Source organism: Sinohyriopsis cumingii, unplaced genomic scaffold, assembly GCF_028554795.1.
Source record: "Sinohyriopsis cumingii isolate HCF-2022 unplaced genomic scaffold, ASM2855479v2 utg000873l, whole genome shotgun sequence".
Lineage (NCBI taxonomy): Eukaryota > Metazoa > Mollusca > Bivalvia > Unionida > Unionidae > Sinohyriopsis > Sinohyriopsis cumingii.
This window is the reverse complement of record NW_028315938.1, coordinates 247,914-824,629: the sequence shown is the minus strand read 5'-3', so window position 1 is coordinate 824,629 and position 576,716 is coordinate 247,914. Positions and strand designations below refer to the sequence as shown.

The following is a 576,716-nucleotide window of genomic DNA, read 5'->3' as shown; positions in this document are numbered from 1 at the left end:
ATCTTGTTCGGTTGATAGGTGGTCACTTTAAACTGTTGATCTTTTCGAGACTGCAAGGCTCCTTTCAATACGCCAAGACTGGTACGATAATTCAGAGTCAATCCTTTCACTTTGCATTCGTTTTCACTTCTCCTTGTTTTGTCCCGGTATTCGTAGCCGTAATTTTTAGGACCAACACTGGCGAAACTTAGAATCTTGTCGTCCGGGTGCTCGTCTGTCCAGGCTCCTAAACGGTCTCCTTCGATGACAGGGTGTTGTTGATTCGGGTGATCGATTTAAATGCAACTGTCCGTGTCAAAGTACAGGACGCGTTCCCCTAACAGCTCTAAAGCTTCGTACAATTATAAGCGAGCATGAGCTGTCACGTAAGCCGCAATGATGACATTTCAAAAGGGGTCGTCTTGTACACAGTCCAGATCTTTTTCGTAACTCACTAAGATCAAATCCTCGCGAACGAAGTCCACGTGTTTCATAAATTTGGTTTTGTCGCGAATCATCTGGTAGTCGCAGGAAGGTTCTGTCAAATATTCCGTCTTGGGTAAACACGAGCGTTGTGCCATTTTGCCCCACAAGCAATTTAACATCACTTTGGCAAACGATCGCCTGCCTTCGTTTTTCTCGAAGTGATCTAAAGTGACGCCTTCTTGTGCCCGGTATTTTTCTTTGAATGTACTTTGGTCTTCGGGAGTGTGACACCAGGACGGATATCCGCTGACTTGTTGCTTTAGTTTTAAAAAGGCATCCACGTGGTCTGCCAAAATGCCTTTCTACGTGGGGTCACCCTTGTGGTATTGTTCTGTCTTGGGAAAGTGACAAATTTCGTACACTTCTAACAGTTGGTATCCCATGTAAAGAGCTTTAAACAATTCTACGCTGACCCAGGTTCCCGTCAAGCCCGTTCTTCCTGGGCGTGATGACAAGGCTGATCTTGGTTGCACGTTTCGGCACAAGTAAGGCACAAAGGAATCATCAGTTTGCCTTGGCAATGGTGAGGTAAGACGGGATGGTACAAGTCCGTGGGAGGCAAAACTTTACACTTGATCAGACCTTCGTATTGTCGAATGTTTTTCAGGTCGATGTGTTCCGTGAACAATTGTGGGTGCCCTGCAGGAAAGCGACAATATTTGCACACGTAGGGATACAGCGAACATACGTCGAAGTATTTCATTTCATCTCCTTTCTCTTCGTCGGCTTCGTACAACAAACAGGTGGCATTGGTTCTTCCTCCGTACAAACTATCCCTCGGGTTCAGCGGGTCCATGAACTGGTAACTTTCCACGAGGCGCTTAAACTCGGGATTGGTGTTCAAACGGTGATCGTACTCGTGTTCCCACAGTTCCACCACTTGGTATCCTTCCTGTTCTAACTTTAGGCGTCGCTGACAAGTGGTCTGGTACAAGTCCTCCTTGGTTCGTTGTAAAAACTGATTTTTAGTGCCGCGGTCGGGGTAACAGACGGGGCATCTGTGAAATAAGCAACCGTTAAACTCGTACACGATCTTGGGGTTTTCTAAGTCCCAGCCATCGACCGAATGCATTCCGATAGTCTTTTCGCCTCCTCCGTTGCGGGCATGGTGAATCCATTTGTCTTCCTTGTCGCACAAATAATGTAACCAGCGTAGGGCTTTGACCGAGTATTGACGTTTGGCATAGTTGGTCGTTTGAGGACCGATGACAGCCACGGTGTTTTCAGGCATGAATCGTTGCCGGTAGACTAAGGAACACGCTTTGGCAATGGTGCAAGCTTCTTTCAAAGGATCGACCCCTCCGTGTTCCATGAACAGTTCTCAACATTTCCCACAGCAACGCTGTAAAATGTCCACGTCGGAACGACAATACTTTAGCATTTCTTCCTGAAAGTCGAAGGGTCTGAGGCGTGAGCCTAGTACCAAGCGTAGAAAGCTTCTCGTTGTTCGGTACGCATGTTGTCGGGGTCGTAGTCTTGCCTCAGGCAAATGGGACAGAACGGCATGTTGATTGGCTTCCGTATTCAAAAAGTGTGGAAAGTACCCTTTAGCCATTTCTGTCATTCCAAATGTTTTAGGCATTCGACTCAAAGGCATGGCCAAGTTACTCATCGAATCTTTAAACAGCACTTGTCCCACTTGCATGAAAATGATTTTGGCTCCGTTCAAAGTGACTTTAGGACGTTCGGTGCCTTGTTCCGTATAGTATCTGAGAAGAAACTGTCCATCGTATCCGTTGAAATTGTGAGCCATCACCGTGGCATGACGATGACAATCTCCGTACCATTCGATGTCCTCTTGGTTCCACGTCTTGTCGATGGGGTCTAAAACCCATTTGGCAAAATCGGCTAACGTGTTCGGTCCTCACCGAAAGATTTTTTCACGCCCTCCGGGAATCTTGCTGCAGTGAGGGCAATGACTGAAGATAGGTTCTTGAATGCACTTTTCGTACGCTCGATGAGCCACGCAGAAATTAGGAATGTGAATGCCATTCTCTTGCATGCATTCGAAATCGAAAAAGATGAAATTGCCTTTTTCATTCTAGTGACCGTCCTCTTTCTCTGGTTGCTGTTGGTATTTTTGCACGTAGCATTGGTGTTCCAAGTCCACGATGTTTTGACAAATGTGACATTTTTTTTTTCCTCGACATACGTGTGCCTTGGCATTATTGGTAAGTATGCCTTGTCCACACGTAAGGCACAATCTCAGCAGTTGACAAGCACATTTCTTCTGTGAACCTTACTTCATCAAATGTTGTTGGTAACAGGCAGGGCTGACGAACGTGCGCAGACAAGTTGAACAATGCACTAGAAATTGTCCTTCGCTCACACAGGGTGGAGAGGCCAAACATCCTGGGCATTTCGATCCGCAATGTTTGTGTTGCTCTCGATTGTTATAGCCATAGTCACATTTCTCACAGTAATAACCGTATCCCAGGAATGCGGTGATACTGGTAATGGTATCGAAATGGTCATCGTGATAATAAAGGTGAATGTATCTTCCATCCTTAAATCTTTCCCTCGAAGCAACAGAGGCCCGCGCACTTCCTAAGGGTGCACTTTCAAGGTATAGCATGGAGCTAGGATATCTTGCAATTGTTGCAGCTCAGTAATGCCGCAGGGTGTATCTATGGACAGGCCGGCTTGTTGTAACAGGAGTTCTGCTTCGTTTCGTTGTTTGGCTCGGTCCGATTTTTGAATAGTTTTCCACGTTCTTTTCCATTCTGCCGTGTCGTTCTTGTTGGCATAGGTTCGTCCCGCCACGATAGCCCTGGCTAAACACATCTGATCTTGAGGGTTGTAAATTTGGACGAGGCTCATTTTGGTGCTGCGAAGGTCATTCACCAATAACACCTTATTGCTTAGTCCGGTCCCTTGAGGAGGAGAGACGTGGGTCATGTCCAGTGTGGCTTTTCCATCGGTGATGTCAAACTGATCATTGGATTGTTGCACGTGTTGAATCGTGTCCATGATTTTGAAAGCAGTCAATTCTGCAGGGCTGCTAAACTCGAAAAAAAAAAAACAGGGGATTTCAAGCCGTCTTGTTGTATCGAAAGTCTCAAGCGATCGTCTTCTTTGGGTTGACATTGTTGCTTGAGTGTGGTGAGTAAAGAATCCCACACCCCGGTGATGAACCCTTCTGCTTTCTCTAACAGTACTTCGGACTTGAAATCTTTAAACTTCACCGTGTATTTGTAAGCCTTGGTTCTAAATTTTCTAGAAGAGCGCTTTTCTGTCTCTTGAATGAAATAGTATTTGTCAGGGTTAACTAAGGGTGATGAACTTTGTTTAGAGGGTTTGGATTCTGGTTCACTCAAGTCCTCTTCAAAATCACTGGCATGAATTTGTGCCAAGACTTCAGCTCTGGTACGAGGCGATAGATCACGTTTCTGCGTCTTACTTTCTTCTTCGTTCTTCTCATATGAATTGGATCGTTTCATCTTGAGTGTAAAAAGTCAAATGACTAAAGTTTAAACACCATGGGTTACTTTATAGTCATGGCAGACCAGCAGATATAAAGGGTATGTGTCTTGTCCTATCACTATTCATTTCACTCTCTAACCGAGTAGAACGATGGAAGAGACTACCCAGATCGAACGTTTCATCAAAGCGTTGCGATGGGTTATTAAAACATTTTCTTCAGACCAGCCGACGGACTACTCTCCTTCCTTGCGAGATAAAAGTCAAGATACTTGCTATATCTGTCAGAAGAAAGGGCATTGGTCTTCAGAGTGTCCAGACCGTCAAATAAGAAAAAAAGGGGTTAGAAAAAACAAAAGTCAAGATACCTGTTATCATTGTCAAGAAAAAGGACATTGGTCTCCAGATTGCCAAAAAAAAGAAAGAAGAGGAGTCAGAAGAAGAAGAAAGGGATTGTTTAAAGAAGAGGAAGAAGAAGAGGAGAAAGAAAGTAGAGAGGTAAAGAAAAAGAAAGAGAAGAAAGAAGAAGGGAAGAAAGTGAGGAGAAAGAAGAGGAAAAGAGTGTAACTATGAAGAAATTTAGAAAACAGAGAGAGTAAGTAATGAGATAGAAGAAGTCTATTAACTTTTTTAAAGTGTTTAGTTGTGAATTGTGAATTGAATTGTAAATATTAATAAAAGAATAAATTAATTATAAAAGGTAAGTGTCTTTGGGTTTTTTATTTTAAAATAAGAACCTAAACTCACGCACTCATACACAAACACGTACTATAGGGGTAAATGGGATTTTTAATTTTTAGTTATTGGCAATTGAAATTGTACCTCTTTTCGAGAGACGTGGGTGGCCCTAAAAGGGGCCTTTTTTTTGGTGCAGGGGTGAGTTTAACTGCCTTAAGCCTTGACCACGGCCGAGGCCTACTTCTGATGATGATTTGGTTGAAATCACTAAGGGCGGTACGGTAGGCTTAGTCACAGGGCTGGAGTGTTTAGCTCGGGAAGGTCGTATTCTGTATGGTCGTGATAAAGAAGTCAGATACATTTGTTTCAGACTTCTTAACTCCGTTAAAATGTCCAACAGTACCGTGACGGTTTGACTTTCACCCTCTTGTTTCTTTGCTGCTTCTTCTTGCTGTTTTTTTTTCTTATCTCTTCTTCTTGCTGCTGTTGCTGCAGAAGAAAAGCTTGTTCTGCTTCCTTTTGCTGCTGCATACATTTCTCCAATTCTTATTTCTGTCTCTGTCGAAAATTCTCCACGTGTGGTAATGAAGGAGAAGGTGACGAAGGTTCTGGAACAAATTCTTGCCAGGTAAGAAAATCCACATAATCCCAGTTCACCTCTTCTGAAAGTAAGTCAGGGTTCCCTTGTGTAGTCTTCACGGCTGGTGCACCCCAATGGATCGTTTTCTGAGTTTCCGTCATGTTGAAAAACTGTCGTATGGATTGACTGCACAAAGGCAATAGCGAATCTATATAGACTATGTGACGTCACAGACTGCTCTCTTCGGATTGGATGTGGGCTGACTGAATTTTGTAACGTGTGTTTGCATTGGTCAACGAACTCAATCCGTTTCAATCCTTTCTGTCCGTATAAATAAGCGCAGTTCACTGCATTGATTCACCTGTTCTCGGAGCCTCAAGATGTGGACTGACGTTCAATCTTTAATCCTTGTGTCAACAATGATGTTCAGGACGGACATACCCATGTATGTCCGATCCAAGTGGACCGTTGTCCATAGGATCACCACAAGCCTATGGACACGTAGGATTTACGTGGAGAGTCAAGGATGCCTCAAAAGAGTGCTCGTTTATGGACCTACACTAAGACGAAGTTTAAGGCGAAGAAGACGTCGCAGATGCCCTTTATGTTAAGTCCATATTAACATAAACCCAAAGGCCCTTTTCAGAGCCACTCCAATTTCTCGAAAAGAGATCTACTTTCTATTGCCTACCCCATTTTTATTTATTTATTTTTTTATTTTTTTAAAAAAGAAATCCCATGTTAAATTTCCCTTGACGCTATACAGTCCCACCCCGTTTAAATTCCCTTGATGCTATACAGTCCCATATTCCCATGTTAAATTCCCCTTGATGCTTAACAATCCCAAACTATATTTCCCATGTTAATTTCCCTTGATTCTAAACAGTCCCACGATTTTTCTCCATGTTAAATTTACATAGACGCTAAAAAGTCCGAAAGGGGTATTTTAATGTTAATTCCCATTGACACTGAATCGTCCCACCTTACTACTCACGTATGTAAAGTTTACACACCTCATGCAGTTCACGGTTACGAATTAAACCGTGTCGTACAAATTTCAAATGAAGTCGGGTCATTATTTGATTCCAAAAACATTAGTTACTATCGCGATCTGTGTTTGCAAATTGATGATTCATTACTAGCTGTGAAAGTTCGATTCAATTCTACGTGAATGTATAAGCACTAGATTATGTCACTGGTATTGGTTGGAGATGCACGTCTATCGAAAGCCAAAATCTAGCTGAAATGTCTCGCCGATATTAATATTATGCACATGTTTATCGAGCACTCATTTCGTGGTTTGATATCAATGGCAAATCATGGATATGCGCACGCAAACAACACAAACAGTCGGTTTTGACAGCACTGTCCCAAACAGTTACATCGTGTATCACTACAGCCATATTCTGTATGGATGTTCCATGATGCACCCATTGCCTGTCCGTAGGTTTCATTAGATTGGCTCCACATAAGCTTCGCCACTCACGCGTATTATTGCCAAAAGCGTTGTTAGTGCGGTGTTCAATCGTGACTGAATCAAGTCTGAAATTTTCTGAAAGTAACAAGCTTGTACAATGAAACCTGCAGTTGTATTTGCAGTTAGGAATTCATTAGGTAATTTCCATCGAATGTTTGGTTTATGAAAGGCGCTTGGATGACCAAATATATTCAAATGAATACAGATATGCCCACTGAGACCAAAATTATTTCGAAGAAGATTGGTTCAAGTGCGTTATCAATTCAGTGTTGGGAAATAATGGAGAATTTACTAAAGCGAATTCGAGTCGACCCTGTTCGTGATACTGAGCAAGATACGCCTTGAAAGGTTATTGCGGATGCGGCATTCGAGTCCAAATGATCTTTGATGGTGGACTTGTTATAGTTCATTGTAAAACGTCAAAACGTAAACTGTAGAAACCAATCTAGTTTGGCTACTTAACTCTTGACTTGTCAGATTTGATCATGTCTCACTACAGCAACATTAAACCATTTTATCATGAATATACTTTATTCCGACATCAACTGGATGCTGAAGCATATATCCACCGATGTCGTTTATCCGGTAATCGCGTCAAGCACAGATGGCAGCGAATTTAACAACTGCGATTTTCTGATAAAAGAACTGTTGTTTAGTGACTACAATACACTAACTTTACAAAATAAAACGACGAATATTAGATTTATGGATTCAACTTAAATAAACTCGCTTGTAGTAACTTCCTGTTACATCGATAGATACCTAGAAACAGGTGAAATGAGTTCCATGGGTTATTCTGGAACATGACCTCAGGCGCGATACGCATGCTGAATTTCTTCAAGAGTGATGTGAATTTGCACATGCAGCAAATACGATATAATCAAAGAAACGCCGCATGGGTGTATACAGAAGAACGAAAGTGAGTTTGTCAACCAATCAATAGATATTATCTGATGGCATTAACACTTGCACGTTCATACCATCATGCAATTGCTATTCAATATACAATGCGCAATTGCATTTATAAACGAACGTGCTAAAATAGATGTTAGTGATATTCAGCATCCATTTGAATGACAAACAACTTATAATTCCTCTGACATAAATGTTCTGCGAGAAGGCTTTAATCCACCATGTGACAGCTCCAAACTGGAACGTATTGATTGACTTGTAGTATCAATCCGTTCCGAGATAGCATACACATCGTATTACCATAACTGGTCAGTAGCGCCACCTTCTAATTATACAGGTGCATATTACTACTTAACATGGTTTCATTATTTAGTGGTTGTGAGACTAAGTGAAGTCGTAATGCCCTACGATCAGAATGTTAGTACTCCAAGATCACATTAATAATTCTTGCGTGCATTGATGTCAGAGTAACATTCCGCAAATGTATGATTAAATCGTTCATAATTGCTTGGCCACAATTTATATTGACAGATTTAACGCGACTCACACGGACTTTTAGCCAACAATGCATCAACGGATCCGAGATATTATTTACTTGGACTGACTTCTACTTATTTTGAACATATTACTGGTCTCCTTTCATAACTGCGTTCAATTGTATCAGAGACACTTGCATAATTTTTTACTTCAACAGCTACGATCTTTGTATCTTCTTACATCTACAATGATTGAAGCGTATCTGTAGGTGCGCTCTTGTGCGACACGATCATATGGAAAAAAGAGATCGGCTTCATCAACCTCATTAGGCATGTGGACAACAATCAACCACGTCGAACTTTCCTTGAGTCACATAAGTAAAACAGCCACAGCGCTTGGTTGGGAAACCATGTTCGAGCAGCTCCATGAAGAATCTTTTCCGTACTTGTTATGTTTTCAACAGCAATCTCACCTCCCAAGTAACCGCGATGACTGTAATATATTTTCGATAAAATCAGCTCATAAACAATGTTTGTTTTTGTCTCAATATATATTTACCTTTAAAGGCCGAGTGAAAACTTGGGATTCATGCAATTGCGGAAGCAGGAGTCGGAGAAAAAAAATCGACATAGTGATCACACCTAGCGTTTGGTCTTCCGACACCTGCTACCGCAATTGCATTTAGGTCACGAATGAAATGTATATCGGAGCATTCATGTACACGCATATCGTTTGTTTATTATAACAAGGTCATGCCGGTAACATGCATCATCAATACGATAAAAGGGCACTTCACCAGGCTATAGTTGGCTTCTAAAACAAGTTGTATATAAAATCGTGTACCAGTCCCACAGTAATCGTGTCCAGGGATGTGATTTTGACCAGAAGACTTACTCGATGTTTTTCCTGAATATTTTGGTTAATTCAGCAGCGACATCATCATCGACAACTTCAATTATTTAAACCCTGCTCGCTTACGTCTTTTCCTGTAAATATTAACTGTTTTTGCCCCACATCAAACCCAAAATCCAAAGATAGCTACTCTACCATTACGTGTTTGAAATCAGAATGTATTAAAAGGTTTCATTGTGACATAGCATAACAATATGAAGACATTGTATTATGTACAACGATTGTATTAATCAATGGCATCACGATAAAGGAATTCAATGTGATTGAGTTATGTGCAAAAACAGCACATTAATTACCCAAGCACAGTTTCGATGGAACCGCGATTGTGCTCTAAACTGGGATAGCTATCTAATAATTGATTATGCTTGATCACGTGCAAATCAACTGTTATTAAAAACGATTTTGCGATTATCAACATAGGATCGTATTTACATGATTACGTCGTCAAATGATGATCAGTCCTGTTATAAAACTCTCAAAGATTACATGAAAACAAAAATTGACAAATTGTCATCGTCAAGAAGCGAAGCTTCGAATAGTGATTTATTTTCCACGATCCATGAAGCACCTACCATGATGACTTGGATTCAAGTGAAAAAAATCTTATTGTATAAAACAATGGGATGCTCAAAATCAACCCCTCGAGTATTTTATTCGAGGTCTACACAACACCGATAATATATATTAACACAATGAAATGCACACGTCCCTAAAGTATTCCTTGAAACTGTAACATGCTGATATTTCGTGGTATTGATGCGCATGGTCTTACAAACATAAATAGGACTTGGTGTACCAGTGACCGCGCATTGAATGAACTACTTCATAAATTCGCTGCGGTCACCAAGGACACTTATAGTTTCCGCACCATTGATTTTGCAGAGTGATATGGCGAAAACTTTCGTGCGGATTTGGAAAGCCGCTCATCATCAACAGGAACTGATTAGTAATGTTATGTATAGAGGCAATAATACTCGAATCAAGCATATTCAGAACAACGACGGTAGTGAAGTGGGACGATTTGGCGACAATGGGAATCAGCATTACAACCCCCCCGGGACGATTTGGCGACAATGGGAAATTTAACATTACGAAAACCCCTGGGACGATTTGGCGACAATGGGAAATTTAACATTACGAAAACCCCTGGGACTGTTTAGCGACAATGCGAAATTAACATGGGAATAAATCGTGGGCCTGCTTCGCGTCAAGGGAAATTGAACAGGGTGAGCTTGTATAGCATAAAGGGAATTGAATAGGGGAGAGGGATAGAACACACACACACATAATATAGACAATATATTTTTTTTTAAAAATGGGGTAGGCAATGAAAGTCAAGATCTTTTCGAGAGACATAGGTGGCACTGAAAAGGGCCTTTGGTGTTATGTCAATATACCCTTAATATTAACATAAAGGGCATCTGTGAGATCTTCTTCCTCTCAAGAAGCGCCTGACTGCAGGGCTATATACTAATACTCTCTTTAGGCATCCTTGCCTCTCCACATATATCCTTCTTATCCACAGGCTGGTGTCTGTCCTGTGGACAACTGTCCACTTGGATCGGACATACATCGGTATGTCCGTCCGGAACATCATGGGTGAAATGATAGTTTATGACTCCACGGTAGTCCACATGTTGGGGTGCCGAGAACATGTGAAGCAATGCAGTGAACTGCGCTTATTTATAGGGAAAGGGAGGATCAAAACGGATTGAGTTAGTTCACCAATCCAAACACGCGTTACAAAATTCAGTCACCCAACGTCCAATCCGAAGAGAGCAGTCTGTGACGTCATATGTCATATATAGATTCACTAGTACCTGTGCGCAATCAATCCATGTGACAGTTTTTCAACATGGCAGAAACTCAGAAAACGATAAATTGGGGTGCACCTGCCGTGGAGACCACCAAGGGAACCCAGATTTACTTTCAGAAGAGGTGAATTGGGATTTTGTGGATTTTCTTTTCTCGCAAAAATTTGTTTCGGAACATTCGTTACCTTCACCTTCATTATCTCACGTGGATAATTTTAGACAGAGACAGAAAGAAGAATTGGAGAAATTTATACAACAGCAAAATGAAGCGAAATAAACGTTTCTCCTACAGCAACAGCGCCAATAAGAAGAGGTAAGAAAGTAACAACAAGAAGAGGCAACAGTAGCAAAGAAACAAGGGTATGAAAGTCAAACTGTCACGGTACTGTCCAATTCACAATTCACAACAAATCACATTAAAAAGTTCATAAGACTTCTTCTGTCTCTTTCTTTACTCTCTCTTTTTTCAATTTCTTCACCGTCACAGTATTTTCCTCTTCTTCCTCCTCACTTTCTTCCCTTCTTCTTTTCTTCTCCTGTTTCGTTTTCTTCTCCTGTCTACTTTCTTTCTCTTCTTCTTCTTCCACTCCATAATCCCTTTCTTCTTCTGGCTCCTCTTGTTTCTTAGGGCAATCTGGAGACCAATGTCCTTTTTCTTGACAATGATAACAGGTATCTTAACTTTTGTCTCTTTTAACCCTGTTTTGCTATTTTGACGGTCTGGACACTCTGAAGACCAATGCCCTTTCTTCTGACAGATATAGCAAGTATCTTGACTTTTATCTCGCAAGGAAGGATAGTTGTCCGACGGCTGGTCTAAAGAAAATTTTCTAATGACAAATCGCAAAGCTCAGATGAAACGTAGTTTCTTCCATCCTTCTACTCGGTTTGAGAATGAAATTAATAGTGAAAGGACAAGACACATACCTTTTATGTACGCTGGTCTGCCATGACTATAAATTAGTCCATGGTGTTTAAACTTTAGTCATCTGACGTTTTGCTATCAAGATGAAACGAACCAATTCATTTGAGAAGAAAAAAAAACAACAGAAAGTAAGAGGCAGAAATGTGATCTATCACCTCGTACCAGGGCTGAAGTCTTGGCGCAAATTCGTGCCAGTGATTTTGAAGAGGACATGAGTGAACCAGAATCCAAGCCCAGAGAGTTTTCCTCTAAACAAAGTTCACCACCCTTAGTCAACCCTAAAAATACTATTCCATTTGAGAGACGGAAAAGCGTCCCTCTAAAAAATTTAGAACCACGGCTTACAAATACACGGTGAAGTTTAAAGATTTCAAGTCCGAAGTACCGTTGGAGAAAACAGAAGGGTTCATCACCGAAATGTGGGATTCTTTGCTAACCACACTCAAGCGACAAAGAAGACGATCGCTTGAGACTTTCAATACAACACGACGGCTTGAAATCCCCTGTTTGGATCGAGTTTAGCTGCCCTGCAGAATTGACCGCTTCCAAAATCATGGACAAGATTCAACACGTACAACAATCTAATGACCAATTTGACATCACCGATGGAAAAGCCACACTGGACATGACCCACGTCTCTCCTCCTCAAGGGACCGGACAAAGCAAAAACGTCTTATTGGTGAACGGTCGTCGCAACAAAATAAACAAAAACAAGCCTCGTCCAAATTGACAACCCTCAAGACCAGATATGCTTAGCCAGGGCTATCGTGGTGGGACGAACCTATGCCAACAAGAACGACACGGCAGAATGGAAAAGAGCCTGGAAAATTATTCAACAATCGGACCGAGCCAAACAACCAAACGAAGTAGAACTCTTGTTACAACAGCCGGCTTGCCCAAAGACAAATCCTGTGGCATGCCCGAAAGCCAAAATTGCAAACTGCCCTAGCTCCACGCTACACCTTGAAAGTCCGCCCTCAAGAAATGCGCGGGCCTCTGTTGTTTCGAGGGAAAGACTTTAAGGATGGAAAATACATTCACCTTTATTATCACGATGAACATTTCGATACCATTACCAGTATCACCGCATTCCTAGGAAACAGTTATTACTGCGAGAAATGTGACTATGGCTATAACAATCGAGAGCAACACAAGCATTGTGGATCGAAATGGTCAGAATGTTTGGCCTCTCCACCCAGTCTGAGCGAAGGACAAGAACGAGTGCATTGTTCAACTTGTCTGCGCACGTTTGTCAGCACTGCCTGTTACCAACAACATTTGAAGACGCAAGGTTAACAGCAGAAATGTGCTTGTCAACTCCTGAGATTGTGCTCTACGTGTGGACAAGGCATACTTACCAATAATGCCATGGCACAGGTATGTTCAGGAAAGAAAAAATATCACATATGTTGCCACATCGTGGACTTGGAACACCAATGCTACGTGCAAACATACCAACCTCCACCAGAGAAAGAGGACGGTCACAAGACGAAAAAAGTCAATTTCATCTTTTTGAATTTTGAATACATGCAAGAGACCGGCATTCACATTCCTAATTTCTGTGTGGCTCATCGAGCGTGTGAGAAGTGCATTCAATAACCTATATTTAGCCATTGCCCTCACTTCAGCAAGATTCCTGGAGGTCGTGAAAAAATCTTTCGTGGCCCGAACACGCTAGCCGATTTCGCTCAATGGATCTTAGACCCAATCGACAAGCAAGACGTGGAGCCAAGAGGACATCGACCGTTACGGAGATTGTGATCATCATGCCACAGTCATGGCCCACAATTTCTCCGGATACGATGGACAGTTTCTATTGAGATACTATACGGAAAAAGGCACCGAACGTCCTAAAGTCACTTTGAACGGAGCCAAAACCATTTTCATGCAAGTGGGACAAGTACAGTTTAAAGATTCGATGAGTTACTTGGCCATGCCTTTGAGTCAAATGCCTAAAACGTTTGGAATGACAGAAATGGCTAAAGGGTACTTTCCCCACATATTTGACAGAACCTTCCCGCCACTTTCAGATGATTCACGACAAAACTAAATTCATGAAACACGTGGACGTCGTTCGCGAGGATTTGATCTTAGTCAATTACGAAGAAGATCTGGACTTTGTAGAAGCAGATCCCTTTGTAAATGTCATCATTGCGGCTTACGTGGCAGCTCATGCTCGCTTAAAATTGTACGAAACTTTAGAACTGTTAGGGGAACGTGTCCTGTACTTTGGCACGGACATTTGCATTTACGTCCATCACCCGAGTCAACAGCAACCTGACATCGAAGGAGACCGTTTAGGAGCCTAGACAGACGAGCACCCCGACGACAAGATTCTAAGCTTCGCAAGTGGCGGTCCTAAAAAGTACGGCTACGAATACCGGGACAAACAAGGAGAAGTGCACATGAAGTGTAAAGTGAAAGGATTGACTCTGAATTTTCGTACCAGTCGAGAGTTGAACTATAGCGTATTGAAAGAAGCATTACACTCTGGAAAAGATGACCACTTTAAAGTGACCACCTATCAACCCAACAAGATTGTACGTTTACCCACTCACCACATCGTCAGTCGACCCTTGGAAAATGTCTATCAAATCGTGTAGCAGAGGCGAGTGCGACTTCTCAGTCATTTCACCTTACAATATGAACATGTTGGTATTGGTCTGTATATAAAAAGGATCCCTTGGCAAGATTGATAGTTCAGTGTGACTACGAAGACCAAGCGAACAAGATGAATCTTTTGAAAGAGACATCGTTCCATTTTGGTGATTGTAAAAATGATTAATCTTCCCGTAGTGTGACTAATATTGGATGGATAAGACCCATGCTTTGCGACGGAAAATGTCCGGAAGGAAACTGCAAGTGTCCATGCGGTTACCATTGTAATTGCGTAACGGAGTCTGCAGGCGAGTGCGATTTTGAGCCTTGCGATAGGAACGATGCTGTACGTGGTGACCTTAGCGATGCCGTAAAGCATCATGGGAACTTTGTTCTCACTACCCCTATCTTGGAAATTGATGCTTTGCCTGACAAACCTGAGGGATGCAAAATCGATGTCCCTGGTCATCGTGGACACTTTATTGTGTTTCATTTTAAAGGTGGATGTCATCCTTCACGTCTACCCCCCTACGGATGTCATCCAGCCCTGAGCAAACTCCTGTCCATGTCACCCTTCCCTCATCGAAACGAACCTGTGAAAGACGAATATTCATTCCCTGTGCGTTTGTCGGAATACTGCGACTTTGAAAATCGTCTTCAATCGTTCAAAGGAAAATGGCTTAAGTATCTGGGAGGACCAACCCTCGAAGAATTAGCCTGAGCCGGATTTTTCTACTTGGCCGAACGGGATAAGGTCAAGTGCTTCAGTTGCGGTGTGTCACTTCACCACTGGGAACCACAAGATTCGGCCTAACTAGAACATGCTCGATGGTCACCGAATTGTCATTACTTACCCTTACTGGGACCGAGACATTGAAGTAACTTGCCATGTCGTTGAAGAAGAAACCAGATTGGTTAGGAGTCAAATGTTGGACAGCACTGAGACCAGTATTTAAACTTCATTTCAAAAGCGATATTGAATCATTACCTAAAGAACTGCAAGAGAAGATTTATAAGGACGTTTGGCAGGAACTTGCTAGAGTGAAATCTCAGTGGGTAACTGTAGAACTTTTCTGCCGAGAAATTCACCAGAGGAAAGTGAAAAATATTAATGTGTTAGATTTCTCTGGGTCAAGTGTGCATTCGTCCTATTATATTGCTTTAGACCGTTTACATCAAAAAAGTTAAGTGAGATTCTTGGACGTTACTCTGAATGGCACTGGTCAAAAAGTACTTACTATGTGGATTACGTTTGCTCTAGGAGAAGATTGTAAATTCAATTGTAATGACTGACCTATTCATGGATACTTTGCTAGAGAACATTCGTAGCTTGCCTGTGGAGTTAGGAAAACGCATTTACCGAGAACGGGTCAAAATTCAAATGAAACGTAAACGCAGAGTCATTCATCCGTTTTTAAATTATGCTCTTTTCCAAAGCATAAGAAGACTGATTATCAGTGGATATTACATCAGTCACAAAGATAAACGAGGCTATTGGCCACCACCAAGTGATTCCAAAAACAATGTGTATACTTATGGATACTTTACAAGAGAACATTTTGGGCTTACCTGATGAATTGAGAGAACGGATTTACCGCGAACTGGTCAAAATGCAAGTCAAACGTAAAGAACAGTTTCATCCATTACGTCACCGGTGTTTCAACCACTGGTACCTGAATGCTATAAGAGAACTGATTCGTCAGAAATTGTTTCAGTGGTCAGACATTGTTCAACAATTCGAGGTCACCAATGATCGACATGTTCATAATTTTGGTTACTTCGAGATTTACCTAGTGCAACGCATTGTGGAAGATGAGTTAAAAGATTACAAAGGTCTATTACGTGGAATCTGCTTAGCGGAAGAGGAAAGTTCTAAACGAATTTTGAACTGTAGGTTACAGTTTGGAGCATTTAAATTTCCAACTGGAGAACGAAGATCTCTGGTTAGAAAGTACGTGTATTGCATCCAAAGAAAAGAGAATGCAAAAACAGGCTGTCATGCCGAGGTTTTTATCACATGTGATTGAACAGATTCCGTGGAAGGAACTCAGTGACCATATTCAAACCGTGGATCATTACCATCACTTATTACAAGAACTGTATCCAATCAATTTGGGTCGACAAGTGGTGTGTGTCTTAGTGACTTGTTTTCTAGGATTTATTTTACTAGCCGATTCCTTGTGGACTGTTTATGAACAGTACTTAATACCCAATTCAACATGAAAGTGGTACCTTTAAATGTTCACGAAATACTCGTTTTGCTCAAAGCTTTGCGTTTTCATCTGCATACTTCTCGACCTCTACGGGGAAAAAAGATGCGCCAACTTTTAGCTACAGAAGACGTGTATGACGATGTGTGTATAGATTGTGACTTACATCCCCATTGGACAGATGTACGTGCCTGGAAAAAAGAGGGTTTTGAGGCTTGGACCCAAGAAGTCGCCCAGTATGCTCGAGAGTTGTGATCTTTCTTTACAACGTCCAAACAAAAAGGTCACTTTTCAACCTGTGTTAGTGACAGTACCAGAAAAAGAACTCGTCAGTCAGGATAGGACTATCGTGAACATTCCTGAACGACCCTTTCGGGAGGACACTTGTGTGACCTTACCCCCTGTTGAACTGGTAAGAACATTACCCAAAACATGTTTACAGAAACTTGTTTCTATTCCATGTTAATGGTTTTCATGTGCATTTTATCATTGTCCTTAAGCATTTGACTTTTATGAAAATTTTGTCTTTCGTGTTCATGTTTAAAACATTCAATAAACTTGTCCTGAAAAAGTATAACAACTCTTGTCTTGTCTGTCTTCGTGTCACAAGTGACATTCCTAACACTATGGCTACCTCTACTGTCTCTGCTCTATCTTCCTCTACTGTCAAAGTCATCGACGAACACTTAGATCGTGCCAGCTGAGAGGCTTTGTATCTTCGCAATCCCTTTAATATGCTCATTGTTGGACCTAGCGGTTCACGCAAAACCGAATTCGTCACACGTTTGATCGAACATATACATCATTTGTTCGATCGTCTCTGACTCCCGTCAAACCCATTTGGTCATTTTCGACGACATGTTAGGAGAAGACGAAGAAGAAATTAAACTTTGGTTTAGGCGCAAAGGGCATCATCGTAATGCCAGTGTCATTTACATCACTCAAAATTTGTTTCATCAAAGTAAAGCCCATCGCACCATTAGTCTCAATACGCATTACGTGGTCTTGTTTAAAAGCCCTCGAGATAAATCGCAAATGCAGGTCTTAGCCAAACAGTTAGGAACGCCTGGGCTGACTCAGGCGTACGACTATGCCACTCAAACTCCACACGGTTATTTACTCGTCGATTTGAAACCTACTACCCCGATGATTTGCTATTTCGTAGCCAATTGTTTCACCACTGGTGTCAAGACGGAGGGCCTGTTTATTAAAACCTCAGACACTTTTCGTCTGTCTCAACACCGTCAACATGACGTCCCTTCAGTCGCATCTTCTCGTCAAATTAATTCGTGCCTTGTATGGCATCAGTCGAGAAAAAATCCACAAATACGGGTTCGTGTCTTACAAGCTAGTCTCAAAGAAGTCCTACGATGGTTCACGGTGACAGCACGTCAATTACTCCAAGGGATCATTCAGAGTCCTCATCAAACCAAACCCGCATGGACACTCAAACCAAAAAGCAAATCATTTTGAAACCCGGAGGGAGCGGTACTCTAGGAGGTGTCATCATTCGCTCTCTCTTAAGATGGGATCCTAATGCTCGCAAAGTTCTCCCCAAGAAAAAAGTCAAACGAAGCTCCAAGAAGAAGAAGAAAAGAGCCACGGCGGCAAGACCAGGTCCCCAATGAAACCAATGTGTCCAAGAACTGCTCCAGTGGCTGGACCCTCCTCTTACCAGTCACCACCCCGGAAAAATAAAAGCCCCTAGAAAAGAAGCAGAGAAAACGTCCCCAGAAAAAGAAAGGCCCACAGGTAACTGTCGCAAGAGAGGCACTTCGGCCAGGACGCAACCTTAAACTCGCAAACCACGACCTGCAACGGTGGTGACCGCGTCTCCGGTAGCCTCAGGTTCATCCACTTCTCCGTTGATGCCACCAAGAACTGAAAAGAACTTGGAGACGTTGATCACACCAAGAACTTCTCCGTTGATGACCCCAAGAACTTCCCCAGTTGCAGGATCCTCCAATTTAGTGACAGTGGCTGCTGCTCACAAAGTACCTTCTCCCAAAATCAAAGTTCAAGAAAGATCGGGCATGTTACAAAGTTTACTGGATTTGTCCAAGCAAGAACTGGCTCGATTTAGTCGGTTGCGTACCCCTCCACGACGTGTCATGCCTGTCCTCAAGTTAATACGACGTACAGACAATCAGTGGCGACGCGTTCCAGTATTAAAAAGGTCTGTGACCAAGTAACCCCTACCCCATCAGTGTTGTTGGTGCTCCTAAAGACTCAAAGGTGTCACCCTCCAGTAAACATCCCTCTTCTAAAACCAAAAGAAACAAAAGGAAAGGACTACCTCCACGTTTAGTCAAACATGGGGACATGTTATCTGTCCTGTCCAAAGCTTCTCCACCCCTACGAAAAAAATTAATTCAGTCTCCAAATAGGTCATAGATACCGAGTGCGAATGTTGTTTGAACGTGTTGAAAGGCACGATCTCTTTGTCCAAACACCAGAAACAATGCTTAGGCAAACATCGTCACATTCTGCGTCAAATGGTTCAAAAGAAAATCCCCCTTCGTCAAAAGAAGAAAATGTTGGTCCAACGTGGAGGAATTTTACCCCTCTTGTTAGGCCAATTGCTGAAAGGAGTCTTGGGAACCATGTTGGAAGGACTGGTGGGTGCAAGATGAAAATGACCTCTGAAGTCCTAAAATCTCAGAATTGACCCCTGACATCCCATGGAAGGACGAAAACTAGCTTTATTGCCGTACAAACGATGGATGGAATGCCATCTTTGGCAAGAACAACAGACTCCGCATTGACAATCCCAATTTGAGCGACATGTCTCAGTTACAACACGAATTGCAATCCTTGATGGATCGCCAATATTTGTCCGAAACAGAAAAATCGCAAAAGTACGGTCAACTCTTGCAACGACTGAAACTCTTTCACCAAAAAACCTCAGACGAAACAGCTCTTCTCACCCTGAAAGATTTTAAGACCTTGATGAAAAGTCCAGCACCATCACCACTACCATCACTACTACTGCCCGTGGCCAAGACAGAAAAAGGAGAAGAAGAAGAAGAAGGGTGTCAAACTCCACCAGAGAAAGTACGCAAGTTAACAACACCACCTACGTCCAGAATCGGATGGATTAAAAAGATGATGACCACGCCTTCTTCATCAGAAGAGAAAAAGAAGGTGAAGACAGAAGTGAAACAAGAAAAGATATCCCCTGTTCAGACATCCTCCTCTGCGACACCTATTGCCGGTCGCACACGCAGAGCATTAAAATCCAAGAAAATTCCCCAAGAGAAAAAGAGTAGCATCCTCCAAGAGTGGATGCCTTATTAACAAACAAACAAAAAATGGAGAAGGTGTTAACCAGCATTTACTACGATCCCTCCCATCCTGCAGGTTACGCAGGAGTTCAAAAATTGTATCGTGTTGCCAAAACTGAAAAGTCTCCGTTTATCTCAAGTGCAACTATGGTTACAAGAACAAGCTACCTACACTTTACATAAACCCACTCGACACAAGTTTCCAGAAGTCGCACCCTAGTGGTTTGCATCGATCATCAATGGCAAGCAGATTTAGCCGATGTCTCTCATTTTGCCAGCTACAATCGCGGCTACGAATATTTGTTTTGTGTCATCGACGTCTTTTACAAATTTGGCTGGGTTGTGCCCTTGACTTCCAAATCGATCAATGAGTTAGTGCGAGCCCTGCAACGAGTGTTCAAGCAAAGCGGTCGTCAGCCTCTTCGATGGCAAACGGACAAAGGCACAGAATTTCTGAACCAAGCTTTCCAAAAAGAATTAAAGAAACATGACTTTAATTTTTTTACCACCGAGAATCCTGAAACCAAAGCCAGCATCGCGAAAAGTTTTCAACGCACTTTGAAAGGACGCATGTGGAAATATTTTACGCATAACCACACCCTGAAGTACATCGACATCTTACCGCACCTGGTGCAGGCGTACAACCAATCTTACAATCGAAGCATTGGACGTGCCCCGCAAGCGGTGTCTCCCGAGAACGAAGTGTTGGTGTCTGATCGCCTGTTTGATACGTATCCGACGAGGGCTGTCCCCGAGACAAGTGGAGTGTAGACCGTAGGAGACTGGGTACGCATTGGCAAAACCAAACGCACTTTCGACAAAGGTTACTTACCTAACTGGACCACCGAATTGTGTCGTGTCACTGAACGAGTGCATGGCCGTCATCCTGCCGTCTATAAATTGGAAGGCATCAACGGAAAAGTGCTCAAAGGAACGCGTTATTTGCCCGAGTTACAACGTGTCAACAAAAGAGAAGACAACGTGTACAACATCGAAAGCTTTCTCGAACGCAGAACCCGTAAAGTGGGCAAACGACTTGTCAAAGAACTCAATGTATGTTGGAAAGGATATCCACCCAGTTTTGATTCTTGGATCGACGCTTCACAAGTCATCGACTGTAAAATGAGGTGACCTTCATGCCCTTTCACACAGACTTAGTTACGGCGACCACTCCTTCACCCAGTTCTTCTCTGCAAGATTTACAGAAACAACCCTTAGGGGTGTGGTGTGGAGAACAAGTGCCTAAAACGCAGTACGTCTTTTTCTGCCAAATCTTCGTGGCGTATTGTGTCATCGGTGCAGCCATCGCCAATTTGAGTTTGCAACAAGGAGACAAACAATTGTGGACCATTTTATTAAGCAGTTGCATCGGTTACCTGCTTCCCAATGCCTCCCTGAAATTCACTTCCAACGGGAACAACGGGAACCTTGTATCCAGTGTCAGTGCCAATCGCCACCCCAACAACAATAACAACCCCATTTCGGGTGGAGACACTCCTCTGACTTCCAGTAACCCCTCGGACAGCCACAGAACTCTGGAATTATGAGCCACCCTAACAAATTTTACTCAACCTTACCCAGTGACAGTTCCATGAAGGTGTTTCCCAAAAACGCATTGTGCTGTTACACGGCCAAATTACCTCAGGCCATCCAATTAGATCACGAAGCCCATTGGAAAGTGGCTTTAGTGGAAATCATTCACCCTACCCAAGTCTTCGATGTCCTTGCCAATCAAAATTCTTTTACCGTAGAAGTTTATGACGAGCAATTGCAATAGTACTTGAATACCAACGTAAAATATGATAACAAAATATATAACTCACTAACTCTGAAAACGACTTATCGCTTGATCATTCCCCTAGGCTATTATTTTAGTGGTCAACATTTGGCGAGCACCATAGCCTCCAGATTTAATGTCGTGTTTCTTAAAGCTTTGGAGAATGTCAAAGAAAGTGTCACCCTGGATTTGGAGAATGTCAAAGAAAGTGTCAGCCTGGAGTAACATAAGGTAGCTCGTCGGTTCCTGATGCAATGTCCTGGGTGAGGGGTAAAATCATGTCCTTTTTACTTTGTTCTTAATTGTTTGTTATGTTGGGCGGGGACAAGGAGCTGAGGACGAAAGTAGAACAACAAAAAGTCGAATTAGCAGTCATTTCCGACAACGATTATTTTGCCAAGTTTTCTGGTGCCCCTGTAGAACTGAACCAAGGACTGAATTTGATCTATGTATACTCCGATGTGGTGGAGTACAACGTGGTGGGACAAAACTCCGTACCGTTACTGCGTGTCATTCCTTTCAAAGTGGATTCTGCCACGTTCGCTGACGAGGAAGGTGGAAACACTTATCACGTACATCGCGAATTTATCCATCCTCACTATTTCCCTGTCAGTAAGTCTTATTTGGACACGGTCAACATTGAAAAGGAGATCTGGGACAAAATATTCCATTCACAAAAGGAAAAGTCACGGTGCAACTCCATTTTCGAAAACGGTTCTCTCACGACTCGCAAGTCATGTATCCAGTGTACCGAGGGGTTGCTCGACAGCGAGGACATGGTTTAGGAGATATGTTGAAATCGGCTTTTCGTTCGGTGGTACCGGTGTTGAAACCGATGGTGACACGCGGATTGCACGCCTTGAAAGATGCTGCCCTGACACAAGGCAACGAATTTCTCCAAAATGTCATCATCGACAAACAAAACCCTAAAGAAGCCTTCTTGAGGGCAGGCAAAAATGTATTGCTGCAAACGGGTAAAGACATTTTAGGCCGCCGAGAAACACCTATAAATGCCCTGCACGCTACCGAGTCAGGCATTCCTACTTCCCTGACGCCACAGCAAATACAAGGTAGAAAGAGACGACGAAGAAAACACCCTTTCACCAGACTTCACACGTCTAAAACTAGATTTAGACGTTTTCGATTACTAAAGAATTGAGACACAGAAAAAAAGTGATGCACCGAGAATCTTGCGCTTGTTCCAGGTCGGAACTAGGTCTATTTGACATGCCACCCACTATGATGACGATGCAAAAATCGCAATGGGTAATATTTCATCCCATCTCCTCTTTGACAACCTCATCTCCCATCGAGTTTGAAATCAAAGGACAGCCCGAAGATTACATTGATGTGAACAGTAGTTACTTGTAGCTGAAAGTCACAGTGGAAGATATTTCATTAGATGGTCCCAAGCTAAAGGCCTTGAGGAAGTAGCTCCTGTTAACAATTTCATGCATTCCTTGTTCAGCGAAGTGGACCTGTACTTGAATAACAAACTGGTCAGCAGCAGCATGGATACTTATCCTTATCGGGAATACCTGGAAAATCACTTGACGTACGGAAATGATGTCAACAACACTCATCTGGATGCTTGCGTGGTATCGAAACCTGACACGGTAGGCAAATTCAGCAACACAAACGATGAAAATAAGGAATTCGATGAACGTCAAGAGAAAATTGCTGAAAGTCGTAGTTTAGAACTAATGGATCCCTTACATTTGGACCTGTGGTTCCAAGAAAAAGTATTTGCTGAACGGAGTCGATATCCGCTTGAGACTGAATCTCAGCAGTACCGCTTTCCATTTGATGTCTGCATCTGCCGATTACAAAACCAGTATCCAAGAAGCCAGACTCTACGTGCGACGCGTGGAAGTGTTACCTAAAGTGGGAAACGACATCAGTCACACCTTGAGCAGAACGACCGCCAAGTATCCGATACGACGCGTGGAAGTGGAAATGTTCACCCTTCCTACTGGACAGCGATCAATGATCGAAGATCATCTGTTCCAAGGACAGTTACCTAAACGTTTAATCCTTGGTATCGTCAAGAATTCAGCCTTCAATGGAGCCCACAACGAAAACCCTTTTGGCTTTAGACATTACAATATGTCCAAGATTGAAGTCAGTCGCGATGGCGAGGCCCTGTGTACCAGGCCTTTCGAACCTAAGTTTGGTGACAGGAATTACTTGAGGTCGTACTTGTCCCTGTACGAAGCTAACGGTCAGTCAGTTGTGTCATATCGCTACGATGCCTACAGTGTGACAGTTTATTGTGATGTCTAGCACTGGGGCATGATGCCGCAGACATGTTGCAGAATGTCCCACCCAGTCACATTATCCTGACACCAGGCCGACCAGTCCTAATCCTAACCTCTTAATGCTGAGCGCCAAGCGAGGCAGCTGTTAGTATCATTTGTATAAGTCTTTGGTAAAACTCGACCGGGGATCGAACCGACGACCTCCCGCTTCCGAGGCGGACGCTCTAACCATTAGGCCACCGGAGCGGTCGATAGATAGATAGATAGAAACACCATTAGTTAGCTTTATCAGTGCGAGAAAATATATTGAGGATAAGGAGAAGAATGCGATAAATGCAGTACTTGAAGTAAAGCGTTATATTTTGTTCTTTTGTGATCCAGGTGTTCTTTATATCCTTTCTTCCTGATATCAGCAATCAGATAAAATGTCAGCTGGTTTTCTTGGTAAAAGCAGTTCAAATTCTATATACCAATAACACAGACCTGGCGAAAAGATTGTTTGACTAATATGGACTATGATAGCAAAGAAATGCAATGAGTTAGAAAAAAGTGTAAAGGACATCCTACTGTTTACATACCACACATATATTTTTTAATTCTGCAAGTTATAATACAAACAAGAGTGACGACATTAGTTGTTACTTTCCATGATATTCTCTGTATCCACCCCGACCAACGAATCCTCCCTATGACCGGAAGCCATCATCATCCAAGTTCACCGTTGTATCCTCCATATCCACCATAACTGTCATATCCACCATATCACCTTAGCCACCATAGCCACCATAACCGCCATATCCGCCGTAGCCACCCTAGTAGGTATTAACGGCAACACCTACTATGCAGGCTAGAAAAACTATTACAGCCTTCATTTTCGTCTCCCAAGCAAAATAAAGTTCACAAAAAATGAAAACATCATCTTGTAAACATTTCATAATGCTATATTTTTAATAATGTGATGATAAATGCATTTCCTTATTAATAAATGAAATGGACTGAGTATCATTACCGTCGAAGGGCGATAAGTAGTATTTTAACAAAGTTATTATATGTAGGATTTAAAATTATTCGTGAGCATTCATAACGCGATGAACGAAATCTAGATTTAGGATTCTGTCAAATCAACATTCTGCAAGTAATATTCTCAAGTTCCTGACATAACACTGATGTCTCTCTGTATACGCTGCTCATTTCCAAATGCATTTTAATATCCAGACTTGTAATATATGGGTCTCTTAAATTTTTGCATGAATTTAAAGTATTCGTGTTAATACGAAATTATCAGAGCTGAGTGTTCCAAATGATAGAATGTCCTTTAAATTAGTTTGAATGGAGATTAGAACTGATTTATTTCTTGGGAGACTTAGAGGGAGCCAAATCTCAAGCTTCCATCGACAAATGCATATTATACTACGAATTAATGCATAAAAAGTTATAGAGGAATATATATGGTTATGTACATTTCAACTCGTAAGTTGTTTTCATGCTCCACTAAGTCGCCGTAAAATATGTAGGTTTCAAAGACAAGTTCTCAAAACTATTAAGGACGCAATCTTGTTCTCAATTGCAAAATTAAAAAACGAATAACAAACATAAATTAAAATAGTAATTATATTAACACAACTTATGTTAAACCATATTTGATTGTCCTATTATATATATATATATATATATATATATATATATATATATATATATATATATATATATATATATATATATATATATATATATATATATATTAGACTTTTATCACTAAATGTTTGTCATTGTTGTAAAAATATAAAGTTATAATAAGCAACATTGATTGTATAGGACACGCCTGATGTAATGCATATTTTCCTAATATTACATATCTGAATTATATAATATGAAAATAACGAGAAATCGTGACTTGAGTATTTTGAATAGTATTGCTCCTAAAAGATAGATGCAATATTTCTATTTAAATTAGCTATACAAATATATACCATTTTTATATTTGTTGAAAAACGTGAGCTGAGTGTTTAAACATACCAAGATGTTTCTTATGTGACGGACTAGGAATCCATCAATTTAAGATTTCCTCTCTCCACAATCTCAAATTGACATTTGTATCGATACCAGAGGATGAAGTATATCATGAAAGGGAATTAACATATTCAATAGTATCACTTACCTGTAAATTTCGACTTCGCATTGCAGCTGCACTGCTGAAGTGCTAAAGAGGTGATCATTTTATACCCATCCACTGTGTTTTGCAATGTATTTATCAAATTTGGTTAACAAGGATGATTGATTGTAATTCAAATAAACAAATATCTAAAATTAAGAGATGTATCAAAGAAAAACTAGTTTTGTCCGGCTGTGGTCAAGACAAGCAATGTTGATTCGCATGCACTTTTGAATTGTTTTAATAAGTATGTAACCTATGTCAACAAGATAAATTTGAGCATTGATCTTTAACCGCTTTTCAGATTATAATTTGTACAATCAACTAGAATAAGAAACTGTATTCATGACAATGTATATATTTATCAAAGCGAGATTCATAAGTTGAATAAAATTTATTTTAGTCGCTATTTAGCTGACGTAGAAAAACGCAGAAGCTGGCGTGCTTTGCAAGGGTCTCTTTATGTTTTGAGATACATGAGGCTGTGGTTGAATGGTGTATTTGTCTTTAATATATTGCATTATTCTTATCAAAGCTGATACAATCTACGCATACCAAAGCTGAAATCTATTCATACTTCATTTGTTGAGATTCTGATAGTGAAAACAAGCGGATTTCATGCTGAAATATTTTACATAAGTATAAAAAGGATAAAATGTAATGTGGTTCATTAGATATTTGCATGAGAAAAAGACACAAAATACATATATATTGTGTGATCAGCTGCATTTTCGGCAATCAGTTTATGCAATCAATTTTTTTCCATTTATTAGTTTCACCGTCCTTTAGAAAAGTATTAAGATGCCTATTAACTGATCTTCCTAAATCAAGCATTAGAGTAGTATGTCTCATTAAGTACAAAGTCAAATAGTATTCTTATTCTATTCAAGCTAAGACAGTGCAAAGAATGAAAAGGAAAGAGAAAAATAAAAGTACATTATGGTTCAGGAAAGGATCGTCCCGATTCCTGATTTAATGGAAAGACCTTAAGTCCTTTCGTCTTTGTTCATCATCGTCAATTGCATATATATGTGTTGATAGCATCATAGTATAAAACTGATATAAACAAGCACTTGTTTAACGAAAATGAACGATACAATAGAGACCTACCAAGCAGATGCTATAGCATTACGTTCAACGTTTGAGGTAATTGGAGATTGTTTTGTAACAAAAAGTCATAGATGTTTATTCAGTACTCAAATGGCATAACGCTGCATTTAAATACGACGTAAAGACAGAATAGAAACGCAGAAAGTTGTGGTTGTTGTTGTTGTTATAGGGTTTAACGCCATTTTTCAGCACACGATAGGCTATACAGCATAAATGTCTTCGTGATATGAATCGAAGCCAAGACATGAGTACCATTGATAAAGAAATCTTAAACAACGAACTTTTAACGCTCTGATTTTGTTAATTTTCATTGAACATTTTCATGAATTAGATACTTAGTAAAATTCAAGGAAGAAACGAGATCCAAATGAATATATGATCAGATCTACCTAATTTTCAGTATATTTACCCCTCATGGAATGTGACATTTATTGCTGAGAACTCCATCAAATTAGTGTTGAATATTTAGGTTTACTTTACCTAAAAAAGCGTTTTTCCTGTCAAATAATGCAGTAAACTGCTACGAAGTTTCATACAGCTTATAATGGCGATGCTGAACAAGGCACAGAAATTCAGATTTTAAGGCTTCAGCAGCTGAACTGTCGCAAGTCACTAGAAAAACATGACACAGTTGTTATATTACCAACAGGATATGGGAAGTCACTGATATTTAAAATAGCCCTATTACTCCGAATATGTGCTTACCAAAAATGCATTGTCATTATAGTTGTGCCATTAAACTCAATTCTGCAACAGGAGATTCGGACGTTAAAGGCTAAAACTGTGCATCTTAAAACCAGTATTGACTTTGAACAAACTACTCATATCTCCTATTGGGGCCCCGAGTGACCGAGTGGTCTAAAGCGCTCACCGTTACGAATCACTGCCATCTCACCTCTGTCTGCGTTAGTTCGAGTCTCAGGCTCGGCTATGGAGGGTACGTGAGAAAACCTGCCAGTAGCTTTTCGTGGGTCGGTGCTTCTTCCAGGGGTTTTCCAGGGTTCTTCCTCCACCAATTATACTGGCCGCCATGTATAGCCTATCTTGTGCTGAAAATGGCGTTAAACCCTACAACAGCAACAACAACAACAACAACAACATATCTCCTTTTTGATTGCCCATCGTGTAGACATCATATATCATGCTGAAAAGCTGGAAACAGTATCAAAACAATATAACATCACTTATCTTATAGTTGATGAGGCCCACTTCATTTTAGAATGGGGGGGGGGGGATTTGGACCAGAGTTCAAGAGACTTTCCAATATAAGGCCTAGTATACAAAACTGCCCAAGAATCCTTGCGGTTATTGCAAAAGCAAGTCAGGGTTTAATAATGTAAAGCACACTTTTATCATTGTACCTCATAATGTAATGTAAATCACAATCTTATCACTGTACCTCATAATGTAATGTAAAGTACACTTTTATCACTGTACCTCACAATGTAATGTAAAGCACACTTTTATCACTGTACCTCACAATGTAATGTAATGCACACTTTTATCATTGTACCTCACAATGTAATGTAAAGCACACTCTTATCACTGTACCTCATAATGTAATGTAAAATACACTTTTATCACTGTACCTCACAAAGTAATGTAAAGCACACTTTTATCACTGTACCTCACAATGTAATGTAAAGCACACTTTTATCATTGTATCTCATAATGTAATGTAAAGCACACTTTTATCACTGTACCTCACAATGTAATTTAAAGTACACTTTTATCATTGTACCTCACAAAGAAATTTAAAGCACGATTTCATCACTGTTCCTCGGTGTAATGTAATGTAGTTGTATCAATGTTCCTGAAAATGTAATGCAAAGAATGGTTTATCCATGTGACTCACAAATCAACTTATATATATACTTCATCACTGTGTGAAGAATAATAACAATTTATTTTCCTGTCTCATAATCAAAGATAAATTTATGATGCTGAATCCATGCTTAATAATCTTGTTGGGATAAAGATGATCCATCTGTAATAGCAAGTATGTTTTCAAATTTATGAAAAATTCTCCCTATGTGTGTCTTAAATGGAGAAATATCTCTCAGGTCTTTGATAATCATCATTCCTTCTTTAAAGGCCTTCTTTGTCTTATGCAGCTGAACTCGAACAATAACACCAGCAGCATGGTCATACTATTCTGCAACATGGGACTTATCAGCTAGAGTTCTTGATTTTCTTGAAATTGATCCCTTGATGTTGTTAGACCCAAGATTTTTAACTAGTTTCTTAATTTACCTGGCAATATGTTCCATTTGAAGATCAGCAGGCATATGTGAATCTAGTTTGCCCTCAATGTTCTCAAATAAACCATACAAAGAATTGTTGGCAGTATGCAGGCTATATGATGCTTGCTGGTGGGCAACAAAATGCAAACTTTCAAGTCCATATTTACTGCGTGAATTAACTCCCTTAACAACTGCCATCATGTACTTGAGGGTAGTTAGCAACCTTGCCCTGTCAGTTACTTGGCAAACATCAAGAAACGGCATATACAGCAGTCCTAGCTGTTATACATTATAAGCATAGTGCTTAATTCTGTCATTCTGAGCCTCAAATATGAAGATTGTTGAGATTGATCCATTTGGTAGTAGAAGTCTTAGCGGAGTTAGAATCATCACTACAGTATTCATTTGTATCCTATTTTTGGTATCCGTGTTTCTACCAAAGACATATTCATCAATAAATTTCTCCATAGTATCATTCATCCAGGATTTCATTTCAACCACGCATGCATCTTCTGGTGGAAGGTAATTGGTTGGGGTATCTCTCAAAGTCTCCAGGCCAAAATAATCACAGAGAGCCTCAACAATGTAGACTTTAATAAAAGAAATGGTGAAGTCTTTGTCATGATTATAACGTTTTTTTTTAACATCTGCATTGACTGTTTTTCTACTTAAGCAGATCCTTTCTGCATTCATTGTGTCATTGTCAAATGACTCCTCCTTGTACATGCACTTAAACATTATAGTCAAAACATTCATGGCTATATGCCACTTTACAAATGTGATAGGGTAAAGGTGATTCAGTTACTGTGTTTCGGTGAAGAAACTAGATCCAAGTCCATTGGCACCAGTAAAATGCTCTATGGTAAGCTGATCAACCCCAATGTGTACTGAAACTTTCTCTTTACCAGCAATTGTATATATTTCTTCCACTGCTGATATTATATTTGTCCAAAATAGACATCTACATACTTGTTCTCATTCAGTGGAAGAAGCTCTAAAGGCACCACTACATTCATCTCTGTCAGCTCCTCACTGTATGTACCCAAAATTTGAGTAGGCTGGGTCTTGTAGAGAAAGTCCTACTGGGCAAATAACACCTTAACTACCCTTGATAAGAGAACTCTGTAATCATTATTTGATCTTCTTTCATCCTGGGCTGAAGGAGTATAGTGATAAAACTGTAACTCTTAAGTCTATCCCTGACTTTCATATAGCATTTCATCAAAAGTCTTTGCCTATGATATGCTGAAAGATCCTGCGTTATTAAGTCATAACTTATGAGTTTCCTGTAGAACTAAAATATACCTTAATCAACAGGTTCATTTTGCAATGACAAATTGGGTTAAGTGTTGTTTGCAGGTGAAACAGACTTCTATGGTATAAGATCAATGTGTCAACAGGGGTTTACTTCTAATCAGTACATTTGCCTGTCATCTAGGTTCCTGGAAGACAAAACATGACTTCAAACGAACTCTTATAATGTTAAGTTATAATGAATGTTGATAATACACGGGATAAATTTATAATATTGTTTCAAACATTAAGAAAAACAATGTTTAATCTCTTAGAAATGAGTAAAATATGTTAGCATCTCAAATATAAAGTATGCAGTCTTTTGATCTGTAATAAGAAACAAACACTACTCAGTGTCAAAAACAATACGTGCGTCATACCATGTCACTATTATCAATCATGTATGAAGAAAATCTGTTTGACATGCCAAATAATATTTAAGATTTTGCTCAATTACTCAAGGGTAAAACTTTGTATCAAAGTAAAAACCGTCCAGCCAATTTATCAAACAAAAAAATATATTTATAATGATCTATCGTGTCTCATCTACCTGTAACTATTATTTCATCTGTAACAGAATGAAGTATTGCTTTACAAAAACCTTCTGTTAGTAGGTAAACATCACTTTGCAATGTCATGCACGACTCTCTATCCAGTGACAACTGAATTGTGCCATCTTTGTACGAATTTGGAACATTAGACCAGCACTTATCAAAGGCGTAATATTCTTGTCATAGACGGAAAATGAAATCTCTTTAATATTGAAGAAAACTATAAATAAAAAATCTACAGATCAAACAATAAAATAAATATGAAAATGTTTATAAATGCAGTTATTTCAACATTTCCTGCCTTTTAATAGGCAGCCTTAAATGATAAGCCAACAAAATAATGAACACAGGCATAGAAATAGTGATATTGTAAACAAAATTCAAATCAGAAGCTGTTTTGATATTGACTTAAATTACCAACCACTAAGAGAAATGTCAATAATGAAGTGTCTATGGTCTTAACGCCATGACTTAAATTCATCATACTATATAAGCATGTCCCAATTTGAGTTTAAATATTTCTCTTTTATTTTGCAATTATTTGTAGAATCAAATATAAACATCATGATTATGTGAATTTTTTCCTAAGTTAATTAAAATTAATTCTGAAGCAGATAAGTATTAAAGTACAATAAGAAAAAGAACACTTACATATTGCAAGTATGACAAGGAAAAAATGGAACTGTGGTCCTAAAGAAGAAAAAATTCCTTTTTCTTTTTTTCTTCTTCTGTGAAATGAAGAAACTCAATATTACTATGTGTTACATATTTACAGTTAAAAGCATTACTAATATCAAAACATTAATCCAGATTAAATGGAACATTGAAGATGAAGTTATTCAAAGTGATCAGTTCAGACCAGTTGAAAATAATAAATTTTATCTCATCTGTGTTTTAACCACTTTTGAATTAATTACTTTTAGTTTTCTCTAATATTAAAAGATATACATGAAGTAATAGTTAAAAGGGTACCAAATAATGCTCCTTTTTGACTAGTCAAGAGATGCTTTGTTAATACACAAGTTAATGTATAACACTGGCAGAAAATTTAAGTGCAAAAAAGGGGAACATTTAACACTATGAACTTAAATAATAAATTTTTTAGCGAAATTGGATCAAGTAAACAAGAAAATGCCAAAAATGATTATTAAAAGTTACTGTGAACTTATGATCGTGCACAAACCTTAAACTAGTGGTGCAATCGCTGATAGACAAAACAAGTAACATATATCTCCCCTGCTAATGCAGGTAAGACAATAAAATATAAAAATAGGGACCACATTTTGTTCAATAATGTGAAGGAGTAGTTTGAAAGCTTTTTTATAGTAATAACAGCCATTTGTAGAGGCTGATAGAATCATTTGAATAAATTGTCAAGTGCTTGTAGTCATAATGCTTCAGAGTGTGCTGATCGCATCATTTGAGTAAATTGTCAAGTGCTTGTAGTCATAATGCTTCAGAGTCTGTTCACATTTCGTTCCTTATTTTGAGTACAATAAGTGTAATACAGATTTGTGTTTATATTCTCGGTAACAGTAACCATGTATTTCGATTCGTAATGGTCACTAAAACAAATCTGAGTGAAATTCATGCCATCCAGATATTTATAAAGATTCATTACAACTTACCAAATGCATTGTGGACAGAAGACAATAGAATTTGAATTTTTTCATGGGCTGACAAGAGATGATGCATGCATTCCCAAAATATAATTTCACTAGTCATGTGATCTGAAAGGAAAATAGTCTGAGACATATTAGCAATGAAATTTAGTATGTACGAAAACCATCATGATGTTTACCTGTGTACAGCAAACATTGTGCGTAGCATTATGTTGTCAATGGCTCTTTGATGTTGCTATATGCAGACTCAAATAGTAAATGCACACACGAATAAATACGTGCATTGAAATTAGTTTACTAAATAACAAAGGAACAAACTATTACAAAGTTCAATATTCCCCCCCCCAAACAAAAAAGAATGGGTTATTTATGTACAAAATTAGTACAAAAATAATTAATATTTGGTTAAAGTGCTTTGACTGAAAACTTGCTGCTTTTCAAAGAATGAGAGAGCAGGATCAGTTTGTTTCTCTTTTGTCAAGGAAAATAAATCTTTATTCCTTGTATGGTTCCAACTGGAAGAAGATTTTTTAGTTTTTAGTATTTGCTGCAACTCATCACACGTGAATTATAGTAATGAATTTGAATAATAAATTACTACTGTTCAAATATTTTCATGTAATCTAAACAAGCTGTAATAATGTTTTTATGCAAACCTGTTATTAAAAGTAAAATGATTTAGGCAATCACTGTTTTCCAATATTCTTTCAACATCACAAGTAGCAACTATGCAAAACTGAACCATTATTAAGACACCTGTTTTTTATGATGAGGTCTGAATGTAATAACACGATATATATCCCATGTTCGACGATATAAAACCACAATTATACTCCACTCACATTTATTTAACATTATCTAATATGCATATTAGAATACTACACACACACACACATATTTATAAATATATAATTTGTTCATATTATCATCATGACACAAGAACAAAAGGAAAATAATTATGAGGATTTTATCATAGTCGAACCTAAATGGATATCTGCATAAGAAAAGAGGCCAAGAACTTACAAACCAACAAATATATAATATGATGGCAATTAAATTAAAGCATTGATACTTTAAAAGTAAATAGGCATTTCAGAATATGTATGCTGCGTACGCAATAGTTATCTGACAATAAGGAAAAAACATCAAGACTCTACCAGTGCATGAAGAACCACAATGTTTGTTTAGCTCGTTAGCACAATCATTCCAAATGAATTCACTCTAGTGGTTGGTACTCCTCCTGCTTCTAAAACATATGTGTTCATAAAATCGTTTTCTCCCTACAACCACTGTATTCGTGACAAGGTAGGATCTTGAATAAAATCAAATACCAGCATCTGTAATTAATAGCATTAATATCGGCTGGAAAGGTACAAAATAACGTGTAATGCTGATTTTCAAAATGTTACCAGTCAAATATTTTTGTACACTGATCACCAAATTTATTACGCCAAAATGATAACAAATTCTTAAAATAAATGTTAGTGATGAAAAAAAAATCTTTATTCTTAATTTCATCTTTTTCTTCTTATTCATGTTATGAACGTAAAAGTGACATGTCTTTAAGTCAAGTTTACGATTATAATTATTTTATGTATATACTGATCTCAAAAGATGCTTATATACTTATTCATGATCTTAAGAACTGGGTACCTCGAGCACTTGTTTCTTTGAATCTTGTTCAAGGGTCTTTCCAGCTGACGATGAGGAACCCTTTCCTCTTATTCCCTTTGCAACATTAGATGTCATTGAACAAAAGTGAAAGAATGTTGGTATTCTCTCCATCTTCAGGCCACCTGCACTGACACATAAGTATCTCTCTCTCTCTCATCATGTATTCCACTTCTAGAAGTTTAAAGCTACATAACAACACAATATATTAACCATGCATTTGTCAAAAATTGTCCTAGATGTGTTAATAATGTTTATCAAAACCTTGTTAATAATATAAGAATCACGTATGTCTTAAGGCCAGAACCAATTTGAAACTATCGAACTTTACGTTTGCAAGAAAAAAAATTCAGTATAAAAAGGCGAAGCCGCGCTTATTTATGTACAGGGTAGAATAAAATGTTATTTACACCTTACCTCACATCCGCGTGATTCGTAACTTAAAACGATGCACAGAGTGTTACGACAACTTAACACAGATTTTAAAGACTACTAACAAGTAGAACTCGTCATAGTGCACCATTTGCCCACATTGGACACATTTTTTAACACTTCTATGCGAGAATATTTTATGTTGTGAGCCATGCTTATTAAAATGGGTGCTTACCCTCCATGTACATTGCGAAATTTCAACATGGCGGAGGCCGTTACCTGACCCTCATATCGAAGAGTAACGGAGTGCAGAGAGGTCAGGGAACCATACTATATAATTTGGGCATATTTTGGCTGGATTTGACCAATATTAATCATTCTTATTTTTCTGGAAAGTTCACTATTACACATAAAAAATAAATACAATAAAGGAGAGATAAAATAGTATATATAGGTTGAAAGAGAAAAACGAGCGGCCAAAATGGGCAGAGACGACTTGCCGTGAAGCACTTTACCTAAAGGACGGTGTAAGTTGATCTGTAAAACTTTGATATTTTGATTCTTTATTTATTGAAAATGTCCGATCATTAGTATTTGTGCATATACTTTTCCTGGAAAATGAATATAAAATCAGTTGAATTGTTTCATAACGAAATGATTTTTATTGTTTTTGATAGCTTCGTTTTGTTTTTTAATAATATTTATATAAAAAAAGTAGATCAGCATAATATGTACCAGATTGAGAGTCCGTCTAAACGTGGTCTATTTTTAAATTGTGACAAACGTTGAAACGTCTGAATAGCATATCTAGAGAACAATTTGCTTAAATTGTCCTATATTGTATTACTTATATTTAATTTACAGTATGTGCTTCACCTTTGACTATAATTATAATTTGTAAAGAGAACTTCGACATTTATACTATTTGTTCAAGAAAGTAAGTTGTAAGCTAAATGTTTACAGATCATTTGAGTTCAAAGCCAGTCATGTTTACAGTTTGTTTTATTCAGTTGAAGTACTTCAAGATTTCTCTTATTTTGTAGCTGACCTCAAAACGTGTATACATTAGAGTTGATAAACAATTAATTTCATCGTCTTTTAATATAGTCTGTCGGAATCAATGATAGATTACAGTGGTGTACAGTTTTATTTCTAGTAGAATTATCAGTGTTTAGTATGCAGTGAAAACTATACTGCTCATTAAATTGATTTATGCACGCTTCTTAGGATTATTCTGAATTCATTTAAAGACATTTTAGATTGCATCATTGTGTTTCACCAGCACACTCCAGACTATTGGAATTCATTCGCAACATAACGTATTTATTGACTTAAATTACTTTCAAGTTTCACTTTGTAGCGAAATAAATTTCTATTTGATTTGCTTAAGTTCTTGTTTCACTTTCTTTTTGCTATATATTCTTAAACCTAGGAATTGTTAACAAGTTGAGCCAGAAGCAATTTTGCAGAGTTTAAAGGACTTGATACCAAGATGATTTCGATAACGTGCAGTCACTTTGCGTGTTGATGTTAATGTGGATTGTCCATTCATTATTTTTTATGTTTGTTTTGTAATTTTTAGGTTTGCAAGATAAGCATTTTCGCTCTACTTTTGCGTTTTAATATTTGTCGAGTTGTGTATGCCGTACACTGCAATGTTTGTGCGATAGAATATTAAACCATCTCTAATACAAGTTCGGCGAGGATAGTGTTAGCTAATGGTGCTGTGGGATTGTCCCCATGAATTGTTGTGGCAAACACTAAATAGAAGTATGGTTTCGTAGACATTAACGTGATAATCGAGGTAATTCCTTTAAAATGTAGTTACAATAACCTGTTGTTTCACTACCTATAGTTCAGATAAGAAGCTGACCTTCCTTACATGAAGTATTTCCTCAGAGTTCATATTCAATGACAACGAGCAATGATCGTCATATGCATCATTGATGTCTTCCATGATTTTGCTAATTAACGAACGATGCATATCTGGTTCCTTAAAGTTGTTTGTGAGCAGTCGTTGACCAATTAAGGAAGTATCAATTATGTTTCGAGATCTAGAGTTTGTAGAACTGTTCCGGATTACAACGTCTGCTAATGCCTAGTCCTGCTCGTGGCCTGATAATTATAAATTCTACTCGTACCCTCTCAATACCCTCTATCAAGAAAAAGTCAGGTGAATATGCTGGCTTGGGTTCCCGAGAATGTCCGATTGGCATTGCTTGAACCTCTGCATTTCTGATGTTTACTATGCAGATATGAAGTATATTGTAGTAAATTTAGAGTATGTGCACGTGGTTGTAGTGCCCCGTTTTAAGCAATTCTTAGATTTGTGTGATTACTTGTTTGATTATTGGAATTCGGCGCCATGCAAATATTCCTGGCCCGAACTAATGAGCTAATTAATAGGAGCAAACGTCACGGAGTGAAGAGTTAGTGTGTTTCCATGATGTCCTGGTTCACTAGTAGTGAATTCCGACCAAAACCGAATGAATGTCCCTGGAGTAAAAAAGTACATATTAAAATCTAGTGGTATACATTGGTAGCGTGACTGCAAGGACAGCACTTACGGTATTAAACCGGTAAATTACACAAGGGCATAAATAAAAAGGGACTTGGCAGAGACCGTTTATGTCGCCATGCGGGCGAATATGGTGCAGTTATATCGGCGAAATGTGCCTGGAAAGCATACATTGACTGGCCTAAGGTGGCGGAGTTAAAATAGTTCCCATTGTTAGGGAGTACTCATATATGTTCTAAGGCGTGAATGGTTGGTGGTACGGAAACATAATGAAGCCAAAACACGCATATGTACGGTTGATAGATAGTTGACAGTTTGGTTTATCTGTGGTCTTGCATTAATTAGAGGAAAATTTAGGTATAGAATGGACACGTCGGGCTTTCTGATTTACAACTGAGGTTGTATGGAAGTCTTTGGAAAATCAGGGAAACATATGACTTCTAGCGAGAATCGCGCCAGGGTTTGACAACCGCTCGGTCAAGTAAATACCCGTGTGCGTGTAGCAATATTTTGAATGAAACATCAGTTGTGTAAGTCAGTCTTATGATGACTTATGATGGTCTGGGTTGGGGTTCAGGGGCAGCTTCATTGGTACATTTCTGTGGTGATTTCAACATTGTTTCGTACTCAGTGGTAGTGACCGTAGCATATTATAAAGTGGTTTCCAACGTTTTAGTCTAGTACATGTGTGTCTTTTCCCACTACGCCAACTCTCTACGGTTTTCTTTGATCTCTCCAATCGCCTTTGTCTAGCCTCAAATGGTTTCTACAGATTATTCAGCGGATTGGGCCCTCTAAACAATTGGACCTTGTTTAACTTCTGCTTCCATCATCTTGGCGGTACCTTCAACGACTTTCGTCACTAGTTCGGGGATTTCACGTGTGAGTTTGCGCTGCGGTGCTGTGTTTTCTATCGACCACGATAATATATTCTTGCGGGATTATCTTATCGGTCAAGCATAACATTGTCGTTCACAAAAAGATTAATATGCTCCACACAAGTCCTAAATTCGCAGGGGCTTCTTCGATCGTGGAAATGAGCTCAATCTGTAAGACGAAGATGTCTTTATGAACGAAAGCATATCAGTGAAATCACTGAGAAAAACTATTACACGGTTGATCCTCCATGGATGGTGCAATCCCATACCATCAATTCCACGATAACCATATCGTGATCATATTTAGCAACATTTGAGTTTTCCCGCTTATAGCTGGATCAATAATCAGTGCAACAACTTAAGTCATTAACATGGAACCAAAATCATCGGAACGATGATTAGGCGGTCGAGGCTCCACAAACTCGATGAAGCATCGAAGCTCTGCTAAGATTGTACGGGCATCAAGGTTTGCCTATCATTAATTCCGATGTATATGATTACCCTTGTGTTGTGTATTAGCGACTCAGACTTCCATCTTTACCTGAAAAAGTACTCTATTTCGGAGATCCGGACGATTCACTTTCCAACAAATACCACCCTTCAGACAAAGACCTTTCTTGAATTTTCGTTGCAGTTTAGTGTCTTCTTCATGCGGCGCTGCTCAATGTTCGAACATATTTTTTGGATGGCTAGAGTCTTTTGAACGCTGCAAACTTTCGATAGCATTTGTAACATATTTTCGGTACTGTGAGATCTATCAACTATGTCTATTCAATGGTGAACGACCCAGCAAAGACCTGGAAAAGCACGAACTTAGTTGGCAAGGCCTGTTCATGTTCCATCTAATGTCATATTTGAGGAAGTGAAGTACAGACTGGATTAACACAACATGGAATGCCCTTTCGGGTACATATAGAAATTATGTCCGAATTAATTTTGTAATACAATCAAATGTTGAATATAAAATTTGATTGAAAAAAACATCGATTTAAGTTTTAAAAAATGCAAAATTCAAACCACGTTTTCAATTGCAAGGTTTTCTAAAAAATAAAGCAGAGAACTATGAAGCATTTGTACATTACACAGTAAAACTTACTACACATCAATATAACATTCTTTATATTTGTGTGCACGACAAACAAACAGGCCCATATGATCATCACGTTTTTTCAGAAACAAGAGCGACTTGTAGAAATGTATATTGTTCACCTCTTGGACATCGTTGTGTTGTGGTACATCTTTAAACTAATATCGAACAAAACGGTTTCAATGTTCTTTTGATTTGAATTCTGAATATCTTTTCAAAATAGTTAAAAATGAGTATAATGATTTGTTTATAATTCTCTTCTGGTGTTTTTCATAATTGGTATATTATTGAATTTGTCTTTCTCACCTGCAGGCAGCCTCATATCCATACTTGCATTTAACATTTGCTTATGACTATTTTAATTTTTAAATAAGAAAGGCCAGCAAAGAGGGTGAACAGACATTTTGCTGAAACGTCATTTTTAAAAAAAAAAGCTTCCTACGAAAATGAAAAAATGAGATCAATAACGTCAAACAAAAGCCGCAAACTTTACCGAGAATTTGTCTAATTGGGTTAGTTTTTTGTTATTTTATCTTTTGTCGTTAGTGTTTTTCTAAATTTGTATGCTCCTTTTCATTTACCCACCGGACGTTTCACTGCGGTCGCATCCTCTCTGCTGTTATAATTAAATTATTATTATATCAATAACTGAGAAAGATTAGAAGCAATAAAAAATTTTCTTCCTGTTCGTTATTCTGTTAGACAAAAAGTTCAAGAACGTCAAGAATCTCAAGGAGAATTTGCCAAGGATAAAAAAACAGAACAGACTGCTAAATATACTAAAAAAATAAAAAGACTTTTACAAAACCTTCCAGCCGCAATAGTTGCTGCTCAGCTCCTCCTGCTGAAAGCGGAGATAACAAGAATAGAAACAGAAAGGATAAACATAAATAAATGAAGGAAAGGAATTGGTTTTAATGAAACATTTACTGTGGAACGCATACGAGTAATAAAAAAGATTGGCATAAGTGAACTAGGAGCTTTTGCTGCCAGAACATACGCTCAAACATAAAGATATTTAAAGCCAGAATAAATCGATAATGTAGATCGTGTTGATACAACTGATATCTTATGTAAAACTTATACTAATCAAATAAGGCAATATCATGCAAGACTTGCAGAAGAGGGAGAAAAACCAGCAAAAATGAAAAAGAAGGGAAAAAGAACTTCTGATCAAGAACATCCTCAGCAAGAACCTTCCTATCAGCTTCCTCCACCACAGTAACAAATAGAGCGAGAACAATCAGAGCCAAATTCACCTTCACGAATTACAATCACATTCAAAACCTCCTGAGCAAACACCCAGTGCTTACCAAATATATTTGTTAAAAAAAGTCTTACATTATTTAATAATCGAGCAACATCATCAATGATTGCTGCTTTTTTGGAGATAGAAAAAATATTTGAAAGACGAATTTGTGGAACTGGTAGATACTGATTAATGGATTGCTACAGCATATACCTCCCATAAGATTGCGATTCTTCAGATACTACTAGTCAGGAATTTATTAACTTTAAATAAGAAGTAATGAGACGTAGAGAGGTAAGATATAAAAGACTAGCTGAATAAATAAATAGTACTGCTGAAGAAGTAAAACAGCGACATAATGACCATGATGAAATTTACGAACCTACGTCAGGCGCTACTGGAAGTGGTTTTTACTCAACTACGCCAGGAGGAAGTGGTCTTATGGCTTGTCCTAACAATTTTCTTTCTGACGTCGAAAGATTAGATGTTCTGATTGGAGGAAAACGTGCTGGAAACAATTCGCCGGAAATCATTAATGAAATATCTGATATTTGTCTAAAATCATTTACTGGCGGTATTATGGTTATCAATGTTTATCGTTCTCTCATTGATGAAATTGTTGATGATTATCACAGTGATTAAATAAATAAGTAATAAATGAAATAATTAAACATCATGCTCAACGTGGACCAATCATGGTTAGAGTAGTAAATTCGCGATTACCAACTTACAGAGCGATTTACGGAGATGGACTCGGTGATGTTGTTCATGGTCTATTTAGAAGGATAGCCCCAAAAGCAATTTCGATTGTAAAACAATTAGGGATGAAGGGTATTGAAGCTGTTCGTGAAACAATTCATAACACTGTTGGTAATCTTGACGGTAAAGCGTTCTCGACAATCAAGGATAGACTAGCACGGTTAATTATACGAAAACCACAACCAGTAAAATTACCCATTACTGAAGTTATGCCTGTAAATGTCAGTAATATAATAAATCAAGCTGCAAATCAAAAAAATATCATAGTTGGCTGGTGTTCTCATATCAGAAAAAGAAAAGAAAAAAATGTAACGGCAAGTTTAATAGCAGGAAGTGGTCTTCGTGTTAGACGATACCAATTACAATAAAAATGTTCAAGCGTATATCCAACTCAGTGTTCGATATGGACGCACCAGTTCTCAGGGATGAATCTATACCCGATTATCATTTTATTCTTACAACCTACCAGATCGGCGTGGTTGAATTGAATTACAAGTTCAAGATACAATCAGATATTTCTTACCTGCTGAAGCATTTATTGAAGTGGAAAGAAATAAATTCAGGATGATGGTGGAGTACTTGGATTAGGTAAACTCCCGGTTTTGTTAACAATGGTATTATGGCGTTTGACAGCGCTACGTACATTATTGACAGGAGAAATATTGAAATAATTCAAAAAGACGATGTTGCTAGAACAATACTTGGTCTTGCAAGATATTCAGATGAGTATACAAGATCAGCTGGCAAATCAGTGATGTTTGCTAAAGATACATCTAATCATCCTGAACACGTCAGGGAAGTTGAGGGTAATGTAAGAGACGCTGCAGGAGCTGCAGTTACACCAGCAATTGTAGCAATCAATGCAAGTCACAACTTGCAGCACGTCGATCAATCTTGAAAGATGAAGAAGATTTCTCATGTGCAATTACACTATCTCATATCTTTGGATTTTGTAGAAATCAAAGAAAAGTTATTTTTGGAGCTAAACATACAGTTGTACTCGTAAGAAAAGCTACTGACAATGATGCAATCTGGCGTCCTGCTGCCGGCTATAATTACATGGTAAGACTAACAAAACTCTCACTTTGGATGCCAGTAATGACTCCAACAATTGCTGAAGAACAAAAATTACTTTCTTTTATGGATTCAGGTGGTAAATCATTGTTATCATGGTTGACAATGACCACATATATCGTTCAAAGTGTTGTTAATGGTTTATTTACATGGCAAATAGCATCACAACAAAGAGTTTCTGCGCCAAGGCATATATTTATTGCTTTACAATATACTAATTGACTAGATTCACAAGAAGGTAGTCATATGCTATTTGACACACTTGCAGTTAGTGAAATTTCTTTACGGATAAATGGTCATCAAGAACCATCTGAAGATATATTAATACATTTTCAAAGAAATCATGTAGCACGTGCATATCATCGTTTGATGACATTTATGGGACGTGATCAACATATAGATACTAGTTTGCAGATATCTCAGCGGGATTTTACAACTCTGTATCCGATCTATTACTTTTCATTGGAGCATCTTTATATAGCTAAACAATCTATCGTTGATGTTCACTTGATTATACAATTGCACATAGCGACGTTGGCATACTCCCAATTATCCACGTTATTATCAGCAAGTCTTAGTGATGGGACAATATCAGATTGTGAGTTCACCGATATGATCAAAATCTACAAAGAATCAATGACTGTGATTGAGTTACAAAATCATTATTTAAATAATAATGTCAACTCTACCGACGTTGGCAGGCGAGCTACTTCAACAAATCTTAACGAACACAACTCCGTCAAAATCTACGATGATATAAGTGAGCTCAATGAATCAAGAATTTAGTGTTAACTTTCCAACTGCAATTCCATTGAAAGAAATCGCACTAACATAACTACGAGTATATTTACAGCATTGCACAAGCATATTTACAGTGTATATATACTTAATTCTAAGGACGGCACAACATATACGGGAGCCTTCTCTACGTTCAACATATTTTTGCACACACACACACACACACACACACACACACACACACACAAACACACGTCATAATCAACCCCGGTAGAGTATAAAAAATCACCCACCACATGGTGATATAGTGGGGAGGGTGTGTGCTTTTCTGTTGAAGTTCGAGCTTGGGTTTTTGGACCCCCATCTTATATAAAAAAAAAAAAGCGCGAAATATCGCAACCGTCGACAGTTGTCAGTCATGGGTCTCAATCGCCAGACCTCCAAGATCAGAGTTCTATGCTTCAGCAATGAGATACGGAAACATCTTACAGATATACGTTTCAGAAATTGTTATAAACATTGCTACATACAGTAATGAATAAAATTATAGCGTGAATATATTTCTGTTTAGAAACACGCTGTATAAAATAATTGTTTATATATTTCTGCCTAGACAAAGTCAGGTTTATTTCTCTGTAACAGAACTATTATATTCTACATGTAGCTCTGCCTTGATTTCGTTTGTAAGTTAGAAACCATAAATTATTCTACGAATTTGAACTATTATACAATTATGTTACTTCACTGTTATTAATTATGACATAGATGGTTAATTAATTGAGTACCATGAAAAATGAATTACGATCTACGGACAAACATATACTACAGAGTTAACTCCCTTCCTTCACGTCATTGACTTTAAGAAAGGAGTAGTATATAAATGAAGGTCATGAGAACATTTCCATCTAGCAACCTTTTTTCCTCTGCAAAGCCTTACTTGTTAATTTTTAGTGTCCTACCGATAAATAACCTTGATGATCCTTCGTTGTCCTATCGTTCAACGAAATGTTACCCTTAACAACCGTTCAATAGATGGTAAAATCATAACAGCCACTATAAGCTCAAAAACGTTGTCACTGAACAAAATGTACTAAAACAAAACCAAAAAGAGTATACAAAGCAAAGAAGCTGTCGTTTAACTGAAGGTTTTAATTAAAATTACAAATCCATTTTAGATGAGATACAGGTTATTACAGTGGTAAAACCGCAGGAAACGTTATGACTAAATTCCATCTTTAAGTACAAAACGACAAGAAAAGGATATTTGAAAAGATAAGCCTGAATAGCTAAAACTGATTCTATCCATGAAGACTATTTTCTATTTCTTGTACACAAAACTACGGAAGGACAATTGTGTATGACTCTTTTGAAGCTACTTGCTTACCTTTGTATGCTGCGCTGTCCGGGATTAGCTTAAAACTTGACTTGTTTATTGTTTCAATTTTGTACCATGAAGGCAGCATCTTGGTCTTTGACATATGCAGATGTACCTTACGTTATGTAAATCTTATAAGGTATCTAGGCTCTTTTTGTTTAATCTGATTTAGATATACCAGACATCTGCACCATAAGTTACGTTTATACCCATATAAATGAACATATTAATGTATCGTCGTATTGTAACTTTGTGAATCACGACCGTCACACGACATATTGCAATATATACATGCCATGATGTCTAAATAAAACTCCCGAAAATGGACAACCTGTTACAGATAAATTGATAAATTATGCCAGACATCCCGTCCAAATGCGAATTCTAATTCTACTAACCGATAATATTTCATTTAAGCGTTCATTTTTGTCTGCTCACGGAGAAATTTATAATGGATTGCTTACTTTGCAAAAAAAATAACAACAAATCAGTACCCGAGATTCATACTCAGTGCCACTGATTGTTAAAGGGAGAAAAAATCGTTATCTATGCTTTTAAAAGTACACTATATCGTTTACACTCGATTTAACAAGAATGATACAATAATACCTTCAACTTTCCATGTTTCGTTTCACATTTGACACATTAGTCCATAATCCTCTTCAAGAATAATCAATCGATGAATCATACCCAGAACATAGATTTAACACCCCGATCAGGTGTGCATCATTTGACATTACAATTAATTTAATTGATGACCTTTTGCTTACATTTAAGATTAAAAAATTACAAACAATAACCCCATGTATATCAATAAAAGGATTATATTGTTTATCATAAGAACAATATCATCATTTGTCGTTAGGAGGACTGGTAAATGTATAATTCCCGAACAGTGGAACATTTTAATTAGTAATTAAGCAAGAGGTATACGGCAGTCTAGATTTATACCAATCCGACCATGTGCAATATGAATACATCCTACAAATACGTGAAAAGTAACAAAAAGATATTCACCCGGCAATGTCAACCTTGGACCAAACTACATATATATATATAGTTTGGTCCAATGTTGACATTGCCAGGGTGGGAGTGTGAAACATGCGCCCCACTCCACCAGAAATGCCCCATACAGCTTGCGTCTCTGATCGTCTTTGTCAACTAAAATCCAGTTCAAGGCCTTCACGAGTTGCTTGGCTTCTTTGTCCGGCGGTCCATGTTTTCCACTAACACTAGAATGGGTGAAGGAGGACCACTGTCTCCTTAAAACCAGTCGCTTCGGCTAGACGCGACTCGTAAACCTTGGATGGTAGCTCATCTAGGAGAAGGAAACCTCTGCTCCCTTGTGGTATACCCACTCATGGGTAAGCCTAAGGGAGGAAACCCCGACAGTAAATCTGGAGACGGAGTCTCTAAGGCGGTCTAACATTGACTTATCGGCATTCGTCGTTCCCTTGGGTCCACCAGCTGTGGTGAGGGGGATCTGCTGCATGGCAACTGCTGATTCTCCATACCACCCTTCCCAGGCTTTGTAGCTCCACTGGAGAGGACACTCCACCGTCGTCGTACGGCGTCGGCACAACACGGGAAGTAGCAATTTACCGGTTCTAAGTTTAAGCTCGATTGGTGTAGAGCTTTGTGCCAAGGGTTACTTCTGACGGTGGGAGAGATTACCATGTCTCACTGGAATGCTACCTCCCGCCTCAAGCTGAAAAGCCCCAAGTCGGTAAGGTGCTACCCGCCATGGCCTGCCTGCTTCACTGGGTGTGAGGAGCTTAGAGAACCATCTCAAGAAGTGGGCCACAAACTTTGCACCAGGAAAGACTCAAAGAAAAAATAAGAAGACTGCAGCTCTTCGTTTTGCAAGCTGGGACATCAGTACCATGTGTCGTGGATTGACCGCTAACCTACAGCATATCGACGATGCACGGAAGACTGCCTTCATTGACAGAGAACTCTCCCGACTGAACATCGAGATATCCTGCCTCCAGGAAACCCGACTAGTTGACAGCGGCACCATCATGGAAGCTTATTACACCGTTCGTTTGCCAAGGGAATCCCTCGGATGAACCTAGGCAGGACGGTGTATCCTTTGCCATACAGAACACGCTAGTCGCCTTCACTGAACCTCCGTCATCAGGTACTGAGAGAATCCTTGTCCTCCGGCTGTCAAGATCATTAGGCGCGGTCTACATCTTCAGCGTGTACGCACAACCTCTGCTCTACCCACGACGAGAAAGACAATTATATGAGGCTCTGGATCAGGCAATATCCAGTATCCCCAACACTGAAGGCCTCTACTTACTAGGGGACTTCAAAGCTAGAGTGGGAGCTGATCATGAGGCCTAGTCCACATGTCTCGGCTTTTAAGGAAGAGACATGATCAAAGAGAATATTCAGCAATTGCTGGATATGTGCTGCTCCCACAGCCAATGTGTGACTAACACTGTCTTCAAATGCAAGGAGTTCCACCAGGTGTCATGGAAACACCCACATTCACGCCACTGGCACCAGATAGACCTCGACATCACCAGGAGTGTTGAACTTGCCAGTGTCCTCCTAACCCTAGGAAACCAGAGTGCTAACTGCGACACGGACCATTCCCTCGTGGACAGCAAGGTGCGAATAATACCCAAGAAGCTGCACCACGCCAAGAAGAAGGGTCGCCCATGCATCAACACCTGCTGTGCAAGCGACCCAGAGAAAACACAGCAGTTCATCAGCAGACTGCAGGAAGCTCTCACCAAAGCGACACCTCATGGCATCATTGACTCCAAGTGGTCCCTCCTCCGTGACTCTGTGTACAGCTCAGCCATCACTGCTTACGGGAAGAGGGAGAGCAAAAATGCCGACTGGTATGAGGCCACTTGGAGCAGATGGAGCCCGTGACTGAGGCAAATAGGAAAGCCCTTCTGACTTACAAGGCTGCACCTAGTCCCAGAACGCTACAAGCCCTCATGACTGCCAGGAACAACGCCCCAAAAAACCGACCACAACTGTGTCAACACCTACTGGCTGAACCTTTGCCCCAGTATACAGACAGCTGCCGACACCGGGGATGCAAGAGGAATTTATTAAGGTATCAAGAAAGGCAACAGGCCCACCTCAAGTCAAGAAGGCGACAACCCGCCACCACCTCATGTCCAAGATGGGCGAAGTAATCATATACCAGGGAAAACAACTGCAGCGATGGATTGAGCTCTATCTCGAGCTGTATGCAACCCAAAACATCGTCACTGACACCGCCCTGTACACCATCCCAGACCTGCCTGTCATGAAGGAACTAGACACACCGCCCATCCTAGAAGAGCTTGGAAAATCCATGTTGTGGGAAAACTCCTGGAAACGATGTCATTCCGCCTGAAGTTCTCAAGAGCGTAAATCAGCACTGTTCCAGCCCAAACAGATACTCCTTTGCCTCTGCTGGGAACAGGGACACATCCCACAGGACATGCTTGAAGCCACCATCATAACTTTGTATAAGAGTAAAGGAGACTGCAACAACTACCGGGGCGTTTCCCTCCTCAGCATCGTCGGAAAGGCTTTCGCCCGTGTTGCCCTGGCGCGCAAGCAGATCCTAGCCTTCCGCATCTACCCAGAGCCCAACTGTGGCTTTGAAGCCGGCATGTCAACTGTAGACATTATCTTCTCACTACGCCAGCTGCAAGAGAAGTGTCGCGAGCAGCAGATGCCCCTCTACATTGCCTTCATAGACCTGACGAAGGCGTTTGAGGTGGTCAGACGGAGTAGACTCTTCAGACTCCTGCAGAAGATCGGCTGCCCCCACGTCATGTCGTTTCACGAGAACATGCACAGCACAGTGTGCTTCAATGGCGAAACATCGGAGGCCTTCCTAGTCATCAGTGGACCCAGACCGCATTCCAAAGGACCTTTAATATGGGGAGTTAGAAGGTGTACGACCGACCGGACAACCACGTCTGTGCTTCAAAGATTTTTGCAAGACGGACATGAAGACGGCCAACATCAATTTCAACGACTGGAAGAGCTGTGCTAACGACCGTTCCACATGGCGCCTAGCTGTCAGACAGGGCGTTAAAAAAGCCGAGGAAGACAGAAACAAAAAGCAAGCTAGAAAGAAGGAGAAACAAAAACTTACTCTGGAGCTACACCATCGTCTCCCGTAGACAGACGGATGCTAAGAGAAGCATATATTGTGAAGTATGACGATACGTTTTGTAACTTATATTCAGGACTGTAAATTCTAGTGATTATCTATAGTTAAATTCTGTACAAGTATATAGGTTCTTGTTTAATAAATTGGATGTAAGGTCTAAATACAGTTGGTTATGCAGGTGTTTACATTTAATCATAATAGTGCTATTCTTAAACATGTTAACATATTTCGGTTTGTTTCCCATTGGAGAGATGCGACAGATGGGATCGTAGAAGAGTTAAATTATGTTCCATTGTGTTCTTTTACGATGTTGCAGATTTGCAATTTGTCACGATTCTTGTAGAGGCAAAATGCATTTCCACCTCTTTCTGTTGTATAAAGCCTGAGCATATTATTGATTCTTGTATATTGTGCGTTTGTTGTTTCACCACGTCTGCAGATGTAGTTTATGTAGATATATAGGTAGATATTCCTTTCAGGTGATTATTTAGCGGAAATAGAAAGTGTACATTTGATTCCAATATAATTTTGGAACAATTTAAAATTATTCTAAAGAGTCATCGACAACGCCACTTTGACACAACGCGGATAATTGTCTATTCTAACAATATGCTGCATATATTAAGTAAGTAAGAAACAGTTTAATCAGTGAAAATGGAATATAATTGAAGTAGATTGAAAGATTATATCAACCCAAAGTGCTCTCATTAAAATGGGATTCGGGAATTGTGAACAAAAGCTTACCACCATATTCCGAACTTTTTTCAAATATGATCAAAGTACTTTTGCAGTTGTGATACCGTGATATTGTGATAGTTGCTATATAATTTTATGCATTACGATCCCACGGTCTGAAATAAAACAACAGGAAGAGGCGAAAACCAACAAGTTTTGTAAAATTCAACAAACAACTTATTTCCAAATATTACGATGAATAAATGTAAACAAATAACTTATGGCATTGCGAATTAAATCCCAGATCATCCTAGACTTTCTGACGCAAATCCAAATGATTAAGGTTTTGAATAAGGTTAAGAGGTATTCTCAAAAATATCAAACGTTGGAATTGTTGATGTGCCTGTGATGGCATGTGTCGTAGTGATCTGCCAACAGTCTTTGGTTGAATTACAATTATACATATCTAGATGATATAGTTATTTGAATCTCACTATAAATCAGAGTCTCTATTTACAAGAATGTTATTTTGGGGCCTTTTGTGTTTCCAGATGAGAAATACTTGAATTAAATAATCTGAATAAATAAAAGTCCTGACCGAATGAAAATCTGGACACAACAATAATACAGCTGATTTTGCTTAGATCTTATAGCACGAATAAATATTATCTAGATAAACACGATTATATCGTCCTCTAGAACTTTCTAGAGAAAAGACACTGTTACCTAATGGAAAGTTTCATTCTGGAAGGTTATTAATGTTTAGAAGATAAACGTAGTTATGATTAGAAGGTACATAATTAAAATTATATTATAGAATGTGGTTTACAACAGGACGAACCTGCATTGCATGGACTCCGATTGAGATAGACACGTTTACAAAAAAGTTTTCAATGATTCCGGTCAGGTAGAAAATATACTTGACTTTGGACAAATTCAAGTGCAGAATACAATTATCCATAACATTTAATGAATGAAACTCCAACACATAATTCAAGTTTAATATGCATAACAGCATGATTCATTTAAATGTTATGCTATAAATGCAAATTATAATCGAGTTATTAATCAATAAATTCACTAAAGTTCTCTTAAGTGTATCAAGTACAGACAGCTGATCAAACAAAATTGATTGTTGTCTGTTATAATGATCTTTGAGACTCAGACTTAATGTCCTAAGTTCTTAAAGTTTTCAGTGTAAATAGATATATAATGGATATGAACTTTCATTACTTACTAAGATTCCAAAGGTAACATACAGATTAGAGTAAATATATGGATATTTATGTTAATGAAAACAGAATGAATTATTAAGATTGAAATTTGTGATAAATCAGTAATAAAATTTTTCCAATTATGTCGGTCTGAATAGACGGTAATCTGATATGCATAATGGGACCAGTTGACACAACTGATCTTTCAAGTATATATGACCTTAGTATATTTATTTATGAGAATTAATGATAAGAGGGAGATTGCTTTCCAAAAATAGATTATATTGTTGAAATCGTCTGTTTTACAGTATAATATTATGTCTTGTCACTAGATAATAACATTAAGATAATTATTTTTTATATGCCACCGTCATCCCGTCTTATTACATATGTAAACCACTAAGGTTGTACTACATATCCTTCATATAGAGGTGAGATAATTGCTACTAGTTATAAACAGACGCAACAGCTTTAAAAGAATCAAATGAAACATCTTATTTCCAATCCTACTATAACAGAGCAACTGCATCACCGTGTGATTTCAGAAAGGCTGTTCGGAGTAGAAAATTATAAAAATGCAGCACTGGACACCGGCAACAATTTTAACAGTTTTATCTGTCGGGTACTCACGACGGTAATAAATTGATTGCAGAGGCTATTATTGCCTGCAGTAGCTACCTTACAACTAATTTTTCCTTACCCATAAGACCATGTTTTTTGTATGGGAACGATCAATAAATGGTTTTCTCAGGTCCCCGTTCACTTAGTATTACAATGTGAAATGACAATCCAGAGTACACTAAGGTCACCAAGGTTTTTTTTAATATATGACATGACCTCCACCAGTATGCAAGCGTTTTTTATCTTGTTGCTAAGTCATAGATATTTCTAACATCTGCTATTATCCTTGCCATATGGTAAATTTAGGATAGCTTCAGATTTTATTGTTTATAATTTCGGTTATAAAGTATATAGCGTGATCTTCTTTCAGATGTACAGATATCGAAATTCTGCCAGCCCTTTATGGTCATTTGTTTCTTCCTGGATTTCAGGGTTAAACTGTAAAAACTATGCTATTTTTACATTTTATGACATCGGAATTTTATGTATTGTTATTTCAGAAGCTGGTATTGTGTTGTCTGGCAAAATTAATTTTCTCTATTTTAATAACTTCTAAAGATAGTACACTTAAAACTAATTCAGGTTGATTTTTAGAGCATATTAAATCAGTAGTTTTCTTAGTTATGTGATTAAAGTAAAGTTTCCATGCCACAATATCCAAAGGAATCTCAAACGATGATCCCTATCCAAAATTACTACACATGACCAACCCTAGCTCTACCATAAGTATAATGATCATCTTTTATAATCGTGATATCTCAATAATTGTCACAATAATATTTCTGTTATTCACTATTACTATTATTATTAGTAGTAGTAGCAGTAGTAGTAGTAGTAGTAGTAGTAGTATGAATGTTTAAAATCTCAATATTATAACTGATAGCTCCGATGTCATCATATGGATCAAAGAATATATAAAAAGCCTAAAAGAAGAAAAACTCATTTCAGGTTAGAACGATCCCTTTCTGGAAGTAAAGATGGCATTGAAGACTTACCATATCTATCTATCTATCTATCTATCTAACTATCTATCTATCTATCTATCTATCTATCTATCTATCTATCTATCTATCTATCTATCTATCTATCTATCTATCTATCTATCTATCTATCTATCATTTAGACCATGGCGGATATTAGAATATACGGATAATAGAATATGTAAATTAAACGTATTATACAGTAGACTTTGTCACCAAAAGAATCATAATATCTACTTATGTAAATGTACCTGTTTTTAATAGTTTGACATACAATGCCCTGGCGGTTAACAGAGACTGATGAATATTCGGGTGCCCGATAATCGAAGGTTTACTGTATCTATAATAGTTTGCTCTTTAAATGCAAACTCTAAAAAAGAACATATGTGATTTTTTTTAGCAATAAACGTTATTCGGGGATCTATCCAGCTATATTAATCTTCTCTGGTGCTGGATCTAACATTTGAATTTATGTTATGATGTAATTTTACTGAATGCATGTTAGGTTATACGACAAATCTTTAACAAATCTATTAAGTGTTGTAAGATTGACATTTCATATAGAACTTGCATGAAATAGAAATTAAAAATGTTCTCTCTATAAAAAAATCTAAAAATTACATTTATCTGATTCTTAATAACCTCACATTCATTTTTTAAACATTGACAGTTCTGATTTGTTTTACTTTAGCAGCAGGGAGGGTGAACAGACCAAATTTTAGAAGGTTCCAAACAAAGAAATAAGCCCTCCATAAAAAAGATTTAAATGACATTAATGATCTTGAATTCAAAACATCTAACCGTGTTGAGGATTTTCTCTCAACCGTTAGTTATTTTTTATTGGTGTTTTTTCCCGTTGGAAATACATCAAATGAAATAAATATATATTACATTTGAACCAACTCGAGGTCGCACCCTCCCTGCTGCTAATTAATTAAAAAATTATTATATCCGGAATCTTACACAGCTAGGCTAGCTCGAGAACGACTAGAAGCAATTAAAAATGTATTCCTGTCCGAGACGAATTTAGGAAACACTTACAAGCGCGACAAGAAGCACAGGTTGGGTACGCAGCTGAAACGGAACAGTTATTTAAACCCGCCACAAAAGTTACTGAAAAAGCTATATGGGGAGATATTAAGGATGAGGAGGAGAGGAAGAAGGGTATGCTTCCTGTATTAAAACGAACATAATAAATTTTACAGAAGCTTCCAACTAAAATAGCTGCCGCACAACCTCAACCCCCCCAACCTGAAGGTGCTGCTGGTGAAACCCCAAAGGAGGAAAAGGACACTAGTTTTATGGAAAAAAAATTACTGAAAACGGAATAAAAACAATAAAACAATGTCAACTGTTGAAACACAGTGATATAATCAAGTTTGGTGTGTTTGCTGCTTCAAATTATCCTTCAAGAGATAAACTTTTAAAACCTGAATATAAAAATGTAAGTCGTGCAGCATGGATTGACTGGGTGTTTTAAAAAAAAAAAAACATTAATCATATAGATAAGCAAGGTTTTATGTATACCATATTTTTAGAAGGAGTAGAAAAATATTATGGTTACCAACAAGAAAAACAACAACAACAACAAAAGGAAAAACAACAAAAAGAAAAGGAAGAGCGAAAACAACAACCAAAAAAACTTCCTAGCAAAAGCCTTCCTATCAACTTCCTCCTCCATTGCAACAAACGGCAAAAGAGATGTATTATCCAGATGAAGAAGAAGAAGGAGAGTTTTACGATATACCTGACACCGGTGCTACTGGTAGTGGTTTGGGGAGTGATCTTGTTTGTTCTAACAATATCCTCAATGACGTACAACGATTAAAGGTTCTCATAGGATGGAAACGTGCCGGAAATAACTCACCAGAAATAATTAATGAAGCAGCTGATATCTGTCGACGATTATTTCAAGGCGATATTGCTGAACTCGTTGCTGATTATCACATTGACTAGTTGTTAGATAAATAACAAATAGAATAAAATGATCATGTATAATAGACATTATAGACCCGTACAGGTCAGAGCAGTAAACTCACGATTACCAATCTATAGAGCAACTTACGGAGATGGATTCGGTGATGTTGTTCATGGGTTATTCGCGGGGTTAGCTCCAAAAGCGGGGCCTCTTGCAAAACAATTATCGATGAAAGCTATTAATGTTGTTGGTGAAAAAGCTCCTGGTGCAATCGGCGATGCTGCTGGCAAGGCAATCTCGGCAATCAAAGAACGACTAGCACATTTAATATGACGAAAATCACCACCAGTAAAATTATCTAGCACTGCAGATATGCCTGCAAATGTCAGTAAAGTAGTAAATCAAGCTGCAAATCAGAAACTAGCAGAGTTGGTTAATGAAACAGAAATAAATATTACTGCAAATTTGATAGCAGGTGGTAGATTTCGTGTCAGACAATAATTTAGATCACCATTTGGAAAATGGGCAGATATAATAAAATGTTCAAACGCATATCCGACACAGCATTCGACATAGATGAACCGGTCTCCAAAGATAAATTCAGTGCGAAATTATTAATTTTATTCCAATGACGCGCGACAACCAAATCAACGGCGGCAGATCGAACTTCAAGTTCATGATACAAGTAGATATTTCTTGCCCGCTAAGGCGTTTATTGAAGTAGAAGGTGAACTTGTAAAGGCGGATAATACTGCATATGATGACAATATACGAGTTGGTTTTGTCAATAATGGGATCATGGCCTTGTTTAATAACACCACATACATGATTGATGGAAGAAATATCGAATCGATTCAGAAGGATGTCGATGTTGCTACAATAATTGGTCTATCAAGATATTCTGATGTTTACACAAGATCAGCTGGTCCATCAACGATGTTTGCTAAGGACATTACCAACCACGCTGATCATATTCAATATACTAAAATACGGACACCACAAAATACTGCACCTGATCAACAACCAGATGATTCTGAACATGCAGCTAGACCAGCTGATGTTTTTGATATTATAGGAAGTCTTAATGGAAATTACAACTTTGGATTTACAACACGCCGAGCAATGTTGTTAGGAAATAGAAAAAGTTCTTCGTGTGAGATTCCACTTTCTCATATCTTCGCATTTTGCAGGGATATTAGAAAGGTCATCTTTGGAGCTAAACGCACAGTTGTGCTCGTAAGAAAAGGTAATGATAATGATGCTATCTGGCGAGGGGCTGGTGTTGCTGATGCTGATAGAGTCAATATAACAAAACTGTCACTGTGGATGCCGGTATTGACTTCATCATTCACATTTATGAATCAAGGCGGTAAATCATTGCTATCATGGCTTACAGTAACCACAGACACTATTCAAAGTACCGTCAGAGGCATATTTACTTGGCATATAGCATCACAGTAGGGTGTTTCTGCGCCACGACATATTGTTGATGCTCTGCAAAATAAAAATCGGTTGAATAGTCAGGGACGTTCACGTATGATATTTGACCAATTCGACGTTACCGAGGTTTCGTTGAGAATAAACGGACAACAAGAACCGTCTGAAGATATATCAGTAAAATTCGCACATAATCATGTGGCACGCGTATATCATCGTTTGCTGACATTCCTGGCGCGTAATCTAAATATAGATACTGGGCTGTAAATATCACAGTTTGATTTTACAAATCTGTATCCGATTTATTAATTTCCGCTGGAGCATCTTGATTTATCCAAACAATCTCTCGTTGATATACACTTCCGAGCTCGTGTTGATGATCCGCCAGCTGGTGGCCCCGACGACGGATACAGAGCAATCGCAGTTATCCTTAATTACTTGAAGGTGGTAGTGTTCGAATGAGAGTCGTTGATGCACCAGTGGAAAACATGTAGACAATTAGATCAATCGCATTAATAACCATGTCATATAGTCACGTTGATGTCACTTTGACTCCCGGTGAGGCGAAAACATTGCAATCAAAAACCACGACCGCAACCGGGACAAAAATAATATTAAATCGAGGTCAAATTGCTAGTGGTGGTCCAAACAAATTATCGCTGACTAAAACTCAACTAAAACATTTCAATAAAGCGCAGCAAGCAATAACCGGAGTTCAACTTGATTTTGCTCAACTGCCATCAAATACATGATTAAAACCGGTGGTATAATTCAACTTCTCGCAGCAATACCAGCGCTAATACCTGCTGCTGCCCCAGCTGTTGCAAAAGCAGCCGCGTTAGGAGCTGTTGGAACCAATGCTGAAATGGCATTAAAGAAAGCAACTGGGAAGGCATATAAAAAAGGAGCGGGTCTAAGACTTCCAGGAACTCCGCCCTCATGGTACCCGAAACGGTTTTGAAAGCCAGCTGTTTTACACCGATGTCAAATTTTGATTTAGTCGATGCTGCTTAACAACTTAAAATAAAAATTTTCAGAGGTGTTTTTATGCGAGATCAGTTACCGAGCCATCCGAGCACCAACAAAACTGAAATAATTAATCTTGATAACAGAGATGGTCCAGGAACCCATTGGGTTGCTTACGCGATTGATCCACGTGGAATTATTAATTTCGATTCGCATGGGTTTTCACCGCCAGTTGAATTTCTAAAATATGTCAATAGAGTACAAAGTACTCCATTTCAAATTCCAGTTTGGTACTCAACGCCACCAACACAAACATTAACCGATCCACCAATATGTAGCCGTGAAGTAATTAATGTACTTGACGCGTTATCGAGATCAACCAAACCACCTCACAAAGTCGTACACGAGTATACCGCGAATAAATTTAACATTATAAAAATCCCTTAAAGATAATAATGGTTGATATTTACGGAAGATCTCTCACCACGAGTAAAAGTAAAACACGCGATGATATTGACTTATCAAAATATGTGACTAAAACTGAAATCGATAATCTTTTAAACCAGCAATATCAAATGGAATGACATAGTTCGACGAGTACTCGGTGCGGTCACGGATAACATCCCTGTGTTTACTGACGGCGGTAGAATGAGAGATTCAGGTATATCGTTAACAACTATTAGATATGAAATTGTAAAAAGTGTGACTAATCGCTTAAAAAATACCGGTGACACAATAACAGGTGAACTCAACAGGAACGGAAATAAAATAGTGGTGTTAAGAGATCCAACATCCGACGAAGATGCCGCAACAAAAAAATATGTAGACGTTAACTACAACACCGTAGACACTAAATTATCCACGTTGCGGGCCAAGTATGACGTTCACGTCAGCATGTTTACAAATGTCGGTATAAATTTTAGAAACAAAAATGAAACCGCAGAGGAATTCTTTGGAATTCCACTCACCGTTGACGCAAAACTCTTCAATATAAAAAAAAAAACATTGGACACGATCAAGAAAACACTTGAAGATGTTGTAAGTGGGATTCCTGAGATTGTTAACAAAACTAGTCTGATTAAAATCCCAACCGGAGTTACTCTCGAGCATATTAACAACATAGTATATACAGTGTCATCTGGGTTCGCAACATGGTCAAAACAAAATAATACTATCAAACATATTGCAAAAGTTACTGGTGTGTATATGCTGTCTGTGTTCAGTGCTGCAAAATTTGAGATATTCACAACATATCCCATGTCGGCATTCCACCGATAAGTTTTCTGGGGTTGTGTCTATCATATTAAATAGCGGAACCGAAGAAACATTTATACTAGAAGCAGCTGATAAGAAATTAACCGCAAGCTCTTACTGGTGGTGTCTAGAATTTGTACCTGAAACAGCTCAATTGGTTAATGCGTAAAATAATAATGCCCATGACGAAGTCAAACACAGCGTCAAGGACAACATTAAATGCTCAACAATATAGATAGGATCAAATACGCGAATGGCAATCAGAGTTAAAAAAATATCATCAACGAGTATACGTTGAAAGTAAAAAAAAAATGCAAGCGGGGTGTAATTGTGCTGGATGCTATAGTTTATTCAGTATCCGTGGTAGTTGCGTCCACCGGGGTAGTATTATCAGCGCTAACGCCAGTAACAACTGCAGTAGCAGTAATAATATGTGTTTCATCATCGGCTGCAATCGCTGATGTTTTTAATATTATCGCGAAAAAGATATCCACGTGCACGAGCATAAAATTGCACGATTATGTCACACGGCTAAACGCAGCCACGAACGCGTACTCGAAATTATCGTCGCTGATATCATCAAGCCTCAACGACGAAACAATATCAGATTCCGAATACACGATGATGACAAAGACATACAATGAAGTCCACGTTTTGAAGGAAAAATATGTTAATAATGACAGAACTACTTCAGCAGATAGCCGCAAACACAACCTCGGTAAAAACAACGATGATAACAGTAAGCTCGACCAAGCCTGAATTCAGGATAAATTTTCCAGCTGCGATTCCGGTAAGCGCAATTGCAAGTATACCACAGTTAGCCCAACATCAGATCAAAATCATATGGTGGATTACCAGCAAACGATTAGCTTGTATTCCCAAATAAAACCGACCCGATGGTACATCAGACTGGAACGTTGTTGGAATACCAACTGGGAGTAATCAAATCGAAGAAATCAAAGAGGAATTAGCGCGTAGAATAAAAAAAATATCACAGAAAAGGAATCCAAGATAACAATAACAGCACATGAATCAACGCTGTCATCTGCAATCGAGATAAACTCTCCCGATTACGCCTTGGATACATATTAATCTTCGATCAGAACAGTGTTAGGATGGCCTGAAATTCCACATGAAGTCCCACAACATCCACCTCACCTCGTCCGGAATGAATTTACCACGGATGTGAAAAAAATTATAATGGAACCAGAATACAGCAAAAAGCTTTCTCATGATTATGTTTTGACTGAATATGGCAATTCATTCAGATTTTTTAATAAATTATTTAAGTTCGCGACACATCCTACTCGTCTGGTTGTCCAAGAAGAATATTTTAATTTTCTTTGAACCACAATTACTCCTGAACTTACACGCGCATTTGGTAAATTAAAGAATTTATTTGAAAGTATTACGCAGTATTATTTTGATGCCTAAAACAACAAATTATCGAAACAATTTAGCATGTAAATAAAATTGTTTACGATATCGAGCATATTAATCGAGAAATTCGTGACACGGTAATTAATGAAGAGTATTATAAACTATATGGCACTAGAGAACCCTCATATAATGTATTTCTTGATTATTTTAAAATAACCGAGCAACAATTACCGACATTTGTAATACCAACACTTGCAGCCGATGAAATAAAGAAAACTCTCACCGATCTAATCAATGAAAACTTCTCTAAAATACTCGCTGAATAGAGAAAAATAACATCAACGCATGATAATATTCTTCGATACAACAGTAATCCACAAGGAGAAGGACGACATGTATCCCCGGAAATCGTAAATATAACCCAGGTGGTCGCGGTCAATCTAGTGTGTGATATCATTGACGGAAGTTACAGCACTGATACAACAATATCAAATCAAGCGCAGCAGGGATTTATTCTTTATTCGTTCACACCGAAAGAACCACCCAGATTTTTGATTGTACCAGAACCGATCAATCCGGTCTATCTACAATGTCATAATCGTCTGTTATCAAGAATAAATTTCAAACTAACTGAGCAGTCCGTGCATTTGTTGGATTTAAGAAATAAGGCGGCAAATATTAATTTACTTGTGAAATCCTGAAGATTTCCATTCTTAAGATCTTCAATCGTGAAAAAATGTCCTTATCGTAGATAAAATCAAGGATAAAGGCAACAAGCCGATCGACAAATACTCTTCAGATTTTGCAAGAAATTTATTTTTTTTACTGAAAATCAGGCTGAAAGTATTAAGGTAGTAGTAATCGTGTAAATCGACTGATTTGTTAATTCTGAAGGGGTAATATGTGGTCAGAATCATGCAAAATTTCACAAAAAAATAATTTTTACTGAAAAATAGCACCAAAAAAAATAATTTTCCGTCCTTGTGGACTGACATACTACTTTTACATCTATTTCCACGTACTTGATAAAATCAAACAGTCTAACTCGTTTTCGATCGTTTCACGATCTGACATAATCTTTCTTAGTTGCCTCACACGAGAATTAATTATCTTCTTTGCTTTATATTCACGAGATAATTCTGATCTATTTTTTTTTCGATTGCACGAGAGAAACTGACAGATTCCCTTTTCCGCGTTTCTTCTACAGTAACTATCGATTGACACATAGCCGTCTCAATCTTCTTTATAAATCAGTAAAATATATTCCCTCTTCTTTAGCTTCCTGCAGCGTTTCAAAATCAAAAATATTTTTTTCGAAATTTAATTCATCGGATATATTTATATCGTCGTGTTCTAATATTTTAATAGCAGAAATAACATCATTGATATTTTCTTAATTCATTATATATATATATATATATATATATATATATATATATATATATATATATATATATATATATATATATATATATATATATAGATATAGATATAGATATAGATATATATATACCGAATATTCAAAAGGAAACAATTTTTAGACCAAAAATAAACAGTAGCATGATGAGCGGTTCTCATTCATGGGACCACTTCACTTGCCTGTGAGTCTTTCAAAGGGTTACTTTTGTCTTTTCTATAGACCCTTCTCGGACACAATGACCGTTTCTTTTTGGCTGACATTCTTCCTGAATGTTTTTTGTGGGGTACCCAAGTGACTTAGAGCTTATGTATCCACGCTACTGTTTATTTTATGGGCGTCACAAACAACGAAACGAAATGTTAGAATATTCAGAAAGTTGTCTGTGTATTTCCGTTCATGTCGACTCCCCTCCCTCAAGATCAAACCCCTGGTAGTGCAAATCGCACTCACCACGTATTTGACGTGTTGAGAGAGATGTAGATGAACTTGTTTTGGGCTGCTCTCGCCCCAACTATATAGAAACACCCTATTATCGGTACCGTCGACAATATGCCCGTTACGAGATTCGAGCCATTGTCCCCTAGAACGAGAATCAGCCACGCTACCACTGCGCCATGGTTCCAATCTACTGTTATTTGATTTATAAATTATTATGTAGTTAACAGTCGAGAGAGAAATCATTATACAGTGAACAGTTTGCAGCTGAATTTTGGTTTTGAGCTCCCAGCTGAATTTTAATTCTGAATTTTAGTTCTGAATACACAAATTCAAGTTTGTACCGAATAAGTCTGATTGGATAATATATATATATATATATATATATATATATATATATATATATATATATATATATATATATATATATATACCCAAAAATAATTCGGGAAGCGGTGTAAATACTCGTTTTATTAATTACCGCAGCAGAAAAAAATACAGATGAACCAAGAAACCAAACGAATTTAATAAAACAAGTGTATTGTCTGTGAAAAAAAATATTATTTTTCGTAAATAAACGATTACGCCTACCTGTACTGCCAATCCTTGATACAACCTACGGGAAGTAATCGTATACTTCCGTGTTAATCTTACAGGTAACACAGAGAATTGTTTACCTTCACACACTGTGGCTTGTAGTGTGTATACAATAGACGGTTCGCTACAAAACCCTGTTTCAGAACAGCTTTTGATTGCAAAACAATAATACAACTTGAATTTAGTTCTCGAAATTTATGTATTTTCTGGATAATATATTACCTGTAAAAAGGTAATGACGTGTATTGCACAATCTTCTGAAATCAAGGGATGTAACTCCATCATTGAGTTTTACATAATCTTGGCAGAGTTATCTATGTTATCTGTATCTGACACCAAGGGAATATAAGAGAAGGAAATCCAGGCATCATGCAAGTATGAAAACGATGATTTGATTATTTCATCTGCAGCACGTTTGACTGAACATCGGTGAATTCCGAAATGTATGCCAGCCGCGTTCATAGACTGAAATATTATCACTTCGCCTGTCATTGTATTAAAAGATTGAATCGCTCTCTTTCCAATGCTCTTAAACCGACCAGTCCCTCCTCGTGCAGAATTCTCACTTTGTGCAATAGCCTGAACATTAGATAAATTATTATTAAATTTATCTCCGTCAATATGATCGATCACAAGACCGTCTTTGATCTCTCCAAAGAAACACTCAAATACGAACCCATGATTGTAATACCCTCTTTTATTCCCAACGTTGAAACTTAGATAACCAGAATTATCAACTGCACAAACTGGTTTCATCAACCTACAGTGTCTAATTACACATCATGAGATGCTTCATAATCTTTGATGATGGGATGTCTGACAAATTATTTTTGCTCCATTTATATATAATATTATTTGTCTAAATTATATTTTATCTTTAAATCTTGCTATATAGTCTTCAGGAGTTCTTTCAACTTTGTCCTTGACAGAGTTGTTATTTTTTCTTGTCATAATAACGTTTTAACTCTCTATACCGTTTACCACCACAACGCGCCCACAGCTGTGTTTTACTTCTAACTCCAACACCACATCGTAGACACGGTTGTGGAACAATACTGCCTTTCCTCACACTTTGCGAATGTTGTCCGCAGAATTCATTTACACATGATTCGCCACATGGAGTTGCAGATCCTATCAGAAGCCATTTACACTGATTCACTATATATAATATCTTTTATTTATATACTTGTCTGAAATATAGCATGGATGAGTTTGTGAGATTATCCAGAATCAAACCTTGGAAAGCTTCTACATTTCATCTTAACAGACTAACCCCTGACTTGCGGAGGCGAGATCTAACTGATCGGATTAATATTATCAGCGATGCCAAAAAAATCGTGATGATGGTGCATCTCACACCTGGTCGACATTTAAAACTGTACGCGATGACTCCATCAAGGATGAAGCAATTGATGCTACAGTGAACGATACACGAGCGAAAACGATTATAGATTACCTTAATCAGAAATATCTTTTCAGAATAAAATGTATTGTGCTAGCAAAAGATTCCGATACGTAGACTATCCGTGACAAACGTGACCCGCTCCTTGCTAATGGAAAAACATCTGTGTTAAGTAAAGATTCCAAACCAGGAAGGTTGACTAGGATTGACAGATCATATTACGCTCAATCGTATCCTGTGACCCCGGTTATTTACGGAATTTATCAGCTAAATGATAGACCTAACATTAATGATCTTGCCAGGATGAGATTTTCATCTTTGAATTGTGTAGCCGAGCGAGTAACAGACCATTTTAAAAATGCGAAGCGTGGAAACGGTTTAACTAATCTGCGAAATGAAAAAAGCGAAGTGGGCTTAGCAGGACAATGACACAGGAGCATCAATAAACGATGTCGCTGAGTTATCGAGTAAATTAAAATTTCCAATAACTGTAAAAACGTTAACCCGAGAGGTTTTATATGAATCAGCGTATAAATCCAGAGTAGATTCTATTGAAATTATTGACCATAATGCGCACGCGTGGACCAGTGCAGTAACAATATTTCCAGGAGATCGTGTTGTGAGATTTCACTCTGGGGAAAATATGTTTGATTTTATTAAACAGATAAGTAAAAACGATCCTGTGTCATGATAAAACTCGCATAGAGATATTCAGAAAATACTGAGCAATTATAAACTAATTGTTTTACAGTTCCGTCAGTCGTTGCAACACCGCGAGAGAGAGAAATTCATGGAGACCAACACGCACTTAGTTCCTCGAAGATGGTCAGTTAAGTTATATCGAATATGGACATGGTGGTTTGTAGAATACCGAATATAACCACAAAGATGTTATTTCGGTGGATATGGTCGCGTGTTACCCGGGAAGTTTTCTCGGGATGGGTGAGTGTGCTGAATATTTTAAAAGATTCGGACATTCTACAAACGAGATGACACGAGTGGCTATTAATAGTCCATTACCCGATTTTGATCTGACAGGATTTGCTCGTGTAGTTCGTTCCAATTCGCTAAAAATCTTCTTCCGTGTTGTTATGTTTGGTTTTGTAGAAACTTTCTAGAAAAACGTTGGGCACCAATAGTGTTATTTCGATATATGATCGACAATAAAATATTGATATCGTTGGTTGTCAGTGAAGCAATTATATCATATCGGAAGCAGACTTCGGTTTGGTTACCAATACCGGAGAATATCAGTGTAGATGAGGTCATCGAAGAATATAAACGGAAATGTCCAAATACTCCACGTCGACGATGTTCCTAATATTCTCAAGATTAAACTCAGCAACAGCGAAAAAACCGCAAAAGATCTCGGTAGAAGAATAATCGGTAAATGTACTCAAGGTGGAGCATATGATCATAAACGGCGTTGTGCAAGATTGATTATGGACGATGTTGAATTAGATTTATAATTAATGATGCCGCTGCGAGAAATATATTTTGTGAGCTGAGAAACGTTTACTTGTCTGACGGGAAAAAGTTGGGCACACCAATGGAGAATCTCCTCAGTATACACATCTAAGATCTTCAATGCTTGCCTATGTTTCTATAAATTTGCTATCGATGATAAATAGATTTCCTGACACTACAGTTAGAGTTGCAACGGATTCATTTTATATCGATAAAACATATTTATAATTATTGGCTCGTTTTGCAAACACTAATCTGTATGGGGTTCGCGGAGAATAAAACAGGAAATGTTACATCGCTATTGCAAATCCGCGGATGTTGCGGTTAAAGATAGTTATCGCTGCGATCAGATATCAGAATTATCGTCGGAGCCATCTGTCTATGATCCAGTATCCAGACACAAAACGGTTTATTTGAACGGACCGGGAGGTTCTGGTATGACAACTCGGGTAATCGTATTACAGCTGTGGCACATGGAATCCAGATCGAATGGGAGAGAAATATATTCCAAAGATCATTTGGGGTGAAGTGTGCACAGTGTCTTTAGAAATATTAAAAACATTTCTCGATTGGTTGTTATTGAAAAATACAGCTGTGATAATGTACGGCGATCACGGTCAATCACCTCCCTTTGTTGGACCATCCCCACACGATTGGTTGAAGAATTTTGTAGACTACGTTGAATAAATAACCGATGATCATAGATCTCTTGATGCAGAATTAAGAGAATTTAAAAATTAATCAGACTACAACCGAAAAATATTCAATGTGAATTAGTGCGTAAAATAATTCCAGAAACTTCCTTGAACGACTTTTGGGATACGTGGAGACCAAACGATTTGATAGTGACAAGTAGGAAAAATAGTCAAAGACACACTTCAACAGCGGTTATTTCAGTTACAAAAGGAAAAAGTTCCAGCGTTACGTGTATCGTTGTGTTATCGACCAGCAGCTACACGACGAGAGAATATCGACGTTGATATACCAGGACCCTTGACAGAGTCAAGGAACAGAATCTCGTATTAGATGATGTTGTCGCAGTTGATGTCAGTGTTGTTGAGGAAGCGATACACCCTGATAAATTTCACTCATCTCAAGGATTAGCTATTACTGATACAGTTGTTTCGACCATTGATGATCGTATCGAATGGTCAAATTTGGTTTATCTCGCAGTGTCTAGAGTCAGAAGAATATCTCAGCTGCGGAGAATCGTCATGGACTCGTCAGAAACCATCAATGATGATATTGACAACGATATAATAAGAAAAAAATTGGCTGGTTATAAACAAAGTAACAAAAAAATAAACGAGATTTTGATCTTGACGCTGAATTTATCAACGCGTTGAACAACAGCAGAATAATCATTGTGCAAGTTGTAAGTGTATAATGTTATGGCAGTATTCGAGTAATAATCCAAAACAATTTACCGTAGATAGAAAAGGTAACAGCCGCGGTCATGCACGAGAAAATGTGATGCTGACCTGTCTTGAATGTAATCGACGTACAGGTGCTAGTTAAGTGATCTGGGCGGTAATTGTGTGTCTTCGGGAATTACTTGTAATTGCTCACGTGTAAATCCACGCTGAGGTGCAGTTGAATCCACTCTGTAGATTGCGGGTCTACCCGTGGATCTTGTTATGTTAGGTATCTTGTGTGTCGTGATGCTCCAAATAGGATCAGCCGCTCTTTTCTACCACCTTCAAGTTCACAGGGCTCATATAAATATCTTACAGTCACATTGTCCAGCACTGGCTGTGTTGCAAAATCACGTCGTTGTACGGGTATATGTTTTTTTTGTGACTGCGCTAATGGGTTTCATGTTGGTTGTTCGAGTAATCTCATTATTTTAAGCGGTTATCACATTTTGTAATCTTGCAACCCATTCGCGAGATCTCTTGTCTTGAATGAATACTTCTCATAGTGATATCCAAATATCCCCTCAGCAAGTGTTCGATTAAACCGTTCAACAATTGCCTTATGGCGGTGAATTGCAGTATGTCCTTGTCTGATGGCGACGTTATGTTGCTTCATCAGCGATGATACTGCACCCTGAAATTCTTTGCCAGAGTCAATTTGTAGCAGCTGTGGCCATTGCAAAGGTCCATGTTGATAAATTCGTTTAAACGCGTAAGCTACTTCAGTTGCTGTCTTTGTTGATGACGGCTGTGCTTCTTTATATCTACTTGCAACATCAACTACATTTAAAGCGTACTTGTATGTTATTTGACGTCTTCGGATTTTAATGGTATCATGTGGTAAAAATAAAATATCAGCCTGATTAACTTCATTAGGAACACTAACATCAAATGTGCAAAGTGAATTTGTTTAGGTGGTGGTAAATAAATTTGCCATATTGCCTGTTTGGATAACCATTTTTTTAGCAGTAACACGTGTAACCTTTGCTGCCTCAGCGAGTTTACTAATCGCTGCGTTACCCTTCCTGTATCCTCTTAGGGAATAATAAATCGATTCCATTTATAATTAATTACCAGCACCTAGCGCTAATTTACGTTTTACTAACCAATTAGCAAATGATTCCTTGAAAGATTTATACGTAATGGAATTTAGCGCGTGAATTAATTTCACATCTGCGATATGCCGATGCTGCAGATCTTTACTTTTATAAGCTACATCATGAGCATGACACGCTTTATCAATAGCGTTTATTGGATACTCACCTGGTTTTGGTTGGTCTTGGTTATCAAGTCTCATTTCAAGTCGGGTTCCACGGCAACAGCAATTATATCCTGGGAGATGTTTTCCTCCTGAGTATTTAGCCCACGGAGTCCCTGGTAACTTTTAATTTTGCTGCAATATTACCTCCTCTTTTTTTGAATAATATTATTTGTCTTTGACTGTGAGGGAATACATGTAAATTTCCTTGTACCACACCGCGTACACTTACCCGTAACAGCTGATCTGTTATTTTTTGTTGTAATAGTTGTTAGATCACCTGTTGGGGTGCGCGTCCTACATTTCACAGAATATAAATCCATATTCTTTTTATATGCCATGAATGTAATTGATTATTCTGCAACATGAAAACATGAACCGGTCAAGCATCATGGAGCACTACTAAATTACATCAAATGATTATTATAGATCCATCTGGAAGTGGTAAGACGCAACTGTTACTTAATTTGATATTGAGATAGTTAAAATGGATAAGTTGTATTTAGTAGCACCATCAATTGATGATCAATGATGTTATGATGTACTCAAGGATTTTAATGAGAACGCAATATTGTTGGATGAAAACGGCGATGATGTTATCGAGTTTATCACTGATATTGATGAAGTGCCATCTGTAGACGATCTTGATGGCTTTCTTAACAATTTAGTCGTGTACGATGAAGTAATACTGGACAAACAGTCCAATCCAGCTAGAATATTTTCCAGAGGCAGACACAAAAACACTGATGTGATTCATGTAACCCAGCGATATACAAACATTCCTAAAGTGATCAGGGATAATTGTAATATTCTTGCTGTGTTTAACGGAGTTAATACTCACACGTTACGAAATATTCATTAGACCTGGTGCAGAGGTGATATGAACATAATTAAGTTTAGAAATTTACTTAGTCAGGCTCAGTTAACCCCCCACGGATTTATCAGGATAAATTTACATGATCCTCGAACACGATACCGAGTCGGTCTTGACACAACTTTTGGATAATAGCAGCATTGAGGGTGCGACCTCGAGTTGGTTCAAATGTAATAAATATTTATTGCATTTGATGTATTTCCAATGGAGAATAAACACGAATTCAAAATAACTAACCGTTGAGAGGAAATCCTCAACACGGTTAGATGTTTTGAATTCAAGGTCGTTAATGTCATTTAAATCCTTTTTTATGGAGGGCTTATTTCGGTGTTTGGAACATTCTAAAATTTGGTCTGTTCACCCTCCTTGCTGCTACTTTGATATTAGATATTCTTAAAGACGGACGCACACTATTGCCTCAGAGTTGATATTCTACTGCTGTACATTTCAGATGATATAATTGAAAATACGAAAATATCATTGTCACATATTTCTTTGAATGTTCTTTGCAATTTTCACACTTTGGTGTTTCAAATATTCCAATATTTCTAGCTGTCTCCAATAGAATTAGATATATGAATTCGTAATATCGAATATGTCTGTAACCTGTCTTGGACGGCATTGAAATACTCCAGTTTTTGAACTTCAAAAGATTATGATGACATCCACTTTCTCATATGACAGATATATTTACAAATTTTACTGCCATAGCATTCAACAATATTCGCAATTAATTTTCAAAAAAAAAAATTGTTTTTCAAATGTCAAGTCAACCTTAGTTCATTTTAATAAGTAATATATATTTTGAAACTTGTTCCATGATAATGGAGTAAAAGTAAGGAACTATGGTACGGACTTGGTAGAATCATATCCAAAGGAGTTACTATATCATGTTCACCCGTCGTGTCTCTGGGTACAAACTAAGCGGTCGATTCTAATAAATTTACGACTACCTGCTTTTAAGAATTAAGAAAAACACCAAAAAACCTTCTCTATATGAGCAATATGTTATCTAGTGACCTAAATGTGTAATGACGTTAAGTGACCAAAGCGTGTTTTATAGTATTGATTCTTTTAATGCTCTATCAAACATTCATCCATTGTATACATACTTCCATCATACAAAGTCCAATCACAATGTTTGTAGCTATATAGATGAGAACCGCGAAGCACTAATCGCATAGGGGCTAGATTTGAGGATTTTGTGGGCAAACCAAGTTGAAAAAGTTTGTATAATATAATTTTGTTTCTTCTGAAGTCAAATAACCGTAAATCATTAATTGTCCAAAATGGACCTTTTTAAACATCAATGCAGCAATTAGTTTAGATTTATATGGAATCGGCTGCTACTATGATTCAAATACGGGTGCGGTTTCCATCCAGGTTTCAATACTGGCTACTCTGATGTTTGAGTAGAAGGCTGATACGTTTCCAATACAATGTTTTTCTCTGATTATTTTAGTTGAAACATATGTTATTTCCCAAAAGATCAAAAATTTGGATAAAAGCACATTGCTTGGAAACATGTTTCCAGCTTACCAGTTCTTCTCGAATTTCAAACGAAGCTGATGGAATCATCTGGAAGTGAAGCTTTCATATTGTATTGTGTGCTATCTGTGTTTATGATCAAACTTATAGTTAGAGGGATATTATTTATTGCGTGTCGGATTTTCGTGCCCAAGAAAGGCAAACCTATCGTGATCGTCAATATAGCAGATGGATCAAATTTAGCTATCAAGTATATTTGGCTTTTTAATATTTCAGTGGTATGTTTGTTGTGAATTATTAACATAAATAAATAATCATATACATACATTCACACATTCGTATTTACATAGATATACTTGCGTACACAACGCATGCATTAAGGTATATACGTACACACATAAACATGCGTGCACATATGAATCATATTCGCGCAGTTAACAGACTAGTTTCCGTATAATATGTGTACGGAAATGTTCAAAACCATTAGTAGTATTGCCTGGATGGTACAAAATGTTTATATACGTTTAAACATTTAATACTGTCCATTAAGTCATATGAGAATGTATCATACTACAGTCATTGTCAAGGGGTTAAAATAACAATATATATGATGTGAAAATACAGATGTAAAATACATTCATATAGTTTTGTAGTTGTAGCAGCGCCAACGATTATTGATGTCATATCTCGACCAGATAAAGAGTGTTTTGCTGCCCCGGTGCTTTGTAATATAAACACGGATATTCCTTGTGCAGAAATAATAACATATCCACATATCCGTATTGCTTCATGTGACTTTGACAATAAGTACTAGTCACAGTTTCGTTTTGCTAGGTCTTCGGTGACAATAAGTTTAATTTCTTCCAGGTGTTTTTTATTCTCTTGACGAGTTGCTACTAGTCCTTTTTGGAATTTCAAAATAACATTGAACCTATTGCAAAGGTCTAGTTATATTAATATGTACAATCATTTTGTAAGGAAAATGAATTAAAGCGATCTGGCTACGTTTTGATATTTTGAGTTTCAAATTTCAATTCTTCACTAAATTATATATACTTTGTTTACCCATAAGAGATCTATGTATTTTAGAAAACATCGGTAAAATTCGACATGTTATGAATAAAAATTATAGTAAATAAATAACGTATATGGTTTGCTTTGGCTTATAAGTCATGCATAATTGATAGTAAGCATACAAATGTTTTCAACAGGTGCAGAAAAACGGAAAGCGAAACAATCAGCAACTGCAATTAGACAATGGTGACAATGCTGCTTCATTTACTGATTTGCAAGTATGTGCATTCACATATTGATCAATAAAATTCAATTTGATATCAATAGATGTATTTGTGTCGTAATAAAGTCTGTTTTTTCCTCAGTTACTGCTGCTACAGTCACTGGTAATACTACTGTTTCTGCTACAATTGCTACTACTATTATTATTGCTACTTACAATAAGAAGAAGAAAAAGAAGAAGAACAAGAAGAAGAAGAAGAAGAAGAAGATCACCAATATTAATAGTCTTGTCTTTAAATTACTCGAATATTGCTATAATGTATATTAAAATTTTCAATTTCACATTCCTATAGATTAGAAAGGCACACATAGACGAAACTTAGCCAATTTAGTTCTGTTATGATGAATCAAGAAAAAAACAAGAAATTAAACAGCATCACGTGTCTCTTCTTCTTTTTACTTCATGATATTTTTACCAGCTGGTAGCAAGTTCACTTACCTTTGATAAATAGATAATGAATTAAAAAATAAAATAAAAATAAGCAAATCTTTTTTTCACCGACTTTTTGTATGATATAAATGTAAAATTCACGCTTAGGTCTATAATAAATTCAATATAAAACCAGCCACATTGTCATGTGATACATTTCTATGTTTTTTGTTTTCACCGACATTCAGCCAATTCGTCAATAAATCAAACTAAGTGCGGAAAATATCGTTACACTGAGATATTGTGTTCTCCACCTTAATCAATTTTAAATATTATTAGTATATGGGGGCGATTTAGCGTCAATGGAACTTTTATGCTAAAATAGGGTCCTGGCACTTTGGCGACAGTGGGAATTTAACATGGGAATGTCACATGAAGGTCAATAGGAATTGAACATTAGTGACGTCATGGGGACAATAGGGTCAAAACTTTTTATAGGGTGAAATGTAGCAGCCGAGGGGGCGAGCAGACCGACTTTGGAAGCGTCCAAAAGCCGAAATAAGCCTTCCTAAAAACAGGAATAATAACATTAAAGATCAAAATAACTAACTACAGAGGCTCTCTCAAAGGGTTAGTTCATGTTATTTCTCTACGATGGCGAGTATATTACAAAAAAATGAACCAACTTGAGGTCATACCCCCTCTGCTGCTATAACTAAATCATTATGTTATAATAAAATGGTATATCCCGAATCTCATACTGCAAGGATAGCTCGAGAACGATTAGAAGCAATCAAAACATTTCTTCTTGTTAGAGATTAATTCAGAAAAAAAAATACAAGCGCAGCAGGAAGCACAAGTTGAGTACGAAGAGGACACTAAAAAACTATTTAAACCCGTCACTACATCTACTAAGAAAGCTGCAGCGGCTGTTGAAAAACTATATGGGGAGATGTTGAGGAGGAAGATGAGAAGAGGAAAAAGGGTATTTTTCCAGTATTAGAACAAACTGCAGCGCAGACTGATCAAAAAGCAGCGAGAACCAAGAAAACAAAAATGATTTTACGAGACCTTCCAACTGATATAGCTGCAGCTCAACCTCTACCTGTCGATGAAGAAATACTTGAAAATATTGAAAAACTTCGAGCAATGTTACATACAAGTAATGTTGATTACAGAGCAATCGCGGTTATACTTAGCGATAAAACCATGTTACTTGAAGGTGGAAGTGGTCGAATGAGGGTCGTTGATGCACAAGTGGAAAATCTTTAATCATTATTTGGAGCGTGGCAAGTATTTATCATAAAATGCCATATCATCACGTTAGTTTCAGCCTGACTCCTGGTCAGATTAAAAACCTTCAATCAAATTCAGCAAAACAACTGCGGAATGAAAATATCACTAAAGCGAGATCAGATCACGGGTGGTCAAAATAAATTATCATTATCAGAACGCCAGCTTAAACATTTCAACGGCGCTAAACAATCAAAAACAGGCGTCAAACTTAATCTCTCTGCGGGTGCGGTTGAAGACTCAATTAAAACCGGTGGTATTTTTCCACTTCTCGCCGCTATACCAGCTTTAATAGCTGCTGACGCTCCAGCCGTAGAAAAAGCAGCCGCGTTAGGTGCTGTTGGAACATCTGCTGAAAGGCTCTAAAGAAAGCAACTGGAAATGGATATAAAAAGGGACGCGGCCTAAGATTACCGGGATCTCGTTGGGGAAAAGGTCTGGGGCTTCCAGGATCACTTCGTTAGATGCTCCAGCATCAAATTTCGATTTACTTGATGCTGCTAAGCGATTGAAAAAAAATACTTCAGAGGTTTTTTTTATGCGAGATCAATTACCGGAACAACCAAACAAACTCGAAACAGGTATTATTAATCTTCACTCGAATTCAGGACCTGGTACTCATTGAGTATCATACGCGGTTGATCCACGTGGAATCGTTTATTTTGATTCATACTGGTTAGCTCCACCTGTTGAATTTATCAAGCATGTTGTACCACATCACGCGCAAGTTTGGTATTCACACAAATAATGACAGATCCGCCAATATGCGGCCGTGAAGTAATTAATGTCCTTAACGATATACCAAAATCATCCAAACCGCCACATAAGATCGTATATAATTATACAAGCAACCGCTTCGTTTTAAACAGATCTTAGATTATAATGGTTAATATTTACGGAAGAAAATCTTCTTCACGCATTAAGAAAAAGTCCGATGACATTGATCTGTCAAAGTACGCGACTAAAGATGAACTCGCTGATATTATGAATCTTGGTGGAGTTGACCCAGATGAAGTTGTTATTTTTCAGGACCGATACGGAAAACTAAAATGGAAATGATATAGTTCGACGAGTAATCCATGCGGTCTCGGATAATATACCTGTGTTTACTGACAGCGGCAGAATTCGGGATTCAAGTATATCGTTTGTAACCATCAGAGATCAAATTACAACAAGTGCTGCTAATCGCGTGAAAAATACCGGTGACACAATGACGGGAGAACCCAGCATGAACAGGAATATGATAGTAGTTTTAAGAGATCCAACATCCGACGAAGACGCAGCAATAAAAAAATACGTCGACGTCAACTACAACACCGTAGATGTTAAATTATCCACGTTGCGGGCCGAGTATGACATTCACGTAAACGCGTTCACAAATCTCCGTAGAAACTTTGTTTCTGGAGCTGGAATAATATTATCCGTGGTAACAATGATGGCATTAGTAGCTGTGCCTATTTGTATTTCAGCAGCAACAACGATTGCAGGTGTGCTTAATATTATTGCCAAAAAAAATATGTATTTTCACGAATGAAAAATTATCCGATTACATAATAAAATTACACATAGCAACTGTCACATACTCGAAGTTATCCTTGTTGTTATCAGCGAGTCTCAGTGATGGAATTATATCCGATTTTGTGTTTTCAGAGATTATTAAAATACACAACTGTGCTGGTATTAAAGGTACGAGTATTAATAATCACGGAATTACTCCAGCAGATTGTGACGAACAAGACCACGATGATCTCGGTAAGCTCGATTAATCTTGAATTTAGAATCAGTTTTCCAACTGCAATTCGCGCAAATGAAATTGCACTAGCGCAATTACGAGTATACCATAGTTGGCCAAATATCAGATCTAGATCATTTAATGGTACACAAGCAAATAATTCGCTTGTATTTGCTAATAAAAACAAACCCGATGGAACACCTGACTGGGTTGTCGTTGGAATACAAACTGGCAGTTATGAAATCGACTAAATCAATGATGAATTTGCTCATAGAATAAAATCAATAACCGGAAAAGAAGCAAAAATCTCAATTAATGTTCATGAACCAACACTGTCTTCTGCAATCGAAATAAACTCGCCTGATTACGTCGTTGATATTTATCAGTCCACGATAAGATCCGTGCTAGTTTGGCCTGATGTTCCCCAAGTACATGAAGGACCACCTGAACCAAAACGAGCTGATTTTACGTCAACAAATAGCTCTCGTCACGAAATTACAATGACAGATATGTGGTGGTGGCGGCGTGGAGCTCAAACTTGGGACATTGGTTTAGATCATTTAATTGGTTATGGTGGTAGCATATCTTCAGCTTTACCAGAAAGTAAACTCCGTGGCCATATTAATGAAGAAGAAATTGAAAAAACTATCGACCTTTCCAATCTTGATCATAAAGATCAACTAAATAAAATACGTGAACACCTCACTGAGTATCTTTTCGATATAACATCCCAGGAGACACGAGGGGAAATTATCAAACAAATAGAAATTCTGAATTATGTCGCAGAAGCTATGGAACGCAGTCACAACAAAATTATAGATTTAATCTTAAAATCATCTCCTGCTTCAAAAAAGTTTTTAATTGATAAATATAAAATCAAGGAATCTGATATACCGACGCTCAAATTTCCCAAATATGACCTGGACGCTCGGATAAAATCTGTCAATGACGTCACTGATTAGTTCTTTCCTAAATTACTCAATGCATGGAGAAAAATATCTCCACCCGAACCTATCCTCAGATATAATAATGATCCAAACGGCGGCGGCAGACACGTATCTCCGGGAATCGTTAATATAACATCGACAATCGCAGTCAATCTTGTTTCTGACGTAATCGAAGGCAGTTATCAAATAGATCTTGGAAAATCAAATCAGGCTCAACAAGAATAAATTTTATACAAGTTCACACAACAAGTTCCCCTGGGGATTTGATCGTGCAAGTACCAACCAATCCTGTTTATCTACGCACACATAATCAGTATTTGTCACAAATAAATTTTAAATTCACAGACCACATAGGACGATTAATTGACCTGCGTGGGTAGGAATTGATTGTCAATCCACATGTAAAAACTTAAATTCTTTTATCGTAATGATTTTTGATCATAGATCTTTGATCAGAAATATTTTATTTTATTTTATTTTATCCGAAATATTTTATTTTATTTTATCAGAAATATTTTTATTTTATCATAGATCTTTGATCTTAAAATTCCAACATTTTTAGTCAAATTTGTTAGTTTTAGTCGATTTGTCAAAATACAGTTTTTCGTCAGGTCAAACCTCAAGCGGTTCTCTAATTGATTTTTCGATAAATCGTTAAAAATCCTCATTTTGTTCGAAAATTACCAGAAAAATTAACAAAAATCTCATGAAAAATCTCATTTTTTGAGCTAATTTTACATATTTTTAATGATTTATCGATAAATCATTTAGTGAACCGCTTGAGGTTTGACCCGAATGATATTGGAAAATTGATAAATTTTCCATAACAAATAGACTAAAAATAACAAATGTTGAAATATTTTATTTTTTCTGAAAATTTGATCATTTTACATAGTTCTGAGTATCAACTAGCCCATCAAAATTACGAAATTGATTGGTTTGCATGATTCTGAGTACCAACTAGCCCATCAAAATTACAAAACTGATCATTTTACATAGTTCTAAGTACCAACTAGCCCATCAACTTCAGAAAAAATAAAATATTTCAGAATAAATATATAATATTTCAGAATAAATATACAATATTTCAGAATAAATATAATTTCAGAATAAATATAATTTCAGAACAAAAATAATTTCAGAATAAATATAATTTCAGAATAATATTTCTGATCAAAGATCTACACGTGGTCAGCGTTGACAGGGGCCCCAGTAACCGAAACTTTCATTTTCATTTTCACCAGAATTATTTTGTACTACTTCACCAACTAGGTTACTTTGGATCGTTTCACCAGTAACGAGGTTACTCGTTAACATAATTTTTCTTAATCGTCTTATATAAGTACTAATTGTTTTTTTTTTTTTTTTTGCCTCGTACTCGTGGGATAACTCCAATCTAATTTTTTTTCTACTGCGGCAGAGAGAGGAACGAATTCCTTCACCTGATTATCTTCTACAGTAGCTAGCGACCGGAACATCGCCGCCTGAATCCGTTTCATGAATTTGTATTCAGATGATAATGTGTGTATTATTTGGTTTTTAAGTTCTTGCAAAATTTCAAAATCAGAAACTATTTTTTCACGATTTAGTTCACCGGATGTATTAAGTCCATCTTTTTCCAATTTTTAATAGCAACAATTACATCATTAATATTTTCGTAGTTCATTAGTATACGGTATATAGATATTTAAAATAAAAAAAAATTCCCCCTATGAACATCTATTCGATTCTTTTAGCAAGTTCAGGAAGGGGCACAGCACAACATATACAATGAATGATTGAACCTCTATTCGAGTGTTTTAGCAGGTTCAGTAAGTATGCAATGAATGAAGTCTTAATTAAGGACAGTACAACCCAGAACTCGTAGCTTGCCACCGCACTCTACCAAGTTCAACTGGCACACGAAATGCTACCCCTATGAGAGCCCCTTACCCGTCAAACAACGGTCTAGAGGCCCAAGAGGGAGCACACCACAAACATATATGCAATGAATGACCCTCTATTCAAGTGTTTTAGCAGGTTCAGTAAGTATGCAATGAATGAATTAAGGACGGCACAGACATATATAAATGAAATGAACATCTACTCGAGTGTTTTAGCAGGTTCAGTAAGTATGAAATGAAATATATGCAATGAATGAATGAATGAAATGAAATGAAATGAATGAATGAATGAATGAATGAATGAATAAATGAATGAATGAATGAAATGAATGAATGAATGAAATGAAATGAAATATATATGAGGCCATTTTCTACGCTCAAATGAACACCCCCAATAATCAACCCGTGGGTGATACAAAACATGTATCAACCACCAGTGACGTGTGGTTGGAGGGGTTCTGTTGAGCGGAGGGGGGCTGGCGGTGCCCCAATTAATTATAAAAATCGCTAATATGCGTAACCACCGACGGTTGTCAGTCATGGGATTCGATAATGGGCCTCGCGCATCACGGCGAGATGCGTTATCAATTGAGCTATTGAATTCATCTAACTATATATGTTTCAAAAGTTATTATATAGCTACAAGATCGCTTTCAATATGTCTGCATTAAAACAGCGGTTCTGAATATATTGTAAATCTCTGTATTAAAACAGCGGTTTCTGAATGGATTGTAAATTTCTGTATTAAAACAGTGGTTTCTGAATAGATTGTAAATTTCTGTATTAAAACAGCGTGTTCTGCCAAGATTTCTCGTAGCAGATTGTAAATATCTTGCACTAACAGCGTGTTCTGTCTATTTACATACTACCACGGCACCATCAAACGTTTTACCACCTACAGATCGGTTTAAAAAATTGTACATTTCTGAACAGATCTAAAAATAACTCGCTATATTGTACGATGTGAAATACGTTTATTTTTCTATTTTGTAAGTTAGAAACCATACATACCTTTCTTTGGTAATTAATTGCGACGTAGATTATTAATTAACCAATTACGACCATACAAATAGGAAATCTACGAAGAAAATTATTTATTACAGAAGTAATCTCCCTTTCGCATAATCGAAAAATCAGTGGTATAAGAATGAGGCTTTCTGACAAAAAGGATAAATAATTAAAAAATGGTTAATAAATATAATTCGAGGTAATTACTTGATAATGATGATAGTTTATCTCATTAACAATATTGGGAGGTGATTTTCTGTTTATATTTACTGGAAAGTGTGGATTTGGTCATATTTTCTGCGACGTATTGTACCACACGTGAGTTAATATCAAAGTATTTCGCAGCTGAATACATTGATTGAAATATAATTTCTTCACCCGTCTCTATGTTTGTGGATTTTACCGCCCTCCTTACAATTGTTCTGTCATATTTACCGGTACTCCCCCGTGCAGAGTTCTCGCTTTGTGTAACAGCTCGAAGATTGGATAAACTATTGTCAATTTTCACGCCGTTAATGTGATCGATCACAAGACCGTCTTTAATCAACCCCTTGTGACACTCGTATATGAAACGATGACAGAAATAAATTTTCCTCGCTGCAGTAAACATCAGATAGCCATTATTAATGACAAAAACCAACTGTTTTTTTCAATCGACAGTGTCTTATCATACCATCAAAATTTGATTCGTAGTTTGTTATTGTAGGATGTGGAATAAACATATTTTGCTCCATTATACAATAATATTATTTGTTTAAATCATAATTTGTCTGAAAACTTGGTTAGATGATCCTCCACGGATTTTATGGCTCCGTCACTGACATCATTTTTTTTTGGTCATAATATCTTTTAAGCTCTCTGTATCGTTTACCACCGCAACACGCACAAAACTGTGTTATTCCTCGCACCGCAGGGCCACATTGCAGACATGGTATTGGTCCTAAGCTTCCACGGTGAATGTTTTGCATGTGTTGTCCGCAGAATTCCTTTTTACAGGATTTATTACAACGAGTCAATGAACCCACCATGAGCTATTTGCATTGAGACATTATATACATAATATTTTAATTTAAATATTTGATTGAAATATAATATGAACGAATTCGATAGATTATCCCGAATAAAGCCCCTGAGTGGAGATAAATTTAATCTCGACAGAATATCTCCTAACCTACCGATCCAAGATCTGGTTGATCCAAAAAACAAAGGTTTGATTAATAAAATTCACGACGCCAAGAAAGAATTTCACACAGATGGTGCATCTCATGTCTGGTCAATGTTCACGATTATATGCAACAAAGATATCATCGACGCTACGATGAACGACAAACGAGCAGCAATTATCATTAACTATCTTGATAACCGCAAATATCTTTTCAGAATAAAATTTGTCGTGTTGACAAAAACAGATGATTGGATTATCCGTGACAAAAACGATCCTGTCCACGGTAATAAAAAAAACTGTCTTACTAAGTACAGATTCCAAACCAGGTCTATTGACAGGTATTGACAAACCGTATTATGAGCGAGCATATCCTGCGACAGCGGTTATTTATGGAATCTATGTGATAAATGAAAAACCCAGCGTTGATAAACTGGCGCCCATAACATTTTCAAAAATAAATTGTGTGGCTGAACGAGTAACAGAACATTTTACCCTTTCGACTCGTGGAAACGGTCTAACGGATAAAAGACGTAAAATAATAAACACGTGGGGAGAAATGGTGAAAGATACCGGTGCGACTATCAAAGATATCGCTGAGTTAGGAAAAAGATTAAAATTTCCAATAACCGTAGCGAGAAAACAGGAGAGATTTTGTATGAATCAAAATATAGATCAAAAGGAGCTTCGATCGAAATTATTGATCATAACGCACACGCGTGGACTAACGCAGTAACAGTATTTCCACTAGATCGAACTGTTAAATGTTATCCCATAGATAATTCTGATAGAGGTATGTTTGATTTTATTGACGAAATAAGTAAAAACGATCCTGTGCTAGTATGGTCTTTTTTCAGTCTTGCGTGGAAGAAAAAATACATTTGATCAGTTTGTGAGCCCAAATGGCGTTATTTATCGAATAGATCTTTAACGAGAAAATGAAAAATCTTGCACTGCAATATACTGATGACACTGACGAACTATTGAGCAACTGTTTTACTGTTCCGCCAGTTGCGGCTCATTTTGCTAGAAAGAAAAATTCGTGGAAACCAACTAGGTTTGATTTTCTTGCTGACATAATACTCAGTTGTGTCGAATATGAACACGGCGGACTATATAATACTGAATACAATCACAGAGATGTTATTTCAGTTGATATGGTCGCGTGTTATCCCGGAAGTTTTCTTGGATACGGAGATTGTTCTGTGTATTTTGAGCGAATCGGTCATCCGACGCACGAAATGACGCGAGTATCGATAAATGGACCATTACCGAATTTTAACCTGACTGGACTTGTTCGTATTGAGTCATTCGAAATGTCTAAAGGACTTCATCCAATTTGTTATGTTTAGTTTGGAAAATATTTTTCAGAAACAATGTGGACACCAATAGTACTATTACGGTATATGCTTGATTGTGCGATGTTAACACAGTTGATTGTAAGTGAAGCAATTATATCATGCCACAACAAAAGGAGTATTCGGATGAAACCGATTATGAGAACAAGTTTACAAAAGATCTTGGTAGAAAACTAATCGGCAAGTTTACCCAAGGAGGAGCATATGATCACAGACGACATTGTACAAGATTGATTATGGATGATGCTGAGTTAGATTTTATAATCGCTGATACAACGAACAGAAATACGTTTATAAGTCGAGAAATAGCTTTCTTGTCAAATGGAACTAAACTAGGTACAGTTGTGAGCTACGTGGACGGTGAGTCACCTCAGTATACTTATTTAAGATCATCGATGCTCGCGTATGTTTCAATAAATCTATTATCGATGATAAATAAGGTTTCTACACTCGCTGTCAGAGTCGCTACTGATTCGTTTTATATAAGTAAAAAACATTCAATACTGTTAGAAAGATTAAACATAGGCACTTGTGCATCATGGGGTTCGTGGAGAATAAAAAAGGAATATATGCTCGATTATTCCGAATCTGCTGATGTAGCGGTTAAAGATATTTACCTGATAAAATCAGGCAGAAATAATCAAATATCTTCTGCACCATCGGTATATGATGCAATAACTAGACACAAAACAGCTTATCTAAACGGACCTAACGGTTCTGGTAAAACCACTCGAGCTATCGAACTATTTCAGAATTCAGATATGATTGTGCTAACACCTACACACAGATAAATGAAACAACGAGGAGTAAAATCATGTACTTATCACAGCTTCTTCCGATGGAAGGGTGATACATGGACATCTTTAAGGATGGGCGAGAAATACATTCCAAGGATTATAATATGGGATGAAATATGCACTGTACCGCTAGAAACATTAAACATATTTCTTGATTGGTTGTTAACAAGAAATACTGCTGTGATAATGTGCGGCGATCACGGTCAACCACCACCCGTAGCTGGACCATCTCCACATGATTGGCTGAACAATTTTGTTGACCACTTCGAAGAAGTATCCGATGATCATAGAGCACTTGATGCAACGTTGAAGGAATTTAAAAAATTAATCAGACTACAACCGAATAAAATTCAGTGTGAAGTAATGTGCGAGATAATTTCAGAAACACCAATGAAAGACTTTCTGCGTGCCTGGAGACCAAACGATTTTATAGTTGCAAGTAGAAAGATAGTTCGTGATATACTTCAGCAGGGGTTGTTTCAGTTACAAGGAGAAAAGTTTCCAACGTTGCCAATTCCGTTATGTTATCGACCAGCAGATACGCGACGCCAAAATATTGACGTTGATATACCAGGACATACCGAGTCAAGGAAATATAATCTTGTGTTGAATGATATTGTTGCAGTTGATGTTGATGTTGTTGAAGATGCTCTACGTGCTGATAAATCCCCGTGGACGCTTGGATACGCGATGACGATTCATTCCTCTCAGGGATTAACTATTACTATACAGTTGTTTGGATTGTTGATGATCGCATCGAATGGTCGAACCTAGTTTATCTTGCAGTGTCTCGAGTTAGAAAAATATCTCAATTGAGACGAATCGTCATGGACTCGTCAGTGACTAGTGATGATATTGACGAATGTCAAAGCAATATAATAAGAAAAAATATATCTTGTTATAAACAGTGTGATAAAAAACAAACGCGATTTTGATCTTGATGTTAATTTTATTAATGCGCTAAAACAACAACATAATAATCATTGTGCAAGTTGTAATTGTATAATGTTATGGCTGTATCTGAAAAATGATCCAAGACAATTTACCGTAGATAGAAAAAATAACAATCTTGGTCATACACGAGAAAATATCATGTTGACCTGTCTTGAATGTGACCGACGTAACGGAGCTAGTTAAGCGATTTGGGTGGTAATTGTGTGTTATTGGGAATTATCTGTAATTGCTCACGTACAAATCCACGTTGAGGAGCAGTTGAATCCAGTCTGTAGATTGCGTGTCTACCTGAGGATCTTGTCACGGTGGATATTTTATGTGTGGTAACACTCCAAATAGGATCAGTCGCTCTTTTTTTACCGGGCTCGTATAAATACCAAACAGTGATATTACCTAATAATGGTTGCGCTGAAAAATCACGTTGTTGTGTAGGTATATTTCTTTTTGTAATTGCATTAATAGGTTTCATGTTGGTTGTTAGAGTGATCTCATTATTTAACGCTGCCATCACATTTGGTAATCTTGCCACTCATTCACGAGATCTTTTATCCTGAATAAATTCCTTCGCGTATTGGTATCCAAATAACCGCAAAGCGAGTGTTCGATTAAATCGTTCAACAATTGCCTGATCACGATGAATTGCAGTATGTCCTCGTCGTATTTTGACATTATGTTGCTTCATTAACGATGATACTGGACAAAGAAATTCCTTGCCAGGATCAGCTTGTAGCAGCTGTGGCCATCGCAGACCACCTCGTTGATAAATTCGTTTAAACGCATCGGCTACCTCAGATGCTGTTTTCGCTGATAGCGGTTCTGCATCTTTATATCTACTTGCAACATCAACAACAGTTAGCCCGTATTTATACGTCTTTTTACGTACAGTATCATGGTAAAAACAGAATATCAGCTTGATGAACTTCATTAAGAATACTGACAATGAAATGTGCAAATCGAATTTGCTTAGGTGGCGGTAGGTAAATTTGCCATATTGCCTGTTTGGATAACTACGCTTTAGCAGTAGAATGTTTAATCGCTGCTGCATCAGCAAGTTTACTAATTGCTGCATTACTCTTCCAGTATCCAATTGGTGCATAATAAATCGATTTCATTTTATATATTACCAGCCCCTAGTGCTAATTTACCTTTAATCGCGGATCTTACAAACCAATTAGCTATTTTTTCTTTGATATTTTATTTTTTATAGAATCTATCTGCAATATGCCTATGTTGTGGATCATTGCCTTTATATGTAACATCATGAACATACACATGCTTTGTCAATAGAGTTTATTGGTTCCTCGCCTGGTTTTGGTTGATACTGATTATCAAATCTACTATCGACCAGGACCGCAATAATTATATCCTGGTAGGTATTTTTCTCCTGGGTATTTAGCCCACGGAGTTCCCGGTAATTTTGTTAATTTTGCTGCAATATCACCCCCGTGATGCTTTTTTTTTTAACGCTGATTTTGCCCCTGATTTATCACCGGGAATAAATTTAAACTTCTTTGTACCACACCGCGTACACTTACCCGTAACCGCTGATCTGTTATTTTTTGTGGTAATAGTTGTTAGTGTATCAGTCGGGGTACTCGTCCTGCACTTCACACAATATAAATCCGTGGATATTTTATACAGTTATTTTATAACTGATTTCTCAGCGACAAGAAAACGAGAGCCTGTCAAGCACCATCCTGCGTTACCAAATTCAATTAGAATGATAATAATAGGACCATCTGGAAGTGGAAAGACACAGTTGTTACTCAGTCTTATAATGAGATGATTAAAGTGGGACAAATTGTATTTGGTAGCCCCGTCAGTTGATGATCAACGATGTTATAATGTGCTCATGGATTTTAATGAAAACGCGCAAATAGATAAAGATAACGATGTTATCGAGTTTATAACCGACATTGATGAAGCACCATCAGTTGATCCCATAAACTGATTTATTAATAATTTAGTTGTATACGATGATGTGATGCTGGACAAACAATCAAATCCAGCTAGGATTTTTTCTCGAGGTAGACATAAAAACACCAATGTCATTTATGTTACTCAACGATACATACAAATACTAAAAGTGATCAGAGATAACTGTAATATTTTAGTTGTGTTTAATGGAGTTGTTACACATACGTTTCAAGAAATTCATCAAACCTGGTGCAGATGTGATATGGATATAATTAAATTCAAAAATTTCTTTTCACGAGCGTAGTCTACTCCGCACGGGTTTATAACAATACATTTGCAAGATCATAGAACAAGATATCGTATTGGACTTGATAAAATATTTGGATAAATTAATAGCAGCAGAGGGGGGCATGACCTCAAGTTGGTTCATTTTTTGTAATATACTCGCCATCGTAGAGAAATAACATGAACTAACCCTTTGAGAGAGCCTCTGTAGTTAGTTATTTTGATTTTTAAGGTTATTAATCCTTTTCTTTAGGAAGGCTTATTTCGGTTTTTGGACGCTTCCAAAGTCGGTCTGTTTGTCCCCTCTGCTGCTAATGTATTTGTAGGGAGATAGGGTTGGTAGAGACAAGCGTAGACATACAGAAACAAACAAATACACATCCAAACACACAGCCAATCAGAAATGTTCTAAAGAAAGACTGACAGATAGAATAGAAACTCGAAAAAGAAAAGTCTGTTGTACGGGTTCAAAACATTTATTCAAGTATATACATGGACTCTCTAGCCTGTGCTTTGGTCTAAGCACTATTCATTTAATACATACACATTTGGGCATGAAACAAACCTATTTACGAGTTATTTAGTTCTTGGCTCTAGTAAACTACTTTTTAAAATTAAATTCACGCCTTTCTAAACATCACTTCATATGCAAATATTTACATTTAATATTCATTTATAAGGAAAAGCTAAAATAAAACAAGTAGCAAACAATCAAATAAGACAAAGTTCATGTTTCGCTCTCTATCCGTCACACACGTTGTTTAAAATCTGGTCAGCTACCACTTGTGTCTCAGAAGAGATGTTTCCCATCACGTACTCCCTTTCATTCGTAAATCTGCTGTTATGTCCATCATGCTACGTACACTTATCGGTAAGCAGATCAAGTGCAGTCATCGTTTTCTTCCCATGGAGGTACAACATACGCCATATGAATAGTCACTTTTCCATCGGTGATGTCAAATTTTCCTCTCATCGACTGCACATCTTCAATAGCCCTCAAAAGTTTGGAAGAAGTTATTTCTGCAGGTGTGCTAAATCCGAGACATACAGGCGAGTTCAAATTGTCGTGATACATAGATAGGCTCAAACGACCTCGATCTTTGACTTGGCAATGACAGTTGAGTTCCTCTAACAGTGAGTCAAGTAGGTCCGTAATGAAACCTGCTACTTCCTCGGCTGAAGTGTCAGACGCAAAGTCTTTAAATTTCAGAGTGTAGGTGTAAGTTGTCGTTCTAAATTTTCTCGAGGTCGCTATCTGAGTCATTTGGATGCTAATATACTCCTTTAGGTCTACTGAATACATTCCTTTCTTGAGTGCATTTGACTGTGACTTTATGGAGGTGAAAGAGGTCAATGATGTTTGTTCCTTTTCTTTTTTCTTCTCCGTAGAGTGATTCATCTTTCTCGTCGCTTGTCCTCGCAATGAAGTGTCGTTCTTGGAAGTCGTCTCTTTTTATACTGGGTGATATCCGCATGTACATCATGTAAAGTTTTGTGGTCTGGAAGTTTCACTAGTTGCACGTAGTTTGTCATGGCGTTAGTACATAAACAAATAAGATGTGGTACTGCATTGGTGATGTAATCGTGCGGCATAGAATCACACCCGAGTTTCTCCTTGGACATGAGTCTTACGCTCTATATTTGCTGTTTGAAAGGATTCATTTTTCTCGATTGGTCTTAGTAGTGATAATGAACTATTGGTCTTGGAAGCAGTCCTTTTTATATGCTGACCAATATCGACGTGACCGTACGGCAAAGTGAGGTGGTTGGGAAGCCGCACTCGCTTCTAGTACACAATTTGATACAGCTTTTCCAAAGGTCGTTTGACGATTTGGTGAGTGGGTAAACCACTAGCGAAACTTAAAAATCTTCTCGTCGGAGTGTTCGTCTGTCCAGACTCCTAAACGGTCTCCTTCAATGTTAGGGTGACGTTGACCAGGGCGATCGATGTAAATGCAACTGTCCGTGTCAAAGTACAGGACGCGATCACCTAACAGTTCTAAAGCTTCGGTCAATTTTAAGCGAGTATGGTCTGTCCCATAAGCCGCAATGATGACATTTCCAAATTCGTCGGCTTGTACAAATTCCAGATCTTCTTCGTAATTGACTAAGATGAAATCCTCACGAACGACGTCCACGTGTTTCATGTACTTGGTTTTGTCGTGAATCATCTGGAAGTAGCGGGAAGGTTCTGTCAAATACTCCGTCTTGGGTAAACACGGTCGTTGTGCCATTTTGCCATACAAGCAATATAACATCACTTTGGCAAACGATCTTCTGCCATCATTTTTTTCGATGTGGTCTAAAGTGATACCTTCCTGCTCCCAGTATTTTTCTTTGAAAATCTTTTGATCTTCGGGAGTGTGACACCAAGAAGGATAGCCACGGGAATCCTGTTTCAGTTTCAAAAAGGCATCCACGTAGTCTGCGAAAATGCCTTTCCGAGGCTCGTCGCCCTGTGGTATTATTGTGTATTGGGAAATTGGTAAATTTCGTACACTTCTAACAGTTGGTATCCCATGTCCAGAGCTTTAAACAATTCTACGCTGACCCACGTTCCTGTCGCGGTCTTCCTGGGTGCGCTGCCAAGACTGGTCTTGGTTGCACGTTTCGGCACAAGTACGGCACAAGGAAAACATCAGTTTGCCATGGCAATGGTGAGGTAACACGGGATGGTACAAGTCCGTGGGAGGCAAAACTTTGCACTTGATCAAGCCTTCGTATTGTCGAATGTCGTCCAGGTCGATGTGTTCCGTCAGCAATTGCGGGTGCTCTGCAGGAAAGCGACAATATTTGCACACGTAGGGATACAGCGAACACACGTCCAAGTATTTGATTTTTTCTCCTTTCTCTTTGTCTTCTTGGTACAGCAAACAAGTGGTATTTGTCCTTCCTTCGTACAAACTGTCCCATGGGTTCAGGGGGTCCACCGACTAGTAACTTTCTACGATGCATTTAAACTCGGGATCAGTTTTCAAACGCTGATCGTACTCGTGTTCCCACATTTCCACCACATGGTATCCTTGCTCTTCTAACTTCAAACGCCTCTGACAAGTGTTCTCGTACAAGTCTTCCATGGTCCGTTGTAAAAATTGATTTTTAGTGTCACGTTGAAGGTAGCAGAGGGGACACCAGTGAAATAAGCAAGCGTTAAACTCGTACACGATCTTGGGGTTTTCTAAGTCCCAGCCATCCACCGAATACGTTCGGATGGTCTTTTCGCCTCCTCCGTTGCGGGCATGTTGGATGGATTTGCCTTCCTCGTCGCACAAGTAATGTAACCAGCGTAGGGCTTTGACCGAGTATTGACGTTTGACAAAATTGGTCGTTTGAAGGATGATGACGGCCAGGGTGTTTTCAGGCATGAATCGTTGGCAGGATACTAAGGAACACGCTTTGGCAATGGTGCGGGCTTTTTTCAAAGGATCGATGAACAGTTTTCAAAATTTTCCACAACAACACCGTAAAATGTCCACGTCGGAACGACAATACTTTAACATTTCTTCCTGAAAGTCGAAAGGATTCGAAGCGTGAGCCTGGTACCAGTCGTAGAAAGCTTCTGGTTGTTCGGTACGCATATTGTCAGGGTCGTAATCTTGAGCCTCAGGCAAATGGGGTAGAACGGCATGTTGATTGGCTTCCGTATTGAAAAAGTGAGGAAAATAACCTTTGGCCATTTCTGTCATTCCCAACGTTTGAGAAATTCGACTCAAAGGCATGGCCAAATAGCTCATCGAATCTTGTCCCAATTGCATGAAAATAATTTTGGCTCCGTTCAAAGTGAATTTAGGACGTTCGGTGCCATGTTCTGTATAGTATCTGAGAAGAAACTGTCCATCGTATCCGGAGAAATTGTGAGACATCACCGTGGCATGGCGATGACAATCTCCGTAACGTTCGATGTTCTCTTGGCTCCACATCTTGTCGATGGGATCTAAGACCCATCGGGCAAATTCAGCTAAAGTGTTCGGTCCTCGAAAGATTTTTTCACGCCCCCCAGGAATCTTCCTGCAGTGAGGGCAATGACTCAAGTTAGGTTCTTGAATGCACTTTTCACACGCTCGATGAGCCACGCAGAAATTAGGACTGTGAATGCCGGTCTCTTGCATGCATTCGAAATCGAAAAAGATGAAATTCCCTTTCTTCTTGCGGTCATCTTCCTCTTGTTTGGGTTGATATATTTTCATGTAGCATTGATGTTCCAAGTCCACGATTTAATGACAAATATGACATCGTTTCATTCCTGAACATACGTGTGCCTTGGCACTATTGGTACGTATACCTTGTCCACAAGTGAGGCACAATCTCAGGAGTTGACAAGCATTTTTCTGCTGTGAACCTTGCGTTGTTAGATGTTGTTGGTAACAGGTAGGGCTGACAAACGTGCGCTGACAAGTTGGACAATGCACTCGTGGTTGTTCGTCGTCTAGACATGGCTGAGAGGCCAAACATCCCGAGCATTTCGTTCCACAATGCTTGTGTTACTCTCGATTGGTATAGCCATAGTCACATTTCTCACAATAATAACTGTATTCCAGGAATCCAGTGATACTGGTAATGACATCGAAATGTTCATCGTGATGATAGACGTGAATGTATTTTCCGTCTTGGAAATATTTGCCTCGAAACAACAGAGGCCCGCACACTTCTTGAGGGTGCACTTTCAAGCTGTAGAGTGGAGCTAGGACATCTTGCAATTTTTGCATTTCAGGTATGCCATAGGGTGTGTCCTTGGACAGGCCGACATGATGTAAGAGGAGTTCTGCTTCACTTCGTTGTTTGGCTCGGTCCGATTTTTGAATAGTTTTCCAGGCTCTTTTCAATTTTACCGTGTCGTTCCTGTTGGCATACGCTCGTCCCACCACGATTGCACGGGCTAAACACATCTGATCTTTAGGGTTGTCAATTTGGACGAGGCTCTTTTTGGTGCTGCGTAGGTCGTCCACCAATTAGACTTTTTTGCGTCCAGTCCCTTTGGGAGGACAGACGTGGGTCATGGACAGTGTCGGTTTCCCATCGGTGATGTCAAATTGGTCATTGGATTGTTGCATGTGTTGAATCTTGTCCATGACTTTGGAAGGGGTCAATTCTGCGGGACTGCTAAACTCGATCCAAACAGGGGACTTCAGGCTGTCGTGTCGTATGAAAAGTCTCAAGAGATCGTCTTCTTTGGTTTCACGTTGTGGTTTCAGTGTGGTTAACAAAGAATCCCACACCTCGGTGATGAACCCTTCTGCTTTCTCAAACGGTACGTCAACCTTGAAATCTTTAAACGTCACCCTGTAAGTGTAGGCCGTGGTTCTAAATTTTCTAGAGGAGCTCTTTTCCGTCTCTCGAATGTGGTAATACTTTGCGGATGATACTGGTGGACTTTGGTTTGGAGTAGGCTCTCTCTGTCTGGACGCAGACGTGGAAGGTGTTGGTTCAGGTTCGCTCATTTCTTCTATTTGAGCGAACACTTCTTTTCGTGTTTGAGGCGATACGTCACTTCGCTGGCTCTTATGTTCTTCTTCTCTCTCACTGAAATCGTGCGATCGTTTCATCTCGATTGCTGATTCAGAAATGATTTAACCAAGTTCATTCTCTCCATATATACCCTTTCTGCCTCTTGTTGTCACAATGACTTGGTATATTTCACAATTGCAAGTGAAAGCCAAGCATACAGGAACCCATAGAGAGCGGTGCGTCTTAAACACCTCATGCATCTTGAAGACCCTTCGATTCAAACCCTACCACGAAAGAAAAATGTTGCAAGAAAAAATAGACAGTTGGTGTCTTCAAGAGAGCTAGAGACGACACTGTGTCGCTGTGGCACGTACGTACTCCAGAAAACTACGCTACTCGACAACGATGTCTCCTTCTCTCAGTCACTTCTACTTTGTCGCTGACTATAATTCTACCAACCCTGCTTTAACACACGTTTTTCTTCATCTGATATTTTTAAAACAATACTAAACTCATTTTTAAAAGAACTACCCTTTTTCGACAGTAGCAACGGCGTCTCCTTCTGATGTTTCCACTGTTGCTGCACAAAGGCGATCTTTCCTTAAGATCAAAATATGAGACAGAGCATGCAAGTTGTGAAGTTGAGCGAATGTGTCTAAAAACAACTGTCAAGCCCCTATGTTCCATTTCTGTTTGTGATAATAACTTGTGATACTTCACATTTTCTAAAGTGTAAATCTTTACAAACCGTGCAAATGTTATATGACTTTGGTTTCTGACAGTTGCACAGACTCTTCACTTTGTACGTGTCATGAGAAAATTGTGTATCCAATTTTTACCATTTTCCAAAACACGCACACACTTGCAACGTGACCAGAAATCTGTACTTCTTTATTTGTGGATATCCCACAGACCCGTCCCAGCATATATAGCTGGTTAAGAACTGTAGGAATATTCCCTCATTTTTTCAGAAATATCAAAGATATTTTCTTCTCAGAAAGGCAACAAACACATGCTTTTTTAAAGAATAACGCGTGTGTCATTGCACTGTTTAACCCTACCTATGTTTAACTCTGAATTCTAAAACCAAAACATGCGTTGAGAAACAAATTTACCAATGCTCGATCTATTTTCTCTCAGTTTAGACTGTCGATAGAGGACACACGTACTAATAGTATGCAAAAATGGGAACCAGCCGGCCTAAAATAGAGCATTTATATAGGTTAGGTTGACCAGGATTGGCTAATAATGTAAGTTATGTTGTAGGAAAAAGAACCTATTGAGAGGTTATCCTAGTTGTAAGTGAAAAAAAAATAGAGACATTGTTTTATTGATGGACTTTCAGTCCTTTAACATTCTTGAGTTTGGAACACTCATTACTAATATTAGCACCTGACTCTTTGGTGCAAAATTGAAAGCACATGTTTCAAACAAATGCAGGTCCAGAAAATGCCGCGGCTCATATCCTTTCCTCTACACAGAAGCTGACATCCAGGTTTCATCTACACTGATAAATATAGGTTTGATCACAAGTACACAAAAGCTGTAAGTTATTGAACTTTGATGATCATGGGGTTTGCATAGGTTTACTATGGGGACTGAATTAGTACCGTGACTCCTAGAACAAGGCGCGTTTTGGTGCTGCTTTTTTCCCCGCCCTTAGATTTGTGAAAACTCTCCAACATTGTTAGTCGCGTCTGCTACGAAACACAGGACATCTCTTAAATTTGCGATATACATCAAAATATTAAGCAGTCAGTTGACAGATATCACAATACCTTTTTATAAAACTGATGAATGAATGTAAACAATGAACATTTCTCACATAGAATGTGAGTTTGTTTTAGTTATCTTTGTTCTATAATGCCGTAAAAAATAACAAACCCAAAATGTTGTCCTACGTTTTTTCACTCCCATTCTTTCTTTCTCTCTCCAATGTACTGTTAAGTCTGCACAATTTCTCAAAACACTCCAGACTAAAGTACTGCCCGTTATATTGTCACCCAATGCAGTAACACCTGTGTGTGTGTGTGTGTGTGTGTGTGTGTGTGTGTGTTAGCTTTCTTTTACATACATATCGTTTGTACAAAAATTTAATTACAAATAGAAATCATTGACGTAAACCATTTAATTTAACCGTGCAGATCGCTAGAACAAACCTATAATAATACATTTTGAAAAGTGTTGTGTGACACTGATCGCCATTGTCGCTTGGTGTCTGCTTTCTTCTTCGAAAATAGATCGTTTCGTTTTGACTATAAAAATTTAATTTGACTAAGTTTTACGCACTACTTGAATTCATACATTTCACGTTATGGGTGTAATCCATCGTTCTGTTTTCTGGGAGTTCGTTTTTGCGTTTCTCAAATATTATACTATTTTTTATGGACAGAACGAAATTTCTTTTGGCGTGAATCAGGACTGGTGGTTTTGTGGCGTCGGTGGAGAGCATTGATTAAAGCTCAGTCATGTCAACTTTGAAATCTCTGACACGGATTTGAGCTAACACTTCAGCTCTTTTGTGAGGCGACATGGCACGTCATTGTATTTTACTTTCTCAATGAAATCGTTTCATCTTATTGCAAAATTACATTTGACTAGGTTTCATACGGAGCAGGTCCCTGTATATAGGGAGAGTGTTTTGGAGTCAGAGCATTCATTCCACTCACAAACGATCAAGAAGATGAAAGAGTCAACACACATCGACCTGCTGGTCAAATATTTGCTAAAGGTCATACGAAAGCATAATTCACAGGCGAAAATAGCAACAAAACTTACTCTTTTTGTCGTTGATTTGATGAGAGTCATACGAAAGTGTGTAAGTGCTGATGAAGTTTGCTATATCTGAAAAGGCAAATAGATATTTGTCTCCAGAATACCTGCTTCGTCCAAGAAAGAGAGACAAAAGTCAAGATACATATTATCGTTGTCGGGAGAAAGGGTACTGGGCTTCAGTGTGACCTAAGAGAAAAGAGATGAAACAGAAACAAGACGAAAAAGAGGAGAGGGATTCAGAAGAAGAAGAAATTGAAGATGAGGAAGAATTTGTGCCATTGAAGAGATGGAAATGGAAAAATTGACAATGTGAGCCGATGCGTTGGCCCTGATGTGAAATTTCATACTACCTTCTAAAAGAGAATAGACCAGAAAGAAAACGTAAGTGTCTCTTGGTCTTGACATTCTATAATAAGTATGGCGTGTTTTGTTTTTACTCACACTTCATGAAATTGTGCTCTTTCACCTCTCTCTATCCCTCCGGGTCATGTTTTAGTTAGAATTGAAATGGAAGGATGTTTACCTTCACGCACGCTCTTTAGGCATGCAAGTCGGTAAAAAATAGTCAGTCTATTCATTGATCATTTTGTGTATTTTTGTTTCCTAAAATCACACACTGATGCCATAAAAAAACGGTTTATAGTGTTGGGGTGGAGGTGGGGTGTAGGTGTTTGTCATTGCGGATGAGGGCTTAGGTGCTTTCAGAAAACTTTTTCTCCTTCACTCTGTGTTGATGGAGTATAATGTGTCATTTTCTTCATTCTATGTTGATAGTATATAAAAAGATTATTTCTTCACTCCGTGTGGATAGTGTATAATGGTTTTCTTCTTCCCTCTGTGTGGTTAGTATATTATGGATTTTTCCTCTTCCCTCTTTGAGGATAGTGTATATTGTGTTATTTGTTTCTTCTTCCCTCTGCGTGGATTGTAGATATGGGTATATTTTTTTACATCTCACCTCTGTGTGGATAGTAGGTATGGGATTTGTATTCTTCTTCTTCCATGTGTAGATAGTATAGTTTGGGTTTGTATTATCTCCCTTCTGTGTTGATAGTATATTTGGTTTTTCTTTTCCTCTACCCTCTGTGTGTGTGTGTTTGTGTGTCTGTATGTGTGTTCGCGTAGGTTGTGTGGATAGTATATTTGGTTGTTTTTTTTTTCTTCTTCTTCCTCTCGTGTGTGGATAGTATATTTTGAGTTTGTATGCGTTAGCGACGTTGTGTAGATAGCATATTTGGGGTTTGTATGCGTTCGCGTACGTTTGTATGGATAGTAGATATTACGTTTGTATGTGGTCGTGTACGTTTGTGTGAATAGTATATTTGGGTTTGTTTTCCCTCCTTTCCGTTTGGATAGTATATTTTTTTCCTCTTTCGTCTGTGTGAATAGTATATTTAGGTTTGGTTTCATTCTTCCCTCTGTGTGTGTGCGTGTGTGTGTGTGTGTGTGTGTGTGTGTGTGTGTGTGTGTGTGTGTGTGTGTGTGTGTTTGTGAGTGTATGTGTTAGTGTAAGATGGTGTTGATAGTATATTTGATTTTTTCTTTTGTGTGGATAGTATATTTGTTGGTTTATTCCTCTTCCCTGTGTGAATGGTATATTTTGGGTTTGTTTTTTCTCCTTCATTCTGTGGTGTGTGTGTTTGTGCGTATGTCTGCGCACGTACGTCTGTGTGTGTGTGTGTGTGTGTATTGGTCTCTGTTTGTCCCTATAAAACTCCCTTTATCCCTATCAAATACATTCTACCTACCTACTTACAGCAGCACGTATTCAGGTCAGCCACTTGCAACACTGTTCCCATTTATCCCCTAGTGTCCAGTACATTGACGTCAATGAAGCTGGAAATTTTGAGACTATAAATATGGACCTGAGTTTTTTCCACAGGTTGTAGCTATACATATATACTAGAGTTCATAAACAGGAACGTCACTCAAGCTGAGGCTATAAAAAAGATAGTAGGGTTTTCCAAAGGAATTTCCCACAAGTTATAGCTATAAATAGATAATGAGAGTTCATAGTAATTTCAGCTGATTATAGCTATAAATAGATACATGGGTATTTATCTACGATCGTCACACAATTTGAGGTTGTAAGTAGTTACTAGGTTTATCCATTTTAGTCTAAACCATTGTAACTTAATTTTCGGGGATATGTTTATTCTCCGTTAAATTCTGGGACAATTTCGTCATTTTAGCGTTACTTTTAGTCACATTCATTTGGGCGTTGAGCTTTTCCTTGATTATAGCTATTTATAGCATCATTACAATTATGCAGATTTTTGAACACCCCAGCAAAATTTCAGGTCTTGTTAATGCTTTATATTTAAATCTCAATCTTGTACTAGTGTATCAGTCCCACCATGTTAAATTCCCCTGGTCGCTAAACAGGCCACATGTTCCCACGTTCAATTCCTCTTGTCGCTATATAGGCCCACCATATATTCCCATGTTCAATTCCCCTTGTCGCTATATAGGCCCAAAATATATTTCCATGTTAAGTGCCCATTGGCGCTATAAAGCATTCAAAATTTTCCCATGTTACATTTCCATTGTCGCTATAATGCAAACCCCTTATTTTAACATTAAAGTTCCTTTGTCGCCCTATCGCCCCACTTTCACTACTTTCGTTGCGAACATTTGTAGTACCCACTGTTAATAGATATGACCATGTAAGAAAATCAGCTTTGTGCAAGCTTATGATTTAATATATCAAAACGTTTAAAATGTTTGCCAAGATTGTGATCATCTTTAAGACTGCAGATGGATCTGGAAAGAGATAGCACAATCTAAATGAAACACTTGTTCGTTAAATTATTTTGGGGATCGTAATGCATTATTACTCCGGGTCAGAAAGTTATGATGTTAACATTTATGCTAGCATTAGAATTAAACTGGACCAAACTGATAATGTTACTTGCTTTAATTTCCATGTTTCGGATTTAAATTTGATTATATCTTGCATACCCATGAAATACTGACCTCTTATCAAATGCATTTCTTCATGAAATAGGATACAAATATGGGGAACACTTTATTTGGCTTCCATTTGCGATTAACGTTTGTGTAACTGAAATAAAGCTTAACAGTAACTAACAAAAGTTTCAAAATCGAACAAATCGCAAACAAAGAGAACTTGGTGTACATTTGGTGTACACAAAAGGGCATTTGGTATACATTTGGTGTACACAAAAGGGCATTTGGTGTACAATTGTTTTATCGTCTTTGTAAATTTGACTCAAAGAATGAAATTTAAAACGAAAAGTGTTTTAAATTATTGTGTTATTGCAACAACGACTATTTCTGTACTATAACAACAGTACCATTGGCAACAATAACAACAACAGTAACAACAACATTAATATTATTATTATTATTATTATTATTATTATTATTATTATTATTATTAATAACAACAACAATTTCAGCAAACACGCATTCATTTTTCCAGTTTATACAAATGCATGAACAATGCAAAATTAGCTATGAACTTTTATTGTCAGTGGCATGTAAAGACAAGTTTATCCCAAATGTCATATTAATCCTTTAAACAACCAAGTATATTCAGCAGAACAAAAATATGCCTCAGAGGTGTGTGGGCTCAATAAGTTATAGAAACATCCATCATTTTGTTTGCTATAAATTCGGACCACATAGGCTAGTTCTATGATTGGATAGAACGCGGAGTTGAAAAAGTTGTTGCGGATGATAATTTGTATTCCTGTAAATCCATTTTTCGTCAATAGCCGAATTCATCCATACATTTTGTGTTATGGTCCATTATGATGACCTCCAGATAGCAATTGTTTAAGAAAGACAAACAAAAATGTTTCATCAACAGTTTAATTAAATGCATCTTTCCATACCTAGGAAAACGAACATTTATTGATGACTGTTTCGAGTAGAAACACTAACTGGCTCGCTCAAACAGCATGAAAGGCCAGAAGAGACCATATCATGAGAAACCTAAACTTCAGCAGGTAGAGATGAGATCACAGTGGAGTGTAGCTGATTTTAGCAGGTTGTTTTAAGAGGATGATAGTCTGAACGTAAGTACAGAAAAGGAAACACCGACAATATAGAAACATAACGTTTCGTAAAATAGTATCATAAATGTATGCAGTGCATAATTTTTAAATATTTACAAGGGCCCATTGTGGTTAAAAGAACTCGTTGTTACAGATCAATATCATCTCACCTCTGTCCACGTGGGTTCTAATCTCGGGCACGGCCATTATAGGTATGTATGAAGGATGCCAGTAGCTTCATGTGGATAGCTGGTTCTTTCTGGAGTTTTCCCCCTTTTTTCCTTTACCAATTATACTTACCGCCATATATAGCCTAACTTGAGATGAGAAATGACGCCAAACCCCAACACAATATGCAGGATTGGTGTTCCTAAATAAAGATGAAATAGATTCCCATATAAAAGAAGTAGTTGGGGCTAAAAACTATGTATCATTCGGGACGTTATTAACCACAAACACTTTTCAAAAACAGCTTTGGTCAGTACTAGTATCAATTTGCTGTTTTCTTTGCATGTTCATTGTTTGTCCATCTTTCCCTCCCAAGAAAATAGCATTTGTCTTGCAAAATGATGCTTAATTCTTTATAGACAAAGACGAAAAGAAGCAAAAAGACAAGAAAATAAAACACATATATGACAGTTTTGAAATATACTTTTAAGCATAAATTGGGAACAAATTTGTTCATTTATATATAGCTCCGCATTTACATTCACCGATCCAAGATCACATGTTTTAATATTTATAACTGAGATGATACAATATGTCAGGCGGATGTGACGATATTTGCCGTACTTAACATGATTTTTTGACATTTGAACGAATGGCGATGAAAAGTAAAAACAATTTCTTAGTTTATTATTGACCTAAGCGTGGGTTGCACAATTATTTCATACAAAAAGGAGATAATAAAGAAATGTGCGTATACTTAGTTTATTCTTGCTAATTAACTATATATTAAGGAAAGATCAGTGAAATTGCAAGCAAATGGTACACGTATCATTAAGTAAAAAGAAGCAGAGAAGCTTAATACTGTTTTATTTATTTTTGTTCCTTGATTCAACATAACACAATTAAATTGGCAAGGCTTCGTCCACGTATATCTTTCTAATCTATGGGGATGTGAAATTGAAAATTGTAAAGTACATCATAACAATATTCAAGTAATTTAAAGGAAGAAACCTTGGATAAAAATATTTGTATTGTTGTTGTTCTTGTTATTATTATGCTATTTATTATTATTATTATTATTATTATTATTATTATTATTATTATTATTATTATTATTATTAATGTAGTAGTAGTAATAATAGTAGAAGCAGTGGTAGTAGTAGTAGTAATGGGTGATAACACAGACTGCATTACATCAAAATACATATATGGTCATCCCATTCAATTTCATTGATCAAAGTTTATATGTGGATGTGACGCAAATACTTGCAAATTATTAAGTGCTGAAGCATTGTCCCAGTTGTCTTATTCCAAATGTTGTTAATTGTTTCTGTTTCTTCTTGCTGAACATGTTGCAAAACAGATTTATACTTACTATCAATTATGCATGAATTATAGGCAAAAAGTATAGGCAAAAGTAAACCACGTTTTCTTTGCTTATTTACTCTTGTTATATAAATATAAAACATTGAATTTTCCCAATGATTTATAAAATGCGTAGATCTCTTATGGGTAAACAAAGTATAATTAATTTAGTGAGGAATTTAAATTTGAAACTCACAATATAAAAACTAGCCACATCGCTTTAATTTATTTTCCTTACAAAATCTTGTACACGTTAAAATAAGACTCGGTTCTTGATTATCGTGAAATTCCAAAAATATACGACTATTACCAACATGACGAGAGAGATGAAACACCTGGAAGGAACCAAACAAGGAACTAATACAAAATCTCAAAGTTACATGGAGCAATATGGATATTTTGATAATTTATGCATTCTGCACAATGAGTGAACCTGCTCTTATTACGAAGCAAAGTGACTGCAACATTCCATATTGGGCCCAAATATGACGTCATCAAACTTGGCGCTGCTACCCGTACGATATATGTTGTTATTTTAACTCTTTGACAATATATATAGTATGATACATACTCATACGCATTAGTAAACAGTATTACATGTTAGCATGTATATGAAAAGTTGGTACCATCTGGGTAATAATACCAATGGTTTAGAACATTTCCTTATAAACATTATACACAAATTCGTATGTTAACTGCGCGAAAATCACTCATCATATATGTGTATGTGTGTGCCTGCTCATCTTTATGTATGCGTTCTGGACACAAGTGTGTGTGTATATATATATATATATATATATATATATATATATATATATATATATATATATATATATATATATATTTGTCACTAAAATGAGAAGACCTAGGTAGCAGGCAGGTAATATATTCGTAAATTTGTTAGAATCGACCGTTTAATTTTTACCCAGAGACAAGACAGTAAACGGTATATGGTAACTCCTAGGGATATGATCCTACCAAGTTCGTACGCTAGCTCCGTACTTTAACTGTATTATCACTGAACAAGTTCTAATATATATATATATATATATATATATATATATATATATATATATATATATATATATATATAGAGAGAGAGAGAGAGAGAGAGAGAGAGAGAGAGAGAGAGATATTACTTATTTGAAATGAATTAAAGTAAACAAGTCAAACAAAAACAAATGGATTTTTTTATTAATTGGGAATATTTTTGAATAGTATGAAAGTAAAATTTGTAAATATATATGTCACATGACAAAGTGGATGACATCCTAATGAATCTTTTGAGGTTTATCAATGACACCCAAGATCGGGTTACACATATGCTCGATATTAGGCACTGATATAAGTAGTTCTTTTCAAAACAACTAGAAATAAAAGAATATTTGGAACACTAAAGTGTGAAAATAACAACAAGCATTCAATGTAAGTGCCGACTGATTGTTTGATGACTCACCCTAACAGTCCTTAACTAGACTATGGCGTCAATTTCTGACAATGGTATGTTATTATTATTATTATTATTATTAGTAGTAGTAGTAGTAGTAGTAGTAGTATTCTTATTTCAGAATATTAAACTTGGGGGGAATAGTTTGGTTCTAGCTTTAATAATGTATAATGACAAAGGTAAATAAATTAAAAGTTTCAATGCTTGAAAAATGATGTGCAGTTATCAAAAACACATAATCGTTACTTGTAATTGTTGTCTTCCTAAAATTGAAATTTGGGTTCGTACTTTACATAATTTTGTTTTCCTTCTTCACATTTCCGATGGCTTACTTTAATTTCTAAAATAAATTTAGAATTTTGCGTATAATTTGACAGTAAGTTCGGAGAAATATCAATTATATTATTTGAGTTAAAAAAAATTCTGCGGATTAAAAATAGAATGCGAAAGTATCAAAACTTTTATTTTTTGCTAAAAGATCAAATCTCATGTAATATACATTTATAGAGAAAACTAACCTCTAAAAGCTGAGGCTATCTCGGTTGTTTAATATAATTTAATGCTAAAATAAAATTATGTTCAAGTTTATAAATATATTAACAATACAATCTCAATCAATCTAAAGTGATTGTGTGACTTGGGGGGGGGGGGCTATACAGATAATATAAACTTCTGCAAGAGTGACATGAACAAGATGAAGTTCTTCGCATTAGCGATATGCATCATGGAAATAATCAAGGCATACCTCAATGTTACTTTCAAGTACTGTGGCTGAGATTTATTTGGATATTTTTTAAGGAAACTTTATCCGCATTAAGCTTGTAGCTAACCAAAATTGTTGCTTTCATGTGCTCTAAAAATCAATCTGAATTAGTTAAAAGTACACGATCTTTAGAACATATTAAAATCGGGAAAGTGATTTTTGCCAGACTGAACAATACCAGTTTCTAAAATTGCAACAAATGAAATTCCTATGATATACAATGTATAAACAGTCAAATATTTACACTTTAACAATAAATTTTGATTGCTGAACATCTGAAGGATGGTCAAGTTGTATACTATATAACCGAGATTATAAACAATAAGATATGAGTTGTCCTAAATTTATTATACCAAAACGATAACATTAATGGATGCCCGAAATATCTATGAATTAACGATTAAATCCAAGAATCTTCCAAGCTAGTGGAGATCATTTCAGATTTCAAAAGATTTTAATGACTTTAGTATAATCTTAAAGTGCCATACCAGTGTATATAACGTAAATACAATTCAATCTTATTTGAATAGAAAATCAAGTCTGGAAGAGGTATAAAAAAAAAACAGATGAAAAAATTCGTCATAATAACAGCAGCAGAGAGGGTAACAGACCACATAATCCGACCAAAAGGGTATTTAGACCAAAAAAAAAATCGTGCTCATATAGGGTGAACAGACGACATAATCCGAGCAAAAGGGTATTTAGACAAACAAATATCCCTGCTCATATATATATAGGTCAACACCATGTCAAAGGTTTGTTTGTCCCAAACAAGATTGTGGACAAATCCTCTCTTCTGCTATCCAAATATTTCTGCAAGACCTACACGATATCTTTTTCGAGGATCGTGCAAATTTATTGTTATAAATCCATGCGGAGTAACTTGTGCTCGTGAAACGACTTTCTGAATTTATTATAATTCATGTCACCACCACACCAGTTTTGATGAATATTTCATAGCGTATATGTGTCTACGCCATTAAACACAACTAAAATATTACAATTATCTCTGATTACTTTCGGAATTTGTGTATATCGCTGAGAAACATAGATCACATCTGTATTTTAATGTCTGCCACGAGAAAATATTCTGGCTGGATTTGTTTGTTTATCTAGCATCACATCATCATACACAACTAAATTATTAATAAACCCATCAAGATCATCTACGGACGGTGCTTCATCAATATCGGTTATAAACTCTATAACATCATTACCTTCGTCCATTAATCATGCGTTTTCATTGAAATCTTTAAGTACATCATAACATCTGTGATCATCAACGGATGGTGCTACCAAATATAATTTGTCCCATTTCAACCATCTCATTATCAGATTAAGTAATAAGTGTGTCTTACCCGATCCAGATGGTCCTATGATAATCATTCTGATGGAATTTGGTAACGCATGGTGGTGTTTAACTGGCTCTTGCTGCCGAGTTGCTGAGAAATCAATTATATTCATATATTTTATAACATGAATTTATATTGTTTACGTTGTAGAGTTAAAACTCCAACTACTGATTTAGCTATGGTTACAACAACAAATAAAAAATAGCGTATGGTGGAAAATGTTCTGTGTGCGGTAGAAAGAAATTTTCGTTTTACCTAACAAACGCGGTGGTGATATTGCTAAAGTGATGTCAAAGTTTCCAGGTGCTCCATGGGCTAAATACCCAGGAGAAAAACATCTACCAGGATATAATTATTGCGGTCCTGGTACCAGACTTGATATCAGGCTTGATAATCAAGATCAACCAAAACCAGGTGAGTATCCTGTAAACGCTATCGAGCTTGTCACGCTCATGATGTTGCTTATAAAAGTGAAAATCTACAAGACAGGCATATTGCAGATGTGAAATTAATTCATGCGTTAAATTCTTTAAAAAAGTAAAAATGTCAACAAAAAAAAAATAGCTAGGTGGTTAGTAAGATCCGCGATCAAAAGTAAATTTGCGCTAGGGGCTGGTAATATATAGTGGAATCAATTTATCATAGTCCAAGAGTATACTGGAGAGGCAGAGCAGCAATTAGTAAACTTGCTAATGCAGCAGCGCTAAACATTATACTGCTGAAGCGTGGTTATCCAGGCAAGCGATATGGCAAATTTACCTACCACCACCGAATTGAATTCAGTACGCGTATTTCGATGTTAATGTTCCTAATGAAGTTCATCAAGCAGATATTTTATTTTTACCACATGAAACTGTACGTAGAAAAACAAACAAGTACGCGTTAACTGTTTTTGATGTTGCAAGTAGGTATAAAGAGGCAGAGCCGCTATCAACGAAAACATCATCTGAAGTAGCCGATGCGCTTGAACGAATTTATCAACGAGGACCATTACGATGGCCACAGCTGCTACAGGTTGATCCTAGTAAGGAATTTCTTGGTCCAGTATCATCGTTGATGGAACAAAATAATAACAAAATACGACGAGGGCATACTGCAATTCACCGTGATCAGGCAATTATTGAGCGATTTAATCGAACACTTGCTGAGCGGTTACGTGGATATCAATAAGCAAGGAAATAAATTCAAGATAAAAGATCTCGCGAATGGGTGGCAAGATTACCAAGCGTGATAACTGCGTTAAATAATGAGATTACACGAACAACCAACATGAAACCCATTAATGCAATTACCAAAAAATGTACGAATACAGCGAAAAGATATTGAAAAACATACAATACTGGGTGATGTTACAGTTAGATATTTGTATGAACCGGGTGAACTTGAAGGTGGTAAAAAAGAGCGACCGATCCTATTTGGAGTGTTACCACACACAAGATAATCACTGTGACAAGATCCTCGGGTAGACCTGCAATCTACAGATTAGATTCGGCTGCTCCGAATCCGAATTCGGATTTACACGTGAACAACTACAAATAATTACCGAGGATACACAACTACCACCGCGATCACTTAACTAGCACCTCTTCGTTGGTTACACTTGAAACAGGTCAACATCACATTTTCTCGTGTATGACCGCGACTATTATCTTTTCTGTCTACGGTAAATTGTCTTGAATCATTATTCGAATACCTGCACAGCATTATAAAATTGCAACTTGCGCAATGATTATTCTGCTGATGTTTTAACTCAATAATAAATTCAACATCAAGATCAAAGTCGCGTTTATTTTTTTATCAGATTCTTTGTATCCAATTAACTTTTTTCTTATTATATCATCGTCGATGATGATGCTGGTTTTATTAACGATTTCAGGAATTATAATTCACCGTAACTGAGACATTTTTCTAACCCTTGATACCGCTAAATAGACTAAATTTGACAACTCGATACAATTTTCTACAATCCAAACTCGTGTATCAGAAATAGTTAATCCCTTAGACGAGTGGATCGTCATAGCGTATCCCAACACCCATGGAGATTTGTAGCCACGTAATGCATCTTCGACAACACTGACATCAACAGCGACAATACCATTTAATACGAGATTCTGATTCTCAGTCTGTCCTGGAATATCAACATTAATATTCTGTTTTAATGTATCTGATGGTCTATAACATAACGGAACGGCAATTCTGAATATTTTTCTTTATGCAGCTGAAATAACTGTTGTTGTAAAGCGTCTCTGATTATTTTTCTGCTTGCTACTATCAAATCGTTGGGTCTCCATAAATTCAAAAAATCGTTCATTGAGGTCTCTGAGATCGCTCCACTTATTATTTCACACTGAATTTTGTTCGATTGTAATCTGATTAATTTTGTAACCTCCTTTAAATTTGTATCAAGAGCTCTATGATCATCATCTATTTATTCGTAATAATCAACGAAATTTTTTAACCAATCATGTGGAGATGGTCCAATAAAAGGCTGCGGTTGACCATGATCGCCACACATTATTATAGCGGTATTTTTCGTCAACAACCAATCAAGAATCGTTTTTAATGTATTCAATGACAGCGTACATATCTCGTCCCAAATAATTATTTTTAGGTATATATTTTTCTCCCATTCGTTCAGGAGTCCATGTAACCACGCGCCACCGAAAGAAACTATGATACGTGCACGATTCTACTTGCCGTTGTTTCATCTCTCGTGCAAGTCTGTGTGTGGGTGTCAGCACGGTCATATCTGAATTTCTAAAACCATTAATTGCTCGAGCCCTCTTGCCTCATCCACCAGGTCCATTGAGATATACTGTCTTATATCTAATTATTGGATCACTCATCGGCGGCGCTTTCGACATTTCTGATATTTTATTACCCTTACGATAAATATCTCTCATTGGAACATCTGCTGATTCTGCATAATTGTGTAATATTTTTTTTTATTCTCCACGAACTCCATCGTTCATCGCTACTTATAAATTCAATAACAGACTCTAAATATTTACTCGAAATATAAAACGAATCTGTTGCAACTCTGATTGCTGTCTCAGGAAATCTATTAATCATCGATAATAAATATATAGAAACATAAGCCAACATAAAAGATCTTAGATGAGTATACTGTGGGGAGACATCATTTATGTAATTAACGATTGTACCCAATTTTGTTCCGTCGGATAAATAAACACTTTCTCGATTTACAAATATATCTCTCGCTATTGTATCAGCGATTATAAAATCGTATTCGCCATCATCTAGAATTAATCGTGCGTAATGTCTTTTATGATCATATGCACCACCCGGAGTAAATTTACCTATAATTCTTCTATCGAGATCTTATGCGGTGTCTTCGTTATTTTTAAGTTTAATCTCGAGAATTTTAGGAGCTTCTTTGATAATATCATCTTCGGAAACACCAGGACATTTTTCCTTAAATTCCTTAATAACTTCATCGCGACCGATATAATCTGGCATGGGCAACCAAACTTCGGTCTGCGCGTGATATGATATAATTGTCTCACTAACCTCCAACGATGTCAATACCGCACAATCTAGCATATATCGTAATAAAACTATAGGCGCCCAACGTTTTTCACAAAAATGTCTACCAAACCAAACATAACAAATCTTGTGAAGATTTTCGTTAAACTCGAATGATTCAACACAAGCGAATCCAGTCAGATCAAAATTAGGTAATGGTCCATTAATTGCCACTCGCGTCATCTCGTTTGTTGGGTGACCAGGTCTTTTAAAATATCCAGAACAATCTCCGTATGCTAGAAAGCTTCCCGGATAACATGCAACCATATCAACCGAAATAACATCATTGTAATTATACTTGGTATTCCGCAATCCGCCGCGTCCGTATTCGACGCAACTTACACGTACGTCCTCGAGTAAATCAAATCGTGTTGGTTTCCATCAATTTTTTTCTCTAGCGAAATGAACCGCAACAGATGGAACGGTAAAACAATTAGTTAGTAATTTATCGGTATTTTCCGTGGAGTTCTTGCACTCTAAAAACTTCTTTGCGAGATTTTTCATCTCGTCGTGGAGAAATTATGTTCAATATATTTCACCGTTCTAACAAACTGATCAAATCCACCTTCCTCATTACTTTTATATAACCATACCGATACAGGATCGTTTTTACTTATTTCGTTGATAAAATCAAACATGCTTCCCCCATATCTGAGGTGTAAAATCTAACAGTTCGATTGCGTGGAAATACTGTTACTGCGCTGGTCCATGCGTGCGCATTATGATCAATAATATTTATTGGAGCTCCTTTCGATTTATATTTTGATTCGTACAGTACTTCTCCAGTTATCGTTGATGCTTTGATTGGAAATTTTAATATTTTTCCTAATTTATCAACATCTTTTATTGTAGCACCGGTATCCTTAACTGAATCAGCCCACGAGTTTATTTTTTTGCATCTTAAATCAGTTAATCCGTTTCCACGCATCGCGTTTGTAAAGTGTTCTATTACTCGTTCGGCTACACAATTTATTTTTGAAAATTTCATGGGTGCCAGTTTATCAACGTTGGTTTCTTTATTTATCTCATAGATTCCATAAATAGTTGCTGTTACAGGGTACGCTCGCTCATAATACGGTTTGTCAATACCAGTCAATAGACCCTATCTGGAATTTTTGCTTAATATGGCAACTTTATTATTACCAAGGACAGGATCATATTTGTCACGGATAATCCAACTATCAATTTCTGTTAATACCATAAATTTTACTCTGAAGAAATATTTTTGATTACCCTCGTACTCAGCGATGTAGTTAATGATAGTTGCCCCTCGTTTGTCATTCATTGTAGCGTCCTTGAGAGTATTGCGAATGATGTTGAATGTTGACCATACAAGAGATGCATTATCCGTGTAAAATTCTTTCTTGGCATCATGAATTTTCGAGATCAAACTTTTATTTTTCGGATCAACCAAATCTCTTACTGGTAAGTCAGGAGATAATCTGTCGAGATTAAATTTATTTTTAGAAGGCCTAGTTTGGGATAATCTCAAACTCATCCATATAATTAAAACAAATATTTAAATAAAGAATATTATATATACATGATGAATCATTGTGCTTGGCTCATGATCGGTTCAGTAAATCGATACAACAAATACTGTAGAAAGGAATTTTGTTGGATGCACTTACAAAGTATATGGCGAGGAAGTCTAGGACCAATACCGTGTCTGCGATGTGGTGTTGGAGTGCGATGAAAAACAAGGTTATATGCAAATTGCGGTGCAAAACGGTTCAGAGAACTTAAAAGATATTATGACAACAAAAAAATAATAGTGAAAACGCTATAAAATCCGTGGAGGATTATATATCAATATTTCTGACAAACAATCATTTAAACAAATAATATTATCATATAATGGAGCAAAATAAATTTGTCCCACATCTTGTCATCAAGAATAACGAATCAGATCGTAATAGTGTTATTAGAAATTGTAGGTTGAAGAGACAGGTTGGTAATGTTGATAATACTGGCTATCTTAGATTTACTGATGGAAATAAAATATATCTTCGTAATCGTTTCATATTCGAATGTCACAAGGGGTTGATCAAAGACGGTCTTGTCATCGATCATATTGACGGAGATCCTCAGAACAATTCCATGCACAACCTTCAAGCTATCTCACGGTGTGAGAATAATATACGTGGTAATGTTGGAAGGGTGATCAAGGCTACAAATACAGACACCAGAGAAGAAGTTATATTTCAGTCTATGCGTTCTGCTGCGAAATACTTTGATATTCACCCGTATTCGATACAACTCGTTGAATAAAATATATATAAAACTGCTTTCTCAAACAAAATCACCTTCCAATATTGTTAAATATCATCACAACATCGAATTAATTTTTTTAATTTATGTCACAGTATTTCCTCCATACATTACTTATTGTTTGACCATACGAAAGGGAGATTACTTTTGTATTCGTAGATTTCTGATTTTTATGGTCGTAATTAGTCAGTTTAACCATTTACTTCGTAATTAATTACTTGCAGAAGTATATTTATGGTTTTTAAATATATAAACGTATTTCCCATCATACAACATATTGGAGTTATTTTTAGATCTGTTACGAGAAATTGAGGTAATTTTACAATCTGCTTGACCGTTGTTATTGATCCGCAGGTAGTTATATATGCTGCATTTCCAATGTGCTTAGAAACCGTTGTTATGGTACAAATCGATCTGTAGGTCGAACATGCTGTATTCATACCGCTTAGGACGCTGTTATTGATTCGCAGGTTTGTATTTACAGTCTGTTTAGGAACCATTGTTATAATACAGATATATTCAGAAACCGTTATTTTAATGTAGAAATAGTTATTTAAATGTAGAAACTATTATTATTCAAAAACCGTTGTTTTAGTGTAAATATATGTACCGTAACTATATATTAATTTCTAGAGCATATACTGTTAACTGATTCGATAGCTCAATCGGTATCGTATTGGACTGTGACTCTCGCGGTCCAGGATCGAATCCCCATGGCTGACAACTGGTAGGTGGTTTACGCATAATTGCGATTTTTATAATAATTGGGGGGTACCGCAAAACTCCTCCGCTCAGCAGAACCCCTCCAACCACATATCACCTGGTGGTTGATACATGTTTTGTATCACCCACGGGCTGATTATTGGGGGGTCTGCTGAGCGTGTATGTTTGTGCCGTCCTTCATTCATTATATGTATGTGTCGTCCTTCATTCATTATATGTTTGTGCCGTCCTTTATTCATTATATGTTTGTGCCGTCCTTCATTCATTATATGTTTGTGCCGTCCTTCATTCATTGTATATACTGTTTCATTGTATATACCCATTCCATTGTATCTATTAATTTCATTGTATATATTTCATTTCATACTTAATGAACTTGCTAAAACACTCGAATAGAAGTTCATTTCATAATATATGTGGTGCCTTCCTTCATTCGTTACATGCGTAATCTGAGCTCGCTAAAACACTCGATATGGGCTCGTCATTCATAATATATGTTGTGCCGTCCTATGGTCTGTGTATCCTCTAAACTTAGTAGAATGCGATGGCAATCTGTGAGTTAATGAGGCTGTAAATATATAAATACTACGTGTTGTGCCGTCCTTGAAACATCCCGACGAACTCGCTAAAACACTCTATAGGGATAAAAAAATATTTTAAATATTTATATATTATATAATGAACCATGAAAATATCAAAGACATTATTTTTGCTATTGAAAAACTAGAAGAAAACGGAATTAATATATCTGATGAACTCAATCCTGAAAAAATAATATCTGATTTTGAAACATTAGAAGAACTTAAAAATGAAAATAAGTATGTTCTATCATCTCAATATAAGTTCATAAAGCAAATTCAGGCAGCAAGGTTTCAGTCACTGGCTATGGTGAACGATGATCAAGTAAATGAATTTATTCCTCTTTCTGTTGCAGCAGAAAAGGTCAGATCGGGATTATCCATCGAGTACGAAACGAAAAAAACAATCAGTACCCGCATAAGATACTTAAGAAAAATGATGTCAGCAGATAACGACCAAAGCAACCCTGTCTGAAATATTTTATTTCTGAGATATTTTATTTCTGAAATATTATTTTTCATTTATTTCTGAAATATTATTTTTATCATAAAATCTGATTGATTGACATAATTTTGAGTAATCACCCAAAAATATTTCAGAATAATAACAAAATATTCTTTTGTAGTATATTTTGGAAATCTGATTGATTGGCGTACCAATCACCCCATCAGAATTGATTTACACGAATTTGAGTACTAATCACTCTATCAGAATTAATAAATTGATTGATTGGCATACCAATCACCCCATCAGAATTGATTTACACGAATTTGAGTACTAATCATCCTATCAATAATATTTTTTTAAGACTAATAATAAAATATTTCAGATTAATAATAAAATAATTCAGAATAATAATAAAATATTTCAGAAGAATAATAAAATAATTATTTTAGTATTTTTTGGAAAACTGATTGATTTGCGCGAATTTGAGTACCAACCACCCCATCAGATTGATTTGTATAATTTTAAGTACCAATCACCCCATCAAATTGATTTGTATAAAAAATAAAATATTTCTGAATAAAAACCTATTTCAGAATAATAAGATTTCTTTTTTGGTAGTATTTTTTGTAAAGCTGATCAATTTGAGTACCAAACTACCCATCAGAGGCACAAACTGATCGAATTCATAAAAATAAAATATTTCAGAATAATAATAAAATATTTCTTTTCTGAATAAATTGTTTCAGATTATAATAATTATTTACAAATCTGATTGATTTACACGATTTTAAGTACCAATCACCCTATCAGAATTATTAAATTGATTGATTTACACGAATTTGAGTACCAACCACCCCATCAGACACACTTTGTATAATTTTAAGTACCAATAATAGAAAATATTTTTATTTATTCTGAAATATTTTTATTTATTTTGAAATATTAGTGTTTTAAGTTGATCGAGTTTAATACAAGAATGTACATAATTTAGAATCTGATCTCTGTTACAAATGATCGCGACAATATGTTCTCGACGGAGCTCATCTAATTGTTCTTGTGTTAATACGAAATCCTCGCTTCCGTATTCATTAATAACTAAATTAACGTTAAATTGCTCTGTGTCTGGATGTTGTGAAAACACTGATCTGATGGCGTTTTCAAGTACTTCTTTGTTATGTATAAAAACCCTCACGTGGTGGTACATTATATAATATTTACTTGGTTAATTAAGATTTCACATACAGATTTATCACAAGCTCTTCTCCACGTATGTCAATTAAGCGATTAAGGTGATCTGCGAGCTTAAAATTTATTCGTGTTAACATATTATTGTGACACCGTAGATACACATGATTAGTTGGTTCTTGCACGATTAAACTTCCAAGGGAAACTTGTGGTGTAAATGTATGAAAAAGATATCCCTGTTGAGCCTGATTTGATTTTCCAAGATCTATGTGATAGCTGTCATCGACTACGTCACAAACCAGATCGACCACGATCGTGCTGGTTATATTAACGATTCCCGGAGATACATGCCTGCCGCCGCCATGTGGATCATTATTATGTCTGAGAACAGTTGGAGGTGGTGCTAGTTTTCTACATGCATCGAGTATTTTAGGAAAAAATTCATTGATAATGTCATTGACTGATTTTCTTAACTCGGTTACGTTTTACCAAGGAAGTTAAAAAATTCGGTAAATTCGCCTCTGGTATTCTAAAGAAGTCTAAAAACTGTTGATTATATTTATTTTTATCGCTGTCAGCATGATCGATTATCGCCTGAATTAATCCCTGGTTAAAATATTCCATGTCATATCAAAGCTGATTTAATATCTCAGTTTGTTTAATAATTTCGCTGCGTAAAGTTATATCAAAAAGATGTTCTTGGAAACGTTGCCGTAGTCGCTGTAGTTGTTTTTTATGTTCTTGATCAATGAATTTGAAGTAATCATGGATCTCATCTAGGCGTACATCAAATCATTTAGCTGTCCTCTTTGGAGATTTCGTTCATAAGTAAAATACCATATGATATTATCCTTACTGTGAAATTCAAATAAACTACCCAACGTTGCGTTTTTTAGTTGAATTAAATTTTCCTCGTATAATGGTAAAACTTCGTGGTATGATTTATTGTCCGTGATATGATCAGATTTTTTTGGTTCAAGTGGTCCTTCACACTGGGGGAACATCCGGCCAACCTAGTACGGATCTTATCGTGGAGTGATAGATATGAACGGCATAATCAGGAGAATGTATCTCAACCGTCGAGGACAGCGTCAGTTCATGAATGTTAATTGATATTTTTCCTTCTTTTCCGTTTATTGATTTAATTCTACGTTGAAATTCCTCATTGATCTCTTCAATTTCATAACTACCAGTGGGTATTCCAACATCTATCCAGTCAGGAGTACCATCTGGTTTGTTCTTGTTAGCAAATACAAGCGAATTATTTGCTGGTGTACCATTAAATGATTTTGATCATATATTTCGCTAGCTGTAATATACCCGTAATTGAGCACGTGCTATTTCTTTTACTGGAATTGCAGTAGGAAAGTTAATACTAAATTCAGGATTAGTTGAACTTACCGAGGTCATCGTTATTTTTGGCGTAGTTGTATTAGTCACGATCTGCTGAAGTAATTTTGTCATTATTAGTACATCTATCTTTAATACCGATACCTTCGTGATATATTTTAGTCATCATTGAAAACTCGAAATCAGATATAATTCCATCACAGAGACTCACTGATAACAACGAAGAAAACTTCGAGTATGCTATCGTCGTTGTGTGTAATTTTATTATGTAATCAGATAATTTTTCATTCGTGCAGGTACATATTTTTTGTGATGATATTAAGCACACCTGCAATCGTTGTTGCTGCTGAGATACAAATAGTTACAGCTACTGGTGCCATAATTGTCACCGCTGATAATATAAAACCTGTTCCAGCAACAACAGTGGATACTGAATAAACAATCACGTCCACGATAACTAATCGTCGTCGATATTTCTTTACTTTTACTGTATACTGTTCGACTCGATATTTTAATGCTGCCTGCCATTCACGCGCTTGATTGTACCTGTATTGTGCACCATCCATATATTTTTATGCAGTAAATAATTGAGGTGTTTCAGCTACAAATTCCAAACATCACCAGTAAGATGTTGCAGTTAATTTCTTATCAGCTGCTTCCAGAATAAAAATTTCTTCGCTTCCGCTATTGAATATAACAGATACAGTCCCGGAAAACTTATCAGTTGAATGACGCCATGGATACGTTGTAAATATTTCAAATTTTGCAGCACTGACCACAGACAACCTGCACACGACAGTGACTGTTGCGATATATCTGAAATTTTAATCAAACTGGTTTTGTTAACGATATCAGGAATCCCTGCTACGATATCCTGCTGTGTTTGTTTGATCGTGTCGATGTTCGTCTTGATATCAGAAAGTTTGATGTCGATGACGGGAGGAGTGCCAAAGAACTTATCCGTGGCATCATCGGTTTTTTGAAAGTTTCTTCGAAGTCTTGCAAACGCGTTTACATGAACATCATACTCTGCCCGCAACGTGGATAGTTTACCATCTACGGTGTTGTAGTTGACGTCAACGTACTTTTATGTTGCTGCATCTTCGTCGGATGTTGGATCTCTTAAAACTACTATCTTATTTCCGTTCATGCTGAATTCACCCGTCATTGTGTCGCTGGTATTTTTCACGTGATTAGCAACATTTTATTCATCTCTGATGGTTGTAAACGATATACTTGAATCCCTGATTTTGCCGCTGTCAGTAAACACAGGAATATTATCCGTAACTGCGCCGAGTACTCGTCGAATTATATCATTCCATCTGATGTTGCTCGTTTTTAGTTTACCATATCTATCCTGAAAAATAGCAACCTCATCTGGGTCAACTACAGCCAGGTTCATGATATCAGCGAGTTCATCTTTAGTCGCGTACTTTGACAGATCAACGTCGCCTCATTTTTTATTTCTTACTGGTAGAAGAAGATCTTCCGTAAATATCAACCATTATATAAGATCTAAGATCCAAGATCTGTTTAAAACGAATCGGTTACTTGTATAATCATGCACGACCTTATGTGGCGGTTTGGATGATTTTGATATAGCGTTAAGTACATTAATTACTTCACGGCCACATATTGGCGGATCTGTCATTGTTTGTGTGGGTAGCGTTGAGTACCAAACTTACGCGTGAAGTGGTGGGACATACTTGATAAACTCACGCGGTGGAGCTAACCCGTACTAATCCAAATAAACGATTCCACGTGGATCAACCGCGTATGATACCCAATGTGTACCGGGTCCTGAATTCGAGTCTATATTAATAATACCTGTTTCGAGTTTGTTTGGTCGGTCCGGCTATTGATCTCGCATAAAAACACCTCTAAAGGCTTTTATTTTTAATTTTTTAGCAACATCAAGTAAATCAAAATTTGATGCTGGAACGTCTAACGTGGAAGCCTCAGACCTCTTCCCCAGCGAGATCCCGGTAATCTTAGGCCGCGACCCTTTTTTATCCCTTTCCTGTTGCTTTCTTTAGAGCCATTCCAGCAGCTGTTCCAACAGCACCTAATGCGGCTGCTGTTGCTACGGCTGGAGCAACAGCAGCTATTAACGTTGGAATAGTCGCAAGAAGTGGAAATATACCACCGGTTTTAACCATGTCCTTGATGGCGCTCGGAGAAAGATGGAATTGAAGTCCGGTTTTTGATTCTAGGACTTTATTGAAATGTTTAATCTGGTTATTTGTCAACGATAATATGTTTGGACCACCACCAATCGGGTCTCGTTTTAGTGATATTTTAGTTCCACATTTGTTGGCGTTTTTTGATTGAAATTTTTTGACCTGACCAGGAGTCAGAGTAACATTAACATGACTATACGACATTTTTATATGAATATATTTTTCTAAATAACATGATTAAAGATTTTTCCACTGGTGCATCAACGACTCTCATTCGACCACTACCACCTTCAAGTAACATGGCTTTATCGCTGAGTATGACCAAGACTGCTCTATAATCAACACCACCTCCTGTATTTAACGCTGCTTTAAGATGTATATCAACGACAGATTGTTTTGATAGATCAAGATGCTCCAGCGAAAAATAATAAATAGGATACAATGTTCTGAAATCATGTTGTGATATTTGCAACCCAGTATCAACATTTTGATCACGTCCCATGAATGACATTAAACGATGATATACACGTCCTATACTAATTTGTTCATAATTTAGTTTTTTATTCTCTGTTGGTTCTTGTTGTCCGTTTATCCGTAAAGAAATATCTGTAATACCTAGTTTATCAAATATCATATGAGAGCGAGTTTGATCACCTAATCGATTGTGGTTCTGAAAAGCAATAACAATATGCCGTGGTGCAGAAACACCCGGTTGTGATGCTATATGCCATGTAAACTGACCTTTAGCGTCAGTTTGTATACTATCCGTGCTTATTGTTAACCATGACAACAAGGATTTACCACCAGTGTCCATGAAAGAAATCAACTTTTGTTCTTCTGCGATCGTTGGAGTCATTACCGGCATCCACAGTGAAAGTTTCGATAATACTACTTTAACAGCATCACCAATGGGTCTCCACAGAGCATCGTTATCATCACTCCTTCTTACAAGAACAAACGTGTGTCTAAGTCCAAAAATAACCTTTCTAACATTTCTACAGAATCCAAAAATATGCGATAGTGGAATTGTACATGAAAATCTTATATTGTCTCCAAGCAGCATATTTCTACGCGCTGCAAATCCCAAGTTTACATTTTCATTAGAACCATGAACCACCACGGATTGCTTTCAGGGTGATCAGAATTATCTTTCACAAACATCACTGTGGGACCTGCTGATCTTGTGTAATCATCTGAATATCTTGCTAGACCAATTACTGTTGTAGCAACGTCGACATTATTCTGAATCGATTCAATATTTTTTCCATCGATCATATATGTGGCGCTATTAAATAATGCCATGATCCCGTTGATGACAAAACCAACTTTCACTGCATCTCCGTAATTAGTAATATCCGTTTTTACAATTGTACCTTCTACCTCAATAAACGCCTCAGCGGGTTAAAAAGTATATGCTTGTGTCATGAACTTGTAGTTCAATTCTTCCTCCACGTTGCTCTGGTGTTCGTGCTTCATAAGAATAAAACTGATGATCACGCACAGATTAATCTTTAAGCACAGGTGCTTCCATGTCAAATGTTGTGCCTGATATACGCTTGAACATTTATTATAATTATTTTCGTCTAACACGAAGATTACCGGGTTTGGAAACTCCACTTCCTGATATCATGCTTGAAATATTATTCCCTGATTCACCAAGTCCTTGATCTGCTAACGCTGCTAGTTTTTGATTTGCAGCCTGATTTATTATTCTGCTGACATCTGCGAGCATAATTTCAGCACTTGGTAATTTTACTGGTTGTAATCTTCGTCGCAATAATCGTGCTAGTCTTTCTTTGATTGCCGAGAAAGCCCTACCAGCAACATTAACAATTGCACCTGGAGCTTTGTCACGAACAACATCAATAGCCTTCATCGATAATTGTTTTGCAACAGGCGGTACTTTTGGGGCTAACCGTCTAAACAACCCCTGAATAACATCACCAAGTCCATCTCCGTAAATTGCTCTATAGGTTGGTAATCGCGAGTTTACCACTCTGACCGATACGGATTGACGATGATTATTGTGCATGATCATCTTATTTTATTTGTTATTTTTCTAACAGCTAGTCATCAACAAGTTCATCGATAAGTTCTCGGTAAACGCCGATATCCATGATACCACCTTGAAATAATCGCCGACAAATATCAGATGCTTCATTAATTATTTCTGGCGAATTATTTCCAGCTCGTTTTCCTCCTATGACAACTTCTAACCGTGACACATCATTAATGATATTATCAGGACAAACACAATTATTTCCCAGACCACTCCCCCATACTTCTTCTTCTTCTTCTTCTTCTGATTTATTAAATAGTCTTAAGGGTGATCTTTTTTCTGTTGTTTTCTTAAATAGTCTTGAAGGTGATACTTCTTCTTCTTCCTCACTTATTGTTCTGAGAGATTGTGATACTTTTGATTCTTTTTGTGCAAGATACATGTTTATTTTTCTGCGATAGTCATTATATAACTCATCATTGGAATAAACTTTATCTTTATTGTAATATACACGATATATCCATTTATACCAGATTTCAGGATTACTAATACGAGCAGAACCATGTTCAGGTTTTAAAAAATTTTCTTTTTGATCTTTACTTTCTGCTGCAAGGTTTGATAACGTATCCATATCCCTTATTTCTCTTATGAATCTGATACCCGCATTGGTAAATTTATTTTTCAGCGTATTTATTTTCCTTTCATCATCTTTCTTTTCTTCTGGTTTTATTAATTCACGATCTTTCATATCACCTATCTCAGTACGAAGTTTTCCAATACCTTCAAGTATTTCTTCACCAACAGGTGGAGGTTGAGCAGCAGCTATATCAGTTGGAAGATCTCGTAAAATCTTCTTTGTCTGTTTAGTTCTTCTTGCTATTTTTTCAGCTTGTGCCGCAGTTTGTTCTAATACCGGAAAAATACCAATTTTGCTCTTTTCATCTTCCTCCGCAATGTCTTCCCATGTAGTTTTTTCAACAGCCGCTGAAACTTTCTTAGTAGCTGCAGTGACGGGTTTAAACAGTTTTTTATTATCTTCTTCGTACTCAACTTGTGCTTCTTGCTGCGCTTGTAGGTTTTTTCTGAAAGAATCTCTGACAGGAAGAAAATTCTTGATTGCTTCTAATCGTTCTCGTGCTATTCTTGCAGATTGAGATTCCGGATGTACCATTATTTTGATATAACAATTTTTTAATTAATATAGCAGCAGAGAGTGTTTGTCTACAGTCTTGTTTGGGACAAACAAAAGGTAGACATGGTATTGACCAATGTATATGAGCACGGATTTTTTTGGTCTAAATACCCTTTTTCTCGGATTATGTAGTCTGTTCACCCTATTTGAGCACGGATTTTTCTTTTGTCTAAATACCCTTTTGCTCGGATTATGTGGTCTGTTCACCGTCTCTGCTACTATAACTGAGAAATACGCTCAGGTGTGTTTTCGAAAATAATACACATGGGACCAATTGTATCGCTTGGTAATTTCCGGAGTGTGTAGATCGCCTGACATCACATTTTGAACACACACATTACTTCCGTTTCTATCGAAACATAAACAAAGCAGTTGTTCCGTTCCTTATTAGCTAGTTTGAAAAGTTTTATCATCACAATCATGATAAGAGGAGATCGTGGAGGTACAAGCAAGGGCAACAGGGTCAGGTGTGTTACAGCAGATTGTTGGAATTCAAATGCTGATGGGTTTTCCATGCATTTCTTTCCGAAAGACCAAGCACTTCGTCGCAGGTGGACAGATTTTGTTACAATCAAAAAAGCAAACTGGGATGGTCCGACTGAGTTTTCTGCCCTCTAGGCTCTACTCCTTTCAGTTCACAGCTTCCCATTTAGGTATAAATTTGATGTTGAGCGTATAGGTAGGGCACCAACAGAAAGTCAAACTCAATGATGCAGCTGCTCCGTCATTCCACTGAGTGAAGGAAAGCCAAGCCAAGCCAAGCCAAACCAAACCAAGCCAAGGTAACTGCAAATGTATCAGAAACTTCAACACCAAAGCATCAACTGTGTAGGCTTAAAATGTTGTCACCATCAGAGTTAGTAACTTGTTAAGTGTCACCACCAAAGAAAGTAAGAAGGGGCTAGTATTCAAAGAGAGAAGTTGCAAGGGTTAGTTTTTAATGACATGTACCATATTATATATATGATATTCAACAGATCAGTCACTGCAACATTTCCATTTCTACCCTATAGAACGTTTTTTCATAGTTTTCAAAACAAATCCATTAAATATCTAATCATTCAAGAACTGAGATATAAACAGTGGATAAATAGTCACAATTTTCATGCTGCCTTCAACTTTGTTTGACCATGTGAATAGAAAAATCTTTCTGCCAAGTTATCTTCATCGGTTTGAGCGGTATGCCGAGAACGAGAAGTGGAGTCGAAATGACTGGGTACTGCATCTCAGTGCTTTATTAAAAGGTAAAGCGCTGGATGTGTACTCGCGAAAACCTAGAGACGATGTGTTTAAATACGACGTTCTGAAGGAAGCACTTCGAAAAAGGTACGAGCTGACTGAACAGGGCTTTCGTAAAAAGTTCAGGTGTAGCAAGCCCAAGAAGGGAGAAAACTTCGATGAGTTCATCGTTAGAATAGCGAACCATTTTCAGCGGTGAATTGAATGCGGCAAAGCAGTGAAACGTTTGAAGGGTTGACTGATTTCTTGCTCAGAGATCAACTGTTGAACACAGTGGGGCGGGAACTAGGTCAGTTTCTGAAAGAGAAAGTCTATTCAAACGTACAGGATATGGCTAAACAAGCCGATTTCTATGCCGAGGCTCATTGGGGAACCCAGAACGTGGTTTCAAAAGATTTCAAGTCTGGAAACCAGTCTACGAGACCGATGCCTAGGGAGCTTGTGAAATCAGCTGAGGCAAGTAGGTCAGTTAGGGATACAGGTCGTTAGGGTATACAATGTTTCTTGTGTAAGAAATGGGGTCATATTCAAGTAAAATGTCCTAAAAGAAAGGGATTTATGCATAAGGTAGCCGTGGCTATACAGAATAAAAGTGTATCTGGTAATATGGTGCAGGTAGAACCAGGTATTCATACACTTGGCACGTGTCTTTTTTCCAGAAGCTCGAGTACCAACCGCGAGAGGTTTCGTGAACGGTCGAGAAATCGTAGCGTTACGTGACACTGGTTGCACGGCTGTAGTGATCAAACGTAGTCTCGTGCAAGACAACCAGATGTTCGGGTGGGAGTCCCCATGCATGCTACTCGATCAAACGATCGGTCGCATTCCCGTAGCACGGATCACAGTAGAAACACCTTTCTTAACCGGAACTGTAGGTGCCCTTTGTATGGAAAACCCTATTTACGATCTGACGATCGGTAATGTTGAAGGTTCCCGTCTTCCAAGCATGGCAGATTTCAGGATACCTTTGGCCCAGGCTGTCGAAACGCGAGCACAAACCAGGCGAGAGACAAACGCGTTTCAGAAATTAATAGTCCCTGAATCGATCTCCGGAATTTCGCGTGATGAATTCAAACGAGAACAAGAACGTGACGAATCCATCAAGATTGTCAGTGAGAAAATCGCGTCCGGCGCAATTAGACACTACAAGGGTGGGGGAAGCTCGAGATTCGTTCGTAGGAACGGGTTAATTCATAGGGAGTTTATCACTCGGGAGGGTAAGAGGTATTGGGAAGTGGTCGTACCCCAGAGATACAGATCTCAAGTACTTAGGGTGGCCCATGAGTCTAGCATGGCAGGACACCTAGGTAAGGCGAAGACCACCAGTAGAGTAGTCGCTGAATTCTACTGGCCTGGTGTTAATGGCGATGTCACACGGTTCTGTAGGTTTTGTGACGTATGCCAGAAAACTGTATGTAATGGAAGGGTTACAAGGGTACCCTTGGGACAGATGCCATTAATAGATACACCGTTTAAAAGAGTGGCGGTGGATATACAACCAGTTACCGAAAGGAAGAACCGGTATATTCTTACTCTTGTGGATTATGCAATCAGATATCCCGAAGCTGTAGCGTTACCAACTATTGAAACAGAACGGGTGGCTGAAGCATTGGTTGACATCTTCAGTAGGGTAGGGGTGCCAGAAGAAATCCTTACGGATTGTGGTGCCCAATTCACCTCCAACCTCATGGGTGAAATAAGTAGACTGCTATCAATCAAACGGCTAAATACTGCCCCATACCATCCGATGTGCAATGGATTGGTAGAGAAATTTAATGGAACCCTAAAAAGTATGCTACGAAAAATGTTCGCGGACCGTCCGCAAGACTGGGACCGTTATTTGAACGCGGTTCTGTTCGCGTACCGTGAAGTACCGTAAAAAAGTTTAGGATTTTCACCCTTTGAATTGCTTTACGGAAGAAGAATTCGAGATCCGATGCGGATACTACGCGAACTATGGACAGGTGACGTCGCGAGCGAGGAAAAAAAAACTACATACCACTACGTGTTAGATTTGCGAGAGAAACTGGAAAGTACATGCCAGATGGTACGCGACGAATTAATGAAATCGGGACGTAGATATGCCAAGTAGTATAACTGCAGAGCGCGAAATAGGACATTTCTTGTAGGAGATCAGGTTTTATTGCTTCTTCCTACCAGCACAAATAAATTACTAGTCCAGTGGAAAGGTCCCTATGAAGTTAAGGAGGTCAAGAATGACATGGACTACAAAATTGACATAGACGGTAATTTAAAGACATTCCATGCTAACATGCTTAAGCTGTACATCAAGAGACAGAGCGACAATGTAGAAAAAGGAGTCTTGAATGTCGTTTGTACGGCAGTCATCGACGACGACTTGGGAGAATCAGAACACGAGGTTCCCCTTGAGTGTCCCCTGGGTGTTGCAAGGTAAGGGGTAGATCAAGTCGATGTGAGTGCAGAGTTGACCAATGACCAGCGTCAACAAATTAATGCGCTTTTGGTTAAATACTCTGATAAATTCACCGACAGACCAGATCGTACAACCTTAGTAGATCTCAAACTTAAAACTGAATACATCTGATCCCATTAGAATCAAAGGTTATCCGGTACCATTCAACGCACGAGAATCTGTGGACGCAGAGGTGAGTAAATTTTTAGATCTGGGGGTGATTCAACCCTCCAACTCGCCATATTATTCTCCTGTAGTGCTAGTCAGAAAAAAAGATGGAACGAACCGATTCTGTATCGACTTTCGACAGTTAAATAAAATCACGGTGTTCGATGCAGAACCAATGCCAGATATGGAGGGTCTATTTGCGAAGTTGTCGGGCAACCGATGGATATCCAAATTAGATCTGATCAAGGGATATTGGCAGGTTCCCATTGTTCAAGAGTCCCGTACATTGACAGCATTTGCGACCCAGAAAGGATTATATCAATTCAAGGTAATGCCATTCGGGTTAGTAGGTGCCAGTGCCACCTGTTGTCGTTTGATGCGCAAGTTGCTAAGGGGTTTAGCAAGCGTTGATAGCTTTGTAGATGACATATTTGTGTACACGAATACTTGGAGTGAGCACGTGTCCGTCTTGGAGGAACTCTTTGATAGACTCCGCAGAGCGAACCTCACAGTGAGACCCACTAAATGCAGTATTGGCTATACAGATTTAGATTGTTTGGGTCATAGGGTCAGTGGTTTGGGTCAGTTGAAACCTCATCCAAAGCAAGTGGAAGCGATTGGGAACGCACCTAAACCGGACAACAAAACGCAAGTTCGTTCGTTTCTAGGTCTAGTAGGGTTTTATAGAAAGTTTATACCAAACTTTGCAGCCATTGCTAGCCCACTGTCTGATCTGACAAAGAAGGAGCAACCCAATAAAGTAGAGTGGGGACCACCACAGGATATAACTTTTTGCACGCTGAAAGAAAAACTCGTCAGTGCGCCTATGTTAATATTTCCAGATATTAGCAAACCCTTCATTTTAAGAACAGATGCCTCTGAAACTGGGTTGGGAGCAGTTTTACTGCAAGAGCAAGATAACAATAAGTTACCCGTAGCTTACTCGAGTAGAAAATTGCTACCCAGGGAGAAAAACTATTCAGTTATTGAGAAAGAGTGTTTGGCCATGTCACGGAATGGTGTAAATGTTGTTCATTAAATACATGTACTCGGGTTTCGTTTCTATTCGCTGTACAACGATACCCGAGGGTGATTATATATATGGTTTATTGTATTTCGAAATCGTGAGTACGATTTTTCCTGTGCTACACGTGCAAGGTGCTTTCGATACAGCAAAATGAAAAATCTAAAGGTATAAATAAGTTACTGCATGTAAAGGGTTTTTACAATACTAATGGTTTTGTCAGCAAGCGGCCTGCTTAAAGGATTCGCACAACTCCAGCTGTAGGGCTGTGTTTGAGGGTAGGAATATCCGGGGTGTCCGGTGTTGTCTGAGGGTAGGAATATCCGGGGTGTCCGGTGTTGTCTGAGTGTAGAAACGTCCGTTTGTCCGGAGCGTTTAAGGTGCCGGAGTGTCTAATGTCTAGCGTCCGGAGTGTCTAATGTCAAGAGTGACCAAGGTGACCCAGCTGTAGAGCCGTCAAAGGACCTGGGTGTCCGGAGGGTCTAATATTTCAAGTGTCCGGAGGGTCTAATGTTTCAAGTGATCATAGTATTCCGAGGGTCCGGAGTCTATAGCAGTTGTGAAATTGATTCGTGGGAGCTGTGGAGCGGATATGATGCACGGGTAACGGAGTTTATCTCCATACATGTATTTAATTAGCTATAGGCTAATTTTGAGTTAGTAAGACCCAGTGTATCATTCAGGACTGGGAGGATAGATGGTATATCCATTCCTGTGTTTAGTGACATAATTTCACTACCTGAGCGAATACATTTTTACTAAGTGAAAAAACTTGCATCGTTTACTATTTGAGTGAACTATATTCATCTTTTCATTATTGAATCATCTGTGAATCATTTATCCTGTGTTTTAGTGTTACTGAACTAATTTATTTGTATATTTTTTTCCATCTTTGAAACTGTGCGTTTTTATGTTAAATAGATCTAATATTTGGATTATAAATACGCACACATTTTCAGAATCTACTGCTCATATCAATCACCACATTAAACCATATATATCTGTGTCGTCAAAACGTGTTCTGTTGTCAATCCGAAATATCCCACATGATTATCTTGTTACAAATGGTGTCAGAAGTGGGATCATTTCGGATATAACAGAGCACTGAAATTGTTTTATTATATTTGTATGCTTTTTGTGTGTTTCAGACGCGCTTGACAAAAGACCGAGGTTAGGTAGATACCTAATATTACTTTATATTTTGTATTCAATATTTTTGTTGCATTTCGTGAAAGAAAATACGGTTTGTGGCAATTACGTGTTTTGTTTAAAACTGCACTTTAAGGTTGGTCACCACCAAACTTTTGAAATGTCCTCTATGAAAGAACTGGTAAAACTGGGGAAACAGTTTGGTTATGAGGGGGAGTCCCTTAGAAATTTTGTTCGTGAAGAACAAGCCCGGGAGAGGGACCAAAGATTAAAGGAGAAGGAATTAGAAAGGGAAAAATTTCAAAGGGAACAACAAATAGAAAGGGAAAAAGTTGAAAGGGAACAACAAATAGAAAGGGAAAAATTTGAAAGGGAACAACAAATAGAAAGGGAGAAAAAGGAAACCAAGAAGGAAATGATTGAACTAGAGAAACAGGCTGAGAGGGAAAGGATAGAATGGGAAAAGGAAGCAGAGAGGGAGAAGTTAGAAAGGGAAAAACAGGTAAGGTTAGAAACTTTGGAGATGGAAGATAGAAATCGACAGAGAGAATATCTAAGAAATTCTGAGCTATTGCAAGCTAAAAAAGAGGGGGAACATGATGTTAAACTGAGAGGTCCAAAATTGCCCCCATTTGAAGACGATAAAGATAATATGGATAGTTATCTAAATAGGTTTGAGAGGTATGCTACGGTACAAAAATGGAAGAAAGACGATTGGTCGCTCCATCTTGGCGCGTTATTGAAAGGTAAAGCGATAGACGTGTATTCGCGTTTATCCACGGCCGATTCGCTGAATTACCTAGAGTTGAAATAGGCACTTCTCAAGAAATATGAACTAACCGAGAAAGGGTTTCGCAAGAAGTTTAAGTTTAGCAAACTCGAGAGAGGCGAAACATTTACCCAGTTCGTCAGTAGGACTTGCAATTATTTGCAGCGATGGGTGGAATGTGGTAAAGTCGTCAAGACATTTGAGGGTCTTATCGATTTCTTGCTTCGTGACCAATTCTTAACAACTTGTGGCAAGGAGTTATATTTATTCTTGAAGGAAAGGTCGTTCACAAATATACATGAAATGGCCACACAGGCGGATTTGTTCGCCGAAGCTCGGGAGGTTCGCAGAATGTCATCGCGCGAGATGCCAAGGTGGGAATCAGGTCAAAGACAGAAAACCCAGGGAACCTGAAAAATCTGGTAGGAGTAACCAGGGGAAGCGGAGTGACATGCAATGTTTCATTTGCAAGGAAATGGGTCATATCTCCCACTATTGTCCTAAGCGAAAGGGACCAGTCCAGAAAGTCGCGGTAGCCATTAGAGGCAGAAGATCGGTAAATGGAAAACTCAATGTTTCCCAGCAAGTTAAGCGGGAAGCGGTGCGTGAACCGGTGGTGCGTTCAGAGACCAGTCGCGATGTGATCCAATCAGTCGGCATGTGTATTTTTCCAGAGGCACGGGTGCCGACCGCAAAAGGCACTGTCAACGGACAAGAATTCACCGTTCTACGAGACACGGGATGTACTACTGTGATCGTGAAACGGAGCCTAGTCCGCGATGATCAATTGCTTGGGTTTAAATCACCTTGCATGTTGCTTGACCAGACAATCGACCACGCTCCAGTTGCAAGGATAATGATATATACACCTTTTTTGACCGGGACTGTGGAAGCTTTATGCGTAGCCAACCCGTTCTATGAACTTACGATTGGCAACGTACCGGGTTCTAGACTCCCAACCATAGCAGATTTCCGATTCCCTATCATCCAAGCAGTGCAAACTAGGGCTCAGGTAAAGGAGGAAAATAAACCTTTGCGTAAGTTAAAAGTACCGGAAGCCATTACTGACATATCCCGCGAAAAATATCAAAATGAGCAAAAACGTGACGCGTCTTTACGTGCAACCCCTGAGAAAGCATTAACGGGAACCGTGAGGAAGTGTAAGAACGGGGCTTCCTCTAAATTCCTTACTCGAAAGGGTTTAATGTACAGGGAATACTCTATATCGGATAGGAAGTTCTTGCAACTAATGGTTCCCCAGAAATTCAGGGCGCATGTACTAAAGGTCGCGCACGAGTCGAGTATGGCAGGTCATTTAGGCGTAAAGAAAACAACGGATAGGGTATTAAGATAATTTTATTGGCCTGGCGTCAATAGCGACATAGCGCGGTTCTGTCGCTCGTGCGACGTTTGCCAGAAGACGATCTCTAAGAGCAGGGTAACTAGAGTACCGTTAAGTCAGATGCATTTGATAGATACTGCGTTCAAACGAGTAGCCATCGACATTGTAGGACCAATATTTCCGCATACAGATCGGAAAAACCGATACATCTTGACACTGGTAGATTACGCTACCAGATATCCTGAAGCCATAGCTTTGCCATCAATTGAAACCGAACGTGTAGCCGAAGCGCTCGTAGACATGTTCAGCAGGGTCGGAGTGCCCGAAGAGGTTCTTACGGATTGTGGAGCGCAATTTACCTCGGATCTCATGGCAGAAATTAGTAGGTTGTTGTCCCTTAAACAGTTACGCACAACACCTTACCATCCTATGTGCAATGGATTGGTCGAGAAATTCAACGGCACATTGAAGCAAAAGTTGCGGAGAATGTGTGCGGAAAGACCGAAGGATTGGAATAGACATCTGAACGCCCTTCTGTTCGCATATCGTGAGGTTCCTCAGGAAAGCTTGCGTTTCTCCCCGTTTGAACTACTGTACGGTAGGACAGTTCGTGGTCCTATGCGCATACTTCGTGAACTGTGGCCAGACGAGGTTGCGGACGAAGAAGTTAAGACCATGTATCATTACGTAGTTGATTTGCGCGAAAGATTAGAAAATACTTGTCGGATGGCGCAAGACGAACTCGCGAAATCTAGTCGTAGGTACCCCAAGTACTACAACCGAGGAACTCGGAGTAAAAAGTTTGACGTAGGCGATCAAGTGTTGGTGCTTCTTCCAACGAATAACAACAAGCTGCTAGTCGAATGGAAAGGGCCATATGAAGTCAGACAGGTGAAAGGCGAAATGGATTATATCATTGATATGGAGGGGAAGTCCAAGACATTTCATGCCAATATGCTTAAACTCTACGTAGCGAGACCTGGACAAACGATTGATAAAGGGATTTTGAATGTAATATGCGTAGCGGTGATAGAGGATAGGTCTGGTGACGAAGCGGAATTCGTCTCCACCGCAGAAATGCCCCTTGAGTACCCCATGTACGTAGGTAAAGAAAGTATTGACCAGATAAATGTATGCCCTGATTTATCGGAGGGTCAACGTACACAGATTATGGAGGTTTTGTCCAAATACCCAGATGTGTTCACGGACAGGCCAGGCCGTACTGGTCTAATTCGGTACGAGATCAAATTGAATACCACTGAGCCTATCAGGATAAAAGGATATCCTATACCCTTTAATGCACGGGAGACAATCGGCGAAGAAGTGATGAAAATGTTAGACCAGGGAGTGATCGAACCTTCAAATTCCCCATACTCGTCCCCCGTGGTGTTAGGAAGAAAGACGGGACCAACCGGTTTTGCATCGACTTTCGACAATTAAACAAGATCACCGTATTTGACGCAGAACCAATGCCAGATATGGAAAGTGTATTTTCAAAATTGGCAGGTCATAAATACATTTCCAAATTAGATCTAAGCAAGGGATATTGGCAGATACCCATCGCCGATAATGCCCGCGAGTTAACGGCATTCGCGACTCCCAAAGGACTTTTTCAATTTAAAGTTATGCCTTTCGGTTTAGTCGATGCCGGTGCGCTGTGCGTACGTCTCATGCGCAAACTGTTAAACGGAACGGAAAACGTCGACAGCTTCGTAGACGACATCTTTGTTTACACATATACATGGGATGAACATGTTAAGGTCTTACGGGATCTGTTCGATAGACTTCACATTGCAAATTTTTCAGTTAGGCCTACTAAGTGTAGCATAGGGTATTCCAGTCTAGAATGTTTGGGACATTTGGTAAGTGGACTAGGCCGGTTGCAACCTCATCCAGATAAAATAGGAGCAATCATGGATGCCCCTAGACCAGAGACGAAAAAAACAAGTAAGATCTTTTCTAGGTTTAATCGGGTTTTACAGGAAATTTGTCCCCAACTTTTCGGCTATTGCCAGCCCATTAACGGATTTGACTAGGAAGGAGCAACCGAATAAAGTTACATGGGGTGTATGCCAGGAAAAAGCGTTTAACGCTCTAAAACACAAACTGGTAACTGCGCCAATTTTAAAGTTGCCGGAAATAGATAAACCTTTTGTACTGAGGACTGATGCGTCCGATACGGGCCTTGGGGCTGTTTTGCTACAGGAGCAAGGGGGGATGAAATTGCCCATTGCTTATGCAAGTAGGAAATTGCTCCGTAGAGAGAAAAAATACTCCGTGATTGAAAAGGAGTGCCTAGGTTTAGTATGGGGAATAGGACAATTCCATACGTATCTTTTTGGGAGGGAGTTTACCTTGCAAACGGACCAGATAGAATCATGAATAGCAAACCAATCCTTTTTAAAACCACGGGGTTGTTGATCAATGTCTGTCCAATGGAACACTTTCAACTGAATCGGTCCTTTTATAACATTCAGGTACCAGTGATTTAAAAATTGGTGACGTAACGGATGCAATTGTTCTTTACGTTTGACTTGTATTTTGACCAGCTCTCGGTAAATCCTTCTCTCATCCCCACAGGCAAAGCACGAATGTTCTCTTGTAAAGTATCCACAAACAGGTTATGGTAAGTTACTTCAATGTCTCGGTCCCACTACGGGTAAGTAATGACAATTCGCTGACCATCGAGCATGTTCCAGGTAGGCCGAATCTTGTGGTTCCCAGTGGTGAAGTGACACACCGCAACTGAAGCACTTGACTTTATCACCTTCGCCCAAGTAGAACAATCCGGCTCTGGCTAATTCTTCGGGTTTGGTCCTCCTAGATACTTAAGCCATTTTCCTTTGAACGATTGAAGACGATTTTCAAAGTCGCAGTATTCAGACAGACGCACGGGAACGAATATTCGTCTTTCACGGGTTCGTTTTGATGAGGGTTGGGTGACATGGACAGGAGTTTGCTCAGGGCTGGATGACATCCGAAGGGGGATAAACGTGAAGGTTGACATCCCACTTTAAAATGAAACCAAGTAAAGTGTCCAAGAGAACGAGCGGCATCGCTTTCGCATCCCTCAGGTTTGGCACGCACAGCATCACTTTCCATGATAGGGGTAGTGAAAACAAAGTTCCCATGATGCTTTACGGCATCGCTCAGGTCACAGCGTACAGCATCGTTCCCATCGCAAGGCTCACAATCGCATTCCACTTCAGATGCCCCACACTTGAAGTGTACCTGTCTGAACTTGTTTTGTGTTTCTCTGAAAGTATTCATCTTGTTCGCTTAGTCTTCGTAGTCACAATGAACTATAGATCTTGCCTAAGGTTCCATTTTATATACAGACCAATATCGACGTGTCCATACGGTAAGGTGAAATGATTGGGAAGTCGCACTCGCTTCTGGTACACGATTTGATAGACTTTTTCCAGGGATCGACTGACGATTTGGTGAGTGGGTTAACGTACAATCTTGTTGGGTTGGTAGGTGGTCACTTTAAAGTTTCCATCCTCTCCAGATTGCAAGGCTTTTTTTCAATGCCCCAAAGTTGACCACTCGACTGGTACGATAATTCAGAGTCAATCCTTTCACTTTACACTTCGTGTGCACTTCTCCTTGTTTGTCCCGGTATTCGTAGCCGTAATTTTTAGGTTCGCCACTGGAGAAACTTTGAATCTTGTCGTCGGGGTGTTCACAAGCACGGCACAAAGGAAACATCAGTTTGCATTGGCAATGTTGAGGTAAGACGGGATGGTACAAGTCCGTGGGAGTCAAAACTTTACACTTGATCAGACCTTCGTATTGTCGAATGTTTTTCAGGTCGATGTGTTCCGTCAACAATTGTGGGTGCCCTGCAGGAAAGCGACAATATTTGCACATGTAGGGATACAGCGAACACACGTCCAAGTATTTATTTCTTCTCCTTTCTCTTCGTCGGCTTGGTACACCAAACAGGTGGAATTGGTGCTTCCTCCGTACAAACTATCCCTTGGGTTCAGCGGGTCCATGAACTGGTAACTTTCAAGGATGCGTTTAAACTCGGGATCGGTTTTCAAACGGTGATCGTACTCGTGTTCCCACAGTTCCACTACTTGGTATCCTTCCTGTTCTAACTTTAGACTTCGCTGACAAGTGGCCTGGTACAAGTCTTCCATGGTTCGTTGTAAAAACTGATTTTTAATGCCGCGGTCAGGGTAACAGACGGGGCATCTGTGAAATAAGCAACCCTTAAACTCGTACATGATCTTGGAGTTTTGTAAGTCCCTGCCATCGACCGAATGCGTTCCGATGGTCTTTTCGCCCCCTCCGTTGAGGGCATGCTGAATCCATTTGTCTTCCTTGTCGCACAAGTAATGTAACCAGCGTAGGGCTTTGACCGAGTATTGACGTTTAACATTGTTGGTCGTTTGAGGACTGATGACAGCCACGGTGTTTTCAGGCATGAATCGTTGCCGGTACACTAAGGAACACGCTTTGGCAATGGTGCACGCTTCTTTCAAAGGATAGACCCCTCCGTGTTCCATGAACAGTTCTCGAAATTTTCCACAGCAACGTCGTAAAATGTCCACGTCGGAATGACAATACTTTAGCATTTCTTCCTGAACGTCGAAGGGGTCCGAGGCATGAGCCTGGTAGCAAGCGTAGAAATCTTCTCGTTGTTCGGTACGCATGTTGTCGGGGTCGTAGTCTTTAACCTCAGGCACATGGGGTAAAACGGCGTGTTGATTGGCTTCCGTATTGAAAAAGTGAGGAAAATAACCTTTTGTCATTTCTGTCATTCCAAACGTTTTAGGCATTCGACTCAAAGGCATGGCCAAGTAACTCATCGAATCTTTAAACTGCACTTGTCCCACTTGTATGAAAATGATTTTGGCTCCGTTCAAAGTGACTTTTAGGACGTTATGTACCATGTTCCGTATAGTACCTCAAAAGAAACTGTCAATCACATCCGGAGAAATTGTGAGCCATCACTGTGGCATGACGATGACAATCTCCGTAACGTTGGATGTCCTCTTGGCTCCACGTCTTGTCGAGCTGGTCTAAGACCCATTGTGCAAAATCGGCTAGCGTGTTCGGTCCTCCAGGAATCTTGTTGCAGTGAGGGTAATAACTGAGGATAGGTTCTTGAATGCACTTCTCACACGCTCGATGAGCCACGCAGAAATTAAGAATGTAAATGCCAGTCTCTTGCATGCATTCGAAATCGAAAAAAGATGAAATTGCCTTTCTTCTTGTGACCATCGTGTTTCTCTGGTTGGGGTTGGTATTTTTGCACGTAACATTGGTGTTCCAAGTCCACGATGTGGTGACAAATGTGACATTTGTTCTTTCCTGAACATACGTGTGCCTTGGTACTATTGGTACGTATGCCTTGTCCACACGCGGGGCACAATCTCAGGAGTTGACAAGTGCATATATTCTGTCAACCTTGCGTCTTCACATGTTGTTAGTAACAGGTGGGGCTGACAAACGTGCGCAGACAAGTCGAACAATGCACTGGTTCTTCTCCTTCGCTCAGACAGGGTGGAGAGGGCAAACATGGCGAATATTTCGATCCGCATTGTTTGTGTTGCTCTCGATTATTATAACCATAGTCACATTTCTCACAGTAATAACTGTATCGCAGGAATTCAGTGATATTGGTAATGGTATCGAAATGGTCATCGTGATGATAAAGGTGAATGTATTTTCCGTCCTTAAAGTCTTTCCCTCGAAACAACAGAGGGTGTACTTTCAAGGTGTAACATGGAGCTAGGATATCTTGCAATTTTTGCATTTCAGGAATGCCACAGGGTTCGTCTTTGGGTAAACCGCCTTGTTGTAACAGGAGTTCTGCTTCACTTCGTTGTTTGGCTCGGTCCGATTGTTCAATAGTTTTCCAGGCTCTTTTTCATTCTGCCGTGTCGTTTTTGTTGGCATAAGTTCGTCCAACCACGATTGCCCTGGCTAAACACATTTGGTCTTAAACGGTGTGAATTCGGACGAGACTTGTTTTGGTGTTGGGAAGGTCGTCCATCAATAAGACCTTTTTGTGACGAGTCCCTTGAGGAGGTGAAACGTGGGTCATGTCCAGTGTGGCTTTTCCATCGGCGATGTCAAACTGTTCATTGGATTGTTGCACGTGTTGAATCTTGTCCATGACTTTGGAAGAGAGGGATTGTTCAGAGAAAGAAGAAGAGGAAGAAGAGGAAGAAAGCAGACAGGTGAAGAAAAAGAAACAGGAGAAGAAAAGAAGAAGGGAAGAAAGTGAGGAGGAAGAAGACGAAAAGACTGTGAAGAAATTTAAAAACAGAGAGTGTAAATAATGTAACAGAAGAAGTCTATGAACTGTTTTAGAGTGTTTTGGTGTGAATTGTGAATTGAATTGTAAGTATTTATCAAAGAATAAATTAATTATAATAGGTAAGTGTCTTTGGGTTTTTTTATTTTAAAATAAGAACCTATACTCACGCACTCATTCACAGACACGTACTATAGGAGTAAAATGGGGCTTTTTTGAGTTATTGGCAATTGAAAGTCTATCTCTTTTCGAGAAATTGGAGTGGCCCTGAAAAGGGCCTTTTTTGGTGGAGGGTTGAGTTTAAGCAATTAACTTTAACTGTCTTAAGCCATTGCCAGGGCCGAGGCCTACATCTGATGATGATGATGATGATGATTTGGTTGAAATCACTAAGGGTGGTACGGTAGGCTTAGTCACAGGGTTGGAGTGTTTAGCGCAGGAAGGTCGTATTCTCTTCGGTCGTGATAAAGAAGTCTGATACATTTCTTTCAGACTTCTTAACTCCACTAAAATGTCCAGCAGTACCGTGACGGTTTGACTTTTACTCTCTTGTTTCTTTGCTGCTTCTTCTTCTTGCTGTTTTTTTTTTTTTACCTCTTCTTCTTGCTGCTGTTGCTGTAGAAGAAAGGCTTGTTCTGCTTCCTTTTTGCTGCTGCATAAATTTCTCCAATTCTTCTTTCTGTCTCTGTCTAAAATTCTCCACGTGTGGTAATGAAGGAGAAGGTGACGAAGGTTCTGGAACAAAATCTTGCGAGGTAAGAAAATTCACATAATCCCAATTCACCTCTTCTGAAAGTAAATCCGGGTTCCCTTGTGTAGCCTCAAGGGCTGGTGCACCCCAACTGATCGTTTTCTGAGTTTCCGTCATATTGAAAAACTGCCGCATGGATTGACTGCGCACAGGCGATAACGAATCTATATAGACTACGTCACGTTACAGACTGCTCTCTTTGGATTGGATGTGGGCTGACTGAATTTTGTAACGCGTGTTTGGATTGGTCAACGAAGTCAATCCGTTTCAATTCTTTCTCTCCTTATAAATAAGTGCAGTTCATTGCAATCACTCACCTGTTACTTGCCGCCTCAAGATGTGGACCGACGTACAATCTTCCACGCTTGTGTCTTTGATGATGTTCCGGAAGGACATACCCATGTATGTCTGATCCAAATGGACAGTTGCCAATAGGACAGACGCAAGTCTGTGGATAAGTAGAATCTGTGTAGAACGTCAAGGATGCCTCAAAAGAGTACTAATTTATGGTCCTACAGTGAGACGCAGCCTAAGGACAAAGAGAAGACCAATGTGGTGCACTTTATGATAATAGATACATTAACGTAAACCCAAAGGCCCTTTTCAGGGCCACTCCAATCTCTCGAAAAGAGATATACTTCCAATTGCCTACCCCCCATTTTTTTATTTTTTTTATTTTCAAAAAAAATAGAGATCCCTCCCTGTTTCAATTTTTTTGTTTGCTTTGAGGCTAGAGTGACCCAAGACTTTTTTCCCATGTTCAGTTCCCCTGGAGGCTAGAGTGACCCAAGACTTTTTTCCCATGTTCAATTCCCTTGAGGCTAGAGTGACCCATGATTTTTCCCCATGTTAAATTCCCCTTGAGGCTAGAGTGTCCCATGCTTTTTCCCCATGTTAAATTTCCATTGAGGCTAGAGTGTCCCAAGGGATCCTGTAATGCTAATTTCCATTGAGGCTAGGGTAACCGCATTCACTACTATATACTTATATATCTATCTATCTCATTCTCCTCTCTCTCTGTCTCTCCTTCTCTGTCTCTGTCTCTGTCTATGTCTGTCTTGTATATATATACTAATATATATATATATATATATATATATATATATATATATATATATATATATATATATATATTAGTATATATATATATATATATATATATATATATATATATATATATATATATATATATATATATATATATATATATACATATATATATATCTGTGTGTGTGTGTGTGTATACAGAGAGAGAGAGAATAAGAACATAGAAATTGGGAGATTGAGACATATTATTGTATAATAAAATTAAAGCCAGGAAAAAAAAACAAAGAAGTACATTTCTTCACAGTGGAACATATTTATTGGGGTACCGGAGTAACATAAGAGAAATGCAATAGTTCAAGTAAAGCGCTCTGTTCCAGTCGTTTTTGAACACGGTGCTATCTGTGTCCATTCTTCTTAATAACTGTAACAATAAAATCAGAGAAGAGCTTGTATCAACAGTTTTTTGCTGGTAAAAGTAAAGATTGTTTGACTACTCCGGATTATAAGAGTAAAGAAATTCAGCAAGTCAATAGAAATTGCAGCGAACAACCTAGTGTTGACACAACTAAAAAGGTATTTTACTGCATGTTATGATAAAAAAGCAAACAAACATCAAGACACTTGGCACTTACTTTTCAATAACGTTTTTGTTGCCATCGACCAACCACCATCCACGTCCTCTTCTGTGTCCACCATACCCACCAAATTCACTATATCCATCGTGACCATCATAGCCACTACATGTGCCTACGCCAAAGAAGAATGCCATGAAAACACATACAATGCTTGCTAGAAGAACTAGTACTGCCTTCATTTTCGCCTGCTGTGCAAAATACAATTCACAGAAAATTAAAAGTCAGGTTTGTAATCATATATTAACTCTATATATTTTACAATAATGATTATGCCTACAGTTTTCTTTAATCTTATTGTTTTTGAAGGAAATGTTGGGGATTGCGCATAATTGTAGACGAACCTACATGAGCAATATTTTAATACTTCAACCGCTAATGATAACACTGTCATTATATGTAGTACTGGAACTGATTTGCGAGCATTCAAAAAGCAATGAACGATATCTACAGTAAGGGCTCTATCAAGTCAGCATTCTGAACGTAATACTCTTCATTTCCTGAAACGGAACAGAAGGCAGACTCGTTCTGTAAGCGGGTTCTTCTCCAAATGCATTTCAATATCCAGACTTACAATTATTCGTTCTGTAAAATATTTTCATAAACGTAAATAGTTCTTTCTAATAAAAAAATAATTACAGTTGAGTGTTGCTAAAGACAGAAAGGACTCCAAATCAAATCAAATCAAACTGAATGGAAATAACAACGGATTCGTAACCTGAGAGACTTAGATGGCGTAGTAACTCAACATTCTATCAAAGTAAACGTTTGTATATGCTACTACGACTGAATGCTTATAGTGACAAGGAGTAATATACATATATGTGTGTGTGTGTGTGTGTGTGTGTGTGTGCGTTTTGTGGTTTTACCTTCACTAGTGTGATAAGGGTTTTGAACATACTTGTGATGTATCTTAAACGAATTGAAAGGGATGCATTGGCTAAAACTATCTTTTCTCCACTATCTCAAACTTCCATTTGCTTGGAAAGCAAAGGACGAAGACATATAATGTACCTGAATTAACATAATAAATATTAAGACTTACCTGTACATTTCGGTTACGGATTGCAGTTGCTCTGTTGGATTGTTGAAGAGGTGATCCTTTTATATCCATCTGTTGCACATAATGATAGATCGCAATAAAAAGAATCAAATCACTAAATTCAAGTGTTGTATAAAACAAAAGTTATTTTTGTTAAGCTATGGTAGTAAATAAACAATGTTTTTGATTATTTAATTACGTACGTAACAAATGTCAACATGTCAACATGATAAATTGGAACATGTTTTTCATCGGTTTTCGGATTCTAATTTGTATAGTCTACTGCAGCAAGAAATTGTATTCATGAGAACACATCAATTTCTCGTGGAGACATGCACAAACACATCCTAGGCAATCACTGCTCGCTGTATAAGACCAAATAAATAAGAGTATATCTTTGAGTGAATGCCATTTTTACAATATTGCTTTGTCATCATCTTTGAGCAAAGCATCAAAAGTCTCCCCTCATGCCTGATAAATAAAATCATGTAATTTAATTAAATAGGTAAATTGATCATGCTTGCAAATGTGTATTCTAAATATCTATACGGTTATAAGGATATCAGCATAGTATTGCAACTAGTATGCAGTTCTTAATAATACGCTTTAATCGTAAGTTCTATTGTACGTTCTATCAATGTCAGATTAGCATGTTGTCGGTCTTGTTAAGACGTTTTCTAACCTCATGTGCCATCTGGAATGTTTTTTTCTCTCATATAAGTGCTCACGTCAGTGCTTGCTGTTTTGCTTTTTGCTGCAGATGTGGACATTTCTAGTCCACATGAGTCATACTATTTGAATACTGAAGAATTATTGCACCACATTAACTACAGTCTGATAGCATTGCATCTCTTAAATCCCTATTGTGTGGGACAAGTACAACTAAATCGACTGCATAATTAATATCGCTATTAACGTGCTCCTAAGATGTTAATATGGTAAATTTGTTTTTGTTTCCACTTCAGTGGAATATTGATGAAATAATTTTAATCAGTTACTTTCTTTTCGACTGTGCCAGGAAGAAAGTGTTAACCTGAAGAGCGTTGTGAGATAAGGGAAAGAGAGAGACAGACATCAACCACCAGGCTGAAAACTTCTTTCCTTTTATTTTTGTCATACCTTCATTTTGATTTTGACTGTGTTGAGTTCAGATTAGCTCTTGCAATTTCATAGACTTTGGACAATTTCAACTTAAAATTAGAAAATGGTCAAGAAGAACACTTTCTGTATTTTGAACAAGATTCTCTTTTGATAACTTTAATGGTCCAGGGACTAAATCCCAAATATTCGTGAACTGTTTCCCTATCAGCAAACAAGAATAAATGAACATCCTCCTCCCATTCCTTTGAAGTGTCATTCTAATGATAAATCATTGCAAACTCCCTTGGCGTTATGGGTATTTAGCAGAGGATTTGAATTTCCGGCAGTCGATTACATGCATTACTTGCTGGAAAATTTCAACCATACAATTTTACGTTTGATAGGACTGGTCAGATTTGGCCAGGACAAGCTTAGTAATACCTTTTATCAACGCTTTAAATATTGTTTGAATTTTAATATTCCTCAAAGGAATCGCCTCTGGTGATCTTGTAGACGCATACATTATTGTCAACAAGTATTGATTTGCCTGACTTGAGTTTTGGTAAGGGACGGACACAGTCCACCCTTATTCTGCTGAATGGTACATCAAATGCAGGAATTGGGTGCACATGAGTCTTAGTATGGTTTTCCTACCATATGACACGCGTCAAAAGATCTTTAGTGTTTACGGACATCACTCATAATATTGGGGGAATATAAATCACTCGATATTTTGTGATAAGTCTTATTGAACCCTAAATGATCAGCCAAAATATTTGTAATAGCGGATCGAAGAATTTCCACTCTCTACGACTTTGGAATAACATTTTTGAGTGCAGATTAGCTCTTGCAATTTCACAGACTTTGGTCAAGTAGATTTCTTTTAATAACTTTAATTGTCCAGGGACAGTATATCGAAAAACTCTTTGAAAGTGACTAAATTCTAAATGGGTCAGCAGCATGTTCCTCAGATGATCTCCATGCTTTCATACGGAACCCAGAGTTAATAAAATAGCAAACGGGTGTTCTTGTGGCTTTAGCTTCATTAATAAACCTCTGCAACATGCAGGTCACACGATTATTTTCTTTTCGACGACAAGTGAATGTAGTTTAGAATAAAGCAAATGATTAGTTTAAAGAGGATTACTGTGACTAATACATTTTGATTGATCAATACGATGAACAAAAGTAACCTCATGGAAAGCATTACCAACACGTGTGTCAGCTAGGGGTTAAAACGTCCTGATTAACTTCATGATTAAGATCTTTCGTTGTCATATCATATTAAGTGTGCAAGCTGGATGTACTTTCTGATCCCAACAACGTTTGTCAGTTACAAGTTGATTAAACACACCTGATCTCAAGGTAGCTCATTGCCTAGTAATAAAAGAATACATTCGATGAGCGAACACAGTACTATTCCGATTGTTACGTGTCCTGATACAAGGTTTGATGAAAATGTTAAACACAATGGTTAGGAACATTAACAAAGTCGCTCTCTACTGCCTGAATAAGAACACTCTTAGAAAAAAGGCTTCTCAATTGTTGATTTGATTATAGATTCCTGAAATGTGATATAATAGAACTGGAACTTAGTTAATTCAAAACAAGGTAAATTTAAATTTTGAAACAATATTTTCTGAAATATTATAATTTAATTCTTATCACAAAACATGACTCAAATTTTCCAATTACGATACTGTCGTCGTAAAAGAAGTAATATAAGTAAGTGAGAAGTAACAAGCTTTTTGAATTTCAACAAATAATATATATATATATACGGTATTGCAAATTAAATTCCAGATCATCCAAGAATTTCTAGTGCAAATACAATTGATTGAAGGTTTGAGTATATTTTATTGGCATTCTAAAATAAATCCAACGCTGGATGCGTTTATGTGCATTGATGGCGTGTGTCGTAATGATTTGTCAAAGGTCTCCGTTCAATCATAATAATATATTTCACCAGGACATTGAAACAATGGAGAAAGGCTATCAGGGCAAATTATTATATGATCGTGTGTAGTTTGTGCTCAGCCTTTTAACAGCATCATCATCAGCAAGGTGCAGAACCTGCAGTTCACCGGGAAACTTTGTTAGTGGACAGTTGTTCACAATGCGTGGCATAGACTGTAGAGCTCCACATTAACAGGATGAGTCAGTGGCCTGGCCCCATCGGACAAGGTCGACTGCACATCGTCCCTGTCTTGTCCGAAAGCGGTTCAACGTGGTCCACAGATGACGTGGAAGGTTGAATCATGGAGAGCAGATACGTGGGAGTGGTTTACAATTTCTGACGTAGACCTCTCGACACTGCAAGCCAAAATATATGTCATAACCTCCGACAACGAACCTAACAAGATTTGACATTTTGAAGTAAGCGAACTGCTGTGTGTTTGGTGATGTCCATGTATAGTGTACATTCTCACTGGCATAGACTTTAGCCAATACGTTTGTGGTTGCTTCCTGGCGGCATAAATATGGAGTGGGAATGTTGCTGAGTATCGGCAGCCAAGGCCAAAGACGCATTGTTGTGTTGAGCTGAACATCAATTAAGTTGGTGCGGGATGATCAAGCTCAGACAGGTGCGCAATACCCGGCTGTCAAATAACAGAACACAGTGCTAATGTCTTGAATGTCTGAGCACCTCTTGCTGTTCCAGCTAGTTTGTGAAGTAGTTTGTTTCCAGTGCTGCAGTTTTCTGAAGGTGATTGTAGAATGTGCCTAATCGATCCAGATGGCATAGTGAATATCCCACGCTTTAGTGGGTGAGTGTATTTCATCCAGTCTGCTTAGCGGATATTCCAATGCTGTTTTGAACAGCTATGCTTAGCCGGCATCTGGAGTCCAATATAGATAAATATTTGTCTGTGCTTAGTGTGTTGGAAGTCGTCTAGAACAATTTGGTTTACTGGCTGAGGATGGTAACCAATGGAGATGACCCATCAGAGGTCCGGCGAGTAGTCCTTTTACCATCGTAAAGAATGAAAGGTCCCACTTTGCTTGGAGTTGTGGGTCAGAAGGAAGTCATTGTTCATTATTCATTCTACCAAGGGCTCGAAAGACAAGAGATGTTAAGTCGGGCTCTGCTCTTGATAGAAGCTCGTAACTGCTGAAATCGGTTTGCAAGATGCATCCTTTACTTTCCCAGCCTCAAGCATAGACTTGACTGAGTACTGACGGGAAGAGTGACGTGACATTGGATCAATTCTCCCATTCAGGACATATGGATCTCTTCAATGTTTGTATAAGAATGCTGGCTAGTGACTAGAAATGCTCCATTTGATATTATAAGAGACAAGCTAAGAAGTCCGAGTAGACACTGAATAAGGACTACACAATGTACTGACAAAAGTTTTCTTGCCTTTCGTTCCATAATACATTTATTTATATAACCCTTTTGCTGTTTTTAAGGTGCTACATAAACCATAAACAGGACAGGTTAAATATTATCATTTAAAGCAACAATAAACGAAAGAACAAACATATGTTTACCATTTATGATTAAAAATCTACTATCCACACAATATATATAGACGCAAAATCTGAAACGTAAATTTCTTGGAAACAGTTGCAAATCAGTTGTTTTAATTGCAATATTTGATTCAGCATATCAAAATCCGTAATAAATAGCACATTTTATCTCTAAAGAAGAGACCTTATACAAATTGTAGACCAATGTAATTTAAATCTAAATCAAACGAACAAATAATCTGAACTAATTTCCTTTCCTTTTGTGCAAAACACATAGATCGTATGGCCATTTCTAAACACTTTCCGTACTAACAAATCTTGAATTGGTACTTCATAATGTACTTTTGTATTAGTAAACATGTTATTGAGACCCTTTGACCTTGCAAGAAGTATGGTAAATCGTCCTGACGAATTTGACACGAAATAGTACAAGTCACTGGATTTCCTGTTTTGAAAGCAAAATGTCCTAATTTCTGATTGGATAACTGCCAAATGACCTGACATTGTTAAAAAGAAGGATATTCTAGAAATGATTATTAGACGATTGTTATGATTTTGAAACTGCGTCTAAGTTTTACATACAAGGACTTTGTACATGAAACGACTTTATTCCTATCTTAAAACTCAGTTTTGGTTGATTCATTTAGTATTATTCTTTTGATATGATTTAAATTGTTTATATCAATTACTCATTAGAATTAAAAGTACTAATGCTTTAGAATTTATTAGCTTTTTTCTAGAAATCAATTTGAGTTCATTTAAATATAATTTTGATTATATTTGTGATAGATTAAGACTTAGTTTGAAAGGAAACAACATATAAATTATTGCATTGTACCACAACAGTCTATGAAATATATTCAAATGAACGACAACTGTTAAAATTGACATGATACAAAATGTAGATTAATTTAAAGTCAACTCTTTTTCCAAAGCAGTATTTTAAAACATGATCCCAAGTAGCGATGTCATTGAAAATGTAGATAATAGCATGCCAAGTCGGACATCGGCGATTGCTTCCCAGTGGGCAAAGACATGTTGTGAAATGAAACGTTCTTAATAGTCTTTGTCACAAATCAGTGCTTAATTTTATCATCTATGCGGGTCTATTGGATAAAGAAAACAGTTGTTCAAAACTCATAACCGTTAAATGCAACTTTCCTGTTTCTTAAATTGTCATCAATAAGTAAATAAAGACCTTCCTTAAAAACACAGGACGACTATTGTATATATAGTTATCAGTTTCAGAAGGTATAGTTAACATAATACGATCTTATGACTTTAATTCGATGTTATCAAGTTGAATTTTATTGATTTATTAAATCGGTTATGCAATAAATGTATTTATTATTACTGTCATATTAGTTTCCATCAAATTTATGTTGTCTAACGATATGTAGTTTTGAGAAGAAACGATATTAAATATGGATGACGATATGCAACTAGCAAAGGTAATGTAAAAACGAAATTAACGAAAATACCCAACCACAGAATTAGCGACAAAAATTGTATTAGTACATTTATTTGGAATCAGATTGAACAGGCCACATATTCATACTCCTAGTCTTTTAGTTCTACGATTCTGGCTTTTAAATAATTAAAATAAATGCAGCTGTTTAATGAAAATATATACACATGTCTATATGTTAAACAACAACATACTGATACGCAATGTATGTTCCCCTTACATAAAAAATTGAAACAAATCAGTTTATGTTTTCATATAGTTAGCTCTTACGAACGTGAAAGAAAAAAAATACTAGAGAACATTTATGACTAGCATTGACGTTTCCTGCTATTCAGAATATGTATGCTTTAGGGAACAGCTTCCAAAATAAGTGTTAATTACTACATAAATAACATCTAATGTGGAAAACATCTACCAAACGTTTTTAAACCATGACATAGTGCATTTCTTGGAGCAGGATAGGCTATAGATTGCGGCCAGTATAATGGTTAGACGAGGAACCCCGTAAACCCCTGTACCCCTACTTGCCAAATGTGAATGTGAGAAAATATTTGGACAGTAAATAAATTGCAGCTGTGAAATAAAGAACTGTGTATTATATATGCTAGCAGACGGTTATATTGTTAAATTCCGCGCTATAGGCTAGACCACTCGATCTGGCTTCATTTCATTAATTTCATTTAACCCGTAACCTGGCTGGTAATAGGGACGCTAATGCTGACTTTGCGACAAAATCCATTTGTCCGTTCCTCCATTGCTCTTTGCAACTTTGCAAAATCCATACCGAACCACTCTTTGATGTTATCTTACCATCTCTTCTGTCTGTATTATTTTCCCTTTGCGCCACACTTTGCCTTGGAAGATCGTCTTTGGCAGGCCAGTTGAGCCTCAGACGTGACTCAACTATTGTTTTCGCATTATTACGGTATTGATGATGTTTTCTTATAGTCTCATTGTACGCTGAATTCTAATGCGCATTTCTGTATCAGAGGCGAGCTCTAACTATGATATTTTCAAGATCCATCGATAAGATCTCGTATCTAAGGCATGAATTATTCTATCTTGTTTCGCTGTCAGAGCCGACATGTCATACGCATACAGGAATATAAACATGACAAGGGAGCGATACGCTTGATCTTGGACGCTAGGGTAATGTTGCTCTCCTTCCAAATATCCAGTGCAGTTGTTGTTTGCGCATTCATTAAAAACCCCACAGGTTTTGAACTTTCCTCAGAGGAGGTTGCATATAGGTATTTGAATAATTTCACTATGTACATATTTTGTCCATTCACTCGTATTTCCTTTTGGATACCCAACAGCCTGTTTGTCATTAGTCTTTTTCTTTCAGCGCTGATCTTAATACCATAATATGGTGATGCTTGGCTTTGGCTACGGTTCACTAAAGCTTCCATATATTGTACGACTCCTGCTAAGTCATCGATATCATCAGCGGGTTGGGCATTGCTCTTTCTCCAACACCGTCACCCCCTAAGATTGAAGAACTGTTCTATAATGCTAGGTCCAGCTCTGATACATGCCTGTTGAGCATAATTGTTGTATTCTGATAGTGGTTTCAGTCTTTAGAGGATGATATTAAGCATAAACTTGATTGGGTGACCGATGAGGCTGATTGTTCTGTAGATGTGGCACAGATGCAGATTACCTTTCCTACGAAAAATGATGATCAGATACTAGGTCCATTCATGAAACATATGGTTCAAGAAATAATTTAGGCACACATAGTATAGAAATATTTTAATTATATACATTCAAACATTGTTCAAAATTATAATAATTAATATTGAATCGCAAATAATACTCAATTACAATAATATAATTTTTTATAAATATTAATCCGGTTATATGATGATAAACAAAATTTAAAATAATGTTGTTACTTTAAGTGTTTATTTTTAATATTGTATGAAGATGCATTTCAAGATCATTACTCTGAATGAAATATTAGCGTTTTATGTCGCATTAGCTACATAATCATGTAATGTCCGTTTATTATGCCTCTACGTAAATGGACGAAAGGGGAAAGAAAGAGAAACATACTAATAACAGTAATCTCCTTCTTTCTACTATTGATGTTCTTTATGTTTCGGGAAAGATCTTCCTAACTGCTGCTAAAATGAGAGGGATCAGAAGTGCTTTGGTGGGTTTAATCCACCCATTAATGTTTGAATATTACCTGAACTAGAAGAGCAGGAGTTAATAAAAATGAAAAGAATTTATTGCATAATGTTAGATGATATTATGAGATTGACTTTTTATATCTCTGCATTTAAATAAAAAAGAAGAAAACCGTAAGAAGAGATGACACTATAAATTAATTTGTACTTCGATAATACATTCAGATAAAAAATGAATATAATCTACGCCTGTGACAATACAGTTCCATACAAATTTAAATGATTTTCCTCTTTTACCATATTAAGATCGTTTCTCGAGATTGTAGTTGTATAAAAGTACTACGCCTAGACAATTTATTCATTCTTATTTCATGTGTTTTTATTTTTACCAACAAATCTGCAGAGGCTTTTAATGTCGTGTTTAGATAATAGTTGAGAGGAAACATTTGTTCGAATTATTAGATGGCGTTAAAAAGTGGTCAATGGACTACACTATAAATCGGGGACTATTGTGAATTATTCAAATGAGTTTTGGACAATTCCAGTTTCAAACTCCAGGACTGTGGCAGACTAGCACTTTCGAGGATGTGAACATTTATTTATATTAGACTTAAATAGTTTATCATCATCTTTGTATTCAAGCTCTATATCTTCCTCTTTAGTTTTCTTTAATATCTTTGATGATTGAATGTCTTGATACGTTTTACAAATCTTATAGGTTTAGATCCTTCTTCTTACTTAGCTTATGACTAAATATTTCGCCCATGATATAACCTACAGAAAAATTTCATTTAATATTTCGCTGCTAAGGGAAGCAGCTGCTAACTAAGATTTGTTCAGGAATCCATCTTCAACGATCATGACTCAGTACTCAAGACGTATCGACAGACATTAGAAATTGACAAAAACAATAAACAAACCAGTTTGCCAGAGAAGGATACTACTCATACAGGGTTAGGGTTAGGGTTAGGGTTAAGGTTGGTTATATCTATATAAGGGAGTAATGTAGCATTACTCCAAGCACTGGCCTAAGGAGAATTACTCTAAAGACTATATACTTATAAATATATATATTTTATTACGAGGATGTATATTAAGATCCCTATGGTTGACGAATGTAAGGACATTAATTACCATTAATAGTACTAGGACTATTCCAACCTTACCGCTAAACAAGCATATCAATAATTCGCTCCATACTGGGTTTCTGCTTGGTATCGAACCTAGGACCTCTGAATGCGAGATAAGACAACTATCGCCTGCCTGCACGTTCCAGCACCGATACTACCACGGCCACCTCCACATCACCAATAAATGATGTTTCGGTTGCCGTTCATATACGGTACTAGAACGTGCAGACACTCTCGAAACTTTAGATATATATATCGTATGTCCTAAGATACCTTGGCACTGGCAAAGTTAGGTTATATCTATATAAGGGAGTAATGTAGCATTACTCCAAGCACTGGCCTAAGGAGAATTACTCTAAAGACTATATACTTATAAATATATATATTTTATTACGAGGATGTATATTAAGATCCCTATGGTTGACGAATGTAAGGACATTAATTACCATTAATAGTACTAGGACTATTCCAACCTTACCGCTAAACAAGCATATCAATAATTCGCTCCATACTGGGTTTCTGCTTGGTATCGAACCTAGGACCTCTGAATGCGAGATAAGACAACTATCGCCTGCCTGCACGTTCCAGCACCGATACTACCACGGCCACCTCCACATCACCAATAAATGATGTTTCGGTTGCCGTTCATATACGGTACTAGAACGTGCAGACACTCTCGAAACTTTAGATATATATATCGTATGTCCTAAGATACATTGGCACTGGCAAAGTTAGGTTATATCTATATAAGGGAGTAATGTAGCATTACTCCAAGCACTGGCCTAAGGAGAATTACTCTAAAGACTATATACTTATAAATATATATATTTTATTACGAGGATGTATATTAAGATCCCTATGGTTGACGAATGTAAGGACATTAATTACCATTAATAGTACTAGGACTATTCCAACCTTACCGCTAAACAAGCATATCAATAATTCGCTCCATACTGGGTTTCTGCTTGGTATCGAACCTAGGACCTCTGAATGCGAGATAAGACAACTATCGCCTGCCTGCACGTTCCAGCACCGATACTACCACGGCCACCTCCACATCACCAATAAATGATGTTTCGGTTGCCGTTCATATACGGTACTAGAACGTGCAGACACTCTCGAAACTTTAGATATATATATCGTATGTCCTAAGATACCTTGGCACTGGCAAAGTTAGGTTATATCTATATAAGGGAGTAATGTAGCATTCCTCCAAGCACTGGCCTAAGGAGAATTACTCTAAAGACTATATACTTATAAATATATATATTTTATTACGAGGATGTATATTAAGATCCCTATGGTTGACGAATGTAAGGACATTAATTACCATTAATAGTACTAGGACTATTCCAACCTTACCGCTAAACAAGCATATCAATAATTCGCTCCATACTGGGTTTCTGCTTGGTATCGAACCTAGGACCTCTGAATGCGAGATAAGACAACTATCGCCTGCCTGCACGTTCCAGCACCGATACTACCACGGCCACCTCCACATCACCAATAAATGATGTTTCGGTTGCCGTTCATATACGGTACTAGAACGTGCAGACACTCTCGAAACTTTAGATATATATATCGTATGTCCTAAGATACCTTGGCACTGGCAAAGTTAGGTTATATCTATATAAGGGAGTAATGTAGCATTACTCCAAGCACTGGCCTAAGGAGAATTACTCTAAAGACTATATACTTATAAATATATATATTTTATTACGAGGATGTATATTAAGATCCCTATGGTTGACGAATGTAAGGACATTAATTACCATTAATAGTACTAGGACTATTCCAACCTTACCGCTAAACAAACATATCAATAATTCGCTCCATACTGGGTTTCTGCTTGGTATCGAACCTAGGACCTCTGAATGCGAGATAAGACAACTATGGCCTGCCTGCACTTTCCAGCACCCATACTACCACGGCCACCTCCACATCTGGTGATGTTTCGGTTGCCGTTCATATACGGTACTAGAACGTGAAGACACTCTCGAAACTTTAGATATATATATCGTATGTCGTAAGATACCTTGGCACTGGCAAAGTTAGGTTATATCAATATAAGGGAGTATTGTAGCAGTACTCCAAGCAATGTCTTAAGGAGAATTACTCTAAAGACTATATACTTATAAATATATATATTTTATTACGAGGATGTATATTAAGATCTCTATGATTGACGAATGTAAGGACATTAATTACCAATAATAGTACTTGACTATTCCAACCTTACCGCTAAACAAGCATATCAATAATTCGCTCCATATTGGGTTTCTGCTTGGTATCGAACCTAGGACCTCTGAATGCGAGATAAGACAACTATCGCCTGCCTGCACGTTCCAGCACCCATACTACCACGGCCACCTCCACATCTGGTGATGTTTCGGTTGCCGTTCATATACGGTACTAGAACGTGCAGACACTCTCGAAACTTTAGATATATATATCGTATGTCGTAAGATACCTTGGCACTGGCAAAGTTAGGTTATATCAATATAAGGGAGTATTGTAGCAGTACTCCAAGCAATGTCTTAAGGAGAATTACTCTAAAGACTATATACTTATAAATATATATATTTCATTACGAGGATGTATATTAAGATCTCTATGATTGACGAATGTAAGGACATTAATTACCAATAATAGTACTTGACTATTCCAACCTTACCGCTTAACAAGCATATCAATAATTAGCTCCATATTGGGTTTCTGCTTGGTATCGAACCTAGGACCTCTGAATGCGAGATAAGACAACTATCGCCTGCCTGCACGTTCCAGCACCAATACTACCACGGCCACCTCCACATCTGGTGATGTTTCGGTTGCCGTTCATATACGGTACTAGAACGTGCAGACACTCTCGAAACTTTAGATATATATATATATATATATCTTATGTCCTAAGACACCTTGGCACTGGCAAAGTTAGGTTATATCTATATAAGGGAGCAATGTAGCATTACTCCAAGCACTGGCCTAAGGAGAATTACTCTAAAGACTATATACTTACAAATATATATATTTTATTACGAGGATGTATATTAAGATCTCTATGGTTGACGAAAGTAAGGACATTAATTACCAATAATAGTAGTAGGACTCTTCCAACCTTACCGCTAAACAAGCATATCAATAATTCGCTCCATATTGGGTTTCTGCTTGGTATCGAACCTAGGACCTCTGAATGCGAGATAAGACAACTATCGCCTGCCTGCACGTTCCAGCACCCATACTACCACGGTAACCTCCACATCTGGTGATGTTTCGGTTGCCGTTCATATACGGTACTAGAACGTGCAGACACTCTCGAAACTTTAGATATATATATATCGTATGTCCTAAGATATCTTTTCACTCGCAAAGTTAGGTTATATCTATATAAGGGAGCAATGTAGCATTACTCCAAGAACTGGCCTAAGGAGATTTACTCTAAAGACTATATACTTACAAATATATATATTTTATTACGGGGATGTATATTAAGATCCCTATGGTTGACGAATGTAAGGACATTAATTACAATTAATAGTACTAGGACTATTCCAACCTTACCGCTAAACAAGCATATCAATAATTCGCTCCATATTGGGTTTCTGCTTGGTGTCGAAACTAGGACCTCTGAATGCGAGATAAGACAACTATCGCCTGCCTGCACGTTCCAGCAGCCATACTACCACGGTTACCTCCACATCTGGTGATGTTTCGGTTGCCGTTCATATACGGTACTAGAACGTGAAGACACTCTCGAAACTTTACATATATATATCTTATGTCCTAAGATACCTTGGCACTGGCAAAGTTAGGTTATAGCGATATAAGGGAGTAGAGTAGCATTGCTCCAAGCACCGGCCTAAGGAGAATTACTCTAAACACTATTTACTTATAACTATATATATTTTATTACGAGAATGTATATTAAGATCCTTATGGTTGACGAATATAAGGACATTAATTACCATTAATAGTACTAGGACTATTCCAACCTTACCGCTTAACAAGCATATCAATAATTCGCTCCATATTGGGTTTCTGCTTGGTATCGAACCTAGGACCTCTGAAAGCGAGATAAGACAACTATCGCCTGCCTGCACGTTCCAGCACCCATACTACCACGGCCACCTCCACATCTGGTGATGTTTCGGTTGCCGTTCATATACGGTACTAGAACGTGCAGACACTCTCGAAACTTTAGATATATATATATATATATATCTTATGTCCTAAGACACCTTGGCACTGGCAAAGTTAGGTTATATCTATATAAGGGAGCAATGTAGCATTACTCCAAGCACTGGCCTAAGGAGAATTACTCTAAAGACTATATACTTACAAATATATATATTTTATTACGAGGATGTATATTAAGATCTCTATGGTTGACGAAAGTAAGGACATTAATTACCAATAATAGTAGTAGGACTCTTCCAACCTTACCGCTAAACAAGCATATCAATAATTCGCTCCATATTGGGTTTCTGCTTGGTATCGAACCTAGGACCTCTGAATGCGAGATAAGACAACTATCGCCTGCCTGCACGTTCCAGCACCCATACTACCACGGTAACCTCCACATCTGGTGATGTTTCGGTTGCCGTTCATATACGGTACTAGAACGTGCAGACACTCTCGAAACTTTAGATATATATATATCGTATGTCCTAAGATATCTTTTCACTCGCAAAGTTAGGTTATATCTATATAAGGGAGCAATGTAGCATTACTCCAAGAACTGGCCTAAGGAGATTTACTCTAAAGACTATATACTTACAAATATATATATTTTATTACGGGGATGTATATTAAGATCCCTATGGTTGACGAATGTAAGGACATTAATTACAATTAATAGTACTAGGACTATTCCAACCTTACCGCTAAACAAGCATATCAATAATTCGCTCCATATTGGGTTTCTGCTTGGTGTCGAAACTAGGACCTCTGAATGCGAGATAAGACAACTATCGCCTGCCTGCACGTTCCAGCAGCCATACTACCACGGTTACCTCCACATCTGGTGATGTTTCGGTTGCCGTTCATATACGGTACTAGAACGTGAAGACACTCTCGAAACTTTACATATATATATCTTATGTCCTAAGATACCTTGGCACTGGCAAAGTTAGGTTATAGCGATATAAGGGAGTAGAGTAGCATTGCTCCAAGCACCGGCCTAAGGAGAATTACTCTAAACACTATTTACTTATAACTATATATATTTTATTACGAGAATGTATATTAAGATCCTTATGGTTGACGAATATAAGGACATTAATTACCATTAATAGTACTAGGACTATTCCAACCTTACCGCTTAACAAGCATATCAATAATTCGCTCCATATTGGGTTTCTGCTTGGTATCGAACCTAGGACCTCTGAAAGCGAGATAAGACAACTATCGCCTGCCTGCACGTTCCAGCACCCATACTACCACGGCCACCTCCACATCTGGTGATGTTTTGGTTGCCGTTCATATACGGTACTAGAACGTGCAGACACTCTCGAAACTTTAGATATATATATCGTATGTCCTAAGATATCTTGGCACTGGCAAAGTTAGGTTATATCTATATAAGGGAGTAGTGTAGCATTGCTCCAAGCCCTGGCCTAAGGAGAATTACTCTAAAGACTATATACTTATAAATATATATATTTTATTACGAGGATGTATATTAAGATCTCTATAATTGACGAATGTAAGGACATTAATTACCACTAATAGTACCAGGACTATTCCAACGTTACCGCTAAACAAGCATATCAATATCTCGCTACATATTGGGTTTCTTCATGGTATCGAACCTAGGACCTCTGAATGCGAGATAAGACAACTATCGCCTGCCTGCACGTTCCAGCACCCATACTACCACGGCCACTTCCACATCTGGTGATGTTTCGGTTGCCGTTCATATACGGTACTAGAACGTGCAGACACTCTCGAAACTTTAGATATATATATATCGTATGTCCTAAGATATCTTGGCACTGGCAAAGTTAGGTTATATCTATATAAGGGAGTAGTGTAGCATTGCTCCAAGCACTGGCCTAAGGAGAATTACTTTAAAGACTATATACTTAGAAATATATATATTTTATAACGAGGATGTATATTAAGATCCCTATGGTTGACGAATATAAGGACATAAATTAACACTAATAGTACTAGGACTATTCCAACCTTACCGCTAAACAAGCATATCAATAATTCGCTCCATATTGGGTTTCTGCTTGGTATCGAACCTAGGACCTCTGAATGCGAGATAAGACAACTATCGCCTGCCTGCACGTTCCAGCACCCATACTACCACGGCCACCTCCACATCTGGTGATGTTTCGGTTGCCGTTCATATACGGTACTAGAACGTGCAGACACTCTCGAAACTTTAGATATATATATCGTATGTCCTAAGATACCTTTTCTCTGGCAAAGTTAGGTTATATCTATATAAGGGAGTAATGTAGCATTATTCCAAGCACTGGCCTAAGGAGAATTACTCTAAAGACTATATACTTACAAATATATATATTTTATTACGAGGATGTATATTTAGATCCCTATGGTTGACGAATGTAAGGACATTAATTGCCACTAATAGTACTAGGACTATTCCAACCTTACCGCTAAACAATCATATCAATAATTCGCTCCATATTGGGTTTCTGCTTGGTATCGAACCCTAGGACCTTTGAATACGAGATAAGACAACTATCGCCTGCCTGCACCTTCCAGCACCCATACTACCACGGCCACCTCCACATCTGGTGATGTTTCGGTTGCCGTTCATATACGGTACTAGAACGTACAGACACTTTCGAAACTTTAGATATATATATCGTATGTCCTAAGATACCTTGGCACTGGCAAAGTTCGGTTATATCTATATAAGGGAGCAATGTAGCATTACTCCAAGCACTGGCCTAAGGATAATTACTCTAAAGACTATATACTTACAAATATATATATTTTATTACGAGGATGTATATTAAAATCCCTATGGTTGACGAATGTAAGGACATTAATTACGACTATCAGTACTTGACTCTTCCAACCTTACCGCTTAACAAGCATATCAATAATTCGCTCCATATTGGGTTTCTGCTTGGTATCGAACCTAGGACCTCTGAATGCGAGATAAGACAACTATCGCCTGCCTGCACGTTCCAGCACCCATACTACCACGGCCACCTCCACATCTGGTGATGTTTCGGTTGCCGTTCATATACGGTACTAGAACGTGCAGACACTCTCGAAACTTTAGATATATATATCGTATGTCCTAAGATATCTTGGCACTGGCAAAGTTAGGTTATGTCTATATAAGAGAGTAGTGTAGCATTGCTCCAAGCCCTGGCCTAAGGAGAATTACTCTAAAGACTATATACTTATAAATATATATATTTTATTACGAGGATGTATATTAAGATCTCTATGATTGACGAATATAAGGACATAAATTACCACTAATAGTACTAGGACTATTCCAACGTTACCGCTAAACAAGCATATCAATATCTCGCTCCATATTGGGTTTCTTCATGGTATCGAACCTAGGACCTCTGAATGCGAGATAAGACAACTATCGCCTGCCTGCACGTTCCAGCACCCATACTACCACGGCCACTTCCACATCTGGTGATGTTTCGGTTGCCGTTCATATACGGTACTAGAACGTGCAGACACTCTCGAAACTTTAGATATATATATATCGTATGTCCTAAGATATCTTGGCACTGGCAAAGTTAGGTTATATCTATATAAGGGAGTAGTGTAGCATTGCTCCAAGCGCTGGCCTAAGGAGAATTACTTTAAAGACTATATACTTAGAAATATATATATTTTATAACGAGGATGTATATTAAGATCCCTATGGTTGACGAATATAAGGACATAAATTACCACTAATAGTACTAGGACTATTCCAACCTTACCGCTAAACAAGCATATCAATAATTCGCTCCATATTGGGTTTCTGCTTGGTATCGAACCTAGGACCTCTGAATGCGAGATAAGACAACTATCGCCTGCCTGCACGTTCCAGCACCCATACTACCACGGCCACCTCCACATCTGGTGATGTTTCGGTTGCCGTTCATATACGGTACTAGAACGTGCAGACACTCTCGAAACTTTAGATATATATATCGTATGTCCTAAGATACCTTTTCACTGGCAAAGTTAGGTTATATCTATATAATGGAGTAATGTAGCATTACTCCAAGCACTGGCCTAAGGAGAATTACTCTAAAGACTATATACTTACAAATATATATATTTTATTACGAGGATGTATATTTAGATCCCTATGGTTGACGAATGTAAGGACATTAATTGCCACTAATAGTACTAGGACTATTCCAACCTTACCGCTAAACAAGCATATCAATAATTCGCTCCATATTGGGTTTCTGCTTGGTATCGAACCTAGGACCTCTGAATGCGAGATAAGACAACTATCGCCTGCCTGCACGTTCCAGCACCCATACTACCACGGCCACCTGCACATCTGGTGATGTTTCGGTTGCCGTTCATATACGGTACTAGAACGTGCAGACACTCTCGAAACTTTAGATATATATATCGTATGTCCTAAGATACCTTGGCACTGGCAAAGTTCGGTTATATCTATATAAGGGAGCAATGTTGCATTACTCCAAGCACTGGCCTAAGGATAATTACTCTAAAGACTATATACTTACAAATATATATATTTTATTACGGGGATGTATATTAAGATCCCTATGGTTGACGAATGTAAGGACATTAATTACAATTAATAGTACTAGGACTATTCCAACCTTACCGCTAAACAAGCATATCAATAATTCGCTCCATATTGGGTTTCTGCTTGGTGTCGAAACTATGACCTCTGAATGCGAGAGAAGACAACTATCGCCTGCCTGCACGTTCCAGCAGCCATACTACCACGGTTACCTCCACATCTGGTGATGTTTCGGTTGCCGTTCATATACGGTACTAGAACGTGAAGACACTCTCGAAACTTTACATATATATATCTTATGTCCTAAGATACCTTGGCACTGGCAAAGTTAGGTTATAGCGATATAAGGGAGTAGAGTAGCATTGCTCCAAGCACCGGCCTAAGGAGAATTACTCTAAAGACTATTTACTTATAACTATATATATTTTATTACGAGAATGTATATTAAGATCCTTATGGTTGACGAATATAAGGACATTAATTACCATTAATAGTACTAGGACTATTCCAACCTTACCGCTTAACAAGCATATCAATAATTCGCTCAATATTGGGTTTCTGCTTGGTATCGAACCTAGGACCTCTGAAAGCGAGATAAGACAACTATCGCCTGCCTGCACGTTCCAGCACCCATACTACCACGGCCACCTCCACATCTGGTGATGTTTTGGTTGCCGTTCATATACGGTACTAGAACGTGCAGACACTCTCGAAACTTTAGATATATATATCGTATGTCCTAAGATATCTTGGCACTGGCAAAGTTAGGTTATATCTATATAAGGGATTAGTGTAGCATTGCTCCAAGCCCTGCCCTAAGGAGAATTACTCTAAAGACTATATACTTATAAATATATATATTTTATTACGAGGATGTATATTAAGATCTCTATGATTGACGAATGTAAGGACATTAATTACCAATAATAGTACCAGGACTATTCCAACGTTACCGCTAAACAAGCATATCAATATCTCGCTCCATATTGGGTTTCTTCATGGTATCGAACCTAGGACCTCTGAATGCGAGATAAGACAACTATCGCCTGCCTGCACGTTCCAGCACCCATACTACCACGGCCACTTCCACATCTGGTGATGTTTCGGTTGCCGTTCATATACGGTACTAGAACGTGCAGACACTCTCGAAACTTTAGATATATATATATCGTATGTCCTAAGATATCTTGGCACTGGCAAAGTTAGGTTATATCTATATAAGGGAGTAGTGTAGCATTGCTCCAAGCACTGGCCTAAGGAGAATTACTTTAAAGACTATATACTTAGAAATATATATATTTTATAACGAGGATGTATATTAAGATCCCTATGGTTGACGAATATAAGGACATAAATTACCACTAATAGTACTAGGACTATTCCAACCTTACCGCTAAACAAGCATATCAATAATTCGCTCCATATTGGGTTTCTGCTTGGTATCGAACCTAGGACCTCTGAATGCGAGATAAGACAACTATCGCCTGCCTGCACGTTCCAGCACCCATACTACCACGGCCACCTCCACATCTGGTGATGTTTCGGTTGCCGTTCGTATACGGAACTAGAACGTGCAGACACTCTCGAAACTTTAGATATATATATCGTATGTCCTAAGATACCTTTTCTCTGGCAAAGTTAGGTTATATCTATATAAGGGAGTAATGTAGCATTATTCCAAGCACTGGCCTAAGGAGAATTACTCTAAAGACTATATACTTACAAATATATATATTTTATTACGAGGATGTATATTTAGATCCCTATGGTTGACGAATGTAAGGACATTAATTGCCACTAATAGTACTAGGACTATTCCAACCTTACCGCTAAACAATCATATCAATAATTCGCTCCATATTGGGTTTCTGCTTGGTATCGAACCCTAGGACCTTTGAATGCGAGATAAGACAACTATCGCCTGCCTGCACGTTCCAGCACCCATACTACCACGGCCACCTCCACATCTGGTGATGTTTCGGTTGCCGTTCATATACGGTACTAGAACGTGCAGACACTCTCGAAACTTTAGACATATATATCGTATGTCCTAAGATACCTTGGCACTGGCAAAGTTCGGTTATATCTATATAAGGGAGCAATGTAGCATTACTCCAAGCACTGGCCTAAGGATAATTACTCTAAAGACTATACACTTACAAATATATATATTTTATTACGAGGATGTATATTAAAATCCCTATGGTTGACGAATGTAAGGACATTAATTACGACTATCAGTACTTGACTCTTCCAACCTTACCGCTTAACAAGCATATCAATAATTCGCTCCATATTGGGTTTCTGCTTGGTATCGAACCTAGGACCTCTGAATGCGAGATAAGACAACTATCGCCTGCCTGCACGTTCCAGCACCCATACTACCACGGCCACCTCCACATCTGGTGATGTTTCGGTTGCCGTTCATATACGGTACTAGAACGTGCAGACACTCTCGAAACTTTAGATATATATATCGTATGTCCTAAGATATCTTGGCACTGGCAAAGTTAGGTTATGTCTATATAAGGGAGTAGTGTAGCATTGCTCCAAGCCCTGGCCTAAGGAGAATTACTCTAAAGACTATATACTTATAAATATATATATTTTATTACGAGGATGTATATTAAGATCTCTATGATTGACGAATATAAGGACATAAATTACCACTAATAGTACTAGGACTATTCCAACGTTACCGCTAAACAAGCATATCAATATCTCGCTCCATATTGGGTTTCTTCATGGTATCGAACCTAGGACCTCTGAATGCGAGATAAGACAACTATCGCCTGCCTGCACGTTCCAGCACCCATACTACCACGGCCACTTCCACATCTGGTGATGTTTCGGTTGCCGTTCATATACGGTACTAGAACGTGCAGACACTCTCGAAACTTTAGATATATATATATCGTATGTCCTAAGATATCTTGGCACTGGCAAAGTTAGGTTATATCTATATAAGGGAGTAGTGTAGCATTGCTCCAAGCACTGGCCTAAGGAGAATTACTTTAAAGACTATATACTTAGAAATATATATATTTTATAACGAGGATGTATATTAAGATCCCTATGGTTGACGAATATAAGGACATAAATTACCACTAATAGTACTAGGACTATTCCAACCTTACCGCTAAACAAGCATATCAATAAATCGCTCCATATTGGGTTTCTGCTTGGTATCGAACCTAGGACCTCTGAATGCGAGATAAGACAACTATCGCCTGCCTGCACGTTCCAGCACCCATACTACCACGGCCACCTGCACATCTGGTGATGTTTCGGTTGCCGTTCATATACGGTACTAGAACGTGCAGACACTCTCGAAACTTTAGATATATATATCGTATGTCCTAAGATACCTTTTCACTGGCAAAGTTAGGTTATATCTATATAATGGAGTAATGTAGCATTACTCCAAGCACTGGCCTAAGGAGAATTACTCTAAAGACTATATACTTACAAATATATATATTTTATTACGAGGATGTATATTTAGATCCCTATGGTTGACGAATGTAAGGACATTAATTGCCACTAATAGTACTAGGACTATTCCAACCTTACCGCTAAACAAGCATATCAATAATTCGCTCCATATTGGGTTTCTGCTTGGTATCGAACCTAGGACCTCTGAATGCGAGATAAGACAACTATCGCCTGCCTGCACGTTCCAGCACCCATACTACCACGGCCACCTCCACATCTGGTGATGTTTCGGTTGCCGTTCATATACGGTACTAGAACGTGCAGACACTCTCGAAACTTTAGATATATATATCGTATGTCCTAAGATACCTTGGCACTGGCAAAGTTCGGTTATATCTATATAAGGGAGCAATGTTGCATTACTCCAAGCACTGGCCTAAGGATAATTACTCTAAAGACTATACACTTACAAATATATATATTTTATTACGAGGATGTATATTAAAATCCCTATGGTTGACGAATGTAAGGACATTAATGACGACAGTAGTGAATGGGGTCACCCTACGGACAATGGGAATTAGCATTAAAAACACCCCTGGGTCACTCTACGGACAAGGGAAATTTAACATGGAGAAAAATCGTGGGTCACTCTACGGACAAGGGGAATTTAACATGGCAATAAATCGTGGGTCACTCTACGGACAAGGGGAATTTAACATGGCAATAAATCGTGGGTCACTCTACGGACAAGGGGAATTTAACATGGCAATAAATCGTGGGTCACTCTACGGACAAGGGGAATTTAACATGGGATTTTTTTTCTTTAAAAATTTTTTTAAAAAAGGGGTAGGCAATTCAAAGACTATCTCTTTTCGAGAAATATGGCTGGCCCTGAAAAGGGCCTTTGGGTTTTCTTCTTCTTCTACTTCTAATTTCTCCTTTTCCTCCACCAACTTCTTATTTTATCTCCAACACTCTTTCTCTTCTTTTTTTTCTCCTCCTCTTCTTCTTTCTTCTCTTCTTTCTTCCTCTTTTCATTTTCTTCTTCTTTTTCAATTTTTTCATTCCATTCTCTCATCCTTATCCTTTCCTCTTCATCCTCCTTTTCCTCCTTTATTTCTTTCAACAGATCACTAATGATTACCTTCATTTTTCGTAAATTGTTTATCTCCATCTTCACTCTATGGGGACTATATGAGTAGTGATCCTCGTTTAGGTTAACCAACATTTGCTCAAACATTCCTAAATTGTCCATGACGTTTTGCAATTTTTCCATTTTGTTAAGGTGGTTTGACGCCATCTTCTTTGTATTCTTTGCAGAATGGTTTGAACAACTAATACTGTGGGTTCTTATACGAAAAGCGCGTACGTGAAGGAAAACATCCCCCTAAAAACATACAATGGATCTTACCTAGATCATGACCAAACAACGCGCGTACGTGAAGGAAAACATCCCCCTACTTTTTCATTTCATATAATATAACCCAAACTATACTCTTCACATTTGCTAAGAAACAATAAAGAAACCCATAATCTACTATTCACACAAACATACCTGAGCTCTTACAAACACACAAACACATACACTTCCACTATTAATAAAGAGTTAGTGTTTATATTCACACTACTCTACCTACACATTGGCAAATTGATGGTTATTTCTTTTCTTGAGTATTGGGTAGCCCTGAAAAGGGCTGTTTTTTTTTAAACTTCAGAGACCCCTGGTTAATGGTGGCACCTTCCGGGTCTGGCACCACAGACACAACGTCTACTCCAATCATTAGTCCAATTCACATGACTTGTTTGAAGAGCAGACGGTGGGTGAGTGGCTTCACTATCCCACTCCTCCGTTTGCGGAATAGTGAACACTTCTTCCCTCTGTCTTCTTTGTCTTTGTCTTTGTTGTGATTGTGGTTCAGCTCTCTTTCTTTCATTCTCTTCTTTCATTTTTCTCTCCTTCTCCTCCTGTTCTATTCTCACTTCTTCCACAAGGGCCTCCGCAGTCAGCTCGTTCAGTAGGTATCTGGCATACTCCAGATGCATCTGAAGTTCCATCAATTTAGTCAGTCTTCTGCTCATTTTTACTGTTGATCAATCAACATGGGTAGCTGGACTGCCGAACGAGTTTCAATTTATACTGAAAGCGCGGACGTGATGGAAAACATCCCCTAATAACATAAAATTGATCTTACCTAGATCATGAACAAAAAATAAAACAACAACGCGCGGACCTAAAAGAAACACTCACTCACTTTTTTATGCTACCCATCAATATTATAAAATTTTTTATTAATCACTTCAATAGACTATTTACATATGCAAAGCAATCCAATCTAACCCAAATCTACACCTCAAACAGCCCAGAAAAAACAAACATCATTTTAATCTACTATCCACACCAACCTACTTTATCACTTACAAACACACAAACACATACCCTCACAATATCTTAAGAAAGAGTTAGTGTTTATTTTCACACTACTCTACCTACACGCATTGGCAAATTAATAGTTATTTCTTTTCTAGAGTATTGGGTAGCCCTGAAAAGGGCTGTTTTTTTGTTTTTGCTATGGCATTCTTTTTTAGTTTCTAAGAATGCGATGTCCTCTGAGGATAGACTTTCTGGCGATAGGTCTGCTTCTTCGGAAAGAGAAGAAGAACACTTTGGTGTCGATACGGCAATCGACAAAGCCTCTGTCAGGTTCAGGTTGCTGTTGTTGCTGTTGTTGCTGCTGTTGCTGCTGTTGTCTCTGAAGTCTGTACTTCTCTGTCCATTCTTCTTTTTCCCTGTTCACTTCTTCTCTGAAGAGCTCTTCTATTAGGTCTTCAGTGATTTTTAACATTCTCACATTCTCTATTTCTTCTGGCTTCGGTATCAGACTGTGTCTGACCCTATGCAGATTCACGTAGGCTTCGTTGAGCTTAGCTAGTTTGGAGCACATCTTCTTAGGAGGATGAGTCGACAATGGATGGCTAGACTGGGAACAACCCGGTTCTTAAAGTGAAAGCGCGGACGTGAAGGAAAACATCCCCCACACGGTTTTTCGAGCCGCAACGTTCATGAGAGGGATAGTAAGAAATGAAAGAGCATCAATCCAACATTCTTATAGCTAAACAAACCACAAAGGCATTTTTTTCTAAACACAACATTTTTTATTCAAAAATCACTTAACACTAAACAACAACATTTTTAACAATAATCCAACATGATAACATCAAACCATTTTTTTCAAATCACAAACATTTTTTCTTCAAATACAATCTACTTTAAACAAGGCTGACAACGTTGTGAATGAAATTGTGATTTCCACTGTTGGAAATCATTAGGCCATTGATGGACACTACGTTTCCTAGCTTGAGACAAAAGATAAGCATAATGGTCACAAAACCATCGATCTACTTTCACATCGTTTCTAGCAGAAGAACGAGGATCGAAATGAGTCACTAAATGTTCTAAGGAATAGCCCAGGCTGCGATGATGCAGAAAATACACACAATATTGTCCACACACCAAGGAATCTGTGCCTTGTAATTTCACGTTATTGAATCGGGTGGTTTGAGCATTTCTTCTCATAAAGTCGATGATATCGTCTTCCAAAGGGGGCAATCCGTACGAATCGAAATATTCCACACATCCTTCTTGAGGAAAGTAGACGGCTACCCAGTGGGTTCCTGGGAGATGACTGTCGTCCGTGTTGATCACGTAAGCTTGATGGTCTTTAGGTTTGCGATGAGGGAGTTCATCTTTAGCACAGACGACAGGATTCCAAGAAGCCGTATACGAACTGTGGTTCAAAAGGTAATAAAGTTCCCAGGTATCCATTGTTTTCTGTGTTTTTTTTTTCTTCTTCACAGGTAATAATACGTCGTCAATTCGATCCTGACTTTTTGCTTGAAAATGTCTGACGAATAAACGGTTATTCGTTCTGTTTCCTCACTCTGATTCAGGAGAGCTTCGATACGATGGATCTCTTGAGTGGTTAATGCTGGACAAGAATGTTCACGCAAGTCTTTATACCACTGGTGCAACACGTCTTTGTTCGAGATGAGACTCCAAGCTTCGTCCAGATACTCGTCCAATTTTTCTTCTTGACTCAACATTAGGCATTTATCGTGTTGAATTTGACTGGGATGATCGTTTTGACATCCATAGCAATTTTTCTTGATCAATTCCGTCATTTTGTCGACCAAGTGTTTGGCAAAACAGGAGACTAAATGGGCTTCTTGTTCTGGCCATCTCGACTTCATCAAAACTTCTTCGTCTTTGTCTTGAGATTCTTCTCCTTCCACGGTCTCCTTACATTCCATCTCCAAAGTTTCTTCACTAGGTAAAGAGGGATAACAGTCTTCCATGGCTTTCTAATAATCTAGAATGACTTCTCTCAAACTGTTGATTTCTATGGTATTATCGAATTCTGCATACAGGATGACGTTCACTGTTGCTGTTAGTTCTTTTGCAAACTGAAGTTCCACACGAATCTGGCCAGATTTTATAGGGTGGAAATGTCCTTCGTCGCTGCCTTGGTCTGGAGTGAAATCGAAAGCCCACAAAGCATAGCCTCCTGCGTAATCGTCGTACGTAATGCCGTGACTGGTGTTGGTTCCTAACTGGCCGGTGGCTTCGTACAGGGACAAGTACGATCTCAAGTAATTCATCTTCGTGTCACTAAAGTCAGGTTCGAAAGGTCGGGTACACAAGGTCTTGCCATCACGACTGACTTCGATTTTCTTCACGTTGAAGTGTTGAAAGTTGAAAGGATTTTCAGCGAAGGCTCCGTTGAAGGCTGAATTCGAGACCATACCAAGGATTAAACGCTTGGGTAACTGTCCTTGAAACAGATGATCTTCGGTCATGGATTGCTGTCCCTTGGAAATGGTGAACGTTTTCACTTCCACACGTCGTATGGGATACTTGGCGGTCGTTCTGCTCAACGTTTGACTGATGTCGTTACCTACTTTGGGTAACACTTCTACGCGTCGTACGTAGAGTTTGGCCTCTAAAATTGTGCTTTTAGGATTGCCAGCAGCAGCATCAGCCAACAAATGGAAAGCGGCACTGCTACGATTCAGTCTCAAGCGGACATTCACCCCGTTCAGCAAATATTTCTCTTGCAACCACATGTCCAAATGCAAACGATCCATCAGTTCTAAACTCTTTCCACCTAGGATTTTCTTTCGTCTTTCCACAAAACCGTCATTGTCTTTATCTTTTTCCTCAAATTCCTTCGCTTCATCAGGTTCCCACAGCACACAGGCATTGAGATGCGTATCCTTGGCATCTATTCCGTACGTCAAGAGATTTTCCAGGTAGGCACGGTAAGGGTAAGTATCCATGCTGCTGCTAACCAGTTTGTTATTCAAGTACAAGTCCACTGAGCTGAACAAGGAATGCATGAAATTGTTGACGGGAGCTATTGACTCAGTGTCTTCTACTGGACCATTATCCTTATCTAGAACTTGGATTTTCAAATACAAGTAACTGCTGTTCAGATCGATGTAATCTTCGGGCTGTCCCTTGATTTCAAACTCGATGGGAGCAGAATCGGTCAAAGAGGAGATGGGATGAAATTCCACCCACTGGGATTCTTGCATGGTCATCATGGTGGGGGGCATGGCAAACAGATCCAGTTCCGTCTTGGAACAGGCGCAAGACTCTCGGTGCATCATTTTTTTGTTGCTGTGTCTCAATAATCGAAAACGTCTAAGTCTCGAACGGTTCTTCTTTTCTTGGCCTTTCTCGCTTGAAGTCTGGTGAAAGGGTGTTTTCTTCTTCGTCGTCTCTTTCTGCCTTGTCCTTGCTGAATGCCTGACTCGGTAGCGTGCAGAGCATTTATAGGTGTGTCTCGTCGGCCTAAAATGTCTTTGCCTGTTTGCAGCAAGACATTTTTGCCTGCCCTCATGAAGGCTTCTTTAGGGTTTTGTTTGTCGATGATGACATTTTGGAGAAATTCTTTGCCTTGCGTCAGTGCCGCATCTTTCAAGGCGTGCAATCCGCGTGTCACCATCGGTTTCAACACCGGGGCCACCGAACGAAAGGCCGATTTTAACATGTCTCCTAAACCGTGTCCTCGCTGTCGAGCCACCCCTTGGTACACTGGATACATGACTTACTTACGAGTCGTGAGAGAACCGTTTTCGAAAATGGAGTTTCACCGTGACTTTTCCTTTGGTGAATGGAATATTTTGTCCCAAATCTCCTTTTATAGCAACGTTGACCGTGTCCAAATAAGACTTGCTGACCGGCAAATAGTGAGGATGCACAAATTCCCGGTGGACGTGATAGGTGTTTCCACCTTCCTGGTCATTGGTCGTGGTACTATCCACTTTGAAAGGAATGACACGCAGTAACGGTACAGAGGTGTGTCCCACCACGTTGTACTCCACCACATCGGAGTACACGAACATCAAATTCAGTCCTTGATTCAGTTCTACAGGGAATCGAAAAAACTTGTAAAATTCCGTATTGCTGTTGATCTTCGGATTAAAATTTGGAGCCATGTTTGTGTCTCCACCTAAAATATCAAACAAGTCACGATTAAAACTGATGGACAACGTTTGGGTATCCTGAAATTTCATCAGTATGCGACGAGCCACTTTATGGTACTCCAGGGTGACACTTTTTTTGATTCTGTTCAGGGCTTTGCCAAAGGCCAACTCGAACCTCTCTGCAATAGTGTCCACCAAATGTTGGCCGCTAAAATAAAACCCTGTTGGAATTTTCAAGGTGTAGATTTTGAAGTTTGAATTGATGGTGGATGTTTTTGTGATCCCTGAAAACCCGATGTCAGTCATGGCATCTTGTAATTGTTGGTTCAGGATTTCGACCTCAAAAGTGTTTTGCGTTTCAGTGATGTTTTTGATTTGTGTAGGGTGAATCATTTCTACCAAAGCCACTTCCCAATGGGCTTCGTGATCTAAGGGGATGGCTTGAGGTAATTTGGCCGTGTAACAGCACAACGTGTTGTGGGGAAACACCTCCATGGAACTGTCACTGGGTAAGGTTAAGTAAAATTGGTTTTGGTGACTCATAATTCCAGAGTTCTGTGGCTGTCCGAGGGGATATTACTGGATGTCAGAGGTGTGTCTCCGCCCAAAATGGGGTTCTGGTTGTGGTTGTTGTTGGAGTGGTGACTGGCACTGGCACTGGACACAACGTTCCCGTTCGAGGAGAATTTCAGGGACGGATTGGGAAGCAGGTAACCGATGCAACTGCTCAATAAAATGGTCCACAATTGTTTGTCTCCTTGTTGCAAACTCAAATTGGCGATGGCTGCCCCGATGACACAATACACCACGAAAATTTGGCAGAAAAAGACGATTTGCGTTTTAGGCACACGTTCTCCACACCACACCCACAAGGGTTGTTTTTGTAAATCTTGCACAGAAGAACTAGGGGAAGAAGGACTGGTCGACGTAGCTGCGTCTGATGTGTGAAAGGGCATGATGGTCACTTCTTCTTTTTATAGTCGATGACTTGCGAAGCGTCGATCCAAGAATCGAAACTGGGTGGATATCCTTTCCAACGTACTTTGACTTCTTTGACACGTCGTTTGCCCACTTTACGGGTTCTGCGTTCGAGAATGCTTTCGATGTCGTACACGTCGTCTTCTTTTTTGGTGACACGTTGTAACTCGGGCAAATAAAAAGTTCCTTTGAGTACTTCTCCGTTCATGTCTTCCAATTTATAGACGGCAGGATGACGGCCATGTACTCGTCCAGTGACGCGAAACAGTTCGGTCGTCCAGTTAGGTAAGTAACCTTTGTCGAAAGTGCGTTTGGTTTTGCCAATGCGCACCCAATCTCCTACGGTCAACTCTCCACTTTTCTTGGGGACAGCCCTCGTCGGGGACGTACCGAACAGGCGCTCGAACACCAGCACTTCGTTGTCGGGAGTCACGTCTTGCGGGGCACGTCCGATGCTTCGATGGTAAGATTGGTTGTACGCTTGCACCAGGTGCGGTAAGATGTCGATGTACTTCAGAGTGTGGTGATGCGTAAAATATTTCCACATGCGTTCTTTCAAAGTGCGTTGAAAACGTTCCACGATGCTGGCTTTGGTTTCGGGATTCTCGGTGGTAAAAAAATGAATGTCACGTTTCTTTAATTCTTTTTGGAAAGCTTGGTTCAGAAATTCGGTGCCTTTGTCCGTTTGCCATCGAAGAGGGCGACGACCGCTTTGTTTCAACACCCGTTGCAGGGCTCGCACTAACTCGCTGCTGGATTTGGAAGTCAAGGGCACGACCCAGGCAAATTTGGAAAAGACGTCGATGACACAAAACAAATATTTGTAACCACGATTGTAGCTGGCCAAATGAGAGACATCGGCTAAATCGGCTTGCCATTGATGATCGATACCTTCCACTCGGGTGCGACTTCTGGCAAACTTGCGTCGAATGGGTTTGTGTAAAGTGTAGGTAGCTTGTTCTTGTAACCATCGTTGCACTTGAGGTAAACGGAGACTTTTCAGTCGAGTTTTGGCAGCACGATACAATTTTTGAACTCCTGCGTAACCTGCAGGATGTGAGGGATCGTAGTAAATGCTGGCTAAGACTTTTTCCATTTTTTATTTTGTGTTGGCGTTTTAATAAGTCACCCACTCTTCGGTGATGCTACTTTGGGTGGGTCGAAAGGGTGGTTTGGAAACGGATTTACGTGTCCGATGGGCTACGGGAGTAGAAGTCGAAGGTAGTGGTGGTGGTGGTGGTGGCAATGGAATGGCTTTGGTCTTCTTTTCTTTTTTCGCTTCTGGTTTCCCTTCTTTCTTTTTCACTTCTGTCGAAGGAGGCGTGGACATCATCTTTTTAACCCAAGCTTTCATTTCTTCTCGTTGGGGTGTGGGGGACGGGGTCAATAAGGATGCTGCAATCTTACTCGAAATGGGAGCTGCTGACGGTGTTTGAAACACTTCGCGCATCTCTTCTTCCTCAGGTCTTTGTGGGGTAGCATCTCTGGTGACCCTTGGGGATGGTAGTGGTGGTAATGATGATGATGGTGCTGGACTTTTCATCAAGGTCTTAAAATCTTTTAGAGTGGGTAAAGCTGTTTCGTCTAAAGCTTTCTGGTGAAAGAGTTGCAGTCGTTGCAAGAGTTGACCGTACTTTTGCGATTTTTCTGTTTCGGACAAATCTTGGCGATCCATCAAGGACTGCAATTCGTGTTGTAACTGGGACATCTCGCTCAAATTGGGATTGGGAGGTAAATGCGGGGTGCGTTGTTCTTGCCACCGATGGTATTCCATCCATCGTTTGTAAGGCACTAAAGCTAGTTTTCGTCCTTCCATGGGGTTGTCAGGGGTCGATTCTGAGATCTTGGGACTTTCGAAGCCTTTTTATCTTGCTCCCATCAGTCCTCCCAACATGGTTCCCAAGACTCCTTTCAGTATGGGGCCTAACAAGAGAGGCAAAATGCCTCCACGTTGAACCAACATCTTCTTTTTTTGACGAATGGGAATTTTCTTTTGAACCATTTGGCGAAGAACGTGACGATGTTTGCCTAAGCATTGTTTCTGGTGTTTGGACAAAGGGATCGTGCCTTTCAAAACGTTCAAACAACATTCGCAGACGGTATCGATGACCTCTTTGGAGGCCGTTTGAATGAGTTTTTTTCGTAGGGGTGGAGAAGCTTTGGACAGGACAGATAACAGGTCCCCATGTTTAGCTAAACGTGGTGGCAGTCCTTTTCTTTTCTTTCCTTGGGGTTTTCTGGAGGGTGACATCTTTGAGTCTTTAGGAGCACCTAAAAACACTGATACCCTACTCGGTCACAGGTCTTTTTTATACTGGAACGCGTCGCCACTGATTGTCTTTACGTTTTATCAGTTTGAGGACAGGCATGACACGTCGTGCAGGGGTACGCAACGGACTAAATCGAGCCAGTTCTTGCTTGGACAAATCCAGTAAACTTTGTAACATGCCCGATCTTTCTTGAACTTTGATTTTGGGAGAAGGTACTTTGTGAGCAGCAGCCACTGCCGCTAAATGGGAAGGTCCTGCCACTGGGGAAGTTCTTTTGGGGGTCATCAACGGAGAAGTTCTTGGTGTAATCAACGTCTCCAAGTACTCTTCAGTTCCTGGTGACATCAACGGAGAAGTGGACAAACGTGAGGCTGCCGGAGACGTTGTGGCAGGTCGTGGCTTGCGAGTGTAAGGTTGCGTCCTGGCCGAAGTGCCTCTCTTGCGACTAGTTTTCTTCTGTGGACTTTTCTTTTTCTGGGGACTTTTTCTCTGTTTCTTTTTCTGGGGGCTTCTTTTCTTTTTTCGGGGTGATGGTGGTGGTGTCTGGTAAGAGGAGGGTCCTGCCACTGGAGAAGTTATTCTTCTTGGGGACCTGGTCTTTTTCTTTTTCTTCTTGGGGCTTCGTTGGACTTTTGTCTTGGGGATAACTTTGGGGGCATTAGGATCCCATCTTAAGAGTGAGCGAATGATGACCCCTCCTAGAGTACCACTCCCTCCAGGTTTCAAAATGATTTGTTTTTTGGTTTGAGTGTCGATGCGGGGATCGGCCAGTTGGACCAAAGCGACTTTGTTTCGATCGAAAAAGCGTTGGGTTTGATGAGGAATCTGAATGATTCCTTGGAGTAATTGACGTGCCGTCACCGTGAACCATCGTAAGACTTCTTTGAGACTAGCTTCTAAGACACGGGCTCGTGTTTGTGGATCTTTTTCTCGGCTGATGCCATACAAGGCACGAATCAATTTGACGGGAAGATGCGACTGAAGGGACGTCATGTTCACACTGTGTGAGACAGACGAAAAAGGGTCTGAGGTTTTTATAGATTTTTTTCATGGGGAGTGAAATGAAGTCGAGGACGGAGACGTGTACAGGACAGGCCCTCCGTCTTGGCACCAGTGGTGAAACAAGTGGGTACGAAATCGCAAATCCTCAGGAGTCGTAGGTTTCAAATCGACGAGTAAATAGGCGTGTGGTGTTTGAGTGGCATCGTCGTACGCCTGAGTCAGCCAAGGCGTTCCTAACTGTTTGGCTAAGACTTGCACTTGCGATTTATCTCGAGGGCTTTTAAACAAGACCACGTAATGTGCATTGAGACTGATGGTGCGATGGGCTTTACTTTGTTGAAACAAATTTTGGGTGATGTAAATGACACTGGCATTACGGTGATGCCCTTTGCGCGTGAACCACAATTTAATTTCTTCTTCGTCTTCTCCTAACATGTCGTCGAAAATGACCAAATGGGTTTGACGGGAGTCAGAGACGATGCCGTCGTCTTCTTTAGGAATGCCTTCCACAAACACGATGGAATCGCCTTGACTTTCTCGCAAGAGGCTGTACGCCGATTGCCACTCTTTGTAACACCACACGATCCGTTGAGGGGGCCGATCGATCAAATGATGTTTATGTTCGATCAAACGTTTGACGAATTCGGTTTTGCCTGAACCGCTAGGTCCAGCAATGAGCATGTTAAAGGGATGGCGAAGATACAAAGCCTCCCAACTGGCACGATCTAAGTGTTCGTCGATGACTTTGACAGTAGAGGAAGAGGGAGCAGAGACAGCAGAGGTAGCCATGGTGTGAGAAATGTCACTTGTGACACGAAAAACAAACAAGACAAGAGTTTATATACTTTTTTCAGAACACGTTTATTGAATGTTTCAAATATGAACACGAAAGACAAAAATACATACAACCCAAATAGTGATGTACAGGAATATAAAACACAGCAAAGCGATCAAAGTGGAATATAAACAAGTGTCTGTACAACATGTTTTGGTTAACCAAGATGTCCTAGGGACAGTGTGTAATGTTCTTACAGTCTCTACATGAGGTATTGTCACACAAGTGTCCTCCCGGAATGACCTTTCAGGAATGTCCATGACATTCCTGTCCTGAAGCGAGTGGTTGTTCTCGGTGACGGGTTCTTCTGGCACCGTCACTAACACAGGTTGAAAAGTAACTTTTTTCCTTGAACAACTCTTGTGCATACTGGGCCACTTCTTGGGTCCAAGCCTCAAAACCCACCTTTTTCCAGTCACGAACATCTGTCCAATGAGGGTGTAAGTCACAAGCTACACACACATCGTCATACACGTCTTGGGTACCTAAAAGTTGACGAATCTTTTTTTCCTGTTGAGGTCGAGAAGTATCCAGATGAAACCGCAAGGCTTTGAGCAAAAGGAGTTTTTCGTGACCATTTAAGGCCATGGAGGTGGTAAGTACTGATCGTAAAGAGTCCACAAAGAATCGGCTGGTAAACGAAATCCCAAAAAACAAGTCACTAAGACACACACCACTTGTCGTCCCAAATTGAATGGATACAGTTCTTGTAATAATCGATGGTAATGATCCACGGTTTGAATATGGTCATTGAGTTCCTTCCACGGAATCTGTTGGATGACATGTGACATAAGTCGTGGCATGGCAGCCTGTTTTTATAGTCTCTTTGTTTCGGAAACAATACACGTACTTTCTAGCCAGAGATCTTCGTTCTCCAGTAGGGAATCTAAATCTTGCATACTGTAACCGAAACTTCAGAGTTCGTTTAGAAGTTTCCTCTTCCTCTAAGTAGATTCCACGTAAAATATGTTGATAATCCTTTAACTTGTCTTCCTCAATGTATTGCTGTAGGTGAATCTCGAAGTAACCAAAATAATGAACATTTCGATCATTCACTAACTCAAAGTGTTGAACAAGGTCTGACCACTGAAACAATTTCTGACGAATCAGTTCTCTTATACCATTCAGGTACCAGTGGTTAAAGATCTGGTGACGTAACGGATGCAATTGTTCTTTACGTTTGACTTGTATTTTCACCAGCTCTCGGTAAATGCGTTCTCTCAACTCCACAGGCAAAGCACGAATGTTCTCTAGCAAAGTATCCATGAATAGGTCATACTAAATCCTCTTTGGTCTGACACAAGAAATGTACTCTTTGCACAAACATGGTTTCACTTCAGTGTCGAATTTAAATCGTTGAGTCACTAATCTACACATTACAATTCGTTCAGAAGTTTCCTCTTTCACTAAGTTGACATTGTGTTCAAGATGTTGGTAATTCGTTAACTCTTCCTCTGGAATTCGATGCAGTACGTTTACAATGATGTAGGTAGAATCGTCCATACCAAACCAATCCTTTTTAAAACTAGAGGATCGTTGATCAATGTCTGTCCGATGGAACACTTTCAATTGAATCAATCCTTGTATAGCCTTCAGGTACCAGTGGTTCAAACACCGGTGACGTAACGGATGCAATTGTTCTTTACGTTTCACTTGTATTTTGACCAGCTCTCGGTAAATGCGTTCTCTCAACTCCACAGGCAAAGCACGAATGTTCTCTTGTAAAGTATTCATGAACAGATGATTATGGTAAGAAGTTACTTCAATGTCTCGGTCCCACTAAGGGTAAGTAATGACAATTCGGTGACCATCGAGCATGTTCTACGTAGGCCGAATCTTGCGGTTCCCAGTGGTGAAGTGTCACATCGCAACTGAAGCACCTGACTTTATCTCCTTCGCCCAAGTAGAAAAATCCGGCTCTGGCTAATTCTTCGGGGGTCGGTCCTCCCAGATACTTTGGCCATTTTCCTTTGAACGATTGAAGACGATTTTCAAAGTCGCAGTATTCCGACAAACGCACAGGAAAAGAATATTCGTTTTTCACAGGTTCGTTTCGATGAGGGTTGAGTGACATGGGTAGGAGTTTGCTCAGGGCTGGATGACATCCGTAGGGGGGTAGACGTGAAGGTGAACATTCCCCTTTAAAACGAAACCCAGTAAAATGTCCAAGAGGACGAGCAGCATCGCTTTCGCATCCCACAGGTTTGACACGCACAGCATCACTTTCCATGATAGGGGTAGGGGCACTAAAGTTCCCATGATGCTTTACGGCATCGCTCAGGTCACAAGGTACAGCATCGTATCCATCGCAATTTTCACAATCGCACTCGTCTGCAAACTCCGTGACGCAATTACAATGGTAACCACATGGACAATCGCAGTTTCCTTCCGGACATTTTCCGTCGCAATGCCTGGGTCTTATCCATCCAATATTAGTCACACTAGAGGAAGATACAACTTTTTTACAATCCCCAAACTGGAACGATGCCTCTTTCAAAGTATTCATCTTGTTCGCTCGGTCTTGGTAGTCACAATGAACTATCGATCTTGCCTAGGGTTCCTTTTTTATATACAGACCAATACCGACGTGACCGTAAGGTAAGGTGAAATGATTGGGAAGTCGAACTCGCTTCTGGTATACAATTTGATAGACTTTTTCCAAGGGTCGACTGACGATGTGGTGAGTGGGTAAACGTACAATCTTGTTCGGTTGATAGGTGGTCACTTTAAAGTTTCCATCCTCTCCCGATTGCAAGGCTTCTTTCAATACCCCAAAGTTGACCACACGACTGGTACGATAATTCAGAGTCAGTCCTTTCACTTTGCACGTCGTGTGCACTTCTCCTTGTTTGTCACGGTATTCGTAGCCGTAATTTTTGGGACCGCCACTGACGAAACTTAGAATCTTGTCGTCGGGATGCTCGTCTGTCCAGGCTCCTAAACGGTCTCCTTCGATGTTAGGGTGATGTTGAATCGGGTGATGGATGTAAATGCAGCTGTCCGTGTCAAAGTACAGGACGCGTTCCCCTAACAGTTCTAAAGCTTCGTACAATTTTAAGCGAGCATGGGCTGTCACGTAAGCCGCAATGACGACATTTCCAAAAGGGTCGTCTTGTACAAAGTCCAGATCTTCTTCGTAATTGACCAAGATCAAATTCTCTCGAACGACGTCCACGTGTTTCATGTATTTGGTTTTGTCGTGAATCATCTGGAAGTAGCGGGAAGGTTCTGTCAAATATTCCGTCTTGGGTAAACACGGTCGTTGTGCCATTTTACCCCACAAGCAATTTAACATCACTTTGGCAAACGATCGCCTGCCTTCGTTTTTCTCGATGTGGTCTAAAGTGATGCCTTCTTGTTCCCGGTATTTCTCTTTGAATTGTATTTGGTCTTCGGGAGTGTGACACCAGGACGGATAGCCGCTGGCTTCTTGCTTCAGTTTCAAAAAGGCATCCACGTAGTCTGCGAAAATGCCTTTCTGAGTAGGGTCACCCTTGCGGTATTGTTGTGTCTTGGGAAAGTGGCAAATTTCGTACACTTCTAACAGTTGGTATCCCATGTCCATAGCTTTGAACAATTCTACGCTGACCCAGGTTCCCGTCAAGGCCCGTTCTCCCTGGGTGTGCTGACAAGGCTGATCTTGGTTGCACGTTTCGGCACAAGTACGGCACAAGGGAAACATCAGTTTGCCTTGACAATGGTGAGGTAAGACGGGATGGTATAGGTTCGTGGGAGGCAAAACTTTACACTTGATCAAGCCTTCGTATTGTCGAATGTTTTTCAGGTCGATGTGTTCCGTCAACAATTGCGGGTGCCCTACGGGAAAGCGACAATATTTGCACACGTAGGGATACAGCGAACACACGTCCAAGTATTTGATTTCTTCTCCTATCTCTTCCTCGGCTTGGTACAGCAAACAGGTGGCATTGGTCCTTCCTCCGTACAAACTATCCCTCGGGTTCAGCGGGTCCATGAACTGGTAACTTTCCACGAGGCGTTTAAACTCGGGATCGGTTTTCAAACGGTGATCGTACTCGTGTTCCCACATTTCCACCACTTGGTATCCTTGCTGTTCTAACTTTAGGCGTCGCTGACAAGTGTCCTGGTACAAGTCTTCCATGGTTCGTTGCAAAAACTGATTTTTAGTGCCACGGTCAGGGTAACAGACGGGACATCCGTGAAATAAGCAACCGTTAAACTCGTACACGATCTTGGGGTTTTCTAAGTCCCAGCCATCGACCGAATACGTTCCGATGGTCTTTTCGCCCCCTCCGTTGCGGGCATGCTGAATCCACTTGTCTTCCTTGTCGCACAAGTAATGTAACCAACGTAGGGCTTTGACCGAGTATTGACGCTTGACAAAGTGGGTCGTTTGAGGGCTGATGACAGCCACGGTGTTTTCAGGCATGAATCGTTGTCGATACACTAAGGAACACGCTTTGGCAATGGTGCAAGCTTCTTTCAAAGGATCCACCCCTCCGTGTTCCATGAACAGTTCTCGAAATTTTCCACAGCAACGCCGTAAAATGTCCACGTCGGAACGACAATACTTTAGCATTTCTTCCTGAAAGTCGAAAGGGTCCGAGGCGTGAATCTGGTACCAAGCGTAGAAAGCTTCTCGTTGTTCGGTACGCATGTTGTCGGGGTCGTAATAGTGAGCCTCAGGCAAATGGGGTAGAACGGCATGTTGATTGGCTTCCGTATTGAAAAAGTGTGGAAAGTACCCTTTAGCCATTTCTGTCATTCCAAACGTTTTAGGCATTCGACTCAAAGGCATGGCCAAATAGCTCATCGAATCTTTAAACTGTACTTGTCCCACTTGCATGAAAATGATTTTGGCTCCGTTCAAAGTGACTTTAGGACGCTCGGTACCTTGTTCCGTATAGTACCTCAAAAGAAACTGTCCATCGTATCCGGAGAAATTGTGAGCCATCACTGTGGCATGGCGATGACAATCTCCGTAACGTTCGATGTCCTCTTGGCTCCACGTCTTGTCGACGGGGTCTAAGACCCATTGGGCAAAATCGGCTAGCGTCTTTGGTCCCCGAAAGATTTTTTCACGCCCTCCGGGTATCTTGCTGCAGTGAGGGCAATGACTGAAGATAGGTTCTTGAATGCACTTCTCTCACGCTCGATGAGCCACGCAGAAATTAGGAATGTGAATGCCGGTTTCTTGCATGCATTCGAAATCGAAAAAGATGAAATTGCCTTTCTTCTTGTGACCGTCCTCTTTCTCTGGTGGGGGTTGGTATTTTTGCACGTAACATTGGTGTTCCAAGTCCACGATGTGATGACAAATGTGACATTTCTTTTTTCCTGAACATACGTGTGCCTTGACACTATTGGTACGTATGCCTTGTCCACACGTAGGGCACAATCTCAGCAGTTGACAAGCACATTTCTTCTGTGAACCTTGCGTTTTCAGATGTTGTTGGTAACAGGTAGGGCTGACAAACGTGCGCAGACAAGTGGAACAAGGCACTGGTTCTTCGCTCAGACAGGGTGGAGAGGCCAAACATCCTGAGCATTTCCATCCACAATGTTTGTGTTGCTCTCGATTATTATAACCATAGTCACATTTCTCACAATAATAAACATATCTCAGGAATCCAGTGATACTGGTAATGGTATCGAAATGGTCATCGTGATGATAAAGGTGAATGTATTTTCCGTCCTTAAAATGTTGGCCTCGAAACAACAGAGGTCCGCGCACTTCTTGAGGGTGCACTTTCAAGGTGTAGCGTGGAGCTAGGGCATCTTGCAATTTTTGCATCTCAGGAATGCCGCAGGGTGTGTCTTTGGACAGTCCGGCTTGTTGTAACAGGAGTTCTGCTTCGTTTCGTTGTTTGGCTCGGTCGGAACGTTGAATAGTGTCCCAGGTTCTTTTCCATTCTACCGTGTCGTTCTTGTTGGCATAGGTTCGTCCCACCACGATGGCACGGGCTAAACACATCTGGTCATGAGGGTTGTTAATTCGGACGAGACTTGTTTTGGTGTTGCGAAGGTCGTCCACCAATAACATCTTTTTGCGTCCAGTCCCTTGAGGAGGAGAGACGTGGGTCATATCCAGTGTGGCTTTACCATCGGTGATGTCAAACTGGTCATTAGATTGTTGCACGTGTTGAATCTTGTCCATGACTTTGGAAGCAGTCAATTCTGCAGGGGTGCTAAACTCGATCCAAACAGGGGATTTCAAACCGTCGTGTTGTATGGAAAGTCTCAAGCGATCGTCTTCTTTGGGTTGACATTGTTGCTTGAGTGCAGTGAGCAAAGAATCCCACACCTCGGTGATGAACACTTCTGCTTTCTCTAACGGCACTTCAGCCTTGAAATCTTTAAACTTCACCGTGTATTTGTAGGCTGTGGTTCTAAATTTTCTAGAGGAGCGCTTTTCCGTCTCTCGAATGGAATAGTACTTTTCAGGGTTGACTAAGGGTGGTGAACTTGGTTTAGAGGGTTCGGATTCTGGTTCACTCATGTCCTCTTCAAAATCACTGGCATGAATTTGTGCCAAGATTTCAGCCCTGGTACGAGGCGATAGATCACGTTTCTGCCTCTTACTTCTTTCTTCTTTCTTCTCGAATGAATGGGATCGTTTCATCTTGAAAGCAAAAAGTCAAATGACTCAAGTTCAAACACCATAAACTACTTTATAGTCATAGCAGACCAGCGTATATAAAAGGGTGTGTGTCTTGTCCTTTCACTATTCATTTCACTCTCAAGCCGAGCACAACGATGGAAGAGACTGACCAGATGGAACGTTTCGTCAGAGCTTTGCGAGGGGTCATTAGAAAATTCTCTTCAGACCAGCCTACGGACTACTCTCCTTCCTTTAGAGATAAAAGTCAAGATACTTGCTATATCTGTCAGAAGAAAGGGCATTGGTCTTCAGAGTGTCCAGACCGTCAAAAAAGAAAAAAAACAGGGGATAAAAAAGACAAAAGTCAAGATACCTGTTATTATTGTAAAGAAAAAGGACATTGGTCTCCAGATTGCCCAAAAAAGAAACAAGAGGAGTCAGAAGAAAAGAGGAATTCTTCAGAAGAAGAGAGGGATTCTTCAGAGGAAGAGAGGGATTCTTCTGAGGAAGAAAGAAGACAGGTGAAGAAAAAGAAACAGGAGAAAAAAAGAAGAAGGGAAGAAAGCGAGGAGGAAGAAGAGGAAAAGAGTGTGACGGTGAAGAAATTGAAAAAACAGAGAGACTAAACAAGGAGAAAAGAAGAAATCAATGAACTTATTATTAAAGTGTTGTGTTGTGAATTGTGAATTGGATTGTAAAAAATGGAGAAAAGAATAAATGAATGATATAAGGTAAGAGTCTTTGAGTTTTGATTTTAAAATAAGAAGCTACACTCACGCACTCATACACAGACACGTACTATAAGGGTAACATGGGTGAGTTTTTTTGAGTTATTGGCAAATTGAAATTGTATTTCTTTTCGAGAAATGTGGGTGGCCCTGAAAAGGGCCTTTTTCTTCATGGTGTAGGGGTGAGTTTAAGCAATCAATTTTAACTGCCTTAAGCCTTTGCCACGACCAAGGCCTACTTCTGGACTGCGTAATGTTGATGATGATGATAATGATTGGGTTGAAATCACTAAGGGTGGTACGGTAGGCTTAGTCACAGGGTTGACGTGTTTAGCTCGGGAAGGTCGTATTCTCTTCGGTCGTGATAAAGAAGTCTGATACATTTGTTTCAGACTTCTTAACTCCGCTAAAATGTCCAACAGTACCGTGACCGTTTGATTTTCACTCTCTTGTTTCTTTGCTGCTACTTCTTCTTGCTGTTGTTGCTGTTGTTTTTTTCTTACCTCTTCTTCTTGTTGCTGTTGCTGTAGGAGAAAAGCCTGTTCCGCTTCCTTTTGTCGTTGTATAAATTTCTCCAATTCTTCTTTCTGTCTCTGTCTAAAATTCTCCACTTGCGGTAATGAAGAAGGTAACGAAGGTTCAGGAACAAATTCTTGCGAGGAGAGAAAATCCACAAAATCCCAATTCACCTCTTCTGAAAGTAAGTCCGAGTTCCCTTGGGCAGTCTCCCCTGTTGGTGCACCCCAATGGATCGTTTTCTGAGTTTCCGTCATGTTGAATCACTGTCGCATAGACTGAATGCACACAAGCGCTAGCGAATCTATATTGACTACGTGACGTCACAGACTGCTCTCTTCGGATTGGATGCGAGCTGACTGAATTCTGTAACGCGTGTTTGGATTGGTGAATGAACTCAATCCGTTTCAATCCTTTCTGTACCTATAAATAAGCGCCGTTCAATGCATTGATTCACCTGTTCTCGTCGCTTCAAGATGTGGACTACAGTTGAGTCATCCACCCTTGTGTCTTCCATGATGTTTCGGACAGACTTGCTCATGTATGTCCGATCCAAGTGGACCGTTGTCCACAGGACAAACACCAGCCTGTGGATACGTAGGATCTACGTCGAAAGACAAGGATGCCTGAAAAGAGTGCTGATGTACGGACCAACAGTAAGACGCAGCCTAAGGACAAGAAGAAGACCAATGCGGTGCCATTTATGTTAATGAATACATTAACATAAAACCCAAAGGCCCTTTTCAGGGCCAGCCATATTTCTCGAAAAGAGATAGTCTTTGAATTGCCTACCCCTTTTTTAAAAAAATTTTTAAAGAAAAAAAATCCCATGTTAAATTCCCCTTGTCCGTAGAGTGACCCACGATTTATTGCCATGTTAAATTCCCCTTGTCCGTAGAGTGACCCACGATTTATTGCCATGTTAAATTCCCCTTGTCCGTAGAGTGACCCACGATTTATTGCCATGTTAATTTCCCCTTGTCCGTAGAGTGACCCACGATTTTTCTCCATGTTAAATTTCCCTTGTCCGTAGAGTGACCCAGGGGTGTTTTTAATGCTAATTCCCATTGTCCGTAGGGTGACCCCATTCACTACTGACGACTATCAGTACTTGACTATTCCAACCTTACCGCTTAACAAGCATATCAATAATTCGCTCCATATTGGGTTTCTGCTTGGTATCGAACCTAGGACCTCTGAATGCGAGATAAGACAACTATCACCTGCCTGCACGTTCCAGCACCCATACTACCACGGCCACCTCCACATCTGGTGATGATTCGGTTGCCGTTCATATACGGTACCAGAACGTGCAGACACTCTCGAAACTTTAGATATATATATATATATCGTATGTCCTAAGACACCTTGGCACTGGCAAAGTTAGGTTATATCTATATAAGGGAGCAATGTAGCATTACTCCAAGCACTGGCCTAAGGAGAATTACTCTAAAGACTATATACTTACAAATATATATATTTTATTACGAGGATGTATATTAAGATCTCTATGGTTGACGAATGTAAGGACATTAATTACCACTAATAGTAGTAGGAATATTCCAATCTTACCACTTAACAAGCATATCAATAATTCGCACCATATTGGGTTTCTGCTTGGTATCGAACCTACGACCTCTGAATGCGACATAAGACAACTATCGCCTGCCTGCACGTTCCAGCACCCATAAGAGCACGGCCACCTCCACATCTGGTGATGTTTCGGATGCCGTTCATATACGGTACTAGAACGTGCAGACACTCTCGAAACTTTAGATATATATATATATATATATCGTATGTCCTAAGACACCTTGGCACTGGCAAAGTTAGGTTATATCTATATAAGGGAGCAATGTAGCATTACTCCAAGCACTGGCCTAAGGAGAATTACTCTAAAGACTATATACTTACAAATATATATATTTTATTACGAGGATGTATATTAAGATCTCTATGGTTGACCAATGTAAGGACATTAATTACCACTAATAGTGGTATGAATATTCCAACCTTACCTCTTAACAAGCATATCAATAATTCGCACCATATTGGCTTTCTGCTTGGTATCGAACCTACGACCTCTGAATGCGAGATAAGACAACTATCGCCTGCCTGCACGTTCCAGCACCCATAAGACCACGGCCACCTCCACATCTGGTGATGTTTCGGATGCCGTACATATACGGTACTAGAACGTGCAGACACTCTCGAAACTTTAGATATATATATCGTATGTCCTAAGATACCTTTTCAGTGGCAAAGTTAGGTTATATCTATATAAGGGAGTAATGTAGCATTACTCCAAGAACTGGCCTAAGGAGAATTACTCTAAAGACTATATACTTACAAATATATATATTTTATTACGAGGAAGTATGTTAAGATCCGTATGGTTGACGAATGTAAGGACATTAATTAATAGTACTAGGACTATTCCATCCTTACCGCTAAACAAGCATATCAATAATTCGCTCCATATTGGGTTTCTTCTTGGTGTCGAAACTAGGACCTCTGAATGCGAGATAAGACAACTATCGCCTGCCTGCACGTTCCAGCACCCATACTACCACGGCCACCTCCACATCTGGTGATGTTTCGGTTGCCGTTCATATACGGTACTAGAACGTTCAGACACTCTCGAAACTTTACATATATATATCTTATGTCCTAAGATACCTGGGCACTGGCAAAGTTAGGTTATATCGATATAAGGGAGTAGTGTAGCATTGCTCCAAGCACCGGCCTAAGGAGAATTACTCTAAAGACTATATACTTATAAATATATATATTTTATTACGAGAATGTATATTAAGATCCTTATGGTTGACGAATATAAGGACATTAATTACCACTAATAGTACTAGGACTATTCCAACCTTACCGCTAAACAAGCAGATCAATAATTCGCTCCATATTGGGTTTCTGCTTGGTATCGAACCTAGGACCTCTGAATGCGTGATAAGACAACTATCGCCTGCCTGCACCTTCCAGCACCCATACTACCACGGCCACCTCCACATCTGGTGATGTTTCGGTTGCCGTCCATATACGGTACTAGAACGTGCAGACACTCTCGAAACTTTAGATATATATATCGTATGTCCTAAGATACCTTGGCACTGCCAAAGTTAGGTTATATCAATATAAGGGAGTAATGTAGCAGTACTCCAAGCACTGGCCTAAGGAGAATTACTCTAAAGACTATATACTTATAAATATATATATTTTATTACGAGGATGTATATTAAGATCCATATGGTTGACGAATATAAGGACATTAATTACCATTAATAGTAGTAGGACTATTCCAACCTTACCACTTAACAAGCATATCAATAATTCGCACCATATTGGGTTTCTGCTTGGTATCGAACCTACGACCTCTGAATGCGAGATAAGACAACTATCGCCTGCCTGCACGTTCCAGCACCCATACTACCACGGCCACCTCCACATCTGGTGATGTTTCGGTTGCCGTTCATATACGGTACTAGAACGTGCAGACACTCTCGAAACTTTAGATATATATATCGTATGTCCTAAGATACCTTGGCACTGGCAAAGTTCGGTTATATCTATATAAGGGAGCAATGTAGCATTACTCCAAGCACTGGCCTAAGGATAATTACTCTAAAGACTATACACTTACAAATATATATATTTTATTACGAGGATGTATATTAAAATCCCTATGGTTGACGAATGTAAGGACATTAATTACGACTATCAGTACTTGACTATTCCAATCTTACCGCTAAACAAGCATATCAATAATTCGCTCCATATTGGGTTTCTGCTTGGTATCGAACCTAGGACCTCTGAATGCGAGATAAGACAACTATCGCCTGCCTGCACCTTCCAGCACCCATACTATCACGGCCACCTCCACATCTGGTGATGTTTCGGTTGCCGTTCATATACGGTACTAAAACGTGCAGACACTCTCGAAACTTTAGATATATATATCTTATGTCCTAAGATACCTTGGCACTGGCAAAGTTAGGTTATATCAAAATAAGGGAGTATTGTAGCAGTACTCCAAGCAATGTCTTAAGGAGAATTACTCTTAAGACTATATACTTATAAATATATATATTTTATTACGAGGATGTATATTAAGATCTCTATGATTGACGAATGTAAGGACATTAATTACCAATAATAGTACTTGACTATTCCAACCTTACCGCTTAACAAGCATATCAATAATTCGCTCCATATTGGGTTTCTGCTTGGTATCGAACCTAGGACCTCTGAATGCGAGATAAGACAACTATCGCCTGCCTGCACGTTCCAGCACCCATACTACCACGGCCACCTCCACATCTGGTGATGTTTCGGTTGCCGTTCATATACGGTACTAGAACGTGCAGACACTCTCGAAACTTTCGATATATATATCGTATGTCCTAAGATACCTTTTCACTGGCAAAGTTAGGTTATATCTATATAAGGGAGTAATGTAGGATTACTCCAAGCACTGGCCTAAGGAGATTTACTCTAAAGACTATATACTTACAAATATATATATTTTATTACGGGGATGTATATTAAGATCCCTATGGTTGACGAATGTAAGGACATTAATTACAATTAATAGTACTAGGACTATTCCAACCTTACCGCTAAACAAGCATATCAATAATTCGCTCCATATTGGGTTATTGCTTGGTGTCGAAACTAGGACCTCTGAATGCGAGATAAGACAACTATCGCCTGCCTGCACGTTCCAGCACCCATACTACCACGGCCACCTCCACATCTGGTGATGTTTCGGTTGCCGTTTATATACGGTACTAGAACGTGCAGACACTCTCGAAACTTTACATATATATATATTATGTCCTAAGATACCTTGGCACTGGCAAGGTTAGGTCATATCGATATAAGGGAGTAGTGTAGCATTGCTCCAAGCACCGGCCTAAGGAGAATTACTCTAAAGACTATATACTTATAAATATATATATTTTCTTACGAGAATGTATATTAGGATCCTTATGGTTGACGAATATAAGGACATTAATTACCACTAAGAGTACTAGGACTATTCCAACCTTACCGCTTAACAAGCATATCAATAATTCGCTCGATATTGGGTTTCTGCTTGGTATCGAACCTAGGACCTCTGAAAGCGAGAGAAGACAACTATCGTCTGCCTGCACATTCCAGCACCCATGCTACCACGGCCACCTCCACATAACCAAAAAATGATGTTTCGGTTGCCGTTCATATATGGTACTAGAACGTGCAGACACTCTCGAAACTTTAGATATATATATATCGTATGTCCTAAGATATCTTCGCACTGGCAAAGTTAGGTTATATCTATATAAGGGAGTAGTGTAGCACTGCTCCAAGCACTGGCCTAAGGAGAATTACTTTAAAGACTATATACTTAGAAATATATATATTTTATAACGAGGATGTATATTAAGATCCCTATGGTTGACGAATGTAAGGACATTAATTACCATTAATAGCGCAAGGACTATACCAACCTTACCGCTAAACAAGCATATCAATAATTCGCTCCATATTGGGTTTCTGCTTGGTATCGAACCTACGACCTCTGAATGCGAGATAAGACAACTATCGCCTGCCTGCACCTTCCAGCACCCATACTACCACGGCCACCTAAACATCTGGTGATGTTTCGGTTGCCGTCCATATACGGTACTAGAACGTGCAGACACTCTGGAAACTTTAGATATATCTATCGTATGTCCTAAGATACCTTGGCACTGGCAAAGTTAGGTTATATCAATATAAGGGAGTAATGTAGCAGTACTCCAAGCACTGGCCTAAGGAGAATTACTCTAAAGACTATATACTTATAAATATATATATTTTTTTACGAGGATGTATATTAAGATCCATATGGTTGACGAATATAAGGACATTAATTACCATTAATAGTAGTAGGACTATTCCAACCTTACCACTTAACAAGCATATCAATAATTCGCACCATATTGGGTTTCTGCTTGGTATCGAACCTACGACCTCTGAATGCGAGATAAGACAACTATCGCCTGCCTGCACGTTCCAGCACCCATACTACCACGGCCACCTCCACATCTGGTGATGTTTCGGTTGCCGTTCATATACGGTACTAGAACGTGCAGACACTCTCGAAACTTTAGATATATATATCGTATGTCCTAAGATACCTTGGCACTGGCAAAGTTCGGTTATATCTATATAAGGGAGCAATGTAGCATTACTCCAAGCACTGGCCTAAGGATAATTACTCTAAAGACTATACACTTACAAATACATATATTTTATTACGAGGATGTATATTAAAATCCCTATGGTTGACGAATGTAAGGACATTAATTACGACTATCAGTACTTGACTATTCCAACCTTACCGCTAAACAAGCATATCAATAATTTGCTCCATATTGGGTTTCTGCTTGGTATCGAACCTAGGACCTCTGAATGCGAGATAAGACAACTATCGCCTGCCTGCACCTTCCAGCACCCAAACTACCACGGCCACCTCCACATCTGGTGATGTTTCGGTTGCCGTTCATATACGGTACTAGAACGTGCAGACACTCTCGAAACTTTAGATATATATATCGTATGTCCTAAGATACCTTGGCACTGCCAAAGTTAGGTTATATCAAAATAAGGGAGTATTGTAGCAGTACTCCAAGCAATGTCTTAAGGAGAATTACTCTAAAGACTATATACTTATAAATATATATATTTTATTACGAGGATGTATATTAAGATCTCTATGATTGACGAATGTAAGGACATTAATTACCAATAATAGTACTTGACTATTCCAACCTGACCGCTTAACAAGCATATCAATAATTCGCTCCATATTGGGTTTCTGCTTGGTATCGAACCTAGGACCTCGGAATGCGAGATAAGACAGCTATCGCCTGCCTGCACGTTCCAGCACCCATACTACCACGGCCACCTCCACATCTGGTGATGTTTCGGTTGCCGTTCATATACGGTACTAGAACGTGCAGACACTCTCGAAACTTTCGATATATATATCGTATGTCCTAAGATACCTTTTCACTGGCAAAGTTAGGTTATATCTATATAAGGGAGTAATGTAGGATTACTCCAAGCACTGGCCTAAGGAGATTTACTCTAAAGACTATATACTTACAAATATATATATTTTATTACGGGGATGTATATTAAGATCCCTATGGTTGACGAATGTAAGGACATTAATTACAATTAATAGTACTAGGACTATTCCAACCTTACCGCTAAACAAGCATTTCAATAATTCGCTCCATATTGGGTTTCTGCTTGGTGTCGAAACTAGGACCTCTGAATGCGAGATAAGACAACTATCGCCTGCCTGCACGTTCCAGCACCCATACTACCACGGCCACCTCCACATCTGGTGATGTTTCGGTTGCCGTTTATATACGGTACTAGAACGTGCAGACACTCTCGAAACTTTACATATATATATATCTTATGTCCTAAGATACCTTGGCACTGGCAAAGTTAGGTTATATCGATATAAGGGAGTAGTGTAGCATTGCTCCAAGCACCGGCCTAAGGAGAATTACTCTAAAGACTATATACTTATAAATATATATATTTTATTACGAGAATGTATATTAGGATCCTTATGGTTGACGAATATAAGGACATTAATTACCACTAATAGTACTAGGACTATTCCAACCTTACCGCTTAACAAGCATATCAATAATTCGCTCGATATTGGGTTTCTGATTGGTATCGAACCTAGGACCTCTGAAAGCGAGAGAAGACAACTATCGTCTGCCTGCACATTCCAGCACCCATGCTACCACGGCCACCTCCACATCACCAAAAAATGATGTTTCGGTTGCCGTTCATATACGGTACTAGAACGTGCAGACACTCTCGAAACTTTAGATATATATATATCGTATGTCCTAAGATATCTTGGCACTGGCAAAGTTAGGTTATATCTATATAAGGGAGTAGTGTAGCATTGCTCCAAGCACTGGCCTAAGGAGAATTACTTTAAAGACTATATACTTAGAAATATATATATTTTATAACGAGGATGTATATTAAGATCCCTATGCTTGACGAATGTAAGGACATTAATTACCATTAATAGCGCAAGGACTATACCAACCTTACCGCTAAACAAGCATATCAATAATTCGCTCCATATTGGGTTTCTGCTTGGTATCGAACCTAGGACCTCTGAATGCGAGATAAGACAACTATCGCCTGCCTGCACCTTCCAGCACCCATACTACCACGGCCACCTAAACATCTGGTGATGTTTCGGTTGCCGTCCATATACGGTACTAGAACGTGCAGACACTCTCGAAACTTTAGATATATATATCGTATGTCCTAAGATACCTTGGCACTGGCAAAGTTAGGTTATATCTATATAAGGGAGTAATGTAGCATTACTCCAAGCACTGGCCTAAGGAGAATTACTCTAAAGACTATATACTTATAAATATATATATTTTATTACGAGGATGTATATTAAAATCCCTACGGTTGACGAATATAAGGACATGAATTACTACTAATAGTACTAGAACTATTCCAACCTTACCGCTAAACAAGCATATCAGTAATTCGCTCCATATTGGGTTTCTGCTTGGTATCGAACCTAGGACATCTGAATGCGAGATAAGACAACTATCGCCTGCCTGCACGTTCCAGCACCCATACTACCAAGGCCACCTCCACATCACGAAAAAATGATGTTTCGGTTGCCGTTCATATGCGGTAATAGAACGTGCAGACACTCTCGAAACTTTAGATATATATATCGTATGTCCTAATATACCTTGGCACTGGCAAAGTTAGGTTATATCTATATAAGGGAGTAATGTAGCATTACTCCAAGCACTGGCCTAAGGAGAATTACTCTAAAGACTGTATACTTATAAATATATATATTTTATTACGAGGATGTATCTTAAAATTCAGATGGTTGACGAATATAAGGACATTTATTACTACTAATAGTACTAGAACTATTCCAACCATACCGCTACACAAGCTTATCAATAATTCGCTCCATATTGGGTTTCTGCTTGGTATCGAACCTAGGACCTCTGAATGCGAGATAAGACAACTATCGCCTGCCTGCACCTTCCAGCACCCATACTACCACGGCCACCTAAACATCTGGTGATGTTTCGGTTGCCGTCCATTAACGGTACTAGAACGTGCAGACACTCTCGAAACTTTAGATATATATATCGTATGTCCTAAGATACCTTGGCACTGGCAAAGTTAGGTTATATCAATATAAGGGAGTAATGTAGCAGTACTCCAAGCACTGGCCTAAGGAGAATTACTCTAAAGACTATATACTTATAAATATATATGTTTTATTACGAGGATGTATATTAAGATCCAAATGGTTGACGAATATAAGGACATTAATTACCATTAATAGTAGTAGGACTATTCCAACCTTACCACTTAACAAGCATATCAATAATTCGCACCATATTGGGTTTCTGCATGGTATCGATCCTACGACCTCTGAATGCGAGATAAGACAACTATCGCCTGCCTGCACGTTCCAGCACCCATACTACCACGGCCACCTCCACATCTGGTGATGTTTCGGTTGCCGTTCATATACGGTACTAGAACGTGCAGACACTCTCGAAACTTTCGATATATATATCGTATGTCCTAAGATACCTTGGCACTGGCAAAGTTAGGTTATATCGATATAAGGGAGTAGTGTAGCATTGCTCCAAGCACCGGCCTAAGGAGAATTACTCTAAAGACTATATACTTATAAATATATTTATTTTATTACGAGAATGTATATTAAGATCCTTATGGTTGACGAATATAAGGACATTAATTACCACTAATAGTACTAGGACTATTCCAACCTTACCGCTTAACAAGCATGTCAATAATTCGCTCCATATTGGGTTTCTGCTTGGTATCGAACCTAGGACCTCTGAAAGCGAGATAAGACAACTATCGCCTGCCTGCACGTTCCAGCACCCATACTACCACGGCCACCTCCACATCTGGTGATGTTTTGGTTGCCGTTCATATACGGTACTAGAACGTGCAGACACTCTCGAAACTTTAGATATATATATCGTATGTCCTAAGATATCTTGGCACTGGCAAAGTTAGGTTATATCTATATAAGGGAGTAGTGTAGCAGTGCTCCAAGCCCTGGCCTAAGGAGAATTACTCTAAAGACTATATACTTATAAATATATATATTTTATTACGAGGATGTATATTAAGATCCCTATGATTGACGAATGTAAGGACATTAATTACCACTAATAGTACTAGGACTATTCCAACGTTACCGCTAAACAAGCATATCAATATCTCGCTCCATATTGGGTTTCTTCATGGTATCGAACCTAGGACCTCTGAATGCGAGATAAGACAACTATCGCCTGCCTGCACGTTCCAGCACCCATACTACCACGGCCACTTCCACATCTGGTGATGTTTCGGTTGCCGTTCATATACGGTACTAGAACGTGCAGACACTCTCGAAACTTTAGATATATATATATCGTATGTCCTAAGATATCTTGGCACTGGCAAAGTTAGGTTATATCTATATAAGGGAGTAGTGTAGCATTGCTCCAAGCACTGGCCTAAGGAGAATTACTTTAAAGACTATATACTTAGAAATATATATATTTTATAACGAGGATGTATATTAAGATCCCTATGGTTGACGAATGTAAGGACATTAATTACCATTAATAGCGCAAGGACTATACCAACCTTACCGCTAAACAAGCATATCAATAATTCGCTCCATATTGGGTTTCTGCTTGGTATCGAACCTACGACCTCTGAATGCGAGATAAGACAACTATCGCCTGCCTGCACCTTCCAGCGCCCATACTACCACGGCCACCTAAACATCTGGTGATGTTTCGGTTGCCGTTCATATACGGTACTAGAACGTGCAGACACTCTCGAAACTTTAGATATATATATCGTATGTCCTAAGATACCTTGGCACTTGCAAAGTTAGGTTATATCAATATAAGGGAGTAATGTAGCAGTACTCCAAGCACTGGCCTAAGGATAATTACTCTAAAGACTATATACTTAGAAATATATATATTTTATAACTAGGATGTATATTAAGATCCCTATGGTTGACGAATATAAGGACATACATTACCACTAATAGTACTAGGACTACTCCAACCTTACCGCTAAACAAGCATATCAATAATTCGCTCCATATTGGGTTTCTGCTTGGTATCGAACCTAGGACCTCTGAATGCGAGATAAGACAACTATCGCCTGTCTGCACGTTCCAGCACCCATACTACCACGGCCACCTCCACATCTGGTGATGTTTCGGTTGCCGTCCATATACGGTACTAGAACGTGCAGACACTCTCGAAACTTTAGATATATATATCGTATGTCCTAAGATACCTTGGCACTGGCAAAGTTAGGTTATATCAATATAAGGGAGTAATGTAGCAGTACTCCAAGCACTGGCCTAAGGAGAATTACTCTAAAGACTATATACTTATAAATATATATATTTTATTACGAGGATGTATATTAAGATCCATATGGTTGACGCATATAAGGACATTAATTACCACTAATAGTAGTAGGACTATTCCAACCTTACCACTTAACAAGCATATCAATAATTCGCACCATATTGGGTTTCTGCTTGGTATCGAACCTACGACCTCTGAATGCGAGATAAGACAACTATCGCCTGCCTGCACGTTCCAGCACCCATACTACCACGGCCACCTCCACATCTGGTGATGTTTCGGTTGCCGTTCATATACGGTACTAGAACGTGCAGACACTCTCGAAACTTTAGATATATATATCGTATGTCCTAAGATACCTTGGCACTGGCAAAGTTCGGTTATATCTATATAAGGGAGCAATGTAGCATTACTCCAAGCACTGGCCTAAGGATAATTACTCTAAAGACTATACACTTACAAATATATATATTTTATTACGAGGATGTATATTAAAATCCCTATGGTTGACGAATGTAAGGACATTAATTACGACTATCAGTACTTGACTATTCCAACCTTACGGCTAAACAAGCATATCAATAATTCGCTCCATATTGGGTTTCTGCTTGGTATCGAACCTAGGACCTCTGAATGCGAGATAAGACAACTATCGCCTGCCTGCACCTTCCAGCACCCATACTATCACGGCCACCTCCACATCTGGTGATGTTTCGGTTGCCGTTCATATACGGTACTAAAACGTGCAGACACTCTCGAAACTTTAGATATATATATCGTATGTCCTAAGATACCTTGGCACTGGCAAAGTTAGGTTATATCAAAATAAGGGAGTATTGTAGCAGTACTCCAAGCAATGTCTTAAGGAGAATTACTCTAAAGACTATATACTTATAAATATATATATTTTATTACGAGGATGTATATTAAGATCTCTATGATTGACGAATGTAAGGACATTAATTACCAATAATAGTACTTGACTATTCCAACCTTACCGCTTAACAAGCATATCAATAATTCGCTCCATATTGGGTTTCTGCTTGGTATCGAACCTACGACCTCTGAATGCGAGATAAGACAACTATCGCCTGCCTGCACGTTCCAGCACCCATACTACCACGGCCACCTCCACATCTGGTGATGTTTCGGTTGCCGTTCATATACGGTACCAGAACGTGCAGACACTCTCGAAACTTTCGATATATATATCGTATGTCCTAAGATACCTTTTCACTGGCAAAGTTAGGTTATATCTATATAAGGGGGTAATGTAGCATTACTCCAAGCACTGGCCTAAGGAGATTTACTCTAAAGACTATATACTTACAAATATATATATTTTATTACGGGGATGTATATTAAGATCCCTATGTTTGACGAATGTAAGGACATTAATTACCATTAATAGTACTAGGACTATTCCAACCTTACCGCTAAACAAGCATATCAATAATTCGCTCCATATTGGGTTTCTGCTTGGTGTCGAAACTAGGACCTCTGAATGCGAGATAAGACAACTATCGCCTGCCTGCACGTTCCAGCACTCATACTACCACGGCCACCTCCACATCTGGTGATGTTTCGGTTGCCGTTTATATACGGTACTAGAACGTGCAGACACTCTCGAAACTTTACATATATATATCTTATGTCCTAAGATACCTTGGCACTGGCAAATTTAGGTTATATCGATATAAGGGAGTAGTGTAGCATTGCTCCAAGCACCGGCCTAAGGAGAATTACTCTAAAGACTATATACTTATAAATATATATATTTTATTACGAGAATGTATATTAGGATCCTTATGGTTGACGAATATAAGGACATTAATTACCATTAATACTACTAGGACTATTCCAACCTTACCGCTTAACAAGCATATCAATAATTCGCTCGATATTGGGTTTCTGCTTGGTATCGAACCTAGGACCTCTGAAAGCGAGATAAAACAACTATCGCCTGCCTGCACGTTCCAGCACCCATACTACCACGGCCACCTCCACATCTGGTGATGTTTTGGTTGCCGTTCATATACGGTACTAGAACGTGCAGACACTCTCGAAACTTTAGATATATATATCGTATGTCCTAAGATATCTTGGCACTGGCAAAGTTAGGTTATATCTATATAAGGGAGTAGTGTAGCAGTGCTCCAAGCCCTGGCCTAAGGAGAATTACTCTAAAGACTATATACTTATAAATATATATATTTTATTACGAGGATGTATATTAAGATCCCTATGGTTGACGAATATAAGGACATTAATTACCATTAATACTACTAGGACTATTCCAACCTTACCGCTTAACAAGCATATCAATAATTCGCTCGATATTGGGTTTCTGCTTGGTATCGAACCTAGGACCTCTGAAAGCGAGATAAAACAACTATCGCCTGCCTGCACGTTCCAGCACCCATACTACCACGGCCACCTCCACATCTGGTGATGTTTTGGTTGCCGTTCATATACGGTACTAGAACGTGCAGACACTCTCGAAACTTTAGATATATATATCGTATGTCCTAAGATATCTTGGCACTGGCAAAGTTAGGTTATATCTATATAAGGGAGTAGTGTAGCAGTGCTCCAAGCCCTGGCCTAAGGAGAATTACTCTAAAGACTATATACTTATAAATATATATATTTTATTACGAGGATGTATATTAAGATCCCTATGATTGACGAATGTAAGGACATTAATTACCACTAATAGTACTAGGACTATTCCAACGTTACCGCTAAACAAGCATATCAATATCTCGCTCCATATTGGGTTTCTTCATGGTATCGAACCTAGGACCTCTGAATGCGAGATAAGACAACTATCGCCTGCCTGCACGTTCCAGCACTCATACTACCACGGCCACTTCCACATCTGGTGATGTTTCGGTTGCCGTTCATATACGGTACTAGAACGTGCAGACACTCTCGAAACTTTAGATATATATATATCGTATGTCCTAAGATATCTTGGCACTGGCAAAGTTAGGTTATATCTATATAAGGGAGTAGTGTAGCATTGCTCCAAGCACTGGCCTAAGGAGAATTACTTTAAAGACTATATACTTAGAAATATATATATTTAATAACGAGGATGTATATTAAGATCCCTATGGTTGACGAATATAAGGACATAAATTACCACTAATAGTACTAGGACTATTCCAACCTTACCGCTTAACAAGCATATCAATAATTCGCTCCATATTGGGTTTCTGCTTGGTATCGAACCTAGGACCTCTGAATGCGAGATAAGACAACTATCGCCTGTCTGCACGTTCCAGCACCCATACTACCACGGCCACCTCCACATCTGGTGATGTTTCGGTTGCCGTCCATATACGGTACTAGAACGTGCAGACACTCTCGAAACTTTAGATATATATATCGTATGTCCTAAGATACCTTGGCACTGGCAAAGTTAGGTTATATCAATATAAGGGAGTAATGTAGCAGTACTCCAAGCACTGGCCTAAGGAGAATTACTCTAAAGACTATATACTTATAAATATATATATTTTATTACGAGGATGTATATTAAGATCCATATGGTTGACGAGTAGTTAATGGGGATCTTATAGGGTCTATGGGATTTATCATTACAGACCCCCTTGGGAACATATAGGGTCTATGTAAATTTAACATGGAGAAAAATCGTGGGAACATATAGGGTCTATGGGAATTAACATGGCCAAAAACCCTGGGACAATCTAGGGTCTATGTAAATTTAACATGGAGAAAAATCGTGGGAACATATAGGGTCTATGGGAATTAACATGACCAAAAACCCTGGGACAATATAGGGTCTATGTAAATTTAACATGGACATAAACCCTTGGGACTGTATAGGGTCTATGTAAAATTGAAACAGGGAGGGTCTCTATTTTTTTTTAAAAAATAAAAAAATAAAATAAAAAAATAAAATAAAAAATAAAATAAAAAATAAAATAAAAAAAGGGGTAGGCAATTCAAAGACTATCTCTTTTCGAGAAATATGGCTGGCCCTGAAAAGGGCCTTTGGGTTTATGTTAATGTATTCATAAACATAAATGGCACCGCATTGGTCTTCTTCTTCTCCTTAGGCTGCGTCTTACTGTTGGTCCGTACATCAGCACTCTTTTCAGGCATCCTTGTCTTTCCACGTAGATCCTACGTATCCACAGGCTGGTGTTTGTCCTGTGGACAACGGTCCACTTCGATCGGACATACATAAGCAAGTCTGTCCGAAACATCATGGAAGACACAAGGGTGGATGACTCAACTGTAGTCCACATCTTGAAGCGACGAGAATAGGTGAATCAATGCAGTGAACGGCGCTTATTTATAGGGACAGGAGGGATTGAAACGGATTGAGTTCATTCACCAATCCGAACACGCGTTACAGAATTCAGTCAGCCCGCATCCAATCCGAAGAGAGCAGTCTGTGACGTCACGTAGTCAATATAGATTCGCTAACGCTTGTGTGCAGTCAATCTATGCGACAGTGATTCAACATGACGGAAACTCAGAAAACGATCCATTGGGCTGCACCAGCAGGGGAGACTGCCCAAGGGAACTCGGACTTACTTTCAGAAGAAGTGAATTGGGATTTTGTGGATTTTCTCTCCTCGCAAGAATTTGTTCCGGAACCTTCGTTACCTTCTTCATTACCGCAAGTGGAGAATTTTAGACAGAGACAGAAAGAAGAATTGGAGAAATTTATGCAACGACAAAAGGAAGCGGAACAAGCTTTTCTCCTACAGCAACAGCAACAAGAAGAAGAGGTAAGAAAAAAACAACAGCAGCAACAACAAGAAGAAGTAGCAGCAAAGAAACAAGAGGGTGAAAATGAAACGGCCACGGTACTGTTGGACATTTTAGCGGAGTTAAGAAGTCTGAAACAAATGTATCAGACTTCTTTATCACGACCGAAGAGAATACGACCTTCCCGAGCTAAACACGTTAACCCTGTGACTAAGCCTACCGTACCACCCTTAGTGATTTCAACCCAATCATTATCATCATCATCAACATTACGCAGTCCAGAAGTAGGCCTTGGCCGTGGCAAAGGCATAAGGCAGTTAAAGTTGATTGCTTAAACTCACCCCTACATCGTAAAGAAAAAAGGCCCTTTTCAGGGCCACCCACATATCTCGAAAAGAAATACAATTTCAATTTGCCAATAACTCAAAACAAAAAATAAACCCCACCCATTTTTACCCTTATAGTACGTGCCTGTGTATGAGTGCGTGAGTGTAGCTTCTTATTTTAAAATCAAAACTCAAAGACTCTTACCTTATATCATTCATTTATTCTTTTCTCCATTTTTTACAATCCAATTCACAATTCACAACACAACACTTTAATAAAAAGTTCATTGATTTCTTCTTTTCTCCTTGTCTAGTCTCTCTGTTTTTTGAATTTCTTCACCGTCACACTCTTTTCCTCTTCTTCCTCCTCGCTTTCTTCCCTTCTTTTTTTCGTCTCCTGTTTCTTTTTCTTCACCTGTCTGCTTTCTTCCTCTGAAGAATCCCTCTCTTCTTCTGAAGAATCCTTCTTTTCTTCTGACTCCTCTTGTTTCTTTTTTGGGCAATCTGGAGACCAATGTCCTTTTTCTTTACAATAATAACAGGTATCTTTACTTTTGTCTTTTTTAGCTCCTGTTTTTTGACGGTCTGGACACTCTGAAGACCAATGCCCTTTCTTCTGACAGATATAGCAAGTATCTTGACTTTTATCTCGAAAGGAAGGAGAGTAGTCCGTAGGATGGTCTGAAGAGAATTTTCTAATGACCCCTCGCAAAGCTCTGACGAAACGTTCCATCTGGTTAGTCTCTTCCATCGTTGTGCTCGGCTTGAGAGTGAAATGAATAGTGAAAGGACAAGACACACACCCTTTTATATACGCTGGTCTGCTATGACTATAAAGTAGTTCATGGTGTTTGAACTTGAGTCATTTGACTTTTTGCTTTCAAGATGAAACGATCCCATTCATTCGAGAAGAAAGAAGAAGAAAGTAAGAGGCAGAAACGTGATCTATCGCCTCGTACCAGGGCTGAAATATTGACACAAATTCATGCCAGTGATTTTGAAGAGGACATGAGTGAACCAGAATCCGAACCCTCTAAACCAAGTCCACCACCCTTTGTCAACCCTGAAAAGTACTATTCCATTCGAGAGACGGAAAAGCGCTCCTCTAGAAAATTTAGAACCACGGCTTACAAATACACGGTGAAGTTTAAAGATTTCAAGTCCGAAGTACCGTTAGAGAAAGCAGAAGGGTTCATCACCGGAGTGTGGGATTCTCTGCTCACTGCACTCAAGCGACAATGTCAACCCAAAGAAGACGATCGCTTGAGACTTTCCATACAACACGACGGTTTGAAATCCCCTGTTTGGATCGAGTTTAGCACCCCTGCAGAATTGACCGCTTCCAAAGTCATGGACAAGATTCAACACGTGCAACAATCTAATGACCAGTTTGACATCACCGATGGAAAAGCCACACTGGACATGACCCACGTCTCTCCTCCTCAAGGGACCGGACGCAAAAAGATGTTATTGGTGAACGACCTTCGCAGCATTAAGCGTAGCCTTGTCCAAATTCACAATCCTCATGACCAGATGTGTTTAGCCCGTGCCATCGTGGTGGGACGAACCTATACCAACAAGAACGACACGGTAGAATGGAAAAGAGACTGGGAGAACATTCGACAATCGGACCGAGCCAAACAACGAAGTGAAGCAGAACTCCTGTTACGAAAAGCTGGCATGTCCAAAGACACACCCTGTGGCATTCCTGAGATGCAAAAATTGCAAGATGCCCTAGCTCCACGATACACTTTGAAAGTGCACCCTCAAGAAGTGCGCGGGTCTCTGTTGTTTCGAGGGCAAGATTTTAAGGACGGAAAATACATTCATGTTTATCATCACGATGACCATTTCGATACCATTACCAGTATCACCGGATTCCTGGGATACGGTTATTACTGTGAGAAATGTGACCATGGTTATAATAATCGAGAGCAACACAAGCATTGTGGATCGAAATGCTCAGGATGTTTGGCCTCTTCACCCTGTCTGAGCGAAGAACCAGTGCCTTGTTCCACTTGTCTGCGCACGTTTGTCAGCCCTACCTGTTACCAACAACATCTGAAAACGCAAGGTTCACAGCAGAAATGTGCTTGTCAACTCCTGAGATTGTGCCCTACGTGTGGACAAGGCATACGTACCAATAGTACCAAGGCACACGTATGTTCAGGAAAAAAGAAATGTCACATTTGTCACCACATCGTGGACTTGGAACACCAATGTTACGTGCAAAAATACCAACCCCCACCAGAGAAAGAGGACGGTCACAAGAAGAAAGGCAATTTCATCTTTTTCGATTTCGAATGCATGCAAGAGACTGGCATTCACATTCCTAATTTCTGCGTGGCTCATCGAGCGTGCGAGAAGTGCATTCAAGAACCTATCTTCAGTCATTGCCCTCACTGCAGCAAGATTCCTGGAGGGCGTGAAAAAATCTTTCGGGGGCCAAACACGTTAGCCGATTTTGCCCAATGGGTCTTAGACCCCATCGACAAGACGTGGAGCCAAGAGGACATCGGACTTTACGGAGATTGTCATCGTCATGCCACGGTGATGGCTCACAATTTCTCCGGATACGATGGACAGTTTCTTCTCAGATACTATACGGAACATGGCACCGAACGTCCTAAAGTGACTTTGAACGGAGCCAAAATCATTTTCATGCAAGTGGGACAAGTACAGTTTAAAGATTCGATGAGCTATTTGGCCATGCCTTTGAGTCGAATGCCTAAAACGTTTGGAATGACAGAAATGGCTAAAGGGTACTTTCCACACTTTTTCAATACGGAAGCCAATCAACACGCCGTTCTACCCCATTTACCTGAGGCTCACTATTACGACCCCGACAACATGCGTACCGAACAACGAGAAGCTTTCTACGCTTGGTACCAGGCTCATGCCTCTGACCCCTTCGACTTTCAGGAAGAAATGCTAAAGTATTGTCGTTCCGACGTGGACATTTTACGGCGTTGCTGTGGAAAATTTCGAGAACTGTTCATGGAACACGGAGGGGTCGATCCTTTGAAAGAAGCTTGCACCATTGCCAAAGCGTGTTCCTTAGTGTATCGACAACGATTCATGCCTGAAAACACCGTGGCTGTCATCAGCCCTCAAACGACCCACTATGTCAAGCGTCAATACTCGGTCAAAGCCCTACGTTGGTTACATTACTTGTGCGACAAGGAAGACAAGTGGATTCAGCATGCCCGCAACGGAGGGGGCGAAAAGACCATCGGAACGTATTCGGTCGATGGCTGGGACTTAGAAAACCCCAAGATCGTGTACGAGTTTAACGGTTGCTTATTTCACGGATGTCCCGTTTGTTATCCTGACCGTGGCACTAAAAATCAGTTTTTACAACGAACCATGGAAGACTTGTACCAGGACACTTGTCAGCGGTGCCTAAAGTTGGAACAGGAAGGATACCAAGTGGTGGAAATGTGGGAACACGAGTACGATCACCGTATGAAAACCGATCCCGAGTTTAAACGCCTCGTGGAAAGTTACCAGTTCATGGACCCGCTGAACCCGAGGGATAGTTTGTACGGAGGAAGGACCAATGCCACCTGTTTGCTGTACCAAGCCGACGAAGAGAACGGAGAAGAAATCAAATACTTGGACGTGTGTTCGCTGTATCCCTACGTGTGCAAATATTGTCGCTTTCCCGTAGGGCACCCGCAATTGTTCACGGAACACATCGACCTGGTCAACATTCGACAATACGAAGGCTTGATCAAGTGTAAAGTTTTGCCTCCCACGAACCTATACCATCCCGTCTTACCTCACCATTGTCAAGGCAAACTGATGTTTCCTTTGTGCCGTACTTGTGCCGAAACGTGCAACCAAGACCAGCCTTGTCATCACAGCCAGGAAGAACGGGCCTTGACGGGAACCTGGGTCAGCGTAGAATTGTTCAAAGCTCTGGACATGGGATACCAACTGTTAGAAGTGTACGAAATTTGCCACTTTCCCAAGACACAACAATACCACAAGGGTGACCCTACTCAGAAAAGCATTTTCGCAGACTACGTGGATGCCTTTTTGAAACTGAAGCAAGAAGCCAGCGGCTATCCTTCCTGGTGTCACACTCCCGAAGACCAAATACAATTCAAAGAGAAATACTACGAACAAGAAGGCATCACTTTAGACCACATCGAGAAAAACGAAGGCAGGCGATCGTTTGCCAAAGTGATGTTAAATTGCTTGTGGGGTAAAATGGCACAACGCCCGTGTTTACCCAAGACGGAATATTTGACAGAACCTTCCCGCTACTTTCAGATGATTCACGACAAAACCAAATTCATGAAACACGTGGACGTCGTTCGCGAGGATTTGATCTTAGTCAATTACGAAGAAGATCTGGACTTTGTACAAGACGACCCCTTTGGAAATGTCATCATTGCGGCTTACGTGACAGCCCATGCTCGCTTAAAATTGTACGAAGCTTTAGAACTGTTAGAAGAACGCGTCCTATACTTTGACACGGACAGTTGCATTTACATCCATCACCCGATTCAACATCACCCTGACATCGAAGGAGACCGTTTAGGAGCCTGGACAGACGAGCATCCCGACGACAAGATTCTAAGTTTCGTCAGTGGCGGTCCCAAAAATTACGCCTACGAATACCGGGACAAACAAGGAGAAGTGCACACGACGTGCAAAGTGAAAGGACTGACTCTGAATCATCGTACCAGTCGTGTGGTCAACTTTGGGGTATTGAAAGAAGCCTTGCAATCGAAAGAGGATGGAAACTTTAAAGTGACCACTTACCAACCGAACAAGATTGTACGTTTACCCACTCACCACATCGTCAGTCGACCTTTGGAAAAAGTTTATCAAATCGTGTACCAGAAGCGAGTTCGACTTCCCAATCATTTCACCTTACCGTACGGTCACGTCGGTATTGGTCTGTATATAAAAAGGAACCCTAGGCAAGATCGATAGTTCATTGTGACTACCAAGACCGAGCAAACAAGATGAATACTTTGAAAGAGACATCGTTCCAGTTTGGGGATTGTAAAAAAGTTGTATCTTCCTCTAGTGTGACTAATATTGGATGGATAAGACCCAGGCATTGCGACGGAAAATGTCCGGAAGGAAACTGCGATTGTCCATGTGGTTACCATTGTAATTGCGTCACGGAGTTTGCAGACGAGTGCGATTGTGAGCCTTGCGATGGATACGATGCTGTACGTTGTGACCTGAGCGATGCCGTAAAGCATCATGGGAACTTTAGTGCCCCTACCCCTATCATGGAAAGTGATGCTGTGCGTGTCAAACCTGTCGGATGCGAAAGTGATGCCGCTCGTCCTCTTGGACATTTTACTGGGTTTCGTTTTAAAGGGGAATGTTCACCTTCACGTCTACCCCCCTACGGATGTCATCCAGCCTTGAGCAAACTCCTACCCATGTCACTCAACCCTCATCGAAACGAACCTGTGAAAAACGAATATTCGTTTCCTGTGCGTTTGTCGGAATACTGCGACTTTGAAAATCGTCTTCAATCGTTCAAAGGAAAATGGCCAAAGTATCTGGGAGGACCGACCCCCGAAGAATTAGCCAGAGCCGGATTTTTCTACTTGGGCGAAGGAGATAAAGTCAGGTGCTTCAGTTGCGATGTGACACTTCACCACTGGGAACCGCAAGATTCGGCCTACGTAGAACATGCTCGATGGTCACCGAATTGTCATTACTTACCCTTAGTGGGACCGAGACATTGAAGTAACTTCTTACCATAATAATCTGTTCATGGATACTTTACAAGAGAACATTCGTGCTTTGCCTGTGGAGTTGAGAGAACGCATTTACCGAGAGCTGGTCAAAATACAAGTGAAACGTAAAGAACAATTGCATCCGTTACGTCACCGGTGTTTGAACCACTGGTACCTGAAGGCTATACAAGGATTGATTCAATTGAAAGTGTTCCATCGGACAGACATTGATCAACGATCCTCTAGTTTTAAAAAGGATTGGTTTGGTATGGACGATTCTACCTACATCATTGTAAACGTACTGCATCGAATTCCAGAGGAAGAGTTAACGAATTACCAACATCTTGAACACAATGTCAACTTAGTGAAAGAGGAAACTTCTGAACGAATTGTCATGTGTAGATTAGTGACTCAACGATTTAAATTTGACACTGAAGTGAAACCATGTTTGTGCAAAGAGTACATTTCTTGTGTCAGACCAAAGAGGATTTAGTATGACCTATTCATGGATACTTTGCTAGAGAACATTCGTGCTTTGCCTGTGGAGTTGAGAGAACGCATTTACCGAGAGCTGGTGAAAATACAAGTCAAACGTAAAGAACAATTGCATCCGTTACGTCACCAGATCTTTAACCACTGGTACCTGAATGGTATAAGAGAACTGATTCGTCAGAAATTGTTTCAGTGGTCAGACCTTGTTCAACACTTTGAGTTAGTGAATGATCGAAATGTTCATTATTTTGGTTACTTCGAGATTCACCTACAGCAATACATTGAGGAAGACAAGTTAAAGGATTATCAACATATTTTACGTGGAATCTACTTAGAGGAAGAGGAAACTTCTAAACGAACTCTGAAGTTTCGGTTACAGTATGCAAGATTTAGATTCCCTACTGGAGAACGAAGATCTCTGGCTAGAAAGTACGTGTATTGTTTCCGAAACAAAGAGACTATAAAAACAGGCTGCCATGCCACGACTTATGTCACATGTCATCCAACAGATTCCGTGGAAGGAACTCAATGACCATATTCAAACCGTGGATCATTACCATCGATTATTACAAGAACTGTATCCATTCAATTTGGGACGACAAGTGGTGTGTGTCTTAGTGACTTGTTTTTTGGGATTTCGTTTACCAGCCGATTCTTTGTGGACTCTTTACGATCAGTACTTACCACCTCCATGGCCTTAAATGGTCACGAAAAACTCCTTTTGCTCAAAGCTTTGCGTTTTCATCTGGATACTTCTCGACCTCTACGGGAAAAAAAGATTCGTCAACTTTTAGCTACCCAAGACGTGTATGACGATGTGTGTGTAGCTTGTGACTTACATCCCCATTGGACAGATGTCCGTGCCTGGAAAGAATGGGATTTTGAGGCTTGGACCCAAGAAGTGGCCCAGTATGCACGAGAGTTGTTCAAGGAAAAAAGTTACTTTTCAAACCGTGTTAGTGACGGTGCCAGAAGAACCCGTCACCCAGGACAGGACTGTCGTGGACAGACCTGAAAGACCCTTTCGGGAGGACACTTGTGTGACCTTACCCCCTGTTGAACTGGTTAGAACATTACCCAAAAGATGTGATTGTTGTACAGACACTTGTGTTTATTCCACGTTCATCGCTATCATGTGCCTTTTATCCTTGTACTTAAGCCTTTGGCTTTTATGTATTTTTGTCTTTCGTATTCATGTTTGATAAAAAACATTCAATAAACGTGTTCTGAAAAAGTATATAAACTCTTGTCTTGTTCGTTTTCGTGTCACAAGTGACATTTCTCACACCATGGCTACCTCTGCTGTCTCTGCTCCCTCTTCCTCTACTGTCAAAGTCATCGACGAACACTTAGATCGTACCAGTTGGGAGGCTTTGTATCTTCGCCATCCCTTTAACATGCTCATTGCTGGACCTAGCGGTTCAGGCAAAACCGAATTCGTCAAACGTTTGATCGAACATAAACATCATTTGATCGATCGACCCCCTCAACGGATCGTGTGGTGTTACAAAGAGTGGCAATCGGCGTACAGCCTCTTGCGAGAAAGTCAAGGCGATTCCATCGTGTTTGTGGAAGGCATTCCTAAAGAAGACGACGGCATCGTCTCTGACTCCCGTCAAACCCATTTGGTCATTTTCGACGACATGTTAGGAGAAGACGAAGAAGAAATTAAATTGTGGTTCACGCGCAAAGGGCATCACCGTAATGCCAGTGTCATTTACATCACCCAAAATTTGTTTCAACAAAGTAAAGCCCATCGCACCATCAGTCTCAATGCGCATTACGTGGTCTTGTTTAAAAGCCCTCGAGATAAATCGCAAGTGCAAGTCTTAGCCAAACAGTTAGGAACGCCTTGGCTGACTCAGGCGTACGACGATGCCACTCAAACGCCACACGCCTATTTACTCGTCGATTTGAAACCTACGACCCCCGAGGATTTGCGATTTCGTACCCACTTGTTTCACCACTGGTGCCAAGACGGAGGGCCTGTCCTGTACACGTCTCCGTCCTCGACTTCATTTCACTCCCCATCAAAAAATCTATAAAAACCTCAGACCCTTTTTCGTCTGTCTCACACAGTGTGAACATGACGTCCCTTCAGTCGCATCTTCCCGTCAAATTGATTCGTGCCTTGTATGGCATCAGTCGAGAAAAAGATCCACAAACACGAGCCCGTGTCTTAGAAGCTAGTCTCAAAGAAGTCTTACGATGGTTCACGGTGACGGCACGTCAATTACTCCAAGGAATCATTCAGATTCCTCATCAAACCCAACGCTTTTTCGATCGAAACAAAGTCGCTTTGGTCCAACTGGCCGATCCCCGCATCGACACTCAAACCAAAAAACAAATCATTTTGAAACCTGGAGGGAGCGGTACTCTAGGAGGGGTCATCATTCGCTCACTCTTAAGATGGGATCCTAATGCCCCCAAAGTTATCCCCAAGACAAAAGTCCAACGAAGCCCCAAGAAGAAAAAGAAAAAGACCAGGTCCCCAAGAAGAATAACTTCTCCAGTGGCAGGACCCTCCTCTTACCAGACACCACCACCCCGGAAAAAGAAAAGAAGCCCCCAGAAAAAGAAACAGAGAAAAAGTCCCCAGAAAAAGAAAAGTCCACAGAAGAAAACTAGTCGCAAGAGAGGCACTTCGGCCAGGACGCAACCTTACACTCGCAAACCACGACCTGCCACGGCAGTGACTGCGTCTCCGGCATCCTCACGTTCATCCACTTCTCCGTTGATGACACCCAGAACTGAAGAGTACTTGGAGACGTTGATCACACCAAGAACATCTCCGTTGATGACCCCCAAAAGAACTTCCCCAGTGGCAGGACCCTCCAATTTAGTGGCAGTGGCTGCTGCTCACAAAGTACCTTCTCCCAAAATCAAAGTCCAAGAAAGATCGGGCATGTTACAAAGTTTACTGGATTTGTCCAAGCAAGAACTGGCTCGATTTAGTCCGTTGCGTACCCCTGCACGACGTGTCATGCCTGTCCTCAAACTGATAAAACGTAAAGACAATCAGTGGCGACGCGTTCCAGTATAAAAAGAGCCTGTGACCAAGTCGGGGTATCAGTGAACTTGTAAAAAAGATGTCACCTCCAAGAAGCCACAAAAGAAAGAGACAAAGGCAGACGCGTCATCTGACAAAGCGCTTAGCCAAGCATCGACATTACCCTAAGAAAAGACACAGTCGTTCCAAGAAAAAGAGGCGTCAACAAAGGGGAGGATTCCTTGGTGATTTTGGGAAAAACATTGTCACCTTTATGACAAAGCGATAGTCCCAAAAAAAAGATAAAAGGGCGTGCGTTAAGTCATCGACGTTAGTGTCTGTTCGGTGAATGTCCCGGAACCCACAAGCAAAAAATGTCACCCTCCAGAAAACTCCAAGGAAAGAAAAGGAAAGGACTGCCACCACGTTTAGCTAAACATGGGGACCTGTTATCTGTCCTGTCCAAAGCTTCTTCACCCCTACGAAAAAAACTCATTCAAACGGCCTCCAAAGAGGTCATCGATACCGTGTGCGAATGTTGTTTGAACGTTTTGAAAGGCACGATCCCTTTGTCCAAACACCAGAAACAATGCTTAGGAAAACATCGTCACGTTCTTCGCCAAATGGTTCAAAAGAAAATTCCCATTCGTCAAAAAAAGAAGATGTTGGTCCAACGTGGAGGCATTTTACCTCTCTTGTTAGGCCCCATACTGAAAGGAGTCTTGGGAACCATGTTGGGAGGACTGGTGGGAGCAAGATAAAAAGGCCCTCGGAAGTTCCAAGATCTCAGAATCGACCCCTGACAACCCCATGGAAGGACGAAAACTAGCTTTAGTGCCTTACAAACGATGGATGGAATACCATCGGTGGCAAGAACAACGCACCCCGCATTTACCTCCCAATCCCCATTTGAGCGAGATGTCCCAGTTACAACACGAATTGCAGTCCTTGATGGATCGCCAAGATTTGTCCGAAACAGAAAAATCGCAAAAGTACGGTCAACTCTTGCAACGACTGCAACTCTTTCACCAGAAAGCTTTAGACGAAACAGCTCTACCCACTTTGAAAGATTTTAAGACCTTGATGAAAAGTCCAGCACCATCACCAGTACCAGTACCAGTACCGGTACCAGTGGTCAAGACAGAAAAAGGAAAAGAAGAAGAAGAAGAAGGGTTTCAAACTCCACCCGAAAAAGTACGCAAGTTAACAACACCACCTACCTCCAGAATTGGATGGATTAAAAAGATGATGGCCACCCCTTCTTCCTCACAAGAGAAAAAGAAAGTGAAGACAGAAGTGAAACAAGAACCGATATCCCCTGCTCAGACATCCTCCTCTTCGACACCTATTGCCGGTCGCACACGCAAAGCCTTGCAATCCAAGAAAATACCCCAAGAGAAAAAGAGTAGCCTCTTCCAAGAGTGGGTGCCTTATTAAGACACCAATCAACACAAAAAAATGGAAAAAGTCTTAGCTAGCATTTACTACGATCCCTCGCATCCTGCAGGTTACGCAGGAGTTCAAAAATTGTATCGTGCTGCCAAAACGCGAATGAAAAGTCTCCGTTTACCTCAAGTGCAACGATGGTTACAAGAACAAGCTACCTACACTTTGCACAAACCCATTCGACGCAAGTTTGCCAGAAGTCGCACCCGAGTGGAAGGCATCGATCATCAATGGCAAGCCGATTTAGCCGATGTCTCTCATTTGGCCAGCTACAATCGTGGCTACAAATATCTGTTTTGTGTCATCGACGTCTTTTCCAAATTTGCCTGGGTCGTGCCCTTGACTTCCAAATCCAGCAGCGTGTTAGTGCGAGCCCTGCAACGAGTGTTGAAACAAAGTGGCCGTCACCCTCTTCGATGGCAAACGGACAAAGGCACCGAATTTCTGAACCAAGCTTTCCAAAAAGAATTAAAGAAACGTGACATTCATTTTTTTACCACCGAGAATCCCGAAACCAAAGCCAGCATCGTGGAGCGTTTTCAACGCACTTTGAAAGAACGCATGTGGAAATATTTTACGCATCACCACACTCTGAAGTACATCGACATCTTACCGCACCTGGTGCAAGCGTACAACCAATCTTACCATCGAAGCATCGGACGTGCCCCGCAAGACGTGACTCCCGACAATGAAGTGTTGGTGTTTGAGCGTCTGTTCGGTACGTCCCCGACGAGGGCTGTCCCCAAGAAAAGTGGAGAGTTGACCGTAGGAGATTGGGTGTGCATTGGCAAAACCAAACGCACTTTCGACAAAGGTTACTTACCTAACTGGACGACCGAATTGTTTCGCGTCACTGGACGAGTGCATGGCCGTCATCCTGCCGTCTATAAATTGGAAGACATGAACGGAGAAGTACTCAAAGGAACGTTTTATTTGCCCGAGTTACAACGTGTCACCAAAAAAGAAGACGACGTGTACGACATCGAAAGCATTCTCGAACGCAGAACCCGTAAAGTGGGCAAACGACGTGTCAAAGAAGTCAAAGTACGTTGGAAAGGATATCCACCCAGTTTCGATTCTTGGATCGACGCTTCGCAAGTCATCGACTATAAAAAGAAGAAGTGACCATCATGCCCTTTCACACAGCAGCAGACGCAGCTACGTCAACCACTCCTCCTTCCCCTAGTTCTTCTGTGCAAGATTTACAAAAACAACCCTTGTGGGTGTGGTGTGGAGAACGTGTGCCTAAAACGCAAATCGTCTTTTTCTGCCAAATCTTCGTGGTGTATTGTGTCATCGGGGCAGCCATCGCCAATTTGAGTTTGCAACAAGGAGACAAACAATTGTGGACCATTTTATTGAGCAGTTGCATCGGTTACCTGCTTCCTAATCCCTCCCTGAAATTCACCTCGAACGGGAACCCCGGGAACCTTGTGTCCAGTGCCAGTGCCAGTCACCACTTCAATCACAACCAGAACCCCATTTTAGACGGAGACACGCCTCTGACGTCCAGTAACCCCTCGGACAGCCACAGAACTCTGGAATTATGAGTCACCAAAACCAATTTTACTTAACCTTACCCAGTGACAGTTCCATGGAGGTGTTTCCCAAGAACACGTTGTGCTGTTACACGGCCAAATTACCTCAAGCCATCCCCTTAGATCACGAAGCCCATTGGGAAGTGGCTTTAGTAGAAATGATTCACCCGACCCAAGTCCTCAATGTCATTGCCCAGCAAAATTGGTTTAAGGTGGAAGTTCATGACGAGCAATTGCAACAGGAGTTGGATAAGAGAACCATATCTGACATTAAAGACTATGATGACAAAACTAAAACGACCACCTACCACTTGTCTATTCTCCCAGGCTATTATTTCAGTGGTCATCATTTGGTCAGCGCCATAACCTCCAGGTTTAATGGCGTGTTTGGAAAAGCTTTTGAGATTGTCAAGAACAAAAGTGTCACCATAGAGTACCACAAAGTAGCTCGTCGCTTCTTGATGAAATTTGAGCGGCCTAAAATCGTGTCCATTGTATTTTGTCCTGAATTGTTTGACATGTTGGGCGGGGACATGGAGATGAGGAAGAAAGTAGAAAAAGAGAAAGGCGAATTACCCATCATTTCTGACAACGTGACGTTTGGCCAGTATTTTCGTACCCCGGTAGAACTGAACCAAGGACTGAATTTGATCTTTGTGTATTCCGATGTGGTGGAGTACAACGTGGTGGGCCACACCTCCGTGCCGTTACTGCGTGTCATTCCTTTCAAAGTGGATTCTGCCACGAACGCTGACGAGGAAGGTGGAAACACTTACCACGTCCACCGCGAATTTGTACATCCTCATTATTTACCCGTCAGCAAGTCGTATTTGGACACGGTCAACATTACTATAAAAGGAGATTTGGGACAAAATATTCCATTCACCAAAGGAAAAGTCACGGTGAAACTCCATTTTCGAAAACGGTTCTCTCACGACTCGTAAGTAAGTCATGTATCCAGTGTACCGAGGGGTTGCACGACAGCGAGGACACGGTTTAGGAGATATGTTAAAATCGGCCTTTCGTTCGGTGGTCCCGGTGTTGAAACCGATGGTGACACGCGGATTGCACGCCTTGAAAGATGCGGCACTGACGCAAGGCAAAGAATTTCTCCAAAATGTCATCATCGACAAACAAAACCCTAAAGAAGCCTTCATGAGGGCAGGCAAAAATGTCTTGCTGCAAACGGGCAAAGACATTTTGGGCCGACGAGACACACCTATAAATGCCCTGCACGCTACCGAGTCAGGCATTCAGCAAGGACAAGGCAGAAAGAGACGACGAAGAAAACACCCTTTCACCAGACTTCAAGCGAGAAAGGCTAAGAAAAGAAGAACGGTTCGAGACTTAGACGTTTTCGATTATTGAGAAAGAGGAAAAAAAATGATGCACCGAGAGTCTTGCGCTTGTTCCAAGACGGAACTGGATCTGTTTGCCATGCCCCCCACCATGATGACCATGCAAGAATCCCAGTGGGTGGAATTTCACCCCGTCTCCTCACTGACCGATTCCGCTCCCATCGAGTTTGAAATCAAGGGACAGCCCGAAGATTACATCGATCTGAATATCAGTTACTTGTACTTGAAAGTCAAAGTTCTAGATAAGGATAATGGTGAAGTAACAGACACTGAGAATATAGCTCCCGTCAACAATTTCATGCATTCCTTGTTCAGCTCAGTGGACTTGTACTTGAACAACAAACTGGTCAGCAGCAGCATGGATACTTACCCTTACCGTGCCTACCTGGAAAATCTCTTGACGTACGGAACAGATGCCAAGACAAGTCATCTCAATGCCTGTGTGCTGTGGGTAGATGACGAAGCGGGCAAGTTTGACGCAACTGACAATGACGGCTTTGAGGCAAGACGAAGCAAAATCCTAAAAGAAAAGAGTTTAGAACTGATGGATCGTTTGCATTTGGACATGTGGTTGCAAGAGAAATATTTGCTAAACGGGGCCAATCTTCGCTTGAGACTGAATCGTAGCAGTACCGCTTTCCATTTGTTGGCTGATGCTGATGCTACTAAGACTGGCAATCCTAAAAGCACAATTTTAGAGGCCAAACTCTACGTACGACGCGTGGAAGTGTTACCCAAAGTGGGTAACGACATCAGTCAAACGTTGAGCAGAACGACCGCCAAGTATCCCATACGACGCGTAGAAGTGAAAACCTTCACCATTCCTGCTGGACAGCATTCCATGACCGAAGATCATCTGTTCCAAGGACAGTTACCCAAACGTTTAATCCTTGGTATGGTCTCGAATTCAGCCTTCAACGGAGCCTTCGCTCAAAATCCTTTCAACTTTCATCACTTCAACGTAAAGAAAATCGAAGTCAGTCGTGATGGCAAGACCTTGTGTACCCGACCTTTCGAACCTGACTTTGCCAACAACAATTACTTGAGATCGTACTTGTCCCTGTACGAAGCTACCGGTCAGTTAGGAACCAACACCAGTCACGGCATTGAGTACAACGAATATGCAGGAGGCTATGCTTTGTGGGCTTTCGATTTCACTCCAGACCAAGGCAGCGACGAGGGACATTTCCACCCTATAAAATCTGGCCAGATTCGTGTGGAACTTCAGTTTGCAGATAAACTACCAGCAACAGTGAACGTCATCCTGTATGCAGAATTCGATAATACCATAGAAATCAACAGTTTGAGAGAAGTCATTCTAGATTATTAGAAGTCATGGAAGACTGTTATCCCTCTTTACCTAGTGAAGAAACTTGGGACATGAAATGTGAGGAGACTGTGGAAGAAGAAGTGATCATGATGAAATCGAGATGGCCAGAACAAGAAGCCCATTTAGTCTCCTGTTTTGCCAAACACTTGGTCGACAAAATGACGGAATTGATCAAGCAAAATTGCTATGGATGTCAAAACGATCATCCCAGTCAAATTCAACACGATAAATGCCTGATGTTGAGTCAAGAAGAAAAATTGGACGAGTATCTGGACGAAGCTTGGAGTCTCATCTCGAACAAAGACGTGTTGCACCAGTGGTATAAAGACTTGCGTGAACATTCTTGTCCACCATTAACCGCTCAAGAGATCCATCGTATCGAAGCTCTCCTGAATCAGAGTGAGGAAACAGAACGAATCACCGTTTATTCGTCAGACATTTTCAAGCAAAAAGTCAGGATCGAATTGACGACTTATTATTACCTGTGAAGAAGAAAACAAACACAAATCAATGGATACCTGGGAACTTTATTACCTTTTGAACCACAGTTCGTATACGTCTTCTTGGAATCCTGTCGTCTGTGCTAAAGATGAACTCCCTCATCGCAAACCTAAAGACCATCAAGCTTACGTGATCAACACGGACGACAGTCATCTCCCAGGAACCCACTGGGTAGCCGTCTACTTTCCTCAAGAAGGATGTGTGGAATATTTCGATTCGTACGGATTGCCCCCTTTGGAAGACGATATCATCGACTTTATGAGAAGAAATGCTCAAACCACCCGATTCAATAACGTGAAATTACAAGGCACAGATTCCTTGGTGTGTGGACAATATTGTGTGTATTTTCTGCATCATCGCAGCCTGGGCTATTCCTTAGAACATTTAGTGACTCATTTTGATCCTCGTTCTTCTTCTAGAAATGATGTGAAAGTAGATCGATGGTTTTGTGACCATTATGCTTATCTTTTGTCTCAAGCTAGGAAACGTAGTGTCCATCAATGGCCTAATGATTTCCAACAGTGGAAATCACAATTTCATTCACAACGTTGTCAGCCTTGTTTAAAGTAGATTGTCTATTGAGAAAAAATGTTAGTGATTTGAAAAAATGTTAGTGATTTGAAAAAAATGGTTTGATGTTATAGTGTTGGATTATTGTTAAAAATGTTAGAGTTGTTGTTTAGTGTTAAGTGATTTTTGAATAAAAAATGTTGTGTTTTGAAAAAATGCTTTTGTCTTTTGTTTAGCTATAAGAATGTTGAATTGATGCTCTTTCATTTCTTACTATCCCTCTCATGACAATCACTGAACGTTGCGGCTCGAAAATCGTGTGGGGATGTTTTCCTTCACGTCCGCGCTTTCACTATAATAACCGGGGTTGTTTCCAGTCTAGCCATCCATTGTCGACTCATCCTCCTAAGAAGATGTGCTCCAAACTAGCTAAGCTCAACGAAGCCTACGTGAATTTGCATAGGGTCAGACACAGTCTGATACCGAAGCCAGAAGAAATAGAGAATGTGAGAATGTTAAAAATCACTGAAGACCTGATAGAAGAGCTCTTCAGAGAAGAAGTGAACAGGGAAAAAGAAGAATGGACGGAGAAGTACAGACTTCAGAGACAGCAGCAACAGCAGCAACAACAGCAACAGCAGCAACAACCTGAAGCTGACAGAGGCTTTGTCGATTGTCGTATCGACACCAAAGAGTTCTTCTTCTCTTTCCGAAGAAGCAGACCTATCGCCAGAAAGTCTATCCTCAGAGGACATCGCATTCTTAGAAACTAAAAAAGAATGCCATAGCAAACAAAAAAAACAGCCCTTTTCAGGGCTACCCCAATACTCTAGAAAAGAAGTAACGATCGATTTGCCAATGTGTGTAGGTAGAGTAGTGTGAAAATAAACACTAACTCTTTTTAAAAATGTGAGGGTATGTGTTGGTGTGTTTGTGTTTGTAAGAGCTCAAGTAAGTTGGTGTGGATAGTAGATTAAAATGATATCTTTTCTTAGTGTTTGAGGTGTAAATTTGGAGTTAGATTGAATTGCTTTGCGTATGTGGATAGTCTATTGAAGTGATTTATAAAAAAATTTTAAAATAGTGATGGGTAGCATAAAAAGTGAGTGAGTGTTTCTTTTAGGTCCGCGCGTTGTTGTTTTTTTTGGTCATGATCGAGGTAAGATGAATTTTATGTTATTAGGGGGATGTTTTCCTTCACGTCCGCGCTTTCAGTATAAATTGAAACTCGTTCGGCAGTCCAGCTACCCTTGTTGATTGATCAACACCAAAAAATGAACACGAGACTTGAGAAACTGTTGGAGCTTCATGTGCATCTGGAATATGCCAGGCGCATATTAAATGAACTGGCCGCGGAAGCCATTGTCGAGGAGGGAAGGATAAGAGAGGAGGAAAGAAGAAACAAAGAAGAGGAGGAGAGAAGATATAAAGAAGAAGAAGAAAGAAGATATAAAGAGGAAAGAAGAAACAAAGAAGAGGAGGAGGAAAAGGAGAGAAGAAAAAATTTCAAAATCCCAGAGAGCGAAAATTGGGATTCTGAAGCGACATATCCTACCTCTGCTCTCTCCCCCCAAAAGGTAAAAAGTAACTGGGGGATAAGATGCGTATGTGGCGCCAGGCCTGGAAGGTGCCACCATTAACCAGGTGCCCATGAAGTTCCAAACAAAACAGCCCTTTTCAGGGCTACCCAATACTCTAGAAAAGAAATAACTATCGATTTGCCAATGTGTGTAGGTAGAGTAGTGTGAATATAAACACTAACTCTTTCTTTAAAAAATGTGAGGGTCAGTGTTTGTGTGATTGTGAGTTTGTGTTTGTAAGTGATAAAGTAGATTATGGGTTTCTTTATTGTTTCTTAGCAAATGGGGAGAGTATAGTTTGGGTTATATTATATGAAATGAAATGAAAAAGTAGGGGATGTTTTCCTTCACGTCCGCGCGTTGTTGGGTCATGATCTAGGTAAGATCAATTTTATGTTTTTTAGGGGGATGTTTTCCATCACGTCCGCACTTTCAGTATAAAACTAACAGTGTTGGCCATTGGAGCTCATTCTACGGAATAAGCAAACAAGAAGATGCCAGCAGCTTCAGCTTTATACAACGATCTTATGGGAAGTTGGTATTGGATGGTAGATGGATTGAGTGTAGCAGAAAGGGTTGAACAGGAATGGAGGTATGAAGTGACAAAAGACTTCGTCACAAGACAAGTAAAGAGCCTGCACTTAGCCGTAAACATCGTGAACGAAATGATAGAGGATGAGGAGAAGAGAATCAGAGGTTTAATTAACCCACCGTATGTCAAAGTGGGTAAGTTAAAAGAAGCAATAGATCATGTGACAAGTGCAAGGTGCTTTTTAGAAGACGTTGTAGAATGGACAGATTGGTGTTTCGCAAAGTGGGGGTTAGAAAAACTTAAGAAAGCTGAAGAACTAATGAGGAATGTGCTGACCAAAGAGGTCAAGAAGATCAAAGAAAAGTGGTCCAATGAAAGAAAAGACGAAGAAAATAGAAGAAAAAAGGATGAATTCGAAAAACTGAACACAAACTGGATGAAAATCCAAGAGAAGTTCCGGGCCATGGGTCACCCGGACTGGCTGCCGGAAACAGAAAAGAAGAAGAAGAAAGGAATGATGGACAAATTAAGAAGATGTTGGAAAAAGTTAAGAAGATAAAAGAAGAAGAAGAAAAACCCAAAGGTCCTTTTCAGGGCCAGCCATATATCTCGAAAAGAGATAGCCTTTCCATTGCCTACCCCTTTATTTATTTTATTTTTTTTATAAAAAAATAGAGACCCTCCCTGTTTCAATTTTACATAGACCCTATACAGTCCCAAGGGTTTATGTCCATGTTAAATTTACATAGACCCTATATTGTCCCAGGGTTTTTGGTCATGTTAATTCCCATAGACCCTATATGTTCCCACGATTTTTCTCCATGTTAAATTTACATAGACCCTATATTGTCCCAGGGTTTTTGGCCATGTTAATTCCCATAGACCCTATATGTTCCCACGATTTTTCTCCATGTTAAATTTACATAGACCCTATATGTTCCCAAGGGGGTCTGTAATGATAAATCCCATAGACCCTATAAGATCCCCATTAACTACTTTGACGCATATAAGGACATTAATTACCACTAATAGTAGTAGGACTATTCCAACCTTACCACTTAACAAGCATATCAATAATTCGCACCATATTGGGTTTCTGCTTGGTATCGAACCTACGACCTCTGAATGCGAGATAAGACAACTATCGCCTGCCTGCACGTTCCAGCACCCATACTACCACGGCCACCTCCACATCTGGTGATGTTTCGGTTGCCGTTCATATACGGTACTAGAACGTGCAGACACTCTCGAAACTTTAGATATATATATCGTATGTCCTAAGATACCTTGGCACTGGCAAAGTTCGGTTATATCTATATAAGGGAGCAATGTAGCATTACTCCAAGCACTGGCCTAAGGATAATTACTCTAAAGACTATACACTTACAAATATAAATATTTTATTACGAGGATGTATATTAAAATCCCTATGGTTGACGAATGTAAGGACATTAATTACGACTATCAGTACTTGACTATTCCAACCTTACCGCTAAACAAGCATATCAATAATTCGCTCCATATTGGGTTTCTGCTTGGTATCGAACCTAGGACCTCTGAATGCGAGATAAGACAACTATCGCCTGCCTGCACCTTCCAGCACCCATACTATCACGGCCACCTCCACATCTGGTGATGTTTCGGTTGCCGTTCATATACGGTACTAAAACGTGCAGACACTCTCGAAACTTTAGATATATATATCGTATGTCCTAAGATACCTTGGCACTGGCAAAGTTAGGTTATATCAAAATAAGGGAGTATTGTAGCAGTACTCCAAGCAATGTCTTAAGGAGAATTACTCTAAAGACTATATACTTACAAATATATATATTTTATTACGAGGATGTATATTAAGATCTCTATGATTGACGAATGTAAGGACATTAATTACCAATAATAGTACTTGACTATTCCAACCTTACCGCTTAACAAGCATATCAATAATTCGCTCCATATTGGGTTTCTGCTTGGTATCGAACCTAGGACCTCTGAATGCGAGATAAGACAACTATCGCCTGCCTGCACGTTCCAGCACCCATACTACCACGGCCACCTCCACATCTGGTGATGTTTCGGTTGCCGTTCATATACGGTACTAGAACGTGCAGACACTCTCGAAACTTTCGATATATATATCGTATGTCCTAAGATACCTTTTCACTGGCAAAGTTAGGTTATATCTATATAAGGGAGTAATGTAGCATTACTCCAAGCACCGGCCTAAGGAGAATTACTCTAAAGACTATATACTTATAAATATATATATTTTATTACGAGAATGTATATTAGGATCCTTATGGTTGACGAATATAAGGACATTAATTACCACTAAGAGTACTAGGACTATTCCAACCTTACCGCTTAACAAGCATATCAATAATTCGCTCGATATTGGGTTTCTGCTTGGTATCGAACCTAGGACCTCTGAAAGCGAGAGAAGACAACTATCGTCTGCCTGCACATTCCAGCTCCCATGCTACCACGGCCACCTCCACATCACCAAAAAATGATGTTTCGGTTGCCGTTCATATACGGTACTAGAACGTGCAGACACTCTCGAAACTTTAGATATATATATATCGTATGTCCTAAGATATCTTGGCACTGGCAAAGTTAGGTTATATCTATATAAGGGAGTAGTGTAGCATTGCTCCAAGCACTGGCCTAAGGAGAATTACTTTAAAGACTATATACTTAGAAATATATATATTTTATAACGAGGATGTATATTAAGATCCCTATGGTTGACGAATGTAAGGACATTAATTACCATTAATAGCGCAAGGACTATACCAACCTTACCGCTAAACAAGCATATCAATAATTCGCTCCATATTGGGTTTCTGCTTGGTATCGAACCTACGACCTCTGAATGCGAGATAAGACAACTATCGCCTGCCTGCACCTTCCAGCACCCATACTACCACGGCCACCTAAACATCTGGTGATGTTTCGGTTGCCGTCCATATACGGTACTAGAACGTGCGGACACTCTCGAAACTTTAGATATATATATCGTATGTCCTAAGATACCTTGGCACTGGCAAAGTTAGGTTATATCAATATAAGGGAGTAATGTAGCAGTACTCCAAGCACTGGCCTAAGGAGAATTACTCTAAAGACTATATACTTATAAATATATATATTTTTTTACGAGGATGTATATTAAGATCCATATGGTTGACGAATATAAGGACATTAATTACCATTAATAGTAGTAGGACTATTCCAACCTTACCACTTAACAAGCATATCAATAATTCGCACCATATTTGGTTTCTGCTTGGTATCGAACCTACGACCTCTGAATGCGAGATAAGACAACTATCGCCTGCCTGCACGTTCCAGCACCCATACTACCACGGCCACCTCCACATCTGGTGATGTTTCGGTTGCCGTTCATATACGGTACTAGAACGTGCAGACACTCTCGAAACTTTAGATATATATATCGTATGTCCTAAGATACCTTGGCACTGGCAAAGTTCGGTTATATCTATATAAGGGAGCAATGTAGCATTACTCCAAGCACTGGCCTAAGGATAATTACTCTAAAGACTATACACTTACAAATATATATATTTTATTACGAGGATGTATATTAAAATCCCTATGGTTGACGAATGTAAGTAGTGAAGGGGGGCACTCTACGGACAATGGGAATTAGCATTACAAGACCCCTTGGGGCACTCTACGGACAATGGAAAATTAACATGGAGAAAAATCGTGGGGCACTCTACGGACAAGGGGAATGAACATGGCAATAAATCGTGGGCCACTTTACGGACAAGGGGAATTTAACATGGCAATAAATCGTGGGCCACTTTACGGACAAGGGGAATTTAACATGGCAATAAATCGTGGGTCACTCTACGGACAAGGGGAATTGAACATGGGATTTTTTTTTAAAAAAAGGGGTAGGCAATTCAAAGACTATCTCTTTTCGAGAAATATGGCTGGCCCTGAAAAGGGCCTTTGGGTTTATGTTAATGTATTCATAGACATAAATGGCACCGCATTGGTCTTCTTCTTCTCCTTAGGCTGCGTCTTACTGTTGGTCCGTACATCAGCACTCTTTTCAGGCATCCTTGTCTTTCGACGTAGATCCTACGTATCCACAGGCTGGTGTTTGTCCTGTGGACAACGGTCCACTTCGATTGGACATACATAAGCAAGTCTGTCCGAAACATCATGGAAGACACAAGGGTGGATGACTCAACTGTAGTCCACATCTTGAAGCGACGAGAATAGGTGAATCAATGCAGTGAACGGCGCTTATTTATAGGGACAGGAGGGATTGAAACGGATTGAGTTCATTCACCAAACCGAACACGCGTTACAGAATTCAGTCAGCCCGCATCCAATCCGAAGAGAGCAGTCTGTGACGTCACGTAGTCAATATAGATTCGCTAACGCTTGTGTGCAGTCAATCTATGCGACAGTGATTCAACATGACGGAAACTCAGAAAACGATCCATTGGGCTGCACCAGCAGGGGAGACTGCCCAAGGGAACTCGGACTTACTTTCAGAAGAAGTGAATTGGGATTTTGTGGATTTTCTCTCCTCGCAAGAATTTGTTCCGGAACCTTCGTTACCTTCTTCATTACCGCAAGTGGAGAATTTTAGACAGAGACAGAAAGAAGAATTGGAGAAATTTATGCAACGACAAAAGGAAGCGGAACAGGCTTTTCTCCTACAGCAACAGCAACAAGAAGAAGAGGTAAGAAAAAAACAACAGCAGCAACAGCAAGAAGAAGTAGCAGCAAAGAAACAAGAGGGTGAAAATCAAACGGCCACGGTACTGTTGGACATTTTAGCGGAGTTAAGAAGTCTGAAACAAATGTATCAGACTTCTTTATCACGACCGAAGAGAATACGACCTTCCCGAGCTAAACACGTTAACCCTGTGACTAAGCCTACCGTACCACCCTTAGTGATTTCAACCCAATCATCATCAACATTACGCAGTCCAGAAGTAGGCCTTGGCCGTGGCAAAGGCATAAGGCAGTTAAAGTTGATTGCTTAAACTCACCCTTTCACCATGAAGAAAAAAGGCCCTTTTCAGGGCCACCCAATACTCTAGAAAAGAAATACAATTTCAATTTGCCAATAACTCAAAAAAAAAATAAACCCCACTCATTTTACCCTTATAGTACGTGTCTGTGTATGAGTGCGTGAGTGTACGTTCTTATTTTAAAATCACAACTCAAAGACACTTACCTTATATCATTCATTTATTCTTTTCTCCATTTTTTTACAATTCAATTCACAATTCACAACACAACACTTTAATTAAAAGTTCATTGACTTCTTCTTTCTCCTTGTTTAGTCTCTCTCTTTTTTGAATTTCTTCACCTTCTTTTCCTCATTTTCTTCCCTTCTTCTTTTCTTCTTCTCCTCTTTCTTTGCCTCTTGTAAACAGAATTGTCTTTTTTCTTCCTCTTCTTTCTCTGAATAATCCCTCTCTTCTTGTGAAGAATCCCTCTTTTCTTCTGACTCCTCTTGTTTCTTTTTTGGGCAATCTGGAGACCAATGTCCTTTTTCTTGACAATAATAACAGGTATCTTGACTTTTGTCTTTTTTAGTCCCTGTTTTTGTTCGTTTTTGACGGTCTGGACACTCTGAAGACCAATGCCCTTTCTTCTGACAGATATAGCAAGTATCTTGACTTTTATCTCTAAAGGAAGGAGAGTAGTCCGTAGGCTGGTCTGAAGAGAATTTTCTAATGACCCCTCGCAAAGCTCTGACGAAACGTTCCATCTGGTTAGTCTCTTCCATCGTTGTGCTCGGCTTGAGAGTGAAATGAATAGTGAAAGGACAAGACACACACCCTTTTATATACGCTGGTCTGCTATGACTATAAAGTAGTTCATGGTGTTTGAACTTGAGTCATTTGACTTTTTGCTTTCAAGATGAAACGATCCCATTCATTCGAGAAGAAAGAAGAAGAAAGAAGTAAGAGGCAGAAACGTGATCTATCGCCTCGTACCAGGGCTGAAATCTTGGCACAAATTCATGCCAGTGATTTTGAAGAGGACATGAGTGAACCAGAATTTGAAACCTCTAAACCAAGTTCACCACCCTTAGTCAACCCTGAAAAGTACTATTCCATTCGAGAGACTGGAAAGCGCTCCTCTAGAAAATTTAGAACCACGGCTTACAAATACACGGTGAAGTTTAAAGATTTCAAGGCTGAAGTGCCGTTAGAGAAAGCAGAAGTGTTCATCACCGAGGTGTGGGATTCTTTGCTCACTGCACTCAAGCGACAATGTCAACCCAAAGAAGACGATCGCTTGAGACTTTCCATACAACACGATGGTTTGAAATCCCCTGTTTGGATCGAGTTTAGCACCCCTGCAGAATTGACTGCTTCCAAAGTCATGGACAAGATTCAACACGTACAACAATCTAATGATCAGTTTGACATCACCGATGGTAAAGCCACACTGGACATGACCCACGTCTCTCCTCCTCAAGGGACAGGACGCAAAAAGATGTTATTGGTGGACGACCTTCGCAACACCAAAACAAGTCTCGTCCGAATTCACAACCCTCATGACCAGATGTGTTTAGCCCGTGCCATCGTGGTGGGACGAACCTATGCCAACAAGAACGACACGGTTGAATGGAAAAGAACCTGGGACACTATTCAACGTTCCGACCGAGCCAAACAACGAAACGAAGCAGAACTCCTGTTACAACAAGCTGGCCTGCCCAAAGACACACCCTGTGGCATTCCTGAGATGCAAAAATTGCAAGATGCCCTAGCTCCACGATACACCTTGAAAGTGCACCCTCAAGAAGTGCGCGGACCTCTATTGTTTCGAGGGCAAGATTTTAAGGACGGAAAATACATTCATGTTTATCATCACGATGACCATTTCGATACCATTACCAGTATCACTGGATTCCTGAAATACAGTTATTACTGTGAGAAATGTGACCATGGTTATACCAATCGAGAGCAACACAAGCATTGTGGATCGAAATGCACAGGATGTTTGGCCTCTTCACCCTGTCTGAGCGAAGAACCAGTGCCTTGTTCAACTTGTCTGCGCACGTTTGTCAGCCCTACCTGTTACCAACAACATCTGAAAACGCAAGGTTCACAGAAGAAATGTGCTTGTCAACTGCTGAGATTGTGCTCTACGTGTGAACAAGTCATACGTACCAATAATACTAAGGCACACGTATGTTCAGGAAAGAAAAAATGTCACATTTGTCACCACATCGTGGACTTGGAACACCAATGTTACGTGCAAAAATACCAACCCCCACCAGAGAAAGAGGACGGTCACAAGAAGAAAGGCAATTTCATCTTTTTCGATTTCGAATGCATGCAAGAGACTGGCATTCACATTCCTAATTTCTGCGTGGCTCATCGAGCGTGCGAGAAGTGCATTCAAGAACCTATCTTCAGTCATTGCCCTCACTGCAGCAAGATACCCGGAGGGCGTGAAAAAATATTTCGGGGACCCAACACGTTAGCCGATTTTGCCCAATGGGTCTTAGACCCCGTCGACAAGACGTGGAGCCAAGAGGACATCGAACGTTACGGAGATTGTCATCGTCATGCCACGGTGATGGCTCACAATTTCTCCGGATACGATGGACAGTTTCTTTTGAGGCACTATACGGAACAAGGCACCGAGCGTCCTAAAGTGACTTTGAACGGAGCCAAAATCATTTTCATGCAAGTGGGACAAGTTCAGTTTAAAGATTCGATGAGCTATTTGGCCATGCCTTTGAGTCGAATGCCTAAAACGTTTGGAATGACAGAAATGGCTAAAGGGTACTTTCCACACTTTTTCAATACGGAAGCCAATCAACACGCCGTTCTACCCCATTTGCCTGAGGCTCACTATTACGACCCCGACAACATGCGTACCGAACAACGAGAAGCTTTCTACGCTTGGTACCAGATTCACGCCTCAGACCCTTTCGACTTTCAGGAAGAAATGCTAAAGTATTGTCGTTCCGACGTGGACATTTTACGACGTTGCTGTGGAAAATTTCGAGAACTGTTCATGGAACACGGAGGGGTCGATCCTTTGAAAGAAGCTTGCACCATTGCCAAAGCGTGTTCCTTAGTGTATCGACAACGATTCATGCCTGAAAACACCGTGGCTGTCATCAGCCCTCAAACGACCCACTTTGTCAAACGTCAATACTCGGTGAAAGCCCTACGCTGGTTACATTACTTGTGCGACAAGGAAGACAAGTGGATTCAGCATGCCCGCAACGGAGGGGGCGAAAAGACCATCGGAACGTATTCGGTCGATGGCTGCGACTTAGAAAACCCCAAGATCGTGTACGAGTTTAACGGTTGCTTATTTCACGGATGTCCCGTCTGTTACCCTGACCGTGGCACTAAAAATCAGTTTTTACAACGAACCATGGAAGACTTGTACCAGGACACTTGTCAGCGACGCCTAAAGTTAGAACAGCAAGGATACCAAGTGGTGGAAATGTGGGAACACGAGTACGATCACCGTATGAAAACCGATCCCGAGTTTAAACGCCTCGTGGAAAGTTACCAGTTCATGGACCCGCTGAACCCGAGGGATAGTTTGTACGGTGGAAGGACCAATGCCACCTGTTTGCTGTACCAAGCCGACGAAGAGAACGGAGAAGAAATCAAATACTTGGACGTGTGTTCGCTGTATCCCTACGTGTGCAAATATTGTCGCTTTCCTGTAGGGCACCCGCAATTGTTCACGGAACACATCGACCTGAAAAACATTCGACAATACGAAGGCTTGATCAAGTGTAAAGTTTTGCCTCCCACGAACCTATACCATCCCGTCTTACCTCACCATTGTCAAGGCAAACTGATGTTTCCCTTGTGCCGTACTTGTGCCGAAACGTGCAACCAAGACCAACCTTGTCAGCACAGCCAGGAAGAAGGGGCCTTGACGGGAACCTGGGTCAGCGTAGAATTGTTCAAAGCTCTGGACATGGGATACCAACTGTTAGAAGTGTACGAAATTTGCCACTTTCCCAAGACACAACAATACCGCAAGGGTGACCCTACTCAGAAAGGCATTTTCGCAGACTACGTGGATGCCTTTTTGAAACTGAAGCAAGAAGCCAGCGGCTATCCGTCCTGGTGTCACACTCCCGAAGACCAAATACAATTCAAAGAGAAATACTACGAACAAGAAGGCATCACTTTAGACCACATCGAAAAAAACGAAGGCAGGCGATCGTTTGCCAAAGTGATGTTAAATTGCTTGTGGGGTAAAATGGCACAACGACCGTGTTTACCCAAGACGGAATATTTGACAGAACCTTCCCGCTACTTCCAGATGATTCACGACAAAACCAAATACATGAAACACGTGGACGTCGTTCGAGAGAATTTGATCTTGGTCAATTACGAAGAAGATCTGGACTTTGTACAAGACGACCCTTTTGGAAATGTCATCATTGCGGCTTACGTGACAGCCCATGCTCGCTTAAAATTGTACGAAGCTTTAGAACTGTTAGAAGAACGCGTCCTGTACTTTGACACGGACAGTTGCATTTACATCCATCACCCGATTCAACATCACCCTGACATCGAAGGAGACCGTTTAGGAGCCTGGACAGACGAGCATCCCGACGACAAGATTCTAAGTTTCGTCAGTGGCGGTCCCAAAAATTACGGCTACGAATACCGGGACAAACAAGGAGAAGTGCACACGACGTGCAAAGTGAAAGGACTGACTCTGAATTATCGTACCAGTCGAGTGGTCAACTTTGGGGTATTGAAAGAAGCCTTGCAATCGGGAGAGGATGGAAACTTTAAAGTGACTACTCACCAACCGAACAAGATTGTACGTTTACCCACTCACCACATCGTCAGTCGACCCTTGGAAAAAATCTATCAAATTGTATACCAGAAGCGAGTTCGACTTCCCAATCATTTCACCTTACCGTACGGTCACGTCGGTATTGGTCTGTATATAAAAAGGAACCCTAGGCAAAATCGATAGTTCATTGTGACTACCAAGACTGAGCGAACAAGATGAATACTTTGAAAGAGGCATCGTTCCAGTTTGGGGATTGTAAAAAAGTTGTATCTTCCTCTAGTGTGACTAATATTGGATGGATAAGACCCATGCATTGCGACGGAAAATGTCCGGAAGGAAACTGCGATTGTCCATGTGGTTATCATTGTAATTGCGTAACGGAGTTTGCAGACGAGTGCGATTGTGAGCCTTGCGATGGATACGATGCTGTACCTTGTGACCTGAGCGATGCCGTAAAGCATCATGGGAACTTTGTTCTCACTGCCCCTATCATGGAAAGTGATGCTGTGCGTGTCAAACCTGAGGGATGCGAAAGCGATGCCGCTCGTCCTCTTAGACATTTTACCGGGTTTAAAGGGGAATGTCGACCTTCACGTTTGCCTCCCTACGGATGTCATCCAGCCCTGAGCAAACTCCTACCCATGTCACTCAACCCTCATCGAAACGAACCTGTGAAAGACGAATATTCGTTTCCTGTGCGTTTGTCGGAATACTGCGACTTTGAAAATCGTCTTCAATCGTTCAAAGGAAAATGGCCAAAGTATCTGGGAGGACCGACCCCCGAAGAATTAGCCAGAGCCGGATTTTTCTACTTGGGCGAAGGAGATAAAGTCAGGTGCTTCAGTTGCGATGTGACACTTCACCACTGGGAACCGCAAGATTCGGCCTACGTAGAACATGCTCGATGGTCACCGAATTGACATTACTTACCCTTAGTGGGACCGAGACATTGAAGTAACTTCTTACCATAATAATCTGTTCATGGATACTTTACAAGAGAACATTCGTGCTTTGCCTGTGGAGTTGAGAGAACGCATTTACCGAGAGCTGGTGAAAACACAAGTCAAACGTAAAGAACAATTGCATCCGTTACGTCACCAGATCTTTAACCACTGGTACCTGAATGGTATAAGAGAACTGATTCGTCAGAAATTGTTTCAGTGGTCAGACCTTGTTCAACACTTTGAGTTAGTGAATGATCGAAATGTTCATTATTTTGGTTACTTCGAGATTCACCTACAGCAATACATTGAGGAAGACAAGTTAAAGGATTATCAACATATTTTACGTGGAATCTACTTAGAGGAAGAGGAAACTGCTAAACGAACTCTGAAGTTTCGGTTACAGTATGCAAGATTTAGATTCCCTACTGGAGAACGAAGATCTCTGGCTAGAAAGTACGTGTATTGTTTCCGAAACAAAGAGACTATAAAAACAGGCTGCCATGCCACGACTTATGTCACATGTCATCCAACAGATTCCGTGGAAGGAACTCAATGACCATATTCAAACCGTGGATCATTACCATCGATTATTACAAGAACTGTATCCATTCAATTTGGGACGACAAGTGGTGTGTGTCTTAGTGACTTGTTTTTTGGGATTTCGTTTACCAGCCGATTCTTTGTGGACTCTTTACGATCAGTACTTACCACCTCCATGGCCTTAAATGGTCACGAAAAACTCCTTTTGCTCAAAGCCTTGCGGTTTCATCTGGATACTTCTCGACCTCAACAGGAAAAAAAGATTCGTCAACTTTTAGCGACCCAAGACGTGTATGACGATGTGTGTGTAGCTTGTGACTTACACCCTCATTGGACAGATGTTCGTGACTGGAAAAAGGGGGGTTTTGAGGCTTGGACCCAAGAAGTGGCCCAGTATGCACAAGAGTTGTTCAAGGAAAAAAGTTACTTTTCAACCTGTGTTAGTGACGGTGCCAGAAGAACCCGTCACCGAGAACAACCACTCGCTTCAGGACAGGACTGTCATGGACATTCCTGAAAGGTCATTCCGGGAGGACACTTGTGTGACAATACCTCATGTAGAGACTGTAAGAACATTACACACTGTCCCTAGGACATCTTGGTTAACCAAAACATGTTGTACAGACACTTGTTTATATTCCACTTTGATCGCTTTGCTGTGTTTTATATTCCTGTACATCACTATTTGGGTTGTATGTATTTTTGTCTTTCGTGTTCATATTTGAAACATTCAATAAACGTGTTCTGAAAAAAGTATATAAACTCTTGTCTTGTTTGTTTTTCGTGTCACAAGTGACATTTCTCACACCATGGCTACCTCTGCTGTCTCTTCCTCTACTGTCAAAGTCATCGACGAACACTTAGATCGTGCCAGTTGGGAGGCTTTGTATCTTCGCCATCCCTTTAACATGCTCATTGCTGGACCTAGCGGTTCTGGCAAAACCGAATTCGTCAAACGTTTGATCGAACATAAACATCATTTGATCGATCGGCCCCCTCAACGGATCGTGTGGTGTTACAAAGAGTGGCAATCGGCGTACAGCCTTTTGCGAGAAAGTCAAGGCGATTCCATCGTGTTTGTGGAAGGCATTCCTAAAGAAGACGATGGCATCGTCTCTGACTCCCGTCTAACCCATTTGGTCATTTTCGACGACATGTTAGGAGAAGACGAAGAAGAAATTAAATTGTGGTTCACGCGCAAAGGGCATCACCGTAATGCCAGTGTCATTTACATCACCCAAAATTTGTTTCAACAAAGTAAAGCCCATCGTACCATCAGTCTCAATGCGCATTACGTGGTCTTGTTTAAAAGCCCTCGAGATAAATCGCAAGTGCAAGTCTTAGCCAAACAGTTAGGAACGCCTTGGCTGACTCAGGCGTACGACGATGCCACTCAAACGCCACACGCCTATTTGCTCGTCGATTTGAAACCTACGACCCCCGAGGATTTGCGATTTCGTACCCACTTGTTTCACCACTGGTGCCAAGACGGAGGGCCTGTCCTGTACACGTCTCCGTCCTCGACTTCATTTCACTCCCCATGAAAAAAATCTATAAAAACCTCAGACCCTTTTTCGTCTGTCTCACACAGTGCGAACATGACGTCCCTTCAGTCGCATCTTCCCGTCAAATTGATTCGTGCCTTGTATGGCATCAGTCGAGAAAAAGATCCACAAACACGAGCCCGTGTCTTAGAAGCTAGTCTCAAAGAAGTCTTACGATGGTTTACGGTGACGGCACGTCAATTACTCCAAGGAATCATTCAGATTCCTCATCAAACCCAACGCTTTTTCGATCGAAACAAAGTCGCTTTGGTCCAACTGGCCGATCCCCGCATCGACACTCAAACCAAAAAACAAATCATTTTGAAACCTGGAGGGAGCGGTACTCTAGGAGGGGTCATCATTCGCTCACTCTTAAGATGGGATCCTAATGCCCCCAAAGTTATCCCCAAGACAAAAGTCCAACGAAGCCCCAAGAAGAAAAAGACCAGGTCCCCAAAGAGAAGAACTTCTCCAGTGGCGGGACCCTCCTCTTACCAGACACCACCACCCCGAAAAAAGAAAAGAAGCCCCCAGAAAAAGAAACAGAGAAAAAGTCCCCAGAAAAAGAAAAGTCCACAGAAGAAAACTAGTCGCAAGAGAGGCACTGCGGCCAGGACGCAGCCTTACACTCGCAAACCACGACCTGCCACAGCAGTGACTGTGTCTCCGGCATCCTCACGTTCATCCACTTCTCCGTTGATGACACCCAGAACTGAAGAGTACTTGGAGACGTTAATCACACCAAGAACTTCTCCGTTGATGACCCCCAAAAGAACTTCCCCAGTGGCAGGACCTTCCAATTTAGCGGCAGTGGCTGCTGCTCACAAATTACCTTCTCCCAAAATCAAAGTCCATGAAAGATCGGGCATGTTACAAAGTTTACTGGATTTGTCCAAGCAAGAACTGGCTCGATTTAGTCCGTTGCGTACCCCTGCACGACGTGTCATGCCTGTCCTCAAACTGATAAAACGTAAAGACAATCAGTGGCGACGCGTTCCAGTATAAAAAAAGGCCTGTGACCAAGTAGGGTATCAGTGTTCTTTTGGTGCTCCTAAAGATTCAAAGATGTCACCCTTCAGAAAACCCCAAGGAAAGAAAAGGAAAGGACTACCACCACGTTTAGCCAAACATGGGGACCTGTTATCTGTCCTGTCCAAAGCTTCTCCACCCCTACGAAAAAAACTCATTCAAACGGCCTCCAAAGAGGTCATCGATACCGTCTGCGAATGTTGTTTGAACGTTTTGAAAGGCACGATCCCTTTGTCCAAACACCAGAAACAATGCTTGGGTAAACATCGTCACGTTCTTCGCCAAATGGTTCAAAAGAAAATTCCCATTCGTCAAAAAAAGAAGATGTTGGTTCAACGTGGAGGTATTTTACCTCTCTTGTTAGGCCCCATACTGAAAGGAGTCTTGGGAACCATGTTGGGAGGACTGATGGGAGCAAGATAAAAAGGCCCTCGGAAGTCCCAAGATCTCAGAATCGACCCCTGACAACCCCATGGAAGGACGAAAACTAGCTTTAGTGCCTTACAAACGATGGATGGAATACGATCGGTGGCAAGAACAACGCACCCCGCATTTACCTCCCAATCCCAATTTGAGCGAGATGTCCCAGTTACAACACGAATTGCAATCCTTGATGGATCGCCAAGATTTGTCCGAAACAGAAAAATCGCAAAAGTACGGTCAACTCTTGCAACGACTGCAACTCTTTCACCAGAAAGCTTTAGACGAAACAGCTTTACCCACTCTAAAAGATTTTAAGACCTTGATGAAAAGTCCAGCACCATCATCATCATTACCACCACTACCATCCCCAAGGGTCACCAGAGATGCTACCCCACAAAGACCTGAGGAAGAAGAGATGCGCGAAGTGTTTCAAACACCGTCAGCAGCTCCCATTTCGAGTAAGATTGCAGCATCCTTGTTGACCCCGTCCCCCACACCCCAACGAGAAGAAATGAAAGCTTGGGTTAAAAAGATGATGTCCACACCTCCTTCGACAGAAGTGAAAAAGAAAGAAGGGAAACCAGAAGCGAAAAAAGAAAAGAAAACCAAAGCCATTCCATTGCCACCTCCACCACCACCACTACCTTCGACTTCTACTCCCGTAGCCCATCGGACACGTAAATCTGTTTCCAAACCACCCTTTCGTCCCACCCAAAGTAGCATCACCGAAGAGTGGGTGACTTATTAACACACCAACACAAAATAAAAAATGGAAAAAGTCTTAGCCAGCATTTACTACGATCCCTCCCATCCTGCAGGTTACGCAGGAGTTCAAAAATTGTATCGTGCTGCCAAAACGCGACTGAAAAGTCTCCGTTTACCTCAAGTGCAACGATGGTTACAAGAACAAGCTACCTACGCTTTACACAAACCCATTCGACGCAAGTTTGCCAGAAGTCGCACCCGAGTGGAAGGCATCGATCATCAATGGCAAGCCGATTTAGCCGATGTCTCTCATTTGGCCAGCTACAATCGCGGCTACAAATATTTGTTTTGTGTCATCGACGTCTTTTCCAAATTTGCCTGGGTCGTGCCCTTGACTTCCAAATCCAGCAGCGAGTTAGTGCGAGCCCTGCAACGGGTGTTGAAACAAAGCGGTCGTCGCCCTCTTCGATGGCAAACGGACAAAGGCACCGAATTTCTGAACCAAGCTTTCCAAAAAGAATTAAAGAAACGTGACATTCATTTTTTTACCACCGAGAATCCCGAAACCAAAGCCAGCATCGTGGAACGTTTTCAACGCACTTTGAAAGAACGCATGTGGAAATATTTTACGCATCACCACACTCTGAAGTACATCGACATCTTACCGCACCTGGTGCAAGCGTACAACCAATCTTACCATCGAAGCATCGGACGTGCCCCGCAAGACGTGACTCCCGACAACGAAGTGCTGGTGTTTGAGCGCCTGTTCGGTACGTCCCCGACGAGGGCTGTCCCTAAGAAAAGTGGAGAGTTGACCGTAGGAGATTGGGTGCGCATTGGCAAAACCAAACGCACTTTCGACAAATGTTACTTACCTAACTGGACGACCGAATTGTTTCGCGTCACTGGACGAGTGCATGGCCGTCATCCTGCCGTCTATAAATTGGAAGACATGAACGGAGAAGTACTCAAAGGAACGTTTTATTTGCCCGAGTTACAACGTGTCACCAAAAAAGAAGACGACGTGTACGACATCGAAAGCATTCTCGAACACAGAACCCGTAAAGTGGGCAAACGACGTGTCAAAGAAGTCAAAGTACGTTGGAAAGGATATCCACCCAGTTTCGATTCTTGGATCGACGCTTCGCAAGTCATCGACTATAAAAAGAAGAAGTGACCATCATGCCCTTTCACACAGCAGCAGACGCAGCTACGTCGACCACTCCTTCTTCCCCTAGTTCTTCTGTGCAAGATTTACAAAAACAACCCTTGTGGGTGTGGTGTGGAGAACGTGTGCCTAAAACGCAAATCGTCTTTTTCTGCCAAATCTTCGTGGTGTATTGTGTCATCGGGGCAGCCATCGCCAATTTGAGTTTGCAACAAGGAGACAAACAATTGTGGACCATTTTATTGAGCAGTTGCATCGGTTACCTGCTTCCTAATCCCTCCCTGAAATTCTCCTCAAACGGGAACGTTGTGTCCAGTGTCAGTGCCAGTCACCACTCCAACATCAACCACAACCAGAACCCCATTTTGGGCGGAGACACACCTCTGACGTCCACTAACCCCTCGGACAGCCACAGAACTCTGGAATTATGAGTCACCAAAACCAATTTTACTTAACCTTACCCAGTGACAGTTCCATGGAGGTGTTTCCCCACAACACGTTGTGCTGTTACACGGCCAAATTACCTCAAGCCATCCCCTTAGATCACGAAGCCCATTGGGAAGTGGCTTTAGTGGAAATGATTCACCCAACCCAAGTCCACAATATCATTGCCCAGCAAAATTGGTTTAAGGTAGAAGTTCATGACCAACAATTGCAAGAGGAGTTGGATAAGATTGGCACATCTACCAATAAAACCTATGATGACAAACTTAAAACGTGGACCTACAACTTGTCCATTCTCCCAGGCTATTATTTCAGTGGTCATCATTTGGTCAGCGCCATAGCCTCCAGGTTTAATGGCGTGTTCCATAAAGCTTTGAGTAATGTCCAAAAAAGTGTCACCCTGGAATACCACAAAATAGCTCGTCGCTTTCTGATGAAATTTTCTGAGGGGTCCAAAAAATTCATGTCTTTCATATTTTGTCCTGAATTGTTTGACATATTGGGCGGTGACACGGAGCTGAGGAAGATGGGAGAACAAAAAAAAAGCCCCGAATTGCCAGTCATTTCCGACAACGATATTTTTGCGAGGTATTTTCGTTTCCCGGTAGAACTGAACCAAGGACTGAATTTGATCTTTGTGTATTCCGATGTGGCGGAGTATAACGTGGTGGGACACACCTCCGTGCCGTTACTGCGTGTCATTCCTTTCAAAGTGGATTCTGCCACAAACGCTGACGAGGAAGGTGGAAACACTTACCACGTCCACCGCGAATTTGTCCATCCTCACTATTTACCCGTCAGCAAGTCGTATTTGGACACGGTCAACATTACTATAAAAGGAGATTTGGGACAAAATATTCCATTCACCAAAGGAAAAGTCACGGTGAAACTCCATTTTCGAAAACGGTTCTCTCACGACTCGTAAGTAAGTCATGTATGCAGTGTACCAAGGGGTGGCTCGACAACGAGGACACGGTTTAGGCGACATGTTAAAATCGGCCTTTCGTTCGGTGGCCCCGGTGTTGAAACCGATGGTAACACGAGGATTGCACGCCTTGAAAGATGCGGCACTGACACAAGGCAAAGAATTTCTCCAAAATGTCATCATCGACAAACAAAACCCTAAAGAAGCCTTCATGAGGGCAGGCAAAAATGTCTTGCTGCAAACGGGCAAAGACATTTTGGGCCGACGAGAGACACCTATAAATGCCCTGCACGCTACCGAGTCAAGCATTCAGCAAGGACAAGGCAGAAAGAGACGACGAAGAAGAAAACACCCTTTCACCAGACTTCAAGCGAGAAAGGCCAAGAAAAGAAGAACCGTTCGAGACTTAGACGTTTTCGATTATTGAAACACAAAACAAAATGATGCACAGAGAGTCTTGCGCCTGTTCCAAGACGGAACTGGATCTGTTTGCCATGCCCCCCACCATGATGACCATGCAAGAATCCCAATGGGTGGAATTTCATCCCATCTCCTCACTGACCGATTCCGCTCCCATCGAGTTTGAAATCAAAGGACAGCCCGAAGATTACATCGATCTGAATAGCAGTTACTTGTACTTGAAAGTCCAAGTTCTAAAAAAAGATGATAAAGGAGTAGAAGACGATGACGATATAGCTCCCGTCAACAATTTCATGCATTCCTTGTTCAGCTCAGTGGATTTGTACTTGAATAACAAACTGGTCAGCAGCAGCATGGATACTTACCCTTACCGTGCCTACCTGGAAAATCTCTTGACGTACGGAACAGATGCCAAGACAAGTCATCTCAATGCCTGTGTGCTGTGGGTAGATGACACACGGGACAAGTTCGACACAATAGATAAAAGCAATGAAGGCTTTGAGGTAAGAGAAGAAAAAATCTTAAACAAGAAGAGTTTAGAACTGATGGATCGTTTGCATTTGGACATGTGGTTGCAAGAGAAATATTTGCTGAACGGGGTCAATGTTCGCTTGAGACTGAATCGCAGCAGTGCCACTTTCCATTTGCAGGCTGCTAATCTTGATAAGGCTCCTAAAAGCATAATCCAAGAAGCCAAACTCTACGTACGACGCGTAGAAGTGTTACCTAAAGTGGCAAACGACATCAGTCAGACGTTGAGCAGAACGACCGCCAAGTATCCCATCCGACGCGTGGAAGTGAAAACGTTCACCATTCCTGCTAACCTTCAATCCATAACCCAAGATCATCTGTTTCAAGGACAGCTACCCAAGCGTTTAATCCTTGGTATGGTCGAGAATGAAGCCTTCAACGGAGCCATCGCTAAAAATCCTTTCCACTTTCAACACTTCGGCGTGTCCAAGATCGAAGTCAGTCGCGATGGCAAGACCTTGTGTACCCGACCCTTTGAACCTGACTTTGCCAACAACAATTACTTGAGATCGTACTTGTCCCTGTACGAAGCCACCCGCCAGTTAGGAACCAACACCAGTCACGGCATTGAGTACGACGATTATGACAAAGGCTATGCTTTGTGGGCTTTCGATTTCACTCCAGACCAAGGCAGCGACGAGGGACATTTCCACCCTATAAAATCTGGCCAGATTCGTGTGGAACTTCAGTTTGCAAAGCAACTGGACAAGACAGTGAACGTCATCCTGTATGCAGAATTCGATAATACCATAGAAATCAACAGTTTGAGAGAAGTCATTCTAGATTATTAGAAAGCCATGGAAGACTGTTATCCCTCTTTGCCTAGTGGAGAAACTTTAAAGATGGAATGTGAGGAGACCATGGAAAAAGAAGAATCCCAAGAAGTTGTCATGATGAAGTCAAGATGGCCAGAACAAGAAGCCCATTTAGTCTCCTGTTTTGCCAAACACTTGGTCGACAAAATGACGGAATTGATCAAGAAAAATTGCTATGGATGTCAAAACGATCATCCCAGTCAAATTCAACACGATAAATGCCTGATGTTGAGTCAAGAAGAAAAATTGGACGAGTATCTGGACGAAGCTTGGAGTCTCATCTCGAACAAAGACGTGTTGCATCAGTGGTATAAAGACTTGCGTGCACATTCTTGTCCACCATTAACCACTCAAGAGATCCATCGTATCGAAGCTCTCCTGAATCAGAGTGAAGAAACAGAACGAATAACCGTTTATTCGTCAGACATTTTCAAGCAAAAAGTCAGAATCGAATTGACGACTTATTATTACCTGTGAAGAAGAAGAAAAAAAACAACACAGAAAACAATGGATACCTGGGAACTTTATTACCTTTTGAACCACAGTTCGTATACGGCTTCTTGGAATCCTGTCGTCTGTGCTAAAGATGAACTCCCTCATCGCAAACCTAAAGACCATCAAGCTTACGTGATCAACACGGACGACAGTCATCTCCCAGGAACCCACTGGGTAGCCGTCTACTTTCCTCAAGAAGGATGTGTGGAATATTTCGATTCGTACGGATTGCCCCCTTTGGAAGACGATATCATCGACTTTATGAGAAGAAATGCTCAAACCACCCGATTCAATAACGTGAAATTACAAGGCACAGATTCCTTGGTGTGTGGACAGTACTGTGTGTATTTTCTGCATCATCGCAGCCTGGGCTATTCCTTAGAACATTTAGTGACTCATTTCGATCCTCGTTCTTCTGCTAGAAACGATGTGAAAGTAGATCGATGGTTTTGTGACCATTATGCTTATCTTTTGTCTCAAGCTAGGAAACGTAGTGTCCATCAATGGCCTAATGATTTCCAACAGTGGAAATCACAATTTCATTCACAACGTTGTCAGCCCTGTTCAAAGTAGTTAGTGATTGAAGAAAGAAATGTTTGAGATTTGAAAAAAATTGTTTGATGTTATAGTGTTGGATTATTGTTAAAAATGTTGTTGTTTAGTGTTAAGTGATTTTTGAATAAAAAATGTTGTGTTTTGAAAAAAATGCCTTTGTCTTTTGTTTAGCTAGAAGAATGTTGGATTGATGCTCTTTCATTTCTTACTATCTCTCTCATGACATTCACTGAACGTTGCGGATCGAAAACCGTGTGGGGGATGTTTTCCTTCACGTCCGCGCTTTGACTTTAAGAACCGGTTTGTTCCCAGTCTAACCATCCATTGTCGACTCATCCTCCTACGAAGATGTGCTCCAAACTAGCTAAGCTCAACGAAGCCTACGTGAATTTGCATAGGGTCAGACACAGTCTGATACCGAAGCCAGAAGAAATAGAGAATGTGAGAATGTTAAAAATCACTGAAGACCTGATAGAAGAGCTCTTCAGAGAAGAAATGAACAGGGAGAAAGAAGAATGGACAGAGAAGTACAGACTTCAGAAACAGCAGCAACAGCAGCAACAACTGCAACAGCAACAGCAACCTGAAGCTGACAGAGGCTTTGTCGATTGCCGTATCGACACCAAAGAGTTCTTCTTCTCTTTCCGAAGAAGCAGACCTATCGCCAGAAAGTCTATCCTCAGAGGACATCGCATTCTTAGAAACTAAAAAAGAATGCCATAGCAAAAACAAAAAAAAAAACAGCCCTTTTCAGGGCTACCCAATACTCTAGAAAAGAAATAACGATCGATTTGCCAATGTGTGTAGGTAGAGTAGTGTGAATATAAACACTAACTCTTTATTAATAGTGGAAGTGTATGTGTTTGTGTGTTTGTGTGATTGTGTTTGTAAGTGGTAAAATAGGTTGGTGTGGATAGTAGATTAAAATGATGTTAGTTTTTTTGGCTGTTAGAGGTATATATTTTGGGTTAGATTGAATTGCTTTGCGTATGTGGATAGTCTATTGAAGTGATTTATAAAAATTTTACAATAGTGATGGGTAGCATAAAAAGTGAGTGAGTGTTTCTTTTAGGTCCGCGCGTTGTTGTTGTTTGGTTCATGATCTAGGTAAGATGAATTCGAAAACTATCTCTGAATTTGCTTGACTTGTTTACTGTTTAAAACCGGCTTGGTGTATAATTTTAAAATTTCTACTGAGTGCGGCCACCACCAACACCAATTAATATAGAAAAAAGGAACAGGACAACTTGTGCAAAGAAATAATGCTAAGAAGAGGAAACGATTAGCAACCCGGCAAGCCGTGAACAAAGGAAGTGCACAGATCTAAGGAACTCTCACAAAGGAACGATAGGAACACGCAGTAAGATAGTAATATATCAGACAAAGGAAATCCAGCCAAGCAGCCCGCCACGCAGCCATTTTGGATCATACCACCTCGTATAAAAGCTAAGTACTTTAGTACAAGGTAGGAAAATTACTAAGCCTGCGGGCAATTAAAACTCTATGCTGTTTACATCTCACTATAATATATTTTACCTTACTTGTACTAAATTCCGTATCTACTCAATTTGTCGCCTATTCTCTTAAACAGTCTCTAAGAAACATACTAGAACCGACTGGATTGAACCCACACATGATACAAGCACCAAATATCATTGTGTGATTTTTAATCATAGAGAATAAATTCGACAAATTACACAACTAACCACTACCTTTTTCTCATAATAACAACTCTAGTTGTTAGCACTGTTCCCGAAAACAGGCACTAGGAAACACACTGATACCACGCCTGGTCAGAATCTCACAAATTACAAGCACAAGCTAACCGCTGTGAGATTTTCCGATTCACGGAACGTAACAGAATCTCATCTCTCATTGTTTCGTCATAACCACAACCACTATTAACAACAATAAGTAACCTAAACCTTATTCAAAACCAAAGTAGGAATGTCTCAATCAATCACAAACAAACTTAACTTTAACACTAGAAAACAAATTCTGAGAAAAAATAGGCTTGAAAAGGAAATGAAATCACATAAACCTCCCACCCCTATGACACCAAACCCGCAAATAATCACGGGGAAATTGGATCTCAGTGAAAACTCCAAGCACCTTGAACTTTGCGAGAAGAATCTCAACTTCTCATCCACTCCTGAAAGGAAAGATTTAACAACACCGCATCTAACCACCCCTGAGAGAAATGAACTAATTCAAATATCAGCAGCCGACTTAAGTATCAACTCAACTGTAAGTTTCAAAAACTTACTAGATCCATCGGCAAACAAGGACCTGGATGATACAATACCTATAGAAACACCAATATCGCCACTCCAAAAACAACACCAGCCACCCACCCCCAAATACATGGTCATTGCACAATCCCCGGAAAAAAAAAACATATAGCCATGATAATAAGAAACCCACCGAAAATAGGGCCCAACTCATGTAACAAAGGAAAAACTACACCCAAAATGGGGCCCATGGTAACGATAACTCCACCCATTCATATCAGTAACAACAAACCGAAATATCATAACAGTCAGACCCCTGGACCATCAAAACCCTTAACTGAAGAACAATTACTCAGCAGCCGAAACAAAACACAAGCTAACCCAACCACTAAATCAAAACCTAACAGTCAGACCCCTGGACCATCAAAACCCTTAACTGAAGAACAATTACTCAGCAGCCGAAACAAAACACAAGCTAACCCAACCACTAAATCAAAACCTAACGTGTGGGATGGCAAGGGTAAAGGGAAGGGACCCATGTTTACCAAGAACAAACCTGCCCCCCAAAATAATTCAAACTCACACCCCCACAAAGAACCAAAGAAACAGGCCAAATTTTCATACCACCCCATAGAACACACACTTTATATCAGTAGCAACTCCAATAAACTGATAAACTTAACTGTTAACAGTCTCACACAGGCCCTCCTTAGGGTTCATCAAGGACAATTCAAAATATTTAGGCCAAACACAAGATACATAATAGTACACTGCAGCACTCGCAGTCAAATGGCCAAATTCCTAGAAATTGAAATTATTAACAACATTAGGGTTAACGTCGAAAGACACAAACAAATAGGGACAAAGAACATAATAACCAAAACACACAATAGCAACCAGACCCTCATGGCAATAAACAATAACACACGAACAAATGACTTAGCCACATACTCCCGCACGAACACCCCCACATTTAAAGCAGTTCTAAAACTCACAGGACAAAATAAAGGGATAAACAATGAAACCCTCACTGCCAAACTCAAAGACAGTGGTACCCCCATAAATAGGGCGCATAAACTCAAAAATCGTTTAGGACAGGAAACCAATACAGCGATACTAGAATCAAATTCTCCACTCTCAACCATGATAAGACTAGATCACTCTGGGGCACGCCACCGCCTTGAGACATACATAAACAAACCCAGGTTCTGCAGCAACTGCCAACACTGGGGACATTTCTCTAACAGATGTAGATATACCCAACTATGCTATAAATGTGGGGGAAACCACAAAGATGTATGTTGTAGAACCACACCCAAATGTACCAACTGCAGGGGCCCGCACCTACCTAAATCCCACGAATGCCCCAACACTATCAAGGAATATCAAACCATAGATATCATGAACAACAAGCAAATCCCGTATCATGCGGCGAAAAAACTAACCCCCAGTAATAAAAATTACCACATCATGACCCCAAACAAACCAGCAACTGAAGCAACCACAGCCCAAACACCCAACCTACCAAGGTCAAACAAGGTCAAACAAGATCAAACAAGATTAAATAAACAAGATACATTCTTAATCAAATCCCACAAAGACTCACAACTCCACCCCGAAGAATCAGATAACACTAACACCAAAAACAAATCACTGTCAAACCCGACAATAGAAAAGTTACTCACAGAGATCAAAGCCGAACTTATCAACAACCACCACTACATCGTGGATAAAATAACACAGATAATAAGCATAATAAGCAAAATCGAATCAAATTTGAAGTTAACATAATAACCCTCAACACAAAAGAATCAATAAATGACCACCCCAATAATGGATTATACAACAAACCGGAACATTATAATATGGCAATGGAATGCTAGAGGCTTAATAAGTAATATCAGTGAACTCAAAGCCAAATTACAAAGCTTAGAACACAAACCAGATATTATATGCATTCAAGAAACAAAAATAACAAGTAGAACCAAACAAATACCCAAACTCCCAGGATATGCCCCAGGTCACTTCAAAAATCGAACCACGGGACAAGGAGGTGGGGGTTTAGCCATCTATATAGCAGATAACATCCCGAATGTAACAACAATAACCATAACACCAACCCCAGGTAGCAACGAAGCATTCGAAATTCAGTCCCTCATAATTCATACAGGCAAGGGTCAAATACAAATATTCAATATTTATGACCCAGGGGGAACATCAGGCACAGCTAACTTAATTACTTACAAACAAATAAATGATCACAAACGAGTAAATCAGATCGTCATCTGTGGAGATTTCAATGCCCATAACGAGCTATGGGGGGGCGGTGTGACGGACAAAAGAGGCAAATTGATTGAAGAATGGACCGCAGAATCTAACTTAGCCATTTTAAATGACGGTACAAAAACACGCCTTAACCCAGAAAACGGTCTCATGTCCGCCATCGACCTCACCATTTGCTCGCCATCAATAACCCAGGTGGCGGACTGGAGAGTGGATCAAACTGACCCCTTGGGCAGTGACCACTTTCCAGTAATAGTCACCCTGCAGATGACGGTCCAATACAACTCGCTAAAAAGAACCCCTAGATGGATATATTCAAAAGCAGATTGGACCTCATTTAATGAAACACTAAGCAAAATAGACACCAAAAACATAGAAAATGATAATATTAATAAATATTACGAAGACCTGATTGATACCATACTAAAGGCAGCCACCACTAACATACCCAAAACCAGTGGTAACCCACATAAACAAGGAGTCCCATGGTGGAATGATGAATGCAAACAAGCCATCACTGATAAGAAAAAAGCCCTCAATAAATTCAAACGCACTAAAAACTCTATTGATTTTACTATATATAAACAAAAGGAGAAAAACCTTAAAAACATAATTAAACAGGCAAAGGAATCAACTTGGCATAATTACTGCACGAATATCAATATCACAACTAGTACCAAACAAGTCTGGGATAAGATTAGATCAATTAGAGGAAAGACAACTAACACCACTCCAAAAATAGCTGGAGCCATTACTAATAAAGAAAAGGCTGACCGACTAGCTCAGCATTTCTCAGATATGAGTAGCAACACCAACCACACCCCAGCATTTCAATTACATAGGGACAAAGTAGAAAGAACCCATAGTAATCTCTTTAAAGACCTCGGTCCCAAAGTCTCGAACCTAAATAAAGACATTACAACTTACGAATGGGACCTAGCATTGAAAACCAAAAACGAAACTAGCCCAGGGGAAGATCAAATAGGATACACAATATACAAAAATATCCCAAATAACATTAAACAAACAATTATTAAATTACTAAACCAAATATGGACCTCAGGCAAACTACCCGATAAATGGAAACACGCAATAGTAATTCCAATACCCAAGCAAGGAAAAGACCCTAACGATATTAGCTCCTACAGACCCATTTCCCTAACAAACAACATTTGTAAGATCATGGAAACCATAGTCACCAACCGACTCAAACACCACCTAGAGAGCAATAATTTAATCTCCGATAATCAATGCGGATTTAGAAACAAAAGATCCACCACGGATCAACTAATACGATTAGAAACCGCAATTAAATTGGCGTTCAACTCCAAACGCAAAGCTGATAGGAATTTAATTGCAGTATTTATTGACCTCGAAAAGGCATTCGACCTTGTATGGACCAAAGGCTTATTAGCCAAACTCAACCACTACGCCATCACAGGTCGAATGTTTAAATTCATTGAAAACTTCCTCGCTGACCGTAAAATATCAACCAGAGTCGGCGACACCTACTCTGAACCACACACACTTGAAAACGGTACACCACAAGGGAGCGTACTCAGCCCAACCCTTTTCAACATCATGATTAATGACTTGGACACCAACTTAACATCAAAACTAATTGAACTCTCACAATTTGCTGATGATAGTGGATTATGGAGAGCAGGAAACCCTTCCAACCACAAAGTAATCAGCGATATTCAAACAAGTTTAAACAAAATAGGGAAATGGGCTGATAAATGGGGTTTCAAAATATCCCATGAAAAAACCATAGCAGTATTATTCACCACCAAACGTAAATTACAAAATCAGTTTCCCAAACTCACCATCCAAAATCAAGAAATTAAATTCGTAAATGTAGCACGATTTTTAGGAATGCATTATGACTCCAAGCTAAACTGGGGACACCACATAAACGAACTAGTCAAAAGGTGTAATAAAGACCTTAACCTCCTTACAACCCTTAAAGGAACCACCTGGGGATCCAATCAAGAAACCTTACTAGCTTTATATAAATCGTTAATTAGATCTAAACTAGATTACGGATGCCAAATTTACAACTCGGCACCGCAAAATAACCTCAAAAAACTAGATAGCATACAAAGAAAGGCCCTAATTATTTGCACTGGTGCACTACCATCCACATCACTAGTGGAACTTCAAATCTTAACTGGAGAACTGCCGCTCCACCTTAGAAGACAAGAACTCACCCTCAGATACGCAGCCAGGTTAACAACACACCCCGACACACACCCCACCCGGCTAGCTATAAATAAATGCAACATACCTTTTAGAACTAAATTATCACAAAACATACCAGCAGGGAAATTAGTCCATCAATTAGTTGAACAACTTCCTATAGACAAACACCAAGCAGAAATTGCAAATCACTATGACAAAGAACCATGGATAAATATCAACCCCACAGTTAACACCCTCATTACGAAATATGGCAATAAAAACGAACAGGAACTCAAACTAAACACAATCTGTACAGAAGAAATCAACTCAAAATATTGCAACTACATTAAGATTTACACTGATGGATCCAAAATTACAGAACCACCCAGAACAGCAGCAGCTTACGTAATCCCCGAACTTAACATTAAAGTAGGAAGAAGACTACCTAACCTCTGCTCTATATACACAGCTGAATTCTGGGCCATACTTGAAGCACTCAAATGGATCAAAGAGAACAAAATACCCCAAGCGGTAATAATAAGTGACTCGCTAAGCGTCATAAACTCAATACTTAATAACAACACCAAATCAAGAGAAAACTATCTTAGGCAAACCAATTTATTGTTAAAAATACTGAACAATAATAACTTACAAGTAGAATTTATGTGGATACCATCCCATATTAACATACCAGGTAACGATATGGCAGATATAACAGCTAAACAAAAACTAAACGAAACCACTCACATCAACCTAGATTATAGCATATGCGAACTCAATAGCATATCTAAAACCCTCATTGATAATAAATGGCAGGAATTATGGAACACAAGCACTCAAGGCAGGAAACTAAAAACCATCATTAAAGAAGTATGTAGAAATAGGAAACCACCCAAAACAAAAGGCAGTGAACAAAAATTCATAAATAGAATACTCACGGGCAAAACCAAGCTGGCTAACAGCTTCGGACAGTACATAGGACCACAACCACATAACCCTAACTGCTACCACTGCAGGGTCCCAGAAGACATAGAGCATATTTTTAACAACTGCCATACACTTGAAAAAGAAAGGGCTAAGTTTAAAGTTAAACAGCATAAAATTGGATCCCCTACAACATACCCAGAATTCTTGATGAACACAAACCCCAATATTAATCTAACATTCAAAAATATCATAAGTTTTATACACGAATCCAATCTACTCAAAAAAATCTAAGAAAGTAAATCAAAGACCAGTTAAAAATATAACAAATCACTGTTTGGGAATTATGACGGCCGGCTCGGTCTCGTGGGTTCACAGACTGACACAGCCGTTCATAGCCCGAATAATAAAAACCAGTTAAGGACGAATATTACAAAATCACTGTTTGGGAATTATGACGGCCTGCTAGGTCTCGTAGGTTCACAAACTGACACAGCCGTTCATACCCCGAATAATAAAAACCAATTAAGGCCACAAAAAATTAAAATAGGAAAATAGGAATTAATTAAAACAGGACTCCATAATAACATACAAACAACCATAAAAACAAGTTTTCATTCCAAACCAATAAGATAGGGAATCAAAATAAATAAGGAATTGATGAATAAAAAAATAAAAAATAAAAAAAAAAAAAAAAAAAAAAAAATACTCCTAACCGTCTCCTTGTCTCTTAAACAACATCTGGCTGAACTTTTAAATCAAGCTTCCACAGCTATTTCTACTAACATACTCAGCCAAATCCAGGCAATGTTGGCAGACGACACTGAAGAATTTGAAACTTCCACGCTGGCAGCGGCCCTGGAAGTATCATCATCCAGCGGCGATGAAGCTGATGAACCTGCACCACCTAAACATAGTGGAAAAAAGGAAGGCTCTGTCTACCGGAATATCGGACTGGGAAAGGCAATTGATGATATCAAAAAAGCGGGCCACTTCGTCAATGCCACAAGACCGGGTGTCCTAATGTGACCTCATCGCTGCCGACCAATCGTGGCGGGAGTCACATACTGCTTGGTTTGACACCTGGGGCATTTCAATCCAACTAAGAAACACGAGTGTGTGGTGTGACTATTCCCACTCATGTCTATTAGCCTTTCAGTCAGGTTGTTAAGGACTAGTTAGTCCTACACCTGAGTGGCTAAATTAAAAAGTACTCTTTGAGTACATAAAAGCCTGGGGGTTGAGGCTCCTTTTCCTTCCCCCAGGAGTAATTAAAAATCACGCAGTGCGTGAATAAAAAAGTGGTACATGTTCAAAAGAACGAAAACCACTATAATCCAACTAACTAACTAACTAACTAAGATGAATTTTATGTTATTAGGGGGATGTTTTCCTTCACGTCCGCGCTTTCAGTATAAATTGAAACTCGTTCGGCAGTCCAGCTACCCTTGTTGATTGATCAACACCAAAAATGAACACGAGACTGGAGAAACTGTTGGAACTTCATGTGCATCTGGAATATGCCAGGCGCATATTAAATGAACTGGCCGCTGAAGCCATTGTCGAGGAGGGAAGGATAAGAGAGGAGGAGGAAAGAAGAAAAAAAGAAGAGGGGGAGAGAAGATATAAAGAAGAGGAGGAGGAAAAGGAGAGAAGAAAAAATTTCAGAATCCCAGAGAGTGAAAATTGGGATTCTGAAGCGACATATCCTGCCTCTGCTCTCTCCTCCCAAAAGGTAAAAAGTAACTGGGGGATAAGATGTGTATGTGGCGCCAGGCCTGGAAGGTGCCACCATTAACCAGGTGTCCATGAAGTTCCAAACAAAACAGCCCTTTTCAGGGCTAACCAATACTCTAGAAAAGAAATAACTATTAATTTGCCAATGTGTGTAGGTAGATTAGTGTCAATATAAACACTAACTCTTTATTAATAGTGGAAGTGTGTGTTTGTGTGTTTGTGTTTGTAAATGGTGAAGTAAGTTTGTGTGAATAGTAGATTATGGGTTTCTTAGCGTAAGTGAAGAGTATAGTTAGGGTTATATTATATGAAAAAAGTAGGGGATGTTTTCCTTCACGTCCGCGCGTTGTTGGGTCATGATCTAGGTAAGATCCATTTTATGTTTTTTAAGGGGATGTTTTCCTTCACGTTCGCGCTTTTCGTATAAGAACCCACAGTGTTGGTCGTTCAAACCATTCTGCAAAGAATAAAAAGAAGATGGCGTCAAACCAAATGGACAAATTACAAACCTTGCAAGACGTTTTAGACAACTTAGGAATAATGGAACAGATGCTAATAAGACTCGTTGAAGACCATTATTCCTATAGTCCCCATCGTGTAAAGATGGAAATTAACAATTTAAGGAAAGCAAAGGACAAGATTAGTGGTGTCATGAAAGAGATCAAGGAGGAGAAGGAGGATGAAGAGGAAAAGATAAGAATAAGAACATGGAACGAAAAAATTGAAAAAGAAGAGGAAAATGAGAAGAGGAAGAAAGAAGAAGAGGAGGAAGATAAGAAAGAAGAGAAGGAGAAAAAAAAGAAGAGAAAGAGTGTTGGAGATAAAATAAGAAGTTGGTGGAGGAAAAGAAGAAATTAGAAGAAGAAGAAAACCCAAAGGCCCTTTTCAGGGCCAGCCATATTTCTCGAAAAGAGATAGTCTTTGAATTGCCTACCCCTTTTTTTAAAAAATTTTTAAAAAAAAAAAAAATCCCATGTTAAATTCCCCTTGTCCGTAGAGTGACCCACGATTTATTGCCATGTTAAATTCCCCTTGTCCGTAAAGTGGCCCACGATTTATTGCCATGTTAATTCCCCTTGTCCGTAGAGTGCCCCACGATTTTTCTCCATGTTAATTTTCCATTGTCCGTAGAGTGCCCCAAGGGGTCTTGTAATGCTAATTCCCATTGTCCGTAGAGTGCCCCCCTTCACTACTAATGTAAGGACATTAATTACGACTATCAGTACTTGACTATTCCAACCTTACCGCTAAACAAGCATATCAATAATTCGCTCCATATTGGGTTTCTGCTTGGTATCGAACCTAGGACCTCGGAATGCGAGATAAGACAACTATCGCCTGCCTGCACGTTCCAGCACCCATACTACCACGGCCACCTCCACATCTGGTGATGTTTCGGTTGCCGTTCATATACGGTACTAGAACGTGCAGACACTCTCGAAACTTTCGATATATATATCGTATGTCCTAAGATACCTTTTAACTGACAAAGATAGGTTATATCTATATAAGGGAGTAATGTAGCATTACTCCAAGCACTGGCCTAAGGAGATTTACTCTAAAGACTATATACTTACAAATATATATATTTTATTACGGGGATGTATATTAAGATCCCTATGGTTGACGAATGTAAGGACATTAATTACAATTAATAGTACTAGGACTATTCCAACCTTACCGCTAAACAAGCATATCAATAATTCGCTCCATATTGGGTTTCTGCTTGGTGTCGAAACTAGGACCTCTGAATGCGAGATAAGACAACTATCGCCTGCCTGCACGTTCCAGCACCCATACTACCACGGCCACCTCCACATCTGGTGATGTTTCGGTTGCCGTTTATATACGGTACTAGAACGTGCAGACACTCTCGAAACTTTACATATATATATCTTATGTCCTAAGATACCTTGGCACTGGCAAAGTTAGGTTATATCGATATAAAGGAGTAGTGTAGCATTGCTCCAAGCACCGGCCTAAGGAGAATTACTCTAAAGACTATATACTTATAAATATATATATTTTATTACGAGAATGTATATTAGGATCCTTATGGTTGACGAATATAAGGACATTAATTACCACTAAGAGTACTAGGACTAGTCCAACCTTACCGCTTAACAAGCATATCAATAATTCGCTCGATATTGGGTTTCTGCTTGGTATCGAACCTAGGACCTCTGAAAGCGAGAGAAGACAACTATCGTCTGCCTGCACATTCCAGCACCCATGCTACCACGGCCACCTCCACATCACCAAAAAATGATGTTTCGGTTGCCGTTCATATACGGTACTAGAACGTGCAGACACTCTCGAAACTTTAGATCTATATATATCGTATGTCCTAAGATATCTTGGCACTGGCAAAGTTAGGTTATATCTATATAAGGGAGTAGTGTAGCATTGCTCCAAGCACTGGCCTAAGGAGAATTACTTTAAAGACTATATACTTAGAAATATATATATTTTATAACGAGGATGTATATTAAGATCCCTATGGTTGACGAATGTAAGGACATTAATTACCATTAATAGCGCAAGGACTATACCAACCTTACCGCTAAACAAGCATATCAATAATTCGCTCCATATTGGGTTTCTGCTTGGTATCGAACCTAGGACCTCTGAATGCGAGATAAGACAAATATCGCCTGCCTGCACCTTCCAGCACCCATACTACCACGGCCACCTAAACATCTGGTGATGTTTCGGTTGCCGTCCATATACGTTACTAGAACGTGCAGACACTCTCGAAACTTTAGATATATATATCGTATGTCCTAAGATACCTTGGCACTGGCAAAGTTAGGTTATATCAATATAAGGGAGTAATGTAGCAGTACTCCAAGCACTGGCCTAAAGAGAATTACTCTAAAGACTATATACTTATAAATATATATATTTTTTTACGAGGATGTATATTAAGATCCATATGGTTGACGAATATAAGGACATTAATTACCATTAATAGTAGTAGGACTATTCCAACCTTACCACTTAACAAGCATATCAATAATTCGCACCATATTGGGTTTCTGCTTGGTATCGAACCTAGGAGCTCTGAATGCGAGATAAGACAACTATCGCCTGCCTGCACGTTCCAGCACCCATACTACCACGGCCACCTCCACATCTGGTGATGTTTCGGTTGCCGTTCATATACGGTACTAGAACGTGCAGACACTCTCGAAACTTTCGATATATATATCGTATGTCCTAAGATACCTTTTCACTGGCAAAGTTAGGTTATATCTATATAAGGGAGTAATGTAGCATTACTCCAAGCACTGGCCTAAGGAGATTTACTCTAAAGACTATATACTTACAAATATATATATTTTATTACGGGGATGTATATTAAGATCCCTATGGTTGACGAATGTAAGGACATTAATTACAATTAATAGTACTAGGACTATTCCAACCTTACCGCTAAACAAGCATATCAATAATTCGCTCCATATTGGGTTTCTGCTTGGTGTCGAGACTAGGACCTCTGAATGCGAGATAAGACAACTATCGCCTGCCTGCACGTTCCAGCACCCATACTACCACGGCCACCTCCACATCTGGTGATGTTTCGGTTGCCGTTTATATACGGTACTAGAACGTGCAGACACTCTCGAAACTTTACATATATATATCTTATGTCCTAAGATACCTTGGCACTGGCAAAGTTAGGTTATATCGATATAAGGGAGTAGTGTAGCATTGCTCCAAGCACCGGCCTAAGGAGAATTACTCTAAAGACTATATACTTATAAATATATATATTTTATTACGAGAATGTATATTAGGATCCTTATGGTTGACGAATATAAGGACATTAATTACCACTAATAGTACTAGGACTATTCCAACCTTACCGCTTAACAAGCATATCAATAATTCGCTCGATATTGGGTTTCTGCTTGGTATCGAACCTAGGACCTCTGAAAGCGAGAGAAGACAACTATCGTCTGCCTGCACATTCCAGCACCCATACTACCACGGCCACCTCCACATCACCAAAAAATGATGTTTCGGTTGCCGTTCATATACGGTACTAGAACGTGCAGACACTCTCGAAACTTTAGATATATATATATATCGTATGTCCTAAGATATCTTGGCACTGGCAAAGTTAGGTTATATCTATATAAGGGAGTAGTGTAGCATTGCTCCAAGCACTGGCCTAAGGAGAATTACTTTAAAGACTATATACTTAGAAATATATATATTTTATAACGAGGATGTATATTAAGATCCCTATGGTTGACGAATGTAAGGACATTAATTACCATTAATAGCGCAAGGACTATACCAACCTTACCGCTAAACAAGCATATCAATAATTCGCTCCATATTGGGTTTCTGCTTGGTATCGAACCTAGGAGCTCTGAATGCGAGATAAGACAACTATCGCCTGCCTGCACCTTCCAGCACCCATACTACAACGGCCACCTAAACATCTGGTGATGTTTCGGTTGCCTTCCATATACGGTACTAGAACGTGCAGACACTCTCGAAACTTTAGATATATATATCGTATGTCCTAAGATACCATGGCACTGGCAAAGTTAGGTTATATCAATATAAGGGAGTAATGTAGCAGTACTCCAAGCACTGGCCTAAGGAGAATTACTCTAAAGACCATATACTTATAAATATATATATTTTATTACGAGGATGTATATTAAGATCCATATGGTTGACGAATATAAGGACATTAATTACCATTAATAGTAGTAGGACTATTCCAACCTTACCACTTAACAAGCATATCAATAATTCGCACCATATTGGGTTTCTGCTTGGTATCGAACCAACGACCCCTGAATGCGAGATAAGACAACTATCGCCTGCCTGCACCTTCCAGCACCCATACTACCACGGCCACCTCCACATCTGGTGATGTTTCGGTTGCCGTTCATATACGGTACTAGAACGTGCAGACACTCTCGAAACTTTAGATATATATATCGTATGTCCTAAGATACCTTGGCACTGGCAAAGTTCGGTTATATCTATATAAGGGAGCAATGTAGCATTACTCCAAGCACTGGCCTAAGGATAATTACTCTAAAGACCATACACTTACAAATATATATATTTTATAACGAGGATGTATATTAAATTCCCTATGGTTGACGAATGTAATGACATTAATTACGACTATCAGTACTTGACTATTCCAACCTTACCGCTAAACAAGCATATCAATAATTCGCTCCATATTGGGTTTCTGCTTGGTATCGAACCTAGGACCTCGGAATGCGAGATAAGACAACTATCGCCTGCCTGCACGTTCCAGCACCCATACTACCACGGCCACCTCCACATCTGGTGATGTTTCGGTTGCCTTTCATATACGGTACTAGAACGTGCAGACACTCTCGAAACTTTAGATATATATATCGTATGTCCCAAGATACCTTTTCACTGGCAAAGTTAGGTTATATCTATATAAGGGAGTAATGTAGCATTACTCCAAGCACTGGCCTAAGGTGATTTACTCTAAAGACTATATACTTACAAATATATATATTTTATTACGGGGATGTATATTAAGATCCCTATGTTTGACGAATGTAAGGACATTAATTACAATTAATAGTACTAGGACTATTCCAAACTTACCGCTAAACAAGCATATCAATAATTCGCTCCATATTGGGTTTCTGCTTGGTGTCGAAACTAGGACCTCTGAATGCGAGATGAGACAACTATCGCCTGCCTGCACCTTCCAGCACCCATACTACCACGGCCACTTCCACATCTGGTGATGTTTCGGTTGCCGTTCATATACGGTACTAGAACTTGCAGACACTCTCGAAACTTTAGATATATATATCGTATGTCCTAAGATACCTTGGCACTGGCAAAGTTAGGTTATATCAATATAAGGGAGTAATGTAGCAGTACTCCAAGCACTGGCCTAAGGAGAATTACTCTAAAGACTATATACTTATAAATATATATATTTTATTACGAGGATGTATATTAAGATCCATATGGTTGACGAATATAAGGACATTAATTACCATTAATAGTAGTAGGACTATTCCAACCTTACCACTTAACAAGCATATCAATAATTCGCACCATCTTGGGTTTCTGCTTGGTATCGAACCTACGACCTCTGAATGCGAGATAAGACAACTATCGCCTGCCTGCACGTTCCAGCACCCATACTACCACGGCCACCTCCACATCTGGTGATGTTTCGGTTGCCGTTCATATACGGTACTAGAACGTGCAGACACTCTCGAAACTTTAGATATATATATCGTATGTCCTAAGATACCTTTTCACTGGCAAAGTTAGGTTATATCTATATAAGGGAGTAATGTAGCAGTACTCCAAGCACTGGCCTAAGGAGAATTACTCTAAAGACTATATACTTACAAATATATATATTTTATTACGAGGATGTATATTTAGATCCCTATGGTTGACGAATGTAAGGACATTAATTGCCACTAATAGTACTAGGACTATTCCAACCTTACCGCTAAACAATCATATCAATAATTCGCTCCATATTGGGTTTCTGCTTGGTATCGAACCCTAGGACCTTTGAATGCGAGATAAGACAACTTTCGCCTGCCTGCACGTTCCAGCACCCATACTACCACGGCCACCTCCACATCTGGTGATGTTTCGGTTGCCGTTCATATACGGTACTAGAACGTGCAGACACTCTCGAAACTTTAGATATATATATCGTATGTCCTAAGATACCTTTTCACTGTCAAAGTTAGGTTATATCTATATAAGGGAGTAATGTAGCACTACTCCAAGCACTGGCCTAAGGAGAACTACTCTAAAGACGATATACTTACAAATGTATATATTTTATTACGAGGATGTATATTAATATCCCTATGGTTGACGAATGTAAGGACATTAATTGACACTAATAGTACTAGGACTATTCCAACCTTACCGCTAAACAAGCATATCAATAATTCGCTCCATATTGGGTTTCTGTTTGGTATCGAAGTTACGACCTCTGAATGCGAGATAAGACAACTATCGCCTGCCTGCACGTTAAAGTCCCCATACTATCACGGCCACCTCCACATCTGGTGATGTTTCGGTTGCCGTTCATATACGGTACTAGAACGTGCAGACACTCTCGAAACTTTAGATATATATATCGTATGTCCTAAGATATCTTGGCACTGGCAAAGTTAGGTTATATCTATATAAGGGAGCAATGTAGCATTACTCCAAGCACTGGCCTAAGGAGGATTACTCTAAAGACTATACACTTACAAATATATATATTTTATTACGAGGATGTATATTAAAATCCCTATGGTTGACGAATGTACGGACATTAATTACCACTAACAGGACTTGACTATTCCAACCTTACCGCTAAACAAGCATATCAATAATTCGCTCCATATTGGGTTTCTGCTTGGTATCGAAAATAGGACCTCTGAATCCGAGATAAGACAACTATCGCCTGCCTGCACGTTCCAGCACCCATGCTACCACGGCCACCTCCACATCTGGTGATGTTTCGGTTGCCGTTCATATACGGTACTAGAACGTCCAGACACTCGAGAAACTTTAGATATATATATCGTATGTCCTAAGATACCCTTTCACTGGCAAAGTTAGGTTATATCTATATAAGGGTGTAATGTAGCATCACTCCAAGCACTGGCCTAAGGAGAATTACTCTAAAGACTATATACTTACAAATGTATATATATTTTATTACGAGGATGTATATTAAAATCTCTATGGTTGACGAATGTAAGGACATTAATTGCCACTAACAGTACTAGGACTATTCCAACCTTACCGCTAAACAAGCATATCAATAATTTGCTCCATATTGGGTTTCTGCTTGGTATCGAAAATAGGACCTCTGAATGCGAGATAAGACAACTATCGCCTGCCTGCACGTTCCAGCACCCATATTACCACGGCCACCTCCACATCTGGTGATGTTTCGGTTGCCGTTCATATACGGTACTAGAACGTGCAGACACTCTCGAAACTTTAGATATATATACCGTATGTCCTAAGATACCTTGGCACTGGCAAAGTTAGGCTATATCTATATAAGGGAGCAATGTAGCATTACTCCAAGCACTGGCCTAAGGAGAATTACTCTAAAGACTATATACTTACAAATATATATATTTTATTACGAGGATGTATATTAAGATCCCTATGGTTGACGAATGTAAGGACATTAATTACCAATAATAGTACTTGACTATTCCAACCTTACCGCTTAACAAGCATATCAATAATTCGCTCCATATTGGGTTTCTGCTTGGTATCGAACCTAGGACCTCTGAATGCGAAATAAGACAACTATCGCCTCCCTGCACCTTCCAGCACCCATACTACCACGGCCACCTCCACATCTGGTGATGTTTCGGTTGCCGTTCATATACGGTACTAGAACGTGCAGACACTCTCGAAACTTTCGATATATATATCGTATGTCCTAAGATACCTTTTCACTGGCAAATTTAGGTTATATCTATATAAGGGAGTAATGTAGCATTACTCCAAGCACTGGCCTAAGGAGATTTACTCTAAAGACTATATACTTACAAATATATATATTTTATTACGGGGATGCATATTAAGATCCCTATGGTTGACGAATGTAAGGACATTAATTACAATTAATAGTACTAGGACTATTCCAACCTTACCGCTAAACAAGCATATCAATAATTCGCTCCATATTGGGTTTCTGCTTGGTGTCGAAACTAGGACCTCTGAATGCGAGATGAGACAACTATCGCCTGCCTGCACGTTCCAGCACCCATACTACCAATGCCACCTCCACATCTGGTGATGTTTCGGTTGCCGTTTATATACGGTACTAGAACGTGCAGACACTCTCGAAACTTTACATATATATATCTTATGTCCTAAGATACCTTGGCACTGGCAAAGTAAGGTTATATCGATATAAGGGAGAAGTGTAGCATTGCTCCAAGCACCGGCCTAAGGAGAATTACTCTAAAGACTATATACTTATAAATATATATATTTTATTACGAGAATGTATATTAGGCTCCTTATGGTTGACGAATATAAGGACATTAATTACCACTAATAGTACTAGGACTATTCCAACCTTACCGCTTAACAAGCATATCAATAATTCGCTCGATATTGGGTTTCTGCTTGGTATCGAACCTAGGACCTCTGAAAGCGAGAGAAGACAACTATCGTCTGCCTGCACATTCCAGCACCCATGCTACCACGGCCACCTCCACATCACCAAAAAATGATGTTTCGGTTGCCGTTCATATAAGGTACTAGAACGTGCAGACACTCTCGAAACTTTAGATATATATATATCGTATGTCCTAAGATATCTTGGCACTGGCAAAGTTAGGTTATATCTATATAAGGGAGTAGTGTAGCATTGCTCCAAGCACTGGCCTAAGGAGAATTACTTTAAAGACTATATACTTAGAAATATATATATTTTATAACGAGGATGTATATTAAGATCCCTATGGTTGACGAATGTAAGGACATTAATTACCATTAATAGCGCAAGGACTATACCAACCTTACCGCTAAACAAGCATATCAATAATTCGCTCCATATTGGGTTTCTGCTTGGTATCGAACCTAGGACCTCTGAATGCGAGATAAGACAACTATCGCCTGCCTGCACCTTCCAGCACCCATACTACCACGGTCACCTAAACATCTGGTGATGTTTCGGTTGCCGTCCATATACGGTACTAGAACGTGCAGACACTCTCGAAACTTTAGATATATATATCGTATGTCCTAAGATACCTTTTCACTGGCAAAGTTAGGTTATATCAATATAAGGGAGTAATGTAGCAGTACTCCAAGCACTGGCCTAAGGAGAATTACTCTAAAGACTATATACTTATAAATATATATATTTTATTACGAGGATGTATATTAAGATCCATATGGTTGACGAATATAAGGACATTAATTACCATTAATAGTAGTAGGACTATTCCAACCTTACCACTTAACAAGCATATCAATAATTCGCACCATATTGGGTTTCTGCTTGGTATCGAACCTACGACCTCTGAATGCGAGATAAGACAACTATCGCCTGCCTGCACGTTCCAGCACCCATACTACCACGGCCACCTCCACATCTGGTGATGTTTCGGTTGCCGTTCATATACGGTACTAGAACGTGCAGACACTCTCGAAACTTTAGGTATATATATCGTATGTCCTAAGATACCTTTTCACTGGCAAAGTTAGGTTATATCTATATAAGGGAGTAATGTAGCAGTACTCCAAGCACTGGCCTAAGGAGAATTACTCTAAAGACTATATACTTACAAATATATATATTTTATTACGAGGATGTATATTAAGATCCATATGGTTGACGAATATAAGGACATTAATTACCACAAATAGTAGTAGGACTATTCCAACCTTACCACTTAACAAGCATATCAATAATTCGCACCATATTGGGTTTCTGCTTGGTATCGAACCTACGACCTCTGAATGCGAGATAAGACAACTATCGCCTGCCTGCACGTTCCAGCACCCATACTACCACGGCCACCTCCACATCTGGTGATGTTTCGGTTGCCGTTCATATACGGTACTAGAACGTGCAGACACTCATGAAACTTTAGATATATATATCGTATGTCCTAAGATACCTTGGCACTGGCAAAGTTCGGTTATATCTATATAAGGGAGCAATGTAGCATTACTCCAAGCACTGGCCTAAGGATAATTACTCTAAAGACTATACACTTACAAATATATATATTTTATTACGAGGATGTATATTAAAATCCCTATGGTTGACGAATGTAAGGACATTAATTACGACTATCAGTACTTGACTATTCCAACCTTACCGCTAAACAAGCATATCAATAATTCGCTCCATATTGGGTTTCTGCTTGGTATCGAACCTAGGACCTCTGAATGGGAGATAAGACAACTATCGCCTGCCTGCACGTTCCAGCACCCATACTACCACGGCCACCTCCACATCTGGTGATGTTTCGGTTGCCGTTCATATACGGTACTAGAACGTGCAGACACTCTCGAAACTTTCGATATATATATCGTATGTCCTAAGATACCTTTTCACTGGCAAAGTTAGGTTATATCTATATAAGGGAGTAATGTAGCATTACTCCAAGCACTGGCCTAAGGAGATTTACTCTAAAGACTATATACTTACAAATATATATATTTTATAACGAGGATGTATATTAAGATCCCTATGGTTGACGAATGTAAGGACATTAATTACCATTAATAGCGCAAGGACTATACCAACCTTACCGCTAAACAAGCATATCAATAATTCGCTCCATATTGGGTTTCTGCTTGGTATCTAACCTAGGACCTCTGAATGCGAGATAAGACAACTATCGCCTGCCTGCACCTTCCAGCACCCATACTACCACGGCCACCTAAACATCTGGTGATGTTTCGGTTGCCGTCCATATACGGTACTAGAACGTGCAGACACTCTCGAAACTTTAGATATATATATCGTATGTCCTAAGATACCTTTTCACTAGGAAAGTTAGGTTATATCTATATAAGGGAGCAATGTAGCATTACTCCAAGCACTGGCCTAAGGAGAATTACTCTAAAGACTATATACATACAAATATATATATTTTATTACGAGGATGTATATTAAAATCCCTATGGTTGACGAATGTAAGGACATTAATTGCCACTAATAGTACTAGGACTATTCCAACCATACCGCTAAACAAGCATATCAATAATTCGCTCCATATTGGGTTTCTGCTTGGTATCGAACCTAGGACCTCTGAATGCGAGATAAGACAACTATCGCCTGCCTGCACCTTCCAGCACCCATACTACCACGGCCACCTAAACATCTGGTGATGTTTCGGTTGCCGTCCATATACGGTACTAGAACGTGCAGACACTCTCGAAACTTTAGATATATATATCGTATGTCCTAAGATACCTTTTCACTAGGAAAGTTAGGTTATATCTATATAAGGGAGCAATGTAGCATTACTCCAAGCACTGGCCTAAGGAGAATTACTCTAAAGACTATATACATACAAATATATATATTTTATTACGAGGATGTATATTAAAATCCCTATGGTTGACGAATGTAAGGACATTAATTGCCACTAATAGTACTAGGACTATTCGAACCATACCGCTAAACAAGCATATCAATAATTCGCTCCATATTGGGTTTCTGCTTGGTATCGAACCTAGGACCTCTGAATGCGAGATAAGACAACTATCGCCTTCCTGCACGTTCCAGTCCCCATACTATCACGGCCACCTCCACATCTGGTGATGTTTCGGTTGCCGTTCATATACGGTACTAGAACGTGCAGACACTCTCGAAACTTTAGATATATATATCGTATGTCCTAAGATACCTGGGCACTGGAAAAGTTAGGTTATATCTATATAAGTGAGTAATGTAGCATTACTCCAAGCACTGGCCTAAGGAGAATTACTCTAAAGTCTATATACTTATAAATATATATATTTTATTTCGAGGATGTATATTAAGATCCCTATGGTTGACGTATGCAAGGAAATTAATTACCACTAATAGTACTAGGACTATTCCAACCTTACCGCTAAACAAGCATATCAATAATTCGCTCCATATTGGGTTTCTGCTTGGTATCGAACCTAGGACTTCTGAATGCGAGATAAGACAACTATCGCCTGCCTGCACCTTCCAGCACCCATACGACCACGGCCACCTCCACATCTGGTGATGTTTCGGTTGCCGTTCATATACGGTACTAGAACGTGCAGACACTCTCGAAACTTTACATATATATATCGTATGTCCTAAGATACCTTGGCACTGGCAAAGTTAGGTTATATCAATATAAGGGAGTAATGTAGCATTGCTCCAAGCACTGGCCTAAGGAGACTTACTCTAAAGACTATACACTTACAAATATATATATTTTATTACGAGGATGTATATTAAAATCCCTATGGTTGACGAATGAATGGACATTAATTACCACTAACAGTACTTGACTATTCCAACCTTACCGCTAAACATGCATATCAATAATTCGCTCCATATTGGGTTTCTGCTTGGTATCGAAAATAGGATTTCTGAATGCGAGATAAGACAACTATCGCCTGCCTGCACGTTCCAGCACCCATACTACCACGGCCACCTCCACATCTGGTGATGTTTCGGTTGCCGTTCATATACGGTACTAGAACGTGCAGACACTCACGAAACTTTAGATATATATATAGTGTGTTCTAAGATACCTTATCACTGGCAAAGTTAGGTCATATCAATATAAGGGAGTAATGTAGCAGTACTCCAAGCACTGTCCTAAGGAGAATTACTCTAAAGACTATATACTTATCAATATATATATTTTATTACGAGGATGTATATTAAGATCTCTATGATTGACGTATGTAAGGGCATTAACTACCACTAATAGTACTAGGACTATTCCAACCTTACCGCTAAACAAGCATATCAATAATTCGCTCCATATTGGGTTTCTGCTTGGTATCGAACCTAGGACCTTTGAATGCGAGATAAGACAACTATCGCCTGCCTGCACGTTCCAGCACCCATACTACCACGGCCACCTCCACATCTGGTGCTGTTTCGGTTGCCTTTCATATACGGTACTAGAACGTGCATACACTCTCGAAACTTTAGATATATATATCGTATGTCCTAAGATACGTTTTCACTGGGAAAGTTAGGTTATATCTATATAAGGGAGTAATGTAGCATTACTCCAAGCACTGGCCAAAGGAGAATTACTCTAAAGACTATATATTTATAAATATATATATTTTATTACGAGGATGTATATTAAGATCAATATGGTTGACGAATATAAGGACATTAATTACCACTAATAGTACTATGACTATTCCAACCTTACCGCTAAACAAGCATATCAAGAATTCGCTCCATATTGGGTTTCTGCTTGGCATCGAACCTAGGACCTCTGAAAGCGAGATAAGACAACTATCGCCTGCCTGCACCTTCCAGCACATATACTACCACGGCCACCTCCACATCTGGTGATGTTTCGGTTGCCGTTCATATACGGTACTAGAACGTGCAGACACTCTCGAAACTTTAGATATATATATATCGTATGTCCTAAGATACCTTTTCACTGGCAAAGTTAAGTTATATCTATATATGGGAGCAATGTAGCATTACTCCAAGCACTGGCCTAAGGAGAATTACTCTAAAGACTATACACTTACAAATATATATATTTTATTACGAGGATGTATATTAAAATCCCTATTATTCACGAATGTAAGGACATTAATTACCACTAACAGTACTTGACTATTCCAACCTTACCGCTAAACAAGCATATCAATAATTCGCTCCATATTGGGTTTCTGCTTGGTATCGAACCTAGGACCTCTGAATGTGAGATAAGACAACTATCGCCTGCCTGCACGTTCCAGCACCCATACTACCACGGCCACCTCCACATCTGGTGATGTTTCGGTTGCCGTTCATATACGGTACTAGAACGTGCAGACACTCTCGAAACTTTAGATATATATATCGTATGTCCTAAGATACCTTGGCACTGGCAAAGTTAGGTTATATCTATATAAGGAAGTAGTGTAGCATTGCTCCAAGAACTGGCCTAAGGAGAATTACTCTAAAGACTATATACTTACAAATATATATATTTTATTACGAGGATGTATATTAGCATCCCTATGGTTGACGAATGTAAGGACATTAATTACCACTAATAGTACTAGGACTATTCCAACCTTACCGGTAAACAAGCATAGCAATAATTCGCTCCATATTGGGTTTCTGCTTGGTATCGAACCTAGGACCTCTGAATGCGAGATAAGACAACTATCGCCTGCCTGCACGTTCCAGCACCCATACTACCACGGCCACCTCCACATCTGGTGATGTTTCGGTTGCCGTTCATATACGGTACTAGAACGTGCAGACACTCTCGAAACTTTCGATATATATATCGTATGTCCTAAGATACCTTTTCACTGGCAAAGTTAGGTTATATCAATATAAGGGAGCAATGTAGCAGTACTCCAAGCACTGTCCTAAGGAGAATTACTCTAAAGACTATATACTTATAAATATATATATTTTATTACGAGGATGTATATTAAGATCTCTATGATTGACGTGTGTAAGGACATTAATTAATACTAATAGTACTAGGACTATTCCAAACTTACCGCTAAACAAGCATATCAATAATTCGCTCCATATTGGGTTTCTGCTTGGTATCGAACCTAGGATCTCTGAATGCGGGATAAGACAACTATCGCCTGCCTGCACCTTCCCGCACCCATACTACCACGTCCACCTCCACATCTGGTGATGTTTCGGTTGCCGTTCATATACGGTACTAGAACGTGCATACACTCTCGTAACTTTAGATATATATATCGTATGTCCTAAGATACCTTGGCACTGCCAAATTTAGGTTATATCTATATAAGGGAGTAATGTAGCATTACTCTAAGCACTGGCCTAAGGAGAATTACTCTAAAGACAATATACTTACAAATATATATATTTTATTACGAGGATGTATATTAAAATCCCTATGGGTGACGAATGTAAGGACATTAATTCCCACTAATAGTACTAGGACTATTCCCACCTTACCGCTAAACAAGCATATAATAATTCGCTCCATGTTGGGTTTCTGCTTGGTATCGAACCTAGGACCTCTGAATGCGAGATAAGACAACTATCGCCTGCCTGCACGTTCAAGCACCCATACTATCACGGCCACCTCCACATCTGGTGATGTTTCGGTTGCCGTTCATATACGGTACTAGAACGTGCAGACACTCTCGAAACTTTAGATATATGTATCGTATGTCCTAAGATACCTTGGCACTGGCAAAGTTAGGTTATATCAATATAAGGGAGTAATGTAGCATTGCTCCAAGCACTGGCCTAAGGAGAATTACTCTAAAGACTATACACTTACAAATATATATATTTAATTACGAGGATGTATATTAAAATCCCTATGGTTGACGAATGTAAGGACATTAATTCCCACTAATAGTACTAGGACTATTCCCACCTTACCGCTAAACAAGCATATCAATAATTCGCTAAATATTGGGTTTCTGCTTGGTATCGAACCTAGGATTTCTGAATGCGAGATAAGACAACTATCGCCTGCCTGCACGTTCCAGCACCCATACTACCACGGCCACCTCCACATCTGGTGATGTTTCGGTTGCCGTTCATATACGGTACTAGAACGTGCAGACACTCTCGAAACTTTAGATATATATATCGTATGTCCTAAGATACCTTGGCACTGGCAAAGTTAGGTTATATCTATATAAGGGAGTAATGTAGCAGTACTCCAAGCACTGTCCTAAGGAGAATTACTATAAGAATATATGCTTATAAATATATATATTTTATTACGAGGATGTATATTAAGATCTCTATGCTTGACGTATGTAAGGGCATTAATTACCACTAATAGTACTAGGACTATTCCAACCATACCGCTAAACAAGCATATCAATAACTCGCTCCATATTGGGTTTCTGCTTGGTATCGAACCTAGGACCTCTGAATGTGAGATAAGACAACTATCGCCTGCCTGCACCTTCCTTCCCCCATACTACCACGGCCACCTCCACATCTGGTGATGTTTCGGTTGCCTTTCATATACGGTACTAGAACGTGCATACACTCTCGAAACCTTAGATATATATATCGTATGTCCTAAGATGCCTATTCACTGGGAAAGTTAGGTTATATCTATATAAGGGAGTAATGTAGCATTACTCCAAGCGCTGGCCAAAGGAGAATTACTCTAAAGACTATATACTGACAAATATATATATTTTATTACGAGGATGTATATTAAAATCCCTATGGTTGACGAAAGTAAGGACATTAATTGCCACTAATAGTATTAGGACTATTCCAACCATACCGCTAAACAAGCATATCAATAACTCGCTCCATATTGGGTTTCTGCTTGGTATCGAACCTAGGACCTCTGAATGCGAGATAAGACAACTATCGCCTGCCTGCACCTTCCAGCACCCATACTACCACGGCCACATCCACATCTGGTGCTGTTTCGGTTGCCTTTCATATACGGTACTAGGACGTGCATACACTCTCGAAACTTTAGATATATATATCGTATGTCCTAAGGTACCTTTTCACTGGGAAAGTTAGGTTATATCTATATAAGGGAGTAATGTAGCATTACTCCAAGCACTGGCCTAAGGAGAATAACTCTAAAGACTATATACTTACAAATATATATATTTTATTAAGAGGATGTATATTAAAATCCCTATGGTTGACGAAAGTAAGGACATTAATTGCCACTAATAGTACTAGGACTATTCCAACCATACCGCTAAACAAGCATATCAAGAATTCGCTCCATATTGGGTTTCTGCTTGGCATCGAACCTAGGACCTCTGAATGCGAGATAAGACAACTATCGCCTGCCTGCACCTTCCAGCACCCATACTACCACGGCCACCTCCACATCTGGTGATGTTTCGGTTGCCGTTCATATACGGTACTAGAACGTGCAGACACTCTCGAAACTTTAGATATATATATCGTATGTCCTAAGATACCTTTTCACTGGCAAAGTTAGGTTATATCAATATAAGGGAGCAATGTAGCAGTACTCCAAGCACTGTCCTAAGGAGAATTACTCTAAAGACTATATACTTATAAATATATATATTTTATTACGAGGATGTATATTAAGATCTCTATGATTGACGTATGTAAGGACATTAATTAATACTAATAGTACTAGGACTATTCCAAACTTACCGCTAAACAAGCATATCAATAATTCGCTCCATATTGGGTTTCTGCTTGGTATCGAACCTAGGACCTCTGAATGCGAGATAAGACAACTATCGCCTGCCTGCACGTTCCAGCACCCATACTACCACGTCCACCTCCACATCTGGTGATGTTTCGGTTGCCGTTCATATACGGTACTAGAACGTGCATACACTCTCGAAACTTTAGATATATATATCGTATGTCCTAAGATACCTTGGCACTGCCAAATTTAGGTTATATCTATATAAGGGAGTAATGTAGCATTACTCTAAGCACTGGCCTAAGGAGAATTACTCTAAAGACAATATACTTACAAATATATATATTTTATTACGAGGATGTATATTAAAATCCCTATGGTTAACGAATGTAAGGACATTAATTCCCACTAATAGTACTAGGACTATTCCCACCTTACCGCTAAACAAGCATATAATAATTCGCTCCATGTTGGGTTTCTGCTTGGTATCGAACCTAGGACCTCTGAATGCGAGATAAGACAACTATCGCCTGCCTGCACCTTCCAGCACCCATACTACCACGGCCACCTCCACATCTGGTGATGTTTCGGTTGCCTTTCATATACGGTACTAGAACGTGCATACACTCTCGAAACCTTATATATATCGTATGTCCTAAGATGCCTATTCACTGGGAAAGTTAGGTTATATCTATATAAGGCAGTAATGTAGCATTACTCCAAGCGCTGGCCAAAGGTGAATTACTCTAAAGACTATATACTGACAAATATATATATTTTATTACGAGGATGTATATTAAAATCCCTATGGTTGACGAAAGTAAGGACATTAATTGCCACTAATAGTATTAGGACTATTCCAACCATACCGCTAAACAAGCATATCAATAACTCGCTCCATATTGGGTTTCTGCTTGGTATCGAACCTAGGACCTCTGAATGCGAGATAAGACAACTATCGCCTGCCTGCACGTTCCAGCACCAATACTACCACGGCAACCTCCACATCTGGTGATGTTTCGGTTGCCGTTCATATACGGTACAAGAACGTGCAGACACTCTCGAAACTTTTGATATATATATCGTATGTCCTAAGATATCTTATCACTGGCAAAGTTAGGTTATATCAATATAAGGGAGTAATGTAGCAGTACTCCAAGCACTGTCCTAAGGAGAATTACTCTAAAGACTATATACTTATCAATATATATATTTTATTACGAGGATGTATATTAAGATCTCTATGATTGACGTATGTAAGGGCATTAACTACCACTAATAGTACAAGGACTATTCCAACCTTACCGCTTAACAAGCATATCAATAATTCGCTCCATATTGGGTTTCTGCTTGGTATCGATCCTAGGACCTCTGAATGCGAGATAAGACAACTATCGCCTGCCTGTACGTTCCAGCACCCATACTACCAAGGCCACCTCCACATCTGGTGCTGTTTCGGTTGCCTTTCATATACGGTACTAGAACGTGCATACACTCTCGAAACTTTAGATATATATATCGTATGTCCTAAGGTACCTTTTCACTGGGAAAGTTAGGTTATATCTATATAAGGGAGTAATGTAGCATTACTCCAAGCACTGGCCTAAGGAGAATAACTCTAAAGACTATATACTTACAAATATATATATTTTATTAAGAGGATGTATATTAAAATCCCTATGGTTGACGAAAGTAAGGACATTAATTGCCACTAAGAGTACTAGGACTATTCCAACCATACCACTAAACAAGCATATCAATAACTCGCTCCATATTGGGTTTCTGCTTTTTATCGAACCTAGGACCTCTGAATGCGAGATAAGACAACTATCGCCTGCCTGCACGTTCCAGCACCCATACTACCACGGCCACCTCCACATCTGGTGCTGTTTCGGTTGCCTTTCATATACGGTACTAGAACGTGCATACAATCTCGAAACTTTAGATATATATATCGTATGTCCTAAGATACCTTTTCACTGGGAAAGTTAGGTTATATCTATATAAGGGAGTAATGTAGCATTACTCCAAGCACTGGTATAAGGAGAATAACTCTAAAGACTATATACTTACAAATATATATATTTTATTAAGAGGATGTATATTAAAATCCCTATGGTTGACGAATGTAAGGACATTAATTGCCACTAATAGTACTAGGACTATTCCAACCATACCGCTAAACAAGCATATCAATAATTCGCTCCATATTGGGTTTCTGCTTGGTATCGAACCTAGGACCTCTGAATGCGAGATAAGACAACTATCGCCTGCCTGCACGTTCCAGCACCCATACTACCACGGCCACCTCCACATCTGGTGATGTTTCGGTTGCCTTTCATATACGGTACTAGAACGTGCAGACACTCTCGAAATTTTAGATATATATATCGTATGTCCTAAGATACCTTTTCACTGGGAAAGTTAGGTTATATCTACATAAGGGAGTTATGTAGCATTACTCCAAGCACTGGCCAAAGGAGAATTACTCTAAAGACTATATACTTACAAATATATATATTTTATTACGAGGATGTATATTAAAATCCCTATGGTTGACGAATGTAATTACATTAATTGCCACTAATAGTACTAGGACTATTCCAACCATACCGCTAAACAAGCATATCAATAATTCGCTCCATATTCGGTTTCTGCTTGGTATCGAACCTAGGACCTCTGAATGCGCGATAAGACAACTATCGACTTCCTGCACGTTCCAGTCCGCATACTATCACCGCCACCTCCACATCTGGTGATGTTTCGGTTGCCGTTCATATACGGTACTAGAACGTGCAGACACTCTCGAAACTTTAGATATATATATCGTATGTCCTAAGATACCTTTTCACTGGGAAAGTTAGGTTATATCTATATAAGGGAGTAATGTAGCATTATTCCAAGCACTGGCCAAAGGAGAGTTGCTCTAAAGACTATATACTTACAAATATATATATTTTATTACGAGGATGTATATTAAAATCGCTATGGTTGACGAATCTAAGGACATTAATTGCCACTAATAGTACTAGGACTATTCCAACCAAACCGCTAAACAAGCATATCAGTAATTCGCTCCATATTGGGTTTCTGCTTGGTATCGAACCTCGGACCTCTGCATGCGAGATAAGACAACTATCACCTGCCTGCACGTTCCAGCACCCATACTACCACGGCCACCTCCACATCTGGTGATGTTTCGGTTGCCGTTCATATACGGTATTAGAACGTGCACACACTCTCCAAACTTTAGATATATATATCGTATGTCCAAAGATACCTTGGCACTGGCAAAGTTAGGTTATATCAATATAAGGGAGTAATGTAGCATGGCTCCAAGCACTGGCTTAAGGAGAATTACTCTAAAGACTATACACTTACAAATATAGATATTTTATTACGAGGATGTATATTAAAATCCCTATGGTTGACGAATGTAAGGACATTAATTACCACTAACAGTACCTGACTATTCCAACCTTAGCGCTAAACAAGCATATCAACAAATCGCTCCATATTGGGTTTCTGCTTGGTATCGAACCTAGGACCTCTGAATGCGAGATAAGACAACTATCGCCTGCCTGCACGTTCCATCACCCATACTACCACGGCCACCTCCACATGTGGTGATGTTTCGGTTGCCGTTCATATACGGTACTAGAACGTGCAGACACTCTCGAAACTTTAGATATATATATCGTATGTCCTAAGATACCTTGGCACTGGCAAGGTTAGGTTATATCTATATAAGGGAGCAATGTAGCATTACTCCAAGCACTGGCCAAAGGAGAATTTCTCTAGAGACTATACACTTACAAATATATATATTTTATTACGAGGATGTATATTAAAATCCCTATGGTTGACGAATGTAAGGACATTAATTACCACTAACAGCACTTGACTATTCCAACCTTACCGCTAAACAAGCATATCAATAATTCGCTCCATATTGGGTTTCTGCTTGGTATCGAACCTAGGACCTCTGAATGCGAGATAAGACAACTATCGCCTGCCTGCACGTTCCAGCACTGATACTACCACGGCCACCTCCACATCTGGTGATGTTTCGGTTGCCTTTCATATACGGTACTAGAACGTGCAGACACTCTCGAAACTTTAGATATATATATCGTATGTCCTAAGATACCTTTTCACTGGGAAAGTTAGGTTATATCTATATAAGGGAGCAAAGTAGCATTACTCCAAGCACTGGCCTGAGGAGAATTACTCTAAAGACTATACACTTACAAATATATATATTTTATAAGGAGGATGTATATTAAAATCCCTATGGTACACGAATGTAAGGACATTAATTACCAATAACAGTACTTGACTATTCAAACCTTACCGCTAAACAAGCATATCAATAAATCGCTCCATATTGAGATTCTGCTTGGTATCGAACCTAGGACCTCTGAATGCGAGATAAGACAACTATCGCCTGCCTGCACGTTCCATCACCCATACTACCACGGCCACCTCCACATGTGGTGATGTTTCGGTTGCCGTTCATATACGGTACTAGAACGTGCAGACACTCTCGAAACTTTAGATATATATATCGTATGTCCTAAGATACCTTGGCACTGGCAAAGTTAGGTTATATCTATATAAAGGAGTAATGTAGCATTACTCCAAGCACTGGCCTAAGGAGAATTACTCTAAAGACTATACACTTATAAATATATATATTTTATTACGAGGATGTATATTATGATCCCTATGGTTGACGAATGTAAGGACATTAATTACCACTAATAGTACTAGGACTATTCCAACCTTACCGCTAAACAAGCGTATCAATCATCCGCTCCATATTGGGTTTCTGCTTGGTACCGAACCTAGGACCTCTAAATGCGAGATAAGACAACTATCTCCTGCCTGCACCTTCCAGCACCCATACTACCACGGCCACCTCCACATCTGGTGATCTTTCGGTTGCCGTTCATATACGGTACTAGAACGTGCAGACACTCTCGAAACTTTGGATATATATATCGTATGTCCTAAGATACCTTGGCACTGGCAAGGTTAGGTTATATCTATATAAGGGAGCAAAGTAGCATTACTCCAAGCACTGGCCAAAGGAGAATTTCTCTAGAGACTATACACTTACAAATATATATATTTTATTACGAGGATGTATATTAAAATCCCTATGGTTGACGAATGTAAGGACATTAATTACCACTAACAGCACTTGACTATTCCAACCTTACCGCTAAACAAGCATATCAATAATTCGCTCCATATTGGGTTTCTGCTTGGTATCGAACCTAGGACCTCTGAATGCGAGATAGGACAACTATCGCCTGCCTGCACGTTCCAGCACCCATACTACCACGGCCACCTCCACATCTGGTGATGTTTCGGTTGCCGTTCATATACGGTACTAGAACGTGCAGACACTCTCGAAACTTTAGATATATATATCGTATGTCCTAAGATACCTTTTCACTGGGAAAGTTAGGTTATATCTATATAAGGGAGCAAAGTAGCATTACTCCAAGCACTGGCCTGAGGAGAATTACTCTAAAGACTATACACTTACAAATATATATATTTTATAAGGAGGATGTATATTAAAATCCCTATGGTACACGAATGTAAGGACATTAATTACCACTAACAGTACTTGACTATTCAAACCTTACCACTAAACAAGCATATCAATAATTCGCTCCATATTGGGTTTCTGATTGGTACCGAACCTAGGACCTCTAAATGCGAGATAAGACAACTATCGCCTGCCTGCACCTTCCAGCACCCATACTACCACGGCCACCTCCACATCTGGTGATGTTTCGGTTGCCGTTCATATACGGTACTAGAACGTGCAGACACTCTCGAAACTTTAGATATATATATAGTATGTCATAAGATACCTTATCACTGGCAAAGTTAGGTTATATCATTATAAGGGAGTAATGTAGCAGTACTCCAAGCAATGTCCTAAGGAGAATTACTCTAAATACTATATACTTATAAATATTGATATTTTATTACGAGGATGTATATTAAGATCTCTATGATTGACGTATGTAAGGACATTAATTAGCACTAATAGTACTAGGACTAATCCAAACTTACCGCTAAACAAGCATATCAATAATTCGCTCCGTATTGGGTTTCTGTTTGGTATCGAACCTAGGACCTCTGAATGCGAGATAAGACAACTATCGCCTGCCTGCACCTTCCAGCACCCATACTACCACGGCCACCTCCACATCTGGTGATGTTTAGGTTGCCGTTCATATACGGTACTAGAACGTGCACACACTCTCGAAACTTTAGATATATATATATATCGTATGTCCTAAGATACCTTGGCACTGGGAAAGTTAGGTTATATCTATATAAGGGAGTAATGTAGCATTACTCCAAGCACTGGCCAAAGGAGAATTGCTCTAAAGACTATATACTTACAAATATATATATTTTATTACGAGGATGTATATTAAAATCGCTATGGTTGACGAATGTAAGGACATTAATTGCCATTAATAGTACTAGGACTATTCCAACCTTACCGCTGAACAAGCATATCAATAATTCGCTCCATATTGGGTTTCTGCTTGGTATCGAACCTAGAACCTCTGAAAGCGAGATAAGACAACTATCGCCTGCCTGCACGTTCCAGCACCCATACTACCACGGCCACCTCCACATCTGGTGATGTTTCGTTTGCCGTTCATATACGGTATTAGAACGTGCAGACACTCTCGAAACTTTAGATATATATATCGTATGTCCTAAGACACCTTGGCACTGGCAAAGTTAGGTTATATCTATATAAGGGAGTAATGTATCATTACTCCAAGCATTGGCCTAAGGAGAATTACTCTGAAGACTATATACTTACAAATATATATATTTTATTACGAGGATGTATATTAATATCCCTATGGTTGACGAATGTAAGGACATTAATTCCCACTAATAGTACGAGGACTATTCCAACCTTACCGCTAATCAAGCATATCAATAATTCGCTCCATGTTGGGTTTCTGCTTGGAATCGAACCTAGGACCTCTGAATGCGAGATAAGACAACTATCGCCTGCCTTGCACGTTCCAGCACCCATACTAACACGGCCACCTCCACATCTGGTGATGTTTCGGATGGCGTTCATATACGGTACTAGAACGTGCAGACACTCTCGAAACTTTAGATATATATATCGTATGTCCTAAGATACCTTGGCACTGGCAAAGTTAGGTTATATCTATACAAGGGAGCAATGTAGCATTACTCCAAGCACTGGCCTAAGGATAATTACTCTAAAGACCATATACTTATAAATATATATATTTTATTACGAGGATGTATATTAAAATCCCAATGGTTGACGAATGTAAGGACATTAATTACCACTAATAGTACTAGGACTATTCCAACCTTACCGCTAAACAAGCATATCAATAATTCGCTCCATATTGGGTCTCTGCTTGGTATCGAACCTAGGATTTCTGAATGCGAGATAAGACAACTATCGCCTGCCTGCACGTTCCAGCACCCATACTACCACGGCCACCTCCACATCTGGTGATGTTTCGGTTGCCGTTCATATACGGTACTAGAACGTGCACACACTCTCCAAACTTTAGATATATATATCGTATGTCCTAAGATACCTTGGCACTGGCAAAGTTAGGTTATATCAATATAAGGGAGTAATGTAGCATTGCTCCAAGCACTGGCTTAAGGAGAATTACTCTAAAGACTATACACTTATAAATATATATATTTTATTACGAGGATGTATATTAAAATAACTATGGTTGACGAATGTAATTACATTAATTGCCACTAATAGTACTAGGACTATTCCAACCATACCGCTAAACAAGCATATCAATAATTCGCTCCATATTGGGTTTGTGCTTGGTATCGAACCTAGGACTTCTGAATGCGAGATAAGACAACTATCGCCTGCCTGCACGTTCCAGCACCCATACTATCACGGCCACCTCCACATCTGGTGATGTTTCGGTTGCCGTTCATATACGGTACTAGAACGTGCAGACACTCTCGAAACTTTAGATATATATATCGTATGTCCTAAGATACCTTGGCACTGGCAAAGTTAGATTATATCTATATAAGGGAGCAATGTAGCATTACTCCAAGCACTAGCCTAAGGAGAATTACTCTAAAGACTATATACTTACAAATATATATATTTTATTACGAGGATGTATATTAAGATCCCTATGGTTGACGAATGTAAGGACATTAATTACCACTAATAGTACTAGGACTATTCCAACCTTACCGCTAAACAAGCATAGCAATAATTCGCTCCATATTCGGTTTCTGCTTGGTATCGAACCTAGGACCTCTGAATGCGAGATAAGACAACTATCGCCTGCCTGCACGTTCCAGCACTGATACTACCACGGCCACCTCCACATCTGGTGATGCTTAGGTTGCCGTTCATATACGGTACTAGAACGTGCATACACTCTCGAAACTTTAGATATATATATCGTATGTCCTAAGATACCTTTTCACTGGGAAAGTTAGGTTATATCTATATAAGGGAGTAATGTAGCATTACTCCAAGCACTGGCCAAAGGAGAATTACTCTAAAGACTATATACTTACAAATATATATATTTTATATCGAGGATGTATATTAAGATCCCAATGGTTGACGAATGTAAGGACATTAATTACCACTAATAGTACTAGGACTCTTCCAACCATCCCCTCAACAAGCATATCAATAATTCGCTCCATATTGGGTTTCTGTTTGGTATCGAACCTGGGACCTCTGAATGCGAGATAAGACAACTATCGCCTGCCTGCGCGTTCCAGCACCCATACTACCACGGCCACCTCCACATCTGGTGATGTTTCGATTGCCGTTCATATACGGTACTAGAACGTGCAGACACTCTCGAAACTTTAGATATATATATCATCTGTCCTAAGATACCTTGGCACTGGCAAAGTTAGGTTATATCTATATAAGGGAGCAATGTAGCATTACTCCAAGCACTGGCCTAAGGAGAATTACTCTAAAAACTATACACTTACAAATATATATATTTTATTACGAGGATGTATATTAAGATCTCTATGATTGACGTATGTAAGGATATTAATTATCACTAATAGTACTAGGACTATTCCAAACTTACCGCTAAACAAGCATATCAATAATTCGCTCCATATTGGGTTTCTGTTTGGTATCGAACCTAGGACCTCTGAATGCGAGATAAGACAACTATCGCCTGCCTGCACGTTCCAGCACTGATACTACCACGGCCACCTCCACATCTGGTGATGTTTAGGTTGCCGTTCATATACGGTACTAGAACGTGCATACACTCTCGAAACTTTAGATATATATATCGTATGTCCTAAGATACCTTTTCACTGGGAAAGTTAGGTTATATCTATATAAGGGAGTAATGTAGCATTACTCCAAGCACTGGCCTAAGGAGAATTACTCTAAAGACTATATACTTACAAATATATATATTTTATATCGAGGATGTATATTAAGATCCCAATGGTTGACGAATGTAAGGACATTAATTACCACTAATAGTACTAGGACTATTCCAACCATCCGCTCAACAAGCATATCAATAATTCGCTCCATATTGGGTTTCTGTTTGGTATCGAACCTGGGACCTCTGAATGCGAGATAAGACAACTATCGCCTGCCTGCGCGTTCCAGCACCCATACTACCACGGCCACCTCCACATCTGGTGATGTTTCGATTGCCGTTCATATACGGTACTAGAACGTGCAGACACTCTCGAAACTTTAGATATATATATCATCTGTCCGAAGATACCTTGGCACTGGCAAAGTTAGGTTATATCTATATAAGGGAGCAATGTAGCATTACTCCAAGCACTGGCCTAAGGAGAATTACTCTAAAAACTATACACTTACAAATATATATATTTTATTACGAGGATGTATATTAAGATCTCTATGATTGACGTATGTAAGGACATTAATTACCACTAATAGTGCTAGGACTATTCCAAACTTACCGCTAAACAAGCATATCAATAATTCGCTCCATATTGGGTTTCTGCTTGGTATCGAACCTAGGACCTCTGAATGCGAGATAAGACAACTATCGCCTGCCTGCACGTTCCAGCACCCATACTACCACGGCCACCTCCACATCTGGTGATGTTTCGGTTGCCGTTCATATACGGTACTAGAACGTGCATACACTCTCGAAACTTTAGATATATATATAGTATGTCCTAAGATACCTTTTCACTGGCAAAGTTAGGTTATATCTATATAAGGGAGTAATGTAGCATTACTCCAAGCACTGGCCTAAGGATAATTACTCTAAAGACTATATACTTATAAATATATATATTTTATTACGAGGATGTATATTAAAGTCCCAATGGTTGACGAATATAAGGACATTAATTACTACTAATAGTACTAGAACTATTCCAACCTTACCGCTAAACAAGCATATCAATAATTCGCACCATATTGGGTTTGTGCTTGGTATCGAACCTAGGACCTCTGAATGCGAGATAAGACAACTATCGCCTGCCTGCACGTTCCAGCACCCATACTACCACGGCCACCTCCACATCACCAAAAAATGATCGTTCGGTTGCCATTCATATACGGTACTATAACGTGAAGACACTCTCGAAACTTCAGATATATATATGGTATGTCCTAAGATACCATGGCACTGGCAAAGTTAGGTTATATCTATATAAGGTGTAATGTAGCATTACTCCAAGCACTGGCCTAAGGAGAATTACTCTAAAGACTGTATACTTATAAATATATATATTTTATTCCGAGGATGTATATTAAAATCCCAATGGTTGACGAATATATGGAAGTTAATTACTACTAATAGTACTAGAACTATTCCAACCTTACCGCTAAACAAGCATATGAATAATTCGCTCCATATTGGGTTTCTGCTTGGTATCGAACCTAGGACCTCTGAATGCGAGACTAGACAACTATCGCCTGCCTGCACCTTCCAGCACCCATTCTACCACGGCCTACTCCACATCATCAAAAAATGATGTTTCTGTTGCCGTTCATATACGGTACTAGAACGTGCAGACACTCTCGAAACTTTAGATATATATATCGTATGTCCTAAGATACCTTGGCACTGGCAAAGTTAGGTTATATCTATAAAAGGGAGTAATGTAGCATTACTCCAAGCACTGGCCTAAGGAGAATTACACTAAAGACTATATACTTATAAATATATATATATATTTTATTACGAGGATGTATATTAAAATCCCAATGGTTGACGAATATAAGGACATTAATTACTACTAATAGTAATAGAACTTTCCCAAACTTACCGCTAAACAAGCATATCAGTATTTCGCTCCATACTGTGTTTCTCCTTGGTATCGAACCTAGGAACTCTGAATGCGAGATAAGACAACTATCCCCTGCCTGCACGTTCCAGCACCCATACTACCACGGCCACCTCCACATCACCAAAAAATGATCGTTCGGTTGCCGTTCATATACGGTACTATAACGTGAAGACACTCTCGAAACATCAGATATACATATCGTATGTCCTAAGATACCTTGGCACTGGCAAAGTTAGGTTATATCTATATAAGGGAGTAATGTAGCATTACTCCAAGCACTGGGCTAAGGAGAATTACTCTAAAGACTATATACTTATAAATATATATATTTTATTACGAGGATGTATATTAAAATCCCAATGGTTGACGAATATAACGACATTAATTACTACTAATAGTACTACAACTATTCCAACCTTACCACCAAACAAGCTAATCAATAATTCGCTCCATATTGGGTTTCTGCCTGGTATCGAACGTAGGACCTCTCAATGCGTTATAAGACAACTATCGCCTGCCTGCACGTTCCAGCACCCATACTACCATGGCCACCTTTACATCACCAAAAAATGATGTTTCGATTGCCGTTCATATACGGTACTATAACGGGAAGACACTCGAAACTTCAGATATATATATCGTATGTCCTAAGATACCTTGGCACTGGCAAAGTTAGGTTATATCTATATAAGGGAGTAATGTAGCATTACTCCAAGCACTGGCCTAAGGAGAATTACTCTAAAGACCATATACTTATAAATATATATATTTTATTACGAGGATGTATATTAAAATCCCTATGGTTGACGAATATAAGGACATTAATTGCTACTGATAGTAAGAGAACTATTCCAACCTTACCGCCAAAACAAGCATATCAATAATTCGCTCCATATTGGGTTTCTGCTTGGTATCGAACCTAAGACCTCTGAATGCGAGATAAGACAACGATCACCAGCCAGCACGTTCAAGAACCCATACTACCACGGCCACCTCCACATCATCAAAAAATGATGTTTGGTTGCCGTTCATATACGGTACTATAAAGTGAAGACACTCGAAACTTCAGATATATATATCGTATGTCCTAAGATACCTTGGCAATGGCAAAGTTAGGTTATATCTATATAAGGGAGTAATGTAGCATTGCTCCAAGCCCTGGCCTAAGGAGAATTACTCTAAATACTATATACTTATAAATATATATATTTTATTACGAGGATGTATATTAAAATCCCTATGGTTGACCAATAAAAGGACATTAATTGCTACTGATAGTAAGAGAACTACTCCAACCTTACTGCTAAACAAGCATATCAATAATTCGCTCCATATTGAGTTTCTGCTTCCTATCGAACCTAGCACCTCTGAATGACAGATAAGACAACTATCGCCTGCCTGCACGTTCCAGCACCCATACTACCACGGCCACCTCCACATCACCAAAAAATGATCTTTCGGTTGCCGTTCATATACGGTACTAGAACGTGCAAACACTCTCAAAACTTTAGATATATATATCGTATGTCCGAAGATACCTTGGCACTGGCAAAGATAGGTTATATATATATAAGGTAGTAATGTAGCATCAGTCCAAGCACTGGCCTAAGGAGAATTACTCTAAAGACTATATACTTATAAATATATATATATATTTTATTACGAGGATGTATATTAAAATCCCAATGGTTGACGTATATAAGGACATTAATTACTACTAATAGTAATAGAACTTTTCCAACCTTACCGCTAAACAAGCATATCAGTAATTCGCTCCATACTGGGTTTCTCCTTGGTATCGAACCTAATAACTCTCAATGCGAGATAAGACAACTATCGTCTGCCTGCACGTTCCAGAACCCATACTACCACGGAAACCTCCACATCATCAAGAAATGATGTTTGGTTGCCGTTCATATACGGTACTAGAACGTGCAGACACTCTCGAAACTTTAGATATATATATCGTATGTCCTAAGATACCTTGGCACTGGCAAAGTTAGGTTATATCTATATAAGGGAGCAATGTAGCATTACTCCAAGCACTGGCCTAAGGAGAATTACTCTAAAGACTATATACTTACAAATATATATATTTTATTACGAGGATGTATATTAAGATCCCTATGGTTGACGAATGTAAGGACATTAATTACCACTAATAGTACTAGGACTATTCCAACCTTACCGCTAAACAAGCATATCAATAATTCGCTCCATGTTGGGTTTCTGCTTGGTATCGAACCTAGGACCTCTGAATGACAGATAAGACAACTATCGCCTGCCTGCACGTTCCAGCACAAATACTACCACTGCCACCTCCACATCTGGTGATGTTTCGGTTGCCGTTCATATAAGGTACTAGAACGTGCAGACACTCTCGAAACTTTAGATAGGTATATATATCGTATGTCCTAAGAGACCTTGGCACTGGCAAAGTTAGGTTATATCAATATAAGGGAGTAATGTAGCAGTACTCCAAGCACTGTCCTAAGGAGAATTACTCTAAAGACTATATACTTATAAATATGAATATTTTATTACGAGGATGTATATTAAGATCTCTTTGATTGACGAATGTAAATACATCAATAACCACTAATAGTACTAGGAATATTCGAACCTTACCGATAAACAAGCATATCAATGATTCGCTCCATATTGGATTTGTGCTTGGTATCGAAACTAGGACCTCTGAGTGCGAGATTAGACAACTATCGCCTGCCTGCACGTTCCAGCACCCATACTACCACGGCCACCTCCACATCTGGTGATGTTTCGGTTGCCGTTCATATACGGTACTAGAACGTGCAGACACTCTCGAAACTTTAGATATATATATCGTATATCCTAAGATACCTTTTCACTGGCAAAGTTAGGTTATATCTATATAAGGGAGCAATGTAGCATTGCTCCAAGCACTGGCCTAAGGAGAATTACTCTAAAGACTATACACTTACAAATATATATATTTTATTACGAGGATGTATATTAAAATCCCTATGGATGACGAATGTAAGGACATTAATTACCACTAACAGTACTTGACAATTCCAACCTTACCGCTAAACAAGCATATCAATAAATCGATCCATATTTAGTTTCTGCTTGGAATCGAACCTAGGACCTCTGAATGCGAGATTAGACAACTATCGCCTGCCTCCACGTTCCAGCACCCATACTACCATGGCCACCTCCACAGCACCAAAAAATGATGTTTCGATTGCCGTTCATATACGGTACTATAACGGGAAGACACTCGAAACTTTAGATATATATATCGTATATCCTCAGATACCTTGGCACTGGAAAGGTTAGGTTATATCTATATAAGGGAGCAATGTAGCATTACTCCAAGCACTGGCCTAAGGAGAATTACTCTAAAGACTATACACTTACAAATATACGTATTTTATTACGAGGATGTATATTAAGATCTCTATGGTTGACGAATATAAGGACATTAATTACCACTAATAGTACTAGGACTATTCCAACCATCCGCTAAACAAGCATATCAATAATTCTCTCCATATTGGGTTTCTGTTTGGTATCGAACGTAGGACCTCTGAATGCGAGATAAGACAACTATCGCCTGCCTGCACGTTCCACCACCCATACTACCACGGCCACCTCCACATCTGGTGATGTTTCGGTTGCCGTTCATATACGGTACTAGAACGTGCAGACACTCTCGAAACTTTAGATATATATATCGTATGTCCTAAGATACCTTGGCACTGGCAAGGTTAGGTTATATCTATATAAGGGTGCAATGTAGCATTACTCCAAGCACTGGCCTAAGGAGAATTATTCTAAAGACTATACACTTACAAATATACGTATTTATTACGAGGATGTATATTAAGATCCCTATGGTTGACGAATATAAGGACATTAATTATCACTAATAGTACTAGGACTATTCCAACCTTAAGGCTAAACAAGCATATCAATAATTCGCTCCATATTGGGTTTCTGCTTGGTATCGAACCTAGGACCTCTTAATGCGTGATAAGACAACTATCGCCTGCCTGCACGTTCCAGCACCCATACTACCATGGCCACCTCCACAGCACCAAAAAATGATGTTTCGATTGCCGTTCATATACGGTACTATAACGGGAAGACACTCGAAACTTCAGATATATATATCGTATGTCCTAAGATACCTTGGCACTGGCAAAGTTAGGTTATATCTATATAAGGGAGTAATGTAGCATTACTCCAAGCACTGGCCTAAGGAGAATTACTCTAAAGACTATATACTTATAAATATATATATTTTATTACGAGGATGTATATTAAAATCCCTATGGTTGACGAATATAAGGACATTAATTGCTACTGATAGTATGAGAACTATTCCAACCTTACCGCTAAACAAGCATATCAATAATTCGCTCCATATTGGGTTTCTGCTTGGTATCGAACCTAAGACCTCTGCATGCGAGATAAGACAACGATCGCCTGCCAGCAATTTCAAGAACCCATACTACCACGGCCACCTCCACATCATCAAAAAATGATATTTGGTTGCCGTTCATATACGGTACTATAACGTGAAGACACTCGAAACTTCAGATATATATATCGTATGTCCTAAGATACCTTGGCACTGGCAAAGTTAGGTTATATCTATATAAGGGAGTAATGTAGCATTACTCCAAGCCCTGGCCTAAGGAGAATTACTCTAAAGACTATATACTTATAAATATATATATTTTATTACGAGGATGTATATTAAAATCCCTATGGTTGACCAATAAAAGGACATTAATTGCTAATTATAGTAAGAGAACTACTCCAACCTTACTGCTAAACAAGCATATCAATAATTCGCTCCATATTGAGTTTCTGCTTGCTATCGAACCTAGCACCTCTGAATGAGAGATAAGACAACTATGGCCTGCCTGCACGTTCCAGCACCCATACTACCACTGCCACCTCAACATCACCAAAAAATGATGTTTTGGTTGCCGTTAATATACGGTACTAGAACGTGCAGACACTATCGAAACTTTAGATATATATATCGTATGTCCTAAGATACCTTGGCAGTGGCAAACTTAGGTCATATCTATATAAGGGAGTAATGTAGCATTACTACAAGCACTGGCCTAAGGAGAATTACGCTAAAGACTATATACTTATAAATATATATATTTTATTACGAGGATGTATATTAAAATCCCAATGGTTAACGAATATAAGGACATTAATTACTGCTAATAGTACTAGAACTATTCCAACCTTACCGCTAAACAAGCATACCAATAATTCGCTCCATATTGGGTTTCTGCTTGGTATCGAACCTAGCACCTCTGAATGAGAGATAAGACAACTATCGCCTGCCTGCACGTTCCAGCACCCATACTACCACTGCCACCTCAACATCACCAAAAAATGATGTTTTGGTTGCCGTTAATATACGGTACTAGAACGTGCAGACACTATCGAAACTTTAGATATATATATCGTATGTCCTAAAATACCTTGGCACTGGCAAAGTTAGGTTATATCTATATAAGGCAGTAATGTAGCTTTACTCCAAGCACTGGCCTAAGGAGAATTACTCTAAAGACTATATACTTATAAATATATATATTTTATTACGAGGATGTATATTAAAATCCCTATGGTTGACGAATATAAGGACATCAATTGCTACTAATCGTAAGAGAAATATTCCAACCTTACCGCTAAACAAGCATATCAATAATTCGCTCCTTATTGGGTTTCTGCTTGGTATCGAACCTAGGACCTCTGAATGCGAGATAAGACAACAATTGCCTACCTGCACGTTCCAGCACCCATACTACCATGGCCACCTCCACATCACCAAAAAATGATTTTTCGATTGCCGTTCATGTACGGTACTATAACGTGAAGACACTCGAAACTTCAGATATATATATTGTATGTCCTAAGATACCTTGGCACTGGCAAAGTTAGGTTATATCTATATAAGGGAGTAATGTAGCATTACTCCAAGCACTAGCCTAAGGAGAATTACTCTAAAGACTATATACTTATAAATATATATATTTTTTTAAGAGGATGTACATTAAAATCAAAATGGTTGACGAATATAAGGACATTAATTGCTATTGATAGTAAGAGAACTTTTCCAAACTTACCGCTAAACAAGCATGTCAATAATTCGCTCCATATTGGGTTTCTGCTTGGTATCGAAAGTAGGTCCTCTGAATGCGAGATAAGACAACTATCGCCTGCCAGCACGTTCAAGAACCCATACGACCACGGCCACCTCCACATCATCAAAAAATGATGTTTGGTTGCCGTTCATATACGGTACTATAACGTGAAGACACTCGAAACTTCAGATATATATATCGTATGTCCTATGATACCTTGGCACTGGCAAAGTTAGGTTATATCTATATAAGGGAGCAATGTAGCATTACTCCAAGCACTGGCCTAAGGAGAATTACTCTAAAAACTATACACTTACAAATATATATATTTTATTACGAGGATGTATATTAAAATCCCTATGGTTCACGAATGTAAGGACATTAATTACCACTAACAGTACTTGACTATTCCAACCTTACCGCTCAACAAGCATATCAATAACTCGCTCCATATTGGGATTCTGCTTGGTATCGAACCTAGGACCTCTGAATGCGAGATAAGACAACTATCGCCTGCCTGCACGTTCCAGCACCCATACTACCACGGCCACCTCCACATCTGGTGATGTTTCGGTTGCCGTTCATATACGGTACTAGAACGTGCAGACACTCTCGAAACTTTAGATATATATATAGTATGTCCTAAGATACCTTTTCACTGGCAAAGTTAGGTTATATCAATATAAGGGAGAAATGTAGCAGTACTCCAAGCACTGTCCTAAGGAGAATTACTCTAAAGACTATATACTTATAAATATTTATATTTTATTACGAGGATGTATATTAAGATCTCTATGATTGACGTATGTAAGGACATTAATTACCACTAATAGTGCTAGGACTATTCCAACCTTACCGCTAAACAAGCATATCAATAATTCGCTCCATATTGGGTTTCTGCTTGGTATCGAACCTAGCACCTCTGAATGCGAGATAAGACAACTATCGCCTGCCTGCACGTTCCAGCACCCATACTACCACGGCCACCTCCACATCTGGTGATGTTTCGGTTGCCGTTCATATACGGTACTAGAACGTGCATACACTCTCGAAACTTTAGATATATATATCGTATGTCCTAAGATACCTTGGCACTGGCAAAGTTAGGTTATATCTATATAAGGGAGTAATGTAGCATTACTCCAAGCACTGGCCTAAGGATAGTTACTCTAAAGACTATATACTTATAAATATATATATTTTATTACGAGGATGTATATTAAAGTCCCAATGGTTTACGAATATAAGGACATTAATTACTACTAATAGTACTAGAACTATTCCAACCTTACCGCTAAACAAGCATATCAATAATTCGCTCCATATTGGGTTTCTGCTTGGTATCGAACCTAGGACCTCTGAATGGGAGATAAGACAACTATCGCCTGCCTGCACGTTCCAGCACACATACTACCACGGCCACCTCCACATCACCAAAAAATGATCGTTCGGTTGCCATTCATATACTGTACTATAACGTGAAGACACTCTCGAAACTTCAGATATATATATCGTATGTCCTAAGATACCATGGCACTGGCAAAGTTAGGTTATATCTATATAAGGTGTAATGTAACATTACTCCAAGCACTGGCCTAAGGAGAATTACTCTAAAGACTATATACTTATAAATATATATATTTTATTCCGAGGATGTATATTAAAATCCCAATGGTTGACGAATATATGGAAGTTAATTACTACTAATAGTACTAGAACTATTCCAACCTTACCGCTAAACAAGCATATCAATAATTCGCTCCATATTGGGTTTCTGCTTGGTATCGAACCTAGGACCTCTGAATGCGAGATTAGACAACTATCGCCTGCCTGCACCTTCCAGCACCCATTCGACCACGGCCTACTCCACATCATCAAAAAATGATGTTTCTGTTGCCGTTCATATACGGTACTAGAACGTGCAGACACTCTCGAAACTTTAGATATATATATCGTATGTCCTAAGATACCTTGGCACTGGCAAAGTTAGGTTATATCTATATAAGGGAGTAATGTAGCATTACTCCAAGCACTGGCCTAAGGAGAATTACACTAAAGACTATATACTTATAAATATATATATATTTTATTACGAGGATGTATATTAAAATCCCAATGGTTGACGAATATAAGGACATTAATTACTACTAATAGTAATAGAACTTTTCCAACCTTACCGCTAAACAAGCATATCAGTATTTAGCTCCATATTGGGTTTCTCCTTGGTATCGAACCTAGCACCTCTGAATGAGAGATAAGACAACTATCGCCGGCCTGCACGTTCCAGCACCAATACTACCACGGCCACCTCCACATCACCAAAAAATGATCTTTCGCTTGCCGTTCATATACGGTACTACAACGTGCAAACACTCTCAAAACTTTAGATATATATATAGTATGTCCGAAGATACCTTGGCACTGGCAAAGATAGGTTATATCTATATAAGGTAGTAATGTAGCATTAGTCCAAGCACTGGCCTAAGGAGAATTACTCTAAAGACTATATACTTATAAATATATATATATATTTTATTACGAGGATGTATATTAAAATCCCAATGGTTGACGAATATAAGGACATTAATTACTACTAATAGTAATAGAACTTTTCCAACCTTACCGCTAAACAAGCATATCAGTAATTCGTTAAACATTGGGTTTCTCCTTGGTATCGAACCTAGGAACTCTGAATGCGAGATAAGACAACTATCGTCTGCTTGCACGTTCCAGAACCCATACTACCACGGCCACCTCCACATCATCAAAAAATGATGTTTGGATGCCGTTCATATACGGTACTAGAACGTGCAGACACTCTCGAAACTTTAGATATATATATATCGTATGTCCTAAGATACCTTGGCAAAGGCAAAGATAGGTTATATCTATAAGGGAGTAATGTAGCATTACTCCAAGCACTGGCCTAAGGAGAATTACGCTAAAGACTATATACTTATAAATATATATATTTTATTACGAGGATGTATATTAAAATCCCAATGGTTGACGAATATAAGGACATTAATTACTGCTAATAGTACTAGAACTATTCCAACCTTACCGCTGAACAAGCATATCAATAATTCGCTCCATATTGGGTTTCTGCTTGGCATCGAACCTAGGACCTCTGAATGCGAGATAAGACAACTATCGCCTGCCTGCACGTTAAAGCACCCATACTACCACGGACACCTCCACATCACCAAAAAATGATCTTTCGGTTGCCGTTCAAATACGGTACTATAACGTGAAGACACTCTCGAAACTTCAGATATATATATATATATCGTATGTCCTAAGATACCTTGGCACTGGCAAAGTTAGGTTATATCTATATAAGGGAGTAATGTAGCATTACTCCAAGCACTGGCCTAAGGAGATATACTCTAAAGACTATATACTGATAAATATGTATATTTTATTACGACGATGTATATTAAAATCCCTATGGTTGACGAATATAAGGACATTAATTGCTACTGATAGTAAGAGAACTACTCCAACCTTACCGCTAAACAAGGATATCAATAATTCGCTCCATATTGGGTTTCTTCTTGGTATCTAACCTAGGACCTCTGAATGCAAGATAAGACAACTATCGCCTGCCAGCACGTTCCAGAACCCATACTACCACGGCCACCTCCACATCATCAAGAAATGATGTTTGGTTGCCGTTCATATACGGTACTGGAACATGCAGACACTCTCGAAACTTTAGATATATATATCGTATGCCGTAAGATACCTTGGCACTGGCAAAGATAGGTTATATCTATATAAGGGAGTAATGTAGAATTACTCCAAGCACTGGCCTAAGGAGAGTTACTCTAAAGACTATATACTTATAAACATATATATTTTATTACGAGGATGTATATTAAAATCCCAATGGTTGACGAATATAAGGACATTAATTACTGTTAATAGTACTAGGACTATTCCAACCTTACCGCTAAACAAGCATATCAATAATTCGCTCCATATTGGGTTTCTGCTTGGTATCGAACCTAGCACCTCTGAATGAGAGATAAGACAGCTATCGTCTGCCTTCACGTTCCAGCACCCATACTACCACGCCCACCTCCACATCACCAAAAAATGATGTTTCGGTAACCGTTCATATACGGTACTAGAACGTGCAGACACTATCGAAACTTTAGATATATATATCGTATGTCCTAAGATACCTTTGCACTGGCAAAGTTAGGTTATATCTATATAAGGGAGTAATGTAACATTACTCCAAGCACTGGCCTAAGGAGAATTACTCTAAAGACTATATACTTATAAATATATATATTTTACTACGAGGATGTATATTAAAATCCCAATGGTTGACGAATATAAGGACATTAATTACTGCTAATAGTACTAGAACTATTCCAACCTTACCGCTAAACAAGCATATCAATAATTCGCTCCATATTGGGTTTCTACTTGGTATCGAGCCGAGGACCTCTGAATGCGATATAAGACAACTATCGCCTGCCTGCACGTTCCAGCACCCATACTACGACGGCCACCTCCACATCATCAAAAAATGATGTTTCGGTTGCCGTTCATATACGGTACTAGAACGTGCAGACACTCTCGAAACTTTAGATATATATATCGTATGTCCTAAGATACCATGGCACTGGCAAAGTTAGGTTATATCTATATAAGGGAATTATGTTGCATTACTCCAAGCACTGGCCTAAGGAGAATTACTCTAAATAATATATACTTATAAATATATTTATTTTATTCCGAGGATGTATATTAAAATCCCAATGGTTGACTAATATACGGAGATTAATTGATACTAATAGTAGTAGAACTATTCCAACCTTACCCCTAAACAATCATATCAATAATACGCTGCATATTGGGTTTCTGCTTGGTATCCAACCTAGGACCTCTGAATACGAGATAAGACAGCTATCGCCTGCCTGCACGTTGCAGCACCCATAATACTACGGCCACTTCAACATCACCAAAAAATGATGTTTCGGTTTCCGTTCATATACGGTACTAGAACGTGCAGACACTATCGAAACTTTAGATATATATATATCGTATGTCCTAAGATACCTTGGCACTGGCAAAGTTAGGTTATATCAATATAAGGGAGTAATGTAGCATTACTCCAAGCACTGGCCTAAGGAGAATTACTCTAAAGACTATATACTTATAAATATATATATTTTATTACGAGGATGTATATTAAAATCCCAATGGTTGACGAATATAAGGACATTAATTACTACTAATAGTAATAGAACTATTCCAACCTTACCGCTAAACAAGCATATCAACAATTCGCTCCTTATTGGGTTTCTGCTTGGTATCGAACCTAGGACCTCTGAATGCGATATAAGACAACTATCGCCTGCATGCACGTTCCAGCACCCATACTACCACGGCCACCTCAACATCACCAAAAAATGATGTTTTGGTTGCCGTTAATATACGGTACTAGAACGTGCAGACACTATCGAAACTTTAGATATATATATCGTATGTCCTAAGATACCTTGGCACTGGCAAACTTAGGTCATATCTATATAAGGGAGTAATGTAGCATTACTCCAAGCACTGGCCTAAGGAGAATTACGCTAAAGACTATATACTTATAAATATATATATTTTATTACGAGGATGTATATTAAAATCCCAATGTTTAACGAATATAAGGACATTAATTACTGCTAATAGTACTAGAACTATTCCAACCTTACCGCTAAACAAGCATATCAATAATTCGCTCCATATTGGGTTTCTGCTTGGTATCGAACCTAGGACCTCTGAATGCGAGATAAGACAACTATCGCCTGCCTGCATGTTCCAGCACCCATACTACCACGGCCACATCAACATCACCAAAAAATGATGTTTCGATTGCCGTTCATATACGGTACTAGAACGTGAAGACACTCGAAACTTCAGATATATATATCGTATGTCCTAAGATACCTTGGCACTGGCAAAGTTAGGTTATATCTATATAAGGGAGTAATGTAGCATTACTCCAAGCACTGGCCTCAGGAGAATTACTCTAAAGACTATATACTTATAAATATATATATTTTATTACGAGGATGTATATTAAAATCCCAATGGTTGACGAATATAAGGACATTAATTGCTACTAATCGTAAGAGAAATATTCCAACCTTACCGCTAAACAAGCATATCAATAATTCGATCCATATTGGATTTCTGCTTGGTGTCGAACCCAGGACATCTGAATGCGAGATAAGACAACTATCGCCTGCCAGCACGTTCAAGAACCCATCCGACCACGGCCACCTCCACATCATCAAAAAATGATGTTTGGTTGCCGTTCATATACGGTACTATAACGTGAAGACACTCGAAACTTCAGATATATATATCGTATGTCCTACGATACCTTGGCACTGGCAAGGTTAGGTTATATCTATATAAGGGAGTAATGTAGCATTACTCCAAGCACTGGCCTAAGGAGAATTACTCTAAAGACTATATACTTATAAATATATATATTTTATTACGAGGATGTATATGAAAATCCCTATGGTTGACGAATATAAGGACATTAATTGCTACTGATAGTAAGAGAACTATTTCAACCTTACTGCTAAACAAGCATATGAATAATTCGCTCCATATTGAGTTTCTGCTTGGTATCGAACCTAGCACCTCTGAATGAGAGAAAAGACAACTATCGCCTGCCTGCACGTTCCAGCACCAATACTACCACGGCCACCTCCACATCACCAAAAAATGATGTTTCGGTTGCCGTTCATATACGGTACTAGAACGTGCAAACACTCTCAAAACTTTAGATATATATATAGTATGTCCGAAGATACCTTGGCACTGGCAAAGATAGGTTATATCTATATAAGGTAGTAATGTAGCATTAGTCCAAGCACTGGCCTAAGGAGAATTACTCTAAAGACTATATACTTATAAATATATATATATTTTATTACGAGGATGTATATTAAAATCCCAATGGTTGACGAATATAAGGACATTAATTACTACTAATAGTAATAGAACTTTTCCAACCTTACCGCGAAACAAGCATATCAGTAATTCGTTAAATATTGGGTTTCTCCTTGGTATCGAACCTAGGAACTCTGAATGCGAGATAAGACAACTATCGTCTGCCTGCACGTTCCAGCACCCATACTACCACGGCCACCTCCACATCATCAAAAAATGATGTTTCGGTTGCCGTTCATATACGGTACTAGAACGTGCAGACACTCTCGAAACTTTAGATATATATATCGTATGTCCTAAGATACCTTGGCACTGGCAAAGTTAGGTTATATCTATATAAGGGAATTATGTTGCATTACTCCAAGCACTGGCCTAAGGAGAATTACTCTAAAGAATATATACTTATAAATATATTTATTTTATTCCGAGGATGTATATTAAAATCCCAATGGTTGACTAATATAAGGACATTAATTGATACTAATAGTAGTAGAACTATTCCAACCTTACCGCTAAACAAGCATATCAATAATACGCTGCATATTGGGTTTCTGCTTGGTATCGAACCTAGGACCTCTGAATACGAGATGAGACAACTATCGCCTGCCTGCACGTTAGTAGTGAATGGGGTCACTTTACGGACAATGGGAATTAGCATTACAGGGACCCCTGGGTCACTTTACGGACAATGGAAATTTAACATGGCGAAAAATCGTGGGTCACTTTACGGACAAGGGGAATTTAACATGGCAAAAAATCGTGGGTCACTTTACGGACAAGGGGAATTTAACATGGGGAATAGAGTTTGGGCTTGTTTAGGGACAAGGGGAATTTAACATGGGATTTTTTGTGTTTTTTTTTTTAAAAAAATTTTTAAAAAATTTTAAAAAAAGGGGTAGGCAATTCAAAGACTATCTCTTTTCGAGAAATATGGCTGGCCCTGAAAAGGGCCTTTGGGTTTATGTTAATGTATTCATAAACATAAATGGCACCGCATTGGTCTTCTTCTTCTCCTTAGGCTGCGTCTTACTGTTGGTCCGTACATCAGCACTCTTTTCAGGCATCCTTGTCTTTCGACGTAGATCCTACGTATCCACAGGCTGGTGTTGGTCCTGTGGACAACGGTCCACTTCGATCGGACATACATGAGCAAGTCTGTCCTAAACATCATGGAAGACACAAGGGTGGATGACTCAACTGTAGTCCACATCTTGAAGCGACGAGAACAGGTGAATCAATGCATTGAACGGCGCTTATTTATAGGGACAGGAAGGATTGAAACGGATTGAGTTCATTCACCAATCCGAACACGCGTTACAGAATTCAGTCAGCCCGCATCCAATCCGAAGAGAGCAGTCTGTGACGTCACGTAGTTAATATAGATTCGCTAGCGCTTGTGTGCAGTCAATCTATGCGACAGTGATTCAACATGACGGAAACTCAGAAAACGAGCCATTGGGGTGCACCAGCAGGGGAGACTGCCCAAGGGAACTCGGACTTACTTTCAGAAGAGGTGAATTGGGATTTTGTGGATTTTCTCTCCTCGCAAGAATTTGTTCCGGAACCTTCGTTACCTTCTTCATTACCGCAAGTGGAGAATTTTAGACAGAGACAGAAAGAAGAATTGGAGAAATTTATACAACGACAAAAGGAAGCCGAACAAGTTTTTCTCCTACAGCAACAGCAGCAAGAAGAAGAGGTAAGAAAAAAACAACAGCAGCAACAGCAAGAAGAAGTAGTAGCAGCAAAGAAACAAGAGGGTGAAAATCAAACGGCCACGGTACTGTTGGACATTTTAGCGGAGTTAAGAAGTCTGAAACAAATGTATCAGACTTCTTTATCACGACCGAAGAGAATACGACCTTCCCGAGCTAAACATGTCAACCCTGTGACTAAGCCTACCGTACCACCCTTAGTGATTTCAACCCAATCATTATCATCATCATTACGCAGTCCAGAAGTAGGCCTTGGCCGTGGCAAAGGCTTAAGGCAGTTAAAATTGATTGCTTAAACTCACCCCTGCACCATAAAGAAAAAAAGGCCCTTTTCAGGGCCACCCACATTTCTCGAAAAGAAATACAATTTCAATTTGCCAATAACTCAAAAAAACTCACCCATGTTACCCTTATAGTACGTGTCTGTGTATGAGTGCGTGAGTGTAGCTTCTTATTTTAAAATCAAAACTCAAAGACTCTTACCTTATATCATTCATTTATTCTTTTCTCCATTTTTTACAATCCAATTCACAATTCACAACACAACACTTTAATAAAAAGTTCATTGATTTCTTCTGTCTCCTTGTTTAGTCTTTCTGTTTTTTGAATTTCTTCACCGTCACACTCTTTTCCTCTTCTTCCTCCTCGCTTTCTTCCCTTCTTCTTTTTTTCTCCTGTTTCTTTTTCTTCACCTGTCTTCTTTCTTCCTCAGAAGAATCCCTCTCTTCCTCTGAAGAATCCCTCTCTTCTTCTGAAGAATTCCTCTTTTCTTCTGACTCCTCTTGTTTCTTTTTTGGGCAATCTGGAGACCAATGTCCTTTTTCTTTACAATAATAACAGGTATCTTGACTTTTGTCTTTTTTATCCCCTGTTTTTTTTCTTTTTTGACGGTCTGGACACTCTGAAGACCAATGCCCTTTCTTCTGACAGATATAGCAAGTATCTTGACTTTTATCTCTAAAGGAAGGAGAGTAGTCCGTAGGCTGGTCTGAAGAGAATTTTCTAATGACCCCTCGCAAAGCTCTGACGAAACGTTCCATCTGGTTAGTCTCTTCCATCGTTGTGCTCGGCTTGAGAGTGAAATGAATAGTGAAAGGACAAGACACACACCCTTTTATATACGCTGGTCTGCCATGACTATAAAGTAGTTTATGGTGTTTGAACTTGAGTCATTTGACTTTTTGCTTTCAAGATGAAACGATCCCATTCATTCGAGAAGAAAGAAGAAGAAGAAGAAAGAAGTAAGAGGCAGAAACGTGATCTATCGCCTCGTACCAGGGCTGAAATCTTGGCACAAATTCATGCCAGTGATTTTGAAGAGGACATGAGTGAACCAGAATCCGAACCCTCTAAACCAAGTTCACCACCCTTAGTCAACCCTGAAAAGTACTATTCCATTCGAGAGACGGAAAAGCGCTCCTCTAGAAAATTTAGAACCACAGCCTACAAATACACGGTGAAGTTTAAAGATTTCAAGGCTGAAGTGCCGTTAGAGAAAGCAGAAGTGTTCATCACTGGGGTGTGGGATTCTTTGCTCACTTCACTCAAGCAACAATGTCAACCCAAAGAAGACGATCGCTTGAGACTTTCCATACAACACGACGGTTTGAAATCCCCTGTTTGGATCGAGTTTAGCACCCCTGCAGAATTGACTGCTTCCAAAGTCATGGACAAGATTCAACACGTGCAACAATCTAATGATCAGTTTGACATCACCGATGGTAAAGCCACACTGGACATGACCCACGTCTCTCCTCCTCAAGGGACTGGACGCAAAAAGATGTTATTGGTGGACGACCTTCGCAACACCAAAAAGAGTCTCGTCCGAATTAACAACCCTCATGACCAGATGTGTTTAGCCCGTGCCATCGTGGTGGGACGAACCTATGCCAACAAGAACGACACGGTAGAATGGAAAAGAACCTGGGACACTATTCAACGTTCCGACCGAGCCAAACAACGAAACGAAGCAGAACTCCTGTTACAACAAGCCGGACTGCCCAAAGACACACCCTGTGGCATTCCTGAGATGCAAAAATTGCAAGATGCCCTAGCTCCACGCTACACCTTGAAAGTGCACCCTCAAGAAGTGCGCGGACCTCTTTTGTTTCGAGGCCAAGATTTTAAGGACCGAAAATACATTCACCTTTATTATCACGATGACCATTTCGATACCATTACCAGTATCACTGGATTCCTGAGATATGTTTATTATTGTGAGAAATGTGACGATGGTTATAATAATCGAGAGCAACACAAACATTGTGGATGGAAATGCTCAGGATGTTTGGCCTCTCCACCCTGTCTGAGCGAAGAACCAGTGCCTTGTTACACTTGTTTGCGCACGTTTGTCAGCCCTACCTGTTACCAACAACATTTGAAGACGCAAGGTTCACAGAAGAAATGCGCTTGTCAACTGCTGAGATTGTGCCCTACGTGTGGACAAGGCATACGTACCAATAGTGTCAAGGCACACGTATGTTCAGGAAAGAAAAAATGTCACATTTGTCACCACATCGTGGACTTGGAACACCAATGTTACGTGCAAAAATACCAACCCCCACCAGAGAAAGAGGACGGTCACAAGAAGAAAGGCAATTTCATCTTTTTCGATTTCGAATGTATGCAAGAGACCGGCATTCACATTCCTAATTTCTGCGTGGCTCATCGAGCGTGCGAGAAGTGCATTCAAGAACCTATCTTCAGTTATTGCCCTCACTGCAGCAAGATTCCCGGAGGACGTGAAAAAATCTTTCGGGGACCAAACACGTTAGCCGATTTTGCCCAATGGGTCTTAGACCCCGTCGACAAGACGTGGAGCCAAGAGGACATCGAACGTTACGGAGATTGTCATCGCCATGCCACGGTGATGGCTCACAATTTCTCCGGATACGATGGACAGTTTCTTCTCAGATACTATACGGAACAAGGCACCGAGCGTCCTAAAGTGACTTTGAACGGAGCCAAAATCATTTTCATGCAAGTGGGACAAGTGCAGTTTAAAGATTCGATGAGTTACTTGGCCATGCCTTTGAGTCGAATGCCTAAAACGTTTGGAATGACAGAAATGGCTAAAGGGTACTTTCCACACTTTTTCAATACGGAAGCCAATCAACATGCCGTTCTACCCCATTTGCCTGAGGCTCACTATTACGACCCCGACAACATGCGTACCGAACAACGAGAAGCTTTCTACGCTTGGTACCAGGCTCACGAATCGGACCCCTTCGACTTTCAGGAAGAAATGCTAAAGTATTGTCGTTCCGACGTGGACATTTTACGGCGTTGCTGTGGAAAATTTCTAGAACTGTTCATGGAACACGGAGGGGTCGATCCTTTGAAAGAAGCTTGCACCATTGCCAAAGCGTGTTCCCTAGTGTATCGACAACGATTCATGCTTGAAAACACCGTGGCTGTCATCAGCCCTCAAACGACCCACTTTGTCAAGCGTCAATACTCGGTCAAAGCCCTACGTTGGTTACATTACTTGTGCGACAAGGAAGACAAATGGATTCAGCATGCCCGCAACGGAGGGGGCGAAAAGACCATCGGAACGTATTCGGTCGATGGCTGGGACTTAGAAAACCCCAAGATCGTGTACGAGTTTAACGGTTGCTTATTTCACGGATGTCCCGTCTGTTACCCTGACCGTGGCACTAAAAATCAGTTTTTACAACGAACCATGGAAGACTTGTACCAGGACACTTGTCAGCGACGCCTAAAGTTAGAACAGCAAGGATACCAAGTGGTGGATATGTGGGAACACGAGTACGATCACCGTATGAAAACCGATCCCGAGTTTAAACGCCTCGTGGAAAGTTATCAGTTCATGGACCCGCTGAACCCGAGGGATAGTTTGTACGGAGGAAGGACCAATGCCACCTGTTTGCTGTACCAAGCCGACGAAGAGAAAGGAGAAGAAATCAAATACTTGGACGTGTGTTCGCTGTATCCCTACGTGTGCAAATATTGTCGCTTTCCCGTAGGGCACCCGCAATTGTTGACGGAACACATCGACCTGAAAAACATTCGACAATACGAAGGCTTGATCAAGTGTAAAGTTTTGCCTCCCACGAACCTATACCATCCCGTCTTACCTCACCATTGTCAAGGCAAACTGATGTTTCCCTTGTGCCGTACTTGTGCCGAAACGTGCAACCAAGATCAGCCTTGTCAGCACACCCAGGAAGAACGGGCCTTGACGGGAACCTGGGTCAGCGTAGAATTGTTCAAAGCTATGGACATGGGATACCAACTGTTAGAAGTGTACGAAATTTGCCACTTTCCCAAGACACAACAATACCGCAAGGGTGACCCTACTCAGAAAGGCATTTTCGCCGACTACGTGGATGCCTTTTTGAAACTGAAGCAAGAAGCCAGCGGCTATCCTTCCTGGTGTCACACTGCCGAAGACCAAATACAATTCAAAGAGAAATACCGGGAACAAGAAGGCATCACTTTAGACCACATCGAGAAAAACGAAGGCAGGCGATCGTTTGCCAAAGTGATGTTAAATTGCTTGTGGGGTAAAATGGCACAACGACCGTGTTTACCCAAGACGGAATATTTGACAGAACCTTCCCGCTACTTCCAGATGATTCACGACAAAACCAAATACATGAAACACGTGGACGTCGTTCGAGAGAATTTGATCTTGGTCAATTACGAAGAAGATCTGGACTTTGTACAAGACGACCCTTTTGGAAATGTCATCATTGCGGCTTACGTGACAGCTCATGCTCGCTTAAAATTGTACGAAGCTTTAGAACTGTTAGGGGAACGCGTCCTGTACTTTGACACGGACAGCTGCATTTACATCCATCACCCGATTCAACATCACCCTAACATCGAAGGAGACCGTTTAGGAGCCTGGACAGACGAGCATCCCGACGACAAGATTCTAAGTTTCGTCAGTGGCGGTCCCAAAAATTACGGCTACGAATACCGTGACAAACAAGGAGAAGTGCACACGACGTGCAAAGTGAAAGGACTGACTCTGAATTATCGTACCAGTCGTGTGGTCAACTTTGGGGTATTGAAAGAAGCCTTGCAATCGGGAGAGGATGGAAACTTTAAAGTGACCACCTATCAACCGAACAAGATTGTACGTTTACCCACTCACCACATCGTCAGTCGACCCTTGGAAAAAGTCTATCAAATTGTATACCAGAAGCGAGTTCGACTTCCCAATCATTTCACCTTACCTTACGGTCACGTCGGTATTGGTCTGTATATAAAAAAGGAACCCTAGGCAAGATCGATAGTTCATTGTGACTACCAAGACCGAGCGAACAAGATGAATACTTTGAAAGAGGCATCGTTCCAGTTTGGGGATTGTAAAAAAGTTGTATCTTCCTCTAGTGTGACTAATATTGGATGGATAAGACCCAGGCATTGCGACGGAAAATGTCCGGAAGGAAACTGCGATTGTCCATGTGGTTACCATTGTAATTGCGTCACGGAGTTTGCAGACGAGTGCGATTGTGAGCCTTGCGATGGATACGATGCTGTACCTTGTGACCTGAGCGATGCCGTAAAGCATCATGGGAACTTTAGTGCCCCTACCCCTATCATGGAAAGTGATGCTGTGCGTGTCAAACCTGTGGGATGCGAAAGCGATGCTGCTCGTCCTCTTGGACATTTTACTGGGTTTCGTTTTAAAGGAGAATGTTCACCTTCACGTCTACCCCCCTACGGATGTCATCCAGCCCTGAGCAAACTCCTACCCATGTCACTCAACCCTCATCGAAACGAACCTGTGAAAAACGAATATTCTTTTCCTGTGCGTTTGTCGGAATACTGCGACTTTGAAAATCGTCTTCAATCGTTCAAAGGAAAATGGCCAAAGTATCTGGGAGGACCGACCCCCGAAGAATTAGCCAGAGCCGGATTTTTCTACTTGGGCGAAGGAGATAAAGTCAGGTGCTTCAGTTGCGATGTGACACTTCACCACTGGGAACCGCAAGATTCGGCCTACGTAGAACATGCTCGATGGTCACCGAATTGTCATTACTTACCCTTAGTGGGACCGAGACATTGAAGTAACTTCTTACCATAATAATCTGTTCATGGATACTTTACAAGAGAACATTCGTGCTTTGCCTGTGGAGTTGAGAGAACGCATTTACCGAGAGCTGGTCAAAATACAAGTGAAACGTAAAGAACAATTGCATCCGTCACGTCACCGGTGTTTGAACCACTGGTACCTGAAGGCTATACAAGGATTGATTCAATTGAAAGTGTTCCATCGGACAGACATTGATCAACGATCCTCTAGTTTTAAAAAGGATTGGTTTGGTATGGACGATTCTACCTACATCATTGTAAACGTTCTGCATCGAATTCCAGAGGAAGAGTTAACGAATTACCAACATCTTGAACACAATGTCAACTTGGTGAAAGAGGAAACTTCTGAACGAATTGTAATGTGTAGATTAGTGACTCAACGATTTAAATTCGACACTGAAGTGAAACCATGTTTGTGCAAAGAGTACATTTCTTGTGTCAGACCAAAGAGGATTTAGTATGACCTATTCATGGATACTTTGCTAGAGAACATTCGTGCTTTGCCTGTGGAGTTGAGAGAACGCATTTACCGAGAGCTGGTGAAAATACAAGTCAAACGTAAAGAACAATTGCATCCGTTACGTCACCAGATCTTTAACCACTGGTACCTGAATGGTATAAGAGAACTGATTCGTCAGAAATTGTTTCAGTGGTCAGACCTTGTTCAACACTTTGAGTTAGTGAATGATCGAAATGTTCATTATTTTGGTTACTTCGAGATTCACCTACAGCAATACATTGAGGAAGACAAGTTAAAGGATTATCAACATATTTTACGTGGAATCTACTTAGAGGAAGAGGAAACTTCTAAACGAACTCTGAAGTTTCGGTTACAGTATGCAAGATTTAGATTCCCTACTGGAGAACGAAGATCTCTGGCTAGAAAGTACGTGTATTGTTTCCGAAACAAAGAGACTATAAAAACAGGCTGCCATGCCACGACTTATGTCACATGTCATCCAACAGATTCCGTGGAAGGAACTCAATGACCATATTCAAACCGTGGATCATTACCATCGATTATTACAAGAACTGTATCCATTCAATTTGGGACGACAAGTGGTGTGTGTCTTAGTGACTTGTTTTCTGGGATTTCGTTTACCAGCCGATTCTTTGTGGACTCTTTACGATCAGTACTTACCACCTCCATGGCCTTAAATGGTCACGAAAAACTCCTTTTGCTCAAAGCCTTGCGGTTTCATCTGGATACTTCTCGACCTCAACAGGAAAAAAAGATTCGTCAACTTTTAGCTACCCAAGACGTGTATGACGATGTGTGTGTAGCTTGTGACTTACACCCTCATTGGACAGATGTTCGTGACTGGAAAAAGGGGGGTTTTGAGGCTTGGACCCAAGAAGTGGCCCAGTATGCACAAGAGTTGTTCAAGGAAAAAAGTTACTTTTCAACCTGTGTTAGTGACGGTGCCAGAAGAACCCGTCACCGAGAACAACCACTCGCTTCAGGACAGGACTGTCATGGACAGGCCTGAAAGGTCATTCCGGGAGGACACTTGTGTGACAATACCTCATGTAGAGACTGTAAGAACATTACACACTGTCCCTAGGACATCTTGGTTAACCAAAACATGTTGTACAGACACTTGTTTATATTCCACTTTGATCGCTTTGCTGTGTTTTATATTCCTGTACATCACTATTTGGGTTGTATGTATTTTTGTCTTTCGTGTTCATATTTGAAACATTCAATAAACGTGTTCTGAAAAAAGTATATAAACTCTTGTCTTGTTTGTTTTTCGTGTCACAAGTGACATTTTTCACACCATGGCTACCTCTGCTGTCTCTGCTCCCTCTTCCTCTACTGTCAAAGTCATCGACGAACACTTAGATCGTGCCAGTTGGGAGGCTTTGTATCTTCGCCATCCCTTTAACATGCTCATTGCTGGACCTAGCGGTTCAGGCAAAACCGAATTCGTCAAACGTTTGATCGAACATAAACATCATTTGATCGATCGGCCCCCTCAACGGATCGTGTGGTGTTACAAAGAGTGGCAATCGGCGTACAGCCTCTTGCGAGAAAGTCAAGGCGATTCCATCGTGTTTGTGGAAGGCATTCCTAAAGAAGACGACGGCATCGTCTCTGACTCCCGTCAAACCCATTTGGTCATTTTCGACGACATGTTAGGAGAAGACGAAGAAGAAATTAAACTGTGGTTCACGCGCAAAGGGCATCACCGTAATGCCAGTGTCATTTACATCACCCAAAATTTGTTTCAACAAAGTAAAGCCCATCGCACCATCAGTCTCAATGCGCATTACGTGGTCTTGTTTAAAAGCCCTCGAGATAAATCGCAAGTGCAAGTCTTAGCCAAACAGTTAGGAACGCCTTGGCTGACTCAGGCGTACGACGATGCCACTCAAACGCCACACGCCTATTTACTTGTCGATTTGAAACCTACGACTCCTGAGGATTTGCGATTTCGTACCCACTTGTTTCACCACTGGTGCCAAGACGGAGGGCCTGTCCTGTACACGTCTCCGTCCTCGACTTCATTTCACTCCCCATCAAAAAATCTATAAAAACCTCAGACCCTTTTTCGTCTGTCTCACTCTCAGTGCGAACATGACGTCCCTTCAGTCGCATCTTCCCGTCAAATTGATTCGTGCCTTGTATGGCATCAGTCGAGAAAAAGATCCACAAACACGAGCTCGTGTCTTAGAAGCTAGTCTCAAAGAAGTCTTACGATGGTTCACGGTGACGGCACGTCAATTACTCCAAGGAATCATTCAGATTCCTCATCAAACCCAACGCTTTTTCGATCGAAACAAAGTCGCTTTGGTCCAACTGGCCGATCCCCGCATCGACACTCAAACCAAAAAACAAATCATTTTGAAACCTGGAGGGAGCGGTACTCTAGGAGGGGTCATCATTCGCTCACTCTTAAGATGGGATCCTAATGCCCCCAAAGTTATCCCTAAGACAAAAGTTCAACGAAGCCCCAAGAAGAAAAAGACCAGGTCCCCAAAGAGAAGAACTTCTCCAGTGGCGGGACCCTCCTCTTACCAGACACCACCCCGAAAAAAGAAAAGAAGCCCCCAGAAAAAGAAACAGAGAAAAAGTCCTCAGAAAAAGAAAAGTCCACAGAAGAAAACTAGTCGCAAGAGAGGCACTGCGGCCAGGACGCAGCCTTACACTCGCAAACCACGACCTGCCACAGCGTCTCCGGCAGCCTCACGTTTGTCCACTTCTCCGTTGATGTCACCAGGAACTGAAGAGTACTTGGAGACGTTGATTACACCAAGAACTTCTCCATTGATGACCCCCAAAAGAACTTCCCCAGTGGCAGGACCTTCCCATTTAGCGGCAGTGGCTGCTGCTCACAAAGTACCTTCTCCCAAAATCAAAGTCCATGAAAGATCGGGCATGTTACAAAGTTTACTGGATTTGTCCAAGCAAGAACTGACTCGATTTAGTCCGTTACGTACCCCTGCACGACGTGTCATGCCTGTCATGAAGTTGATACGCCGTAAAGACAATCAGTGGCGACGCGTTCCAGTATAAAAAAGGCCTGTGACCAAGTAGGGTATCAGTGTTCTTTTGGTGCTCCTAAAGACTCAAAGATGCCACCCTCCAGAAAACCCCAAGGAAAGAAAAGGAAAGGACTGCCACCACGTTTAGCCAAACATGGGGACCTGTTATCTGTCCTGTCCAAAGCTTCTCCACCCCTACGAAAAAAACTCATTCAAACGGCCTCCAAAGAGGTCATCGATACCGTGTGCGAATGTTGTTTGAACGTTTTGAAAGGCACGATCCCTTTGTCCAAACACCAGAAACAATGCTTAGGCAAACATCGTCACGTTCTTCGCCAAATGGTTCAAAAGAAAATTCCCATTCGTCAAAAAAAGAAGATGTTGGTTCAACGTGGAGGCATTTTGCCTCTCTTGCTAGGCCCCATACTGAAAGGAGTCTTGGGAACCATGTTGGGAGGACTGATGGGAGCAAGATAAAAAGGCCTTCGAAAGTCCCAAGATCTCAGAATCGACCCCTGACAACCCCATGGAAGGACGAAAACTAGCTTTAGTGCCTTACAAACGATGGATGGAATACCATCGGTGGCAAGAACAACGCACCCCGCATTTACCTCCCAATCCCAATTTGAGCGAGATGTCCCAGTTACAACACGAATTGCAATCCTTGATGGATCGCCAAGATTTGTCCGAAACAGAAAAATCGCAAAAGTACGGTCAACTCTTGCAACGACTGCAACTCTTTCACCAGAAAACTTTAGACGAAACAGCTCTACCCACTCTGAAAGATTTTAAGACCTTGATGAAAAGTCCAACACCATCACCAGTACCAGTACCAGTACCAGTACCACCAGTACCCGTGACCAAGACAGAAAAAGGAGAAGAAGAAGAAGGGTTTCAAACTCCACCAGAAAAAGTACGCAAGTTAACAACACCACCTACCTCCAGAATTGGATGGAGTAAAAAGATGATGGCCACCCCTTCTTCCTCACAAGAGAAAAAGAAAGTGAAGACAGAAGTGAAACAAGAACCGATATCCCCCGCTCAGACATCCTCCTCCTCTTCGACACCTATTGCCGGTCGCACACGCAAAGCCTTGCAATCCAAGAAAATACCCCAAGAGAAAAAGAGTAGCCTCTTCCAAGAGTGGGTGCCTTATTAAGACACCAATCAACACAAAAAAATGGAAAAAGTCTTAGCTAGCATTTACTACGATCCCTCGCATCCTGCAGGTTACGCAGGAGTTCAAAAATTGTATCGTGCTGCCAAAACGCGAATGAAAAGTCTCCGTTTACCTCAAGTGCAACGATGGTTACAAGAACAAGCTACCTACACTTTGCACAAACCCATTCGACGCAAGTTTGCCAGAAGTCGCACCCGAGTGGAAGGCATCGATCATCAATGGCAAGCCGATTTAGCCGATGTCTCTCATTTGGCCAGCTACAATCGTGGCTACAAATATCTGTTTTGTGTCATCGACGTCTTTTCCAAATTTGCCTGGGTCGTGCCCTTGACTTCCAAATCCAGCAGCGAGTTAGTGCTAGCCCTGCAACGAGTGTTGAAACAAAGCGGCCGTCACCCTCTTCGATGGCAAACGGACAAAGGCACCGAATTTCTGAACCAAGCTTTCCAAAAAGAATTAAAGAAACGTGGCATTCATTTTTTTACCACCGAGAATCCCGAAACCAAAGCCAGCATCGTGGAACGTTTTCAACGCACTTTGAAAGAACGCATGTGGAAATATTTTACGCATCACCACACTCTGAAGTACATCGACATCTTACCGCACCTGGTGCAAGCGTACAACCAATCTTACCATCGAAGCATCGGACGTGCCCCGCAAGACGTGACTCCCGAGAACGAAGTGCTGGTGTTCGAGCGCCTGTTCGGTACGTCCCCGACGAGGGCTGTCCCCAAGAAAAGTGGAGAGTTGACTGTAGGAGATTGGGTGCGCATTGGCAAAACCAAACGCACTTTCGACAAAGGTTACTTACCTAACTGGACGACCGAATTGTTTCGCGTCACTGGACGAGTACATGGCCGTCATCCTGCCGTCTATAAATTGGAAGACATGAACGGAGAAGTACTCAAAGGAACGTTTTATTTGCCCGAGTTACAACGTGTCACCAAAAAAGAAGACGACGTGTACGACATCGAAAGCATTCTCGAACGCAGAACCCGTAAAGTGGGCAAACGACGTGTCAAAGAAGTCAAAGTACGTTGGAAAGGATATCCACCCAGTTTCGATTCTTGGATCGACGCATCGCAAGTCATCGACTATAAAAAGAAGAAGTGACCATCATGCCCTTTCACACAGCAGATGCAGCTACGTCGACCACTCCTTCTTCACCCAGTTCTTCTGTGCAAGATTTACAAAAACAACCCTTGTGGGTGTGGTGTGGAGAACGTGTGCCTAAAACGCAAATCGTCTTTTTCTGCCAAATCTTCGTGGTGTATTGTGTCATCGGGGCAGCCATCGCCAATTTGAGTTTGCAACAAGGAGACAAACAATTGTGGACCATTTTATTGAGCAGTTGCATCGGTTACCTGCTTCCTAATCCCTCCCTGAAATTCTCCTCGAACGGAAACCTTGTGTCCAGTGCCAGTGCCAGTCACCACTCCAACCACAACCAGAACCCCATTTTGGGCGGAGACACGCCTCTGACGTCCAGTAATATCCCCTCGGACAGCCACAGAACTCTGGAATTATGAGTCACCAAAACCAATTTTACTTAACCTTACCCAGTGACAGTTCCATGGAGGTGTTTCCCCACAACACGTTGTGCTGTTACACAGCCAAATTACCTCAGGCCATCCCCTTAGATCACGAAGCCCATTGGGAAGTGGCTTTGGTAGAAATGATTCACCCGACCCAAGTCCTCAATGTCCTTCCCAATGAAAATAAATTTGATGTGGAAGTTCATGACGAGCAAGTGCAACAGTGGATGGATATCCATAGCAAATATGACAAGAAAACCCGTACACCAAATCTAAAGTGGACCACCTATCACTTGTTCATTCCCCCAGGCTATTATTTTAGTGGTCAACATTTGGTCAGCACCATAGCCACCAGGTTTAATGCTGTGTTTCTGAAAGCTTTAGAAAGTGTCAAAAAAAGTGTCACCCTGGAATACCACAAAACAGCTCGTCGCTTCCTGATAAAATTTCCTGAGGGGCCTAAAATCATGTCTTTCTTATTTTGTCCTGAATTGTTTGACATGATGGGCGGTGACATGGAGCTGAGGAAGAAAGTAGAAAAAGAAAAAGGTGAATTACCAGTCATTTCTGACAACGATTCTTTTGCCAAGTATTTTCGTACCCCGGTAGAACTGAACCAAGGACTGAATTTGATGTTCGTGTACTCCGATGTGGTGGAGTACAACGTGGTGGGACACACCTCCGTACCGTTACTGCGTGTCATTCCTTTCGAAGTGGATTCTGCCGCAAACGCTGACGAGGAAGGTGGAAACACTTACCACATCCACCGCGAATTTGTCCATCCTCACTATTTACCGGTCAGCAAGTCGTATTTGGACACGGTCAACATTACTATAAAAGGAGATTTAGGACAAAATATTCCATTCACCAAAGGAAAAGTCACGGTGAAACTCCATTTTCGAAAACGGTTTTCTCACGACTCGTAAGTAAGTCATGTATCCAGTGTACCAAGGGGTTGCACGACAGCGAGGACACGGCTTAGGAGACATGTTAAAATCGGCCTTTCGTTCGGTGGCCCCAGTCTTGAAACCGATGGTGACACGCGGATTGCACGCCTTGAAAGATGCGGCACTGACGCAAGGCAAAGAATTTCTCCAAAATGTCATCATCGACAAACAAAGCCCTAAAGAAGCCTTCATGAGGGCAGGCAAAAATGTCTTGCTGCAAACGGGCAAAGACATTTTGGGCCGACGAGACACACCTATAAATGCTCTGCACGCTACCGAGTCAGGCATTCAGCAAGGACAAGGCAGAAAGAGACGACGCAGAAAACACCCTTTTACCAGACTTCAAGCGAGAAAGGCCAAGAAAAGAAGAACCGTTCGAGACTTAGACGTTTTCGATTATTGAGACACAGCAACAAAAAATGATGCACCGAGAGTCTTGCGCTTGTTCCAAGACGGAACTGGATCTGTTTGCCATGCCCCCCACCATGATGACCATGCAAGAATCCCAATGGGTGGAATTTCACCCCGTCTCCTCACTGACCGATTCCGCTCCCATCGAGTTTGAAATCAAGGGACAGCCCGAAGATTACATCGATCTGAATAGCAGTTACTTGTACTTGAAAGTCAAAGTTCTAGATAAGGATAATGGTGAAGTAAGCGATGAGATTATAGCTCCCGTCAACAATTTCATGCATTCCTTGTTTAGTGGAGTGGACTTGTACTTGAACAACAAACTGGTCAGCAGCAGCATGGATACATACCCTTACCGTGCCTACCTGGAAAACCTTTTGACGTACGGAATAGATGCCAAGGATACCCATCTTAATGCTTGTGTGGTATGGGAACCTGACGAAGCGACCAAGTTTAAGATAGGTGACGCAAATGACAATGACGGCTTTGGGGAAAGACGAAGCAGAATCAAAGATGGAAAGAGTTTAGAACTGATGGATCGTTTACATCTGGACATGTGGTTGCAAGAGAAATATTTGCTAAACGGAGTCAATGTCCGCTTGAGACTGAATCGCAGCAGTGCCGCTTTCCATTTGTTGGCTGATGAGGCTGCTACTAAGAATGCCACTCCTAAAAGCAAAATCGAGGAGGCCAAACTCTACGTACGACGTGTGGAAGTGTTACCTAAAGTGGGAAACGACATCAGTCAAACGTTGAGCAGAACGACCGCCAAGTATCCCATACGAAGGGTGGAAGTGAAAACGTTCACCATTCCCGTTGGACATCATTCCATGATCGAAGATCATCTGTTCCAAGGACAGTTACCCAAACGTTTGATCCTTGGTATGGTTGAGAATGAAGCCTTCAACGGAGCCTTCGCTCAAAATCCTTTCAACTTTCAACACTTCAACGTGAAGAAAATCGAAGTCAGTCGCGATGGCAAAACCTTGTGTACCCGACCTTTCGAACCTGACTTTACCAAGAACAATTACTTGAGATCGTACTTGTCCCTGTACGAAGCCACCGGTCAGTTAGGAACCAACACCAGTCACGGCATTACGTACAACGATTACGCAGGAGGCTACGCTTTGTGGGCTTTTGATTTCACTCCAGATCAAGGCAGCGACGAGGGACATTTTCACCCTATAAAATCAGGTCAGATTCGTGTGGAACTTCAGTTTGCAGATAAACTGGACAAGACAGTGAACGTCATCCTGTATGCAGAATTCGATAATACCATAGAAATCAATAGTTTGAGAGAAGTCATTCTAGATTACTAGAAGTCATGGAAGACTGTTATCCCTCTTTACCTAGTGGAGAAACTTTGGACATGGAATGTAAGGAGACTGTGGAAGAAGAAGAAGTGATCATGATGAAATCGAGATGGCCAGAACAAGAAGCCCATTTAGTCTCCTGTTTTGCCAAACACTTGGTCGATAAAATGACGGAATTGATCAAGAAAAATTGCTATGGATGTCAAAACGATCATCCCAGTCAAATTCAACACGATAAATGCCTAATGTTGAGTCAAGAAGAAAAATTGGACGAGTATCTGGACGAAGCTTGGAGTCTCATCTCGAACAAAGACGTGTTGCACCAGTGGTATAAAGACTTGCGTGAACATTCTTGTCCACCATTAACCACTCAAGAGATCCATCGTATCGAAGCTCTCCTGAATCAGAGTGAGGAAACAGAACGAATAACCGTTTATTCGTCAGACATTTTCAAGCAAAAAGTCAGGATCGAATTGACGACTTATTATTACCTGTGAAGAAGAAAACACAAAACAATGGATACCTGGGAACTTCATTACCTTTTGAACCACAGTTCGTATACGGCTTCTTGGAATCCCGTCGTCTGTGCTAAAGATGAACTCCCTCATCGCAAACCTCAAGACCATCAAGCTTACGTGATCAACACGGACGACAGTCATCTCCCAGGAACCCACTGGGTAGCCGTCTACTTTCCTCAAGAAGGATGTGTGGAATATTTCGATTCGTACGGATTACCCCCTTTGGAAGACGATATCATCGACTTTATGAGAAGAAATGCTCAAACCACCCGATTCAATAACGTGAAATTACAAGGCACAGATTCCTTGGTGTGTGGACAGTACTGTGTGTATTTTCTGCATCATCGCAGCCTGGGCTATTCCTTAGAACATTTAGTGACTCATTTCGATCCTCGTTCTTCTGCTAGAAACGATGTGAAAGTAGATCGATGGTTTTGTGACCATTATGCTTATCTTTTGTCTCAAGCTAGAAAACGTAGTGTCCATCAATGGCCTAATGATTTCCAACAGTGGAAATCACAATTTCATTCACAACGTTGTCAGCCTTGTTTGAAGTAGATTGTATTTGAAGAAAAAAATGATTGCGATTAGAAAAAAATTGTTTAATGTTATCATGTTGGATTATTGTTAGAGTTGTTGTTAGTAAGTGTTAAGTGATTTTTGAATAAAAATGTTGCGTTTAGAAAAAAATGCCTTTGTCTTTTGTTTAGCTATAAGAATGTTGGATTGATGCTCTTTCATTTCTTACTATCCCTCTCATGAACGTTGCGGCTCGAAAACCGTGTGGGGGATGTTTTCCTTCACGTCCGCGCTTTAACTTTAAGAACCGGGTTGTTCCCAGTCTAGCCATCCATTGTCGACTCATCCTCCTAAGAAGATGTGCTCCAAACTAGCTAAGCTCAACGAAGCCTACGTGAATTTGCATAGGGTCAGACACAGTCTGATACCGAAGCCAGAAGAAATAGAGAATGTGAGAATGTTAAAAATCACTGAAGACCTGATAGAAGAGCTCTTCAGAGAAGAAATGAACAGGGAGAAAGAAGAATGGACAGAGAAGTACAGACTTCAGAAACAGCAGCAACAGCAGCAACAACAGCAACCTGAAGCTGACAGAGGCTTTGTAGATTGTCGTATCGACACCAAAGAATTCTTCTTCTCTTTCCGAAGAAGCAGACCTATCGCCAGAAAGTCTATCCTCAGAGGACATCGCATTCTTAGAAACTAAAAATGAATGCCATAGCAAACAAAAAAACAGCCCTTTTCAGGGCTACCCAATACTCTAGAAAAGAAATAACTATTAATTTGCCAATGTGAGTAGGTAGAGTAGTGTGAAAATAAACACTAACTCATTTTCAAAAAATTTGAGGGTATGTGTTTGTGTATAGGATTGTGTGTTTGTGTGTTTGTAAGTGATAAAGTAGGATGGTGTGGATAGTAGATTAAAATGATGTTATTTGGTGTTTGAGGTGTATATTTGGGGTTAGATTGGATTGCTTTGCTTATGTGGATAGTCTATTGAAGTGATTTATAAAAAATTTTAAAATAGTGATGGGTAACATAAAAAAGTGAGTGAGTGTTTCTTTTAGGTCCGCGCGTTGTTGTTCTTTTGGTCATGATCTAGATAAGATGAATTTTATGTTTTAGGGGATGTTTTCCTTCACGTCCGCGCTTTCAGTATAAATTGAAACTCACTGGGCAGTCCAGCTACCCTTGTTGATTGATCAACACCAAAAAATGAACACGAGACTTGAGAAACTGTTGGAGCTTCATGTGCATCTGGAATATGCCAGGCGCATATTAAATGAACTGGCCGCGGAAGCCATTGTCGAGGAGGGAAGAATAAGAGAGGAGGAAAGAAGAAACAAAGAAGAGGAGGAGAGAAGATATAAAGAAGAAGAAGAAGAAAGAAGATATAAAGAGGAAAGAAGAAACAAAGAAGAGGAGGAGGAAAAGGAGAGAAGAAAAAATTTCAAAATCCCAGAGAGCGAAAATTGGGATTCTGAAGCAACATATCCTGCCTCTGCTCTCTCCCCCCAAAAGGTAAAAAGTAACTGGGGGATAAGATGCGTATGTGGCGCCAGGCCTGGAAGGTGCCACCATTAACCAGGTGCCCATGAAGTTCCAAACAAAACAGCCCTTTTCAGGGCTACCCAATACTCTAGAAAAGAAATAACGATCCATTTGCCAATGTGTGTAGGTAGAGTAGTGTGAATATAAACACTAACTCTTTATTAATAGTGGAAGTGTAAGTGTTTGTGTGTTTGTGTTTGTAAATGATGAAGTAAGTTTGTGTGAATAGTAGATTATGGGTTTCTTTATTGTTTCTTAGAGTATGTGGAGAGTATAGTTTTTGCTTGATTATATGAAATGAGAAAAGTGGGGATGTTTTCCTTCACGTCCGCGCGTTATTGGGTCATGATCTAGGTAAGATCCATTTTATGTTTTTTAGGGGGATGTTTTCCATCACGTCCGCGCTTTTTGTATAAGAACCCACAGTATGCGTGGTTCAAACCATTCTGCAAAGAATAAAAAAAGAAGATGGCTTCAAACCACCTTAACAAAATGGAAAAATTGCAAAACGTCATGGACAATTTAGGAATGTTTGAGCAAATGTTGGTTAACCTAAACGAGGATCACTACTCATATAGTCCCCATAGAGTGAAGATGGAGATAAACAATTTACGAAAAATGAAGGTAATCATCAGTGATCTGTTGAAAGAAATAAAGGAGGAAAAGGAGGATGAAGAGGAAAGGATAAGGATGAGAGAATGGAACGAAAAAATTGAAAAAGAAGAAGAAAATGAAAAGAGGAAGAAAGAAGAGCAGGAAGAGAAGAAGAAAGAAGAGGAGGAGGAGAAGAAAAAAAAGAAAGAGAAGAAGAGTGTAGGAGATAAAATAAGAATTTGGTGGAGGAAAAGAAGAAATTAGAAGAAGAAAACCCAAAGGCCCTTTTCAGGGCCAGCCATATTTCTCGAAAAGAGATAGTCTTTGAATTGCCTACCCCTTTTTTTAAAATTTTTTAAAAATTTTTTTAAAAAAAAAAACACAAAAAATCACATGTTAAATTCCCCTTGTCCCTAAACAAGCCCAAACTCTATTCCCCATGTTAAATTCCCCTTGTCCGTAAAGTGACCCACGATTTTTTGCCATGTTAAATTCCCCTTGTCCGTAAAGTGACCCACGATTTTTCGCCATGTTAAATTTCCATTGTCCGTAAAGTGACCCAGGGGTCCCTGTAATGCTAATTCCCATTGTCCGTAAAGTGACCCCATTCACTACTCACGTTGCAGCACCCATACTACTACGGCCACTTCAACATCACCAAAAAATGATGTTTCGATTGCCGTTCATATACGGTGCTAGAACGTGCAGACACTATCGAAACTTTAGATATATATATATCGTATGTCCTAAGATACCTTGGCACTGGCAAATTTAGGTTATATCTATATAAGGGAGTAATGTAGCATTACTCCAAGCACTGGCCTAAGGAGAATTACTCTAAAGACTATATACTTATAAATATATATATTTTATTACGAGGATGTATATTAAAATCCCAATGGTTGACGATTATAAGGACATTAATTACTACTAATAGTAATAGAACTATTCCAACCTTACCGCTAAACAAGCATATCAACAATTCGCTCCTTATTGGGTTTCTGCTTGGTATCGAACCTAGGACCTCTGAATGCGAGATAAGACAACTATCGCCTGCCTGCACGTTCCAGCACCCATACTACCACGGACACCTCCACATCACCAAAAAATGATCTTTCGGTTGCCGTTCAAATACGGTACTATAACGTGAAGACACTCGAGAAACTTCAGATAGATATATCGTATGTCGTAAGATACCTTGGCACTGGAAAATTTAGGTTATGTCTATATAAGGGAGTAATGTAGCATTACTCCAAGCACTGGCCTAAGGAGAATTACTCTAAAGACTATATACTTATAAATATATATATATTTTATTACGAGGATGTATATTAAAATCCCAATGGTTGACGAATATAAGGACATTAATTACTACTAATAGTAATAGAACTTTTCGAACCTTACCGCTAAACAAGCATATCAGTAATTTGTTAAATATTGGGTTTCTCCTTGGTATCGAACCTAGGAACTCTGAATGCGAGATAAGACAACTATCGTCTGCCTGCACGTTTTAGAACCCATACTACCACGGCCACCTCCACATCATCAAAAAATCATGTTTGGTTGTCGTTCATATACGGTACTAGAACGTGCAGACACTCTCGAAACTTTAGATATATATATCGTATGTCCTAAGATACCTTGGCAAAGGCAAAGATAGGTTATATCTATATAAGGGAGTAATGTAGCATTACTCCAAGCACTGGCCTAAGGAGAATTACGCTAAAGACTACATACTTATAAATATATATATTTTATCACGAGGATGTATATTAAAATCCCAATGGTTGACGAATATAAGGACATTAATTACTGCTAATAGTACTAGAACTATTCCAACCTTACCGCTAAACAAGCATATCAATAATTCGCTCCATATTGGGTTTCTGCTTGGTATCGAGCCGAGGACCTCTGAATGCGATATAAGACAACTATCGCCTGCCTGCACGTTCCAGCACCCATACTACCACGGCCACCTCCACATCATCAAAAAATGATGTTTCGGTTGCCGTTCATATACGGTACTAGAACGTGCAGACACTCTCGAAACTTTATATATATATATCGTATGTCCTAAGATACCTTGGCACTGGCAAAGTTAGGTTATATCTATATAAGGGAATTATGTTGCATTACTCCAAGCACTGGCCTAAGGAGAATTACTCTAAATAATATATACTTATAAATATATTTATTTTATTCCGAGGATGTATATTAAAATCCCAATGGTTGACTAATATAAGGAGATTAATTGATACTAATAGTAGTAGAACTATTCCAACCTTACCCCTGAACAATCATATCAATAATACGCTGCATATTGGGTTTCTGCTTGGTATCCAACCTAGGACCTCTGAATACGAGATAAGACAGCTATCGCCTGCCTGCACGTTGCAGCACCCATAATACTACGGCCACTTCAACATCACCAAAAAATGATGTTTCGGTTTCCGTTCATATACGGTACTAGAACGTGCAGACACTATCGAAACTTTAGATATATATATATCGTATGTCCTAAGATACCTTGGCACTGGCAAAGTTAGGTTATATCAATATAAGGGAGTAATGTAGCATTACTCCAAGCACTGGCCTAAGGAGAATTACTCTAAAGACTATATACTTATAAATATATATATATTTTATTACGAGGATGTATATTAAAATCCCAATGGTTGACGAATATAAGGACATTAATTACTACTAATAGTAATAGAACTATTCCAACCTTACCGCTAAACAAGCATATCAACAATTCGCTCCTTATTGGGTTTCTGCTTGGGATCGAACCTAGGACCTCTGAATGCGATATAAGACAACTATCGCCTGCATGCACGTTCCAGCACCCATACTACCACGGCCACCTCAACATCACCAAAAAATGATGTTTTGGTTGCCGTTAATATACGGTACTAGAACGTGCAGACACTATCGAAACTTTAGATATATATATCGTATGTCCTAAGATACCTTGGCACTGGCAAACTTAGGTCATATCTATATAAGGGAGTAATGTAGCATTACTCCAAGCACTGGCCTAAGGAGAATTACGCTAAAGACTATATACTTATAAATATATATATTTTATTACGAGGATGTATATTAAAATCCCAATGTTTAACGAATATAAGGACATTAATTACTGCTAATAGTACTAGAACTATTCCAACCTTACCGCTAAACAAGCATATCAATAATTCGCTCCATATTGGGTTTCTGCTTGGTATCGAACCTAGGACCTCTGAATGCGAGATAAGACAACTATCGCCTGCCTGCATGTTCCAGCACCCATACTACCACGGCCACATCAACATCACCAAAAAATGATGTTTCGATTGCCGTTCATATACGGTACTAGAACGTGAAGACACTCGAAACTTCAGATATATATATCGTATGTCCTAAGATACCTTGGCACTGGCAAAGTTAGGTTATATCTATATAAGGGAGTAATGTAGCATTACTCCAAGCACTTGCCTCAGGAGAATTACTCTAAAGACTATATACTTATAAATATATATATTTTATTTCGAGGATGTATATTAAAATCCCAATGGTTGACGAATATAAGGACATTAATTGCTACTAATCGTAAGAGAAATATTCCAACCTTACCGCTAAACAAGCATATCAATAATTCGATCCATATTGGATTTCTGCTTGGTATCGAACCCAGGACATCTGAATGCGAGATAAGACAACTATCGCCTGCCAGCACGTTCAAGAACCCATCCGACCACGGCCACCTCCACATCATCAAAAAATGATGTTTGGTTGCCGTTCATATACGGTACTATAACGTGAAGACACTCGAAACTTCAGATATATATATCGTATGTCCTACGATACCTTGGCACTGGCAAGGTTAGGTTATATCTATATAAGGGAGTAATGTAGCATTACTCCAAGCACTGGCCTAAGGAGAATTACTCTAAAGACTATATACTTATAAATATATATATTTTATTACGAGGATGTATATGAAAATCCCTATGGTTGACGAATATAAGGACATTAATTGCTACTGATAGTAAGAGAACTATTTCAACCTTACTGCTAAACAAGCATATGAATAATTCGCTCCATATTGAGTTTCTGCTTGGTATCGAACCTAGCACCTCTGAATGAGAGAAAAGACAACTATCGCCTGCCTGCACGTTCCAGCACCAATACAACCACGGCCACCTCCACATCACCAAAAAATGATGTTTCGGTTGCCGTTCATATACGGTACTAGAACGTGCAAACACTCTCAAAACTTTAGATATATATATAGTATGTCCGAAGATACCTTGGCACTGGCAAAGATAGGTTATATCTATATAAGGTAGTAATGTAGCATTAGTCCAAGCACTGGCCTAAGGAGAATTACTCTAAAGACTATATACTTATAAATATATATATATTTTATTACGAGGATGTATATTAAAATCCCAATGGTTGACGAATATAAGGACATTAATTACTACTAATAGTAATAGAACTTTTCCAACCTTACCGCTAAACAAGCATATCAGTAATTCGTTAAATATTGGGTTTCTCCTTGGTATCGAACCTAGGAACTCTGAATGCGAGATAAGACAACTATCGTCTGCCTGCACGTTCCAGCACCCATACTACCACGGCCACCTCCACATCATCAAAAAATGATGTTTCGGTTGCCGTTCATATACGGTACTAGAACGTGCAGACACTCTCGAAACTTTAGATATATATATCGTATGTCCTAAGATACCTTGGCACTGGCAAAGTTAGGTTATATCTATATAAGGGAATTATGTTGCATTACTCCAAGCACTGGCCTAAGGAGAATTACTCTAAAGACTATATACTTATAAATATATATATATTTTATTACGAGGATGTATATTAAAATCCCAATGGTTGACGAATATAAGGACATTAATTACTACTAATAGTAATAGAACTTTTCCAACCTTACCGCTAAACAAGCATATCAGTAATTCGTTAAATATTGGGTTTCTCCTTGGTATCGAACCTAGGACCTCTGAATACGAGATGAGACAACTATCGCCTGCCTGCACGTTGCAGCACCCATACTACTACGGCCACTTCAACATCACCAAAAAATGATGTTTCGATTGCCGTTCATATACGGTGCTAGAACGTGCAGACACTATCGAAACTTTAGATATATATATATCGTATGTCCTAAGATACCTTGGCACTGGCAAATTTAGGTTATATCTATATAAGGGAGTAATGTAGCATTACTCCAAGCACTGGCCTAAGGAGAATTACTCTAAAGACTATATACTTATAAATATATATATTTTATTACGAGGATGTATATTAAAATCCCAATGGTTGACGATTATAAGGACATTAATTACTACTAATAGTAATAGAACTATTCCAACCTTACCGCTAAACAAGCATATCAACAATTCGCTCCTTATTGGGTTTCTGCTTGGTATCGAACCTAGGACCTCTGAATGCGAGATAAGACAACTATCGCCTGCCTGCACGTTCCAGCACCCATACTACCACGGACACCTCCACATCACCAAAAAATGATCTTTCGGTTGCCGTTCAAATACGTTACTATAACGTGAAGACACTCGAGAAACTTCAGATAGATATATCGTATGTCGTAAGATACCTTGGCACTGGAAAATTTAGGTTATGTCTATATAAGGGAGTAATGTAGCATTACTCCAAGCACTGGCCTAAGGAGAATTACTCTAAAGACTATATACTTATAAATATATATATTTTATTACGAGGATGTATATTAAAATCCCAATGGTTGACGAATATAAGGACATTAATTGCTACTAACAGTACTAGAACTATTCCAACCTTACCGCTAAACAAGCATATCAATAATTCGCTCCATATAGGGTTTCTGCTTGGTATCGAACCGAGGACCTCTGAATGCGAGATAAGACAACTATCGTCTGCCTGCGCGTTCCAGCACCCATGCTACCACGGCCACCTCAACATCACCAAAAAATGATGTTCTGTTGCCGTTCATATACGGTACTAGAACGTGCAGACACTATCGAAACTTTAGATGTATATATCGTATGTCCTAAGATACCTTGGCACTGGCAAAGTTAGGTCATATCTATATAAGGGAGTAATGTAGCATTACTCCAAGCACTGGCCTAAGGAGAATTACTCTAAAGACTATATACTTATAAATATATATATTTTATTACGAGGATGTATATTAAAATCCCAATGGTTGACAAAGATAAAAAAATTAATTACTACTAATAGTACTAGAACTATTACAACCCTACCGCTAAACAAGCATATCAATAATTCGCTCCATATTGGGTTTCTGCTTGGTATCGAACCTAGGACTCCTTAATGCGAGAATAGACAACTATCGCCTGCCTGCACGTTCCAGCACCCATACTACCATGGCCACCTCCACATCACCAAAAAATGATGTTTCGGTTGCCGGTTATATACGGTACTAGAATATGAAGACACTCGAAACTTCAGATATATATATCGTATGTCCTAAGATACCTTGGCACTGGCAAAGTTAGGTTATTTCTATATAAGGGAGTAATGTAGCATTACTCCAGGCACTGCCCTAAGGAGAATTACTCTAAAGACTATATACTTATAAATATATATATTTTATTACGAGGATGTATATTAAAATCCCTATGGTTGACGAATATAAGGACATTAATTGCTACTAATAGTACTAGATCTATTCCAACCTTACCGCTAAACAAGCATATTAATAATTCGCTCCATATTGGGTTTCTGCTTGGCATCGGACCTAGGTCCTCTGAGTGCGAGATAAGACAACTATCGCCTGCCAGGACGTTCCAGAACCCATACTACCACGGCCACCCCCACATCATCAAAAAATGATGTTTCGGTTGCCGTTCATATACGGTACTAGAACGTGCAGACACTCTCGAAACTTTAGATATATATAGCGTATGTCCTAAGATACCTTGGCACTGGCAAAGTTAGGTTATATCTATATAAGGGAGTAATGTAACATTATTTCAAGCACTGGCCTAAGGAGAATTACTCTAAAGACTATATGCTTATAAATATATTTATTTTATTCAGAGGATGTATATTAAAATCCCAATAGTTGACTATTATAAGGACATTAATTGCTACTAATAGTACTAGAACTATTCCAACCTTACCGCTAAACAAGCATATCAATAATACGGAGCATATTGGGTTTCTGCTTGGTATCGGACCTAGGACCTCTGAATACGAGATAAGACAACTATCGCCTGCCTGCACGTTCCAGCACCCATACTACCACGGCCAGTTCAACATCACCAAAAAATGATGTTTCGGTTGCCGTTCATATACGGTACTAGAACGTGCAGACACTCTCGAGACTTTAGATATATATATCGGTTGTCCTAAGATACCTTGGCACTGGCAAAGTTAGGTTATATCTATATAAGGGAGTAATGTAGCATTACTCAAAGCACTGGCCTAAGGAGAATTACTCTAAAGACTATATACTTATAAATATATATATATTATTACGAAGATGTCTATTTAAATCCCAATGGTTGACGAATATAAGGACATTAATTACTACTAATAGTACTAGAACTTTTCCAACCTTACCGCTAAACAAGCATATCAATAATTCGCTCCTTATTAGGCTTCTGCTCGGTATCGAACCTAGGACCTCTGAATCCGAGATAAGACAACTATCGCCTGCCTGCACGTTCCAGCACCCATACTACCACGGTAACCTCCACATCACCAAAAAATGATCTTTCGGTTGCCGTTCAAATACGGTACTATAACGTGAAGACACTCTCGAAACTTCAGATATATATATCGTATGTCCTAAGATACCTTGGCACTGGCAAAGTTAGGTTATATCTATATAAGGGAGTAATGTAGCATTACTCCAAGCACTGGCCTAAGGAGAATTACTCTAAAGACTATATACTTATAAATATATACATTTTATTACGAGGATGTATATTAAAATCCCAATGGTTGACGAATATAAGGTCATTAATTGCCACTAATAGTAGGAGAACTATTCCAACCTTACCGCTAAACAAGCATATCAATAATTCGCTCCATATTGGGTTTCTGCTTGTTATCGAGCCTAGGACCTCTGAATGCGATATAAGACAACTATCGCCTGCCTGCACGTTCCATCACCGATACTACCACGGCCACCTCCACATCATCAAAAAATGATGTTTCGGTTGCCGTTCATATACGGTACTAGAACATGCAGACACTATCGAAACTTTAGATATATATATCGTATGTCCTAAGATACCTTGGCACTGGCAAAGTTAGGTTATATCTATATAAGGGAGTAATGTAGCATTACTCCAAGCACTGGCCTAAGGAGAATTACTCTAAAGACTATATACTTATAAATATATGCATTTTATTACGAGGATGTATATCAAAATAGCATTGGTTGACGGATATAAGGACATAAACTACTACTAATAGTACTAGAACTATTTCAACCTTACCGCTAAACAAGCATATCAATAATTCGCTCCATATTGGGTTTCTGCTTGGTATCGAACCTAGGACCTCTGAATGCGATATAAGACAACTATCGTCTGCCTACACGTTCCAGCACCCATACTACCACGGCCACTTCAACATCACCAAAAAATGATGTTTCGATTGCCGTTCATATACGGTACTAGAACATGCAGACACTATCGAAACTTTAGATATATATATCGTATGTCCTAAGATACCTTGGCACTTTCAAAGTTAGGTTATATCTATATAAGCGAGTAATGTAGCATTACTCCAAGCACTGGCCTAAGGAGAATTACTCTAAAGACTATATACTTATAAATATATATATTTTATTACGAGGATGTATATTAAAATCCCAATGGTTGACGAATATAAGGACATTAATTACTACTAATAGTACTAGAACTATTCCAACCTTACCGCTGAACAAGCATATCAATAATTCGCTCCATATTGGGTTTCTGCTTGGTATCGAACCTATGACCTCTGAATGCGAGAGAAGACAACTATCGTCTGCCTGCACATTCCAGCACCCATGCTACCACGGCCACCTCCACATCACCAAAAAATGATGTTTGGTTGCCGTTCATATACGGTACTAGAACGTGCAGACACTATCGAAACTTTAGATATATATATCGTATGTCCTAAGATACCTTGGCACAGGCAAAGATAGGTTATATCTATATAAGGGAGTAATGTAGCATTACTCCAAGCAATGGCCTAAGGAGAATTACTCTAAAGACTATATACTTATAAATATATATATTTTATTACGAGGATGTATATTAAAATCCCTATGGTTGACGAATATAAGGACATTAATTGCTACTAATAGTAAGAGAACTATTGAAATCTTACCGCTAAACAAGCATATCAATAATTCGCTCCATATTGGGTTTCTGCTTGGTATCGAACCTAGGACCTCTGAATGCGAGATAAGACAATTATCGCCTGCCAGCACGTTCCAGAACCCATACTACCACGGCCACCTCCACATCATCAAAAAATGATGTTTGGTTGCCGTTCATATACGGTACTAGAACGTGCAGACACTCTCGAAACTTTAGATATATATATCGTATGTCCTAAGATACCTTGGCACTGGCAAATATAGGATATATCTATATAAGGGAGTAATGTAGCATTACTCCAAGCTCTGGCCTAAGGAGAATAGTAGTGAATTGTGATCTTATAGGGTCTATGGGACTTATCATTAAAAATACCCTTGGGAACATATAGGGTCTATGTAAATTTAACATTGAGAAAAATCGTGGGAACATATAGGGTCTATGGGAATTAACATGGCGAAAAACCCTGGGACAATATAGGGTCTATGTAAATTTAACATGGCCAAAAAAGCCCTGGGACTGTATAGGGTCTATGTAAAATTGAAATAGGGAGGGTCTCTATTTTTTTTTTTTGAAAAAAAAATAAAAAATAAAATAAAAAAAGGGGTAGGCAATTCAAAGGCTATCTCTTTTCGAGAAATATGGGGGCCCTGAAAAGGGCCTTTGGGTTTATGTTAATGTATTCATAAACTTAAAGGGCACCGCATTGGTCTTCTTCTTGTCCTTAGGCTGGGTCTTACTGTTGGTCCGTACATCAGCACTCTTTTCACGCATCCTTGTCTTTCGACGTAGATCCTACGTATCCACAGGCTGGTGTTTGTCCTCTGGACAACGGTCCACTTCGATCGGACATACATGAGCAAGTCTGTCCGAAACATCATGGAAGACACAAGGGTGGATGACTCAACTGTAGTCCACATCTTGAAGCGATGAGAACAGGTGAATCAATGCATTGAGCGGCGCTTATTTATAGGTACAGGAAGGATTGAAACGGATTGAGTTCATTTACCAATCCGAACACGCGTTACAGAATTCAGTCAGCTCGCATCCAATCCGAAGATAGCAGTCTGTGACGTCACGTAGTCTATATAGATTCGCTAGCGCTTGTGTGCAGTCAATCTATGCGACAGTGATTCAACATGACGGAAACTCAGAAAACGATCCATTGGGGTGCACCAGCAGGGGAGACTGCCCAAGGGAACTCGGACTTACTTTCAGAAGAGGTGAACTGGGATTTTGTGGATTTTCTCTCCTCGCAAGAATTTGTTCCTGAACCTTCGTTACCTTCTTCATTACCACAAGTGGAGAATTTTAGACAGAGACAGAAAGAAGAATTGGAGAAATTTATACAACGACAAAAGGAAGCGGAACAGGCTTTTCTCCTACAACAACAGCAACAAGAAGAAGAGGTAAGAAGAAAACAACAGCAACAACAGCAAGAAGAAGTAGCAGCAAAGAAACAAGAGGGTGAAAATCAAACGGCCACGGTACTGTTGGACATTTTAGCGGAGTTAAGAAGTCTGAAACAAATGTATCAGACTTCTTTATCACGACCGAAGAGAATACGACCTTCCCGAGCTAAACACGTCAACCCTGTGACTAAGCCTACCGTACCACCTTTAGTGATTTCAACCCAATCATTATCATCATCATCATCAACATTACGCAGTCCAGAAGTAGGCCTTGGCCGTGGCAAAGGCATAAGGCAGTTAAAGTTGATTGCTTAAACTCACCGCTACATCATAAAGAGAAAAAGGCCCTTTTCAGGGCCACCCACATTTCTCGAAAAGAAATACAATTTCAATTTGCCAATAACTCAAAAATAAACCCCACCCATTTTACCCTTGTAGTACGTGTCTGTGTATGAGTGCGTGAGTGTACGTTCTTATTTTAAAATCAAGACTCAAAGACACTTACCTTATATCATTAATTTATTCTTTTATCCATTTTTTACAATCCAATTCACAATTCACAACACAACACTTTAATAAAAAGTTCATTGACTTCTTCTTTCTCCTTGTTTAGTCTCTCTGTTTTTTTAATTTCTTCACCGTCTTTTCCTCATTTTCTTCCCTTCTTCTTTTCTTCTTCTCCTGTTTCTTTTCCTCTTGTAAATAGAATTGTCTTTTTTCTTCCTCTTCTTCCTCTGAAGAATCCCTCTCTTCTTCCGAAGAATCCCTCTCTTCTTCTGAAGAATCCTTCTTTTCTTCTGACTCCTCTTGTTTCTTTTTGGGGCAATCTGGAGACCAATGTCCTTTTTCTTTACAATAATAACAGGTATCTTGACTTTTGTCTTTTTTAGTCCCTGTTTTTGTTCTTTTTTGACGGTCTGGACACTCTGAAGACCAATGCCCTTTCTTCTGACAGATATAGCAAGTATCTTGACTTTTATCTCGAAAGGAAGGAGAGTAGTCCGTAGGCTGGTCTGAAGAGAATTTTCTAATGACCCCTCGCAAAGCTCTGACGAAACGTTCCATCTGGTTAGTCTCTTCCATCGTTGTACTCGGCTTGAGAGTGAAATGAATAGTGAAAGGATAAGACACACACCCTTTTATATACGCTGGTCTGCTATGACTATAAAGTAGCTCATGGTGTTTGAACTTGAGTCATTTGACCTTTTGCTTTCAAGATGAAACGATCCCATTCATTCGAGAAGAAAGAAGAAGAAGAAAGTAAGAGGCAGAAACGTGATCTATCGCCTCGAACCAGGGCTGAAACCTTGGCACAAATTCATGCCAGTGATTTTGAAGAGGACATGAGTGAACCAGAATTTGAAACCTCTAAACCAAGTTCACCAACCTTAGTCAACCCTGAAAAATACTATTCCATTCGAGAGACGGAAAAGCGCTCCTCTAGAAAATTTAGAACCACGGCTTACAAATACACGGTGAAGTTTAAAGATTTCAAGTCCGAAGTACCGTTAGAGAAAGCAGAAGGGTTCATCACCGGAGTGTGGGATTCTCTGCTCACTGCACTCAAGCGACAATGTCAACCCAAAGAAGACGATCGCTTGAGACTTTCCATACAACACGACGGTTTGAAATCCCCTGTTTGGATCGAGTTTAGCACCCCTGCAGAATTGACCGCTTCCAAAGTCATGGACAAGATTCAACACGTGCAACAATCTAATGACCAGTTTGACATCACCGATGGAAAAGCCACATTGGACATGACCCACGTCTCTCCTCCTCAAGGGACCGGACGCAGAAAGATGTTATTGGTGAACGACCTTCGCAGCATTAAGCGTAGCCTTGTCCGAATTCACAATCCTCATGACCAGATGTGTTTAGCCCGTGCCATCGTGGTGGGACGAACCTATGCCAACAAGAACGACACGGTAGAATGGAAATGAGACTGGGAGAACATTCGACAATCGGACCGAGCCAAACAACGAAGTGAAGCAGAACTCCTGTTACGACAAGCCGGACTGTCCAAAGACACACCCTGTGGCATTCCTGAGATGCAAAAATTGCAAGATGCCCTAGCTCCACGATACACCTTGAAAGTGCACCCTCAAGAAGTGCGCGGGTCTTTGTTGTTTCGAGGGCAAGACTTTAAGGACGGAAAATACATTCATGTTTATCATCACGATGAACATTTCGATACCATTACCAGTATCACCGGATTCCTGGGATACGGTTATTACTGTGAGAAATGTGACCATGGTTATAATAATCGAGAGCAACACAAGCATTGTGGATTGAAATGCTCAGGATGTTTGGCCTCTTCACCCTGTCTGAGCGAAGAACCAGTGCCTTGTTCAACTTGTCTGCGCACGTTTGTCAGCCCTACCTGTTACCAACAACATCTGAAAACGCAAGGTTCACAGAAGAAATGCGCTTGTCAACTCCTGAGATTGTGCCCTACGTGTGAACAAGTCATACGTACCAATAGTACCAAGGCACACGTATGTCGAGGAAAGAAAAAATGTCACATTTGTCACCACATCGTGGACTTGGAACACCAATGTTACGTGCAAAAATACCAACCCCCACCAGAGAAAGAGGACGGTCACAAGAAGAAAGGCAATTTCATCTTTTTCGATTTCGAATGCATGCAAGAAACCGGCATTCACATTCCTAATTTCTGCGTGGCTCATCGAGCGTGCCAGAAGTGCATTCAAGAACCTATCTTCAGTCATTGCCCTCACTGCAGCAAGATTCCTGGAGGGCGTGAAAAAATCTTTCGGGGACCGAACACGTTAGCCGATTTTGCCCAATGGGTCTTAGACCCCGTCGACAAGACATGGAGCCAAGAGGACATCGAACGTTACGGAGATTGTCGTCGTCATGCCACGGTGATGGCTCACAATTTCTCCGGATACGATGGACAGATTCTTTTGAGGTACTATACGGAACAAGGCACCGAACGTCCTAAAGTGTCTTTGAACGGAGCCAAAATCATTTTCATGCAAGTGGGACAAGTACAGTTTAAAGATTCGATGAGCTATTTGGCCATGCCTTTGAGTCGAATGCCTAAAACGTTTGGAATGACAGAAATGGCTAAAGGGTACTTTCCACACTTTTTCAATACGGAAGCCAATCAACATGCCGTTCTACCCCATTTGCCTGAGGCTCACTATTACGACCCCGACAACATGCGTACCGAACAACGAGAAGCTTTCTACGCTTGGTACCAGGCTCACGCCTCGGACCCTTTCGACTTTCAGGAAGGAATGTTAAAGTATTGTCGTTCCGACGTGGACATTTTACGACGTTGCTGTGGAAAATTTCGAGAACTGTTCATGGAACACGGAGGGGTCGATCCTTTGAAAGAAGCTTGCACCATTGCCAAAGCGTGTTCCTTAGTGTATCGACAACGATTCATGCCTGAAAAGACCGTGGCTGTCATCAGTCCTCAAACGACCCACTTTGTCAAACGTCAATACTCGGTCAAAGCCCTACGTTGGTTACATTACTTGTGCGACAAGGAAGACAAGTGGATTCAGCATGCCCGCAACGGAGGGGGCGAAAAGACCATCGGAACGTATTCGGTCGATGGCTGGGACTTAGAAAACCCCAAGATCGTGTACGAGTTTAACGGTTGCTTATTTCACGGATGTCCCGTCTGTTACCCTGACCGTGGCACTAAAAATCAGTTTTTGCAACGAACCATGGAAGACTTGTACCAGGACACTTGTCAGCGGCGCCTAAAGTTAGAACAGCAAGGATACCAAGTGGTGGAAATGTGGGAACACGAGTACGATCACCGTATGAAAACCGATCCCGAGTTTAAACGCCTCGTGGAAAGTTACCAGTTCATGGACCCGCTGAACCCGAGGGATAGTTTGTACGGAGGAAGGACCAATGCCACCTGTTTGCTGTACCAAGCCGACGAAGAGAAAGGAGAAGAAATCAAATACTTGGACGTGTGTTCGCTGTATCCCTACGTGTGCAAATATTGTCGATTTCCCGTAGGGCACCCGCAATTGCTGACGGAACACATCGACCTGAAAAACATTCGACAATACGAAGGCTTGATCAAGTGTAAAGTTTTGCCTCCCACGAACCTATACCATCCCGTCTTACCTCACCATTGTCAAGGCAAACTGATGTTTCCCTTGTGCCGTACTTGTGCCGAAACGTGCAACCAAGACCAACCTTGCCATCACAGCCAGGAAGAACGGGCCTTGACGGGAACCTGGGTCAGCGTAGAATTGTTCAAAGCTATGGACATGGGATACCAACTGTTAGAAGTGTACGAAATTTGCCACTTTCCCAAGACACAACAATACCACAAGGGTGACCCCACGCAGAAAGGCATTTTCGCCGACTACGTGGATGCCTTTTTGAAACTGAAGCAAGAAGCCAGCGGCTATCCTTCCTGGTGTCACACTCCCGAAGACCAAATAAAATTCAAAGAGAAATACTACGAACAAGAAGGCATCACTTTAGACCACATCGAGAAAAACGAAGGCAGGCGATCGTTTGCCAAAGTGATGTTAAATTGCTTGTGGGGTAAAATGGCACAACGACCGTGTTTACCCAAGACGGAATATTTGACAGAACCTTCCCGCTACTTCCAGATGATTCACGACAAAACCAAATACATGAAATACGTGGACGTCGTTCGAGAGAATTTGATCTTGGTCAATTACGCAGAAGATCTGGACTTTGTACAAGACGACCCTTTTGGAAATGTCATCATTGCGGCTTACGTGACAGCACATGCTCGCTTAAAATTGTACGAAGCTTTAGAACTGTTAGGGGAACGCGTCCTGTACTTTGACACGGACAGTTGCATTTACATCCATCACCCGATTCAACATCACCCTAACATCGAAGGAGACCGTTTAGGAGCCTGGACAGACGAGCATCCCGACGACAAGATTCTAAGTTTCGTCAGTGGCGGTCCCAAAAATTACGGCTACGAATACCGTGACAAACAAGGAGAAGTGCACACGACGTGCAAAGTGAAAGGACTGACTCTGAATTATCGTACCAGTCGTGTGGTCAACTTTGGGGTATTGAAAGAAGCCTTGCAATCGGGAGAGGATGGAAACTTTAAAGTGACCACCTATCAACCGAACAAGATTGTACGTTTACCCACTCACCACATCGTCAGTCGACCCTTGGAAAAAGTCTATCAAATTGTATACCAGAAGCGAGTGCGACTTCCCAATCATTTCACCTTACCGTACGGTCACGTCGGTATTGGTCTGTATATAAAAAAGGAACCCTAGGCAAGATCGATAGTTCATTGTGACTACCAAGACCGAGCGAACAAGATGAATACTTTGAAAGAGGCATCGTTCCAGTTTGGGGATTGTAAAAAAGTTGTATCTTCCTCTAGTGTGACTAATATTGGATGGATAAGACCCATGCATTGCGACGGAAAATGTCCGGAAGGAAACTGCGATTGTCCATGTGGTTACCATTGTAATTGCGTAACGGACTTTGCAGACGAGTGCGATTGTGAGCCTTGCGATGGGTACGATGCTGTACGTTGTGACCTGAGCGATGCCGTAAAGCATCATGGGAACTTTGTTCTCACTACCCCTGTCATGGAAAGTGATGCTGTGCGTGTCAAACCTGAGGGATGCGAAAGCGATGCCGCTCGTCCTCTTAGACATTTTACCGGGTTTAAAGGGGAATGTTCACCTTCACGTCTCCCCCCTACGGATGTCATCCAGCCCTGAGCAAACTCCTGTTCCTGTCACCCAACCCTCATCGAAACGAACCTGTGAAAAACGAATATTCGTTTCCTGTGCGTTTGTGGGAATACTGCGACTTTGAAAATCGTCTTCAATCGTTCAAAGGAAAATGGCCTAAATATCTGGGAGGACCGACCCCCGAAGAATTAGGCAGAGCCGGATTTTTCTACTTGGGCGAAGGAGATAAAGTCAAGTGCTTCAGTTGCGGTGTGTCACTTCACCACTGGGAACCGCAAGATTCGGCCTACGTAGGACATGCTCGATGGTCACCGAATTGTCATTACTTACCCTTAGTGGGACCGAGACATTGAAGTAACTTCTTACCATAATAATCTGTTCATGGGTACTTTGCTAGAGAACATTCGTGCCTTGCCTGTGGAATTGAGAGAATGCATTTACCGAGAGCTGGTCAAAATACAAGTGAAACGTAAAGAACAATTGCATCCGTTACGTCACCGGTGTTTGAACCACTGGTACTTTCAGGCTATACAAGGACTGATTGAGTTGAAAGTGTTCCATTGGACAGACATTGATCAACGACCTCCTGGTTATAAAAAGGAATGGTTTGGTATTGACGATTCTATCTACTACATTGTACCGAGAGCTGGTCAAAATACAAATCAAACGTAAAGAACAATTGCATCCGATACGTCACCAGATCTTTAACCACTGGTACCTGAATGGTATAAGAGAACTGATTCGTCAGAAATTCTTTCAATGGTCAGATATTGTTCAAAACTTTGAGGTCGCTAATGATCGACATGTTCATGATTATGGTTACTTCGAGATTCACCTAGTGCAACGCATTGAGTAAGACAAGTTAAAGGATTGCAAACATATTTTACGTGGAATCTGCTTAGTGGAAGAGGAAACACCTAAACGAACTCTGACGTTTCGGTTACAGTATGCAAGATTTAGATTCCCTACTGGAGAACGAAGATCTCTGGCTAGAAAGTACGTGTATTGCATCCAAAAAAAAGAGAACATAAAAACAGGCTGCCATGCCACGGTTTATGTCACATGTCATCCAACAGATTCCGTGGAAGGAACTCAATGACCATATTCAAACCGTGGATCATTACCATCAATTATTACAAGAACTGTATCCATTCAATTTGGGACGACAAGTGGTGTGTGTTTTAGTGACTTGTTTTCTGGGATTTCGTTTACCAGCCGATTCTTTGTGGACTCTTTACGATCAGTACTTACCACCTCCATGACCTTAAATGGTCACGAAAAACTTCTTTTGCTCAAAGCCTTGCGTTTTCATCTGGATACTTCTCAACCTCAACAGGAAAAAAAGATTCGTCAACTTTTAGCTACCCAAGACGTGTATGACGATGTGTGTGTAGCTTGTGACTTACATCCCCATTGGACAGATGTCCGTGCCTGGAAAGAATGGGGTTTTGAGGCTTGGACCCAAGAAGTGGCCCAGTATGCACGAGAGTTGTTCAAGGAAAAAAGTTACTTTTCAACCCGTGTTAGTGACGGTGCCAGAAGAACCCGTCACTCAGGACAGGACTACGACCTGCCACAGCGGTGACTGCGTCTCCGGCAGCCTCACGTTTATCCACTTCTCCGTTGATGTCACCAGGAACTGAAGAGTACTTGGAGACGTTGATCACACCAAGAACTTCTCCGTTGATGACCCCCAAAAGAACTTCCCCAGTGGCAGGACCTTCCAATTTAGTGGCAGTGGCTGCTGCTCACAAAGTACCTTCTCCCAAAATCAAAGTCCATGAAAGATCGGGCATGTTACAAAGTTTACTGGATTTGTCCAAGCAAGAATTGGCTCGATTTAGTCCGTTACGTACCCCTGCACGACGTGTCATGCCTGTCCTCAAACTGATACGCCGTAAAGACAATCAGTGGCGACGCGTTCCAGTATAAAAAAGGCCTGTGACCGAGTAGGGTATCAGTGTTTTTTAGGTGCTCCTAAAGACTCAAAGATGTCACCCTCCAGAAAACCCCAAGGAAAGAAAAGGAAAGGACTGCCACCACGTTTAGCCAAACATGGGGACCTGTTACCTGTCCTGTCCAAAGCTTCTCCACCCCTACGAAAAAAAACTCATTCAAACGGCCTCCAAAGAGGTCATCGATACCGTGTGCGAATGTTGTTTGAACGTTTTGAAAGGCACGATCCCTTTGTCCAAACACCAGAAACAATGCTTAAGCAAACATCGTCACGTTCTTCGCCAAATGGTTCGAAAGAAAATTCCCATTCGTCAAAAACAGAAGATCTTAGTGCAACGTGGAGGCATTTTGCCTCTCTTGCTAGGCCCCATACTGAAAGGAGTCTTGGGAACCATGTTGGGAGGACTGGTGGGAGCAAGATAAAAAGGCCTTCGAAAGTCCCAAGATCTCAGAATCGACCCCTGACAACCCCATGGAAGGACGAAAACTAGCTTTAGTGCCTTACAAACGATGGATGGAATACCATCAGTGGCAAAAACAACGCACCCCGCATTTACCTCCCAATCCCAATTTGAGCGAGATGTCCCAGTTGCAACACGAATTGCAGTCCTTGATGGATCGCCAAGATTTGTCCGAAACAGAAAAATCGCAAAAGTACGGTCAACTCTTGCAACGACTGCAACTCTTTCACCAGAAAGCTTTAGACGAAACAGCTCTACCCACTTTGAAAGATTTTAAGACCTTGATGAAAAGTCCAGCACCATCACCAGTACCAGCACCAGTACCACCAGTACCCGTGACCAAGACAGAAAAAGGAGAAGAAGAGGAAGGGTTTCAAACTCCACCATAAAAAGTACGCAAGTTAACAACACCACCTACCTCCAGAATTGGATGGATTAAAAAGATGATGGCCACCCCTTCTTCCTCACAAGAGAAAAAGAAAGTGAAGACAGAAGTGAAGACAGAAGTGAAACAAGAACCGATATCCCCCGCTCAGACATCCTTCTCCTCTTCGACACCTATTGCCGGCCGCACACGCAAAGCATTGCAATCCAAGAAAGTACCCCAAGAGAAAAAGAGTAGCATCCTCCAAGAGTGGGTGTCTTATTAACACACCAACCAACACAAAAAATGGAAAAAGTCTTAGCCAGCATTTACTACGATCCCTCCCATCCTGCAGGTTACGCAGGAGTTCAAAAATTGTATCGTGCTGCCAAAACTCGACTGAAAAGTCTCCGTTTACCTCAAGTGCAACGATGGTTACAAGAACAAGCTACCTACACTTTACACAAACCCATTCGACGCAAGTTTGCCAGAAGTCGCACCCGAGTGGAAGGCATCGATCATCAACGGCAAGCCGATTTAGCCGATGTCTCTCACTTGGCCAGCTACAATCGTGGTTACAAATATTTGTTTTGTGTCATCGACGTCTTTTCCAAATTTGCCTGGGTCGTACCCTTGACTTCCAAATCGAGCAGCGAGTTAGTGCGAGCCCTGTAACGGGTGTTGAAACAAACCGGTCGTCACCCTTCTCGATGGCAAACGGACAAAGGCACCGAATTTCTGAACCAAGCTTTCCAAAAAGAATTAAAGAAACGTGACATTCATTTTTTTACCACCGAGAATCCCGAAACCAAAGCCAGCATCGTGGAACGTTTTCAACGCACTTTGAAAGAACGCATGTGGAAATATTTTACGCATCACCACACTCTGAAGTACATCGACATCTTATCGCACCTGGTGCAAGCGTACAACCAATCTTACCATCGAAGCATCGGACGTGCCCCGCAAGACGTGACTCCCGACCACGAAGTGCTGGTGTTTGAGCGCCTGTTCGGTACGTCCCCGACGAGGGCTGTCCCCAAGAAAAGTGGAGAGTTGGCCGTAGGAGATTGGGTGCGCATTGGCAAAACCAAACGCACTTTCGACAAAGGTTACTTACCTAACTGGACGACCGAATTGTTTCGCGTCACTGGACGAGTGCATAGCCGTCATCCTGCCGTCTATAAATTGGAAGACATGAACGGAGAAGTGCTCAAAGGAACGTTTTATTTGCCCAAGTTACAACGTGTCACCAAAAAAGAAGACGACGTGTACGACATCGAAAGCATTCTCGAACACAGAACCCGTAGAGTGGGCAAACGACGTGTCAAAGAAGTCAAAGTACGTTGGAAAGGATATCCACCCAGTTTCGATTCTTGGATCGACGCTTCGCAAGTCATCGACTATAAAAAGAAGAAGTGACCATCATGCCCTTTCACACAGCAGACGCAGCTACGTCGACCAGTCCTTCTTCACCCAGTTCTTCTGTGCAAGATTTACAAAAACAACCCTTGTGGGTGTGGTGTGGAGAACGTGTGCCTAAAACGCAAATCGTCTTTTTCTGCCAAATCTTCGTGGTGTATTGTGTCATCGGGGCAGCCATTGCCAATTTGAGTTTGCAACAAGGAGACAAACAATTGTGGACCATTTTATTGAGCAGTTGCATCGGTTACCCGCTTCCCAATCCCTCCCTGAAATTCTCCTCGAACGGGAACGTTGTGTCCAGTGCCAGTGCCAGTCACCACTCCAACCACAATCAGAACCCCATTTTGGGCGGAGACACGCCTCTGACGTCCATTAATAACCCCTCGGACAGCCACAGAACTCTGGAATTATGAGTCACCAAAACCAATTTTACTTAACCTTACCCAGTGACAGTTCCATGGAGGTGTTTCCCCACAACACGTTGTGCTGTTACACGGCCAAATTACCTCAGACCATCCCCTTAGATCACGAAGCCCATTGGGAAGTGGCTTTAGTGGAAATGATTCACCCGACCCAAGTCCTCAATGTCCTTCCCAATCAAAATGTTTTTGGTTGGTTTTGAAGTTCATGACGAACAATTGCAACAGTACTTGGATACCTATGGCAAATATGACAAGAAAACCCCTGGCACAAAAAATCAAAAGTACACCACCTATCACTTGTTCATTCCCCCAGGGTATTATTTTAGTGGTCAACATTTGGTGAGCACCATTACCTCCAGGTTTAATGTCGTGTTTCTGAAAGCTTTGGAAAGTGTCAAAAAAAGTGTCACCATGGAATACCACAAAACAGCTCGTCGCTTCTTGATGAAATTTGACGGGAGTAAAATCCTGTCCATTTTATTTTGTCTTGAATTGTTTGACATGTTGGGCGGAGACATGGACATGAGAATGGCCATGATGAAGAAAAACGAATCACCCATCGTTTACGACAACGAGTCTTTTAGCAAGTTATTTCGTGCCCCGGTAGAACTGAACCAAGGACTGAATTTGATGTTTGTGTACTCCGATGTGGTGGAGTATAACGTGGTGGGACACACCTCTGTACCGTTACTGCGTGTCATTCCTTTCAAAGTGGATTCTGCCACGAACGCTGACGAGGAAGGTGGAAACACTTATCACGTCCACCGCGAATTTGTCCATCCTCACTATTTGCCTGTCAGCATGTCGTATTTGGACACGGTCAACATTACTATAAAAGGAGATTTGGGACAAAATATTCCATTCACCAAAGGAAAAGTCACGGTGAAACTCCATTTTCGAAAACGGTTCTCTCACGATTCGTAAGTAAGTCATGTATCCAGTGTACCGAGGGGTTGCTCGACAGCGAGGACACGGTTTAGGAGACATGCTGAAATCGGCCTTTCGTTCGGTGGCTCCGGTGTTGAAACCGATGGTGACACGCGGATTGCACGCCTTGAAAGATGCGGCACTGACGCAAGGCAAAGAATTTCTCCAAAATGTCATCATCGACAAACAAAACCCTAAAGAAGCCTTCATGAGGGCAGGCAAAAATGTCTTGCTGCAAACGGGTAAAGACATTTTGGGCCGACGAGACACACCTATAAATGCCCTGCACGCTACCGAGTCAGGCATTCAGCAAGGACAAGGCAGAAAGAGACGACGAAGAAAACACCCTTTCACCAGACTTCAAGCGAGAAAGGCCAAGAAAAGAAGAACCGTTCGAGACTTAGACGTTTTCGATTATTGAGAAAGAGAAAAAAATGATGCACCGAGAGTCTTGCGCTTGTTCCAAGACGGAACTGGACCTGTTTGCCATGCCCCCCACCATGATGACCATGCAAGAATCCCAGTGGGTGGAATTTCATCCCGTCTCCTCTTTGACGGAATCAGCTCCCATCGAGTTTGAAATCAAAGGACAACCCGAAGATTACATCGATCTGAATAGCAGTTACCTGTATTTGAAAGTGAAAGTGATCAAAACGGACAACACCAATCCAGGAGGCGATGCTAGAGTAGCTCCTGTCAACAATTTCATGCATTCCTTATTTAGCGAAGTGGACTTGTACTTGAATAACAAACTAGTCAGCAGCAGCATGGATACTTACCCATATCGTGCCTACTTGGAAAATCTCTTGACGTACGGAAAAGAAGCCAAGAATACTCATCTGGATGCTTGCGTGGTATGGAAACCTGACACAGCAGGTGTAGGCACGTTTAGCGACACAGTCCTGACAGAAGATGACAATCCTCACAATGTGGGGTTTAACGACCGTCGTAAGAAGATTCTGCAAGGGCGAAGTTTAGAACTGATGGATCGTTTGCATTTGGACATGTGGTTACAAGAAAAGTATTTGCTCAACGGGGTGGATATCCGTCTGAGACTGAATCGTAGCAGTGCCACTTTCCATTTGATGGCCCATGCCAACGAATACAAAACTATCATTCAAGAAGCCCGACTTTACGTGCGTCGTGTGGAAGTGTTACCTAAAGTGGGAAACGACGTCAGTCAGACGTTGAGCAGAACGACTGCCAAGTATCCGATACGACGCGTAGAAGTGAAAACGTTCACCATTCCTGCTGGACAGCGATCTATGATCGAAGATCATCTGTTCCAAGGACAGTTACCCAAACGTTTGATTGTTGGTATCGTCAGGAATTCAGCCTTCAACGGAACCCACGATCAAAATCCTTTTGAGTTTCAACATTACAATGTGTCCAAGATCGAAGTCAGTCGCGACGGCAAGACCTTGTGTACCCGACCCTTTGAGCCCAACTTTGGTGTCGCAAAGAATTATTTGAGATCGTACTTGTCCCTGTACGAAGCCACGGGACAGTTAGGAACCAACACCAGTCACGGTATTTCGTACGACGATTATGCAGGAGGCTATGCTTTATGGGGTTTTGATTTCACTCCAGACCAAGGCAGCGACGAGGGACATTTCCACCCTATAAAATCAGGCCAGATTCGTGTGGAACTTCAGTTTGCAAATCCACCTCCAGATCACACAGTGAACGTCATCCTGTATGCAGAATTTGACAATACCATAGAAATCAACAGTTTGAGAGAAGTCATTCTAGATTACTAGAAGTCATGGAAGACTGTTATCCCTCTTTACCTAGTGGAGAAACTTTGGACATGAAATGTGAGGAGACTGTGGAAGAAGAAGAAGTGATCATAATGAAGTCGAGATGGCCAGAACAAGAAGCCCATTTAGTCTCCTGTTTTGCCAAACACTTGGTCGATAAAATGACGGAATTGATCAAGAAAAATTGCTATGGATGTCAAAACGATCATCCCAGTCAAATTCAACACGATAAATGCCTAATGTTAAGTCAAGAAGAAAAATTGGACGAGTATCTGGACGAAGCTTGGAGTCTCATCTCGAACAAAGACGTGTTGCACCAGTGGTATAAAGACTTGCGTGAACATTCTTGTCCACCATTAACCACTCAAGAGATCCATCGTATCGAAGCTCTCCTGAATCAGAGTGAGGAAACAGAACGAATAACCGTTTATTCGTCAGACATTTTCAAGCAAAATGTCAGGATCGAATTGACGACTTATTATTACCTGTGAAGAAGAAAACATAAAACAATGGATACCTGGGAACTTTATTACCTTTTGAACCACAGTTCGTATACGGCTTCTTGGAATCCTGTTGTCTGTGCTAAAGATGAACTCCCTCATCGCAAACCTAAAGACCATCAAGCTTACGTGATCAACACGGACGACAGTCATCTCCCAGGAACCCACTGGGTAGCCGTCTACTTTCCTCAAGAAGGATGTGTGGAATATTTCGATTCGTACGGATTGCCCCCTTTGGAAGACGATATCATCGACTTTATGAGAAGAAATGCTCAAACCACCCGATTCAATAATGTGAAATTACAAGGCACAGATTCTCTTTTGTGTGGACAGTACTGTGTGTATTTTCTGCATCATCGCAGCCTGGGCTATTCCTTAGAACATTTAGTGACTCATTTCGATCCTCGTTCTTCTGCTAGAAACGATGTGAAAGTAGATCGATGGTTTTGTGACCATTATGCTTATCTTTTGTCTCAAGCTAGGAAACGTAGTGTCCATCAATGGCCTAATGATTTCCAACAGTGGAAATCACAATTTCATTCACAACGTTGTCAGCCCTGTTTAAAGTAGGTTGTAAAATGAGAAAAAAATGTTTGTGATTTGAAAAAATTGTTTGATGTTATAGTGTTGGATTATTGTTAAAAATGTTAGAGTTGTTGTTTAGTGTTAAGTGATTTTTGAATAAAAAATGTTGTGTTTTGAAAAAATGCTTTTGTCTTTTGTTTAGCTATAAGAATGTTGGATTGATGCTCTTTCATTTCTTACTATCCCTCTCATGAACGTTGCGGCTCGAAAAACCGTGTGGGGGATGTTTTCCTTCACGTCCGCGCTTTGACTTTAAGAACCGGTTTGTTCCCAGTCTAACCATCCATTGTCGACTCATCCTCCTACGAAGATGTGCTCCAAACTAGCTAAGCTCAACGAAGCCTACGTGAATTTGCATAGGGTCAGACACAGTCTGATACCGAAGCCAGAAGAAATAGAGAATGTGAGAATGTTAAAAATCACTGAAGACCTGATAGAAGAGCTCTTCAGAGAAGAAATGAACAGGGAGAAAGAAGAATGGACAGAGAAGTACAGACTTCAGAGACAGCAGCAACAGCAGCAACAGCAGCAACAGCAGCAACAACAGCAGCAACCTGAAGCTGACAGAGGCTTTGTCGATTGCCGTATCGACACCAAAGAGTTCTTCTTCTCTTTCCGAAGAAGCAGACCTATCGCCAGAAAGTCTATCCTCAGAGGACATCGCATTCTTAGAAACTAAAAAAGAATGCCATAGCAAAACAAAAAAACAGCCCTTTTCAGGGCTACCCAATACTCTAGAAAAGAAATAACGATCCATTTGCCAATGTGTGTAGGTAGAGTAGTGTGAAAATAAACACTAACTCTTTTTTAAAAAAAATGTCAGGGTATGTGTTTGTGTGTTTGTGTTTGTAAGTGATTAAGTAAGTGGGTATGGATAGTAGATTAAAATAATGTCTTTTTTGGTGTTTGAGGTGTATATTTGGGGTTAAATTGGATTGCTTTGCGTATGTAAATAGTCTATTGAAGTGATTTATAAAAAATTTTAAAATAGTGATGGGTAGCATAAAAAGTGAGTGAGTGTTTCTTTTAGGTCCGCGCGTTGTTGTTGTTTTTTTTGGTCATGATCTAGGTAAGATGAATTTTATGTTTTTAGGGGGATGTTTTCCATCACGTTCGCGCTTTCAGTATAAATTGAAACTCGCTCGGCAGTCCAGCTACCCTTGTTGATTGATCAACACAAGAATGAATAGCAGAATAGTGAAACTGTTAGAACTCCAGATGCACCTGGAATATGCCAGGCGCATAGTAAACGAACTATCAGCGGAGGCTATCGTAGAAGAAGCAAGAATGAAGAAAGAAGAGGAGGAGAGAAGAGAGAGGGAAGAAGAGGAAAAGAAAAGAGAAGAGAGGATGTCGTTCAATATTCCCGAGACAGAGGATTGGGGTGTTGAAGCGAATCACCCTCCCTCTGCGCTCCCCAGAAGAAAGGTGAAAGAAGACTGGGGAAGAAGATGCGTGTGTGGCGCAAGGCCAGGAAGGTGCAACCATTAGATAGGTGCATCTGGAGTTTAAAAAAAACCAACAGCCCTTTTCAGGGCTACCCAATACTCTAGAAAAGAAATAACGATCGATTTGCCAATGTGTGTAGGTAGAGTAGTGTGAAAATAAACACTAACTCTTTTTTAATAGTGAAAGTATATGTGATTGTGTGTTTGTAAATGTTGAAGTAAGTCTGTGTTTGTAAATGGTGAAGTAAGTTTGTGTGAATAGTAGATTATGGGTTTATTTATTGATTCTTAGCGTATGTAGAGAGTATAGTTGTGGTTATATGAAATGAGAAAGTATTGGGATGTTTTCCTTCACGTACGCGCGATGTTAGGGCATGATCTAGGTAAGATCAATTTTATGTTATTAGGGGGATGTTTTCCTTCACGTCCGCGCTTTCACTATAAGAACCAACAGTGTTCGTTGTTCAAACCATTCTGCAAAGAATAAAAAGAAGATGGCGTCAAACCAAATGGACAAAATACAAACCTTGCAAGACGTTTTAGACAACTTAGGAATAATGGAACAGATGCTAATAAAACTCGTTGAAGACCATTATTCCTATAGTCCCCATCGTGTAAAGATGGAAATTAATAACTTAAGAAAAGCAAAGGACAAGATTAGTGGTGTCATGAAAGAGATAAAGGAGGAGAAGGAGGATGAAGAGGAAAGAATAAGAATACGCAAATGGAACGAAAAAATTGAAAAAGAAGAAGAAAATGAAAAGAGGAAGAAAGAAGAGGAGGAAGAGAAGAAGAAAGAAGAGGAGGAGAAGAAAAAAAAGAAAGGGAAGAAGAGTGTAGGAGATAAAATAAGAACTTGGTGGAGAAAAAGAAGAAATTAGAAGAAGAAGAAGAAAACCCAAAGGCCCTTTTCAGGGCCCCCATATTTCTCGAAAAGAGATAGCCCTTGAATTGCCTACCCCATTTTTTATTTTATTTTTTATTTTTTTTATAAAAAAAAATAGAGACCCTCCCTATTTCAATTTTACATAGACCTTATACAGTCCCAGGGTTTTTTTGGCCATGTTAAATTTACATAGACCCTATATTGTCCCAGGGTTTTTGGCCATGTTAATTCCCATAGACCCTATATGTTCCCACGATTTTTCTCCATGTTAAATTTACATAGACCCTATATGTTCCCAAGGGTATTTTAATGATAAGTCCCATAGACCCTATAAGATCCCCATTCACTACTGAGAATTACTCTAAAGACTATATACTTATAAATATATATATTTTATTACGAGGATGTATATTAAAATCCCTATGGTTGACGAATATAAGGACATTAATTACTGCTAATAGTACTAGAATTATTCCAACCTTACCGCTAAACAAGCATATCAATAATTCGCTCCATATTGGGTTTCTGCTTGGTATCGAACCTAGGACCTCAGAATGCGAGATAAGACAACTATCGTCTGCCTTCACGTTCCAGCACCCATACTACCACGGCCACCTCCACATCACCAAAAAATGATGTTTCGGTTGCCGTTCATATACGGTACTAGAACGTGCAGACACTCTCGAAACTTTAGATATATATATCGTATGTCCTAAGATACCTTGGCACTGGCAAAGTTAGGTTACATCTATACAAGGGAGTAATGTAACATTACTCCAAGCACTGGCCTAAGGAGAATTACTCTAAAGACTATATACTTATAAATATATATATTTTATTACGAGGATGTATATTAAAATCCCAATGGTTGACGAATATAAGGACATTAATTACTACTAATAGTACTAGAACTATTCCAACCTTACCGCTAAACAAGCATATCAATAATACGCTGCATATTAGGTTTCTGCTTGGTATCGAACCTAGGACCTCTGAATACGAGATAAGACAACTATCGCCTGCCTGCACGTTCCAGCACCCATACTACCACGGCCACTTCAACATCATCAAAAAATGATGTTTCGGTTGCCGTTCATATACGGTACTAGAACGTGCAGACACTATCGAAACTTTAGATATATATATCGTATGTCCTAAGATACCTTGGCACTGGCAAAGTTAGGTTATATCTATATAAGGGAGTAATGTAGCATTACTCCAAGCACTGGCCTAAGGAGAATTACTCTAAAGACTATATACTTATAAATATATATATTTTATTACGAGGATGTATATTAAAATCCCAATGGTTGACGAATATAAGGACATTAATTACTACTAATAGTACTAGAACTATTCCAACCTTACCACTAAACAAGCATATCAATAATTCGCTCCATGTTGGATTTCTGCTTGGTATCGAACCTAGGACCTCTGAATGCGAGATAAGACAACTATCGACTGCCTGCACGTTCCAGCACCCATACTACCTCGGCCACCTCCACATCACCAAAAAATGATCTTACGGTTGCCGTTCATATACGGTACTATAACGTGAAGACACTCTCGAAACTTCAGATATATATATCCTATGTCCTAAGATACCTTGGCACTGGCAAAGTTAGGTCATATATATATATAAGGTAGTAATGTAGCATTACTCGAAGCACTGGCCTAAGGAGAATTACTCTAAAGACTATATACTTATAAATATATACATTTTATTACGAGGATGTATATTAAAATCCCAATGGTTGACGAATATAAGGTCCTTAATTGCCACTAACAGCAAGAGAACAATTCCAACCATACCGCTAAACAAGCATATCAATAATACGCTGCATATTGGGTTTCTGCTTGGTATCGAACCTAGGACCTCTGAATGCGAGATAAGACAACTGTGGCCAGCATGCACGTTCCAGCACCCATACTACCACGGCCACCTCCACATCACCAAAAACTGATGTTTCGGTTGCCGTTCATATACGGTACTAGAACGTGCAGACACTCTCGAAACTTTAGATATATATATCGTATGTCCTAAGATACCTTGTCACTGGCAAAGTTAGGATATATCTATATAAGGGAGTAATGTAGCATTACTCCAAGCACTGGCTTAAGGAGAATTACTCTAAAGACTTTATTCTAATAATTATATACATTTTATTACGAGGATGTATATTAAAATCCCAATCTTTGACGAATATAAGGACACTTTTTGCTACTAATAGTGCTAGAACTATTCCAACCTTACCGCTAAACAAGCATATCAATAATTCGCTCCATATTGGGTTTCTGCTTGGTATCAAACCTAGCACCTCTGAATGCGAGAGAAGACAACTGTGGCCTGCATGCACGTTCCAGCACCCATACTACCACGGCCACCTCCACATCACCAAAAAATGATTTTTCGGTTGCCGTTCATATACGGGACGAGAACGTGCAGACACTCTCGATACTTTAGATCTTGTCTTGGCATCCGTCCGTCTACGAGAGACGATGGCATAGCTCCAAAGTACGCTTTTGCTTATCCTTCTTTTTAGCTCTCTTTTCAGCTTGCTTTATTCTTCTGTTTTCCTCTGCGTTTTGAACTCCCTGCCTGACAGCTAGACGCCAGCTGGAACGGTTGTTTGCACAGCTCTCCCAGTCGTTGACATTGATGTTTGCTGTCTTCATATCCTTCTTGCAAACATCTTTGTAGCGCAGATGTGGTCGTCCAGTTGGTCGTGCACCTTCTGCTAACTCCCCATATAACAGGTCCTTGGGAATGCGACCTGGGTCCATTCTCTTGACATGGCCGAGCCAGCGAAGGCGCCTCTCGCTGAGTATGGAGAACATGCTGTTCATGTTGGCGCGTTCTAGAACTTCTGTGTTGGGTACTTTGTCCTGCCACTGGATGTGCAGAATGCGCCGCAGACATCTCAGGTGGAAGCTGTTGAGTTTCCTCTCGTGTCTTGCATAGGTGGTCCATGTTTCGCTGCTGTAGAGAAGTGAGCTGAGCACGCACGCTTGGTAGACACGCAGTTTGGTCTTCTCTGTGAGGTTGGGGTTGTTCCAGACCCTCTGGTTAAGTCTGGCCATCACTGCTGCTGCCTTGGCAATCCTGCCGCCCACCTCAAAATCAATGGAGAGTGAGCTGGAGATGTTAGACCCGAGGTATGTGAAGTTCTCGACAACTTCCAAATTGTACCCATCGATGGAGACAGAGGGAGGGGAGTCTGTGTCCTGTGCCATGACATTTGTTTTCTTCAAACTGATGGTCAGTCCAAATTCCTTACATGCATGGGAGAGGCAGCATACCAGCTGCTGAAGTCCATCTTCCGTGTGTGATGTCAAGGCTGCATCGTCGGCAAAGAGCAATTCACGGATGAGTACCTCTGTGACTTTAGTCTTAGCACGGAGACGGGCGATGTTGAACAGCTTGCCGTCAGCCCTGGTATGGATGTACACTCCCTCGTAGCAGTCCTTGAATGCGTACTGGAGAAGCATGGAGAAGAAGATGGCAAAGAGCGTCGGTGCAAGGACACAGCCTTGTTTGACTCCGCTAACGACTGGGAATGCTTCAGAAGTTGCGCCATTGAAGCACACTGTGCTGTGCATGTTCTCGTGGAACGACATAATGACAGCAAGCAGACGTGGGGGGCAGCCGATCTTCTGCAGAAGTCTGAAGAGTCCACTCCGACTAACCATGTCAAACGCCTTCGTCAGGTCTATGAAGGCAACGTAGAGGGGCATCCGCTGCTCACGACACTTCTCCTGCAGCTGACGTAGTGAGAAGATCATGTCTACAGTTGACCTGCCGGCTCGAAATCCACACTGGGATTCTGGGTAGACGCGGGAGGCTAGGATCTGCAAGCGTGCCAAGGCAACACGGGCGAAGGCCTTTCCGACGATGCTGAGGAGGGAGATGCCCCGATAGTTGTTGCAGTCACTACGGTCTCCTTTGTTTTTGTACAAAGTGACGATGTTGGCGTCACGCATGTCCTGTGGGATGTATCCCTGTTCCCAGCAAAGGCAGAGGAGTGTGTGTAGGGGCTGGAGCAGTGCTGGTTTTCCGCTCTTGAGGACTTCAGGCGGAATGCCGTCGCTTCCGGGAGCCTTCCCACAGGCAAGGCAATCGATGGCTTTTCCGAGCTCTTCCAGGGTGGGCTGTGTGTCTAGCTCCTCCATGACAGGCAGGTCTGGAATGGCGTCCAGGGCAGTTCCAGTGACATTGTTTTGGGTTGCATATAGCTCGAGATAGTGCTCAACCCATCGCTGCAGTTGTTTCCCCTGGTCTGTGATGACTTCGCCCGTCTTGGACTTGAGGGGGGCGGTCTTGTAGCTGGGGGGGCCTGTCGCCTGTTTGATACCCTCATACATTCCTCTTGTATCCCCGGTGTCAGCAGCTGTCTGTATACTGTTGCAAAGGTTCAGCCAGTAGGTGTTGGCACAGCGGCGGGCGGTCTTCTGGGCATTATTCCTTGCAATCCTGAGGGCTTGTAGTGTTCTGGGACTAGGTGCAGCCTTGTATGCCAGGAGGGCTTTCCTCTTTGCCTCAGTCACGGGCTCCATCTCCTCCCAGTTTGCCTCATACCAGTCGACATTCTTTCGCTCCCTCTTCCCGTAAGCTGTGATGGCTGAATTGTACACAGAGTCACGGATATGGGACCACTTGGAATCAATGGTGTCATCAGGTGTCACTTTGGTGAGGGCTTCCTTCAGTTTGCTGATGAACTGCTGTGTTTTCTCTGGGTTGCTTGCACAGCAGGTGTTGATACGTGGGTGACCCTTCTTCTTGGCGTGGTGCAGCTTCTTGGGTAATATTCGCACCTTGCTGGCCACGAGGGAATGGTCCGTGTCACAATCGGCACTGTGGTAGCTGCGGGTAAGGAGGACACTGGCCAGTTCTGCACGCCTGGTGATGACGAGGTCTAGCTGGTGCCAGTGGCGTGAACGTGGGTGTCTCCACGACACCTGGTGGATCTCCTTGCATTTGAAGAAAGTGTTTGTCACACATAGGCTGTGGGAGCAGCACATCTCCAGCAGTCGCTGACCATTCTCGTTGATCTTTCCCCTTCCGTAAAAGCCGAGACAGGTGGACCAGGCCTCATGGTCAGCTCCCACTCTAGCATTGAAGTCTCCTAGTAAGTAAAGGCTTTCATTGTTGGGGATACTAGATATTGCCTGATCCAGAGCCTCATAAAACTTGTCTTTCTCCTCGTAGGTGGAGTAGAGGGTTGGAGCGTACACACTGAAGATGTTGACCGGGCCTAAGGATGTTGACAGCCGGAGGGCAAGGATTCTCTCAGTACCTGATGATGGAGGTTCAATGAAGGCGATTAGCGTGTTCTTGACGGCAAAGCCTACACCATGATGCCTAGGTTCATCCAAGGGCTTCCCCTGCCAAAAGAATGTGTAATTGGCTTCCCTGATGGTGCCGCTGTCAGCCAGTCGGGTCTCCTGGAGGCAGGCAATGTCGATGTTCAGTCGGGAGAGTTCTCTGTCAATGACGGCAGTCTTCCTTGCATCGTCGATCTGCTGTAGGTCAGTGGTCAATCCAGGACACATGGTCCTGATGTTCCAGGTTGCAAAACGAAGAGTTGGAGTCTTTTTATTTCTTCTTTTAGTCTTTCCTGGTGCAGAGTTTTGTGGCCCACTTGTCGAGATGGTTCTCTAAGCTCCACGCACCCAGTGAAGCAGGCAGGCCATGGCGGGCAGCACCTTACTGACTGGGGGCTGCCCAGCTTGAGGCGGGCGGTAGCTGTCCAGTGAGACCTGATGATCTCTCCCACCGTCAGAAGTAACCCCTGGCGCCAAGCTCTACGCCAATCGAGCTTTGACTTAGAACCGGTAAACTGCTACTTCTCGTGTTGTGCCGACGCCGTACGACGACGCTGGAGTGTCCTCTCCAGTGGAGCTATGAAGCCTGGGCAGGGTGGTATGGAGAATCAGCTGTTGCCCATGCAGCAGATCCCCCCTCTCCACGCAGCTGGTGTGCCCAAGGGAACGACGAATGCCGATACAGCTTGGCACCAACGGCGTCGCAGGAGTTGCCGGAATGACGTTGAAGTTAATGTCATACCGCCTTAGGGACTCCATCTCCGGATTTTCTGTCGGGGTTTACTCCCTTAGCCTTTCCCATGAGTGGGTATAGCCACAAGGCAGCAGAGGTTTGGAATCGGAGTTTTCCTTCTCCTAGATGAGCTACCATCCAAGGTTTACGAGTCCCATCTACCGATACTTTAGATATATATATCGTATGTCCTAAGATACCTTGGCACTGGCAAAGTTAGGTTAGATCTATATAAGGGAGTAATGTAGCATTACTCCAAGCATTGGCCTAAGGAGAATTACTCTCAAGGCTATATACTTATAAATATATATATTTTATTACGAGGATGTATATTAAAATCCCTATGGTTGACGAATATAAGGACATTAATTACTACTAATAGTACTAGAACAATTCCAACCTTACCGCTAAACAAGCATATCAATAATTGGCTCCATATTGGGTTTCTCCTTGGTATCGAACCTAGGACCTCTGAATGCGAGATACGACAACTATCGCCTGCATGCACGTTCCAGCACCCTTACTACCACGGACACCTCCACATCACCAAAAAATAATGTTTCGGTTCCCGTTCATATACGGTACTGGAACGTGCAGACACTATCGAAACTTTAGATATATATATCGTATGTCCTAAGATACCTTGGCATTGGCAAAGATAGGTTATATCTATATAAGGGAGTAATGTAGCATTACTCCAAGCACAGGCCTAAGGAGAATTACTCTAAAGACTATATACTTATAAATAAATATATTTTATTACGAGGATGTATATTAAAAACCCTATGGTTGACGAATATAAGTACATTTTTTGCTACTAATAGTGCTAGAACTATTCCAACCTTACCGCTAAACAAGCATATCAATAATTCGCTCCATATTGGGTTTCTGCTTGGTATCGAACCTAGGACCTCTGAATGCGAGATAAGACAACTGTGGCCTGATTGCACGTTCCAGCACCCATACTACCACGGCCACCTCCACATCACCAAAAAATGATGTTTCGGTTGCCGATCATAAACGGTACTAGAACGTGCAGACAATCCCGAAACATTTGATATATATATGGTATGTCCTAAGATACCCTGGCACTGGCAAAGTTAGGTTATATCTATATAAGGGAGTAATGTAGCATTACTCCAAGCAATGCTCTAAGGAGAATTACTCTAAAGGCTATATACTTATAAATATATATATTTTATTACGAGGATGTATATTAAAATCCCTATGGTTGACGAATATAAGGACATTAATTACTATTAATAGTACTAGAACAATTCCAACCTTACCGCTAAACAAGCATATAAATAATTCGCCCCATATCGGGTTTCTGCTTGGTATCGAACCTAGGACCTCTGAATGCGAGATAAGACAACGATGGCCTGAATGCACGTTCCAGCACCCATACTACCTCGGGTACCTCCACATCACCAAAAAATGATGTTTCGGTTGCCGTTCATATACGGTAGTAGAACGTGCAGACACTCTCGAAACTTTAGATATATATTTCGCATGTCATAAGATACCTTGGCACTGGCAAAGTTATGTCATATCTATATAAGGGAGTAATGTAGCATTACTCCAAGCACTGGCCTAAGGAGAATTACTCTAAAGACTATATACTTATAAATATATATATTTTATTACGAGGATGTATATTAAAAAATCTATGGTTGACGAATATAAGGACATTAATTACTACAAATAGTACTAGAACTATACCAACCTTACCGCTAAACAAGCATATCAATAATTCGCTCCATGTTGGGATTCTGCTTGGTATCGAACCTAGGACCTCTGAATGCGAGATAAGACAACTATGGCCTGCCTGCACGTTCCAGAACCCATACTGCCACGGCCAGCTCCACATCACCAAAAAATGATTTTTCGGTTGACGTTCATATACGGTACTAGAACGTGCAGACACTCTCGAAACTTTAGATATATATATCGTATGTCCTAAGATACCTTGGCACTGGCAAAGTTAGGTTATATCTATATAAGGGAGTAATGTAGCATTACTCCAAGCACTGGCCTAAGGAGAATTAATCTAAAGACTATATTCTGATAAATATATACATTTTATTACGAGGATGTATATTAAAATCACAATGGTTGACGAATATAATTACATTAATTGCTACTAATAGTGCTAGAACAATTCCAACCTTACCGCTAAACAAGCATATCAATAATTCGCTCCATATTGGGTTTCTGCTTGGTATCGAGCCTAGGACCTCTGAATGCGAGAGAAGACAACTATCGCCTGCATGCACGTTCCAGCATGCATACTACCACGGACACCTCCACATCACCAAAAAATGATGTTTCGGTTGCCGTTCATATAGGGTACTAGGACGTGCAGACACTCTCGAAACTTTAGATATATATATTTAATGTCCTAAGATACCTTGGCACTGGCATAGTTAGGTTATATCTATATAAGGGAGTAATGTAGCATTACTCCAAGCACTGGCCTAAGGAGAATTACTCTAAAGATTATATACTTATAAATATATATATTTTATTACGAGGATGTATATTAAAATCCCTATGGTTGACAAATATAAGGACAATAATTACTACTAATAGTTCTAGAACTATTCCAACCTTACCGCTAAACAAGCATATCAATAATTCGCTCCATATTGGGTTTCTGCTTGGTATCGAACCTAGGACATCTGAATGCGAGATAAGACAACTATCGCCTGCATGCACGTTCCAGCACCCATACTACGACGGCCACCTCCACATCACCAAAAACTGCTGTTTCGGTTGCCGTTCATATACGGTACTAGAACGTGCAGACACTCTCGAAACTTTAGATATATATATCGTATGTCCTAAGATACCTTGGCACTGGCAAAGTTAGGTTATATCTATAAAAGGGAGTAATGTAGCATTACTCCAAGCACTGGCCTAAGGAGAATTACTCTAACGACAATATACTTATAAACATATATATTTTATTACGAGGATGTATATTAAAATCCCTATGGTTGACGAATATAAGGACATTAATTACTACTAATAGTACTAGAACTATTCCAACCTTACCGCTAAACAAGCATTTCAATAATTCGCTCCATATTGGGTTTCTGCTTGGTATCGAACCTAGGACCTCTGAATGCGAGATAAGACAACTATCGCCTGCCTGCACGTTCCAGCACCCATACTACCACGGCCACCTCCACATCACCAAAAAATGATATTTCGCTTGCCGTTCATATACGGTACGAGAACGTGCAGACACTCTCGAAACTTTAGATATATATATCGTATGTCCTAAGATACCTTGGCATTGGCAAAGTTAGGTTATATCTATATAAGGGAGCAATGTAGCATTACTCCAAGCACTGGCCTAAGGAAAATTACTCTAAAGACTATATACTTATAAATATATATATCTTATTACGAGGATGTATATTAAAATCCCTATGGTTGACGAATATAAGGACAATAATTGCTACTAATAGTAAGAGAACTATTCCATCCTTACCGCTAAACAAGCATATCAATAATTCGCTCCATATTGGGTTTCTGCTTGGTATCGAACCTAGGACCTCTGAATGCGAGATAAGACAACGATTGCCTGCACGCACGTTCCAGCACCCATACAACCACGGCCACCTCCACATCACCAAACAATGATATTTCGGTTGCCGTTCATATACGGTACTACAACGTGCAGACACTCTCGAAACTTTAGATATATATATCGTATGTCCTAAGATACCTTGGCACTGGCAAAGTTAGGTTATATCTATATAAGGGAGTAATGTAGCATTACTCCAAGCACTGGCCTAAGGATAGTTACTCTAAAGACTATATACTTATAAATATATATATTTTATTACGAGAATGTATATTAAAAACCCTATGGTTGACGAATATAAGGACATTAATTACTACAAATAGTATTTGAACTATTCCAACCTTACCGCTAAACAAGCATATCAATAATCCGTTCCATGTTGGGTTTCTGCTTGGTATCGAACCTAGGACCTCTGAATGCGAGATAAGACAACGATGACCTGCCTGCACGTTCCAGAACCCATACTACCACGGCCAGCTCCACATCACCAAAAAATGATGTACCGGTTGCCGTTCATATACGGTACTAGAACGTGCAGACACTCTCGAAACTTTAGATATATATATCGTATGTCCTAAGATACCTTGGCACTGGCAAAGTTAGGTTATATCTATATAAGGGAGTAATGTAGAATTACTCCAAGCACTGGCTTAAGGAGAATTACTCTAAAGACTTTATTCTTATAAATAAATACATTTTATTACGAGGATGTATATTAAAATCCCAATCTTTGACAAATATAAGGACATTTTTTCTACTAATAGTGCTAGAACTATTCCAACCTTACCTCTAAACAAGCATATCAATAAGTCGCTCCATGTTGGGTTTCTGCTTGGTATCGAACCTAGGACCTCTGAATGCGAGATAAGACAACTGTGGCCTGCATGCACGTTCCAGCACCCATACTACCACGGCCACCTCCACATCACCAAAAAATGATTTTTCGGTTGCCGTTCATATACCGTACGAGAACGTGCAGACACTCTCGATACTTTAGATATATATATATCGTATGTCCTAAGATACCTTGGCACTGGCAAAGTTAGGTTATATCTATATAAGGGAGTAATGTAGCATTACTCCAAGCACTGGCCTAAGGAGAATTACTCTAAAGGCTATATACTTATAAATATATATGTTTTATTACGAGGATGTATATTAAAATCCCTATGGTTGACGAATATAAGGACATTAATTACTACTCATAGTGCTAGAACCATTCCAAACTTACCGCTAAACAAGCATATCAATAATTCGCTCCATATTGGGTTTCTGCTTGGTATCGAACCTAGGACCTCCGAATGCGAGATAAGACAACGATGGCCTGCCTGCACGTTCCAGCACCCATACTACCACGGACACCTCCACATCACCAAAAAATGATGTTTCGGTTGCCGTTCATATACGGTTCTAGAACGTGCAGACACTCTCGAAACTTTAGATATATATATCGTATGTCCTAAGATACCTTGGCATTGGCAAAGTTAGGTTATATCTATATAAGGGAGTAAGGTAGCATTACTCCAAGCACAGGCCTAAGGAGAATTGCTCTAAAGACTATATACTTATAAATATATATATATTTTATTACGAGGATGTATATTAAAAACCCTATGGTTGACGAATATAAGGACATTAATTACTACTCATAGTGCTAGAACCATTCCAAACTTACCGCTAAACAAGCATATCAATAATTCGCTCCATATTGGGTTTCCGCTTGGTATCGAACCTAGGACCTCTGAATGCGAGATAAGACAACTATTGCCTGCCTGCACGTTCCAGCACCCATACTACCACGGACACCTCCACATCACCAAAAAATGATGTATCGGTTGCCGTTAATATACGTTACTAGAACGTGCAGACACTATCGAAACTTTAGATATATATATCGTATGTCCTAAGATACCTTGGCATTGGCAAAGTTATTATATATCTATATAAGGGAGTAATGTAGCATTACTCCAAGCACAGGCCTAAAGAGAATTACTCTAAAGACTACATACTTATAAATATATATATTTTATTACGAGGATGTATATTAAAAACCCTATGTTTGACGAATATAAGTACATTTTTTGCTATTAATAGTGCTAGAACTATTCCAACCTTACCGCTAAACAAGCATATCAATAATTCGCTCCATATTGGGTTTCGGCTTGGTATCGAACCTAGGACCACTGAATGCGAGAGAAGACAACTGTGGCCTGCCTGCACGTTCCAGCAACCATGCTATCACGGCCACCTGCACATCACCAAAAAATGATGTTTCGGTTGCCGTTCATATACGGTACTAGAACGTGCAGACACTCTCGAAACATTTCATATATATATCGTATGTCCTAAGATACCTTGTCACTGGCAAAGTTAGGATATATCTATATAAGGGAGTAATGTAGCATTACTCCAAGCACTGGCCTAAGGAGAATTGCTCTAAAGACTTTATTCTTATAAATATATAAATTTTCTTACGAGGAAGTATATTAAAATCCCAATGGTTGACGAATATAAGGACATTTTTTGCATAATAGTGCTTTAACTATTCCAAACTTACCGCTAAACAAGCATATCAATTATTCGCTCCATATTGGGATTCTGCTTGGTATCGAAACTAGGACCACTGAATGCGAGAGAAGACAACTGTGGCCTGCATGCACGTTCCAGCACCCATACAACCACGGCCACCTCCACATCACCAAAAAATGATGTCCCGGTTGCCGTTCAAATATGGTACTAGAACGTGCAGACACTCTCGATACTTTAGATACATATATCGTATGTCCTAAGATACCTTGGCACTGGCAAAGTTAGGTTATATCTATATAAGGGAGTAATGTAGCATTACTCCAAGCACTGGCCAAAGGACAATTACTCAAAAGACTATATACTTACAAATATATATATTTTATTACGAGGATGTATATTAAAAACCCTATGGTTGACGAATATAAGGACATTAATTGCTGCTAATAGTAAGAGAACTATTCCAACCTTAACCGCTAAACAAGCATATCAATAATTCGCTCCATGTTGGGTTTCTGCTTGGTATCGAACCTAGGACCTCTGAATGCGAGATAAGACAACGATGACCTGCCTGCACGTTCCAGAACCCATACTACCACGGCCAGCTCCACATTACCAAAAAATGATGTACCGGTTGCCGTTCATATACGGTACTAGAACGTGCAAACACTCTCGAAACATTAGATATATATATCGTATGTCCTAAGATACCTTGGCACTGGCAAAGTTAGGTTATATCTATATAAGGGAGTAATGTAGCATTACTCCAAGCACTGGCCTAAGGAGAATTACTCTAAAGACTTTATTCTTATAAATATATACATTTTCTTACGAGGATGTATATTAAAATCCCAATGGTTAACGAATATGAGGACATTTTTTACCTAATAGTGCTTTAAATATTCCAACCTTACCGCTAAACAAGCATATGAATTATTCGCTCCACATTGGGTTTCTGCTTGGTATCGAACCTAGGACCACTGAATGCGAGAGAAGACAACTGTGGCCTGCATGCATGTTCCAGCACCAATACTACCACGGCCACCTGCACATCACCAAAAAATGATGTTTCTTTTGCCGTTCATATACGGTACTAGAACGTGCAGAGACTCTCGATACTTTAGATATATATATCGTATGTCCTAAGATACCTTGGCACTGGCAAAGTTAGGTTATATCTATATAAGGGAGTAATGTAGCATTACTCCAAGCACTGGCCTAAGGAGAATTACTCTAAAGGTGATATACTTATAAATATATATATTTTATTACGAGAATGTATATTAAAATCAATATGGTTGACGAATATAAGGACATTAATTACCACTAATAGTACTAGAACTATTCCAACCTTACCGCTAAACAAGCATATCAATAATTCGCTCCATATTGGGTTTCTGCCTGGTATCGAACCTAGGACCTCTGAATGCGAGATAAGACAACTATCGCCTGCATGCACGTTCCAGCACCCATACTACCACGGCCACCTCCACATCACCAAAAAATGATGTTTCGGTTGCCGTTCATATACGGTACTAGAACGTTCAGACACTCTCGAAACTTTAGAAATATATATCGTGTGTCCTAAGATACCTTGGCACTGGCAAAGTTAGGTTATATCTGTATAAGGGAGTAATGTATCATTACTCCAAGCACTGGCCTAAGGAGAATTACTCTAAAGACTATATACTTATAAATATATATATCTTATTACGAGAATTTATATTAAAATCCCTATGGTTGACAAATATAAGGATATTAATTGCTACTAATAGTAAGAGAACTATTCCAACCTTACCGCTAAACAAGCATATCAATAATTCGCTCCATATTAGGTTCCTGCTTGGTATCGAACCTAGGACCCTTGAATGCGAGATAAGACAACGATGACCTGCCCGCACGTTCCAGCACCCATGCTACCACGGCCACCTCCACATCACCAAACAATGATGTTTCGGTTGCCGTTCATATACGGTACTAGAACGTGCAGACACTCTCGAAACTTTAGATATATATATCGTATGTCCTAAGATACCTTGGCACTGGCAAAGTTAGGTTATATCTATATAAGGGAGTAATGTAGCATTACTCCAAGCACTGGCCTAAGGAGAATTACTCTAAAGACTAGATACTTATAAATATATATATTTTATTACGAGGATGTATATTAAAAACCCTATGGTTGACGAATATAAGGACATAAATTACTACAAATAATATTAGAACTATTCAAACCTTACCATTAACAAGCATATCAATAATTCGCTCCATGTTGGGTTTCTGCTTGGTATCGAACCTAGGACCTCTGAATGCGAGATAAGACAACGATGGCCTGCCTGCACGTTCCAGCACCCATACTACCACGGCCACCTCCACATCACCAAAAAATTATGTTTCGGTTGCCGTTCATATACGGTACTAGAACGTGCCGACACTCTCGAAACTTTAGATATATATTTCGTATGTCCTAAGATACATTGGCACTGGCAAAGTTAGGTTATATCTATATAAGGGAGTAATGTAGCATTACTCCAAGCACTGGCCTAAGGAGAATTACTCTAAAGACTATATACTTATAAATATATATATTTTATTACGAGGATGTATATTAAAAACCCTATTGGTGACGAATATAAGGACATATATTACTACAAATAGTACTAGAACTATTCCAACCTTACCGCTAAACAAGCATATCAATAATTCGCTCCATGTTGGGTTTCTCCTTGGTATCGAACCTAGGACCTCAGAATGCGAGATAAGACAACTATCGCCTGCCTGCACGTTCCAGAACCCATACTACCACGGCCAGATCCACATCACCAAAAAAAGATGTACCGGTTGCCGTTCATATACGGTACTAGAACGTGCAGACACTCTCGAAACTTTAGATATATATATCGTATGTCCTAAGATACCTTGTCACTGGCAAAGTTAGGTTATATCTATATAAGGGAGTAATGTAGCATTACTCCAAGCACTGGCCTAAGGAGAATTACTCTAAAGACAATATTCTTATAAATATATACATTTTATTACGAGGATGTAGATTACAATCCCAATGGTTGACGAATATGAGGACATTAATTGCTACTAATATTGCTAGAACTATTCCAACCTTACCACTAAACAAGCATATCAATAATTCGCTCCATATTGGGTTTCTGCTTGGTATCGATCCTAGGACCTCTGAATGCGAGAGATGACAACAACCGCCTGCATGCACGTTCCAGCATGCATACTACCACGGACACCTCCACATCACCAAAAAATCATGTTTCGGTTGCCTTTCATATACGGTACTAGAACGTGCAGACACTCTCGAAACTTTAGATATATATATTCAATGTCCTAAGATACCTTGGCACTGGCATAGTTAGGTTATATCTATATAAGGGAGTAATGTAGCATTACTCCAAGCACTGGCCTAAGGAGAATTACTCTAAAGATTATATACTTATAAATATATATATTTTATTACGAGGATGTATATTAAAATCCCTATGGTTGACAAATATAAGGACAATAATTACTACTAATAGTTCTAGAACTATTCCAACCTTACCGCTAAACAAGCATATCAATAATTCGCTCCATATTGGGTTTCTGCTTGGTATCGAACCTAGGACCTCTGAATGCGAGATAAGACAACTATCGCCTGCATGCACGTTCCAGCACCCATACTACCACGGCCACCTCCACATCACCAAAAAATGATATTTCGCTTGCCGTTCATATACGGTACGAGAACGTGCAGACACTCTCGAAACTTTAGATATATATATCGTATGTCCTAAGATAATTTGGCATTGGCAAAGATAGGTTATATCTATATAAGGGAGTAATGTAGCATTACTCCAAGCACTGGCCTAAGGAAAATTACTCTAAAGACTATATACTTATAAATATATATATCTTATTACGAGGATGTATATTAAAATCCCTATGGTTGACGAATATAAGGACAATAATTGCTACTAATAGTAAGAGAACTATTACATCCTTACCGCTAAACAAGCATATCAATAATTCGCTCCATATTGGGTTTCTGCTTGGTATCGAACCTAGGACCTCTGAATGCGAGATAAGACAACGATTGCCTGCACGCACGTTCCAGCACCCATACTACCACGGCCACCTCCACATCACCAAACAATGATATTTCGGTTGCCGTTCATATACGGTACTACAACGTGCAGACACTCTCGAAACTTTAGATATATATATCGTATGTCCTAAGATACCTTGGCACTGGCAAAGTTAGGTTATATCTATATAAGGGAGTAATGTAGCATTACTCCAAGCACTGGCCAAAGGATAGTTACTCTAAAGACTATATACTTATAAATATATATATTTTATTACGAGGATGTATATTAAAAAATCTATGGTTGACGAATATAAGGACATTAATTACTACAAATAGTATTAGAACTATACCAACCTTACCGCTAAACAAGCATATCAATAATTCGCTCCATGTTGGGATTCTGCTTGGTATCGAACCTAGGACCTCTGAATGCGAGATAAGACAACTATGGCCTGCCTGCACGTTCCAGAACCCATACTACCACGGCCAGCTCCACATCACCAAAAAATGATTTTTCGGTTGACGTTCATATACGGTACTAGAACGTGCGGACACTCTCGAAACTTTAGATATATATATCGTATGTCCTAAGATACCTTGGCACTGGCAAAGTTAGGTTATATCTATATAAGGGAGTAATGTAGCATTACTCCAAGCACTGGCCTAAGGAGAATTACTCTAAAGACTATATTCTGATAAATATATATATTTTATTACGAGGATGTATATTAAAATCACAATGGTTGACGAATATAATTACATTAATTGCTACTAATAGTGCTAGAACAATTCCAACCTTACCGCTAAACAAGCATATCAATAATTCGCTCCATATTGGGTTTCTGCTTGGTATCGAGCCTAGGACCTCTGAATGCGAGAGAAGACAACTATCGTCTGCATGCACGTTCCAGCATGCATACTACCACGGACACCTCCACATCACCAAAAAATGATGTTTCGGTTGCCGTTCATATAGGGTACTAGGACGTGCAGACACTCTCGAAACTTTAGATATATATATTTAATGTCCTAAGATACCTTGGCACTGGCATAGTTAGGTTATATCTATATAAGGGAGTAATGTAGCATTACTCCAAGCACTGGCCTAAGGAGAATTACTCTAAAGATTATATACTTATAAATATATATATTTTATTACGAGGATGTATATTAAAATCCCTATGGTTGACAAATATAAGGACAATAATTACTACTAATAGTTCTAGAACTATTCCAACCTTACCGCTAAACAAGCATATCAATAATTCGCTCCATATTGGGTTTCTGCTTGGTATCGAACCTAGGACATCTGAATGCGAGATAAGACAACTATCGCCTGCATGCACGTTCCAGCACCCATACTACCACGGCCACCTCCACATCACCAAAAACTGCTGTTTCGGTTGCCGTTCATATACGGTACTAGAACGTGCAGACACTCTCGAAACTTTAGATATATATATCGTATGTCCTAAGATACCTTGGCACTGGCAAAGTTAGGTTATATCTATAAAAGGGAGTAATGTAGCATTACTCCAAGCACTGGCCTAAGGAGAATTACTCTAACGACTATATACTTATAAACATATATATTTTATTACGAGGATGTATATTAAAATCCCTATGGTTGACGAATATAAGGACAATAATTACTACTAATAGTACTAGAACTATTCCAACCTTACCGCTAAACAAGCATTTCAATAATTCGCTCCATATTGGGTTTCTGCTTGGTATCGAACCTAGGACCTCTGAATGCGAGATAAGACAACTATAGCCTGCCTGCACGTTCCAGCACCCATACTACCACGGCCACCTCCACATCACCAAAAAATGATATTTCGCTTGCCGTTCATATACGGTACGAGAACGTGCAGACACTCTCGAAACTTTAGATATATATATCGTATGTCCTAAGATACCTTGGCATTGGCAAAGTTAGGTTATATCTATATAAGGGAGTAATGTAGCATTACTCCAAGCACTGGCCTAAGGAAAATTACTCTAAAGACTATATACTTATAAATATATATATCTTATTACGAGGATGTATATTAAAATCCCTATGGTTGACGAATATAAGGACAATAATTGCTACTAATAGTAAGAGAACTATTCCATCCTTACCGCTAAACAAGCATATCAATAATTCGCTCCATATTGGGTTTCTGCTTGGTATCGAACCTAGGACCTCTGAATGCGAGATAAGACAACGATTGCCTGCACGCACGTTCCAGCACCCATACTACCACGGCCAGCTCCACATCACCAAACAATGATATTTCGGTTGCCGTTCATATACGGTACTACAACGTGCAGACACTCTCGAAACTTTAGATATATATATCGTATGTCCTAAGATACCTTGGCACTGGCAAAGTTAGGTTATATCTATATAAGGGAGTAATGTAGCATTACTCCAAGCACTGGCCTAAGGATAGTTACTCTAAAGACTATATACTTATAAATATATATATTTTATTACGAGAATGTATATTAAAAACGCTATGGTTGACGAATATAAGGACATTAATTACTACAAATAGTATTTGAACTATTCCAACCTTACCGCTAAACAAGCATATCAATAATCCGTTCCATGTTGGGTTTCTGCTTGGTATCGAACCTAGGACCTCTGAATGCGAGATAAGACAACGATGACCTGCCTGCACGTTCCAGAACCCATACTACCACGGCCAGCTCCACATCACCAAAAAATGATGTACCGGTTGCCGTTCATATACGGTACTAGAACGTGCAGACACTCTCGAAACTTTAGATATATATATCGTATGTCCTAAGATACCTTGGCACTGGCAAAGTTAGGTTATATCTATATAAGGGAGTAATGTAGAATTACTCCAAGCACTGGCTTAAGGAGAATTACTCTAAAGACTTTATTCTTATAAATAAATACATTTTATTACGAGGATGTATATTAAAATCCCAATCTTTGACAAATATAAGGACATTTTTTCTACTAATAGTGCTAGAACTATTCCAACCTTACCTGTAAACAAGCATATCAATAAGTCGCTCCAGGTTGGGTTTCTGCTTGGTATCGAACCTAGGACCTCTGAATGCGAGATAAGACAACTGTGGCCTGCATGCACGTTCCAGCACCCATACTACCACGGCCACCTCCACATCACCAAAAAATGATTTTTCGGTTGCCGTTCATATACCGTACGAGAACGTGCAGACACTCTCGATACTTTAGATATATATATATCGTATGTCCTAAGATACCTTGGCACTGGCAAAGTTAGGTTATATCTATATAAGGGAGTAATGTAGCATTACTCCAAGCACTGGCCTAAGGAGAATTACTCTAAAGGCTATATACTTATAAATATATATGTTTTATTACGAGGATGTATATTAAAATCCCTATGGTTGACGAATATAATGACATTAATTACTACTTATAGTGCTAGAACCATTCCAAACTTACCGCTAAACAAGCATATCAATAATTCGCTCCATATTGGGTTTCTGCTTGGTATCGAACCTAGGACCTCCGAATGCGAGATAAGACAACGATGGCCTGCCTGCACGTTCCAGCACCCATACTACCACGGACACCTCCACATCACCAAAAAATGATGTTTCGGTTGCCGTTCATATACGGTTCTAGAACGTGCAGACACTCTCGAAACTTTAGATATATATATCGTATGTCCTAAGATACCTTGGCATTGGCAAAGTTAGGTTATATCTATATAAGGGAGTAAGGTAGCATTACTCCAAGCACAGGCCTAAGGAGAATTGCTCTAAAGACTATATACTTATAAATATATATATATTTTATTACGAGGATGTATATTAAAAACCCTATGGTTGACGAATATAAGGACATTAATTACTACTCATAGTGCTAGAACCATTCCAAACTTACCGCTAAACAAGCATATCAATAATTCGCTCCATATTGGGTTTCCGCTTGGTATCGAACCTAGGACCTCTGAATGCGAGATAAGACAACTATTGCCTGCCTGCACGTTCCAGCACCCATACTACCACGGACACCTCCACATCACCAAAAAATGATGTATCGGTTGCCGTTAATATACGTTACTAGAACGTGCAGACACTATCGAAACTTTAGATATATATATCGTATGTCCTAAGATACCTTGGCATTGGCAAAGTTATTATATATCTATATAAGGGAGTAATGTAGCATTACTCCAAGCACAGGCCTAAGGAGAATTACTCTAAAGACTACATACTTATAAATATATATATTTTATTACGAGGATGTATATTAAAAACCCTATGTTTGACGAATATAAGTACATTTTTTGCTATTAATAGTGCTAGAACTATTCCAACCTTACCGCTAAACAGGCATATCAATAATTCGCTCCATATTGGGTTTCGGCTTGGTATCGAACCTAGGACCACTGAATGCGAGAGAAGACAACTGTGGCCTGCCTGCACGTTCCAGCAACCATGCTATCACGGCCACCTGCACATCACCAAAAAATGATGTTTCGGTTGCCGTTCATATACGGTACTAGAACGTGCAGACACTCTCGAAACATTTCATATATATATCGTATGTCCTAAGATACCTTGTCACTGGCAAAGTTAGGATATATCTATATAAGGGAGTAATGTAGCATTACTCCAAGCACTGGCCTAAGGAGAATTGCTCTAAAGACTTTATTCTTATAAATATATAAATTTTCTTACGAGGAAGTATATTAAAATCCCAATGGTTGACGAATATAAGGACATTTTTTGCATAATAGTGCTTTAACTATTCCAACCTTACCGCTAAACAAGCATATCAATTATTCGCTCCATATTGGGTTTCTGCTTGGTATCGAAACTAGGACCACTGAATGCGAGAGAAGACAACTGTGGCCTGCATGCACGTTCCAGCACCCATACTACCACGGCCACCTCCACATCACCAAAAAATGATGTCCCGGTTGCCGTTCAAATATGGTACTAGAACGTGCAGACACTCTCGATACTTTAGATACATATATCGTATGTCCTAAGATACCTTTGCACTGGCAAAGTTAGGTTATATCTATATAAGGGAGTAATGTAGCATTACTCCAAGCACTGGCCAAAGGACAATTACTCAAAAGACTATATACTTACAAATATATATATTTTATTACGAGGATGTATATTAAAAACCCTATGGTTGACGAATATAAGGACATTAATTGCTGCTAATAGTAAGAGAACTATTCCAACCTTAACCGCTAAACAAGCATATCAATAATTCGCTCCATGTTGGGTTTCTGCTTGGTATCGAACCTAGGACCTCTGAATGCGAGATAAGACAACGATGCCCTGCCTGCACGTTCCAGAACCCATACTACCACGGCCAGCTCCACATTACCAAAAATGATGTACCGGTTGCCGTTCATATACGGTACTAGAACGTGCAAACACTCTCGAAACATTAGATATATATATCGTATGTCCTAAGATACCTTGGCACTGGCAAAGTTAGGTTATATCTATATAAGGGAGTAATGTAGCATTACTCCAAGCACTGGCCTAAGGAGAATTACTCTAAAGACTTTATTCTTATAAATATATACATTTTCTTACGAGGATGTATATTAAAATCCCAATGGTTAACGAATATGAGGACATTTTTTACCTAATAGTGCTTTAAATATTCCAACCTTACCGCTAAACAAGCATATGAATTATTCGCTCCACATTGGGTTTCTGCTTGGTATCGAACCTAGGACCACTGAATGCGAGAGAAGACAACTGTGGCCTGCATGCACGTTCCAGCACCAATACTACCACGGCCACCTGCACATCACCAAAAAATGATGTTTCGGTTGCCGTTCATATACGGTACTAGAACGTGCAGAGACTCTCGATACTTTAGATATATATATCGTATGTCCTAAGATACCTTGGCACTGGCAAAGTTAGGTTATATCTATATAAGGGAGTAATGTAGCATTACTCCAAGCACTGGCCTAAGGAGAATTACTCTAAAGGCTATATACTTATAAATATATATATTTTATTACGAGGATGTATATTAAAATCAATATGGTTGACGAATATAAGGACATTAATTACCACTAATAGTACTAGAACTATTCCAACCTTACCGCTAAACAAGCATATCAATAATTCGCTCCATATTGGGTTTCTGCCTGGTATCGAACCTAGGACCTCTGAATGCGAGATAAGACAACTATCGCCTGCATGCACGTTCCAGCACCCATACTACCACGGCCACCTCCACATCACCAAAAAATGATGTTTCGGTTGCCGTTCATATACGGTACTAGAACGTTCAGACACTCTCGAAACTTTAGAAATATATATCGTGTGTCCTAAGATACCTTGGCACTGGCAAAGTTAGGTTATATCTGTATAAGGGAGTAATGTAGCATTACTCCAAGCACTGGCCTAAGGAGAATTACTCTAAAGACTATATACTTATAAATATATATATCTTATTACGAGAATGTATATTAAAATCCCTATGGTTGACAAATATAAGGATATTAATTGCTACTAATAGTAAGAGAACTATTCCAACCTTACCGCTAAACAAGCATATCAATAATTCGCTCCATATTAGGTTTCTGCTTGGTATCGAACCTAGGACCCTTGAATGCGAGATAAGACAACGATGGCCTGCCCGCACGTTCCAGCACCCATACTACCACGGCCACCTCCACATCACCAAACAATGATGTTTCGGTTGCCGTTCATATACGGTACTAGAACGTGCAGACACTCTCGAAACTTTAGATATATATATCGTATGTCCTAAGATACCTTGGCACTGGCAAAGTTAGGTTATATCTATATAAGGGAGTAATGTAGCATTACTCCAAGCACTGGCCTAAGGAGAATTACTCTAAAGACTACATACTTATAAATATATATATTTTATTACGAGGATGTATATTAAAATCCCTATGGTTGACGAATATAAGGACATAAATTACTACAAATAATATTAGAACTATTCAAACCTTACCATTAACAAGCATATCAATAATTCGCTCCATGTTGGGTTTCTGCTTGGTATCGAACCTAGGACCTCTGAATGCGAGATAAGACAACGATGGCCTGCCTGCACGTTCCAGCACCCATACTACCACGGCCACCTCCACATCACCAAAAAATTATGTTTCGGTTGCCGTTCATATACGGTACTAGAACGTGCCGACACTCTCGAAACTTTAGATATATATTTCGTATGTCCTAAGATACATTGGCACTGGCAAAGTTAGGTTATATCTATATAAGGGAGTAATGTAGCATTACTCCAAGCACTGGCCTAAGGAGAATTACTCTAAAGACTATATACTTATAAATATATATATTTTATTACGAGGATGTATATTAAAAACCCTATTGGTGACGAATATAAGGACATATATTACTACAAATAGTACTAGAACTATTCCAACCTTACCGCTAAACAAGCATATCAACAATTCGCTCCATGTTGGGTTTCTCCTTGGTATCGAACCTAGGACCTCTGAATGCGAGATAAGACAACTATCGCCTGCCTGCACGTTCCAGAACCCATACTACCACGGCCAGATCCACATCACCAAAAAAAGATGTACCGGTTGCCGTTCATATACGGTACTAGAACGTGCAGACACTCTCGAAACTTTAGATATATATATCGTATGTCCTAAGATACCTTGTCACTGGCAAAGTTAGGTTATATCTATATAAGGGAGTAATGTAGCATTACTCCAAGCACTGGCCTAAGGAGAATTACTCTAAAGACAATATTCTTATAAATATATACATTTTATTACGAGGATGTAGATTACAATCCCAATGGTTGACGAATATGAGGACATTAATTGCTACTAATATTGCTAGAACTATTCCAACCTTACCACTAAACAAGCATATCAATAATTCGCTCCATATTGGGTTTCTGCTTGGTATCGATCCTAGGACCTCTGAATGCGAGAGATGACAACTATCGCCTGCATGCACGTTCCAGCATGCATACTACCACGGACACCTCCACATCACCAAAAAATCATGTTTCGGTTGCCTTTCATATACGGTACTAGAACGTGCAGACTCTCTCGAAACTTTAGATATATATTTCGTATGTCCTAAGATACCTTGGCACTGGCAAAGTTAGGTTATATCTATATAAGGGAGTAATGTAGCATTACTCCAAGCACTGGCCTAAGGAGAATTACTCTAAAGATTATATACTTATAAATATATATATTTTATTACGAGGATGTATATTAAAATCCCTATGGTTGACAAATATAAGGACAATAATTACTACTAATAGTTCTAGAACTATTCCAACCTTACCGCTAAACAAGCATATCAATAATTCGCTCCATATTGGGTTTCTGCTTGGTATCGAACCTAGGACCTCTGAATGCGAGATAAGGCAACTATCGCCTGCATGCACGTTCCAGCACCCATACTACCACGGCCACCTCCACATCACCAAAAACTGCTGTTTCGGTTGCCGTTCATATACGGTACTAGAACGTGCAGACACTCTCGAAACTTTAGATATATATATCGTATGTCCTAAGATACCTTGGCACTGGCAAAGTTAGGTTATATCTATAAAAGGGAGCAATGTAGCATTACTCCAAGCACTGGCCTAAGGAGAATTACTCTAACGACTATATACTTATAAACATATATATTTTATTACGAGGATGTATATTAAAATCCCTGTGGTTGACGAATATAAGGACATTAATTACTACTAATAGTACTAGAACTATTCCAACCTTACCGCTAAACAAGCATATCAATAATTCGCTCCATATTGGGTTTCTGCTTGGTATCGAACCTAGGACCTCTGAATGCGAGATAAGACAACTATCGCCTGCCTGCACGTTCCAGCACCCATACTACCACGGCCACCTCCACATCACCAAAAATGATATTTCGCTTGCCGTTCATATACGGTACGAGAACGTGCAGACACTCTCGAAACTTTAGATATATATATCGTATGTCCTAAGATACCTTGGCATTGGCAAAGTTAGGTTATATCTATATAAGGGAGTAATGTAGCATTACTCCAAGCACTGGCCTAAGGAAAATTACTCTAAAGACTATATACTTATAAATATATATATCTTATTACGAGGATGTATATTAAAATCCCTATGGTTGACAAATATAAGGACAATAATTGCTACTAATAGTAAGATAACTATTCCATCCTTACCGCTAAACAAGCATATCAATAATTCGCTCCATATTGGGTTTCTGCTTGGTATCGAACCTAGGACCTCTGAATGCGAGATAAGACAACGATTGCCTGCACGCACGTTCCAGCACCCATACTACCACGGCCACCTCCACATCACCAAACAATGATATTTCGGTTGCCGTTCATATACGGTACTTCAACGTGCAGACACTCTCGAAACTTTAGATATATATATCGTATGTCCTAAGATACCTTGGCACTGGCAAAGTTAGGTTATATCTATATAAGGGAGTAATGTAGCATTACTCCAAGCACTGGCCTAAGGATAGTTACTCTAAAGACTATATACTTATAAATATATATATTTTATTACGAGAATGTATATTAAAAACCCTATGGTTGACGAATATAAGGACATTAATTACTACAAATAGTATTTGAACTATTCCAACCTTACCGCTAAACAAGCATATCAATAATCCGTTCCATGTTGGGTTTCTGCTTGGTATCGAACCTAGGACCTCTGAATGCGAGATAAGACAACGATGACCTGCCTGCACGTTCCAGAACCCATACTACCACGGCCAGCTCCACATCACCAAAAAATGATGTTTCGGTTGCCGTTCATATACGGTACTAGAACGTGCAGACACTCTCGAAACTTTAGATATATATATCGTATGTCCTAAGATACCTTGGCACTGGCAAAGTTAGGTTATATCTATATAAGGGAGTAATGTAGAATTACTCCAAGCACTGGCTTAAGGAGAATTACTCTAAAGACTTTATTCTTATAAATAAATACATTTTATTACGAGGATGTATATTAAAATCCCAATCTTTCACAAATATAAGGACATTTTTTCTACTAATAGTGCTAGAACTATTCCAACCTTACCTCTAAACAAGCATATCAATAATTCGCTCCATGTTGGGTTTCTGCTTGGTATCGAACCTAGGACCTCTGAATGCGAGATAAGACAACTGTGGCCTGCATGCACGTTCCAGCACCCATACTACCACGGCCACCTCCACATCACCAAAAAATGATTTTTCGGTTGCCGTTCATATACCGTACGAGAACGTGCAGACACTCTCGATACTTTAGATATATATATATCGTATGTCCTAAGATACCTTGGCACTGGCAAAGTTAGGTTATATCTATATAAGGGAGTAATGTAGCATTACTCCAAGCACTGGCCTAAGGAGAATTACTCTAAAGGCTATATACTTATAAATATATATGTTTTATTACGAGGATGTATATTAAAAACCCTAAGGTTGACGAATATAAGGACATTAATTACTACTCATAGTGCTAGGACCATTCCAAACTTACCGCTAAACAAGCATATCAATAATTCGCTCCATATTGGGTTTCCGCTTGGTATCGAACCTAGGACCTCTGAATGCGAGATAAGACAACTATTGCCTGCCTGCACGTTCCAGCACCCATACTACCACGGACACCTCCACATCACCAAAAAATGATTTTTCGGTTGCCGTTAATATACGTTACTAGAACGTGCAGACACTATCGAAACTTTAGATATATATATCGTATGTCCTAAGATACCTTGGCATTGGCAAAGTTAGGATATATCTATATAAGGGAGTAATGTAGCATTACTCCAAGCACTGGCCTAAGGAGAATTGCTCTAAAGACTTTATTCTTATAAATATATAAATTTTCTTACGAGGAAGTATATTAAAATCCCAATGGTTGACGAATATAAGGACATTTTTTGCATAATAGTGCTTTAACTATTCCAACCTTACCGCTAAACAAGCATATCAATTATTCGCTCCATATTGGGTTTCTGCTTGGTATCGAAACTAGGACCACTGAATGCGAGAGAAGACAACTGTGGCCTGCATGCACGTTCCAGCACCCATACTACCACGGCCACCTCCACATCACCAAAAAATGATGTCCCGGTTGCCGTTCAAATATGGTACTAGAACGTGCAGACACTCTCGATACTTTAGATACATATATCGTATGTCCTAAGATACCTTGGCACTGGCAAAGTTAGGTTATATCTATATAAGGGAGTAATGTAGCATTACTCCAAGCACTGGCCAAAGGACAATTACTCAAAAGACTATATACTTACAAATATATATATTTTATTACGAGGATGTATATTAAAAACCCTATGGTTGACGAATATAAGGACATTAATTGCTGCTAATAGTAAGAGAACTATTCCAACCTTAACCGCTAAACAAGCATATCAATAATTCGCTCCATGTTGGGTTTCTGCTTGGTATCGAACCTAGGACCTCTGAATGCGAGATAAGACAACGATGACCTGCCTGCACGTTCCAGAACCCATACTACCACGGCCAGCTCCACATTACCAAAAAATGATGTACCGGTTGCCGTTCATATACGGTACTAGAACGTGCAAACACTCTCGAAACATTAGATATATATATCGTATGTCCTAAGATACCTTGGCACTGGCAAAGTTAGGTTATATCTATATAAGGGAGTAATGTAGCATTACTCCAAGCACTGGCCTAAGGAGAATTACTCTAAAGACTTTATTCTTATAAATATATACATTTTCTTACGAGGATGTATATTAAAATCCCAATGGTTAACGAATATGAGGACATTTTTTACCTAATAGTGCTTTAAATATTCCAACCTTACCGCTAAACAAGCATATGAATTATTCCCTCCACATTGGGTTTCTGCTTGGTATCGAACCTAGGACCACTGAATGCGAGAGAAGACAACTGTGGCCTGCATGCACATTCCAGCACCAATACTACCACGGCCACCTGCACATCACCAAAAAATGATGTTTCGGTTGCCGTTCATATACGGTACTAGAACGTGCAGAGACTCTCGATACTTTAGATATATATATCGTATGTCCTAAGATACCTTGGCACTGGCAAAGTTAGGTTATATCTATATAAGGGAGTAATGTAGCATTACTCCAAGCACTGGCCTAAGGAGAATTACTCTGAAAACTATATAAATATATATATCTTATTACGAGGATGTATATTAAAAACCCTGTGGTTGACGAATATAAGGACATTAATTACTACAAATAGTACTAGAACTATTCCAACCTTACCGCTGAACAAGCATATCAATAATTCGCTCCATATTGGGTTTCTGCTTGGTATCGAACCTAGGACCTCTGAATGCGAGATAAGACAACTATGGCCTGCCTGCACGTTCCAGAACCCATACTACCACGGCCAGCTCCACATCACCAAAAAATGATGTTCCGGTTGCCGTTCATATACGGTACTAGAACGCGCAGGCCCTCTCGAAACTTTAGATATATATATCGTATGTCCTAAGATACCTTGGAACTGGCAAAGTTTGGTTATATCTATATAAGGGAGTAATGTAGCATTACTCCAAGCACTGGCCTAAGGAGAATTACTCTAAAGACTATATAAATATATATATCTTATTACGAGGATGTATATTAAAAACCCTATGGTTGACGAATATAAGGACATTAATTGCTGCTAATAGTAAGAGAACTATTCCAACCTTAACCGCTAAACAAGCATATCAATATTTCGCTCCATATTGTTTTTCTGCTTGGTATCGAACCTAGGACCTCTTAATGCGAGATAAGACAACTATCGCCTGCATGCACGTTCCAGCACGCATACTCCCACGGACACCTCCACATCACCAAAAAATGATGTTTCGGTTGCCGTTTATATACGGTACTAGAACGTGCAGACACTCTCGAAACTTTAGATATATATATCGTATGTCCTAAGATACCTTGGCACGGGCAAAGTTAGGTTATATCTATATAAGGGAGTAATGTAGCATTACTCCAAGCACTTGCCTAAGGAAAATTACTCTAAACATTATATACTTATAAATATATATATTTTATTACGAGGATGTATATTAAAATCCCTATGGTTGACAAATATAAGGACATTAATTACTACTAACAGTACTAGAACTATTCCAACCTTACCGCTAAACAAGCATATCAATAATTCGCTCCATATTGGGTTTCTGCTTGGTATCGAACCTAGGACCTCTGAATGCGAGATAAGACAACTATCGCCTGCATGCACGTTCCAGCACCCATACTAACACGGCCACCTCCACATCACCAAAAAATGATCTTTCGGTTGCCGTTCATATACGGTACTAGAACGTGCAGACCCTCTCGAAACTTTAGATATATATATCGTATGTCCTAAGATACCTTGGAACTGGCAAAGTTTGGTTATATCTATATGAGGGAGTAATGTAGCATTACTCCAAGCACTGGCCTAAGGAGAATTACTCTAAAGACTATATACTTATAAATATATATATTTTATTACGAGGATGTATATTAAAAACCCTATGGTTGACGAATATAAGGACATTAATTACTACAAATAGTACTAGAACTATTCCAACCTTACCGCAAAACAAGCATATCAATAATTCGCTCCATATTGGGTTTCTGCTTGGTATCGAACCTAGGACCTCTGAATGCGAGATAAGACAACTATGGCCTGCCTGCACGTTCCAGCACCCATACTAACACGGCCACCTCCACATCACCAAAAAATGATATTTCGGTTGCCGTTCATATACGGTACGAGAACTTGCTGACACTCTCGAAACTTTAGATATATATATCGTATGTCCTAAGATACCTTGGCACTGGCAAAGTTAGGTTATATCTATATAAGGGAGTAATGTAGCATTACTCCAAGCACAGGCCTAAGGAGAATTACTCTAAAGACTATATACTTATAAATATATGTATTTTATTACGAGGATGTATATTAAAAACCCTATGGTTGACGAATATAAGGAGATTAATTGCTACAAATAGTATTAGAACTATTCCAACCTTACCGCTAAACAAGCATATCAATAATTCACTCCATGTTGGGTTTCTGCTTGGTATCGAACCTAGGACCTCTGAATGCGAGATAAGACAACGATGGCCTGCCTGCACGTTCCAGAACCCATACTACCACGGGCAGGTCCACATCACCAAAAAATGATGTACATGTTTCCGTTCATATACGGTACTAGAACGTGCAGACACTCTCGAAACTTTAGATATATATATCGTATGTCCTAAGATACCTTGTCACTGGCAAAGTTAGGTTATATCTATATAAGGGAGGAATGAAGCATTACTCCAAGCACTGGCCTAAGGAGAATTACTCTAAAGACTATATTCTTATAAATATATACATTTTATTACGAGGATGTATATTAAAATCCCAAAAGGTTGACGAATATAAGGACATTAATATCCTACTAATAGTGCTAGAACTATTCCAACCTTACCGCTAAACAAGCATATCAATAATTCGCTCCATATTGGGTTTCTGCTTGGTATCGAACCTAGGACCTCTGAATGCGAGATAAGACGACGATGGACTGCCTGCACGTTGCAGCACCCATACTAGCACGGGTACCTCCACATCACCAAAAAATGATGTTTCGGTTGCCGTTCATATACGGTACTAGAACGTGCAGACACTCTCGAAACTTTAGATATATATATCGTATGTCCTAAGATACCTTGGCACTGGCAAAGTTAGGTTATATCTATATAAGGGAGTAATGTAGCATTACTCCAAGCACTGGCCGAAGGAGAATTACTCTAAAGACTATATACTTATAAATATATATATTTTATTACGGATGTATATTAAAAACACTATGGTTGACGAATATAGGGACATTTATTACTACAAATAGTATTAGAACTATTCCAACCTTACCGCTAAACAAGCATATCAATAATTCGCTCCATCTTCGGTTTCTGCTTGGTATCGAACCTAGGACCTCTGAATGCGAGATAAGACAACTATCGCCTGCCTGCACGTTCCAGAACCCATACTACCACTGCCAGGTCCACATCACCAAAAAATGATGTACCGTTTGCCGTTCATATACGGTACTAGAACGTGCAGACACTCTCGAAACTTTAGATATATATATCGTATGTCCTAAGATACCTTGGCACTGGCAAAGTTAGGTTATATCTATATAAGGGAGTAATGTAGCATTACTCCAAGCACTGGCCTAAGGAGAGTTACTCTAAAGACTATATACTTATAAATATATATATTTTATTACGAGGATGTATATTAAAAACCCTATGGTTGACGAATATAAGGACATTAATTACTACATATAGCATTCGGACTATTCCAACCTTACCGCTATACAAGCATATCAATAATTCGCTGCATGTTGGGTTTCTGCTTGGTATCGAACCTAGGACATCTGAATGCGAGATAAGACAACTATCGCCTGCATGCACGTTCCAGCACCCATACTACCACGGCCACCTCCACATCACCAAAAAATGATGTTTCGGTTGCCGTTCATATACGGTACTCGAACGATCAGACACTCTCGAAACTTTAGATATATATATCGTATGTCCTAAGATACCTTGGCACTGGCAAAGTTAGGTTATATCTATATAAGGGAGTAATGTAGCATTACTCCAAGCACTGGCCTAAGGAGAATTACTCTAAAGACTATATACTTATAAATATATACATTTTATTACGAGGATGTATATTGAAATCCCAAAGGTTGACGAATATAAGGACATTAATTACTACAAATAGTATTAGAACTATTCCAACCTTACCGTTAAACAAGAATATCAATAATTCGCTCCATGGTGGGTTTCTGCTTGGTATCGAACCTAGGACCTCTGAAAGCGAGATAAGATAACGATGGCCTCCCTACACGTTCCAGAACCCATACTACCACGGCCAAATACACATCACCAAAACATGATGTACCGGTTGCCGTTCATATACGGTACTAGAACGTGCAGACACTCTCGAAACTTTAGATATATATATCGTATGTCCTAAGATACCTTGGCACTGGCAAAGTTAGGTTATATCTATATAAGGGAGTAATGTAGCATTACTCCAAGCACTGGCCTAAGGAGAATTACTCTAAAGACTATATTCTTATAAATATATACATTTTATTACGAGGATGTATATTAAAATCCCAAAGGTTGACGAATATAATGACATTTATTGCTACTAATAGTGCTAGAACTATTCCAACCTTACCGCTAAACAAGCATATCAATATTTCGATCCATATTGGGTTTCTGCTTGGTATCGAACCTAGGACCTCTGAATGCGAGATAAGACAACGATGGCCTGCCTGCACGTTCCAGCAGCCATACTAGCACGGGTACCTCTGCATCACCAAAAAATGATGTTTCGGTTGCCGTTCATATACGGTACTACAACGTGCAGACACTCTCGAGACTTTAGATATATATATAGTATGTCCTAAGATACCTTGGCACTGGCAAAGTTAGGTTATATCTATATAAGGGAGTAATGTAGCATTACTCCAAGCACTGGCCTAAGGAGAATTACTCTAAAGACTATATACTTATAAATATATATATTTTATTACAAGGATGTATATTAAAAACCCTATGGTTGACGAATATAAGGATATTTATTACTACAAATAGTACTAGAACTATTCCAACCTTACCGCTAAACAAGAATATCAATAATTCGCTCCATGTTGGGTTTCTGCTTGGTATCGAACCTAGGACCTCTGAATGCGAGATAAGACAACTATGGCCTGCCTGCACGTTCCAGAACCCATACTACCACGGCCACCTCCACATCACCAAAAAATGATGTACCGGTTGCCGTTCATATACGGTACTAGAACGTGCATACACTCTCGAAACTGTAGATATATATATCGTATGTCCTAAGATACCTTGTCACTGGCAAAGTTAGGTTATATCTATATACGGGAGTAATGTAGCATTACTCCAAGCACTGGCCTAAGGAGAATTACTCTAAAGACTACATTCTTATAAATATCTGCATTTTATTACGAGGATGTAAATTAAAATCCCAATGGTTGACGAATATAAGGACATTAATTGCTACTAATAGTAAGAGAACTATTCCAACCATACCGCTAAACAAGAATATCAATAATTCGCTCCATATTGTTTTTCTGCTTGGTATCGAACCTAGGACCTCTTAATGCGAGATAAGACAACTATCGCCTGCATGCACGTTCCAGCACGCATACTCCAACGGACACCTCCACATCACCAAAAAATGATGTTTCGGTTGCCGTTCATATACGGTACTAGAACGTGCAGACACTCTCGAAACTTTAGATATATATATCGTATGTCCTAAGATACCTTGGCACGGGCAAAGTTAGGTTATATCTATATAAGGGAGTAATGTAGCATTACTCCAAGCACTTGCCTAAGGAAAATTACTCTAAACATTATATACTTATAAATATATATATTTTATTACGAGGATGTATATTAAAATCCCTATGGTTGACAAATATAAGGACATTAATTACTACTAACAGTACTAGAACTATTCCAACCTTACCGCTAAACAAGCATATCAATAATTCGCTCCATATTGGGTTTCTGCTTGGTATCGAACCTAGGACCTCTGAATGCGAGATAAGACAACTATCGCCTGCATGCACGTTCCAGCACCCATACTAACACGGCCACCTCCACATCACCAAAAAATGATCTTTCGGTTGCCGTTCATATACGGTACGAGAACGTGCAGACACTCTCGAAACTTTAGATATATATACCGTATGTCCTAAGATACCTTGGCACTGGCAAAGTTAGGTTATATCTATATAAGGGAGTAATGTAGCATTACTCCAAGCACTGGCCTAAGGAAAATTACTCTAAAGACTATATACTTATAAATATATATATTTTATTACGAGGATGTATATTAAAAACCCTATGGTTGACGAATATAAGGACATTAATTACTACAAATAGTACTAGAACTATTCCAACCTTACCGCTAAACAAGCATATCAATAATTCGCTCCATGTTGGGTTTCTGCTTGGTATCGAACCTAGGACCTCTGAATGCGAGATAAGACAACGATGGCCTGCCTGCACGTTCCAGTACCCTTACTACCACGGCCAGGTCCACATCACCAAAAAATGATGTTTCGGTTGCCGTTCATATACGGTACTAGAACGTGCAGACACTCTCGAGACTTTAGATATATATATAGTATGTCCTAAGATACCTTGGTACTGGCAAAGTTAGGTTATATCTATATAAGGGAGTAATGTAGCATTACTCCAAGCACTGTCCTAAGGAGAATTACTCTAAAGGCTATATACTTATAAATATATATATTTTATTACGAGGATGTATATTAAAATCCCTATGGTTGACGAATATAAATACATTAATTACTGCTAATAGTCCTAGAACTATTCCAACCTTACCGCTAAACAAGCATATCAATAATTCGCTCCATATTGGGTTTATGCTTGGTATCGAACCTAGGACCTCTGAATTCGAGATAAGACAACTATCGCCTGCATGCACGTTCCAGCACCCATACTACCACGGCCACCTCCACGTCACCAAAAAATGATGTTTCGGTTGCCGTTCGTATACGGTACTAGAACGTGTAGACAATATCGAAAATTTAGATATATATTTCGTATGTCCTAAGATACCTTTTTCATTGGCAAAGTTAGGTTATATCTATATAAGGGAGTAATGTAGCATTACTCCAAGCACAGGCCTAAGGAGAATTACTCTAAAGACTATATACTTCTAAATATATATATTTTATTACGAGGATGTATATTAAAAACCCTATGGTTGACGAATATAAGGATATTTATTACTACAAATAGTACTAGAACTATTCCAACCTTACCGCTAAACAAGAATATCAATAATTCGCTCCATATTGGGTTTCTGCTTGGTATCGAACCTAGGACCTCTGAATGCGAGATAAGACAACGATGGCCTGCCTGCACGTTCCAGCACCCATACTACCACGGCCACCTCCACATCACCAAAAATTGATGTTTCGGTTGCCGTTCATATACGGTACTAGAACGTGCAGACACTCTCGAAACTTTAGATATATATTTCGTATGTCCTAAGATACCTTGGCACTGGCAAAGTTAGGTTATATATATATAAGGGAGTAATGTAGCATTACTCCAAGCACTGGCCCAAGCAGAATTACTCTAAAGACTATATACTTATAAATATATATATTTTATTACGAGGATGTAGGTTAAAAACCCTATGGTTGACGAATATAAGGACATTTATTACCACAAATAGTTCTAGAACTATTCCAACCTTACCGCTAAACAAGCATATCAATAATTCGCTCCATGTTGGTTTTTTTTTTGGTATCGAACCTAGGACCTCTGAATGCGACATAAGACAACTATGGCCTGCCTGCACAATCCAGAACCCATACTACCACGGCCAGGTCCACATCACCAAAAAATGATGTACCGGTTGCCGTTCATATACGGTGCTAGAAAGTGCAGACACTTTGGAAACTTTAGATATATGTACCGTATGTCCTAAGATACCTTGTCACTGGCAAAGTTAGGTTATATCTATATAAGGGAGTAATGTAGCAGTACTCCAAGCACTGGCCTATGGAGAATTACTCTAAAGACTATATTATCATAAATATATACATTCTATTACGAGGATGTATATTAAAATCCCAATGGTTGACGAATATAAGGACATTAATTGCTTCTGATAGTCCTAGAAAAATTCCAACCTTCCCGCTAAACAAGCATATCAATAATTCGCTCCATATTGGGTTTCTGCTTGGTATCGAACCTAGGACTTCTGAACGCGAGATAAGACAACGATGGCCTGCATGCACGTTCCAGCACCCATACTCCCACGGCCACCTCCACATCACCAAGAAATGATGTTTCGGTTGCCGTTCATATACGGTACTAGAACGTGCAGACACTCTCGAAACTTTAGATATATATATCGTATGTCCTAAGATACCTTGGCACTGGCAAAGTTAGGTTATATCTATATAAGGGAGTAATGTAGCATTACTCCAAGCACTACCCTAAGGAGAATTACTCTAAAGACTATATACTTATAAATATATATATTTTATTACGAGGATGTATATTAAAAACCCTATGGTTGACGAATATAAGGACATTAATTACTACAAATAGTATTAGAACTATTCCAACCTTACCGCTAAACAAGCATATCAATAATTCGCTAGATGTTGGGTTTCTGCTTGGTATCGAACCTAGGACCTCTGAATGCGAGATAAGACAACGATGGCCTGCCTGCACGTTCCAGCACCCATACTAACACGGCCACCTCCACATCACCAAAAAATGATGTACCGGTTGCCGTTCATATACGGTACTAGAACGTGCATACACTCTCGAAACTGTAGATATATATATCGTATGTCCTAAGATACCTTGTCACTGGCAAAGTTAGGTTATATCTATATACGGGAGTAATGTAGCATTACTCCAAGCACTGGCCTAAGGAGAATTACTCTAAAGACTACATTCTTATAAATATCTGCATTTTATTACGAGGATGTATATTAAAATCCCAATGGTTGACGAATATAAGGACATTAATTGCTTCTGATAGTCCTAGAAAAATTCCAACCTTCCCGCTAAACAAGCATATCAATAATTCGCTCCATATTGGGTTTCTGCTTGGTATCGAACCTAGGACCTCTGAATGCGAGATAAGACAACTATCGACTGCATGCACGTTCCAGCACCCATACTAACACGGCCACCTCCACATCACCAAAAAATAATCTTTCGGTTGCCGTTCATATACGGTACGAGAACGTGCAGACACTCTCGAAACTTTAGATATATATATCGTATGTCCTAAGATACCTTGGCACTGGCGAAGTTAGGTTATATCTATATAAGGGAGTAATGTAGCATTACTCCAAGCACTGGCCTAAGGAAAATTACTCTAAAGACTATATACTTATAAATATATATATTTTATTACGAGGATGTATATTAAAAACACTATGGTTGACGAATATAAGGACATTAATTACTACAAATATTACTAGAACTATTCCAACCTTACCGCTAAACAAGCATATCAATAATTCGCTCCATGTTGGGTTTCTGCTTGGTATCGAACCTAGGACCTCTGAATGCGAGATAAGACAACGATGGCCTGCCTGCACGTTCCAGAACCCTTACTACCACGGCCAGGTCCACATCACCAAAAAATTATGTACGGGTTGCCGTTCATATACGGTACTAGAACGTGCAGACACTCTCGAGACTTTAGATATATATATAGTATGTCCTAAGATACCTTGGTACTGGCAAAGTTAGGTTATATCTATATAAGGGAGTAATGTAGCATTACTCCAAGCACTGGCCTAAGGAGAATTACTCTAAAGGCTATATACTTATAAATATATATATTTTATTACGAGGATGTATATTAAAATCCCTATGGTTGACGAATATAAATACATTAATTACTGCTAATAGTCCTAGAACTATTCCAACCTTACCGCTAAACAAGCATATCAATAATTCGCTCCATATTGGGTTTCTGCTTGGTATCGAACCTAGGACCTCTGAATTCGAGAAAAGACAACTATCGCCTGCATGCACGTTCCAGCACCCATACTACCACGGCCACCTCCACGTCACCAAAAAATGATGTTTCGGTTGCCGTTCGTATACGGTACTAGAACGTGTAGACAATATCGAAAATTTAGATATATATTTCGTATGTCCTAAGATACCTTTTTCATTGGCAAAGTTAGGTTATATCTATATAAGGGAGTAATGTAGCATTACTCCAAGCACAGGCCTAAGGAGAATTTCTCTAAAGACTATATACTTATAAATATATATATGTTATTACGAGGACGTATATTAAAATCCTTATGGTTGACGAATATATTACATTAATTACTACTAATAGTTCTAGAACTATTCCAACCTTACCGCTAAACAAGCATATCAATAATTCGCTCCATATTGGGTTTCTGCTTGGTATCGAACCTAGGACCTCTGAATGCGAGATAAGACAACGATGGCCTGCCTGCACGTTCCAGCACCCATACTACCACGGCCACCTCCACATCACCAAAAAATGATGTTTCGGTTGCCGTTCATATACGGTACTAGAACGTGCAGACACTCGAAACTTTAGATATATATTTCGTATGTCCTAAGATACCTTGGCACTGGCAAAGTTAGGTTATATCTATATAAGGGAGTAATGTAGCATTACTCCAAGCACTGGCCCAAGCAGAATTACTCTAAAGACTATATACTTATAAATATATATATTTTATTACCAGGATGTAGGTTAAAAACCCTATGGTTGACGAATATAAGGACATTTATTACCACAAATAGTTCTAGAACTATTCCAACCTTACCGCTAAACAAGCATATCAATAATTCGCTCCATGTTGGTTTTTTTTTTGGTATCGAACCTAGGACCTCTGAATGCGACATAAGACAACTATGGCCTGCCTGCACCTTCCAGAACCCATACTTCCAGTGCCAGTCCACATCACCAAAAAATGATGTACCGGTTGCCGTTCATATACGGTGCTAGAAAGTGCAGACACTTTGGAAACTTTAGATATATATACCGTATGTCCTAAGATACCTTGTCACTGGCAAAGTTAGGTTATATCTATATAAGGGAGTAATGTAGCAGTACTCCAAGCACTGGCCTATGGAGAATTACTCTAAAGACTATATTCTCATAAATATATACATTTTATTACGAGGATGTATATTAAAATCCCAATGGTTGACGAATATAAGGACATTAATTGCTTCTAATAGTCCTAGAAAAATTCCAACCTTACCGCTAAACAAGCATATCAATAATTCGCTCCATATTGGGTTTCTGCTTGGTATCGAACCTAGGACTTCTGAACGCGAGATAAGACAACGATGGCCTGCATGCATGTTCCAGCACCCATACTCCCACGGCCACCTCCACATCACCAAGAAATGATGTTTCGGTTGCCGTTCATATACGGTACTAGAACGTGCAGACACTCTCGAAACTTTAGATATATATATCGTATGTCCTAAGATACCTTGGCACTGGCAAAGTTAGGTTATATCTATATAAGGGAGTAATGTAGCATTACTCCAAGCACTGGCCTAAGGAGAATTACTCTAAAGACTATATACTTATAAATATATATATTTTATTACGAGGATGTATATTAAAAACCCTATGGTTGACGAATATAAGGACATTAATTACTACAAATAGTATTAGAACTATTCCAACCTTACCGCTAAACAAGCATATCAATAATTCGCTCCATATTGGGTTTCTGCTTGGTATCGAACCTAGGACCTCTGAATGAGAGATAAGACAACGATGGCCTGCCTGCACGTTCCAGCACCCATACTACCACGGCCACCTATACATCTCCAAAAAATGATGTTTCGGTTGCCGTTCATATACGGTACTATAACGTGCAGACACTATCGAAACTTTAGATATATATTTCGTATGTCCTAAGATACTTTGGCACAGGCAAAGTTAGGTTATATCTATATAACGGAGTAATGTAGCATTACTCCAAGCACTGGCCTAAGGAGAATTTCTCTAAAGAATATATACTTATAAATATATATATTTTATTACGAGGATGTATATTAAAAACCCTATGGTTGACGAATATAAGGACATTAATTACTACAAATAGTACCAGAACTATTCCAACCTTACCACTAAACAATCATATCAGTAATTCGCTCCATGTTGGGTTTCTGCTTGGTATCGAACCTAGGACCTCTGAATGAGAGATAAGACAACGATGGCCTGCCTGCACGTTCCAGCACCCATACTACCACGGCCACCTGGACATCACCAAAAAATGATGTTTCGGTTGCCGTTCATATACGGTACTAGAACGTGCAGACACTCTCGGTGCTTTAGATATATATATCGTATGTCCTAAGATACCTTGGCACTGGCAAAGTTAGGTTATATCTATATAAGGGTGTAATGTAGCATTACTCCAGGCAGTGGCCTAAGGAGAATTACTCTAATGACTTTATTCTTATAAATATATACATTTTATTACGAGGATGTATATTAAAATCCCAATGGTTAACAAATATGAGGACATTAATTGCAACTAGTAGTGCTAGAACTATTCCAACCTTACCGCTAAACAAGCATATCAATAATTCGCTCCATATTGGGTTTATGCTTGGTATCGAACTTAGGACCTCTGATTGCGAGATAAGACAACTGTGGCCTGCATTCACTTTCCAACACCCATACTACCACGGCCACCTCCACATCTCCAAAAATGATGTTTCGGTTGCCGTTCATATACGGTACTAGAACGTGCAGACACTCTCGGTACTTTAGATATATATATCGTATGTCCTAAGATACCTTGGCACTGGCAAAGTTATGTTATATCTATATAAGGGTGTAATGTAGCATTACTCCAAGCACTGGCCTAAGGAGAATTACTCTAAAGGCTATATACTTATAAATATATATATTTTATTACGAGGATGTATATTAAAATCACTATGGTTGACGAATATAAATACATTAATTACTGCTAATAGTCCTAGAACTATTCCAACCTTACCGCTAAACAAGCATATCAATAATTCGCTCCATATTGGGTTTCTGCTTGGTATCGAACCTAGGACCTCTGAATTCGAAATAAGACAACTATGGCCTGCCTGCACGTTCCAGCACCCATACTACCACGTCCACCTCCACGTCACCAAAAAATGATGTTTCGGTTGCCGTTCGTATACGGTACTAGAACGTGTAGACAATATCGAAAATTTAGATATATATTTCGTATGTCCTAAGATACCTTTTTCATTGGCAAAGATAGGTTATATCTATATAAGGGAGTAATGTAGCATTACTCCAAGCACAGGCCTAAGGAGAATTACTCTAAAGACTATATACTTATAAATAAATATACTTTATTACGAAGATGTATATTAAAATCCCTATGTTTGACGAATATAAGGACATTAATTACTACTAATAGTACTAGAACTATTCCAACCTTACCGCTAAACAAGCATATCAATAATTCGCTCCATATTGGGTTTCTGCTTGGTATCGAACCTAGGACCTCTGAATGCGAGATAAGACAACGATGGCCTGCCTGCACGTTCCAGCACCCATACTACCACGGCCACCTGCACATCTGGTGATGTTTCGATTGCCGTTCATATACGGTACTAGAACGTGCAGACACTCTCGGAACTTTAGATATATATATCGTATGTACTAAGATACCTTGGCACTGGCAAAATTAGGTTATATCTATATAAGGGTGTAATGTAGCATTAATCCAAGCACTGGCCTAAGGAGAATTACTCTTAAGACTATATAGTTATAAATATATATATTTTATTACGAGGATGTATATTAAAAACCCTATGGTTGACGAATATAAGGACATTAATTACTACAAATAGTATTAGAACTATTCAAACCTTACCGCTAAACAAGCATATCAATAATTCGCTCCATATTGGGTTTCTGCTTGGTATCGAACCTAGGACCTCTGAACGCGAGATAAGACAACGATGGCCTGCCTGCACGTTCCAAACACCCATACTCCCACGGCCACCTCCACATCACCAAGAAATGATGTTTCGGTTCCCGTTCATATACGGTACTAGAACGTGCAGACACTCGCGAGACTTTAGATATATATATCGTATGTCCTAAGATACCTTGGCACTGGCAAAGTTAGGTTATATCTATATAAGGGAGTAATGTAGCATTACTCCAAGCACTGGCCTAAGGAGAATTACTCTAAAGACTATATACTTATAAATATATATATTTTATTACGAGGATGTATATTAAAAACCCTATGGTTGACGAATATAAGGACATTAATTACTACAAATAGTACTAGAAATATGCCAACCCTACCGCTAAACAAGCATATCAATAACTCGCTCCATATTGGGTTTCTGCTTGGTATCGAACCTAGGACCTCTGAATGCGAGATAAGACAACTATGGCCTGCCTTCACGTTCCAGAACCCATGCTATGACGGCCATCTCCACATCACCAAAAAATTATGTTCCGGTTGCCGTTCATATATGGTACTAGAACGTGCAGACCCTCTCGAAACTTTATATATATATATCGTATGTCCTAAGGTACCTTGGCACTGGCAAAGTTAGGTTATAAATATATAAAGGGAGTAATGTAGCATTACTTCAAGCACTGGCCTAAGGAGAATTACTCTAAAGACTATATACTTATAAATATATATATTTTATTACGAGGATGTATATTAAAATCCCTATGGTTGACAAATATAAGGACATTAATTACTTCTAACAGTAGAAGAACTAGTCCAACCTTACCGCTAAACAAGCATATCAATAATTCGCTCCATATTGGGTTTCTGCTTGGTATCGAACCTAGGACCTCTGAATGCGAGATAAGAGAATTATAGCCTGCCTGCACGATCCAGCACCCATACTACCACGGCCACCTGGACATCACCAAAAAATGATGTTTCGGTTGCCGTTCATATACGGTACTAGAACGTGAAGACACTCTCGGTACTTTAGATATATATATCGTATGTCCTAAGATACCTTGGCACTGGCAAAGTTAGGTTATATCTATATAAGGGTGTAATGTAGCATTACTCCAAGCACTGGCCTAAGGAGAATTACTCTAAAGAATATATACTTATAAATATATATATTTTATTACGAGGATGTATATTAAAAACCCTATGGTTGACGAATATAAGGACATTAATTACTACAAATAGTACCAGAACTATTCCAACCTTACCACTAAACAATCATATCAGTAATTCGCTCCATGTTGGGTTTCTGCTTGGTATCGAACCTAGGACCTCTGAATGTTAGAAAAGACAACTATGGCCTCAATGCGCGTTCCTTAACCCATACTAATACGACCAGCTCCACATCACCAAAAAATGATGTTTCGGTTGGCATTCATATACGGTACTAGAACGTGCAGACACTCTCGAAACTTTAGATATATATATCGTATGTCCTAAGATACCTTGTCACTGGCAAGGTTAGGTTATATCTATATAAGGGAGTAATGTAGCATTACTCCAGGCACTGGCCTAAGGAGAATTACTCTAATGACTTTATTCTTATAAATATATACATTTTATTACGAGGATGTATATTAAAATCCCAATGGTTGACGAATATAAGGACATTAATTACTACAAATAGTATTAGAACTATTCAAACCTTACCGCTAAACAAGCATATCAATAATTCGCTCCATATTGGGTTTCTGCTTGGTATCGAACCTAGGACCTCTGAATTCGAGATAAGACAACTATCGCCTGCATGCACGTTCCAGCACCCATACTACCACGGCCACCTCCACGTCACCAAAAAATGATGTTTCGGTTGCCGTTCGTATACGGTACTAGAACGTGTAGACAATATCGAAAATTTAGATATATATTTCGTATGTCGTAACATACCTCTTTCATTGGCGAAGTTAGGTTATATCTATATAAGGGAGTAATGTAGCATTACTCCAAGCACAGGCCTAAGGAGAATAACTCTAAAGACTATATACTTATAAATATATATATTTTATTACGAGGATGTATATTAAAATCCCTATGGTTGACGAATATAAGGACATTAATTACTACTAATAGTTCTAGAACTATTCCAACCTTACCGCTAAACAAGCATATCAATAATTCGCTCCATATTGGGTTTCTGCTTGGTATCGAACCTAGGACCTCTGAATGCGAGATAACACAACGATGGCCTGCCTGCACGTTCCAGCACCCATACTACCACGGCCACCTCCACATCACCAAAAAATGATGTTTCGGTTGCCGTTCATATACGGTACTAGAACGTGCAGACACTCTCGAAACTTTAGATATATATTTCGTATGTCCTAAGATACCATGGCACTGGCAAAGTTAGGTTATATCTATATAAGGGAGCAATGTAGCATTACTCCAAGCACTGGCCCAAGGAGAATTACTCTAAAGACTATATACTTATAAATATATATATATTTTATTACTAGGATGTATGTTAAAAACCCTATGGTTGACGAATATAAGGACATTAATTACTACAAATAGTATTAGAACTATTCCAACCTTACCGTTAAACAAGAATATCAATAATTCGCTCCATGGTGGGTTTCTGCTTGGTATCGAACCTAGGACCTCTGAATGCGAGATAAGATAACGATGGCCTCCCTACACGTTCCAGAACCCATACTACCACGGCCAAATACACATCACCAAAACATGATGTACCGGTTGCCGTTCATATACGGTACTAGAACGTGCAGACACTCTCGAAACTTAAGATATATATATCGTATGTCCTAAGATACCTTTTTCATTGGCAAAGATAGGTTATATCTATATAAGGGAGTAATGTAGCATTACTCCAAGCACAGGCCTAAGGAGAATTACTCTAAAGACTATATACTTATAAATAAATATACTTTATTACGAAGATGTATATTAAAATCCCTATGTTTGACGAATATAAGGACATTAATTACTACTAATAGTACTAGAACTATTCCAACCTTACCGCTAAACAAGCATATCAATAATTCGCTCCATATTGGGTTTCTGCTTGGTATCGAACCTAGGACCTCTGAATGCGAAATAAGACAACTATGGCCTGCCTGCACGTTCCAGAACCCATACTACCACGGTCAGGTCCACATCACCAAAAAATGATGTACCGGTTGCCGTTCATATACGTTACTAGAACGTGCAGACACTCTCGAAACTTTAGATATATATACCGTATGTCCTAAGATACCTTGTCACTGGCAAAGTTAGGTTATATCTATATAAGGGAGTAATGTAGCAGTACTCCAACACTGGCCTATGGAGAATTACTCTATAGACTATATTCTTATAAATATATACATTTTATTACGAGGATGTATATTAAAATCATAATGGTTGACGAATATAAGGACATTAATTGCTTCTAATAGTCCTAGAAAAATTCCAACCTTACCGATAAACAAGCATATCAATAATTCGCTCCATATTGGGTTTCTGCTTGGTATCGAACCTAGGACTTCTGAACGCGAGATAAGACAACGATGGCCTGCATGGACGTTCCAGCACCCATACTCCCACGGCCACCTCCACATCACCAAGAAATGATGTTTCGGTTGCCGTTCAGCAGCAGGGAGGGCGAATCCTACAAGATACTTTTCCGAGATACCCCATCCACGGAAACTATTCCCGATAGAAGCGTTATTTCCATGAAATAACACTTTTATTCAGAAAACGAGACAAAAAAAAATGTCCCAAAAAATTCGGAGAGTCTCTCCTCGAGAAATTTTTCGAATTTCCCCAGGGATGCAATACATTTCCGCTGGCAACTTGGGTTACTTCAATAAATCTGAAACAGTTTCCGTGGCGGGGTCGTTATTGAAAAATCCATGGGGTCGGGTCCATCCCTCCCTTGTGCTGCTACGAGAAAACATTTTTATGTTAACCATACAATGTATCAAGTCCAATACGGTATCGTGTCCGCGGGTCGTGTAAATTTATTGTCACAAATCCGTGCTGGTTTCTTTGAGCGTGACTAAAGAAATTCTTAAACTTATTAATATCCATATCGCCGCTACACCAGGTTTGATGAATATTTCTCAGCGTATGAACATCAACTCCATTAAACACAGCAAGAAGATTACAGTTATCCCTGATTACTTTAGGAATTTGTGTGTAACGTTGAGTAACATAAATGACATCAGTGTTTTTATGACGACCCCGGGAAAATATTCTTGCAGGATTTTTTTGCTTGTCCAGCATCACATCATCATACACTACTAGGTTATTTATTTCCCCGTCGAGGTCTTCCACGGACGGAGCTTCTTCAATATCAGTTATAAATTCAACAACATCCTCGCCGTCTTCACTTAGCGCTTTTGCATTCTCATTAAAATCTTTTATAACATTATAGCATCGCTGATCATCTACAGATGGTGCTACCAAATACAGCTTATCCCACTTCATCCACTTCATTATCATGTTCAACAGCAGTTGCGTTTTACCCGATCCTGACGGTCCTATGATGATCATTCTGATAGAGTTTGGTAGCACTGAATTATGCTTAACTGGCTCCTTTCTTCGCGTCGCAGAAAAATCTGTAATTTCCATTTGTATATAAGGAATAATAATTATGGATTTATATTGTGTAAAGTGTAAGGCACGAACCCCTACGAATGATCTAACAACCATTACAACAAAAAATAACAGACAAGCACTTTCTGGTAGGTGTACGCGATGTGGCACAAAAAAATTTAGATTTCAAAAAAAAAGCCTGACAAAGTCAGCGGAGGTGACATCGCAGCAACCCTCGGACGACTTCCAGGTACCCCTTGGGCTAAATATCCCGGAGAAAAACATCTCCCAGGATACAATTACTGCGGTCCAGGGACACGACTAGATATCAGACTTGATGAACAGTCTAAACCAAAACCGGGAGAGTATCCGATAAACGCTATCGACGCAGCGTGTCACATACATGATGTTGCTTATCGAAGTAAAGATCTACAAGACAGGCATATCGCGGATGTGAAATTAATTCATGCACTAAGCGCCATAAAAAATAAATCATTTAAGGAGTCACTCGCTAATTGGTTAGTAAGATCAGCGATGAAATCTAAATTAGCATTAGGCGCTGGATAATTAATAACAATGGAAGCGATTTATTATTCCCCAATCGGATACTGGAGAGGTAACTCAGCAATTAATAAACTCGCCAACGCGGCATCAGTAACACGCGAGGTTGCCAAAAATTGGCTATCAAAACAAGCAATATGGCAAATCTACTTACCACCACCTCGACAAATCAACTTTGCACATTTTGATGTTAGTACCCCCAATGAAGTTCATCAGGCTGACATACTATTCCTGCCTCATGATACTGTCCGTAGAAAAACATACAAATACGCGCTAACAGTAGTTGATGTTGCCAGTAGATACAAAGAAGCAGAACCGTTAGCGACTAAAACAGCGTCCGAAGTTGCCTCTGCGTTTAAACGAATTTATCAGCGAGGACCTCTAAGCTGGCCCCGATTATTACAAGTTGATCCTGGTAAGGAATTTCAGGGCGCGGTATCATCACTGACAAAGCAGCATAACGTTATCATACGACGAGGACATACTGAAATTCATCGGGATCAGGCAATTGTTGAGCGATTTAATAGAACACTCGCTGAGAGATTATTCGGATACCAGTACGCGAGGGAATTCATTTACGATACGAGATCTCGTGAATGGGTTGCAAGACTGCCAAACGTGATAGCCGCACTGAATAATGAAATTACCAGAACAACAAACATGAGACCTGTAAATGCAATCACAAAAAAATATATACCCCGCGTCAGTGAACGTGTTTCAACGCAGCCAACGACGCTAGCGTCCCCACTGCTGGGTAATGTCACCGTTAGGTATTTATACGAACCAGGCGAACTAGTAGGAGGAAAAAAAAGAGCAACCGATCCCACATGGAGTGTTACCACACACAAGATATCCAGCATAACCAGATCAACTGGGAGAAACGCAATCTACAGATTAGATTCGACTGCTCCTCAGCGTGGATTCACACGCGAGCAACTTCAGGTGATTCCCACGGATACACAATTACCACCTCGATCACTTAAATAACTGCAGCAACACCTCTGCGTCGATTACACTCAAGACAGGTCAGCATCACATTTTCACGTGTATGACCGCGACTGCTATCTATTCTATCTACGGTAAATTGTCTTGGGTCGTTTTTCGAATACTGCCACAGCAATAAACAATTACAACTCGCACAGTGATTATTCTGACGCTCACGTAACGACAACACAGCGTTGATATCCAGGTTAAACTCTCTATTATTTTTCTTGTCGCTTTGTCGGTAACTGTCTAATTTTTTTCTTATTTGATCTTTTTGCGTTAACTCAACAACGGCTGACTTCGTTGACGTATCTAATACAATTCTTCGTAACTGAGCCATCTTTCTTACTCTGGACACGGCTAAATAAACTAAATTTGACCATTCGATGCGGTCATCAACGATCCAAACAGTTGTATCAGAAATAGTTAATCCTTGTGCTGAATGAATCGTCATAGCATATCCTAGTGTCCACGGTGATTTATTTATTGCTAATGCATCTTCGACCGCATCGACGTTAACTGTTACTATATCATTCAATACTAAATTTTGTTTCTCTGGTTTTCCGGGAATATCAACATCAATATTCTGCAATCGTGTATCATCTGGTCTATAACATAACGGCACTTCCAACGTTGGAAATTTCTGCCGCTGTAACTGAAATAGTCGCCGCTGAAGTGTATCTCTGACTGATTTTCTACTTGCAACAATTAAATCATCTGGTTTCCACGCCGTTAAAAAGTTATCAAATGAAGTCTCTGGAATTATTTCACGCATTATTTCACATTGGACTTTATTGGTTTGTAGCCTAATTAGTTTTTTAAACTCCTTTAATGTGTCATCAAGCGCTCTGATGTCATCACGCATTTCCTCGTAATAATCAACAAACCCTCTCAACCATTCGTGGGGAGATTCGCCGACAAATGGTGGTGGTTGACCATGATCGCCGCACATCACAACTGCGGTATTTTTCGTTAACAACCACGTCAGGAACCGTTGTAATGTATCCAGCGGCACAGTGTCTATTTCATCCCAGATGATTTTTTCCGGGATATACTTCGTTCCCATTCGCTCAGGAGTCCATGTACCGCCGCTGTATTTGAAAAAGCCGTGATAAGTGCAGGCCTTTACTCCGCGTTGTATCATTTCTCTGGCAAGTCTGTGTGTTGGTGTTAGCACGACCAAATCAGAACCGCGAAATAGTTCGATTGCACGAGTTGTCTTACCACAGCCTCCAGGTCCGTTCAAATAAACTGTTCTGTGTCTAGCAATTGGATCGTACACAGAAGGCAACAACAAAGTTGTCCACGACAAGGTTGTTGATTTACGATATTCATCTTTAATTTCAACATCAGCTGATTCACAGTACGCGTGCAACTCTTCCTTTTTTACTCGCCATGTTCCCCATTGATCATCCGATGTTGGTAAATCTAACGCTGTTAAATCGTCTTCGTTAATATAAAACGAATCTGTTGCAACCCTTACCGCGAAGGGAACTCTATTCACCATCGACAATAAATTTATAGAAACATAAGCCAGCATAGAGGATCTCAAATGAGTGTACTGAGCTGAATCACCGTCGATATAACTAACAACTGTTCCTAATCGTTTTCCAGGCATCCCCGGCAATGATATTATTATATCCTCGCGGCTACAAAATGTATCTTTCGCAGTAGTATCAGCGATAATGAAATTTAATTCTTCTTCATCCATAATTAATCGACTGTGATGTCGTTTATGATCATATGCTCCACCTTGAGAAAATTTACCTATCAATCTTCGGCCGAGATCTTTACAGTTGCGCTCATCATGTTTATACGCCAGTGTGCGTAATTCTTCTTCAGACGCTGTAGGATAATTTAATTTTAAGTCAGAATAACACGCAGTATCAGTTGGAGTTGGTAACCAAACTGAGGTTTGTTTTGAGTAACAAATAATCCCCTCACTGACAACAACAGATGTTAGTATTGTTTTGTCAACCATAAACCGCAACAACGGAAACGGCACCCACTTCCTTTCGTGGAAATGTCTGCCAAACCAAGCATAATTAATAGGATGTAACCGTGTTGCAAATTCGAACGATTCCACGCGAGCAAATCCAGTCAGGTCAAAATCAGGTAAAGGTCCGTTAATAGCTACTCTTGTCATTAAATTTGTGGGATGTCCAAATCGTTTAAAGTATTCAGCGCATTCGCCATAGCCAAGAAAACTTCCTGGATAGCACGCAATCATATCCACCGATACCATATTATCACTAACAAATACACTATTCCATAAACCGCCGTGTCCGTATTCGATGCAACTCTGCTGAACATTCTCGAGAAAACTCTTCATGGTTGGTTTCCAATTATTTTTTTGTCGTGCTATATGTGCGGCAACACTTGGAACAGTAAAACAATTAGTTAGTAATTGATCAACTTGCTCAGTTGAATATTTTTCTGTGAGCGCTTTCATTTCATTTTGTAACTCCGCAGTTCTATATATTTCTCCGTTCGGGGTCACGAACTGGTCATAATCACCAACTTCAGAACTTCTAAACAACCATACCGATACCGGATCGGTTTTACTCATTTGATAAATACAATCAAACATACCCGCGGAATAATACCTTATAACACGATCGCGTGGAAATATTTTAACTGATTCCGTCCAGGCGTGGCTGTTATGATCAATAATTGTTATTGAAGCTCCACTACGGTTGTATTTCGATTTATACAATTCCTCGCCTGTTAGTGATAATACCGTTATAGGAAATCTTAATAATTTTTCTAGCGCGGCAACATCCTTAATTGTGGCCCCTGTATCTTTGACTCGATTAGCCCATGTTGTTATTTTATTTTTTCTGATCTCAGTTAGACCATTTCCACGTGCTGCGTTTTTAAAATGTTCCATTACTCGCTCAGCTACACAATTTAACATCACTGATGTTTTCATTGGCGTGAGTTTATCTACACTTGGTTTCTTTATCGGATATATTCCGTAAACGACTGCAGTTACTGGATACGATCTGGCGTAATACGGTATATCAACCCCCGTCAACATTCCTGGTCTAGAATTATTGCTCAACAAAATAGTTTTCCTTTTAATGTCAAGGATAGGATCATTTTTATCACGGATAATCCACGTGTCATCGTCGTTTTCGTTGACCACTTTGACAATAAATTTTATTCTGAGCAAGTACTTCTGAGAAACGCTAGCGTTCCCATCAAGAAACCCAATAATTGTTTTTGCCGTAGTATCATTCATGGTAGCATCAACAACACCTTTGGTGTTATCGCGAATAATTTTATATGTCGACCACACATGTGCGGCACCATCACGACGAAACTCTTCTTTGGCGTTCTTGATAACACCAAGCAGTTCCTTTAACTCTCTTCGTCGTGGATCAGCGGTTAACCGGTCAAGATCGAATCGAGAACCTGATACGGGTTTTATTCTGGATAGTCTTTCAAATTCCTCCATATTATAATTAAGACAAGTATTTAAATAGACAAAAATATTATATATAATGAACGGAAACTCAAAGAGTTTCTCTGGAAATGCAAAGCATTTCTCATGCAAGTGGATTAAACTAAATTCATCAGCGCCGTGTAACAGACGTTGCAGAGGCGAATACTGTGGACAACATGCTCAACAGGTCCGCTGGGGGAGTCTAGGACCGATACCGTGTATCAGATGCGGCATTGGAGTACGAGGAAAAACTCAATTATGTTCAGCGTGTGGTGGAAAACGCTATCGAGAACTAAAACGGTATTATGATAAAAAAAATCCAGATAACGCTCTCACGGAGCGTGATTACATAAATAAGTTTTCAGGCAAATTATGAATTAGACAAATGATTTGCTTATAGTATAATGAATCAAGAATTCGTCCCCGAACAAGAATTTGTTTCACATCCAACTATTCCAAATTATGAGGCAAACCGAGATGGCATAGTACGACACTGCACGCGAAGACGACCAGTTGGTACAGTTGATAATGCTGGTTATTTAAGATTTACTGCCACGTGCTCAAAGAGGTATTTATGTCATCGTTTCGTCTATGAATGTTTCTTTGGAGTGATCCCTAAGGGTTTTGTCATTGATCACATTAACGGTAACATACTTGATAACTCTATAAACAATCTTCGCGCGGTCACTCAGAGCAAGAACTGCCTACTGGGTAACACAGGGTGTTGTAAAACAGTTGCAAGAAGAGCTATTAAATCTATAAACGCAGGTGAAGAAATTGTATTCCAGTCAATAAACGCCGCCAGTAGGTATTTCGGTATTTGTCCACCTGTTGTACAGCAGGTCGCAACCGGGATCTACAAAACAGCATTTTCCAAAAAGCTCAAACAGAAGATTTCATTCTGTTATATCATTGACAACGACGATATAATATAAGACCTGTAAATGCAATCACAAAAAAAAATCCTAACAAAGAACAGTAACCGGAAGAGTACCGGGTAGAAACACAAAGTGTTTCCAGTGATAACCGCTTATCTACGTGTGTGTTTTTGTTATCGTTGAAAACTCAAAGAGTTTCTCCGGAAGTCCAAGGGACTTCTCATGCTAGCACGAGAAACTCTTCGAGTTTCCACGCTCAGTAAAGTATTTCTGTGGAAGTCAAGGGACTTCTCAGAAACGCTAGCGTTTCCCAATTTAAAAATATGAAAATACATAATAATATGAATCACGAAAACATAAATACCATACTTGTTGAAATTAAAGAATTACAACAGCGGGGTTTTAATATTTTACTAGACACTGAAACAATTATGTCAGATTTTGAATCCCTGAATGAGCTATCAACGAAGAAGAACAATCTCCCTGCCAGATATAGGTTCATTAAGGGTTTGCAAGATCGCATTTACAGATCACTTGCCACGATAACGTCCAATCAGGTATCTGAATTTATTCCACTGTGCCGTGCAGTTGAGAAGATTCGTCTTGAATTGTCATCCGAGTATGAGACTCGAAAATTAATTAGCACCAGGGTGAGACGGTTAAAAGGTTATATAAAGAATCTAGACACGGAAATGCCTTGCATTTCTGACGAAAATACTAGTGTTTCTGACTACGAGGCCGACAAGGAAGTATAAACCGCCGCGTGTGACTCACAGCACAAAGTGAAAGTAGAACCTGAGAAACGCTAGCCCCCCCCCCCCCCCGCTTAAGTGTAAAGCACATTTCCACGGTAAAAAAAAAGTGTATTATTTTTTTTGCCCTTGGAAACTCAAAGCATTTCTCTGGAAGTCCAAAGGACTTCTCAAGGGCGTTTTCAGATTTTGGAAATGTTTTACATTTTCAGGATTAACTCGAGCGTTTCAACATCAATACAACAATGAGAATAGTTCATAATCTGTTCTCGTTGACACCAAGCTGTGATCATGTGATTTTGCTGTAGCTGTGTTAATTGTGACGACGTCAACAAGAAGTCTTCGTCGCCGTACACGTCAACGATTATTTTAACGGGGAAATACTGTTCCCGTAGGGTTCCCCTAGGGGGCTGTCCCGAGAAACTCAAAGAGTTTCCAGAAACGCTAGCGTTTCCAAATGCGGTTTTTATTGCCTCGTGAAGAATTTGCTTATCATGAATATGAACTCGTGCGTGAATGTATTCACACATTATACACAACTGTTTTTTTTTAAATGCGCGCTTGAGGAGAAACTCTTTGAGTTTCCAACGATGCCGGTTTTGATAACCACTTGACGATGCTAGCACAAGAAACTCTTCGAGTTTCCACGCCCAGTAGAGCATTTTAGGATTTCACCAGTAAGTTCACGGAGACAGTCTCGCCACGCAGGTCCAACAAATTCCCCCGTTGGTCGGTGAGTTTGAAATTTATCGTTGACAACCACGGATTATTACACCGTAGATAGACCACATTGATTGGTTCTTGCACAATCAGAAAACCAGGGGGGTCTTTTGGTGTGAACGTATACAGGATAAACCCCTGTTGGGCCGTCGTTGTGTCAGCGCTAGCGCTGCCAGCGCTGTAACTACCGTCGATGACGTCACATACAAGATTGACCGCAATAACATCTGTGATATTTACGATCCCGACGGAGATGTGTCTGCCATCCCCGGTAGTGCTGTTGTCGTGTCTTAAAATAACAGGTTGTGGTTTTGTTCGCGTGTACGCGGCAAGAATATCTTCGAAAGATTCCGCGATGAGATCAGAGACTGATTTTCTCAGCGCGGGCACGTTATATCCAGGAAATTTAAACCCGAAAATGTCTTCGACGCGGATATTATACAACGTCGCAAATTTTATTCTTCTGTCCGGGGTAGGATCATCCAGCAATTTTTGAATTACTATTTGATTTATAAATTCCATCATGGATGCGAGTTTGTTTAGTTTTTCTATGGTAGTGATAATATTATTATGAGTCGCGATTTTATCACTGGAAGAAATATACTCTTGAAAATACCACCGCAATAGTCTTAGCTCTTCTTGATGATATTGTTTGATCAGATCAAATATATTTTCTATCGCGGTTACGTGCATAAAAGAGAAACCACGGTCGGGGGGGGGACCCGGTTCTGTGAAAACTTAACCCCAACCCGTCTTCGAAGGTATCCGTGAAATAAACTTCATCATATAGTGGTGGAAATTGACGTCTGCCAAGTCTGTCGGTTCTTGGTCGTGCGAAAATGTCGTGTAGTTCTTGTTTATCGGTCTCGAAATCCGATTTTTTAGGTTCTGGTGGACCCTGTTCAAACCCGGGTTGTATTTGCGGCCATCCTAATACGGCCCTGATTGAGCTGTTATAAATATCCACGGCGTATCCCGGTGCTGAGATTTCAATGACCGCAGACAGCGTTGGTTCGTGCGCGGTCACAGATATTTTGACTTCCTTGCCGGTGATTCGTTTTATTTGGCGTTGTATCTCATTGTTGATTTCTTCGATCTGATAACTCCCAGTGGGTAGCGTAATTGTATCCCAGTCGAATTCGTCAGAGTCGGCTTTGCTTTTCCCGAACACGAACGAATTATTCGGCTGCAGACCACCAAATGATTCCGACCTGATATTGGGCCAGCTGTGATACACGCTAAGCTTTGCCAACGCGATTTCGTTCACGGCAATTGGAGTTCGAAAATTAATGCTGAATTCTGGTGTCGTCGAGGACACTGAGATCATTGTGGTCCTTACCGGTGTTGTGTTTGTGACTATTTGTTGAAGCAGTTCTTGTGACATTATTTATTTGTTTAGTTTTCAAATAGTCATTGTACGCATCTGACATTAGTTTGAATTCAGAATCTGATATCGACGTAGCGTCGCTGGATTGCACGTCTAACGATGATGATATCAGCGATGATAATTTCTGATATGCGGTCGTGGCTGTATTTAATTTTGTCGTGTAATCGTGTAATTTTGTGTTAGCACATGATGATATTTTTTTTGCTATGATGCCGAAAACTCCTGCCGCGGTAGTGGTCGTACAAACACAGATCGTGGCAGCGACTACTGCTGTTACCGGAGTGACCGCTGATAATACTACTCCCGCGGATGCAACAACGGCGGATACTGAATAAACCATAACGTCTAACACTGTTATGCGTCTGCGGTATTTTTTTACTTTTTGGGACGTCGCGTCGATGACAGTTTTTAACTCAGATTGCCACTCACGGACTTGATTGTATCTATACGCGGATGCTTCCATTATTACTTTACCCGGTGACCAATTAAGGTGTTTCGACGACAAATTCCAGACAATACCAGTAATTGACTGTGTCTAATCCTTCCGAATTTTCGGCTTCCAGCGTAAAAGTTTCTTCGGTTCTTTTGTTTATCACCACAGACGCAACTCGGGAAAACTTGCTAGTTAAATCATGTCTGGTAGATATCTTAAATTCTACAGCAGAGAGTACTGTCAGTCTGTATATTCCAGTAACATCTGCAGTATGTGTAATAGTCTTGTTTTGTCGTGACCATGTTTCCCTTCCTGATTTTATCGTACACACAAGGTTTTTTGGGGTTACTCCGGCAGGAATTTTAATTAAATTAAATTTTTCCATTATCTGCGGAATTCCATTTACTACGTTATCTAATGTTTCCTTAATTTCGGTGAGTTTCATACTGACGGCATTAGGTTTCCCGAAGAACTCATCTACGGTGTTAAGAACGTTTCTGCGAAGTCTTCCAAACTGGGTCACATGAACATCATACTCAGCTCGTAACGTGGATAATTTGGTATTTATGACGCTGTCGGCTGTGTCCACATACTGTTTGTTTGCTGCATCGTCGTTCGAGGCTGGATCTCTGAGTACGGTTATTTTGTTGCCGTTCATGCTGAGTTCGCCTGTCATCGTGTCACCGGCTTTTTTCACACATTTATCAACACCTTTATCAATACTGTCTTTGATGCTTGCGATTGATATGTTCGAGTCCTTGATCCGGCCGCCATCACTAAATGCAACTAAGTTATCCTTGGTAGCTCCAAGAACTCTGCGAATTATATCATTCCACTTAATGTTGCTCGTTCTTAGTTTTCCTTGCCTGTCTTGGAAAATAGCAACTTCATCTGGGTCAACTCCAGCTATATTCAAAAGATTATCGACTTCATCTCGGGTCGCATATTTTGAGAGATCAGCATCTGTGCTTGGTTTACCTCTTCGTGTGAAAGGTCTTCCGTAAATATCCACCATTATTCTTATTGCTGTTTTTCAAATGCGAGCATGAAAATGCTAAGCATTTCTCGATGCGGTATATTCATACACTACTCGATGAGGAGGAGTTGCTGGATTTCTTGAGATTGCATCAAGAACGTTCAATACTTCGCGACCACAAATGGGCGGATCAATTAATGTTTGTGTTGGTAGCGTCGACTGCCACACTGGAACATTAGAAAATCTGCTGTTGAGAGTGCGAGGCACTCCGCGGACATACCTGAGAAACTCAACTGGCGGTGCTAAACCGTACGAATCGAAATAGATAATTCCACGTGGATCGATCGCGTAAGCAACCCAGTGAGTTCCAGGACCGTCTTTGTTGTCGAGATTGATAATGCCAGTTTCTGGATTATTCGGCCGCGTCGGTAATTGATCTCGCATAAATACACCTCTGAAATGTTTTACACGCAATTTTTTAACAGCATCGAGTAAATCAAAATTAGAAGCTGGAAGCTTCAACATCGGGGACACTTTATGTTTCGGCGTTAGAAATTTTTTGGATACCATGATGCGGGAGTTCCTGGTAGTCTTAGCCCTGATCCGCGAGCGGATCTCCCCTTTTTTTTGTACCCCTGTCCGGTTGTTTTCTTTAGTGCCATTCCAGCTGCGGCAAGAGCTGGTGCAACAAGACCTAATACGCGTGCTCGCGTTGCGGGGGAATTTGATGACGATGAAGCTAAAAGTGCCGGAAGGGCCGCAAGTGGTAATATACCACCCGTTGTCGCGCCCCGTTTGCTATATCCGTTTCCCGTTGCCTTTTTTAGTGCCAGTCCAGCTGCGGTTCCAACTGCACCAAGTGCTGCGGCTTTTGCTACGGCTGGTGCTGCCGCGGCAATCAACGCCGGTATTGCTGCGAGAAGAGGAAATATTCCACCGGTTTTAGTCATGTCCTTGATAGCTGCAGCAGAGAAATCAAATCGGACACCGGTTTTTGCTGTTAGTGCCTTATTAAAATGTTTAAGCTGAGTATTAGTCAACGACAATTTGTTTGGACCACCAGTAATCTGATCTCGTTTTAGTGTTATTGATGTCCCGCACGTGCTTGCGTTCTTTGATTGCAATTTCTTCGTTTGACCGGAAGTCAAGGTGACATTAACATGACTGTATGACATTATATCCTAAGTTTGATTTTAATTGCGTTACATATTCTCGATTGGAGCGTCGATGACCCTCATTCGTCCGCCAACACCTTCAAGCAGCATTGCTTTATCGGAGAGTATGACAGCAATCGCTCTAAAACCAGCAGGCGGGCCGGTGGGAAACTCACCTACACGAGCTTTGAAGTGTATATCAACGACAGATTGTTTTGTTAGATCCAAATGTTCCAGCGAAAAGTAATAAATCGGATACAGCGTTGTAAAATCCAGTTGTGATATCTGCAACCCGGTATCAATATTTTGATCACGTCCCATAAATGTCATCAAACGATGATACGCCCGTGCAACTTCATTTCGCTCATAATTTATTAATATATCCTCGGACGGTTCCTGATGCCCGTTTATCCGCAGCGAAACCTCAGAGACATTAAGTTTGTCAAATATCATATGACTCTGTAGTTGGGAAGTCAACCTCGCATTTTGCTGGAGTGCAACAAAAATATGTCGCGGCGCTGATATTCCCTGTTGTGATGCTATGTGCCACGTAAACTGCCCGAGACCGGCACCTTGAATGGAATCTGTTGTTGTTGTTAACCACGATATCAGTGATTTACCGCCTGTGTCCATGAAAGAGAGTAATCGTTGCTCTTCAGTGATCGATGGGGACATCACTGGCATCCACAAAGCAAGCTTGAATAATATTACTTTACCGCCAGCAACACCGTCTTCTCGCCAGATAGCGTCAACGTCATCACTTTTTCGGTTAAGTACAACTGTATGATTGGCTCCAAAAATAACCTTTCTGACATGTCTGCAAAATCCAAAGATGTGAGACAGTGGAATTGCGCATGAAAATCTCCTACGTTCACCTGATAACATTAATTTACGCGTAGCAAAACCTAAATTGTACTCTGGACTAGGCCTTAATATTGGAAATGCAGCACCTGGTCTGGCCGGAAATCCAGCCGGTTGCGGGTCCGTAGCAGTGCCTTGTGCTGTTTGTACTTGAATAGTAGATCTGTGTTCAGGATGATCAGAATTATCCTTAGCGAACATCAGAGTCGGACCAGCTGATCTAGTGTAATCATCTGAGTATCTCGCTAATCCCAGGATTGTTGTAGCAACGTCGACATTATCCTGAATTATTTCAATTTCTCTTCCGTCAATGCTGTATGAAGCACTTTTGAACAGCGCCATGATACCGTTATTAACAAAACCAACTCGAACATTTTCTCCGTATGCTGTATTAGCGACAACATCTGTTACAAGTTCACCCGTGACTTCAAGAAATGCTTCAGCGGGCAGGAAATATCTACTTGTATCCTGGACTCGTAATTCAATTCGTCCGCGTTGATTAGGTACTGTTGCCTCATAAGAATAATACTGATAATCGCGCACGGACTCATCTTTTAGTGTTGGTGCATCCATGTCGAACGCTGGATCAGATATAGGTTTAAACATTTTATATAAAATTATTGTCTTCTAAAACGAAATCCGCTTCCTGATATCAGGCTTGTATTTATTTGTTCGGGTGTTTGGGTTACAAGCTCTGCAAGTTTTTGATTGGCAGCCTGATTTATTACTTTACTGACGTCCGCGGGCATAAGTTCAGTACTGGCCAGTTTCACCGGTGGCGGTTTTTTTGATCTACGAGTTAACCGTAACAGTCTATCCTTGATTGACGCGAATGCTTTCCCAGCGAGATCACCAACAGATCCAAGGGCTTTATCCTTAATGACATCAATAGCTTTCATCGACAATTGTTTTGCAATCGGTAATGCCTTAGGGGCTATTCTTGAAAACAAACCAGTAATTGTATCACCGAGACCATCTCCGTAGGTTGCTCTGTAGACTGGTAATCGCGAGTTCACTACGCGGACTGGTAACACGCTAGCGTGTCTAGGTTGAGAATTGTGCACGATCATTTTATTTAATTATTGTTTCTCTAACTAAATTTGCTAGTCGCTGTGGTAACCGTCTGCGAGTTCATCAATGAGCCTCCGGTAAACGCCGATATCCATAATGCCACGCTGAAATAGTCTCTGACAGATATCTGCGGCTTCATTTATAATTTCCGGAGAGTTGTTTCCGGCACGTCTTCCTCCGATGAGAACTTCCAACCGTGATACGTCATTGACGATATTATCAGGGCAAGTAATGTGACCACCAAGACCACTACCTGTAGCTTCAAGGAGGCCAATATTTTCGAGAACATCATCATCTGGATGCTTCCCTCTCTCTGGCGGTGAATAGGGAGGTGGAGATCCTTGTCGTTTACTTTTGCTAAGTTTCTTTATTGCTCTTATAAGTGCTGAGTATTTCTGATCGTTAGATTTAACCGTTTTCTTGTCGTAGTACAGACGATAAGTCCATTTAATAAAATTATCATCAGTCGTGTTCTTATACTTCTCGGTTAAAAATTTTTCTTTGGAGTATAAACCATCTAATATCAATTCAGGTAATTTTTCTTCTGGCGTATTTTTAAGGAATTTAATAAAACCCGGATCAAATCTCGCAGTTAGTTCAACAATTTCCTTTACTGGTTGGGGTGTAGCAGCTTTGGAGACTTCAGCGACTTCAGCGACGGGTGGAGGCTGAGCTGCAACTATATCAGCCGGAAGATCTTGTAAAATCTTTTTTGTTTGCTTCGTTCTTTTTGCTATTTTTTGAGTCAACGGGATAATACCCAACTTTTCTCTCTCCTCCTCTTTAATATCGCCCCATATTGCCTTTTCAGCGGCTGTTGCGGCTTTTTTTGTAGCTGTTGTAACGGGCTTAAATAATTCTTCCGCGCCAGCTGCAAATTCGATTTTTGCTTCTTGTCTTGCTTGTAATTTTTCTCTGACACTATCACGGACGGGAATAAATTTTTTAATTGCTTCGAGTCGTTCTCGTGCTAGTCTAGTAGTAAGTGCTTCTCCGATATTTGCCATTATTTATTTGTCCATGATTTAATTCTCCCGAGCAGCAGCACAAGGGAGGGATGGACCCGACCCCATGGATTTTTCAATAACGACCCCGCCACGGAAACTGTTTCAGATTTATTGAAGTAACCCAAGTTGCCAGCGGAAATGTATTGCATCCCTGGGGAAATTCGAAAAATTTCTCGAGGAGAGACTCTCCGAATTTTTTGGGACATTTTTTTTTGTCTCGTTTTCTGAATAAAAGTGTTATTTCATGGAAATAACGCTTCTATCGGGAATAGTTTCCGTGGATGGGGTATCTCGGAAAAGTATCTTGTAGGATTCGCCCTCCCTGCTGCTCGTTCATATACGGTACTAGAACGTGCAGACACTCTCGAAACTTTAGATATATATATCGTATGTCCTAAGATACCTTGGCACTGGCAAAGTTAGGTTATATCTATATAAGGGAGTAATGTAGCATTACTCCAAGCACTGGCCTAAGGAGAATTACTCTAAAGACTATATACTTATAAATATATATATTTTATTACGAGGATGTATATTAAAAACCCTATGGTTGACGAATATAAGGACATTAATTACTACGAATAGTACTAGAACTATTCCAACCTTACCGCTAAACAAGCATATCAATAATTCGCTCCATATTGGGTTTATGCTTGGTATCGAACCTAGGACCTCTGAATGCGAGATAAGACAACTATGGCCTGCCTGCACGTTCCAGAACCCATACTACCACGGCCAGCTCCACATCACCAAAAAATGATGTTCCGGTTGCCGTTCATATATGGTACTAGAACGTGCAGACCCTCTCGAAACTTTATATATATATATATCGTATGTCCTGAGATCCCTTGGCACTGGCAAAGTTAGGTTATATCTATATAAGGGAGTAATGTAGCATTACTCCAAGCACTGGCCTAAGGAGAATTACTCTAAAGACTATATACTTATAAATATATATATATATATATATATATATATATATATATATATATATATATATATATATATATATATATATATATATATATATATATATATATTCTTACGAGGATGTATATTAAAATCCCTATGGTTGACAAATATAAGGACATTAATTACTACTAACAGTAGAAGAACTAATCCAACCTTACCGCTAAACAAGCATATCAATAATTCGCTCCATATTGGGTTTCTGCTTGGTATCGAACCTAGGACCTCTTAATGCGAGATTAGAGAACCATGGCCTGCCTGCACGATCCAGAACCCATACTACCACGGCCACCTGGACATCACCAACAAATGATGTTCCGGTTGCCGTTCATATATGGTACTAGAACGTGCAGACCCTCTCGAAACTTTATATATATATATATCGTATGTCCTAAGATACCTTGGCACTGGCAAAGTTAGGTTATATCTATATAAGGGAGTAATGTAGCATTACTCCAAGCACTTGCCTAAGGAGAATTACTCTAAAGATTATATACTTATAAATATATATATTTTATTACGAGGATGTATAATAAAATCCCTATGGTTGACAAATACAAGGACATTAATTACCACTAATAGTACCAGAACTATTCCAACCTTACCGCTAAACAAGCATATCAATAATTCGCTCCATATTGGGTTTCTGCTTGGTATCGAACCTAGGACCTCTGAATGCGAGATAAGACAACTATCGCCTGCATGCACGTTCCAGCACCCACACTAACACGGCCACCTCCACATCACCAAAAAATGATCTTTCGGTTGCCGTTCATATACGGTACGAGAACGTGCAGACACTCTCGAAACTTTAGATATATATATCGTATGTCCTAAGATACCTTGGCACTGGCAAAGTTAGGTTATATCTATATAAGGGAGTAATGTAGCATTACTTAAAGCACTGGCCTAAGGAGAATTACTCTAAAGAATATATACTTATAAATATATATAATTTATTACGAGGCTGTATATTAAAATCCCTATGGTTGAACAATATAAATACATTAATTGCTATTAACAGTACTAGAACTTTTCCAACCCTACCGCTAAACAAGCATATCAAAATTTATCTCCATATTGGGTCTCTGCCTGGTATCGAACCTAGGACCTCTGAATGAGAGATAAGACAACGATGGCCTGCCTGCACGTTCCAGCACCCATAGTACCACGGCCAGCTATACATCTCCAAAAAATGATGTTTCGGTTGCCGTTCATATACGGTACTAGAACGTGCAGACACTATCGAAACTTTAGATATATATTTCGTATGTCCTATGATACCTTGGCACTGGCAAAGTTAGGTTATATCTATATAAGGGAGTAATGTAGCATTACTCCAAGCACTGGCCTAAGGAGAATTACTCTAAAGACTATATTCTTATAAATAAATATACTTTATTACGAGGATGTATATTAAAATCCCTATGGTTGACGAATATAAGGACATTGATTACTACTAATAGTACTAGAACTATTCCAACCTTACCGCTAAACAAGCATATCAATAATTCGCTCCATATTGGTTTTTCCGCTTGGTATCGAACCTAGGACCTCTGAATGCGAGATAAGACAACGATGGCCTGCCTGCACGTTCCAGCACCCATACTACCACGGCCACCTGCACATCTGGTGATGTTTCGGTTGCCGTTCATATACGGTGCTAGAACGTGCAGACACTCTCGGAACTTTAGATATATATATCGTATGTACTAAGATATGTTGGCACTGGCAAAATTAGGTTATATCTATATAAGGGTGTAATGTAGCATTACTCCAAGCACTGGCCTAAGGAGAATTACTCTAAAGATTATATACTTATAAATATATATATTTTATTACGAGGATGTATATTAAAAACCCTATGGTTGACGAATATAAGGACATTAATTACTACAAATAGTATTAGAACTATTCCAACCTTACCGCTAAACAAGCATATCAATAATTCGCTCCATATTGGGTTTCTGCTTGGTATCGAACCTAGGACCTCTGAATATGAGATAAGACAACGATGGCCTGCCTGCACGTTCCAGCACCCATACTACCACGGCCACATCCACATCACCAAAAAATGATGTTTCGGTTGCCGTTCATATACGGTACTAGAACTTACAGACACTCTCGAAACTTTAGATATATAAATTGTATGTCCTAAGATACCTTGGCACTGGCAAAGTTAGGTTATCTCTATATAAGGGAGTAATGTAGCATTACTCCAAGCACTGGCCTAAGGAGAATTACTCTAAAGACTATATACTTATAAATATATACATTTTATTACGAGGATGTATATTAAAATCCCAATGGAAGACGAATATAAGGACATTAATTGCTACTAATAGTTCTAGAACTATTCCAACCTTACCGCTAAACAGGCACATCAATAATTCGCTCCATATTGGGTTTCTGCTTGGTATCGAACCTAGGACCTCTGAATGCGAGATAAGACAACTATCGCCTGCATGCACGTTCCAGCACCCGTACTACCACGGCCACCTCCACATCCCCAAAAAATGATGTTTCGGTTGCCGTTCATATACGGTACTAGAACGTGCAGACACTCTCGAAACTTTAGATATATATATCGTATGTCCTAAGATACCTTGGCACTGGCAAAGTTAGGTTATGTCTATATAAGGGAGTAATGTAGCATTACTCCAAGCGATGGCCTAAGGAGAATAACTCTAAAGACTATATACTTATAAATATATATATTTTATTACGAGGATGTATATTAAAATCCCTGTGGTTGACGAATATAAGGACATTAATTACTACTAATGGTACTAGAACTATTCCAACCTTACCGCTAAACAAGCATATCAGTAATTCACTCCATATTGGGTTTCTGCTTGATATCGAACCTAGGACCTCTGAATGCGAGATAAGACAACTGTGGCCTGCCTGCACGTTCCAGCACCCATACTACCACGGCCACCTCCACATCACCAAAAAATGATGTTTCGGTTGCCGTTCATATACGGTACTAGAACGTGCAGACACTCTCGAAACTTTAGATATATATATCGTATATCCTAAGATACCTTGGCACTGGCAAAGTTAGGTTATATCTATATAAGGGAGTAATGTAGCATTACTCCAAGCACTGGCCTAAGGAGAATAACTATAAAGACTATATACTTATAAATATATATATTTTATTACGAGGATGTATATTAAAATCCCTATGGTTGACGAATATAAGGACATTAATTACTACTAATGGTACTAGAACTATTCCAACCTTACCGCTAAACAAGCATATCAATAATTCGCTCCATATTGGGTTTCTGCTTGATATCGAACCTAGGACCTCTGAATGCGAGATAAGAGAACTATCGCCTGCCTGCACGTTCCAACACCCATACTACCACGGCCACCTCCACATCACCAAAAAATGATGTTTCGGTTGTCGTTCATATGCGGTACTAGAACGTGCAGACACTCTCGAAACTTTAGATATATATATCGTATGTCCTAAGACACCTTGGCACTGGCAAAGTGAGGTTATATCTATATAAGTGAGTAATGTAGCATTACTCCAAGCACTGGCCTAAGGAGAATTACTCTAAAGACTATATACTTATATATATATATATATTTTATTACGAGGATGTATATTAAATTCCCTATGTTTGACAAATATAAGGACATTAATTACTACTAATAGTAATAGAACTATTCCAACCTTACCGCTAAACAATCATATCAATAATTCGCTCCATATTGGGTTTCTGCTTGGTATCGAACCTAGGACCTCTGAATGCGAGATAAGACAACTATCGCCTGCATGCACGTTACAGCACCCATACTACCACGGCCACCTCCACATCACCAAAAAATGATGTTTCGGTTGCCGTTCATATACGGTTCTAGAACGTGCAGACACTCTCGAAACTTTAGATATATATATCGTATGTCCTAAGATACCTTGGCACTGGCAAAGTTATGTTATATCTATAGAAGGGAGTAATATAGCATTACTCCAAGCACTGGCCTAAGGAGAATTACTCTAAAGACTATATACTTATTAATATATATATTTTGTTACGAGGATGTATATTAAAACCCCTATGGTTGACGAATATAAGGACATTAATTACTACTAACAGTACAAGAACTATTCCAACCTTTCCGCTAAACTAGCATATCAATAATTAGCTCCATGTTGGGTTTCTGCTTGGTATCGAACCTATGACCTCTGAATGCGAGATAACAATAATATCGCCTGCCTGCACGTTCCAGCACCCATACTACCACGGCCACATCCACATCACCAAAAAATGATGTTTCGGTTGCCGTTCATATACGATACCAGAACGTGCAGACACTCGAAACTTTAGATATATATATCGTATGTCCTAAGATACCTTGGCACTGGAAAAGTTAGGTTATGTCTATATAAGGGAGTAATGTAGCATTACTCCAAGCACTGGCCTAAGGAGAATAACTCTAAAGACTATATACTTATAAATATATATATTTTATTACGAGGATGTATATTAAAATGCCGATGGTTGACGAATATAAGGACATTAATTACTACTAATGGTACTAGAACTATTCCAACCTTACCGCTAAACAAGCATATCAATAATTCGCTCCATATTGGGTTTCTGCTTGATATCGAACCTAGGACCTCTGAATGCGAGATAAGACAACTATCCCCTGCCTGCACGTTCCAGCACCCATACTACCACGGCCACCTCCACATCACCAAAAAATGATGTTTCGGTTGCCGTTCATATGCGGTACTAGAACGTGCAGACACTCTCGAAACTTTAGATATATATATCGTATGTCCTAAGACACCTTGGCACTGGCAAAGTTAGGTTATATCTATATAAGTGAGTAATGTAGCATTACTCCAAGCACTGGCCTAAGGAGAATTACTCTAAAGACTATATACTTATAAATATATATATTTTATTACGAGGATGTATATTAAATTCCCTATGTTTGACAAATATAAGGACATTAATTACTACTAATAGTACTAGAACTATTCCAACCTTACCGCTAAACATGCATATCAATAATTCGCTCCATATTGGGTTTCTGCTTGGTATCGAACCTAGGACCTCTGAATGCGAGATAAGACAACTATCGCCTGCATGCACGTTACAGCACCCATACCACCACGGCCACCTCCACATCACCAATAAATGATGTTTCGGTTGCCGTTCATATACGGTACTAGAACGTGCAGACACTGTCCAAACTTTAGATATATATATCGTATGTCCTAAGATACCTTGGCACTGGCAAAGTTAGGTTATATCTATATAAGGGAGTAATATAGCATTACTCCAAGCACTGGCCTAAGGAGAATTACTCTAAAGACTATATACTTATAAATATATATATTTTGTTACGAGGATGTATATTAAAACCCCTATGGTTGACGAATATAAGGACATTAATTACTACTAACAGTACAATAACTATTCCAACCTTTCCGCTAAACTAGCATATCAATAATTAGCTCCATGTTGGGTTTCTGCTTGGTATCGAACCTATGACCTCTGAATGCGAGATAACAATAATATCGCCTGCCTGCACGTTCCAGCACCCATACTACCACGGCCACATCCACATCACCGAAAAATGATGTTTCGGTTGCCATTCATATACGGTACTAGAACGTGAGTAGTGAAAGGGACCACCCTACGTACAATGGGAATTAGCATTACATGGACCCCTGGGCCACTCCAGGTACAATGGAAATTTAACATGGCAAAAAATCGTGGGCCACTCTACGTACAAGGGGAATTTAACATGGCAATAAATCGTGGGCCACTCTACGTACAAGGGGAATTTAACATGGGGAATAGAGTTTGGGCTTGTTTAGGGACAAAGGGAATGGAACATGGGATTTTTTTTAAAAAAAATTTTTTTTAAAAAAGGGGTAGGCAATTCAAAGGCTATCTCTTTTCGAGATATATGGCTGGCCCTGAAAAGGGCCTTTGGTTTATGTTAATATGCCCTTAGCATAAAGGGCATTTGCGACATCTTCTTTTCCTCAAACTTCGTCTTACAGCAATGCCATACATCAGAGTCCTCTTGAGGCAACCTTGTCTCTCTATATAGACTCTTCTTATCCACAGGCTGCTGTTGGTCCTGTGGACAACGGTCCACTTGGATCGGACATAAATGAGCATGTCCGTCCTGAACATCATTGTTGACACAAGGGTTGAAGATTCAACGTCGGTCCACATGTTGAGGCTCCGAGAATAGGTGAATCAATGCAGTGAACTGCGCTTATTTATAGGGACAGAAAGGATTGAAACGGATTGAGTTCATTCACCAATCCGAACACGCGTTACAGAATTCAGTCAGCCCGCATCCAATCCGAAGAGAGCAGTCTGTGACGTCACGTAGTCTATATAGATTCGCTAGCGCTTGTGTGCAGTCAATCTATGCGATAGTGATTCAACATGACGGAAACTCAGAAAACGATCCAGTGGGGTGCACCAGCAGGGGAGACCGCCCAAGGGAACCCGGACTTACTTTCAGAAGAGGTGAATTGGGATTTTGTGGATTTTCTCTCCTCGCAAGAATTTGTTCCGGAACCTTCGTTACCTTCTTCATTACCGCAAGTGGAGAATTTTAGACAGAGACAGAAAGAAGAATTGGAGAAATTTATACAACGACAAAAGGAAGCGGAACAGGCTTTTCTCCTACAGCAACAGCAACAAGAAGAAGAGGTAAGAAAAAAACAACAGCAAGAAGAAGTAGCAGCAGCAAAGAAACAAGAGGGTGAAAATCAAACGGTCACGGTACTGTTGGACATTTTAGCGGAGTTAAGAAGTCTGAAACAAATGTATCAGACTTCTTTATCACGACCGAAGAGAATACGACCTTCCCGAGCCAAACATGTCAACCCTGTGACTAAGCCTACCGTACCACCCTTAGTGATTTCAACCCAATCACTATCATCATTACGCAGTCCAGAAGTAGGCCTTGGCCGTGGCAAAGGCTTAAGGCAGTTAAAATTGATTGCTTAAACTCACCCCTGCACCATAAAGAAAAAAGGCCCTTTTCAGGGCCACCCACATTTCTCGAAAAGAAATACAATTTCAATTTGCCAATAACTCAAAAAAAAAAAATTCACCCATTTTACCCTTATAGTACGTGTCTGTGTATGAGTACGTCAGTGTAGCTTCTTATTTTAAAATCAAAACTCAAAGACTCTTACCTTATATCATTCATTTATTCTTTTCTCCATTTTTTTACAATCCAATTCACAATTCACAACTCAACACTTTAATTAAAAGTTCATTGATTTCTTCTTTTCTCCTTGTTTAGTCTCTCTGTTTTTTGAATTTCTTCACCGTCACACTCTTTTCCTCTTCTTCTTCCTCCTTGCTTTCTTCCCTTCTTCTTTTTTTCTCCTGTTTCTTTTTCTTCACCTGTCTTCTTTCTTCCTCAGAAGAATCCCTCTCTTCCTCCGAAGAATCCCTCTCTTCTTCTGAAGAATTCCTCTTTTCTTCTGACTCCTCTTGTTTCTTTTTTGGGCAATCTGGAGACCAATGTCCTTTTTCTTTACAATAATAACAGGTATCTTGACTTTTGTCTTTTTTAGTCCCTGTTTTTGTTCTTTTTTGACGGTCTGGACACTCTGAAGACCAATGCCCTTTCTTCTGACAGATATAGCAAGTATCTTGACTTTTATCTCTAAAGGAAGGAGAGTAGTCCGTAGGCTGGTCTGAAGAGAATTTTCTAATGACCCCTCGCAAAGCTCTGACGAAACGTTCCATCTGGTTAGTCTCTTCCATCGTTGTGCTCGGCTTGAGAGTGAAATGAATAGTGAAAGGACAAGACACACACCCTTTTATATACGCTGGTCTGCTATGACTATAAAGTAGTTTATGGTGTTTGAACTTGAGTCATTTGACTTTTTGCTTTCAAGATGAAACGATCCCATTCATTCGAGAAGAAAGAAGAAGAAAGTAAGAGGCAGAAACGTGATCTATCGCCTCGTACCAGGGCTGAAATCTTGGCACAAATTCATGCCAGTGATTTTGAAGAGGACATGAGTGAACCAGAATCCGAAACCTCTAAACCAAGTTCACCACCCTTAGTTAACCCTGAAAAGTACTATTCCATTCGAGAGACGGAAAAGCACTCCTCTAGAAAATTTAGAACCACGGCTTACAAATACACGGTGAAGTTTAAAGATTTCAAGGCTGAAGTGCCGTTAGAGAAAGCAGAAGTGTTCATCACTGAGGTGTGGGATTCTTTACTCACTGCACTCAAGCGACAATGTCAACCCAAAGAAGACGATCGCTTGAGACTTTCCATACAACACGACGGTTTGAAATCCCCTGTTTGGATCGAGTTTAGCACCCCTGCAGAATTGACTGCTACCAAAGTCATGGACAAGATTCAACACGTACAACAATCTAATGATCAGTTTGACATCACCGATGGTAAAGCCACACTGGACATGACCCACGTCTCTCCTCCTCAAGAGACAGGACGCAAAAAGATGTTATTGGTGGACGATCTTCGCAACACCAAAACGAGTCTCGTCCGAATTAACAACCCTCATGACCAGATGTGTTTAGCCCGTGCCATCGTGGTGGGACGAACCTATGCCAACAAGAACGACACGGTAGAATGGAAAAGAACCTGGAACACTATTCAGCGTTCCGACCGAGCCAAACAACGAAACGAAGCAGAACTCCTGTTACAACAAGCCGGATTGCCCAAAGACACACCCTGTGGCATTCCCGAGATGCAAAAATTGCAAGATGTCCTAGCTCCACGCTACACCTTGAAAGTGCACCCTCAAGAAATGCGCGGGCCTCTATTGTTTCGAGGCCAAGATTTTAAGGACGGAAAATACATTCACCTTTATCATCACGATGACCATTTCGATACCATTACCAGTATCACTGGATTCCTGGGATACAGATATTACTGTGAGAAATGTGACTATGGTTATAATAATCGAGAGCAACACAAACATTGTGGATGGAAATGCTCATGATGTTTGGCCTCTCCACCCTGTCTGAGCGAAGAACCAGTGCCTTGTTCAACTTGTCTGCGCACGTTTGTCAGCCCTGCCTGTTACCAACAACATTTGAAGACGCAAGGTTCACAGAAAAAATGCGCTTGTCAACTGCTGAGATTGTGCTCCGTGTGTGGACAAGGCATACGTACCAATAATACCAAGGCACACGTATGTTCAGGAAAGAAAAAATTTCACATTTGTCACCACATCGTGGACTTGGAACACGAATGTTACGTGCAAAAATACCAACCCCCACCAGAGAAAGAGGACGGTCACAAGAAGAAAGGCAATTTCATCTTTTTCGATTTCGAATGCATGCAAGAGACCGGCATTCACACTCCTAATTTCTGCGTGGCTCATCGAGCGTGCGAGAAGTGCATTCAAGAACCTATCTTCAGTCATTGCCCTCACTGCAGCAAGATTCCTGGAGGACGTGAAAAAATCTTTTGGGGACCGAACACGTTAGCCGATTTTGCCCAATGGGTCTTAGACCCCGTCGACAAGATGTGGAGCCAAGAGGACATCGAACGTTACCGAGATTGTCATCGTCATGCCACGGTGATGGCTCACAATTTCTCCGGATACGATGGACAGTTTCTTCTCAGATACTATACGGAACAAGGCACCGAGCGTCCTAAAGTGACTTTGAACGGAGCCAAAATCATTTTCATGCAAGTGGGACAAGTACAGTTTAAAGATTCGATGAGTTACTTGGCCATGCCTTTGAGTCGAATGCCTAAAACGTTTGGAATGACAGAAATGGCTAAAGGGTACTTTCCACACTTTTTCAATACGGAAGCCAATCAACACGCCGTTCTACCCCATTTACCCGAGGCTCACTATTACGACCCCGACAACATGCGTACCGAACAACGAGAAGCTTTCTACGCTTGGTACCAGATTCACGCCTCGGACCCTTTCGACTTTCAGGAAGAAATGCTAAAGTATTGTCGTTCCGACGTGGACATTTTACGGCGTTGCTGTGGAAAATTTCGAGAACTGTTCATGGAACACGGAGGGGTCGATCCTTTGAAAGAAGCTTGCACCATTGCCAAAGCGTGTTCCTTAGTGTATCGACAACGATTCATGCCTGAAAAGACCGTGGCTGTCATCAGTCCTCAAACGACCGACTTTGTCAAACGTCAATACTCGGTCAAAGCCCTACGTTGGTTACATTACTTGTGCGACAAGGAAGACAAGTGGATTCAGCATGCCCGCAACGGAGGGGGCGAAAAGACCATCGGAACGTATTCGGTCGATGGCTGGGACTTAGAAAACCCCAAGATCGTGTACGAGTTTAACGGTTGCTTATTTCACGGATGTCCTGTTTGTTACCCTGACCGTGGCACTAAAAATCAGTTTTTGCAACGAACCATGGAAGACTTGTACCAGGACACTTGTCAGCGACGCCTAAAGTTAGAACAGCAAGGATACCAAGTGGTGGAAATGTGGGAACACGAGTACGATCACCGTTTGAAAACCGATCCCGAGTTTAAACGCCTCGTGGAAAGTTACCAGTTCATGGACCCGCTGAACCCGAGGGATAGTTTGTACGGAGGAGGGACCAATGCCACCTGTTTGCTGTACCAAGCCGACGAAGAGAAAGGAGAAGAAATCAAATACTTGGACGTGTGTTCGCTGTATCCCTACGTGTGCAAATATTGTCGCTTTCCTGTAGGGCACCCGCAATTGCTGACGGAACACATCGACCTGAAAAACATTCGACAATACGAAGGCTTGATCAAGTGTAAAGTTTTGCCTCCCACGAACCTATACCATCCCGTCTTACCTCACCATTGTCAAGGCAAACTGATGTTTCCCTTGTGCCGTACTTGTGCCGAAACGTGCAACCAAGACCAACCTTGCCATCACAGCCAGGAAGAACGGGCCTTGACGGGAACCTGGGTCAGCGTGGAATTGTTCAAAGCTCTGGACATGGGATACCAACTGTTAGAAGTGTACGAAATTTGCCACTTTCCCAAGACACAACAATACCACAAGGGTGACCCCACGCAGAAAGGCATTTTCGCGGACTACGTGGATGCCTTTTTGAAACTGAAGCAAGAAGCCAGCGGCTATCCTTCCTGGTGTCACACTCCCGAAGACCAAATAAAATTCAAAGAGAAATACTACGAACAAGAAGGCATCACTTTAGACCACATCGAGAAAAACGAAGGCAGGCGATCGTTTGCCAAAGTGATGTTAAATTGCTTGTGGGGTAAAATGGCACAACGGCCGTGTTTACCCAAGACGGAATATTTGACAGAACCTTCCCGCTACTTCCAGATGATTCACGACAAAAACAAATACATGAAACACGTGGACGTCGTTCGAGAGAATTTGATCTTGGTCAATTACGAAGAAGATCTGGACTTTGTACAAGACGACCCTTTTGGAAATGTCATCATTGCGGCTTACGTGACAGCCCATGCTCGCTTAAAATTGTACGAAGCTTTAGAACTGTTAGAAGAACGCGTCCTGTACTTTGACACGGACAGTTGCATTTACATCCATCACCCGATTCAACATCACCCTAACATCGAAGGAGACCGTTTAGGAGCCTGGACAGACGAGCATCCCGACGACAAGATTCTAAGTTTCGTCAGTGGTGGTCCCAAAAATTACGGCTACGAATACCGGGACAAACAAGGAGAAGTGCACACGACGTGCAAAGTGAAAGGACTGACTCTGAATTATCGTACCAGTCGAGTGGTCAACTTTTGGGTATTGAAAGAAGCCTTGCAATCGGGAGAGGATGGAAACTTTAAAGTGACCACCTATCAACCGAACAAGATTGTACGTTTACCCACTCACCACATCGTCAGTCGACCCTTGGAAAAAGTCTATCAAATCGTGTACCAGAAGCGAGTGCGACTTCCCAGTCATTTCACCTTACCGTACGGTCACGTTGGTATTGGTCTGTATATAAAAAGGAACCCTAGGCAAGATCGATAGTTCATTGGGACTACCAAGACCGAGCGAACAAGATGAATACTTTGAAAGAGACATCGTTCCAGTTTGGGGATTGTAAAAAAGTTGTATCTTCCTCTAGTGTGACTAATACTGGATGGATAAGACCCAGGCATTGCGACGGAAAATGTCCGGAAGGAAACTGCGATTGTCCATGTGGTTACCATTGTAATTGCGTAACGGAGTTTGCAGACGAGTGCGATTGTGAGCCTTGCGATGTGTACGATGCTGTACGTTGTGACCTGAGCGATGCCGTAAAGCATCATGGGAACTTTAGTGTCCCTACCCCTATCATGGAAAGTGATGCTGTGCGTGTCAAACCTGTCGGATGCGAAAGTGATGCCGCTCGTCCTCTTGGACATTTTACTGGGTTTCGTTTTAAAGGGGAATGTCCACCTTCACGTCTACCCCCTTACGGATGTCATCCAGCCCTGAGCAAACTCCTACCTATGTCACTTAACCCTCATCGAAACGAACCTGTGAAAGACGAATATTCCTTCCCTGTGCGTTTGTCGGAATACTGCGACTTTGAAAATCGTCTTCAATCGTTCAAAGGAAAATGGCCAAAGTATCTGGGAGGACCGACCCCCGAAGAATTAGCCAGAGCCGGATTTTTCTACTTGGGTGAAGGAGATAAAGTCAAGTGCTTCAGTTGCGGTGTGTCACTTCACCACTGGGAACCGCAAGATTCGGCCTACGTAGAACATGCTCGATGGTCACCGAATTGTCATTACTTACCCTTAGTGGGACCGAGACATTGAAGTTACTTCTTACCATAATAATCTGTTCATGGATACTTTACAAGAGAACATTTGTGCTTTGCCTGTGGAGTTGAGAGAACGCATTTACCGAGAGCTGGTCAAAATACAAGTGAAACGTAAAGAACAATTGCATCCGTTACGTCACCGGTGTTTGAACCACTGGTACCTGAAGGCTATACAAGGATTCATTCAATTGAAAGTGTTCCATCGGACAGACATTGATCAACGATCCTCTAGTTTTAAAAAGGATTGGTTTGGTATGGACGATTGTAGTTACATCATTGTAAACGTACTGCATCGAATTCCAGAGGAAGAGTTAACGAATTACCAACATCTTGAACACAATGTCAACTTAGTGAAAGAGGAAACTTCTGAACGAATTGTAATGTGTAGATTAGTGACTCAACGATTTAAATTCGACACTGAAGTGAAACCATGTTTGTGCAAAGAGTACATTTCTTGTGTCAGACCAAAGAGGATTTAGCATGACCTATTCATGGATACTTTGCTAGAGAACATTCGTGCTTTGCCTGTGGAGTTGAGAGAACGCATTTACCGAGAGCTGGTGAAAATACAAATGAAACGTAAAGAACAACTGCATCCGTTACGTCACCAGATCTTTAACCACTGGTACCTGAATGGTATAAGAGAACTGATTCGTCAGAAATTGTTTCAGTGGTCAGACCTTGTTCAAAACTTTGAGGTCACTAATGATCGACATGTTCATAATTATGGTTACTTCGAGATTCACCTACAGCAATACATTGAGGAAGACGAGGTAAAGGATTACCAACATTTGTTACGTGGAATCTACTTAGCGGAAGAGGAAACTTCTAAACGAACTCTGACGTTTCGGTTACAGTATGCAAGTTTTAGATTCCCTACTGGAGAACGAAGATGTCTGGCTAGAAAGTACGTGTATTGCATCCAAAAAAAAGAGAATATAAAAACAGGCTGCCATGCCACGGTTTATGTCACATGTCATCCAACAGATTCCGTGGAAGGAACTCAATGACCATATTCAAACCGTGGATCATTACCATCAATTATTACAAGAACTGTATCCATTCAATTTGGGACGACAAGTGGTGTGTGTTTTAGTGACTTGTTTTCTGGGATTTCGTTTACCAGCCGATTCTTTGTGGACTCTTTACGATCAGTACTTACCACCTCCATGGCCTTAAATGGTCACGAAAAACTCCTTTTGCTCAAAGCCTTGCGGTTTCATCTGGATACTTCTCGACCTCAACAGGAAAAAAAGATTCGTCAACTTTTAGCTACCCAAGACGTGTATGACGATGTGTGTGTAGCTTGTGACTTACACCCTCATTGGACAGATGTTCGTGACTGGAAAAAGGGGGGTTTTGAGGCTTGGACCCAAGAAGTGGCCCAGTATGCACAAGAGTTGTTCAAGGAAAAAAGTTACTTTTCAACCTGTGTTAGTGACGGTGCCAGAAGAACCCGTCACCGAGAACAACCACTCGCTTCAGGACAGGACTGTCATGGACATTCCTGAAAGGTCATTCCGGGAGGACACTTGTGTGACAATACCTCATGTAGAGACTGTAAGAACATTACACACTGTCCCTAGGACATCTTGGTTACCCAAAACATGTTGTACAGACACTTGTTTATATTCCACTTTGATCGCTTTGCTGTGCTTTATATTCCTGTACATCACTATTTGGGTTGTATGTATTTTTGTCTTTCGTGTTCATATTTGAAACATTAAATAAACGTGTTCTGAAAAAAGTATATAAACTCTTGTCTTGTTTGTTTTTCGTGTCACAAGTGACATTTCTCACACCATGGCTACCTCTGCTGTCTCTGCTCCCTCTTCCTCTACTGTCAAAGTCATCGACGAACACTTAGATCGTGCCAGTTGGGAGGCTTTGTATCTTCGCCATCCCTTTAACATGCTCATTGCTGGACCTAGCGGTTCAGGCAAAACCGAATTCGTCAAACGTTTGATCGAACATAAACATCATTTGATCGATCGGCCACCTCAACGGATCGTGTGGTGTTACAAAGAGTGGCAATCGGCGTACAGCCTTTTGCGAGAAAGTCAAGGCGATTCCATCGTGTTTGTGGAAGGCATTCCTAAAGAAGACGACTGCATCGTCTCTGACTCCCGTCAAACCCATTTGGTCATTTTCGACATGTTAGGAGAAGACGAAGAAGAAATTAAATTGTGGTTCACGCGCAAAGGGCATCACCGTAATGCCAGTGTCGTTTACATCACCCAAAATTTGTTTCAACAAAGTAAAGCCCATCGCACCATCAGTCTCAATGCGCATTACGTGGTCTTGTTTAAAAGCCCTCGAGATAAATCGCAAGTGCAAGTCTTAGCCAAACAGTTAGGAACGCCTTGGCTGACTCAGGCGTACGACGATGCCACTCAAACGCCACACGCCTATTTACTCGTCGATTTGAAACCTACCACTCCCGAGGATTTGCGATTTCGTACCCACTTGTTTCACCACTGGTGCCAAGACGGAGGGCCTGTCCTGTACTCGTCTCCGTCCTCGACTTCATTTCACTCCCCATCAAAAAATCTATAAAAACCTCAGACCCTTTTTCGTCTGTCTCACACTCAGTGCGAACATGACGTCCCTTCAGTCGCATCTTCCCGTCAAATTGATTCGTGCCTTGTATGGCATCAGTCGAGAAAAAGATCCACAAACACGAGCTCGTGTCTTAGAAGCTAGTCTCAAAGAAGTCTTACGATGGTTCACGGTGACGGCACGTCAATTACTCCAAGGAATCATTCAGATTCCTCATCAAACCCAACGCTTTTTCGATCGAAACAAAGTCGCTTTGGTCCAACTGACCGATCCCCGCATCGACACTCAAACCAAAAAACAAATCATTTTGAAACCTGGAGGGAGCGGTACTCTAGGAGGGGTCATCATTCGCTCACTCTTAAGATGGGATCCTAATACCCCCAAAGTTATCCCTAAGACAAAAGTTCAACGAAGCCCCAAGAAGAAAAAGACCAGGTCCCCAAAGAGAAGAACTTCTCCAGTGGCGGGACCCTCCTCTTACCAGACACCACCACCCCGGAAAAAGAAAAGAAGCCCCCAGAAAAAGAAACAGAGAAAAAGTCCTCAGAAAAAGAAAAGTCCACAGAAGAAAACTAGTCGCAAGAGAGGCACTGCGGCCAGGACGCAGCCTTACACTCGCAAACCACGACCTGCCACAGCGGTGACTGTGTCTCCGACAGCCTCACGTTTATCCACTTCTCCGTTGATGTCACCAGGAACTGAAGAGTACTTGGAGACGTTAATCACACCAAGAACTTCTCCGTTGATGACCCCCAAAAGAACTTCCCCAGTGGCAGGACCTTCCAATTTAGCGGCAGTGGCTGCTGCTCACAAATTACCTTCTCCCAAAATCAAAGTCCATGAAAGATCGGGCATGTTACAAAGTTTACTGGATTTGTCCAAGCAAGAACTGACTCGATTTAGTCCGTTACGTACCCCTGCACGACGTGTCATGCCTGTCATGAAGTTGATACGCCGTAAAGACAATCAGTGGCGACGCGTTCCAGTATAAAAAAGGCCTGTGACCAAGTAGGGTATCAGTGTTCTTTTGGTGCTCCTAAAGACTCAAAGATGTCACCCTCCAGAAAACCCCAAGGAAAGAAAAGGAAAGGACTGCCACCACGTTTAGCCAAACATGGGGACCTGTTATCTGTCCTGTCCAAAGCTTCTCCACCCCTACGAAAAAAACTCATTCAAACGGCCTCCAAAGAGGTCATCGATACCGTGTGCGAATGTTGTTTGAACGTTTTGAAAGGCACGATCCCTTTGTCCAAACACCAGAAACAATGCTTAGGCAAACATCGTCACGTTCTTCGCCAAATGGTTCAAAAGAAAATTCCCATTCGTCAAAAAAAGAAGATGTTGGTCCAACGTGGAGGCATTTTGCCTCTCTTGTTAGGCCCCATACTGAAAGGAGTCTTGGGAACCATGTTGGGAGGACTGATGGGAGCAAGATAAAAAGGCCTTCGAAAGTCCCAAGATCTCAGAATCGACCCCTGACAACCCCATGGAAGGACGAAAACTAGCTTTAGTGCCTTACAAACGATGGATGGAATACCATCGGTGGCAAGAACAACGCACCCCGCATTTACCTCCCAATCCCAATCTGAGCGAGATGTCCCAGTTACAACACGAATTGCAGTCCTTGATGGATCGCCAAGATTTGTCCGAAACAGAAAAATCGCAAAAGTACGGTCAACTCTTGCAACGACTGCAACTCTTTCACCAGAAAGCTTTAGACGAAACCGCTCTACCCACTCTGAAAGATTTTAAGACCTTGATGAAAAGTCCAGCACCATCACCAGTACCAGTACCAGTGACCAAGACAGAAAAAGGAAAAGAAGAAGAAGAAGGGTTTCAAACTCCACCAGAAAAAGTACGCAAGTTAACAACACCACCTACCTCCAGACTTGGATGGATTAAAAAGATGATGGCCACCCCTTCTTCATCACAAGAGAAAAAGAAAGTGAAGACAGAAGTGAAGACAGAAGTGAAACAAGAACCGATATCCCCCGCTCAGACATCCTCCTCCTCCTCTTCGACACCTATTGCCGGTCGCACACGCAAAGCATTGCAATCCAAGAAAATACCCCAAGAGAAAAAGAGTAGCCTCCTCCAAGAGTGGGTGTCTTATTAACACACCAACACAAAAAAATGGAAAAAGTCTTAGCCAGCATTTATTACGATCCCTCGCATCCTGCAGGTTACGCAGGAGTTCAAAAATTGTATCGTGCTGCCAAAACGCGACTGAAAAGTCTCCGTTTACCTCAAGTGCAACGATGGTTACAAGAACAAGCTACCTACACTTTACACAAACCCATTCGACGCAAGTTTGCCAGAAGTCGCACCCGAGTGGAAGGCATCGATCATCAATGGCAAGCCGATTTAGCCGATGTCTCTCATTTGGCCAGCTACAATCGTGGCTACAAATATTTGTTTTGTGTCATCGACGTCTTTTCCAAATTTGCCTGGGTCGTGCCCTTGACTTCCAAATCGAGCAGCGAGTTAGTGCGAGCCTTACAACGGGTGCTGAAACAAAGCGGTCGTCACCCTCTTCGATGGCAAACGGAGAAAGGCACCGAATTTCTAAACCAAGCTTTCCAAAAAGAATTAAAGAAACGTGACATTCATTTTTTTACCACCGAGAATCCCGAAACCAAAGCCAGCATCGTGGAACGTTTTCAACGTACTTTGAAAGAACGCATGTGGAAATATTTTACGCATCACCACACTCTGAAGTACATCGACATCTTACCGCACCTGGTGCAAGCGTACAACCAATCTTACCATCGAAGCATCGGACGTGCCCCGCAAGACGTGACTCCCGACAACGAAGTGCTGGTGTTTGAGCGCCTGTTCGGTACGTCCCCGACGAGGGCTGTCCCCAAGAAAAGTGGAGAGTTGGTCGTAGGAGATTGGGTGCGCATTGGCAAAACCAAACGCACTTTCGACAAAGGTTACTTACCTAACTGGACCATCGAATTGTTTCGCGTCACTGGACGAGTGCATGGCCGTCATCCTACCGTCTATAAATTGGAAGACATGAACGGAGAAGTACTCAAAGGAACGTTTTATTTGCCCGAGTTACAACGTGTCACCAAAAAAGAAGACGACGTGTACGACATCGAAAGCATTCTCGAACGCAGAACCCGTAAAGTGGGCAAACGACGTGTCAAAGAAATCAAAGTACGTTGGAAAGGATATCCACCCAGTTTCGATTCTTGGATCGACGCTTCGCAAGTCATCGACTATAAAAAGAAGTGACCATCATGCCCTTTCACACAGCAGACGCAGCTACGTCGACCAGTCCTTCTTCACCTAGTTCTTCTGTGCAAGATTTACAAAAACAACCCTTGTGGGTGTGGTGTGGAGAACGTGTGCCTAAAACGCAAATCGTCTTTTTCTGCCAAATCTTCGTGGTGTATTGTGTCATCGGGGCAGCCATTGCCAATTTGAGTTTGCAACAAGGAGACAAACAATTGTGGACCATTTTATTGAGCAGTTGCATCGGTTACCTGCTTCCTAATCCCTCCCTGAAATTCTCCTCGAACGGAAACTTTGTGTCCAGTGCCAGTGCCAGTCACCACTCCAACAACCACAACCAGAACCCCATTTTGGGCGGAGACACGCCTCTGACATCCAGTAATATCCCCTCGGACAGCCACAGAACTCTGGAATTATGAGTCACGAAAACCAATTTTACTTAACCTTACCCAGTGACAGTTCCATGGAGGTGTTTCCCCACAACAAGTTGTGCTGTTACACAGCCAAATTACCTCAAGCCATCCCGTTAGATCACGAAGCCCATTGGGAAGTGGCTTTGGTAGAAATGATTCACCCTACACAAATCCAAAACATCACCGAAAAGCAAAACACTTTTGAGGTCGAAATCCTGAACAACAATTACAAGAAGCCATGAATGACATCGGGTTTTCAGGGGACACAAGACCAGCCAGCAATCCACCCTTCAAAATCTACACCTTGAAAATTCCAGCAGGGTTTTATTTTAGTGGCCAACATTTGGTGGACACTATTGCGGACAGGTTCGAGTTCGCCTTTGCCAAAGCCCTGAACAAAATCAAAAAAAGTGTCACCCTGGAGTACCATAAAGTGGCTCGTCGCTTACTGATGAAATTTCAGGATACTCAACTGTTGTCCTTCAGGTTCAATGGTAGTTTGTTTGAAATTTTGGGTGGATATTCAACAATGGTCGCACAAAATATGAGCCCCAAGATCAACAATAATATGGATTTTTACAGAGCTTTTGGAAAACCGGTAGAACTGAACCAAGGACTGAATTTGATGTTCGTGTATTCCGATGTGGTGGAGTACAACGTGGTGGGACACACCTCCGTACCGTTACTGCGTGTCATTCCTTTCAAAGTGGATAGTACCGCAACCAGTGACCAGGAAGGTGGAAACACCTATCACGTCCACCGGGAATTTGTACATCCTCACTATTTACCCGTCAGCAAGTCGTATTTGGACACGGTCAACATTGCTATAAAAGGAGATTTGGGACAAAATATTTCATTCACCAAAGGAAAAGTCACGGTGAAACTCCATTTTCGAAAACGGTTTTCTCACGACTCGTAAGTAAGTCATGTATCCAGTGTACCGAGGGGTTGCTCAACAGCGAGGACACGGTTTAGGAGACATGTTAAAATCGGCCTTTCGTTCGGTGGCTCCGGTGTTGAAACCGATGGTGACACGCGGATTGCACGCCTTGAAAGATGCGGCACTGACACAAGGCAAAGAATTTCTCCAAAATGTCATCATTGACAAACAAAACCCTAAAGAAGCCTTCATGAGGGCAGGTAAAAATGTCTTGCTGCAAACGGGCAAAGACATTTTGGGTCGACGAGAAACACCTATAAATGCCCTGCACGCTACCGAGTCAGGCATTCAGCAAGGACAAGGCAGAAAGAGACAACGAAGAAGAAAACACCCTTTCACCAGACTTCAAGCGAGAAAGGCCAAGAAAAGAAGAACCGTTCGAGACTTAGACGTTTTCGATTATTGAAACACAGAACAAAAAAATGATGCACCGAGAGTCTTGCGCCTGTTCCAAGACGGAACTAGATCTGTTTGCCATGCCCCCCACCATGATGACGATGCAAGAATCCCAGTGGGTGGAATTTAATCCCATCTCCTCTTTAACCGATTCTGCTCCCATCGAGTTTGAAATCAAGGGACAGCCCGAAGATTACATCGATCTGAATAGCAGTTACTTGTACTTGAAAGTCAAAGTTCTAGATAAGGATGGAGCTGCTATAGACACTGAGCCGGTAGCTCCCGTCAACAATTTCATGCATTCCTTGTTCAGCTCAGTGGACTTGTACTTGAATAACAAACTAGTCAGTAGCAGCATGGATACTTACCCTTATCGTGCCTACCTGGAAAATCTCTTGACGTACGGATTAGATGCCAAGAACACTCATCTCAATGCCTGTGTGGTATGGGAAGCTGACGATGCAGGCCAGTTTGAAGAATTCGAAATTATTACAAATGATGAAGATAAACCATACAATGAGGGATTTACAGAACGAAGAGACAAAATCAAAAACGGACAAAGTTTAGAACTGATGGATCGTTTGCATTTGGACATGTGGTTGCAAGAGAAATATTTGCTGAACGGGGTCAATGTCCGCTTGAGACTGAATCGTAGCAGTGCCGCTTTCCATTTGATGGCTAAGACTAATGACATCAATCCCAAAAGCACAATCGAAGTGGCCAAACTCTACGTACGACGCGTAGAAGTGTTACCCAAAGTAGGTAACGACATCAGTCAAACGTTGAGCAGAACGACCGCCAAGTATCCCATACGACGTGTGGAAGTGAAAACGTTCACCATTCCCAAGGGACAGCAATCTATGATCGAAGATCATCTGTTTCAAGGACAGTTACCCAAACGTTTAATCCTTGGTATGGTCTTGAATTCAACCTTCAACGGAGCCTTCCCTGAAAATCCTTTCAACTTTCAACACTTTTCAGTGAAGAAAATCGAAGTCAGTCGCGATGGCAAGACCTTGTGTACCCGACCTTTCGAACCTGACTTTGATCCCACAAAGATGAATTACTTGAGATCGTACTTGTCCCTGTACGAAGCCACCGGCCAGTTAGGAACCAACACCAGTCACGGCATTACGTACGACGATTACGCAAAAGGCTATGCTTTGTGGGCTTTCGATTTCACTCCAGACCAAGGCAGCGACGAGGGACATTTCCACCCTATAAAATCTGGCCAGATTCGTGTGGAACTTCAGTTTGCAAATTCTCTGCCAGCGACAGTGAACGTCATCCTGTATGCAGAATTCGATAATACGATAGAAATCAACAGTTTGAGAGAAGTCATTCTAGATTATTAGAAGCCATGGAAGACTGTTATCCCTCTTTACCTAATGGAGAGACTTTAAAGATGGAATGTGAGGAAACTGTGGAAAAAGAAGAAGTGATCATGATGAAGTCGAGATGGCCAGAACAAGAAGCCCATTTAGTCTCCTGTTTTGCCAAACACTTGGTCGACAAAATGACAGAATTGATCAAGAAAAATTGCTATGGATGTCAAAACGATCATCCCAGTCAAATTCAACACGATAAATGCCTGATGTTGAGTCAAGAAGAAAAAATTGGACGAGTATCTGGACGAAGCTTGGAGTCTCATCTCGAACAAAGACGTGTTGCACCAGTGGTATAAAGACTTGCGTGAACATTCTTGTCCACCATTAACCACTCAAGAGATCCATCGTATCGAAGCTCTCCTGAATCAGAGTGAGGAAACAGAACGAATAACCGTTTATTCGTCAGACATTTTCAAGCAAAATGTCAGGATCGAATTGACGACTTATTATTACCTGTGAAGAAGAAAACACAAAACAATGGATACCTGGGAACTTTATTACCTTTTGAACCACAGTTCGTATACGGCTTCTTGGAATCCTGTTGTCTGTTCTAAAGATGAACTCCCTCATCGCAAACCTAAAGACCATCAAGCTTACGTGATCAACACGGACGACAGTCATCTCCCAGGAACCCACTGGGTAGCCGTCTACTTTCCTCAAGAAGGATGTGTGGAATATTTCGATTCGTACGGATTGCCCCCTTTGGAAGACGATATCATCGACTTTATGAGAAGAAATGCTCAAACCACCCGATTCAATAATGTGAAATTACAAGGCACAGATTCCTTGGTGTGTGGACAGTACTGTGTGTATTTTCTGCATCATCGCAGCCTGGGCTATTCCTTAGAACATTTAGTGACTCATTTCGATCCTCGTTCTTCTGCTAGAAACGATGTGAAAGTAGATCGATGGTTTTGTGACCATTATGCTTATCTTTTGTCTCAAGCTAGGAAACGTAGTGTCCATCAATGGCCTAATGATTTCCAACAGTGGAAATCACAGTTTCATTCACAACGTTGTCAGCCCTGTTCAAAGTAGATTGTCCATTGAGAAAAAATGTTTGTGATTTGAAAAAAAATTGTTTGATGTTATAGTGTTGGATTATTGTTAAAAAATGTTAGAGTTGTTGTTTAGTGTTAAGTGATTTTTGAATAAAAAATGTTGTGTTTTGAAAAAAATGTTTTTGTCTTTTGTTTAGCTATAAGAATGTTGGATTGATGCTCTTTCATTTCTTACTATCCCTCTCATGACACTCACTGAACGTTGCGGCTCGAAAACCGTGTGGGGGATGTTTTCCTTCACGTCCGCGCTTTGACTTTAAGAACCGGTTTGTTCCCAGTCTAACCATCCATTGTCGACTCATCCTCCTACGAAGATGTGCTCCAAACTAGCTAAGCTCAACGAAGCCTACGTGAATTTGCATAGGGTCAGACACAGTCTGATACCGAAGCCAGAAGAAATAGAGAATGTGAGAATGCTAAAAATCACTGAAGACCTAATAGAAGAGCTCTTCAGAGAAGAAGTGAACAGGGAAAAAGAAGAATGGACAGAGAAGTACAGACTTCAGAGACAGCAGCAACAGCAGCAACAACAGCAACAGCAGCAGCAACCTGAACCTGACAGAGGCTTTGTCTATTGCCGTATCGACACCAAAGAGTTCTTCTTCTCTTTCCGAAGAAGCAGACCTATTGCCAGAAAGTCTATCCTCAGAGGACATCGCATTCTTAGAAACTAAGAAAAGAATGCCATAGCAAACAAAAAACAGCCCTTTTCAGGGCTACCCAATACTCTAGAAAAGAAATAACGATCAATTTGCCAATGTGTGTAGGTAGAGTAGTGTGAATATAAACACTAATTCTTTTTTTAAAAAAATGTGAGGGTATGTGTTTGTGTTTGTGTTTGTAAGTGGTTAAGTAAGTTGGTATGGATAGTAGATTAAAAATGATGTCTTTTTTGGTGTTTGAGTTGTATATTTGGGGTTAGATTGGATTGCTTTGCGTATGTGGATAGTCGCTTGAAGTGATTTATAAAAAAATTTAAAATAGTCATGGGGAGCATAAAAAGTGAGTGAGTGTTTCTTTTAGGTCCGCGCGTTGTTGTTGATTTTGGTCACGATCTAGGTAAGATCAATTTTATGTTTTTAGGGGATGTTTTCCATCACGTCCGCGCTTTCACTATAAATTGAAACTCGCTGGGCAGTCTAGCTACCCTTGTTGATTGATCAACACAGCCAGAAGAATGACTAGCAGAATAGTGAAACTGTTAGAACTCCAGATGCACCTGGAATATGCCAGGCGCATAGTAAACGAACTATCAGCGGAGGCTATAGTAGAAGAAGCAAGAGTAAAGAAGGAAGAGGAGGAGAGAAGAGAGAGGGAAGAAGAGGAAAAGAAAAGAGAAGAGAGGATGTCGTTCAATATTCCCGAGACAGAGGATTGGGGTGTTGAAGCGAATCATCCTCCCTCTGCGCTCCCCAGAAGAAAGGTGAAAGAAGACTGGGGAAGAAGATGCGTGTGTGGCGCCAGGCCAGGACGGTGCAACCATTAGATAGGTGCATCAGGAGTTCAAAAAAAAACAGCCCTTTTCAGGGCTACCCAATACTCTAGAAAAGAAATAACGATCAATTTGCCAATGTGTGTAGGTAGAGTAGTGTGTATATAAACACTAACTCTTTTTTTAAGATAGTGTGAGGGTATGCGTTTGTGTGTTTGTGTGTTTGTAAGAGCTCAGGTATGTTTGTGTGAATAGTAGATTATGGGTTTCTTAGCGTATGTGAAGAGTATAGTTAGGGTTATATTATATGAAACGAGAAAAGTAGGGGGATGTTTTCCTTCACGTCCGCGCGTTGTTGTTTCTTTGGTTATGATCTAGGTAAGATCCATTTTATGTTTTTAGGGGGATGTTTTCCTTCACGTTCGCGCTTTGAGTATAAAACTAACAGTGTTGGCCATTGGAACCCATTCTACGGAATAAGCAAACAAGAAGATGCCAGCAGCTTCAGCTTTATACAACGATCTTATGGGAAGTTGGTATTGGATGGTAGATGGATTGAGTGTAGTAGAAAGGGTTGAACAGGAATGGAGGTATGCAGTGACAAAAGACTTCGTCTCAAGACAAGTAACCAGCCTCCACTTATCCGTAAATATTGTAAAAGAAATGATAGAGGATGAGGAGAAGAGAATCAGAGGTTTAATTAACCCACCGTATGTCAAAGTGGGTAAGTTAAAAGAAGCGATAGATCATGTGACGAGTGCAAGGTGCTTTCTAGAAGACATTGTAGAATGGACAGATTGGTGTTTCGCAAAGTGGGGGTTAGAAAAACTTAAGAAAGCTGAAGAACTAATGAGGAATGTGCTGACCGAAGAGGTCAAGAAGATCAAAGAAAAGTGGTCAAAGGAAAGAAAAGAAGAAGAAAATAGAAAAAAAAGGGATGAATTAGAAAAACTGAACACAAACTGGATGAAAATCCAAGAGAAGTTCCGGGCCATGGGCCACCCGGACTGGTTGCCGGAAACAGAAAAGAAAAAGAAGAAAGGAATGATGGACAAAATAAGAGGATGGTGGAAGAAGTTCAGAAGTTAAAAGAAGAAGAAGAAGAAAAAACCCAAAGGCCCTTTTCAGGGCCCCCAAATATCTCGAAAAGAGATAGCCTTTGAATTGCCTACCCCTTTTTTAAAAAAAAATTTTTTAAAAAAAAATCCCATGTTCCATTCCCTTTGTCCCTAAACAAGACCAAACTCTATTCCCCATGTTAAATTCCCCTTGTACGTAGAGTGGCCCACGATTTATTGCCATGTTAAATTCCCCTTGTACCTAGAGTGGCCCACGATTTTTTGCCATGTTAAATTTCCACTGTACGTAGAGTGGCCCAGGGGTCCCTGTAATGCTAATTCCCATTGTACGTAGGGTGGCCCCTTTCACTACTAACGTGCAGACACTCTCGAAACTTTAGATATATAAATCGTATGTCCTAAGATACCTTGGCACTGGCAAAGTTAGGTTATCTCTATATAAGGGAGTAATGTAGCATTACTCCAAGCACTGGCCTAAGGAGAATTACTCTAAAGACAATATACTTATAAATAAATATATTTTATTACGAGGATGTATATTAAAATCCAAATGGTTGACGAATATAAGGACATTAATTACCACTAATAGTTCTAGAACTATTCCAACCTTACCGCTAAACAAGCACATCAAAAATTCGCTAAATATTGGGTTTCTGCTTGGTATCGAACCTAGGACCTCTGAATGCGAGATAAGACAACTATCGCCAGCCTGCTCGTTCCAGCACCCATACTACCACGGCCACCTCCACATCACCAAAAAATGATGTTTCGGTTGCCGTTAATATACGGTACTAGAACGTGCAGACACTCTCGAAACTTTAGATATATATATCGTATGTCCTAATATACCTTGGCACCGGCAAAGTTAGGTTATATCTATATCAGGGAGTAATGTAGCATTACTCCAAGCACTGGCCTAAGGAGAATTACCCTAAAGACTATATACTTATAAATATATATATTTTATTACGAGGATGTATATTAAAATCCCTATGGTTGACGAATATAAGGACATAAATTGCAACTAATAGTACTAGAACTATTCCAACCTTACCGCTAAACAAGCATATCAATAATTCGCTCCATATTGGGTTTCTGCTTGGTATCGAACCTAGGACCTCTGAATGCGTGATAAGACAACTGTGGCCTGCCTGCACGTTCCAGCACTCACACTACCACGGCCACCTCCACATCACCAAAAAATGATGTTTCGGTTGCCGTTCATATACGGTACTAGAACGTGCAGACGCTCTAGAAACTTTAGATATATATATCGTATGTCCTAAGATACCTTGGCACTGGCAAAGTTAGGTTATATCTATATAAGGGAGTAATGTAGCATTACTCCAAGCACTGGCCTAAGGAGAACAACTCTAAAGACTATACACTTATAAATATATATATTTTATTACGAGGATGTATATTAAAATCCCTATGGTTGACGAATATAAGGACATTAATTACTACTAACAGTACTAGAAATATTCCAACCGTACCTCTAAACAAATATATCAATAATTCGCTCCATGTTGGGTTTCTGCTTGGTATCGAACGTAGGAAGTCTGAATGCGAGATAAGACAACTATCGCCTGCCCGCACGTTCCAGCACCCATACTATTGCGTCCACCTCCACATCACCAAAAAATGATGTTTCGTTTGCCGTTCATATACGGTAGTAGAACGTGCAGACACTCTCGAAACTTTAGATATATATATCGTATGTCCTAAGATACCTTGGCACTGGCAAAGTTAGGTTATATCTATATAAGGGAGTAATGTAGCATTACTCGAACCACTGGCCTAAGGAGAATTACCCTAAAGACTATATACTTATAAATATATATATTTTATTACGAGGATCTATATTAAAATCCCCATGGTTGACGAATATAAGGACATTAATTGCTACTAATAGTACTAGAACTATTCCAACCTTACCGCTAAAAAAGCATATCAATAATTCGCTCCATTTTGGGTTTCTGCTTGGTATCGAACCTAGGACCTCTGAATGCGAGATAAGACAACTATGGCCTGCCTGCACGTTCCAGCACCCATACTACCACGGCCATATCCACATCACCAAAAAATGATGTTTCGGTTGCCGTTCATATACGGTACTAGAACGTGCAGACACTCTCGAAACTTTAGATATATAAATTGTATGTCCTAAGATACCTTGGCACTGGCAAAGTTAGGTTATCTCTATATAAGGGAGTAATGTAGCATTACTCCAAGCACTGGCCTAAGGAGAATTACTCTAAAGACTATATACTTATAAATATATATATTTTATTACGAGGATGTATATTAAAATCCCAATGGAAGACGAATATAAGGACATTAATTGCTACTAATAGTTCTAGAACTATTCCAACCTTACCGCTAAACAAGCACATCAATAATTCGCTCCATATTGGGTTTCTGCTTGGTATCGAACCTAGGACCTCTGAATGCGAGATAAGACAACAATCGCCTGCATGCACGTTCCAGCACCCGTACTACCACGGCCACCTCCACATCACCAAAAAATGATGTTTCGGTTGCCGTTCATATACGGTACTAGAACGTGCAGACACTCTCGAAACTTTAGATATATATATTGTATGTCCTAAGATACCTTGGCACTGGCAAAGTTAGGTTATATCTATATAAGGGAGTAATGTAGCATTACTCCAAGCACTGGCCTAAGGAGAATAACTCTAAAGACTATATACTTATAAATATATATATTTTATTACGAGGATGTATATTAAAATCCCTATGGTTGACGAATATAAGGACATTAATTACTACTAATGGTACTAGAACTATTCAAACCTTACCGCTAAACAAGCATATCAATAATTCGCTCCATATTGGGTTTCTGCTTGGTATCGAACCTAGGACCTCTGAATGCGAGATAAGACAACTATCGCCTGCATGCACGTTACAGCACCCATACTACCACGGCCACCTCCACATCACCAAAAAATGATGTTTCGATTGCCGCTCATATACGGTACTAGAACGTGCAGACACTCTCGAAACTTTAGATATATATATCGTATGTCCTAAGATACCTTGGCACTGGCAAAGTTAGGTTATATCTATATAAGGGAGTAATATAGCATTACTCCAAGCACTGGCCTAAGGAGAATTACTCTAAAGACTATATACTTATAAATATATATATTTTGTAACGAGGATGTATATTAAAACCCCTATGGTTGACGAATATAAGGACATTAATTACTAATAACAGTACAAGAACTATTCCAACCTTTCCGCTAAACTAGCATATCAATAATTAGCTCCATGTTGGGTTTCTGCTTGGTATCGAACCTATGACCTCTGAATGCGAGATAACAATACTATCGCCTCCCTGCACGTTCCAGCACCCATACTACCACGGCCACATCCACATCACCAAAAAATGATGTATCGGTTGCCGTTCATATACGGTACTAGAACGTGCAGACACTCTCGAAACTTTAGATATATAAATCGTATGTCCTAAGATACCTTGGCACTGGCAAAGTTAGGTTATCTCTATATAAGGGAGTAATGTAGCATTACTCCAAGCACTGGCCTAAGGAGAATTACTCTAAAGACTATATACTTATTAATATATATATTTTATTACGAAGATGTATATTAAAATCCCAATGGTAGACGAATATAAGGACATTAATTGCTACTAATAGTTCTAGAACTATTCCAACCTTACCGTTAAACAAGCACATCAATAATTCGCTCCATATTGGGTTTCTGCTTGGTATCGAACGTAAGACCTCTGAATGCGAGATAAGACAACTATCGCCTGCATGCACGTTCCAGCACCCGTACTACCACGGCCACCTCCACATCACCAAAAAATGATGTTTCGGTTGCCGTTCATATACGGTACTAGAACGTGCAGACACTCTCGAAACTTTAGATATATATATCGTATGTCCTAAGATACCTTGGCACTGGCAAAGTTAGGTTATATCTATATAAGGGAATAATGTAGCATTACTCCAAGCACTGGCCTATGGAGAATAACTCTAAAGACTATACACTTATAAATATATATATTTTATTACGAGGATGTATATTAAAATCCATATGGTTGACGAATATAAGGACATTAATTACTACTAATAGTACTAGAACTATTCCAACCCTACCGCTAAACAAGCATATCAATAATTCGCTCCATATTGGGTTTCTGCTTCTTATCGAACCTAGGACCTCTGAATGCGAGATAAGACAACTATCGCCTGCATGCTCGTTCCAGCACCCGAACTACCACGGCCACATCCACATCACCAAAAAATGATGTTTCGGTTGCCGTTCATATACGGTACTAGAACGTGCAGACACCCGCGAAACTTTAGATATATCTATCGTATGTCCTAAGATACCTTGGCACTGGCAAAGTTAGGTTATATCTATATAAGGGAGTAATGTAGCATTACTCCAAGCACTGGCCTAAGGAGAATTACTCTAAAGACTAAATACTTATAAATATATATATTTTATTACGAGGATGTATATTAAAATCCCTATGGTTGACGAATATAAGGACATTACTACTAATAGTACTAGAACTATTCCAACCTTACCGCTACACAAGCATATCAATAATTCGCTCCATATTGGGTTTCTGCTTGGTATCGAACCTAGGACTTCTGAAGGAAAGATAAGACAACGATGGCCTGCCTGCACGTTCCAGCATCCATACTACCACGGACACGTCCACATCACCAAAAAATGTTGCTGCGGTTGCCGTTCATATACGGTACTAGAACGTGCAGACACTCTCGAAACTTTAGATATATATATCGTATGTCCTAAGATACCTTGTCACCGGCAAAGTTAGGTTATATCTATATAAGGGAGTAATGTAGCATTACTCCAAGCACTGGCCTAAGGAGAATTACTCTAAAGACTATATACTTATAAATATATATATTTTATTACAAAGATGTATATTAAAATCCCTAAGGTTGAGGAATATAAGGACATTAATTAGTACTAACAGTGCTAGAACCATTCCAACCTTACCGCTACACAACCATATCAATAATTCGCTCCATATTGGGTTTCTGCTTGGTATCGAACCTAGGACCTCTGAATGCGAGATAATACAACTATCGCCTGCGTGCACGTTCCAGCACCCATACTATTGCGTCCACCTCCAGATCACCAAAAAATGATGTTTCGTTTGCCGTTCATATACGGTACTACAACGTGCAGACACTCTCGAAACTTTAGATATCTATATCGTATGTCCTAATATACCTTGGCACTGGCAAAGTTAGGTTATATCTATATAAGGGAGTAATTTACCATTACTCCAAGCACTGGCCTAAGGAGAATTACCCTAAAGACTATATACTTATAAATATATATAGTTTATTACGAGGATGTGTATTAAAATCCCTATGGTTGACGAATATAAGGACATTAATTGCTACTAATAGTACTAGAACTATTCCAACCTTACCGCTAAACAAGCATATCAATAATTCGCTCCATATTGGGTTTCTGCTTGGTATCGAACCTAGGACCTCTGAATGCGAGATAACACAACCATGGCCTGCCTGCACGTTCCAGCACCCATACTACCACGGCCACATCCACATCACCAAAAAATGATGTCTCGGTTGCTGTTCATATACGGTACTAGAACGTGCAGACACTCTCGAATCTTTAGATATATAAATCGTATGTCCTAAGATACCTTGGCACTGGCAAAGTTAGGTTATCTCTATATAAGGGAGTAATGTAGCATTACTCCAAGCACTGTCCTAACGAGAATTACTCTAAAGACTATATACTTATAAATATATATATTTTAATACGAGGATGTATATTAAAATCCAAATGGTTGACGAATATAAGGACATTAATTGCTACTAATAGTTCTAGAACTATTCCAACCTTACCGCTAAACAAGCACATCAATAATTCGCTAAGTATTGGGTTTCTGCTTGGTATCGAACCTAGGACCTCTGAATGCGAGATGAGACAACTATCGCCAGCCTGCAAGTTCCAGCACCCATACTACCACGGCCACCTCCACATCACGAAAAAATGATGTTTCGGTTGCCGTTCATATACGGTACTAGAACGTGCAGACACTCTCGAAACTTTAGATATATATATCGTATATCCTAAGATACCTTGGCACTGGCAAAGTTAGGTTATATCTATATAAGGGAGTAATGTAGCATTACTCCAAGCACTGGCCTAAGGAGAATAACTCTAAGCACTATATACTTATAAATATATATATTTTATTACGAGGATGTATATTAAAATCCCTATTGTTGACGAATATAAGGACATTAATTACTATAATAGTACGAGAACTATTTAAACCTTACGCTAAACAAGCATATCAATAATTCGTTCCATATTGGGTTTGTGCTTGGTATCGAACCTAGGACCTCTGAATGCGAGATAAGACAACTATCGCCTGCATGCACGTTCCAGCACCCATATTTCCACGGCCACCTCCACATCACCAAAAAATGATGTTTCGGTTGCCGTTCATATGCGGTACTAGAACGTGCAGACACTCTCGAAACTTTAGATATATATATCGTCTGTCCTAATATACCTTGGCACCGGTAAAGTTAGGTTATATCTATATAAGGGAGTAATGTAGCATTACTCCAAGCACTGGGCTAAGGAGAATTACTCTAAAGACTATATACTTATAAATATATATATTATATTACGAGGATGTATATTAAAATCCCAATGGTTGACGAATATAAGGACATTAATTGCTACTAATAGTAATAGAACTATTCCAACCTTACCGCTAAACAAGCACATCAATAATTCGCTCCATATTGGGTTTCTGCTTGGTATCGAACGGAGGACGTCTGAATGCGTGATAAGACAGCTGTGGAATGCCTGCACGATCAAGCACCCATACTACCACGGACACCTCCACATCACCAAAAAATGATGTTTCGGTTGCCGTTCATATACGGTACAAGAACGTGCAGACACTCTCGAAACTTTAGACATATATATCGTATGTCCTAAGATACCTTGGCACTGGCAAAGTTAGGTTATATCTATATAAGGGAGCAATGTAGCATTACTCCAAGCACTGGCCTAAAGAGAATAACTCTAAGGACTATATGCTTATTAACATATATATTTTATTACGAGGATGTATATTAAAATCCCTATGGTTGACGAATATAAGGACATTACTACTAATAGTACTAGAACTATTCCAACCTTACCGCTACACAAGCATATCAATAATTCGCTCCATATTGGGTTTCTGCATGGTATCGAACCTAGGACATCTGAATGCGAGATAAGACAACTATCGGCTGCATGCACGTTCCAGCACCCATACTACCACGGCCACCTCCACATCACCAAAAAATGATGTTTCGGTTGCCGTTCATATGCGGTACTGGAACGTGCAGACACTCTCGAAACTTTATATATATATAACGTATGTCCTAATATACCTTGGCACTGGCAAAGTTAGGTTATATCTATATAAGGGAGTAATGTAGCATTACTCCAAGCACTGGCCTAAGGAGAATTACTCTAAAGACTATATACTTGTAAATATATATATTTTATTACGAGGATATATATTAAAATCCCTATGGTTGACGAATATAAGGACATTGATTACTACTAACAGTACTAGAACTATTCCAACCTTACCGCTAAACAAGCATATCAATAATTAGCTCCATATTGGGTTTCTCCTTGGTATCGAACCTAGGACCTCTGAATGCGAGATAACAATACTATCGCCTGCCTGCACGTTCCAGCACCCATACTACCACGGCCACCTCCACATCACCAAAAAATGAAGGTTCGGATGCCGTTCATATACGGTACTAGAACGTGCAGACACTCGCGAAACTTTAGATATATATATCGTATGTCCTAAGATACCTTGGCACTGGCAAAGTTAGGTTATATCTATATAAGGGTGTAATGTAGCATTACTCCAAGCACTGGCCTAAGGAGAATTACTCTAAAGACTATATACTTATAAAAATATATATTTTATTACAAGGATGTATATTAAAATCCCTATGGTTGACGAATATAAGGACATTAATTACCACTAATAGTACCAGAACTATTCCAACCTTACCTCTAAACAAATATATCAATAATTCGCTCCATGTTGGGTTTCTGCTTGGTATCGAACGTAGGACCTCTGAATGCGAGATAAGACAACTATCGCATTCCCGCACGTTCCAGCACCCATACTATTGCGTCCACCTCCACATCACCAAAAAATGATGTTTCGTTTGCCGTTCATATACGGTACCAGAACGTGCAGACACTCTCGAAACTTTAGATATATATATCGTATGTCCTAAGATACCTTGGCACTTTCAAAGTTAGGTTATATCTATATAAGGGAGTAATGTAGCATTACTCCAAGCACTGGCCTAAGGAGAATTACTCTAAAGACTATATACTTATAAATATATATATTTTATTGCGAGGATGTATATTTAAATCCCAATGGTTGACGAATATAAGGACATTGATTGCTACTAATAGTAGTAGAACTATTCCAACCTTACCGCTAAACAAGCATATCAATAATTCGCTCCATATTGGGTTTCTGCTTGGTATTTAACCTAGGACCTCTGAATGCGAGATAAGACAACTATGGCCTGCCTGCACGTTCCAGCACCCATACTACCACGGACACCTCCACATCACCAAAAAATTATGTTTCGGTTGCCGTTCATATACGGTACTAGAACGTGCAGACACTCTCGAAACTTTGGATATATATATCGTATGTCCTAAGATACCTCGGCACTGGCAAAGTTAGGTTATATCTATATAAGGGAGTAATGTAGCATTACTCCAAGCACTGGCCTAAGGAGAACTACTCTAAAGACTATATACTTATAAATATATATATTTTATTGCGAGGATGTATATTTAAATCCCAATGGTTGACGAATATAAGGACATTAATTGCTACTGATAGTAATAGAACTATTCCAACCTTACCGCTAAACAAGCAGATCAATAATTCGCTACATATTTGGTTTCTGCTTGGTATCGAACCTAGGACCTCTGAATGCGAGATAAGACAACTATCGCCTGCATGCACGTTACAGCACCCATACTGCCACGGCCACCTCCACATCACCAAACAATGATGTTTCGGTTGCCGTTCATATACGGTACTAGAACGTGCAGACACTCGCGAAACTTTAGATATATATATCGTATGTCCTAAGATACCTTGGCACTGGCAAAGTTAGGTTATATCTATATAAGGGTGTAATGTAGCATTACTCCAAACACTGGCCTAAGGAGAATTATTCTAAAGACTATATACTTATAAATATATATATTTTATTGCAAGGATGTATATTAAAATCCCTATGGTTGACGAATATAAGGACATTAATTGCTACTAATAGTACAAGTACTATTCCAACCTTACCGCTAAACAAGCATATCAATAATTCGCTCGATATTGGGTTTCTGCTTGCTATCGAACCTAGGACACCTGAATGCGAGATAAGACAACTATGGCCTCCCTGCACGTTCCAGCACCCATACTACCACGGACACCTCCACATCACCAAAAAATGAAGTTTCGGTTGCCGTTCATATACGGTACTAGAACGTACAGACACTCTCGAAACTTTAGATATATATATCGTATGTCCTAAGATACCTTGGCACTGGCAAAGTTAGGTTATATCTATATAAGGGAGTAATGCAGCATTACTCCAAGCACTGGCCTAAGGAGAATAACTCTAAAGACTATACACTTATAAATATATATATTTTATTACGAGGATGTATAGCAAAATCCCTATGGTTGACGAATATAAGGACATTAATTACTACTAATAGTACTAGAACTATTCCAACCTTACCGCTAAACAAGCATATCAATAATTCGCTCCATATTGGGTTTCTGCTTGGTATCGAACCTAGGACCTCTGATTGCGTGATAAGACAACTGTAGCCTGCCTGCACGTTCCAGCACCCATACTACCACGGCCACCTCCACATCACCAAAAAATGATGTTTCGGTTGCCGTTCATATGCGGTACTAGAACGTGCAGACACTCTCGAAACTTTAGATATATATATCGTATGTCCTAATATACCTTGGCACTGGTAAAGTTAGGTTATATCTATATAAGGGAGTAATGTAGCATTACTCCAAGCACTGGCCTCAGGAGAATTACTCAAAAGACTGTATACTTATAAATATATATATTTTATTACGAGGATGTATATTAAAATCCAGATGGTTGACGAATATAAGGACATTAATTACTACTAATTGTACTAGAACTATTCCAACCTTACCGCTACACAAGCATATCAATAATTCGCTCCATATTGGGTTTCTGCTTGGTATCGAACCTAGGACCTCTGATTGCGTGATAAGACAACTGTGGCCTGCCTGGACGTTCCAGCACCCATACTACCACGGCCACCTCCACATCACCAAAAAATGATGTATCGGTTGCCGTTCATATGCGGTACTAGAACGTGCAGACACTCTCGAAACTTTAGATATATATAGTGTATGTCCTAATATACCTTGGCACTGGTAAAGTTAGGTTATATCTATGTAAGGGAGTAATGTAGCATTACTCCAAGCACTGGCCTCAGGAGAATTACTCAAAAGACTGTATACTTATAAATATATATATTTTATTACGAGGATGTATATTAAAATCCAGATGGTTGACGAATATAAGGACATTAATTACTACTAATTGTACTAGAACTATTCCAACCTTACCGCTACACAAGCATATCAATAATTCGCTCCATATTGGGTTTCTTCTTGGTATCGAACCTAGGACCTCTGAAGGAAAGATAAGACAACGATGGCCTGCCTGAACGTTCCAGCACCCATACTACCACGGACACATCCACATCACCAAAAAATGATGTTGCGGTTGCCGTTCATATACGGTAGTAGAACGTGCAGACACTCTCGAAACTTTAGATATATATATCGTATGTCCTAAGATACTTTGGCACTGGCAAAGTTAGGTTATATCTATATAAGGGAGTAATGTAGCATTACTCCAAGCACTGGCCTAAGGAGAATTACTCTAAAGACTATATACTTATAAATATATATATTTTATTACGAGGATATATATTACAATCCCTATGGTTGACGAATATAAGGACATTAATTGCTGCTAATAGTACTAGAACTATTCCAACCTTACCGCTAAACAAGCATATCAATAATTCGCTCCATATTGGGTTTCTGCTTGGTATCGAACCTAGGACACCTGAATGCGAGATAAGACAACTATGGCCTGCCTGCACGTTCCAGCACCCATACCACCACGGCCACATCTACATCAGCAAAAAATGATGTATCGGTTGCCGTTCATATACGGTACTAGAACGTGCAGACACTCTCGAAACTTTAGATATATAAATCGTATGTCCTAAGGTACCTTGGCACTGGTAAAGTTAGGTTATATCTATATAAGGGAGTAATGTAGCATTACTCCAAGCACTGGCCTCAGGAGAATTACTCAAAAGACTGTATACTTATAAATATATATATTTTATTACGAGGATGTATATTAAAATCCAGATGGTTGACGAATATAAGGACATTAATTACTACTAATTGTACTAGAACTATTCCAACCTTACCGCTACACAAGCATATCAATAATTCGCTCCATATTGGGTTTCTTCTTGGTATCGAACCTAGGAACTCTGAAGGAAAGATAAGACAACGATGGCCTGCCTGCACGTTCCAGCACCCATACTACCACGGACACATCCACATCACCAAAAAATGATGTTGCGGTTGCCGTTCATATACGATAGTAGAACGTGCAGACACTCTCGAAACTTTAGATATATATATCGTATGTTATAAGATACCTTGGCACTGGCAAAGTTAGGTTATATCTATATACGGGAGTAATGTAGCATTACTCCAAGCACTGGCCTAAGGAGAATTACTCTAAAGACTATATACTTATAAATATATATATTTTATTACGAGGATATATATTATAATCCCTATGGTTGACGAATATAAGGACATTAATTGCTACTAATAGTACTAGAACTATTCCAACCTTACCGCTAAACAAGCATATCAATAATTCGCTCCATATTGGGTTTCTGCTTGGTATCGAACCTAGGACACCTGAATGCGAGATAAGACAACTATGGCCTCCCTGCACGTTCCAGCACCCATACTACCACGGCCACATCCACATCACCAAAAAATGATGTATCGGTTGCCGTTCATATACGGTACTAGAACGTGCAGACACTCTCGAAACCTTAGATATATAAATCGTATGTCCTAAGATACCTTGGCACTGGCAAAGTTAGGTTATATCTATATAAGGGAGTAATGTAGCATTACTCCAAGCACTGGCCTAAGGAGAATAACTCTAAGGACTATATACTTATAAATATATATATTTTATTACGAGGATGTATATTAAAATCCCTATTGTTGACGAATATAAGGACATTAATTACTACTAATAGTACTAAAACTATTCCAACCTTACCGCTAAACAAGCATATCAATAATTCGCTCCATATTGGGTTTCTGCTTGGTATCGAACCTAGGACCTCTGAATGCGAGATAAAACAACTATCGCCTGCATGCACGTTCCAGCACCCATACTACCACGGCCACCTCCACATCACCAAAAAATGATGTTGCGGTTGCCGTTCATATACGGTACTAGAACGTGCAGACACTCTCGAAACTTTAGATATATAAATCGTATGTCCTAAGGTACCTTGGCACTGGCAAAGTTAGGTTATATCTATATAAGGGAGTAATGTAGCATTACTCCAAGCACTGGCCTAAGGAGAATTACTCTAAAGACTATATACTTATAAATATATATATTTTATTACAAAGATGTATATTAAAATCCCTATGGTTGACGAATATAAGGACATTAATTAGTACTAACAGTACTAGTACTATTCCAACCTTACCGCTACACAAGCATATCAATAATTCGCTCCATATTGGGTTTCTGCTTGGTATCGAACCTATGACCTCTGAATGCGAGATAAGACAACTATCGCCTGCGTGCACGTTCCAGCACCCATAATATTGCGTCCACCTCCAGATCACCAAAAAATGATGTTTCGTTTGCCGTTCATATACGGTACTACAACGTGCAGACACTCTCGAAACTTTAGATATATATATCGTATGTCCTAATATACCTTGGCACCGGCAAAGTTAGGTTATATCTATATAAGGGAGTAATGTAGCATTACTCCAAGCACTGGCCTAAGGAGAATTACCCTAAAGACTATATACTTATAAATATATATATTTTATTACGAGGATGTATATTAAAATCCCTATGGTTGACGAATATAAGGACATTAATTGCTACTAATAGTCCTAGAACTATTCCAACCTTACCGCTAAACAAGTATATCAATAATTCGCTCCATATTGGGTTTCTGCTTGGTATCGAACCTAGGACCTCTGAATGCGAGATAAGACAACTATGGCCTGCCTGCACGTTCCAGCACCCATACTACCACGGCCACATCTACATCAGCAAAAAATGATGTATCGGTTGCCGTTCATATACGGTACTAGAACGTGCAGACACTCTCGAAACTTTAGATATATAAATCGTATGTCCTAAGGTACCTTGGCACTGGCAAAGTTAGGTTATCTCTATATAAGGGAGTAATGTAGCATTACTCCAAGCACTGGCCTAAGGAGAATTACTCTAAAGACTATATACTTATAAATATATATATTTTAATACGTGGATGTATATTAAAATCCAAATGGTTGACGAATATATGGACATTAATTGCTACTAATAGTTCTAGAACTATTCCAACCTTACCGCTACACAAGCATATCAATAATTCGCTCCATATTGGGTTTCTGCTTGGTATCGAACCTAGGACATCTGAATGCGAGATAAGACAACTATCGCCTGCATGCACGTTCCAGCACCCATACTACCACGGCCACCTCCACATCACCAAAAAATGATGTTTCGGTTGCCGTTCATATGCGGTACTAGAACGTGCAGACACTCTCGAAACTTTAGATATATATATCGTATGTCCTAATATACCTTGGCACTGGCAAAGTTAGGTTATATCTATGTAAGGGAGTAATGTAGCATTACTCCAAGCACTGGCCTAAATAGAATTACTCTAAAGACTGTATACTTATAAATATATATATATTTTTTTACGAGGATGTATATTAAAATCCAGATGGTTGACGAATATAAGGACATTAATTACTACTAATAGTACTAGAACTATTCCAACCTTACCGCTAAACAAGCAGATCAATAATTCGCTACATATTTGGTTTCTGCTTGGTATCGAACCTAGGACCTCTGAATGCGAGATAAGACAACTATCGCCTGCATGCACGTTACAGCACCCATACTGCCACGGCCACCTCCACATCACCAAAAAATGATGTTTCGGTTGCCGTTCATATACGGTACTAGAACGTGCAGACACTCTCGAAACTTTAGATATAGATATCGTATGTCCTAAAATACCTTGGCACTGGCAAAGTTAGGTTATATCTATATAAGGGAGTAATGTAGCATTAGTCGAAGCACTGGCCTAAGGAGAATAACCCTCAAGACTATATATTTATAAATATATATATTTTATTACGAGGATGTATATTAAAATCCCAATGGTTGACGAATATAAGGACATTAATTGCTACTAATAGTACGAGAACTATTCCAACCTTACCGCTAAACATGCATATCAATAATTCGATCCATATTGGGTTTCTGCTTGTCTATCGAACCTAGGACATCTGAAGGAAACATAAGACAACGATGGCCTGCCTGCACGTTCCAGCACCCATACTACCACGGACACCTCCACATCACCAAAAAATAATGGTTCGGTTGCCGTTGATATACGGTACTGGAACGTGCAGACACTCTCGAAACTTTAGATATATATATCGTATGTCCTAAGATACCTTGGCACTGGCAAAGTTAGGTTATATCTATATAAGGGTGTAATGTAGCATTACTCCAAGCACTGGCCTAAGGAGAATTATTCTAAAGACTATATACTTATAAATATATATATTTTATTGCAAGGATGTATATTAAAATCCCTATGGTTGACGAATATAAGGACATTAATTGCTACTAATAGTACAAGAACTATTCCAACCTTACCGCTAAACAAGCATATCAATAATTCGCTCGATATTGGGTTTCTGCTTGCTATCGAACCTAGGACACCTGAATGCGAGATAAGACAACTATGGCCTCCCTGCACGTTCCAGCACCCATACTACCACGGACACCTCCACATCACCAAAAAATGAAGTTTCGGTTGCCGTTCATATACGGTACTAGAACGTACAGACACTCTCGAAACTTTAGATATATATATCGTATGTCCTAAGATACCTTGGCACTGGCAAAGTTAGGTTATATCTATATAAGGGAGTAATGCAGCATTACTCCAAGCACTGGCCTAAGGAGAATAACTCTAAAGACTATACACTTATAAATATATATATTTTATTACGAGGATGTATAGCAAAATCCCTATGGTTGACGAATATAAGGACATTAATTACTACTAATAGTACTAGAACTATTCCAACCTTACCGCTAAACAAGCATATCAATAATTCGCTCCATATTGGGTTTCTGCTTGGTATCGAACCTAGGACCTCTGATTGCGTGATAAGACAACTGTAGCCTGCCTGCACGTTCCAGCACCCATACTACCACGGCCACCTCCACATCACCAAAAAATGATGTTTCGGTTGCCGTTCATATGCGGTACTAGAACGTGCAGACACTCTCGAAACTTTAGATATATATATCGTATGTCCTAATATACCTTGGCACTGGTAAAGTTAGGTTATATCTATATAAGGGAGTAATGTAGCATTACTCCAAGCACTGGCCTCAGGAGAATTACTCAAAAGACTGTATACTTATAAATATATATATTTTATTACGAGGATGTATATTAAAATCCAGATGGTTGACGAATATAAGGACATTAATTACTACTAATTGTACTAGAACTATTCCAACCTTACCGCTACACAAGCATATCAATAATTCGCTCCATATTGGGTTTCTGCTTGGTATCGAACCTAGGACCTCTGATTGCGTGATAAGACAACTGTGGCCTGCCTGGACGTTCCAGCACCCATACTACCACGGCCACCTCCACATCACCAAAAAATGATGTATCGGTTGCCGTTCATATGCGGTACTAGAACGTGCAGACACTCTCGAAACTTTAGATATATATAGTGTATGTCCTAATATACCTTGGCACTGGTAAAGTTAGGTTATATCTATGTAAGGGAGTAATGTAGCATTACTCCAAGCACTGGCCTCAGGAGAATTACTCAAAAGACTGTATACTTATAAATATATATATTTTATTACGAGGATGTATATTAAAATCCAGATGGTTGACGAATATAAGGACATTAATTACTACTAATTGTACTAGAACTATTCCAACCTTACCGCTACACAAGCATATCAATAATTCGCTCCATATTGGGTTTCTTCTTGGTATCGAACCTAGGACCTCTGAAGGAAAGATAAGACAACGATGGCCTGCCTGAACGTTCCAGCACCCATACTACCACGGACACATCCACATCACCAAAAAATGATGTTGCGGTTGCCGTTCATATACGGTAGTAGAACGTGCAGACACTCTCGAAACTTTAGATATATATATCGTATGTCCTAAGATACTTTGGCACTGGCAAAGTTAGGTTATATCTATATAAGGGAGTAATGTAGCATTACTCCAAGCACTGGCCTAAGGAGAATTACTCTAAAGACTATATACTTATAAATATATATATTTTATTACGAGGATATATATTACAATCCCTATGGTTGACGAATATAAGGACATTAATTGCTGCTAATAGTACTAGAACTATTCCAACCTTACCGCTAAACAAGCATATCAATAATTCGCTCCATATTGGGTTTCTGCTTGGTATCGAACCTAGGACACCTGAATGCGAGATAAGACAACTATGGCCTGCCTGCACGTTCCAGCACCCATACCACCACGGCCACATCTACATCAGCAAAAAATGATGTATCGGTTGCCGTTCATATACGGTACTAGAACGTGCAGACACTCTCGAAACTTTAGATATATAAATCGTATGTCCTAAGGTACCTTGGCACTGGTAAAGTTAGGTTATATCTATATAAGGGAGTAATGTAGCATTACTCCAAGCACTGGCCTCAGGAGAATTACTCAAAAGACTGTATACTTATAAATATATATATTTTATTACGAGGATGTATATTAAAATCCAGATGGTTGACGAATATAAGGACATTAATTACTACTAATTGTACTAGAACTATTCCAACCTTACCGCTACACAAGCATATCAATAATTCGCTCCATATTGGGTTTCTTCTTGGTATCGAACCTAGGAACTCTGAAGGAAAGATAAGACAACGATGGCCTGCCTGCACGTTCCAGCACCCATACTACCACGGACACATCCACATCACCAAAAAATGATGTTGCGGTTGCCGTTCATATACGGTAGTAGAACGTGCAGACACTCTCGAAACTTTAGATATATATATCGTATGTTATAAGATACCTTGGCACTGGCAAAGTTAGGTTATATCTATATACGGGAGTAATGTAGCATTACTCCAAGCACTGGCCTAAGGAGAATTACTCTAAAGACTATATACTTATAAATATATATATTTTATTACGAGGATATATATTATAATCCCTATGGTTGACGAATATAAGGACATTAATTGCTACTAATAGTACTAGAACTATTCCAACCTTACCGCTAAACAAGCATATCAATAATTCGCTCCATATTGGGTTTCTGCTTGGTATCGAACCTAGGACACCTGAATGCGAGATAAGACAACTATGGCCTCCCTGCACGTTCCAGCACCCATACTACCACGGCCACATCCACATCACCAAAAAATGATGTATCGGTTGCCGTTCATATACGGTACTAGAACGTGCAGACACTCTCGAAACCTTAGATATATAAATCGTATGTCCTAAGATACCTTGGCACTGGCAAAGTTAGGTTATATCTATATAAGGGAGTAATGTAGCATTACTCCAAGCACTGGCCTAAGGAGAATAACTCTAAGGACTATATACTTATAAATATATATATTTTATTACGAGGATGTATATTAAAATCCCTATTGTTGACGAATATAAGGACATTAATTACTACTAATAGTACTAAAACTATTCCAACCTTACCGCTAAACAAGCATATCAATAATTCGCTCCATATTGGGTTTCTGCTTGGTATCGAACCTAGGACCTCTGAATGCGAGATAAAACAACTATCGCCTGCATGCACGTTCCAGCACCCATACTACCACGGCCACCTCCACATCACCAAAAAATGATGTTGCGGTTGCCGTTCATATACGGTACTAGAACGTGCAGACACTCTCGAAACTTTAGATATATAAATCGTATGTCCTAAGGTACCTTGGCACTGGCAAAGTTAGGTTATATCTATATAAGGGAGTAATGTAGCATTACTCCAAGCACTGGCCTAAGGAGAATTACTCTAAAGACTATATACTTATAAATATATATATTTTATTACAAAGATGTATATTAAAATCCCTATGGTTGACGAATATAAGGACATTAATTAGTACTAACAGTACTAGTACTATTCCAACCTTACCGCTACACAAGCATATCAATAATTCGCTCCATATTGGGTTTCTGCTTGGTATCGAACCTATGACCTCTGAATGCGAGATAAGACAACTATCGCCTGCGTGCACGTTCCAGCACCCATAATATTGCGTCCACCTCCAGATCACCAAAAAATGATGTTTCGTTTGCCGTTCATATACGGTACTACAACGTGCAGACACTCTCGAAACTTTAGATATATATATCGTATGTCCTAATATACCTTGGCACCGGCAAAGTTAGGTTATATCTATATAAGGGAGTAATGTAGCATTACTCCAAGCACTGGCCTAAGGAGAATTACCCTAAAGACTATATACTTATAAATATATATATTTTATTACGAGGATGTATATTAAAATCCCTATGGTTGACGAATATAAGGACATTAATTGCTACCAATAGTACTAGAACTATTCCAACCTTACCGCTAAACAAGTATATCAATAATTCGCTCCATATTGGGTTTCTGCTTGGTATCGAACCTAGGACCTCTGAATGCGAGATAAGACAACTATGGCCTGCCTGCACGTTCCAGCACCCATACTACCACGGCCACATCTACATCAGCAAAAAATGATGTATCGGTTGCCGTTCATATACGGTACTAGAACGTGCAGACACTCTCGAAACTTTAGATATATAAATCGTATGTCCTAAGGTACCTTGGCACTGGCAAAGTTAGGTTATCTCTATATAAGGGAGTAATGTAGCATTACTCCAAGCACTGGCCTAAGGAGAATTACTCTAAAGACTATATACTTATAAATATATATATTTTAATACGTGGATGTATATTAAAATCCAAATGGTTGACGAATATAAGGACATTAATTGCTACTAATAGTTCTAGAACTATTCCAACCTTACCGCTACACAAGCATATCAATAATTCGCTCCATATTGGGTTTCTGCTTGGTATCGAACCTAGGACATCTGAATGCCAGATAAGACAACTATCGCCTGCATGCACGTTCCAGCACCCATACTACCACGGCCACCTCCACATCACCAAAAAATGATGTTTCGGTTGCCGTTCATATGCGGTACTAGAACGTGCAGACACTCTCGAAACTTTAGATATATATATCGTATGTCCTAATATACCTTGGCACTGGCAAAGTTAGGTTATATCTATGTAAGGGAGTAATGTAGCATTACTCCAAGCACTGGCCTAAATAGAATTACTCTAAAGACTGTATACTTATAAATATATATATATTTTTTTACGAGGATGTATATTAAAATCCAGATGGTTGACGAATATAAGGACATTAATTACTACTAATAGTACTAGAACTATTCCAACCTTACCGCTACACAAGCATATCAATAATTCGCTCGATATTGGGTTTCTCCTTGGTATCGAACCTAGGACCTCTGAATGCTAGATAAGACAACGATGGCCTGCCTGCACGTTCCAGCACCCATACTACCACGGCCACCTCCACATCACCAAAAAATGATGTTGCGGTTGCCGTTCATATACGGTACTAGAACGTGCAGACACTCTCGAAACTTTAGATATATATATCGTATGTCCTAAGGTACCTTGGCACTGGCAAAGTTAGGTTATATCTATATAAGGGAGTAATGTAGCATTACTCCAAGCACTGGCCTAAGGAGAATTACTCTAAAGACTATATACTTATAAATATATATATTTTATTACAAAGATGTATATTAAAATCCCTATGGTTGACGAATATAAGGACATTAATTAGTACTAACAGTACTAGTACTATTCCAACCTTACCGCTACACAAGCATATCAATAATTCGCTATATATTGGGTTTCAGCTTGGTATCGAACCTAGGACCTCTGAATGCGAGATAAGACAACTATCGCCTGCATGCACGTTACAGCACGCATACTACCACGGCCACCTCCACATCACCAAAAAATGATGTTTCGGTTGCCGTTCATATACGGTACTAGAACGTGCAGACACTCTCGAAACTTTAGATATATATATCGTATGTCCTAATATACCTTGGCACTGGTAAAGTTAGGTTATATCTATATAAGGGAGTAATGTAGCATTACTCCAAGCACTGGCCTCAGGAGAATTACTCAAAAGACTGTATACTTATAAATATATATATTTTATTACGAGGATGTATATTAAAATCCAGATGGTTGACGAATATAAGGACATTAATTACTACTAATTGTACTAGAACTATTCCAACCTTACCGCTACACAAGCATATCAATAATTCGCTCCATATTGGGTTTCTTCTTGGTATCGAACCTAGGACCTCTGAAGGAAAGATAAGACAACGATGGCCTGCCTGCACGTTCCAGCACCCATACTACCACGGACACATCCACATCACCAAAAAATGATGTTGCGGTTGCCGTTCATATACGGTAGTAGAACGTGCAGACACTCTCGAAACTTTAGATATATATATCGTATGTTATAAGATACCTTGGCACTGGCAAAGTTAGGTTATATCTATATACGGGAGTAATGTAGCATTACTCCAAGCACTGGCCTAAGGAGAATTACTCTAAAGACTATATGCTTATAAATATATATATTTTATTACGAGGATATATATTATAATCCCTATGGTTGACGAATATAAGGACATTAATTGCTACTAATAGTACTAGAACTATTCCAACCTTACCGCTAAACAAGCATATCAATAATTCGCTCCATATTGGGTTTCTGCTTGGTATCGAACCTAGGACACCTGAATGCGAGATAAGACAACTATGGCCTCCCTGCACGTTCCAGCACCCATACTACCACGGCCACATCCACATCACCAAAAAATGATGTATCGGTTGCCGTTCATATACGGTACTAGAACGTGCAGACACTCTCGAAACCTTAGATATATAAATCGTATGTCCTAAGATACCTTGGCACTGGCAAAGTTAGGTTATATCTATATAAGGGAGTAATGTAGCATTACTCCAAGCACTGGCCTAAGGAGAATAACTCTAAGGACTATATACTTATAAATATATATATTTTATTACGAGGATGTATATTAAAATCCCTATTGTTGACGAATATAAGGACATTAATTACTACTAATAGTACTAAAACTATTACAACCTTACCGCTAAACAAGCATATCAATAATTCGCTCCATATTGGGTTTCTGCTTGGTATCGAACCTAGGACCTCTGAATGCGAGATAAAACAACTATCGCCTGCATGCACGTTCCAGCACCCATACTACCACGGCCACATCCACATCACCAAAAAATGATGTTTCGGTTGCCGTTCATATACGGTACTAGAACGTGCAGACACTCTCGAAACTTTAGATATATAAATCGTATGTCCTAAGGTACCTTGGCACTGGCAAAGTTAGGTTATATCTATATAAGGGAGTAATGTAGCATTGCTCCAAGCACTGGCCTAAGGAGAATTACTCTAAAGACTATATACTTATAAATATATATATTTTATTACAAAGATGTATATTAAAATCCCTATGGTTGACGAATATAAGGACATTAATTAGTACTAACAGTACTAGAACTATTCCAACCTAACCGCTACACAAGCATATCAATAATTCGCTCCATATTGGGTTTCTGCTTGGTATCGAACCTATGACCTCTGAATGCGAGATAAGACAACTATCGCCTGCGTGCACGTTCCAGCACCCATAATATTGCGTCCACCTCCAGATCACCAAAAAATGATGTTTCGTTTGCCGTTCATATACGGTACTACAACGTGCAGACACTCTCGAAACTTTAGATATATATATCGTATGTCCTAATATACCTTGGCACCGGCAAAGTTAGGTTATATCTATATAAGGGAGTAATGTAGCATTACTCCAAGCACTGGCCTAAGGAGAATTACCCTAAAGACTATATACTTATAAATATATATATTTTATTACGAGGATGTATATTAAAATCCCTATGGTTGACGAATATAAGGACATTAATTGCTACTAATAGTACTAGAACTATTCCAACCTTACCGCTAAACAAGTATATCAATAATTCGCTCCATATTGGGTTTCTGCTTGGTATCGAACCTAGGACCTCTGAATGCGAGATAAGACAACTATGGCCTGCCTGCACGTTCCAGCACCCATACTACCACGGCCACATCTACATCAGCAAAAAATGATGTATCGGTTGCCGTTCATATACGGTACTAGAACGTGCAGACACTCTCGAAACTTTAGATATATAAATCGTATGTCCTAAGGTACCTTGGCACTGGCAAAGTTAGGTTATCTCTATATAAGGGAGTAATGTAGCATTACTCCAAGCACTGGCCTAAGGAGAATTACTCTAAAGACTATATACTTATAAATATATATATTTTAATACGTGGATGTATATTAAAATCCAAATGGTTGACGAATATAAGGACATTAATTGCTACTAATAGTTCTAGAACTATTCCAACCTTACCGCTACACAAGCATATCAATAATTCGCTCCATATTGGGTTTCTGCTTGGTATCGAACCTAGGACATTTGAATGCGAGATAAGACAACTATCGCCTGCATGCACGTTCCAGCACCCATACTACCACGGCCACCTCCACATCACCAAAAAATGATGTTTCGGTTGCCGTTCATATGCGGTACTAGAACGTGCAGACACTCTCGAAACTTTAGATATATATATCGTATGTCCTAATATACCTTGGCACTGGCAAAGTTAGGTTATATCTATGTAAGGGAGTAATGTAGCATTACTCCAAGCACTGGCCTAAATAGAATTACTCTAAAGACTGTATACTTATAAATATATATATATTTTTTTACGAGGATGTATATTAAAATCCAGATGGTTGACGAATATAAGGACATTAATTACTACTAATAGTACTAGAACTATTCCAACCTTACCGCTACACAAGCATATCAATAATTCGCTCGATATTGGGTTTCTCCTTGGTATCGAACCTAGGACCTCTGAATGCTAGATAAGACAACGATGGCCTGCCTGCACGTTCCAGCACCCATACTACCACGGCCACCTCCACATCACCAAAAAATGATGTTGCGGTTGCCGTTCATATACGGTACTAGAACGTGCAGACACTCTCGAAACTTTAGATATATATATCGTATGTCCTAAGATAACATGGCACTGGCAAAGTTAGGTTATATCTATATAAGGGAGTAATGTAGCATTACTCCAAGCACTGGCCTAAGGAGAATTGCTCTAAAGACTATATACTTATAAATATATATATTTTATTGCGAGGATGTATATTAAAATCCCATTGGTTGACGAATATAAGGACATTAATTGCTACTAATAGTAATAGAACTATTCCAACCTTACCGATAAACAAGCATATCAATAATTCGCTATATATTGGGTTTCAGCTTGGTATCGAACCTAGGACCTCTGAATGCGAGATAAGACAACTATCGCCTGCATGCACGTTACAGCACGCATACTACCACGGCCACCTCCACATCACCAAAAAATGATGTTTCGGTTGCCGTTCATATACGGTACTAGAACGTGCAGACACTCTCGAAACTTTAGATATATATATCGTATGTCCTAAGATACCTTGGCACTGGCAAAGTTAGGTTATATCTATATAAGGGAGTAATGTAGCATTACTCCAAGCACTGGCCTAAGGAGAATTACTCTGAAGACTATATACTTATAAATATATATATTTATATTACGAGGATGTATATTAAAATCCCTATGGTTGACGAATAGAAGGACATTAATTACTACTAACAGTACTAGAACTATTCCAACCTTACCGCTAAACAAGCATATCAATAATTCGCTCCATATTGGGTTTCTGCTTGCTATCGAACCTAGGACCTCTGAATGCGAGATAAGACAACTATGGCCTGCCTGCACGATCCAGCACCCATACTACCACGGCCACCTCCACATCACCAAAAAATGATGTTTCGGTTGCCGTTCATATACGGTACTAGAACGTACAGACACTCTCGAAACTTTAGATATATATATCGTATGTCCTAAGATACCTTGGCACTGGCAAAGTTAGGTTATATCTATATAAGGGAGTAATGTAGCATTACTCCAAGCACTGGCCTAAGGAGAATTACTCTAAAGACTATATACTTATAGATATATATATTTTATTACGAGGATGTATATTAAAATCCCAATTGTAGACGAATATAAGGACATTAATTGCTTCTAATAGTTCTAGAACTATGCCAACCTTACCGCTAAACAAGCACATCAATAATTCGCTTAATATTGGGTTTCTGCTTGTTATCGAACCTAGGACCTCTGATTGCGTGATGAGACAACTGTGGCCTGCCTGCACGTTCCAGCACCCATACTACCACGGCCACCTCCACATCACCAAAAAATGATGTTTCGGCTGCCGTTCATATGCGGTACTAGAACGTGCAGACACTCTCGAAACTTTAGATATATATATCGTATGTCCTAATATACCTTGGCACTGGTAAAGTTAGGTTATATCTATATAAGGGAGTAATGTAGCATTACTCCAAGCACTGGCCTCAGGAGAATTACTCAAAAGACTGTATACTTATAAATATATATATTTTATTACGAGGATGTATATTAAAATCCAGATGGTTGACTAATATAAGGACATTAATTAGTACTAATTGTACTAGAACTATTCCAACCTTACCGCTACACAAGCATATCAATAATTCGCTCCATATTGGGTTTCTTCTTGGTATCGAACCTAGGACCTCTGAAGGAAAGATAAGACAACGATGGCCTGCCTGCACGTTCCAGCACCCATACTACCACGGACACATCCACATCACCAAAAAATGATGTTGCGGTTGCCGTTCATATACGGTAGTAGAACGTGCAGACACTCTCGAAACTTTAGATATATATATCGTATGTTATAAGATACCTTGGCACTGGCAAAGTTAGGTTATATCTATATACGGGAGTAATGTAGCATTACTCCAAGCACTGGCCTAAGGAGAATTACTCTAAAGACTATATACTTATAAATATATATATTTTATTACGAGGATATATATTATAATCCCTATGGTTGACGAATATAAGGACATTAATTGCTACTAATAGTACTAGAACTATTCCAACCTTACCGCTAAACAAGCATATCAATAATTCGCTCCATATTGGGTTTCTGCTTGGTATCGAACCTAGGACACCTGAATGCGAGATAAGACAACTATGGCCTCCCTGCACGTTCCAGCACCCATACTACCACGGCCACATCCACATCACCAAAAAATGATGTATCGGTTGCCGTTCATATACGGTACTAGAACGTGCAGACACTCTCGAAACCTTAGATATATAAATCGTATGTCCTAAGATACCTTGGCACTGGCAAAGTTAGGTTATATCTATATAAGGGAGTAATGTAGCATTACTCCAAGCACTGGCCTAAGGAGAATAACTCTAAGGACTATATACTTATAAATATATATATTTTATTACGAGGATGTATATTAAAATCCCTATTGTTGACGAATATAAGGACATTAATTACTACTAATAGTACTAAAACTATTCCAACGTTACCGCTAAACAAGCATATCAATAATTCGCTCCATATTGGGTTTCTGCTTGGTATCGAACCTAGGACCTCTGAATGCGAGATAAAACAACTATCGCCTGCATGCACGTTCCAGCACCCATACTACCACGGCCACATCCACATCACCAAAAAATGATGTTTCGGTTGCCGTTCATATACGGTACTAGAACGTGCAGACACTCTCGAAACTTTAGATATATAAATCGTATGTCCTAAGGTACCTTGGCACTGGCAAAGTTAGGTTATCTCTATATAAGGGAGTAATGTAGCATTACTCCAAGCACTGGCCTAAGGAGAATTACTCTAAAGACTATATACTTGTAAATATATATATTTTATTACAAAGATGTATATTAAAATCCCTATGGTTGACGAATATAAGGACATTAATTAGTACTAACAGTACTAGAACTATTCCAACCTTACCGCTACACAAGCATATCAATAATTCGCTCCATATTGGGTTTCTTCTTGGTATCGAACCTATGACCTCTGAATGCGAGATAAGACAACTATCGCCTGCGTGCACGTTCCAGCACCCATAATATTGCGTCCACCTCCAGATCACCAAAAAATGATGTTTCGTTTGCCGTTCATATACGGTACTACAACGTGCAGACACTCTCGAAACTTTAGATATATATATCGTATGTCCTAATATACCTTGGCACCGGCAAAGTTAGGTTATATCTATATAAGGGAGTAATGTAGCATTACTCCAAGCACTGGCCTAAGGAGAATTACCCTAAAGACTATATACTTATAAATATATATATTGTATTACGAGGATGTATATTAAAATCCCTATGGTTGACGAATATAAGGACATTAATTGCTACTAATAGCACTAGAACTATTCCAACCTTACCGCTAAACAAGTATATCAATAATTCGCTCCATATTGGGTTTCTGCTTGGTATCGAACCTAGGACCTCTGAATGCGAGATAAGACAACTATGGCCTGCCTGCACGTTCCAGCACCCATACTACCACGGCCACATCTACATCAGCAAAAAATGATGTATCGGTTGCCGTTCATATACGGTACTAGAACGTGCAGACACTCTCGAAACTTTAGATATATAAATCGTATGTCCTAAGGTACCTTGGCACTGGCAAAGTTAGGTTATCTCTATATAAGGGAGTAATGTAGCATTACTCCAAGCACTGGCCTAAGGAGAATTACTCTAAAGACTATATACTTATAAATATATATATTTTAATACGTGGATGTATATTAAAATCCAAATGGTTGACGAATATAAGGACATTAATTGCTACTAATAGTTCTAGAACTATTCCAACCTTACCGCTACACAAGCATATCAATAATTCGCTCCATATTGGGTTTCTGCTTGGTATCGAACCTAGGACATCTGAATGCGAGATAAGACAACTATCGCCTGCATGCACGTTCCAGCACCCATACTACCACGGCCACCTCCACAACACCAAAAAATGATGTTTCGGTTGTCGTTCATATGCGGTACTAGAACGTGCAGACACTCTCGAAACTTTAGATATATATATCGTATGTCCTAATATACCTTGGCACTGGCAAAGTTAGGTTATATCTATGTAAGGGAGTAATGTAGCATTACTCCAAGCACTGGCCTAAATAGAATTACTCTAAAGACTGTATACTTATAAATATATATATATTTTTTTACGAGGATGTATATTAAAATCCAGATGGTTGACGAATATAAGGACATTAATTACTACTAATAGTACTAGAACTATTCAAACCTTACCGCTACACAAGCATATCAATAATTCGCTCGATATTGGGTTTCTCCTTGGTATCGAACCTAGGACCTCTGAATGCTAGATAAGACAACGATGGCCTGCCTGCACGTTCCAGCACCCATACTACCACGGCCACCTCCACATCACCAAAAAATGATGTTGCGGTTGCCGTTCATATACGGTACTAGAACGTGCAGACACTCTCGAAACTTTAGATATATATATCGTATGTCCTAAGATAACATGGCACTGGCAAAGTTAGGTTATATCTATATAAGGGAGTAATGTAGCATTACTCCAAGCACTGGCCTAAGGAGAATTGCTCTAAAGACTATATACTTATAAATATATATATTTTATTGCGAGGATGTATATTAAAATCCCATTGGTTGACGAATATAAGGACATTAATTGCTACTAATAGTAATAGAACTATTCCAACCTTACCGATAAACAAGCATATCAATAATTCGCTATATATTGGGTTTCAGCTTGGTATCGAACCTAGGACCTCTGAATGCGAGATAAGACAACTATCGCCTGCATGCACGTTACAGCACGCATACTACCACGGCCACCTCCACATCACCAAAAAATGATGTTTCGGTTGCCGTTCATATACGGTACTAGAACGTGCAGACACTCTCGAAACTTTAGATATATATATCGTATGTCCTAATATACCTTGGCACTGGTAAAGTTAGGTTATATCTATATAAGGGAGTAATGTAGCATTACTCCAAGCACTGGCCTCAGGAGAATTACTCAAAAGACTGTATACTTATAAATATATATATTTTATTACGAGGATGTATATTAAAATCCAGATGGTTGACGAATATAAGGACATTAATTACTACTAATTGTACTAGAACTATTCCAACCTTACCGCTACACAAGCATATCAATAATTCGCTCCATATTGGGTTTCTTCTTGGTATCGAACCTAGGACCTCTGAAGGAAAGATAAGACAACGATGGCCTGCCTGCACGTTCCAGCACCCATACTACCACGGACACATCCACATCACCAAAAAATGATGTTGCGGTTGCCGTTCATATACGGTAGTAGAACGTGCAGACACTCTCGAAACTTTAGATATATATATCGTATGTTATAAGATACCTTGGCACTCGCAAAGTTAGGTTATATCTATATACGGGAGTAATGTAGCATTACTCCAAGCACTGGCCTAAGGAGAATTACTCTAAAGACTATATACTTATAAATATATATATTTTATTACGAGGATATATATTATAATCCCTATGGTTGACGAATATAAGGACATTAATTGCTACTAATAGTACTAGAACTATTCCAACCTTACCGCTAAACAAGCATATCAATAATTCGCTCCATATTGGGTTTCTGCTTGGTATCGAACCTAGGACACCTGAATGCGAGATAAGACAACTATGGCCTCCCTGCACGTTCCAGCACCCATACTACCACGGCCACATCCACATCACCAAAAAATGATGTATCGGTTGCCGTTCATATACGGTACTAGAACGTGCAGACACTCTCGAAACCTTAGATATATAAATCGTATGTCCTAAGATACCTTGGCACTGGCAAAGTTAGGTTATATCTATATAAGGGAGTAATGTAGCATTACTCCAAGCACTGGCCTAAGGAGAATAACTCTAAGGACTATATACTTATAAATATATATATTTTATTACGAGGATGTATATTAAAATCCCTATTGTTGACGAATATAAGGACATTAATTACTACTAATAGTACTAAAACTATTCCAACCTTACCGCTAAACAAGCATATCAATAATTCGCTCCATATTGGGTTTCTGCTTGGTATCGAACCTAGGACCTCTGAATGCGAGATAAAACAACTATCGCCTGCATGCACGTTCCAGCACCCATACTACCACGGCCACGTCCACATCACCAAAAAATGATGTTTCGGTTGCCGTTCATATACGGTACTAGAACGTGCAGACACTCTCGAAACTTTAGATATATAAATCGTATGTCCTAAGGTACCTTGGCACTGGCAAAGTTAGGTTATCTCTATATAAGGGAGTAATGTAGCATTACTCCAAGCACTGGCCTAAGGAGAATTACTCTAAAGACTATATACTTATAAATATATATATTTTAATACGTGGATGTATATTAAAATCCAAATGGTTGACGAATATAAGGACATTAATTGCTACTAATAGTTCTAGAACTATTCCAACCTTACCGCTACACAAGCATATCAATAATTCGCTCCATATTGGGTTTCTGCTTGGTATCGAACCTAGAACATCTGAATGCCAGATAAGACAACTATCGCCTGCATGCACGTTCCAGCACCCATACTACCACGGCCACCTCCACATCACCAAAAAATGATGTTTCGGTTGCCGTTCATATGCGGTACTAGAACGTGCAGACACTCTCGAAACTTTAGATATATATATCGTATGTCCTAATATACCTTGGCACTGGCAAAGTTAGGTTATATCTATGTAAGGGAGTAATGTAGCATTACTCCAAGCACTGGCCTAAATAGAATTACTCTAAAGACTGTATACTTATAAATATATATATATTTTTTTACGAGGATGTATATTAAAATCCAGATGGTTGACGAATATAAGGACATTAATTACTACTAATAGTACTAGAACTATTCCAACCTTACCGCTACACAAGCATATCAATAATTCGCTCGATATTGGGTTTCTCCTTGGTATCGAACCTAGGACCTCTGAATGCTAGATAAGACAACGATGGCCTGCCTGCACGTTCCAGCACCCATACTACCACGGCCACCTCCACATCACCAAAAAATGATGTTGCGGTTGCCGTTCATATACGGTACTAGAACGTGCAGACACTCTCGAAACTTTAGATATATATATCGTATGTCCTAAGATAACATGGCACTGGCAAAGTTAGGTTATATCTATATAAGGGAGTAATGTAGCATTACTCCAAGCACTGGCCTAAGGAGAATTGCTCTAAAGACTATATACTTATAAATATATATATTTTATTGCGAGGATGTATATTAAAATCCCATTGGTTGACGAATATAAGGGCATTAATTGCTACTAATGGTAATAGAACTATTCCAACCTTACCGATAAACAAGCATATCAATAATTCGCTATATATTGGGTTTCAGCTTGGTATCGAACCTAGGACCTCTGAATGCGAGATAAGACAACTATCGCCTGCATGCACGTTACAGCACGCATACTACCACGGCCACCTCCACATCACCAAAAAATGATGTTTCGGTTGCCGTTCATATACGGTACTAGAACGTGCAGACACTCTCGAAACTTTAGATATATATATCGTATGTCCTAAGATACCTTGGCACTGGCAAAGTTAGGTTATATCTATATAAGGGAGTAATGTAGCATTACTCCAAGCACTGGCCTAAGGAGAATTACTCTGAAGACTATATACTTATAAATATATATATTTATATTACGAGGATGTATATTAAAATCCCTATGGTTGACGAATAGAAGGACATTAATTACTACTAACAGTACTAGAACTATTCCAACCTTACCGCTAAACAAGCATATCAATAATTCGCTCCATATTGGGTTTCTGCTTGCTATCGAACCTAGGACCTCTGAATGCGAGATAAGACAACTATGGCCTGCCTGCACGATCCAGCACCCATACTACCACGGCCACCTCCACATCACCAAAAAATGATGTTTCGGTTGCCGTTCATATACGGTACTAGAACGTACAGACACTCTCGAAACTTTAGATATATATATCGTATGTCCTAAGATACCTTGGCACTGGCAAAGTTAGGTTATATCTATATAAGGGAGTAATGTAGCATTACTCCAAGCACTGGCCTAAGGAGAATTACTCTAAAGACTATATACTTATAAACATATATATTTTATAACGAGGATGTATATTAAAATCCCAATTGTAGACGAATATAAGGACATTAATTGCTTCTAATAATTTTAGAACTATGCCAACCTTACCGCTAAACAAGCACATCAATAATTCGCTTAATATTGGGTTTCTGCTTGCTATCGAACCTAGGACCTCTGATTGCGTGATGAGACAACTGTGGCCTGCCTGCACGTTCCAGCACCCATACTACCACGGCCACCTCCACATCACCAAAAAATGATGTTTCGGTTGCCGTTCATATGCGGTACTAGAACGTGCAGACACTCTCGAAACTTTAGATATATATATCGTATGTCCTAATATACCTTGGCACTGGTAAAGTTAGGTTATATCTATATAAGGGAGTAATGTAGCATTACTCCAAGCACTGGCCTCAGGAGAATTACTCAAAAGACTGTATACTTATAAATATATATATTTTATTACGAGGATGTATATTAAAATCCAGATGGTTGACGAATATAAGGACATTAATTACTACTAATTGTACTAGAACTATTCCAACCTTACCGCTACACAAGCATATCAATAATTCGCTCCATATTGGGTTTCTTCTTGGTGTCGAACCTAGGACCTCTGAAGGAAAGATAAGACAACGATGGCCTGCCTGCACGTTCCAGCACCCATACTACCACGGACACATCCACATCACCAAAAAATGATGTTGCGGTTGCCGTTCATATACGGTAGTAGAACGTGCAGACACTCTCGAAACTTTAGATATATATATCGTATGTCCTAAGATACCTTGGCACTGGCAAAGTTAGGTTATATCTATATAAGGGAGTAATGTAGCATTACTCCAAGCACTGGCCTAAGGAGAATTACTCTAAAGACTATATACTTATAAATATATATATTTTATTACGAGGATATATATTATAATCCCTATGGTTGACGAATACAAGGACATTGAATAGTACTAACAGTACTAGAACTATTCGAACCTTACCGCTAAACAAGCATATAAATAATTAGCTCTATGTTGGGTTTCTGCTTGGTATCGAACCTATGACCTCTGAATGCGAGATAACAATACTATCGCCTGAATGCACGTTCAAGCACCCATACTACCACGGCCTCCTCCACATCACCAAAAAATGATGTTTCGGTTGCCGTTCATATACGGTACTAGAACGTACAGACACTCTCGAAACTTTAGATATATATATCGTATGTCCTAAGATACCTTGGCACTGGCAAAGTTAGGTTATATCTATATAAGGGAGTAATGTAGCATTACTCCAAGCACTGGCCTAAGGAGAATTACTCTAAAGACTATATACTTATAAATATATATATTTTATTACGAGGATGTATATTAAAATCCCAATCGTAGACGAATATAAGGACATTAATTGCTAGTAATAGATCTAGAACTATGCCAACCTTACCGCTAAACAAGCACATCAATAATTCGCTACATATTGGGTTTCTGCTTGGTATCGAACCTAGGACCTCTGATTGCGTGATAAGACAACTGTGGCCTGCCTGCACGTTCCAGCACCCATACTACCACGGCCACCTCCACATCACCAAAAAATGATGTTTCGGTTGCCGTTCATATACGGTACTAGAACGTGCAGACACTCTCGAAACCTTAGATATATAAATCGTATGTCCTAAGATACCTTGGCACTGGCAAAGTTAGGTTATATCTATATAAGGGAGTAATGTAGCATAACTCCAAGCACTGGCCTAAGGAGAATAACTCTAAGGACTATATACTTATAAATATATATATTTTATTACGAGGATGTATATTAAAATCCCTATTGTTGACGAATATAAGGACATTAATTACTACTAATAGTACTAAAACTATTCCAACCTTACCGCTAAACAAGCATATCAATAATTCGCTCCATATTGGGTTTCTTCTTGGTATCGAACCTAGGACCTCTGAATGCGAGATAAGACAACTATCGCCTGCGTGCACGTTCCAGCACCCATAATATTGCGTCCACCTCCAGATCACCAAAAAATGATGTTTCGTTTGCCGTTCATATACGGTACTACAACGTGCAGACACTCTCGAAACTTTAGATATATAAATCGTATGTCCTAAGGTACCTTGGCACTGGCAAAGTTAGGTTATCTCTATATAAGGGAGTAATGTAGCATTACTCCAAGCACTGGCCTAAGGAGAATTACTCTAAAGACTATATACTTATAAATATATATATTTTAATACGTGGATGTATATTAAAATCCAAATGGATGACGAATATAAGGACATTAATTGCTACTAATAGTTCTAGAACTATTCCAACCTTACCGCTAAACAAGCACATCAATAATTCGATAAATATTGGGTTTCTGCTTGGTATCGAACCTAGGACCTCTGAATGCGATATAAGACAACTATCGCCAGCCTGCACGTTCCAGCACCCATACTACCACGGCCACCTCCACATCATCAAAAAATGATGTTTTGGTTGGCGTTCATATACGGTACTAGAACGTGCAGACACTCTCGAAACTTTAGATATATATATCGTATGTCCTAAGATACCTTGGCACTGGCAAAGTTAGGTTATATATATATAAGGGAGTAATGTAGCATTACTCCAAGCACTGGCCTAAGCAGATTAACTCTAAGGACTATATACTTATAAATATATATATTTTATTACGAGGATGTATATTAAAATCCCTATGGTTGACGAATGTAAGGACATTACAACTAATAGTACTAGAACTATTCCAACCTTACCGCTACACAAGCATATCAATAATTCGCTCCATATTGGGTTTCTGCTTGGTATCGAACCTAGGACATCTGAATGCGAGATAAGACAACTATCGCCTGCATGCACGTTCCAGCACCCATACTACCACGGCCACCTCCACATCACCAAAAAATGATGTTTCGGTTGCCGTTCATATACGGTACTAGAACGTGCAGACACTCTCGAAACTTTAGATATATATATCGTATGTCATAATATACCTTGGCACTGGCAAAGTTAGGTTATATCTATGTAAGGGAGTAATGTAGCATTACTCCAAGCACTGGCCTAAATAGAATTACTCTAAAGACTGTATACTTATAAATATATATATATTTTTTTACGAGGATGTATATTAAAATCCAGATGGTTGACGAATATAAGGACATTAATTACTACTAATAGTACTAGAACTATTCCAACCTTACCGCTACACAAGCATATCAATAATTCGCTCCATATTGGGTTTCTCCTTGGTATCGAACCTAGGACCTCTGAATGCTAGATAAGACAACGATGGCCTGCCTGCACGTTCCAGCACCCATACTACCACGGCCACCTCGACATCACCAAAAAATGATGTTGCGGTTGCCGTTCATATACGGTACTAGAACGTGCAGACACTCTCGAAACTTTAGATATATATATCGTATGTCCTAAGATAACATGGCACTGGCAAAGTTAGGTTATATCTATATAAGGGAGTAATGTAGCATTACTCCAAGCACTGGCCTAAGGAGAATTACTCTAAAGACTATATACTTATAAATATATATATTTTATTGCGAGGATGTATATTAAAATCCCAATGGTTGACGAATATAAGGACATTAATTGCTACTAATAGTAATAGAACTATTCCAACCTTACCGCTAAACAAGCATATCAATAATTCGCTATATATTGGGTTTCAGCATGGTATCGAACCTAGGACCTCTGAATGCGAGATAAGACAACTATCGCCTGCATGCACGTTACAGCACCCATACTACCACGGCCACCTCCACATCACCAAAAAATGATGTTTCGGTTGCCGTTCATATACGGTACTAGAACGTACAGACACTCTCGAAACTTTAGATATATATATCGTATGACCTAAGATACCTTGGCACTGGCAAAGTTAGGTTATATCTATATAAGGGAGTAATGTAGCATTACTCCAAGCACTGGCCTAAGGAGAATAACTCTAAGGACTATATACTTATAAATATATATATTTTATTACGAGGATGTATATTAAAATCCCTATTGTTGACGAATATAAGGACATTAATTACTACTAATAGTACTAAAACTATTCCAATCTTACCGCTAGACAAGCATATCAATAATTCGCTCCATATTGGGTTTCTGCTTGGTATCGAACCTAGGACCTCTGAATGCGAGATAAGACAGCTATCGCATGCATGCACGTTCCAGCACCCATGCTACCACGGCCACCTCCACATCACCAAAAAATGATGTTTCGGTTGCCGTTCATATGCGGTACTAGAACGTGCAGACACTCTCGAAACTTTGGATATATATATCGTATGTCGTAAGATACCTTAGCACTGGCAAAGTTAGGTTATATCTATATAAGGGAGTAATGTAGCATTACTCCAAGCACTGGCCTAAGGAGAATTACTCTAAAAACTATATACTTATAAATATATATATTTTATTACGAGGATGTATATTAAAATCCCTATGGTTGACGAATATAAGGATATTAATTACTACAAATAGTGCTAGAACTATTCCAACCTTACCGCTAAACAAGCACATGAATAATTCGCTCCATATAGGGTTTCTGGTTGGTATCGAACCTAGGACGTCTGAATGCGTGATAAGACAAATGTGGCCTGCCTGCACGATCCAGCACCCATACTACCACGGCCACCTCCACATCACCAAAAAATGATGTTTCGGTTGCCGTTCATATACGGTACTAGAACGTGCAGACACTCTCGAAACTTTAGATATATATATCGTATGTCCTAAGATACCATGGCACTGGCAAAGTTAGGATATATCTATATAAGGGAGTAATGTAGCATTACTCCAAGCACTGGCCTAAGGAGAATTACTCTAAAGACTATATACTTATAAATATATATATTTTATTACGAGGATGTATATTAAAATCCCTATGGTTGACGAATATAAGGACATTAATTACTACTAACAGTACTAGAACTATTCCAACCTTGCCGCTAAACAAGCATATCAATAATTCGCTCCATATTGGGTTTCTGCTTGGTATCGAACCTAGGACCTCTGAATGCGTGTTAAGACAACTGTGGCCTGCCTGCACGTTCCAGCACCCATACTACCACGGCCACCTCCACATCACCAAAAAATGATGTTTCGGTTGCCGTTCATATGCGGTACTAGAACGTGCAGACACTCTCGAAACTTTAGATATATATATCGTATGTCCTAATATACCTTGGAACCGGTAAAGTTAGGTTATATCTATATAAGGGAGTAATGTAGCATTACTCCAAGCACTGGCCTCAGGAGAATTACTCAAAAGACTGTATTCTTATAAATATATATATTTTATTAAGAGGATGTATATTAAAATCCCAATGGTTGACGAATATAAGGACATTAATTGCTACTAATAGTACTAGAACTATTCCAACCTTACCGCTAAACAAGCACATCAATAATTCGCTCCATATTGGGTTTCTGCTTGGTGTCGAACCTAGGACACCTGAATGCGAGATAAGACAACTATGGCCTCCCTGCACGTTCCAGCACCCATACTACCACGGCCACATCCACATCACCAAAAAATGATGTTTCGGTTGCCGTTCATATACGGTACTAGAACGTGCAGACACTCTCGAAACTTTAGATATATATATCGTATGTCCTAAGATACCTTGCCACTGGCAAAGTTAGGTTATCTCTATATAAGGGAGTAATGTAGCATTACTCCAAGCACTGGCCTAAGGAGAATTACTCTAAAGACTATATACTTATAAATATATATATTTTATTACGAGGATGTATATTAAAATCCAAGTGGTTGACGAATATAAGGACATTAATTGCTAGTAATAGTTCTAGAACTATTCCAACCTTACCGCTAAACAAGCACATCAATAATTCGCTCCATATTGGGTTTCTGCTTGGTATCGAACCTAGGACACCTGAATGCGAGATAAGACAACTATGGCCTCCCTGCACGTTCCAGCACCCATACTACCACGGCCACATCCACATCACCAAAAAATGATGTTTCGGTTGCCGTTCATATACGGTACTAGAACGTGCAGACACTCTCGAAACTTTAGATATATATATCGTATGTCCTAAGATACCTTGCCACTGGCAAAGTTAGGTTATCTCTATATAAGGGAGTAATGTAGCATTACTCCAAGCACTGGCCTAAGGAGAATTACTCTAAAGACTATATACTTATAAATATATATATATATTTTATTCCGAGGATGTATATTAAAATCCCAATGGTTGACGAATATAAGGACATTAATTGCTACTAATAGTACTAGAACTATTCCAACCTTACCGCTAAACAAGCATATCAATAATTCGCTCCATATTGGGTTTCGGCTTGGTATCGAACCTAGGACCTCTGAATGCGAGATAAGACAACTATCTCCTGCATGCACGTTCCAGCACCCATACTACCACGGCAACCTCCACGTCACCAAAAAATGATGTTTCGGTTGCCGTTCATATGCGGTACTAGAACGTGCAGACACTCTCGAAACTTTAGATATATATATCGTATGTCCTAATATACCTTGGCACTGGCAAAGTTAGGTTATATCGATATAAGGGAGTAATGTAGCATTACTCCAAGCACTGGCCTAAGGAGAATAACTCTAAGGACTATGTACTTATAAATATATATATTTTATTACGAGGATGTATATTAAAATCCCTATTGTTGACGAATATAAGGACATTAATTACTACTAATAGTACTAGAACTATTCCAACCTTACCGCTAAACAAGCACATCAATAATTCGCTCCATATTGGGTTTCTGCTTGGTATCGAACCTAGGACCTCTGAAGGAAAGATAAGACAACGATGGCCTGCCTGCACGTTCCAGCACCAATACTGCCACGGCCACCTCCACATCACCAAAAAATGATGTTGCGGTTGCCGTTCATATACGGTACTAGAACGTGCAGACACTCTCGAAACTTTCGAAATATAAATCGTATGTCCTAAGATACCTTGGCACTGGCAAAGTTAGGTTATATCTATATAAGGGAGTAATGTAGCATTACTCCAAGCACTGGCCTAAGGAGAATTGCTCTAAAGACTATATACTTATAAATATATATATTTTATTACGAGGATGTATATTAAAATCCAAATGGTTGACGAATATAAGGACATTAATTGCTACTAATAGTTCTAGAACTATTCCAAACTTACCGCTAAACAAGCACATCAATAATTCGCTAAATATTGGGTTTCTGCTTGGTATCGAACCTAGGACCTCTGAATGCGAGATAAAACAACTATCGCCATCATGCACGTTCCAGCACCCATACTACCACGGCCACCTCCACATCACCAAAAGATGATGTTTCGGTTGCCGTTCATACACGGTACTAGAACGTGCAGACACTCTCGAAACTTTAGATATATATATCGTATGTATTAAGATACCTTGGCACTGGCAAAGTTAGGTTATATCTATATAAGGGAGTAATGTAGCATTACTCTAAGAACTGGCCTAAGGAGAATTGCTCTAAAGACTATATACTTATAAATATATATATTTTATTACGAGGATGTATATTAAAATCCAAATGGTTGACGAATATAAGGACATTAATTGCTACTAATAGTTCTAGAACTATTCCAACCTTACCGCTAAACAAGCACATCAATAAATCGCTAAATATTGGGTTTCTGCTTGGTATCGAACCTAGGACCTCTGAATGCGAGATAAAACAACTATCGCCATCATGCACGTTCCAGCACCCATACTACCACGGCCACCTCCACATCACCAAAAGATGATGTTTCGGTTGCCGTTCATACACGGTACTAGAACGTGCAGACACTCTCGAAACTTTAGATATATATATCGTATGTCCTAAGATACCTTGGCACTGGCAAAGTTAGGTTATATCTATATAAGGGAGTAATGTAGCATTACTCTAAGAACTGGCCTAAGGAGAATAACTCTAAGGACTATATACTTATAAATATATATATTTTATTACGAGGATGTATATTAAAATCCCTTTTGTTGACGAATATAAGGACATTAATTACTATTAATAGTACTAGAACTATTCCAACCTTACCGCTAAACAAGAATATCAATAATTCGCTCCATATTGGGTTTCTGCTTGGTATCGAACCTAGGACCTCTGAATGCGAGATAAGACAACTGTCTCCTGCATGCACGTTCCAGCACCCATACTACCACGGTCACGTCCACATCACCAAAAAATGATGTTTCGGTTGCCGTTCATATGCGGTACTAGAACGTGCAGACACTCTCGAAACTTTAGATATATATATCGTATGTTCTAATATACCTTGGCACTGGCAAAGTTAGGTTATATCGATATAAGGGAGTAATGTAGCATTACTCCAAGCACTGGCCTAAGGAGAATAACTCTAAGGACTATGTACTTATAAATATATATATTTTATTACGAGGATGTATATTAAAATCCCTATTGTTGACGAATATAAGGACATTAATTACTACTAATAGTACTAGAACTATTCCAACCTTACTGCTAAACAACCACATCAATAATTCGCTAAATATTGGGTTTCTGCTTGGTATCGAACCTAGAACGTCTGAATGCGTGATAAGACAACTGTGGCCTCCCTGCACGATCCAGCACCCATACTACCACGGCCACCTCCACATCACCAAAAAATGATGTTTCGGTTGCCGTTCATATACGGTACGAAAACTTGCTGACACTCTCGAAACTTTAGATATATATATCGTATGTCCTAAGATACCTTGGCACTGGCAAAGTTAGGTTATATCTATATAAGGGAGTAATGTAGCATTACTCCAAGCACTGGCCTAAGGAGAATTACTCTAAAGACTATATACTTATAAATATATATATTTTATTACGAGGAAGTATATTAAAATCCCTATGGTTGACGAATATAAGGAAATTAATTACTATTAACAGTACTAGAACTATTCCAACCTTACCGCTAAACAAGCATATCAATAATTCGCTCCATATTGGGTTTCTGCTTGGTATCGAACCTAGGACCTCTGAATGCGTGATAAGACAACTGTGGCCTGCCTGAACGTTCCAGCACCCATACTACCACGGCCACCTCCACATCACCAAAAAATGATGTTTCGGATGCCGTTCATATGCGGTACTAGAACGTGCAGACACTCTCGAAACTTTAGATATATATATCGTCTGTCCTAATATACCTTGGCACCGGTAAAGTTAGGTTATATCTATATAAGGGAGTAATGTAGCATTACTCCAAGCACTGGCCTCAGGAGAATTACTCAAAAGACTGTATACTTATAAATATATATATTTTATTACGAGGATGTATTTTAAAATCCAGATGGTTGACGAATATAAGGACATTAATTACTACTAATAGTACTAGAACTATTGCAACCTTACCGCTACACAAGCATATCAATAATTCGCTCCATATTGGGTTTCTGCTTGGTATCGAACCTAGGACCTCTGAAGGAAAGATAAGACAACGATGGCCTGCCTGCACGTTCCAGCACCCATACTGCCACGGACACCTCCACATCACCAAAAAATGATGTTGCCTTTGCCGTTCATATACGGTACTAGAACGTGCAGACACTCTCGAAACTTTAGATATATAAATCGTATGTCCTAAGATACCTTGTCACTGGCAAAGCTAGGTTATATCTATATATGGGAGTAATGTAGCATTACTCCAAGCACTGGCCTAAGGAGAATTACTCTAAAGACTATATACTTATAAATATATATATTTTATTACGAGGATGTATATTAAAATCCAAATGGTTGACGAATATAAGGACATTAATTGCTACTAATAGTTCTAGAACTATTCCAACCTTACCGCTAAACAAGCACATCAATAATTCGCTAAATATTGGGTTTCTGCTTGGTATCGAACCTAGGACCTCTGAAGGAAAGATAAGACAACGATGGCCTGCCTGCACGTTCCAGCACCCATACTACCACGGCCACCTCCACATCACCAAAAAATGATGGTTAGGATGAAGTTCATATACGGTACTAGAACGTACAGACACTCTCGAAACTTTAGATATATATATCGTATGTCCTAAGATACCTTGGCACTGGCAAAGTTAGGTTATATCTATATAAGGGAGTAATGTAGCATTACTCCAAGCACTGGCCTAAGGAGAATAACTCTAAGGACTATATACTTATAAATATATATATTTTATTACGAGGATGTATATTAAAATCCCTATTGTTGACGAATATAAGGACATTAATTACTACTAATAGTACTAGAACTATTCCAACCTTACCGCTAAACAAGCATATCAATAATTCGCTCCATATTGGGTTTCTGCTTGGTATCGAACCTAGGACCTCTGAATGCGAGATAAGACAACTATCTCCTGCATGCACGTTCCAGCACCCATACTACCACGGCAACCTCCACATCACCAAAAAATGATGTTTCGGTTGCCGTTCATATGCGGTACTAGAACGTGCAGACACTCTCGAAAATTTAGATATATATATCGTATGTCCTAATATACCTTGGCACTGGCAAAGTTAGGTTATATCGATATAAGGGAGTAATGTAGCATTACTCCAAGCACTAGCCTAAGGAGAATTACTCTAAAGACTATATACTTATAAATATATATATTTTATTACGAGGATGTATATTAAAATCCAAATGGTTGACGAATATAAGGACATTAATTGCTACTAATAGTTCTAGAACTTTTCCAACCTTACCGCTAAACAAGCACATCAATAATACGCTAAATATTGGGTTTCTGCTTGGTATCGAACCTAGGACCTCTGAATGCGAGATAAAACAACTATCGCCAGCATGCACGTTATAGCACCCATACTACCACGGCCACCTCCTCATCACCAAGAAATGATGTTGCGGTTGCCGTTCATATACGGTACTAGAACGTGCAGACACTCTCGAAACTTTAGATATATATATCGTATGTCCTAAGATACCTTGTCACTGGCAAAGTTAGGTTATATCTATATAAGTCAGTAATGTAGCATTACTCCAAGCACTGGCGAAAGGAGAATAACTCTATGGACTATATACTTATAAATATATATATTTTATTACGAGGGTGTATATTAAAGTCCCTATTGTTGACGAATATAAGGACATTAATTACTACTAATAGTACTAGAACTATTCCAACCTTACCGCTAAACAAGCATATCAATAATTCGCTCCATATTGGGTTTCTGCTTGGTATCGAACCTAGGACCTCTGAATGCGAGATAAGACAACTATCTCCTGCATGCACGTTCCAGCACCCATACTACCACGGCAACCTCCACATCACCAAAAAATGATGTTTCGGTTGCCGTTCATATGCGGTACTAGAACGTGCAGACACTCTCGAAACTTTAGATATATATATCGTATGTCCTAATATACCTTGGCACTGGCAAAGTTAGGTTATATCGATATAAGGGAGTAATGTAGCATTACTCCAAGCACTGGCCTAAGGAGAATAACTCTAAGGACTATGTACTTATAAATATATATATTTTATTACGAGGATGTATATTAAAATCCCTATTGTTGACGAATATAAGGACATTAATTACTACTAATAGTACTAGAACTATTCCAACCTTACCGCTAAACAACCACATCAATAATTCGCTCCATATTGGGTTTCTGCTTGGTATCGAACCTAGAACGTCTGAATGCGTGATAAGACAACTGTGGCCTCCCTGCACGATCCAGCACCCATACTACCACGGCCACCTCCACATCACCAAAAAATGATGTTTCGGTTGCCGTTCATATACGGTACGAGAACTTGCTGACACTCTCGAAACTTTAGATATATATATCGTATGTCCTAAGATACCTTGGCACTGGCAAAGTTAGGTTATATCTATATAAGGGAGTAATGTAGCATTACTCCAAGCACTGGCCTAAGGAGAATTACTCTAAAGACTATATACTTATAAATATATATATTTTATTACGAGGAAGTATATTAAAATCCCTATGGTTGACGAATATAAGGAAATTAATTACTATTAACAGTACTAGAACTATTCCAACCTTACCGCTAAACAAGCATATCAATAATTCGCTCCATATTGGGTTTCTGCTTGGTATCGAACCTAGGACCTCTGAATGCGTGATAAGACAACTGTGGCCTGCCTGCACGTTCCAGCACCCATACTACCACGGCCACCTCCACATCACCAAAAAATGATGTTTCGGATGCCTTTCATATGCGGTACTAGAACGTGCAGACACTCTCGAAACTTTAGATATATATATCGTCTGTCCTAATATACCTTGGCACCGGTAAAGTTAGGTTATATCTATATAAGGGAGTAATGTAGCATTACTCCAAGCACTGGCCTCAGGAGAATTACTCAAAAGACTGTATACTTATAAATATATATATTTTATTACGAGGATGTATTTTAAAATCCAGATGGTTGACGAATATAAGGACATTAATTACTACTAATAGTACTAGAACTATTGCAACCTTACCGCTAAACAAGAATATCAATAATTCGCTCCATATTGGGTTTCTGCTTGGTATCGAACCTAGGACCTCTGAATGCGAGATAAGACAACTGTCTCCTGCATGCACGTTCCAGCACCCATACTACCACGGTCACGTCCACATCACCAAAAAATGATGTTTCGGTTGCCGTTCATATGCGGTACTAGAACGTGCAGACACTCTCGAAACTTTAGATATATATATCGTATGTTCTAATATACCTTGGCACTGGCAAAGTTAGGTTATATCGATATAAGGGAGTAATGTAGCATTACTCCAAGCACTGGCCTAAGGAGAATAACTCTAAGGACTATGTACTTATAAATATATATATTTTATTACGAGGATGTATATTAAAATCCCTATTGTTGACGAATATAAGGACATTAATTACTACTAATAGTACTAGAACTATTCCAACCTTACCGCTAAACAACCACATCAATAATTCGCTCCATATTGGGTTTCTGCTTGGTATCGAACCTAGAACGTCTGAATGCGTGATAAGACAACTGTGGCCTCCCTGCACGATCCAGCACCCATACTACCACGGCCACCTCCACATCACCAAAAAATGATGTTTCGGTTGCCGTTCATATACGGTACGAGAACTTGCTGACACTCTCGAAACTTTAGATATATATATCGTATGTCCTAAGATACCTTGGCACTGGCAAAGTTAGGTTATATCTATATAAGGGAGTAATGTAGCATTACTCCAAGCACTGGCCTAAGGAGAATTACTCTAAAGACTATATACTTATAAATATATATATTTTATTACGAGGAAGTATATTAAAATCCCTATGGTTGACGAATATAAGGAAATTAATTACTATTAACAGTACTAGAACTATTCCAACCTTACCGCTAAACAAGCATATCAATAATTCGCTCCATATTGGGTTTCTGCTTGGTATCGAACCTAGGACCTCTGAATGCGTGATAAGACAACTGTGGCCTGCCTGCACGTTCCAGCACCCATACTACCACGGCCACCTCCACATCACCAAAAAATGATGTTTCGGATGCCGTTCATATGCGGTACTAGAACGTGCAGACACTCTCGAAACTTTAGATATATATATCGTCTGTCCTAATATACCTTGGCACCGGTAAAGTTAGGTTATATCTATATAAGGGAGTAATGTAGCATTACTCCAAGCACTGGCCTCAGGAGAATTACTCAAAAGACTGTATACTTATAAATATATATATTTTATTACGAGGATGTATTTTAAAATCCAGATGGTTGACGAATATAAGGACATTAATTACTACTAATAGTACTAGAACTATTGCAACCTTACCGCTACACAAGCATATCAATAATTCGCTCCATATTGGGTTTCTGCTTGGTATCGAACCTAGGACCTCTGTAGGAAAGATAAGACAACGATGGCCTGCCTGCACGTTCCGGCACCCATACTGCCACGGCCACCTCCACATCACCAAAAAATGATGTTGCGGTTGCCGTTCATATACGGTACTAGAACGTGCAGACACTCTCGAAACTTTAGATATATATATCGTATGTCCTAAGATACCTTGGCACTGGCAAAGTTAGGTTATATCTATATAAGGGAGTAATGTAGCATTACTCCAAGCACTGGCCTAAGGAGAATAACTCTAAAGACTATATACTTATAAATATATATATTTTATTACGGGGATGTATATTAAAATCCAAATGGTTGACGAATATAAGGACATTAATTACTACTAACAGTACTAGAAATATTCCAACCGTACCTCTAAACAAATATATCAATAATTCGGTCCATGTTGGGTTTCTGCTTGGTATCGAACGTAGGACCTCTGAATGCGAGATAAGACAACTATCGTCTGCCCGCACGTTCCAGCACCCATACTATTGCGTCCACCTCGACATCACCAAAAAATGATGTTTCGTTAGCCGTTCATATACGGTACTAGAACGTGCAGACACTCTCGAAACTTTAGATATATATATCGTATGTCCTAAGATACCTTGGCACTGGCAAAGTTAGGTTATATCTGTATAAGGGAGTAATGTAGCTTTACTCCAAGAACTGGCCTAAGGAGAATAACTCTAAAGACTATACACTTATATATATATATATATATTTTATTACGAGGATGTATATTAAAATCCGTATGGTTGACGAATATAAGGACATGAATTACTACTAATAGTACTAGAACTATTCCAACCTTACCGCTAAACAAGCATATCAATAATTCGCTCCATATTGGGTTTCTGCTTGGTATCGAAACTAGGACCTCTGAAGGAAAGATAAGACAACGATGGCCTGCCTGCACGTTCCAGCACCCATACTGCCACGGACACCTCCACATCACCAAAAAATGATGTTGCGGTTGCCGTTCATATACGGTACTAGAACGTGCAGACACTCTCGAAACTTTAGAAATATAAATCGTATGTCCTAAGATACCTTGGCACTGGCAAAGTTAGGTTATCTCTATATAAGGGAGTAATGTAGCATTACTCCAAGCACTGGCCTAAGGAGAATTACTCTAAAGACTATATACTTATAAATATATATATTTTATTACGAGGATGTATATTAAAATCCAAATGGTTGACGAATATAAGGACATTAATTGCTACTAATAGTTCTAGAACTTTTCCAACCTTACCGCTAAACAAGCACATCAATAATACGCTAAATATTGGGTTTCTGCTTGGTATCGAACCTAGGACCTCTGAATGCGAGATAAAACAACTATCGCCAGCATGCACGTTCAGCACCCATACTACCACGGCCACCTCCACATCACCAAAAGATGATGTTTCGGTTGCCGTTCATATACGGTACTAGAACGTGCAGACACTCTCGAAACTTTAGATATATATATCGTATGTCCTAAGATACCTTGGCACTTGCAAAGTTAGGTTATATCTATATAAGGGAGTAATGTAGCATTACTCTAAGCACTGGCCTAAGGAGAATAACTCTAAGGACTATATACTTATAAATATATATATTTTATTACGAGGATGTATATTAAAATCCCTATGGTTGACGAATATAAGGACATTAATTACTATTAACAGTACTAGAACTATTCCATCCTTACCGCTAAACAAGCATATCAATAATTCGCTCCATATTGGGTTTCTGCTTGGTATCGAACCTAGGACCTCTGAATGCGTGATAAGACAACTGTGGCCTGCCTACACGTTCCAGCACCCATACTACCACGGCCACCTCCACATCACCAAAAAATGATGTTTCGGTTGCCGTTCATATGCGGTACTAGAACGTGCAGACACTCTCGAAACTTTAGATATGTATATCGTATGTCCTAATATACCTTGGCACCGGTAAAGTTAGGTTATATCTATATAAGGGAGTAATGTAGGATTACTCCAAGCACTGGCCTCAGGAGAATTACTCAAAAGACTGTATACTTATAAATATATATATTTTATTACGAGGATGTATTTTAAAATCCAGATGGTTGACGAATATAAGGACATTAATTACTACTAATAGTACTAGAACTATTCCAACCTTACCGCTACACAAGCATATCAATAATTCGCTCCATATTGGGTTTTTGCTTGGTATCGAACCTAGGACCTCTGAAGGAAAGATACGACAACGATGGCCTGCCTGCACGTTCCGGCACCCATACTGCCACGGACACCTCCACATCACCAAAAAATGATGTTGCCTTTGCCGTTCATATACGGTACTAGAACGTGCAGACACTCTCGAAACTTTAGATATATATATATCGTATGTCCTAAGATACCTTGGCACTGGCAAAGTTAGGTTATATCTATATAAGGGAGTAATGTAGCATTACTCCAAGCACTGGCCTAAGGAGAATTACTCTAAAGACTACATACTTATAAATATATATATTTTATTACGGGGATGTATATTAAAATCCAAATGGTTGACGAATATAAGGACATTAATTGCTACTAATAGTTCTAGAACTATTCCAACCTTACCGCTAAACAAGCACATCAATAATTCGCTCCATATTGGGTTTCTGCTTGGTATCGAACCTAGGACGTCTGAATGCGTGATAAGACAACTGTGGCCCGCCTGCACGATCCAGCACCCATACTTCCACGGCCACCTCCACATCACCAAAAAATGATGTTGCCTTTGCCGTTCATATACGGTACTAGAACGTGCAGACACTCTCGAAACTTTAGATATATAAATCGTATGTCCTAAGATACCTTGTCACTGGCAAAGCTAGGTTATATCTATATATGGGAGTAATGTAGCATTACTCCAAGCACTGGCCTAAGGAGAATTACTCTAAAGACTATATACTTATAAATATATATATTTTATTACGAGGATGTATATTAAAATCCAAATGGTTGACGAATATAAGGACATTAATTGCTACTAATAGTTCTAGAACTATTCCAACCTTACCGCTAAACAAGCACATCAATAATTCGCTAAATATTGGGTTTCTGCTTGGTATCGAACCTAGGACCTCTGAAGGAAAGATAAGACAACGATGGCCTGCCTGCACGTTCCAGCACCCATACTACCACGGCCACCTCCACATCACCAAAAAATGATGGTTAGGATGAAGTTCATATACGGTACTAGAACGTACAGACACTCTCGAAACTTTAGATATATATATCGTATGTCCTAAGATACCTTGGCACTGGCAAAGTTAGGTTATATCTATATAAGGGAGTAATGTAGCATTACTCCAAGCACTGGCCTAAGGAGAATAACTCTAAGGACTATATACTTATAAATATATATATTTTATTACGAGGATGTATATTAAAATCCCTATTGTTGACGAATATAAGGACATTAATTACTACTAATAGTACTAGAACTATTCCAACCTTACCGCTAAACAAGCATATCAATAATTCGCTCCATATTGGGTTTCTGCTTGGTATCGAACCTAGGACCTCTGAATGCGAGATAAGACAACTATCTCCTGCATGCACGTTCCAGCACCCATACTACCACGGCAACCTCCACATCACCAAAAAATGATGTTTCGGTTGCCGTTCATATGCGGTACTAGAACGTGCAGACACTCTCGAAAATTTAGATATATATATCGTATGTCCTAATATACCTTGGCACTGGCAAAGTTAGGTTATATCGATATAAGGGAGTAATGTAGCATTACTCCAAGCACTAGCCTAAGGAGAATTACTCTAAAGACTATATACTTATAAATATATATATTTTATTACGAGGATGTATATTAAAATCCAAATGGTTGACGAATATAAGGACATTAATTGCTACTAATAGTTCTAGAACTTTTCCAACCTTACCGCTAAACAAGCACATCAATAATACGCTAAATATTGGGTTTCTGCTTGGTATCGAACCTAGGACCTCTGAATGCGAGATAAAACAACTATCGCCAGCATGCACGTTATAGCACCCATACTACCACGGCCACCTCCTCATCACCAAGAAATGATGTTGCGGTTGCCGTTCATATACGGTACTAGAACGTGCAGACACTCTCGAAACTTTAGATATATATATCGTATGTCCTAAGATACCTTGTCACTGGCAAAGTTAGGTTATATCTATATAAGTCAGTAATGTAGCATTACTCCAAGCACTGGCGAAAGGAGAATAACTCTATGGACTATATACTTATAAATATATATATTTTATTACGAGGGTGTATATTAAAGTCCCTATTGTTGACGAATATAAGGACATTAATTACTACTAATAGTACTAGAACTATTCCAACCTTACCGCTAAACAAGCATATCAATAATTCGCTCCATATTGGGTTTCTGCTTGGTATCGAACCTAGGACCTCTGAATGCGAGATAAGACAACTATCTCCTGCATGCACGTTCCAGCACCCATACTACCACGGCAACCTCCACATCACCAAAAAATGATGTTTCGGTTGCCGTTCATATGCGGTACTAGAACGTGCAGACACTCTCGAAACTTTAGATATATATATCGTATGTCCTAATATACCTTGGCACTGGCAAAGTTAGGTTATATCGATATAAGGGAGTAATGTAGCATTACTCCAAGCACTGGCCTAAGGAGAATAACTCTAAGGACTATGTACTTATAAATATATATATTTTATTACGAGGATGTATATTAAAATCCCTATTGTTGACGAATATAAGGACATTAATTACTACTAATAGTACTAGAACTATTCCAACCTTACCGCTAAACAACCACATCAATAATTCGCTCCATATTGGGTTTCTGCTTGGTATCGAACCTAGAACGTCTGAATGCGTGATAAGACAACTGTGGCCTCCCTGCACGATCCAGCACCCATACTACCACGGCCACCTCCACATCACCAAAAAATGATGTTTCGGTTGCCGTTCATATACGGTACGAGAACTTGCTGACACTCTCGAAACTTTAGATATATATATCGTATGTCCTAAGATACCTTGGCACTGGCAAAGTTAGGTTATATCTATATAAGGGAGTAATGTAGCATTACTCCAAGCACTGGCCTAAGGAGAATTACTCTAAAGACTATATACTTATAAATATATATATTTTATTACGAGGAAGTATATTAAAATCCCTATGGTTGACGAATATAAGGAAATTAATTACTATTAACAGTACTAGAACTATTCCAACCTTACCGCTAAACAAGCATATCAATAATTCGCTCCATATTGGGTTTCTGCTTGGTATCGAACCTAGGACCTCTGAATGCGTGATAAGACAACTGTGGCCTGCCTGCACGTTCCAGCACCCATACTACCACGGCCACCTCCACATCACCAAAAAATGATGTTTCGGATGCCTTTCATATGCGGTACTAGAACGTGCAGACACTCTCGAAACTTTAGATATATATATCGTCTGTCCTAATATACCTTGGCACCGGTAAAGTTAGGTTATATCTATATAAGGGAGTAATGTAGCATTACTCCAAGCACTGGCCTCAGGAGAATTACTCAAAAGACTGTATACTTATAAATATATATATTTTATTACGAGGATGTATTTTAAAATCCAGATGGTTGACGAATATAAGGACATTAATTACTACTAATAGTACTAGAACTATTGCAACCTTACCGCTAAACAAGAATATCAATAATTCGCTCCATATTGGGTTTCTGCTTGGTATCGAACCTAGGACCTCTGAATGCGAGATAAGACAACTGTCTCCTGCATGCACGTTCCAGCACCCATACTACCACGGTCACGTCCACATCACCAAAAAATGATGTTTCGGTTGCCGTTCATATGCGGTACTAGAACGTGCAGACACTCTCGAAACTTTAGATATATATATCGTATGTTCTAATATACCTTGGCACTGGCAAAGTTAGGTTATATCGATATAAGGGAGTAATGTAGCATTACTCCAAGCACTGGCCTAAGGAGAATAACTCTAAGGACTATGTACTTATAAATATATATATTTTATTACGAGGATGTATATTAAAATCCCTATTGTTGACGAATATAAGGACATTAATTACTACTAATAGTACTAGAACTATTCCAACCTTACCGCTAAACAACCACATCAATAATTCGCTCCATATTGGGTTTCTGCTTGGTATCGAACCTAGAACGTCTGAATGCGTGATAAGACAACTGTGGCCTCCCTGCACGATCCAGCACCCATACTACCACGGCCACCTCCACATCACCAAAAAATGATGTTTCGGTTGCCGTTCATATACGGTACGAGAACTTGCTGACACTCTCGAAACTTTAGATATATATATCGTATGTCCTAAGATACCTTGGCACTGGCAAAGTTAGGTTATATCTATATAAGGGAGTAATGTAGCATTACTCCAAGCACTGGCCTAAGGAGAATTACTCTAAAGACTATATACTTATAAATATATATATTTTATTACGAGGAAGTATATTAAAATCCCTATGGTTGACGAATATAAGGAAATTAATTACTATTAACAGTACTAGAACTATTCCAACCTTACCGCTAAACAAGCATATCAATAATTCGCTCCATATTGGGTTTCTGCTTGGTATCGAACCTAGGACCTCTGAATGCGTGATAAGACAACTGTGGCCTGCCTGCACGTTCCAGCACCCATACTACCACGGCCACCTCCACATCACCAAAAAATGATGTTTCGGATGCCGTTCATATGCGGTACTAGAACGTGCAGACACTCTCGAAACTTTAGATATATATATCGTCTGTCCTAATATACCTTGGCACCGGTAAAGTTAGGTTATATCTATATAAGGGAGTAATGTAGCATTACTCCAAGCACTGGCCTCAGGAGAATTACTCAAAAGACTGTATACTTATAAATATATATATTTTATTACGAGGATGTATTTTAAAATCCAGATGGTTGACGAATATAAGGACATTAATTACTACTAATAGTACTAGAACTATTGCAACCTTACCGCTACACAAGCATATCAATAATTCGCTCCATATTGGGTTTCTGCTTGGTATCGAACCTAGGACCTCTGTAGGAAAGATAAGACAACGATGGCCTGCCTGCACGTTCCGGCACCCATACTGCCACGGCCACCTCCACATCACCAAAAAATGATGTTGCGGTTGCCGTTCATATACGGTACTAGAACGTGCAGACACTCTCGAAACTTTAGATATATATATCGTATGTCCTAAGATACCTTGGCACTGGCAAAGTTAGGTTATATCTATATAAGGGAGTAATGTAGCATTACTCCAAGCACTGGCCTAAGGAGAATAACTCTAAAGACTATATACTTATAAATATATATATTTTATTACGGGGATGTATATTAAAATCCAAATGGTTGACGAATATAAGGACATTAATTACTACTAACAGTACTAGAAATATTCCAACCGTACCTCTAAACAAATATATCAATAATTCGGTCCATGTTGGGTTTCTGCTTGGTATCGAACGTAGGACCTCTGAATGCGAGATAAGACAACTATCGTCTGCCCGCACGTTCCAGCACCCATACTATTGCGTCCACCTCGACATCACCAAAAAATGATGTTTCGTTAGCCGTTCATATACGGTACTAGAACGTGCAGACACTCTCGAAACTTTAGATATATATATCGTATGTCCTAAGATACCTTGGCACTGGCAAAGTTAGGTTATATCTGTATAAGGGAGTAATGTAGCTTTACTCCAAGAACTGGCCTAAGGAGAATAACTCTAAAGACTATACACTTATATATATATATATATATTTTATTACGAGGATGTATATTAAAATCCGTATGGTTGACGAATATAAGGACATGAATTACTACTAATAGTACTAGAACTATTCCAACCTTACCGCTAAACAAGCATATCAATAATTCGCTCCATATTGGGTTTCTGCTTGGTATCGAAACTAGGACCTCTGAAGGAAAGATAAGACAACGATGGCCTGCCTGCACGTTCCAGCACCCATACTGCCACGGACACCTCCACATCACCAAAAAATGATGTTGCGGTTGCCGTTCATATACGGTACTAGAACGTGCAGACACTCTCGAAACTTTAGAAATATAAATCGTATGTCCTAAGATACCTTGGCACTGGCAAAGTTAGGTTATCTCTATATAAGGGAGTAATGTAGCATTACTCCAAGCACTGGCCTAAGGAGAATTACTCTAAAGACTATATACTTATAAATATATATATTTTATTACGAGGATGTATATTAAAATCCAAATGGTTGACGAATATAAGGACATTAATTGCTACTAATAGTTCTAGAACTTTTCCAACCTTACCGCTAAACAAGCACATCAATAATACGCTAAATATTGGGTTTCTGCTTGGTATCGAACCTAGGACCTCTGAATGCGAGATAAAACAACTATCGCCAGCATGCACGTTCAGCACCCATACTACCACGGCCACCTCCACATCACCAAAAGATGATGTTTCGGTTGCCGTTCATATACGGTACTAGAACGTGCAGACACTCTCGAAACTTTAGATATATATATCGTATGTCCTAAGATACCTTGGCACTTGCAAAGTTAGGTTATATCTATATAAGGGAGTAATGTAGCATTACTCTAAGCACTGGCCTAAGGAGAATAACTCTAAGGACTATATACTTATAAATATATATATTTTATTACGAGGATGTATATTAAAATCCCTATGGTTGACGAATATAAGGACATTAATTACTATTAACAGTACTAGAACTATTCCATCCTTACCGCTAAACAAGCATATCAATAATTCGCTCCATATTGGGTTTCTGCTTGGTATCGAACCTAGGACCTCTGAATGCGTGATAAGACAACTGTGGCCTGCCTACACGTTCCAGCACCCATACTACCACGGCCACCTCCACATCACCAAAAAATGATGTTTCGGTTGCCGTTCATATGCGGTACTAGAACGTGCAGACACTCTCGAAACTTTAGATATGTATATCGTATGTCCTAATATACCTTGGCACCGGTAAAGTTAGGTTATATCTATATAAGGGAGTAATGTAGGATTACTCCAAGCACTGGCCTCAGGAGAATTACTCAAAAGACTGTATACTTATAAATATATATATTTTATTACGAGGATGTATTTTAAAATCCAGATGGTTGACGAATATAAGGACATTAATTACTACTAATAGTACTAGAACTATTCCAACCTTACCGCTACACAAGCATATCAATAATTCGCTCCATATTGGGTTTTTGCTTGGTATCGAACCTAGGACCTCTGAAGGAAAGATACGACAACGATGGCCTGCCTGCACGTTCCGGCACCCATACTGCCACGGACACCTCCACATCACCAAAAAATGATGTTGCCTTTGCCGTTCATATACGGTACTAGAACGTGCAGACACTCTCGAAACTTTAGATATATATATATCGTATGTCCTAAGATACCTTGGCACTGGCAAAGTTAGGTTATATCTATATAAGGGAGTAATGTAGCATTACTCCAAGCACTGGCCTAAGGAGAATTACTCTAAAGACTACATACTTATAAATATATATATTTTATTACGGGGATGTATATTAAAATCCAAATGGTTGACGAATATAAGGACATTAATTGCTACTAATAGTTCTAGAACTATTCCAACCTTACCGCTAAACAAGCACATCAATAATTCGCTCCATATTGGGTTTCTGCTTGGTATCGAACCTAGGACGTCTGAATGCGTGATAAGACAACTGTGGCCCGCCTGCACGATCCAGCACCCATACTTCCACGGCCACCTCCACATCACCAAAAAATGATGTTTCGGTTGCCGTTCATATACGGTACTAGAACGTGCAGACACTCTCGAAACTTTAGATATATATATCGTATGTCCTAAGATACCTTGGCACTGGCAAAGTTAGGTTATATCTATATAAGGGAGTAATGTAGCATTACTCCAAGCACTGGCCTAAGGAGAATAACTCTAAAGACTGTATACTTATAAATATATATATTTTATTACGAGGATGTATATTAAAATTCCTATTGTTGACGAATATAAGGACATTAATTACTACTAATAGTACTAGAACTATTCCAACCTTACCGCTAAACAAGCATATCAATAATTCGCTCCATATTGGGTTTCTGCTTGGTATCGAGCCTAGGACCTCTGAATGCGAGATAAGACAACTATCTCCTGCATGCACGTTCAAGCACCCATACTACCACGGCAACCTCCACATCACCAAAAAATGATGTTTCGGTTGCCGTTCATATGCGGTACTAGAACGTGCAGACACTCTCGAAACTTTAGATATATATATCGTATGTCCTAATATACCTTGGCACTGGCAAAGTTAGGTTATATGGATATAAGGGAGTAATGTAGCATTACTCCAAGCACTGGCCTAAGGAGAATAACTCTAAGGACTATATACTTATAAATATATATATTTTATTACGTTATGTATATCAAAATCCCTATTGTTGACGAATATAAGGACATTAATTACTACTAATAGTACTAGAACTATTCCAACCTTACCGCTAAACAAGCATATCAATAATTCGCTCCATATTGGGTTTTTGCTTGGTATCGAACCTAGGACCTCTGAATGCGAGATAAGACAACTATCGCCTGCATGCACGTTCCAGCACCCATACTACCACGGCCACCTCCACATCACCAAAAAATGATGTTTCGGTTGCCGTTCATATACGGTACGAGAACTTGCTGACACTCTCGAAACTTTAGATATATATATCGTATGTCCTAAGATACCTTGGCACTGGCAAAGTTAGGTTATATCTATATAAGGGAGTAATGTAGCATTACTCCAAGCACTGGCCTAAGGAGAATTACTCTAAAGACTATATACATATGAATATATATATTTTATTACGAGGATGTATATTAAAATCCAAATGGTTGACGAATATAAGGACATTAATTGCTACTAATAGTTCTAGAACTATTCCAACCTTACCGCTAAACAAGCACATCAATAATTCGCTAAATATTGGGTTTCTGCTTGGTATCGAACCTAGGACCTCTGAAGGAAAGATAAGACAACGATGGCCTGCCTGCACGTTCCAGCACCCATACTACCACGGCCACCTCCACATCACCAAAAAATGATGGTTCGGATGAAGTTCATATACGGTACTAGAACGTGCAGACACTCTCGAAACTTTAGATATATATATCGTATGTCCTAAGATACCTTGGCACTGGCAAAGTTAGATTATATCTATATAAGGGAGTAATGTAGCATTACGCCAAGCACTGGCCTAAGGAGAATTCCTCTAAAGACTATATACTTACAAATATATATATTTTATTGCGAGGATGTATATTAAAATCCAAATGGTTGACGAATATAAGGACATTAATTACTACTAACAGTACTAGAAATATTCCAACCGTACCTCTAAACAAATATATCAATAATTCGGTCCATGTTGGGTTTCTGCTTGGTATCGAACGTAGGACCTCTGAATGCGAGATAAGACAACTATCGCCTGCCCGCACGTTCCAGCACCCATACTATTGCGTCCACCTCGACATCACCAAAAAATGATGTTTCGTTAGCCGTTCATATACGGTACTAAAACGTGCAGACACTCTCGAAACTTTAGATATATATATCGTATGTCCTAAGATACCTTGGCACTGGCAAAGTTAGGTTATATCTGTATAAAGGAGTAATGTAGCTTTACTCCAAGAACTGGCCTAAGGAGAATAACTCTAAAGACTATACACTTATATATATATATATTTTATTACGAGGATGTATATTAAAAACCCTATGGTTGACGAATATAAGGACATGAATTACTACGAATAGCACTAGAACTATTCCAACCTTACCGCTAAACAAGCATATCAATAACTCGCTCCATATTGGGTTTCTGCTTGGTATCGAACCTAGGACCTCTGAATGCGAGATAAGACAACTATCGCCTGCATGCACGTTCCAGCACCCATACTACCACGGACACCTCCACATCACCAAAAAATCATGTTGCGGTTGCCGTTCATATACGGTACTAGAACGTGCAGACACTCTCGAAACTTTAGATATATATATCGTATGTCCTAAGATACCTTGTCACTGGCAAAGTTAGGTTATATCTATATAAGGGAGTAATGTAGCATTACTCCAAGCACTGGCCTAAGGAGAATTACTCTAAAGACTATATACTTATAAATATATATATTTTATGACGAGGATGTATATTAAAATCCCTATGGTTGACGAATATAAGGAGATTAATTGCTACTAATAGTACTAGAACTATTCCAACCTTACCGCTAAACAAGCATATCATTAATTCGCTCCATGTTGGGTTTGTGCTTGGTATCGAACCTAGGACCTCTGAATGCGAGATAAGACAACTATCGCCTGCCTGCACGTTCCAGCACCCATTCTACCAAGGACACCTCCACATCACCAAAAAATGATGTTTCGGTTGCCGTTCATATACGGTACTAGAACGTGCAGACACTCTCGAAACTTTAGATATATATATCGTATGTCCTAAGATACCTTGGCACTGGCAAAGTAAGGTTATATCTATATAAGGGAGTAATGTAGCATTACTCCAAGCACTGGCCTAAGGAGAATTACTCTAAAGACTATATACTTATAAATATATATATTTTATTACGAGCATGTATATTAAAATCCCTATGGTTGACGAATATAAGGACATGAATTACTACTAATAGTACTAGAACTATTCCAACCTTACCGCTAAACAAGCATATCAGTAATTCGCTCCATATTGGGTTTCTGCTTGGTATCGAACCTAGGACATCTGAATGGGAGATAAGACAACTATCGCCTGCATGCACGTTCCAGCACCCATACTACCAAGGCCACCTCCACATCACGAAAAAATGATGTTTCGGTTGCCGTTCATATGCGGTACTAGAACGTGCAGACACTCTCGAAACTTTAGATATATATATCGTATGTCCTAATATACCTTGGCACTGGCAAAGTTAGGTTGTATCTATATAAGGGAGTAATGTAGCATTACTCCAAGCACTGGCCTAAGGAGAATTACTCTAAAGACTGTATACTTATAAATATATATATTTTATTACGAGGATGTATCTTAAAATTCAGATGGTTGACGAATATAAGGACATTTATTACTACTAATAGTACTAGAACTATTCCAACCATACCGCTACACAAGCTTATCAATAATTCGCTCCATATTGGGTTTCTGCTTGGTATCAAACCTAGGACCTCTGAATGCGAGATAAGACAACGATGGACTGCCTGCACGTTCCAACACCCATACTACCACGGCCACCTCCAAATCACCAAAAAATGATGTTGTGGTTGCCGTTCATATACGGTACTAGAACGTGCAGACACTCGAGAAACTTTAGATATATATGTCGTATGTCCTAAGATACCTTGGCACTGGCAAAGTTAGGTTATATCTATATAAGGGAGTAATGTATCATTAGTCCAAGCACTGGCCTAAGGAGAATTACTCTAAAGACTATATACTTATAAATATATATATTTTATTACGAGGATGTATATTAAAATCCCTATGGTTTACGAATATAAGGACATTAATTTCCACTAATAGTACTAGAACAATTCCAACCTGACCGCTAAACAAGCACATCAATAATTCGCTCCATATTGGGTTTCTGCTTGGTGTCGAACCTAGGACCTCTGAATGCGAGATAAGACAACTATCGCCTGCCTGCACGTTCCAGAACCCATACTACCACGGCCACCTCCACATCACCAAAAACTGATGTTTCGTTTGCCGTTCATATGCGGTACTAGAACGTGCAGACACTCTCGAAACTTTAGATATATATATCGTATGTCCTAATATACCTTGGCACTGGCAAAGTTAGGTTATATCGATATAACGGAGTAATGTAGCATTACTCCAAGCACTGGCCTAAGGAGAATAACTCTAAGGACTATATACTTATAAATATATATATTTTATTACGAGGATGTATATTAAAATCCCTATTGTTGACGAATATAAGGACATCAATTACTACTAATAGTGCTAGAACTATTCCAACCTTACCGCTAAACAAGCATATCAATAATTCGCTCCATATTGGGTTTCTGCTTGGTATCGAACCTAGGACCTCTGAATGCGAGATAAGACAACTATTGCCTGCATGCACGTTCCAGCACCCATACTACCACGGCCACCTCCAAATCACCAAAGAATGATGGTTCGGTTGCCGTTCATATGCGGTACTAGAACTTGCAGAGACTCTCGAAACTTTGGATATATATATCGTATGTCCTAAGATACCTTGGCACTGGCAAAGTTAGGTTATATCTATATAACGGAGTAATGTAGCATTACGCCAAGCACTGGCCTAAGGAGAATTCCTCTAAAGACTATATACTTACAAATATATATATTTTATTGCGAGGATGTATATTACAATCCCTATGGTTGACGAATATAAGGACATTAATTACCATTAACAGTACAAGAACTATTCCAACCTTACCGGTAAACAAGCATATCAATAATTCGCTCCATATTGGGTTTCTGCTTGGTATCGAACCTAGGACCTCTGAATGCGAGATAAGACAACTGTGGCCTGCCTGCACGTTCCAGCACCCATACTACCACGGCCACCTCCACATCACCAAAAAATGATGTTTCGGTTGCCGTACATATACGGTACTAGAACGTGCAGACACTCTCGAAACTTTTGATATATATATCGTATGTCCTAAGATACTTTGGCACTGGCAAAGTTAGGTTATATCTATATAAGGGAGTAATGTAGCATTACTCCAAGCACTGGCCTAAGGAGAATAACTCTACAGACTATATACTTATAAATATATATATTTTATTACGAGGATGTATATTAAAATCCCTATGGTTGACGAATATAAGGACATTAATTACTACTAATAGTACTAGAACTATTCCAACCTTACCGCTAAACAAGGATATCAATAATTCGCTCCATATTGCGTTTCTGCTTGGTATCGAACCTAGAACATCTGAATGCGAGATAAGACAACTATCGCCTGCATGCACGTTCCAGCACCCATACTACCACGGCCACCTCCACATCACCAAAAAAATGATGTTTCGGTTGCCGTTCATTTGAGGTACTAGAACGTGCAGACACTATCTAAACTTTAGATATATATATATCGTATGTCCTAATATACCTTGGCACTGGTAAAGTTAGGTTATATCTATATAAGCGAGTAATGTAGCATTACTCCAAGCACTGGCCTCAGGAGAATTACTCAAAAGACTGTATACTTATAAATATATATATTTTATTACGAGGATGTATATTAAAATCCCTATGGTTGACGAATATAAGGACATTAATTACCATTAACAGTACAAGAACTATTCCAACCTTACCGGTAAACAAGCATGTCAATAGTTCGCTCCATATTGGGTTTCTGCTTGGTATCGAACCTAGGACCTCTGAATGCGAGATAAGACAACTGTGGCCTGCCTGCACGTTCCAGCACCCATACTACCACGGCCACCTCCACATCACCAAAAAATGATGTTTCGGTTGCCGTTCATATACGATACTAGAACGTGCAGACACTCTCGAAACTTTTGATATATATATCGTATGTCCTAAGATACCTTGGCACTTGCAAAGTTAGGTTATATCTATATAAGGGAGTAATGTAGCATTACTCCAAGCACTGGCCTAAGGAGAATAACTCTACGACTATATACTTATAAATATATATATTTTATTACGAGGATGTATATTAAAATCCCTATGGTTGACGAATATAAGGACATTAATTACTACTAATAGTACTAGAACTATTCCAACCTTACCGCTAAACAAGGATATCAATAATTCGCTTCATATTGCGTTTCTGCTTGGTATCGAACCTAGAGCATCTGAATGCGAGATAAGACAACTATCGCCTGCATGCACGTTCCAGCACCCATACTACCACGGCCACCTCCACATCACCAAAAAATGATGTTTCGGTTACCGTTCATTTGAGGTACTAGAACGTGCAGACACTATATAAACTTTAGATATATATATATCGTATGTCCTAATATACCTTGGCACTGGTAAAGTTAGGTTATATCTATATAAGGGAGTAATGTAGCATTATTCCAAGCACTGGCCTAAGGAGAATTACTCTAAAGACTATATACTTATAAATATATATATTTTATTACGAGGATGTATATTAAAATCATTATGGTTGACGAATATAAGGGCATTAATTACTACTAATAATACTAGAACTATTCCAACCATACCGCTAAACAAGCATATCAATAATTCGCTCCATATTGGGTTTCTGCTTGGTATCGAACCTAGGACCTCTGAATGCGAGATAAGACAACTATCTCCTGCATGCACGTTCCAGCACCCATACTACCACGGCAACCTCCACATCACCAAAAAATGATGTTTCGGTTGCCGTTCATATGCGGTACTAGAACGTGCAGGCACTCTCGAAACTTTAGATATATATATCGTATGTCCTAATATACCTTGGCACTGGCAAAGTTAGGTTATATCGATATAAGGGAGTAATGTAGCATTGCTCCAAGCACTGGCCTAAGGAGAATAACTCTAAGGACTATATACTTATAACTATATATATTTTATTACGAGGATGTATATTAAAATTCCTATTGTTGACGAATATAAGGACATTAATTACTACTAATAGTACTAGAACTATTCCAACCTTACCGCTAAACAAGCATATCAATAATTCGCTCCATATTGGGTTTCTGCTTGGTATCGAACATAGGACCTCTGAATGCGAGATAAGACAACTATCTCCTGCATGCACGTTCAAGCACCCATACTACCACGGCAACCTCCACATCACCAAAAAATGATGTTTCGGTTGCCGTTCATATGCGGTACTAGAACGTGCAGACACTCTCGAAACTTTAGATATATATATCGTATGTCCTAATATACCTTGGCACTGGCAAAGTTAGGTTATATGGATATAAGGGAGTAATGTAGCATTACTCCAAGCACTGGCCTAAGGAGAATAACTCTAAGGACTATATACTTATAAATATATATATTTTATTACGTTATGTATATTAAAATCCCTATTGTTGACGAATATAAGGACATTAATTACTACTAATAGTACTAGAACTATTCCAACCTTACCGCTAAACAAGCATATCAATAATTCGCTCCATATTGGGTTTTTGCTTGGTATCGAACCTAGGACCTCTGAATGCGAGATAAGACAACTATCGCCTGCATGCACGTTCCAGCACCCATACTACCACGGCCACCTCCAAATCACCAAAAAATGATGTTTCGGTTGCCGTTCATATGCGGTACTAGAACGTGCAGACACTCTCGAAACTTTGGATATATATATAGTATGTCCTAAGATACCTTGGCACTGGCAAAGTTAGGTTATATCTATATAACGGAGTAATGTAGCATTACGCCAAGCACTGGCCTAAGGAGAATTCCTCTAAAGACTATATACTTACAAATATATATATTTTATTGCGAGGATGTATATTAAAATCCAAATGGTTGACGAATATAAGGACATTAATTACTACTAACAGTACTAGAAATATTCCAACCGTACCTCTAAACAAATATATCAATAATTCGGTCCATGTTGGGTTTCTGCTTGGTATCGAACGTTTTACCTCTGAATGCGAGATAAGACAACTGTCGTCTGCCCGCACGTTCCAGCACCCATACTATTGCGTCCACCTCGACATCACCAAAAAATGATGTTTCGTTAGCCGTTCATATACGGTACTAGAACGTGCAGACACTCTCGAAACTTTAGATATATATATCGTATGTCCTAAGATACCTTGGCACTGGCAAAGTTAGGTTATATCTGTATAAGGGAGTAATGTAGCTTTACTCCAAGAACTGGCCTAAGGAGAATAACTCTAAAGACTATACACTTATATATATATATATATTATTACGAGGATGTATATTAAAATCCCTATGGTTGACGAATATAAGGACATGAATTACTACTAATAGTACTAGAACTATTCCAACCTTACCGCTAAACAAGCATATCAATAATTCGCTCCATATTGGGTTTCTGCTTGGTATCGAACCTAGGACCTCTGAATTCGAGATAAGACAACTATCGCCTGCATGCACGTTCCAGCACCCATACTACCACGGCCACGTCCACATCACCAAAAGATGATGTTTCGGTTGCCGTTCATATACGGTACTAGAACGTGCAGACACTCTCGAATCTTTAGATATATATATCGTATGTCCTAAGATACCTTGGCACTTGCAAAGTTAGGTTATATCTATATAAGGGAGTAATGTAGCATTACTCTAAGCACTGGCCTAAGGAGAATAACTCTAAGGACTATATACTTATAAATATATATATTTTATTACGAGGATGTATATTAAAATCCCTATGGTTGACGAATATAAGGACATTAATTACTATTAACAGTACTAGAACTATTCCAACCTTACCGCTAAACAAGCATATCAATAATTCGCTCCATATTGGGTTTCTGCTTGGTATCGAACCTAGGACCTCTGAATGCGTGATAAGACAACTGTCTCCTGCATGCACGTTCCAGCACCCATACTACCACGGTCACCTCCACATCACCAAAAAATGATGTTTCGGTTGCCGTTCATATGCGGTACTAGAACGTGCAGACACTCTCGAAACTTTAGATATATATATCGTATGTCCTAATATACCTTGGCACTGGCAAAGTTAGGTTATATCGATATAAGAGAGTAATGTAGCATTACTCCAAGCACTGGCCTAAGGAGAATAACTCTAAGGACTATGTACTTATAAATATATATATTTTATTACGAGGATGTATATTAAAATCCAAATGGTTGACGAATATAAGGACATTAATTACTACTAATAGTACTAGAACTATTCCAACCTTACCGCTAAACAAGCACATCAATAATTCGCTCCATATTGGGTTTCTGCTTGGTATCGAACCTAGAACGTCTGAATGCGTGATAAGACAACTGTGGCCTCCCTGCACGATCCAGCACCCATACTACCACGGCCACCTCCACATCACCAAAAAATGATGTTTCGGTTGCCGTTCATATACGGTACGAGAACTTGCTGACACTCTCGAAACTTTAGATATATATATCGTATGTCCTAAGATACCTTGGCACTGGCAAAGTTAGGTTATATCTATATAAGGGAGTAATGTAGCATTACTCCAAGCACTGGCCTAAGGAGAATTACTCTAAAGACTATATACATATGAATATATATATTTTATTACGAGGATGTATATTAAAATCCAAATGGTTGACGAATATAAGGACATTAATTGCTACTAATAGTTCTAGAACTATTCCAACCTTACCGCTAAACAAGCACATCAATAATTCGCTAAATATTGGGTTTCTGCTTGGTATCGAACCTAGGACCTCTGAAGGAAAGATAAGACAACGATGGCCTGCCTGCACGTTCCAGCACCCATACTACCACGGCCACCTCCACATCACCAAAAAATGATGGTTCGGATGAGGTTCATATACGGTACTAGAACGTGCAGACACTCTCGAAACTTTAGATATATATATCGTATGTCCTAAGATACCTTGGCACTGGCAAAGTTAGATTATATCTATATAAGGGAGTAATGTAGCATTACGCCAAGCACTGGCCTAAGGAGAATTCCTCTAAAGACTATATACTTACAAATATATATATTTTATTGCGAGGATGTATATTAAAATCCAAATGGTTGACGAATATAAGGACATTAATTACTACTAACAGTACTAGAAATATTCCAACCGTACCTCTAAACAAATATATCAATAATTCGGTCCATGTTGGGTTTCTGCTTGGTATCGAACGTAGGACCTCTGAATGCGAGATAAGACAACTATCGCCTGCCCGCACGTTCCAGCACCCATACTATTGCGTCCACCTCGACATCACCAAAAAATGATGTTTCGTTAGCCGTTCATATACGGTACTAAAACGTGCAGACACTCTCGAAACTTCAGATATATATATCGTATGTCCTAAGATACCTTGGCACTGGCAAAGTTTGGTTATATCTGTATAAGGGAGTAATGTAGCTTTACTCCAAGAACTGGCCTAAGGAGAATAACTCTAAAGACTATACACTTATATATATATATATATTTTATTACGAGGATGTATATTAAAAACCCTATGGTTGACGAATATAAGGACATGAATTACTACGAATAGTACTAGAACTATTCCAACCTTACCGCTAAACAAGCATATCAATAATTCGCTCCATATTGGGTTTCTGCTTGGTATCGAACCTAGGACCTCTGAATGCGAGATAAGACAACTATCGCCTGCATGCACGTTCCAGCACCCATACTACCACGGACACCTCCACATCACCAAAAAATCATGTTGCGGTTGCCGTTCATATACGGTACTAGAACGTGCAGACACTCTCGAAACTTTAGATATATATATCGTATGTCCTAAGATACCTTGTCACTGGCAAAGTTAGGTTATATCTATATAAGGGAGTAATGTAGCATTACTCCAAGCACTGGCCTAAGGAGAATTACTCTAAAGACTATATACTTATAAATATATATATTTTATGACGAGGATGTATATTAAAATCCCTATGGTTGACGAATATAAGGAGATTAATTGCTACTAATAGTACTAGAACTATTCCAACCTTACCGCTAAACAAGCATATCATTAATTCGCTCCATGTTGGGTTTGTGCTTGGTATCGAACCTAGGACCTCTGAATGCGAGATAAGACAACTATCGCCTGCCTGCACGTTCCAGCACCCATTCTACCACGGACACCTCCACATCACCAAAAAATCATGTTGCGGTTGCCGTTCATATACGGTACTAGAACGTGCAGACACTCTCGAAACTTTAGATATATATATCGTATGTCCTAAGATACCTTGGCACTGGCAAAGTTAGGTTATATCTATATAAGGGAGTAATGCAGCATTACTCCAAGCACTGGCCTAAGGAGAATTACTCTAAAGACTATATACTTATAAATATATATATTTTATTACGAGCATGTATATTAAAATCCCTATGGTTGACGAATATAAGGACATGAATTACTACTAATAGTACTAGAACTATTCCAACCTTACCGCTAAACAAGCATATCAGTAATTCGCTCCATATTGGGTTTCTGCTTGGTATCGAACTTAGGACATCTGAATGCGAGATAAGACAACTATCGCCTGCATGCACGTTCCAGCACCCATACTAGCAAGGCCACCTCCACATCACGAAAAAATGATGTTTCGGTTGCCGTTCATATGCGGTACTAGAACGTGCAGACACTCTCGAAACTTTAGATATATATATCGTATGTCCTAATATACCTTGGCACTGGCAAAGTTAGGTTATATCTATATAAGGGAGTAATGTAGCATTACTCCAAGCACTGGCCTAAGGAGAATTACTCTAAAGACTGTATACTTATAAATATATATATTTTATTACGAGGATGTATCTTAAAATTCAGATGGTTGACGAATATAAGGACATTTATTACTACTAATAGTACTAGAACTATTTCAACCATACCGCTACACAAGCTTATCAATAATTCGCTCCATATTGGGTTTCTGCTTGGTATCAAACCTAGGACCTCTGAATGCGAGATAAGACAACGATGGACTGCCTGCACGTTCCAACACCCATACTACCACGGCCACCTCCAAATCACCAAAAAATGATGTTGTGGTTGCCGTTCATATACGGTACTAGAACGTGCAGACACTCGAGAAACTTTAGATATATATGTCGTATGTCCTAAGATACCTTGGCACTGGCAAAGTTAGGTTATATCTATATAAGGGAGTAATGTATCATTAGTCCAAGCACTGGCCTAAGGAGAATTACTCTAAAGACTATATACTTATAAATATATATATTTTATTACGAGGATGTATATTAAAATCCCTATGGTTTACGAATATAAGGACATTAATTTCCACTAATAGTACTAGAACAATTCCAACCTGACCGCTAAACAAGCACATCAATAATTCGCTCCATATTGGGTTTCTGCTTGGTGTCGAACCTAGGACCTCTGAATGCGAGATAAGACAACTATCGCCTGCCTGCACGTTCCAGAACCCATACTACCACGGCCACCTCCACATCACCAAAAACTGATGTTTCGGTTGCCGTTCATATGCGGTACTAGAACGTGCAGACACTCTCGAAACTTTAGATATATATATCGTATGTCCTAATATACCTTGGCACTGGCAAAGTTAGGTTACATCGATATAACGGAGTAATGTAGCATTACTCCAAGCACTGGCCTAAGGAGAATAACTCTAAGGACTATATACTTATAAATATATATATTTTATTACGAGGATGTATATTAAAATCCCTATTGTTGACGAATATAAGGACATCAATTACTACTAATAGTGCTAGAACTATTCCAACCTTACCGCTAAACAAGCATATCAATAATTCGCTCCATATTGGGTTTCTGCTTGGTATCGAACCTAGGACCTCTGAATGCAAGATAAGACAACTATTGCCTGCATGCACGTTCCAGCACCCATACTACCACGGCCACCTCCAAATCACCAAAGAATGATGGTTCGGTTGCCGTTCATATGCGGTACTAGAACTTGCAGAGACTCTCGAAACTTTGGATATATATATCGTATGTCCTAATATACCTTGGCACTGGCAAAGTTAGGTTATATCTATATAACGGAGTAATGTAGCATTACGCCAAGCACTGGCCTAAGGAGAATTCCTCTAAAGACTATATACTTACAAATATATATATTTTATTGCGAGGATGTATATTAAAATCCCTATGGTTGACGAATATAAGGACATTAATTACCATTAACAGTACAAGAACTATTCCAACCTTACCGGTAAACAAGCATATCAATAATTCGCTCCATATTGGGTTTCTGCTTGGTATCGAACCTAGGACCTCTGAATGCGAGATAAGACAACTGTGGCCTGCCTGCACGTTCCAGCACCCATACTACCACGGCCACCTCCACATCACCAAAAAATGATGTTTCGGTTGCCGTACATATACGGTACTAGAACGTGCAGACACTCTCGAAACTTTTGATATATATATCGTATGTCCTAAGATACCTTGGCACTGGCAAAGTTAGGTTATATCTATATAAGGGAGTAATGTAGCATTACTCCAAGCACTGGCCTAAGGAGAATAACTCTACAGACTATATACTTATAAATATATATATTTTATTACGAGGATGTATATTAAAATCCCTATGGTTGACTAATATAAGGACATTAATTACTACTAATAGTACTAGAACTATTCCAACCTTACCGCTAAACAAGGATATCAATAATTCGCTCCATATTGCGTTTCTGCTTGGTATCGAACCTAGAACATCTGAATGCGAGATAAGACAACTATCGCCTGCATGCACGTTCCAGCACCCATACTACCACGGCCACATCCACATCACCAAAAAATGATGTTTCGGTTGCCGTTCATTTGAGGTACTAGAACGTGCAGACACTATCTAAACTTTAGATATATATATATCGTATGTCCTAATATACCTTGGCACTGGTAAAGTTAGGTTATATCTATATAAGGGAGTAATGTAGCATTACTCCAAGCACTGGCCTCAGGAGAATTACTCAAAAGACTGTATACTTATAAATATATATATTTTATTACGAGGATGTATATTACAATCCCTATGGTTGACGAATATAAGGACATTAATTACCATTAACAGTACAAGAACTATTCCAACCTTACCGGTAAACAAGCATGTGAATAATTCGCTCCATATTGGGTTTCTGCTTGGTATCGAACCTAGGACCTCTGAATGCGAGATAAGACAACTGTGGCCTGCCTGCACGTTCCAGCACCCATACTACCACGGCCACCTCCACATCACCAAAAAATGATGTTTCGGTTGCCGTACATATACGGTACTAGAACGTGCAGACACTCTCGAAACTTTTGATATATATATCGTATGTCCTAAGATACCTTGGCACTGGCAAAGTTAGGTTATATCTATATAAGGGAGTAATGTAGCATTACTCCAAGCACTGGCCTAAGGAGAATAACTCTACAGACTATATACTTATAAATATATATATTTTATTACGAGGATGTATATTAAAATCCCTATGGTTGACGAATATAAGGACATTAATTACTACTAATAGTACTAGAACTATTCCAACCTTACCGCTAAACAAGGATATCAATAATTCGCTTCATATTGCGTTTCTGCTTGGTATCGAACCTAGAGCATCTGAATGCGAGATAAGACAACTATCGCCTGCATGCACGTTCCAGCACCCATACTACCACGGCCACCTCCACATCACCAAAAAATGATGTTTCGGTTGCCGTTCATTTGAGGTACTAGAACGTGCAGACGCTATCTAAACTTTAGATATATATATATCGTATGTCCTAATATACCTTGGCACTGGTAAAGTTAGGTTATATCTATATAAGGGTGTAATGTAGCATTACTCCAAGCACTGGCCTAAGGAGAATTACTCTAAAGGCTATATACTTATAAATATATATATTTTATTACGAGGATGTATATTAAAATCATTATGGTTGACGAATATAAGGGCATTAATTACTACTAATAATACTAGAACTATTCCAACCATACCGCTACACAAGCATATCAATAATTCGCTCCATATTGGGTTTCTGCTTGGTATCGAACCTAGGACCTCTGAATGCGAGATAAGACAACTATCGTCTGCCTGCACGTTCCAGAACCCATACTACCACGGCCACCTCCACATCACCAAAAAATGATGTTTCGGTTGCCGTTCATATGCGGTACTAGAACGTGCAGACACTCTCGAAACTTTAGATATATATATCGTATGTCCTAAGATACCTTGGCACTGGCAAAGTTAGGTTATATCTATATAAGGGAGTAATGTAGCATTACTCCAAGCACTGGCCTAAGGAGAATTACTCTAAAGACTATATACTTATAAATATATATATTTTGTTACGATAATGTATATTAAAATTCAGACGGTTGACGAATATAAGGACATTAATTACTACTAATAGTACTAGAACTATTCCAACCATACCGCTACACAAGCTTATCAATAATTCGCTCCATATTGGGTTTCTGCTTGGTGTCGAACCTAGGACCTGTCAATGCGAGATAAGACAACTGTCGCCTGCATGCACGTTCCAGCACCCATACTGCCACGGACACCTCCACATCACCAAAAAATCATGTTGCGGTTGCCGTTCATATACGGTACTAGAACGTGCAGACACTCTCGAAACTTTAGATATATATATCGTATGTCCTAAGATAACTTGGCACTGGCAAAGTTAGGTTATATCTATATAAGGGAGTAATGTATCATTACTCCAAGCACTGGCCTTAGGAGAATTACTCTAAAGACTATATACTTAAAAATATATATATTTTTTTACGAGGATGTATATTAAAATCCCTATGGTTGACGAATATAAGGACATTAATTTCCACTAATAGTACTAGAACTATTCCAATCTGACCGCTAAACAAGCACATCAATAATTCGCTCCATACTGGGTTTCTTCTTGGTGTCGAACCTAGGTCCTCTGAATGCGAGATAAGACAACTGTGGCCTGCCTGCACGTTCCAGCACCCATACTAACACGGCCACCTCCACATCACCAAAAAATAATGTTTCGGTTGCCGTTCATATACGGTACTAGAACGTGCAGACACTCTCGAAACTTTAGATATATATATCGTATGTCCTAAGATACCTTGGCACTGGCAAAGTTAGGTTATATCTATATAATGGAGTAATGTAGCATTACTCCAAGCACTGGCCTAAGGAGAATAACTCTAAAGACTATATACTTATAAATATATATATTTTATTACGTGGATGTATATTAAAATCCCTATGATTGACGAATATAAGGACATTAATTACTACTAACAGTACTAGAACTATTCCAACCTTACCGCTAAACAAGCATATCAATAATTCGCTCCATATTGGGTTTCTGCTTGGTATCGAGCCTAGGATTTCTGAATGCGTGATCAGACAACTGTGGCCTGCCTGCACGTTCCAGCACCCATACTACCACGGCCACCTCGACATCACCAAAAAATGATGTTTCGGTTGCCGTTCATATACGGTACTAGAACGTGCAGACACTCTCGAATCTTTAGATATATATATCGTATGTCCTAAGATACCTTTATATCTATATAAGGGAGTAATGTAGCATTGCTCCAAGCACTGGCCTAAGGAGAATTACTCTAAAGACTATATACTTATAAATATATATATATTTTATTACGAGGATGTATTTTAAAATCACTATGGTTGACGAATATAAATACATTAATTGCTACTAATAGTTCTAGAACTATTCCAAACTTACCGCTAAACAAGCACATCAATAATTCGCTCCATATTGGGTTTCTGATTGGTATCGAATCTAGGACCTCTGAATGCGTGATAAGACAACTGTGGCCTGCCTGAACGTTCCAGCATCCCATACTACCACGGCCACCTCCACATCACCAAAAAATGATGTTTCGGTTGCCTTTCATATACGGTACTAGAACGTGCAGACACTCTCGAAACTTAAGATATATATATCGTATGTCCTAAGATACCTTGGCACTGGCAATGTTAGGTTATATCTATATAATTGAGTAATGTAGCATTACTCCAAGCACTGGCCTAAGGAGAATAACTCTAAAGACTATATACTTATAAAAATATATATTTTATTACGAGGATGTATATCAAAATCCCTATGGTTGACGAATATAAGGACATTAATTACCACTAATAGTAGTAGAACTATTCCAACCTTACCGCTAAACAAGCATATCAATAATTCGCTCCATATTGGGTTTCTGCTTGGTGTCGAACCTAGGACCTCTCAATGCGAGATAAGACAACTTTCGCCTGTATGCACGTTCCAGAACCCATACTACCACGGCCACCTCCACATCACCAAAAAATGATGTTTCGGTTGCCGTTCATATGCGGTACTAGAACGTGCAGACACTCTCGAAACTTTAGATATATATATCGTATGTCCTAAGATACCTTGTCACTGGCAAAGTTAGGTTATATCTACATAAGGGAGTAATGTAGCATTACTCCAAGCACTGGCCTAAGGAGAATTACTCTAAAGACTATATACTTATAAATATACATATTTTATTACGAGGATGTATCTTAAAATCCCTATGGTTGACGAATATAAGGACATCAATTACTCCTAATAGTACTAGAACTATTACAACCTTATCGCTAAACAAGCATATCAATAATTCGCTCCATATTGGGTTTCTGCTTGGTATCGAACCTAGGACCTCTGAATGCGAGATAAGACAACTGTGGCCTGCCTGCACGTTCCAGCACCCATACTACCACGGCCACCTCCACATCACCAAAAAATGATGTTTCGGTTGCCGTTCATATACGGTACTAGAACGTGCAGACACTCTCGAAACTTTAGATATATATATCGTATGTCCTAAGATACCTTGGCACTGGCAAAGTTAGGTGATATCTATATAAGGGAGTAATGTAGCATTACTCCAAGCACTGGCCTAAGGAGAATAACTCTAAAGACTATATACTTATAAATATATATATTTTATTACGAGGATGTATCTTAAAATCCCAATGGTTGACGAATATAAGGACATCAATTACTCCTAATAGTACTAGAACTATTCCAACATTACCGCTAAACAAGCATATCAATAATTCCCTCCATATTGGGTTTATGCTTGGTGTCTAACCTAGGACCTCTGAATGCGAGATAAGACAACTATCGCCTGCCTGCACGTTCCAGAACCCAGACTACCACGGCCACATCCACATCACCAAAAAAATGATGTTTCGGTTGCCGTTCATATGCGGTACTAGAACGTGCAGACACTCTCGAAACTTTAGATATATATATCGTATGTCCTAAGATACCTTGGCACTGGCAAAGTTAGGTTATATCTATATAAGGGAGTAATGTAGCATTACTCCAAGCACTGGCCTAAGGAGAATTACTCTAAAGACTATATACTTATAAATATATATATATTATTACGAGGATGTATATTAAAATCCCTATGGTTGACGAAAATAAGGACATCAATTACTACTAATTGTACTAGAACTATTCCAACCTTACCGCTAAACAAGCATATCAATAATTCGCTCCATATTGGGTTTCTGCTTGGTATCGAACCTAGGACCTCTGAATGCGAGATAAGACAACTGTGGCCTGCCTGCACGTTCCAGCACCCATACTACCACGGCCACCTCCACATCACCAAAAAATGATGTTTCGGTTGCCGTTCATATACGGTACTTGAACGTGCAGACACTTTCGAAACTTTAGATATATATATCGTATGTCCTAAGATACCTTGGCACTGGCAAAGTTAGGTTATATCTATATAAGGGAGTAATGTAGCATTACTCCAAGCACTGGCCTAAGGAGAATAACTCCAAAGACTATATACTTATAAATATATATATTTTATTACAAGGATGTATATTAAAATCCCTATGATTGACGAATATAAGGACATCAATTACTCCTAATAGTACTAGAACTATTACAACCTTATCGCTAAACAGGCATATCAATAATTCGCTCCATATTGGGTATCTCCTTGGTATCGAACCTAGGACCTCTGAATGCGCGATAAGACAACTGTGGCCTGCCTGCACGGTCCAGCACCCATACTACCACGGCCACCTCCACATCACCAAAAAATGATGTTTCGGTTGCCGTTCATATACGGTACTATAACGTGCAGACACTCTCGAAACTTTAGATATATATATCGTATGTCCTAAGATACCTTGGCACTGGCAAAGTTAGGTGATATCTATATAAGGGAGTAATGTAGCATTACTCCAAGCACTGGCCTAAGGAGAATAACTCTAAAGACTATATACTTGTAAATATATATATTTTATTACGAGGATGTATCTTAAAATCCCAATGGTTGACGAATATAAGGACATCAATTGCTCCTAATAGTACTAGAACTGTTCCAACATTACCGCTAAACAAGCATACCAATAATTCCCTCCATATTGCGTTTCTGCTTGGTGTCTAACCTAGGACCTCTGAATGCGAGATGAGACAACTATCGCCTGCCTGCACGTTCCAGCACCCAGACTACCACGGCCACCTCCACATCACCAAAAAATGATGTTTCGGTTGCCGTTCATATGCGGTACTAGAACGTGCAGACACTCTCGAAACTTTAGATATATATATCGTATGTCCTAAGATACCTTGGCACTGGCAAAGTTAGGTTATATCTATATAAGGGAGTAATGTAGCATTACTCCAAGCACCGGATTAAGGAGAATTACTCTAAAGACTATATACTTATAAATATATATATATTATTACGAGCATGTATATTAAAATCCGTATGGTTGACGAAAATAAGGACATCAATTACTACTAATAGTACTAGAACTATTCCAACCTTACCGCTAAACAAGCATATCAATAATTCGCTCCATATTGGGTTTCTGCTTGGAATCGAACCTAGGACCTCTGAATGCGAGATAAGACAACTGTGGCCTGCCTGCACGTTCCAGCACCCATACTACCACGGCCACCTCCACATCACCAAAAAATGATGTTTCGGTTGCCGTTCATATACGGTACTAGAACGTGCAGACACTCTCGAAACTTTAGATATATATATCGTATGTCCTAAGATACCTTGGCACTGGCAAAGTTAGGTTATATCTATATAAGGGAGTAATGTAGCATTACTCCAAGCACTGGCCTAAGGAGAATAACTCTAAAGACTGTATACTTATAAATATATATATTTTATTACGAGGATGTATATTAAAATCCCTATGATTGACGAATAAAAGGACATTAATTACTACTAACAGTACTAGAACTATTCCAACCTTACCGCTAAACAAGCATATCAATAATTCGCTCCATATTGGGTTTCTGCTTGGTATCGAGCCTAGGATTTCTGAATGCGAAATAAGACAACTGTGGCCTGCCTGCACGTTCCAGCACCCATACTACCACGGCCACCTCGACATCACCAAAAAATGATGTTTCGGTTGCCGTTCATATACGGTACTAGAACGTGCAGACACTCTCGAATCTTTAGATATATATATCGTATGTCCTAAGATACCTTTATATCTATATAAGGGAGTAATGTAGCATTACTCCAAGCACTGGCCTAAGGAGAATTACTCTAAAGACTATATACTTTTAAATATATATATATATATATTTTATTACGAGGATGTATATTAAAATCACTATGGTTGACGAATATAAGGACATTACTTGCTACTAATATTTCTAGAACTATTCCAAACTTACCGCTAAACAAGCACATCAATAATTCGCTCCATATTGGGTTTCTGATTGGTATCGAATCTAGGACCTCTGAATGCGTGATAAGACAACTGTGGCCTGCCTGAACGTTCCAGCATCCCATACTACCACGGCCACCTCCACATCGCCAAAAAATGATGTTTCGGTTGCCGTTCATATACGGTACTACAACGTGCAGACACTCTCGAAACTTAAGATATATATATCGTATGTCCTAAGATACCTTGGCACTGGCAATGTTAGGTTATATCTATATAATTGAGTAATGTAGCATTACTCCAAGCACTGGCCTAAGGAGAATAACTCTAAAGACTATATACTTATAAAAATATATATTTGATTACGAGGATGTATATCAAAATCCCTATGGTTGACGAATATAAGGACATTAATTACCACTAATAGTACTAGGAGTATTCCAACCTTACCGCTAAACAAGCATATCAATAATTCGCTCCATATTGGGTTTCTGCTTGGTGTCGAACCTAGGACCTCTCAATGCGAGATAAGACAACTGTCGCCTGTATGCACGTTCCAGAACCCATACTACCACGGCCACCTCCACATCACCAAAAAATGATGTTTCGGTTGCCGTTCATATACGGTACTAGAACGTGCAGACACTCTCGAAACTTTAGACATATATATCGTATGTCCTAAGATACCTTGGCACTGGCAAAGTTAGGTTATATCTATATAAGGGAGTAATGTAGCATTACTCCAAGCACTGGCCTAAGGAGAATTACTCTAAAGACTATATACTTATAAATATATATATTTTATTACGAGGATGTATATTAAAATCCCTATGGTTGACGAATATAAGGACACTAATTACAACTAATAGTACTAGAACTATTCCAACCTTACCGCTAAACAAGCATATCAATAATTCGCTCCATATTGGGTTTCTTCTTGGTGTCGAACCTAGGACCTCTGAATGCGAGATAAGACAACTGTGGCCTGCCTGCACGTTCCAGCACCCATACTACCACGGCCACCTCCACATCACCAAAAAATGATGTTTCGGTTGCCGTTCATATACGGTACTAGAACGTGCAGACACTCTCGAAACTTTAGATATATATATCGTATGTCCTAAGATACCTTGGCACTGGCAAAGTTAGGTTATATCTATATAAGGGAGTAATGTAGCATTACTCCAAGCACTGGCCTAAGGAGAATAACTCTAAAGACTATATACTTATAAATATATATATTTTATTACGAGGATGTATCTTAAAATCCCAATGGTTGACGAATATAAGGACATCAATTACTCCTAATAGTACTAGAACTATTCCAACATTACCGCTAAACAAGCATATCAATAATTCCCTCCATATTGGGTTTCTGCTTGGTGTCTAACCTAGGACCTCTGAATGCGAGATAAGACAACTATCGCCTGCCTGCACGTTCCAGATCCCAGACTACCACGGCCACCTCCACATCACCAAAAAAATGATGTTTCGGTTGCCGTTCATATGCGGTACTAGAACGTGCAGACACTCTCGAAACTTTAGATATATATATCGTATGTCCTAAGATACCTTGGCACTGGCAAAGTTAGGTTATATCTATATAAGGGAGTAATGTAGCATTACTCCAAGCACTGGCCTAAGGAGAATTACTCTAAAGACTATATACTTATAAATATATATATATTATTACGAGGATGTATATTAAAATCCCTATGGTTGACGAAAATAAGGACATCAATTACTACTAATAGTACTAGAACTATTCCAACCTTACGGCTAAACAAGCATATCAATAATTCGCTCCATATTGGGTTTCTGCTTGGTATCGAACCTAGGACCTCTGAATGCGAGATAAGACAACTGTGGCCTGCCTGCACGTTCCAGCACCCATACTACCACGGCCACCTCCACATCACCAAAAAATGATGTTTCGGTTGCCGTTCATATACGGTACTAGAACGTGCAGACACTTTCGAAACTTTAGATATATATATCGTATGTCCTAAGATACCTTGGCACTGGCAAAGTTAGGTTATATCTATATAAGGGAGTAATGTAGCATTACTCCAAGCACTGGCCTAAGGAGAATAACTCCAAAGACTATATACTTATAAATATATATATTTTATTACAAGGATGTATATTAAAATCCCTATGATTGACGAATATAAGGACATCAATTACTCCTAATAGTACTAGAACTATTACAACCTTATCGCTAAACAGGCATATCAATAATTCGCTCCATATTGGGTTTCTCCTTGGTATCGAACCTAGGACCTCTGAATGCGCGATAAGACAACTGTGGCCTGCCTGCACGTTCCAGCACCCATACTACCACGGCCACCTCCACATCACCAAAAAATGATGTTTCGGTTGCCGTTCATATACGGTACTATAACGTGCAGACACTCTCGAAACTTTAGATATATATATCGTATGTCCTAAGATACCTTGGCACTGGCAAAGTTAGGTGATATCTATATAAGGGAGTAATGTAGCATTACTCCAAGCACTGGCCTAAGGAGAATAACTCTAAAGACTATATACTTATAAATATATATATTTTATTACGAGGATGTATCTTAAAATCCCAATGGTTGACGAATATAAGGACATCAATTGCTCCTAATAGTACTAGAACTATTCCAACATTACCGCTAAACAAGCATATCAATAATTCCATCCATATTGGGTTTCTGCTTGGTGTCTAACCTAGGACCTCTGAATGCGAGATGAGACAACTATCGCCTGCCTGCACGTTCCAGAACCCAGACTACCACGGCCACCTCCACATCACCAAAAAATGATGTTTCGGTTGCCGTTCATATGCGGTACTAGAACGTGCAGACACTCTCGAAACTTTAGATATATATATCGTATGTCCTAAGATACCTTGGCACTGGCAAAGTTAGGTTATATCTATATAAGGGAGTAATGTAGCATTACTCCAAGCACTGGCCTAAGGAGAATAACTCTAAAGACTATATACTTATAAATATATATATTTTATTACAAGGATGTATATTAAAATCCCTATGATTGACGAATATAAGGACATTAATTACTACTAACAGTACTAGAACTATTCCAACCTTACCGCTAAACAAGCATATCAATAATTCGCTCCATATTGGGTTTCTGCTTGGTATCGAGCCTAGGATTTCTGAATGCGTGATAAGAAAACTGTGGCCTGCCTGCACGTTCCAGCACCCATACTACCACGGCCACCTCGACATCACCAAAAAATGATGTTTCGGTTGCCGTTCATATACGGTACTAGAACGTGCAGACACTCTCGAATCTTTAGATATATATATCGTATGTCCTAAGGTACCTTTATATCTATATAAGGGAGTAATGTAGCGTTACTCCGAGCACTGGCCTAAGGAGAATTACTCTAAAGACTATATACTTATAAATATATATATATTTAATTACGAGGATGTATATTAAAATCACTATGGTTGACGAATATAAGGACATTAATTGCTACTAATAGTTCTAGAACTATTCCAAACTTACCGCTAAACAAGCACATCAATAATTCGCTCCATATTGGGTTCCTGATTGGTATCGAATCTAGGACCTCTGAATGCGTGATAAGACAACTGTGGCCTGCCTGAACGTTCCAGCATCCCATACTACCACGGCCACCTCCACATCACCAAAAAATGATGTTTCGGTTGCCGTTCATATACGGTAGTAGAACGTGCAGACACTCTCGAAACTTAAGATATATATATCGTATGTCCTAAGATACCTTGGCACTGGCAATGTTAGGTTATATCTATATAATTGAGTAATGTAGCATTACTCCAAGCACTGGCCTAAGGAGAATAACTCTAAAGACTATATACTTATAAAAATATATATTTTATTACGAGGATGTATATAAAAATCCCTATGGTTGACGAATATAAGGACATTAATTACCACTAATAGTACTAGAACTATTCCAACCTTACCGCTAAACAAGCATATCAATAATTCGCTCCATATTGGGTTTCTGCTTGGTGTCGAACCTAGGACCTCTCAATGCGAGATAAGACAACTTTCGCCTGTATGCACGTTCCAGAACCCATGCTACCACGGCCACCTCCACATCACCAAAAAATGATGTTTCGATTGCCGTTGATATGCGGTACTAGAACGTGCAGACACTCTCGAAACTTTAGCTATATATATCGTATGTCCTAAGATACCTTGTCACTGGCAAAGTTAGGTTATATCTACATAAGGGAGTAATGTAGCATTACTCCAAGCACTGGCCTAAGGAGAATTACTCTAAAGACTATATACTTATAAATATATATATTTTATTACGAGGATGTATCTTAAAATCCCTATGGTTGACGAATATAAGGACATCAATTACTCCTAATAGTACTAGAACTATTACAACCTTATCGCTAAACAAGCATATCAATAATTCGCTCCATATTGGGTTTCTGCTTGGTATCGAACCTAGGACCTCTGAATGCGAGATAAGACAACTGTGGCCTGCCTGCACGTTCCAGCACCCATACTACCACGGCCACCTCCACATCACCAAAAAATGATGTTTCGGTTGCAGTTCATATACGGTACTATAACGTGCAGACACTCTCCAAACTTTAGATATATATATCGTATGTCCTAAGATACCTTGGCACTGGCAAAGTTAGGTGATATCTATATAAGGGAGTAATGTAGCATTACTCCAAGCACTGGCCTAAGGAGAATAACTCTAAAGACTATATACTTATAAATATATATATTTTATTACGAGGATGTATATTAAAATCCCTATGGTTGACGAATATAAGGACATTAATTACTACTAACAGTAGTAGAATTATTCCAACCTTACCGCTCAACAAGCATATCAATAATTCGCTCCATATTGGGTTTCTGCTTGGTATCGAACCTAGGACCTCTGAATGCGTGATAAGACAATTGTGGCCTGCCTGCACGTTCCAGCACCCATACTACCACGGCCACCTCGACATCACCAAAAAATGATGTTTCGGTTGCCGTTCGTATACGGTATTAGAACGTGCAGACACTCTCGAATCTTTAGAGATATATATCGTATGTCCTAAGATACCTTGGCACTGGCAAAGTTAGGTTATATCTATATAAGGGATTAATGTACCATTACTCCAAGCACTGGCCTAAGGAGAATTACTCTAAAGACCATACACTTATAAATATATATATTTTATTACGAGGATGTATATTAAAATCCCAATGGTTGACGAATATAAGGAGATTAGTTGCTTCTAATATTACTAGAACTCTTCCAAACTTACCGGTAAACAAGCATATCATTAATTCGCTCCATATTGGGTTTCTGCTTGGTATCGAACCTAGGACCTCTGAATGCGAGATAAGACAACTGTGGCCTGCCTGCACGTTCCAGCACCCATACTACCACGGCCACCTCCACATCACCAAAAAATGATGTTTCGGTTGCCGTTCATATACGGTACTATAACGTCCAGACACTCTCGAAACTTTAGAGATATATATCGTATGTCCTAAGATACCTTGGCACTGGCAAAGTTAGGTTATATCTATATAAGGGTGTAATGTAGCATTACTCCGAGCACTGGCCTAAGGGGAATTACTCTAAAAACTGTATACTTATAAATATATATATTTTATTACGAGGATGGATATTAAAATCCAGATGGTTGACGAATATAAGGACATTAATTACTAACAATAGTACTAGAACTATTCCAACCATACCGCTACACAAGCATATCAATAATTCGCTCCATATTGGGTTTCTGCTTGGTATCGAACCTAGGACCTCTGAATGCGTGATAAGACAACTGTGGCCTGCCTGCACGTTCCAGCACCCATACTACCACGGCCATCTCCACATCACCAAAAAATGCTGTTGCGGTTGACGTTCATATACGGTATTAGAACGTGCAGACACTCTCGAAACTTTAGATATATATATCGTATGTCCTAAGATACCTTGGCACTGGCAAAGTTAGGTTATATCTATATAAGGGAGTAATGTAGCATTACTCCAAGCACTGGCCTAAGGAGAATTACTCTAAAGACTGTATACTTATAAATATATATATTTTATTACGAGGATGTATATTAAAATCCCTATGGTTGACGAATATAAGGACATTAATTACTACTAATAGTACTAGAACTATTCCATCCATACCTCTAAACAATCACATCAATAATTCGCTCCATATTGGGTTTCTGCTTGGTATCGAACCTAGGACCTCTGAATGCGAGATAAGACAACTATCGCCTGCCTGCACGTTCCAGCACCCATACTACCACGGCCACCTCCACATCACCAAAAAATGATGTTTCGGTTGCCGTTCATATACGGTACTAGAACGTGCAGACACTATCGAATCTTTAGAGATATATATCATATGTCCTGAGATACCTGGGCACTGGCAAAGTTAGGTTATATCTATATAAGGGAGTAATGTAGCATTACTCCAAGCACTGGCCTAAGGAGAATTACTCTAAAGACTGTATACTTATAAATATATATATTTTATTACGAGGATGTATATTAAAATCCCTATGGTTGACGAATATAAGGACATTAATTACTACCAATAGTACTAGAACTATTCCAACCATACCGCTACACAAGCATATCAATAATTCGCTCCATATTGGGTTTCTGCTTGGTATCGAACCTAGGACCTCTGAATGCGAGATAAGACAACGATGGACTGCCTGCACGTTGCAGCACCCATATTACCACGGCCACCTCCATATCACCAAAAAATGATGTTGCGGTTGCCGTTCATATACGGCACTAGAACGTGCAGACACTCTCGAAACTTTAGATATATATATCGTATGTCCTAAGATACCTTGGCACTGGCAAAGTTAGGTTATATCTATATAAGGGAGGAATGTAGCATTACTCCAAGCACTGGCCTAAGGAGAATTACTCTAAAGACTGTATACTTATAAATATATATATTTTATTACGAGGATGTATATTAAAATCCAGATGGTTGACGAATATAAGGACATTAATTACTACTAATAGTACTAGAACTATTCCAACCATACCGCGAAACAAGCACATCAATAATTCGCTCCATATTGGGTTTCTGCTTGGTATCGAACCTAGGACCTCTGAATGCGTGATAAGACAACTGTGGCCTGCCTGAACGTTCCAGCACCCATGCTACCACGGCCACCTCCACATCACCAAAAAATGATGTTTCGGTTGCCGTTCATATCCGGTACTAGAACGTGCAATCACTCTCGAAACTTTAGATATATATATCGTATGTCCTAAGATACCTTGGCACTGGCAAAGTTAGGTTATATCTATATAAGGCGTAATGTAGCATTACTCCAAGCACTGACCTAAGGAGAATAACTCTAAAGACTATATACTTATAAATATATATATTTTATTACGAGGATGTATATTAAAATCCCTATGGTTGACGAATATAAGGACATTAATTACTACTAACAGTACTAGAACTATTCCAACCTTACCGCTCAACAAGCATATCATTAATTCGCTCCATATTGGGTTTCTTTTGGTATCGAACCTAGGACCTCTGAATGCGAGATAAGACAACTATCGCCTGCCTGCACGTTCCATCACCCACACTACGACGGAAACCTCCACATCACCAAAAAATGATGTTTCGTTTGCCGTTCATATACGGTACTAGAACGTGCAGACACACTCGAAACTTTAGATATATATATCGTATGTCCTAAGATACCTTGGCACTGGCAAAGTTTGGTTATATAAATATAAGGGAGTAATGTAGCATTACTCCAAGAACTGGCCTAAGGAGAATTACTCTAAAGACTATATGCTTATAAATATATATATTTTATTACGAGGATGTATATTAAAATCCCAATGGTTGACGAATATAAGGACATTAATTGCCACTAATAGTTCTAGAACTATTCCAAACTTACCGCTAAACAAGCATATCATTAATTCGCTCCATATTGGGTTTCTTCTTGGTATCGAACCTAGGACCTCTGAATGCGAGATAAGACAACTATCGCCTGCCTGCACGTTCCAGCACCCATACTACGACGGAAACCTCCACATCACCAAAAAATGATGTTTCGTTTGCCGTTCATATACGGTACTAGAACGTGCAGACACTCTCGAAACTTTAGATATATATATCGTATGTCCTAAGATACCTTGGCACTGGCAAAGTTAGGTTATATAAATATAAGGGAGTAATGTAGCATTACTCCAAGAACTGGCCTAAGGAGAATTACTCTAAAGACTATATACTTATAAATATATATTACGAGGATGTATATTAAAATCCCTATGGTTGACGAACATTTCTACTAATAGTACTAGAACTATTCCAACCTTACCGCTAAACAAGCATATCAATAATTCGCTAAATATTGGGTTTCCGCTTGGTATCGAACCTAGGACCTCTGAATTCGAGATATTACAATTATGGCCTGCATGCACGTTCCAGCACCCATACTACCACGGCCACCTCCACATCACCAAAAAATGATGTTTCGGTTGCCGTTCATATACGGTACTAGAACGTGCAGACACTCTCGAAATTTTAGATATATATATCGTATGTCCTAAGATACCTTGGCACTGGCAAAGTTAGGTTATATCTATATAAGGGAGTAATGTAGCATTACTCCAAGCACTGGCCTAAGGAGAATTACTCTAAAGACTATATACTTATAAATATATATATTTTATTACGAGCATGTATATTAAAATCCCTATGGTTGACGAATATAAGGACATGAATTACTACTAATAGTCCTAGAACTATTACAACCTTACCGCTAAACAAGCATATCAATAATTCGCTCCATATTGGGTTTCTGCTTGGTATCGAACCTAGGACCTCTGAATGCGAGAAAAGACAACTATCGCCTGTATGCACGTTCCAGCACCCATACTACCACGGCCACCTCCACATCACCAAAAAATGATGTTTCGGTTGCCGTTCATATACGGTACTAGAACGTGCAGACACTCTCGAAACTTTAGATATATATATCGTTTGTCCTAAGATACCTTGGCACTGGCAAAGTTAGGTTATATCTATATAAGGGAGTAAGGTAGCATTACGCCAAGCACTGGCCTAAGGAGAATTACTCTAAAGACTATATACTTAAAAATATATATATTTTACTGCTAGGATGTATATTAAAATCCCAATGGTTGACGAATATAAGGAGATTAATTTCTACTAATAGTACTAGAACTATTCCAACCTTACCGCTAAACAAGCATATCAATAATTCGCTCCATATTGGGTTTCTGCTTGGCATCGAACGTAGGACCTCTGAATGCGAGATAAGACAACTATCGCCTGCCTGCACGTTCCAGAACCCATACTACCACGGCCACCTCCACATCACCAAAAAATGATGTTTCGGTTGCCGTTCATATGCATTATTAGAACGTGCAGACACTCTCGAATCTTTAGATATATATATCGTATGTCCTAAGATACCTTGGCACTGGCAAAGTTAGGTTATATCTATATAAGGGAGTAATGTAGCATTACTCCAAGCACTGGCCTAAGGAGAGTTACTCTACAGACTCTATACTTATAAATATATATATTTTATTACGAGCATGTATATTAAAATCCCTATGGTTGACGAATATAAGGACATGAATTACTACTAATAGTCCTAGAACTATTACAACCTTACCGCTAAACAAGCATATCAATAATTCGCTCCATATTGGGCTTCTTCTTGGTATCGAACGTAGGACCTCGGCATGCGAGATAAGACAACTATCGCCTGCATGCATGTTCCAGCACCCATACTACCACGGCCACCTCCACATCACCAAAAAATGATGTTTCGGTTGCCGTTCATATACGGTACTAGAACGTGCAGACACTCTCGAAACTTTAGATATATATATCGTATGTCCTAAGATACCTTGGCACTGGAAAAGTTAGGTTAGATCTATATAAGGGAGTAATGTAGCATTACTCCAAGCACTGGCCTAAGGAGAATTACTCTAAAGACTATATACTTATAAATATATATATTTTATTACGAGGATGTATATTAAAATCCCAATGGTTGACGAATATAAGGACATTAATAGTGATAATAGTACTAGAACTATTCCAACCTTATCGCTAAACAAGCATATCAATAATTCGCTCCATATTGGGTTTCTGCTTGGTATCGAACCTAGGAGCTCTGAATGCGAGATAAGACAACTATCGCCTGCATGCACGTTCCAGCACCCATACTACCACGGCCACCTCCACATCACCAAAAAATGATGTTTCGGTTGCCGTTCATATACGGTACTAGAACGTGCAGACACTCTCGAAACTTTAGATATATATATCGTATGTCCTAAGATACCTTGGCACTGGCAAAGTTAGGTTATATCTATATAAGGGAGTAATGTAGCATTACTCCAAGCACTGGCCTAAATAGAATTACTCTAAAGACTGTATACTTATAAATATATATATATTCTTTTACGAGGATGTATATTAAAATCCAGATGGTTGACGAATATAAGGACATTTATTACTACTAATAGTAGTAGAACCATTCCAACCTTACCGCTACACAAGCTTATCAATAATTCGCTCCATATTGGGTTTCTCCTTGGTATCGAACCTAGGACCTCTGATTGCGAGAGAAGACAACGATGGCCTGCCTGCACGTTCCAGCACCCATACTACCACGGCCACCTCGACATCACCAAAAAATGATGTAGCGGTTGCCGTTCATATACGGTACTAGAACGTGCAGACACTCTCGAAACTTTAGATATATATATCGTATGTCCTAAGATACCTTGGGACTGGCAAAGTTAGGTTATATCTATATAAGGGAGTAATGTAGCATTACTCCAAGCACTGGCCTAAGGAGAATTACTCTAAAGACTATATACTTCAAAATATATATATTTTATTGGGAGGATGTATATTAAAATCCCTATGGTTGACGAATATAAGGAGATTAATTTCTGCTAATAGTACTAGAACTATTCCATCCTTACCGCTAAACAAGCATATCAATAATTCGCTCCATATTGGGTTTCTGCTTGGTAGCAAACGTAGGACCTCTGAATGCGAGATAAGACAACTATCGCCTGCCTGCACGTTCCAGAACCCATACTACCACGGCCACCTCCACATCACCAAAAAATGATGTTTCGGTTGCCGTTCATATGCGGTACTAGAACGTGCAGACACTCTCGAAACTTTAGATATATATATCGTATGTCCTAAGATACCTTGGCACTGGCAAAGTTAGGTTATCTCTATATAAGGGAGTAATGTAGCATTACTCCAAGCACTGCCCTAAGGAGAATTACTCTAAAGACTATATACTTATAAATATATATATTTTATTACGAGGATGTATATTAAAATCCCAATGGTTGACGAATATAAGGACATTAATTGCTACTAATAATACTAGAACTATTCCAACCTTACCGCTAAACAAGCATATCAATAATTCGCTCCATATTGGGTTTATGCTTGGTATCGAAAATAGGACCTCTGAATGCGAGATAAGACAACTATCGCCTGCATGCACGTTCCAGCACCGATACTACCACGGCCACCTCCACATCACCAAAAAATGATGTTTCGGTTGCCGTTCATATACGGTACTAGAACGTGCAGACACTCTCGAAACTTTAGATATATATATCGTATGTCATAAGATACCTTGGCACTGGCAAAGTTACGTTATAGCTTTATAAGGGCGTAATGTACCATTCCTCCAAGTACTGGCCTAAGGAGTATTACTCTAAAGACTATATACTTAAAAATATATATATATTTTATTACGAGGATGTATATTAAAATCCCTATGGTTGACGAATATAAGGACATTAATGCTGATAATAGTACTGGAACTATTCCAACCTTACCGCTAAACAAGCATATCAATAATTCGCTCCATATTGGGTTTCTGCTTGGTATCGAACCTAGGACCTCTGAATTCGAGATATTACAAATATGGCCTGCCTGCACGTTCCAGCACCGATACTACCACGGCCACCTCCACATCACCAAAAAATGATGTTTCGGTTGCCGTTCATATACGGTACTAGAACGTGCAGACACTCTCGAAACTTTAGATATATATATCGTATGTCCTAAGATACCTTGGCACTGGCAAAGTTAGGTTATATCTATATAAGGGAGTAATGTAGCATTACTCCAAGCACTGGCCTAAGGAGAATTACTCTAAAGACCATATACTTATAAATATATATCTTTTTTTACGAGCATGTATATTAAAATCCCTATGGTTGACGAATATAAGGACATGAATTACTACTAATAGTCCTGGAACTATTACAACCTTACCGCTAAACAAGCATATCAATAATTCGCTCCATATTGGGTTTCTGCTTGGTATCGAACCTAGGACCTCTGAATGCGAGAAAAGACAACTATCGTCTGTATGCACGTTCCAGCACCCATACTACCACGGCCACCTCGACATCACCAAAAAATGATGTTTCGGTTGCCGTTCATATACGGTACTAGAACGTGCAGACACTCTCGAAACTTTAGATATATATATCGTATGTCCTAAGATACCTTGGCACTGGCAAAGTTAGGTTATCTCTATATAAGGGAGTAATGTAGCATTACTCCAAGCACTGCCCTAAGGAGAATTACTCTAAAGACTATATACTTATAAATATATATATTTTATTACGAGGATGTATATTAAAATCCCAATGGTTGACGAATATAAGGACATTAATTGCTACTAATAGTACTAGAACTATTCCAACCTTACCGCTAAACAAGCATATCAATAATTCGCTCAATATTGGGTTTCTGCTTGGTATCGAACCTAGGACCTCTGAATTCGAGATATGACAACTATGGCCTGCCTGCACGTTCCATCACCGATACTACCACGGCCACCTCCACATCACCAAAAAATGATGTTTCGGTTGCCGTTCATATACGGTACTAGAACGTGCAGACACTCTCGAAACTTTAGATATATATATCGTATGTCCTGAGATACCTTGGCACTGGCAAAGTTACGTTATATCTATATAAGGACGTAATGTACCATTACTCCAAGTACTGGCCTAAGGAGAATTACTCTAAAGACTATATACTTAAAAATATATATATATTTTATTACGAGGATGTATATTAAAATCCCTATGGTTGACGAATATAAGGACATGAATTACTACTAACAGTACTAGAACTATTCCAACCTTACCGCTAAACAAGCATATCAATAATTCGCTCCATATTGGGTTTCTGCTTGGTATCGAACCTAGGACCCCTGAATGCGATATAAGACAACTATCCCCTGCCTGCACGTTCCAGCACCGATACTACCACGGCCACCTCCACATCACCAAAAAATGATGTTTCGGTTGCCGTTCATATACGGTACTAGAACGTGCAGACACTCTCGAAACTTTAGATATATATATCGTATGTCCTAAGATACCTTGGCACTGTCAAAGTTAGGTTAGATCTATATAAGGGAGTAATGTAGCATTACTCCAAGCACTGGCCTAAGGAGAATTACTCGAAAGACTATATACTTATAAATATATATATTTTATTACGAGGATTTATATTAAAATCCCTATGGTTGACGAAAATAAGGACATTAATTACTACTAATAATACTAGAACTATTCCAACCTTACCGCTAAACAAGCATATCAATAATTCGCTCCATATTGGGTTTCTGCTTGGTATCGAACCTAGGACCACTGAATGCGTGATAAGACAACTGTGGCCTGCCTGCACGTTCCAGCACCCATACTACCACGGCCACCTCGACATCACCAAAAAATGATGTTTCGGTTGCCGTTCATATACGGTACTAGAACGTGCAGACACTCTCGAAACTTTAGATATATATATCGTATGTCCTAAGATACCTTGCCACTGGCAAAGTTAGGTTATCTCTATATAAGGGAGTAATGTAGCATTTCTCCAAGCACTGGCCTAAGGAGAATTACTCTAAAGACTATATACTTATAAATATATATATATTTTATTACGAGGATGTATATTAAAATCCCAATGGTTGACGAATATAAGGACATTAATTGCTACTAATAGTACTAGAACTATTCCAACCTTACCGCTAAACAAGCATATCAATAATTCGCTCCATATTGGGTTTCTGCTTGGTATCGAACCTAGGACCTCTGAATTCGAGATATTACAACTATGGCCTGCCTGCACGTTCCAGCACCCATACTAGCAAGGCCACCTCCACATCACCAAAAAATGATGTTTCGGTTGCCGTTCATATATAGTACTAGAACGTGCAGACACTCTCGAAACTTTAGATATATATATCTTATGTCCTAAGATACCTTGGCACTGGCAAAGTTACGTTATAGCTTTATAAGGGCGTAATGTACCATTACTCCAAGTACTGGCCTAAGGAGTATTACTCTAAAGACTATATACTTAAAAATATATATATATTTTATTACGAGGATGTATATTAAAATCCCTATGGTTGACGAATATAAGGACATTAATTACTACTAACAGTACTAGAACTATTCCAACCTTACCGCTAAACAAGCATATCAATAATTCGCTCCATATTGGGTTTCTGCTTGGTATCGAACCTAGGACCCCTGAATGCGAGATAAGACAACTATCCCCTGCCTGCACGTTCCAGCACCGATACTACCACGGCCACCTCCACATCACCAAAAAATGATGTTTCGGTTGCCGTTCATATACGGTACTAGAACGTGCAGACACTCTCGAAACTTTAGATATATATATCGTATGTCCTGAGATACCTTGGCACTGGCAAAGTTACGTTATATCTATATAAGGACGTAATGTACCATTACTCCAAGTACTGGCCTAAGGAGAATTACTCTAAAGACTATATACTTAAAAATATATATATATTTTATTACGAGGATGTATATTAAAATCCCTATGGTTGACGAATATAAGGACATGAATTACTACTAACAGTACTAGAACTATTCCAACCTTACCGCTAAACAAGCATATCAATAATTCGCTCCATATTGGGTTTCTGCTTGGTATCGAACCTAGGACCCCTGAATGCGATATAAGACAACTATCCCCTGCCTGCACGTTCCAGCACCGATACTACCACGGCCACCTCCACATCACCAAAAAATGATGTTTCGGTTGCCGTTCATATACGGTACTAGAACGTGCAGACACTCTCGAAACTTTAGATATATATATCGTATGTCCTAAGATACCTTGGCACTGTCAAAGTTAGGTTAGATCTATATAAGGGAGTAATGTAGCATTACTCCAAGCACTGGCCTAAGGAGAATTAGTCGAAAGACTATATACTTATAAATATATATATTTTATTACGAGGATTTATATTAAAATCCCTATGGTTGACGAAAATAAGGACATTAATTACTACTAATAATACTAGAACTATTCCAACCTTACCGCTAAACAAGCATATCAATAATTCGCTCCATATTGGGTTTCTGCTTGGTATCGAACCTAGGACCTCTGAATGCGAGATAAGACAACTATCGCCTGCATGCACGTTCCAGCACCCATACTACCACGGCCACCTCCACATCACCAAAAAATGATGTTTCGGTTGCTGTTCATATACGGTACTAGAACGTGCAGACACTCTCGAAACTTTAGATATATATATCGTATGTCCTAAGATACCTTGGCACTGGCAAAGTTAGGTTAGATCTATATAAGGGAGTAATGTAGCATTACTCCAAGCACTGGCCTAAGGAGAATTACTCTAAAGACTATATACTTTTAAATATATATATTTTATTACGAGGATGTATATTAAAATCCCTATGGTTGACGAAAATAAGCACATTAATTACCACTAATAGTACTAGAACTATTCCAACCTTACCGCTAAACAAGCATATCAATAATTCGCTCCATATTGGGTTTCTGCTTGGTATCGAACCTAGGACCTCTGAATGCGTGATAAGACAACTGTGGCCTGCCTGCACGTTCCAGCACCCATACTACCACGGCCACCTCGACATCACCAAAAAATGATGTTTCGGTTGCCGTTCATATACGGTACTAGAACGTGCAGACACTCTCGAAACTTTAGATATATATATCGTATGTCCTAAGATACCTTGCCACTGGCAAAGTTAGGTTATCTCTATATAAGGGAGTAATGTAGCATTTCTCCAAGCACTGGCCTAAGGAGAATTACTCTAAAGACTATATACTTATAAATATATATATATTTTATTACGAGGATGTATATTAAAATCCCAATGGTTGACGAATATAAGGACATTACTTGCTACTAATAGTACTAGAACTATTCCAACCTTACCGCTAAACAAGCATATCAATAATTCGCTCCATATTGGGTTTCTGCTTGGTATCGAACCTAGGACCTCTGAATTCGAGATATTACAACTATGGCCTGCCTGCACGTTCCAGCACCCATACTAGCAAGGCCACCTCCACATCACCAAAAAATGATGTTTCGGTTGCCGTTCATATATAGTACTAGAACGTGCAGACACTCTCGAAACTTTAGATATATATATCGTATGTCCTAAGATACCTTGGCACTGGCAAAGTTACGTTATAGCTTTATAAGGGCGTAATGTACCATTACTCCATGTACTGGCCTAAGGAGTATTACTCTAAAGACTATATACTTAAAAATATATATATATTTTATTACGAGGATGTATATTAAAATCCCTATGGTTGACGAATATAAGGACATTAATTACTACTAACAGTACTAGAACTATTCCAACCTTACCGCTAAACAAGCATATCAATAATTCGCTCCATATTGGGTTTCTGCTTGGTATCGAACCTAGGACCCCTGAATGCGAGATAAGACAACTATCCCCTGCCTGCACGTTCCAGCACCGATACTACCACGGCCACCTCCACATCACCAAAAAATGATGTTTCGGTTGCCGTTCATATACGGTACTAGAACGTGCAGACACTCTCGAAACTTTAGATATATATATCGTATGTCCTGAGATACCTTGGCACTGGCAAAGTTACGTTATATCTATATAAGGACGTAATGTACCATTACTCCAAGTACTGGCCTAAGGAGAATTACTCTAAAGACTATATACTTATAAATATATATATATTTTATTACGAGGATGTATATTAAAATCCCTATGGTTGACGAATATAAGGACATGAATTACTACTAACAGTACTAGAACTATTCCAACCTTACCGCTAAACAAGCATATCAATAATTCGCTCCATATTGGGTTTCTGCTTGGTATCGAACCTAGGACCCCTGAATGCGATATAAGACAACTATCCCCTGCCTGCACGTTCCAGCACCGATACTACCACGGCCACCTCCACATCACCAAAAAATGATGTTTCGGTTGCCGTTCATATACGGTACTAGAACGTGCAGACACTCTCGAAACTTTAGATATATATATCGTATGTCCTAAGATACCTTGGCACTGGCAAAGTTAGGTTATATCTATATAAGGGAGTAATGTAGCATTACTCCAAGCACTGGCCTAAGGAGAATTACTCTAAAGACCATATACTTATAAATATATATCTTTTATTACGAGCATGTATATTAAAATCCCTATGGTTGACGAATATAAGGACATGAATTACTACTAATAGTCCTGGAACTATTACAACCTTACCGCTAAACAAGCATATCAATAATTCGCTCCATATTGGGTTTCTGCTTGGTATCGAACCTAGGACCTCTGAATGCGAGAAAAGACAACTATCGTCTGTATGCACGTTCCAGCACCCATACTACCACGGCCACCTCCACATCACCAAAAAATGATGTTTCGGTTGCCGTTCATATACGGTACTAGAACGTGCAGACACTCTCGAAACTTTAGATATATATATCGTATGTCCTAAGATACCTTGGCACTGGCAAAGTTAGGTTATCTCTATATAAGGGAGTAATGTAGCATTACTCCAAGCACTGCCCTAAGGAGAATTACTCTAAAGACTATATACTTATAAATATATATATTTTATTACGAGGATGTATATTAAAATCCCAATGGTTGACGAATATAAGGACATTAATTGCTACTAATAGTACTAGAACTATTCCAACCTTACCGCTAAACAAGCATATCAATAATTCGCTCAATATTGGGTTTCTGCTTGGTATCGAACCTAGGACCTCTGAATGCGAGATATGACAACTATGGCCTGCCTGCACGTTCCATCACCGATACTACCACGGCCACCTCCACATCACCAAAAAATGATGTTTCGGTTGCCGTTCATATACGGTACTAGAACGTGCAGACACTCTCGAAACTTTAGATATATATATCGTATGTCCTGAGATACCTTGGCACTGGCAAAGTTACGTTATATCTATATAATGACGTAATGTACCATTACTCCAAGTACTGGCCTAAGGAGAATTACTCTAAAGACTATATACTTAAAAATATATATATATTTTATTACGAGGATGTATATTAAAATCCCTATGGTTGACGAATATAAGGACATGAATTACTACTAACAGTACTAGAACTATTCCAACCTTACCGCTAAACAAGCATATCAATAATTCGCTCCATATTGGGTTTCTGCTTGGTATCGAACCTAGGACCCCTGAATGCGATATAAGACAACTATCCCCTGCCTGCACGTTCCAGCACCGATACTACCACGGCCACCTCCACATCACCAAAAAATGATGTTTCGGTTGCCGTTCATATACGGTACTAGAACGTGCAGACACTCTCGAAACTTTAGATATATATATCGTATGTCCTAAGATACCTTGGCACTGTCAAAGTTAGGTTAGATCTATATAAGGGAGTAATGTAGCATTACTCCAAGCACTGGCCTAAGGAGAATTACTCGAAAGACTATATACTTATAAATATATATATTTTATTACGAGGATTTATATTAAAATCCCTATGGTTGACGAAAATAAGGACATTAATTACTACTAATAATACTAGAACTATTCCAACCTTACCGCTAAACAAGCATATCAATAATTCGCTCCATATTGGGTTTCTGCTTGGTATCGAACCTAGGACCTCTGAATGCGTGATAAGACAACTGTGGCCTGCCTGCACGTTCCAGCACCCATACTACCACGGCCACCTCGACATCACCAAAAAATGATGTTTCGGTTGCCGTTCATATACGGTACTAGAACGTGCAGACACTCTCGAAACTTTAGATATATATATCGTATGTCCTAAGATACCTTGCCACTGGCAAAGTTAGGTTATCTCTATATAAGGGAGTAATGTAGCATTTCTCCAAGCACTGGCCTAAGGAGAATTACTCTAAAGACTATATACTTATAAATATATATATATTTTATTACGAGGATGTATATTAAAATCCCAATGGTTGACGAATATAAGGACATTAATTTCTACTAATAGTACTAGAACTATTCCAACCTTACCGCTAAACAAGCATATCAATAATTCGCTCCATATTGGGTTTCTGCTTGGTATCGAACCTAGGACCTCTGAATTCGAGATATTACAACTATGGCCTGCCTGCACGTTCCAGCACCCATACTACCACGGCCACCTCCACATCACCAAAAAATGATGTTTCGGTTGCCGTTCATATACGGTACTAGAACGTGCAGACACTCTCGAAACTTTAGATATATATATCGTATGTCCTAAGATACCTTGGCACTGGCAAAGTTAGGTTAGATCTATATAAGGGAGTAATGTAGCATTACTCCAAGCACTGGCCTAAGGAGAATTACTCTAAAGACTATATACTTTTAAATATATATATTTTATTACGAGGATGTATATTAAAATCCCTATGGTTGACGAAAATAAGCACATTAATTACCACTAATAGTACTAGAACTATTCCAACCTTACCGCTAAACAAGCATATCAATAATTCGCTCCATATTGGGTTTCTGCTTGGTATCGAACCTAGGACCTCTGAATGCGTGATAAGACAACTGTGGCCTGCCTGCACGTTCCAGCACCCATACTACCACGGCCACCTCGACATCACCAAAAAATGATGTTTCGGTTGCCGTTCATATACGGTACTAGAACGTGCAGACACTCTCGAAACTTTAGATATATATATCGTATGTCCTAAGATACCTTGCCACTGGCAAAGTTAGGTTATCTCTATATAAGGGAGTAATGTAGCATTTCTCCAAGCACTGGCCTAAGGAGAATTACTCTAAAGACTATATACTTATAAATATATATATATTTTATTACGAGGATGTATATTAAAATCCCAATGGTTGACGAATATAAGGACATTAATTGCTACTAATAGTACTAGAACTATTCCAACCTTACCGCTAAACAAGCATATCAATAATTCGCTCCATATTGGGTTTCTGCTTGGTATCGAACCTAGGAAATCTGAATTCGAGATATTACAACTATGGCCTGCCTGCACGTTCCAGCACAAATACTAGCAAGGCCACCTCCACATCACCAAAAAATGATGTTTCGGTTGCCGTTCATATATAGTACTAGAACGTGCAGACACTCTCGAAACTTTAGATATATATATCGTATGTCCTGAGATACCTTGGCACTGGCAAAGTTACGTTATATCTATATACGGACGTAATGTACCATTACTCCAAGTACTGGCCTAAGGAGAATTACTCTAAAGACTATATACTTAAGAATATATATATATTTTATTACGAGGATGTATATTAAAATCCCTATGGTTGACGAATATAAGGACATGAATTACTACTAACAGTACTAGAACTATTCCAACCTTACCGCTAAACAAGCATATCAATAATTCGCTCCATATTGGGTTTCTGCTTGGTATCGAACCTAGGACCCCTGAATGCGATATAAGACAACTATCCCCTGCCTGCACGTTCCAGCACCGATACTACCACGGCCACCTCCACATCACCAAAAAATGATGTTTCGGTTGCCGTTCATATACGGTACTAGAACGTGCAGACACTCTCGAAACTTTAGATATATATATCGTATGTCCTAAGATACCTTGGCACTGTCAAAGTTAGGTTAGATCTATATAAGGGAGTAATGTAGCATTACTCCAAGCACTGGCCTAAGGAGAATTACTCGAAAGACTATATACTTATAAATATATATATTTTATTACGAGGATTTATATTGAAATCCCTATGGTTGACGAAAATAAGGACATTAATTACTACTAATAATACTAGAACTATTCCAACCTTACCGCTAAACAAGCATATCAATAATTCGCTCCATATTGGGTTTCTGCTTGGTATCGAACCTAGGACCTCTGAATGCGAGATAAGACAACTATCGCCTGCATGCACGTTCCAGCACCCATACTACCACGGCCACCTCCACATCACCAAAAAATGATGTTTCGGTTGCCGTTCATATACGGTACTAGAACGTGCAGACACTCTCGAAACTTTAGATATATATATCGTATGTCCTAAGATACCTTGGCACTGGCAAAGTTAGGTTAGATCTATATAAGGGAGTAATGTAGCATTACTCCAAGCACTGGCCTAAGGAGAATTACTCTAAAGACTATATACTTTTAAATATATATATTTTATTACGAGGATGTATATTAAAATCCCTATGGTTGACGAAAATAAGCACATTAATTACCACTAATAGTACTAGAACTATTCCAACCTTACCGCTAAACAAGCATATCAATAATTCGCTCCATATTGGGTTTCTGCTTGGTATCGAACCTAGGACCTCTGAATGCGTGATAAGACAACTGTGGCCTGCCTGCACGTTCCAGCACCCATACTACCACGGCCACCTCGACATCACCAAAAAATGATGTTTCGGTTGCCGTTCATATACGGTACTAGAACGTGCAGACACTCTCGAAAGTTTAGATATATATATCGTATTTCCTAAGATACCTTGCCACTGGCAAAGTTAGGTTATCTCTATATAAGGGAGTAATGTAGCATTTCTCCAAGCACTGGCCTAAGGAGAATTACTCTAAAGACTATATACTTATAAATATATATATTTTATTACGAGGATGTATATTAAAATCCCTATGGTTGACGAATATAAGGACATGAATTACTACTAATAGTCCTAGAACTATTACAACCTTACCGCTAAACAAGCATATCAATAATTCGCTCCATATTGGGTTTCTGCTTGGTATCGAACCTAGGACCTCTGAATTCGAGATATTACAACTATGGCCTGCCTGCACGTTCCAGCACAAATACTAGCAAGGCCACCTCCACATCACCAAAAAATGATGTTTCGGTTGCCGTTCATATATAGTACTAGAACGTGCAGACACTCTCGAAACTTTAGATATATATATCGTATGTCCTAAGATACCTTGGCACTGGCAAAGTTACGTTATAGCTTTATAAGGGCGTAATGTACCATTACTCCAAGTACTGGCCTAAGGAGTATTACTCTAAAGACTATATACTTAAAAATATATATATATTTTATTACGAGGATGTATATTAAAATCCCTATGGTTGACGAATATAAGGACATTAATTACTACTAACAGTACTAGAACTATTCCAACCTTACCGCTAAACAAGCATATCAATAATTCGCTCCATATTGGGTTTCTGCTTGGTATCGAACCTAGGACCCCTGAATGCGAGATAAGACAACTATCCCCTGCCTGCACGTTCCAGCACCGATACTACCACGGCCACCTCCACATCACCAAAAAATGATGTTTCGGTTGCCGTTCATATACGGTACTAGAACGTGCAGACACTCTCGAAACTTTCGATATATATATCGTATGTCCTAAGATACCTTGGCACTGTCAAAGTTAGGTTAGATCTATATAAGGGAGTAATGTAGCATTACTCCAAGCACTGGCCTAAGGAGAATTACTCTAAAGACTATATACTTCTAAATATATATATTTTATTACGAGGATTTATGTTAAAATCCCTATGGTTGACGAATATAAGGACATTAATTACTACTAATAATACTAGAACTATTCCAACCTTACCGCTAAACAAGCATATCAATAATTCGCTCGATATTGGGTTTCTGCTTGGTATCGAACCTAGGACCTCTGAATGCGAGATAAGACAACTATCGCCTGCATGCACGTTCCAGCACCCATACTACCACGGCCACCTCCACATCACCAAAAAATGATGTTTCGGTTGCCGTTCATATACGGTACTAGAACGTGCAGACACTCTCGAAACTTTAGATATATATATCGTATGTCCTAAGATACCTTGCCACTGGCAAAGTTAGGTTATATCTATATAAGGGAGTAATGTAGCATTACTCCAAGCACTGGCCTAAGGAGAATTACTCTAAAGACTATATACTTATAAATATATATATTTTATTACGAGGATGTATATTAAAATCCCTATGGTTGACGAATATAAGGACATGAATTACTACTAATAGTCCTAGAACTATTACAACCTTACCGCTAAACAAGCATATCAATAATTCGCTCCATATTGGGTTTCTACTTGGTATCGAACCTAGGACCTCTGAATGCGAGATAAGACAACTATCGCCTGTATGCACGTTCCAGCACCCATACTACCACGGCAGTAGTTAATGGGGATCTTATAGGGTCTATGGGATTTTTCATTACAAACACCCTTGGGAACATATAGGGTCTATGTAAATTTAACATGGAGAAAAATCGTGGGAACATATAGGGTCTATGGGAATTAACATGGCCAAAAACCCTGGGACAATATAGGGTCTTTGTAAATTTAACATGGACAAAAAACCCTTGGGACTGTATAGGGTCTATGTAAAATTGAAGCAGGGAGGGTCTCTATTTTTTTAAAAAAATAAAATAAAAAATAAAATAAAAAAAGGGGTAGGCAATTCAAAGACTATCTCTTTTCGAGAAATATGGCTGGCCCTGAAAAGAGCCTTTGGGTTTTCTTCTTCTTCTTCTTCTTCTAATTTCTTCTTTTCCTCCACCAAGTTCTTATTTTATCTCCTACACTCTTCTTCTCTTTCTTTTTTTTCTTCTCCTCCTCTTCTTTCTTCTTCTCTTCCTCCTCTTCTCTCTTCCTCTTTTCATTTTCTTCTTCTTTTTCAATCTTTTCGTTCCATTTGCTTATTCTTATTCTTTCCTCTTCATCCTCCTTCTCCTCCTTGATCTCTTTCATGACACCACTAATCTTGTCCTTTGCTTTCCTTAAGTTATTAATTTCCATCTTCACACGATGGGGACTATAGGAATAATGGTCTTCAACCAGTCTTATTAGCATCTGTTCCATTATTCCTAAGTTGTCTAAAACGTCTTGCAAGGTTTGAATTTTGTCGATTTGGTTTGACGCCATCTTCTTTTTATTCTTTGCAGAATGGTTTGAACAACGAACACTGTGGGTTATTATAGTGAAAGCGCGGACGTGATGGAAAACATCCCCCTAAAAAACATAAAATCGATCTTACCTAGATCATGACCCAACAACGCGCGAACGTGAAGGAAAACATCCCCACTTTTCTCATTTCATATAATATAACCCAAACTATACTCTCCACATACGCTAAGAAACAATAAAGAAACCCATAATCTACTATTCACACAAACTTACTTTATTAGTTACTAACACACAATCACATACACTCCCACTATTAATAAAGAGTTAGTGTTTATTTTCACACTACTCTACCTACACACATTGGCAAATCGATCGTTATTTCTTTTCTAGAGTATTGGGTAGCCCTGAAAAGGGCTGTTTTGTTTGGAACTTCATGGACACCTGGTTAATGGTGGCACCTTCCAGGCCTGGCGCCACATACACATCTTATCCCCCAGTTACTTTTTACCTTTTGGGGGGAGAGAGCAGAGACAGGATATGTCGCTTCAGAATCCCAATTTTCGCTCTCTGGGATTTTGAAATTTCTTCTCTCCTTTTCCTCCTCCTCTTCTTTGTTTCTTCTTTCCTCTTTATATCTTCTTTCTTCTTCTTCTTTATATCTTCTCTCCTCCTCTTCTTTGTTTCTTCTTTCCTCCTCTCTTATCCTTCCCTCCTCGACAATGGCTTCCGCGGCCAGTTCATTTAATATGCGCCTGGCATATTCCAGATGCACATGAAGCTCCAACAGTTTCTCAAGTCTCGTGTTCATCTTTTGGTGTTGATCAATCAACAAGGGTAGCTGGACTGCCGAACGAGTTTCAATTTATACTGAAAGCGCGGACGTGAAGGAAAACAGCCCCCTAATAACATAAAATTCATCTTACCTAGATCATGACCAAAAAAAACAACAACGCGCGGACCTAAAAGAAACACTCACTCACTTTTTATGCTACCCATCACTATTTTAAATTTTTTTTATAAATCACTTCAATAGACTATCCACATACACAAAGCAATTCAATCTAACTCCAAATATACACCTCAAACACTAAGAAAAGATATCATTTTGATCTACTATCCACACCAACTTACTTGAGCTCTTACAAACACAAACACACCAACACATACCCTCACATTTTTAAAAAGAGTTAGTGTTTATTTTCACACTACTCTACCTACACACATTGGCAAATCGATCGTTACTTCTTTTCTAGAGTATTGGGGTAGCCCTGAAAAGGGCTGTTTTTTTTTGTTTGCTATGGCATTCTTTTTTAGTTTCTAAGAATGCGATGTCCTCTGAGGATAGACTTTCTGGCGATAGGTCTGCTTCTTCGGAAAGAGAAGAAGAACTCTTTGGTGTCGATACGACAATCGACAAAGCCTCTGTCAGCTTCAGGTTGTTGCTGCTGTTGCTGTTGTTGCTGCTGTTGCTGCTGTCTCTGAAGTCTGTACTTCTCCGTCCATTCTTCTTTCTCCCTGTTCACTTCTTCTCTGAAGAGCTCTTCTATCAGGTCTTCAGTGATTTTTAACATTCTCACATTCTCTATTTCTTCTGGCTTCGGTATCAGACTGTGTCTGACCCTATGCAAATTCACGTAGGCTTCGTTGAGCTTAGCTAGTTTGGAGCACATCTTCTTAGGAGGATGAGTCGACAATGGATGGCTAGACTGGAAACAACCCCGGTTATTATAGTGAAAGCGCGGACGTGAAGGAAAACATCCCCACACGATTTTCGATTCGCAACGTTCAGTGATTGTCATGAGAGGGATAGTAAGAAATGAAAGAGCATCAATTCAACATTCTTATAGCTAAACAAAAGACAAAAGCATTTTTTCAAAACACAACATTTTTTATTCAAAAATCACATAACACTAAACAACAACTCTAACATTTTTAACAATAATCCAACACTATAACATCAAACAATTTTTTCAAATCACTAACATTTTTTTCTCAATAGACAATCTACTTTAAACAAGGCTGACAACGTTGTGAATGAAATTGTGATTTCCACTGTTGGAAATCATTAGGCCATTGATGGACACTATGTTTCCTAGCTTGAGACAAAAGATAAGCATAATGGTCACAAAACCATCGATCTACTTTCACATCGTTTCTAGCAGAAGAACGAGGATCGAAATGAGTCACTAAATGTTCTAAGGAATAGCCCAGGCTGCGATGATGCAGAAAATACACACAGTACTGTCCACACACCAAGGAATCTGTGCCTTGTAATTTCACATTATTGAATCGGGTGGTTTGAGCATTTCTTCTCATAAAGTCAATGATATCGTCTTCCAAAGGAGGCAATCCGTACGAATCGAAATATTCCACACATCCTTCTTGAGGAAAGTAGACGGCTACCCAGTGGGTTCCTGGGAGATGACTGTCGTCCGTGTTGATCACGTAAGCTTGATGGTCTTTAGGTTTGCGATGAGGGAGTTCATCTTTAGCACAGACGACAGGATTCCAAGAAGCCGTATACGAACTGTGGTTCAAAAGGTAATAAAGTTCCCAGGTATCCATTGATTTGTGTTTTTTTCTTCTTCACAGGTAATAATAAGTCGTCAATTCGATCCTGACTTTTTGCTTGAAAATGTCTGACGAATAAACGGTTATTCGTTCTGTTTCTTCACTCTGATTCAGGAGAGCTTCGATACGATGGATCTCTTGAGTGGTTAATGGTGGACAAGAATGTTCACGCAAGTCTTTATACCACTGGTGCAACACGTCTTTGTTGGAGATGAGACTCCAAGCTTCGTCCAGATACTCGTCCAATTTTTCTTCTTGACTCAACATCAGGCATTTATCGTGTTGAATTTGACTGGGATGATCGTTTTGACATCCATAGCAATTTTTCTTGATCAATTCCGTCATTTTTTCGACCAAGTGTTTGGCAAAACAGGAGACTAAATGGGTTTCTTGTTCTGGCCATCTCGATTTCATTACGATCACTTCTTCTTCCACAGTCTCCTCACATTTCATGTCCAAAGTTTCTCCACTAGGTAAAGAGGGATAACAGTCTTCCATGGTTTCTAGTAATCTAGAATGACTTCTCTCAAACTGTTGATTTATATCGTATTATCGAATTCTGCATACAGGATGACGTTCACCGTGTTTTCTGCGGGTAGTGGACTCGCAAACTGAATTTCCACACGAATCTGGCCAGATTTTATAGGGTGGAAATGTCCCTCGTCGCTGCCATGGTCTGGAGTGAAATCAAAAGCCCACAAAGCATAGCCTCCTGCATAATCCTCGTACGTAATACCGTGACTGGTGTTGGTTCCTAACTGTCCCGTGGCTTCGTACAGGGACAAGTACGATCTCAAGTAATTCTTCTCGGGCTCAAATTTAGGCTCGAAAGGCCGGGTACACAAGGTCTTTCCGTCGCGACTGACTTCAATCTTGGACACTTTGTAATGTTGAAACTCAAAAGGATTTTCGTGGTAGGCTCCGTTGAAGGCTGAATTCTTGACGATACCAACAATCAAACGTTTGGGTAACTGTCCTTGGAACAGATGATCTTCGATCATGGATCGCTGTCCAGCAGGAATGGTGAAGGTTTTCACTTCTACGCGTCGGATCGGGTACTTGGCGGTCGTTCTGCTCAACGTCTGACTGATGTCGTTACCTACTTTAGGCAACACTTCTACGCGACGCACGTAAAGTCTGGCTTCTTGGATGATGGTTTTGTAAGGGGAATTTTCTGCAGCCATCAAATGGAAAGCGGCACTGCTGCGATTCAGTCTCAGGCGGACATCCACCCCGTTCAGCAAATACTTTTCTTGCAACCACATGTCCAAATGCAAGCGATCCATCAGTTCTAAACTACGACTTTCAGCAATTTTCTTTCGTCGTTCTACAAATCCCGTTGTATTTGGATTATCCCCCCCAGCAAGTGTAATTCTGCTGAACTTAGTCGCTTGGTCAGGTTTCCATACCACGCAAGCATCCAGATGAGTGTTCTTGGCTTCTTTTCCGTACGTCAAGAGATTTTCCAGGTACGCTCGATAAGGGTAAGTATCCATGTTGCTGCTGACCAGTTTGTTATTCAAGTACAAGTCCACTTCGCTAAACAAAGAATGCATGAAATTATTGACGGGAGCTACTGCTTCATCAGCGTCTAGGTTAGCGTTGGGTGGTTCGATTACTTTTACTTTCAAGTATAGGTAACTGCTATTCAGATCGATGTAATCTTCGGGCTGTCCCTTGATTTCAAACTCGATGGGAGCGGAATCGGTCAGTGAGGAGACGGGATGAAATTCCACCCATTGGGATTCTTGCATGGTCATCATGGTAGGGGGCATGGCAAACAGATCCAGTTCCGTCTTGGAACAGGCGCAAGACTCTCGGTGCATCATTTTGTTCTGTTCTTTCTCAATAATCGAAAACGTCTAAGTCTCGAACGGTTCTTCTTTTCTTGGCCTTTCTCACTTGAAGTCTGGTGAAAGGGTGTTTTCTGCGTCGTCTCTTTCTGCCTTGTCCTTGCTGAATGCCTGATTCGGTAGCGTGCAGGGCATTTATAGGTGTGTCTCGTCGGCCTAAAATGTCTTTACCCGTTTGCAGCAAGACATTTTTGCCTGCCCCCATGAAGGCTTCTTTAGGGTTTTGTTTGTCGATGATGACATTTTGGAGAAATTCTTTGCCTTGCGTCAGTGCCGCATCTTTCAAGGCGTGCAATCCGCGTGTCACCATCGGTTTCAACACAGGGGCCACCGAACGAAAGGTTGATTTTAACATATCTCCTAAACCGTGTCCTCGCTGTCGTGCAACCCCTTGGTACACTGGATACATGACTTACGAATCGTGAGAGAACCGTTTTCGAAAATGGAGTTTCACCGTGACTTTTCCTTTGGTGAATGGAATATTTTGTCCCAAATCTCCTTTTATAGTAATGTTGACCGTGTCCAGATACGACTTGCTGACGGGTAAATAGTGAGGATGGACAAATTCGCGGTGGACGTGATAAGTGTTTCCACCTTCCTCGTCAGCGACCATGGCAGAATCCACTTTGAAAGGAATGACACGCAGTAACGGCACGGAGGTGTGTCCCACCACGTTGTATTCCACCACATCGGAATACACAAAGATCAAATTCAGTCCTTGGTTCAGTTCTACCGGGAAACGAAAATACTTGGCAAAAGAGTCGTTGTCAGAAATGACTGGTAATTCGGGGCTTTTTTTTTTTTCTCCTATCTTCCTCATCTCCGTGTCACCGCCCAATATGTCAAACAATTCAGGACAAAATAAGAAAGACATGAATTTTTTGGACCCCTCAGAAAATTTCATCAGAAAGCGACGAGCTATTTTGTGGTATTCCAGGGTGACACTTTTTTGGACATTCCCCAAAGCTTTATGAAACACGCCATTAAACTTGGAGGCTATGGCGCTGGCCAAATGATGACCACTGAAATAATAGCCTGGGAGAATGAACAAGTTGTAGGTGGACGTTTTAGTGTTTGGATCATAGGTTTTATTGGTATATGTGCCAATCTTATCCAATTCATCTTGCAATAGTTTGTCATGAATTTCCACCTTAAAATAATTTTGATTGGGAAGGACATTGAGGACTTGGGTTGGGTGAATCATTTCCACTAAAGCCACTTCCCAATGGGCTTCGTGATCTAAGGGGATGGCCTGAGGTAATTTGGCTGTGTAACAGCACAACGTGTTCTTAGAAAACACCTCCATGGAACTGTCACTGGGTAAGGTTAAGTAAAATTGGTTTTGGTGACTCATAATTCCAGAGTTCTGTGGCTGTCCGAGGGGATATTACTGGACGTCAGAGGCGTGTCTCCACCCAAAATGGGGTTCTGATTGTGGTTGGACTGGTGACTGGCACTGGCACTGGCACTGGACACAACGTTCCCGTTCGAGGAGAATTTCAGGGAGGGATTGGGAAGCAGGTAACCGATGCAACTGCTCAATAAAATGGTCCACAATTGTTTGTCTCCTTGTTGCAAACTCAAATTGGCAATGGCTGCCCCGATGACACAATACACCACGAAGATTTGGCAGAAAAAGACGATTTGCGTTTTAGGCACACGTTCTCCACACCACACCCACAAGGGTTGTTTTTGTAAATCTTGCACAGAAGAACTAGGTGAAGGAGGAGTGGTCGACGTAGCTGCGTCTGTTGAGTGAAAGGGCATGATGGTCACTTCTTCTTTTTATAGTCGATGACTTGCGAAGCGTCGATCCAAGAATCGAAACTGGGTGGATATCCTTTCCAACGTACTTTGACTTCTTTGACACGTCGTTTGCCCACTTTACGGGTTCTGCGTTCGAGAATGCTTTCGATGTCGTACACGTCGTCTTCTTTTTTGGTGACACGTTGTAACTCGGGCAAATAAAACGTTCCTTTGAGTACTTCTCCGTTCATGTCTTCCAATTTATAGACGGCAGGATGACGGCCATGCACTCGTCCAGTGACGCGAAACAATTCGGTCGTCCAGTTAGGTAAGTAACCTTTGTCGAAAGTGCGTTTGGTTTTGCCAATGCGCACCCAATCTCCTACGGCCAACATTCCACTTTTCTCGGGGACAGCCCTCGTCGGGGACGTACCAAACAGGCGCTCGAACACCAGCACTTCGTTGTCGGGAGTCACGTCTTGCGGGGCACGTCCGATGCTTCGATGGTAAGATTGGTTGTACGCTTGCACCAGATGCGGTAAGATGTCGATGTACTTCAGAGTGTGGTGATGCGTAAAATATTTCCACATGCGTTCTTTCAAAGTGCGTTGAAAACGTTCCACGATGCTGGCTTTGGTTTCGGGATTCTCGGTGGTAAAAAAATGAATGTCACGTTTCTTTAATTCTTTTTGGAAAGCTTGGTTCAGAAATTCGGTGCCTTTGTCCGTTTGCCATCGAAGAGGGTGACGGCCACTTTGTTTCAACACTCGTTGCAGGGCTCGCACTAACTCGCTGCTGGATTTGGAAGTCAAGGGCACGACCCAGGCAAATTTGGAAAAGACGTCGATGACACAAAACAAATATTTGTAGCCACGATTGTAGCTGGCCAAATGAGAGACATCGGCTAAATCGGCTTGCCATTGATGATCGATGCCTTCCACTCGGGTGCGACTTCTGGCAAACTTGCGTCGAATGGGTTTGTGTAAAGTGTAGGTAGCTTGTTCTTGTAACCATCGTTGCACTTGAGGTAAACGGAGACTTTTCAGTCGAGTTTTGGCAGCACGATACAATTTTTGAACTCCTGCGTAACCTGCAGGATGCGAGGGATCGTAGTAAATGCTGGCTAAGACTTTTTCCATTTTTTTGTGTGTTAATAAGTCACCCACTCTTCGGTGATGCTACTTTGGGTGGGACGAAAGGGTGGTTTGGAAACGGATTTACGTGTCCGATGGGCTACGGGGGTAGAAGTCGAAGGTAGTGGTGATGGAGGTGGAGGTGGCAATGGAATGGCTTTGGTTTTCTTTTCTTTTTTCGCTTCTGGTTTCCCTTCTTTCTTTTTCACTTCTGTCGAAGGAGGCGTGGACATCATCTTTTTAACCCAAGCTTTCATTTCTTCTCGTTGGGGTGTGGGGGACGGGGTCAACAAGGATGCTGCAATCTTACTCGAAATGGGAGCTGCTGACGGTGTTTGAAACACCTCGCGCATCTCTTCTTCCTCAGGTCTTTGTGGGGTAGCATCTCTGGTGACCCTTGGGGATGGTAGTGGTGGTGGGGGTAATGATGATGATGGTGCTGGACTTTTCATCAAGGTCTTAAAATCTTTCAGAGTGGGTAAAGCTGTTTCGTCTAAAGCTTTCTGGTGAAAGAGTTGCAGTCTTTGCAAGAGTTGACCGTACTTTTGCGATTTTTCTGTTTCGGACAAATCTTGGCGATCCATCAAGGATTGCAATTCGTGTTGTAACTGGGACATCTCGCTCAAATGGGGATTGGGAGGTAAATGCGGGGTGCATTGTTCTTGCCACCGATGGTATTCCATCCATCGTTTGTAAGGCACTAAAGCTAGTTTTCGTCCTTCCATGGGTTGTCAGGGGTCGATTCTGAGATCTTGGGACTTCCGAGGGCCTTTTTATCTTGCTCCCACCAGTCCTCCCAACATGGTTCCCAAGACTCCTTTCAGTATGGGACCTAACAAGAGAGGTAAAATGCCTCCACGTTGGACCAACATCTTCTTTTTTTGACGAATGGGAATTTTCTTTCGAACCATTTGGCGAAGAACGTGACGATGTTTGCCTAAGCATTGTTTCTGGTGTTTGGACAAAGGGATCGTGCCTTTCAAAACGTTCAAACAACATTCGCACACGGTATCGATGACCTCTTTGGAGGCCGTTTGAATGAGTTTTTTTCGTAGGGGTGAAGAAGCTTTGGACAGGACAGATAACATGTCCCCATGTTTAGCTAAACGTGGTGGCAGTCCTTTCCTTTTCTTTCCTTGGGGTTTTCTGGAGGGTGACATTTTTGCTTGTGGGTTCCGGGACATTCACCGAACAGACACTAACGTCGATGACTTAACGCACACCCTTTTATCTTTTTTTTGGGACTATCGCTTTGTCATAAAGGTGACAATGTTTTTCCCAAAATCGCCAAGGAATCCTCCCCTTTGTTGACGCCTCTTTTTCTTGGAACGACTGTGTCTTTTCTTAGGGTAATGTCGATGCTTGGCTAAGCGCTTTGTCGGATGACGCGTCTGCCTTTGTCTCTTTCTTTTGTGGCTTCTTGGAGGTGACATCTTTTTTACAAGTTCACTGATACCCCGACTTGGTCACAGGCTCTTTTTATACTGGAACGCGTCGCCACTGATTGTCTTTACGTTTTATCAGTTTGAGGACAGGCATGACACGTCGTGCAGGGGTACGCAACGGACTAAATCGAGCCAGTTCTTGCTTGGACAAATCCAGTAAACTTTGTAACATGCCCGATCTTTCTTGGACTTTGATTTTGGGAGAAGGTACTTTGTGAGCAGCAGCCACTGCCACTAAATTGGAGGGTCCTGCCACTGGGGAAGTTCTTTTGGGGGTCATCAACGGAGATGTTCTTGGTGTGATCAACGTCTCCAAGTACTCTTCAGTTCTGGGTGTCATCAACGGAGAAGTGGATGAACGTGAGGATGCCGGAGACGCAGTCACTGCCGTGGCAGGTCGTGGTTTGCGAGTGTAAGGTTGCGTCCTGGCCGAAGTGCCTCTCTTGCGACTAGTTTTCTTCTGTGGACTTTTCTTTTTCTGGGGACTTTTTCTCTGTTTCTTTTTCTGGGGGCTTCTTTTCTTTTTCCGGGGTGGTGGTGTCTGGTAAGAGGACGGTCCTGCCACTGGAGAAGTTATTCTTCTTGGGGACCTGGTCTTTTTCTTTTTCTTCTTGGGGCTTCGTTGGACTTTTGTCTTGGGGATAACTTTGGGGGCATTAGGATCCCATCTTAAGAGTGAGCGAATGATGACCCCTCCTAGAGTACCGCTCCCTCCAGGTTTCAAAATGATTTGTTTTTTGGTTTGAGTGTCGATGCGGGGATCGGCCAGTTGGACCAAAGCGACTTTGTTTCGATCGAAAAAGCGTTGGGTTTGATGAGGAATCAGAATGATTCCTTGGAGTAATTGACGTGCCGTCACCGTGAACCATCGTAAGACTTCTTTGAGACTAGCTTCTAAGACACGGGCTCGTGTTTGTGGATCTTTTTCTCGACTGATGCCATACAAGGCACGAATCAATTTGACGGGAAGATGCGACTGAAGGGACGTCATGTTCACACTGTGTGAGACCGACGAAAAAGGGTCTGAGGTTTTTATAGATTTTTTGATGGGGAGTGAAATGAAGTCGAGGACGGAGACGTGTACAGGACAGGCCCTCCGTCTTGGCACCAGTGGTGAAACAAGTGGGTACGAAATCGCAAATCCTCGGGGGTCGTAGGTTTCAAATCGACGAGTAAATAGGCGTGTGGCGTTTGAGTGGCATCGTCGTACGCCTGAGTCAGCCAAGGCGTTCCTAACTGTTTGGCTAAGACTTGCACTTGCGATTTATCTCGAGGGCTTTTAAACAAGACCACGTAATGCGCATTGAGACTGATGGTGCGATGGGCTTTACTTTGTTGAAACAAATTTTGGGTGATGAAAATGACACTGGCATTACGGTGATGCCCTTTGCGCGTGAACCACAATTTAATTTCTTCTTCGTCTTCTCCTAACATGTCGTCGAAAATGACCAAATGGGTTTGACGGGAGTCAGAGACGATGCCGTCGTCTTCTTTAGGAATGCCTTCCACAAACACGATGGAATCGCCTTGACTTTCTCGCAAGAGGCTGTACGCCGATTGCCACTCTTTGTAACACCACACGATCCGTTGAGGTGGCCGATCGATCAAATGATGTTTATGTTCGATCAAACGTTTGACGAATTCGGTTTTGCCTGAACCGCTAGGTCCAGCAATGAGCATGTTAAACGGATGGCGAAGATACAAAGCCTCCCAACTGGCACGATCTAAGTGTTCGTCGATGACTTTGACAGTAGAGGAAGAGGGAGCAGAGACAGCAGAGGTAGCCATGGTGTGAGAAATGTCACTTGTGACACGAAAACGAACAAGACAAGAGTTTATATACTTTTTCAGAACACGTTTATTGAATGTTTTTTTATCAAACATGAATACGAAAGACAAAAATACATAAAAGCCAAAGGCTTAAGTACAAGGATAAAAGGCACATGATAACGATGAACGTGGAATAAACACAAGTGTCTGTACAACAATCACATCTTTTGGGTAATGTTCTAACCAGTTCAACAGGGGGTAAGGTCACACAAGTGTCCTCCCGAAAGGGTCTTTCAGGTCTGTCCACGACAGTCCTGTCCTGGGTGACGGGTTCTTCTGGCACCGTCACTAACACGGGTTGAAAAGTAACTTTTTTCCTTGAACAACTCTCGTGCATACTGGGCCACTTCTTGGGTCCAAGCCTCAAAATCCCATTCTTTCCAGGCACGGACATCTGTCCAATGGGGATGTAAGTCACAAGCTACACACACATCGTCATACACGTCTTGGGTAGCTAAAAGTTGACGAATCTTTTTTTCCCGTAGATGTCGAGAAGTATCCAGATGAAAACGCAAGGCTTTGAGCAAAAGGAGTTTTTCGTGACCATTTAAGGCCATGGAGGTGGTAAGTACTGATCGTAAAGAGTCCACAAAGAATCGGCTGGTAAACGAAATCCCAAAAAACAAGTCACTAAGACACACACCACTTGTCGTCCCAAATTGAATGGATACAGTTCTTGTAATAATCGATGGTAATGATCCACGGTTTGAATATGGTCATTGAGTTCCTTCCACGGAATCTGTTGGATGACATGTGACATAAGTCGTGGCATGGCAGCCTGTTTTTATAGTCTCTTTGTTTCGGAAACAATACACGTACTTTCTAGCCAGAGATCTTCGTTCTCCAGTAGGGAATCTAAATCTTGCATACTGTAACCGAAACTTCAGAGTTCGTTTAGAAGTTTCCTCTTCCTCTAAGTAGATTCCACGTAAAATATGTTGATAATCCTTTAACTTGTCTTCCTCAATGTATTGCTGTAGGTGAATCTCGAAGTAACCAAAATAATGAACATTTCGATCATTCACTAACTCAAAGTGTTGAACAAGGTCTGACCACTGAAACAATTTCTGACGAATCAGTTCTCTTATACCATTCAGGTACCAGTGGTTAAAGATCTGGTGACGTAACGGATGCAATTGTTCTTTACGTTTGACTTGTATTTTCACCAGCTCTCGGTAAATGCGTTCTCTCAACTCCACAGGCAAAGCACGAATGTTCTCTAGCAAAGTATCCATGAATAGGTCATACTAAATCCTCTTTGGTCTGACACAAGAACTGTACTCTTTGCACAAACATGGTTTCACTTCAGTGTCAAATTTAAATCGTTGAGTCACTAATCTACACATTACAATTCGTTCAGAAGTTTCCTCTTTCACTAAGTTGACATTGTGTTCAAGATGTTGGTAATTCGTTAACTCTTCCTCTGGAATTCGATGCAGTACGTTTACAATGATGTAGGTAGAATCGTCCATACCAAACCAATCCTTTTTAAAACTAGAGGATCGTTGATCAATGTCTGTCCGATGGAACACTTTCAATTGAATCAATCCTTGTATAGCCTTTAGGTACCAGTGGTTCAAACACCGGTGACGTAACGGATGCAATTGTTCTTTACGTTTCACTTGTATTTTGACCAGCTCTCGGTAAATGCGTTCTCTCAACTCCACAGGCAAAGCACGAATGTTCTCTTGTAAAGTATCCATGAACAGATTATTATGGTAAGAAGTTACTTCAATGTCTCGGTCCCACTAAGGGTAAGTAATGACAATTCGGTGACCATCGAGCATGTTCTACGTAGGCCGAATCTTGCGGTTCCCAGTGGTGAAGTGTCACATCGCAACTGAAGCACCTGACTTTATCTCCTTCGCCCAAGTAGAAAAATCCGGCTCTGGCTAATTCTTCGGGGGTCGGTCCTCCCAGATACTTTGGCCATTTTCCTTTGAACGATTGAAGACGATTTTCAAAGTCGCAGTATTCCGACAAACGCACAGGAAACGAATATTCGTTTTTCACAGGTTCGTTTCGATGAGGGTTGAGTGACATGGGTAGGAGTTTGCTCAAGGCTGGATGACATCCGTAGGGGGGTAGACGTGAAGGTGAACATTCCCCTTTAAAACGAAACCCAGTAAAATGTCCAAGAGGACGAGCGGCATCACTTTCGCATCCGACAGGTTTGACACGCACAGCATCACTTTCCATGATAGGGGTAGGGGCACTAAAGTTCCCATGATGCTTTACGGCATCGCTCAGGTCACAACGTACAGCATCGTATCCATCGCAAGGCTCACAATCGCACTCGTCTGCAAACTCCGTTACGCAATTACAATGGTAACCACATGGACAATGGCAGTTTCCTTCCGGACATTTTCCGTCGCAATGCCTGGGTCTTATCCATCCAATATTAGTCACACTAGAGGAAGATACAACTTTTTTACAATCCCCAAACTGGAACGATGTCTCTTTCAAAGTATTCATCTTGTTTGCTCGGTCTTGGTAGTAACAATGAACTATCGATCTTGCCTAGGGTTCCTTTTTATATACAGACCAATACCGACGTGACCGTACGGTAAGGTGAAATGATTGGGAAGTCGAACTCGCTTCTGGTACACGATTTGATAAACTTTTTCCAAAGGTCGACTGACGATGTGGTGAGTGGGTAAACGTACAATCTTGTTCGGTTGGTAAGTGGTCACTTTAAAGTTTCCATCCTCTTCCGATTGCAAGGCTTCTTTCAATACCCCAAAGTTGACCACACGACTGGTACGATGATTCAGAGTCAGTCCTTTCATTTTGCACGTCGTGTGCACTTCTCCTTGTTTGTCCCGGTATTCGTAGCCGTAATTTTTGGGACCGCCACTGACGAAACTTAGAATCTTGTCGTCGGGATGCTCGTCTGTCCAGGCTCCTAAACGGTCTCCTTCGATGTCAGGGTGATGTTGAATCGGGTGATGGATGTAAATGCAACTGTCCGTGTCAAAGTACAGGACGCGTTCTTCTAACAGTTCTAAAGCTTCGTACAATTTTAAGCGAGCATGGGCTGTCACGTAAGCCGCAATGATGACATTTCCAAAGGGGTCGTCTTGTACAAAGTCCAGATCTTCTTCGTAATTGACTAAGATCAAATCCTCGCGAACGATGTCCACGTGTTTCATGAATTTGGTTTTGTCGTGAATCATCTGAAAGTAGCGGGAAGGTTCTGTCAAATATTCCGTCTTGGGTAAACACGGGCGTTGTGCCATTTTACCCCACAAGCAATTTAACATCACTTTGGCAAACGATCGCCTGCCTTCGTTTTTCTCGATGTGGTCTAAAGTGATGCCTTCTTGTTCGTAGTATTTCTCTTTGAATTGTATTTGGTCTTCGGGAGTGTGACACCAGGAAGGATAGCCGCTGGCTTCTTGCTTCAGTTTCAAAAAGGCATCCACGTAGTCTGCGAAAATGCTTTTCTGAGTAGGGTCACCCTTGTGGTATTGTTGTGTCTTGGGAAAGTGGCAAATTTCGTACACTTCTAACAGTTGGTATCCCATGTCCATAGCTTTGAACAATTCTACGCTGACCCAGGTTCCCGTCAAGGCCCGTTCTTCCTGGCTGTGATGACAAGGCTGGTCTTGGTTGCACGTTTCGGCACAAGTACGGCACAAAGGAAACATCAGTTTGCCTTGACAATGGTGAGGTAAGACGGGATGGTATAGGTTCGTGGGAGGCAAAACTTTACACTTGATCAAGCCTTCGTATTGTCGAATGTTGACCAGGTCGATGTGTTTCGTGAACAATTGCGGGTGCCCTACAGGAAAGCGACAATATTTGCACACGTAGGGATACAGCGAACACACGTCCAAGTATTTGATTTCTTCTCCGTTCTCTTCGTCGGCTTGGTACAGCAAACAGGTGGCATTGGTCCTTCCTCCGTACAAACTATCCCTCGGGTTCAGCGGGTCCATGAACTGGTAACTTTCCACGAGGCGTTTAAACTCGGGATCGGTTTTCATACGGTGATCGTACTCGTGTTCCCACATTTCCACCACTTGGTATCCTTGCTGTTCTAACTTTAGGCGTCGCTGACAAGTGTCCTGGTACAAGTCTTCCATGGTTCGTTGCAAAAACTGATTTTTAGTGCCACGGTCAGGATAACAAACGGGACATCCGTGAAATAAGCAACCGTTAAACTCGTACACGATCTTGGGGTTTTCTAAGTCCCAGCCATCGACCGAATACGTTCCGATGGTCTTTTCGCCCCTTCCGTTGCGGGCATGCTGAATCCACTTGTCTTCCTTGTCGCACAAGTAATGTAACCAACGTAGGGCTTTGACCGAGTATTGACGCTTGACATAGTGGGTCGTTTGGGGACTGATGACAGCCACGGTGTTTTCAGGCATGAATCGTTGTCGATACACTAAGGAACACGCTTTGGCAATGGTGCAAGCTTCTTTCAAAGGATCGACCCCTCCGTGTTCCATGAACAGTTCTCGAAATTTTCCACAGCAACGCCGTAAAATGTCCACGTCGGAACGACAATACTTTAGCATTTCTTCCTGAAAGTCGAAGGGGTCAGAGGCATGAGCCTGGTACCAAGCGTAGAAAGCTTCTCGTTGTTCGGTACGCATGTTGTCGGGATCGTAATAGTGAGCCTCAGGTAAATGGGGTAGAACGGCGTGTTGATTGGCTTCCGTATTGAAAAAGTGTGGAAAGTACCCTTTAGCCATTTCTGTCATTCCAAACGTTTTAGGCATTCGACTCAAAGGCATGGCCAAATAGCTCATCGAATCTTTAAACTGTACTTGTCCCACTTGCATGAAAATGATTTTGGCTCCGTTCAAAGTCACTTTAGGACGTTCGGTGCCATGTTCCGTATAGTATCTGAGAAGAAACTGTCCATCGTATCCGGAGAAATTGTGAGCCATCACCGTGGCATGACGATGACAATCTCCGTAAAGTCCGATGTCCTCTTGGCTCCACGTCTTGTCGATGGGGTCTAAGACCCATTGGGCAAAATCGGCTAACGTGTTTGGCCCCCGAAAGATTTTTTCACGCCCTCCAGGAATCTTGCTGCAGTGAGGGCAATGACTGAAGATATCTTCTTGAATGCACTTCTCGCACGCTCGATGAGCCACGCAGAAATTAGGAATGTGAATGCCAGTCTCTTGCATGCATTCGAAATCGAAAAAGATGAAATTGCCTTTCTTCTTGTGACCGTCCTCTGTCTCTGGTGGGGGTTGGTATTTTTGCACGTAACATTGGTGTTCCAAGTCCACGATGTGGTGACAAATGTGACATTTCTTTTTTCCTGAACATACGTGTGCCTTGGTACTATTGGTACGTATGCCTTGTCCACACGTAGGGCACAATCTCAGGAGTTGACAAGCACATTTCTGCTGTGAACCTTGCGTTTTCAGATGTTGTTGGTAACAGGTAGGGCTGACAAACGTGCGCAGACAAGTTGAACAAGGCACTGGTTCTTCGCTCAGACAGGGTGAAGAGGCCAAACATCCTGAGCATTTCGATCCACAATGCTTGTGTTGCTCTCGATTATTATAACCATGGTCACATTTCTCACAGTAATAACCGTATCCCAGGAATCCGGTGATACTGGTAATGGTATCGAAATGGTCATCGTGATGATAAACATGAATGTATTTTCCGTCCTTAAAATCTTGCCCTCGAAACAACAGAGACCCGCGCACTTCTTGAGGGTGCACTTTCAAAGTGTATCGTGGAGCTAGGGCATCTTGCAATTTTTGCATCTCAGGAATGCCACAGGGTGTGTCTTTGGACATGCTAGCTTTTCGTAACAGGAGTTCTGCTTCACTTCGTTGTTTGGCTCGGTCCGATTGTCGAATGTTCTCCCAGTCTCTTTTCCATTCTACCGTGTCGTTCTTGTTGGCATAGGTTCGTCCCACCACGATGGCACGGGCTAAACACATCTGGTCATGAGGATTGTGAATTTGGACAAGGCTACGCTTAATGCTGCGAAGGTCGTTCACCAATAACATCTTTTTACGTCCGGTCCCTTGAGGAGGAGAGACGTGGGTCATGTCCAATGTGGCTTTTCCATCGGTGATGTCAAACTGGTCATTAGATTGTTGCACGTGTTGAATCTTGTCCATGACTTTGGAAGCGGTCAATTCTGCAGGGGTGCTAAACTCGATCCAAACAGGGGATTTCAAACCGTCGTGTTGTATGGAAAGTCTCAAGCGATCGTCTTCTTTGGGTTGACATTGTCGCTTGAGTGCAGTGAGCAGAGAATCCCACACTCCGGTGATGAACCCTTCTGCTTTCTCTAACGGTACTTCGGACTTGAAATCTTTAAACTTCACCGTGTATTTGTAAGCCGTGGTTCTAAATTTTCTAGAGGAGCGCTTTTCCGTCTCTCGAATGGAATAGTACTTTTCAGGGTTGACAAAGGGTGGTGGACTTGGTTTAGAGGGTTCGGATTCTGGTTCACTCATGTCCTCTTCAAAATCACTGGCATGAATTTGTGCCAATATTTCAGCCCTGGTACGAGGCGATAGATCACGTTTCTGCCTCTTACTTTCTTCTTTCTTCTCGAATGAATGGGATCGTTTCATCTTGAAAGCAAAAAGTCAAATGACTCAAGTTCAAACACCATGAACTACTTTATAGTCATAGCAGACCAGCGTATATAAAAGGGTGTGTGTCTTGTCCTTTCACTATTCATTTCACTCTCAAGCCGAGCACAACGATGGAAGAGACTAACCAGATGGAACGTTTCGTCAGAGCTTTGCGAGGGGTCATTAGAAAATTCTCTTCAGACCAGCCTACGGACTACTCTCCTTCCTTTCGAGATAAAAGTCAAGATACTTGCTATATCTGTCAGAAGAAAGGGCATTGGTCTTCAGAGTGTCCAGTCCGTCAAAAAACAGGAGCTAAAAAAGACAAAAGTAAAGATACCTGTTATTATTGTAAAGAAAAAGGACATTGGTCTCCAGATTGCCCAAAAAAGAAACAAGAGGAGTCAGAAGAAAAGAAGGATTCTTCAGAGGAAGAGAGGGATTCTTCTGAGGAAGAAAGAAGACAGGTGAAGAAAAAGAAACAGGAGAAAAAAAGAAGGGAAGAAAGCGAGGAGGAAGAAGAGGAAAAGAGTGTGACGGTGAAGAAATTCAAAAAACAGAGAGACTAAACAAGGAGAAAAGAAGAAATCAATGAACTTTTTATTAAAGTGTTGTGTTGTGAATTGTGAATTGGATTGTAAAAAATGGAGAAAAGAATAAATGAATGATATAAGGTAAGAGTCTTTGAGTTTTGATTTTAAAATAAGAAGCTACACTCACGCACTCATACACAGACACGTACTATAAAGGTAAAATGGGTGGGGTTTATTTTTGAGGTATTGGCAAATTGAAATTGTATTTCATTTCGAGAAATGTGGGTGGCCCTGAAAAGGGCCTTTTTTCTTTATGGTGCAGGGGTGAGTTTAAGCAATCAATTTTAACTGCCTTAAGCCTTTGCCACGGCCAAGGCCTACTTCTGGACTGCGTAATGATGATAATGATTGGGTTGAAATCACTAAGGGTGGTACGGTAGGCTTAGTCACAGGGTTGACGTGTTTAGCTCGGGAAGGTCGTATTCTCTTCGGTCGTGATAAAGAAGTCTGATACATTTGTTTCAGACTTCTTAACTCCGCTAAAATGTCCAACAGTACCGTGACCGTTTGATTTTCACCCTCTTGTTTCTTTGCTGCTACTTCTTCTTGCTGTTGTTTTTGTCTTACCTCTTCTTCTTGTTGCTGTTGCTGTAAGAGAAAAGCCTGTTCCGCTTCCTTTTGTCGTTGTATAAATTTCTCCAATTCTTCTTTCTGTCGCTGTCTAAAATTCTCCACTTGCGGTAATGAAGAAGGTAACGAAGGTTCCGGAACAAATTCTTGCGAGGAGAGAAAATCCACAAAATCCCAATTCACCTCTTCTGAAAGTAAGTCCGGGTTCCCTTGGGCGGTCTCCCCTGCTGGTGCACCCCATTGGATCGTTTTCTGAGTTTCCGTCATGTTGAATCACTGTCGCATAGATTGACTGCACACAAGCGCTAGCGAATCTATATAGACTACGTGACGTCACAGACTGCTCTCTTCGGATTGGATGCGGGCTGACTGAATTCTGTAACGCGTGTTCGGATTGGTGAATGAACTCAATCCGTTTCAATCCTTTCTGTCCCTATAAATAAGCGCAGTTCACTGCATTGATTCACCTATTGTAGGAGCCTCAACATGTGGACCGACGTTGAATCTTCAACCCTTGTGTCAACAATGATGTTCAGGACGGACATGCTCATGTATGTCCGATCCAAGTGGACCGTTGTCCACAGGACCAGCAGCAGCCTGTGGATAAGAAGAGTCTATATAGAGAGACAAGGTTGCCTCAAGAGGACTCTGATGTATGGCCCTGCTGTAAGACGAAGTTTGAGGACAAGAAGATGTCGCAAATGCCCTTTATGTTAAGGGTATATTAACATAAACCAAAGGCCCTTTTCAGGGCCAGCCATATTTCTCGAAAAGAGATAGTCTTTGAATTGCCTACCCCGTTTTTTATTTTATTTTTTATTTTATTTTTTTAAAAAAATAGAGACCCTCCCTGTTTCAATTTTACATAGACCCTATACAGTCCCAAGGGTTTTTCGTCCATGTTAAATTTACATAGACCCTATATTGTCCCAGGGTTTTTGGCCATGTTAATTCCCATAGACCCTATATGTTCCCACGATTTTTCTCCATGTTAAATTTACATAGACCCTATATGTTCCCAAGGGTGTTTGTAATGATAAATCCCATAGACCCTATAAGATCACCATTAACTACTCACGGCCACCTCCACATCACCAAAAAATGATGTTTCGGTTGCCGTTCATATACGGTACTAGAACGTGCAGACACTCTCGAAACTTTAGATATATATATCGTATGTCCTGAGATACCTTGGCACTGGCAAAGTTACGTTATATCTATATAAGGGCGTAATGTACCATTACTCCAAGTACTGGCCTAAGGAGAATTACTCTAAAGACTATATACTTAAAAATATATATATATTTTATTACGAGGATGTATATTAAAATCCCTATGGTTGACGAATATAAGGACATTAATTACTACTAACAGTACTAGAACTATTCCAACCTTACCGCTAAACAAGCATATCAATAATTCGCTCCATATTGGGTTACTGCTTGGTATCGAACCTTGGACCCCTGAATGCGAGATAAGACAACTATCCCCTGCCTGCACGTTCCAGCACCGATACTACCACGGCCACCTCCACATCACCAAAAAATGATGTTACGGTTGCCGTTCATATACGGTACTAGAACGTGCAGACACTCTCGAAACTTTAGATATATATATCGTATGTCCTAAGATACCTTGGCACTGGCAAAGTTATGTTAGATCTATATAAGGGCGTAATGTACCATTACTCCAAGTACTGGCCTAAGGAGAATTACTCTAAAGACTATATACTTAAAAATATATATGTATTTTATTACGAGGATGTATATTAAAATCCCTATGGTTGACGAATATAAGGACATTAATTATTACTAACAGTACTAGAACTATTCCAACCTTACCGCTAAACAAGCATATCAATAATACGCTCCATATTGGGTTTCTGCTTGGTATCGAACCTAGGACCCCTGAATGCGAGATAAGACAACTATCCCCTGCCTGCACGTTCCAGCACCGATACTACCACGGCCACCTCCACATCACCAAAAAATGATGTTTCGGTTGCCGTTCATATACGGTACTAGAACGTGCAGACACTCTCGAAACTTCAGGTATATATATCGTATGTCCTAAGATACCTTGGCACTGTCAAAGTTAGGTTAGATCTATATAAGGGAGTAATGTAGCATTACTCCAAGCACTGGCCTAAGGAGAATTACTCTAAAGACTATATACTTATAAATATATATATTTTATTACGCGGATTTATATTAAAATCCCTATGGTTGACGAAAATAAGGACATTAATTACTACTAATAATACTAGAACTATTCCAACCTTACCGCTAAACAAGCATATCAATAATTCGCTCCATATTGGGTTTCTGCTTGGTATCGAACCTAGGACCTCTGAATGCGAGATAAGACAACTATCGCCTGCATGCACGTTCCGGCACCCATACTACCACGGCCACCTCCACATCACCAAAAAATGATGTTTCGGTTGCCGTTCATATACGGTACTAGAACGTGCAGACACTCTCGAAACTTTAGATATATATATCGTATGTCCTAAGATACCTTGGCACTGGCAAAGTTAGGTTATTTCTATATAAGGGAGTAATGTAGCATTACTCCAAGCACTGGCCTAAGGAGAATTACTCTAAAGACTACATACTTATAAATATATATATTTTATTACGAGGATGTATATTAAAATCCCTATGGTTGACGAAAATAAGGACATTAATTACTACTAATAGTACTAGAACTATTCCAACCTTACCGCTAAACAAGCATATCAATAATTCGCTCCATATTGGGTTTCTGCTTGGTATCGAACCTAGGACATCTGAATTCGAGATATGACAACTATGGCCTGCCTGCACGTTCCAGCACCCATACTACCACGGCCATCTCCACATCACCAAAAAATGATGTTTCGGTTGCCGTTCATATGCGGTACTAGAACGTGCAGACACTCTCGAAACTTTAGATATATGTATGGTATGTCCTAAGATACCTCGGCACTGGCAAAGTTAGGTTATCTCTATATAAGGGCGTAATGTACCATTACTCCAAGTACTGGCCTAAGGAGAATTACTCTAAAGACTATATACTTATAAATATATATATTTTATTACGAGGATGTATATTAAAATCCCTATGGTTGACGAAGATAAGGACATTAATGACTACTAACAGTAATAGAACTATCCCAACCTTACCGCTAAACAAGCATATCAATAAATGGCTCCATATTGGGTTTCTGCTTGGTACCGAACCTAGGACCCCTGAATGCGAGATAAGACAACTATCCCCTGCCTGCACGTTCCAGCACCGATACTACCACGGCCACCTCCACATCACCAAAAAATGATGTTTCGGTTGCCGTTCATATACGGTACTAGAACGTGCAGACACTCTCGAAACTTTAGATATATATATCGTATGTCCTAAGATACCTTGGCACTGGCAATGTTAGGTTATATCTATATAAGGGAGTAATGTAGCATTACTCCAAGCACTGGCCTAAGAAAAATTACTCTAAAGACTATATACTTATAAATATATATATTTTATTACGAGCATGTTTATTAAAATCCCAATGTTGACGAATATAAGGACATGAATTACTACTAATAGTCCTAGAACTATTACAACCTTACCGCTAAACAAGCATATCAATAATTCTCTCCATATTTGGTTTCTGCTTGGTATCGAACCTAGGACCTCTGAATTCGAGATATGACAACTATGGCCTGCCTGCACGTTCCAGCACCCATACTACCACGGCCACCTCCAAATCACCAAAAAATGATGTTTCGGTTGCCGTTCATATACGGTACTAGAACGTGCAGACACTCTCGAAACTTTAGATATATATATCGTATGTCCTGAGATACCTTGGCACTGGCAAAGTTACGTTATATCTATATAAGGGCGTAATGTACCATTACTCCAAGTACTGGCCTAAGGAGAATTACTCTAAAGACTATATACTTAAAAATATATATATATTTTATTACGAGGATGTATATTAAAATCCCTATCGTTGACGAATATAAGGACATTAATTACTACTAACAGTACAAGAACTATTCCAACCTTACCGCTAAACAAGCATATCAATAATTCGCTCCATATTGGGTTTCTGCTTGGTATCGAACCTAGGACCCCTGAATGCGAGATAAGACAACTATCCCCTGCCTGCACGTTCCAGCACCGATACTACCACGGCCACCTCCACATCACCAGAAAATGATGTTTCGGTTGCCGTTGATATACGGTACTAGAACGTGCAGACACTCTCGAAACTTTGGATATATATATCGTATGTCCTAAGATACCTTGGCACTGGCAAAGTTAGGTTATCTCTATATAAGGGAGTAATGTAGCATTACTCCAAGCACTGGCCTAAGGAGAATTACCCTAAAGACTATATACTTATAAATATATATATTTTATTACGAGCATGTATATTAAAATCCCAATGGTTGACGAATATAAGGACATTAATTGCTACTAATAGTACTAGAACTATTCCAACCTTACCGCTAAACAAGCATATCAATAATTCGCTCCATATTGGGTTTCTGCTTGGTATCGAACCTAGGACCTCTGAATTCGAGATATGACAACTATGGCCTGCCTGCACGTTCCAGCACCCATACTACCACGGCCACCTCCACATCACCAAAAAATGATGTTTCGGTTGCCGTTCATATACGGTACTAGAACGTGCAGACACTCTCGAAACTTTAGATATATGTATCGTATGTCCTAAGATACCTTGGCACTGGCAAAGTTAGGTTATCTCTATATAAGGGCGTAATGTACCATTACTCCAAGCACTGGCCTAAGGAGAATTACTCTAAAGACTATATACTTAAAAATATATATATATTTTATTACGAGGATGTATATTAAAATCCCTATGGTTGACGAATATAAGGACATTAATTACTACTAACAGTAATAGAACTATTCCAACCTTACCGCTATACAAGCATATCAATAATTCGCTCCATATTGTGTTTCTGCTTGGTACCGAACCTAGGACCCCTGAATGCGAGATAAGACAACTATCCCCTGCCTGCACGTTCCAGCACCGATACTAAAAACGGCCACCTCCACATCACCAAAAAATGATGTTTCGGTTGCCGTTCATATACGGTACTAGAACGTGCAGACACTCTCGAAACTTTAGATATATATATCGTATGTCCTAAGATACCTTGGCACTGTCAAAGTTAGGTTAGATCTATATAAGGGAGTAATGTAGCATTACTCCAAGCACTGGCCTAAGGAGAATTACTCTAAAGACTATATACTTATAAATATATATATTTTATTACGAGGATTTATATTAAAATGCCTATGGTTGACGAAAATAAGGACATTAATTCCTACTAATAATACTTGAACTATTCCAACCTTACCGCTAAACAAGCATATCAATAATTCGCTCCATATTGGGTTTCTGCTTGGTATCGAACCTAGGACATCTGAATGCGAGATAAGACAACTATCGCCTGCATGCACGTTCCAGCACCCATACTACCACGGCCACCTCCATATCACCAAAAAATGATGTTACGGTTGCCGTTCATATACGGTACTAGAACGTGCAGACACTCTCGAAACTTTAGATATATATATCGTACGTCCTAAGATACCTTGGCACTGGCAATGTTAGGTTATATCTATATAAGGGAGTAATGTAGCATTACTCCAAGCACTGGCCTAAGGAGAATTACTCTAAAGACTATATACTTATAAATATATATATTTTATTACGAGGGTGTATTTTAAAATCCCTATGGTTGACGAATATAAGGACATTAATAGTGATAATAGTACTAGAACTATTCCAACCTTACCGCTAAACAAGCATATCAATAATTCGCTCCATACTGGGTTTCTGCTTGGTATCGAACCTAGGACATCTGAATGCGAGATAAGACAACTATCGCCTGCATGCACGTTCCAGCACCCATACTACCACGGCCACCTCCACATCACGAAAAAATGATGTTTCGGTTGCCGTTCATATGCGGTACCAGAACGTGCAGACACTCTCGAAACTTTAGATATATATATCGTATGTCCTAATATACCTTGGCACTGGCAAAGTTAGGTTATATCGATATAAGGGAGTAATGTAGCATTACTCCAAGCACTGGCCTAAGGAGAATTACTCTAAAGACTGTATACTTATAAATATATATATTTTATTACGATAATGTATATTAAAATTCAGATGGTTGACGAATATAAGGACATTAATTACTACTAATAGTACTAGAACTATTCCAACCATACCGCTACACAAGCTTATCAATAATTCGCTCCATATTGGGTTTCTGCTTGGTGTCGAACCTAGGACCTCTCAATGCGAGCTAAGACAACTATCGCCTGCATGCACGTTCCAGCACCCATACTACCACGGACACCTCCACATCACCAAAAAATCATGTTGCGGTTGCCGTTCATATACGGTACTAGAACGTGCAGACACTCTCGAAACTTTAGATATATATATCGTATGTCCTAAGATAACTTGGCACTGGCAAAGTTAGGTTATATCTATATAAGGGAGTAATGTATCATTACTCCAAGCACTGGCCTTAGGAGAATTACTCTAAAGACTATATACTTAAAAATATATATATTTTTTTACGAGGATGTATATTAAAATCCCTATGGTTGACGAATATAAGGACATTAATTTCCACTAATAGTACTAGAACTATTCCAATCTGACCGCTAAACAAGCACATCAATAATTCGCTCCATATTGGGTTTCTTCTTGGTGTCGAACCTAGGACCTCTGAATGCGAGATAAGACAACTGTGGCCTGCCTGCACGTTCCAGTACCCATAATACCACGGCCACCTCCACATCACCAAAAAATGATGTTTCGGTTGCCGTTCATATACGGTACTAGAACGTGCAGACACTCTCGAAACTTTAGATATATATATCGTATGTCCTAAGATACCTTGGCACTGGCAAAGTTAGGTTATATCTGTATAAGGGAGTAATGTAGCATTACTCCAAGCACTGGCCTAAGGAGAATAACTCTAAAAACTATATACTTATAAATATATATATTTTATTACGAGGATGTATATTAAAATCCCTATGATTGACGAATATAAGGACATTAATTACTACTAACAGTACTAGAACTATTCCAACCTTACCGCTAAACAAGCATATCAATAATTCGCTCCATATTGGGTTTCTGCTTGGTATCGAGCCTAGGATTTCTGAATGCGTGATAAGACAACTGTGGCCTGCCTGCACGTTCCAGCACCCATACTACCACGGCCACCTCGACATCACCAAAAAATGATGTTTCGGTTGCCGTTCATATACGGTACTAGAACGTGCAGACACTCTCGAATCTTTAGATATATATATCGTATGTCCTAAGATACCTTTATATCTATATAAGGGAGTAATGTAGCATTACTAGAAGCACTGGCCTAAGGAGAATTACTCTAAAGACTATATACTTATAAATATATATATATTTTATTACGAGGATGTATATTAAAATCACTATGGTTGACGAATATAAGGACATTAATTGCTACTAATAGTTCTAGAACTATTCCAAACTTACCGCTAAACAAGCACATCAATAATTCGCTCCATATTGGGTTTCTGATTGGTATCGAATCTAGGACCTCTGAATGCGTGATAAGACAACTGTGGCCTGCCTGAACGTTCCAGCATCCCATACTACCACGGCCACCTCCACATCACCAAAAAATGATGTTTCGGTTGCCGTTCATATACGGTACTAGAACGTGCAGACACTCTCGAAACTTAAGATATATATATCGTATGTCCTAAGATACCTTGGCACTGGCAATGTTAGGTTATATCTATATAATTGAGTAATGTAGCATTACTCCAAGCACTGGCCTAAGGAGAATAACTCTAAAGACTATATACTTATAAATATATATATTTTATTACGAGGATGTATCTTAAAATCCCTATGGTTGACGAATATAAGGACATCAATTACTCCTAATAGTACTAGAACTATTACAACCTTATCGCTAAACAAGCATATCAATAATTCGCTCCATATTGGGTTTCCACTTGGTGTCGAACCTAGGACCTCTCAATGCGAGATAAGACAACTTTCGCCTGTATGCACATTCCAGAACCCATACTACCACGGACACCTCCACATCACCAAAAAATGATGTTTCGGTTGCCGTTCATATACGGTACTAGAACGTGCAGACACTCTCGAAACTTTAGCTATATATATCGTATGTCCTAAGATACCTTGTCACTGGCAAAGTTAGGTTATATCTACATAAGGGAGTAATGTAGCATTACTCCAAGCACTGGCCTAAGGAGAATTACTCTAAAGACTATATACTTATAAATATATATATTTTATTACGAGGATGTATCTTAAAATCCCTATGGTTGACGAATATAAGGACATCAATTACTCCTAATAGTACTAGAACTATTACAACCTTATCGCTAAACAAGCATATCAATAATTCGCTCCATATTGGGTTTCTGCTTGGTATCGAACCTAGGACCTCTGAATGAGAGATAAGACAACTGTGGCCTGCCTGCACGTTCCAGCACCCATACTACCACGGCCATCTCCACATCACCAAAAAATGATGTTTCGGTTGCCGTTCATATACGGTACTAGAACGTGCAGACACTCTCGAAACTTTAGATATATGTATCGTATGTCCTAAGATACCTTGGCACTGGCAAAGTTAGGTTATCTCTATATAAGGGCGTAATGTACCATTACTCCAAGTACTGGCCTAAGGAGAATTACTCTAAAGACTATATACTTATAAATATATATATTTTATTACGAGGATGTATATTAAAATCCCTATGGTTGACGAATATAAGGACATTAATGACTACTAACAGTAATAGAACTATCCCAACCTTACCGCTAAACAAGCATATCAATAAATGGCTCCATATTGGGTTTCTGCTTGGTACCGAACCTAGGACCCCTGAATGCGAGATAAGACAACTATCTCCTGCCTGCACGTTCCAGCACCGATACTACCACGGCCACCTCCACATCACCAAAAAATGATGTTTCGGTTGCCGTTCATATACGGTACTAGAACGTGCAGACACTCTCGAAACTTTAGATATATATATCGTATGTCCTAAGATACCTTGGCACTGGCAATGTTAGGTTATATCTATATAAGGGAGTAATGTAGCATTACTCCAAGCACTGGCCTAAGAAAAATTACTCTAAAGACTATATACTTATAAATATATATATTTTATTACGAGCATGTATATTAAAATCCCAATGTTGACGAATATAAGGACATGAATTACTACTAATAGTCCTAGAACTATTACAACCTTACCGCTAAACAAGCATATCAATAATTCTCTCCATATTTGGTTTCTGCTTGGTATCGAACCTAGGACCTCTGAATTCGAGATATGACAACTATGGCCTGCCTGCACGTTCCAGCACCCATACTACCACGGCCACCTCCACATCACCAAAAAATGATGTTTCGGTTGCCGTTCATATACGGTACTAGAACGTGCAGACACTCTCGAAACTTTAGATATATGTATCGTATGTCCTAAGATACCTTGGCACTGGCAAAGTTAGGTTATCTCTATATAAGGGCGTAATGTACCATTACTCCAAGCACTGGCCTAAGGAGAATTACTCTAAAGACTATATACTTAAAAATATATATATATTTTATTACGAGGATGTATATTAAAATCCCTATGGTTGACGAATATAAGGACATTAATTACTACTAACAGTAATAGAACTATTCCAACCTTACCGCTAAACAAGCATATCAATAATTCGCTCCATATTGTGTTTCTGCTTGGTACCGAACCTAGGACCCCTGAATGCGAGATAAGACAACTATCCCCTGCCTGCACGTTCCAGCACCGACACTAAAAACGGCCACCTCCACATCACCAAAAAATGATGTTTCGGTTGCCGTTCATATACGGTACTAGAACGTGCAGACACTCTCGAAACTTTAGATATATATATCGTATGTCCTAAGATACCTTGGCACTGTCAAAGTTAGGTTAGATCTATATAAGGGAGTAATGTAGCATTACTCCAAGCACTGGCCTAAGGAGAATTACTCTAAAGACTATATACTTATAAATATATATATTTTATTACGAGGATTTATATTAAAATGCCTATGGTTGACGAAAATAAGGACATTAATTCCTACTAATAATACTTGAACTATTCCAACCTTACCGCTAAACAAGCATATCAATAATTCGCTCCATATTGGGTTTCTGCTTGGTATCGAACCTAGGACCTCTGAATGCGAGATAAGACAACTATCGCCTGCATGCACGTTCCAGCACCCATACTACCACGGCCACCTCCATATCACCAAAAAATGATGTAGCGGTTGCCGTTCATATACGGTACTAGAACGTGCAGACACTCTCGAAACTTTAGATATATATATCGTATGTCCTAAGATACCTTGGCACTGGCAATGTTAGGTTATATCTATATAAGGGAGTAATGTAGCATTACTCCAAGCACTGGCCTAAGGAGAATTACTCTAAAGACTATATACTTATAAATATATATATTTTACTACGAGCATGTATATTAAAATCCCAATGTTGACGAATATAAGGACATGAATTACTACTAATAGTCCTAGAACTATTACAACCTTACCGCTAAGCAAGCATATCAATAATTCGCTCCATATTGGGTTTCTGCTTGGTATCGAACCTAGGACCTCTGAATGCGAGATAAGACAACTGTGGCCTGCCTGCACGTTCCAGCACCCATACTACCACGGCCACCTCCACATCACCAAAAAATGATGTTTCGTTTGCCGTTCATATACGGTACTAGAACGTGCAGACACTCTCGAAACTTTAGATATATATATCGTATGTCCTAAGACACCTTGGCACTGGCAAAGTTAGGTTATATCTATATAAGGGAGTAATGTAGCATTACTCCAAGCACTGGCCTAAGGAGAATTACTCTAAAGACTATATACTTATAAATATATATATTTTATTACGAGGATGTATTTTAAAATCCCTATGGTTGACGAATATAAGGACATTAATAGTGATAACAGTACTAGAACTATTCCAACCTTACCGCTAAACAAGCATATCAATAATTCGCTCCATACTGGGTTTCTGCTTGGTATCGAACCTAGGACATCTGAATGCGAGATAAGACAACTATCGCCTGCATGCACGTTCCAGCACCCATACTACCACGGCCACCTCCACATCACGAAAAAATGATGTTTCGGTTGCCGTTCATATGCGGTACCAGAACGTGCAGACACTCTCGAAACTTTAGATATATATATCGTATGTCCTAATATACCTTGGCACTGGCAAAGTTAGGTTATATCGATATAAGGGAGTAATGTAGCATTACTCCAAGCACTGGCCTAAGGAGAATTACTCTAAAGACTGTATACTTATAAATATATATATTTTATTACGATAATGTATAGTAAAATTCAGATGGTTGACGAATATAAGGACATTAATTACTACTAATAGTACTAGAACTATTCCAACCATACCGCTACACAAGCTTATCAATAATTCGCTCCATATTGGGTTTCTGCTTGGTGTCGAACCTAGGACCTCTCAATGCGAGATAAGACAACTATCGCCTGCATGCACGTTCCAGCACCCATACTACCACGGACACCTCCACATCACCAAAAAATCATGTTGCGGTTGCCGTTCATATACGGTACTAGAACGTGCAGACACTCTCGAAACTTTAGATATATATATCGTATGTCCTAAGATAACTTGGCACTGGCAAAGTTAGGTTATATCTATATAAGGGAGTAATGTATCATTACTCCAAGCACTGGCCTTAGGAGAATTACTCTAAAGACTATATACTTAAAAATATATATATTTTTTTACGAGGATGTATATTAAAATCCCTATGGTTGACGAATATAAGGACATTAATTTCCACTAATAGTACTAGAACTATTCCAATCTGACCGCTAAACAAGCACATCAATAATTCGCTCCATATTGGGTTTCTTCTTGGTGTCGAACCTAGGACCTCTGAATGCGAGATAAGACAACTGTGGCCTGCCTGCACGTTCCAGTACCCATAATACCACGGCCACCTCCACATCACCAAAAGATGATGTTTCGGTTGCCGTTCATATACGGTACTAGAACGTGCAGACACTCTCGAAACTTTAGATATATATATCGTATGTCCTAAGATACCTTGGCACTGGCAAAGTTAGGTTATATCTGTATAAGGGAGTAATGTAGCATTACTCCAAGCACTGGCCTAAGGAGAATAACTCTAAAAACTATATACTTATAAATATATATATTTTATTACGAGGATGTATATTAAAATCCCTATGATTGACGAATATAAGGACATTAATTACTACTAACAGTACTAGAACTATTCCAACCTTACCGCTAAACAAGCATATCAATAATTCGCTCCATATTGGGTTTCTGCTTGGTATCGAGCCTAGGATTTCTGAATGCGTGATAAGACAACTGTGGCCTGCCTGCACGTTCCAGCACCCATACTACCACGGCCACCTCGACATCACCAAAAAATGATGTTTCGTTTGCCGTTCATATACGGTACTAGAACGTGCAGACACTCTCGAATCTTTAGATATATATATCGTATGTCCTAAGATACCTTTATATCTATATAAGGGAGTAATGTAGCATTACTCCAAGCACTGGCCTAAGGAGAATTACTCTAAAGACTATATACTTATAAATATATATATATTTTATTACGAGGATGTATATTAAAATCACTATGGTTGACGAATATAAGGACATTAATTGCTACTAATAGTTCTAGAACTATTCCAAACTTACCGCTAAACAAGCACATCAATAATTCGCTCCATATTGGGTTTCTGATTGGTATCGAATCTAGGACCTCTGAATGCGTGATAAGACAACTGTGGCCTGCCTGAACGTTCCAGCATCCCATACTACCACGGCCACCTCCACATCACCAAAAAATGATGTTTCGGTTGCCGTTCATATACGGTACTAGAACGTGCAGACACTCTCGAAACTTAAGATATATATATCGTATGTCCTAAGATACCTTGGCACTGGCAATGTTAGGTTATATCTATATAATTGAGTAATGTAGCATTACTCCAAGCACTGGCCTAAGGAGAATAACTCTAAAGACTATATACTTATAAAAATATATATTTTATTACGAGGATGTATATCAAAATCCCTATGGTTGACGAATATAAGGACATTAATTACCACTAATAGTACTAGAACTATTCCAACCTTACCGCTAAACAAGCATATCAATAATTCGCTCCATATTGGGTTTCCACTTGGTGTCGAACCTAGGACCTCTCAATGCGAGATAAGACAACTTTCGCCTGTATGCACATTCCAGAACCCATACTACCACGGACACCTCCACATCACCAAAAAATGATGTTTCGGTTGCCGTTCATATACGGTACTAAAACGTGCAGACACTCTCGAAACTTTAGCTATATATACCGTATGTCCTAAGATACCTTGTCACTGGCAAAGTTAGGTTATATCTACATAAGGGAGTAATGTAGCATTACTCCAAGCACTGGCCTAAGGAGAATTACTCTAAAGACTATATACTTATAAATATATATATTTTATTACGAGGATGTATCTTAAAATCCCTATGGTTGACGAATATAAGGACATCAATTACTCCTAATAGTACTAGAACTATTACAACCTTATCGCTAAACAAGCATATCAATAATTCGCTCCATATTGGGTTTCTGCTTGGTATCGAACCTAGGACCTCTGAATGCGAGATAAGACAACTGTGGCCTGCCTGCACGTTCCAGCACCCATACTACCACGGCCACCTCCACATCACCAAAAAATGATGTTTCGGTTGCCGTTCATATACGGTACTATAACGTGCAGACACTCTCGAAACTTTAGATATATATATCGTATGTCCTAAGATACCTTGGCACTGGCAAAGTTAGGTGATATCTATATAAGGGAGTAATGTAGCATTACTCCAAGCACTGGCCTAAGGAGAATAACTCTAAAGACTATATACTTATAAATATATATATTTTATTACGAGGATGTATCTTAAAATCCCAATGGTTGACGAATATAAGGACATCAATTACTCCTAATAGTACTAGAACTATTCCAACATTACCGCTAAACAAGCATATCAATAATTCCCTCCATATTGGGTTTCTGCTTGGTGTCTAACCTAGGACCTCTGAATGCGAGATAAGACAACTATCGCCTGCCTGCACGTTCCAGAACCCAGACTACCACGGCCACCTCCACATCAACAAAAAAATGATGTTTCGGTTGCCGTTCATATGTGGTACTAGAACGTGCAGACACTCTCGAAACTTTAGATATATATATCGTATGTCCTAAGATACCTTGGCACTGGCAAAGTTAGGTTATATCTATATAAGGGAGTAATGTAGCATTACTCCAAGCACTGGCCTAAGGAGAATTACTATAAAGACTATATACTTATAAATATATATATATTATTACGAGGATGTATATTAAAATCCCTATGGTTGACGAAAATAAGGACATCAATTACTACTAATAGTACTAGAACTATTCCAACCTTACCGCTAAACAAGCATATCAATAATTCGCTCCATATTGGGTTTCTGCTTGGTATCGAACCTAGGACCTCTGAATGCGAGATAAGACAACTGTGGCCTGCCTGCACGTTCCAGCACCCATACTACCACGGCCAGCTCCACATCACCAAAAAATGATGTTTCGGTTGCCGTTCATATACGGTACTAGAACGTGCAGACACTCTCGAAACTTTAGATATATATATCGTATGTCCTAAGATACCTTGGCACTGGCAAAGTTAGGTTATATCTATATAAGGGAGTAATGTAGCATTACTCCAAGCACTGGCCTAAGGAGAATAACTCTAAAGACTATATACTTATAAATATATATATTTTATTACGAGGATGTATATTAAAATCCCTATGATTGACGAATATAAGGACATTAATTACTACTAACAGTACTAGAACTATTCCAACCTTACCGCTAAACAAGCATATCAATAATTCGCTCCATATTGGGTTTCTGCTTGGTATCGAGCCTAGGATTTCTGAATGCGTGATAAGACAACTATCGCCTGCATGCACGTTCCAGCACCCATACTACCACGGCCACCTCGACATCACCAAAAAATGATGTTTCGGTTGCCGTTCATATACGGTACTAGAACGTGCAGACACTCTCGAATCTTTAGATATATATATCGTATGTCCTAAGATACCTTTATATCTATATAAGGGAGTAATGTAGCATTACTCCAAGCACTGGCCTAAGGAGAATTACTCTAAAGACTATATACTTATAAATATATATATATTTTATTACGAGGTTGTATATTAAAATCACTATGGTTGACGAATATAAGGACATTAATTGCTACTAATAGTTCTAGAACTATTCCAAACTTACCGCTAAACAAGCACATCAATAATTCGCTCCATATTGGGTTTCTGATTGGTATCGAATCTAGGACCTCTGAATGCGTGATAAGACAACTGTGGCCTGCCTGAACGTTCCAGCATCCCATACTACCACGGCCACCTCCACATCACCAAAAAATGATGTTTCGGTTGCCGTTCATATACGGTACTAGAACGTGCAGACACTCTCGAAACTTAAGATATATATATCGTATGTCCTAAGATACCTTGGCACTGGCAATGTTAGGTTATATCTATATAATTGAGTAATGTAGCATTACTCCAAGCACTGGCCTAAGGAGAATAACTCTAAAGACTATATACTTATAAAAATATATATTTTATTACGAGGATGTATATCAAAATCCCTATGGTTGACCAATATAAGGACATTAATTACCACTAATACTACTAGAACTATTCCAACCTTACCGCTAAACAAGCATATGAATAATTCGCTCCATATTGGGTTTCTGCTTGGTGTCGAACCTAGGACCTCTCAATGCGAGATAAGACAACTTTCGCCTGTATGCACGTTCCAGCACCCATACTACCACGGCCACCTCCACATCACCAAAAAATGATGTTTCGGTTGCCGTTCATATGCGGTACTAGAACGTGCAGACACTCTCGAAACTTTAGCTATATATATCGTATGTCCTAAGATACCTTGTCACTGGCAAAGTTAGGTTATATCTACATAAGGGAGTAATGTAGCATTACTCCAAGCACTGGCCTAAGGAGAATTACTCTAAAGACTATATACTTATAAATATATATATCTTATTACGAGGATGTATCTTAAAATCCCTATGGTTGACGAATATAAGGACATCAATTACTCCTAATAGTACTAGAACTATTACAACCTTATCGCTAAACAAGCATATCAATAATTCGCTCCATATTGGGTTTCTGCTTGGTATCGAACCTAGGACCTCTGAATGCGAGATAAGACAACTGTGGCCTGCCTGCACGTTCCAGCACCCATACTACCACGGCCACCTCCACATCACCAAAAAATGATGTTTCGGTTGCCGTTCATATACGGTACTATAACGTGCAGACACTCTCGAAACTTTAGCTATATAGATCGTATGTCCTAAGATACCTTGGCACTGGCAAAGTTAGGTGATATCTATATAAGGGAGTAATGTAGCATTACTCCAAGCACTGGCCTAAGGAGAATAACTCTAAAGACTATATACTTATAAATATATATATTTTATTACGAGGATGTATCTTAAAATCCCAATGGTTGACGAATATAAGGACATCAATTACTCCTAATAGTACTAGAACTATTCCAACATTACCGCTAAACAAGCATATCAATAATTCCCTCCATATTGGGTTTCTGCTTGGTGTCTAACCTAGGACCTCTGAATGCGAGATAAGACAACTATCGCCTGCCTGCACGTTCCAGAACCCAGACTACAACGGCCACCTCCACATCACCAAAAAAATGATGTTTCGGTTGCCGTTCATATGCGGTACTAGAACGTGCAGACACTCTCGAAACTTTAGATATTTATATCGTATGTCATAAGATACCTTGGCACTGGCAAAGTTAGGTTATATCTATATAAGGGAGTAATGTAGCATTACTCCAAGCACTGGCCTAAGGAGAATTACTCTAAAGACTATATACTTATAAATATATATATATTATTACGAGGATGTATATTAAAATCCCTATGGTTGACGAAAATAAGGACATCAATTACTACTAATAGTACTAGAACTATTTAAACCTTACCGCTAAACAAGCATATCAATAATTCGCTCCATATTGGGTTTCTGCTTGGTATCGAACCTAGGACCTCTGAATGCGAGATAAGACAACTGTGGCCTGCCTGCACGTTCCAGCACCCATACTACCACGGCCACCTCCACATCACCAAAAAATGATGTTTCGGTTGCCGTTCATATACGGTACTAGAACGTGCAGACACTCTCGAAACTTTAGATATATATATCGTATGTCCTAAGATACCTTGGCACTGGCAAAGTTAGGTTATATCTATATAAGGGAGTAATGTAGCATTACTCCAAGCACTGGCCTAAGGAGAATAACTCTAAAGACTATATACTTATAAATATATATATTTTATTACGAGGATGTATATTAAAATCCCTATGATTGACGAATATAAGGACATTAATTACTACTAACAGCACTAGAACTATTCCAACCTTACCGCTAAACAAGCATATCAATAATTCGCTCCATATTGGGTTTCTGCTTGGTATCGAGCCTAGGATTTCTGAATGCGTGATAAGACAACTGTGGCCTGCCTGCACGTTCCAGCACCCATACTACCACGGCCACCTCGACATCACCAAAAAATGATGTTTCGGTTGCCGTTCATATACGGTACTAGAACGTGCAGACACTCTCGAATCTTTAGATATATATATCGTATGTCCTAATATACCTTTATATCTATATAAGGGAGTAATGTAGCATTACTCCAAGCACTGGCCTAAGGAGAATTACTCTAAAGACTATATACTTATAAATATATATATATTTTATTACGAGGATGTATATTAAAATCACTATGGTTGACGAATATAAGGACATTAATTGCTACTAATAGTTCTAGAACTATTCCAAACTTACCGCTAAACAAGCACATCAATAATTCGTTCAATTTTGGGTTTCTGATTGGTATCGAATCTAGGACCTCTGAATGCGTGATAAGACAACTGTGGCCTGCCTGAACGTTCCAGCATCCCATACTACCACGGCCACCTCCACATCACCAAAAAATGATGTTTCGGTTGCCGTTCATATACGGTACTAGAACGTGCAGACACTCTCAAAACTTAAGATATATATATCGTATGTCCTAAGATACCTTGGCACTGGCAATGTTAGGTTATATCTATATAATTGAGTAATGTAGCATTACTCCAAGCACTGGCCTAAGGAGAATAACTCTAAAGACTATATACTTATAAAAATATATATTTTATTACGAGGATGTATATCAAAATCCCTATGGTTGACGAATATAAGGACATTAATTACCACTAATAGTACTAGAACTATTCCAACCTTACCGCTAAACAAGCATATCAATAATTCGCTCCATATTGGGTTTCTGCTTGGTGTCGAACCTAGGACCTCTCAATGCGAGATAAGACAACTTTCGCCTGTATGCACGTTCCAGAACCCATACTACCACGGCCACCTCCACATCACCAAAAAATGATGTTTCGGTTGCCGTTCATATGCGGTACTAGAACGTGCAGACACTCTCGAAACTTTAGCTATATATATCGTATGTCCTAAGATACCTTGTCACTGGCAAAGTTAGGTTATATCTACATAAGGGAGTAATGTAGCATTACTCCAAGCACTGGCCTAAGGAGAATTAGTCTAAAGACTATATACTTATAAATATATATATTTTATTACGAGGATGTATCTTAAAATCCCTATGATTGACGAATATAAGGACATCAATTACTCCTAATAGTACTAGAACTATTACAACCTTATCGCTAAACAGGCATATCAATAATTCGCTCCATATTGGGTTTCTGCTTGATATCGAACCTAGGACCTCTGAATGCGAGATAAGACAACTGTGGCCTGCCTGCACGTTCCAGCACCCATACTACCACGGCCACCTCCACATCACCAAAAAATGATGTTTCGGTTGCCGTTCATATACGGTACTATAACGTGCAGACACTCTCGAAACTTTAGATATATATATCGTATGTCCTAAGATACCTTGGCACTGGCAAAGTTAGGTGATATCTATATAAGGGAGTAATGCAGCATTACTCCAAGCACTGGCCTAAGGAGAATAACTCTAAAGACTATATACTTATAAATATATATATTTTATTACGAGGATGTATCTTAAAATCCCAATGGTTGACGAATATAAGGACATCAATTACTCCTAATAGTACTAGAACTATTCCAACATTACCGCAAAACAAGCATATCAATAATTCCCTCCATATTGGGTTTCTGATTGGTGTCTAACCTAGGACCTCTGAATACGAGATGAGACAACTATCGCCTGCCTGCACGTTCCAGAACCCAGACTACCACGGCCACCTCCACATCACCAAAAAATGATGTTTCGGTTGCCGTTCATATGCGGTACTAGAACGTGCAGACACTCTCGAAACTTTAGATATATATATCGTATGTCCTAAGATACCTTGGCACTGGCAAAGTTAGGTTATATCTATATAAGGGAGTAATGTAGCATTACTCCAAGCACTGGCCTAAGGAGAATTACTCTAAAGACTATATACTTATAAATATATATATATTATTACGAGGATGTATATTAAAATCCCTATGGTTGACGATAATAAGGACATCAATTACTACTAATAGTACTAGAACTATTCCAACCTTACCGCTAAACAAGCATATCAATAATTCGCTCCATATTGGGTTTCTGCTTGGTATCGAACCTAGGACCTCTGAATGCGAGATAAGACAACTGTGGCCTGCCTGCACGTTCCAGCACCCATACTACCACGGCCACCTCCACATCACCAAAAAATGATGTTTCGGTTGCCGTTCATATACGGTACTAGAACGTGCAGACACTCTCGAAACTTTAGATATATATATCGTATGTCCTAAGATACCTTGGCACTGGCAAAGTTAGGTTATATCTATATAAGGGAGTAATGTAGCATTACTCCAAGCACTGGCCTAAGGAGAATAACTCTAAAGACTACATACTTATAAATATATATATTTTATTACGAGGATGTATATTAAAATCCCTATGATTGACGAATATAAGGACATTAATTACTACTAACAGTACTAGAACTATTCCAACCTTACCGCTAAACAAGCATATCAATAATTCGCTCCATATTGGGTTTCTGCTTGGTATCGAGCCTAGGATTTCTGAATGCGTGATAAGACAACTGTGGCCTGCCTGCACGTTCCAGCACCCATACTACCACGGCCACCTCGACATCACCAAAAAATGAAGTTTCGGTTGCCGTTCATATACGGTACTAGAACGTGCAGACACTCTCGAATCTTTAGATATCTATATCGTATGTCCTAAGATACCTTTATATCTATATAAGGGAGTAATGTGGCATTACTCCAAGCACTGGCCTAAGGAGAATTACTCTAAAGACTATATACTTATAAATATATATATATTTTATTACGAGGATGTATATTAAAATCACTATGGTTGACGAATATAAGGACATTAATTGCTACTAATAGTTCTAGAACTATTCCAAACTTACCGCTAAACAAGCACATCAATAAATCGCTCCATATTGGGTTTCTGATTGGTATCGAATCTAGGACCTCTGAATGCGTGATAAGACAACTGTGGCCTGCCTGAACGTTCAAGCATCCCATACTACCACGGCCACCTCCACATCACCAAAAAATGATGTTTCGGTTGCCGTTCATATACGGTACTAGAACGTGCAGACACTCTCGAAACTTAAGATATATATATCGTATGTCCTAAGATACCTTGGCACTGGCAATGTTAGGTTATATCTATATAATTGAGTAATGTAGCATTACTCCAAGCACTGGCCTAAGGAGAATAACTCTAAAGACTATATACTTATAAAAATATATATTTTATTACGAGGATGTATATCAAAATCCCTATGGTTGACGAATATAAGGACATTAATTACCACTAATAGTACTAGAACTATTCCAACCTTACCGCTAAACAAGCATATCAATAATTCGCTCCATATTGGGTTTCTGCTTGGTGTCGAACCTAGGACCTCTCAATGAGAGATAAGACAACTGTCGTCTGTATGCACGTTCCAGAACCCATACTACCACGGCCACCTCCACATCACCAAAAAATGATGTTTCGGTTGCCGTTCATATGCGGTACTAAAACGTGCAAACACTCTCGAAACTTTAGATATATATATCGTATGTCCTAAGATACCTTGGCACTGGCAAAGTTAGGTTATATCGATATAAGGGAGTAATGTAGCATTACGCCAAGCACTGGCCTAAGGAGAATTACTCTAAAGACGATATACTTATAAATATATATATTTTATCACGATGATGTATATCAAAATCCCAATGGTTGACGAATATAAGGACATTAATTACTACTTACATTACAAGAATTATTCCAACCTTACCGCTAAACAAGCATATCAATAATTCGCTCCATATTTGGTTTCTGTTTGGTATCGAACCTAGGACCTCTGAATGCGAGATAAGACAACTGTGGCCTGCCTGCACGTTCCAGCACCCATACTACCACGGCCACCTCCACATCACCAAAAAATGATGTTTCGGTTGCCGTTCATATACGGTACTAGAACGTGCAGACACTCTCGAAACTTTAGACATATATATCGTATGTCCTAAGATACCTTGGCACTGGCAAAGTTAGGTTATATCTATATAAGGGAGTAATGTAGCATTACTCCAAGCACTGGCCTAAGGAGAATTACTCTAAAGACTATATACTTATAAATATATATATTTTATTACGAGCATGTATATTAAAATCCCTATGGTTGACGAATATAAGGACATTAATTACAACTAATAGTACTAGAACTATTCCAACCTTACCGCTAAACAAGCATATCAATAATTCGCTCCATATTGGGTTTCTGCTTGGTATCGAACCTAGGACATCTGAATGCGAGATAAGACAACTATCGCCTGCATGCACGATCCAGCACAAATACTACCACGGCCACCTCCACATCACCAAAAAATGATGTTTCGGTTGCCGTTCATATGCGGTACTAGAACGTGCAGACACTCTCGAAACTTTAGATATATATATCGTATGTCCTAATATACCTTGGCACTGGCAAAGTTAGGTTATATCTATATAAGGGAGTAATGTAGCATTACTCCAAGCACTGGCCTAAGGAGAATTACTCTAAAGACTGTATACTTAATAATATATATATTTTATTACGAGGATGTATATTAAAATCCAGATGGTTGACGAATATAAGGACATTAATTACTACTAACAGTGCTAGAACTATTCCAACCTTACCGCTCAACAAGCATATCAATAATTCGCTCCATATTATGTTTATGCTTGGTATCGAACCTAGGACCTCTGAATGCGTGATAAGACAATTGTGGCCTGCCTGCACGTTCCAGCACCCATACTACCACGGCCACCTCGACATCACCAAAAAATGATGTTTCGGTTGCCGTTCATATACGGTATTAGAACGTGCAGACACTCTCGAATCTTTAGAGATATATATCGTATGTCCTAAGATACCTTGGCACTGGCAAAGTTAGGTTATATCTATATAAGGGAGTAATGTACCATTACTCCAAGCACTGGCCTAAGGAGAATTACTCTAAAGACCATACACTTATAAATATATATATATTATTACGAGGATGTATATTAAAATCCCTATGGTTGACGATAATAAGGACATCAATTACTACTAATAGTACTAGAACTATTCCAACCTTACCGCTAAACAAGCATATCAATAATTCGCTCCATATTGGGTTTCTGCTTGGTATCGAACCTAGGACCTCTGAATGCGAGATAAGACAACTGTGGCCTGCCTGCACGTTCCAGCACCCATACTACCACGGCCACCTCCACATCACCAAAAAATGATGTTTCGGTTGCCGTTCATATACGGTACTAGAACGTGCAGACACTCTCGAAACTTTAGATATATATATCGTATGTCCTAAGATACCTTGGCACTGGCAAAGTTAGGTTATATCTATATAAGGGAGTAATGTAGCATTACTCCAAGCACTGGCCTAAGGAGAATAACTCTAAAGACTACATACTTATAAATATATATATTTTATTACGAGGATGTATATTAAAATCCCTATGATTGACGAATATAAGGACATTAATTACTACTAACAGTACTAGAACTATTCCAACCTTACCGCTAAACAAGCATATCAATAATTCGCTCCATATTGGGTTTCTGCTTGGTATCGAGCCTAGGATTTCTGAATGCGTGATAAGACAACTGTGGCCTGCCTGCACGTTCCAGCACCCATACTACCACGGCCACCTCGACATCACCAAAAAATGAAGTTTCGGTTGCCGTTCATATACGGTACTAGAACGTGCAGACACTCTCGAATCTTTAGATATCTATATCGTATGTCCTAAGATACCTTTATATCTATATAAGGGAGTAATGTAGCATTACTCCAAGCACTGGCCTAAGGAGAATTACTCTAAAGACTATATACTTATAAATATATATATATTTTATTACGAGGATGTATATTAAAATCACTATGGTTGACGAATATAAGGAGATTAATTGCTACTAATATTACTAGAACTCTTCCAAACTTACCGCTAAACAAGCATATCAATAATTCGCTCCATATTGGGTTTCTGCTTGGTATCGAACCTAGGACCTCTGAATGCGAGATAAGACAACTGTGGCCTGCCTGCACGTTCCAGCACCCATACTACCACGGCCAGCTCCACATCACCAAAAAATGATGTTTCGGTTGCCGTTCATATACGGTACTAGAACGTGCAGACACTCTCGAAACTTTAGATATATATATCGTATGTCCTAAGATACCTTGGCACTGGCAAAGTTAGGTTATATCTATATAAGGGAGTAATGTACCATTACTCCAAGCACTGGCCTAAGGAGAATTACTCTAAAGACCATACACTTATCAATATATATATTTTATTACGAGGATGTATATTAAAATCCCAATGGTTGACGAATATAAGGAGATTAATTGCTACTAATATTACTAGAACTCTTCCAAACTTACCGCTAAACAAGCATATCATTAATTCGCTCCATATTGGGTTTCTGCTTGGTATCGAACCTAGGACCTCTGAATGCGAGATAAGACAACTGTGGCCTGCCTGCACGTTCCAGCACCCATACTACCACGGCCACCTCCACATCACCAAAAAATGATGTTTCGGTTGCCGTTCATATACGGTACTATAACGTCCAGACACTCTCGAAACTTTAGAGATATATATCGTATGTCCTAAGATACCTTGGCACTGGCAAAGTTAGGTTATATCTATATAAGGGTGTAATGTAGCATTACTCCAAGCACTGGCCTAAGGAGAATTACTCTAAAAACTGTATACTTATAAATATATATATTTTATTACGAGGATGTATATTAAAATCCAGATGGTTGACGAATATAAGGACATTAATTACTAACAATAGTACTAGAACTATTCCAACCATACCGCTACACAAGCATATCAATAATTCGCTCCATATTGGGTTTCTGCTTGGTATCGAACCTAGGACCTCTGAATGCGTGATAAGACAACTGTGGCCTGCCTGCACGTTCCAGCACCCATGCTACCACGGCCACCTCCACATCACCAAAAAATGATGTTTCGGTTGCCTTTCATATACGGTACTAGAACGTGCAGACACTCTCGAAACTTTAGATATATCTATCGTATGTCCTAAGATACCTTGGCACTGGCAAAGTTAGGTTATATCTATATAAGGGAGTAATGTAGCATTACTCCAAGCACTGGCCTAAGGAGAATAACTCTAAAGACTATATACTTATAAATATATATATTTTATTACGAGGATGTATATTAAAATCCCTATGGTTGACGAATATAAGGACATTAATTACTACTAACAGTACTAGAACTATTCCAACCTTACCGCTCAACAAGCATATCAATGATTCGCTCCATATTGGGTTTCTGCTTGGTATCGAACCTAGGACCTCTGAATGCGTGATAAGACATCTGTGGCCTGCCTGCACGTTCCAGCACCCATACTACCACGGCCACCTCCACATCACCAAAAAATGATGTTTCGGTTGCCGTTCATATACGGCACTAGAACGTGCAGACATTCTCGAATCTTTAGAGATATATATCGTATTTCCTAAGATACCTTGGCACTGGCAAAGTTAGGTTATATCTATATCAGGGAGTAATGTAGCTTTACTCCAAGCACTGGCCTAAGGAGAATTACTCTAAAGACCATATACTTATAAATATATATATTTTGTTACGAGGATGTATATTAAGATCCCATTGGTTTACGAATATAAGGAGATTAATTGCTACTAATATTACTAGAACTATTCCAAACTTACCGCTAAACAGGCATATCATTAATTCGCTCCATACTGGGTTTCTTTTGGTATCGAACCTAGGACCTCTGAATGCGAGATAAGACAACTATCGCCTGCCTGCACGTTCCAGCACCTATACTACGACGGAAACCTCCACATCACCAAAAAATGATGTTTCGTTTGCCGTTCATATACGGTACTAGAACGTGCAGACACTCTCGAAACTTTAGATATATATATCGTATGTCCTAAGATACCTTGGCACTGGCAAAGTTAGGTGATATAAATATAAGGGAGTAATGTAGCATTACTCCAAGAACTGGCCTAATGAGAGTTACTCTAAAGACTATATACTTATAAATATATATATTTTATTACGAGGATGTATATTAAAATCCCTATGGTTGACGAATATAAGGACATTAATTTCCACTAATAGTACTAGAACTATTCCAACTTTACCGCTAAACAAGCATATCAATAATTCGCTCCATATTGGGTTTCTGCTTGGTGTCGAACCTAGGACCTCTGAATGCGAGATAAGACAACGATGGCCTGCATGAACGTTCCAGCACCCATACTACCACGGCCACCTCCACATCACAAAAAAAATGATGTTTCGGTTGCCGTTCATATATGGTACTAGAACGTGCAGACACTCTCGAAACTTGAGATATATATATCGTATGTCCTAAGATACCTTTATATCTATATAAGGGAGTAATGTAGCATTACTCCAAGCACTGGCCTAAGGAGAATAACTCTAAAGACTATATACTTATAAATATATATATTTTATTACGAGGATGTATATTAAAATCCAGATGGTTGACGAATATAAGGACATTAATTACTACTAACAGTACTAGAACTATTCCAACCTTACCGCTAAACAAGCATATCAATAATTCGCTCCATATTGGGTTTCTGCTTGGTATCGAACCTAGGACCTCTGAATGCGAGATAAGACAACGATGGCCTGCCTGCACGTTCCAGCACCCATACTACCACGGACACCTCCACATCACAAAAAAATGATGTTGCGGTTGCCGTTCATATACGGTACTAGAACGTGCAGACACTCTCGAAACTTTAGATATATATATCGTATGTCCTAAGATACCTTGGCACTGGCAAAGTTAGGTTATATCTATATAAGGGAGTAATGTAGCATTACTCCAAGAACTGGCCTAAGGAGAATTACTCTAAAGACTAAATACTTATAAATATATATATTTTATTACGAGGATGAATATTAAAATCCCAATAGTTGACGAATATAAGGAGATTAATTGCTACTAATATTACTAGAACTATTCCAACCTTACCGCTAAACAAGCATATCATTAATTCGCTCCATATTGGGTTTCTGCTTGGTATCGAACCTAGGATCACTGAATGAGAGATTAGACAACTATCGCCTGCCTGCACGTTCCAGCACCCATACTACCACGGCCACCTCCACATCACCAAAAAATGATGTTTCGGTTGCCGTTCATATGTTGTACTACAACGTGCAGACACTCTCGAAACTTTAGATATCTATATCGTATGTCCTAAGATACCTTGCCACTGGCAAAGTTAGGTTATATCTATATAAGGGAGTAATGTAGCATTACTCCAAGCACTGGCCTAAGGAGAATAACTCTAAAGACTATATACTTATAAATATATATATTTCATTACGAGGATGGATATTAAAATCCAGATGGTTGACGAATATAAGGATATTAATTACTACTAATAGTAGTAGAACTATTCCAACCTTACCGCTACACAAGCATATCAATAATTAGCTCCGTATTGGGTTTCTGCTTGGTATCGAACCTAGGAACTCTGAATGCGAGATAAGACAACGATGGCCTGCATGCACGTTCCAGCACCCATACTACCACGTACACCTCCACATCACCAAAAAATGATGTTGCGGTTGCCGTTCATATACGGTACTAGAACGTGCAGACACTATCGAATCTTTAGAGATATATATCATATGTCCTAAGATACCTTGGCACTGGCAAAGTTAGGTTATCTCTATATAAGGGAGTAATGTAGCATTACTCCAAGCACTGGCCTAAGGAGAATTGCTCTAAAGACTGTATACTTATAAATATATATATTTTATTACGAGGATGTATATTAAAATCCAGATGGTTGACGAATATATGGACATTAATTACTACCAATAGTACTAGAACTATTCCAACCATACCGCTACACAAGCATATCAATAATTCGCTCCATATTGGGTTTCTGCTTGGTATCGAACCTAGGACCTCTGAATGCGAGATAAGATAACGATGGACTGCCTGCACGTTCCAGCACCCATACTACCACGGCCACCTCCATATCACCAAAAAATGATGCTGCGGTTGCCGTTCATATACGGCACTAGAACGTGCAGACACTCTCGAAACTTTAGATATATATATCGTATGTCCTAAGATACCTTGGCACTGGCAAAGTTAGGTTATATCTATATAAGGGAGGAATGTAGCATTACTCCAAGCACTGGCCTAAGGAGAATTACTCTAAAGACTGTATACTTATAAATATATATATTTTATTACGATAATGTATATTAAAATCCAGATGGCTGACGAATATAAGGACATTAATTACTACTAATAGTACTAGAACTATTCCAACCATACCGATAAACAAGCACATCAATAATTCGCTCCATATTGGGTTGCTGCTTGGTATCGAACCTAGGAGCTCTGAATGCGTGATAAGACAACTGTGGCCTGTCTGAACGTTCCAGCACCCATGCTACCACGGCCACCTCCACATCACCAAAAAATGATGTTTCGGTTGCCGTTCATATCCGGTACTAGAACGTGCAATCACTCTCGAAACTTTAGATATACATATCGTATGTCATAAGATACCTTGGCACTGGCAAAGTTACGTTATAGCTTTATAAGGGCGTAATGTACCATTACTCCAAGTACTGGCCTAAGGAGTATTACTCTAAAGACTATATACTTAAAAATATATATATATTTTATTACGAGGATGTATATTAAAATCCCTATGGTTGACGAATATAAGGACATTAATTGCAACTAATAATACTAGAACTATTCCAACCTTACCGCTAAACAAGCATATCAATAATTCGCTCCATATTGGGTTTATGCTTGGTATCGAACCTAGGACCTCTGAATGCGAGATAAGACAACTATGGCCTGCCTGCACGTTCCAGCACCGATACTACCACGGCCACCTCCACATCACCAAAAAATGATGTTTCGGTTGCCGTTCATATACGGTACTAGAACGTGCAGACACTCTCGAAACTTTAGATATATATATCGTATGTCATAAGATACCTTGGCACTGGCAAAGTTACGTTATAGCTTTATAAGGGCGTAATGTACCATTACTCCAAGTACTGGCCTAAGGAGTATTACTCTAAAGACTATATACTTAAAAATATATATATATTTTATTACGAGGATGTATATTAAAATCCCTATGGTTGACGAATATAAGGACATTAATGCTGATAATAGTACTGGAACTATTCCAACCTTACCGCTAAACAAGCATATCAATAATTCGCTCCATATTGGGTTTATGCTTGGTATCGAACCTAGAACCTCTGAATTCGAGATATTACAACTATGGCCTGCCTGCACGTTCCAGCACCGATACTACCACGGCCACCTCCACATCACCAAAAAATGATGTTTCGGTTGCCGTTCATATACGGTACTAGAACGTGCAGACACTCTCGAAACTTTAGATATATATATCGTATGTCCTAAGATACCTTGGCACTGGCAAAGTTAGGTTAGATCTATATAAGGGAGTAATGTAGCATTACTCCAAGCACTGGCCTAAGGAGAATTACTCTAAAGACTATATACTTATAAATATATATATTTTATTACGAGCATGTATATTAAAATCCCTATGGTTGACGAATATAAGGACATGAATTACTACTAATAGTCCTAGAACTATTACAACCTTACCGCTAAACAAGCATATCAATAATTCGCTCCATATTGGGTTTCTGCTTGGTATCGAACCTAGGACCTCTGAATGCGAGAAAAGACAACTATCGTCTGTATGCACGTTCCAGCACCCATACTACCACGGCCACCTCCACATCACCAAAAAATGATGTTTCGGTTGCCGTTCATATACGGTACTTGAACGTGCAGACACTCTCGAAACTTTAGATATATATATATATCGTATGTCCTAAGATACCTTGGCACTGGCAAAGTTAGGTTATCTCTATATAAGGGAGTAATGTAGCATTACTCCAAGCACTGCCCTAAGGAGAATTACTCTAAAGACTATATACTTATAAATATATATATTTTATTACGAGGATGTATATTAAAATCCCAATGGTTGACGAATATAAGGACATTAATTGCTACTAATAGTACTAGAACTATTCCAACCTTACCGCTAAACAAGCATATCAATAATTCGCTCAATATTGGGTTTCTGCTTGGTATCGAACCTAGGACCTCTGAATTCGAGATATGACAACTATGGCCTGCCTGCACGTTCCAGCACCGATACTACCACGGCCACCTCCACATCACCAAAAAATGATGTTTCGGTTGCCGTTCATATAGGGTACTAGAACGTGCAGACACTCTCGAAACTTTAGATATATATATCGTATGTCCTGAGATACCTTGGCACTGGCAAAGTTACGTTATATCTATATAAGGACGTAATGTACCATTACTCCAAGTACTGGCCTAAGGAGAATTACTCTAAAGACTATATACTTAAAAATATATATATATTTTATTACGAGGATGTATATTAAAATCCCTATGGTTGACGAATATAAGGACATGAATTACTACTAACAGTACTAGAACTATTCCAACCTTACCGCTAAACAAGCATATCAATAATTCGCTCCATATTGGGTTTCTGCTTGGTATCGAACCTAGGACCCCTGAATGCGATATAAGACAACTATCCCCTGCCTGCACGTTCCAGCACCGATACTACCACGGCCACCTCCACATCACCAAAAAATGATGTTTCGGTTGCCGTTCATATACGGTACTAGAACGTGCAGACACTCTCGAAACTTTAGATATATATATCGTATGTCCTAAGATACCTTGGCACTGTCAAAGTTAGGTTAGATCTATATAAGGGAGTAATGTAGCATTACTCCAAGCACTGGCCTAAGGAGAATTGCTCTAAAGACTATATACTTATAAATATATATATTTTATTACGAGGATTTATATTAAAATCCCTATGGTTGACGAAAATAAGGACATTAATTACTACTAATAATACTAGAACTATTCCAACCTTACCGCTAAACAAGCATATCAATAATTCGCTCCATATTGGGTTTCTGCTTGGTATCGAACCTAGGACCTCTGAATGCGAGATAAGACAACTATCGCCTGCCTGCACGTTCCAGCACCCATACTACCACGGCCACCTCCACATCACCAAAAAATGATGTTTCGGTTGCCGTTCATATACGGTACTAGAACGTGCAGACACTCTCGAAACTTTAGATATATATATCGTATGTCCTAAGATACCTTGGCACTGGCAAGGTTAGGTTAGATCTATATAAGGGAGTAATGTAGCATTACTCCAAGCACTGGCCTAAGGAGAATTACTCTAAAGACTATATACTTTTAAATATATATATTTTATTACGAGGATGTATATTAAAATCCCTATGGTTGACGAAAATAAGCACATTAATTACCACTAATAGTACTAGAACTATTCCAACCTTACCGCTAAACAAGCATATCAATAATTCGCTCCATATTGGGTTTCTGCTTGGTATCGACCCTAGGACCTCTGAATGCGTGATAAGACAACTGTGGCCTGCCTGCACGTTCCAGCACCCATACTACCACGGCCACCTCCACATCACCAAAAAATGATGTTTCGGTTGCCGTTCATATGCGGTACTAGAACGTGCAGACACTCTCGAAACTTTAGATATATATATCGTATGTCCTAAGATACCTTGCCACTGGCAAAGTTAGGTTATCTCTATATAAGGGAGTAACGTAGCATTTCTCCAAGCACTGGCCTAAGGAGAATTACTCTAAAGACTATATACTTATAAATATATATATATTTTATTACGAGGATGTATATTAAAATCCCAATGGTTGACGAATATAAGGACATTAATTGCTACTAATAGTACTAGAACTATTCCAACCTTACCGCTAAACAAGCATATCAATAATTCGCTCCATATTGGGTTTCTGCTTGGTATCGAACCTAGGACCTCTGAATTTGAGATATTACAACTATGGCCTGCCTGCACGTTCCAGCACCCATACTAGCAAGGCCACCTCCACATCACCAAAAAATGATGTTTCGGTTGCCGTTCATATATAGTACTAGAACGTGCAGACACTCTCGAAACTTTAGATATATATATCGTATGTCCTAAGATACCTTGGCACTGGCAAAGTTACGTTATAGCTTTATAAGGGCGTAATGTACCATTACTCCAAGTACTCGCCTAAGGAGTATTACTCTAAAGACTATATACTTAAAAATATATATATATTTTATTACGAGGATGTATATTAAAATCCCTATGGTTGACGAATATAAGGACATTAATTACTACTAACAGTACTAGAACTATTCCAACCTTACCGCTAAACAAGCATATCAATAATTCGCTCCATATTGGGTTTCTGCTTGGTATCGAACCTAGGACCCCTGAATGCGAGATAAGACAACTATCCCCTGCCTGCACGTTCCAGCACCGATACTACCACGGCCACCTCCACATCACCAAAAAATGATGTTTCGGTTGCCGTTCATATACGGTACTAGAACGTGCAGACACTCTCGAAACTTTCGATATATATATCGTATGTCCTAAGATACCTTGGCACTGTCAAAGTTAGGTTAGATCTATATAAGGGAGTAATGTAGCATTACTCCAAGCACTGGCCTAAGGAGAATTACTCTAAAGACCATATACTTCTAAATATATATATTTTATTACGAGGATTTATGTTAAAATCCCTATGGTTGACGAATATAAGGACATTAATTACTACTAATAATACTAGAACTATTCCAACCTTACCGCTAAACAAGCATATCAATAATTCGCTCGATATTGGGTTTCTGCTTGGTATCGAACCTAGGACCTCTGAATGCGAGATAAGACAACTATCGCCTGCATGCACGTTCCAGCACCCATACTACCACGGCCACCTCCACATCACCAAAAAATGATGTTTCGGTTGCCGTTCATATACGGTACTAGAACGTGCAGACACTCTCGAAACTTTAGATATATATATCGTATGTCCTAAGATACCTTGGCACTGGCAAAGTTAGGTTATATCTATATAAGGGAGTAATGTAGCATTACTCCAAGCACTGGCCTAAGGAGAATTACTCTAAAGACTATATACTTTTAAATATATATATTTTATTACGAGGATGTATATTAAAATCCCTATGGTTGACGAATATAAGGACATGAATTACTACTAATAGTCCTAGAACTATTACAACCTTACCGCTAAACAAGCATATCAATAATTCGCTCCATATTGGGTTTCTACTTGGTATCGAACCTAGGACCTCTGAATGCGAGATAAGACAACTATCGCCTGTATGCACGTTCCAGCACCCATACTACCACGGCCACCTCCACATCACCAAAAAATGATGTTTCGGTTGCCGTTCATATACGGTACTAGAACGTGCAGACACTCTCGAAATTTTAGATATATATATCGTATGTCCTAAGATACCTTGGCACTGGCAAAGTTAGGTTATCTCTATATAAGGGAGTAATGTAGCATTACCCCAAGCACTGGCCTAAGGAGAATTACTCTAAAGACTATATACTTATAAATATATATATTTTATTACGAGGATGTATATTAAAATCCCTATGGTTGACGAATATAAGGACATTAATTGCTACTAATAGTACTAGAACTATTCCAACCTTACCGCTGAACAAGCATATCAATAACTCGCTCCATATTGGGTTCCTGCTTGGTATCGAACCTAGGACCTCTGAATTCGAGATATGACAACTATGGCCTGCCTGCACGTTCCAGCACCCATACTACCACGGCAGTAGTTAATGGGGATCTTATAGGGTCTATGGGATTTATCATTACAAACACCCTTGGGAACATATAGGGTCTATGTAAAATTAACATGGAGAAAAATCGTGGGAACATATAGGGTCTATGGGAATTAACATGGCCAAAAACCCTGGGACAATATAGGGTCTATGTAAATTTAACATGGACAAAAAACCCTTGGGACTGTATAGGGTCTATGTAAAATTGAAGCAGGGAGGGTCTCTATTTTTTAAAAAAAATAAAATAAAAAATAAAATAAAAAAAGGGGTAGGCAATTCAAAGACTATCTCTTTTCGAGAAATATGGCTGGCCCTGAAAAGGGCCTTTGGGTTTTCTTCTTCTTCTTCTTCTAATTTCTTCTTTTCCTCCACCAAGTTCTTATTTTATCTCCTACACTCTTCTTCTCTTTCTTTTTTTTCTTCTCCTCCTCTTCTTTCTTCTTCTCTTCCTCCTCTTCTTTCTTCCTCTTTTCATTTTCTTGTTCTTTTTCAATCTTTTCGTTCCATTTGCTTATTCTTATTCTTTCCTCTTCATCCTCCTTCTCCTCCTTGATCTCTTTCATGACACCACTAATCTTGTCCTTTGCTTTCCTTAAGTTATTAATTTCCATCTTCACACGATGGGGACTATAGGAATAATGGTCTTCAACCAGTCTTATTAGCATCTGTTCCATTATTCCTAAGTTGTCTAAAACGTCTTGCAAGGTTTGAATTTTGTCGATTTGGTTTGACGCCATCTTCTTTTTATTCTTTGCAGAATGGTTTGAACAACGAACACTGTGGGTTATTATAGTGAAAGCGCGGACGTGATGGAAAACATCCCCCTAAAAAACATAAAATCGATCTTACCTAGATCATGACCCAACAACGCGCGAACGTGAAGGAAAACATCCCCACTTTTCTCATTTCATATAATATAACCCAAACTATACTCTCCACATACGCTAAGAAACAATAAAGAAACCCATAATCTACTATTCACACAAACTTACTTTATTAGTTACTAACACACAATCACATACACTCCCACTATTAATAAAGAGTTAGTGTTTATTTTCACACTACTCTACCTACACACATTGGCAAATCGATCGTTATTTCTTTTCTAGAGTATTGGGTAGCCCTGAAAAGGGCTGTTTTGTTTGGAACTTCATGGACACCTGGTTAATGGTGGCACCTTCCAGGCCTGGCGCCACATACACATCTTATCCCCCAGTTACTTTTTACCTTTTGGGGGGAGAGAGCAGAGACAGGATATGTCGCTTCAGAATCCCAATTTTCGCTCTCTGGGATTTTGAAATTTCTTCTCTCCTTTTCCTCCTCCTCTTCTTTGTTTCTTCTTTCCTCTTTATATCTTCTTTCTTCTTCTTCTTTATATCTTCTCTCCTCCTCTTCTTTGTTTCTTCTTTCCTCCTCTCTTATCCTTCCCTCCTCGACAATGGCTTCCGCGGCCAGTTCATTTAATATGCGCCTGGCATATTCCAGATGCACATGAAGCTCCAACAGTTTCTCAAGTCTCGTGTTCATTTTTTGGTGTTGATCAATCAACAAGGGTAGCTGGACTGCCGAACGAGTTTCAATTTATACTGAAAGCGCGGACGTGAAGGAAAACAGCCCCCTAATAACATAAAATTCATCTTACCTAGATCATGACCAAAAAAAACAACAACGCGCGGACCTAAAAGAAACACTCACTCACTTTTTATGCTACCCATCACTATTTTAAATTTTTTTTATAAATCACTTCAATAGACTATCCACATACACAAAGCAATTCAATCTAACTCCAAATATACACCTCAAACACTAAGAAAAGATATCATTTTGATCTACTATCCACACCAACTTACTTGAGCTCTTACAAACACAAACACACCAACACATACCCTCACATTTTTAAAAAGAGTTAGTGTTTATTTTCACACTACTCTACCTACACACATTGGCAAATCGATCGTTACTTCTTTTCTAGAGTATTGGGGTAGCCCTGAAAAGGGCTGTTTTTTTTTGTTTGCTATGGCATTCTTTTTTAGTTTCTAAGAATGCGATGTCCTCTGAGGATAGACTTTCTGGCGATAGGTCTGCTTCTTCGGAAAGAGAAGAAGAACTCTTTGGTGTCGATACGACAATCGACAAAGCCTCTGTCAGCTTCAGGTTGTTGCTGCTGTTGCTGTTGTTGCTGCTGTTGCTGCTGTCTCTGAAGTCTGTACTTCTCCGTCCATTCTTCTTTTTCCCTGTTCACTTCTTCTCTGAAGAGCTCTTCTATCAGGTCTTCAGTGATTTTTAACATTCTCACATTCTCTATTTCTTCTGGCTTCGGTATCAGACTGTGTCTGACCCTATGCAAATTCACGTAGGCTTCGTTGAGCTTAGCTAGTTTGGAGCACATCTTCTTAGGAGGATGAGTCGACAATGGATGGCTAGACTGGAAACAACCCCGGTTATTATAGTGAAAGCGCGGACGTGAAGGAAAACATCCCCACACGATTTTCGATTCGCAACGTTCAGTGATTGTCATGAGAGGGATAGCAAGAAATGAAAGAGCATCAATTCAACATTCTTATAGCTAAACAAAAGACAAAAGCATTTTTTCAAAACACAACATTTTTTATTCAAAAATCACATAACACTAAACAACAACTCTAACATTTTTAACAATAATCCAACACTATAACATCAAACAATTTTTTCAAATCACTAACATTTTTTTCTCAATAGACAATCTACTTTAAACAAGGCTGACAACGTTGTGAATGAAATTGTGATTTCCACTGTTGGAAATCATTAGGCCATTGATGGACACTACGTTTCCTAGCTTGAGACAAAAGATAAGCATAATGGTCACAAAACCATCGATCTACTTTCACATCGTTTCTAGCAGAAGAACGAGGATCGAAATGAGTCACTAAATGTTCTAAGGAATAGCCCAGGCTGCGATGATGCAGAAAATACACACAGTACTGTCCACACACCAAGGAATCTGTGCCTTGTAATTTCACATTATTGAATCGGGTGGTTTGAGCATTTCTTCTCATAAAGTCAATGATATCGTCTTCCAAAGGAGGCAATCCGTACGAATCGAAATATTCCACACATCCTTCTTGAGGAAAGTAGACGGCTACCCAGTGGGTTCCTGGGAGATGACTGTCGTCCGTGTTGATCACGTAAGCTTGATGGTCTTTAGGTTTGCGATGAGGGAGTTCATCTTTAGCACAGACGACAGGATTCCAAGAAGCCGTATACGAACTGTGGTTCAAAAGGTAATAAAGTTCCCAGGTATCCATTGATTTGTGTTTTTTTCTTCTTCACAGGTAATAATAAGTCGTCAATTCGATCCTGACTTTTTGCTTGAAAATGTCTGACGAATAAACGGTTATTCGTTCTGTTTCTTCACTCTGATTCAGGAGAGCTTCGATACGATGGATCTCTTGAGTGGTTAATGGTGGACAAGAATGTTCACGCAAGTCTTTATACCACTGGTGCAACACGTCTTTGTTCGAGATGAGACTCCAAGCTTCGTCCAGATACTCGTCCAATTTTTCTTCTTGACTCAACATCAGGCATTTATCGTGTTGAATTTGACTGGGATGATCGTTTTGACATCCATAGCAATTTTTCTTGATCAATTCCGTCATTTTTTCGACCAAGTGTTTGGCAAAACAGGAGACTAAATGGGCTTCTTGTTCTGGCCATCTCGATTTCATTACGATCACTTCTTCTTCCACAGTCTCCTCACATTTCATGTCCAAAGTTTCTCCACTAGGTAAAGAGGGATAACAGTCTTCCATGGTTTCTAGTAATCTAGAATGACTTCTCTCAAACTGTTGATTTCTATCGTATTATCGAATTCTGCATACAGGATGACGTTCACCGTGTTTTCTGCGGGTAGTGGACTCGCAAACTGAATTTCCACACGAATCTGGCCAGATTTTATAGGGTGGAAATGTCCCTCGTCGCTGCCTTGGTCTGGAGTGAAATCAAAAGCCCACAAAGCATAGCCTCCTGCATAATCCTCGTACGTAATACCGTGACTGGTGTTGGTTCCTAACTGTCCCGTGGCTTCGTACAGGGACAAGTACGATCTCAAGTAATTCTTCTCGGGCTCAAATTTAGGCTCGAAAGGCCGGGTACACAAGGTCTTTCCGTCGCGACTGACTTCAATCTTGGACACTTTGTAATGTTGAAACTCAAAAGGATTTTCGTGGTAGGCTCCGTTGAAGGCTGAATTCTTGACGATACCAACAATCAAACGTTTGGGTAACTGTCCTTGGAACAGATGATCTTCGATCATGGATCGCTGTCCAGCAGGAATGGTGAAGGTTTTCACTTCTACGCGTCGGATCGGGTACTTGGCGGTCGTTCTGCTCAACGTCTGACTGATGTCGTTACCTACTTTAGGCAACACTTCTACTCGACGCACGTAAAGTCTGGCTTCTTGGATGATGGTTTTGTAAGGGGAATTTTCTGCAGCCATCAAATGGAAAGCGGCACTGCTGCGATTCAGTCTCAGGCGGACATCCACCCCGTTCAGCAAATACTTTTCTTGCAACCACATGTCCAAATGCAAGCGATCCATCAGTTCTAAACTACGACTTTCAGCAATTTTCTTTCGTCGTTCTACAAATCCCGTTGTATTTGGATTATCCCCCCCAGCAAGTGTAATTCTGCTGAACTTAGTCGCTTGGTCAGGTTTCCATACCACGCAAGCATCCAGATGAGTGTTCTTGGCTTCTTTTCCGTACGTCAAGAGATTTTCCAGGTACGCTCGATAAGGGTAAGTATCCATGTTGCTGCTGACCAGTTTGTTATTCAAGTACAAGTCCACTTCGCTAAACAAAGAATGCATGAAATTATTGACGGGAGCTACTGCTTCATCAGCGTCTAGGTTAGCGTTGGGTGGTTCGATTACTTTTACTTTCAAGTATAGGTAACTGCTATTCAGATCGATGTAATCTTCGGGCTGTCCCTTGATTTCAAACTCGATGGGAGCGGAATCGGTCAGTGAGGAGACGGGATGAAATTCCACCCATTGGGATTCTTGCATGGTCATCATGGTAGGGGGCATGGCAAACAGATCCAGTTCCGTCTTGGAACAGGCGCAAGACTCTCGGTGCATCATTTTGTTCTGTTCTTTCTCAATAATCGAAAACGTCTAAGTCTCGAACGGTTCTTCTTTTCTTGGCCTTTCTCACTTGAAGTCTGGTGAAAGGGTGTTTTCTGCGTCGTCTCTTTCTGCCTTGTCCTTGCTGAATGCCTGATTCGGTAGCGTGCAGGGCATTTATAGGTGTGTCTCGTCGGCCTAAAATGTCTTTACCCGTTTGCAGCAAGACATTTTTGCCTGCCCCCATGAAGGCTTCTTTAGGGTTTTGTTTGTCGATGATGACATTTTGGAGAAATTCTTTGCCTTGCGTCAGTGCCGCATCTTTCAAGGCGTGCAATCCGCGTGTCACCATCGGTTTCAACACAGGGGCCACCGAACGAAAGGTTGATTTTAACATATCTCCTAAACCGTGTCCTCGCTGTCGTGCAACCCCTTGGTACACTGGATACATGACTTACGAATCGTGAGAGAACCGTTTTCGAAAATGGAGTTTCACCGTGACTTTTCCTTTGGTGAATGGAATATTTTGTCCCAAATCTCCTTTTATAGTAATGTTGACCGTGTCCAGATACGACTTGCTGACGGGTAAATAGTGAGGATGGACAAATTCGCGGTGGACGTGATAAGTGTTTCCACCTTCCTCGTCAGCGACCATGGCAGAATCCACTTTGAAAGGAATGACACGCAGTAACGGCACGGAGGTGTGTCCCACCACGTTGTATTCCACCACATCGGAATACACAAAGATCAAATTCAGTCCTTGGTTCAGTTCTACCGGGAAACGAAAATACTTGGCAAAAGAGTCGTTGTCAGAAATGACTGGTAATTCGGGGCTTTTTTTTTTTCTCCTATCTTCCTCATCTCCGTGTCACCGCCCAATATGTCAAACAATTCAGGACAAAATAAGAAAGACATGAATTTTTTGGACCCCTCAGAAAATTTCATCAGAAAGCGACGAGCTATTTTGTGGTATTCCAGGGTGACACTTTTTTGGACATTCCCCAAAGCTTTATGGAACACGCCATTAAACTTGGAGGCTATGGCGCTGGCCAAATGATGACCACTGAAATAATAGCCTGGGAGAATGGACAAGTTGTAGGTGGACGTTTTAGTGTTTGGATCATAGGTTTTATTGGTATATGTGCCAATCTTATCCAACTCATCTTGCAATAGTTTGTCATGAATTTCCACCTTAAAATAATTTTGATTGGGAAGGACATTGAGGACTTGGGTTGGGTGAATCATTTCCACTAAAGCCACTTCCCAATGGGCTTCGTGATCTAAGGGGATGGCCTGAGGTAATTTGGCTGTGTAACAGCACAACGTGTTCTTAGAAAACACCTCCATGGAACTGTCACTGGGTAAGGTTAAGTAAAATTGGTTTTGGTGACTCATAATTCCAGAGTTCTGTGGCTGTCCGAGGGGATATTACTGGACGTCAGAGGCGTGTCTCCACCCAAAATGGGGTTCTGATTGTGGTTGGACTGGTGACTGGCACTGGCACTGGCACTGGACACAACGTTCCCGTTCGAGGAGAATTTCAGGGAGGGATTGGGAAGCAGGTAACCGATGCAACTGCTCAATAAAATGGTCCACAATTGTTTGTCTCCTTGTTGCAAACTCAAATTGGCAATGGCTGCCCCGATGACACAATACACCACGAAGATTTGGCAGAAAAAGACGATTTGCGTTTTAGGCACACGTTCTCCACACCACACCCACAAGGGTTGTTTTTGTAAATCTTGCACAGAAGAACTAGGTGAAGGAGGAGTGGTCGACGTAGCTGCGTCTGTTGAGTGAAAGGGCATGATGGTCACTTCTTCTTTTTATAGTCGATGACTTGCGAAGCGTCGATCCAAGAATCGAAACTGGGTGGATATCCTTTCCAACGTACTTTGACTTCTTTGACACGTCGTTTGCCCACTTTACGGGTTCTGCGTTCGAGAATGCTTTCGATGTCGTACACGTCGTCTTCTTTTTTGGTGACACGTTGTAACACGGGCAAATAAAACGTTCCTTTGAGTACTTCTCCGTTCATGTCTTCCAATTTATAGACGGCAGGATGACGGCCATGCACTCGTCCAGTGACGCGAAACAATTCGGTCGTCCAGTTAGGTAAGTAACCTTTGTCGAAAGTGCGTTTGGTTTTGCCAATGCGCACCCAATCTCCTACGGCCAACATTCCACTTTTCTCGGGGACAGCCCTCGTCGGGGACGTACCAAACAGGCGCTCGAACACCAGCACTTCGTTGTCGGGAGTCACGTCTTGCGGGGCACGTCCGATGCTTCGATGGTAAGATTGGTTGTACGCTTGCACCAGATGCGGTAAGATGTCGATGTACTTCAGAGTGTGGTGATGCGTAAAATATTTCCACATGCGTTCTTTCAAAGTGCGTTGAAAACGTTCCACGATGCTGGCTTTGGTTTCGGGATTCTCGGTGGTAAAAAAATGAATGTCACGTTTCTTTAATTCTTTTTGGAAAGCTTGGTTCAGAAATTCGGTGCCTTTGTCCGTTTGCCATCGAAGAGGGTGACGGCCACTTTGTTTCAACACTCGTTGCAGGGCTCGCACTAACTCGCTGCTGGATTTGGAAGTCAAGGGCACGACCCAGGCAAATTTGGAAAAGACGTCGATGACACAA

General features: G+C 39.8%; 1 long non-coding RNA gene across 1 annotated transcript; it reads right to left on the bottom strand.

Moving 5' to 3' along the window:
• Nucleotides 1–133,716: 133,716 nt before the first annotated feature.
• On the bottom strand, nucleotides 133,717–135,214 carry LOC149773137 (uncharacterized). The gene is made up of 3 exons (XR_016417455.1): nucleotides 135,101–135,214; nucleotides 134,056–134,246; nucleotides 133,717–133,844 (listed from the first exon to the last, which is right to left on the bottom strand). It is a non-coding gene; the product is annotated as an uncharacterized LOC149773137 (long non-coding RNA).
• Nucleotides 135,215–576,716: the final 441,502 nt, after the last annotated feature.